This window comes from Pristis pectinata, chromosome 13, assembly GCF_009764475.1.
Source record: "Pristis pectinata isolate sPriPec2 chromosome 13, sPriPec2.1.pri, whole genome shotgun sequence".
In the NCBI taxonomy this organism is placed as follows: Eukaryota; Metazoa; Chordata; class Chondrichthyes; order Rhinopristiformes; family Pristidae; genus Pristis; species Pristis pectinata.
This window is the reverse complement of record NC_067417.1, coordinates 45,593,165-46,158,164: the sequence shown is the minus strand read 5'-3', so window position 1 is coordinate 46,158,164 and position 565,000 is coordinate 45,593,165. Positions and strand designations below refer to the sequence as shown.

Below are 565,000 nucleotides of genomic sequence, written 5' to 3'. Positions count from 1 at the left end.
CTGAACTAGAGCATTAAAACAACCGTGTTTCCCACTTGCACCTTCAATCACATCATAAAATCCACTTCTCCCTCTTCCGTTCCCTACTTTACCTTCTGCTATTGGTATTGGTTTATTATTGTCACTTGTACCGAGATACAGTGAAAAGCTTGTCTTGCATACCGATCGTACAGGTCAATTCATTACACAGTGCAGTTACATTGAGTTAGTACAGAGTGCATTGCGGTAGTACAGGTAAAAACAATAACAGTACAGAGTAAAGTGTCACAGCTACAGAGGAAGTGCAGTGCAGGTACCTTCTTTTTGCAATTGAAGTTGAAGTTGAAGTTGAGTTTACTGTCATATGCACAAGTCCATGTGTGCACAGGTGCAATGAAAAACTTACTTGCAGCAGCATCACAGGCACAAGGCATCAGATAAGCAGCATTCACAAGAAAAACATAAGTTAAACACAATTTTTATGAGAAAGAACACAACTAGAACCAAAAAAAACTAAGTCCATTTTTGTGCAAAGTGATCAAAGAGGTCATAGTGTTGCTATATTGAGGTAGTGATTAAGGTTGTGCTGGTTGGGACAAGAACTGTATGGTTGAAGGGAAGTAGCTGTTCCTGAACCTGGCGGTGTGGGACTTCAGGCTTCTGTTCCTCCTGCCCGATAGTAGCTGCGAGAAGATGGTATGGCCCGGATGGTGGGGATCTTTGACGATGGATATTGCCTTCTTGAGGCAGCGCTTCCTGTCGATACGACCGATGGTGGGGAGGGATTTTCCCCTGATGTATTGAGCTGAGTCCACTACTCTCTGCAGCTTCTTACATTCAGAAGAGAAGTCAGCAACCAGCAGCTACCTGTTTCAATTCAGACGTAAAATGAGGTGTGAGTGACGATAAAGCAGAGGGGTATTTGACAGTAAGTGACATTTAAGCAATAACTGCCCACTCCCATGTCAAGCCAACCGTAACAGGGCTCAGCTTCAGAACAGTAAAAACCAAGTAGAAATTTGATGTCAGGTCACATGGATATCGATGATCTTCATGGATGGATCAGCAAAGGAAAAAATCCAGAAACTACTGAAGCTTAGAAATGTTAGTCATTCACCTGATGGTCTTTATCTTGGAGTTACATTCGAAACATAGAGTCATACAGCAAGGAAACAGGCCCTTCAGCCCAACTCGTCCATGCCGACTGCATTGCCCAGAGAGCTAGTCCCATCTGCCCACATGTGGCCCATAGCCCTCTCAACCTCTCCTATCTGTGTACTTATCTGGATGGCTTTTAAATGTTGCTAATGTGTCCACCTCAACCACAATTTCTGGCAGCTCATTCCAAATACGCACCACCCTTTGCGTGAAGAAACTGCCCCTGATTTCCCTTTTAAATTTCTCACCTCTGATCTTAAACCCATGCCCTCTTGTTTTTAGCACCCCCCTCCCTGGGAAAAAGACCTGTCTATGCCTCTCACCTCTGTCAGGTCACCCCTCAATTTCCTACATTCCAGGGAATAAAGTCCTAGTCTACACAACCTCTCCTTGTAACTCAGGCCCCCAAGTCCGGGCAACATCCTGGTAAATCTTTTCCGCACTCTTTCTAGTTTAACAACATCTTTCCTATAACGGGGTGACCAAAACTGTGCACGATATTCCACCTGAGGCCTCGCCAACGTCTTATATAACTCCAACACAACTTCCCAATTCCTCTCCTCAGTGGCCCGACTGATGAAGGCCAGGACTTGCATGGTCCAAGGCAACACCACTCATTTTCCCCATTTCCTTAGCTCCCCTCATTTCCTCAGCTCCCCTCATTTCCTCCACAGTAAAAACTAGAGAAACTTAAGTGACCTTTATTCTGGAGGACGACCTGTGATTGGCTATGTGGCCAGGGCCTTCAGGACGATCGAGAGGTGGGCTTCCTGGTTTACCACCTGAGAATTAGTCCCTGCTCATGGCCGCTTTGAGGGAGTGACTGTAACAGCCTGGCCTTGCTCAAATTGGCAAGTGTAACTGGGGTGGGATCGGCAAGTGTAATCTGGGGTAGGCAGTCCGAATCGAAACCAACCTGGCCCATCGAGTGTGGGAAGAGAACATGCAAACTCCACACAGACAGCACCGGAGGTCAGGATCAAACCTGGGTCTCTGGCATTGTGAAGATACAAATAAGCTAGACTTATAGAGAGATGCAGCATGGAAACAGGCTCTGTGGTCCACTGAATCCGTGCGGATCATCAGCCACCCACTTACACTAATCCTACTCCAATTCCTTCTTATTCTCCCTACATTTTAATTAGTTCCCTCTCCCCCAGATTCTGCCACATACTCCACACTTGGGGCAATTTACTGCATCCAATTAACCCACATCTTTGGGATGTGGGAGAAAACACTCAAGGGAGATATCAGAGGAAGGTTTTTTACCCAGAGAGTGGTTGGGGCATGGAATGCGCTGTCTGGGGCGGTGGTGGAGGCAGGTACATTGATCAAATTCAAGAGCTTACTGGATAAGTATATGGAGGAATTTAAAATAGAGGGATATGCGGGAGGAAAGGGTTAAGTAGTCTTAGGCGAGGTTTAAAGGTCGGTACAATATTGTGGGCTGAAGGGCCTGTATTTTGCTGTACTGTTCCATGTTCTATGTTCTATGAAACCCACATGGTCACAGGGAGAGGGCGCAGAAAGGTTTGGAGAGTGTACTTCAAAGGGATTCCAGGGATGAGAGCAATAGACATTATGTGAGTGGACTTAGGAAGAGGGAGATGTTCTCGTTAGAATAGAGGAGTTGCGAAGGGGATCTGATGGAAGGATATAATGCCATGAAGACAGAGCAGACAGAGAGAAATTGTTCCCATTGGCGGAGGGGTCAAGAAGCAGAGTCAAAGAGCGAAAGTGATTGGCAAAGTAACCAGAGGTAACAATAGAAAGGACTTTTTTACACACACGTAAGTGGTGGCTGGAATGCACAGTGGATCCAGATTTAAAAGTAACACTGAAGCAGAAGCTACCATTTTCTTTTCAACGTTTTTTGGGAGGTGGACATCGCTGGCAAGGCCAGCATTTATTACACATCTCCCCTGTGATCTGCCTTCTTCAACCACAACAGTCCTTCTAGTGAAGAATGAGGGGTGACCTTATTCAAACACTTAAGATTCCAAGGGGACTGACAGAGTAGATGTTGAGACGTTTTCACAGTGGGAGAGTCACGAACAAAGGGACTTGGCTACAAAATAAGGGGCCGGTCACTTAAAACTTTGTGCGTAGAAATTTCTTCACTCAGAGGTGGGGTGAGTCTCTGGAATTCTCAGCCCTCGAGAGTGATGGAAGCTGGATCATCAGATATATTTAAGGTGGGGGTAGATAAATATTTGAAAGATTGAGGAACAGAGCGTTATGGAGAACTGGCACAGAAGAGGAGTTGAGGCCAGCATGGGTCAGCCATGATCATATTGAATGGTCAGGCAGGATTGAGGGGCCGACTGGCCTACTCCTTGGTATTGGTATTGGTTTGTTAATGTCACTTGTACCGAGGTACAATGAAAAACTTGTCTTGCATACCGTTCGTACAGATCAATTATTTACACAGTGCATTGAGGTAGTACAGAGTGCATTGAGGTAGTACAGGGTAAAAACAATAACAGTACAAAGTGTCACAGCTACAGGGAAGTGCATTGCAGGGAGAAAATAAGGTGCAAGGTCTAACAAGGTAGTTCACCTCATCAGAAAAGGGAACCGTTCAATAGTCTTATCACCGTGGGATAGAAGCTGTCCTTGAGCCTGGTGGTACGTGCCCTCAGGCTCTTGTATCTTCTGCCTGATGGAAGAGGAGAGAAGAGAGACTGACCCGGGTGGGTGGGGTCTTTGATTATGCTGGCTGCTTCACCAAGACAACGAGAGGTAAAGACAGAGTCCATGGAGGGGAGACATATTTCCCTGACGAGTTGGGCTGTGTCCACAACTCTCTACGGTTTCTTGCGGTCGCAGGCAGAGCAGTTGCCTGCTCTCAGCAGGTCCCAGGCAACGCCGTAATACATCCAGATAGGATGATTTCTATGGTATATTGATAAAACTTGGTGAGTGTCAAAGGGGACATGCCGAATTTCTTTCACCTCCTGAGAAAGTTGAGGTGCTGGTGAGCTTTCTTGACTGTGGCTGCCCCTGTTTTCTTGTGTTCTTGTTCTTATAGTGACGGTGCTCCCACAGTGCTGTTGGGGAGGGAGTTCCAGGATTTAGACCCAATGATGAAGAAGGAATGGAGATGTATTTCCAGCTTAAGCTGTCACACATCTTGGAGGGGAAGCTACAGGTTGCCATACACCTTATGCCCTTGTCCTTCTTGATAGCAGAGGCTGTGGGCTTGGGAGATGTTGACAGAGTAACCTAAAGTGAGCAACTGCGGTGCATTGCGCAGGGCACACTTCAGCCTCTGTGTACCACCACTAGAGATAATGAGTGTGTTTAAAGTGGTGAATTGGGTGCTAATTAAGTGGACTGCTTTGTTCTGGATGGTGTCAAACCTCTCTAGAGTTGTTGGCACCACCCACCACCATCTCATCCAGACAGTGGAGAGTATTCCATCAAGTTCCTGACCTGTGGGTGTCAGGAGGTGAGTCCCTCACCACAGGTTGCCTAGCCTCTCACCTACTCTTGTCGTCAAGATGTTTATGTGGCGGGTCTTGCTGAATTTCTGGTCGATGGTTACACTTGATGGTGAGGGACTCAGCAATAGTAATATCATTGATTGTCAAGGGCAAGTGGTTAGACCTTCTCTTGATGGTGATGGACATTGCCTGGCATTTTTGTGGCATGAATGTTTCTTGCCACTTATCAGGCCATTCCTGAATGTTGTCTTGTTCTTGTTGTATGTCGGCACGGGCTGCTTCATTTGCTGCGGAGTTGCAAATGGAATTGAACATGGTGCAGTCATCAGTGAACATCCCTTTCCTGAAGGAAGGAAGGTTATTGATGAGGCAGCTGGAGATGTTTGGACCTGGGACACAGCCTTGAAGAACTCCTGCAGTGATGTGCTGATCTGGAATGAGTGACTTCCAGAAACAACAACCATCTTTCTTTGCATGAGGTGTAGCTTCAACCACCTGAGTGCTCTCCCTTCAATACCTCAATGCCACGCTCGGTCAAATGATAGCTTGATGTGAAGGGCAGTCACTCTCACCTCTGGGATTTAGCTCTTTGATCCATGTTCGGACCAAGTCTCTGGAGGAATGGAGTGGTCCTGGCTAAACCCCAACGAGCCAACAATGGAAGGTTATTGGTGAGCGAGTGCTGTTTGAAAGCACAGGCAACAACAGCTTCTGTCACTTTGCTGGTGCTGGATTGGATTTGTCTTGCTTTTCGTGAACAGGACTTACCTGGGCAGTTTTCCACACTGTGGGGTAGATGCCAGTGTTGTAACTATACTGGGACAGCTTGGCTAGAGATGCAGTTAGCTTTGAAGTGCTTTGAACTGGAATATTTTCACCTTCATAGCCTTTTCTGTTTCCACTGGTCTCTGCCGTTTCTTGATGTCGTGTGAGTTGAATTGTCTGGAGACCAGCGTCTGTGATGGAGGGGATCTCAGGAGGAGACTGAGAAATGGAAGTTTGCATCAATGGGTGTTTGGCCTCTTGTGCATCCTGGTTGTTTTGGCCGTGCTAGTTTTGCTTTCCCAGATCTTCGAAGGAGAAGTCACATGGGACCCATCAACCTGCTCACCAGCTGGAGCATCTCCACCATGTTCAATGCAATCCCCAACATCCAGCGAGGTGAGGCCAACCCCTGGAGGTCACCAGCAACTGGGAGACCACCAAGCATCCCCAGGCATAAATGTCACCATGGCCTTGGAATGGAACCACAGACAATGCAACTCACTGAAAGCCCAACAGGTAGTGTTACTGACATAGAAGAGGCAAAGTATGCCCAGTAAGCACAACATGGGCAGAGGGGAGGCTTTAAAGTTTCATTCAAGACTTGGAACTGCTGCTCTTCGAGTCATACAGCACGGATACAGGCCCTTCGGCCCATTACATCCATGCTGCCCATTCTACCTATCCAGACTAATCCAATTTACCAGCATTAGGGCTGTATCTTTCAATGCCTTGGTGATTCAAGTCAAGTCAAGTCGAGTCTATTGTCATGTGCACAAGTACGGTGAGGTACAGATACAAAGAGAAACTTGCTTGCAGCAGCATCACAGGCACGTCGGTACAGACAACACACAGAATATAAACCGTATATAAAGTAGACATAAATAATACCAAAAAAAGACTACGCAAAAACAAGACAGTAGTGTAAAAAAAACACAATCAGAGACAAGACCACGGCAGTGCAAGAGGTGGTCTGTGGTGTTCCGTTGCTGAGGTAGGGTTAGGGGTGTGCAGGTCGGTTCAAGAACCTGATGGTTGTAGGAAAGTAGCTGTTCTTGAACCTGGTGGTGTGGGACTTCAGGCTTCCGTACCTCCCGCCCAATGGTAGCAGTAAGAAGAGGGCATGACCCAGATGGTAGGGGTCCTTGATGATAGCTGCCACCTTATTGATGCAGCGCCTCCTGTGGATGCTGTGAGTGGTGGGGAGGGGCTGTGCCCATGATGGACCGGGCTGTGTCCACTGCTCTGCAGCCTCTTGTGTTCCTGTGCGTTCGAATCGCTGTACCAGGCCATGATGCAACCAGTCAGGATACTTTCAACAGTGCATAGACTTCTAAGAAAGTAGAGGTCTGGCATACTTGTCCAGATACTTCCTATGTGTGGTGAGACACTGGTGGTTGCTTAGAGAAGATAATTCGCAATCTCTGCCACTTTTAAGTAAGTTAGACAATACTGTCACAGACTCAGCACAGAAGCACAGACCAATTCAATAATATTCTGACCCCGTACTGTCCTCCTGTCGCAGTACAAACACTTGGCAATGATTTATTACAGGGGGTTGGCCATGTCACTGAGCAGCATGGCGAAATGACAGCTCGTTTGAGTGGGCCAGGGGAGTCTTGTTTTAATAGTGATCAGTGCAAGGGCTCAGAACTCGATTCATTATAATATCATTCCGAACCCAACTTCAGCTCAGATAATCGTGAGATCAAAATGTCAGCCTTGCCCGAAAGAACAGTAATGAGTTTTTTATTAAATGGATGACATTAGATAACGCCTTCAATGGAATGCATTACAGAGCGAGGTATTAAAGGAGAGAAATGTCATCTTCCAAAGCAAATACTCTGGCTCACTTTCATCACCACTTCCCTACTGCGCTAACTGTAGATAAGGTCCCAGCAGCTCCAGTGATTAATCACACAACCCTTGTCGGTTTAGGTTTTTCGTTGCACTGATTAAAGTGAAGGAGGTTGGTGCAGGATATGAAGGTGCTTCTCTGATACTTCGACAAGAAGTCCCAGGACAAGTTTGGATGGGCAGTGGTCCTCCTTCTCCTTCAACCAGTCAATGCACATTTTTCTCACGCCTTGCTTTCCCGTGGCTGAGGGTGAATATCAGATGGGGGCCTCACAAGGTTGTCTGAGGTCCATGGTCACCCCTTACCCAGAGACATAGAGTCATACAGCATGGAAGCAGGCCATCTGGCCCTCCACATCCACACTGACCAATGGGAACTTATCCATGTTAATAAGAGCAGGATTAGGCCGTTCAACCCATCGAGTCTGATCCACCATTCAATCATGGTCGATTTTTGTTTTTTCCTCAACCCCATTCTCCCACCTTCTCCCTTTAGCCCTTATCCCCCTTACCAATCAAGAACCTATCAATCCCTGCCTTAACTACACCAAATGACTTGGCCTCCACATCCCTCTGTGGCAACAAATTCCACAGTTTCACCACCCTCTTGCTGAGGAAGTTCCTCCTCATCTCAGTTCAAAAGGGATGTCCCTTTATTCGGAGACTGTGCCTTCGGATCCTAGACTCTCCCACTGATGGAAACATCCTCTCCACATCCACTCTATCCAGGCCTTTCAGTATCTGGTAGGTTTCAATGAGATCCCCCCTCATCCTCCTGAACTCCATCGAGTACAGGCCCAGAGACGTCAAACGCTCCTCATACATGAAGCCTTTCATTCCTGGATTCATTCTTGTGAACATCTTCTGGACCCTCTCCAGGGCCGGCACATCCTTCCTCAGATACAAGGCCCAAAATTGCTCACAATATTCTAAATGTGGTCTTACAAATGACTCATAATGCCTCAGCAGTACATCCTTACTTTTATATTGTAGTCCTCTCGAAATGAATGCTAACATTGTATTTGCCTTCCTTACTACTGACTCAACCTGCAAGTTAACCTTTAGGGAATCCTGCACTAGGACTCCCAGGTCCCTTTGCACCTTGATTTCTGAATTCTCTCCCCATTTAGAAAACAGCCCACAGCTTTATTCTTCCTACCAACGTGCATAACCCCACACTCCCCTACGTCGCGTCCCATCTGCCACCTCTTTGCCCACCCTCCCAACCTGTCCAAGTCCTTCTGCAGACTCCCTGCCTCCGCAACACTACCTGTCCCTCCACCTATATTGATATCGTCTGCAAACTTGCCCACAGTGCCATCAGTTCCTTCATCCAGATCGCTAACGTATAAAGTGAGAAGTTGCAGTCCCGACACTGACCCCTGCAGAACTCCGCTAGTCATTGGCAGCCGTCCTGAAAAGGACCCCTTTATCCCCACTCTCTGCCCTCTGCCAGTCAGCCAGCCTTCCATCTTCCAACACTTGGCCTGTAGCCGTCTATCCCTGGGAGATTTAAGTGCTCGTCCAGCCATTTCTTAACTGTGGTCGGTGACTCTGCTTCCACCACTCTCTCCGGCAGTGTGTTCCATGTACTCACCACTCTCCGGGTAAAAAGCATCCCCCTCAGATCCCTGTCTCTTACCCTGCCCTCTCCTGGCACCACTGCCCCCCGCCTCGACATCCTGAGACACAGGAGGCTGGCCACTGACCTCTGACCCTGAGTCACCCACCTCCTGCACTGTGGGGAACTGGCCTCCTGCTCCTGGGTGGGTGAAGGGAGGGGGAAGATGGGGGGTGGTTCGGAAACGGAGGAGGGGGTGGCTGGGAGAGAGAAAGAGAGAGAGGGCTGGAGGGAGCTGTGAGAGGGGGGAAAATGTGCAGAGAGGGATGAATGGTTAGGGAGGAAGCAAAGAGAGAAGAGAGAGGGGAAAGAGAAGAGAGAGGGACGGAGTGGAGAAGGAAAAAGCTTAGAGGGATTTGGGCCCAATGCAGGCAAAGGGACCAGCTTGTTCAACATGGACATTGAGGCAGAGGGCCTGTTTCCACGCTGTATTACCCTGACTGACTCTAAGATGGAAGGAGAGAGAGAGAAAGGGTGAAAAACACGGTGACGCTGGAGGAACTCAGCAGGCCGGGCAGCATCCATGGAGAAAAGCAGGCGGTCGACGTTTCGGGTCAGGACCCTCCTTCAGGACACAAGAAGAACATTGGATTCTCCCACTTTAAGTAATCCCCTCAAACCGCCCCCCCACACACCAACCCCCACCCCCACCCCCCCCCACATACCCCCCACACCCACCCCCAACCACGCCTCTTCTTTTCTTCCTTACCACTCTCTTTTTTTCCCCTCATTATATTTGACCCACACCCCCCCCAGGTGGATCTGGTCTCCCTTCCTCTCCCGCACCTATCACCGTCTCTTACCCGCACCTACCAATCACCACCCTGTGCCCACCCCGCCTCCCCTCTTTTGTCCACCTGTCACTGCTCTGCTTTTCCCTCCTATATATTGGGCTTCCCCTTTTCCTACCGTCAGTCCTGACCTGAAACGTCGACCGCCGGCTTTTCTCCACGGATGCTGCCCGGCCTGCTGAGTTCCTCCGGCATCACCGTGTTCCTCACCCTGTTCTCTACACCCACCCTTCATTCTGCCCCCTCACCCACTCCCCTCACTCTCCCCTCACTCTTCCCCTCACTCTCCCCCTCACTCTCTCCCCCTCACTCTCCCCCTCACTCTCTCCCCCTCACTCTCCCCTCACTCTCCCCCTCACTCTCTCCCCCTCACTCTCCCCCTCACTCTCCCCTCACTCTCCCCCTCACTCTCCCCCTCACTCCCCCTCACTCTCTCCCCCTCACTCTCCCCCTCACTCTCCCCCTCACTCTCTCCCCCTCACTCTCCCCCTCACTCTCCCCTCACTCTCCCCCTCACTCTCCCCCTCACTCTCTCCTCCTCACTCTCCCCCCCTCACTCTCTCCCCCTCACTCTCCCCCTCACTCTCCCCCCTCACTCTCCCCCCTCACTCTCCCCTCACTCTCCCCTCACTCTCCCCCTCACTCTCTCCCCCTCACTCTCCCCCTCACTCTCTCCCCTCACTCTCTCCTCCTCACTCTCCCCCCTCACTCTCTCCCCCTCACTCTCCCCCTCACTCTCCCCCCTCACTCTCCCCTCACTCTCCCCTCACTCTCCCCCTCACTCTCTCCCCCTCACTCTCCCCCCTCACTCTCTCCCCTCACTCTCTCCCCCTCACTCTCCCCCTCACTCTCCCCCTCACTCTCTCCCCTCACTCTCCCCTCACTCTCTCCCCCTCACTCTCCCCCTCACTCTCCCCTCACTCTTCCCCTCACTCTCTCCCCCTCACTCTCCCCCTCACTCTTTCCCCCTCACTCTCTCCCCTCACTCTCTCCCCTCACTCTCCCCCTCACTCTCCCCCCTCACTCTCTCCCCTCACTCTCTCCCCCCTCACTCTCTCCCCTCACTCTCTCCCCTCACTCTCCCCCCTCACTCTCCCCTTCACTCTCCCCCTCACTCTTTCCCCCTCACTCTCTCCCCTCACTCTCTCCCCTCACTCTCTCCCCCTCACTCTCTCCCCTCACTCTCTCCCCTCACTCTCTCCCCCTCACTCTCTCCCCCTCACTCTCTCCCCTCACTCTCTCCCCCTCACTCTCTCCCCCTCACTCTCTCCCTCACTCTCTCCCCCTCACTCTCTCCCTCACTCTCTCCCCTCACTCTCTCCCCCTCACTCTCTCCCCTCACTCTCTCCCCTCACTCTCTCCCCTCACTCTCTCCCCTCACTCTCTCCCCCTCACTCTCTCCCCCTCACTCTCTCCCCCTCACATTCTCCCCTCTCTCTCCCCCTCATTTTCTCCCTCACATTCTCCCCTCACTCTCTCCCCCTCACTCTCCCCTCCCATATCTCCTTCCTCTGATATCTCCCTTGAACTTCCCACCCATTACTTTAAAGCCATGCCCTCTTGTATTGAGCATTGGTGCCCTGGGAAAGAGGCGCTGACTGTCCACTCAATCTATTCCTCTTGATATTTTGTACATCTCTGTCATGTCTCCCCTCATCCTCCTTCTCTCCAAAGAGTAAAGCTCTAGCTCCCTTAGTCTCTCCTCATAATCCATACTCTCTAAACCAGGCAGCATCCTGGTAAATCTCCTCTGCACCCTTTCCAACGCTTCCACATCCTTCCTATAATGAGGCGACCAGAACTGGACACAATACTCTTAGTGTGGTCTAACCAGAGTTTTGTAGAGCTGCATCATTACCTCGCGGCTCTTAAACTCGATCCCACGACTTATGAAAGCTAACATCCCATAAGCTTTCTTCGCTACCCTATCCACCTGTGAGGCAACTTTCAGGGATCTGTGGATATTGACCCCCGGATCCCTCTGCTCCTCCGCACTACCCAGAATCCTGCCATTAACTTACATAATGTTGCAATGTTAGTAATAACAAACAGCAACTGATAAAACATATATTCAACAGATTTTACTCAGTAAACTGGTCAAAGTTCTACATTTTTCCTGTCTTGCTTTTTATGCCATGATTTTACATGTCTCTTGTAATTTGAAATTTTCTTTTACAGAAATAGGAATTGGAATTGGTTTATTATTGTCAAATGTACCAAGATACACTTAGTTTTGCAAGCCATCCATCCAGATCATTTCAAAACATAAGCTCATTGAGGTAGTACAAGGGAAAAGCAGATTCATAGCTGAATTTGTTAAGAATTGGAAGCATTCCTAGGGTTTGGAAGGTCTTGCATTGTGTCCAAAGGTATGAAATTTCCATTTCTAGCACAAAAGGCATGTGAGGAAAGAGCCGTAGAATATGGTGTTGTGATATAGATGATCAGCGATCATCATGTTGAATGGGGGAGCAGGCTTGAAGGGTCGAATGGCCCACTCCCACCTGTTTCTCTCATCTTATATTTATAATGATAGTGAAGGAGACAATTCGATCCATGCTGATTCCCAAGGAAGCATCCCCATCAGTCCCATACCCGCTCTCCCCATTTCCCCGCAAATTTTTTCTCTCACTGCCTGGCAGCTCCCCTTTGACTCTTTTTGCCATTAACCTACTCTTAGAGTTAACTTACATTCCTCTTCACATCACCTGCCCTATCCCTGCCCCATCCCTTCCTCTGCCCCGACATCCATCCCCTGCTGTGATAAATTGGTTTCGTGACTAGCTTTGTGTTTTCCTCTCTCTACCTTTTAAACAACTTTCATCGCTATATCATGTAACTCAATATTAATGTCAATTAGTGTTCTCAATCTAACAGACTATGCATGCATTTTCTAACAATGTCGTTGGAATTTCTGTTATCCTGTTTAAATGTTCGCCCTGCCCCTATGCTATCAATGAAAAAAATTGACGGAAAGGTAGAATTTGTAAGCACACAGTTTAAACCCAATTCTATAACCCTGCATTTGCAAAGTCAAAGTCAGTGTCAAGTTTATTGTCATATCCGCAAGTCCATGTGTGCACAGGTGCAATGAAAAACTACTTGCAGCAGCATCACAGGCACATAGCATCAGATAAGCAGCATTCACAAGAAAAACATAAATTATACAAAATTATACATTCTGTGCTAAACTCAGTCCAATATAGAACCATTACTTTTACAAGGTGGATGGTTCACACCACATATCTCTATATCTGAAACAAAAATGGGTTTGCCAATAGTCACTTAGATCAGCAACAAAGATTTGGATTTAAAAGGGAAAGCACATTTCTTAATTAAAATGGATGTGAGCAGGATGTCATTAGCATAATTTACTAATAGGGTATTGCAAAAGACACAATTATGCCCTCAACATATTATAGAGATAAGATTTACAGGTTGAGTAGGGATGCAAAATTATTTCTTAATTAACCTAATGTGCATGTGCAGATTAGGTCAATTTACCATCATTAACAGAGGATCCACTGTTGTGTCTTTGCAATGCTCTCCATTATCCATCAGGATGTTAGCAGGAGGCCTCTCTGACTTTTTCCTCAGTCTTTCACCGCTGTGCTGAAGTGACAAGCCAACCTTGACACAGGGCTGATGGGCCAGTGACCTGTGCCCTGGACAGTGTCAGCAAGATTCAGAGAGTCACAGAGAGACGGAGCACAGAAACAGGCCCCTTCAATCACTGAGTCTGCACTGACCATCAGCCACCCATTTACACTAATCCTACGTTAATCCCCTGTTTTTATTCTTCCCCCCCCCCACCCCGTATTCTGCCACTCACCTACACACAAGTGACAATAAATGCACCAACCCGCACGGCTTTGGGATGTGGGCGAAACCCACCCAGTCACGGGGAGAACGTGCAAACTCCACACAGGCAGCACCGGAGGTCAGGATCGAACCCGGGTCTCTGGCGCTGTGAGGCGGCGGCTCTACCCGATGCGCCACTGTGCTGCTTGGAGTGTGTGAAACCCTGTCGGCTACACCCTTCTGTCAACTTTGGCATTCGGCTGCAGGTATCGAGTGAGTTCATCCATTTTGTTGTGGGTAACAGAAAGGCAAAGCATTTGTTAAATGGGGATCAATTGGTTAACATTAATGTTCAACATGTACTTGAACACAAATTAGTAGAGACCAATTTGCAGGTGTAGAAAGCCATTCGGAGGGCAAATGTTTTGTTAGCCTTTATTCTGAGCGGGTTTGAATACAGGGGTCAGGAAGTCTTATTGCAGTTGTATCGGGCCTTCAGAATCAGAATCAGATTTATTATCGCTGACATATGACGTGAAATTTGTTGTTTTGCAGCAGCAGTACAGCGCAAAGATATAAAATCTGTAAATTACAGAAATAAATAAATAGGACAAAGGAATAATCAAGTAGTGCTCATGGGTTCATGGACCGTTCAGAAATCTGATGGCGGAGGGGAAGAAGCCATTCCTGAACCATTGAGTTTAAGTCTTCAGGCTCCTGTACCTTGATGGTAAAAGGAGCATTATATCCGGTTTTGGTCTCCTTACTTAAGAAAGGATGGACTTGCGGCAAGGAGGCTGCAGCAGAGATTCACCAGCCTGGTTCCAGAGAAGTCGCATTTGTTTTATAAGGAGAGAATGCTTAGACTGGGACTGTATTCTTTAAAGTTTAGAGGAGATCTCAGGAAATGTTCAAAATCCTTAAAAGGATTGACAGGCTAGACGCAGGGAGGATATTTTCCCTGATTGATGAGTCCAGGACCAGGGGCCACGTTTTCAAAATAAAGAGAAGGCCATTTAGGACAGAGATGACAAGAGTTTTTTTCCACTCTGAGGGTGGTGAATCTTTGAAATTCTCTACCTTGGTGTCTGTGGAGCCTCAGTCATTGCATGCATCCACAGCAAGTATGGGTGGATTACATGATATTAAGAGAATCGAGCTAGTTCAGGAAAATAGGGCTGAGGTAGATTATAATCTGGAATAAACTGGAAAGAGTGCAGAAAAAATTTACAAGGGTGTTGCCAGGACTTGGGGGACTGAGTTATAGAGAGAGGTTGCGTAGGCTAGGACTTCATTCATTGAATTGTAGGAAAATGAAAGGTGATCTTATAGAGGTGTATAAAATCGTGAGGGGCTTAGATAAAGTGAATGCACACAGTCTTTTTCCCAGGGTTGGGGAATCATGAACTAGAGGGCATAGGTTTAAGGTGAGAGGGGAGAGATTTAATAGGAACGTGAGGGGTAACTTTTTTATCCAGAGAATGGTCCATATATGGAATGAGCAGGTACATTAACAACATATAAAATAAACTTGGCCAGGTACATGGATAGGAAAGGTTTAGAAGGTTATAGGCCAAATGCAGGCAAATGGGACTAGCTTAGGTGGGCATCTTGGTCAGCATGGACTAGTTGGGCCAAAGGGCCTGTTTCCATGCTGTATAACTCTATGAAGGGTTGTATTGCCTCATCCTGCTCCTACTTTCTATGTTTCTATGTTATCTAAGGCCTGTTCCCTCCTGTCTTTCTCCTGACACGGAGACCTGGAGCTTAAATACAGCAGGAGTTCACAGTCAATCAACTAATCAGACACAGCAATGTTCCGACCTGCAATATCCTGCAGGCAGCACTTTCCAAATAAAATGGATTACAGCTCCCAGCTTTACTTTCAGACCGGTTGGGCTACACACACGATACCTGGACTTGCAGATCATCACACCCCTCAATTCTTGCCATCTATCCATCGAAAGTTGATGAAGATAAAGTCCTTCAGGGGCTCCATGGTTGGCTCAGACCAATAAGTTTCCATTTCAGGAAATGTCAAAATATAAAAAGACGAAATATGAGCAAATTTTCTAAAACACCTTCTCGAATTACTATAAGAAATTACTATAATTTGGAAACTTCCAGTCGTTTTTCATTAAGAAAACACAGCACAGTCCATTGCTGCAGAAGCACCTTGAACCTTACCGCCCTGATTGTGTAATGTACATGGCTGGGCACACGCCATCCGCACACGTCGCCGTTCCCCGCGTCCTCCACCTGCACACCTCCCCAGCACGTTCTATTGACACTGCCATCCCCATTCCCACTATGGCCTCGCCTCCAGCTCCCAGCCACGCTCCTCTTCCTAACCCCACGACCACCCTATCCCGACCACGAGAGTTGTGAACGCAGCCCAGTCCATCAACAAAGCCAACCTCCCCTCCACTGACTGTGTCTACACTTCCCGCTGCCTCGGCAGGGCAGCTCACAAAATCAAGGACCCCTCCCACCCCGGTCATTCTCTCTTCTCCCCTCTCCCATCAGGCAGAAGATACAAAAGCCTGAGGACACATCCTATGAAGCTCAGGGACAGCTTCTATTCCACTGTTATCAGACTCTTGAACAGACCTCATACGATAAAGATGAACTCTTGATCTCTCAATCTACCTCGTCATGGCCCTTGCACCTTATTGTCTGCCTGCACTGCACTTTCTCTGTAACAGTAACACTATATTCTGCATTCTGTTATTGCTTTTCCCTTGTGCTACCTCGATGTACTGATACTTCATTTGTCCAGATGGCAGGCAAACAAAGCTTTTCGCACTATCTCGGTACATGAGACAATAATAAGCCAATTAACACAAACCTGGCCCACTCCCAGTCACTCTCCTACCCGTGTTTTTCTCGTGAATATTGTGTATCTGATGCTCTGTGCCTACAATGCGGCTGCAAGTAAGTTTTTCATTGCACCTGTGCACTCATCTACTTGTGCATGTGACAATAAACTCAGCTTTGACTTTGACTTGCCAGCCTCCATTCTTCCTGCACCTGTGTTCTATCCGACAACGTGGCTCCTGTTGGGGCCAGCAGACAGCCCCAACGTTGACTTCCACCCCCTTGCTGTTTCTTACCTCTGACCAAACTCATTGAAGGGTCTCGGCACGAAACGTTGACCGTTTATTTCCCTCTATGGGTGCTGCCTGACCTGCTGAGTTCCTCTGGCACTTTTTGTGCATTGCTCCAGATTGCAGCATCTGCAGAATTTGTGCCTTCACTTAACATCCTGATTTTCTGTGTCAAGATTATTTCCCACCACGATATGATCTCACTTTCATTAACAGAACTCCTTGCTGCCCGTGCCTCTGAAACATCAGGTATCCAGGAACGTTCAGTTCCCAGCCTCAGCCACCATGTGCTCACACCTTTGTAACAGCCATCAGGTCAAACCCATTGGTATTGGTATTAGTATTGGTATTGGTTTATTATTGTCACTTGTACCAAGGTACAGTGAAAAATTTGTCTTGCATACCGTTCATACGGATCAATTCGTTACACAGTGCAGATACATTGAGTTAGTACAGAGTGCATTGAGGTAGTACAGGTAAAAACAATAACAGAATACAGAGTAAAGTGTCACAGCTACAGAGAAGTACACTGCAAGTAGAAGTAGGTGCAAGGTCATAACAAGGTAGATTGTGAGGTCAAGAGTCCATTTCATCATATAAGGGAACCGTTCAATAGTCTTATCACAGTGGGATAGAAGCTGTTCTTGAGCCTGTTGGTATGTGCCCTCAGGATCCTGTATCTTCTGCCTGATGGGAGAGGGGAGAAGAGAGAATGACCCGGCGGAGTGGGGTCTTTGATTATGCTGGCTGCTTCACCAAGGCAGCGAGAGGTATAGACAGAGTCCGTGGAGGGGAGGCTGGTTTCTGTGATGTGCTAAGCTGTGTCCACAACTCTCTGCAGTTTCTTGTGGTCACAGGGCAGAGCAGTTGCCATATCAAGCTGTGATGCATGCAGACAGGATGCCTTCTATGGTACATCTATGGTGCATTGATTTCTGTATCTGACATCTATCCTGCTCTTTTTGCCTTTCATCTCTTTTCTCCTACTCCAACTTGTTCGGCAGGTGAACCTTGTGTTCGTACACCCTGTCCCTTCCTGTCATACCCTGGATACTGTTATCCATTTCACTTCCTCTGTCGTCTCTCTATAACTTTCTAAATTTCGCCTCATCCACCCCATTGCCCTCCCACCATTTACCTTAAAACTCTATCTTCAGCCCCAGTTAGAGTAGAACTTCGATTATCTGCCATTAGTTTATTATTGTCACTTGTTCCAAGATACGGTGAAAAGCTTTTGTTTGCGAGCCATCCAGACAGATCATTCCATACATAAGTACATTGCGGTAGTACAAAGGGAAGAACAAAATATAGAGCATAGTGTTGCAGCTACAGAAAAGTGCAGTGCAGGTAGACAGATAAAGTGCAAGGGCCAGGACGAGGTAGACTGAGTGATCAAGAGTTCATCTTTTATCATATAAGAAGTCCATTCAACAGTCTTAGAACAATGGGATAGAAGCTGTCCTTGAGCCTGGTGGTGCGAGTTTTCAAGCTTCTGTATCTTCTGCCCAATGGTTTAGGGGAGAAAGGAGAGAAAACCAGGTTGGGAGGGGTCCTTGATTATGTCGGCTGTTTTCCCGAGACAGCGGGAAGTGTCAACTGAGTCAGTGGAGGGGAGGCTGGTTTGTGTGATGGACTGGGCTGTGTCCACATCTCTCTTCCATGGTGCATCCAGCCAGGATGCTTTCTATGATGCCGTTAGGACTCTGATAGTGCCAGATTACCAGATTTTCCTGACGACTGGATGATACTATTATTAATTTCTAAATACACCTTCAGTTCATTTATTTGCCCATTACACAGTGAATTCTCCGGTGAAGCCGATGAGTTTACAGGAAGCAGGAGATATACAAGTGCTGTAGTCCACGGAGCAGACTACAAAGCTATCCACATTCCCGACTCCTGGTGTTGCAGACCTGGACCCAACTCCGGCCAAACTCCAGACCCCTGTGCTCTGGCCGCACATTCCCCTCACATTCTGAACCCATGGCCCGCACCCCAGACTAATGACTGATCAGGATGCAGAACTGTCATCATTCTTCAACAATTGGATGCCGGGTTATCAGAGTTTTACTGTCTATGATTTGCCAGGACACTGGCTCCAGGCCAGTTCAATTGAAGTTACTCTCTCACCTCCCCCAGCTCTCCTGGAAGCAATGTACCTGGAGACTAAGGCTTCATACGTCAGTAACAACAAAGGTCTATGGTGTTCTGTCTCCAGACTCTGTACTTGGACTGCTGTCATATACAAGTCATGGTCAGTATTACCCCAAGGTTTCTAACCTCTGGTTTGTTCTAAGCTGAACTACCCTGCACGATTTGTTCTGGCTGCAATTTCTGTGAATATAACCAATAGTTATTGGAATCCAGAGAGCCTGGTTGGGATATTTAGTTAGCCTGGGTGGATGAAGTCCAGAATTTTATATCAGGATCAAAAGGCTTTCCAACTGTTAGTTCTCAAACTTACTGCGCCTGATGTGCGTGAATAAGCTGAATGTTCAAATTGGAAGATTTGATATTCATGGGGTGAGGTGGCAGGGTCGCATCGTTTCCTGGGACCCCAGTTGTTTACGTCATGTTGCTAAGCAGGAAAGGCCTTCAGCAAGGAAATAAGAGGGCTAAAAGGGGCCATGAAATGTCCTTGGCAAGTAGGATTAAGGAGAACTGCACCTCGGTACAAGTGACAATAATAAACCAATACCAATACCAGATTGGAGGCCTGTGACTAATGATGTGCCGCAGAGACTACTGCTGGCTTCACTATTGTTTGTCATCTATTGGATGAGAACGTAGGCAGCCTGACTAGTAAAGGGCAGCACGGTAGCGTAGTGGTTAGCGCAACGCTATTACAGCACCAGCGACTGGGGTTCGATTCCCGTCACTGTCTGTAAGGATTTTGTACGTTCTCCCCGTGTCCGCGTGGGTTTCCTCCGGGTGCTCCGGTTTCCTCCCACATTCTAAAGGCGTACGGGTAAGTTAATTTGAGGGTTTAAAATGGGCGGTGCGGACTCGTTGGGCCGGAAGGGCCTGTTACCACGCTGTAAATAAAATAAAAAAAATTTTTAAATTTTTAAAAAATAAAGTTGCCGACGGCATAAAAATTGGTGGAGTTGTGGATAGTGAGGAAGGCTGTCAAAGGATGCAGCAGGATATGGACCAGTTGGGAATTTAGGCAGGGAAATGGCAGATGGAGTTGGATCCAGACCAGTGTGAGATGCTGCATTCTGGAAGGTCAAATGCAAGAGGAAAATATGCAATAAATAGTGGGACATATAGGAGCCTTGATGTACGGTGGGGGGGCAAATCTATAGCTCCCTGAAAGTGGCAACACAAGCAGATGGGAGAGAAAGAAGGTGTACAGCATACTTGCCTTCATCCATCAGAGCGCCGAGTATTAAAGTCAGGATGTCATGATGGCAGCTGCGTAAAATTTTAGCTCGGCCACTCTTGGAGTACTGTGTGCACTTCTGGTCACCTCTCTAACAAGAAGGAGGTGGAGGCTTTGGAGAGGGTGCAGAAGAGGTTCACCAGGATGCGGCCTGGATTGGAGCCTGTTCACTGTGAGGAGAGGTCGGACAGACTTGGATAGTTTTCTCTGGAGCGGCGGAGGCCGAGAGGTGACCCGATAGAAGTTTGTAAAATTAGGTGAGGCTTAGAGAGAGCAGCTGGGGTCTTGTTCCTGGGGTGGAAATGTCAAATGCTAGGTTTAAGGGGGAAAAGTTTAACGAGCATGTGTGAGGCAAGTTTCTTTTTACACGGAGAGCGGTGGGTGCCAGGGAAGATGATGGAAGCAGCTATGATAGGAACATTTAATAGGCATCCAGATGGGCACATGAACAGGCAGAGAATGGAGGGATACAGACCAGGCCCAAGCAGACGGGATTAGTTTAGATTGGGACCATGGTCGACACAGACACAGTGGGCATTTCTGTACTGTTCCGTGCTCTACGTTCTATGAAGTTTGCACCTGTTTTGACATCAGACATTGGAAGAACAGGAGCTGGTTGACATCGGCACAAAGGCCCCTTCTTGGGCCTGCTAACAGCCTAAGCCCACATGAGAGGCTCTAGGCTCCCGAGACACAAAGGAAACTCAGCAAGAGCCCAGACCAATGACTGAAGATCTGGCCTTTTAAAGGCTGTTTTATAGAATGCAATCTTTATGCAGAAAATCGTCCTCCAGAAGATATACCTCTGGAGTAGATCGATTGTACCAGGACTGTGAAAGGGGATGAAAGGTTTTGTTTCTTAGGCTGAAAGAATAGATTAACAGCAGGGGGGAGCCTCACAGCTGTGGGAGGCAAGGCACCACTGGTTTTAAAAACCAAAAATGCTAGAAATACTCAGCAGGTCAGGCGGCATCTGTGGAAAGAGAAGCAGTTGATGTCTCAGGTCAATGATCTGAAACATTTTATTTCAGATTTCCAACATCTGCAAGTTTTTTGATATTCATCATTGATTATTATCCACGTAGAGGATGGAATCACATTTAATATTGGGTTGTGATCCTCTCTTTCTGAGACTTTAGCAGTAAGTCACAGTAGGCTGGGGCAAGCCCAGATGTGTGTGAAGATAAGGACCAAGGACCGACTCCAGCAAGCACCTCATCCATCGTGTTCATGGAGGACGTTCGTGCCGGAAAGTTTTCCCTGGATCAGGAATTCTGCTGGTTCATTCATAATTCAGCTAACTTCACCAAAGGGTTCACAACATCAAAGTAGCTTTTACAATGGCAACTTCTGCTTCATTTATATTGACAACCCGGCCACAGTTGTAATATAAATAAAATGCAATCTCTTCAGATGATTTTTAGCGAGTGCAGTTGATCAATTTTTATTCTTTTTGGACTACTCTGACATTTGCTGTTTGTTTTGAACATTAAGTGAACCTCTGGGGGAAAGGATAAGGTGGCTGATGTTCAGTGCTGGGAGGGAGCTTGTGGTGGGACACTGAGCATCCAGCAGCCCCGTGTGGCAGCTGGTGGTACTGCAGCTCTGAACACACATCAGCATCTGAGAGGGCAGGTTAAGGTGCTCTCCCCAGATCTATTCTGCTGACAGCTGCCCACCAGAGGAAATAGATGGGGTGTTGGTTCAACATCACGGGAGGCGTGGGGGGGGCAGCAGTCAGCAGCAGTCACCCAGGTTCGGTCCTGACCTCCGGTGCTGTCCGTGTGGAGTTTGCAGGTTTGTGGGTTTCCCCTGGGTGCTCCGGTTTCCTCCCACATGTGCAGATAGATTAACTGACGCACTACAACCCGGCCACTGTTGTAATATAAATAAGGTACAACCTGGTACAATCCAATACAACACAACCCCTTGTGTGGGAGTGAGTAGTAGAATCTGGGGAGAATAGAAAAGGATTAACGTAAATGGGTGCTCTGCTGGTGAGCACAGAGTCGATGGGCTGAAGGGCCTGGCTCTATATCTCTTTTTTTGATAGCCAGCATCTCAGTCAGTGTAGCAAAATGGAGACACAAGAGACAGCTGGAATCTGGAGCAACACACAAAACGCTGGAGGAACTCAGCAGCTCAGGCAGCATCTACGGAAGGAAATGGACAGTCGACATTTCAAACAGTCCAGATGAAGGGTCTCGACCCCAAACATCGACTGTCCATTTCTCTCCATTGAGTTCCTCCAGCATTTTGTCTGTTGGTTGAGTGATGACTACAGGCCAGTGCCCGGACTACCCAGAATGAGTGGCCAAAGTACTTCCATGTGACAGCCCATGCTATGGGGACAAGGTTGAGTGAAATCTCCTTTGGTTGTACCATGTAGCGGCTTAGGGCAGTGACAGACCCCAGAAGGGTCCACAGACTCCCTTCGCTGTCCCCCAGGTCGGGGAATCTCAGGCTGCCGTGAATTCTGGCCTTCCTCACCTCACAACTCGAATTGCTGCAATTTTGTGAGCATTTCAAAGCAATTATGCTCAATGCGAAAAGATCATCATGCTTCTGTTAATTACGATTGATTTCAAGGTAAAATAGCAATTTATTATCCAGCAGGTGCACATTTGCAAATTATCTTTCCTTGTCAGTCTCACAAACTAATTAAAATAGAAGCCTTTGCCTCAATAAAATGAAGCATTCTGTATTGATCCCTTGTGGGGCTGCTCATAATAAATCTCAGGCTGTGAGCATTCAGAGAAGTCCAATGTACTTATCACCTCCTTCCCTTTCAAAGAGCCCACATGATGGGTCAGTCGCCCTCCTTCTATGCGGTTGGACCCTTGTAATTCTGCAATTTCAGCAGATTATTCCTTGATAACTGCAAGTAAATCTGTGCTCAATGAAATTCTTCACATCCTTGCATCTGTGGTGCCTGCAGGTGGCACTGTTGGGACATTCGACACTGAGGAGACAGCAAGCCCTCAGGCCACACTCACCCATTTGGCAAGCTACTGTTCCCTGCAATCCTATAATCCTCAGTTATCTTCTCCCAGCATCTCACTAAAACAAAATACGGCAAAGAAAATAATCATCTACTTTCTCTGCGTTAACTGGAATTGCTGCTCTAAATTGAGATCTAGAAACCAATGTAACAAGATCAAATTTTGTCACTGAATGCTTCTACGCTTTGCTCAGAGCTGTTGATTGGATGCAGTACTCTGAGCCCAAAGCTATGATTATGTTCATCAAATTCAGACCATACAGTCTGTGCATATATTTCCAGAATGCATCAGGAACATTGACTCATTGGGTCTTATGTCCGTTTGCAGGAGTTATCGTTATGAACCAGACAAAATTATCTGAAGAAAAGCGAGAAGAAGCTATTAAAAATAACCTGACCCAGGTAATCTTTATTGTGACTTTAAAAAATGCAGAGACTGTGAAAGAAGGTGAGGGCAAAAGAGTACAGATGACTAATTAAATAAACAAAGTGCGGGAGATAGCAGGTCAAGCAGCATCTGTGAAGAGAGAAGCAGAGTTAATATTTCGGGTTAATAACCTTTCAGAAGTTTTCCAGCTCCAGTGCAAGGTCATCAACTTCAACTCTGTTTCTCTCTTCCCAGATGCCGCCTGTCCTGCTGAGTGTCCCCGTCATTTCCCATGCTCATTTCAAAATTTCCAACATATCTGGCTGTTTTTCTGCTTTTTGGTAACTAATTAAATACCTCTTGAGATGCACTTCAAACTTGCATACACAGATAAAAGAAAGTATACTTTACAAGGTTCATCCTTGACTTTGACGCTATATTCACCATGAAGAATGTCGACCCGGTCAGTCACATACTCATGTCCAGTTCAATGCTCTGTCTCTAATTAAATAATACTCTCCCACACTGATTACTTAGAGCCATAGAGTCATACAGCATGAAAGATGCCATTTGGCCCATCACGTCCATGCTGACCAGTGGGCACCCATCCGTATTATCCTGTACTTGCTGCCTCTGGCTTTCATCTTGACAGAAACATATTGGCCCTGAACTTTCGCTATTTGTCCTTTGAATGATCCCCACTGTGCGGATGTAGATTTGCCTCCAGGCAGATGCCCCCAGTCTACCTTTTGCCACATCCTGTCTTAGTAAAATTGGCCTTCCTCCAATTTAAGGCCTTTATTTCTGGTCCATCCTTATTTTTTCCATAAGCACTTTGAAAATTCAAAAAATTCTCCTGGTCGGTCTACCTTTACACTGTGTCAAAAAATTCTCCTGGTTGGTCTACCTAAAAACTGTGTCAAAAAATTCTCCTGGTCGGTCTACCTTTACACTGTGTCAAAAAATTCTCCTGGTTGGTCTACCTATATACTGTGTCAAAAAATTCTCCTGGTTGGTCTACCTAAAAACTGTGTCAAAAAATTCTCCTGGTTGGTCTACCTAAAAACTGTGTCCAAAAATTCTCCTGGTTGGTCTACCTAAAAACTGTGTCCAAAAATTCTCCTGGTTGGTCTACCTAAAAACTGTGTCAAAAAATTCTCCTGGTTGGTCTACCTAAAAACTGTGTCAAAAAATTCTCCTGGTTGGTCTACCTATATACTGTGTCAAAAAATTCTCCTGCTCGGTCTACCTTTACACTGTGTCAAAGAATTCCTCTGGTTGGTCTTTTTAATTGCCCTGCCCATTCCCACTCCCACACCAGCCTGACTGTCCTCAGCCTCCTCCACTGCCAGGGTGAGACTTAACACAAAGAGGAACAGCACCTCACGTCCCGCCTGGGTGGTCTACGACCTGACGGCGTGCGCATCGAATTCTCCACCTGCTCTCTCCTCTCCCTTTACTCTCTCCTCCTGATCTGCCCAGTTCCTCCTACACCCCCCAACAACAACGCCCTAGCCCCCTGTTTCTTTCCCCGCCCGAACCCACTCCATCTGCCCATCACCCACAGGCCCCTCCCACTGGTTTCCCTCGCTCTGTACTCCCCTCTGCCCTCCCCACCTCCACCTTCCATGCTCCATCTGCAGTCCTTTGTCACCTCCACCTCTCACCTCGCGGCGTCTGTCGCTGGTCCCTCTCTTCCCCCATCTGCCTATCAACCGTTGCTAAGATTTTTCAGATTCCTTCATTAGTCACGTCTACATCGAAACACACAGTGAGGTGCATCTTTTTGCGTAGAGCCTTCTGGGGGCAGCCCGCAAGTGTCGCCGCGCTTCCGCCGCCAACGTAGCACGCCCGCAACGTCCTAACCCGTACGTCTCTGGAATGTGGGAGGAAACCGGAGCACCCGGAGGGAACCCACGCAGACACGGGGAGAACGTACAGACTCTTACAGACGGCGGCGGGAATTGAACCCGGGTCGCTGGCGCTGTAATAGTGTTACGCTAACCGCTACACTACCGCGCAGGTAGACAATAAGGTGCAAGGTACCAGCACTTGCTCCACAACACCCCCTCGCCTCTTTAGGCTGGCCACCTCCCCTCTGCTCTTTCAGCCCAGATGAAGAACTTTGACCCGAAACGTCGACTGTCCATCTCCCTCCACAGATGCTGTCTGACCCGCTGAGTTCCTCCAGCAGCTTGATTTTTGCTCCAGCTTCCAGCATCTGCAGTCTCTTGCGGCTTCACTTTATTTTCAGTGTTGTGCATCCTCCCAACCTCACGCCCACCTTACCCAGAGTTTCGTCTGCCTTCTGTCTCGGCAGCCGCAATGCCATAGTCCGCATAAGCATCGCAAATGGTATTCCATGCAACTACCAGTGTGGGAAATCTTTCTTCTGTTATGGGCCAGGTTGCTACTGAGACAGAGAGAGAGAGAGAGAGAGAGAGAGAGAGAGAGAGAGAGAGAGGGAGGGAGGGAGGGAGGGAGGGAGGGAGGGAGGGAGGGAGGGAGGGAGGGAGAGAGAGAGAGAGAGAGAGAGAGAGAGAGAGAGAGAGAGAGAGAGAGAGAGAGAGAGAGAGAGAGAGAGTTGGTAGCACTGACTGCCAGTCTCTGTATCTATGGGTGATGCACAATCATTGTCACTGTCACTTTGCAATCCATACATGGACTTTTGGAGTAATCTGTGGAGTCCACCTCGTCATTAACCTGTACTGGGAAACAGGTATATCTTTGGGCAGCCACATATCGAGTGCCCTCAGTGTGGCAGATATTACTGAACCAAGCAACTGAGATACTTCAGCGATTGTGGTGTTGTATTGGTTCCATCAAGGAACTTGTGGAATTCGTAAACTCCTTCTCTAACATTCAAACGTGGTTTTCAGAAGCCTTTGCTCATCGTTTTGCTTCATGACTTGCTGAACTGGACTGGTTTGCCATCAATAAAACTTTGAGAACTGTTCCTAGACTGGGTGGTTTGGGAACTAGCCACACACACACACTTCGGTTTATTTTGGTCAATGTCTGATATCTAACATTTTTCTTATTACAAGTAGTTATTAATAAATAGATTTTAACGTTTAAGCCTTGCTCGTTGTGTCTCTATTGTTGCTGGTACGTAACACTTCTCAATCCAGTAGCCCTCTCCATTCGATCACAATCCTTCTGCTCCATTGCCCGATGTTGTGGTACAGCCTGAGCCACATCCTGTTCTCATTTAGCTGATTGAAGCCTGTGGATCGACAGCAACTTTCTTTCCTCTGCTCTGGTGTTTCTCCTCCCTGGATTGGCCTACCCACAAGCCCTTCGCGCTGCTCACGCACACGCCTCTGCGCTGTCTTAAGAACACGGTGCCAAGTTCCACATGAACCCCCAGTTCCAGATCCTCTCCAAAACCCTCCGCGTCTGTCCCCTCACACCCCTTGTCAACTTGCAACCCGGAGTAAGCTGAAATCTCCGCTCATTGGAAGGGCCAAACCATCGACGCTGACAGCACCCTTTGATTGTGAGTGGCCCCTCCTATTCCCCTGGGTGGCCTTTGTCCTGAGCTGTGGCATTTGACCCTGGGTTCAGCCTTTGACCCACCTCAAGGAATTCAACAAGCCACAAAAATAAAACTTGAATCTGAAGCAGATTCTTTTTTAACTGTTTATTTTGCAGGTAAAATTCAGCAAATTGACAAATCGGTCTCGTGGCTCAAATCGACAGTCCCCAGGTTATTTTAGGTTCTTTTTCCCAGTCTATTCTTGCTTCCCAGTTCAGATTCACTCACATTTGTTCTATTAGCTGAAATAAGGATTCACTAAATTACTGATTACACAATTATACCCTGGTGACCGTGACTTACCAAATTGTGGCATAAACTTCTATTGGACACCCCACCCTTATAATTAGCATGTCAATTAGCAATTGAAACTGGAGGAGGCCATTCAGCCCATCGGGTCCATGCCAGTCCCCATCAGAGCAATCCTATCAGCCCCATTCCCTCTCTCCCCTTCAGCCTGACTATTATTTCTCCCACATACCTTTAATCTCCCCTTTGGTTCTTATGCCGCTTACCTACACCCAGGGGTGACTAACCAGCTTGTGTTTGGTAATTGGTTTATTATTGTCACATATACCAAGATACAGTGCAAAACTTAGTTTTACATGCCATCCATACAGATCATTCCAAAACACAAGTATATTGAGGGAGTACAAAGGGAAAAGCAATAGCAGAATGCAGAATAAAGTGTTACAGTTACAGAGAAAGTGCAGTGCAGGCAGACAATAAAATGCAAGGCCATAACGAGGTAGATTGAGAGATTAAGAGCTCTCCTTTATCATTCAAGTGTTTTATACTGGTAGGGTAGAAGCAGTCCTTGAGCCTGGTGGTATGTGTTCTCAAGCTTTTGTATCTTCTGCCTGATGGGAGGGGGAAGAAGACAGAATGACTGGGATTGGAGGGGTTCTTGACAATGTTAGAACATAGAACATTACAGCACAGTACAGGCCCTTCAGCCCATGATGTTGTGCCGACATTTTATCCGGCTCTAAGATCTATTTAACCCTTCCCTTCCACTTAACCCTCCATTTTTCTATCATTCATGTGGCTGTCTAAGATTCTCTTAAATGTCCCTAATGTATCTGCCCCCACAACCTCTGCCGGCAGGGCGTTTCATGCACCCACCACACTCTGTGTAAAAAACTTGCCTCTTACATCCCCCCTATACCTCCCTCCAATCACCTTAAAATTATGCCCCCTCATGTTAGCCATTTTCGCCCTGGGAATAAGTCCCTGACTGTCCACTCGATCTATGCCTCTTGTTATTTTGAACACCTCTATCAAGTCACACCTCGAGGCAGCAGGAAATTCAGATGCAGTCAGTGGAGGGGAGGCTGGTTTCCATGATGCGCTGAGCTGTGTCCACAACTCTCTGCAGTTTCTTGCGGTCTCGGGCAGAGCAGTTGCCGTACCAAGCTGTGCTGCATCCAGATAGACTGCTTTCTATGATGCATCTATAAAAATTGGTGAGGGTAAAATTTCCTTAGTTTTCTGAAGAAGTGGATTTGCTGGAGTGCTTTATGTGCATTGGGAGGAAACCAGAGCACCCGATGAAAACCAACAGGGAGAATGTCCAAACTCCACGCAGACAGCACCCCAGGACCTGCTGGGCGCGTCTTCCTGCTCCGCATTTCACAACTCCTACATTCTCTTGGCCATGTTTTCACTCCCTCACTCGTCCCATTCACTCACTGATCAGAGAACCTGGTTTACAGTTTATCTCCATGGTCACCCTGGTTTTACCCTGTCAAAGACATCCCTCTCTCCCACCCTCCCTGCAGCTTATTTTGTCTCCTTCCCAGTTCTGACGAAGGGTCTTTGACATGAAGCGTTGACTCTGTCTCTCTTCCCACAGATGCGGCCTGATCTGCTGAGTGTCTCCAGCATTTTCTGTTCTGGTTTCACGCTTTCGCTCGTCAGTCACCAGCGCGAGGTTGTAACTGAAGGTGACTTTGGAGGAGATTAAGACTCAGTTCTGATCTTCCTGTCGCGTCAACCTTTTTGCAAGTACTTGGAAAGGTGGCTATGCTCAGAAATCACAAAATCACCGTCTATACAAAATTGGATGGCTCTTCTGTTAAAGTCCCACTCTGGTGCGTTTGAGCTCTGCGCAGCATGGGACATTGATTGTGCTTCACCTTTGACACTTGTCCATCTCACTCTCTGGAAAATGACTGTCACAAAACAACAAGGAACACACAGTAAGATCCACCCTGGGCTGCTAACTAAAGGTTCTCCATTCCGATGCGACGTTCTGATTGTGGCAACCCGTAGTCTTGTATTCCTTTGGTCAGACTATTCAACCGCTCACTTCTCCTTGCTCGATCGGAGGTGTAGTGGGCAGCGAGGAAGGCTTTCAAAGCTTGCAGAGGTATCTGGACCAACTGGGAAAATGGGCCAGAAAATGGCAGATGGAATTTAATGCAGACAAGTGTGAGATGTTGCATTTTGGAAGGACAAATCAAGGTAGGACATACACAGTAAATGGTAGGGCACCGAGGAGTGCGGAGGAACAAAGGGATCTGGGAGTTCAGATACATAATTCCTTGAAAATGGCGTCACAGGTAGACAGGGTTGTAAAGAAGGCTTTTGGCATCCTGGCATTTATAAATCAAAGTATTGAGTATAGGAGTTGGGATGTTATGGTGAGGTTGTATGAGACATTGGTGTGGCCAAATTTGGAGTATTGTGTGCAGTTCTGGTCACCTAACTACAGGAAGGATATCAGTAAGATTGAAAGAGTGCAGAGAAGATTTACTAGGATGTTGCCGGGTCTTCAAGAGTTTAGTTACAGGGAAAGATTGAACAGGTTAGGACTTTATTCCTTGGAGCGTAGAAGAATGAGGGGAGATTTGATCGAGGTTTACAAAATTATGAGGGGTATAGACAGAGTAAATGCGAGCAGGCTCTTTCCACCTAGATTAGGAGAGATAAGTACGAGAGGACATGGCTTTAGGGTGAAAGGGGAAAGATTTAGGGGGAACGTAGGGGAAACTTCTTCACTCAGAGAGTGGTGGGAGTGTGCAACGAGCTGCCATCTGACGTGGTAAGTGCGGGCTCACTCTTAAGTTTTAAGAATAAATTGGATAGATATATGGAGGGGAGAGGTCTGGAGGGTTATGGACCGAGTGCGGGTCAATGGGACTAGCAGAATAAAGGTTTCGCACAGACTAGAAGGGCCAAATGGCCTGTTTCCTGTGCTGTAGTGTTCTATGGTTGTATGGATTATTGTTTGCAGCCTTTTTATTTTCCACACCACAGTGTGGAAATGGGTGCTCCCTGCCTCACTGATCCTGCCACACCTCAGCAGAGTGGGACCACTTGCAGCATGGACCTCCTTGGGTGGATTGAATTGGGGTTTGGTCACACAGACTGCATATCACATTGTCTGTCCATCCCCTCACCCATTCTGCTGGCCTGTGCCTGCCGTGGGAAAGGGTCACTGAGAGACACAGCACAGAAACTGGCCCTTTGGCCCATCGAGTCTTCACTGACCATCAACCACCCATTTACACCAATCCCATTTTATTCTCCCCACCTTCTACCACTGGCCTACACACTAGGGGCAATTGATAGATGACAATTAACTTCACAACCCTCGTGGACTTGGGACGTGGGAGAAATCCACACAGTTGTAAGGAGAACGTGCAAACTCCACACGGGCAGCGCCAGAGGTCAGGATCAAACCTGGGTCCCTGGCGCTGTGAGGCAGCAGCTCTACCTGCTGTGCCACTGTGCTGCCCTTGGTTCAGCAAGAAAACAAAAACTGTCATTATTCAGGCCACTGAGTTGAAAATCACACTGGACATGAACATTGAATATTGCACCGTTCCCCATATCATTTGGAAGCATTTTACACCTGAATAATTTTTCTAGTGCTAATGAAAATCCTGCCAGAAAAAATCATGCATCCATTTCCCCATTGGATGTAAAGAACTCTACAAGTTGCTGCAATTTTTCTCTTCGGCTGGTTATGCTGACAGGCCGTCCACAGATTACGAACACCCAATTTATGGGACCCCTACATACCAACGAGCTCCCATAGTATTATTAAATTCAAAAGTCCGACATTTGTTCCAGGAACGTCCGAACTAGTTTCCTCTCTACTTTTGGTAATTGTTCTTTCTTATCAGTCTGATGTGCTTTTGATGCCATTCATAATACCGTGGAGGTGGTGGTTACCATGTCAAGTGATTATTGTGTATTTTTAGACTTATGGACAAAATTGACTTAAGGACATCTGTTAACAATGGATCCCATTTGTTACCAGGACAGCCCATATCCTAAGCAGCACCGCACCGTGCTTTTCAGCATTGCAAAATGGAATCCCGAGGTAAGTGTGTTCAACCCATGTCAATAGCATGTTCAACAAGGAACCAAACCTGCAGAACATCAGCTGGACCTCAGGTTCAGATCAGTGTGTTCAATGTTGGTCACAGGGAGCTATTCACATACTGCAGATTCACAAAACTGATTCCTAGCTGCAAACACAGGAATAAAACCTGCTTTTCCAAAACCAGTGCAATTCCTGCATTTCTCAGACTGAAAGCAATTTCTATCAAATGCCAAATTCCAATCCCTCCACCTATCTCAGCACCCATATGTAAACGGTAAATTGGTAGATTGTCACTTGTACCAAGGTACAGTGAAAAACTTGTCTTGCATACCGATCGTACAGATCAATTCGTTACACAGTGCATTGAGGTGGTACAGGGTAAAAGCAACAACAGAGTCCAGAATAAATTGTTACAGTTACAGAGAAAGTGCAGTGCAGGCAGACAGTAAGGTGCAAGGTCACAACGAGGTAGATTGTGAGGTCAAGAGTCCATCATATCACACTAGGAAACCATTCAATATTCTTGTAAACAGCAGGATAGAAGCTGTCCTTGAGCCTGGTGGTACGTGCTTTCAGGCTTTTGTATCTTCTGCCTGATGGGAGGGGGGAGAAGAGAGAATGTCTGGCGTGGGTGGGATCTTTGATTATTCTGGCTGCTTTACCGAGGCAGCAAGAAGTATAGACAGAGTCCATGGAGGGGAGGCTGGTTTCCGTGATGTGCTGAGTGTGTCCACAACTCTCTGCAGTTTCTTGCGGTCCCAAGCAGAGCAGTTGCCATACCAAGCCTTGATGCATCTGGATAGGATGTTTTCTATGGTGCATCGATAAAAGTTGGTGAGTGTCAAAGAGGACATGCCAAATTTCTTTAGCCTCCTGAGGAAGTAGAGGCACTGGTGAGCTTTCTTGGCCAAGGCATCAATGTGATTGGACCAGGACAGGCTATTGGTGATGTTCACTCCTAGGAACTTGAAACTTTCAACCCTCTCGACCTCAGCACAGTTGACGTAGACAGAAGCATGTGCACTGCCCCCCTTCCTGATGTCAATGACCAGTTGTTGTCATGACACCATGTTACTAGGCTCCCTTTCTCCTTCCTGTACTCCAAACTACAGTGATATAGAGACTCGTCAACAGCAGGAGATGGAACTCCCATCGAAACACCAAAACATAAAAACCTTTCAAAATGAAATATATCGGTGTCCTGGGTTGCAAGAAAGAATTTTATTAAATTAGATCAGATGGGGGAAATGGGTTGCATTTAATGGTAGGGTAGATTGGGTTACTCAAGGTAATAGATTAGTTTCAATGTAGTAATGAACTCAATAAATTGTACACTGGGCTAGAATATGTGATGATATTGTGTACCCACTCTAGGATCCTAAACTTGTCAAGACCTTAAGCCCCTTATCAGCTATAAGTGTCTACTAGTACCGTCCACTTTGGGGAGATTATTTTGTATCAACTTATTTCGAAGTCTAATTTACTTATCTATTTTAGTCTTTTTTCTGAAGGAGTTTAGCTGTCAATAATCACTACTTCGAGCAGTGTGTCCCCCCTCCCAGCCAAGGAGAAGATACTTCCAGCTAACAAAGCAGATTAAGTGGTTACTTTATTTTAAATGGAGCACATTTATTTTGAGAAGTAAATTGTAACAGATTCTGCAAAGGATTTCCAAAACACAAGTACAAATCTTACAAACCAGCGCATGGGATTAGATGTATTTGAGGATCAAATCAGAAGGGGTAATAGGTTAGATCGAAGAGAGAGCTTCATGTTAAAATCCAGTGTTGAGACAGAGCTGGTGGACCTGCTGCTTCACAGCTCCAGCGACCCCGGGTTCGATCCTGACCTCGGGCGCTGTCTGTGTGGAGTTTGCACGTTCTCCCTGTGACTGCGTGGGGTTCCCCCCCGGTTTCCCACATCCCAAAGACGTGCTGGTAGATTACTTGGCCACTATAAATTGTGGAGTGTGTGGGTGAGTGATAGAATCTGGAGGAGTTGACGAGAATGTGGGGAGAATGAAAAAAATTGGATTAATGTCAGATTAGTGGTTGACGATCAGCGCACTCGATGAGCCGAATGGCCTGTTTCGGTGCTGTATGTCTCCATGACTCCAACTTGAACGCTGCCAGAAGAGAAGATGGTCACTCTGAGGCTGATCAGTGAATCTACGATAAATTGCGCAGCACAAACTGTTAATAGGTTTACTGTTTGATGTCTGCAAAGATACAATCAGTACTTCAATCAGGAACCGAGGGGCTTTGGTTGAATAAACCTCTCGTGATGGAGTTTGACTGTGAAGGGTCACCTTGCACAACTCACTAGCTGCTACTAATAGTCTTTTTGTTACCCTGACAAAGGCCTTTAACCACAGACACTGTCCCAGGAGGCACTATTCCTTCGCTTTTTCCGATTTTGTATTCATGACGTGTGGTTAGTTTTGTTGAACTGCACTGGATTTTTTCCTTAGCTCAGAGAGTTCTCTCGATTGTGGAGCACAGATATTACATTCATTAAACTGGTGTTACACGGGGAGTTTCTAACAAGCTTTTGTTACATTCAAACCCCAGCGCAAGATCATCTCTTCCTCTGTGAGGGAAGAAAAGGGCCTGTTTCTTCAGATTTTGAACAGGGACTTTGTGTAAAATAGGATACTGGCCATCTCCGTAGCTGAACTGGGAACTTCCTGCTTAGGTTTGAAGTGAAGCACACGGGCCTACTGGCTCTTCACTGAGATATCGGCCATCAGGATTGAAGTGGCTTAGTCCCCTGGTCAGAGAGAAGGAACTGAAAGGAAGAGGAGTTGCCCCCTCTGATCGCAATCCAGCATCCTGCTGGAAAACGGTGGGTCTGAATACGGCACAGCTGGTAGAATGGCTGCCTCACAGCGCCGGAGACCCAGGTTCGATCCTGACCTCCGATGCTGTCTGTGTGGAGTTTGCATGTTCTCTCTGCGACTGCATGGGTTCCCCCCCCCCCCCCGGGTACCTCCCACATCCCAAAGTCCAGCAGATTGCTAGGTTAATTGGCTGCTGTAAGATGCTGCTGGTGTGTGGGTGAGTGGTAGACTCTGAGGGCAGTTGATGAGAATGTGAGGGAGAGGAGGTGGGTGAATAAAAGTGGAATTAGTGTAGGACTGGTGTAAATTGGTGAGAAACAAATGACTTCAGATGCTGGAATCACGATGACGCTGGAGGAACTCAGCAGGCCGGGCAGCATCCGTGGAGAAAAGCAGGTGTTCAACGTTTCGGGTCAGGACCTTTCTTCAGGACTGAAGATAGGAAAAGGGGAAGGCCAGTATATAGGAGGGAAAAGCATAGGTGGACAAAAGAGGGGAGGGAGGGTGGGCACAGGGAGGTGATGGGTGTAAATTGGTGCTTGATGTGGACTCAGAAGGCCAAAGGGCCTGTTTCTATGCTGTACATCTGTACGAATGCTGAGCCGGAAGGGGATGAGCTCGTGCTTGTGAAATAGCTCCCTGCCCTTTTGTGGCATTCCCTTGCAGCTCATTAACATGCCTGAACTCTAATACTACAGTACACCTCCTGGGTAACGGAGAGGTCGCGCTTCCGGAAAACTGTCCGTTTCCCTTTTCCGTAGTGTTGAACCCTTGACAAAAATTGACCAAATTTGTTGTTTCTTTCGCATTTTCTGTTTACTTGGTTATTTTTCCCACATAAATTCCACAAGTGCAAGTTCCTATTCCGTAACTTACATTTTTGGGTCGTGATTTGTGAATTCCATTAGGGTCAATGTCCATGACACGGACAGCCGTAACGCAGGGAAACACTGTATTATTACTTAAGGCGGAAATTAGAAAATGTAAAGAGCAGAGACATCTGTCTGAAGTTGTTGGTGAATTTATTCTGCCATTGGTTTAGAAGGCAATTATACTGTTGTGGTAACAGCAACTTGCATTTATATTGAACCTTTAACGTAGAAAAACATACAGAAGTTCTTCACAGAGACGGAATAAGACAAATATAGATATGAATTCCAAAGGAGAGGTGAGAGGTGGCCATACCGAGTCGAGAAGCTGTTCCATACAGGATCTTAAGGCGGGAATGGGATGTGAAGGAGTGCAGGGGCCAGGGAAGAGAGTTACGGAGAACAGGGTCAAACTGACTGTGGGCACAGCTGTCAGAGATGGGGTGAATTGTTCAGGGGGAAGCTTGCAGCGAGGGTCAGAGTTGGGGGCAAGTTTGGAGGGATTTCCAGAGTGGGAAGAATTTATAGATGTAAGAAGGGGTCAGGTCAGGGAGAAATTTACACAGGAAGACCAGGAATCTTAATCAAACTAAAGCTCCTCCAAAACAGAAACACACTTGTCAGGGTTCAAAGAGCCTGCCAAAAATATATATCAGATAGTACTTGGTGCACTCGACGTCTGCGTATGACAGCATTTCCGAATACGTGAGTGGCAAGGAGTTAAAGTGACCTTGGGTTCTGTGTATTACATAGACCCCAGTTACAAAACCCATATTGAAGGTTACTCATTGTTTGTTCATTAGAATTCACTCTGACCCCAGCCATCTGTTTGAGTTGATACAGATTCATTTATCACTGGTGTGGATAACTGATTGGGTTCACTCCGGGTGAGTTGGCCATTTATATTCTGAGGCAGTTAGTTGTGAAGAACAATGGAAGGGTTGGCAGGTCCCATCAGAAGCTTGCAAGGAATGTAGAAATAGATCAGTACACTTACTGCTGGCATCCTGATGCATCAGAGGGCAAAGTGTGCAGTGATTGGGTGCATTGAGAACAGTGCAAACATGGGGAGGAGCCAAGCTGTGAATCCACTCAGCAATTTTGTCCCTATAATAAACAGCAGCAAGCCACTGCTTCATCAGGAACACAGGCACAGTGGTGTAGCGGTTAGCGTAACGCTATTACAGCGCCAGTGACCCGGGTTCAATTCCGGCTGCTGTCTGTAAGGAGTTTGTACGTTCTCCCCGTGTCTGCGTGGCTTCCCTCCGGGTGCTCCGGTTTCCTCCCCCATTCCAAATATGAACAGGTTAGGAGCTGTGGGTATACTACGTTGGCCCCGGAAGAGTGGCGACTCTTGCGGACCACCCCCAGCACATTCTCAGTAATGCAAAAAGACATTTTTCACTGTGTGTTTCGATGTACATGTGACTAATAAATAAATATCTTATAATAAATACCTATTGATAGTTATGCATTTGATACATCTCTCATGACATTGGTCATTGACAGCAGCTGACTATGCTGTTCCAAAATAAACAGTGATTTTGGAATTTGTTTATTATTGTCACTTGTACCGAGGTACAGTGAAAAACTTGTCTTGCATACCGATCGTACAGATCAATTCATTACACAGTGCACTGAGGTAGTACAGGGTAAAAACAATAACAGAATACAGAGTAAAGTGTCACAGCTGCAGGGAAGTGCAGTGCAGGCAGACAATAAGGTGCAAGGTCAGAACAAGGTAGATTGTGAGGTCAAGAGTCCAGTTTATCATACCAGGGAACTGTTCAATAGACATCACAGTGGAATAGAAGCTGTCCTTGAGCCTGGTGGTATGTGCTTTCAGGCTTTTGTATCTCCTGCCCGATGGGAGGGGGGAGAAGAGAGAATGTCCTGGGTGGGTGGGGTCTTTGATTATGCTGGCTGCTACACCAAAACAACAAGAGGTAAAGACAGAGTCCAAGGAGGGGAGGCTGGTTTCCGTGATGCGCTGGGCCGTGTCCACAACTCTCTGCAGTTTCTTGCGGTCCCGGGCAGGGCAGTTGCCGTACCAAGCCGTGATGCATCCAGATAGGATGCTTCTTATGGTGTGTGTCATATCTTTTCTGTCATGTCAGGGCTACTGTGTGGTTAGGGCCAGAAGGAGGCCATTCAGCACAATGCCTGAACGCTCCTATCTGTCCCATTCCCTCTTCCTTTACTCCCCTGTAACCCTGCAACATATCTCTCACATGTCCATCAACTCCCTTTTGGTTCTTTTGCCAGCCAGCTATGCCAAGGGGCAATAGCCAACTTCCACTAGCATGTCTTTGGGATGTGGGAGGGAACCTGAGCACCTGCAGGAAACCCATGCAGTCCCAGGGAGAACGTGCAAGCTCCACACAAACAGCACCGCCAGAGGTCAGGATTGAATCTGGGTCTCTGGAGATGCGAGGAAGCAGCACTACCTGCTGTGCTACCCAGCCATTTCATAACCTGTGAACTCTGAGCACCTCAGTCCAGGATTCTGCTTTATTCTGGGCTGTCAAGCAAAACGTGTTACCTAAATTTTGATAGAAAATTTATCTGATCTTTACAGGAAGAGGAAGTTATATAGAAAACATAGAACATAGAGCATTACAGCACAGTACAGGCCCTTCGGCCCACAATGTTGTGCCGACATTTTATCCTGCTCTAAGATCTATCTAACCCTTCCCTCCCACATAGCTCCCTATTTTTCTATCATTCATGTGTCAAAACCTCTAAAATATTACATCAATTTAAAACAACATTAAACACTGTATCACTTTTATACCCTGGGTATATATGCCCATGACAATAAACTGGAACTTGAACAAAATGTAGATTAACTCTTAACTAACTCAGAATTTTCTTTTACTGATACATTCTGCCTCTTCTTTTCTGTTCTTTCCCTTGCCAGCTCTGTTTCTTTTGCCTGAACTCTAATTTTGCTTCTCACAGTCCTCTTCACTTCCTGAGGAATCTTCATTTGACCTAACGATGTAGACAGTAGTAATGTATGAAGTTTCTTATTCTTTTTCCCAAAGTGTCACACTTCTTGAAATTGAACTGCATTTGCCACCAACTGGCCCAGTCTGTTAACCATTTGCCATCATCCAGCTCCTGGTCTTGGTACCGTGATAGGGGAAACAATCGCAAAACAATGACACACAATTGATGGGCAAGGTAGGACCTGTTAATCCAATAATTCTGCCTCACGTCAGGATAGTTCGAGGATTGGGATCAAAGAATCCCACAAATTCCTTGAGGGAACGGCCAACTACTTCTCAGCATCTCTCGAACATGTCGGCAGGCCCCGCTCCACAGCTCCAGTTCATTCTCTGCCCCCAGTCTCTCAGCCAGTCCCCCTGGAAATTGGGTGGTTAATCCAATGACTTTGTGATGGATTCCTACGGGACAATTTTGTTGGCCAGGTAAGGTTTTGCCATGTCTCTGCCTTGTAAGTGCTGCTCAGTTCATTTTTGTTAGCCTGAGCATTTTTCACAATGATATACACTTGCCCAGTTCTCTGATAGATGTACGAGATTGTCAGGGGGATTATGCGCTTAATACCACAGGAGGGGGATTGGACCCTCCAGATTTCTGCCTTGGTGCCCGGACTACTAGTTGTCGATATCCAGCTAACACGTTGGGTGCTAGCTCTACTGAGGGAAGTTACTAAGTAGGCTGGATCTCCAACCTCTCAGAGGCCCTACTCACTTGTATTTGAGCCTAGTTTGTGCACTGATCTCAGCTCAAGATTATTCAGAGAACTTTGAGTGAACACAAGCCAAAGATAACAAAACTTCCACCCCCTCCCTAATCCCCACTACATCCACTCCTCTTATGCTGACACCAGGCCACTCCTTGCCTTTGTATATTGCCCCTCTGTTGGGTATTGAAGATGAAAGGGACTCTGTTCCGTGCTACAGTAAGTGCAGTCACTAAACAAAGAAAGGTATTACTCAACCAAACCATTTAGCCATTAATCACAGTGGCTTGTTAAAGGGGTGCCAAATCTATAAATCCTTTGGAGAGGTAAACACAGACACAGATTCCAGTCAACTAAATCTTTTTTGTGTCCTTGACAAGGCCCTCTCAGTGAATTGGACACGTAGTTGTGTTTTATAAAGATTTATCATAGCCTCCATTCATTCCTTCCGTAGGTCTTTGCCGAGAAATTTATTGGTGCATCCAATGCTTATTTAGGTGACCGGCAAATTAATCAGGAAGTTGGTGAAAAGACGGTTTAAAAAATCATTCGGATGGCTTCCTCCCAGAGACACTGACCGTTTACCAGGGTACTCCCAGTGGCAGATGCCTTCAGAGCTCACAGTTGTCATAGTACTGCTGCACTGACTGCTGAGAAGTGGGTCAGCTCTTGACGAACACCCTTCATGGCAGCCGCAGTGCAGTGGGGTAAAGCAATGCTCTGAGAGACATTGATTTTCTGAGAGAAGAAATTCCTCCTCGCCTCCATCTGAAGTGGGTGACCCTCTTGTTCTGGAACTATGGCCTCTAGTTCCAGACACCCCTCTCAGTCCCTCCCTTTCAGAATCCTATGACAAGATCACCTCTCATGGTTCTGTACCCCAATGAGTTAGACCCAACCTGTCTTCTCATACATCAATCCCTTCATCCTAATGAACCATTCTTCCCTAAACAGAAAAACTATGCATTTATGGGAATCCCATTTTATTCTCCCCACATTTCCATGAACTCAGACCCCCTGATTCCACTCCTCACCTACACCCACTTTACCCTAAAAGACACATGCTCACTGGCTCTCCAGTCAGCTTTGGAGCACCTAGACAGCAGCAAAACATACTTCAGGCTGCTGGTTATCGATTACAACTCAGCGTTCAACACCATCATTCCCTAAGTATTAATCACAAAGCTTCTAAACCTGATCCTCTGTACCTCCCTCTGCAACTGGATCCTTGACTTCCTCATTGGAAGACCACGGTCAATACGGATCAGTGATAACATCTCCTCCTCGCTGACAATCAACACAGGCACACCTCAAGGATGCATGCTTAGCCCACTGCTCTACTCTCTCTACACTCATGACTGTGTGGCTCAGAACAGCTCAAACGCCATCTATAAATTCACAGATGACACCACTGTTGTTGGTAAAATCTCAGATGGCGTTGAGGAGGCGTGCAGGAGTGAGATAGATCGGCTGGTTGAGTGGTGTCACAATAACCTCGCACTCAATGTCAGCAAGACCAAGGAACTGACTGTGGACTTCAGGAAGGGAAAGTCAGGAGAACACACACCAGTCCTCATTGAGGGGTCAGCGGTGGAAAGGGTGAGCAGCTTTATGTTCCTGGGTGTCGACATTTCAGAGGATCTGTCCTGGGCCCAACACATTGATGCAATCATGAAGAAGGCACGCCAGTGGCTCTACTTCATTAGGAGTTTGAGGAGATTTGGTATGTAACCAAAGACTCTTGCAAATTTCTACAGATATACGGTGGAGAGCATTCTGACTGGTTGCATCACCACCTGGTATGGAGGCTCCAATATGCAGGATCACAGGAAGCTGCAGAGAGTTGTAGACTCAGCCAGCTCCATCACGGTCACAACCCTCCCCACCATCGAGGACATCTTCAACAGGTGGTGCCTCAAGAAGGCGGCATCCATCTTTAAGGACCCTCACCATCCGGGACATGCCCCCTTCTCGTTACTACCATCAGAGAAGGAGGTACAGGAGCCTGAAGACCCACACTCAACATTTCAGGAACAGCTTCTTCCCCTCCATCATCAGATTTCTGAATGGTTCATGAACCCTTGAACACTATCTCAATATTCCTTTATTTTTGCACTATTTATTTATTTTGTAATTTATAGCAAATTTATGTCTTTGCACTGTACTGCTGCCGCAAAACAACTAATTTCAGGACTGGTGAAGGGTCTCAACCTGAAGGTTGAGTTTATTTCCTTCCATAGATGCTGCCTGATCTGCTGAGTTCCTCCAGTACTTTGTGTTTGTTGCACCATGACCACTTTGCCCACTTTGCACTACAACGGACTTTGTTTTTTTTTGTTCTGATTGTGTTCTTTCTTGTAAAAATTATGCATAACTTATGTTTAATTAATACTTTTCTTGTGAATGCTGTGTATCAAATGCTATGTGCCTGTGATGCTGCTGCAAGTAAGTTTTTCATTGCACCTGGGCACACATGGACTTGTGCATGTGACAATAAACTTGACTTTCAACTTGACAGGATGATCGTCTCATCATGGAGATTTGCCTGATGAATCCCCTTCGGACTGCCTCCGATGTTACCATATCCTTTCTTATGCAAGGAGACTAAAACAACTACTTCCCCCCCCCCCCCCACCCTTGCTGCTCTGAAAATTTCCCCATTAGTTTCCCCACAGCTCCTCTGAAGTGGAAGATCCTTTCTGGGGGAATGATCTGTGGGCACAGGTTGCATTTCTCTCAAGGAATGATAACACCCTGATCCCACTTGTGTCCTCGGCCGACTTCCACTGGGGTTTCCAGCTGGGGTGGGTGGATTGAGATGAGGAGAAAGGACTCGGATTTTCCTTTCCTGAGCTTCCCAATTGAGAATCATCTACTCAGCAGGTGCTGATGGTCCACTGGGGAGATTCCTCTGTGTGTGTGTGTGTGTGTGTGTGTGTGTGTGTGTGTGTGTGTGTGTGTGTGTGTGTGTGTGTGTGTGTGTGTGTGTTTGGGTGTCACACCCAGGGAGTCCCGGAATTTTATTGCATTGTTTTGCCTCAGAGCTTTTAATAAATCCATTGAAATCTGAGAGCAGAACGTAACCAACCCCAGAGAGTGTCAAAGCATCACGCCGTGTTACTGAGTCACTGATTGGAGGAAGCTCCCATTTCCACCTCGAATTTTGGTTGCTTTGTTATTACTGTCACATGTACCGAGATACAGTGAAAAGCTTTGTTTGCGAGCCATCCAGGCAGATCATTCCATACATAAGTACATCGAGGTAGTGAAAAGAAAAACAGAGTGCAGAATAAAGTGTTGCAGTTACAGAGAAAGTGCAGTGCAGGTAGACAAATAAAGTGCAAGAGTCACAAGGTAGATCCGGAGTTCAAGAGTTCATCTTTTAGAATATAAGAAGTCTGTTTAAGAGTCTGATAACAGTGGGACAGAAATTGTCCTTGAGCCTGGTGGTACGTGCTCTCAGGCTTTTGTATCTCCTGCCTGATGGGAGGGGGAGGAAGAGAAAATGTCCGGGTTGAGAGGGGTGCTTGATTATGTCGGCTGCTTTCCTGAGGCAGCGGGAAGTGTAGACGGGAGTCAATAGAGGGAAGGCTGTTTTGTGCGATGGACTGGGCTGTGTCCACAACTCTCTGCAATTTCTTGCGGTCTTGGGCAGAGCAGTTGCCATACCAAGCCATGATGCATCCAGATGGGAGGCTTTCTATGATGCATCTGTAAAAATTGGTGAGGGTCATCAGATTGTGCCAAATTTCCTTACCTGTGTTCCCCATTGGTTGTGGGACAAACATTTGAATACAGCTATTGGCTCTGGGACAAGTGTATGAGCACAGCCATTGGCTCTGGGACAAGTGTATGAGCGCAGCCATTGGCTCTGGGACAAGTGTATGAGCGCAGCCATTGGCTCTGGGACAAGTGTATGAGCGCAGCCATTGGCTCTGGGACAAGTGTATGAGCGCAGCCATTGGTTCTGGGACAGGTTCATGAGAGCAACCATTGGCTGAGGAAGCATTTCCAAGGAGAGAAGGGAAGATCCAGTCCCAGTGCTGTTGGATGAATCGTACCATCGGGTTGACAAGGTAGAGGTGTGTGTGGTGTGGAAGGGGAGGGAGAAGAGATGAATCTCCACAAGATTGGGCTGTGCTTCATCTTCCCAGACAGTCAAATAACCTGCACTCAACACCAAGGCCCAGTGGTGAATAATAGTCAAAACTGTGATGGCTGGCATCTTCAGGACATGAAAATTTATACATTGACCTTCACACATTCAGAACATGCCAAGGTGCTTGGGAAAGCCATCGGCCAGTTTCTGCTGGTTGTGGAGGGGGGAGAGCGGCAGATGAGGGGTGGGTGCTGCAGACAGTCAAACCAAGGGTTAGAATTGTACTTCCCTTGGTGGTGTGTGGGGTCCGGCTTCATCTGGGCAGTTGGGTTGTCCTTCCCCAGTTCTCATGTTGAGCAAGATGTTTGCATGGGGTTGTTAGGCCTTTAATAGACTTTGGTTCCATAACAGCGCCATTGGTATTGGTTTACTATTGTCACTTCTACCAAGGTACAGTGAATAACTTGTCTTGCATACCGATCGTACAGGTCAATTCATTAGACAGTGCATTGAGGTAGTACAGGGTAAAAACAATAATAGAATACAGAGTAAAGTGTCACAGCTACAGGGAAGTGCATTGCAGGTAGGCAATAAGGTGCAAGGTCACACAAGGTAGATTGTGAGGTCAAGAGTCCATCTCACCATATAAGGGAACCATTCAATAGTCTTATCACCGTGGGATAGAAGCTGTCCTTGAGCCTGGTGGTACGTGCCCTCAGGCTCCTGTATCTTCTGCCTGATGAGAGAGGGGAGAAGAGAGAATGACCCGGGTGGGTGGGGTCTTTGATTATGTTGGCTGCTTCACCAAGGCAGTGAGAAGTATAGATACAGTCCATGAAGGGGAGGCTGGTTTCCGTGATGCACTGGGCTGTGTCCACAAATCTCTGCAGTTTCTTGCGTTCCTGGACAGAGCAGTTGCCGTACCAAGCCGTGATGCACCCAGATAGGATGCTTTCTATGGTGCATCATTAAAAGTTGGTGAGCATCAAAGGGGACATGCCAAATTTCTTTCGCCTCCTGAGGAAGTAGTGGCGCTGGCGAGCTTTCTTGGCTGCGGCGTCTACGTTGTTGGACCAGGACAGGCTATTGGTAATGTTCACTTGTAGGAGCTTGAAGCTCTCAACCCTCTTGACCTCGGCACTATTGATGTAGACAGGTGCATGTACACCGCCGCCTTTCTTGAAGTCAATGACAAACTCTTTTGTTTTGCTGACATTGAGGGAAAGGTTGTTGTCATGACACCATTCCACTAAGCTCTCTATCTCCTTCTTGTACTCCGACTCATCGCTGTTTGAGATACGGCCTACAACGGTGGTATCATCTGCAAACTTGAAGATGGAGTTAGAGCAGAATCTGGCCACACAGTCATGAGTGTATAGGGAGTAGAGTAGAGGGATCAAGACACAGCCTTGTGGGGCACCAGTATTGAGAATAATCATGCTGGAGGTATTGCTGCCTATCCTCACTGATTGTGGTCTGTTGGTCAGAAAGTCAAGGATCCAGTTACAGAGGGAGGTGTCGAGTCCCAGGTCTCCGAGTTTGGTGATGAGTTTGCTTGGAATTATAGTACTGAAGGTGGAGCTGTAGTCAATAAACAATAGTCTAATGTATAATCTAATAGTCTATACTGTCCAGATGCTCCAGAGCTGAGTGAAGGGCCAGGGAGATGGCATCCGCTGTAGACCTGTTTCGGTGGTAGGTGAATTGCAGTGGGTTGAGGTTGTCTGGGAGGCTGGAAAGGCATGCCATGACCAGTCTCTCAAAGCACTTCATGATGGTGGATGTCAGAGCCACTGGTCGGTAGTCATCAAGGCGTGTTACCTTGTTTTTCTTAGGTACTGGGATGATAGTGGTCTTCTTAAAACAGGTGGGAACCTCAGACTGAAGCAGGGAGAGGTTAACTATGTCTGAAAATACCCCTGCCAGCTGATCAACACAAAATCTGTGCACACGGACAAGGACACCATCTGGGTCAGATGCCTTCCTTGGGTTCACTCTCCGGAAGACTGATCTTGCGTCCTCGATGGTGACCATGGGTTCATTTGCATTGGAGGCTGTCATGGTGGGTGGTGACAATCCACTTCCCTTCTGTTCAAAACGTGCATAGAATGTGTTAAGCTCATCAGGAAGGGATGTGCTGTTGTTAACTATGCAGCCCGACTTCGTGTTGTAGCCCGTTATAGCATGTAAGCCCTGCCACAACTGACGGCTGGTGTGGGACTCTGTTTTGAACTGGTATTGTCTCTTGGCGGTAGATGTCAAATGTGAATTTGATCTCACCTGTCATGGAGTCACAGGGAGATACAGCATGGAAACAGGCCCTTCAGCCCAACTCATCCATGCCGACCAAGGTGCCCACCAAAGCTCGTCCTACTTGCCCACATTTGGCCCGTATCCCTCTAATCCCGTTCTATCCGTGTGCTTATCCAAATATCTAAATGTTATTGTACCTGCCTCAACCACTTCCTCTGGCAGCTCGTTTCATATTCCCACCACCCTCTGTGTGAAGAAATTGCCCTTCAGGTCCCTTTTAAATCTCTCCCCTCTCACCTTAAACCCATGCCCTCTAGTTTTGGTTGCCCTTCCTTGGGAAAAAGACTGCATGCATTCACCCTTTCTATGTCCCTTCTGAGTTTGTACCCATCTATAAGGTCATAACCATTCTATCACTCACCTACACACTAATGCCAATTTACAGTGGCCAATGAACCTCACAACCTGCATGTCTTTGTGCTGTGGGAGGAAACTGGAGCACCTGCGGTCACAAGGAGAACATGCAAGCTCCACACGGACAGCGCCCGAGGCCAGGATTGAACCCAGGTCTCCGGCGCTGTAAGGAAGCGGCTCTGCCTGCTGCGCCACATGTGCGGTGCCCCCATCAAGCTGGGAGCTCTTAAGGTGGCACACCTGCAAAGCCGATTCAGCATCAGGAAACCATGGACAAACATGGACTGGACAGTCATTCTCTCCAATTGATAGGACATCGACTGAGGAGGGCATCCAGAGGGAAGATTGGAATGATTGTCTCCCTCCCACCCCACAACTCTCCCCTTCACAAAGGAAGCAGAAGAACTACTGGTCCAACACTGCATCAATCTTGAATTCCATCGTGACTCCCCGGCTATGGTTCAGACAAACCCAGCTCCTTTAACCCACAATGGTGGGTTTTCTTCCTCGCTTGAAGACCTGCTATCCTACTTGGAACAAATACCTTTTCAACGTTGCGACGGTATTCTCCAGTGTGGCTGCACTGACGTTAAGTGACAAATGACGCCACAGGAACTGCCGTGATCCATTTTGCACCTTGGTTTACTTGGAGATGAGACAGATCAACCATGATCATATTGAATGGAGGGGCAGGCTTGAGGGACCGAGTGGCCTACTCCTGCTCCTATTTCATTATGTCCTTATGCAGGACATAAAAATCATCTGCTGGTGCGTATACTTCTCTATCGCCTGAACAGTGCTGGGGAGAAACTCCAAGGATCAGAAAAAAAATTAGTGGGAGCTTGCTCCATCCAAACAGGCTTTTTCTCTTCTGTAAGCCTCTTCTGCAGAAAGGGTGCAGAAGAGGTTTGCCAGGATGTCATGTCGAGTTTAATGCCATATCCACAAGTACGTGTGTGCACAGGTGCAATGAAAAGCTTACTTGCAGCAGCATCACAGGCACCGAACATCAGAGAAGCAGCATTCACAAGAAAAACATAAACTAAACATAAATTATACACAATTTTTACAATAAAGAACACAATTAGAACAAATAAAACAAAGAATGCTGCCTGGATTAGAAGGTATGAGCTATAAGGAGAGGTTGGACAAAGGTGGGTTTGTTGGAGGCTGAGGGGAGACCTGATAGAAATTTGTAAAATGATGAGAGGCATGGATAGAGCAGAGAGTCAGGATCTTTTTCCCAGGCTAGAGATGTCAGATACTAGAGGGCAAGGTGAGCGAGGGAAAGTTTAAAGACGTGCGGGAAGAAGTTTTTTGTACAGAGAGTGGTGGGTGCCTGGAACGAGCTGCCAGGGGTGGTGGTAGAAGCAGATACAACAATGGAATTTGAGAGGTTGTTAGACACATGAGTGTGCAGGGAGTGGAGGGATATGGATCACGTGCAGGCAGAAGGGATTTAGTTTAATTCAGCATCATGTTCGGCACAGACATTGTGGGCTGAAGGGCCTGTTCCTGTGCTGTACTGGTCTACGTCTATCTCCATTATATGAGCTCGTACTGGCACAGATGCTATTGGCCATTTACAATCCACTGCCTCAGAGAGGCCAAGACACTATATGATGGAATCCCAGCTATTTCTTAACTGCCGGAGTCCGTGGCTTCATTCTGGTCAATCATTCGTGCAGTGGTCGTATGGCCATGCCCCATTATAGCTGTGACATCTTCTGAAAGGAACCACAAGCTTTAAACCCAGATAATCTTTGACCCATGACACCATGAGGTCAAAGCATGCCTTCATCTTCTACCTAAGGAATGCATAGGATTAAGCCAGGGCTTTTAGTTCATTTCCTGCCTCACAGACTTTATATTGGTTGAACTCAAAAAAAAGGAAAATTATACTTTAAAGGTTGATTCGTCAGTTAATCACTGGTTCCTCATACTGGGGGATAGGAAAGATTGCAAAGTGGACTTCAATGGACACTATACAAAGGGCGATGAGATATAACCAGATACTGGTCTGTGTGAGCAGAGTTTGCCTTAGTTTTCTTGGTCATATGTTGAATGGGAACTGTGAAGGGCTGTTCAAGGGATGGTGTGTGAAGGTCCATGAATGTGTGGTGTAGGGGCTTGAGGCTCCAAAGCTCAGTAGCTCCAAGGTGGAGAATCCCTGATCTGGATTAGACTTGCAAAACAAGGGCCCTGGACAATCAGGGCCAGGGTGGTGGTGACTGGAGAAAGGTCCATCAGGAGAGGATTGGAGCCTAAAGAAGTGGCACAGTGGTGTAGCTAGTAGAGCGGCTGCCTTTCAGTTCCAGCGACCTGGGTTCAATCCTGACCTTGGGTGTTGTCTGTGTGGAGTTTGCGCATTCTCCCTGTGACTGCGTGGGTTTCCCCTGGTTGCTCTGGCTTTCACACCCCACTGTGGATTAATTGGATACTGTAAATGACCTCTAGTCAGCACTTAACAGGCCCTTCGGCCCAAATGGTCCATGCTGACCAAGGTGCCCAGCAAAGATAGTCCCACTTGCCAACATTTGGCCCATAACCTTCTAAACCTTTCCTATCCATGTACCTGTCCAACTGTCCTTCAGAAACAGAATCAGGATCAGATTATGGATTTGAATAAGGTCCTAAGGGAACACAACAGGGTAGATGTTGAGATGTTTTCACTAGTGGGAGAATCTCGAATGAGGGGCTACATTTTCAAGATAAGAAACCCGTCATTTAAAACAGAATTATGTAGAAATTTCTTAGATAGACACATGAATGGTAGAGCAATGGGGAGCTATGTGGGAGGGAAGGGTTAGATAGATCTTAGAGCAGGATAAAATGTCGGCACAACATGTGGGCCGAAGGGCCTGTACTGTGCTGTAGTGTTCTATGTTCTAAATTTCTTCTTGCAGAGGGTGTTGAACCTCTGGAGTTCTCTATCCCAGAGTTGTAGAGGCTGCAACATCAGAAGTATTTAATGCATAGGCAGATAAGTTTTTGGAAGATCGGGGGATTGAGAGCTATGGGGAACCAGCACAGAAGAGGAGTTGGGAGCTGGGACAGAGCAACCATGATCATATTGAATGGTGGGGCAGTCTTGAGGGGCCGAGTGGCCTATTCCTGCTCTATTGTCTTGTGTTCTTGTTTTGGGTTGGGATGGGGAGCTCAGAAGCTGGTTCCAATTGATTCACCTCCCTCAAGCATCGCCCAATTGTAGCCCTCCCCTGCCTTCGTGGTACATAACCTTGCACCATCTGGGACTCTCTCCGCAGAGAAGCGATCATCAAATGCCATTCTCACCACCCCTCTGAACCACTTTAAAGCACCCACCAACAGCCTGGCTTGGCCTGATACCACCACAGCCTGCTCTTCCCCGCAGTTCTCAGAAAGCCTGATTACACCCTGTGCTTGCACAGTAACGTACACTTGTGGCAGCTGTAGTGGAGTGTGGCTTTAGTCTGAAACCGTTCAGGTGGATGACATATAATCAGAACTGGAAAAATGAGGGGAGGATGGTCTATCCTCAAGAAGAAAATAGACTAACTCACGGGCACGGGAGTGGGAAGGAATAATGTTTCGCACACTTGAAACACAAAGGCAAGACAAAGACAGCAAAATCAAAGATTTAATCAAATTGTCATGGGTGTGATTTCTGCGGGACAAGAAGTCGGTTCAGGGAAAACCTTGGCTCATCGTAGGGGATCTACAGACAGGATTGATCCTCTGTCTACATGGGAAAACAAGTTCAGTCTACAAAACTGTCCAGCGAGTCAGTCAGTGTATGGGCAGCTTTGGACTGACCACACTGTGATTGGCTCCTGGCTCCTTTTTGATGTCACCTGGAGGCAGGTGAAAGCCCTCGGTTACCTGAGATCAATGGAGTCACTGTGGGGGGGAGCCGGAGCAATGGTGGATGCTGAGACTGACTTTAGTCCATATAGACAGGCAAAATGGGTGAAAAAGGAGCAATAAATGTGAGTCATCGACCAAACATAATTATGTACATTTTGTTAGCAATTTTAAACAACCCCTCTGTTTTCCAGTTACAGTATCTAGGACTAATATTACCCGATTTAATATATCAAGAATTGAGCAGCGTCCCGGGAAGGGAAAGGAAAACCTGAAGTTCGGATGAATCCGCTCACTTCAACAGCTGTAAATGTGGAGGAGACTTACTGAGCTTCCCTTTGGACCAGGATCCAGCTGAGGGAGAGTGTAATCAGTTACTGGATATTGCAGGTCAGTCTGTACATGGGGGAGAGAGATTGGCCCGTGGTGGGGGTTCTTGATTGTGGATTAACTTGGGTAAAAGTTAGTTCCCACCTTGTGTACGTGGAGGAATTTGTACTCCATCTGTTGTCATTATGTACCTGATCCAGAATGCCTCACAGGATGGAGACAGCAAGTTAGTGAGCTGTACTTAGCACAGGCTTACCTCGGTGGTCTGTGCAAGCAAACCCAACTTAGACCGAGCTTGACACTCATCTCCTGCTGTACCTTGTCTTTGCATGGTAGTGTAGTGGTTAGCATAACGCTATTACAGAGCCAGCGACCCAGGTTCAATTCCCACCGCTGTCCGTAAGGAGTTTGTACGTTCTCCCCGTGTGTCTGCGTGGGTTTCCTCCGGGTGCTCCTGTTTCCTCCGGGTGCTCCTGTTTCCTCCTACATTCCAAAGACGTACGGGTTAGGAAGTTGTGGGCGTGCTATGTTGGCGCTGGAAGAGTGGCAACACTTGCGGGCTGCCCCCAGAACACTCTACGCAAAAGATGCATTTCACTGTGTGTTTCGATGTACATGTGACTAATAAATAAATATCAAAATATCAATGACACAGCTGAGGGTGAGCTTTAATCTTCCTCTATTCCATTTTGTAAATTTGCTGGATATGCTTGATGGGTCAACGCAGGTGGAGCTTTATTCTGTGTGGTGTGGTGTAATGTGTACCTCTTTTGTGACTTTACTATAGAGTATAACAGAAGCTCACTCAGGCTTGGAGCAGGAGAGGATCATGTCTTTATTGTGGCAAGTGACTCCCTCAACTGAAATGAAGCTAAGTTAACCATAAAACACAGCTTGAGATAAAAACAACCCCATCGCCCTTAGAGTAACAGTTACACAAAACAACCACAATCCAATAAACATATATCACTTTACTTCCTCTTTGAGGGGAAAAAGAAAGATGTACAGATGGGTGAACATATTCACACTAAAAACTTACGCACACAAGTAAGTTAAGACACGTCTGTCATGAATTTGTAAGTCTCAATGCATTCAAGAACTTTTATACTACGGGAAGGTTGTGATTAAGCTCAAGAAGGTGCAGAAAAGATTCACAAGGATGTTGCCGGGACTGGAGGGTTTGAGTTATAAGGGGAGACTGGACAGGCTGGGACTGTTTTCTCTGGAGCGTCGGAGGCTGAGGGATAACCTTATAGAGGTTTATAAAGTCATGAGGGGCATAGATAAGATGGCTGGTCATAGTTTTTTTCCCAGGGGAGGGAAGTCTAAAGCTAGAGGCCTCAGGTTTAAGGTGAGAGGGGAAAGATTTAAAGGGCATCTGAGGGGCAAATCTTTCACACAGACTGTGGTGGGTTATGTGAAATGAGCTGCCAGAGGAGGTGGTGGAGGCAGATACATTTACAATGTTTGAGAGACACTTGGACAGGTACGTGGATAGGGGTTCACAGGGATATGGGGTCAATGCAGGCAAATGGGACTAGCTCAGGTAGGCAACTTGGTCGGCATGGATGAGTTGGACCAAGGGGCCTGGTTTCCTGTTGTATAAATCTATGACTTGATGACTCTGTGACATAAGCGTGCAATAATGCAGTATTACTATAGCAGCAGTGTTCCCTTACGGATATCTTGTTGTACTGGACAACCAGGAGCCTGTTGTGATTGAGGTCGTTGACTCTCTAAGCGGAACTGAAGCATGGTACACACAACATTGCTCAGCCAGCCATGTAACACAGCTCCTTAAGATAATAGCAACTCATCAACCTTAAAATAACAGTTAAAAATACCAGCTGGTATACACAAACCAATGCTCATTCACCACACTCTGTGATTAACTCATGCTGTAAGGAGTGTGAGAGCCTTTTAAGAAGCAGTTCAAATGGATCTTTACCCCTCTCCCATTGTTGGCTTTGATGTTTTTAATTGTTTTTTATGACAGTTGTACCACAGTGGCTTAATGATCCCTCAAGATTTTGGCTTTAGGACCCCTTTGTAATGTCACTGGGCCATCTCATAGACTACTTCCACAAAATGCATCCTCAGCACCAGATATAAAGAGAGCCATTGCATCTCACTGTCAGTGGGTAGGGGGTAGAATTTATGACCTGTGATTCTGGAAGTCTATTTCCCTCATCTAGTCTTTCAATACATGGCAGCATGGTGGAAGATGGGAATGATTGTTCAATCTAAGAGCTTATCTCGAGAGGCAGCGCCTGGATATGTTGCCATGTAACTCCCTATATGGAAGAGGCTTGGACTGCTTTGTGACGTAGTTTTTGACTGGGCCATGATCGGCTCATGGCTTCTTTGTGATGTCACCTGGAGATGGGTTTATTCCCCTCGTTACAAGAGTGCAAGGAAAGAGTTAAGTTTTCCAGACGTTATATTTGATTCCTCCTTGGTCTGTGCAAAAGTGTGTAACACAAAATGGTGGCTGTAAGACAAAATGGTGTCAGCTTGGAATGAGGGAATGTTTTGAGAAAGTAAAGGAGTACCAGTCCACAGCCTTGAGAGTAGATAATGATGAAAAACATGCTTGTCTGGGAAAGGAAAAATTATGTACAGGTGCAAGTGTAGCTTTTAGGCTGGAGTCGCAAACAGGCCAGGGTGGGGGTGGGGGTGGAGAGAGAGAGAGAGAGGGAGCCAGGGAGATATATATCAAGAGAGAGAGACAGACAGAGAGAGAGAGAAGGGGTTCCCTCCAGCACCGTGTAGATCACTTCAATGAGTGGTTGATAAGTATTCTTTGTTATTGGTATTGGTTTATTATTGTCACTTGTACCGAGGTACAGTGAAAAACTTGTCTTGCATACCGATTGTACAGCTTAATTCATTACACAGTGCAGTTACATTGAGTTAGTACAGAGTGCATTGATGTAGTACAGGTAAAAACAATAACAGTACAAAGTGTCACAGCTACAGAGAAAGTGCAGTGCAATAAGGTGCAAGGTCACAACAAGGTAGATCGTGAGGTCATAGTCCATCTCATTGTATAAGGGAACTGTTCAATAGTCGTATCACAGTGGGGTAGAAGCTGTCCTTAAGCCTGGTGGTACGTGCCCTTAGGCTCCTGTATCTTCTGCCTGATGGAAGAGGAGAGAAGAGAGAATGTCCTGGGTGGGTGGGGTCTTTGATTATGCTGGCTGCTTCACCAAGACAACGAGAGGTAAAGACAGAGTCCAAGGAGGGGAGGCTGGTGTCTGTGATGCGCTGGGCTGTGTCCACAACTCTCTGCAGTTTCTTGCGGTCCTGGGCAGAGCAGTTGCCGTACCAAGCCGTGATACATCCAGATAGGATGCTTTCTATGGTGCATCGTTAAAAGTTGGTGAGAGTCAAAGGGGACAAACCAAATTTCTTTAGCCTCCTGAGGAAGTAGAGGCGCTGATGAGCTTTCTTGGCCGTGGCATCTACGTGACTTGACCAGGACAGGCTGTTGGTGATGTTCACTCCCAGGAACTTGAAGCTCTCAACCCTCTTGACCTCAGCACCACTGATGTAGACAGGTGCATGTACACCGCCCCCTTTCCTGAAGTCAATGATCAGCTCTTTTGTTTCTATCTTTGTATTCTATCTTTCTGTAGTTTTCGAAATGGTTAATGAGTAGTTTTCATATCATCCTAATAGAGTAATGTCTTTATAACCTTTAACATGTGTGCAGTGTTTCCTTTGTCTGCGAATACCTCGTTGCTGAATCAGAAAAGAACAGGGAACGAATTTTAAAATATTTTTGTTGCAGTGAGATCGATGTAGGAGGAGCTGGAGTGGCAGCTGATGGTGTGAGTGGGTCCAATCTATATAGGTGGGGACCCTTCAATCTTCTTCACCTCCAACAAGCCTTCTACTGGAATGGAGTTTATCTTCAGGATGGAAGGGTCACTGTTCAACCTTCAATGTCCCCACTCCAGAACAGTCATCAGTTTGCAGTGTGCGGATGACATTCGTGCACTTGCAGAGATCGAGCTCCAAGCCATTGTCGTCTCATTCACTGAAGCATACAAGAGAATAAGGCAAGTGTACAGCATAGAGTTTTAAACCAAATGTCCTTCATTGATGCTTAGTGCCCAACTAACAGCAGTGATTGGTACAACAGTGTATTCAAAATCATATTATGCACAATTCATAAAGTTATGCACATACTCACTTATAGCACACTGCCACAACAATTACTATCTATATATATTATTTTCTATCAGTCTTGCAAGCTTAATTATTTACAAAACACATACAACCACAACTAACAACCACAAAATGTAGCGAAATATAAATCTACTTCTTTTGTATTCCCTTGAATTCAAAACTACAACAGAAACCAGACTTAACACTTCAACAGTATGTATCCCTGCTACCAATAATCCCAATGATACGATAGCTATCGTGTGTGACAACCAAAGAGTTAGTTTAATCATACAAGAGCACATATCACCAGCATTCATCAATATCACTTATATCTCCCAAAACTTAGCACAGAGCAGTATTGGATTACCTCCATCAGTAAATGCAATTATGGGTTATCTTCAGAATGTTTGCAAATATCACAAACCAATAACAGCAATTTTTATCTTAATTTTTACTTTAATGCTTCCCATCTTCTGTTTCAGGTTGCAACTCTCACCAAAGCAAAATGTATGCTCATTATATGTCACAAGATGTGGTCTTAGAGGACTTCAGTTAGTGAGATCTCACAGCTATTAGGAATAAGACTACTTGATCTCATCCTCACCAATCTATCTGTGACCGACACATCTTCCCATGGAAGGTAACTAGAAGTGACCGCACACAATCCTTGTGAAAGCAAAGTCCAGTATTCACACCAAGGATGCACTCCATCATAGTTGTAGCATTACAGAAACGTTAAATTGGATAGATTCAGGGATTTGGCAACTCATTCCCGCATGTAGCCCTTCCCCTTCACCCTGCCACAACCAGCAAGCCGGGGGATCAACTCTGGTTCAATAAGCAGTGCGGCAGACCATGCTGGGGGCAACACTTGGGGTATATACAAATGGTACCAACCTGGTGAGGCTGCAACACAGGTCTGTATGCATTCTGGAGACACAAGAGATTCTGCAGATGCTGGAATTTGGATCCCACAAAAAGTGCTGGAGGAACTCAGCAGGTCAGGCAGCATCTATTTGTATTGGTATTGGTTTATTATTGTCACTTGTATCGGGGTACAGTGAAAAACTTGTCTTGCACATTGTTTGTACAGATCAATTCATTACACAGTGCATTGAGGTAGTACAGGGTAAAAACAACAACAGAATACAAAGTAAAGTGTCACAGCTACAGGGAAGTGCATTGCAGGTAGACAATAAGGTGCAAGGTCAAACAAGGTAGATTGTGAGGTCGGAGTCCATCTCATCCGATAAGGGAACTATTCAATAGTCTTATCACCGTGGGATAGAAGCTGTCCTTGAGCCTGGTGGTACGTGTCCTCAGGTTCCTGTATCTTCTGCCTGATGGGAGAGGAGAAAAGAGAGAATGACCCGGGTGGGTGGGGTCTTTGATTATGCTGGCTGCTTCACCAAGGCAGTGAGAAATAAACAGTCGATGTTTCGGGTCGCGACCAATCCTGATGTGTATTTCCCTCCACAGATGCTGCCTGACCTGCTGAGTTCCTCCAGCGCTTTTTGTGTGTGTTCTACATGCATTCTATACTGCAACTTCAGCATGCAGTAAGTGATGCTCAGGCAGAAGTGTTGAATGGATGATCCGCCTCTGCTTCCTCCTGAGATCCCTACTGTCACAAAAGCCATCTTCTGCCAATATGGTTCACTCCATGTTAAATCAAAATGGCTCGGAGCATGGGATATAATAAAGAGTATGAGACACAAAAATGCTTCTGCTGTAGAACTGAAGATGTGTTGTAGAACTAGCATCATCTCTACCCATGCTGTTCCAGTACAGTTACAACGCTGTCAACTACACATCAATGTACACCGTTGAAAAGGTATGCCTTGACTACTGGGCTAATTAGTGCCTAATCATCAGGAAAGTGATGGCATGAGTCATCAAAGGTGGCATGAGTCATCAAAGGTGCCATCAAGCAATATTTACTCACCAATAACCTGCTCCCCAATGCCCAGTACAGGTTTGTACAGTTCCAGACCTTATCACAGCCTCAGTCCAAACATGGAGTAAGGAAGGAATTCCAGAAGGGAGGTGTGAGTGACTGTGCTTGACATCAGGCAAACCTTGAAATCAAGGAGCCCTGGAAAAACTGGTCAATGGGTTTTCAAGAGGAAAGCACTCAAGTGGTTGGAGTATTATCTGGCACAAGGTAAGATAATTGCCATTGTCAGAGATCAGTCACCCCATTGTCAGGACACTGCAGCAGGAGTTCCTCGGGGCAATGTCCTGGGCTGACCATCTTCAGCTGCTCCATCAATGACCTTCCTTCCATCATAAGGAGAAGTGGGGAAGTTCACTGATGATTGCACCATCTTCAATTCCATTCACAGCTCCTCAGCAAATGGAGCCTATGCCTGCATGCCACAAGACCCAAACCACCTTCAGGCAAGTAGAAAGTGACATTGGTGCCACAGAAATGCTAGGCAATCTCCATCTCCAACAAGGGGGCATCTAAACTACTACCCTTGATATTTAATGGCATGACCAGTGCCACATTCCCAGTCATCAATATCCTGGGGGTCACCGTGGTCCAGAAACTCAAAAGAAGCAACCACTTGGAGTACTGTGTGCAGTTTTGGGCTACTTAATTCTTTCTTTCTTTTTACAATATTTTTATTAATTCCACGAAAAAAAATACAGAGTGCATGCATCAAAAACAGAATAAAAATACTACTGAATACATTGTGTTAAATCATACTTGAGATCACAATACTCTAAGGTAATAATCATATGTGATAGTTAGTTAATAAAGAAAAAATTGGAATAATTTTATTATAAAAAAAATCTACACCCACTACCAAAAACTTGAAGCTGTTTGATTAAAAAAAAAGACTTAAAATGTAACAATATCAGCCAATATCAGTACTTTAGTTACCAAATCAAAAGTTTTGTAAATAATTCAATAAAGGTCCCCACAGGGTTTGGAAGTCTAAGTTAGATTCAAGAATTGAACAACGGATCTTCTCTAGATTCAGGTATGACATAACATCCTGTAACCATCGAGCATGAGTAGGCAGAGTGACTTCCTTCTATTTAAGCAACACAGCCCTCCTGGCTATAAGAGAAATAAAAGCCAGAATGTGTAGATCAGAAGCCTTCAAAGTTATATCTTTTTCTCCAACAATCCCAAACAATGCAGTCAAAGGATTAAGTTTAAAATTTATTTTAAAAAGCACAGAAAAAGTTCGAAACACCTCTGTCCAATATTTTTTTAAAACTCTGACACGTCCAGAACATGTGAATTAAAGAAACCTCTCCATTATTGCATTTGTCACAGTAAGGAGATATGTCAGAATAAAAACGGGATAGTTTATCTTTAGACAAGTGAGCTCTATGGACCACTTTAGATTGAAGGAGAGTGACGAGCACATAATGACGAAGTATTAACCAATTTAAAAATTTCATTCCAAGTTTCCTCAGAAATTGACATTCGCAAATCTTGTTCCCAAGCATTTTTAATTTTATCTAGTGGAACCTTACTCATTCCTAATAACCTGTCATAGATATTAGATATTGAGCCATCGTGAAAAGGCTTCAAATTAAAAATTGCATCTAATAAATTTTTATCAGGACTCATAGGAAAAGAATGTAGTTCAGATCGGAGAAAATCTCTAATTTGTAAATATCGGAAAAATGAGTTTTTGGTAAATTATATTTGGTTGACAATTGTTCAAACAAAGAAAGGTTTCCTCCAACAAACAGATCCTGAAAACAAGTAATACCCAATTTGTCCCACTCTTTAAAAACTCTGTCAGTCATAGAAGGTTTAAAAAAATAATTAGAAGGGCTCCTTATTTAAGAAAGGATGTGCTGATGTTGGAGAGGGTTCAGAGAAGATTCACTTTAATGATTCCAGGAATGAGAAGGTTTAGATATGATGAACGTTTGATGGCTCTTGGGCTGTACTCCTTGGGAGTTCAGAAGAATGAGGGGGGACCTTATAGAAACATTTTGAATGTTAAAAGGCCTGGACAGAGTAGATGTGACAAAGTTGTTTCCCATGGTAGGGGAGTCTAGTACAAGCGGGCAGGACTTCAGGACTGAAGGGCGCCCATTCAGAACAGAGATGCGGGGAAATTTCTTTAGCCAGAGAGTGGTGAACCTGTGGAATTTATTGCCACAGGCGGCTGTGGAGGCAAAGTCATTGGGTGTATTTAAGGCAGAGATCGATAGGTATCTGAGTAGCCAGGGCATCAAAGGTTATGGTGAGAAGGTGGGGGAGTGGGGCTAAAGAGGAGAATGGATCAGCTCATGATAGAATGGCAGAGCAGACTCGATGGGCTGAATGGCTGACCTGCTCCTTTGTCTTAGGGTCTTATGGTCTGATAAATACCGTGGCTACAACAGCAGATCAGAGCCGTGACGAGTGACTCAGTTCCTGACACCCCAGGGCCTTTGCACAGTCAACAAAGCTGCAGTGAGGAGCATGATGGAGCACTCTCTGTCCTTGGGTGAATGCAGCTCCAACACTCTCAGGTGGCTTAACACCACCCCAGACAAATCACACCGCTTGATCTGCGACCCATTCACCACCCTAAACGTTCACTCCCTCCAGCACCCACACACAGTGGCTGCAGTGTGCACCATGCATAAAATGCAGCACAGTTTCTCGCCCAGGCTACTCCAACTGCACCTCCCAAACCTGCAACCTCCTCCCCCAAAAAGGACAAGGGCTTCAGGTGCATGGGAACATCGTGTCCAACAGATTATCCTTGGGAATATATTGTCAGTCCATTAACGTTAATGAGTCCAAATCCTGCAATTCCCCCTCTTCAGCATTGTGGGAGCACCTTCACCAGAAGGATTACAGCGGTTCAGTGCATTACTTGGTTCAGAGTGGCAAGTATTCTCTTGCTGGACTTTCAGTCTGGGGTCAGCGTCAGAGACACAACTGATGGTACCACATACGATGGTGACTACCTGGATGACCTCTCTTTGCAGAGCTCTTCCATTCAGTGTATGAGGGCGACTCTGAGTTTCTAATCACCTCTCTCGTTAATCCTCCCTCCCACTCCCATTCCAATCTCTGTCCTCGGCCTCCCACACTGTTCCAGAGAGGGAGACCTCGGCAAGAGTGACTATATTCCACCAGAATAGGGGAATAAAATAGTAAATTATGTCATTAAATCAAATGTTATAAATTACAAACGTATTCAAATTGAAAGTAATCCCTATCCCCTAATCCCACAGTTAAAGCATCTCCAATTCAATTGATTTTAAGTTTAAAAATTCCTGAAGTGTAAGACATAAGATCTTGAATCATCAGCGCACTAAGTGTGACTGAAGAAACAGGAAAAGAACACAACCCAATGTCATTAATTACAATGTATTCAAATTAAATATATTCAAAGTCATAAACCAAGTCCACCCTATGACAGTTTCAGACCCTAGGATTAACATGAATCACATACGTTAGAAGTCTCCTGAAATAAACAGTGTCTCGTGAGGATGCAGAGACAGAACTTTTGCTGGGCATTCAGAGGTTTGGGACTATAGAACATAAGAACAGTACAGCACAGGAACAGGCCCTTGCCAGTCGTGTCTATGCCAACCACGATGCCAATCTAGACTAATCCCATCTGCCTGCACAAGGCTCATATCCCTCTGTTCCCGTGTCTGTCTGAATGTTTCTTAAATGTTACTATCATATCTGCTCCCACCACTTCCCCTGGCAGCAAGTTCCAGATACCTACTACCCTCTGTGTAAAGTAACCTGCCTCGTAAATCTCCTTCAAACTTTGCCCCTCTCCCCTTAAACCTATGCCCTCTGGTATTTGACATTGCCACCCTGGGACAAACACTCTGACTACCTATGATGAGTAGGCACAGTAGTGTAGCAGTTACCGTAACGTTATTACAGCGCCAACAACCCGGGTTCAATTCCGGCCACTGCCTGTAAGGAGTTTGTACATTTTCCCTGTCTACAGAATCCAGAGCAGCTTTTGAAAGCACAGTGGAGAAATATTTGTCAGAGAAGGTTGTGAAATGGTGAGGCGGATTTGGAATACATGGAGAGGTTGAGAGGAAACCTCTGTGCAAAAAGCTTGTGTTAGTTCACACCCTGGGATGAGAAAGCCATTCATGCAGCTCAGGGGAAAGGCACTGTGCAGTTGGAAGTAGTTAATGTGGGGAGTGGCATGTCTTTACATAACAGGCCGTCCCTGGTAACAAATGGGTTCTGTTTTTACAGATGTCCATAAATCGATTTAGTCAATAAATCGGAAAATGCGCAGGGATCACTGGATACGGTAACCATAACTCAGAATTGTAATGAATGGCATCAAAGGCACACAAAGCTGATAAGAAAGAACAATTACTAAAAGTGGAGAAGAAAGAGGCAGCTACTAAAAGAAAGAGGAATCTAGTTCTGCTGTTTGTAAGAACAAACATATGTATGTACATCTTACTTTTGAATTTAATAATCTTATGCAAGCTCCTTTGTATGTCCATAAGTCGAGGGTTCGTAACCTGGGGACAGCCTGTAAAGGGAAATATGTCTGCTCATTTTTTAGGGGATATTTGCTTCCCGAAGGACTTTTTAGTGGTGCAAGCTCCCGCAATGATGTCAACAATGCAACGCACAATATCTACACAATAACGCTACTACAGCACCAGGGACCCGGGTTCAATTCCTGCCGCTGTCTGTAAGGAGTTTGTACGTTCTCCCCGCGTGTCTACGTGGGTTTCCTCCGGGTGCTCCAGTTTCCTCCCACATTCCAAAGACGTACGGGTTAGGAAGTTGTGGGCGTGCTATGTTGGTGCCGGAAGCGTGGCAACGCGTGCGGGCTGCCCCCAGAACTCTCTACGCAAAAAGATGCATTTCACTGTGTGTTTCGATGTACATGTGGCTAATAAAGATATCTTACCCTATCTATGCCTCTCATAATATTATAAACATCTTTCAGGTCACCCCTCAGCCTCCGACACGGGAAGGAAAACAATCCTAGTTTGTCCAATGTCTCCTTATAGCTGATACACGCTCCAGTCCAAGCAACATCCCGGTGAACCTCTTCTGCACCCTCTCCAAAGCATCCACATCCTTCCTGTAATGTGGCAACCAGAACTGCACACAATACCCCAAATGTGGTCTAACCAAAGGTTTATACAGCTGCAGCATTACTTGCCAACTTTTATATCCAATTCACCTACCCATGAAGGCAAGTACGTCGTAGGCCTTCTTTATTAACCTTTCCACTTGTGTTGTCATTTTCAGGGAGGTGTGGACTTGCACAGGCCAAGATCCCACATTTCAAAAACTGTGATAAAACTCACACACCAAATAAGGATAAGCATGCTAGTTTATGCCAGAGAGGCAGTGATTTTTTTTTTAACTGAGTGAAGTTACAGTAATATGTTCCCACTGGGCAGGTCACACGAAACTTAATTGAGATCTATGAGACAGTTTTAGTTGACGGTCTGACAGTGCGTGAAAATCTACCTGGCTTTCAACTGATCAGAGTCTGTATGGACATGCCTCACAATCAGACTTATATTATTTTTTGAAGAGCTGACTGCTACAGGTATGTCAAGTGAGAAAGAGTGTTAGTTTGCCATAAAATCTGATGTATATGTCACAACTCTGTATCGTAAATTACACCATTTGAACACTTCCGTTTTAGGAAAACATTTGTCTTTGGTTTTGGATATATTTAGTTTCCCCTGATAAACTTTAGAAACAAAGAAACATAGAAAACCTACAGCACAATTCAGGCCCTTCGGCCCACAAAGCTGTGCCGAACATGTCCCTACCTTAGAAATTACTAGGCTTACCCATAGCCCTCTATTTTTCTAAGCTCCTATGCACCTATCCAAAAGTATCTTCGAAGATCCTATCATATCCGCCTCCACCACCATTGCCGGCAGCCTATTCCATGCATTCACCATTCTCTGAGTAAAATACCTACCCCTGATATCTCCTCTATACCTACTCCCCAGCACCTTGAACCTGTGTCCTCTTGTGGCCACCATTTCAGCCCTGGGGAAAAGCCTCTGACTATCCACACGATCAATGCCTCTCATCATCTTATACACCTCTATCAGGTCCCCCCTCATCCTCCGTCGCTCCAAGGAGAAAAGGCTGAGTTCACTCCAGGCAGCATCCTTGTAAATCTCCTCTGCACACTTTCTATGGCTTCCACATCCTTCCTGTTCTGAGGCGACTCTATTGTCTGAGACAGTATGCTCGGAGCCACAGATATAACAGGGAGCTTCTTTAACTCTCCATTCGCCACAGTTAAGTCATCTTCTCTGTCCTGTGTGCTGTTCTGCATTCTTTTAAACCAATGGGGGAGGGTTCTAGTGATGAGGAGTTTAATAAGTTATGAAGAAATCAGAGAGTAATGAGAGGGAAAATGAAAGTCAAGGCTTGACAGGCAAGGGGAGGAAATATAAACTGTGTCGCAGAAAGTAAAGCCAGACAAGGTAAAACATGCAAAAAGTCAAAATTTAAGGTTCTTCATTCTGAGCGGAGGGAGAGAGTGAACTCACTTGTCTCCCTCACAAGACCACCAGTGGAGCCAGGAGTCATGCTGCTGTATAGAAAGTGAGCAGTGGCAGCTGTTTGGTATCAACCAAGTGTTTTCTTTCTCTCCTCTCTTTAGGTCGATAATATTAAAAAATTTCAATTCAGATTATAAATCTTTATTGTGTTGGTAATGTGCCGTGTTTTGCTGCGCAATCTCATTGCTACAAGTTAAATGAAAATATGGCAAATACAGAAATCAACGAGCAGTGTTGTGAAATCAAACACTGAATTCTACTATGGCTAGTTTCATGTTGTATTGTGGTCCCTTCCAACACTTCTCAGAAGGAAATGTAGACTTCAGACACCAGAATTTATGGACAGCTTTGACTGAATGCTATAAAGATGGATTGTTATAAAGGAGATTCCAAGCTACAGCTAAATCTCACTATTGACCTGTTCTGGAAATTCACTGACTGCTCAGAGCTCTGATTGGATTGAAATGAATAACGCTGTATCAGGGTTGCAACTTTCCAGTAACTTAGGCGATGAATTGCAAAGCCACAATCCAAGGTTTATCAATGATGCACGTTGTCAGTAATGCAGATTACATGTAGGATATCAGCCTTTTCCAACCATCACAGTTTAATAGAACAGTATATTGATTCATAGAGAAACGGCAGTTCTATAAACATCAAAATACAATCACATAAAATAGACTTATGAGCTATAACAGGACCAAATGACCTATGAGCAATGGGATAGCTCCTCTTGGTCATCTTCCTGAGCTGATTAAGCTGATGCAAGCCATATTCACATAGCTCTCGAATCCCTTCTCCCTTCTGGACCTGGCTCTGTGCTGCCAGCTTTTAAGGACAGGGGACACCTTCCAATCAGTCACTGGTGTAGACACGCCCTCAACGTGTGAAGAGGCAGTGTCAAGCCGGACTTCTCTGAGCTTGGGTACTTATCCTGAAATACTTTCCTTCTTCCTTAGGTAGCTGAAAGATGGTTAGCTAAAAGGATCTAGCCTCGAGCCCAATTATCTATTCTGCCCTGATACACAAGGCCTGTTTTCTGGCTTGGTCTGTTGTCCACCAATAATTTCTGTGGAAAAGTTGGCATTAGACCTTCCAAACTACGATAACAGAGCTAAGAAAGGCGGTTAGTACAAAGGTTTGAATGCAATATGTGTGTGGGAGTGTGTAAAAGGGAATTGGTTCATTTCCCAAACCATGAATTTTTAACAGGCCTTTAATGTCTTTGCAAGTTCCATCCAGTAAACCTATTTGTTTTTATTTGTTTGAATGCCATTTCTTGGAGAGAGCAATAAATTGCAAAGAGATGTCAATAGGTTATGACTGAACAATACTGGGGTAAATGAGCTTCAGTGTAGCCAAATAAATTAGTAAATTTAAATTGGTTTATGATTATTACATGTACCGAGGTACAGTAAAAAACTTTGTTTTGCATGCCATCCATACAGATCATTTCATTACATCAGTGCATTGAGGTAGTACAAGGGCAAAGCAATAACAGAATGCAGAATAAAGTGTTACAGTTACAGAGAAAGTGCAGTGCAGAGAGACAATAAGGTGCAAGGGCCACGATGAGGTAGATTGTGAGGTCAAGAGTCCATCTTATTGTACAAGCGGTCTGTTCAATATTCGTATAACAGCGGGATAGAAGCTGTCCTTGAGCCTGGTGGTATATGCTTTCAGGCTTTTGCGTTGTCTGCCTGGTGGGAGGGGGGAGAAGAGAGAATTTTGCGTCCAAGTGGGATGGAATAAATGGTGAAGCCAGAAATAATGGTGGTTGAAAGAGATTTGGCGTCTGATCACAGAGACAATTAAAATTTCATGGGCAGGTGCAGAAAGTAATCAAAGAAGCAAAAGGATTCAATATTTATTGCCTGGGGTAAGTTGGTTGGACCGAGCCACCATTATCTTTATGCAAGCTATGATCTCCAACATTGAAGAATTGTCCCTCTGATCCTCAATTTTATATGGCATGTAGTGGTGTTGACTTGTGTTATTCCTGCATCTCTTTCACAAGGCTGCATCTCCTACAAGTCTCACCTACCATGGGCCTAACAAAAACCAGTGTGTCTTTAACAAGATGTATTGGTATTGGTATTGGTTTATTATTGTCACTTGTACCGAGATACAGTGAAAAACTTGTCTTACAAACTGATCGTACAGGTCAATTCATTACACAGTGCAGTTACATCAAGTTAGTACAGAGTGCATTGATGTAGTACAGGTAAAAAAAAAGTACAGAATAAAGTGCCACAGCTACATAGAAAGTGCAGTGCAATAAGGTGCAAGGTCACAACAAGGTAGATCGTGAGGTCATGAGGTCATAGGTCATAATTCATCTCATTGTATAAGGGAACTGTTCAATAGTCTTATCACAGCGGGGTAGAAGCTGTCCTTAAGTCTGGTGGTACGTGCCCTCAGGCTCCTGTATCTTCTACCCGATGGAAGAGGAGAGAAGAGAGAATGACCCGGGTGGGTGGGGTCTTTGATTATGCTGGCTGCTTCACCAAGACAATGAGAGGTAAAGACAGAGTCCATGGAGGGGAGGCTGGTGTCTGTGATGCGCTGGGCTGTGTCCACAACTCCCTGCAGCTTCTTGCGGTCTTGGGCAGAGCAGTTGCTGTACCAAGCCGTGATACATCCTGATAGGATGCTTTCTATGGTGCATCGGTAAAAGTTGGTGAGAGTCAAAGGGGACAAACCAAATTTCTTTAGCCTCCTGAGGTACTGGTGAGCTTTCTTGGCCGTGGCATCTACGTGATTTGACCAGGACAGGTTGTTGGTGATGTTCACTCCCAGGAACTTGAAGCTGTCAACCCTCTTGACCTCAGCACCATTGATGTAGACAGGTGCATGTACACTGCCCCCTTTCCTGAAGTCAATGACCAGCTCTTTAGTTTTGTTGACATTGAGGGAAAGGTTGTTGTCATGGCACCATTCCACTAAGCTCTCTATCTCCTTCCTGTACTCCGACTCATCACTGTTTGAGATACGGCCTACAACAGTGGTATCATCTGCAAACTTGTAGATGGAATTAGAGCAGAATCTGGCCACACAGTCATGAGTGTATAGGGAGTAGAGTAGAGGGCTAAGGACACAGCCTTGAGGTGCACTAGTGTTGAGAATAATAGTGCCGGAGGTATTGCTGCCGATCCTCACTGATTGCGGTCTGCTTGTTAGTAAGTCAAGGATCCAGTTACAGAGAGAGGTGTTGAGTCCTAGGTCTCGGAGTTTGGTGACAAGCTTGCTTCGTATTATTGTACTGAAGGCGGAGCTGTAGTCAATAAACAATAGTCTAATGTATGTGTCCTTACTGTCCAGATGCTCCAGAGCTGAGGGAAGGGCCAGAGAGATGGCATCCGCTGTAGACCTGTTTCAGCAATAGGAGAATTGCAATGGGTCCAGGTTGTCTGGGAGGCTGGAGTTGATGTGTGCCATGACCAACCTCTCAAAGCACTTCATGATGGTGGATGTCGGAGCCACTGGTCGGTAGTCATTGAGGCATGTTACCTTGTTTTTCTTTGGTACCGGGATGATAGTGGTCTTCTTAAAACAGGAGGGAACCTGAGACTGAAGATGGGAGAGGTTAAATATGTCCGCAAATACTTCTGCCAGCTGATCAGCACAAGATCTGAGCACGCGGCCCAGGACACCATCTGGGCCAGGTGCTTTCCTCGTGTTCACTCTTCGGAAGACTGATCTTACGTCCTCTACTGTGATCACAGGTTCAGCTGCGCTGGTGGCTGTCAGAGTGGATGGTGACAATCCACTTCCTTTTTGTTCAAAACGTGCATAAAATGCGTTAAGTTCATCAGGAAGGGAGGCACTGTTGTTAGCTATGCAGCCTGACTTCGTCTTGTAGCCTGTTATGGCATGTAAGCCCTGCCATAACTGGCGGCTGGTCAGGGACTCTATTTTGAGTCGGTATTGCCTCTTGGCATCCCTGATAGCTTTCCGAAGGTCATACCTCACTTTCTTGTACAGATCAGGATCGCCAGATTTGTGTGCAGCTGTCCTCTCCTTCAGTAGGGAGTGGATCTCCCGGTTCAACGATGTGATATAATCCAACTGTTTAAATGATGAGTATCCTTTAATCCAACAATGGACTTGGGGATGATCCATATAATAATTAACCCCGATACCCTTGCCTTTTTCCTGGAGTTCAGTTCTTGTGTCCATATTTGGAGCAAGGCTACAATGAGATTTGGCTCACTGCCCTAACTTTAGCGGAGGAGAATCATCATTTAAATGAAGAGGCAACTGCAAAACCAGTAACCTCCCAACTGAGATCAGACTGCAAGGCGCAGGAAGCACTGATTTCGGAAAGGGGACGCAGTGTTTTTCAGGAGATGCAGTGACGGGATACACAGCGCCAAACAACGGTACTGGAGTTCGCATTGTGTCTACACAGCAGCAGAGTCCCCACTCAACGAGAATGTTCAACCATGGACTCCCTCTGGGCACCTGGAAGACCAGTGGTCCAGTCTTTCCACAGCAAAGGCTATCTTATTTGTGCAGGTAAGTTTTCACCTTGTCTGCACAGCTTTCCATGATAAACATTGGGCAGGCATTATGAAAGAAAAACACCGCCCACAGGAAGCATTGCATTGCATACAGCATAATGGGAGGGTATCCTTTGAAAGAGAAACTGCTGTTTAATAGAAAATGTTGTCTTTATTTTAGTTATATTAATGTTGGGGTATGTTGCAGCCACGGTTTTTCTCTTTAACTTGGTTGGACCTGAGATGGAAGGTTTGTGTTCCAACCTGATGGCCTCAACATCGATTTCTCTAACTTCCGATAACCCCACCCCATATGTTTCTTTCCCCCCCACCACCCTCCCACTCCTTTGTCTTCCCTTATTCTTGTGGCTCCCTTCCCCCACCTTGATGACCTGCCCATCTCCTCTCCTCCCCTCCCCCATCCTTTATTCCATGGTCCACTGCCCTCTCCAACCGGATTCCTTCTTCTTCAGCCCTTGGCCTCTTCTACTCATCACCCCTCAGCTTATTACATCTTCTCCCCCTCCCCCACCCACCTACCTCCCCCCTCTCACCTGGACTCACCTATCACCTGCCTGTGTGTGGTCATCCCCCTCTCCCCACCTTCTTATTCCGGCTTCTGCCCTCTTCCTTTCCAGTTCTGATGAAGGGTCTCAGCCCGAAACGTCGACTGTGTATTTCCCTCCATGGATGCTGCCTGACCCGCTGAGTTCCTTCAGCACTTTTCGTGTATTGCTCCAGATTCCAGCATCTGCAGAATTGTTTGTGTCCTTGTATTCCATTGCTGAGTTTCTCAATAATTTCACTAAATGGAGAAGGTGTGGAAGGCGATGTTAGTTGGCTACTCCTTCCCAATTTTCAAAAGTCAGTGTCCCATATGAAGACAGGGGGAAAATGGTCACCTTGTGCACGGAACCTTCGTCAGTTCTCGCTGTGGCCACCAGATGACTTTGCTCCACAGGATAGACATGGCACAGTGAGGTCAGAGAGTCGCTTAAAGTTACAAGTCTTCGTCTGTTTGTGCTTTCTTCCTGCTTGCTCGGTTGGCTCCACCACACTTTTGAGATGGATTAGCAGGTTGTTGGTTGCAGACTTTGTAAAGTATGTGTACTCAAGGGATGTGTAACTTCCAACAAGGCCCATTGCAGAATGTACAGCTGAATGCAAATAAAGCGAAGTGTGCGTGTTTATTGAAGGATTCTTCACAGACTGTCTCTGGAACTCTCTATAAACCACCAGTAATCAGTGAGCCCAGGGCGTAGTTCTTCAAGGGATAACAACAGTAAAGTAACTGTTAGTCCACAACTAGTTTTACATATACAACAATACTGACACACTTCTTATTTTTCATATTTTCTCTAATGTAGAAAGAGGCAATTTGGGCCATTAAGTCTATACCAGCTCTCAGATGTATTAGGATTTTAGTACATGAGAGTATCAGAGTGTATTAGTATATCAGTATATCAGTATATTAGTGTATCAGGGTATATTGGTACGTTGGTACGTCAGAGTATATTGGTACGTTGGTACGTCAGAGTATATTGGTACATTGGTATGTCAGAGTATATTGGTACGTTGGTACGTCAGGGTATATTGGTACGTTGGTACGTCAGGGTATATTGGTACGTTGGTACGTCAGAGTATATTGGGACGTTGGTACGTCAGAGTATATTGGTACGTTGGTACGTCAGGGTATATTGGTACGTTGGTACGTCAGAGTATATTGGTACATTGGTACGTCAGAGTATATTGGGACGTTGGTACGTCAGAGTATATTGGTACATTGGTATGTCAGAGTATATTGGGACGTTGGTACGTCAGGGTATATTGGTACATTGGTACATCAGGGTATATTGGTACATTGGTACGTCAGAGTATATTGGGACGTTGGTACGTCAGGGTATATTGGTACATTGGTACATCAGGGTATACTGGTACATTGGTACGTCAGGGTATATTGGTACATTAGTGTATCAGAGTACAAAGTGTATCGAAGTATATTATGTTTTGACTGAGTGCACCTCAAGACACATCCAGCAACTTGACTTGGGATCTGACCCCGAGGCCTCCCTGACCTCCCTGACCTCAGTTACCCCTGTGGAACCCCCCCGTATCGAGTGCTGGTGACCAACCTCCTACCACGTGCCTCTTGCACCAGGTGGATCCCGCGGCCTGTGTTTGGGAGTGAGGGGGTGTCTGCAGTCAGAGATTTGACCTGTACGGCATGCAGCGGAACCAGCTGGGGATCTCAGGCGATGGCCGAGGTTGAGTTTACACTCCGCGTGAACAAACCTCCAGATGGGTGAGGGGGGTGGGTGTCATTGTTCTGATCTGCCATCGCCTTTCCCCTGACCAACAGGTCACAGGGCCTCCCCAACAGCTATTGCCGAGCAATTGATTCACTTATTAATATGCAGGCGGCAGAGATGAACATAAATGTTGCAGCAAGAAAACACCCCAGGTTTGGGACTGGCTGGATGAGCTGGAGGCTCCTTTTAGTCGTAGAGTCATGGCCCTTCGGCCCACCAAGTCTCTGCTGACTGTCGTTTACTCTAATCCTACCCTAACTCATTTTATTCACCCCACGTCTCCCACCAACTCCCTCCAGATCCTCCCACCCATCCACACTACAATGGCCAATCAACCTTCCAACCCGCATATTTTTCGGATGTGAGAGGGACCCAGAGGGGAGAGAACGAACATACAAACTTCATGCAGACAGCACCTGAGGTCAGGATCGAACCCAGGCGGCTGGAGCCGAGAGGCAGTGGTCGCAGGAGGTGGCTGAAGGTGGGAAGGGCCAGCAAAGTTCTGGGAGCTTGAGATCACTCAGAATGTGCACAAGCAGTCTTGTTTCCAACCAGTCACCGGGAGCTAACGACATAAGTGCGGAATGAATCGAGAGGTGACGACTGGAAATACTTCTATTTATACCGTGCTTCTTGTGACCTCAGTCACTCCCAATGCACCTTACAGCCAATCACAAGGGATGACAACACAGTGATTACACTACTGGACCAGCAGTCAGAGTCTGACGCAGTGACATGAGTTCGAATCCCACGGGAGCAGCTGTGAAAATCGAATTCAGATCAATATATAAATCTGGATTTAAATCCAGCCTCACAGATGGCAGGCATGGCATTATTGGACTGTTGTAAGAACACGGGAGAGGAATCTGCCGACCTTACCCAGTCCGGCCTATACGTGACTCCCAACCCAGCACTGTTCTTGACTCTAAAATGCCTCCTCAATCCGGAGACCACTAAGGACAGATAATCGTTTCCAGCACAGCCTGAGAACAAATGAACGTTAAACATTTTCTTTTTTTTCCCAAAGGGTGGCCATTTTGTAACGGGAACTGCAGTAGCCGGGTTTTTGTGCACAGCAAGATCCCACAAACAGCCATGACATCTGTGGGCAGTAAATCAGTTTGGGAATGATTCTGCAATAGGGGTAAGAGGGGTAAAACTCCCCTGTACTTCCCTCAGCAGTTCAATGGAATCTTTCGCAGATCCCAGGAGGGACAGGAAGGAATCCAGACCCCTCAACAGTGCGGGACTGGACCGAAACATAAGCCTGTACCTTGTGCTCCCAGCTTGAACCCACACCTGGCCTCAAGATCTAAAGTGCTCCCACTGAAACCTTGGGACTGGACACTAGCAATGAGAGAGTAACTGGGCAATACTTTCTGGCCCCTCCCCCAACCTTCTCATTCTGGCTTCTGCCCTCTTCCTTTCCAGTCCTGATGAAGGGTCTCGGCCCGAAACATAGACTGTTTATTTCCCTCCACGGATGCTGCCTGACCTGCTGAGTTCCTCCAGCACTTTTTGTGTATTGCTCCAGATTCCAGCATCTGCAGAATCTCTTGTGTCTCCATCTGGGCAATACACTATTTTCTCTCATGTTGGTGACTACTCCCAGCATCCCAGAATCGTGGTTGGTATTGTTTTATCATTGTTGGCACGGTTAGCTATTACAGCGCCAGTGATCAGGGTTCAATTACCGTCACTGCTGTAAGGAGTTTGTACATTCTCCCCGCGTCTCCGTGGGTTTCCTCCGGGTGCTCCGGTTTCCTCCCACATTCCAAAGACGTACGGGTTAGTAGGTTCACATGGGTGTAATTGGGTGACGCGGGCTTGTTGGGCCAGAAGGGCCTGTTACTGTGCTGTATAAGTAAAGATTTTAAAATGTACCAAGATACAGCAAAGATCTTTTGTTTGCGTGCCATCCAGACAGATCATTCCACACATAAGTACATTGAGGTAATAAAAAGAAAACAGAATGCAGAATACAGCGTTACAGTTGTAGAGAAAGTGCAGTGCAGGCAGACGAAGTGCATCGGCCATGACGAGGTAGATTGTGAGATCAAGAATTCATCCATTAGCGTATGAGAAGTCTGTTCAAGAGTCTGATAACAGCAGGGTAGAAGCTGTCCTTGAGCCTGGTGGTACGTGTTTTCAAGCTATTTGTATCTTCTGCCCGACAGGAGAGGGGGGAAGAGAGAATGACCGAGGTGGGAGGGGTCCTTGATTATATTAGCTGCTTTCCTGAGGCAGCGGGAAGTGTAGATTGATGTTCCTCCATTTTTCCTTGCTTTTTCCACTGTGGGTGTAAGTTCCTGGGATGATTTGGACCCTCTTACGCTCAAATGGAAAGGTGTTGTAAGAGCTTGGTACACACTATTCCTTGAAGTGAGCACCAGTTTAAATTATTTCTGTTGTGTTTCGAAATACAGTCTGGAAAATCTATTGTGAAAGGTCTTTCAAAATGCACCAGCCTATCTCGGCCCGATCTAATGAGTTTACTTGCTGTTATCTGACTGGCGCATTTGTATCTAAGGGGAAGCGATGTTTACAAGTTCATTTCTCATGTGACACCACCTGGCCCAAATATGAAGTCAAAGGTTATCCAAATATTTAGCCTCACTTTGATTACAAGGCCTTACCTTGCTGCCAGTCTTCTCACTGTTGCTATGGTACCAAAACAGTTGGGACTCGTTGAAGGAGCCCAGTTTGAGCAACAAAACTGTTTGCCAATGTGTGTCAACCCACAGTTTTTTATCACGTAAGGGTTTATTTATTGTACAGGTAATCCTGGCATTGATTCCTGATAAACAATCCCGTTCTACCTGGAGGGGTAGAGTTGGGATGGGGCTACCTTTTTGGGAGGTACGTTTGGCAGCCTTTAATCTACTGGAAAGTCTCCTGTGGCCTTAAACCATCTTCATAATCACCAACTCGCTCTCATTCATCTTAGAGTTAGGCATGAAAGGAGGACCTTTGGCCTCTGGCGCACCTCAAGGCTGCGTGCTTAGCCCACTGCTCTACTCTCTCTACACGCATGACTGTGTGGCTCAGCACAGCTCAAACGCCATCTATAAATTTACAGATAACACCACTGTTGTTGGTAAAATCTCAGATGGCGATGAGGAGGTGTAGAAGAGTGAGAAAGATCAGCTGGTTGAGTGGTGTCACAAAAACAACCTGGCGCTCATTGTCAGCAAGACCAAGGAACTGATTGTGGACTTCAGGAAGGGGAAGTCAGGAGAACACACACTAGTCCTCATTGAGGGGTCAGCGGTGGAAAGGGTGAGCAGCTTCAAGTTCCTGGGAGTCAACATCTCAGAGGATCTATCCTGGGCCCAACACATTGATGAAATCACAAAGAAGGCATGCCAGTGGTTCTACTTCATTAGGAGTTTGACGAGATTTGGTATGTCACTAAAGACTCTTGCAAATTTCTACAGATGTACGGCAGAGAGCATTCTGACTGGTTGCATCACCGCCTGGTACGGAGGCTCCAATGTGCAGGAACGCAAGAGGCTGCAGAGGGTTGTAGACTCAGCCAGCTCCATCACGGGCACAACCCTCCCCACCATCGAGGACATCTTCAAGAGGCGGTGCCTCAAGAAGGTGGCATCCATCACTAAGGACACTCACCACCCGGGACATGCCCTCCTTTCGTTACCACCATCAGGAGCCTGAGGACCCACATTCAATGATTCAGGAATAGCTTCTTCCCCTCCGCCGTCAGATTTCTGAATGGTCCATGAACCCATGAACACTACCTCATTATTCTTTTTTTGCACTATTTATTTATTTTTGTAATTTATAGTAATCTTATGTCTTTCCACTGTACTGCTGCCACAAAACAACTAATTTCACATTATATAAGTCATCGATAATAGATCTGATTCTGATTCTGAATATAAAAATAGAGAAACCTTACTGCATCTGTACAGGGTACAAGTGAGACTGCACCTGGAATTCTGCCACACGGTTTGGGTCTCCTTATCACAGGAAGGAGATACTTACATTGCAGGCAGTTCAGGGAAGGTTCACTGGGTTGACTCCTGGGATGAAGAGGTGTTCCTGTGAGGGAGAGTTGAGCAGATTGGACCGATGCAGAATGGAAGTTAGAAGAATGAGAAATAATCTTATTGAAGCATAGGTGCTTGACGTGGTAGATGCTGACAAAGTTTATGCCTGTGGCACATCTAGAAAAAGAGAGTATAAAATTATAGAATTATGGGCGCACCCATTTAAGTCGGAGGTGGAGAGGAATTTCTTCTCTCAGAGGTGATAATTCTTTGGAAGACCAGCTCCAACAACACTGAAGAAGCTCAACATCTCCCAGGACAAGATGACCCACCTATCTGACACCACATCAAGCACCGTGAACACTAGTCCCTCCACCACCCCTTCACAGCAGCTACAGTGTGAGCCGTCTGCAAAAGAGCACAGCAATCACTCCCAAAGCCACAACGTCCACCACCAAGAACGACTGCTGTCTCCCGGGGGCAGTTGGGGATCGGCGGTGAATGTCGACCTTGGCAGTCATGCCCTCATCCTACAAGTGAAAGGAAGCACAGGACTCACTCAGTTGTGCCGTGGCAGCAAACCGTGCCTTGTGCTCACAACTCTGGTGGCTCCCACTAAATGGGCAGGACAGTGGTGCAGCGGGTAGTGCTGCTGCCTTGCAACTCCAGGGACCCCACTTCAATCCCAGCCTCTGTGGGAGTTCACATGTCCTCCCTCGTGGGTTGCCCTGGCTGCTCTGGTTTCCTCCCACATGTTGGTAGATTAATTGGCCACTGCAAATTACCCCTTAGTGTCAGTCAGTGGCAAATGAATCAAAGGGGAATTGATGGGCGTGTGGAAGGGAATAAGTTGCAGGGGGACGCAGGAGAGAGAGAAAGGGATTTCTGGGATTGCTCTGTTGGGAGTTGGTATGGACCTGATGTGCTGAATGGCCTCCAGTGCTACAATAATTAAGGAAACTACTGAGAACATGTTACAGATACTTGGTTTCCAGTTTACAGAATTCTTTCCTTTGTGCACTCTCCTTCATTCTGCCATTAAACTGACATAGAACATAATTTAATCAAAGAAAAAGCCTTGCCCATGTTAGGTTATCAAGAGAAGAAGGTTTACAGTTGATGATTGGCATTTCTGCTGAAGATCAGCCCCAGGGTGTCAAAAACAAATGCTTTGTTTGTTAATGCCCAAAAAATTGATTTCCTTAACTTTTTACCATTAGTCACTGGATCTTACTGTTAGAGTCACTGAATTTCATCATCAGAGTCACCGGATTTTACTGTTAGAGTCACTGGATTTCATCAGTCACCGGATTTTACTGTTAGTGTCACTGGATTTCATCATCAGAGTCACTGGATTTTACTGTTAGTGTCACTGGATTTCATCATCAGGGTCACTGGATTTTACAACACTTGGGTGCCTTGGTATTGCTTCAGGTCATTTTGTTAGCGTTTAAACAGTTTCATCGGTCATCAGAGTTTGGACAAACTTGGGTTGTTTTCTCTGGAGCGTTGGAGGCCGAGGGGAGACCTGATAGAAGTTTATAAAATTATGAGAGGCATGGGTAGAGCAGACAGTCAGAATCTTTTCCCCAGGGTAGAAACGTCTAATTCTAGAGGGCAAACATTAGAGGGAGAAAGTTTAAAGGAGATGTGCAGAGTAAGTTTTTTACACAGAGAGTGGTGGGTGGCTGGAAGGGGTAATGGTGGAAACAGATCAGATCATGATGTTTAAGAGGCTTTTAGATAGACACATGAATGTGCAGGGAATGGAGGGATGTGGATTACGTGCAGGCAGAAGAGACTTAGTTTAGTTTGACATCGTGTTCGGCACAGGCATTGTGGGCTGAAGGGCCTGTTCCTGTGCTGTACTGTTCTATGTTCTTAATGCCTTTTGTGAAGGTTGCCTAAGGAATGAGAACTTCAGTTGCAAGGTTCATGAGCAGTTGGATCTCCCTGTGTAACACCATGCTGAAGCCATGTTTCACATGAGGTTGCCTACTGCAAGTTCTCGCAGTTATCGACGCTTTGTACAGCAGATGCAATCTTTGCAGCCGGTTCTTAAAAGGACATTCCACAATACGAGCATCACTGCATGGGCTGTTGCTTCTAAAGGAAAAGAGCATTGATGGGAGGGTGTGGGAGAGTTGGCCCAGGGGTTCAGAGGTACAGGGTGTGCCCCTTTAAAAGCCTCTGTTTCAGGGGTATCAGTGTAAGTAAAACTCACAGTTTCCTGCGTGTGAATCAGGAGATGTCATTTTCTAGGTGACTGAGGCTGCAAATCTCACAGCGGGGAGGTATCGATGAGATGAGATCTTTATTAGTCACCTGTACATTGAAACACACAGTGAAATGCATCTTTTTGCGTAGAGTGTTCTGGGGGCAGCCCGCAAGTGTCGCCACGCTTCCGGCGCCAACATAGCAAGCCCACAACTTCCTAACCCGTACATCTTTGGAATGTGGGAGGAAACCGGAGCACCCGGAGGAAACCCACGCAGACACGCGGGGAGAACGTACAAACTCCTTACAGACAGCGGCAGGAATTGAACCGTGTCTCTGGTGCTGTAGTAGCGTTATTGTGTAGATATCATGCGTTGCATTGTTGACATCATTGCGGGAGCTTGCACCACTAAAAAGTCCTTCGGGAAGCAAATATCCCCCAAAAAATGAGCAGACATATTTCCCTTTACAGGCTGTTCCCAGCTTACGAACCCCCGACTTATGGAAGTACAAATGAGCTTGCATAAGATTATTAAATTCAAAAGTAAGATGTACATACATATGTTTGTTCTTACAAACAGCAGAACTAGATTCCTCTTTCTTTTAGTAGCTGCCTCTTTCTTCTCCACTTTTAGTAATTGTTCTTTCTTATCAGCTTTGTGTGCCTTTGATGCCATTCATTACAATTCTGAGTTATGGTTACCGTATCCAGTGATCCCTGCGCATTTTCCGATTAATTGACTAAATCGATTTATGGATATCTGTAAAAACAGAACCCATTTGTTACCAGGGACGGCCTGTTATGTAAAGACATGCCACTCCCCACTACTTCCAACTGCACAGTGCCTTTCCCCTGAGCTGCATGAATGGCTTTCTCATCCCAGGGTGTGAATTAACACAAGCTTTTCGCACAGAGGTTTCCTCTCAACCTCTCCATGTATTCCAAATCCGCCTCACCATTTCACAACCTTCTCTGACAAATATTTCTCCACTGTGCTTTCAAAAGCTGCTCTGGATTTTGTAGCATGGAAACTAATTGCACAAGGTACAGAATACAAGAGCAGGGTGGTTGGACTCCGACTGCAGTTGGGCCACTGGTTTTAGCGTTGTGTGCATTTCTGGTCACCACATTTCAGGAAAGGTGTGATTGCTCGGGAGCGGGATGTTGCCAGGACTTGAACATTGTAGCAATTGTGAGTTGAAGGTGTTTTCTTTGGAACAGAGGAGGCTGAGGGGAGATTTGATCGGGGTATATAAAACTATGATTAGCTTAAATTAAATAAATAGGAAGGATCTAGTTCCCTTAGCACAGGAGCCAGAAATCCAGGGGGGCATAGATTTAAAGTAACTGGTGGAGGGATTAGAGAGCAGAGAAGGAAAATCTCTTCACGCAGAGGGTGGCACTTGTCAGGAGTTCATTGCCTGCAAGAGTGGGAGAAGCAGAAGCCCTCACGGCAATTAAACTGAATTTGGGTGTGTTCTTGCGGAACCATGAATGCTGGAAAGTGGGTTTAACCAGAGAAACCATAGAAACCATAGAACAATACAGCACAATACAGGCCCTTCAGCCCACCATACTGTGCCAAACTTTAAACCACGCCTAAGACTATCTACCCCTTCCTCCCACATATCCCTCTATTTTAAATTCCTCCATATGCTTATCTAACAATCTCTTGAATTTGACCAACGTATCAGCCTCCACCACCACCCCAGGCAGCGCATTCCATGCACCACTCTCTGGGTGAAAAACCTCCCTCTGATATCTCCCTTGAACTTCCCACCCATTACTTTAAAGCCATGCCCTCTTGTATTGAGCATTGGTGCCCTGGGAAAGAGGCGCTGGCTGTCCACTCTATCTATTCCTCTTAATATTTTGTACACCTCTATCATGTCTCCCCTCATCCTCCTCCTCTCCAAAGAGTAAAGCCCTAGCTCCCTTCGTCTCTCCTCATAATGCATACTCTCCAATCCAGGCAGCATCCTGGTAAATCTCCTCTGCACCCTTTCCAACGCTTCCACATCCTTCCTATAATGAGGTGACCAGAACTGGACACAGTACTTCAAGTGTGGTCTAACCAGAGTTTTGTAGAGCTGCATCATTACCTCACGGCTCTTAAACTCAATCCCACGATTTATGAAAGCTAACATCCCATAAGCTTTTTTAACTACCCTATCCACCTGTGAGGCAACTTTCAGTGATCTGTGGATATGAACCCCCAGACCCCTCTGCTCCTCCACACTACCCAGAATCCTGCCATTAACCTTGTACTCCGCCTTGGAGTTTGTCCTTCCAAGGTGTACCACCTCACACTTCTCCGGATCGAACTCCATCTGCCACTTCTCAACCCAGCTCTTCATCCTATCAATATCCCTCTGTAATCTTCGACAGCCCTCCACACTATCCACAACAACACCGACCTTTGTGTCGTCTGTAAACTTGCTAACCCACCCTTCTACCCCCTCATCCATATCATTAATAAATATCACAAAAAGTAGAGGTCCCAGAACCGACCCATGTGGGACACCACTAGTCACAGCCCTCCAATCTGAATGCACTCCCTCCACCACAACCCTCTGCTTTCTACAGGCAAGCCAATTCTGAATCCACACGGCCAAGACTCCCTGGATCCCTTGCCCTCTGACCTTCTGAAGAAGCCTACCATGTGGAACCTTGTCAAACACCTTACTAAAATCCATGTAGACCACATCTACTGCACTGCCCTCATCAATCTTCCTGGTCACCTCCTCAAACAACCCTATGAGGCTTGTGAGGCAAGATCTTCCCTTCACAAAACCATGCTGGCTGTCCCTAATCAGTCCATGATTCTCTAAATGCTCATAGATCCTATCTCTTAGAATCCTTTCTAACTGTTTGCCCACCACAGACGTAAGGATCACTGGTCTGTAATTCCCTGGACTATATCTACTACCTTTTTTGAATAAGGGGACAACATTTGCCACCCTCCAGTCCTCCAGTCCCATTCCTGTGGACAATGAGGACTCAAAGATCCTAGCCAATGGTTCAGCAATCTCCTCCCTCGCCTCGCGAAGCAGCCTGGGGAATATTCCGTCAGCCCCGGGGACTTATCCGTCCTAATATTTTCTAACAGCTCCAACACATCCTCTCTCTTGATATCTATATGCTCTAGAACATTAACCTTACCAACACTGTCCTCAGTGTCATCAAGACCCCTCTCCTTGGTGAATACTGAAGAGAAGTATTCATTGAGAACCTCACCCACTTCCACAGCTTCCAGGCACGTCTTCCCACCTTTGCCTCTAATCAGACCTACCTTTACTCTCGTCATCCTCATGCTCTTCACGTACGAGAAAAAAGCCTTGGGATTCTCCTTAACCCTACTTGCCAAGGCTTTTTCATGTCCCCTTCTTGCTCTCCTCAGCCCCTTCTTAAGTTCCTTCCTTGCTACTCTATATTCCTCACAAACCCTGTCTGATCCTTGCTGCTTACACCTTATGTATGCTGCCTTCTTCCTCCTAACTAGTTGTTCTACCTCTCTTGTCACCCATGGTTCCTTCACCCTGCCATTCTTTCTCTGCCTCACCGGGACAAATTTATCCCGAACATCCTGCAAGAGATCCCTGAACATTGACCACATCTCCATAGTACATTTCCCTTCAAAAATGTCATCCCAATTTGCACTCTCAAGTTCTGGCCTTATAGCCTCATAATTCGCCTTTCCCTAATTAAATATCTTCCTGTCCTCTTTGTTCCTATCCCTGTCCATGACAATGCTAAAAGTTATGGAGCAGTGGTCACTGTCCCCCAAATGCTCACCCACCAAGAGATCTGTCACCTGACCCGGTTCATTACCTAATACTAGATCTAATATGGCGTTCCCTCTAGTCGGTCTGTCAACTCAGTTGGACCTGCAGCATTATTTTAAATAAAATCTGGGGATTATTAAGCAAAAAAAACTACAGATACTGGAAATAGAACACGACAGCACAGTACAGGCCCTTCGGACCAAAGTGTTGTGCCAACATTTTATCCTGCTCTGAGATCTATCTAAACCTTCCCTCCCAAATGTTAACCCTTCCCTCCCATTTCTCTATCATTCATGTGTCTATCTAAGAGTCTCTTAAATGTCCCTAATGTATCTGCCCCCACAACCTCTGCTGGCAGTGCGTTCCACGCACCCACCACTGTCTGTGTAAAAAACATACCCCTGACATCCCCCTTATATCTTCCTCCAATCACCTTAAAATTATGCCCCCTTGTTTTAGCCATATTCGCCTTGGGAAAAAGTCTCTGTCTACTCAATCTATGCCTCCTATCATCTTGTACACCTCTATCAAGTCACGTCTCATCATCTTCCTCTCCAAAGAGAAAAGCCCCAGCTCACTCAACCTATCCTCATAAGACATGCTCTCCAGTCCAGGCAGCATCCTGGTAAATCTCCTCTGCACCCTCTCTAAATCTGAAATAAAAACAGAAAAAGCTGGAAATACCCTGCAGTTTGAGCAGCATCTGTGGGGAGAGAAGCCGTCAGAGGTGAAAGGAAGATGGAATGGAATCAGTATGGTAAGGAAATGGCTGAAACATTTAGTATGTAGGTAAAGTGGGCTGTGTTTACCAGCATGGACATCCAGTAAGAAATGTAAATTACTTCCATCCATGGAAACGTCTGAGGCCAATGACGTTCCACCTAAGCTAGGAAATGTTGGAAAACAAGCACGTTTTACGTTGCAGAGAAGGGGTTGTGGGGGGGGGGGGTTGTGGCAGGGAGATCATAGCGAATGGCACTGGTAGGATGGAGAGGGACTGAATGAAACAAGTGAAGGGTGGTGGTGGCTGAGAGATGCTGGTGAAGGCCTGTTGGTCACATCTGACTGGAGAAGGTGTTAATTGAAGGACAGAGGGGGAGGATCTCTGGAACAGATACAGAACGCAGCAGATTATGGAAATCAAAAATAAAAGAGAAAGCAGGACTTGCCCAACACACCAGGCACCAGCGCTGAAGAGAGAAAAACTGAGTGAACATTTCATGTTGATGACCTGTCATCAGAAATGGCCATGACTAACACAAGCTGGAAAGACTGATTATCTGAAATTGTTGGGCTCTCCCTGGTGTTCCGGTCAATATTTTCCCCTGAAAATAAATGGTTTGGTCTTTTACACATTGCTGTTTGTAGAACCTAGCTGTAAGCAAAACCAGTTGCTGCTTTTCCTGCAACACCACAGTGATACACTTCAAAAGTACTTCATTAACAATAAAGGCCTCTGGAATATCATGAGACTGTGCAGGGTGCTATAGAAAGGAAAGTTCCTTCTTTTCCTCTCTATCATTTGCCATAGTAGAACCTACCACACTTCTTTGAATAGTTTTGTGGCATCCTTTCCACCCAGCTGAGAGGGCTGTTTGTCGGGACCTTGGCTTAACATCTCATTCAAGAGACAATATGATTACCTCGGGCCTGCTAGAGGCCATAATTACTTCAATACGGTGTACCCTGTCGGCAATGCACACAGTTGTTGATCCATTGGGTCTAGGGGATATAATGGACCGTGAAATGATTTGCAAGGCCACCCTTTAAGCCATTGCAAAACCTTATGACCCACAGTTTGAATGTGCAACTGATAAAAAGATACCCAATTCCACAGCAGTGAATGACTTCCCTGCTTACCATTCCCTCCGAAACAAAACTGTGTGCTATGCCTTTGAAGTGCAGAGCAGGATGTTGGCTAATAAGCTGACCATTTTACTTCCTGTTTTCTATCGTGCTCTTGTAACCACAGAACATGAATGACAGATGGCTTCCCAGTGGAGACCTCTGTGTGGAGGTAGGGGTCATGGCTACTGGATTCCAAACACAGAGAGGTTTATTGCAGTGTTGTCTGAAGAGGAAGAGAGAGGAGGGCATCGGGTTTCACTCAAACAGTGCAGGGTCTGTGCTGTCAGTGCCCTGTCTTGTTACAGAAACTGTGTGCCTTTCAAAGGGGGCCTACTCTCCAAGAGCATTCAGACCTCGGGGCAAAGGCAGAGACCAAGTGTTGAGCGAGCAGGTCGGAGTTCAATTGGCAAAGGTTCCAGCACCTTCAGGCGTCCCTCCCCCCACATACATCCAACGCCCCCACCCAACCTGATCCTCAACCCCTCTAAGCTTCTGATCCACCCAGAAAAAACTGCAAGATGCTGGAAATCTAAAACGCAAACAGAAAATGTCAGAGATACCCAGAAAGTCAGGACACATGTGTGGGAAGAGAAACAAGGCTAAGATTTCACATCGAAGACCCTATGTCAGAACAGCGTGGGAAATAGCTAAGCTGCGGTCGAGGGCTTCATTAACAATGGCCATGGTTCAAGAAGAAGGAACACACTTCAGAGGCACCTGTACAGGCAGCATCTGTGGAGGGAAACGGACAGTCGACATTTTGGGTCGAGACCCTTCATCAGGACGGATCATCGTTGGAGCAAATACATTCTGTTTGTTTCAAAACATTAGAAATAACTATCAGATCTCTTTATTAGTCCTGGGGGCAGCCCGCAAGTGTCGCCACGCTTCTGGCGCCAACATAGCATGCCCACAACTTCCTAACCCGTACGTCTCTGGACCGTGGGAGGAAACCAGAGCACCCGGAGGAAACCCACGCAGACACAGGGAGAACGTACAAACTCCTTACAGAGAGCAGCCGGATTTGAACCCTGGTCACTGGCGCTGTAAAGCGTTACGCTAGAGAGGTGGAATGACAGGCATGTGGCTGTCATGGATTACACCCTCCCTCCTGCCTGGTACTGAAGTGGAGCCCCCTCCCAATACAAGAACCCACCACAGCTGGGTTCACCTGATGTAATGTGATGTTCGGAACTACAGAGCAGACTCAGGTATATTCCTCCTGGGTACCACCTCCACACCTCCATCCCCGCCTCATCAACCCCACTTCCACCCTTAACGCTTGCCCCTAGGAATGGATGCAGCATAATAGTAATGCTCCCTTAGACAGATGGAGACAACACCCCTCTCCCGAGCAATGATGAGATCTCGGTGGATGGATCTCAGTAACCAGCTCCCAGACCTACAGATGTTCCAGGTGTTATATATGGGACAAATGTGTATTAAATGGATTTATTTGCCTTTCCTTCTACCCTCTGTTTAAGAACAAGACACCTCTCTTTATGGTGTGTTTGGCACCACTGAGGTTGGGTGTAAGCCAGCTCTTATGTAGGGAAGTTGTTCACTGTGTGTCATGCATGTGGTAAAAGGTATTACTTGTCATGAATCAGCCAATATCAGCCAAGAAAGCTCACCAGTGCCTCTACTTCCTCAGGAGGCTAAAGAAATTTGGTTTGTCCCCTTTGACTCTCACCAACTTTTACTGATGCACCATAGAAAGCATCCTAACGGGATGTATCACGGCTTGGTACAGCAACTGCTCTGCCCAGGACCGCAAGAAACTGCAGAGAGTTGTGGACACAACCCAGTGCATCACGGACACCAGTCTCCCCTCCTTGGACTCTGTCTTTACCTCTCGTTGTCTTGGTGAAGCAGCCAGCATAATCAAAGACCCCACCCACCCGGGACATTCTTTCTTCTCTCCTCTCCCATCAGGCAGAAGATACAGGAGCCTGAGGGCACGTACCACCAGGCTCAAGGACAGCTTCTACCCCACTGTGATAAGACTATTAAACGGTTCCCTTATACAATGAGATGGACTATGACCTCATGATCTACCATGTTGTGACCTTGCACCTTATTGCACTGCACTTTCTCTGTAGCTGTGACACTTTACTCTGGACTGTTACTGTTTTTACCTCTACTACATCAATGCAGACAGTAAGGTGCAAGGTCACAACGAGGTAGATCATGCATTGTGTAATGAATTGATCTGTACGATCGATATGCAAGACAAGTCTTTCACTGTACCTCGGTACAAGTGACAATAATAAACCTATACCAATACCAATATTCAACTGTTGTCTGAACCCAGATCATGCCTTTGACCATTCGCCACCTTGGATGCCACTACATCTGTTTTTGAAGCACCTTGAGGTATTCTTCTGCATTACTGAAACAATATTTGGTTACCGTGTAATCCCTCCGTTTCTCTCCCCACAGATACCTGCGAGCATTTTCTGTTTTTATTTCAGATTTCCAGCATCTGCAGCTTTTTATTTGCTTTTGGTTACCATGCAACTGCATTATAATGGTGACTACACTTCAGAAAGTCCTTCATAGCCTGGTATTGGTATTGGTTTATTATTGTCACAGGTACCAAGATACAGTGAAAAGCTTTTGTTTTGTGTGCCATCCAGACAGACCATTCCACACATCAATGTAGTAAAAAGAAAACAGAATGCAGAATATGTTGTTGAGGTTTCAGAGAAGGTACAGTGCAGGTAGACAAATAAGGTGCAAGGGCCACGACGAGGTAGATTGGGAGATCAAGAGTTCATCTTTGAGCGTATGAGAGGTCCATTCAAGAGTCTGATAACAGCGGGATAGAAACTGTCCTTGAGTCTGTGCTCTCAAACTTTTGTATCTTCTGCCCGATGGAAGAGGGGAGAAGAGAGAATGACCGGGGGTCCTTGATTATATTAGCTCCTTTCTAGAGGTTACCAAGCAGTGTATAAATGATAGCTCATTTATTTCCCTCTAATACGCACACCTGGGCCATAGCAACATGTGCAGTGTGGCTGGTTATTGTATTCCTGACTCTGCGCTAGGCTTTTAATTGCTACTGGGGCCCAGTCAAAGACCCAGCCAGAACCAATTGGCAGCACTGTGACTTATCCCCAGCAGATTCAGATTCTCTGTAGCTGATGCTCGCATGTGAAGGTCTAGCGTGCTAGTCCCCTGCCTACCACCTGATGAGAGTGCAGACTGACTCACACCTCTGCTCTATGAACCTGCCTAAACAGAAGCACTCCTCACAGTCAAGTCTCAGCCCCGAGAGAAGGGAGAATTGCAGTGGGTAAATTCAACAGAGGCAACTGATGCTGGTCCTGAAAGAGTTAATCCCTTGGTTCCTCAAATAATGGCCTGTTCTGTCTGCCAAGGGTGTCAGTCCAACCCCCTTTGGCTTTCTCTCTGCACTCTCCATCAGGGTAGCTTTGTATCTGCCAGGCCGGGAGCGAGTCGTGCAGCCAGAACATGTAATGCCTGGAGAATTCTGCTTGATGGATGCAGCACATCAAAAGCCCTTATCCGTTGCCAGACTGTGTGGCACAGTGGGAGAGGGCCTCGCCTGCCTGAACTTGGCATTCCAGCGGGAACAGGCAAACCACAGGCAATGGGTTGTTGTTGTGACATGACTCTGAGATGGATCTCTGTTGTCAAGGAAGTGGAGCTGCTTTGTTAATGCCTTCCCATCTGAGTTTTGTTTTAAAGTGGCAGTGCCTCCTCCAGCACAGTGTTTGCCAAGACCTCTGTTTAATGAACAATCGAGGCTGCCTGACAACTATCCAGCACCTACTTTGGACCCTGTTGGGAGTCTGGCTGCCCCTGACTTAGATTTGATGGTGCTTAGAGTAGAACTCTAAACTCTGGATCAAATTGGAGCTCCCTTTCTACATTCTTTTCCTTTGTTTAAATTCTGTTTACGTCTTGTGAAGCTGGTACACATGCCAACGTCAGCATACGCTCTGTGAAGTCACTGTATGATTTAGGGTGGGTTCATTTCTACTTTGTGTAGCTTTATAAGAGTTCACCGAGAGGGTTCTACACACAGCAAAAGGTCAGCTGTTCTCTTGAGCCAGTCCCATCCCAGCAAAATTCCTCCTAGACAAGCTTCAAGGAGAGGCAAGGCGAATGATCAATTTATTGGAAAGCATCCTGTGAAATTCCCTCTAATCCCTGTGAACATTTCAAGCAAACTCTAGGAGAGTGCTGTGGCGGGTGGCAAATACAAAGACTTCCACCTCCTTTCCTTCTATTTGAACTCATTCATTGAATCACTGGATGCCCCAGCAATGTATCACATCTGCAACTCCCTGTGGAACACCCACCTCCAGCATCGAACCCACTCCTTGCTTTTGTGTCTTGTATCCGTGGCTGCTGTCCTCTGTACCTAACCATCTCAGGTAGACCAGCTATCGAGAATGAGACTAACCCTTCCAATATTTGAGAAAGTTCAGTTATATCTCCTTGATTTCCATTTTCCTCTCTGAATGTTAAGGTCTCTAAATCTAGATAGCAATCTGTTTCTCCTTCTCTGAACCAAGACTTCTGCATCTCCCAACTTCTGGTGGGACCAAAACTGGATACCAAGCTTCTGGATGTGGCCATCCTGAGCTCCTACTGAGACAAAGAAATGTGGTTTTGCTTAATATTAATTGTCCTGGTAATACACCCAGAGCCTTGTTTCTCTTGATTTTAAATTCTCTGTATGTTTGACCTCCCTGTAATCTCCTCCAGCCCTACCTCTCTCCTGTGTCCTTCTAATTATTGCTGTTCTCCACGTTAGTCACTCCATCACCGGCAGCTGTGCCTATGTCGCAAAGTCTGGAATCTTCTCCTTAAACCTCTCCATCTTTCTTTTCTCTTTTAAGACAACTGTTAAAAGCTATTGACTTGACAGACCTTTTGGTCACCTGTCCTAATACCTACTTACATGGCTCTGAATTGCATTGTTTGATTGAGGGCTTATGATAACACTCCTTTGATAAAGGTGCAGTGTGCAAATCGCAATTGTTTGTCCTATGACCTTGGAGTATTGGTCATGGATCTTCAGTGTCTCAGCTTCCCCTGACTACTCCTCCTCATGACATTATTTTACATTTAATATCTGCCACCGACACCCCTTCTCCACCACGTAAGGAACCAATGTTAGTCTACTTTTGACCATCTTGCCTTATACTCTGTCATATCTTTGTGGCATATCGGAATGGGTAGACAGTTCCCCAAATTACTTTATCCAGATTTTCGATAAAGAAGGCATAGAGACGTCTAACTGCAGAATCCTGATGCAAAAAGGAGGCCATTCAGCCCAATGTGCCTGTGCAGGCCTTTGACAGAACTTTTCCAATTAGATCCAATGCGCTGATCCTTGATGCACAATAATAGGACCAAACACACCCCTTAAGTCCGTGCCAACATCCGATGAGATAATGGCTGATCTTTGCCTTAATCTCATTTACCCAACTAGAGCCCATAGATCCTTAGCCTAACAAAAGTAGATACAAATATCTATTTAGCTGCCTAGTTTGTTGGTGGAGAGATTCTGACAGGATTGTACCACCATCTTTGCCTGACAGTAGGCGCTGAAGCAAGCGTCATGTGCATTGGCACACCCTTCCAGTGCCCACTTTACAGTGGGCATTCAAGCTATTATGGAGATACAAGAGACTGCAGGTGCTGGAGGGACTCAGTGAGTCAGGCAGCATCAGTGGAGGGAAATGGACAGTCAGGATTTCGGATCGAGACCCTTCATCTGGACTGAAAGAATAGAGGGGAGATAGCCAGCACAAAGAGGTGAGGGGAGGGGTGAGGCAAGAGCTGGTAAGCGATAGGTGGATCAGGTGAGGAGGGGTGATAGGCAGATGGAGGAGAGGAGATAGTGACGGAGGCTGGGAGGTGAGAGGTGGAGGTGGCTAAGGGCTGCAGGTTGTCAAATCTGACGAGAAAGGAAGAGGATCAAAATAAGGGAGGTGGGGTGGGCAGCTGGGAACAGTAGGGAGAGGGACCCAATGGGAGTCTGTGGGTGGTAGGCAGATAGAGTAGGTGGGGGAAAGGATAAGAAACCTTGAGATGGGGGTCTGGGGTCAGCCACGCACAAGAAATAGGCCTGTTATTTCAAAACTTCAAGGTGGGGCTCTTAACTTAATTCCCAAGCTTGTTACATTAACTAAGGGGTGCATGATTGCGGGAAGACTAAGCTGTCTCAACTGGATCAGGACCGGTCTCCTCCCAAAATGCTTTGGACACATAAAAGATGCACATCATTGTTGTGCCTGAATGATTTATCCCCCCAGCAACCCTGGCCTCACCCTGGCACAGGTAGTTGGTCTCTTTACTCTATCCACCTCTCTTGCCACCTTCACTACAACTTAAAGCTATCATTATTATCTCTCATTCCCAGTTCTGATGAAGGGTCCTCAACCTGAAACACTAACTCTGTTTCTCTCCCCACAGCCGCTGAGTGTTTCCAGCATTTTCTGACTGTTGTCAGTCATTAGAGTGAGATTGGAACAACAGGTGACCTTGCAAGGAGATTAAGACTCAGTTCTAATAAGATAAGATATCTTTATTAGTCACATGTACATCGAAACGTACAGTGAAATACACCTTTTGCGTAGAGTGTTCTGGGGGGCAGCCCGCAAGTGTCGCCACGCTTCCGGCGCCAACATAGCACGCCCACAACTTCCTAACCCGTACGTATTTGGAATGTGGGAGGAAACCTGGTGGGAGCACCCAGAGGAAACCCACGCAGACACTGGGAGAACATACAAACTCCTTACAGACAGCGGCCGGAATTGAACCCAGGTCGGTGGCGCTGTCATAGCGTTACGCTAACCGCTACACTACCGTGCCCCATCTTCCTTTTGCACAAACCTTCGTCAGAACATGAAACTTTACCTCAGTTTCCCCTTCCACAGATGCTACCTGACCTGCTGAGAGTTTCCAGCATTTTCTGGTCTTATTACTGATGTGCATGGGTGTTTTTGGCATTTAAAACCTGTCTTGTTAAAATAAGGCTTTAATTTGTGGTGTTTGAATGGCTGTTAATGCATCTGTTGAATTCACCATCCATTACCACCCAGTGGTTGTCGATGCAAGGATTGAACAAGCCGTGAGCTCCAAGCTGTCCACCTCTGTGGGTAGGTGACATGTATGTGCATGAAGGTTGCAGGACCTCTCCTGATGACCTCACTCGCACAATATTGCAGGGCTTGCAAGCAGTGTTGGTGGGGATTCTATTTAGAGGGTGGATTGGGCCAAGGCATTGAAGGTGTAGTCCGTGCATGTTCCACCTGTTAGAATTGCAGGGCACAGCCTCCAAGGATAAGGATGGTGCCAGGCCATTTCAAGTGTTACGGACTCAGTGAAAGTCCCTTTAAGATAGAGAGTGTGTGTGTATGTGTGTGTGGGGCGTGCTTACGTCAATAGAAGATAAAGGACGTAATGACGTTGTTGAAGAAGAAGGAGAGAGAGAGAGAAGGGAGAGAGACACCAGCCTGCTTGTTTTCTCTATCGATGGATGAGAAACAATAACTGTGTTTGCCACTGAAATCCATGTATGGAAGTTGGAAGTAATCCAGTGGAGTTCACTTTGTTGCTGACCTGTAGAAGGAAACAGGTATTTGTGTGTGGACGACCACGGTTCGGATGCTTTTCGGGGTGAGGAAGTCACTACCGAGTAAACACTGAAGTGTCGTTTGGGTTCCATCATGGAACATTTGGATTTCGTATGTACTCTCTCTATGTTTTTCTACATCTACATCTTATCTTCAGACAACGGTGGTTGTTGAAGAAGCCCTTGCTCATGTTTCACCTTATGGCTTGCGGAACTGAACTTTAAGAACCATTCCGGAACTGGGAGTTTTGGACTTTGCCACACACACATACACACGAAGAGTTTAGGTTTGGGGTTAACGTTCGAGGTTTAACATTCTTGAATTCTAACATACTAACATTTTTTTTACTTTTATTTTACGTATTATCATAAGTAGTGATTAATAAAATAGTTTTTAACACTGAATCATGCTCAGTGTGTTTCTTTTGTTGCTGGTTTGTGACAAAATTGGGGGCTCGTCCGGGATAGTTCCCAAGGTTAACGAGTGTCGTCTGGGATTGTACCCCAGATTGACGAAATTTGTTCGAGATTCAATCCAAAGATTTTTGAGGAAGGTCTGATAAATTCTTTTTTAATTGGCTTGTGTGTGTGGAAACCAGCAGCAATGGATATTAAGGCATTTTTGGAGTCACCAACCCAAAAGGGATTGGAGGTGGCGAAAAAGGATGATTTGATAAAGATTGCTACAAGGCTAAACCTTACAGAAGTAAAGCAGTCTATGAGAAAGGCAGATATTCAGAGACTGATAGCTGGCCATTATGTGGAAAAGAAGGTGTTTGAGAAGGAAGTGTTAAAACAGTTTCCTGGCAGTGAAATAGCAATTTCTGAGGCACAGGTGCAGCTGGCAAAGATAGAGGCTGAACGAGAGCAAACCCAGTTAAAGATAGAAGCTGAACGAGAACAAACCCAGTTAAAGATAGAAGCTGAACGAGAACAAAAGAAATTAGAGGCCGAACAAGAGGAAAAGAGATTAGAGGCTGAACGAGAGCAAAATAAATTAGAAGCTGAACGAGAACAAAAGAAATTAGATGCCGAACAAGAGGAAAAGAAATTAGAGGCTGAACAAAAGCTAACTCAGATGAAGATAGAGGCTGATCTAGCAATGAAGCAGATGGAATTGAAGAGGATGGAGCTGGATAGTGAGGAGAAGGAAAAACAGAGGCAGCATGAGTTACAAATGAAGCGTAGGAGTTCGGAATCTGATTCTGATGATTGGTTTTCAGCCAGCAGGGAGGTTCGATTAGTCCCTCCGTTTGAAGAAGATCAGGTTGATCAGTATTTCCAACATTTTGAAAAGGTTGCTGTGAGTTCAAACTGGCCAAGGAAAGGATGGGCTCTTATGGTACAGAGTGTGATTAAAGGTAAAGCTCAAAAAGCTTATTCTGCTTTGTCTGTTGAGGATGCAGCTGATTATACCAAGGTAAAACAAGCTATTTTGAAGGCCTATGAATTGGTCCCTGAGGCTTATAGACAAAAATTCAGAGACTTGAGGAAATCTGCAGATCAGACTTATATGGAATTTGCCAATGGAAAGAGAATATGTTTTGAACGATGGTGCCTGGCTAAAAATGTAGATGGGGATTACGATAAATTGACAGAATTGATACTGGTGGAAGACTTTAAAAGATGTGTTCCAGCTGAATTAACAACATATTTAAATGAAAAGGCAGTGGAAACTTTACAAGAAACTGCTAGGTTGGCAGATGATTATGCTTTAACCCATAAATCCAAATGGGGACAACCTAAAACCTTTCAAAAGAGTTACAAAGACAATCCAGGTAAACCAGAGATTAAATTGGGAGGTAATCAAAAAGGAAAAGATGAAAAGAAGCCAGGGCTGGAGAAACCTGTTGAGCGTACTTGTTATTACTGTAGGAAACCTGGCCACGTGATATCTAATTGTGCCCTTTTGAAGAAAAAGAAGGAAGCTGGGCCCAATGCTTGCTTTCAGGCAATTAAAAATCAAGAAGGTTTAGGAGATGCTGTTAAAGATCAGTCCTTGCAAGAGGGAAAAGTGGAAAAGTTGGAGGAGGTGAGAAAGGAATTCCGTTCGTATGTATCAGAGGGTTTTGTTTCACTGAATGATGAGTCACCCCAGGTGCCAGTGAAAATTCTTAGAGATACTGGGGCTAGTCAATCTCTCTTGCTGGACAGTGTTTTAAATTTTGGTGAAGAAAGTGACACTGGTGAGGTAAATCTAATACGAGGCGTTACAGATGACACCATATCGGTCCCTTTTCACAGGGTGATTTTAAAGTCAAAGTTCGTAGAAGGACCAGTCGAGATAGGGATAAGACCTAGTTTGCCAGTGGAAGGAGTTTCTTTGTTATTGGGAAATGACCTTGCAAATGGAGAAAGTGATCCTGTGGTACGGTTAACAACCAAACCAAGGATTGATGAGTCTGAGAATGATCCAGATGTTTACCCATCATGTGCGGTGACTCGAGCTAGAGCTAGAGAATTAGCCAAGACAGACAGTCCGGTGCAGTCTGATGTGGTTCCTTGTGACAGTCCTAAACAGGAAGAAAATTTTGATGCCTTATCTGAGACTTTTCTGTCTTCACTGGAGGATCAACATCCTTATAGTGAGCCTGAATTTAAAGATTTGTCTTTGTCGAGGAAGGATTTCATGGTGGAACAGACAAAGGACCCTGAATTGACAGAATTGAAAGAAAAAGCTCTCTCATGTGAGGAGATTGAAAAGGTGCCAACTGGATACTATGTCAAAAATGGAGTGTTAATGAGGAAATGGAGACCTCCTCATGTTCCTGTTACTGAGGAATGGGAAGTTATTCATCAGGTTGTTGTTCCAAAAGTTTATAGGGATGAGATTTTAAACCTGGCCCATAGTATGCCTTTGGGTGGTCATTTTGGTGTGAATAAAACTGTAGGGAAGATCTTGAAACAATTCTATTGGCCTGGTTTGAGAAAAGATGTGGTGATGTTTTGTCGAACCTGCCACACATGTCAGATGGTAGGTAAACCAAATCAAAAACCCCCTGTGGCTCCTTTGAAACCAATTCCTGCTTTTGGTGAACCCTTTTCGAAGGTGATTGTGGACTGTGTTGGCCCCTTACCAAAGTCTAAGACTGGAAATCAGTATTTGTTAACCATCATGTGTGCCACTTCTAGATTTCCAGAGGCAATACCCCTTAGAAATATTAAGGCCAAGACGGTGTCAAAGGCTCTTGTAAAATTTTTTACCTTGTTTGGTTTGCCAAAAGAAATCCAATCTGATCAAGGTAGTAATTTTATGTCAAAAATTTTTCAACAAATAGTCTATGAGCTGGGAGCAAAGCAGATTGTATCATCTGCATATCACCCAGAATCTCAAGGAGCTCTGGAGAGATTTCATTCTACTCTCAAAAATATGCTGAAGACTTATTGCTTTGAAAACACCAAGGATTGGGACGAAGGTATCCATTTACTTTTGTTTGCCGTTAGAGAATCGATCCAGGAGTCAATCGGATTTAGTCCGTTTGAGCTTGTGTTTGGACATAGGGTGAGAGGACCTTTGGAGTTGTTAAGAGAGCAATGGGTTAATGAGAAAGTTCACTTGAGTCTGTTGGACTATGTCCAAAAATTTAAAACTCGGTTGGAGAGAGTCTGCCAGCTAGCGAGAGAGAATCTGAAAACAAGCCAGATAAGAATGAAGACATATTTTGATAGACGTGCTCGGCCTAGGACATTCGCAGTGGGGCAAAAGGTGTTGGTATTTTTCCCTAGCCAAAATAATCCCTTGCAAGCTCGTTTTTCTGGACCCTATGTTATTGAATCTCGAGTGACTGATCTAACATATATAATCAAAACACCAGATAGACGCAAGAAAACACAACTCTGTCATGTAAACATGCTAAAACCTTATTATGAGAGGGATTCAGTTGTGGCCTTGGTGGATGGTGTAAAGGTTGTTTCTAGAATGCCTGATGTCGATGTTGAGGAAGGCCAATTTAGACCAAATATTGTTCCATCAAAACTAAAAAACCAAAATATCATGGAGAACCTTGAAACGAAGTTGGACCATTTACAAGTTTCACAAAAACAACAGATGAGAGAATTAATTTTAAAATTTAAAAATCTGTTCCCAGATGTTCCAAACAGAACATCGATAATTACCCATGATGTTGATGTTGGGGATGCAAAACCAATCAAACAACACCCATATCGAATGAATGTAGAAAAAAGTAAACTTGTTGATCAGGAAATAAAGTACATGTTGGAAAATGATATTATTAGACATTCTACTTCAAATTGGAGTTCGCCCTGTGTTATTGTACCTAAACCTGATGGAACTGTTAGATTTTGCACAGATTACAGGAAAGTGAATGCTGTAACAAAGTCAGATGCTTACCCTATTCCTAGAGTGGATGATTGCATAGACAGAGTGGGAAAGGCAAAATTTCTTACAAAGATTGACCTATTAAAAGGGTACTGGTGTGTTCCATTAACAGATAAAGGAAGGGAGATTTCAGCCTTTGTAACCCCTTCTGGATTGTATGAATACAATGTTTTGCCATTTGGAATGAAAAATGCTCCGGCAACATTTCAAAGAATGATTAATTCAGTGATTCATGGGTTAAAACATACAGATGCCTACATTGACGACTTAGTGACTGGGAATGATACTTGGGAAGATCACATCTCTGCGTTAGAAAGGTTGTTTGAAAGACTTTCCAAGGCTAACCTTACAGTTAACTTGGCTAAAAGTGAATTTGGCCATGCCACTGTGACGTATCTTGGTTATGTTGTAGGTCAAGGCAAGCAAGCTCCTGTTCAGGCAAAAGTTCAAGCAATATCTGAGTTCCCTATTCCCACAGGTACGAGGACTGTTAGAAGATTTTTGGGAATGGTTGGATATTATCGAAAATTTTGTAAAAATTTTGCTGATATTGCTCTTCCCCTAACTAATCTTCAGAAGAAGGGAGTAAAGTTTGTTTGGACAGATTCTTGTCAAGAAGCATTTGAGAAGCTGAAAGCCATTTTATGCTACCATCCTGTGCTCAGAACACCTGACTTTGAAAAGCCATTTTCATTAGCAGTAGATGCCAGTGATGAAGCTGCAGGAGCTGTGTTGTTGCAGAAGGGTGACCTTGATGATATTGACCATCCTGTAGCTTACTTTTCAAAGAAATTTAATGAGCATCAAAAGAATTATTCCACCATAGAGAAAGAATTACTGTCGCTTGTTTTAGCCTTGCAACATTTCAGTGTATATGTTTGCACTGCTCAGAAACCATTGACTGTGTATACAGATCATAACCCATTGGTGTTTCTGAGCCGAGTCAAAAACAAGAACAGAAGGCTGTTAAACTGGAGTTTAATTTTGCAAGAGTTTGATCTCATGATAACTCACATTAAAGGCAAAGATAATGTGATTGCTGATTGTCTTTCTCGATGTTAAATGGGAAACATGTATCTGTACTAATCTGATAGTCTGTAGTTGTGTAGCGTGATAATTATTAACATTACTAACTCTATGCGCGGTTAAAATTTTCTTGGGAAAATTTTTTTTTAGGTGGGAGGTGTTACGGACTCAGTGAAAGTCCCTTTAAGATAGAGAGTGTGTGTGTATGTGTGTGTGGGGCGTGCTTACGTCAATAGAAGATAAAGGACGTAATGACGTTGTTGAAGAAGAAGGAGAGAGAGAGAGAAGGGAGAGAGACACCAGCCTGCTTGTTTTCTCTATCGATGGATGAGAAACAATAACTGTGTTTGCCACTGAAATCCATGTATGGAAGTTGGAAGTAATCCAGTGGAGTTCACTTTGTTGCTGACCTGTAGAAGGAAACAGGTATTTGTGTGTGGACGACCACGGTTCGGATGCTTTTCGGGGTGAGGAAGTCACTACCGAGTAAACACTGAAGTGTCGTTTGGGTTCCATCGTGGAACATTTGGATTTCGTATGTACTCTCTCTATGTTTTTCTACATCTACATCTTATCTTCAGACAACGGTGGTTGTTGAAGAAGCCCTTGCTCATGTTTCACCTTATGGCTTGCGGAACTGAACTTTAAGAACCATTCCGGAACTGGGAGTTTTGGACTTTGTCACACACACACACGAAGAGTTTAGGTTTGGGGTTAACGTTCGAGGTTTAACATTCTTGAATTCTAACATACTAACATTTTTTTTACTTTTATTTTACGTATTATCATAAGTAGTGATTAATAAAATAGTTTTTAACACTGAATCATGCTCAGTGTGTTTCTTTTGTTGCTGGTTTGTGACACAAGGAGTAAACATCAGTGACTGTGGGAGGGGAACAGACAGCCTCCAACGAGTGGACGGTCATTCCGAGTGGTTGGAAGCATGACACACCTGGTCTCGGAACGCCACCAGAAGGACCATAAAACTGCAGTCAGATTTTGGACTAACGGAAGTCACGGAGGAGCAACGGGTAGACCCAGGTTCAATCCTGACCTCAGGTGGAATTTGCACGTTCTCCCTGTGACCGTGTGGGTTTCCCCTGGGTGCTCCGGTTTCCTCCCACATCCCAACCACGTGCGGGTTGGTAGGTTAATCGCCCACTGTAGATTGCTCGCGAGTGTGTTGTTGAGTAGTAGAATCTGGGGGAGGTTGATGTGAATGTGAGGAGAATAAAATGGGTTAGAGTAGGATTAGTGTATATACAGTAAATGCATATACTTGTAAATGGTGTGGACTCAATTGACCAAAGGGCCTGTCTGATTCTATAACTACATGTATCTAACAGTTTCATCCTGCCTCGTTTTAAATAAACCTACGCGCGGAAATAGCATTAAACAGATTCAGGTCTTCATCCCATCCTTCCTCAGGCAGGGAGACAGAGTGTTCTGTGGGAGAGGCACTCAGAAATAAGATAAGATATCTTTATTGGTCACATGTACATCGATACACACAGTGAAATGCATCTTTTGCATGGAGTGTTCTGGGGGCAGCCCACAAGTGTCGCCACGCTTCCAGCGCCAACATAGCATGCCCACAACTTCCTAACCCGTACGTCTTTGGAATGTGGGAGGAAACCAGAGCACCCGGGGGAAACCCACGCAGACGCAGGGAGAACGTACAAACTCCTTACAGACAGTGGCCGGAATTGAACCCGGGTCGCTGGCGCTATAAAGCATTACGCTAACCGCAGCACTACGTCAATGAATCACAGAGTATCAGCTTTCCCGTTGACGCCACGTTCGACAATTGGTTTTGCCCCAACCGACGTGCTCACAGATCTCAGGCCAACCTGCAGCCTTGGTGCAGCCAAGGTTAGGAGACAAAGTGGTGCAGAAGGGAAAGACGTGCGTGGTGTAGTTCAAACCAGAAGATAAAGACTTTCAGGTACCCAGGTCTGCTGGGCAGGCAGGGACACCCAAAAACCATCTAGGTAGTTGTGTATGGGTGGAGAACCACTTGGGAAAAATGGGCAGGACATTTGGATCATTTATGTACTTGTCCCAAAACACATATTGATCGGGAACAGAGTCATGAAGTGGGAGTTCCACCAGAGGATGACATTACAGAAGAACATGAGGAATCTACTACTGACGTGATCACCGACGGTTCAGTGAGATCACTCAAGTGGATCCCATAAAGGACAATCATCCACCAACACCAAGAGCGGATGTGAGAGCCACACAAGCATCATTGTGAAGGTCCACAGGTTGAGCACATCGGTGAAGCAGATGGACTTGAACATCTTGTAAATGTGTACGAGGTTGAACGTAACTCGCTCTTTCTGTTTGTTTCTCATCTCTGAAGAAAAGAGAAAAAGTCAAAGTCGAGTTTATTGTCACATGCGCAAGTACATGTGTGCACAGGTGCAATGAAAAACTTACAGCAGCATCACAGACACATAACATCAGATAAGCAGCATTCACAAGAAAAAACATAAGCTAAACATAAATTAGACACTATTTTTACAAGAAAGAACACAATTAGAAACAACGAGACGCAGTGTTCATGATGACATTGATACCACAATGTGACCTGGGCAGTTCTGGTGATGGCTGGCACTTGGGATGAGACATTTCATACCTGCCACACTCCAGATTCCTTGAGTGGTTCCTAGGACACAGTTTACTATTGTTTCGACAGGGACCAGGCACAACAAAGAGCAATCTATGTGGCAAGTAATGAGAAGGATGATACTTAAGGGAGGACCTAACTGCAAGATGACAGACACCTTGGATCTCAAGGTAATTGCTTGTCTCCCCACAGCTCCCTTACCTGTTAGACCTGGTCCCTCCCGCTTCCTCCTCGAAGGGCTGCTACCTGGAGAAGGTGGATGCCTGCAAAGTTGTTCCAGCCACGTGGGTAAATCTGTGCTCTTTACATCACGTCAGAACAGGACAGCCTTGGGTTCATTTCTCACCATCCAGGCATCTCTGGCAAAGTCAGCATTAATTGTCCTTCCCTAATCACCCTTGATAAGATTGTGGTGAACCACCTCCTTGACCCGCTTCTGAAGGTGCTCTTACAGTGGTGTTGGGGAACATGTTCCAGGATGTAGACCCAGCGACGATGATGGACCAGAGATATATTTCCAACTGAGGATGGTGTGCGGCAGGAAGGGGAACATGTAGGTGGTGGTGCTGCACAGCTTCCCATACATAGGCTAAAGCCCACCTCAGCTCGCCGTGAGCGGGAAGCTGTCATCGACTGCCCATAACTTAAAAACAACTATTCTCTTAATCTCTTATGCCTTTTAACACCACGAAAAGGATGAAGGAGTCTTGAAAGGTCATTTTCTGTAGTGTTTTACTCTGAGTTCCAATATTCTATATCATTATTGTACTGAGAAAACATAATGGACCCTCCCTGCTGTGGGTGGCGACGGCCAAAATCAGTGCTAAATTGCTCAGGTGAGGTTAGTGACCAGTCACAGGATTCCCGGTTGAAACTTGGGGTACTGACGTACTCCAAAGATAATAGCCAACTCCTTTCTTGATTTGCACGTATACAGGCTGTCCCCAGATAACAAGCAGGTTCTGTTTTTATAGATGTCCATAGGTCGATTATGTCCATGTCAGAAAATGCACAAAAATCACTTTATGGTAAACACACCTCCACAGTATTATAATGAATGGCTTCAAAAGCACATGAGACTGATAAGAAAGAACAATTACCAAAAGTGGAGAGAGAGAGAGAGAGGAAACTAGTTCTGCCATTCGTAGGAACAAACATTTGTGCATATGTTGGACTTTTGAATTAAATAGTATTATGGGAGCTAGATTGTGTGTAGGGGCTGTCCATAAGTCAATGTTCTTAACCTCGTGACAGCCTGTAACTCATTTCAGTCTTTATTAGTGAACATGAAGTTTACCCAGTCGATCAGTCATGACTAGTATCCATAATAAGGTGGTGATCACCCATACAGCATAGCTTAAGGCTTCACGTGCACTATTATGTTGACCTAAGAACGATTCCCGACCAAGGGTTCTTTGCACTGGCCATACATCCTCCGTTGTTCCTATTTTCAATGCTACACTTTATCCTTCTTGGGATCCAGTGTCGAGGTGTTAGTATGATCGGAAGGTCTTGTAAGAGATGGGTAAAATACCGGAGCTTACCCAGGGATGAGCCGAGCTCTATCATATTCCCCAGCGTTTGGGCTTCCAGTATCACTGTGACACGCCACAGAATGTTGTCCCTCACCTTTACACTTCCCTCTGCACAAATGTACACTTGCTCTGGTTCAATTTAACACCGTGCTCGTTTGTGTTTTTTCCTCTGTGACTGAGGCGATCAATATATTGTATTGATTACAAAGTCAAGGATGAAAACCTTGAAATATCTTGTCCCTAAAGGCTGCATAAATCTCGTTGGGGGCTTGTGGTTTCACCCATTCAGCAGTTCCTGAATACATACAGTGCTTCACTCTCAAGAAGCAGCAACATGCCGGGTCGGTACTGAGTTGAGCATACACCTGGAACAGGACAAAGTGAAGTTCAAACAGAGGCAGATGCTGAACTCTAAGATAAACAGTGGAAACACTCAGCAGGTCGGGCAGCATCTGTGGAGAGAGAAACAGAGTTAACATTTCAAGCCCTTTGTCAGATTACTGCAGACTCTGGCACCTACTAATCATAGGCATAGAGTCATGCAGAAGCATTCCTTTCTGCCCACACTCTCCATGCTGACCATCTAGACCAGTTCCATTTACCAACACACGGCACACAGCATCCTATCCCTTGGTGATTCAGGTGCTGGAGCAGATACTTTTGAAGTATTGAGGGTCTCTGCCTCCACCACCCTCTCAGACTGTGTGTTCCAATCTCCAACCACCCTCCAGGTGAAAAAATTGGTATTGGTATTGATATTGGTTTGTTATTGTCATTTGTACCGAGGTACAGTGAAAAACTTGTCTTGCATACCGATCGTACAGGTCAATTCATTATACAGTGCAGTTACATTGAGTTAGTACAGAGTGCATTGATGTAGTACAGGTAAAAACAGTAACAGTACAGAGTAAAGTGTCACAGCTACAGAGAAAGTGCAGTGCAATAAGGTGCGAGGTCACAACAAGGTAGATCGTGAGGTCATAGTCCATCTCATTGTATAAGGGAACCGTTCAATAGTCTTATCACTGTGGGGTAGAAGCTGTCCTTAAGCCTGGTGGTACGTGCCCTCAGGCTCCTGTATCTACTACCTGATGGAAGAGGAGAGAAGAGAGAATGTCCCAGGTGGGTGGGGTCTTTGATTATGTTGGCTGCTTCACCAAGACAACGAGAGATAAAGACAGAGTCCAAGGAGGGGAGGCTGGTGTCCTTGATGCGCTGGGCTGTGTCCACAACTCTCTGCAGTTTCTTGCGGTCCTGGGCAGAGCAGTTGCCATACCAAGCCATGATGCATTCAGATAGGATGCTTTCTATGGTGCATCGATAAAATTTGGTGAGTGTCAAAGGGAACAAACTGAATTTCTTTAGCCTCCTGAGGAAGTAGAGGCGCTGGTGAGCTTTCTTGGCCGTGGCTTCTCCATGATTTGACCAGGACAGGCAGTTGGTGATGTTCACTCCCAGGAACTTGAAGCTCTCAACCCTCTTGACCTCAGCACCATTGATGTAGACAGGTGCATGTACACTGCCCCCTTTCCTGAAGTCAATGACCAGCTCTTTTGTTTTGTTGACATTGAGGGAAAGGTTGTGTCATGACACCATTCCACTAAGCTGACTATCTCCCTCCTGTACTCCGACTCATCGCTGTTTGAGATACAGCCTACAACAGTGGTATCATTCCTTATATCCTCTTTTGTGACTAATGGTGTATCACAAGTTATGTTACTGGAAATAATGTTTTTTTAATATATATTAATAATTTAGATGCTGATGTAGGAAGTATGATAAGTAAGTCTACAGATGGCACACGGTACGGTAGTAGGCAGGCACGGTAGTGTAGCGGTTAGCGTAACGCTATTACAGCGCCAGCGACCCAGGTTCAATTCTGGCCGCTGTCTGTAAGGAGTTTGTACATTCTCCCCGTATCTGTGTGGGTTTCCTCCGGGTGCTCCGGTTTCCTCCCACATTCCAAAGGCGCACAGGTTAGGAAGTTGTGGGCGTGCTATGTTGGTGCCGGAAGCGTGGCGACACTTGCGGGCTGCCCCCAGAACACTACGCAAAAGATTCATTTCACTGTGTGTTTCAATGTACATGTGACTAATAAAAGTATCTTATCTTATATTGCTGGTGTGATGGACAGTGAGGAGGATAGTCTCAGAGTCAGAGAGTCATAGAACAATACAGCACGGATACAGGCCCTTCAGCCCAACTGGTCCCTGCCGACCATGGTGCCCACCAAGCTAGTCCCACTTGCCTGCATTTGGCCCCTATCCCTCTGAATCCCTCCAATCCATGTACCTGTCCATGTGTCTTTTAAATGTCATGATTGTACCTGCCTCAACCACTTCCTCTGGCAGCTCATTCCATATATCCACCACCCTCTGTGTGAAGAAATTGCCCCTCAGGTCTCTCACCTGAAACCAATGCCCTCTAGTTTTCAGTTCCCCTTCCCTGGAAAAAAGACCATGTGCGTTTACCGTCTCTGTACCCCTCATTATTTTATACACTTCAGTAAGATCACCCCTCAATTTCCTACGTTCCAAGGAATAAAGTCCTACCCTGCCCAACCTCTCCCTATAACTCAGGCTCTCGAGTCCTGGCAGCATCCTCATAAATCTTCTATTCACTCTTTCCAGTTTTATGACATCTTTCCTATAGCAGGGCGAACAAAACTGTACACAATCCTCCAAGCACGGTCTCACCAATGTCTTGTACAACTGCAATATAACGTCGCAACTCCTACACCCAGTGCCCTGACTGATGAAGGCCAGCGTGCCAAACGCCTTCTTCACCACCCTGTCTACCTGTGTCTCAGGCTACAGAAAGATATTGATCAGCTGTTAGGTGGAGGGGTGCAAGGACTTGTGCAAGGTTTCAACCCAAAACATCGGCAATTCTTATCCCCCCACAGATGCTACTCGACCCACTGAGTTCCTCCAGCAGATTGTTTCTTACACTATATTCTGCATGATGTTGGTTTTCCCTTTTGTACCACCTTGATGTACTGATATATGGAATGATCTGTCTGGATGCCATGTACCTTGGTACATGTGACAATAATAAACCAATTACCACTTAGCAGCACAGAAACAGGACCTTCGGCCCATTGAATACACTCTGACCAGCAACCACCCATCTACACTGAACCTGCACTAAAACCACTTTATTCTCCCCAGCACTCTCATCGAATCCCCCCAGATTCTACTACTCACCTACACACTAGGAGCAATTTACAGTGGCCAATTAACCTACCAACCTGTACGCATGTCTTTGGGATGTGGGAGGAAACCGGAGCACTAGGAGGGAACCCGCACAGTCACAGGGAGAACATGCAAACTCCACACAGACAGTGCCCGAGGACAGGATTGAACCCGGGTCTCTGGAGCTGTGAGGTAGCAGCTTTACTAGTTGCGCCACTGTGCAGTGATGCACTATATTCTGTAACCCAACTGTATAGATGCTTCAAGCTGAGTGCCAAATGTATAGCCCTCAAGGATTTCTGATGGTGCTGGTTACATCAACAGAGGGTATTTCAACAACCTCATTTAATAGGGTGTCCTGCTTAGTAAATACTTTCTTTTATCTCCGAAACAGCCAGTCCGAGATTGTTTAGTTGCTGGGTCTTGGGATCCCTGTGTCTGTGTGGGTTTCCTCCAGGTGCTCCGGTTTCCTCCCACATTCCAAAGACATACGGGTTAGGAAGTTGTGGGCATGCTATGTTGGTGCCAGAAGCGTGGCGACACTTGTGGGCTGCCCCCAGAACACCCTATGCAAAAGATGCATTTCACTGTGTGTCTCGATGTACATGTGACTAATAAAGAGAACTTATCTTGTTGAAAGCCTGGCTGATGGGGTTTTATTCAGCTATAAGCATTTCGCCATTCCCGATGCTTGCAAGCAGAGCTGATCGAAGCCCTCTCCGACAGACAGCAAGGACCCCCTTCCTCATTTGGATGGGTTCCCCATGATTGTCCCACACATCAATTGGCAGTCCACTGCAACCCAAGTGATCGAGCCCATCCTCCACTCTAACCCACATCAGGAGCATGTGGAGAGTCGACACATACCAGTCAGCATACAAAAAGCTCTCTCTGCCTGTCACAGGCTTGGGACACAGATTGGCGAGGTCATTTCTGTTTCAGTATTTGCATAATTGATTCGGGTTCCAGAACTGGGATTAATTCCCTGTGATCAGAACCCAAAACTGGCCTTGGTCAGTGCCTTGAAAAGTAATCCATCAAAGGCCTGACTTAAGATTCTGTTTCAGTGTCTCGTTGACACTCTCAGTTTGCATTCTTTCCTCGGCCAATTTTCTCCCCCAGTGCACTCACTCACCCTGAACGTTACTTCAATGGCGGCTCGTTGATATCCTGGTCCAGAGCCCATTATTCAGACAGCAGGCAGCGAAGGCTGGCTGGCTGCCTGACCGAGGAGGAGAGGGCAGGGCAGAGAAATAAGCATGGGGTGGAGAGCTGAAGCCGAAACTGCCCATGCCTAGAATCCCCACACGCCATCGGTGGAGGCTCTCAGTCTCTGTCCGAAGCCGGCAAATGGAAGGGGTTTCCTGATCCGCACTGAACCTGAAGAAACCAATAGATCTTTCCCAACCTTAGTACTCTCCGGGGCTTTGCAGCTAATGAAACTATGGTCGTGAGGTGAGCGAGAAGATAGCCAATTGTACACAAATAAACCCACCAATCAGAAGCACCAGCTGGCTGCTCATGCCTGCTTTACCATTCAATAAACTCACCTCCAATCTGATCCTAATCTCCATCCCACCTGCCCCCACTAACCCTTCACTCGCTTACTCATCAACAGTCTAGCTACCTCTGCCTTAAAAATATTCAAAGTTTCTGCTCCCACTGCCTTTCCAAAGATTCACGACACTCTGTGGGGAGAAAGATTTCATCGCATCTGTGTCTCAAATGGGCGAATCCTTCTCATTATTTGTCACATAGATCTCGTTCTAGATTCTCCCCACGAGAGGAAGCATTCCCTCCACACCCAGCCCATCAAGCCTGTTCAGGATCACACAGCAAGCTCAAGGCAACGGCACTGTGATACACAGCAAATCGAAAGACAGCAGCTTCAAGAGTGTCATACTCCCTCTGTCCTCTGCTGCCGAGGCAGCCTGAACTTGGAGTGAAGCCTAAGGTTACAACCTACTCACCAGATTAAAGGTCAACTGATCGCGACTGACACATGGCAGGGTCTGATAACTGAATCCATTTCCTTTATTCACACACTCCAAATCTGAGGAAAAGGAGCAGGTTGAGGCTCCAATTGGCTCAGTAGCCATGTTTCGCTTGTTGTATCCTGTATCGCTCAGACCTTCCTGCCTATTCCCACACCACCTTTCAGAGAGGTCTGATCATCCTTCATTACCTGTTGAACAAACGCATCAGCATCTATCACCGCTGAACTTGCCCTTGCATTGTGTTTTTGGCGGAAAGGATTTTCACAGGTGTTCACTTTGAAATTTCCCAGCTTCATTCATCTAAACCTTCGTTGCTTTGTTTCCATAGTAATCCTTTGAGGAATCACCATCTTGTCAACTGTGGGTGGAATTCAACAATCGGGCAGAAGATACAAAAACCTGAGAGCACGCTCAAGGACAGCTTCTACCCCACAGTTATAAGACTATTGAATGGTCCTAGTACGATCAGATGGACTCTTGACCTCACAATCTACCTCGTCATGGCCTTGCACCTTGTTGTCTGCCTGCGCTGCACTCTCTCTGTTACTGTAAGGCTTTATTCTGCATTCTGTTATTGTTTTCCTTTGCACTACCTCAATGCACTGTGTCGTCGCCAAGTGGTTAAGGAGCTGGACTAGAAATCCATTGGTGTTTCCCCACACAGGTTCGAATCCTAGGGCAGGCACGGTAGTGTAGCGGTTAGCGTAACACTATTACAGCAGCAGCGAACGGGTTCAATTCCGGCTGCTGCCTGTAAGGAGTTTGTACGTTCTCCTTGTGTCTGCGTGGGTTTCCTCCGGGTGCTCCAGTTTCCTCCCACATTCCAAAGACATACAGGTTAGGAAGTTGTGGGCATGCTGTGTAGGCGCCGGAAGTGTGGCGACACTTGTGGGCTGCCCCCAGAACACTCTATGCAAAAGATGCATTTCACTGTGTGTTTCAATGTACATGTGACTAATAAAGAGATCTCTATCTATCTAGATAATCTGTATGGATGGCATGCACAAAGTTTTTCACTGTACCTTCAGACATGTGACAATCATAAACCAATTTACCAATTTACCACTGCCAAGATTGTGTAGCCAAATGGCCAAGGTCAGCATTCAAAGTCATTCACTGGCAGATGAACCCAGTGAATACATCGAGGAATGAGCCAGGCTGCTCTGCAAATGAGCAGCTTCAAGCTCAAACCCATGTCCTGTCAACAAATTAAACCCAAGTCCAAACAGCAAGATCATGGCCACGTCCACACATTTCTGCTTCTTCAATTTACTTGTTTCAGGATGAGGACTTCCCTGTACTTATGGTCCATCCCTCATTGCCTCTGAACAGGAGGCAGTTAAGAGTCAACCACATCGGGGGCTCTGGAGTCATATAAAGGCCAGACCCAATATGGATAGTAGAGGTTCCTTCCCTGAAGGTTATTAGAGGACCAGGCAAGCTTGTATACAATCCCATAGTTTCATCATCACCATTACTGAGACCAATTTTTTGAACAAAAAAGTCACATTTGTTTAATTGCTTGGATTACAATTTCCAACCTGCCATGGTGGGATTCGATCACATCTGTGTGTTTCAATGGTCTAGAACCTTGGCTCCTGATCCAGTAAAAACCACAGTTCAATACTGCCTCCTGGGATCCCCAACTTCACAAAAATCGATCTTCAGCCAATCCTATTCACCTGATAAAATATCAAGAGACAGTTGACGGCCCTGGATACTACTGGGGCTGTGGTAACAGACAGCATTTCACTCAAAATACTGAAGATTTGTGCCCCAGAACTTGAAGGCAAGCTGATCCAGTACAAACACAACACTGACATCGAACCAACAATGTGTACAACTGCCGTGGGATGAACTATCCACAAAAAGCAGGACACCTTCCCTCTCAATCATCAACAAGGTGATGGAAGCTGCCATCAATAGTGCCATCAAGCTACTCACCAATAACCACCTCACCAGTGCACCGTATGGGTTTTGCCAGAGCCACATGGCTCCAGATCTCATCACAACCTTTTTCCAAACATAGACCGACGATCTGAACCCCAGAGGTGATGTGAGAGTGACTGCCCCTGGAACTCAAGGCAGCATTTCATGAAGTTTAACATTCAGGAGCTGAAGTCAATGAGCATCAAGGGGAAAACACCCCAGTGATTGGAGTCTCCTACCTTCCACAAAGGAAGATGGTTGTGGTTGTTGGAGGTCAACATCACTACAGGAGTTCCTCAGGGCAGGGTCCTGGACCCAACCACCTTCAGCTGCTTCATCAGTGACCTTCCTTCCATCGTAAGGTCTCGAGGGGGATGTTTGCTGATGATTGCACCATGTTCAATTCCATTCACAGCTCCTCAGTAAATGTAGAAGCCCGTGCCTGCATGTTGCAAAGCCCAGACAATATTCAGGCAGATGAGTGCCATTCACATCGCCAAAGTGCCAGGGAATCATCGTCTCCAACAGGATAAAGTCCACTCACCTACCGTTGTCACTTAATTGCCGAGTCCCCCACCATCAACATCCAAGGGTCAACATCGACCAGTTTACATAATTACCAACTTTGACCAATTACATAAATGCCATGGCCACAAGTGCAGGTCAGAGGCTGGGTATCCTGCATTGAGTGACTCACCTCCTGATGCCTTTCCATCAAGGCACATCAAGAGTGTGATGGAATACTCTCCATTTGCCTGGATGAGTGCAGATCCAACGACTCTTAAGAAGCTTAACACCTCCAGTACAAGGAAGTCCACCTGACTGGCCCCCATCCACCAACCTAAGAATTCATTCACTCTGCCACCGGCATACAGTGGATGCAGTGAGTACCATCCACACAATGCTTTCTCCCTGAAAGTGGCTGCACAGGTTGATAGGATGGTAAAGGAGGCGTACGACATGCTTGCCTTTAATAGTCGAGGCACTGAGTTCAAGAGTCGAGAAGTTATGCTGCAGCTTTATAAAACTCTGGTTAGGCCGCAGCTGGACTATTGCATTCAATTCTGGTTGCCCCATTACAGGAAGGATGTGGAGGCTTTGGAGAGGGTGCAGAAGAGGTTTACCAGGATGCTGCCTGGATTAGAGGACATGTTCTGTAAGGAGAGGCTGGACAAACTTGTGTTGTTTTCTCTGGAGCATGCGAGGCTGAGGGGAGACCTGATAGAAGTTTACAAAATAATGAGAGGCATAGATAGACAGCCGGTATCCTCTTCCCAGGGTCAAAATGTGTAATACTAGAGGGCATGCATTTAAGGTGAGAGGGGGTAAGTTCAAAGGAGACATGCAGAGCAAGTTTTTTACACAGAGAGTGGTGGGTGCCTGGAATGTGATTCCTGTGGTGATAGCAGATGCAGAAACGATAGAGGTGTTTAAGAGGCTCGTAGATAGGCACATGGATGTGCAGAGAATGGAGGCATATGGACATTGTGTAGGCAGAAGGGATTAGTTTAGTTAGGTGTTTAATTACGAGTTTCATTCAGCACAACATGGTGGGCCGAAGGGCCTGTTCATGTGCTGTACTGTTCTTTATTCTAATGCACTGCAGCTAATCACGCGGGCTGCTTCCACACCCATTACCTATAACAACAAGAAGGACAACAGGCAGATGGGAACACCACAATCTGCAGCTCCCCCCCGCCCCACCCCAAATCGCACACCATCCTGACTGAAAATATATTGCTGTCCGTCCATCGTCGCTGAGTCTAAATCCAGGAACTCCCTCCCCAACAACTCTGTGGGTGTATCTTCACCAGACAGACTGCAGTGGTTCAGAAGATGGCTTCCCACCAACTTCCCAAGGAGTAGATAGGTTTGGGCGATAAATATGGGCAAAAAATCTTGAGGCAGGTATAAATCCCAAAAAAAAAAGGACAAAAAAAAAATTCTCTTCAATTCGTACAAAATATTCCCGTCCCTCACCATCCCTCACCCCTGGTCACTGTTCAGGCAGAATCCAACAGTGCACAATCTCCTTGCCTCTGAGCAGTCCTCCAACATCACTGCTAACAGTACACTATTCCAAACCCCCCCCCCCACTCCTCCACAATGTACTATAGATCGAGTTCGAGTTTATTGTCATGGGCAAACATACCCAGGGTATAAATGCCATGAAAATCAGCTTTATGCAACAGCAGCACATTACGTTACAAACATGAGTTAACATGAACTTAAATTAACGTAAATTATACATAAAGTACATGATAAAATAAACATAACGATTTACTGCAAGCTGAGAGAGAGAAAAAGAGATATAGTCCAAGGCAGTGTTAGGGTTTTTCAGGTGGGTTCAAGAACCTGACGGCAGTGGGGAAGAAGCTGTTGTTGAACCTCAAGGTGTGGGGTCTTCAGGCTCCTGTACCTCCTGCCTGATGGCAGCATCGAGAGGAGAACATGGTTCGGGTGGTGGGGTTCCTGAATGACGGATGCCGCCTTCCTGAGACACCGCCTCTTGTAGATGTCCTCGATGGTGGGGAGAGCTGTACCTGTGATGAAACTGGCTGAATCCTCCATCCTCTGTAGCCTCTTGCTTCCCTGTGCTTTGGAGTTACCACACCAGGCCGTGATGCAGCCAGTCAGAAAGCTTTCTACAGTACATCTGTAGAAGTTTGTCGGGGTCTTCGAGGACATGCCAAATCTCCTTAAATATAGATGCTCCTTAAGTATAGATGCTGACTTGCCTTCTTCAAGGTTTCATCTATGTGCTGGGCTCAGGATAGATCCTCCCAGATGTTGGCACCCAGGAACTTGAAGCTGCTCACTCTTTCCACCGCACACCCTTCAGTGAGGACTGGTACCTGTTCGCCTGGCTTCTCCTTCCTAAAGTCCGCACTCAGTTCCTTGGTTTGGCTGACGTTGAACGTAAGGTTGTTGTTAACACTGTAGAGGTGGAGCTACCAGTCCAACACCTGGATACCTGGACTGTTGACCCAGAGATGAGAGTTCACACCACAGCATTTGGGGTTTCACATCATTATCACCATTTCTGAGATTAGCAGCAGTCTATTAATTATTTGGGTTTAAATTCTCCAGCTCCCGTTGTAGGATCTTAACTCACATGGTAGAGGTCAGTCTGCAGGTAGTCCATGCCTCTGGATTACTGATTCACTGGCATATCTCCCTGCTACTCTCGAGACCCATGGTCACTGAGGGTTTGATTTCTCTGCCAGCTTCTTCTTTCCGACATCCTGTCTGCAGTCTCCAACTCACCCACTGCCTCATTCTCCTCCCACTAAATCCTGTCCCTCTCTTCACCAAGGTGTTCACATCAAGATCCTTTACAAATCTCTCCACAACTCTTGTCCACTTTATTTGCTTTCCCCTGCCTCTATAAAGGATCATACAATAGTGTGGTGCAGAATGAGACCTTTCAGCCCATCGAATCTGCTTCGTCCCTTTCGGTTAGAAACACTCCCCTGAATTTTTTTCCTTAAGCGCATGCAATTATTTTCTCCTTCAAAGTATTTATCCAATTCTCTTTTTGAAGTTGCTATTGTATCTGCTTCTGCCAGTTTATCAGGCATTACATTCCTCTGCCGATCTTCAAGTGTAATTAGATGTCTCCCAATGCCACCTCTGGTTTAATCCCCCTCTAACTTAAATCTCTCTGCGCGAATTAATGGCCTGTCGTTTGCTGGAAGCAGTTCTCCAGGCTCCACCTTTAGTGTGAGAACACTCCACTGCCTCTCTCACACCATCCACAACTTCCTCACTTCTATTTAGATCCCCAACCCTAATTAGTCAATTAGTTGTTGATTTTTTCTTTGCTTCTGCGATACAGAGAAAAGTGGGTGTAATCAGATGTCCATTCAATAAACTGGAGATGACTTGACTTTGCTCTTTGTCCCAAGTCCTTAAAAGCTACGGCTGCTGCTTCCTGGACTATTTGGGTTCAACGGGCCTGTTGCTGATTGTGCTAATTGCCCGTGAGCACAAAGGCTTTGACCTTTGGCATTTAGGACCTTTTGATCACGAGTGGGATTATGGTCACTGACTGCACCGATTGCACTCCTGAGGGTCAAACTCCGTCAGAGGTAAATGGAGAAAGATTCCATTATCCTCCCTGTGTTTCAGTGAGGTTCAACAGCAAAAGCATCAATCACAAGGACACAGTTCTGACAGGGGCAAATGGGATGAGTGAAGCTGGGCGAAGAGGTTGCTATGGACATGGTGGGCTGAAGCCCGGCTCCTGTGCCGTTTGACCAAATGACTCTACGGTACAATAACCACATTTAAAAGACATTTGATTTGATAGGTTTACACGGAAAGGAAAGGTTTGGAGGGATGTGGGTCAAAGGCGGGCAAATGGGCCTAGCTCAGGAGGGCACCTTGGTCAGCATGGACGAGTTGGGCCGAAGGGCCTGTTTCCGCCCTGTGTTACACTTGGCACATTGTGACTCTATGACACATTCCGGGATGTGTTCTTGTACTCAGCCAATCTGCACACACAAGGTCCCAGGTGGAAAATGAAGAAAATATCATTTTTATTGGTGGCGTTGGTCAAGGGCAGGGTTAAAGGTGACCAGACTGGGGAGTTACTTTCGCCCGTGTTCCAGGAATTAATGTTGCCCAGGACAAATTCTTTGACTGCTGATGGAATCTATGAAGTCAGTCTGACCAGACGACAGGTGCCACTGTGTGTGTAATGAAGTCCGGAGAGAGCCCTTGCTTTCTTCAGAGTGAGACACAGATAGTACTGGATTCCAGTTTCCACAAGATCTCTGCCACGCACCATTGAAAAGCGACTGAGAGACTGGCAGACACTCCAGGATTAATGGGTGAATGATTGCAAGTGGACACGTAGACCATTTCAAATGGTTTCCACCAGTCCACAGGTGAAGTCACAGCAGGATATTGCAAGAATTATGCCACATAATTTCCTGTCTAACATTTTGGCACGGAGCTCATCCCAAGGCGTTCGGAGGAACCTGCAAACAAGTAACAGAATGTTCAGCGTGTCAAGAAAGGGGGAGGGAAGGAGAGGGAAAGGCAGGAGTGTGTAAAACAGAGGATGGGGGAGTGTGTACAGCAGAGGGTGGGGAGTGTACAGCAGAGGGTGGGGGAGTGTGTACAGGAGGGGGTGGGGGAGTGTACAGCAGGGGGTGGGGAGTGTACAGCAGGGGTTGGGGAGTGTGTACAGGAGGGGGTGGGGGAGTGTACAGCAGAGGGTGGGGGAGTGTGTACAGGAGGGGGTGGGGGAGTGTGTACAGCAGGGGGTGGGGAGTGTACAGCAGAGGGTGGGGGAGTGTGTACAGGAGGGGGTGGGGGAGTGTACAGCAGGGGTTGGGGAGTGTGTACAGGAGGGGGTGGGGAGTGTACATCAGGGGGTGAGGGATTGTGTACAGGAGAGGGTGGGGAGTGTACAGCAGAGTGTGGGGGAGTGTGTACAGCAGGGGGTGGGGATTGTCTACAATGCAGAGAGTGTGGGGAGTGTGTACAGCAGTGAGGGTTTGGAGTGTACAGCTGAAGGAGTTTGCTTGAGTGTGTACAGCAGTGGTTAGGTACTTACACGTGACAGGCTTTGGGTGAATGTGTGATGCAATGTCAACGAGTGTGTTCAGCGGAGGCTGCAGACCCTGTACTTGGCCGGTTGTCAACACTACATTGGAACTCAAAACTAAACGCAGCCTCTCAGTGCTGGTTGATGTGAATCAGACTGCGATTCTCACTGCAAAGTTTGCAACTCATTCCACTACACCCAGGGCAATGGCCTCAACAATGTGTTTGGTGGTGAACTGTCTGATAACGGCAGATGTGCAGAAGGTTTGTCGGCGTCGAGTGAGGCTGAGAACTGATGCACGTTTGCGGTGGAAAATAATGACAGCCTGGTGTTATCTCAGGTTTTCAGTTTTCATGTTTCCCCTTTTATCGGTGTAGCTATGCCCTGTCAGTTGCATAAAATAAAGTGTCACACACCCACATATGCACATATTAGTTAATTTGTTGCTTTCTTATTCATTGATTTTTTTGTGATCTGTGCATCACTGCAGAAGTATGAATTCATTGCCCATCACTTGCTGCCCCTGAGAAAATGGGGGTGAGCTGCTTCCTTGAACAGCTGCATTGCTTCTGGTGAGGGTGGTGAGTTCCTGGATGTAGGCTCAGGGACGATGAAGAACATAGAACATAGAACAGTAGAGCGCAGCATCAGGTCCTTTGGCCCACCTAGTCTGTGTCAAACATGATGCCAAGTTAAGTTAACCCCTTTTGCCTTACACGTGATCCATAACCCTCCATTCCCTGCATATTCATGTGTCTGTCTTAAAGCCTCTTAAAAACCTTTATCATATCTGCTTCCATCACCACCCCTGGCAGCGCATTCCAGGCACCCACCACTCTCTGTGTAAAAAAATTTGCCCCAAACATTTCCTTTAACCTTTCCCCATTTCACTCTAAAGCTATGCCCTCTAGTATCTGACATTTCCACCCTGGGAAGATGGTTCTGACTGTCTACCCTCTGTTTGCCTCTCATAGTTTTATAGACTTCTATCAGGTCTCCCCTCAGCCTCCGACATTCCAGAGAAAACAATCCAAGTTTAACCAACTTCCCAAAGCTAATACCCCCTAATCCAGGCAGCATCCTGGTAAACCTCTTCTGCACCCTCCCCAAAGTCTCCACATCTTTCCTGTAATAGGGCAACCAGAACTGCACGCAGTATTCCAAGTGCGGCCTAACCAAAGTTTTATACAGCTGCAACATGACTTCCTGACTCTTATACTCAGTGTGATATATTTTCAAAGGGGAATGGGGTGTGACTTGAAGGGGAATCCACAAGTGGTGGAGTGGCCATGTGTCTCCTTCTCGGTAGTGGAGATCACAAGTTTGCGAAGTGTTGACTGAGTAGCCCCAACAAGTAACTCAAGTGCATTGCATAGATGATACTCTCTGCAGCCACTGTGCACTGATGGTCTTGGGAAAGAATGTTTAGGGTCGAGGATCAGGGTGCTGTGTCCTAGATGATGTTGAGATTCTTGTGTGTTGTTATAGCTGCAAGCAGAGAGTATTCCATCATTCACACATTCGTCCGTTCTCTTACCTGGTTTTGTAGCCACAGTATTTATGCACGGTTGATTTTCCTGTCAATGGTGACCCCAGGATGTTAATGATGTGGGACTTGGCAACAGTAATGCCGCTGTTTGTCAGGGTAGTTGTTGGAACCTCCATTGTTGGTGAAGGCCATTGCCTGACACTTTTGTGGTCTAAATGTTACTTCTCTCTTATCAGCCCATGCCTGAGTGTTGTCTGTGTCTTGCTGCATGAGGTTACGGGCTGCTTCATTTCTGGAGGGGTTATGAATGGAATTGAGCATTATCCAATCAACAAATTACTTTATGATGGAAGATCACCGATGAAGTAGCCTGCTTTAAATGAACAGGACCTATCTGGGCAAATTTCCTTGAACATTGTTGGGCAGATACCAGTAATGTAACTGGTAATTGGTAATTGGTTTATTATTGTCACATGTACCGAGATACAGTGAAAAACTTTGTTTTACATACCATCCATACAGATCATCTCAAAGCATAAGTACATTGGGGTAGTACCAAGGGAAGAGCAGTAACAGAATGCAAAATATAGTGTTACAGTTACAGAGAAAGTGCAGTGCAGGCAGACAATAAGGTACAAGGCCATGATGAGGTAGATTGTAAGATTAAGAGTTCATCTTTATTGTACAAGAAGTCCCTTCAGGAGTCTTTAACAGTGGGATAGAAGCTGTTCTTGAGCCTGTTTGTTGTACATGTTCTCAAGCTTTTGTATCTTCCCCCCGATGGAAGAGGGGAGAAGAGAGAATGACTGGGGTGGGAGGGGTCTCTGATTACGTTGGCTGCTTTCCTGAGGCAGAGGGAAGTGTAGTCAGTGTCCATGGAGAGGAGGCTGGTTTTCACAATCGACTGGGCTGTCCCCAACTCTCTGTAATTTCTTGTGGACTTGGGCAGAGCAGTTGCCATACCAAGTCATGATGCAATGGGATAGAATGCTTTCAATGGTGCATCTATAAAATTCGGTGAGGGTCAACAGGGACATGTCAAATTTCCTTAACTTTCTGAGGAAGTAGAGGCATTGGTGAGCTTCCTTGGCCGTAGCGTCTACATGGTTGGACCAGGACAAACTATTAGTGATATTTACACCTAGGAACTCGAAGCTCTCAACCATCTCCACCTCAGCACCATCGATACTTATGGGGGCGTGTGCTCCCATTGGAATAGCTAGGCTGGAGGCTCAGCTAATTCTGGAACATGGGTCTTCAGTACCAGAACCAGAACGTTGTCTGGTCCTCCAGCCTTTGCTGCATCCACTACTTGTGTAAATGGCATGAAATGAGTTGGCTAGAGATTGGCTTGTGTGACAGTCGGGATCCAAAGGCAAACCGTGTAACAGAAAGTGTTGGATTATGCAAACATTGAGATTTGTGTGCAGTTCTGGTTGCTGCAATGCAGGAAGGATGTGGAGGCTTTGAAGAGGGTGCAGTAGAGATTAATTCACCAGGATGCTGCCTGGATTACAGAGCACAAGCCATAAGGAAAGGTTGGACAAACTTGGATAATTTTCTCTATTGCGTTGAAGACTGAGGGGAGACCAGACAGAAGTATATAAATTTATAAGAGGCATTGACAGGGTAGACAGTCAGGGTCCTTTCACCACGATGGAAATGTCACAAACTGGAGGGTATAGTTTTAAGGTGAGAGGGGGAAAGTTCAAAGGAGTTTTACGAGGCAAGTTTTTTACACAGAGAGTGGTAGGTGCCAGGGAAGGAGGTGGAAACAAATACGACAGCAACATTTAAGAGGCATCTGGACAGGCAGATGAACAGGCAGGGAATGGAGGGATACGGACCATGTGCAGACAGATGGGATTAGTCTTGATTAGCATCATGGTTGGCACAGATGTCATGCGGTCCTGTTCCTGTGCAGTACTGTCCTGTGTTCTATGTATGTCATGGGGTAGGGGTGGGGGTTATGGTGAGGATGGGCTTGGGGAGGATCATCAGAAGGATACAAGGCCTCAACAAATGAGATGACTCTGAGGCCGCCTGGAGCCTAAGGTACTGGTGTGGGGGCGGGAAGGGTAGCTGTTCCTGGAGATGTTCTGGATATTGTTAGATAGGGAAAAGTGGAACTTAGGAAGGACAGGCCTGCTGACAAATAATTGGAGAAGACGGCGTGGTCAACTGGATTAAAGAGTACATTGCTGATGGGGATGAACCGTGTTCTATGTTCACTCTCACTTAGAGAAGAACTGAATTGGGGCTGAAAATCAATTAAAGAAACTTGAGCGTTGAGCTGTTGGAAAGACGGCCATTGCTTTGGGGAGTGACAATATGTTGAAATGTGTTGGAAAGAAAATAGAGACACTGCGTGGGAATATGCAAGGATGGAGGAGCCGTTTCCGTAGAGGAGGTGCTGATAGTAGTGGTTTCGGAAGGGAGTTGCATGGAGAGGTGAGTTCTGTACTGTGTGCCTGAGAACAGCACCCGTCTCCCTAAACCATTACCGTGTCTCATTTTCATACAACAGCAACACGTACAGTATATTGTACTTTTACACTTGTAAAACATCTCAATGTGCTTCAGAGGTAAAATGAGACAGTAAATGACACTGGGTTAACCAAAGATTGGGTGACCAATGCTGGTCAAAGAAGGGTCCAAAGGTGAGCCTTAGGGTAAAGATATCCAGAAAGAGGAAGGGCACAGCTCAAGGACCAGACAGGAGAAGGCACAGGGGTAGGTTAAGCAAGAAGCCAGAAATGAAGGAAGGTTTACTCATACTGGAGGAGTTGGACAAAGCCATTTATATTCAAGGAGAGTTTTAAGTTGAAGGTTTTGAACGTACAAGCAGTTGGTGTACGTCAGAGGCTGGGTATCCTGCAGCAAGCAACTCCACAAAGCCTTTCCACTATCTGCAAGGCACAAGTTAGGAGTGAGGTGGATTACACTCATTTGCCGGTTGAACGCAGTTCCAATAACTCTCAAGAAGCTCAGCACCATCCAGGGCAAAGCAGCCAGCATGATTGGTGCGCTGTCCGTCACCCTACATCTGAATTCCCTCCAACACTGATACACGGTGGCTGCAGTGTGTACCACCTACAAAGTACTCTCTGGGTAAAGAAGTGTTTTGACTGAATTCTCTAATGAATTTGCTGGTGATTTTTGCATAATTATGGTTCTAATCTTGCCATTAACTGGTAAGATCTTCACTTCATCTACTATATCAACCCCTTTTATTATTTATGATTTATCAGGCTTGACCTTGGTTTTCATTTCTCTAGAGGAAAAGACTCCATTTTGTTTCTCAATATGTATGTCTACCAGTTCCAGTATAACTCCACTAAACCACCACGGCATCTTCAATGTTAAAGTATTGAGACCAGAGATTTTCTCAGCTCTCCAAGTGCTACCTAATCAAGGATCCATAGGAGTTTAACTTCTCTAACCTGACTAGAAGGATTGAATCACAAGATTGCGGGAAAAAGGGGTGTAGAGTTGAGAGGTAACCGCTCACAGGCAATGTGACAGGCACATGAACATGCAGATGGGATTAGTTCGATTGGCATCATGGTTGGCGCAGACCTGATGGGCTGAAGGGCCTCTTCCTGTGCTGTACTGCTCTATGTTCTATGTCCTAACCACACATTTGGCTTGGGCACAGAGGAAAGATGCAACATGGCTGAAATAACTGAACAGACGGTCTCAGTTTGAGTGTGAAAGAAGTCCGTAGGTTGTTCACATCTACAGTGCTGATTAAAATGGTTAGGATGGTACAGTGGTGCATCTGGTTGAGTTTCCGCTCCCATCTCCAGGGACCAGGGTTCGATTCTGACCTCGGGTGCCGTCTGTATGGTTTGCACGTCCTCCCTGTGACAGCGTGGGTTTCCCCTGGGTGCTCTGGTTTCCTCCCACATCCCAAAGACAGCGGGTTGGTGGGTTACTTGGCCACTGTGAATTGCCCCCAGTGTGTAGGTGAGCAATAGATCCCGGCAGCGGGGGAGTTGATGGGAAAGTGGAATTAGTGTAAATGGGTGGGGTAGGTCAGCAGAGTCTCAGTGAGGTAACAGGCCAGTTTCTGTGCTCTAAGACTCCATGGCTCTGGGCCAGGTGATTATGGAGGCAATTGGCAGGGGAGGCAAAAAAACCTGAAGCCACCCTCACAACCCTGGAGTCATGAGCGGTTCCAGTGAAAAAGAATAGGACCTAATGGCACCTGATGTGGTGAAGCCCGATCTGATGACGGATGGACTCATGGACTCGTGGACAGAGACAGTACTGAGGCGATGGGCGGGAGAGGAGGGAGTGTTAACGTTATCGAAGAACGGAGCACCAACAATGGAGATGAGGATGAATGGATCAAGAGCTTGCAGGAACATGGTGGCAATTGAAGAGCCAAGGACCAGGTGGTTGGGAATCAGATGGCCATGTAGTGGGAGAGCTTTCCCCCAGAGTGAATGTGAACGGGTCGGAGGACAGAAAGGGGACAAGAGTTTTGAAGGTTACAAGGAAATAATCAGAGATGACCTTGTCTATACTTGACACGTTAAGAGAGGTCACTTGAGATGATGATATCAAGAGGGCAATAGTAAATATGTGAATTTATATAGAAGCAGAGGTTACAAGAAGGGAGGAGAGCAAAGAGACGGGCCACACGTCACTCTGGTGTAACATCCCTGTTTGTGCTTTAATTCCTACTCACGTATCTGTCCTGTCTAAACTCTGTGAGCCTGGAGATTTGTAAAAGATTGTCATCTCATTGGAAATTGACTGCTGGCTCCTTTAATACCACCGGCTAGAGATCTATGCAAATGAACGGGGGCAGAGACTGGTACTTTGTGTGTGGTCCCCTGAGGCTCCGCGCTAGACATCCAGGTATCCCACCAAACTAAAAAGGTTTGGCCCACAACGACTGAGTGACCTGCTTGCACAGAGTCTTGCCTCCAGCATAAAGGATGGATAGAGGCCAACAGCGCAGCTCCCTGTCAATCACAAGAAGCAAAATCACAAGGCTTGTGCATTAATTCTTGAGCAGCATCATTGTGTGATCCAACCGGCAACAGTGTGGAACAATATCCTCCACCAGCCTTCTGGTTCCTGCTTTGTAGATTCTCCTACTGGTGAGAGGAACGCTGTTGTCCAATTCCTTCTCATTCACCAGCCCCTCCCCACACCATTCCAACATCAATTCTGGCCTTTACACATGAACTTACCTCATCGTTGGAAAATCGAGCCATAGAGTCATGCAGCAAATAAACAGGCCCTTCAGGTACAACACACAGTGAGAGACAATGGACATAATGAAGATTCAGAAGCTGGCCCAGGCCACTCTGCCCATCGAGTCCATACTCATCAATCACTCATTTCCACTAAATCTACACTCATTCCATTTTGTTCTCCCTGAATTCTCTTTGACTCCCTTCTCTCTAACACTCACCTGCACACACTAGGGTCAAATTAATTGGTATTTGGTTCATTATATCGTACTGGCAGGCATAGTAGTGTAGTGGTTAGCGTAACGCTATTACAACGCCAGTTGTATTCCAGCTACTGTCTGTAAGGAGTTTGTACGTTCTCCCCGTGTGTCTGCGTGGGTTTCCTCTTGATGCTCTGGTTTCCTCCCACATTCCAAAAGACGTACAGGTTAGGAAGTTGTGGGCGTGCTACGTTGGCGCCGGAAGTGTGGCGACACTTGCGGGCTGCCCCCAGAACACTCTGCACAAAAGACACATTTCACCATGTGTTTCAATGTACAGGAGACTAATAAAGATACCTTATCTCTTATCTATTGTCACATGTACCGAAATACAGTGATAAGCTTTGCTTGCATGCCATCCAGACAGATCATTCCATACATAAGCACGTCACAGTAGTACAAAAAGAATAAAACAACAGAATGCAGAATATAGTGCTACATTTACAGAGGAAGTGCAGTGCAGGCAGACAAATAAGGTGCAAGGGCCATGACGAGGGAGATTGAGAGTTTTTTATTGTATGAGATCCATTTAAGGGTCTTATAACAGTGGGATAGAAGCTGCCCTTGAGCCTGATGGTACGTTTTCTCAAGCCTGATGGAAGTGGGGAGGAGGGAGAATGACTGGGGTGCGAGGGGTGTTTTGATCATGTTGGCTACTTTCCTGAAGCAGCGGGAGTGGCTAATTGACCTACCAACCCACACATTTTTAGGTTGTGGGAGGAAACTCAAGCATAATAATATGAGACTTCCATGTGATTCAGGAAACCCAAGCACCCGGGGATATGTCCATGCCTTCAAATGTCTAGATCAGAAAATCAGCAATTCCCCCTCTAAATATCTCCACCTTCAAGTTTCCTCTAATCGCACACCAATCTGATCTTGGAGAATACCACCAATCCTTGGTCACAGTGGGTCAAAGCTACCGACTACATTGTAGAGCAGTATCTATAACTCAAGGATCAGAGCAGTTCCAGAAGATAGCTCCCCACCACCTTCTTGAGGGCAAGTAAGGACGGATATTGAACCATCAACATCTCCATCCTATAGGTGAATAAATATAAACCTTCTCTCAGACACTCCTTATAACCAATAACTCCCATGTGGTTAAAAGGAATGTCTGAGAGAAGGAGAGAGAAAGGTTTATATTTATTCAGTATAAATAAATATAAACCTTGAAGCAGTTTGAGTCATGATGTGAAAGCAGTTATATATTTTCAAGTTGTAGTGACCTGCTGCCCTGGAACTGTTACGTTTGCAGGAGGTCCCCGGTAGTCAATGAGAAGAATTGTATGAAAGCTGGCAGAGACTTCAAAGCAGCCAGGAGGAGTTGAGCAAGATAAGAATTTTTTTATGGCACAGAACTGTGGCACCATTGATCTCAACAAATCCTTCGTTCTCTTTTGATTCTGTTTGCTTATCACCTTTTGTTTCTCAACATCGGATTACATTGCCTGCTCGCTCCCACATCAATCACTGAATGGCCTTGAGTTTTCACTGAGCAGAAAATCGAGGAGGCCTTCCGTTCCTTTCCCAAGCCGATAATTTCTATCCCAAGTTCCTGCCAGCCCAACTTCCATGGACACAAGTGACTTTTGGTCACCTCATCCATGGGACCAGTCTTCAGTCCACGTCTGGACAGTTTAGAGCAGGTGGGGTATTCAGCTAACTGTGACCAACCTCCTGCCCCCCGTTCGCTTGACACAAGCAAACCTTCCAGCTGAGATCACTCTGAGTGGACAGGGTTTGAGAACCCAGGCTGATCTGCTCCACAGCTCCAGAAATAAACCAATGCGCCAGAGACTGAGAAGTTTAATCTGGAGCCTGGGCAGTCCGTGACACTCAACACCAAAGACGGCTCTCCCCACCAGTTTGGTGGGATTAGGGTTGAGGGACTAGGCACATGAAATGTTTGAGCTGAGAAGGTTTGATTCAAGCCTGCTTCCTATCACTTCTCGTGACTGAGAGAGAGGAAACAAACTGGAAGTTCAGGTCTGGAGCAGCAGAGGACCAAGGAGGCTTGGATCGGGAACCTGGGGAAGGAACGGGAAGTGGCAGGGGCAGTATTTTAAATTGTTGCAATCTTGGTGACGAAAGCACTTCTATTTGCAGAGAAGTGTAGCAACAATGTCTCAAGGCACTTCAGATGAGAATTATTGAGTGAAACATTGATAGCAAGCCACACAAGGAGATATTAGAGTGAATGATTAAGAACCTGGTCAGAGTTAAGTTTCAAGAAATATCTGTGAAGGAGAGATGTGCATGGTGTACGTCTGATTATCTATGTGTGTGAGCACACTGTATTCTGTCGGACAGGGGAGCCGTGTGGCATGCCTCAACACATGGATGAACTGAGTTGCTGGGCCTTGTAAATGATTTACCCTGGTGAGGTTTCACAGACTATCGTGCAGACAGGGTGCACAATGCCACGTGTGTACCGTCAACCACCATCGTAGCAAACTGTGAAGCAGGGGAACAGCACCTCATACTTCGCCTGGGCAGTCTTCAGCCTGGCCGCAGAAACATTGAATTCTCAAATTTCCAGTAACTGTCGCTGCTCTGTTTTTCTTTCCCTTTTCTCTCTCCTCCTGATTGCACTGGCCCCCTCATCACCCCACCTCTTTCCCCCTCCCCCTACCCTCTCCATCTGCCCATCACCTGCACACGCCTCCCACTGGGTCTCCTCCCCAATTCCCTCCATTTATTCCACGCCTCAGATTCCATCACCTTCGGTCGTCCGTCACTTCTACCTATCACCTCCCAGTGTCGGGTGTCATTCCCACTCTCCCCCCTCCTCCATCTGGCCATCACGCCCCCCCCCCCCCTCACCTGGATCCACCTATCACCTCCCAGTTACTCCAGCCCTTCCCTCCACCTCTTTATACTGGCTACCTCCCTCTATCTTTCAGTCCAGATGAAGGGTCTCCACCCGAACTGTCCACCGTCCGTTTCCCTCCGCAGATGCTACCTGACCCACTGAGTTCCTCCAGCGCTTTTGTGCGTTGCTCCGGATTCCAGCCTCTGCGGTTTCTTGTGTCTCGGACTTCAGCGTGAGATAACTCAAGCAAGTTTGGGAGAAAACTTTCAGCATTTATGTTTTAAAAGTCATCCCTTGACAAATTGTTTTAAAAGTTTACTCAAAAACAACTGCACCAGCATGCCATGGTATAGCCAATCCATATGCTCCAAACAACCCAAGCAGACTGACTGGGCCATGGAAATATTGTTTGTGCTCTGGGCAGACAAAACTGTGCGGTTGTGTAGATATTACAAAGTCACACTACATTGGGCTGTGAATGATGAACAATACATGCTACTCACTTTGCAAGACTTGTACAAAGAGTATGAACAAGATTGGACCACTCCCATGTCTAAGCACAACTGAACATTGACAAAGATAGCAGAACCTGACCATGCACAGAGGGCTCGACTTAGAAATGAAGTTACACCATAGATTCAATTCTTTGCCCAAGAGTTTCCAGGTCACTGTGGACAAAATCTTACAGGAAATTGGTTGTTGCTTTGCAACCACAGTTGATTGCCACAAGTACAGCAGAAGGAAATTTCCTGATTATTCAGGAAGAGATTACAAGAGCACAATGTGAGGTTGAAGGAAGGAAAATATGTTTTTTCAATGAGAATTAGTATGCCTCAGTTTGAAGGTTGATGCCAATCACCTGTGACCAGTGAAGGAAAAAGTAGAGGCTATCAGGCATGAGGGGCAGAGTGGCCTGGGCCAGCTTCTGAATCTTATGTTCTGATCTTCATTACGTCGATTGCCTCTCACTGTGTGTTGTACCTGATCACTGTGTCCAGTCTTGTACCGTGTGGTGTGTGTTGTTCCATACTGTCTGATCCCACAACCACGTGGTTTACCTGGCCATTATGGTCCAGTCCACACTATCAGCTGATATTGGTCATTTTGTTCACATCCCAAACCCTGCGGGCACCTGCTTGCTGCAGTCCAGTTCCACGCTGCATGCTAAATCTGCTCACCAAATCCACAATTGGTTGAGCTTTGTATAAGCACAATAAAACAATCCAAGGAGTGGGTTGTCGCTACCATCAATTGGTCTGACGTCGCTACACCATTGATATTACGCCACACCCTCTCCTTTTTACAGTCCCGCCGATTGTGTTTTAACAAAGCTGCCTCTGTAATTGGCTTTTCCAAATAAGTACAAACAATTCACTTTGAAACCTGAGCTTGATTTGAGGCAGCTCCAATCAGTGAAATGAGCTACCACATTGCTCTTCCTTTGTACACAATTGAATTTTCAGCTCTACAAAACTCTGGTTGGACCACACTTGGAGTACTGTGTTCGGTTCTGGTCGCCTCATTATAGGAAGGATGTGGAAGCGTTGGAGAGGGTGCAGAGGAGATTTACCAGGATGCTGCCTGGTTTAGAGAGTATGGATTATGAGGAGAGACTAAGTGAGCTAGGGCTTTACTCTTTGGAGAGAAGGAGGATGAGAGGAGACATGATAGAGGTGTACAAAATATTAAGAGGAATAGATAAAGTGGACAGCCAGCGCCTCTTTCCCAGGGCACCAATGCTCAATACAAGAGGGTGTGGCTTTAAAGTAATGGGTGGGAAGTTCAGGGGAGATATCAGAGGGAGGTTTTTTACCCAGAGAGTGGTTGGGGCATGGAATACGCTGCCTGGGGCGGTGGTGGAGGCAGGTACATTGGTCAAATTCAGGAGTTTGCTAGGTAAGCATATGGAGGAATTTAAAATAGAGGGATATGTGGGAGGAAGGGGTTAGACAGTCTTAGGCGAGGTTTAAAGGTCGGCACGATGTGGTGGGCTGAAGGGCCTGTAGTGTGCGGTACTGTTCTATGGTTCTATGGTATTTCTGAGCATGACATATGGTAGACTTATTCAAAGAACTGAGTCAAGTTCAAGTTTATTGTCATGGGCACACATACCCAGGGTATAAATGCCGTGAAAATGAGCTTTTTGCAGCAGCAACACAGTACATTACAAACATGGCAAACATAACTCACATAAACATAAATTAAAATAATTATACATAACTTACTCAACAAAATAAACACAAATAAACATAACGACATTAGTGCAGGTTGAGGGAAATATAGCCACAGGTGGAATTATTCCAGTTAGTTCAAGAACCTGATGGCGGTGGGGAAGAAGCGGTTGTTGAACCTTGAGGTGTGGGGTCTTCAGGCTCCTGTACCTCCTGCCTGATGGCAGCAACAAGGAGAGGGCGTGGCCCAGATGGTGGGGGTTCCCGAATGACGGATGTCGCCTTCCTGAGACATCACCTCTTGCAGACGCCCTCGATGGCTGTACCCATGACGGAACTGGCTGAGTCCACCTCTCTCTGTAGCTTCTCGTGCTCCTGTGTGTTGGAATTCCTACACCAGATCATGATGCAACCCATTAGAATGCTTTCCACTGTACATCTGTAGAAGTCCGTCGCTTCGTTGAGCACCTTTACTCCATCCGCCACAACAGCCAGGACCTCCCGGTGGCCACCCACTTCAATTCCACATCCCACTCCCATACTGACATGTCTATCCATGGCCTCCTCTACTGCCACGTTGAGGCCAGACGCAGATTGGAGGAACAACACTTCATATTCTGCCTTGGGAGTCTCCAACCTGATGGCCTCAACATCGATTTCTCTAACTTCCGGTAACCCCCCCCCCCCACCCCCCACCCCCCTACTCCTTCTCCTTCCCTTATTCCTGTGGCTCCCTTACCCCGCCTTGATGACCTGCCCATCTCCTCTCCAGTCTTTCCAGTCCTTCATGAAGGGTCTCGGCCCGAAATGTTGACTGTTTATTTCCCTCCATGGATGCTGCCTGACCTGCTGAGTTCCTCCAGCACTTTTTTTTTGTGTATTGCTTCAGATTCCAGCATCTGCAGAATTTCTTGTGTCTGGGTAGAAGTTTGTCAGGGTCTTCGATGACATGCCGAATCTGTTTAAACTTTGAAGAAAGTGGAGGTGCTAGCACACCTTCTTCATGGTTGCATCTATGTGCTGGGCCCAGGATAGATCCTCAGAGATGTTGGCACCCAGGAACTCGAAGCTGCTCATCCTTTCCACTGCACACCCTTCAATGAGGACTGGTGTGTGTTCGCCTGGCTTTCTCTTTGGCAAGTCCACAATCAGGTCCTTGGTTTTGCTGACATTGCACGCAAGGTTGTTATGAAACCACCCAACCAGCTGACCTATCTCAGTCCTGTATGCCTCCCCGTCACTGGGCTACTGGAGCTGTGCTGGCTCTGTGGTCTAACTCTCTACAGCCCTATTACTACACCTATTTGGCCCATCAGGGGCATGCTGGCTCCCAACAGCTCAATCTTGTTTGAGTTTCCCCTCTAACGATAGGATGGACTCTTGACCTCTCAATCTACCTTGTCATGGCCTTGCACCTTTCTCTGTAACTGTAACACTTTATTCTGCATCCTGTTATTGCTTTTCCTTTGTACTACCTCAAGGTACTGATGTGATGAAATGATCTGTAGGGATGGCACAAAACAAAGTTTTTCACTGTACCTTGGTATATGTGACAATAATAAACCAATTTACCAATGACTATTCCCCCTCCTCATTTCCCTGTATCTCTGCAACTCATTCTCTCTCACATGTGCATCCGCTCCCCTTTGAGTCTTTTGCCACTGACCTGCACTAAGGGATCATTTACAGTGACCGATTAACCTACCAACACACCTTCAGGGTTGACGGAGGAAACCCATGTGGTCACAGGGACAACGCGCAAACTCCAAAGGCCAGGATCGAAACCGGGTCCCCGGAGCTGTGAGGTAGCAGCACGAATTGTTCTGTCATCATGTTACGCCTAATCCCTACCCCAATTTATCCTGGTTATGGCATAAAATCTGTCCAACCTTTCCTCATATGGCAACCCACCCATTCCAGGTATCAGTCTTGTAAGCCTTTTCTGAATGGCCTTCCAACACCTTTATATACTTCTATAAGTAAGACCGATACTGTATACAATACTCACCAAGGAAATACATGCAAAACACAAGAGACTGCAGATGCTGTAATCTGAAGCAAAAAACAACTGGAGGAACAGCGGGTCAGGCAGCATCTGCGGAAGGTGAAAGATGGTCGATATTTCGGGTCGAGACCCTGCATCAGGTCTGGGTGGAGAGGGGAGATAGCCTGTGTAAAGAAGTGAGAGGGAGGGGTGAGACAGGAGATGACAGGTGATAAGTGGAACCAGGAGAGCAGATGAAGTCAGAGGAGGGGAGGGTGGGGGTAAAGGTAGAGGCCGGAAGGTGATGTGGAGACACAAGAGGCTGCAGATGCAGAATCTGATAAGGCAGGTGATAAATGGGACCAGATAAGGGAAGGGATAAGGACCATATGGAACCAATCAGGAGACCCAGTAGATTAAGTGCGTGGGTGATAGGCAGATGGAACGAGGAAATTCAATGCTCGTACCATTGGGTTGTAGACGACCCAGGCGGAACGCAAGGGATTGTCCTTCTAGCTTGTGTTTGGCCTCACTCTGGTGGTGGAGAAGGCCGAGGACAGACAAATCGGTGTGGCTGTAAGAGGGGGAGCTGAAATAGCAGACAGAGCGCAGGCGCTCAGCAAAGCGGTTGCCCAGTCTGCGCTTGGTCCCGGCCGATGTAGAGGAGGCCACATCCCGAGCAGCAGATGCAGGGGACAAGGCTGGAGCTGTATGAACTGCACTATCTCCTTGCCATTCTCATCAATCCAATCCTGGTTCTTCTCAAAAGAGAAGCCAAGAAGCCCTCTCCTCCCTCTCCTGCCTGGTGTACTTCAGGCAGCCCACTAGCTGTGAACACCCTGTGGCTCCTGTAGGCTAGGAGATGACCGTTTGTCTTTGAGGCACTGTCATTCAGAGCTTCTACATTGATCCTACAGCAAAACTTCTGTCAATGCTGATGTTTTGGGACCTGGTTGGAGATAATTAGTGGTCAGTCCAACAGTCATCGGTACCTGGCATGATGTGAATATCTTTGTGCTCCTGTGACTACTTTGATTACTTTGATGATTTTGCACTAAAATGGACTTTAGAACATAGAACACAGAACAGGCCCTTCAGCCCACAATGTTGTGCCAACGTAGCTAATCCCTCCTACCTACAGAATGCACATATCCCTCCACTTTCCTCTCATTCATGTGCCCATCCAAGCCCCTCTTAAAAGCACCCAATAAATTTGCCTCCACCACCTTATCAGGCAACGCATTCCAGGCATCCACCACTCCCTCAGTAAAAAAGACACTGTACCAGTGACCTCAACATGGCATATGTATGTGTAACAATTGTGAATCTCTCCCCTCTCACCTTAAATGCATGCCCTCTTGTATTGGATCGCTCAAAAATGGGAAAAAGATATTGCTTGTCCACCCTATCTATGCCCCTCATAATTTTATACACTTCCAACAGATCACCCCTCAGCCTCTGCCACTCCAGAGAAAAGAGCCCAAGTTTGTCGAGTCTCTCTTTGTTTTTTTTTGTTCTAATTGTGTTCTTGTAACTGTGTTCTTTCTAGTAAAATTTGTGTATCATTTATGATTAATTTATGTTTTTCTTGTGAATGCTGCTTACTGATGCTATGTGCCTGTGATGCTGCTGCAAGTAAGTTTTTCATTGCATCTGTGCACACATGTGCATGTGACAATAAACTCGACTTTGACTTTGACTTTGGTCCCTCTCTCAAACAATGATGTAACCTGACAAATGCCAGAATGAGAGGTGCTGCCATGACTTCTTGTGCCTGTTGCTTTGATGGAACCAGGTATTCATTATGATAAGGCCGTGCTCCAAGCATCGTTTTAAGAGAAGGATCCCGGTGGAGTTAGTCTTCCCAGTTCCGCGCAAAAATCTCCCAAGCAACTTCCAGCCCGGAGTGCCTGATGGTAGCCCTAAGTACCTTTAAACACAGCGCCTCTCTCCTACTGGTGATCTGCCCCACCACCCTCTCTAACTCCTGTCCAGTGCCCCCCCCCCACCATTCCGTGCAAGTTGCAGTAATGCTGCATGTGTGGTGCGTGTGCCTCTTCGAGGGCCGGCTCCCAAGGTCGCAGCTGCATGGCACAGCACTGGCATTGAAATGCATTGGTTCTTTAATGCACCCTGAAGTAGAACCTAGGGGTTCTCTATTGCATTAGAAAACCCAACAACTCTGCTTAACGAGGATCACATTCGAAGATTGCAATCCCAACAGCGCTTTTAATGAGCCTTTCAAAAAGGAAATAAAGCAACGTGACAATCATTGTAGATAACCGTGAGATCATCTCTAATATACCAGAAATCTTACATCTGGAGCCTATTTTCTTATCTTTTCCTGTCATAAATTCCCACTTGTAATGGGAGCTGCCGATATAAGCTGGTCATCTTGCTTGTAGACCCTTCTACCAATGGCAATGATAAACTATTTCACATGAAAATATCTTTTCTCAAAATTCCTTTTTCTACTTTATAGGTGTGCTGAAATGCAGTAATCATGCTACCCAACACTGTTTCTCTTACATTTCCCACCAAAAGATCCTTGTCAAATCATCAGGTCCAGAGATTCATGATTGTTACACGTACGTATACCACGTTGAGGTCACTGGTATAGTGTGCATGCATCTTGGAATCTGGTACTCTGTAGTAAGCAAGAACTGTGCCAGGGACTCTTGATTATCCTCAGTTCTGATCTGATAATCACCTTTGCATTAGTGCAAGTGTAAGTCCACCACATGGATGTGGCAATCATTAACTGAGGCATACTCAGGGACAAGATAATGGACACTGGCTATTCAGCTTGTTGAGTTTGTTTCATCATTCAGTCAGAGCATCACTGACTTTTAGTTCAACTGCATTTCTCTTGAGACTTGTTAGTTTTACACCTGTCCACTTGAGTATTTGTGCTCAAGTGCCTGCAAATCTACATTACTGTGTTCCCTTGGCACTTACAGAATCCATATCATGTTCAGTTTCTGTAAATGGGTCATACACAGAGTTGATGATTACAACCAGTGAGACTGCCCCACCTTCATTGGCTGGCACCATAGCAATAAAAACAAGTTCTCCTACCTTACTTTTAATTTGAGGGAAAAAAATCTTGAGATTAAGTGATAATCTGTCAGAAAGCCCCATTATAAAAACAGAAAATTCCACAGATGCTGTTTTTCCAGCATTTTCTGTTGTTATTTCAGATTTCCAGCATGTAATTTGAAAGCCCCATTACATTTGTGTTGCTGAATTATGTGTAAATAATTGAAGATGAATAAATAACTTGAATATATCCTACACAAACACCTTTGCTCAATTTTGGAGATTGAATGAGAAAGGCTTCCCAATGCCTTTCCCACGCTGTACAAAGTCGGTTCTTGTGCTCACCTTTATTTTTGCGAATAACAGGGAATGAATGTTATTCCATTGGCTTTCTCACCTGCATTTCGTGTGCGGAGGGAGAACGTCCCACAGGTAGATCACGTCCTCACTAGTTCTCTGAAATCAGAGACCTTCTTGCAGTGACCTGCAATTAGCACAAGCCACCAAGGTGGTCGATGAATCAACTTGCATTGCAATTGCAGACTGGATATACTTATGAACGTTTTGCCCCACACTTCCCACCTCCAATTATCTTTAAACATCCACAGGCACTTGCCATTTATTGACACAGTTCATGAATTCCCCTACCAACTGGAAATGGAACAGGTTTATCATGCCCAGTTAGTTTGCTTATTACCCAGTTAGTTACTGCTTGTGAACAAATACATCACTTTCTCTCTCTCTGACCGCTCAACCCCTTTCAAAACTTTTTAAATTAACCTGCTCCAAATAAATGACAAAAAATGCAGGTTTTTGTAGCCCCTGTGATATTTCTTCAATTATTTTGTTGTTTGCAGAAGTGTCCAAGAAATCGATCTTTGCTTCTTATATTTACCCAGGCTGGGAAATTACATTAAAAGGTATGGCAGTGAACAGGGAATGGTCAGCATTTAAAGAACTAACACATGACTTGCATCAAACATGTATTCCTTCAAGGTATAAGGACAAAACAGAAATAATTAATATTTTTCAAATGGTGACAAATGTTTGCTGTTGAAAGGGAGCTGGGTACACAAATCACTGATAACTAACATGCTGGTGTGTCAAGCGATTGGGAAGACAAATCATATGTTGGCCTTTATTGCTGGAGGATTTGCGTACAGGAGAAAAGTTGTCTTATTACAATTATATAGGGCCTTGGTGAGAACACACCTGGAATATTGTGTACAACTTTGCTCTCCTTACTTAAATGAGGATATAGAGGGAATGCAGAGAAGATTCATCAATCTGATACTGAGAACGGTAAACACGTCAGATGAGAAGAGATTGATTAAGCTAGGTCCTTATTTGTTGAGTTTAGAATAACGAGAGGTGATCTCATTGAAACACATAAAATTCTTGGAGGCTCAACAGAGTAGATTTTTCCCCTGGCTCTAGAACTAGGGGTCAGAGTCTCAGAATAAGGGATAGGTCATTTAGGATTGAAATTTAGGATTAGGATGAGGAGGAGTACAAGAGTAAGATAGGTTGGCTGGTCGAGTGGTGTCGCAACAATAACCTCGCACTCAACGTCAGCAAGACCAAGGAATTGATTGTGGATTTCAGGAAGGGGAAGTCGGGGGAACACACACCGGTCCTCATTGAGGGGTCAACAGTGGAAAGGGTGAGCAGCTTTGAGTTCCTGGATGTGTTTCTGTGCTGAAGTGCTCTATGACTCTATGACTCAACATATCGGAGGATCTATCATGGGCCCAACATATTGATGCAATCATGAAGAAGGCACGCCAGGGGCTGTACTTCATTAGGAGTTTGAGGAGATTTGGTACGTCACCAAAGACTCTTACAGATTTCTATAGATATACGGTGGAGAGCATTCTGACTGGTTGCATCACAGCCTGGTATTTTAAATTTAAATTTTTAAAAAATTTTTATTTACAGCATGGTAACAGGCCTTTCCGGCCCAATGAGTCTGCGCCGCCCATTTTAAGCCCAAATTAACCTACCCGTACGTCTTTGCAATGTGGGAGGAAACCGGAGCACCTGGAGGAAACCCACACAGACACAGGAGAATGTACAAGCTCCTTACAGACAGCGACGGGAATCGAACCCTGATCGCTGGCGCTGTAATAGCGTTGTGCTAACCACTATGCTACTGTGCCGGAACCTCCAATGTGCAGGATCGCAAGAGGCTGCAGAGGGTTGTAGTCTCAGCCAGCTCCATCCCGGGCACAACCCTCCCCACCATCGAGGACATCTTCAAGAGGCAGTGCCTCAAGAAGGCGGCATCCATCACTAAGGACACTCACCATCCAGGACATGCCCTCTTCTCGTTACTACCATCGGGGATGAGGTACAGGAACCTGAAGACCCACACTCAACGATTCAGATACAGCTTCTTCTCCTCCGCTATCTGATTTCTGAACAGTCCGTGAACCCATGAACACTACCTCATTATTCCTTTTTATTTTGCACTGTTTATTTATTTTTGTAATTTATAGTAATTTTATATCTTTGCACTGTACTGCTGCTGCAAAACAACAAATTCATGTCGCTTACGAAGGGAAATAAACAGTCGATGTTTCGGGTCGAGGCCCTTCATCAAGACTGGAAGGGAAGAGGGCAGAAGCCAGAATAAGAAGGTAGGGGGAGGGGGAGGAGCACAGGCTGGCAGGGGAGAGGGTGGGTGCAGGTGAGAGGGGGAAGGTGGGTGGGTGGGGTCGGGGGACGACAGGGAGTGACGTGAGAAGCTGGGAGGTGATAGGTGGAAGAGGCAAGATCACAAGATCACAAGACAAGGGAGCAGAAGCAGGCCATTTGGCCCATCAAGTCTGCTCCAAGGAAAGGGAAATAGAAATGAGAAATGGGGAATGGGGGAAGAAAAAAAAAACTATTCTAATCCCAATTACCAGCCTTATCCCCATATCCCTTGATATCCTGACTATTTAGATATCTATCTATCTCCCCCTTGAACGCCCCCACTGATCTGGCCTCCACTGCTGTACGTGGCAAGGAGTTCCACAAATTCACCACCCTCTGGCTAAAGAAATTTTTCCTCATCTCTGTTTTGAAACTGTACCCTCTAATTCTAAGATTGTGCCCTCTGGTCCTGGACTCACCCACCAAAGGGGACATAGATGCTGCCTAACCTGCTGAGTTCCTCCAGCATTTTGTGTGCATTGCTCCAGATTCCAGCATCTGTGTCTCCAAATTTCACATCATGTAAGTCAGTGATTATGAATCTGATGCTGATAAAGAAAAAAATTACTTCATCCTGAAGGTGCTGAATCTTTGGAGTTTCGCTACCCTGAAGGACTGTGACGTCTCAGTCATTGAGATCACTTAAAACAGAGATCAATAGATTTCTAGGTCTTGGAGGAATCCTGGGGATAGAACAGGAAAATGGTGTTTGAGGTGCATCTTGTCAAATGGTGGAGCAAGTCCACAGGCTATTTATGGTCTATTTAAGATTAAGTTATCTTTATTAGTCACATGTACATCGAAACACACAGTGAAATGCATCTTTCTTTTCTTTTTCAATTTTTTTATTAGTTTCCAAATTAATACAGATTAATATATAACATCGATGATTGTACTTGTAATACAAAGAGATCAAGAGAACAATCATGGCATAGATAATCATAAAGAATAATAAAATATAAAAAAAATCTTTAGATCTCATGATCTCTTGGTAGATGAATACAATATAAAAGAAAGGAAAGAAAAAGATTTATTGTGTATATAAAAGAAAAGAAAAAAATCCCCAAATCAATAAAAAATTGTAAATAATATAACAAACCAAACTAAAAAGAAAATTTCAAAAAAAGAGACAAAAAAAAAGAAAAAAAACTGGACTGAAATTTCTCAGTAGAAACAGAGCAATATTATGTCATCAACTCCGTTCCTCTAAATTGAAAAGTTATTGAAAAGGGATCTATATCATATGAAAGTATTGAATAAATGGACTCCAAATATCTTCAAATTTAAGCGAAGGATCAACAGTACCACTCCTAATTTTTTCCAAGTTTAAACATGATATAGATTGAGAGAACCATTGAAAAGTAGTAGTGGGTATTGGATCCTTCCATTTAAGCAAAATGGATCGTTTGGCCATTAATGTGACAAAGGCAATCATACAGTTAGTGGAAGCAGATAAATGGCCAGACTCTATCCTTGGTAATCCAAAAATTGCAGTGATAGGGTGAGGTTGTAAATCAATCTTCAATACAATTGAGATAATGTTAAAAATGTCTTTCCAATATTTTTCCAAAAGAGTTCAGGACCAAAACATATGTGTCAGAGAAGCCACATTCGATTTACATCTGTCACATATAGGATTTATATGTTGATAAAAACGAGCTAGCTTATCTTTTGACATATGGGTCCTGTGAACTACCTTAAACTGTATCAAAGAGTGTCTGGCACACATTGAAGATGTATTAACTAAATGAAGAATTTTCTTCCATGTCTCTGTAGGTAAAGATGTCTGGAGTTCACTCTCCCATTCATTCTTAATTTTGTCCAGTGATTCTGGAGTTATTTTCATAACTAAATCATAGATTATTGCTATCAAGCCCTTCTGATAAGGATTAAGACCTAAATTTTTTTCCATAATTTGTTTCATATGGTGTCGGAAAAGAGGGTATAGTAGTTTTAAAAAAATTTCTAATCTTCAAATATCGAAAAAAAGTGTGATCTATTCAAATTGTATTTGTTAGACAATTGTTCAAAAGACGAAAAACAGTTATCAATGAATAAATCACGAAAACATATTATTCCCTTCCTTTTCCAGATAGAAAAAGCTGAGTCAACTCTGGATGGTTGAAAGAAGAAATTAGATTGAATGGGACTTGACAAGTTAAATTTATTCAATCCAAAAAATTTACGAAATTGAAACCATATTCTTATTGTATGTTTAACTATTGGATTAATCATACGTTCACTTAATTTGGTAAGTGCAAAAGGGAGTGAAGCTCCTAAAATAGAAACTAATGAAAATCTGTGTACTGATTGGTGCTCACGGTGTACCCATTTGGGGCATTGAGTTACATCTAAATCTTGCATCCAAAAAATTAAATATCTGATATTAATTGCCCAATAATATAATCTAAAGTTAGGCAGGGCCATACCACCATCCTTTTTTAGTTTTTGTAAATATTTCTTACTTAACTTTGGGTTTTTATTCTGCCAAATATATGAAAAAATTTTAGAATCAATAGTGTCAAAAAAAGATTTCGGGACGAAAGTTGGAATTGCTTGAAATAAATATAAAAATTTTGGTAAAATATTCATCTTAACCGCATTAATTCGGCCTACCAATGATAAAGACAGTGGGAGCATTTAGTAAATAATTGTTTAACATGGTCAATTAAAGGCAGTAAATTAGCTTTAAATAAGTCCTTATGTTTCTTGGTAATTTTAACACCTTAGTACATAAAATAGTCAGTTACTAATCTAAAAGGTAATTGCCTGTAAATTGGGGTTTGCATATTTAATGGAAAAATTCACTCTTATTAGGATTTAATCTATCACCAGAAAAAAACACTAAACTGATCTAGTAGTGATAGTACTGTGGGGATAGATTCCTCCAGATTAGAAATATAAAGTAACAGGTCATCTGTGTAAAGAGATATCTTATGAATCTTCTGTCTGTGAGTAATACCACATATGTTTGAAGAATCCTGGAGTGCAATAACCAAGGGTTCCAAAGCAATATTAAATAGTAAAGAACTTAAAGGCAACCTTGTCTAGTACCTCGAAAAAACCTAAACAAAGGGGATCTTTGATTATTAGTAAGTATTGAAGCCATAGGTGTATAATAAATCAGTTTGATCGCAGATATAAATTTAGGGCTAAAATTAAATTTTTGAAGTGTGGTGAATAGATATTCCCATTCGACTCTGTCAAACGACTTTTCAGCATCCAGTGAGACAACACATTCTGGCATTTGGGATGAAGGGGTATATATAATATTCATTAATCTCCTAATACTAAAATGTAAATAACTATTCTGAATAAATCCTGTCTGGTCTTCAGAGATAATTTGTGGAAGAACCTTCTCCAATCTAAAGGTCAATATTTTGGAAAATATTTTTGGGTCTACATTTAATAAAGAAATAGGTCCATAAGATGCACATTCAGTGGGATCTTTATCCTTTTTAAGAATTAAAGAAATAGTTGCTTCGTAGAAGGACTGTGGTAGTTTACCCACTGATAGGGCATCTTTAAAAATTTTTGCTAACCAGGGAACAAGAATATCAGAAAAGGATTTAAAAAATTCGACTGTATATCCGTCAGGGCTGGGTGTTTTACCCAAGTTCATTGAAAATATTACTTTCTTTATTTCTTCCTCCGAAATGGGTGCGTCTAATATAGAATGTTCATTTAAAGATAATTGAGGAATCTTCAAATCTCTTAGAAATTCATGCATTGATGTAAAGTCCTCAGGAGATTCTGATTGGTATAAAGAAGAATAAAATTCTTGGAAGGATTTATTAATTTGACCATGATCTATCTTGTAGGTACCATCTGGTTTACGAATTTTATTAATCTGACGTTTAGTTAAAGTAGCTTTCGATTGGTTGGCCAATAATTTACCAGATTTGTCACCATGTATATAAAATTGACTTCTGGTTTTAGGTAGTAGATTTTCAATTGAAGATGTTAATAATAAACTATGTTGTAATTGGAGTTCTGTTCTCTTTTTATAAAGCTCCAGATTAGGAGTATCAGAATATTTTTTATCGATTTCTTTAATCTTATCAGCTAATATACGTATTTCATTATTAGTTCATTTTTTCAATCCAGCAGAATATGAAATAATTTGACCACGGATATATGCTTTGAAAGAAATGCATCTTTTGCATAGAGTGTTCTGGGGCAGCCTGCAAGTGTCGCCACACTTCCGGTGCCAACATAACATGCCCACAACTTCCTAACCCGTACGCCTTTGGAATGTGGGAGGAAACCGGAGCACCCGGAGGAAACCCATGCAGACATGGCGAGAACGTACAAACTCCTTACAGACAGTGGCTGGAATTGAACCCAGCTCGCTGGCGCTGTAAAGCGTTATGCTAACCGCTACACTACCGTGGAAGCCCATATTGTTTTTCCCAAGTTGCTGGTGGTCAAGTCAAATGTTAATGATGAAATTTAAGGGATTGATGTTGTGTAAATTGAGGAAATGGAGTTAATCTAAACACACATCTGGGTTGGGAATGCTTTACACTGCTGAGAGGTGGAAGGCTGTGACACAGACTGTGCGTCCACCCACTCTCTGCTGATAACATGATAAATCCACAGGAGTGAAAAGTGCAGCTGAAATCCTGTTATGTGTGCGAGGATTAAAATCTGCTTTGGGTTAGAAGCTTTCATTAATGTCCACCATTGTTTCATATATAGGTCCTGAAGTTTGGGATAATGCGGGGGTGGGAGGAGGAACATCGGTGGCAGATTTGGCTGGAATTTGGGGTGTGTTTGTCTCCTGGGCTGAGAAAAAACTGATGCAAATCCCATGATCCACTGTTTAGAGGGGGGTCAGGTGAACCACTGTCAATTTATGGTGTTTGTTCATAGGCAGTTATAGAAACCTACTCAATTCACACAATCAATATGTGGGCAAACTAGTTTTTCTGCATTTCACTTCAATGCTCCAACTCACCCCATAATGAATTCTCTCCTGGCAAATTATAAGGATTATTCATGGAAAGAGAAAATAAATTGCACAGGTTCCCATTGAATGTAGTCTCCACAATCTGCCCACAATTCACAGCCTGATTGGTGCTAAACTGATTATCTAACAACGGCGATTGTTGTGAGAAGTGGAGAAAAGTCACAAGGACTCAATAGCGAGCCCTCTCTTGAGGTTGGAGTCTTTCATGACAAAGTATAAGTTACTCACAGCTTTACAGTGCTATTAACTTAACAATACATCGGCAGGTGTTTTACAGTTGGTGGCTAGATCTAAAGAGGTGACAGGGAATTAAAACAGGAAATGGTGGGAAAACTCAGCAGGTCAGGCAGCATCTGAGGAGAGAGAAGGAGAGGTAATGTTTCAGGTCAATGACCTTTGATCAGAACTGGGAAAAGTTAGAGGTAAAGTGTGTGTTGAGGTGTAAGGAAACGTTGAGGGTGAGGAGAGAAAGGGAAGGCCTTTGATAGGAGCCAGGTTCAATCCCAATGCTGGGCACAGTCTGTGTGCAATTTGCATGTTCCCCTGTGACTGTGTGGGTTTTTCCCAGGTACTCTTGGCTTCATCCCACATCCCGAAGATGGTAGATTAACTGACCACTGTAAATTACCCCTCGTATGGGTGGGGGGGGGGCAAAAGAATCAAAAAAGAGTTGACTAACTGGTGGGAGAGAATGGGAGATATGTTGCAGGGATGCAGGGAGAGAAGGGGGGGCATGAGACTGATCTGATTGCTCTACTGGGAATCAGCATAGACTCATTGGGCTGAATGGCCTCCTTCTCTGTCTTAATATGTAAGTAGGTGGAAAATATGAGAGATTAATTAACAGGAAGGATGAAAGAGTTGGATGAAGGGGTGTAGTATAGTCATTTAGTGAATGACAAGCGAGAAGCCTATACATAGGAAAAGACAAATTAATGGGAAATTGCCAGCAGAAGAGAAAAGGGGGAACAACGGAGGGACTGAATTGTGGGAATCAAAGGGTGGGGTAGGTGTTTAAGATAAGATAAGATCTCTTTATTAGTCACATGTACATCGAAACACACAGTGAAATGATTCTTTTGCGTAGAGTGTTTGGGGGGGCAGCCCGCAAGTGTCACCGCTCTTCCGGCGCTGACATAGCATGCCCGCAACTTCCTAACCCGTGCTCCTTTGGAATGTGGGAGGAAACCGGAGCACGCGGAGGAAACACGGGGAGAACGTACAAACTCCATACAGACAGCAGCCAGAATTGAACCCGGGTCACTGGCGCTTTTACCTGAAATGAATTGAACTTAGTGATGTTTGTAAATATGTGATATGTCCAGTCAAAATAGTGCTGTTCCTCCAGCTTAAAACTGACTGAAAACGTTTGTGAGGAGTTACCTTTTAAGAAGACTAAGAAGATCGGGAAGAGATTCAGGGGAACAAAAGTGATTAAGGAGAGGGGGGTGTTTCAGATTCTCCTGTTTGGATTGGGAGAGGCAGGCTCACGGACCACAGAGCGTACCACGTAGTCAGAGATGGAGATTCCAGAGGTTGCAGTAACAAGACTGGGACGGGACTTGAAATCAGTGATCTGAGGGATAGGAAGCCAATAGAGGTGGGAGATGATACACGTGGGTTGGATCAAGAGGAAGCAGTTGGGAAAGACATGAATGAATGTTTGAGTAGTGTTAGGGACAAATAAGTTCTGGAAGTGGATGTAATATTAGATTAGATAAAGTTTTGAAGCCCAGTTGAAAATTAAACAGGACACCGGGTTTGCACGTCACAGCAATAAGCATGAAGGAAATTTTAATCAAGAGATGGAATCAAACAGCAGGGCCTGGTTGTAAAACAGGATCATTTTAATTTTACCAGTGCGAAACTACACAAATTTTGGTCTCAACTATGTCCTGTTCTGGATAACTATTTGAATAAAATAATAATAAAACAATAAAAATCTTGTACTTATATAGTGCCTTACCTGAGCGTTATCAAATAAAGTCTGACACCTGGACATGTAAGGAAATATTAGTGCAGATGACCGAAAGTGTGGTTAGACAGATAGGTTTTAAGGAACGTCTTAAAAGGGAAAGTTGAAAAGGTGGAAAGGTTTAGGGAAGTTAAGCAGTAGGTCCTTATCAGCTGAAGGTACAGACAAAAATGACGGAGTGGTTAATTCGGGGGTAATGAGCAAGCCAGAATTAGAAAAACATTGATATTTTAGTGGGTTATGTGACTGGGGAAGATTACAGAGACTGGCAGGGTTGAGGCCAAAGAGGTATTTCAAAGTAACGATGAGATTTTTGAAATCGAGCCACTCTTTAAATGTACACCAAACACGGCGACCAAAAGTCGGTGGCGCTTGGTACATGTAGGACTTCGGCAATAGGGATTTGGATGATGAAAGATCTACAAAGGAGTGAACAAGGGAAGCCAGCCAAGTCTAGAGGCAATTATTGCACACAGATGAGCTGACATAGGGCAGGGTTTGGTGTCATCACAGAGGTCAGAGGCAATCTTCCTGATGATCCACAGATGTGATCTGAAGCAGGGTAAAGAATGCCACCCGGTGTTGTAAATGTCCCAAAATAAAATACTGCAGATGCGGGAAATCAGAGATAAAACAGATGCTAAAGCACTCAAAATCGAAAAAGTCAAAGTCAAGTTTATTGTCATCTGCACAAGTACATGTGTGCACAGGTGCAATGAAAAACTTGTTTGCAGCAGCATCACAGGCACATAACATCAGATAAGCAGCATTCATAAGAACAACATAAATTAAACATAAATTATACACCATTTTTACAAGGAAGAGCACAATCAGAGCACAATTGTGTTTCAGCAGGTCAAGCAGAATCTGTGGAGAGAGAAACAGAGTTAACACTTCAGGTTGATGACCCTTCGACCGAACGAAGGTATGGATCAGGTGGATGAAAGGTCATCAAGCTGAAACGATAACTCAGTTTCTCTATCCACAAATGCTGCCTGACCTGCCAGGTACTCCCAGCGTTCTCTGCACCCTGTTCTTACTTGTACACTGTGTGCTTGGAGGGAAATAGAGTCGGTGGAAAGCAAAGTTAACAAGGAGAAATAGTGGCATTCAATGTGACCGAGCATGTTAAAATTAGTTTCTTTACAATTTGATCTGTATCATCATTAGCAGACACTGTGTGATACATGTGGAGAAAGCATCCACGCTGTGCTGACATACTTCACCCTGATGAATCATACAATACAGAAGCAGGCCCTTCGGCTCACTGAGTCCATGCCAACCATTAAGAACCCATTGACACTAATCCTATATTTATCCCATTTTATTCTCTTTATATTCTGATGAACTCCCCTCAGACTCTCCCACTCATCTACATGCCAGGGGTAATTTACAGTAGCAAATTGACCTACCAACCTGCACACCTTTGAGAGGAAACCTGAGCATCCGAGGGTAATCCACCTGGTCACAGGGAGAACGTGCAAGCTCCACACAGACAGCACCCGTGGTCAGGATTGAAGCCGAGCCTCTGGAGCTCTGAGGCAGCAGCTCTACCTACAGTGCCAATGTATCCAACCTTCAGATAAGTTTGAAGTTCTCCGTTGACTCCTTTAGGTTCCGTTTGAATTAAGTGGAAAGACAAAAAATGGGAGTTTTCTCTAGGAACGTAACTGAAAGAACAGAAGCATTGAAAATTAAAGGCATTCTGGATAAAATAAATAATAAGCAACTGTTTCCATTGGCAGAAGGTCAGTGAGCAGGAGAGAGAAATTCAGAATATTGGCAAAGAACCAGAAGGGAAATGAAGATATTTTTTAACTCAGTAAATTGCTATAATCTGGAATTCACTGAGGGGGTGCTGGAAGCAGATTCAATGCTAACTTTCAAGAGGGAATTGGATATATACTTGATGTGGGGAAGATTTCACAGCTGCAGGGAAAATGTAACCAATTGGACAGTTCTTTCAACAAGCCGACTCAGGCACAACAGGCTGAATGGCCTACTCTGTGTGGTACAGTTTGACAGAAAAAGTTATCCATTGTCGAGTGTGTCACAGAGGAACAGTTGTGGAGAGCTCATACATGAGGAATAAAGTTAACGACCATCTAAAAAAGGGTTGGAGGTGTTGCTGACCTTTCTCAAACTTTGCTGTATGTCCATGAGCCATGCTTGTCACAGAGGATCCTGCAGCTCAATACTGATGTCAGTGCAAAAAATAAACTGTGCTCTGGCAACGTGGCTAAAGCTGCCTCTCAAAAATCCACTTAAAGTACAACTTTCATCACATTCTCACGGCTCTGGTTGCCTGCAGCCTGAAGTGCACGAACAGAGACAACAGTCAGTGCTGAGCACTCACTGTGCCTGCACTAGTGCCAGGCCACTCTTACCTGCGAATTGGTATTGGTTTATTATTGTCACTTGTACTGAGGTACAGTGAAAAACGTGTCCTGCATACCGATCGTACAGATAATTCATCACACAGTGCACTGAGGTAGTGCAAGGTAAAACAATAACAGAATGCAGAATAAAGTGTAACAGAAAGTGCAGTGCAGATAGACTATAACATGCCAGGTCATAATGAGGTAGAATGTGAGTTCAAGAGTCCAGTTCTTTGATTACTCCACTCAGGATACAGACCTTATTCCCTGGTGGTAGCACTGATCTCTCCTCCTTTTGCATTTGTAATCTTTTAGTATTCCCTTGTCTTTAATTATCTTCATCTCTTTGTCTTATCATGCACTCATGAAGCACCTCAAACTTTTTAATATGTTATGGAAGCAATGCATAATTTAAATGGAAGTGTCTTTATGCATCACCTCCCCACAGAACAAATGCGATTTGTCAATTGTCTTTCAGCCCTTCAGTCTTTGCATCTGCTTACATTTCATATGGGCTCATCATGTCTCTTGTATATGCTGCGTGTTGTTATTTCTCAATGCTTTCAAAATTGATTTCTTGGAATGATAACTTTTACAGAGGTCACTTAGAGTTGTGCATTTCCTATAGTGTCGCCAATTGTTGATCGGAAAGGAAACATATCTGCAGATGCTGGTAATCTGAAGTGAAAAACAGAAAATGGTGGAAACACTCAGCAGGTCAGGTAGCATCTGTGAAGATTGACAATGCTTCAAGTTGTTTAATTCCATTTCTTGATATTCTCTAATGTATGATTCATGTGGAAGCTAAATGAACGTTGCTGAAAAGTCACATCAAGTCCATGAGATTAACATTTCTGGTGCAAAATGATTTTAGGTTTCTATTCCAAACTCTCAGCACATGCTTCTTGTATAAGTTCTTGTGCTTTTCATTGCAAATGCACAACAATTGACAAGCAAACAAAAAAGTTGCAGATAGATTCGCACTGCGCCACATCAAATCCTACACTAATCCTACTTTAGTTCTCACCACACTCCAGCAGAGAGCAAAATAACCCCCCCCCCCCCAGAAAATACTGTTTGTAGTTAGCAGGTGAGACAACTGCTGAGGATGTGAAAAATCAAAAAAATTAAACTGCAGATGCTGGAAATCGAAAATAATAACAGAAAATGCTGACCAGATGAGCATTTCCATCAAGTTTATTTTTAAATATTATCTCAGCTGCTGGGGATATTCTGTTATTGTTTTTACCTGTACTACATCAGTGGACTCTGTACTAACCCTGTGTAATGCATTGACCTGTACCACCAGTACGCAAGACAAGTTTTTCACTGCACCTCGGTACAAGTGACGATAATAAAACCAAACCCCAGTTGACGTTTTGCACGGGACATCCCCCGGGTTGGGAGAGCAGCGGGCGTGCGGGAGGGATTGGGAGACGCTCCCTCAGGCCGCCGGCGCGCTGCGCCTCGGCGCGGTGCTTTGCGGACGCTCCCTGGCCGGACGGGGCCGCCTGTTCAAACGGGTCCCGGCGTGCCGCGCGCGCGCTGCTAACGGCCGCCGCCGACAAGATGGCCGAGGCGCTGCCGCAGACCCCGAGCAGGCATGAGAAGAGCCTGGGGCTCCTCACCACCAAGTTCGTGTCCCTGCTGCAGGAGGCCAAGGACGGCGTGCTCGACCTCAAAGTGGTGAGGCGTCGGTGCGGTGGGGGGGGGGGGGTGGTGGTGGTGGTGGTGGGCAGGCGGGGGGAACGGAGGCCCCGGGGGGAGGGGGAGGAACAGCACGAGGCCGGCGGTGGAACGTGGAGCCGCCGGCGGGGGGGGGGGGGGGGGGGGGAGACCGAGCGCCGGGACCCCGGGGGGGGGGGGGAAGGTGACATGAGCGCCGCACGGCCGCGACCCCCCCCCCCCCCACCGCCACCCCCACCGCCCCCGGGACTGGGACTGCTTTACTTCCCCCCCCTCCCCGTCCCCACCTTCATCACCCCCAGCACTGCCCCCCTTCCCCCCCCCATCATCACCCCCCCTCCATCATCACCCCCCCTCCATCATCACCCCCCCGGCACTGCCCCCCTTCCCCCCTCCATCATCACCCCCTCCCCCTCTCCATCATCACCCCCTTCCCCCCCCCATCATCACCCCCCCTCCCCCCCCCCATCATCACCCCCCCTCCATCATCACCCCCCCGGCACTGCCCCCTTCCCCCCCCCATCATCACCCCCTCCCCCCCTCCATCATCACCCCCCCGGCACTGCCCCCTTCCCCCCCCCCATCATCACCCCCCCGGCACTGCCCCCTTCCCCCCCCCATCATCACCCCCTCGCTCCCTCCATCATCACCCCCCCCCCCCATCATCACCCCTGGCACTGCCCCCTTCCCTCCCCCCCATCATCACCCCCGGCACTGCCCCCCTTCCCCCCCCCCATCATCACCCCCGGCACTGCCCCCCTTCCCCCCCCCCTCATCATCACCCCCGGCACTGCCCCCCTTCCCCCCCCCCCCTTCATCATCACCCCCGGCACTGCCCCCCTTCCCCCCCCCTTCATCATCACCCCCGGCACTGCCCCCCTTCCCCCCCCTTCATCACCACCCCCGGCACTGCCCCCCTTCCCCCCCTTCATCACCACCCCCGGCACTGCCCCCCCTCCCCCCTTCCATCATCACCCCCGGCGCTGCCCCCCCTTCCCCCCCCTCCATCATCTCCGGCACTGCCCCCTTTCCCCCCTCCTTGTCACCTCCAGCACTGCCCCCCTTCCCCCCCCCTTCATCACCACCCCCGGCACTGCCCCCCTTCCCCCCCTTCATCACCACCCCCGGCACTGCCCCCCTCCCCCCCTCCATCATCACCCCCGGCGCTGCCCCCCTTCTCCCCCCCCTCCATCACCTCCGGCACTGCCCCCTTTCCCCCCTCCTTGTCACCTCCGGCACTGCCCCCTTCCCCCCCCTCCATCATCACCCCCGGCACTGCCCCCTTCCCCCCCCTCCTCATCACCCCCGGCACTGCCCCCTTCCCCCCCCCTCCTCATCACCCCCGGCACTGCCCCCTTCCCCCCCTCCTCATCACCCCCGGCACTGCCCCCTTCCCCCCCCTCCTCATCACCCCCGGCGCTGCCCCCTTCTCCTCCCTCCCCCCCCCATCACACCCGGCACTGCCCCCTTCCCTGCCCCCCTCATCACCCCCGGCACTGCCCCCTTCCTCCCCTCCCCCCCATCACCCTCGGCACTGCCCCCTTCCTCCCCTCCCCTCCATCACCCTCGGCACTGCCCCCTTCCTCCCCTCCCCCCCATCACCCTCGGCACTGCCCCCTTCCTCCCCTCCCCCCCATCACCCTCGGCACTGCCCCCTTCCTCCCCTCCCCCCCATCACCCTCGGCACTGTCCCCTTCCTCCCCTCCCCCCCATCACGGCACTGCCCCCTTCCTCCCCTCCCCCCCATCACCCTCGGCACTGCCCCCTTCCTCCCCTCCCCCCCAATCACCCTCGGCACTGCCCCCTTCCTCCCCTCCCCCCCATCACCCTCGGCACTGCCCCCTTCCTCCCCTCCCCCCCATCACCCTCGGCACTGCCCCCTTCCTCCCCTCCCCCCCATCACCCTCGGCACTGCCCCCTTCCTCCCCTCCCCCCCATCACCCTCGGCACTGCCCCCTTCCTCCCCTCCCCCCCATCACCCTCGGCACTGCCCCCTTCCTCCCCTCCCCCCCATCACCCTCGGCACTGCCCCCTTCCTCCCCTCCCCCCCATCACCCTCGGCACTGCCCCCTTCCTCCCCTCCCCCCCCATCACCCTCGGCACTGCCCCCTTCCTCCCCTCCCCCCCATCACCCTCGGCACTGCCCCCTTCCTCCCCTCCCCCCCCATCACCCTCGGCACTGCCCCCTTCCTCCCCTCCCCCCCATCACCCTCGGCACTGCCCCCTTCCTCCCCTCCCCCCCATCACCCTCGGCACTGCCCCCTTCCTCCCCTCCCCCCCATCACCCTCGGTACTGCCCCCTCCCCCCCCATCACCCTCCAGCAATGCTCACTCCCCCCCTCCTCTCCCCACCTCCCCCATCACTCCCCCCTCCCCACCCCAATCACACCGGCACTGCTCCCTTCCCCCTCACCTCATCACCCCCACCTGGCACTCTTCCCTACCCAACCCCTGGCACTGCTCCTACCCCCACTCCAAGCACTGCTGCCCCACCGCAGTGTAGTTAGTGCCTACACTGGACCCTTGCAGTTTTGTAGCTTATTTGGTGCCCCTTGTGTCACTGAAATAGGTATGTGGCAGCCCAGTGAAGTGGTTAGGCCAGGCTACAAATAGCAATCGACCAACAGGACCCCTCGCCAATGGCCCTGCACATGCTACCTCTTTAATGAAAAAGGACATTTTTAGGGTCGCGGTCACAAGGTTTAAGAGTTGCTAATTTCACCCACTCACTGTCCACCCTCGCCAGCCCTGCCAAATAGGAATTAAATATCCATACATCCTCTAATGGCACCTCACCACTTGTCATGCCAGTTGGTTGATTTTCCACAGTTAAATATTTACAATATCCGTTGGAGTTAAAGGCACTGTGGAGGTAGGGAGGATAATTCCTCAGACCAAATATCAAGGCGGTTCATCGTGAAGTGGTAGCAGGAATGGATGTACAATTTGCCGTGGAACAACTCTTCCAGCTGTTTTTAGGTGTGACGAGATATTTTGCTGCGTTTACTGCGAAGAGGAGCCTGAAATATTCTGTGCTGCTGGGCTCATTCAAACCCAAACCCTGCTAGGATCTGCTCCTTCGTGACTGTTCCTGAGTATAGCCCAGGTGGGCCATCCGCTTGCTGCAGGGTTGGGAAAGGCCTGAACAATGCTGGATACTGTTCAACAAGGAAAACGTGTGCGCGCGTATACACACACACACACACACACACACAACGCAGTTGCCCCGATGGTTCAGTGGGTCGATGCATTGTTCACGCCACACACATCTTACAAAAGGTCAGGGGTTCGATCCATGAGCTGCTGAGTTGCTCCCTCTTGGCTAAGGAGGTGGTGGGGGTCTCTGCTTGTCTCGCTGTTCAGGGTGTCCTGGGACAGAGGCAACATATGGAGGTCCAGCAGTGATGATAGAAGCTAATGTGCCTCTCATGTGGTTGAATAGTGTGCTGTGTTTCTGTGCCAATGGGTGAAGATTGTTGCTGCGAATTATGTACTGGAGGGTGGCTGCTTCTGTGGACTTGCAACCCATGTTGAGTTTGAGGTAGTAAGGAATTGCAGCCCCATGGGGTCAAATTATAAAATTGTGTTGAGAGGGGGGGTGGAATGATAGATTTGGTTGGTGGGGGGGAGAGAGATGGGGAGGGAGCAAAATTTAGCCCTTGATTGTCCGGCTTACTGCAAGGTCAGGTCAGTGGGTAAGGGAGAGCCGTTGTCTTGGGCTGAACCAGGCTGTGGAGGTTTAATCCCATGTAAACGGGAGAATGGGGTTTGGGGCATGTTTGCCCTGTTTTGGGTATTGGGCAGAGAGGGCAATTGTAGCCCAGGTTGTGGAGGCATGGAATGATCATCTGTCAGGCTGGGATGTGGAATTGTATCTGGGTATCCACTGTAGGTGGGTACAGAATTGTTGCAGACAAGAGTAGCTGGCATCCGTAATTTGGTACTGCTGTTAGCCCTCGATTGTATTGTGGGTTGGTTAAAGACTCTGTACCCCATCACTTTAAAGATTCAATTCCAGGTCTGAGCTGAGGCAGCACTCGAATTGATGCATTATCCACGGTACCCTAGGATTGGAAGCCGGGTGGGGCAAGGTGTAGTCACTCCTCTCTAAACATCAGAAATCGGTTGTGCTATGATTCTCCTTGTGGTTGAATAGCTGCATGACGTTCCATTCTATTGGTGAAGAGCTTGCTGTGCTTATAAGCTGGAACATAAAGGCAGTAATGGAAAGAGTATCTGCTGCATGTAAGTGAGAGGTAAAACTAGAGGTACTGGGTGTCAATAATCACATTGAAACAAATGAACCATGCAACAAACGTGCACTGGAATTGGAAATAATTTTGGTATATCCTCCTGCATGTTCCTGCTCTCAGTCTTGCAATTTGTTAGACTTGAAACCATCAGAATATCTTTTATTGAGAGTGGGATTCCATCCTGATATTTTGGGGTTTGTTGGCACAGTCTGTTCGTGCTTTGTACGGCGTACAACATAACTGTGGTGTGTCCTCAGTATTCGCAGTGCCTTGCTCTTTCCTGCCATCGGCACGGAAGCTTTGTTTCATTCATGATGCCCCAACAGGAAGTTAAAATGGCCCAGAGGGTGAAAGGTGAAGGGTTATTAAGGGGATGTCATGGGTTCCAGTGGAGTGGAATAGCTAGTTCCATTCATGACACCCTGAGCATTCCTTCACCTTTGACCCTTAGAAGCCATTGTAACTTCTGTTAAGGTTGCGAACACCCGTAATTAAAGGTGAATTATCTGCAGTTTAGAATTTCCGTAATTGCTTCAACACGACATTTTTCTCCTCAAGGAGGTGGAATTTATTTGAATGAGCTGTTCGCTGGTGGCTGAACATCTTGCAGCATTGACCTCCACTGCTTTTGTCCTCGGGCCTTTCCATGAAGAACGATGAGGGCAGGTCAGGCTGTCTTTCAGGCCTGCTACTCAGTGGCTTTTGTACTTCCTTTAAAATTCCCCCAGTCTATCTTTGGCTGTTGCCTGCTCCCCTTTCCACTCATCCTTCTCTGATGGATGCTTGGGTAATGCCCCAAGGATAGCAATAGCCTGCTAATATATCAGCAGTTAACTACTTGACTCTACAGGGACACTCAACAGAGCTGATTCTTTGACCTCGCACCCCATTTCCCTCTGAGCCCTGCTTGTTTATGCTGGTGTCAACTCCATTGCACATTCCAGGCTAAAACTGAAATTCCTGAGCCGTAGAGAGATGCCGCACAGAAAGGGGCCCTTTCGCCTGCCAAGTCCATGCTGGCCATCAATCACCCATTTACACTGATCCTGCATTAATCCCTTTTTTATTCTCCCCACATTCTCATCAACTCCCCCCAGATTCTACCACTTGCCTACACAGTAGAGGCAATTTACAGTAGGCAATTCACAGCGGCCAATTAACCTCCCAACCCACACGTCTTTGGGATGTGAGGGGAAACTGGAGCACCCAGAGGAAACCCAGGCTGTTACAGGGAGAACGTGCAAACTCCACACAGACAGCACCCGAGGTCAGGATTGAACCCGGGTTTTTGGCGCGGCAAGGTTGCAGCTCTACTAGCTCCTCCACTGTACTACCCAGAAGAGAGAAATACAGCTGGGCTAGCAGCAGTTGCTGAGCGTTGGTTCATTTTTGCTCCCTCCTCGCTCTTGCTCAGGGCTACAGAAACATCAACAGCTCTGTACACGTCACTTCGCTGCCATTATCAGCTGAGATCCATCATAGTGAACCTGAAATAGATTGTTGTAAAAAGCCAGCTGGGAGCTTCAGTGACAGCCTGTTCTTGCCTGTACATGACTCCAGAACCCTGCCACGTGGCAAATTTGTAATTCCCCTCTGAAGTTCCCTGGAAAGCCACTCAGCTGGTTAAAAAGAATAATCATGCTCCTCAACAGCACTGTGGAAGCAAATCCACCCTGACTCTGGTTCAGGATAACAGCTTGGCGCCACACAGAGTGATTGGTGATGAGTAGTAATTACTGGTCTTCTCCAGGACGTTTAGGTGGGATACTGACTTGGGCGTTCAGTCATAATCGCACGGATGGTAACTCTGCATACCCCAAAGCTTTAGATTAAAAGTGCCAGGGATTGGGCAGCTGTTGTTGCCTGGTCGTAGTATTTCTTTTTGTGTATTTACCAGCCTTTGTTGCCAGCTGGTTCATGAGCGATGCGGAGTTTGACTACTTGATGAGTGGAGGAAGGATACCGGTCACTTTCTCATCACTGCTTCACTGCCTTGGACTATGGTGATGCCCTGATAACTTTCTGTTGTCTTGTTCTATTTGGCCATCCTCCACCCAGGTGGCGGGCTATTCAACTGTGGGGAGACAGTGCCGTTAAATGGGGGTCTCTCTTCAGCACTGGTGGTTGCAATGCAGTCTGTCTCCCTGGCAAATTACTGGCTGGGAGCAGAATAGAGGGACAAGCACATCTTGTGCCAATCCACATTGAGCTGTGTGTTTATTCTTGAGACCTTTCATTCGAAATTATGTGTGGTCCTCTGACAAAAAAAATAAATTGTAGGTTATTGAGTGGATGGGTGTAAAACTTGGCATGGCTTGAACCCGTTTCCTTCATGGCCTCTACTTCGTGCTCCTGCCTGCTTTTAGCTGAGGGTTCATGTGCCAATAAGAGGGATAGATTTTATTTTCTGTAATACAGGAGGAGAAGATTTGGCCCAACAGGTCCATGCTAACTCCCAGGGGAACAATCCCATTTGTCCCAGTCTCCCTCACTTCCCTGCACCTCTGTAACTTGTTCTCTTTCACACACACCCATCAATTCCACCTTTTAATCTGTTCTGTCATTAATCTGCCAGAGCACCTGGGAGAAATCCTCAATGTCATGGGGAGAGGTGCTGCTAGTGTGAGGTTTGTGTACTGAGATTGGGATCGAACTTGGGTCCCTGGAGCTGTAAAACCCAGTGTATATGTGGTTGGGCAGTTGTCGGACAGGGTGGGGTCTGCCAACTAATTGTAGGGTCAACTGGCTCAGTTTGTGCAAGAAATACTCGTTGAAGGGCACGAGGGGAAATTCAGTTTCAGTCAATTCCCATGCCAAAGTGTTGATCTATAGGCTGATTCCCCATGCATGACCGTAGGAAATGCTGCACCTTTACCATGAGGCATTGAATCAAGGCCTTGTCGTCCATGCCAGAAGTCCAGGTGGCTGTGCTAGATCTCATCTCCTGATCCATACCATTACCTTTAGCCATTACTGCCTCCATTCCCAAAAAAGCAGCTCCACTGGCTTACCTGATTTTGAATGCAAAATGGTGGCCAAATCTGCCAATATATGTTGCCCTAATCACAAGCTATCCCTTGTGTGCAAGTCTAATGCTTTCAGGTGAGATGTTAGGGTGTATAAGATGCTGTTTGGTGCAAGGAGTCTTTTAAATGGCGGCCAGTCAAAGGATTATTCCTCTGCCAATCTGTAGTTCTTGGCACACTCACTGGCTAAAGTTTTGCCAGTTAGTGGGGCTGCTAGCCAGATGGAGGTCGACAGTGCCAGCTGCTTGTGGCCTGCTGGGTGAATTGGGGAAGGCATGAGTGCACAATTTAAAAATGTGCGAGAATCAGGTCTGGAGAGGTGCCAGTGGTGCCTGTAGAGGAATGTGGCCTGGTCAAATGCCATTGCAGTAGGTGTGGAGATCTTAAGATTCAGCAGATGGCTCAGGGACAAGGTAGAAGAACAAATAATCTTCACAGGAAAAACACTCAACAGTAGAATTGTTCCTGAAATGATCTCTGAGGCAATGTGCGCAGTGATTTATTGGTGGTGATGTGCTTTCTTTTTAAGTCTGAAAACAAATTGAAGATATGGGTGGTAAAAACTGACCCTTCACCTTTGGGACTAGCATTTAGATGCAGTTTCTACACCTAGGGTCAAATTTGAAAAGTGGTCAGGCAGCCCCTGTCCAGTTGCAGAGGGCAAAACTGCCAAACTGTTTAGATTGGCATCTCAACAGTAGTAATTCAAGCCCCGCTAAACCTGTCAGTGAGGAAGACCGGGAAGCAGACTTGGGTGCAAGATTCCCATTTCCCACCTTCCTCTTCAAGTGTCATACTATTCTGACTTGGGACTATATTGCTGTTCCTTTTTTCATTGTTTGGATAAGTATCCTGGAAAATGACCATCCAACACCATACAGTGATTGGAATGTGTGATTCACCAACCAAATTTCAGGATCAGTAAGAAATGAGCTGGGAATGAAGACAAAGCCAGAACTTTTGTCCAACTGGAGCCCAGTTTGGTTTAATGAGGTCTGACACAGCGTGGGTTGCAACATTTTGTCTCCTGACTTTGCTCGGATGGCCCCTTCCATTTGGTGCATGTTTTAGGGCAGGTTGCCCAATTCTAAAGCGTGCAGGGGTGGAAGCTTGTTTTTCTCCTGAGGTGGCAGGTGGAAACTACTGATGTGATTAAGAGGAGCAGGTAATGCCACTTTGCGGTTCTGGAGCAGTGGGTTTGGATGAAGTGTTTGAGTCTGAGTCAGCTGGCTGCATGTGGTTGATCTTGGCACATGAAGCCCACTGGGAAAGAGCGACAAGACGTATGCACTTGGCTTAAAAGGACTCTTGGATAATTGCATTTCAAATCTCAACACATCATTTGCTCAGACCACATTGGTGACATTGATGTGTTGATCCCTGGTTATCATACAAAATATTTGCCCCAACTGGAACTATTAAAGTCCATGGTCCAACCCATATTCAGTGTTGCGTTTGTTGGTCTTGGTCATGACACTCGTAAGCTGTGCACAAGAGTTTTACTATTGGACGTGGCACTGGACTGTACGGGAAGGGACTTTAGGGAAGGGGGCAGCTGTGGATGCCCCTGGGTGGGGGCAGTAGACTACATGTGGCTACCTTTTCATTGACCTTGCCTCGCACCTCCATTGTTGTTGTTTACAAGTCAGAATGTGTCAGGTTTACCCACACCAAGGTTGCCCGTGTGGTGTGGCTGCCTTGTGCATTGCTGGATCTGGCAGTGAGTTGCAGGGCCTGTTGGCTTGCAGCCGTCTCACTGATCCATGACTGGGCCATAGTTTGTTGTGTTGTTAGCTAGCTGCTGGCAGTGAGGTTTTGGACTGGGGAAGAAGAATAAGAATCCATTCCTGATCAATAATAGGATTCGAGACTGAAGTAGCCTGTGACCAATGTCTTGGTGGCTAAGTGTGCTGGTGGGTGAAATAATCAGCGTATAGCTGAGGGAGAACCAGAAGTGTGAGGTCCAGTCCAGAAGGTGCTGCTTGAGAAAAATGATGGCAGAGGGAGATGGTTAGATTCTGCAAGTCGAAAGGGAATTGGCCGTGAACCCAAGTAGAAGTTTGCAGCTGTCAGTGTGGAGTGGTGGAGTAGGACCAATTAATTGGCCCTTCCAGTGGTGGCAAGATGGGCTGAATGGCTACCTCCTTTGTTATCTGCGCAGGTTGGTCTGCATTTAGGGTGAGTGATCATGTGACATTTGACTCGCTGGGCTGAAGGGAGGCAGAGGGTGGGGGAAAGAAAGGATTACGTTAAATCATATCCATGGGAAAGGAATTCTTTGGTATTCCTGGACCAAGAATTTTCTTGACTGTGGTGAGTGAATTTAGGAAGCACTGCCAGCCTTCAGAAGCATGTTGCATACCTGAGAGACTGCTTGGGCAGTGACTGACCTGAAATTGAGAGGAGAAGGTAGCTTTTACATTGTACCTTTCACATCCTCAGGATATTGGAGCTCAAGTAGTTTTTGAAGTATGGTCACTATTCTAATCACAGAACAGCTCTCAATAAGCAAAGTGACAGAGGAAGTAGAGCTACGAACACAGACTGCTGGAGGAACTCGGCAGGTCAGGCAGCATCTATGGAGGGAAATGAACAGTCGATGTTTCAGGCTGAGGCCCTTCATCAGGACTGGAAAGGAAGAGGGCAGAAGCCAGAATAAAAGGGTAGAGGGAGGGGGAGGAGCGCAAGGTGATAGGTGGGTCCAGGTGAAGGGGGAAGGTAGGTGGGGGAGGGGGTGTTGAAAAGGAATGATGTGAGAAGCTGGGAGGTAATAGATGGAAGAGGCAAAAGGCTGAACAAGGAGGAATCATGATGGAGGCCATGGAATAAAGGGAAGGAGGTGGAGACCTGCTGCCTTGTAAATCCTGTGACCTGGGTTTGATCCTGACCTCTGGTACTGTTTACATATTCTCCTGTGATCGTGTGAGTGCCCCTTGGTGCTCTGGTTACCTCCCACATCCCAAAGACATGCAGTTTGACAGGTTAAGTGACCATGGAAACTGCTGCTGGTGTGGAGGTCAGTGGTAGAATCTTGGGGGGGGGGGGGGGGGGGGGGGGGGGGCGTTGATGGGAATGTGGGGAGAATAAAATAGGTTTAGCACAGGGCTAGTGTCTAAATGGGTGCTTGATGTTTGGCCCAGACTCGACAGGTCGAAGGGCCAGCTTCCAGACTGTACGCCTCTATACTGTACATTGCTACAGTGTGATAATGATCAGATGAAAGAATGATTGTAGGGTAAATATTGGCCAGAATAATGGAGCTGCCTTTTTTAAAATTTTGTTATCAAGTCTTACTGGTACCTGGGAAAGCAGAAGTGGCCTCAGTTTGCCGTCTGACCTGAAATACTGCTCTTTCAGCAGGACTAATGTTTCCAGTTCTGCACATTAGTGCTGGCCAAGAGTCTGGGCTTGAGCTTCTGAGGTGAGACTTGAGTTGGCTGAACCCTGATCCTGTAGCAGGTGTAGGAGAGGAGACAATAGGGTGGGTGGAGGGGAAGCCAGCAGAATTTGTTTCAGGTGACCACCTCCCTGGATGATGCCATTGGTGCATATTACTGCTGCGACAGCCTCTGTAGTCAAATGGCTCGCAGTCCTTTTAATCATCTGCTTGACGCGGGTGTCGCTGGCGTGGCTGTTGTAAAATGCCCCGCTCCAATTGCCTTTGTAAAACTGCTGTTAAGCTAACTTGAGTTCCAGGGTTTTGGCCTGGTGGTGAGGAAAGTGTGACATATTAGTGACCTGGAGAAGGGATGTTAATGGATGAAATTTGGATATGTTTCCTGCACCTTCTGTCTTTCTCCTTTGAGGTGGTAGAGGTTGTATGTTCTAGAGATGCTGTCAAAGGTGCCTTGGAAGTTGCTACAGTGCATCTTGTAGATTGCATGCTCTGCTGCCAGTGTGGTGGAGAAAATGAATGTTGAAAGTGCTGTTAAATTTGTAACTAGTAAGTTCCTCCCCAGAATATTGCTTGGCGTTGAACATCAGAGGGAGGTGTTTGGATTCTTTGCAGTTGTCATTGAATGCTACGTCTGGTGTGAATGTTACTTGCCAAGTACCAGTGCAGGCTCAAATGTTGCCAGGTTTTGTGACGTGTTCGCATGTGCAACAAAAGGGGCTGACTGCTTTGAATATCATCCTTGCCCGTGACCCTATGGAGGGAGGGTCATTGATGAAGCAACTAAGGTACTGCCTTGGGTGCTTCCGGGAGGGATTCTTGCTGTGAGGTTTGAGTCTGAGAATTTTGACCTCCAACATCTTCAGCCACCTTTTTTCGTGAGTGATATCATTCCTGTCATTGAAAGGTTTTACCTCTCCATTCTCATCGATGCACTAGATAACTCTGTCTTGGGTAATCATGCATGCTTCACCATTGAAGTTGAGCTCTTGGTTTTTATGCTGGTTTCTGGAGTCTATCCCATTTAGCACAGTCATGGTCCCAGATAACATGAAGGGTGTCCCAAGTGTGAAGGAAGGAATTTGCCTCCACGATGGTTGGTAGTGGTCATTCCTACCAGTATTGTTAAAGACGCAAGCAACTGCTACAGGTAAAAATGTGACGATGAGGTCAAGGTGATTTCCCCATCTCCGTTAATTTATTCACTGCTGCTACAACTCCATTCTGAGAGGTATGTTCTTGAGGATCAGGCTAGTTTAGCTAGTGGTGATGGACATGGAATCCACTGGGGGACTTGCCCTTTCTACTTTCACTGCTTCCAAGTGTTGTTCCACATGGAGCGTTCATTGATCAGCTGAGGGAAGATTGTAGAGGAAGCTTCCTTGCTTATGTTTGACCTAGTGCTTTGAGATTGCATGGGGTCTGGAGTTGATGTTGAGGACTCCCCAGGCTATTCTCTCCAGCCTGTACCACCCGGTCTTGTGGGATCAAGTACTCTGGTGGAGTCTGACACGTTATCTTTGAAATGTGATGCTGTGAGTGCGACAGATCAAGAAGCAGTCTGACTGTGGGGGAAGACTCTTTCACAGCAGTTCAGATCACTTTGCTGTGTTGACTGAGCTGAATGCACTGTTGACGTACCTGATGCCTTGAACTTTAAGTGATGCACAGCTCCAGTTCCTATGGTGATGCTGTTAGAAGAAGGATGATGGGGGGATTATTAGTGACTTGGTCCTAAATGCTGATGCAGTTTTCCCAGTCCTCTATCTCTGAATGCAATTGAACTTGATGCTTCCTCCATTCCTCCATCTGCCACCTGTACTAGTCTGTGGGTCACTGCTATTTTTGCCCCATGCCATGAATTGCTAATCTATCATTAGCAATCCACAGATTCGTCAGGTGGCACTCGTGGCCCGTTGAACAATAATAACGTGGAATCTCTATATTCCATCAATCCAAGTCAGAGATTTTCCTCACTTGGGTGAGAGGTGGTTTATCTATCTTATGGCACAGAAGGAGCCCATCAGGTTCAGGCCAACTTCTAACAGAGCAATCTCATCAGTGCCATTCCCTTTCCCCTTGTGTATCCCTGCAACTTGTGCTCTCTCACGTGTGCATCAACTCCCCTTTGGTTCTTTTGCCAAACCTAACTAGGAGTCTTTTACAGGAGCCATATCATCCACCCACAGTCTTTGGGGTGTGGGAAGTAATGTGATCACAGGATAAATGTGTAAACTTCACACAGCAGCTGAGGCATGATCTTTGGAGCTGTGAGGCAGCAGCACTAATCAAACTTCCTGCTTTACACTGGCTTTTGCCAGTTTCCAATGGTTGACTGAGGCCTTTTGGGTCTGTGCTTTTTGCATTTGATGCTTTCCATCCGCGCACACAGCCCATCGGAGTACATGCGTAAGGGTCCCTGAGCGTGCTCGGACGGCTATCTTCAATTTGGGTTCATAGGTTAGCTGCAGCGAAGCACATCTCTCTGATAGAGAGCTCAGATGTGTTGCAATGTTGCTATGAAGGAAAGACAAAGAAAATGATCCGATCTGTGGAACTCCTGAATGTTTTCTCTTTGGCAATCTTGACATTTTAACCTGACATCCAGAAAGAATAATTTTCTTTTTTGTTATTAAAACGGAGTTTTGAAGAACCTTGCAACCATTTTCAGGAATGTTGTGGTGGCGGAAACATAGCATCCAACTTGTGCACTGCAGTATCTCACAATTAGCATTAAGATAAGCAATTCATTTTTTTATACCTTCAATGGTTCAGGAATAAATATTGGTCAGAATTACAGGGAAATCTCCCCTGCTGTTTCAAAGTGCATAAGATCTTGTACATCCCCTTGAGATAGCAAACTGCCTCTTGGGTTTAACTTCCACTTGGAAAGAAGGTGCCATTGGTGCAGTACTCCTTGGACCCAGACTCTAGTGAGTGAGGGGCAGAAATTGGGATGTATAGGATATGGCACGCATACTTAACTGAGAAACTGGCTGATTCCCATATAATTTTTTCAGAACAATTGAGTTACAGGTCAGTCCTGAGTGAAATGACACCAGGACATTGTCTCAGAGTCACCAGATGATGTATCAGACCAGTTTTCTCGACAAAGAAAACCTAGCTTTCTCTCAATTGAACCTCCGCTAGGAGGGTGAATTCCTTCCTGGCGAAATAAGCTGGGCTCTGTCCAAATATTTCCCTTGCACTTGAAAACCAATGTTGGCAATCCTGGCCCTTCTGGACAATAAAAGGATTATTTTCTTCTTTTATGAAGCGTGGGCCAATATTTATTGCTTTTGAACTGTTGCATTCCACAGCATTTATTGCCTTTGATGCACTTCCATGGCACTGTTGTGCTGGAAGCTCTAGGATTAGTTTTTGATGGGATGGGTGTGAAGAAATCTTCTTGTGAGGGAAGATCAGAACTTGAGGTCATAATTGTAATATGATCACTGTCGAATTCAGTCTGGAACTTGGCAAAATGTTTGGTAAAAATGTAGAGCAATCTATCATGGAGAGGAGCTGGCTACAAGTTAATTCATTTAAGTAAGGTAAGGATATAAAGAGGCTTTGAGAGAATACAGCAAAGTAGATTATGGCAGGTGCAGTATAATGTAGAAAAATGTGAAGGTATCTACTTTGGTGCACAAGACAGGAAAAAATATTATTTTTGAAAGGTGAGAGATTGGGTTTTGTTGACGTGAGCAAGCCCACCTAGGTCCCCTGCTGAACAAGTTACTGCAAGTTAAAGTTCAGGTACAGGTAGGTATCTAATTGCACTTTGCCATTTATTATGAAAAGATGTGAGCATACAAGTGGAGATATCTTACTGAAATTGTATAAGGCCAAGCATATTGAGTACAGTTTTAGTCCTCTCCCATTGGGGGGGAAGAAAAGGATAAACTTGCCATGCAGTGAGTCCAGCAAACAGGACTCGACAGGGTGTATATGTCTCCTGGCTGAGAGTCTAGAACCAGGGATAACCGTCCCTGAATAGGGGATAGGCTGCTTAGGCCAAGGATTGGGAGGAATTTCTTCATCCAGTGGTGGTCAATCTTTGGTATATATTTGAAATCCTCTATCTTGGTAGGGCTGTGAAAGCTTCAGTTGTTGAGTTCATTCAAATTGGAGATTGAGAATTTTTTGTTTATTAGGGAAATGAAGGGATATGGGGATAAGGCAGCAAAATGGCGCTGATGGAGAAGATCAGCCTTTACTTTGAATGGCAGGGCAGACTTGAAGGCCAAATGGCCCACTCCTATTTATTGCACTTTGAAGGGGAGACTGGATATGCATGAGGGGGAAGGATGTACTTTGGATAAACAAGGGTAGAGGAAGGTCGTGCTGAGTATAAATACAGATGAGCAGTAAATGGGTCGAACAACCTGTTCCTGAACAATAAATTCCACCATTTTGTTTTCTTTCCAGGCAGCAGACACACTGGCCGTGCGACAGAAGCGTCGGATTTATGATATCACCAACGTTTTGGAGGGGATCGGATTGATTGAGAAGAAATCAAAGAACAGCATTCAGTGGAAGTGAGTGTGTGTGAGTGCTGGGGGGCACGGGCGTGTAGGATCTATCTCTGTGGTATTTCAGTATCACAGTTTCCCCTCTTTCTCTCCAGCCAGCTTGCCCATCTCTATCTTACTCTCTGTCTGCCTCTTTTCCCCTCTGTGTTTTCCCCCACCCTCCCCTTTCCCCTGCTCCAGTCGGCTTACAAATGTATTTCACTTGGCTTGGAATATCAGATCCCAGCACAAATGAGAAGTGGTGCTAATCACCTGCCCTTGCTGGAGTTCTGTTTGCAATGAATTGAAGAACCCTGCAAGTTGTATGAACCTGGCATAAGAACCACACCAGTGTGGGCTCATTGGACCCCTGTCCCACGGGATGGGGGCGGAGCACTGGCAGGGGAATTAGGATGATTGGCACCTATTCCACAGGAATGGGGTCTGCATGTCAGATCACCAGGGACAATCCTGTGATCTGTTCTGCTGGATCTGGTCTGCCTAGGGCGTTCCCTTCCGTTCTGTTCAGGATCACCATATTCTGTCCCTAAGCACTTGTGAATAGGACGAAGTCATATGACCTTGTCTGTTTGGCATGGTGCTACCATAGCTGCAAGCCACTTGTGGGGAGTGCTGATGAGTACTGGCCATTTGACTGGAGGGAAAATGGGCCAGTGTGTGAGGGGTGGAGGTTGATGTGGAAAATTGACTGATAACCCATTAGCACTGCATCCTTATTTGTTTACCAACAGGCAGCAATGAGCTTCTGTTTTTATTTCACACCTCTCAATGTGAGAGTTCTGCAAAGAGCCAACTTACCCACTGTTTAAAATCTCAGCATGGATTTAGAAGTACATCTTGATTTCTGGGAGAGTTGAAGCTGATTACCACAGTAGAGGGAGTGGGGTGTGATTTCCTGGGAGCATGGTGAGTGGGAGTGGGTTTCCTGAGATTCCGGATTGGGTTGGCTACTGGGATGGTTTGGAGAGCTTGATGAGTTTGACACATTATTGAACTGCAGCACCAGTCACTGGATAGAAACCAACAGAAGTTGAACTGACTGCAACACTGCCAGAGTCAAGTGGGCAGCAATGCTGGCATGGGATACAATTATTGCCATGCACTCTAGACCAAAACCTTATTGAGAGAAGGGGGGTGGCTTGCTGTGATGACTGGGTCAGGATATATTGAGGGTAGTTACTTTGAGGGGAAGCATTCCTCTCACTACTGGAGGACGAGGGGTATGGAGTTCTTGTGATTGTCGAGGCAACGAGTTCCTGCCCTTGCTGGGGGAGAGAGCTGAGAGGTGATTAACCAGAGAGGCTCTGACCAGACAGTTGGTGGTGACACCACTTATCCTGTGCTAGGTACTTCACTGCCAAGTGCTTTGATAAGTGGAGCCCATTTCACGGGGAATATGTCGCATTAACCATGGCTTTCTGACTGCACTGTGTGGATGCTAGGCACATTCCATCCTATCGATTGTGCTTATGTCAAGCTAGAGATTGATTCCCAATTAGTTTCCTGATTTGTGAAAGAGAATTATGGATGTAGAATGAACCAGGCCCTTCGGCCCACCAAGTCCGCACTGACCATCAACCACCAATTTACATTAATCCTACGTTAATCCATTTCTTTATTTTCCCTGCATTCCCATCAACTCCCCCCAAGACTTCCTAGTTGACAAAGCCTCAACTCCTTCCAGCATCTGGTTTGCAGGATAAAATGTCAGCTAAGGGAGATTTTGGGGCTTTCCCCAAGGCTTGCCTCCAGAATGCTCTCATCTTTTAAACGTTTCCCTTTCACCCCTGCATTCCTTGGACCACCACCTTATTGTGCAGTCTCCACATATAGTGAACCCACCCCACCACCGAGAGTTCAAGTACTGTTCAAGTAAATCCTTGCTTGATACATCCTCTCCAATGAATGGACATTTCATAATAGAGATAAGTCTCTCAGTTGGCCTTGTGCGGTGTGAACCCTACAATTGGATGGGAGCTGAGAGTCATAATTTTAAAGCTGCTTTTTTTTCCACTATTAGCTTCCTCTTCCATTTTAATCTCTCACAGTTCCAGACAGGAATTTTATTTTTAAGGCAGTCTATCCATTTTATTCCTCTTTCCCTGAAGGATGACAGGAGTCGGTAGCTATCTTGATTGTTGCAAGGGGCAAGGTTGCCTTACAGTGTGGATGCTAGTGGATAGATCCAGATGGCGTTCCCCTCTCCAGGTTCACCAGTGCTGGGCTAGCTGACCTCTGCCGCTCCAGAGGGGCTTTCCACTGGTTGCCAGGGGTGAGAGTTGACTAGCTAGTCAAAGAAGGCATCGTTGCCAGGCTAGACTCTGAAACATTCATATCTGGAGGGGATACATGTGATTAAATAAAACTTTGGGTACAGATACCTAACCTGTCCCCTGTAACTTCCATTCCCACTCCATTTACACCCCACTGATAACTAACCGAACCAGGGTATGATAAAACTCCAATATTGCGCCATCCAACTATTCAGAAATTCTGGTTCATTGTCCAACCTGCCATCTAAAATCCCAATGGTTCACCAATTGGCTCCAGTGGAAGAAAGGAATGAGGCAAATAGACAGGTGCAGTTGCCCACACTGATACTTTTTAAAAGGCACCATTGATTACCTATGATTCCCTAGATGTTTCCTGAGTTCCCTGTCCATTCACCAGGGCCCCAGTTCTTGTGTTCTCCTGAAACTTGGCTGACCTTGTTATCTGTACTCCCTTTGAAATTGGGGTTCACCAAAATTTATTACTCCACCATGTAAATTTTTTTTAAAAATGAAGCATGTGATGGGGCTTTGATATAATAACCTCTGATAGTGTGGAAAATCTGCTTGTCCGACAGTGTTGGATGAAAGGAGTTTTGCTGTAGTAACATTCCTACCAGGGGTCCACACCAGGGTGACTTTGCACAATGAATCAGGATTAGGTGGTAGGGAGTAGAGAGGAGGGGTGAGGGGGAAGCCTCATCTTCAACGTGTGCCACTCTTTGATACAATTTAAGGTGGTTCACAGGATCCATATGTCGAAGGACAAGTTAGCCAGTTTTTATCACCATATAAATCCTATATGTGATAGATGTAATTCAGAGGTGGCTTCCCTGACACATGTTTTGGTCCTGTCCTCTCTTGGAAAAATATTGGAAAGACATTTTTAACATTATTTCAACTGTATTGAATATTGATTTACAACCTCACCCAATCACTGCAATTTTTGGGCTACCAATGATGGAATCTGGCCACTTACCTGCTGCTGCTTGTTGTATGATTGCCTTTGTTACATTAATGGCCAAGCGATCTATTTTGTTTAAATGGAAGGATCCAATACCTCCCACTACTTTTCAATGGTTTTCTCAAACTATATCATGTTTAAACTTAGAAAAAATTAGGAGTGGCACTGTTGATTCTTCGCTTAAATTTGAAGAAGTTTGGAGTCCATTCATTCAATATTTTCATAAGATATAGATCCCTTTTCAATAGTCTTTGAACTTAGAGGAGCGGAGAGTTGACGACATAATGCTCTTTGTTCATTGAGAAATATCGGTCCAGTTTTTTCTTTTGAAATTTTTTTAGTTTGTTTCGTTTTATTATAATTTTTTTTTGATTTGGGTTTTTTTATATAATCTTTTTCTTTCTCTTTTTGATTTTTTTTGTGTAATATATTCGTTTACCAAGAAACCGTGGGGCCTAGAATATATTTTTTATTCTTTATGACTATATATGTCATGATTGTCCTCCTGATCTCTTTGTATTACGTGTATAATTACTGACGTTATATGTATTAATCTGTATTAATTTGAAAATTAATAAAAAGATTGAAAAAGAAAGAAGGGGGAAGCCCCTTTTGGTGCTGTATTGAGCACAGCCCTGTTCCCTGTCCTGCACCAGCAGTAATTTGCACCTTGTGTCTTTGTCCTCGCCCACAGAGGCGTGGGCCCAGGCTGTAACACACGGGAGATCGCAGACAAGCTCATCGACCTGAAGGCGGAGATAGAGGACCTAGATCGGCGGGAGCAGGAGTTGGACCAGCAGCGAGTCTGGGTACAGCAGAGCATTCAGAACGTGACAGACGACATCGAGAACAGCAGATATCCTTTGACAGAGCCCCTATCCACTCCTTCAACCTCCGCACCTTTCCTCACGGGCGATGCACAAACTCGCGTTGTGTGCAGCTGCACATTGGTTCGAGGTGCCTGACTGCCTGTGGAGCCTGTTTGTTCTGGGCAGATTCCGTGAGAGTAGAGCTGAGCTCTGGGAGGAAAACTGAACCTTGCCCTTCCTCTCTCCATTTGACCCCATCAACAAGCAGGATTGCTTGAGCTTCCCCACAGGCCTCTCTCTTCCCTCCATCTCCAGTTTACGAACAGAAGAATTGGGAATGGGAGCAGGCCTCTTGCTGCCTCGAACCTACGCCACCACTGAATTAAATGGTCTGGTTGCAACCTCAGCTTCATATTCCCATGTACCCCTGATAACCTTCACTTACCACCTAGGCCCCCACCCCACCCCCTCCCAGCTTATCAATAAAGTACCTCTGCCTTTTCTAAAAAAAATACTCGAGACTTTACTCCCACCGCCCTTTGACAAGGAGGGCTCCAATGACTCACCACCCTCTGAAGGAGAGAGTTTTGCATCATCTGTCTTAAATGGGCTGACCCCTAATTTCTAGATTTTCCTGCAAGAGGCAGTGCATCTACCTTGTCAAGACCTCTGGTAATCCAATCAACTACCTTCTCTCCCTTCTAAACCCCAAAAGATACAAGCCTAACCTGTCTGGCCTTTTGTCAGAAGACAACCCAGCTTCCCTCCTCTCACTGGGTGGTACCACCAGGAGCCTGCCTGCACATCTGCCCTTCAAGCCTGAGTCGTGATGTAGAATCTTGTAGGGTCTACCCTGTGGCTGTCCAGTAGGGGATGCTGGGTGGCCTTTTGTGACCGAGGCAGTTGTCTGCACCTGCCTGGGATTGATAACTAACTTCCTCCTCCTCCCATTAGCACACCCCACCAGTCCCCAGAAAGCTGCCCTGGAGATGTGAGGTTGACACTTGGCCGTTGGGAGCTACAGCAGCAGGTGGTTCACCCACCTGGAGGCGACATCACTATTGACCTTGTGTACCCTTAACTGCTTTGCTTCACGTTAGCGTATGTGACGCATGAAGATATGTGCCGATGTTTCAAAGGTGAGCAATTCTCAGGCGTGGGCCCCAGGATCTGGGGCCATTGTCCTGGGGGACGGTGACTGGGGAGAGGATTGATGCAGGGCCCCACTTTGTGCCACGTCCTCAAATGTAAACCTGTGTCCCTGAAACTTTGTGCCCCTCGGGGCTGAGCTTCTGCAGCTGGAGTGGGAAGAGTTGCTGATGGGGATCGTGCCCTTTGTTGACATTCCTTATTCACCAAGACTTGCGGTCTGTTGTCTCGCCCATGTCCTGCCCCCGGTGAATGTTCTCGTGTGGTGCTGAGTCACTGTGAATGTGGTTGGAGATTTGCAAGGTGTCCGTTAATGTATGTCTTTTTATGTGCAGGTGATACGCTATTAGCAATCCAGGCACCCTCGGGCACACAGCTGGAAGTCCCCATTCCGGAGGGGGTGAGTACTTCAGGACATCACGGCCTCTCTGCTCCATCTCCGTTCCCTCTATTTCCCCCACCCCTGTCGAGTTGTGGCCTTGTGCCTGCTGCTCTTCTCCGCCTGGTTGCTGAGCCCCTTGCTTATTTTGTAGGTCCCAAATGGAGTGAAGAAATACCAGATCCACCTGAAGAGCACGACTGGTCCCATCAACGTGTTGCTGGTGAACAAGGACACGTCCTCCTCCTGTCCGGTCGTGGTGCCGGTGCCCCCACCCGAAGACCTCATTCACTGCCCTCCCACGGTGCACACCACCCCACAAAGGCCTGTCCTCGCCAGCAGCCAGGAGGCCGAAGCCAGGTCCCCAGCCCGACCTGCCTCTCCGTCCACTGCCCCTCAGATACCTCCCCACCCGCCCACAGCAGCGACGCCCACAGGTAAGCCTTCTCCTGCAGCTGTGTGACCTTTCTGCCTTCAGAGGGCAGCGGTTGAGCAGCCGATGGGAACTGGGTGGGTGGACCCAGTCCACATTTGGTGCTTAGTTTTTCTCAAAGGTGCATTGCCACTGAATGATTCCCCATGGTGGTGGTTGCCGACAATCAGATGCTAATATGGTGGCCGGGACACCTACCTAGTGCGTTGAACTGCTAGAGTTATTATTTATTTCGAATTAAGTGAAATGAGCGTTTGATCGGGTAAGTCTAATGGCTGCAGGGGGAGCATGTCAAATCGCTCCACTTTTAAAAGGTGCTTCCACTCCCTTCCCCGCAGTCACCAGCAGCCTCCTGCTGCCTCTTATCTGCTGATGCCACCTGTGTCTCTGCCTCCCCCCCCCCTGCTCCTCCTCTGTTTTTCTCTTTCCCTTGACCTTTTGACTTCCCTCCTCTTCAATGGAAATGTAACGAGTGCACAAGGGAAAGGAAACCGGTCGCAGTCTCCGTGTAGTCAACGAGTGATTGACTCTGGCTGTGTAGAAGGTTTTCAATAACCTTCACATCTGTGTCCTGGTTTCTTGCTCCACTTGGATTTGATATTTTCCCCCTCCGTTCCTAGGAGATTGCACAGTGCCGCACATACAGTCTTGCCATTCACGTGCATCATCCACGGCTGCACGTACAGACTTGCTCTCCACGTACATCACCCAGGGCTGCGCATACATTGCCTTGCCAGCAGGTGCACCGCCCAGATTTGCCTGTTGTTCCTTTTCTTTCTTTTCCAATCTTATTAGTTTTCCAATTAATACAGATTAATATATAGCATCAATGTTTGTACATGTAATACAAAGAGATCAGGAGAACAATCATGGCATGGATGATCATAAAGAACAATAAAGTATAAAAAAAATCTGTAGATCCAACAATCTCTTAGTGAATGATTATAATATAAAAGAAAGGAAAGAAAAAGATTTATTATATAAATATAAAAGAAAGAAAAAAATCCCCAAAACAATAAGAAAAATTATAAACAATATATCAAACCAAACTAAACTAAACAAAAAAAAATTAAAAAAAAAACACAAAATAAAACTGGACTAAAATTTCTCAGTAGAAACAGAGCAATATTATGTCGTCAACTCCATTCCTCTAAGTTGAAAGGTTATTACAAGGGGATGTATATCATGTGAAAATATTGAATAAATGGACTCCAAACTTCCTCAAATTTAAGCGAAGGATCGACAGTACCACTCCTAATTTTTTCCAAGTTTAAACATGATGTAGTTAGAACTATTGAAAAGTAGTAGGGGGTATTGGATCCTTCCACTTAAGCAAAATGGATTGTTTGGCCATTAACGTAACAAAGGCAATCATATGGTTAGCGGAGGCAGATAAATGGCCAGACTCTATCCTTGGTAATCCAAAAATTGCAGTGATAGGGTGAGGTTGTAAACCAATCTTCAATACATTTGAAATAATGTTAAAAATATCTTTCCTTGTAATCCTAAGTACGACCTAATACAATGTATTCAGTAGTATTTTTACTTTTTTTTGATGCATGTAGTCTGTATTTTTTTCATGGATATAATAAAAATATTGTAAAGAAACTAATAAAAATCTTTCCAATATTTTCCCAAAAGAGGACAAGACCAAAACAAATGTGTCAAAGAAGCCACATTCGATTTACATCTGTCACATATAGGATTTATATGTTGATAAAAACAAGCTAGCTTATCTTTTGACATATGGGTCCCGTGAACTACCTTAAACTGTATCAAAGCGTGTCTGGCATACATTGAAGGTGTATTAACTAAATGAAGAATTTTCTTCCAAGTCTCTGTAGGTAAAGCTGTCTGGAGTTCACTTTCCCATTCATTCTTAATTTTGTCCAGTGATTCTGGACGAATTTTCATAATTAGATCATAGATTATTGCTATCAAGCCCTTCTAACAAGGATTAAAACTGAAAATTTTTTCCGTAATTTCAGTTTTGTAAGGTGTCGGAAAAGAGGGTATAGTAGCTTTTAAAAATTTCTAATCTGCAAAATATCGAAAAAGTTGTGATCTAGACAAATTGTATTTGTTAGAAACATTGTTCAAAAGACGAAAAACAGTTATCAATGAATAAAATCACAAAACAATACTAATGCCCTTTCCTTTTCCCAAATGGAGAAAGCTGAGTCAACTCTGGATGAATGAAAGAAAAACTTATATTGAATGGGACTTGATTAAATTTATTCAATCCAAAAAATTTACGAAATTGAAACCATAATCGTATTGTATGTTTAGCAATTGGGTTAATCATATGATTACTTAATTTGGTAAGTTCAAAAGGCAGTGGAGCTCCTAAAATAGAAACTAATGAAAATTCAAGTACTGATTGGGACTCAAGGTGTACCCATTTGGGGTGTTGAATTACATCTGACTCTTGTATCCAAAAAATTAACTATCTAAAATTGCCCAATAATATAATCTAAAGTTAGGCAAGGCCATACCACCATCTTTTTTTAGTTTTTGTAAATATTTCTTACTTAACCTTGGGTTTTTATTCTGCCAAATATATGAAAGAATTTTAGAATCAATAGTGTCAAAAAAAGATTTCAGAACAAAAGTTGGAATCGCTTGAAATAAATATAAAAATTTTGGTAAAGTATTCATCTTAACCGCATTAATTTGGCCTACCAATGATAAAGACAGTGGGGACCATTTAGTGAATAATTGTTTAACATGGTCAATTAAAGGTAGTAGATTAGCTTTAAATAAGTCCTTATGTCTCTTGGCAATCTTAATACCTAAATACATAAAATAGTCAGTTACCAATCTAAAAGGTAATTGGCTATAAATTGGGGTTTGCATATTTAATGGAAAAAGTTCGCTCTTATTTAATCTATAGCCAGAAAAAACGGATTTGCCTATTGATCCTAATGTTCTCTGGTGTGTGAGTGGTAGTAGCTCCTATTCCCCTTCCTCTGTTCTCTTACCCAGGGCCCTACTCAATACCTGAGCTCTGCATCACCCCCTGCATCATTGGTGTATATTTCTTCCCTCTCCCAAGTCTCACCTCCATGACATTCTGTGCTGTTTACAGTCATTCCTATTGCAGTGGGTGTTTTTGGGAATGATTAAAATATAATCTTGTTATCAGTGGTATATATGGAATGAAGGCAGGGTTGCCCTCTAACTTTGTAGTCTGATCTGCAATTGAATAATTGGCCGGTAGTGACTTGGGCACTGACTTGTTCACAGTGCACTTGGTTCCCTGGACAGGAGCTGCTGCCTGTTGCTCAGTGGGGCTTGGACACCTTTGTTACGCTGTGACCTCTGACATCATCTGTTTCCTCCCCCAACACCTTGCCTCCCTCTCAGTGCCCAGTGTGTCAGCTCAAGAGCCCCAAAACAGCGCCAGCGGTGTCTTAAGCCTCGAGCCCCTCAACCTGCTCCCAACGTCCGCCTGTCAAGCCACAACTATGGAGACACAGCCTCTGGAATCTTCCGCCTCGTTGGACAGCAGCACGTCTTTGTCCAATCCCACTACCTCCTTCGTTCCAATCAAATCTGAACCTTCAGTGGGTGAGTTGTGTTTTACTGCTGTCAGCTCACATCTGCTCTGAGGGCTGATGTTGAAGTTGCATAAACTTGGTTTAGTCCTGAGCTTGGAGTGGAGCACCTTGCCTTTGCAAAGTAAAGTTGAGGAAGGTTATGGACCAACCAAGCTCCCTCCCTGTGGTGCCACAGTAGCGCAACTGGTAGAACTACTGCCTCACAGCTCCAGTGATTCAAATTCGGTGCTGTCTGTATAGAGTTGGCACATTCTCCCTGTGAATGCGCAAGTTTCCCCCCATGTGCTCCGGTTTCTCCCCTCGTCCCAAAATAGTCTGAGTTGGTCGGTTGATTGCATGCTGTAAATTACCTCTAGTATGTAGGTGGGTGGCAGAGTCCGATGGGAGTTGATGGAAATGCAGGCAAAATAAAATTGGTTAGTGTTGGATGTATGTAAATGGGTGGTTGATGGTTGGCTTGGACTCAATGGGCTAAAGGTGTCCTGTCCGTCTATGACTCCATGTGCACGCATTTGGGTCACAGGAGAGCCTGGTCTATCTTTGTTGCTGGTGAACTTTGCCACAGCCCGGAGCCCAGGTTTGTGTTGCACATCTTTGCGTTATCACCATTGTGTGATCTCCCAACCCACAGCCAGCAGCAGCGGAAATAGGTCATGGAGTTAAAGCTCAGAGCTGTCATTGTTACTGCCTACATCGTGCCCAAGCCTGCCCCTTGGAAACGCTAGTGCTGAGGCGGTGTGGCTACAACAGTGGAATCCTCCATCTGTACTGGGGAACTGTTACACCCAGCACGCTGCAAGGACAGCCCCCACGAGGCTGATGTTTAATCACTTCCTGATTTGTAAGAAGACGCTGCAGCAAAGGCAGTAGATGCTCTCAGATGAAAAGAGGAGCCAGAATCTCCTCCCACCCATCGACAGCTGTAGCTCGTTGACCACAATCCCGAGACTCTGGTTCATTGACCATGATCCTGTTCGCAGAAGAGCAGGAAGTAATTCCTCCTTCACTTCAGGAGTTCCTAACCATCCCTACCTCCATCCTGCCTCTCCCAGTCTCTAGTTTAAGTACTCTGGTAGAAGCCAGTCCACTGAGCCCTGCCCTGTGCTTGTAGCACTGGTCAGAAGAGCTAGCACGCCCCACTCCACTGTTTGTTGGCTGCTGAGTTTACACTGCGCTTGTGGGGCTCTGCCTGTCTATTTCTTTCTGTTTGGTCCTTTGGTTTGACTCTGCCCTCCACCCCCCTCCCCAACTCTTCTCTTTTTGGGGTAACATGGTTGTGGTTTTCTTTCACAGAATTGGAGTTTCCTAAAGAACTAACGGAGATGTTTGACCCCACTAAAGGTAGGTGTGACGGTCAGTTGCTCTGCCAATGGAGTGTTGTGTCTTTCTCGGTGGGTTTTGCAGTTGCTTTACTAGCTCAGCACAGAGCAATCCAAGACACTCGCAGTAAGGTTCCCTTTCCTTGAACTTGTCTATCCTTGTCGAGAGGGCCCTTCTGCAAGCAGTGATCCTGAACTGCTGTAACTTGCAGATTTTCAGTGGATCTGGCATCAGAGCAGGAATTGGTGGAGTTGTCTCTGTGACCAGAGCAGTTCCCAGCTCTGACCTCGCTGCGGTTGCCGTCTCTCTCGGGATGGAACCCTGGCGAACTTCCACAATTCTGTGGACGGGAGCGGTGAGAATGTCTTGTCTTAGACTGGGCACCAAAGTTCTGGGGTCTTCTCTCACTGCTTCTCTCCCTTTCTGCTCAGTGTCTCTTTGGTGTATTGTCACCCTCTAGTGTTCAGTCCTACAACTGCAGGTTGGCCAACTTAACCCGATGAGTTTTCTCCTGGTGAACAAGGACTCTTGTCCATTCAGAGATACCAACTGTGAATATCGTCCCTGATGTCTGTGCCCCCTCCTCTCCGTGCAACCCCCTTCCATCTCCCTACAGCACTTCAGTGACATTCATGGCCAGATTTCCCACCCATTTGTGCCCAGTGTTGATCTTCAGCCTGAAGCAATGCCGTGCCTTTGGAGTATCCTCCACTTGCCTGGATGGGAGAAGCTCCAACAGTATGAAGCTCACTGTCATCCAGGACAAAGGGACCCATTTTATTGGCACCCTGTTCACTACCCAAAACTTCAATTCCCGCTACTACCAGTGCACAATGGGTGCAGTTTGTACTGTCATCAAAATGCACTGCATTTACTGACCTAGGTTGCACCACATCATCTCCCAAACCCATGACCTGGGCTGCAAATGACGATGGCAGCAAATATCTGGGGAACCGCCCCCTTCAGGCTTCCTTCCACGTTAGACGCCATCCTGACTTGGAAATATGTTGCTGTTCCGTGATGGCTGAGTCTAAATCCTGGAGCTCCCTCCCTAAACAGCACCAGGGATCACCTTCACGGTTCAAGTAGGTGCCTGACCACCACCTTTTTCAAAGGACAGTTAGGGATGCGCAGTAAATGCTGGCTTTGCCACCAATGCCCAGATCCTGGGGAAAAATAAATAGCTTTACAAGATAGAACTTCGTTTTCCAGCTCATACTCTCTGCTGCAATTCTGCCTGTGCTGGGTTTAGTTCTGCCCTACCATGTTCCCTTCACACCCCAAACACCACAGATTGCAGACAGAGCTGAGGTTCAGTAAGAAATGCTGTCTGCAGTCATTATGCTACAGTGAGTCTGAACTAAATCTGACGTGGTCTGATGGTTATCTGTTGCTCACTGCAGTAGATTTTCCTGCTGGAGAGTCCCCCGAGGCCCCAGCTGGAAGTGAAGCCCCAATGAACTGTGGTCTGCTGGGGCCATGCAGCCTTTGAGTTTCACAAATCTTAGACCACCTTATCACAGCATGGATGCAAGGAGTTTGTTTCCCCTGACTGAGGAGACTGCAGGGGTGGGGGGTTAGAGTCACCAAATTAGGGATCAGTCATTCGGGATAGAGGTGAAGAGAAATTTCTTCACCCAGAAGGTGGTGAATCTTTGGAACTGCCAAAGGTCGATAGCTTGGATATTAAGGGAATTGAGCTATTGATTTAATGGATGAAAATGGTGCTGAGGTAAAAGATCAGCTGTAATTTATTGGAGCTGGTACCAGTGGCCAGTCTGGTCTCTGTTTTGTTGGTTGTGAAGATTTGTATCTTCCTCCTACATTCTCAGTGAACTGTGCCACTGATCTTATGAATTAAGGCTCCATCTTTTTCCATTGGTCTTCACTGCATGATCTCATCAAGTGGGGCAGTCTGATGAAGGGAGAGTTATGAAGCTAATTCAAGTATAAGGTTGCCGTGAGGTTTAATAGTTTTTTTCCTCCAGATAATTATGGGAGTTTTTGTGGCACTAGGTGGTCATAGGCAGGTGTGCAGGACAAGACAGGTGACAGCTCCCACTCTCAGCCCAATTTAACAGTGGGGACTTTCCAGATAAGATATGCAAGTTAAGTGTCTTTGCCTGCGGTGTTTATTATCACACTAAGAAAACTGACAGAAACTGGAACCAGGAGAGTTGGAGAGTGCCAGGTGTTGATGGTGAAATGGAACTTGTGCTGCCACATGCATCAGCGAAAGATGTCGTCTCCCCCCACCCCCCCCAACACACACACACGCGCGCACACACACCCCATCTTGGAAGTGATAATAGGCGGGTATGGAATAGTGTGTCGCTTTGGATCGCTGGGGGCGATTATTAGATGGTGTGTACATCAGGATTGCTGGGCACTGGATCTCTTCAAATTGATGGCTGAACGGCAGTTCTTTATGCATTTCTATACAGGCTACAAGCAGAGTTGAAAGGTGACTGCACAGTGTAAATCAGAGAACTCTCTCTGCCTCTATCCAGTTGTTGCTTAAATCAGAGGTTCAGGCTCTCCAGCTGTCCTCTTTTGCTCGTAGGTTTGGCTTATTTTCTTGGTGTGGTACATTGCCTGCATTGGTTTACTAACTTTCAAGTGTAATCTGGAAAGTCCCTGTTGCTAAACAGGTTGAGAACGTGTTTTGTTTTTCGTTTCCTGGTCCCCACCTGCATGCCCGATCTTCCCTCAGACTGACCCCTCAAAACCTCTCCCAGTTTAACTCGGCTGGCCACTCAACAGCTGTATTTCAAGTAGGTCAGCAGTCCCCGTCCAGGGAGAGTCTGGCCTTTACTCTGCAAGTTGCAGATTCCAGCTTCACACCTTAGGCTTTGGTCTTCTAAAGTGAGTAAGAAATGCACAGGGTGAGGATACAGAGGTGTGACACGACTCTGCATGTGGACAATTTCATGGCACACCAGAGCACTTTGCAGCCAATTAAGTGTAAGCGACACGTAGTTATTGTGTAGACAACAGTGCACTGACCTAGTGCTAATTCACAAATCTGTGTAAATGTGGATTAGGGGATAAGTAGCCAGTGAATGGGAGAAATCCCTACTTGTTATTCCAAGGGTGTGGTGCTCCCTCTCTACTTAAGTGAGCCGGGTGGTGAGGATGAGTTATTGACTGGGGAATGTGCCCCGGCGAAGGCAGAATGGCTCTCAAAGTGCAGTGTGACGCAGTTACTAGAGCTGCTGCCTCATCGTTGGCAGTGACCTGTATTCGGTCCTGTCCCCTCCGATGCTGTCTGCGTGGAGTTTCGTGTTCTCCCTGTGACCGTGTGGGTTTTCCCCTGGTGCTCTGGTTTCCTCCCACATTCCAAAGATGTGCATGTTGATAGGTTAATTGACCACTGTCAGGTACCCTAGTGTGTAGGTGAGGGGTGGAACTTGGGGGGAGTTTGATGGGGAAAATGGGCGATTAAAATGGGATCCACGTAGGATTGGTGTGAATGGGTGCTTGATAGTCAGCACTGACTTGGGCCAAAAGGCCTGTTTTGTCTTGTGTGACTGACTGAGGTAGAAAGCTTTTAGTAGAGGGAGAGAGTTGGGGTGGAGATTAAAGTTATCATTCTATTTACTTGGCTTGGAAATGATTAGACCTTCTTGAGGCTTCACCTTGCACCCATCTGCAGATGTAGGAACGCCATGTTTCTTTCTCCACACACTCCACAGAGTAAAAGCTGAGCTGTTGTGCTGACTGCTAACCGGGGTTTTCCTCTGAAGCTGCCAGCGGTCAGCCGTTAGTGCCTTAGTATGTCAGTGGATGTGTGGTGAAAGTTGGAGGTAAGGAGCCAAGGCTGTTGGTTGGATGCCATGGTTGGGCTGGCCACTCCACTCGATGTGGAGCAGTGACATGCAAGGTGGGCAGTGTGACAGTCTGAAGGTTCATGCAGCCAATAAACCAAAACTATTCTTGTTACTGTTGTTATACACTTTTAATGTCTTTCATTAAATTTGCTCCTCTTTGTTGGAAATTACTGAAACAGTCCTTAAATGCCTCTGACTATCATAGACATTTGTAAACTGTTTTAAAGTCTTTGCAGGCTTATGAGCTGGATATTCTGGGGTCCACTCACTGCCTGGAGCCCACTCTGCCTCATTCCACAGAGGTAAGCTTGGGAGGGCAGGGAATGCAAGTGACAGGGTGGGCCCAGCCCAGTTAGATTCTGGACTTCCCCAAGAGGGCTTGGTTGCTGAGCACCTTCAGGATGCACATCTATAAATTTTGGGATCTTAAGAGAATCAAGGAATATGGGGCTAATGCAAGAAAGTAATGTTGGGGTAAAAGATCCACCTTCATTTTCACGGCAGCAGAGCAAGCACGAGGGCCTACTCCTACTTCTGTTTCTTAAGAGTCTGGTGAAAAGCACCACTAACTCTTTCTGTGCAATAGATTGGATGGAAAGTGGGGGAGATCACAAAAGTGAGGATGCAGTGAGGGACTGGTGTGATCTAGTCAAGTTGGATGAGTAGGCAGATACATTTTAAGGTGGATGAAAGTGAGGTTATCCACTTTGCTTCGAAAAATGGACATTATCTGAATGGTGACAGATTGAGAAAAGGAACAGTGTAACGAGATCATCTTGTCCACCAGTTGCTGAAAGCAAGTGGTCAGTTGGAGCAAGCGGTTTAGAAGGCAAATGGTACATTGGTCTTTGTTGCTGAAGATTTGAGTACAGAAGCAGAAATGTCTTCCTGCAGGTGTAAAGGGCCTTGGTGAGACTTCATCAGGAGTTTTATGTGCAGTTTGATCTCTATCTAAAGAGGAATGTTCTTGCCATTGAGAGAATACGATGAAAGTTTACTAGATGTATGAGAGCTTGGATCGGTTAGGCCTCCTGTTGGAGCATAGGACAGCGGATCTCATCGAAACCTTTAAAATTCTAACAGGACTAGACTAGAGGCAGGGACAATGTTCCCAATAGTTGGAGTCTAGAATGAGTTCACAATCTTGGGATACAGGATACGTCATTTAGAACCGAGCAGAGAAATTTCTTCACCTGGAGGGTGGTGAACCTGTGGGAAGCCGCTGGTGCTCAGGTCATTACATGTATTCAACTGGGAGGCAGGTGTACTTAATGCTGGGTGGAGCAAGGGAAATTGGGAGAAGGGGGAACAGGGTACCGAAGGTGGGTGATTGGCGATGATCACACTGAATGGTGGAGCAGCCCTGAAGGTTCAAATGACCTACTCCAGCTTCTATTTTCTAGTAATAAACAACTTATTCTTGCTATCTGATGATACCCATGCTTTTTGTTTTGCAGATGTATGGATTCTGACCTCATTGATGAGCTCATGTCTTCAGAAGGTGAGAATGCACTGTGTGAGACTCAGGTAGGGTGGGTGTGCGATGGATTCTCTTGGGGTGGAGATGAATGGTATTGTTTTGTGGTGGTGGGCTGCTTTAATTGACTCCTGTGGGAAGCACGCCTTTTGTTGCTGTTGTACCATGGGTCTAAACCTTGCTGCCATACCAGCGATCATTCATGTACCCACTGTGTCGCTCTGTTTCCTTTGCAGTTTTGCTCCTCTGTTGAGGCTGTCTCCACCTCCTGGAGACCATGACTATTACTTCAACCTCGATGACAGCGAAGGCGTCTGCGACCTCTTCGATGTGCCCATTCTCAACCTTTGACCTTCTCTGGCCTTGGTCACCTGGCAGCTGTGTATAAGACTTTTAAAGAAACAATCTTTTAACAAAACAAAAAAAAAAGAAAAAAATATTTTTTTCGAACAGAGGAAATGGCATCTTTTGCAATTCTACATTGATCTCCAGGAGTGAGTGAACGTTTGATGTGATTGCACCAGAATACGGTGAAGCGATTATTGTCGATGAGCGTTGCTGGAATGTTTGGCAGTTTTGTGTTTTTTTTATTAACTTGCTCGCCTTGAAGAGGTTGCTGGGATCGTTCTTCAGTCCAGGGGCCAAGCACAGTCTGATCCAGTATCGTATTTGCGGCTGGCAGCTCTGGTGCTGCTTCAGTTACCCAGGGAATGGGCGCGTGGGCTTGTGCAAGATACCAATGTGGCGCCAAGTGCGAGCTGCCATTCCATCTGGCTGGAGGTCGCCAACTTGGATGAATGTGTTCACCTTACTGTCAGGCTTGAGTCCTCCCTCTACTCCATGGATGTGCCACTGGCCTTGTCCGTCTCCTTCCATTGCTGTTCAACAAGTGACATCAAGTGGAACAGTCCATTTCAAGGCAGTGGAGGGGGGGCACTTACAAAGCCGTCAGTTTTAAAAGTTAAGAGGGTTGTTTTAAACCTCCAGATTTCAATATTAACTCTAAATCAGGGTCATTGCCTGAAAAATCGACGCCGTCCCAAATTTATCTCTGTTTCTCTTTGTGTGTGTGTCTGGGTGTGTCTCCCACCAACCCCCCACCCCCCCCACGTGATCTGTGGCTGCTTCACTTTGCCAAACACACCAGCATAAAAATGGAATTGTGCTCCTCTTATCTGAGTGTGGCGGGCAGAACTGGAATGGGCCGGTGAAGAGGGGTGAGGAGCAATTCTAAGAGCTGCGAGCGTCAAGTCTTCCTGTACCCTGCTCTGTGTTAATTGACCCTCCAGGGATTTGGGTGTTGTTGTCAATTAGCCCAGAGGAAATTGCACTGTGCTGTCAGATACAAAGGGCTTAATCCTTTAGTGTTGGGTTTCTTTCTTGGTGTTGGGCTGCTTTTTGGAGGGGGTTCTTGAGAGTCTACCACTTAGCATAAGAGAACAATTCTCCTCTCGAGAGACCTTTCCAAAATTGATGTATGCTAGTGGCATTTGTTTTTTAAATGCTCACTAGGCATTTTGACCTGGTGGATGTCTCCTCTGAATGAGGCACTGCCTTTTGGCTGCCCATCCTGCACAAAATGGCCTCTTATGGCCACACCCTGACTCGCAAACTGATTTTCCTTGCCATCGTCCAGTTTTCATTTTTTTGGGGGAAGGAACATGTCATTGCTGTGGTTTGTCGCCAGTGTATCCAGTGGTATTGCTCACTAGGTTAAAACAGCTCCTTTCAAGCAGAGAAACATCCTACATCACACCCAAAAGCCAAGTTTGCAGTTGCTAAAGTGCAAGTTTGAATCTTTTACATGAAACATTTTTTAAACGTTAATCCATCAGTGTATTGGGGTTGTCTTGCAGAGACTTTAGTTGGTGGTAATCCTTGAAGATTTGTATGCACAGATCAGAAGCATTGCTTTTATAAAAGTGGAGGTGATCTAGGGGTGGGGGGAGGGGGGTGTGGGAAGGGTGGGTGAGCAGCCCAACTTTGACTCTTATGGTGGCAACTTAACACAGAAAGCTATATTTGCAGATTGAGGGAGGAATGGGGGGAGAGGTTTGGAGGCAGGGTTTGTTTGCATTCCCTCCCCGCCGCCCCCCCCCCACCCCGACCTTGCATCAAGTAAGTCGCCCTGCCGAATTTTGAATGCAGATCCCAGTGGTGTGAGTGTGATTGTATTCATTCTTTATATACACACCACATTCATGTCTTTCCACGCCCCGATGTGGGGGCTTAACTGAAAAGCAGATTAAGCTATGGTGTAGCTGGCCTGGCCTCTAACACTGCACTTCCAGATGCATTCTATTTTGCCTTGAGGGAACCAAACTGCTGAGAGCAGGGTTAGTTTGGGCTGGTCTGTAGTGAAGGTTTGTGACTAGAAAATGGGACTGCCCTGGAATATCTTCCGTTCTGCACGTTATACTGGGAGGCCCAATGGCTCTCTTGTGCTTTACAATTTAGATTGGCTGTATATTTACTACCCCATGTGACTCAGTAGAAAGACAGCACGTTGGTGCAGCTGTTAGCGCTTTTACTTCACGGCACTGATACCCAGGTTCAATGCTGACCTCAGCTGTGGTCTTTGTGGAGTTTACACATTCTCCCTCTGTGTGGGTTTCCTCTGGGTGCTCCAGTTTCCTCCCACATCCCAAAATTGTGTTAGTAGGTTAATTGACGGCTGTAAATTGCCCCTAGTGTGTAGGTGAGTGGTAGAATCTCGGAAGTTGATGGGAATGTGGAGGAAATAATAAAAATTGGGATTGATGTAGGGTTTGTAACTGGGTGGTTAATGGACAGTCTGGACTCAGTGGTCCAAAGGACCTGTTGCCATGCTGCATCTATCTCTGTCATTGTCTGGCCACGTCTCCCATCCCTCTCGACCCTTCCCTGCCAGTGGTCTCCAATTTGCCAACACTACCCATGATCACTGCCTCAGAAGCTGCTTGTGTTTGCAGGCCTTCGGTGATTGTAAATCTGAAATATTCCCTTTTCTTGTGCTGAAGACATCCCTTCCCGCACGGTGTGCACTGTGACTGGGATTGCTCCGAGTTCGACAGCACCTTGCACTGTCAACCTGGTTGTCGTCATTCAAAGCAATCGCTTAGTTTATCCACAAGGGTATTAACGGATTAAGGGTGGCGAACATGGAAGATGTTCACAATTGCAGTTTGGGTGATGGAGGCTGCCCCTGATGGACTGTGGCCTTTCCTACTCTGTTCTCAGTTTCCAAATGTGAACCTTATTCCAAAGATTCACCACCCGCGCCTTTCTTGAATGACCAATCCCTTATTTTGTGACTTTCATCCCTGGTTCTAACCTTCTCAGATAATGGAAACATGCATCTATCCTGCCTACTCTATGTCTCAATAAGATCACTTCTCATTCATCTAAATTGTAAAGTAGTACAGACCCACTGTGCTTAATCTCTCCTTATACAATATGACCCTCTTCCCAGGAATCGGTCTGATGAGTCTTTGTTGCACTCCTCCTGCAAGCACATCTTCCATGGGAAGAGAGGCTGGATCTGTATACTATATTCCAGGAGTATTGGAGTAAGAATGTACAAGTGTCTTGCAATGATATATGGCTATTAGTATTTTTTTTCTAGTTGTTCCTATGTGGACTTTATTTCAATGTTCTATTTTAAAATAAAACTAATAGTTAAAGTCTAGCAAAATAACTATATTAAGGAAGCTCGACTGCCAGGGAGTCTGAATCAAATCAATACAATATGTGAGCCCTATTGCTTTCTGCACAGGCCCTTGATGTCTGCCTTTGCTGTGATGTTCATTCTTTGAACAAACTTTTTTAAAAGAACAAGTCTTATGTCCACACTGACATAATTGGTACTCTTGTTTAAGAATGATTAAGTATCCGGGCCCCTTTCACCATTCAAGCTATTTCCAAATCTTCCAGGGAAAGAAAATAGCAGGTTAACAATCTCTTTTAATATTTGTTTTTAATATAATCAGATAATCCCACTTCCTTTGCCAGGTGGTCTATCATTTTGAGAGTTTAACAATGAAGGAATCGAGAGATTATTCAATGAGCAGCTGGATTTCACTTGCCTGAAACTTCTCTGTAAGTGAAGATGGTTCACTTGCAGGGATGCGTTCTCAATTTGGTGCCTGCTTTGGGTTCATCATTGGAAATATTGTAACGTCATTGCCAAGTGTTTTCCATGCATTGTCACAGCCCCGTCCCCCCCCCCCCCCCCAAATTGGAAAAATACCCCAGTAAACAATGAGTGTGGATTTACCATGGATTGAATGCACAGCAACATGTGGCATTTTCCTGAAAATGAGGGAGGAAAATAGCTTTTGCTTATTGGCTTAACAGGGAATAAAAGGACTCTTTGCCTATTCCTCCCTCCCAACCCTTCCCCAGAAACATTCCCAATGTTGCTTGCTGCCCACATCACACACTTGAATCTACTGCCAGGACTGCAAAATTCACCTCTTCCCACCTCTCTGCTAAAGGCTGTCAGATTGTTTTAATGGTTGCTCCTGTTAGGGTTGAATGACAGTGTTGGACGCTATGACGGGGATGTAAGATGACACTTGTTTTTGGTTCTTGAATATAAAAATTATTTTTGTACTTTTTTTGTGTGGGGGGGGGGGGAGTATTTGAAATCATAACATGCCAGTTTTGGACAATTTACACAAAGCCTTTTGTAAACTGAAATTCATCTCAACATAGCACTTTAGAGAAATCAGATGTTTATATTGTATCATATGACAACAGATGGTCATTCCATTGTAGGCTGGCTTTGCAAAGGAAGAATTTCTATATTATTTTTCTTTTTGTGTTTAATAGTGTCTAAATTGAGGAAAGCGGCTTCACGTTTGCAATATTGCAACTATATTGTCACATTTGCAAACATTGTGTTCCTCGCTTATTGAATTGTAATTTGTTTTACAAGCTTTTTTAAAAGAGATTGGTTGATATTGTATTTTGATTGTTTTGTACCAGACAGCACATGCATGTGTGTCTTCACCATTGCGTCTCCCATTACAGCCCTTGTTCTGTCCTGGTGTTAACTGCAGTGAATTTGGGAATTGTACAGTACTTTAATAAAACTTTTTTTTCCAGATTCAACGTTTATCTATGTTGTGTAGATTTGTTTTGGAAAAAGAATATAACTTTTGGATGTCCAGTGATCCAATACTCCAACCTGCTGCAGAATTTTATAAGTGTTTAACTATTAAGAGATTAAGGGTTAGTGTAGGAAAGTGATCAGATGTCAAAGATCTGCATGATATTGAATGGGATAGCAGACAGTAAGGGGCCAAATAGCCTGTTTATTGTGTAAAATAAAGTTCTCATAGTGGATGGTTGAAGGACAAAGGGTTGAGCATTCTGTCTGTCACTTTAGTTCCACGAATTTAACTTTTTCCCTTTACCCTTCCACCACTTTTCTCCCTTCCCTTATTTCATTCCCTCCTGGTCCCTGCCCTCTCTGATCCTTGCATTCCTGTGTCCCAGACTCACAGCCTTAACTGAGACTGGGGAGGCGTGAAATGGGGAGAGAATCTGAAGTTAGTCTACTGCATCAGGTGTGTATACCTACAAATCACACTAGATATACTGTGGGTTCCTTGAAATTGAGATTGCTCCCACTTAGCAGAATAAAGGATCTCCCACCCCTCCAAGAAGAGTCACCATAACAGCCACTCGGGTGCCAGAAGGAGGTTGGTTACTGTAGAGCAAATTTATTTTAAGTGCAAATCCTTGGTTTTGATTTTCACCCCACCTTGTTTTATAGCCTGTGGCTGAGCATCCAGTGCAGCCTCCTTGGACTTGCTCATCACTCACTTGCTTTTTTTCTTTAAATCTTCCACAGTTGCTGCCATCCACAATTGAAGCCCATGACGATCGAGCTCTGCTTCCTGCACGTCGCAGAAGGTTCGCTTTCCATCTGTTGGCATTTCAAGGCACCCTTTATCAGTTCAATTTGTTTGCATGCATTGGAATGCAGAATTAATCTCTCGCTGTTGAATTTCATTCGTGTGACAAAGCCAGATTAATTAGCAGAACGTGACCAAAATGTGGGCCTGTGAGGTGACTGAAGGGCCATTTCACGCCTCCCCAGTCTCAGTTAAGGTTGTGAGTCTGGGACACAGGGATGCAAGGATCAGAGAGGGCAGGGACCAGGAGGGAATGAAATAAGGGAAGGGAGAAAATATGTATATGGTTTATGAGACACCTTTAACTTCCCAACTCTGACCATGAATCTGTGACGTACTCTGCTCCACTTTGAGATGCAATGTCTGTTCCTTTACTGTTCACACTTTGTGCGCATACTGACTGGTGCTTATGTACTGCACCTTCATTAGCTGCAAGGTGCTTTGGAGCATCTGAAGTCAAGGGAGATGCTCCATAAGTGGACGTCCTTAAAAGAATATGAATCAAAAGTAATTCCAATTCTGCGCAGAGGTGGCTCCAGATGGGTTGCTGTGTTGCCATGGTTACTCAGCAGGTCTGATTTCTGATTGGCTGGAGTAAACATGGTTGATGCGGGTTTGAGTGGAGGTCCTGAATTTGGCCCTAGGCTTTTGCCTGCACACAGGACCCTGGGAGTAAACACTGCCACCTAATGTAGTGGATGCAGGGTTGCCAGCTGTATTTTACAGGACCTCCCTTCTGTTTATAGGCTGTCCCATACAAGATCGAAACTAGCCAGAATCAGGTTTATTATCACTGACGTAGGTCGTGAAATTTATTGTTTTGTGGCAGCAGTACAGTGCAAGACATAAAGACACAAAAATTACTATAAGTTACAAAAACAAATAAATAGTGCAAAAGAGGAATAATGAGGTAGTGTTCATGGACTGTTCAGAAATCTGATGGCAGAGGGGAAGAAGCTGTTCATGAATTGTTGAGTGTGGGTCTTCAGGCTCCCTGATGGTAGTGACGAGAAGAGGGCATGTCCTGGATGGTGACGGTCCTTAATGATGGATGCTGCCTTGAGGCACTGCCTCTTGAAGACGTCCTCTCTGGTGAGGAGGGTTGTGCCCGTGATGGAGCTGGCTGAGTCTACAACACTTTGCAGCCTCTTGCGATCCTGCACATTGGAGCCTCTGTACCAGGCAGTGACGCAACCAGTCAGAATGCTCTCCGCCGTACATCTGTAGAAATCTGCAAGTCTTTGGTGACACACCAAACCTCCTCAAACTCCTAATGAAGTAGAACCACTGGTTTGCCGCCTTCATGATTGCATCAGTATGTTGGGCCCAGGATAGATCCTCTGAGATGTTGGCACCCAGGAACTTGAAGCTGCTCACCCTTTCCACCGCTGACCCCTCAATGAGGACTGGTGTGTGTTCTCCCGACTTCCCCTTCCTGAAGTCCACAATCAATTCCTTGGTCTTGCTGACATTGAGTGCGAGGTGCGAGCCAGCCAGTTTCCCTTGCTGGTTGTCCCAATCCAAAATGCCAAATGACAGGTTGTATCTGGGCTAGGGAAATGTCAGTGCCCTGGAGTTTGCAGTCACCAGAGTAAACCACACTGTGGATCTCCTGGCGACTCGTACATGTAAAATGAAACTTGTTGGCAATTCTCCCAGTGGAAGCCCGGGGGGACCCACATGAGATAGACTGAGTTTTGGCCGAGCTGCCTCCCAAAGACGAGGAACTGATTGTGGAGAGGGCTCACTTCAGGAGGGGGTGCACACAGAGAGGAGGTTTATGATGTGCTGGCTCACGTTTAATTGGCTGCCTGGCAGTGTGCCAGAACAGGGCATCCATTTTCCTGCCTACCTTTCAAGACCCAGCTGACGAGGAGCGTTTTAAGCGGAACGATCCTGGGCTACTCTATCTGTCCTGGGTACACCCATTATACACGAGGCTTGGATTTTTGCACTCGGTGTAACACATCAATTTACAGCTGACCCGTGAATTAATCTGGAACCATCCCAGCAGAATCTAGCGGCGGCACAGTGACGTGGTTAGTAGATCTGCTGCCTCACAGCTCCAAAGACCTGGGTTCAGTCCTGACCTCTGATGTCTGCATGGAGTTTGCATGTTCTTCCCTATGACCCAACCACCTCCCCCAACACCCCCCCCCCCCAAAAAACATAGGCTGGTCGGTTAGTTCTCCACTGTAAATTGACCCAAGTGTGTAGGTGAGTGCTAGAAATGATGGGAATCAGGGAAGGATACATGGATTAATTGGGGAATGGGATTAGTCTGTGATACTCTGGGCCGAATGGCCTCCTGTATCGTAAGGAAATGTGGAAGAAGCAGCAAGACACAGGCAGCTTGGCCCTGGGTGGAGGGACTGCAGGTGATTACCCCTACCTATCCCTCTTCCCAGCTCACTGCATTGGGATTGCGGCCACTACGAGGATGATATTGACTTAACCTTGCCACTGGTGTGCAAGGCAACCCGGAACTAATGGCAATGGTTTGATGGCTGGTCCGTTAAAGACCTGTGTCTCATCTATCCCCACAATAGGGGTTGCCACACTGCTCAGCACCAGTGAAAACTGTTCCTTTAACTTTGAAATTGCCTGACGGTCTGTGGTGGTGGTAGACCAGACTATGATCAGTGGGTAGGTCCTGTTCACTGCAGCCGAGAATGAGAGTCCCGAAGACCCACCACCCACACACTTCCCCCCCCCCCCCCAAACTGGGTCCCCCTTCCCCCACTGCTCCCATCCGCCCTCCACACCTCCCTTATTTGGTTCCATGCTCCACCTTCCCCTCCTATCAGATTCCATCACCAGCAGCCCTTTGTCGCCTCCACCTCTCACCTCCCAGCCTCTGTCACCATCTCCACTCTCCCCTCCTTCATCTGCCCATCAGCCCTCCCCCCCTCACCTGGATCCACCTATCACCCACCAGCTCTTGCTCCACCCCTTCCCTGCCCCCCCCCACACCTCTTTATACTGGCCGTCTCCCCTCTGTCAGTCCAGATGAAGGGTCTCAACCCGAAACATCGACCTCCTTTTCCCTCCACAGATGCCTGACCCACTGAGTTCCTCCAACAGTTTGTTATCCCTGACAATTATGTTGCCCATCAATTGACAAAGGTTATGGATACCTCTCAGGGGAGGAGCTTGGGAATTCATTTGTCATGTTGCCTGTGGGAACCAGTGACAGGGATGAGGGTTCTGCTGATGGAATATGAGCAGCCAAGAGTCCAAATTGAAAAGCAGAACCACAAGTGTAACAATCTTGGCATTACTACCCAGGCCAAGTTGGCATCGAGTCAGTAAGCTCAGAGGATGGGGGTGTGAGAAATGGTTGCATTCCCTTGGGCAGTGACACCAGTACTAGGAAAGGAGGGAGCTGTTTTGATGGGATGGGCTTCACTTGGATCTGGTTGGGGCCAGGGTCTTGGCAAATTCTGTAACTCAGGCTGTGGACAGGGCTTTAAGCTAAACAATTTACAGGAAGGGGAAGGTTCTGATGAGGGGTTCAGAAGAGAGAGGAGCCACTGAATGGGTTCAGTGACATGGTTGATGAGAACCAGAGTGTCAAGAAGTGACTGAACGCAAGGGAAAGGGTCATCTAGATGTGTCACAGAGTTACACAGCATGGAAACTGGCCCTTCAGCCCAACTTGTGCATGCCGACCAATTTGCCTCCCTGAACCAGTCCCATTTGCTTACGTTTGGCCCGTATCCCTCTAAACCTTTCCTATCCATGTACCTGTCCCAATATCTTAAATGTTGTAACTGTACCTGCCTGTACCACTTCCTCTGGAAGCTTGTTCCATATACCCACCACCCTGTGTGGGGGGAGGGGGGAATCTTGCCCCTAAGCTCCCCTTTAAACCTTTCCCCTCTCATCTTTAATCTGTGCCCTCTCATTTTAGCCTCCCCCACCCTGGGCAAAATGTCTGCCCATATTCAGAGGAGGTAATGGGCAGACATGGTAGTGTAGCGGTTAGCGTAACGCTATTACAGCGCCAGCGACCCAGGTTCAATTCCCGCCACTGTCTGTAAGGAGTCAGTACATTCTCCCCGTGTCTGTGTGGGTTTCCTCCGGGTGCTCCGGTTTCCTCCCACATTCCAAAGACGTACGAGTTAGGAAGTGGGCATGCTGTGTTGGCGCCGGAAGCGTGGTGACACTTGCGGGCTGCCCCCAGAACACTGTATGCAAAAAGATGCATTTCACTGTGTTTCGATGTACATGTGACTAATAAAGATACCTTATTTTCCAGGAGATTGCGGATGCTGAAATCTGGAGCAACACACAATCTGCTTGAGGAACTCAGCAGGTCGAGCAGCGTCTGTGCCCCTCATGACTTTACCCACCTCTGTAATGTCACCCCTTCAGCTTCCAACACTCCGGGGGGAGGAGCCCCAACCTATCCAATCTCTCCTTGTAATTCAAGCCCTCTGGTCCCGGTAACATCCTTGTGAATCTTTATTGCACGTTTTCCAACTTTATGACATCCTTCCTGTAGCTGGGCAACCAGAATGTCTCACAACACTCCAAGTACGGTCTCACCAATGTCTTCTACAGATATAATGTGTTCCAACTCCTGTACTCAATGCCCTGACTGAAGGCAAGTGTGCCAAACGCTGCCTTCACGGCCCAGTCTACCTCTGCTACTTTCAAGTAATGATGTACTTGTCTCTCTGTTTCTTCTACACTCTCCAGGGCCCCTCTATTCACTGCGTAAGTCCTGCCGTGGTTTAAATTTCCAAACTGCATAACCACATTGTAAGGCAGAGGAGGAGGAACTGATCTAGATGTCGAGAGTGATTCTTGTGTGAAAGGGAGAGAGTGAGATTCATCTGCATTTTGGAGGGAGGAGGAAGAGGGTGAGGTTAATCCAGGTGTTGGGGGGGGAGGGAGGAGGGTGAGATTGATCCCCATGTGGGAGAAGAGAGGGGGAGAGTATTCTTCAGGACAATGGCCTTCAGTAAAAGGAGTAAATCAGACTCAAACTTTGTGTTATTCATTGGGAATTGGTTCAATTGCAAGGATATAATTGATAGGGCTTGTTTAGTGCTGTGTTTTAATTTTAATTAGATTGGAGACACAAGATTGAAGGCACTGGAATCTGGAGCGGAAAGCAAACTGCTAGGGGAAACTCAGCAGGTCAGGCAACATCGGGTTGAGACTCTTCATCTGGACAATAAATTGGAACTGAGCCTTCAGAATTTGGAGCAGTGGAAGTCCCAGCCCCTGCAATTCATAATCTGGCCACAGGGTGGTGGTGCTGTTCAGCCTGCAGCTCCCTCGTTCAATCAGCCTTCTGCAGTGACTGGGGAGCTTGACAAAATTACTATAAATTACAAAATAAATAGTGCAAAAAAAAGAATAACAAGGTAGTGTTCATGGACCATTCAGAAATCTGGCGGAGGGGGAGAAGCTGTTTCCGAATCATTGAGTGTCTCTTCAGGCTCCAGTACCTCCTCCCCGATGGTAATAACAAGAAGAGGGCACGTCCCAGATGGTGAGGGGTCTATGGTGATGGATGTTGCCGCCTTGAGGCACCGCCTCTTGAAGATGTCCTCGATGGCGGGGAGGGTTGTGCCCATTATGGAGCCAGCGGAGTCTACAACCCTCTGCAGCCTCTTGCGATCCTGCACATTGGAGCCCCCATACCAAGCTATGGTACAACCAGTCAGAAGGTTCTCCGCCGTACATCTGTAGAAATTTGCAAGAGTCTTTGGTGACGGAGCAAATCTCCTCAAACTCCTAATGCGAGCTGGCGTGCCTCCTTTATGATTTCCTGCACTGTCGGGTGTTGGTCTCATTAATACCTCAATGCACTTTTAATCAGTTTTGTTTGGATGTTTCACAGTACCAGAACAAATCCTCAGTGAACCCAGTGAGCAGGAAGGGAGTGCAGGAGCTGGCGCATCAGTGAGTTTCAAGGGTGTGTATTAACCGGGCTCCTGGTGAGTTGGAAGGGAGTGTGGGAACATCACCTGGTGAGCCAGGTCTGGATTTCCAAATAGTCGGATTGCATATAATTGGAGTTTTATTCCAGTCACATGGCTGGTAATTAATCCAGTTATTGAGATTTTGAGAGCAACTTTCCTTTGCAGTCCATGAAGTACTTCTGATCAATAGACAATGTTGTAATAGTCAGAATCTCCCGCAAGTGAAATGTTATAACCATAGAGATGTTAACTGAGGGAGAAGCATTGATCACCTTCAGCTTTGACTAAGCATTGGATCTTATGGGCATCCGAGAGAGGGAGGGTGAGGAATCAGTTTCAGGCCTTATCTAGAAGGCAACATCTCTGTCCATGTGCACTCACTCAGAGCGATGCCAGACTTTGAGCTCAAACTTCTGGGTTGTGCCTTGGATCCACACAGTTTGGAGGGGTTAGTGCCATATTCTGTCATCCACTGCCGACACCTGGCCACTGCACATTCACTTTGAAGACTCCTTTGGCCACATTACACCCTACCCCGAGGCTCATTGCATTGGGTGCCGGCAGAGTCCGAAGCTGGCGAGGCTGTGAAATGCGCTGGGACAGACCAGGAGGGCCTCGCCTTCGAGGCCAGCTCTAGTTCCAGGGTCGATCTGGCCCAGGGTTGCAGGTGATCCTCCAAGGGTTAAGCAGGAGAAAGTGATCCAGTGAATTCACAAACCCAGATTGATATTCAGTGCCCTCCACTGGGGAGGGAAAGGGTGAGGTGTCAGTACATGTGTGTGGTTGTCCCATGAGGTCAGGCTCAAAGAGAAGGTGAAGCCTTCACAGCTGCCTGTCTGGGTAGTGTGCCTGCAAGGCACCGACGACCTGAGGGTCCCAACAGTGCAAAGCAGAGGATGCACAGAGGTACAACTGGCAGGGCAAGGGTTGCAAGCTGGAAAAGGTAAACACAGGGGAGCAGGGTGGGATGCCGAAATTCCAGAGGGATATGGGGCGATCAGCTATCAGAGAGGAACTCGGAGGGGTTAATGGGAGGGAAGGGTTAGGTGGGGAGAGGTTAGTGAGAGTGCTTTAGTTGCGGAGGGGTCTTAGCGTGGGGAAGAGGGGTTAGATCGATAAATAGTGAGAGAGCAGGGCAAGCGGGAGTTCAGGGATGAACGAGAGGGCTATGAGGATATGGGGGGTGGGGGAGAGCAAGGAGACTGGTTAATGAGATGGTGTTAGCTGGGGAGAAGCTAACCAGGTTGAAGAATCCATAGATGGGATGGTCGGTGGAGAAAAGGCTTATTACTGGAGGTTTGGGGTTAATGGGGATGTCATTAATGAGGGAGAGGAGCTAACGGGGAAGATTATTTACTGGGGCTGGGGGAGGGGGCTAATGGGAAGAGGGGAATCAGGTTTGTGGGTGAGGGCATCAGTGGGAGGGAGGGAGGGTGGAGAAGAGGTTTGAGTCTGGGACGGAGAGGGGAGAGGTCCTGCCCCATATTCCCGAATACCTTTGGTTAACAAAAAATGTGCTGATCTCAGATACAAGAAGGCAGTTGCTGCTGGTAGAAGGGAGATCCAAACTTTCTGCCTGTTGAAATTACCTCAAACTCACCCTGAGCAACACCACAGTGACGTGGTTTCTCAGAAGTGAGTTCTGGAAATAACTTCAGGCAGAAAGTGGTCAAAGTTTGTAACCCACTTGTGAAAAACCACATCACTGGCGTTGCTGAAGTGTGTCGTATCTGGTTCTGGTTAACGGAAGAGCTGGTGTTTCATTGTTGAGTCCATCATGGCGTGCTCCCACTACAGGAGGCAGTCACTTCATGCCCCTGTTACAGGGAACATCTGTGCTGTGCCCCTCTACTGAGACACCCCACCCCACCTCCTCTCTTTTGTCCACCTGTCACAGCTCTGCTCCTATATACTGGGCTTCCCCTTTTCCTATCTTCAGTCCTGAAGAAGGGTCCTGACCGGAAACGTTGACCGCCTGCTTTTCTCCACGGATGCTGCCTGGCCTGCTGAGTTCCTCCAGCATCATAGTGTTTTTCATCTAGATTCCAGCATCTGCAGACCTTTATTTCCCTAATTAAACTAATCCCTTGTGCCTCCACGTGGTCCATATCCCTCTGTTCTCTGCACATTCATGTGCTTAAGAGGCTCTGAAATCCCTCTATTGTATCTGCCTCCACCACCACCCCAGCAGCACATTCCAAGCACCCACTGCTCTCCGTGGGTGGAAAAACCTGCCCTGCACGTGTCCCTTGAACGTTCCCCCTCTCAGCTTAAATGCTTGCCCTCTCTTATTAGACATCTTGACCCTGGGAAAAAGATACTAGCTGTCTACTCTATATGTCTCCTCTCAGTCGCTCCAGAGAAAACAGCCCTAGTTTGTCCATCCCTCTCCTTATAGCACATGCCCTCTAATCCAAGCAGCATCCTGGCAAACCTCTTCTGCACCCTCTCCAAAGCCTCCAAATCCTTCATAGAGTCGTACAATACGGAAACAGGTCCTTCGGCCCAACCAGTCCGTGCTGACCAAGATGCCCATCCAAGCTAGTCCCATATCCCTCTAAACCTTTCCAATCCATGTACCGGTCCAACTGTCTTTTAAATGTTGTTATTGTACCTGCCTCAACCACTTCCTCTGGCAGCTCATCCACAGATGTACCACCCTGTGTTTAAAAACAAAATATGCCCCTCAAGTTCCTATTAAATCTTTCCCCTCTCACCTTAAACCTATGCCTTCTCTTTCTTGATTCCCCTGTTGTGACTAAGTCACCAGGGAGACACTGAAGCTGATGATGAGAGTCTTTATTCAACGTAGCAGATCTTCTGGAGAGAATCTCGTTCTCCTCTCCTGACACAAATGTTTTATACTTATTGAACACAAAGACAACAATAAATGATTAAATACAGTTTCAATGGCTATAATTACCTACTTAATGTTAACATTTGGAATGTAGATGGGTAACTTTGCAGAATTATATATTTACAATGGTAGCATATCCCAACTTGGAATATTCAAATACTGGTGGCAAGTCTGAAAGCTTCTGGGCACAAGCTCCAGACACCCAAGATATATCCCTTTTGTTACAGTGTTGTGGGACGGCTCCCTCAATGAACAACCAGCCAGAATATTAAGTGACAAAACAGACCCTGCCACTTACTGCCTTCCCTGAAGTTTTCAATGAGTACCAATTAGCATGAACATTCATCTATTGTCTTCCCTTGCATAGGGTTCAGTGGTACAGAATCAGAATGTCCCACATCCAACGATTGGTTTCAACAGCCTTAAGGTGTCAGTTGAACTTAAATTGTGAAGAGGTTTTATTTCTTGGAGACTAGTTCTCAATTTAATTAATATCTGCTATCCATAATTTCCTGACTCCAGAATAATCCCTAACGCCTCCAACCCTGGGAAAAAGACTGCATTCGCCCTATTGATGCTACTCATGATTTTATACACCTGTATAAAATCACCTCTCAGTCTTTTAAGCACCAAGGAAAAAAGTCCTAGCCTGTCCAACCTCTCCCTAGAACTCAGTCCCTTGAATCTCAGCAACACCCTTAAATCTTCTCTGCACCCTTTCCAGTTTAATAACATCTTCCCTGTAGCAGGGTGACCAAAACTGAACACACTACTCCAACTGCAGCCTCACCAGCTGCTTGTATAACTGGACCATATACTCCCAACTTCTATACTCAATTCCCTGACTGATGATGGCCAGCGTGCCAAAAACCTTCTTCACTACCTTGTCAACCTGTGACTCCACTTTCAAGGTACCATGTACCTGGACTCCAAGGTCCCTCTATTCGACGACATTCCCCAGGTCCGTGCTGTTCACTGTGAAAGTCCTACCTTGATTTGATAAGATCTCTTTATTAGTCACATGTACATCGAAATACACACTGAAATGCATCTTTTGCATAGAGTGTTTTGGGGGCAGCCCGCAAGTGTCGCCACGCTTCCGGTGCCAACATAGCACACCCACAACTTCCTAACCCATACGTCTTTGGAATGTGGGAGGAAACCGGAGCACCCGGAGGAAACCCATGCAGTCACGGGGAGAATGTACAAACTCCTTACAGACAGCAGCCAGAATTGAACCCAGGTCGCTGGCGCTGTAATAGCGTTACGCTAACCACTACGCTACCGTGCCTGCCCGTGACTTTCACAAATGCAACACTTCACATTTATCTCAATTAAACTGCATTTGCCATTCCTCAGCCCACTTACCCACCTGATCAAGATTCCACCCCCCTTCCTATAACGGGAAGATCAGAATTGAATGCAATACTCCAGATGCGGCCTAACCAGAGTCTTATAAGGCTGCAACGTAACTTCCTATCTCTTGAACTCAATGCTTCGACCAATAAAAGCAAGCAATGCATTACACCTTTTTCACCACCCTATCAACTAGTTATTGAATAACTCAGGCTGCAGATAAAGTAAATATTTGGGCGGGAGGGAGATGAGGGGAAATTGAGAGGGGAAAAAGATAAGGTGACCCTCTGCATGTTGAACTTGAGTGCCAACCTTTGGGTTCTGTGCTCCAGTGTCAGGGTTGTGACTTTAACCCAGGGCTTCCTGAGTCAGGGGATGGGAATCAAGTGTCCATGCCCACAACAAGCCACTGACTGGAAGTGCAGGAATCCCCTCTGGCCAATATTTATCCCTCAACCTCAAAAACACAATTCTTAGTTTCTCAGAAGTTAGTTGATAAGTGAACGCACTAAATCTGAGCTGTGTGACTCAATAAGAACCTTGACTAATGTGCATGCCAAGTTTTAACTTTAAGGTCAGAATTGAACATTTTCTCTTACCACCTGTCTGGGTACAATCGATAGTCAATCATAAAGCTCCAGTCTGATGGTCCTTTTGATATCATCGACGTTAATCCAGCTTCCAGGAGTGAAAGCAGACAGCCTGAGCGGAAGATTCAGTCACAACACTTGTCAGGTGAATGCCACCCGCACGCCCATCCCCACTGATCAGTCATCCAATATTGGTATTGGTTTATTATTGTGACTTGTACCGAGGTGCAGTGAAAAACTTGTCCTGCATACTGATCGTACAGGTCAATTCATTACACAGTGCAGTTACATTGGGTTGGTACAGAGTGCATTGAGGTAGTACAGGTAAAACAAAACAATGACAGAGTAAAGGGTCACAGCTACAGGGAAGTGCAGTGCAGGTAGACAATAGGGTGCAAGGTCACAACAAGGTAGATTGTGAGGTCAAGAGTCCATCTCATCGTATAAGGGAACTGTTCAATAGTCTTATCACTATGGGATAGAAGCTGTCCTTGAGCCTGGTGGTATGTGCCCTCAGGCTCCTGTATCTTCTGCCTGGTGGGAGAGGAGAGAAGAGAGAATGACCTGGGTGGGTGGGGTCTTTGATTATGCTGGCTACTTCACCAAGGCAGCGAGAGGTATAGACAGAGTCCATGGAGAGGAGGCTGGTTTCCACAATGCGCTGGGCTGTGTCCACAACTCTCTGCGGTTTCTTGCGGTCCTGGGCAGAGTAGTTGCCGTACCAAGCTGTGATTCACCCAGCCGTGATGCTTGCTATGATGCATTGATAAAAGTTAGTGTCAAATGGGACATGCCAAATTTCTTTAGCCTCCTGAGGAAGTAGAGGCGCTGGTGAGCTTTCTTGGCCGTGGCGTGAAGCTGGTAAGGGCAAACACACCCCATCAAAACCATACCTCTGTGCTTTCCACACTTAATCTTGGGTCAGACAAGAGGTTGTGATCTCAAAGATTAACCTTGTGGAGCAGTGGTGCAGCTAGTGAAGCCGCTGCCTCATAGCTCCAGTGACCTGGGTTCGATCCTGACCTCTGCTGCTATCTGTGTGGAGTTTGCATGTTCCTCCTGGTGCTCCGGTTTCCTCCCACATCCCAAAGGCGTACAGATTGGTAGGTTAATCGGCCCCTGGTGTGCAGGTGAGTGGGAGAATGTAGGGGGAGCTGAGGGGAGTATGAGTTGAATGGGTTACGGGGAAAATTAGGGAGTGGGACTGCTCTGTGAATTAGCATAGATTTGATGGAGTGAATACATTCCTATGTTGTAAGGAAATATGAAGTTGTCACAAATATTCACATGTAGCAATTAATGAAAAGCCATTAAATGTTGACTCCCTCCCTTATTCAGACGCTGCCTGACTTGCTGAGTATTTCCTGCATTTTCTCCTTTTGGCAAATGTATATAATGCCTCACCGTCCAAAAGCAAGCTACTTCTGAAGTGCAGTCTCTGCTGTAGTGTAGGTAACTAAGGAAAGTAGATACGTTTGTTCCCCTCAAAGTTGATAGAGACATAGGAATTGATTTCTTGAAAGAACTACATATCCAAGTGCCGGAAAGGGATTGATTCCATTGGATCGCCCCAATGTCCTCGAGGGTGAATCACAGACATATTGATACTGAGAGAACTTCCCTAAGAAATAACATTTGAATACTAACTTTCACTTGCTGTTGTATTTTGTGACACCTTACACATTTCTATTTAATTCCACAATGTGCACCGCAGGGAGGAAGGAAACATCACTGCACAGAAATCTGAGTAGATTAGAAAATGCAAGTACTGAATTTTGAAAGTTCAACCGCAAGCTTGCGTGACACCCAACAGAATTCTGATTCTGGTGGAGAAGATCTCACCTCCCAAAGAGGGATCGAATAAACAATATATTATTCCACCACAGCTGAACCAAAACATACAAATTAAAATGGACATCGGGGAATTATTTATAGGTTGTGGGGTGTTGGGGAGGGAAGGACCAAATGGGTTATTTATAAAGAAAATTGGATAAATGGGAAGTGAGTTACAAACTGGACTCAGACGTACACACGTGTTAGCACAGAACACACATTATGTGGGTTCCATTTCCTAAGCTCAATATTAACACCCCACAAGAGGAAGAAGCTCAGGAATTTAAAGGGGATGGGTTCTCGGACCCGCTGCCCACCCAGAGCATATTGTCCAGCGGTGAGTTTCCCAAAGTGAACTACTGTGGAGAGGTGGGTGACGACTTAACACACTGAGATGGGGCTTCTCTCTTGATTTGGGGGCAATTCAATGTTGGTTGTTGTTGTATGTATTTCCCAGGCGTTAGTGTACGTTCTCTCTCCCTTCTCCACCAGGAGCAGGGGGACACTTTCCAAACCACTCCACGGGCATGTAATTAAAATCTGACACTGTGCCGCATAAAGTGACATGAGGAAAGGTTACCAAAAACTTCATGGGCCATCTCGGGTAGTGGGGGAATCTTAGGTGGTGGGGAACATACAATATGGGTGTAGAGAACAGCTGACATAGGTGATGGGGACGCAACGTGGGTGATTTGAGAACATGCAACGTGGGTGATGGGGAAACATGGGTGACAGGGAACATGACATGAGTGATGGGGAACATATGACATGGGTGATGGGGAACTGATGACATTTGTGATGGGGAACATATGACAAGGTGATGGGGAAACAAAATGGGTGATGGTAGAACATGCAACATGGGTGATTGGGAACATGACATGGATGATGGTAGAACATACAACATGGATGATGAGGAACATATGGGTGAAAGTGGAGCAGGTCTTGGGGTCAGCGGCCACGCCAGCAGAGTTCTGGCTGATCCTGAGGATGGAGCAGACGGAGTGGTCAGATCTGTGAAGACTTTGGGAAGGGGGGGGGGGGGGGGGGGGGGGGGGCTGAGTATCCGTGGAGCCGGTCGAGGTGGAATCTGTGATCCGAGCCACTCCCGGCTCAGCTGGCGGCTGAGGAGGGTCGGTGGGACTGCCCAGCACAGCAGGGCAGCCGCTCCGGCTTCCTGCAGGAGGAGCTGGCGTGTGTCAGTTTCTAACCCGGAAGCCGAGTCCCGGTCCCAGAGGACACGGTCCCCGGCAACATCTGCGCTCCCAGCTTTCGGGCACTCGCCAACCCTCCGGGCTGCCTGCCTGCCTGCACCCGGTCCCCGAGGGCTCGGATCCGGTAAGAAGCGCATTCCCACCGGGGGAGGCTTGGGAGAGTTGGTAGGTGTCGAGATGAGGGGGGGGAGGGGGGACAGACACGGCCTGGAGCTGGCTGGAGAGAGGGAGAGGGAGCCCAGGGTCCGGGGCTGAGCTCCCATCCCAGACCATTGAAAGTCAGAGAGGGAGAGGAACTGTCCGGCTGTGTCCCGGGGTTAGGGCTCAGGCTCAGGCTCAGTTCCAAGGTGGGACACTTGTACACCGGACAATAATCTTCAAATCACTGCTCTGCACCGTCCCTTGCGGCCTCTGCAACTTTTCACAACTTTGCCAATACTTTCTATAACTTTACCCCACCACTCCCTCTCTGGGGAGAGATTCACTCTCCGGCCGTTTGTGGGTTCTTCTGGTCTACACAATGGGTTCGTTGGCCGTGTTTGATTCCGTTGTTGCTACTCTAACCTGTCTGAGTGGGTGGGCTGGGATCGGACTGTGCCTGCGGCGGGCCAGGGTGGGTTGTGAGCCGGTTGGCGTTTGTAGTTCCAGGGGTTCCGGGAGCTGCTGACCTCGCACTTCTGTTGGGAAGGTGCCTCCGGCCGGCTGCTGATCCGCACAGAGACTGCCTATCCCCTCCCCCCCCCCACTCCCTCCCCCCCCCCCACTCCCTCCCCCCACTCCCTCCCCCCACTCCCTCCCCCACTCCCTCCCTCCCCCCCCCTCCCTCCCTCCCTCCCCCCTCGCCCTCCCCCTCCCCCCTCCCCCGAACCCCTCCCCCCTCCTCCCTCTCCTCCCCCTCCCCCCCTCCCCTCCTCCCCCTCCCCCCTCCCCTCCTCCCCCTCCCCCCTCCCCCCCTCCCCTCCTCCCCCTCCTCCCCTCCTCCCCCTCCCCCCTCCCCTCCCTCCCCTCCCCCTCCCCCCTCCCCCTCCCCCCTCCCCCTCCCCCCTCCCCCCTCCCCCCCTCCCCTCCCCTCCTCCCCCTCCCCCCCTCCTCCCCTCCCTCCCCCCCTCTCCTCCCCTCCCTCCCCCCCTCCTCCACTCCCTCCCCCCCTCCTCCCCTCCCCCCCCCTCCTCCCCTCCCCTCCCTCCCCCCTCCTCCCCTCCCCTCCCTCCCCCCCTCCTCCCCTCCCTCCCCCTCCTCCCCTCCCCTCCCCCCCTCCTCCCCTCCCCTCCCTCCCCCCCTCCTCCCCTCCCCTCCCTCCCCCCCTCCTCCCCTCCCCCCCCTCCCCCCCTCCCCCCCTCCCCTCCCCCCCTCCCCCCTCCCCTCCCCCCCTCCCCTCCCCCCCCTCCCCCCTCCCTCCCCCCCCCTCCCTCCCCCCCTCCCTCCCCCCCCCCTCCCTCCCCCCCTCCCCTCCCCTCCCCCCCTCCTCCCCCCTCCCCCCCTCCTCCCCCCCTCCTCCCCCCCTCCTCCCCTCCCTCCCCCCCTCCTCCCCCCTCCCCTCCCTCCCCCCCCTCCCTCCCTCCCCCCCCTCCCCTCCCTCCCCCCTCCCCCCCTCCCCCCCTCCCCCCCTCCCCCCCTCTCCCCCCTCCCCCCTCCTCCCCTCCCCCCTCCCCCCTCCCCTCCCCCCCTCCCCCTCCTCCTCCCCTCCCCCTCCTCCTCCCCTCCCCCCCTCCCCCCTCCTCCCCCCCTCCCCCCTCCTCCCCCTCCCCCCCCTCCCCCTCCCCCCTCCTCCCCCTCCCCCTCCCCCCTCCTCCCCTCTCCCCCTCCCTCCTCCCCTCTCCCCCTCCCTCCTCCCCTCTCCCCCCTCCCTCCTCCCCTCTCCCCCCTCCCTCCTCCCCTCTCCCCCCTCCCTCCTCCCCTCTCCCCCCTCCCCTCTCCCCCCTCCCTCCTCCCCTCTCCCCCTCCCTCCTCCCCTCTCCCCCCTCCCTCCTCCCCTCCCCCTCCTCCCTCCTCCCCTCCCCCTTCTCCCCTTCTCCCCCCCCTTCTCCCCCTTCTCCCCCTTCTCCCCCTTCTCCCCCCCTTCTCCCCCTTCTCCCCCCCTTCTCCCCCCTCCCCCCTCTCCCCCCTCCCCCCTCCCCCCCCTTCTCCCCCTCCCCCCCCTTCTCCCCCCTCCCCCCCCTTCTCCCCCCTCCCCCCTCCCCCCCTTCTCCCTTCTCCCCCCTCCCCCCTCCCCCCTCCCCCCTTCTCCCCTTCTCCCCCCTCCCTCTTCCCCCTCCCCCTCCCCCTCCCTCCTCCCCTCCCCCTCCCCTCCCTCCCCCTCCCCCTCCCTCCCCCCCCTCCCCCCCCCTCCCCCTCCCTCCCCCCCCTCCCCCCCTCCCCCCCTCCCCCCCTCCCCCTTCTCCCCCTCCCCCTTCTCCCCCCTCCCCCTTCTCCCCCCTCCCCCTTCTCCCCCCTCCCCCTTCTCCCCCCCTCCCCCTCCCTCTTCTCCCCTCCTCCCCCTCCCTCTTCTCCCCTCCTCCCCCTCCCCCTCCCCCTTCTCCCCCTCCCCATTCTCCCCCCTCCCCCTTCCCCCCCCTCCCCCTTCCCCCCCCTCCCCCTTCTCCCCCCTCCCCCTTCTCCCCCTCCCCCTTCTCCCCCCTCCCCCTTCTCCCCCCTCCCCCTTCTCCCCCCTCCCCCTTCTCCCCCCTCCCCCTCCTCCCCCCTCCCCCTCCTCCCCCTCCCCCTCCTCCCCCTCCTCCCCCTCCCCCTCCTCCCCCTCCCCCTCCTCCCCCTCCCCCTCCTCCCCCTCCCCCTCCTCCCCCCCTCCCCCTCCTCCTCCCCTCCCCCTCCTCCTCCCCTCCCCCTCCCCCTCCCCCTCCCCCTCCCCCTCCCCCTCCTCCCCCCTCCCCCTCCTCCCCCCTCCCCCTCCTCCCCCTTCCCCCTCCTCCCCCTCCCCCCTCCTCCCCCTCCCCTCCCCCTTCCTCCCCCTCCCCCTCCCCCCTCCCCCTTCCTCCCCCCTCCCCCCCCCTCCCCCCCCTCCCCCCCCCCTCCCCCCCCTCCCCCCCCTCCCCCCTCCTCCCCCCTCCTCCCCCCCTCCCCCCTCCCCCCTCCCCCCTCCCCCCTCCCCCCCCCTCCCCCCCCCTCCCCCCCCTCCCCCCCTCCCCCCCTCCCCCCTCTCCCCCCTCTCCCCCTCCCCTCTCTCCCCCCTACTTCGCCCCCCTTTTTTTCCTCCCCCCTCCTCCTCTCCCCCCTCCTCCTCTCCCCCCTCCTCCTCTCCCCCCTCCTCCTCTCCCCCCTCCTCCTCTCCCCCCTCCTCCTCTCCCCCCTCCTCCTCTCCCCCTCCTCCCCCTCCTCCCCCTCCTCCCCCTCCTCCCCCTCCTCCCCCTCCTCCCCCTCCTCCCCCTCCTGCCCCTACTTCGCCTCCCTTTTTTTCCTCCTTCCCCCTTCCCCCCTCCTCCCTGCCCCCGATGCCCTCTAGTTTTTGACTCCCTTTCCCTAGGGAAAAGACTGTGTGCATTCACCCAGCTATGCCGGTCATGATTTTATACACCTCTATAAGGTCACCCCTCAGTCTCCTATGCTCCAAGGAATAAAGTCCTAGTCTGCCCAACCTCTCCCTTTCACTCAGGCCCTCGAGTACTAGCAGCATCCTCGTAAATCTTGTTTGCACTCTTTCTAGCTTAGTGACGTCTTTCCTGTAACAGGTACGTCCTCACCAACGACTTATGCAAATGCAACATAATGTCCCAACTTTTATACTCAGTGCACTGACTGATGAAGGCCACAGCATGCCAAATACGTTCTCGCTGTTGTACAACACTTCCCCACAATTTACCATTCACTGTGAAAGTCCTACCCTGGTTTGACTTCTAAGATGCAACACCTGGCACTGCAGTGGAGGATGGGGTCTTTGTGAAGGTGTCCAGTGCTCACCTGGCTACAGCTGCTGACTTCCCCACTCTCAACGTAGATGCTGCCAGTTTGGCTCCATTCTCCGCTCGTTGGGACAGGGGAACAGAGGTGGGCTTTTAGGGGAGTTTTGTATGGATGGAGAGGATTGGAGAGAGAATTCTAGACCTCAAGGGCAACTGAGGGTGTTCCAAGTATGAGTCCCACCTAACCATCAAGCACCAATTCACACCAATCACTTTTTATTCTCCCCGTGTTCCCTTCAGCTTTGCCCAGATTCTACCACTCGGCTGCATGCTTGGGGCAATTTACAGCGGCTAATTAACCCACAGACCCTCACATTCTAGGGATCAGGTTTATTATCTCTATCTTATACGAAGTGAAATTAGTTGTTTTGCAGCAGCAGTACAGTGCAAAGACATAAAATCACTATAAATTACAAAATAAATAAATAGTGCAAAGAAGGAATAACGATCTAGTGTTCGTGCGGTCACGGAACGTTCAAAAATCTGATGGTGGAGGGGAAGAAGCTGTTCCTGAATCGTTAAGTGTGGGTCTTCAGGCTCCTGTCCCTCCTCCCCGATGGTAGTAATGAGAAGAGGGCATGTCCCGGATCATGAGGATCCTTAATGATGGATGCTGCCTTCTTGAGGCACCGCCTCTTGAAGATGCCCTCAATGGCGGGGAGGAATGTGCCCGTGATGGAGCCGGCTGAGTCTACAACCCTCTGCAGCCTCTTTTGATCCTGCACATTGGAGCTTCCATACCAGGCGGCGATGCAACCAGTCAGAATGCTCTCCACCGTACATTTGTAGAAATCTGCAAGAGTCTTTGGTGATGTACCAAATCTCCTCAAACTCCTAATGAAGTAGAACTGCTGGTGTGCCACCTTCACAATTGCATCAATGTGTTGGGCCCAGGATAGATCCTCTGAGATGCTGACGCCCAGGAACTTGAAGCTGCTCACCCTTTCCACCGCTGACCCCTCAGTGAGGTCTGGTGTGTGTTCTCCCGACTTTCCCTTCTGAAGTCCACAGTCAGTTCCTTGGTCTTGCTGACGCTGAGTGCGAGGTTGTTGTTGCGGCACCATTCAACCAGCCGATCTATCTCACTCCTGTACACCTCCTCATTGCCATTTGAGATTCTGTCAACAACAGCCGTGTCACCAGCAAATTTACAGATGGCGTTTGAACTGTGCTTAGCCACAGTCATGAGAGTAGAGAGAGTAGAGCAGTGGGCTAAGCATGCATCCTTGAGGTGTCAGAAGAAACCCACAAAGTCACAGGAAGAACGTGCAAACTCCACACAGACAGCGCCCGAGGTCAGGATTGAACCCGGGTCGCTGGAGCTGTGAGGCAGCGGCTCTACCTGCTGCGCCACTGTTGGGATGACGGAAGGTGGGGGTGAAGAAGTGGCTGGAGACCCTGAAGAAGGGTCCTGACCCATAACATTGACCGCCTGCTTCTCTCCACGGATGCTGCCCGGCCTGCTGAGTTCCTCCAGCATCATCGTGTTTTTCTTCTAGGTTCCAGCATCTGCAGTCCTTAGTTTCTCAAGCCTAGACGAGACCAGGCAAGCTTCTTGGCACTTTTTTTTAAAACAACACAGAGCGCAGCTATTTTCCTTAAATCCTGCAGCTGGGATGGTTGCTGGGACTAAGCATTTAAGAATTTGCAAGGTGATAGGTGAGTCCAGGTGGGGGAGGGGGAAGAAGATGTGAAGCTGAGAGGCGATAGGTAGAAGGAAGAGGCCGAGGGTTGAAGAAGAAGGAATCCGGTAGGAGAGGGCAGTGAACCATGGAATAAAGGATGGGGGAGAGGCTTATTACATCTTCTCCCCCTCTCCCACCCACTACCTTCCCCCTCTCACCTGGACTCGCCTATCCCCTGCCTGTGTGTGCTCCTCCCCCTCCCCCCACCTTCCCGTGCTAGCTTCTGCTCTCTCCCCGTCCTCTTCCCAGTCCTGATGAAGGGTCTCAGCCCGAAACGTCGACTGTTTATTTCCCTCCGTGGATGCTGCCCGACCTGCTGAGTTCCTCCCAGCACTTTTTGTGTATTGCAGCAGATTCCGGCATCTGCAGAATCTCTTATATCTCCGAGGGGTGACTGTTGCCCGAGAGAAGCACGCCTGAGGCACTGACAGGTGATCCGTGGGTCGTCACAGCGGCACAGCAGGTAGTGCTGCTGCCTCACAGCTCCAGCAGCTGGGCTTCAATTCTGAGCTCGGCTGCTGTCTGTCTGTGTGGAGTTTGCACGTTCTCCCTGTGACCGCGTGGATTCCCCCCACCCACGGGATGCTCAGGTTTCCTCCCACACTGTAACTTGCCCCTAGTGTGTGAATATTGTCCTTCCATTGACTGCAAGGAAAGTTTAATTGGCCATTATTATGTTGCTCTGTGCAAACCAGCTGCTGTGTCCTGAGTTGATAGCTCTTCGACATTGGTGCATTGGCAGCATGTGAACAACGCTACGTAAATGCACGTTCCTTCCTTCTAATCAAATGACTCCCATGACCCAGGGAAAGTTGAGAAATGAGGGTCAAGGCTGATAGAGCTTTGATCAGTTGTTGCCCTGAAGGGTGGCTATTGTACTTCAAGTTCAGTAAGGTATGAACCCAGCACTTCAAAGCACTGTGTCCCCCTTGAGGCAGGGCTTCACTTCCCAGACCCTCCTGTAGCTCAGCTTACAGCCCTGGTGGTGCATAAGGCTCAGTCAGACGGTAAGGGTCTGAGTGCAAGATCCATCTGAGCCTGACAGAGTGTTGCTCGCACTGACGGATGTACTCCAGTTGTTCTTGAGGTGTTGCAGAACAGCTGCAGCCAGGAGGTCTGGCAGTTGGGGGGGTTGACCCATGTATAGGTGTAAGCATCTACCGGAAATTGGGGGAGAAACCTTTCAACGCAGCACGTTGTGAGAGAGCAGACTCCCCCCACCAGAACTGTGGACTCCCCTGTCCTCAGCTTCAGGGCAATAACTGATTAGAAAGAAGGAATTGCGTTCATACGGCGTCTTTCACAAGCTCACAAGTTCCCAAGGCATCTACGGCAAACAGCTGACGAGCACTCGAATCGCATTGGCACAGAAGGCTACGGGACAAGCACTGGAAGATGGGATTGATACAGATGGTCGGTGTGGACCATGTCCGGGTCAGACCACGGCAGCTAGCTTACAGACAGGAGCATGATAGTGGCCAAATAACCCTTCCCTTTGCAGACAGTGGAAGGATAATGATGGCCAGGAAGCTACAGAACACCACTTCTTCAAATGGAGCTGTGGGATCCATTGCATTGAAACAGGAGCAGCATCAAGAACTCAGAACAGGATAGTTCAGTGCCAACTGGTCAAGTGAGGACTGTTGCCCTTGGAGGATACATGTGAAGTGGTTGGGTTAATGAGTCCGCTTTACTATCGTGTAATTCTGGTTAGGTGACACTGTTACTGCTGACGTTTACTCGCCGTCCCTGAGTGGATGATGCTTCCTTTCACCACTTCAGTCCTGTGGGGCCCCCACTCTTGCCCTGGTGTCGATGATGGCACTGTTGACAAATGGACGGTGGTGCGATTTGAGAAGGAACTTGAAGGTAGCGGTGTTTCTACAGCATTGCTGTTCTGTCCCTTCTCAAGTTTAATACTAGGCATTGGATAAGTTTCCCAGATGTACTACTTGGAGTACTGTGTGCAATTCTGGTCACCCTATTACGGGAAGGATGTGGAGGCTTTGGAGAGGGTGCAGAAGAGATTCACCAGGATGCCTCCTGGATTAGAGGGTATGAGCTACAAGGAGAGGTTGGACAAACTTAGGTTGTTTTCTCTGGAGCGGCAGAGGCTGAGGGGAGACCTGATGGAGATTTATAAAATTATGAGGGGCATAGATAGAGTAGACTGTCAGAATCTTTTTCCCAGGATAGAAATGTCAGGTTCGTTAGGACATGCATTTAAGCTGAGAGGTGGAGGTTTATAGCAGATGTGCAGGGCAAGTATTTTACACAGAGAGTGGTGGGTGCCTGGAATGTGCTGCCAGGGGTGGTGGTGGAAGCAGACATGATAGAGGTGTTTAAGAGGCTGTTAGATAGACACATGAATATGCAGGGAATGAGGGATATGGAATTGGAATTCAGAATTTGTTTATTATTGTGTAGCGGTTAGCGTAACGCTTTACAGCACCAGCGACCCGGGTTCAATTCTGGCCGCTGTCTGTAAGGAGTTTGTACGTTCGCCCCGTGTCTGCGTGGGTTTCCTCCGGGTGCTCCGGTTTCCTCCCACCTTCCAAAGACGTACGGGTTAGGAAGTTGTGGGCGTGCTACGTTGGCGCCGGAAGCGTGGTGACACTTGCGGGCTGCCCCCAGAACACTCTACGCAAAAGATGCATTTCACTGTGTGTTTTGATGTTCATGTGACTGATAAAGATGTCTTATATCTTATCTTATGTACTGAGATACGGTGAAAAAGTTAGTTTTGCATGCCATCCATCCAGATAATTTCAAAACATAAGTACGTTGAGGTAGTTCAAAGGGAAAACCAATAACTGAATGCAGAATATAGTGTTAAAGTTACAGGGAAACTGCAGTGCAGGCAGACAATAAGGTGCAAGGCCATATCAAGGTAGATTGTGACGTCAAGAGTCTATCTTAAACGTACAAGAGGTCCATTCAAGAGTCTTATAACAGCGGGATAGAAACTGTCCTTGAGCCTGGTGGTCCGTGGTTTCAAGGTTTTGTATCTTCTGCCCGATGGGAGAGGGGAGAAGGGAGAATGTCTGGAGCGGATGGTGTCTTTGATTATGCTGGCTGCTTTACCGAGGCAGCGAGAGGTATAGACAGAGTCCACGGAGGGGAGGCTGGTTTCCATGACGTGCTGAGCCGTGTCCACAACTCTCTGCTGTTTCTTGTCATCTTTCTCAATCAGCTTTTAGCATGTCCTACTTTGATTTCATATTTCCAATACCTGCAATTTTTTTGATTTTTATCTCCAGAAACCATTGAGCAGTAGATCGAGTATGTATTTGCAGTGGGTGGGCGTGGAGCCCACAGGAAGGAAGTCAACGATTTGTTTACCATGGCCAAGGCTGAAGTTTGCTCTTTAGTTATTCACTGTTTTGTGGTTATTCACTGGTTTGTGAAAGCAGAAGAGATTCAGTTTAGTTCGGGATTGTGTATAGCACAGAAATTGTGGGCCGAAGGGTCTCTTCCTGAGCTGTACTGTTCCATGTTCTACGTGTGTGTCCTTCTGGAAAGTAGCTAAATATTGAGGATGACAAATGCATTCCATAGATCACTTTGGTTTGAACAAACCTGTCTCGAGTGTGGGATTCACTAGCAAGGCTGCCGTTTATTGGCAATCCCTTGTTGCCTCTGAGGAACTGATGGTGAGCTGTCTACATAGAAGATAGGATATAGAACATAGAACACTACAGCACAGTACAGCCCCTAGGCCCAAATGTTGTGCCGACCTTTCATCCTGCTCTAAGATCTATCTAACCCTTCCCTCCCACATAGCCCCCTATTTTTCTATCATTCATGTGTCTATCTAAGAGTCTCTTAAATTTCCCTAATGTATCTGCCCCCACAACCTCTGCAGGCAGTGCGTTGCACGCACCCACCACTCTCTGTGTAAAAACACTTACCCCTGACATCCCTCTTATACCTTCCTCCAGTCACCTTAATATGATGTCCCCTCGTGTTAGCCATTTTCGCCCTGGGAAAAAGTCTCTGACTGTCCACTCGATCTATGCCTTTTATCATCTTGTACACCTCTATCAAGTCACCTCTAATCCTCCTCCTCTCCAAAGTGAAAAACCCTAGCTCGCTCAACCTATCCTCATAAGACATGCTCTCCAATCCAGACAACATCCTGGTAAGTCTCCTCTGCACCCTCTCTAAAGCTTCCACATCCTTTCTATAATGAGGCAAGCAGTAGTTGGACCATGTAGAGACGGTGGCCTTGGCGCACAGCTGGGCAGGGTTCCAGCATCTAGGTCCGGCAGCAGTAAAGGGACGGTGATCACGTCCGTATAGGATGGAGCTTTGCTTGAAGGAGAATTGGGTGGTGACTGTATTCCTGTCCTTCTGTGGTGGAAGGGGCAGGCCTGGGGATTGCTGTCGAATTGAGCCAAGGTAAATGTGGACTGAGTATTCAATTCGACTCCTAAGGTTCCCCATAGCTGGGACCAAAGGTCCAGTCGGTTTGAAGTAAGGCGTGTTGTTTTGCCACTAAAATTACGCCGTACACCTCAATAAGTAACGTTTCAACCACTTGGCGGTCTTCCATTAGCCTCCCATTTGGTACCCTACCCGTCTGAGACTCAACTGCGAGAAAGCAGTATCCAATCATAGCCTACGGCAACCCCAGCTCTGCATGGGCATTGGGTCAATTCCCTTTGCATTTGCGTGGTATATGTTCAGCCTCATCCACTTACCCGAGGTGCTGCCATTTGGAGGGAGACAATAAACCAACTCCAATGAGTCGTGGAGGCATCCAGCACGGAAATGGGCCCTTCAGCCCAACATGCTGACCGAGATGCCCATCTAAGTTAGTCACGCTTGCCCCGTGTTTGGCCCATATCCTATCCGTGTGCCTGACCAAGGGTCTTTTAAATGTTGTTGCTGTACCCGATTCTACCACTTCCTCTGGCAGCTCGTTCCGTACACCCGCCACCCTCTGCCCGAAGAAGTTGCCCCCTCAGGTCCCTGTTAAATCTTTCCCCTCTCACATTAACCCTATGCCCTTGACCTTTTGATTCCCCACCCTGGGAAAAAGTCTGTGTGCATTCACCCTGTCTCTACCCCTCAATTTTACACACGTCTGTAAGGTCACCCCTCAGTCTCCTACACACCGAGGGATAAAATCTGACCTCTCCCTGTAACTCAGGCCCTTGAGTCCTGGCAACATTCTCCTAGATCTTCTTTGCACTCTTTCTAGCTTAATGACGTCTTTCCCATAATAGGGTAACCAAAACCGTACACAATACTCCAGGTGCAGCCTCACCAATGTCTTGTACAACTGTAATGTAACCTCCCGGCTCCTATAGTCATCTTACTGACTGATCAGATAAGATATCTTTATTAGTAACATGTACATCGAAACATAGAGTGAAATGCATCTTTTGCATAGAGTGTTCTGGGGGCAGCCCACAAGTGTCGTCACGCTTCCGGCGCCAACATAGCACGCCCACAACTTCCTAACCCGTACGTCTTTGGAATGTGGGAGGAAACCGGAGCACCCGGAGGAAACCCACGCAGACACGGGGAGAACGTACAAACTCCTTACAGACAGCGGCCGGAATCGAACCCGGGTCGCTGGCGCTGTAAAGCGTTACGCTAACCGCTACAAGGCCAGCGTGCCAAACGCCTTCTTCACCACCTGGTCTACCTGAGACGCCACTTTCGGGGAAGTGTTGTCCAGGGTCTTCAGAGTGTTGTTCAAAGATGCTGTTGTTTCATCAGTAGGATGATCGAGAGATCTTCCCCAGTTAATACAGCCCAAAACGAAACCGTCCAGCCATGTTATAGGATCTTCCTCTGTGGAGGATGATTGGCATATTTGCCTGCTTATCACATTCCTTCTCTCGATGATTAATTCAGAATGTGGTAAAGTGCAATCTAAGTATGAAGCAACACAGAGCTTCACAAGTAGAACACCAAAGGTATTTTGAAGCAATCGTAGATTGGTTTACTGCTTTTATCAGGCAGTTATTGGCTTTATCAGGGGAACGATTGCATCCTGAGTCCTTCCTGTGTTGAAATGACTCATCGTACTTTGTCCTGGTCTGACTCGTGATCTTCTCAGTTCTCACAAGTGGAGTCCTCTGTGCCTCCTAGTTTTCCTTCCTCCTTTGAAACCCACGGGTGTATTTCCCTATCGCTACCTCTTCTCAGTTGCCTCTTTTTTTAAAAAAAAGCATTTTATATTTGTATCTTTTTTCTTCTGAAGTGCAGAAAGCTGGAAAGGGCGCAGAAAAGATTCACGAGCATGTTACCGGGACTGGAGGGCTTGAGCCATATGGAGAGACTGGATGGGCCGGGACTGTTTTTCCTGGAGCGTCGGAGGCTGAGGGGTGACTTTATAGAGGTTTCTAAAATCACGAGGGTCATAGATAAGTGATACTCTGATAATAAATCTTTTTCTTAGGGTATGGAGTCTAAAACCAGAGGGCATAGGTTTAAGGTGAGAGGGGAGAGATTTAAAAGGGACCTGAGCAGGTTCAATTACAATGTTTAAAAGACATTTGGACGGGTGCCTGGATGGGAAAGGCTTAGAGGGATACGGGCCAAATGCGGGGAAATGGACTAGCTCAAGCAGGCAACTTGGTCAGCATGGACGAGCTGGGCTGAAGGGCCTGTTTCTGTGATTCTATGACTCTATGCAGTCACTTTTGAAATGTGCACACAGCAGCCTGCTACAGATATCAAGACGTAACGACCATATCTTATATTTGTTAGTCACATGTACATCGAAACACACAGTGAAGTGCATCTTTTGCGTAGAGTGTTCCGGGGGCAGCCCGCAAGTGTCACCGCGCTTCCGGCGCCAACATAGCACGCCCACAACTTCCTAACCCGACCTAAGACGTAAAACTCTGATAATCTGCTATCTGACTAATCAGAAAACCTACTGGTTTGGCACCAAACTTGCTGGGTGCTGGTTCCTGTGCTCCCTTCGACATACTGGGGCCCTGGTTCCCGTGGTCCCTTCAAACTCACCTGGTCTGTTTGCTGCCCTCCCTCGGAAATATACTGATTCTTTCTCCTTTAAAACTTATCAGGTTCACTAGAACACTTGTGATTCTACTGTCTAACATCTTTGAAAATAGTGTATGAGAACTGTGTTGGGGTATTAGTACGGGAACATCCAGTAGGCCCGAAAATCTGCTCCTCCCGCAGCACCAAAGTCCCGAGAATGCCGGAGTAATGGAGTTTTAGTGTACATTATTTAAGCGTTGTTGATTCTGGGGTTAGTGTTGGCTGGGAGTCTGGAGTCTGCGCTTTTTGGTGTATTGCTGTGTATCTTTTGTGTTCCTCTGAGAAGGCAGGTGGAACCTCGGTTGATGCCGTGGTTGAAAAGCAACAACTTTAAACATTTTGACGCTCCGGAGTGGGATTTGAACCTACATTCTTTGGACTTGGTTGGGAATGTTACCACCTGACTGACAAAATAAACCTTCCCTTGCAAAGGTGGAGAAGGGGTGCATCTCCCTGAAAGTGGCTACACAGGTTGATTGGGCGGTAAAGGAGGCGTACAGCATGCTGGCCTTCATTAGTTGAGGCACTGAGTTCAAGAGTCAGGAAGTTATGTTGCAGCTTTATAAAACTCTGGTTAGGCTGCATCTGAAGTATTGCATTCAGTTCTGGTCACCCCATTACAGGAAGGATGTGGACGCTTTGGAGAGGGTGCAGAAGAGGTTTACCAGGAGGCTGCCTGGATTAGAGGGCATGTGCTCTTAGGAGAGGTTGGACAAACTTGCGTTATTTTCTCTGGAGCGGCAGAGGCTGAGGGGAGGCCTGATAGAAGTTTATAAGGTTATGAGAGGCATAGATCGAGTAGAGAGCTGGTACCTTTTCCCCAGGGTCGAAATGTCTAATACTAGAGGGCATGCATTTATGGTGAGAAGGGGTAAGTTCAAAGGAGATGTGCAGGACAAGTTTCACAGAGAGCGGTGGGTGCCTAGAAGGGGCTGCCAGGGGTGAGGCAGGTGCAAAAGGGGTGTTTAAGATGCTCTTAGGCACATGAATGTGCAGAGAATGGAGGCATATGGACCATGTGCAGGCAGAAGTGATCAGTTTAATTAAGATGAGATATCTTTATTAGTCACATGTACATCGAAACACACAGTGAAATGCACCTTTTGCATAGAGTGTTCTGGGGGCAGCCCACAAGTGTCGCCACGCTTCTGGCGCCAACATAGCACACCCTCAACTTCCTAACCCGTACGTCTTTGGAAATGTGGGAGGAAACTGGAGCACCCGGAGGAAACCCACGCAGACACGGGGAGAACATACAAACTCCTTACAGACAGCAGCTGGAATTGAACTGGGTTCACTGGTGCTGTAATAGCGTTACGCTAACCGCTACACTACCATGCCTGCCTAGGTATCATTAGCTTAATTAGTTCAGCACAACATCATGGGCTGAAGGGCCTGTTCCTGTGTTGTACTGTTCTGTGTTCTATGAGTGCATTTAGCCCATCGATTCACGCCGATTACCAGGGAAGCAATCCAACCAGTCTGATTTCCACCCCCACCCCATTTCCCTGCACCCCCGCAGCTAAGTTTCTCTCAAACAACTCCCCTTTGATTCTTTTTGCCATTACCCTACAGTACGGGGGTAATTTACAGCCGCCAATTAACCCTCCAATCCCCATGTCTTTGAGACGTGGGAGGAAACGGGCAGCCGGGGGAAGTGCACGCAGTCGCAGGGAAAATGTGCAAACTCCACACAGGCAGCACCAGAGGTTGGGATTGAACTGGGCTGTCTGGAGCTGTGAGAAAGCAGAACCTTGGTTCGTTTCGTTCCTATCTTTTGAATGTCAAATAATCTGGCTAAAGAAGTGACATTTTGAGATTCTTTTTAATCATTTTTTTTCATAGTGTATTGTAGTTCTTGTTTTAATGTTGTGCTTGGTTTGTGAAGGGAGACCAGTAGGCAGTTCTGCTTTCTCTTAATTATTGACCAACGTACTTCCTCAGGATATGGGATGTCTCCCTTCCATGCCTACCCCACTGCGATGACCATGTTGTTCAAAACTTCTGAAATGTTCCAGTGTGTGAAGCGTTCAGATGAGATTTGCAGTCACGTCAGCATGAGATGTGACCTACTCCCCTTCCCAACCCCCCACCCCCAGCCCGGAAGGCAGCCCAAGCACAAGTGTCAGGATGCTTGGTCGCTTGTTGAGGGCGGCACAGTGGCACTGCAGGTAGTGGCACTGCAGGTAGAGCCGCTGCCTCTCAGCTCCAGCGACCCGGGTTCGATCCTGATCTCTGGCACTGTCCGCGTGGAGTTTGCACCTTCTCCCTGAGACCGTGTGGGTTCCGCCCCCCAGGGTGCTCCGGTTTCCTCCCACATCCCAAAGTGGTGCGGGGTCGGTAAGTGACTTGCTGTTGTAACCTATCCCGGTGCAGGGGTCAGGGATGGGCTTTTGTTAATGGGCATGTGTGATAGGTTACAAGGAAGTATGGTGGGATTGCTCTGGTACCTAGGATAGACTCCTGAATTATAGGGAGATATATGAGACAATCGCTGCATTGCGATCAGAGGTTGTTAACCAGCTAGCTCGGTTGGAGTGCAATGTGAAAGCAGCAAGTTCAGCCTCGTCAACTCGTTCTGTTGAACATTTCAGTCATTGCCATATTTATGAATAAAAGGTTACGTGCACTCTCGAGGGAGATCATAGCACTATTCAAAGAAATGCAGGGAATTCACCCTCAATTCACCCTGTCCCTCAATTAATACATAAATTCTCCCTTTTAAATGGAAACTCATTCTGCGGATCAGATCTCCCTTTTAATCTGAGCCTGCACGTTTCCCCTTAGTAGAATCCCATTAAAGAGGCAAATGTTTAACTGTATTCATGTGTGCACCTTATCATCGTGGGTCGTGTACTACTTGGCTCATTTCCCTCACTTGGGCCAAGGGATCAGTTGGAATATAGAATCACAGATTAATGCAGCAGGGAAACAGGCCCTTCGGCCCAACTCATCCATGCCGACCGTGGTGTCTGCCAACCTAGTCTCATTTGCCTGCATTTGGCCCATATCCCTCTAAACCCCTCCTATCCATGTACTTATCCAGATGTCTTTTAAATGTTGTTACTGTACCTGCCTCAACCACTTCCTCCGACAGCTCATTCCATATACGCACCACCCTCTGCATGAAGAAGTTGCCCCTCAGGTCCCTTTTAAATCTTTCCACCCCTCACAGCCTGTGCCCTCTAACTTTTAGTTCCCTTTCCCTGAGAAAAAGACTGAGTGTTCACCCTGCCTGTTCCCCTCATGATTTTATACACCTCCATAAGGTCACCCCTCAGTCTCCTACTCTCCAAGAGATAAAGTCCTAGCCTGCCCAACCTCTACCTGTAACTCAGGCCTTTGAGTCCTGGCAGCATCCTCGTAAATTTTCTCTGCACTCTTTCCTGTTTAATGATGTCTTTCCTGTAACAGGGCGACCAAAACTGTACGCAATACTCCAGCTGCAGCCTCACCAACATCTTGTACAACTGTAACGTAATGTCCCAACTCCTATACTCAATGCCCTGACTGATGAAGGCCCGCATCATCTTCACCAGCCTGTCTCCCTGTGATACCGCTTTCAGTGAACTACATACTTGTACTCCGAGGTCCCACAACACTTCCTGGAGCCCGACCCTTCACTGTATAGATCCTACCCTGGTTTAACTTCCCAAACTGCAACACCTCATACTTGTCTGAAATGGAAGCCATTTGCCAATCTTTGATCAAGCTGATCAAGATCCCCCTATAAATTTTTGATAACCTTCTTCACCATCTACAAGACCACCTATTTTAGTATCATCCACAACGTTTCACCTCTAAGTTATATTTCACCTGTAAATATATGGTGAAACTCCACACAGACAACACCCGAGGTCGGGATCGAACCTGGATCGCTGGCATTGTGATCCTCCAACAATAACCAGGCCTTGAAAGTCTGAGTCCAGCTGGTCCTTCTGGATCCAGATGCACCCCCATCCCTTGATTGTGTCATGCATCGAAGGCCTTGACCCTTCACCCAGATTTCCTTAACGAGAGAGAGAGAGACACACACACACAAAAAAATGACTGCATTCAGCAGTTCATTCTCCCCCCCCCCCCCCCCCCCCCCCCCACTCAATGCTCCTGATTAACATTCAGTCCCAGTGCGAGTGGTTTAAACAGTTGGGCCTTGCATCCGGTATCGAAGCAGACACTTGTTTAGATGACTCAGTCAGTTGTGGCTGAGTTAAGTCCAAGGGCAGGAGCTGTGGCGGGCAGTCTCTGAGGCCTCCATTCTACAGTGTACTTGCAAACACAGCTCCCCGTGTCCCTGAGGTAATAAAATGGCCTTCTCTGTGTCACCAGTGGGGCAGCTGGGGCTTTGATGATCAGGCCTATCTTCTCTCTCTCTCGGCAGTTTCTTGTTATATGTAGAAGTACAGTGAGTTGTATTGGTCAGTCATTCCAAGTTGCCGGTGGTGTGTTTTGGCCTCTGAAAGGGCTTTGCTTTGTCCCTCTGCTTCTGTGTACTCTACTGCTTTCCTCCTCGTGTACATATCTACAATCCCTGTAAGTATCTCCGCCACAGTTGGTGGTAGGGAGATAAGAGTCATAGAATCATAAAGCACGGAAACAGGCCCTTCGGCCCAACTTGTCTATGCTGACCAAGTTGTCAACCTGAGCTAATCCCATTTGCCTGCATTTGGCCCATATCCCTCTAAACCTTCCCTATCCATCTACCTGTCCAGATGTCTTTTAAACATTGTCATTGTACCCGCTTCCTCTGGCAGCTCATTCCATACACCCACCATCCTCTGTGTGGAAAAGGTTTCCCCTCAGGTCCCCTTTAAATCTTTCCCCTCTCACCTTAAACCTCTGCCCTCTACCCTGGGAAAAAGACGGTGACCCTCCACCTTACCTGTGCCCCCTTATGATTCTATAACCCTTTATATATTCAATCCTCAGCCTGCCAGTTTCCAGCCTCTCCCGAAAACTCAAGCCCTCCAGTCCCAGTAACACCCTTGTGAATTTTGTCTGCGCCCTTTCCAGATGAATGGTGCCCTTCACACAGCCGGGCGACCAGAACTGTGCACAATACTCCAAGTGTGGTCTCACCAACAATTTGTACTGTTGTGACGTGACGTCCCAGCTCCTGTGCTCAATGCCCTGACTGATGAAGGCAGGCATGCAGTGCTACGTTCTTACTCTTGATGTGTAATGAAGTTTGTTCCCAATTCATTATTAATTTATTAGTGACTTCCTTGCATTTATAACCCCTGGTTTGGTCTTGCCAGAAAGCCCTTGTTACCATTAACCCTTGACTCCTGTATCATGGTGGCTAATGTAAGTGTTCATTGGTGAGACAGCTTTGGTCTCTCTCTCTCCTCTGTTGGGCTCTGTTGATGATGTTCAGGCTCAGTGTGGAGTGACTGCTGGTCTCCCATCTCTGTGGCCATTTTAAGAGGGGATTTCCAGTGCAGGCAAGGTCAATGAGGTTATTGGAGCTCAGCGAACCACCACCTCCCTCCCCCACCATCATCGCCCCTGGGGTCAGGGGTACACACATGGAGATAATCAACTTGAGCATCACTAGATTTTTGTTGGGTGAGGTGGTTCAGGAGTGTGGAACCAGGTCATGTAAAGAGAATTGAGTTATATCCTGCTTGAATGATAGAACAGATCAGAGGGACCGAATGGCCTCTTTCTGCCACTATGATTTTGCTTCCTGTTTAAGTTCTGCCTTTATTGACTGACCACCATGTTCCTCCAATCCAACAGGAGGATGGAGCATCAGTGGGAAGTGAAAGGTGAGGACACAAACCTTTGAGTGGCCCAGTGTTTACGGAGGATCTTCTAAGATGTGTCATTGTTTTCCATTAGTTCCCAGGCACTCAGCAGCGTTCCAAAGGGATCGCAGCATTACTTATCAGAGTTTACAAGGGGTCCCTAGCAGTGTTGACTTATTAACGACAATCAGGATGTGATAGTGATCATGCAAGTACTTATCATACGTGTATAAGTAGCCCCCTGTGTTTACACTGAGGGTCCCGATGGGTATGTGTACTTGTCAGGGGTCCTGGCATGTCCCTGTGTTTTCCGGGGGTCCCGGCGTGTCCCTGTGTTTTCCGGGGGTCCCAGCGGGTCCCTGTGAATCTTCACTGCACTCCCTCTCTGGCAAGTACGTTATTCTTTCAGTAAGATCTCTTTATTAGTCACATGTACATCGAAACACACAGTGAAATGCATCTTCTGCGGAGAGTGTTCCGGGGGCAGCCCGCAGGTGTCACCACGCTTCTGGCACCAACATAGCATGCCCACAACTTCCTAACCCGTACGTCTTTGAATGTGGGAGGAAACCGGAGCACCCGGAAGAAACCCACGCAGACACAGGGAGAACGTGAAAACTCCTTACAGACAGTGGCTGGGATTGAACCCGGGTCGCTGGTGCTGTAATAGCGTTACACTGACTGCTACACTACCGTGCCTGCCCAAGGACGCCAAAACTGCAGGTGCCGTGACACTCACAAAAGCCCTACAGAAAACTAATAAGGCTTCCTTACTCCTGTATGACAATCATCTTGTATTTAATGCTAACATCCCATTTGCCCTCCTAATTGCTTGCTGCACCTGCATGTTGGCCCTCAGTGACCAGTGGGTTCCCTTGAACACCACTAACAAAAACTGTTCTGTGTACCGAAGTGTCTGACCACATCATATTGCATCTGCCATGTGTTTGCTACCTTCCAATCCACAAGAACAATTCCAAAATCCATAGAACTTGGGAAGGTGATAACCAAGGCATCCACTATTTCCAAAGCCAGCTCTCTCAAAAATCTGGGATGCAGATCATGGGATCCGTGGGATGAACTCAACAGGTCGGGCAGCATCTGTGGAGGCAAAGGGATGGTCATTGTTGGGCCAAAACCCTGCATCAGGATAAGGTCCATGGGATTTTTCAGCTTTCAAATTCATAACTCCTGTTGTACTATTTTTTGACTAATACTTTGTTCCTCTAGTTCATCATTTCTCACACAACCTTAATTCTTTAATATGTCCAGCAAGTTGTGAATGTCTTTTCCATGAAGACAGACACAAAGTAGTTGTTTTATTCTCCTGCTAGTTCCCTGTTTCCCATTATAAGTTCCCCTCTCTCTGTAAGGGACCCACACTTGTCTTCACTAGTGTTATCCTTTTGATGTACCTCCTCAAGTCAAGTTGAATTTATTGTCACGTGCACTAGTACGGTGAGGTACAGGTAGAATGAAGAACTTGTTGGCAGTATTCATATTCCATCATGCCTTTCTTTATCAATTTTTTGACCCTCTGTTCTAAATGCTTCCAATCCTTACCCTGACTGCTATTGCTCGCCATTCTATTCTGGCAACTCTAGGTGCCCACCTAAGCTAAATCTATGGATAAATCACCTTTCCTGTTTGATTTTATCCCCTATGTAGTTCTTTTCTATTGCAACGTATACATTATCTCTTCACATTGCTTCTTTTCATTCATACCTGTTCTCCCCATTAACCACAGCCATCTCTTCGCTCGTGCCTCCAGTGTCTCCTGTGCTTAGATTTAGGACCCTGGTTTCACATTTGATTGCATCATTTCAACCTCAATGTCAGATCCTACCATAATATGCTTACTCTTCCCCAAAGGCCCCTTGACAAAATTATTGATTAATCCTTTCTCATTGCAATAAACAAGAATCAAATTCACCCTTTTCCCTCATTGCTACCTCAGCCTATAATAAAAGTGTCTCAGATACATTCTATCTTTCACCTATTGCAGTCTATACGTGGTTAACCTCCCATGATAACTGTGTAACCCCTCTCTAACTTCCTAATTTATGCCACATGCAATATTACAGTCACTAATTAGTGCCCTTTAACTAACTCTAATCATTGTTATCTGCCCTTTGATCCTTCTCAGATTGAGCCAAATTGATTCTAATTCTACATCGTGACCTGTTAAGCCAAGATCATTTCTTAAAGCTGCACTGCTCTCCTCCCTTATTAATAGAACTACACCTTTTTTTTTCCCCTTTTGCCTGTTCTTCCTGCTTAGTGATTCCCCAAAGAATATTTAGTTCCCATCACTGGTTATCCTGCAGCACTTCTTCCTTTAACGTATCACAAATTCATCTTCTAATTCTGGCCCTCTGCCCTCTTCCTTTCCAGTCCTGATGGAAGACGTCGACTGTTTCTTTCCCTCCACGGATGCTGCCTGACCTGCTGAGTTGCCCCAGCACTTTTTGTGTGTTGCTCCAGATTCCAGCGTCTCTCATTTCTCACTAATTCATCTCCCTTGTTGTGAACGTTGTGAACTTTCGGATACAGTCCTTCAGTTCTACCTCTCTAACATTCTTCTGCACTATGAACCTCCATCAACTGCCTGGCACTGATTTACTGTCAACTTATTTCACTCACCACTTTTCTAACTTCATACTTTGTTTCTTTCCTTCCGGAATTCCATTTGAGTGGGCAGTGCAGTGCTACCTCACAGCATCAGTGGTCCGGGATCAATCCTGACTTTCAGTGCTATTCCACTGAGAGACCTTTAGAATGTGGCTGCAGTGTCCAACTTGTTATCGGTCAGTTTTGTTGGTCTTTAGAGGGGCTCTGTCCTATCAGTGGGTAGTATTTGTATCCTTCGTAGGATGATGCCATGTCTCCTGTGAGGATAGTGAATCTTCATCCCTTTCATCGAGGAGAACAAGTTCTTGACCAATTTTCTACCTGTGATAAGCTTGAGCTCACGGTGGGAGGTTGGTTTGGATGTTTTATGAGTTCCATAGAGTCGACCACCACAGAAACAGGCCCTTCGGCCCATTGTGTCCTTGCTGACCATTGTACTTACCTCTACTTGTCTCCTTTACCTATATTTGGTCTGCAGCATTCTATGCCTTGGCGATTCGAGTGCTTGTCTTGATGCTTCTTAAACGTTGTGAATTGTTGTTGAATGTCCACTTGGTGGACATGTAGCCATGAGTGGGTCAGAGATGAGAAACCTGATCATCGGGGGCACCCTGATGAAGGTGTCCAATGCCAGTTCGTTAAAGCATTGAGATGGAGGGTGAAAGAATGTGATAAAGAGCATAAGACATGAGCAGAAGTGAGTGTGTGCAAAGGCCAGCTGGTTCAAAAGCCCAAGCGCACCAATGCAGTCAGCGTGCAGTTCCACGGTTGATGCGTTGGAGCTGCTCCTTTGTGAGTAAGCAGCCAGTTGTATCATGAAACATCTGTTCGGTTCCACCATCTGGAAGAGCAGCTTTTGGTAAGGAGACCAACAGCAGGTTTCTGTTTTGTTCCCAAGAGCTCTGTTGGTTGTACAAGAGTCAGTGCACTACAGCACAGAAACAGGCCCTTCAGCCCATCTAGTCCATGCCAGCCCAGCCCCATCTACCTGCACCTGGACCATAGCCCTCCATACCTCTCCCATCCATGCACCTATCCAAACTTCCCTTAAATGTTACAATTGAATCCGCAACCACCACTTCCGCTGGCAGCTCGTTCCACACTCGCGCCGCCCTCCGAGTGAAGTAGCTCCCCCTCAGATTCCCCTCAAACATTTCACCTTTCACCCTAAACCTATGACCTCTAGTTCTAGTCTCACCCAAATGGAGGGGGAAAAAGCCTGCATGCATTCACCCTATCGATACCCCTCATAATTTTGTATACCTCTATAAGATCTCCCCTCATTCTCCTGCGCTCCACGGAAGGGCCTTGGGCTATCCCTTGGGCTTTTGAAGCTGGGCAGGCTGTCTGTGAGGGGAACTACTTGCTTTTCATTCCGGGGTAGGAGGGGGAGAAGGGGGAGGTGGGAAGGGAGAGGAGTGGGGTGAAGTTGCTGGATTTGTCTACCTCAGACCCAACAACTTCGGACTTGGAGTCACAGAGTGGTATACCACAGAAATGGGCCTTCAGCCCAACACGTCCATTTGTCCGCATTTAGACCATAAACAGATGTTAACAGGTACGGAGGGCTTGAGTTACAAGGAGAAGCTGGATGGACTGGGACTCTTTTCCCTGGGGCGTAGCAAGCTGAGGGGTGAGCATAGAGAAGTTTATAAAATTATGAGGAGCAGAGATAAGGTGAATGGCCTTTTCCCCAGGGTCAGGGAGTCTAAAACCAGAGGCCATTGGTTTAAGGTGAGAGGGGAAACATTTATAGGGGACCTGAGAGGCAATTTCTTCACACAGAAGGTAGTGGGTATGTGGAACGAGCTGCCAGAGGAAGTGTTGGAGACAATTACATTTAAAAGATTCAATCGAGGTATTGACAATAGGAATCATGATGCATCTCTATAGAACTCTAGTTGGTATTGCGTGCAATTCTGGTCACCTTCCTATAGGAAGGATGTGGAGGCTTTAGAGAGGGTGCAGAGGAGGTTTACTAGGATGCTGCCTGGATCAGAGGGCATGTGCTTTCAGGAGAGGCTGGACAAACTTGGGTTCTTTTCTCCGGCATGGTGGAGACTGAGGGGTGATCTGTTGGAAGTGTATAAAAGTATGAGGGGAATAGATAGGGTGGACAAGTAATGTCTTTTTCCCATTATTGAGCGATCTGGTACCAGAGGGCATGCGTTTAAGGTGAGAGGGGGTAGGTTCAGAACAGACGTGAGGGGTAAGTTTTTTTTTACTCAGAGAGTGGTGGATGCCTGGAATGTGTTTCCTGATAGGGTGGTGGAGGCAAATTCATTGGGAACTTTTAAGAGGGGCTTGGATGGGCACATGAATGAGAGGAAAATGGGGGGGATATGGGCATTCTGCAGGTAGGAGGGATGAGCTATGTCGGCACAACATTGTGGGCCGAACGGCCTGTTCTGTGCTGTACTGTTCTGTGTTCTATTTCTTATTTGGACAGGAACATAGATATCTTGGTCATCCTGGACGAGTTGAGCTGAAGGGCCTGTTTCTGTGCTGTATAATGCTATGACTCTTTTTCCTTCCGTACCTTGCCTATTTAAGTGAGTGTCTAAATGCCTCTTAAACATAGTAATTGTACCTGACTCCACCACCACCTCCGGCAGCAGGTTCCAGATATCAACCACTCTCTGTGTGGGGGAAAAAAAAAACTTACCCCTCAGATCCCCTTTAGGACTCCTTCTTCTCACCTTAAACCTCTGCCCTCTTGTTTTTGGTCCCCCTACCATGGGGAGAAAGATTTCGACCACCTATCCTATCTCTGCCTCTCGTAACCTCGTCAGGTTACCCCTCAGCCTGCACTGCACCAGGGAAAGCAGGTCCTCCGATCTGTCCCCATAACTAAAGGCCCCCAATCTGGTGAACCTCCGCATCTTGCCACAATTAGCTTTGATGGACTAAGACGGGGGAAAGATTCCTCTTGTCACCCTCCACTGTGCATTTGCCCACATTAGCCCCTCAAGCCCGCTCCACATTTAATAATATTGTGACTGATCCAATTCTCACATCACTTCCGCATTCCTGCTTACCCCCGGTAACCCTTCACCTCCTTCCTTATCAAGAATCTATTTAACTCTGCCCGTAAAAGTACTCAAAGATTCTGGTTCCACCACCCTTGGAGGAAGAGAACTGCAAAAGCTCACAATTGGAGGGCTTGAGTTATTGGGAGAGATTGGACAGGCTGGCTCTGATTTCCCTGGAGCGTAGGAGGTTGAGGTAAATAAAATTACGAGCGGCACAGAAAGAGTCGAGAGCCGGTGGGGGGGGGGGGGGGGGGGGGGGGGGTGTAGGGGTGCCTGAAACTAGAAGGCATAGGTTTAAGGAGAGTGGGAGGGGGTTTAGAGGGGATCTGAGGGGTAAATTTTTCACACACAGAGTAGTTGGTATCTGGAATGAGCTGCCAGAGGAGGTGGAGGAGGCAGGAACAGTCACAACATTTAAGGGACATCTGGACAGGTACTTGAATGAGCAGGGCACAGAGGGATTAATGCCAGCAAGGAGGATTAGGTAGAACATAGGGCACTACAGCACAGTACAGGCCCTTCAGCCCACAATGTTGTGCCGACATTTTATCCTGCTCTAATATCTATCTAACCCTTCCCTCCCACATAGCCCCCTATTTTTCTATCATTCATGTGTCTACCTAAGAGTCTCTTAAATGTCCCTAATGTATCTGCCCCCACAACCTCTGTCAGCAGTACGTTCCACGCACCCACTACTCTCTGTGTAAAAAAAAACTTACCCCTGACATCCCCCTTATACCTTCCTCCAATCACCTTAAAATTATGCCCCCTCGCGTTAGCCATTGTCGCCCTGGGAAAAAGTCTCTGACTGTCCACTCGATCTATGCCTCTTCTCATCTTGTATCACAGATAGTCCTGATGGTTGGCATAGGCCGAAGGGCCTGTTTCCATGCTGTACGTCGCCATGACTCCATGCTCTGTCATAAATATGTGACCCCTTATTCTGAAGCACTGGCTCAATTCTCCCATAACAAGATATACTGGAGGTCATGGATTTTTTGGAGAGGCTTGGTGTGCACAGGAGAACGTCAAACAGTGTGGAAAAGTTGATCGGGGGTGGCAGGAGGTTTGTGTGGACAATACAACAGAGGTGTAGCCTTGTTTCTGTAGTGTAGATTCAGATTAGTTCAGCGATTTTCTGGGTACCACACTGGCTCTTGTGCTCATCAGTGGAATTTCTCAGATCCCCCTTACCAGAGGAATAGCATAAGAATTAGTAACTGTCCACTGACATGGAGGAAAGATGGTGTAATGTGCCTGTGTGCTGCTGAAACACAGTTAGACAGGCTGGTGCACTGTGGAGAGGCCACAGAGGACGTGCACGAGGATAGGGAGAGTTTGGATGGACAGGAAAGTAGCAGGTGAGGTATAATGTGCGGTTATTCACTTTGCTTAGAGGAATGGGGGGGAAAGATATGTTGAGAAGAATGAAGGAGCTTGGGGTGTTGGTCTTGAGAAGCAGACAATAAACGTGCTGGGGGAACAGGGCAATTGGGAAGTGGAAGGTTACGCTGGCCTTACAGGAGGATTGGAGTACAAGGATAAGGAAGACCTACTGTGATTGAGAGCTAATTTGGAGTACGTTGTGCACTTGTGGTCACCAGCTAAAGATGGATACACTTGCATAGGGGTCAGGGTAGCAATGATTCACTCTGTTGAAACTCAGGCTGAGGGAACTGTCTTGTGAGAAGGCTGTTCCCTGTGGAGTGATGGAGGTCAAGGGCTGATGTCATTGGGAAGTACCAGGCTGGGTGTCAAGTGGAGAGCGGAGGTGCCAAAAGCCTGTTTCCTCAGGATGGAGAAATTAAAAGGTGTAGAATTTAGGAGCCAGTCCCTCGAGCCTGTCCACCATTCCACATGATAATGGCTGACCCTCCAACTCGACACCATATGCCTGCCCTCTCCCTGTATCCTTTGTGTCCAGATTTATCTCCTCCTTAACTATATTCAGCAAGTCGGTCTCCACTGCCTTCTGAGGTAGAAATTTCCACAGGTTCAGTGTCTGAGTGAGGAATGTCTCCACATCACAGTCCTCGATGTCTTATCCTGAATGTGACCCCTTGTTTTTGACCCACCCACCCTCAGCCAGAGCAAACATCCTCCCTGCCTCCAGCTCTGTCAGAATTTTGTACGTTTCAATTAGATTACCATTGCTGATGGCTACCCTTGACCAGAAACTGAACTGGAGTAGCCCCATACACAATGTGGCTACATGAGCGGGTCAGAGGCGAGGAATCCTGTGGTGAGTATCTCACTTCCTAGCTCCCCAGAGCCTGTCCACCACCTCCAAGGATCAAGTCAGGAGTGTGAGGGAACACTCTCCACTTGCCTGGATAAGCGCAGCTTCAACAACACTCAAGAAGCTCGACACCATACAGGACACAGCAGTTCGCTTGATAGGCTCCCCATCCACACCCACTCACTCACTCCACCACTGGCACAGCAGCAGCAGTCTGTACCATTTACAGGATGCACTGCAGCAACTCACTGAGACTCCTCAGGCAGCAGCTTCCAAACCCACCACCTCTCCCAGCGAGGAGGCCAAGGGCAGCAAAAGCTCGGTGAACACCACCCCCTGGGAGTCGCCCTCCGGGCCACACACCGTCGCAACTTGGAAATATATCGCCGTTACTGGGTCAAAATACCATAGAACAATACAGCACAATACAGGCCCTTTGGCTCATCATGTTGTGCCGACCTTTAAACCACGCCTAAGTCTATCTAACCCCTTCCTCCCACATATCCCTCGATTTTAAATTCCTCCATATGCTTATCTAACAATCTCTTGAACTTGACCAACGTATCAGCCTCCACCACCGCCCCAGGCAGCACATTCCATGCCCCAACCATCCTGGAACTCTCTCCCTAACAGCACCGTGGGTAGACCCACACCTCACGGACTGCAGTGGTTCAAGAAGGCAGCTCACCGCCACCTTCTCACGGGCAACTAGGGATGGGCAATAAATGTTGGCTCAGCCTGTGAATCCCGCGTCCCTTGAATGGACACAAGAAAAAAAGATGCTCCCTCATTTTTTAAAATTCTAGTGAGGTTGACCTGATCTCTCTCTCTCTATGGCAATACTGCCGTCCCAGTAATCTAATCTGGTGAATCTTCACTGCACTCCCTCTATGGAAGGTGCATCCTTCTGTGGGTAAGGAGATCAGCCCCGGGTACAATACACCAGGTGTGGCTTCACCAGGACACACTCATCTGAGGTCGAGAGGGTTGAGAACTTCAAGTTCCTCGGAGTGAACATCACCAAAAGCCTGTCCTGGTCCAACCATGTAGATGCCACGGCTAAGAAAGCTCACCAGTTCCTCTACTTCCTCAGGAGGCTAAAGAAATTTAGCATGTCCCCTTTGACACACGCCAACTTTTATCGATGCCACAGAGAGCATCCTATCTGGATGTATCACAGCTTGGTATACAACTGCTTTGCCCGGGACTGCAAGAAACTGCAGAGAGTTGTGGACACAGCCCAGCACATCACAGACACCAGCCTCCCCTCCATGGACTCTGTCTATACCTCTTGCTGCCTTGGTGAAGCAGCCAGCATAATCATGACCCCATCCACCCGGGTCATTCTCTCTTCTCTCCTCTCCCATCAGGCAGAAGATACAGGATCCTGAGGGCACATACCACCAGGTTCAAGGACAGCTTCTATCCCACAGTGATAAGACTATTGAACAGTTCCTTTATATGATGAGATGGACTCTTGACCTCACAATCTACCTTGTTATGACCTTGCACCTTATTGTCTACCTGCACTGCACTTCCCTGTAGCTGTGACAATTTACTCTGTATTCTGTTATTGTTTTTACCCTGTACTACCTCAATGCACTGTGTAATGAATTGACCTGTACGAACGGTATGCAAGACAAGTTTTTCCACTGTCCCTCGGTACAAGTGACAATATTATACCAATACCCTGGAAGTCTAGAACTAAGGGTACAGTCTTAGGACAGGGGATTAGCCATTTGGGACTGAGTTAGGCCACATCTATTTATGTAGAGCATTGTAAATCCTTGGAATTCTCTCCCTCAGTGGATTGTTGTGGATGTCAGTCATTGAGGATATTTAAGGCAGAGGGAGACCATTGGAGCAAATAGGAATGGGCAGCTTTGACGAGATAGAGTAGCCACTAGAGGTGCATGTCCATTTCTCATCTTGGTACAAAGGCACTCTGCTCGAGGGGATGGGCAGGACTCGGTGGAGTCCCTGTTGCCTGTGAGTCAGGCTTGCAGGTTCAAGGTCCACCCCAGTGGTTCAAGGACAAATATGGACTGATGGTGCAATATCACGTCAGAACTTCAGCCAAGGCCACCTCTGCTTCTGTGGCTGGGGTTAAAGGACCCAGTGGTTGATATCGATGGCTCTCCTCGCTGCTATTTCTCAATACCCATTCCTCAGCCATCATCACCTAATTCATTATAGTTTGTGGGAGCTTGCTGTGCATTGATCCAATGCCACGGGTGCTGGTTGGTTGCAAGAAACGTTGGATGTTACTGAGGTGGAGAAATATTGCAACATGAACGCAAATCATTTGATGCCTCCCGAGTTTATTCATCTCGCTCCATAACATTTTTGAGGAATGTAGACACACCGTAAATCTGGTTTGTTTTGTGGGATTAGCCGCCCGGGTGTCGGAGTGAGGGGGGGTTGCTGTTGGGGAGAATTCAGGGGCTACATGTTTGGACAGGCCTTCCAGTTGAAGCTGGCTGTATCGGCCGGCTGCCTCACAGCTGCTCATCTCCTTCACCAACTCAGCCTTATCCCAAAATGTTTACACGTTGTTCTTTCACCAATGTCTTGCTCTAAAGAAAACTATTTGTCAATGATATGTAACCCCTCCAATAATTTGAAATGTTCATTTCCCTGCCCCCCTTCCCCTGCCCCCTGTCAGCCCTACACCCCCACATTCCCCCTCCCACCACACCTCAGGTTCACGACCCCCCATGATCCCTTCCCCATATTCACTCTCCCCACACCTTCCTCATGCTGCTTCCTTGCTCCACCACTTACCCCCTCCCTCCCCCTCCTCCCCCCTCCCTCCCCCTCCCTTCCCCCCCTCCCTTCCCCCCTCCCTCCCCCCTCCCTTCCCCCCTCCCTCCCCCCTCCCTTTCCTCCCCTCCCTTTCCTCCCCTCCCTTCCCCCCTCCCTTCCCCCCTCCCTTCCCCCCTCCCTTCCCCCCATCCCTTCCCCCTCCCTTCCCCCCTCCTTCCCCCCTCCCTTCCCCCCTCCCTTCCCCCTCCCTTCCCCCTCCCTTCCCCCTCCTCCCCCCTCCTCCCCCCTCCTCCCCCTCCTCCCCCCTCCTCCCCCCTCTTCCCCCCTCTTCCCCCCCTCCCTCCCCCCCTCCCTCCCCCCCTCCCTCCCCCCCCCTCCTCCCCCCCCTCCCTCCCCCCTCCCTCCCCCCTCCCCTTCCCCCTCCCTTCCCCCCTCCCGTCCCCCTCTCCCTTCCCCCTCTCCCTTTCCCCCTCTCCATTCCCCCCTCCCTTCCCCCTCCCTCCCCCTCCCTCCCTCCCCCCACTCCCTCCCCCTCCCCCTCCCCCCCTCCCTTCCCCCCTCCCTTCCCCCCTCCCTTCCCCCCTCCCTTCCCCCCTCCCTTCCCCCCTCCCTTCCCCCCTCCCTTTCCTCCCCCTCCCTTCCCCCTCCCTTCCCCTTTGTGCGTGTCTCTGTCTCTCTCCCACTCTGTCTGTCTCTTTCTCTCTCTCTCTCTCCCCCACTGTGTGTGCCTCTCTCTCTCTCTTTGCCTCTCTCTCTCTCTTTGCCTCTCTCTCTCTCTCTGCCCCTCTATCTCTGCCTCTCTCTCTCTGCCTCTCTCTCTCTCTCTCTGCCTCTCTCTGCCTCTGCCTCTGCCTCTCTCTCTCTGCCTCTCTCTCTCTGCCTCTCTCTCTCTGCCTCTCTCTCTCTCTGCCTCTCTCTCTCTCTGCCTCTCTCTCTCTGCCTCTCTCTCTCTCTGCCTCTCTCTCTCTGCCTCTCTCTCTCTGCCTCTCTCTCTCTCTGCCCCTCTCTCTGCCTCTTTCTCCCTCTGCCCCTCTCTCTCTCTGCCTCTCTCTCTCTCTGCCTCTCTCTCTCTGCCTCTCTCTCTGCCTCTCTCTCTCTCTCTCTGCCTCTCTCTCTCTCTGGGCCTCTCTCTCTCTCCCCCTGTGCCTCTCTCTCTCTCTGCCTCTCTCTCTCTCTGCCTCTCTCTCTCTCTCTGCCTCTCTCTCTCTCTGCCCCTCTCTCTCTCTCTGCCTCTCTCTCTCTCTCGCTCTGCCTCTCTCTCTCTCTGCCTCTCTCTCTCTCTGCCTCTCTCTCTCTGCCTCTCTCTCTCTCTCTGCTCTCTCTCTCTCTCTGCCTCTCTCTCTCTCTCTGCCTCTCTCTCTCTCTCTGCCTCTCTCTCTCTCTCTGCCTCTCTCTCTCTCTGCCTCTCTCTCTCTCTCTGCCTCTCTCTCTCTCTCTGCCCCTCTCTCTCTCTGCCCCCTCTCTCTCTCTGCCCCTCTCTCTCTCTGCCTCTCTCTCTCTCTGCCTCTCTCTCTCTCTGCCTCTCTCTCTCTCTCTGCCTCTCTCTCTCTCTCTGCCTCTCTCTCTCTGCCTCTCTCTCTCTCTCTGCCTCTCTCTCTCTCTCTGCCTCTCTCTCTCTCTCTGCCTCTCTCTCTCTCTCTGCCTCTCTCTCTCTCTCTGCCTCTCTCTCTCTCTCTGCCTCCCTCTCTCTGCCTCTGCCTCTCTCTCTGCCTCTGCTCTCTCTCTGCTCTCTCTCTCTCTCTCTGCCTCTCTCTCTCTCTCTCTGCCTCTCTCTCTCTCTCTGCTTCTCTCTCTCTCTCTGCCTCTCTCTCTCTCTCTGCCTCTCTCTCTCTCTCTCTGCTTCTCTCTCTCTCTCTGCTCTCTCTCTCTCTCTCTGCCTCTCTCTCTCTCTCTGCCTCTCTCTCTCTCTCTCTGCCTCTCTCTCTCTCTCTCTGCCTCTCTCTCTCTGCCTCTCTCTCTCTCTGCCTCTCTCTCTCTGCTCTCTCTCTCTCTGCCTCTCTCTCTCTCTCTCTCTCTCTGCCTCTCTCTCTCTCTCTCTGCCTCTCTCTCTCTCTCTCTGCCTCTCTCTCTCTCTCTCTGCCTCTCTCTCTCTGCTCTCTGCCTCTCTCTCTCTTTGCCCCTCATCCTGTGTCATACCTTTTACTAACGATCCCTCCCTTCCACCCCTCTGCATGTCATCCATTTGTGGATCAGTCGCTAAACTAGACATCTCTTGAAGCGTGCTGACTTTCCTGTGGTATCTTAGGGGTTAACTGCCAGATTGTAATGCTCTGGGTGGAGGTAGGAACGATTTGTCAGAATGTGATTAGACTGGTCTGTTCACGGAGCTCCCATTACATTCCTGATTTATCTCAACCCACAACCTCTGGCAAGTTCCTATCCAGCTGTTCCTCGGTGCCTTATCCAACAAGGCCTTTGACCCCCAAGCTCTGGTTACCAAACTCTCCGCCAGAACAAGCAGGAAGGAGATGAGGAGGAGCAAGTGGACTCCCAACCCAAGGGGGAGGTGTGAGCTCCACTGCCTCCAGCCGGAGGATATCGGACGCTGGATCCTTGCGTGTTCTTATTCCGAAGCCCCACTGTCTGCTCCTTGGTATTCCATGTTAGGACGTGGAGAGAGAGACTTTTTGCTTACCGTTCCTGGGCGTTTGCTGCCCTCGCAGCTCAGTGCATTGGCTGGTACTGGTGGCAGGTCAACACAAGGACAAAGGACACAAGAAAATAGGAGCAGGAGGAGGCCACTCGGCCCCTCAAGCCTGCCCCACCCTTCAATATGGTCAGGGCTGATCTACGCTGGCCTCGTCTCCTCTTCTGTGCCAGTTCCTCACAACCCTCAATTCCTCGACCTTTCAGATATTTATCAACCTCCACCTTAAGTATATCTCAAAGAGTTGTACAGCATAGAAGCAGGCCCTTCGGCCCACCGCATCTTTGCCAACCATCGTGCCTATCTATACCAATCCCCCTCGCCTGCATTCATTCCACATCCCTCCGTGCTCTGCTCATTCAAGTCCCTGTCCAGATGCTCCTTCGATATTGTTACTGTCTCTGTTCCCACCACCTCCTCTGGCAGCTCATTCCACGTACCGACTACCTGTCGTGTGAAAAAACTTACCCCTCAGATCTCCTCTAAACCTCCTCCCTCTCACCTCAAACCTATGCCCTCTAGTTTTAGACACCCCTATGCTGGGAAACAGATGCTGACTGTCTACCCTGTCTTTGCCTCTCACAACGTTATAGACCTCTGTTGTGCCTCTCGGCTTCCTTCGCTCCAGGGAAGACAGACCTAGCCTTATCCAATCGCTCCTGGTGACTCAAGCCCTCTGATCCCATTTAAATCCTTTCTGCACCCTCTCCAGCTCAATCACACCCTCCCTATAGTTGCGGTGACCAGAATTGCGCACAGTACTCCAAGTGTGGCCTAACCAACATTTTGTAACTCAGTGCCTCTGCTAATATACCAGGGATAGGCACAGTGGTTGGGCAGACACAGTAGTGTAGCGGCAAGCATAACACTATTACAACGCCAGCGACCTGCGTTCAATTCCCGCCACTGTCTGTAAGGAGTTTGTACGTTCTGCCCGTGTCTGCGTGGGTTTCCTCCCACATTCCAAAGACATATGGGTTAGGAAGTTGTGGGCATGCTATGTTGGCGCCGGAAGTGTGGCGACACCTGCAAGCTGCCCTCGGAACACTCGACGCAAAAGATTCATTTCACTGTGTGTTTTGATGTACGTGTGACTAATAAGGATATCTTACTCCTTATTTATTGCCCTATCCACCTGCGTTCCAGTTTTCGGGGAACTATGTACTCGTACCCCAAGGTCTGCCTGTTTAATAACACTCCCCAGGGCACTGTGAATGTACTGCCCTGGTTTACCCTCCCAAAATGTATCACTTTACACTTGCCTGAGTGAAATCCCATGAGCTATTCCCTTGCCCTTGTTCCCAGTTGATCTATATCCCACTGTAACCTTAGGCAACCTTCTTCGCTGTCTCCTAAACCACTGATTTTGGTGTCATCTGCAAATGTTTTAATCAGACCACCCACATTCCATCCAAATCATTTACATACATGACAAATGACAGAGGGCCCAGCACCGATCCCTGCGGTACACCACCGCTCACATGGCTCCCATCTGGAAAATCCACCCTCTGCCACCTCCCTCTGCCTCCTATCATCAAGCAAATTTTGTGTCCAATTTGCCGACTCATCCTGGATCCAATGTGTTCTAACCTTAATCCGGCCTCCACCACACTCGAGGGCAGAGAATTCTGGAGATTCATCACCCTCTGAGAGAAGTTTCTATGTACCTCAGTTTTAAATGACTGGCCCCTTATTTTGTTAGCTGTGTCCCCTTGTTTGTGGCTCTCCCACTGGTGGAAACGCCTCGATGTCTACCCTGTCCTGACCCCCTAGAATACCCTCCACCTCACCCCCACCCCATCAAGTGGCCAGGCCCCTTCCTAGGTGACATTGCTTTTGCCTGGTTGTATGGAGAGTGGTGAGACTAGGTGACGAGAGATTTCACAGAACAGGGCTGGACATGCTTGGCAGATATCAAAAGACCATAAGATATAGGAACAGAATTGAACCATTCGGCCTATCGAGTCTGCTCCACGATTCAATCATGGCTGATTTTTTTTTCTTTTTTCAACCCCATTCTCTGGCCTTCTCCCCGTAACCTTTAACCCCCTTACCAGTCAAGAACCTATCAACCTCTGCCTTAAATACACCCAATGACTTGGCCTCCACAGCCCTCTGTGGCAACGAATTTCACAGACCGACCATCCTCTGAAGAAATTCCTCCTCATCTCAGTTTTAACGGGACGTCCCTTTATTCTGAGGCTGTGCCCTCGGATCCTGGACTCTCCCACTGATGGAAACATCCTCTCCACGTCCACTCTGTCCAGGCCTTTCAATATGCGGTAGTTTTCAATGAGATCCCCCCCCTCATCCTTCTGAACTCCATGGAGTACAGGCCCAGAGACATCAAGCGCTCCTCATACTTTAACCCTTTCACCGTTCTTGTGACCCTCCTCTGGATCCTCTCCTGGGCCAGCACATCCTTCCTGATGCAGGGTTTCGACCCGAAGCATCGACAATTCCTCCCCCCCCCCCCCCCCCACAGATGCTGCTCGACCCACTGAGTTCCTCCAGCAGATTGTGTGTTGTTGCAGTCTCTTGTAGCTCCAGTACATCTTTCCTTAGATACGGGGCGCAAAACTGCTCACAAAACTCCAAATGCGGTCTGACCAATACAACTTCAGCAGTACATCCGTGCTTTTATATCCCAGTCCTCTTGAAATGAATGCTAACATTGCATTTGCCTTCCTTACTACCGACTTGCCCTGCGAGTTAACCTTAAGGGAATCCTGAATCAGGACTCCCAAGTCCCTTTGCACATCTGATTTCTGAATTCTCTCTGAATTCATTTCTGAAATGGTCTACACCTTTATCCTTCCTACCAAAGTGCATAACCCACGCTTCCCTACACTGTATTCCATCTGTCACTTCTTTGCCCGCTCTCCCAACCTGCCCAAGTCCTTCTGCAGACTCCCTGCCTCCGCAACACTACCTATCCTTCCACCTATTTTTGTATTGTCTCCAAACTTGGCCACGATGCCATCGGTTCTTTCGTATTCAATACGCGAGTCGGAAATGATGTAGCAGCTTCCAGTACACGGCAGCGGAGTGGGGAAGATTCTGCAGAGGGGAGTGTTTGAGGTTTCCGACAATCTATCAATAGATGTGCGGTGTTGTACTTGGGCACTGTGTCAGAGATAGCTGGTTTCTGGGGGAGATGGGAAGATCCAGCATTCAACAACCTTTTACCACAATGTGGTCAGGGAGGATAGTTCTAGGCGAGGAGAAGTGGCGGCAAAGTTCTGCGAATGGGTCTCTGGAATTAACTCGGACAAGTGTGAATTGATGCATTTTGGGAAGTTAAACCAGGGCAGGACATACACAGGGCCTTGGGGAATAGCAAAGGGACCTCGGTGACTAACAGTTGAATCAGTCCACCATGAGCCAGCGGCACTCGTGCTGAAACTGGTCTAGATGTGGTCACACTACAGCTAGCATTCTGTTCACTGAGACGCAGAGGAAAGGTCCAACAACTTGCACGAGGTTTGGAAGGCTGCCAAAAAGCAGGTCAGTTTCCTTGGTGTTACTGATGCAGGCATCAGCACAGAAGAAAGGAAGTTGTACTAATTCTTTATAAAATACTGGAGTATTGTTGCCAGTTTTGGTGAGGGTGTCAAGACTTTGGAGTGGGTGCAGAGGGTAAAATGAGTGATGGGAGAAGCTCAGGTTGTCCTTGTATTGGAAGAAGTTAAGGGGAAAATTGCTTGAGTCGGGAAGATTCTGATTAACTAAGAAGAAATAGTTTTCTGAGGCGGGAGAGTCAGGGCACAGATCATTGCCAAGACAACCAAGGGTGAGACGAAGAAACCAGATTTTCACACAGCAAGAGATCCAGAAGAAGGGTGGAGGCAGGTTGCGAAGAGGGATTGAGAAAATTTTTGCAGGAGAGTTACTTGCAGGGCTGTGGGGAAAAGGCAGTGGAGTTGGACAAAAGAGAACAGAGGGACGATGGGGGTTCTTCTGCAGTGACTGATCGAAGGCTATTCAATGTTAACCAACTGCACTATTGACCAATCACGATCTCCCTTCTTGCTATCTCCATCCATCCTTTCTCTCTGGGGGTCACTTCTCACACATCTGTGTCCACAGTACCTCACTCCGTTGCCTGTGCTCTTTGACAGAGAGTCTTTGTCCCTCTCATTTCTTGCTGCTCATTCTTGTCAGTGAGTCTTTTCTCCCTGTTATTTTAGCCGTAGTGGATTGTTTTCCTGGGTAAGTTAAAGGGGACTTGGTTTACTCCTTTTCCGCAGGGAATAATCCCAGTTTTGCTTAGCTTCCAGCTCTAGTTCCCAGAAACCAGAGCTGGTCTCTGAAGGACATGATGTGGGTAGCCGGGAAGTGAGCAGAATTGGTTACGGCATCAACAGACGATGTCAGGTCTGACTTCATGTCCCCAGTCTTGACGCTTGAATATTTAGTCTAGACTGACACTCCAATATAGCACTGACAGATGGAATCACAGTCGTACAGTATGGAAACAGGCCCTTCAGCTCACTGAGGGCATGCTGTTCAACAACATCTATTTACACAAATTCCTCTTTTTTTTCATTCTCCCCACATTCCCAGATTCTACCCCTCACCAACACACTGGGAGCAACTTACAACGGCCAATTAACCTACCAACCCGCGCATCTTTGGGATGCCGGAGGAAACCAGAGCGAAGCTCGGCGCAGACGGCCCCAGAGCTCAGGATTGAAGCCGGGGCTCCGGGGCTGTGAGGCAGCCGATCCACCAGCTGCGCCACTCTGCCTGTCAGTGCAAATCAAAAAATTCTTTGATATCGTTTTGAAGAAAAGTTGAGGAGTTCCTTGTTGAGAAGTCGAGGTGGCAGATACATTAGGGACATTTAAGAAACTCTTAGATGGACGCATGAATGATAGAGAACTGGGGAGCTATGTGGGAGGGAAGGGTTAGATAGATCTTAGAGTAGGATAAAATGTCGGCACAACATTGTGGGCCGAAGGGCCTGTACTGTGCTGTACCGTTCTATGTTCAAAGTTCTGGCTCGTGATTTTAATCCAACCAATGTCACTTAAGTGTGTTAGATGGCCATTTTGATGTTCATGGTTGAGGGAGCTTGCTGCAGTTAACTCCTGATTATGCAAGGTACGGGAACATCTTCACTGATAACGCAAAGGCTTACAGTTTACCTCAGTGGCATGGGAGGTCTGTGATATCCATTCAGGGAATGACGTTTACCTGGGCTTGGGCTGAGATTTGGCTATCAGTGTACAAAGTTGCTCTGCTCTCAGTGGATGGTGCCGTTATGGATACGTAGATGAGTGGCAAGGATAAATGTAAATTGCCTTGGCTAATGACCAAGTGATAGAAGCTGGGACTATTATAGCTGGATGTCCGCTGGTCAGCATTGATGTGGTGAGCTGAATGGTCTTCTATGTTCCATGACACAGTTAACCCGCTAAAGGTAAACCAGCCAGTACCTACTTGAGAGTTTTCTCTATGCAAGCTGGCTGTCACATTGCTACAGGGAGCCCTCTGCTGAATTATTTCATTGGTTCTAGTTATCCTAAAGATGTGAAAGGCACTGTACAAGTGCAGACTCCTTCATTGGATTAATCCACAGTGGCGTGGCGGGTAGAGCCGCTGTCTAACAGCACTAGAGACCTGGGTTCGATCCTGACCTCGGCTGCTGCCTGTGTGGAGTTTGTACGTTCTCCCTGTGACTAGCTGGGTTCCTTCCGGGTGCTCCGGTTTCCTCCCACGTCCCAAAAATGTGTGGGAACAGTAGGTTAATTGGCTGCTGTAAATTGCCCCTAGTGTGTGGGTGAGGGGTAGAATCGGGGGGGGGGGGGGAAGCTGATGGGAATGTGGGGAGGATAAAACTGGGATTAGTGTAGGATTGGTGTAAATGGGTGGTTGATGGTCGACACAGACTCGGTGGGCCGAAGGGCCTGTTTCCGTGCTGTCTCTATGACTCTATAACACCCAGCAGACTAAGATAAGATTTCTTTATTAGTCATATGTACATCGAAACACACAGTGAAATGCATCTTTTTTGTGTAGTGTTGTGGGGGCAGCCCGCAAGTGTCGCCACGCTTCCGGCGCCAACGTAGCACGCCCACAACTTCCTAACCCGTACGTCTTAGGAATGTGGGAGGAAACCGGAGCACCCGGAGGAAACCCACGCAGACACGGGGAGAACGTACAAACTCCTTACAGACAGCGACGGGAATTGAACCCAGGTCGCTGGCGCTGTAATAGCGTTACGCTAACCGCTACACTACCATGCCTGCCCTACTATCTACTTGCAGTTTATAAAACAAAATTACTTCTTATGACACAGGAGAGGCCATTTGGCCCTTTGGCTCCGTGACCAGCTTCCAACAGACTAACCCCATCAGCCCCACTCCCCTTAGAGTCATACAGAACAGAAACATGCCCTTCGGCCCAACTGGTCCATGCTGACCAAGATTCCCAGCTAAGCTAGTCCCATTTGCCCACGTTTGGCCCTTATCCCTCTAAACCTTTCCTGCCCTTATCCCTCTAAACCTTTCCTATCCATATCCCTGTCCAAGTACCTTTTAAATGCTGTTAATGTACCTGCCTCAATCACTCCCTCTGGCAGCTCGTTCCATCTACTGACCACCCTCTGAGTGAAAAAGTTGCCCCTCAGGTTCCTATTAAATCTTTCCTCTCTCACCTTCAACCTATGCCCTCCAGTTCTTGATTCCCCAACCCTGCGCGCGTTCACCCTCTCTATGCCTCTCATGATTTTATACACCTCTATAAGATCACCCCTTCTTCTACACTCCAATGAAAACAGTCCCAACCTGCTCAACCTCTCTCCATAACTCAGTCCCTCGAGTCCCGGCAACATCCTTGTAAATCTCCTCTTTGCTCACCACTTATTCTCTGTTACATCCCCATCAAGTCCCCTTTGGTTCTTTTACCACTTATATGAAGTAAGGGGCAATTTGCAGGGGCCAATTTACCTATCAATACTCATTGGGATGTGGGGGGAAACCAGAGCACTCAATTGAAACCCACACAGTCACAGAGAGATCATACAACCTCTACGTAGACAACACCCGAGGTCAGGGTCAAACGTGTCACTGGAGCTGCAAGACAGCAGCACTAATTGATGCACCACGGTGCCCCTCATTGATCTAGGTGTGGCACTGAGATAATGAGGGAAAGAGAAAATCTATTTGGATTTTAATGGATCAAAGGAAAGTTTTTCCTCTTGCCACAGTTGTCCGAATGTGCACCTGCAGGCTTCCAAGTGTTGGAAGCAACAGAATTTGGGAAGATGAGGGAAAGGAGGAACGTCCTTTGTTGTGAATTATTCGTTGATATAATTCGTCTCCTTGTCCCCACTTTGTTCAGGTTCCCCTTCAGTGAGGTGAGTCTACACCACGGCCCCTACAGACCAAAGCCAAGATGCCACCTCCCAAAGATATAGTGAAGATTGCCGTTCAGATGCCTGGAGCTTATCCTCAGCTCATTGACCTTGACCAGGTAAGGGACTCGTCTGGAGAGTTTTACCCCCGCCGGGAAATTTCCACTCATTTCTCCTCGATTCCCAGCAGCAGACAGAGGAGAACAGCTCGAGGGCAGTTGGGTACCTGTAGTCAAGGTCAAAGTCGAGTTTATTGTCACATGCACAAGTACATGTGTGCACAGGTGCAATGAAAAACTTACTTGCAGCAGCATCACAGACACATAGCATCAGATACACAACATTCACAACAGAAACATAAATTAAACCTAAATTATACACAATTTTTACAAGAAGGAACACAATTAGAACCAAAAAATGTAAGGTCCGTTGTAGAGCAAAGTGGTCATAGTGTTGCTCTACTGAGGTAGTGATTAGGGTTGTACAGGTTGGTTCAAGAACCGACTGGTTGAAGGGAAGTAGCTGTTTTTGAACCTAGTGATGTGGGACTTCAGGCTGGTCTTTAGTGTTGGATCGGTTCACAAACAAGGTCATTATGGAAGGGCAGGGGACTGGGAGCAATGCAGAGCCCAATAAAAGCCACAGCATTGTCCATTTAGCTGTCTTGGGGGCAGTACAACTGAGTGAATAGAGTCCAGAGTGTCAGGATGAAGTCACTCGGTCTTTAATTGTGTTTCCCGGTGCATAGAGCTTCTTAAAAAGCGACACAAAGCCAGACATTGTGCTTCTCAAGACTGCACTCAATAAGACCCATGGATTACTGATTCGGCTACTGAACTGTATGCAGCCATCCCAGAACTCACTAACTCCAAGCCTGTTTCAATCAGGAAGCTTTAAATACTCCAAGTTATCCAGGCTCAAATTTAATTTCAAATGAAAAGTATTGGGTTTTCTAGATTTCTGATTGCTAGAGAGTTCTCCTGGGTTGATGGACTTGTGGTTAGAATCCTTCTCCTCCTCCTAGGGTGTTTGGAGTTCTGAGCAGGTCTGATGTTTCTAGGGGGCCTTCCCTGAAGACGCTCATGAGCTCAGACATACGTACCGTCTAAGGTCGCATTCCTTAACAGCAACCTGCTTAACTTAGTAAAACTTTGCAAAACGATTCCTGAGGCTATAACTAAAGAAAATTTGAAAGTAAGCATGCAAGTTCAAAGTCAAACTCGAATTTATTGTCACATGCACAAGTCCATGTGTGCACAGGTGCAATGAAAATCTTACTTGCAGCAGCATCACAGGCACAGAGCATCAGATAAGCAGCATTCACAAGGAAAACATAACTTAAACATAAATTATACACAAGTTTTACAAGAAAGAACACAATTAGAACAAAAAACCATCTTTTGTAGTCCAAAGCGGTCATAGTGTTGCTGTACTGAGATAGTGATTACAGTTGTGCAGGTTGGTTCAAGAACCAAATGATTGAAAGGAACTAGCTGTTCCTGAACCTGGTGGTGTGGGACTTCAGGCTTCGGTACCTCCTGCTCGATGGTAGCTGTGAGAAGATGGCACAGCCCTGATGGTGGGGATCTTTAATGATAGATGTTACCTTCTTGAGGCAGTGCCTCATGTAGATACTACCGATGGTGGGGAGGTGACATATTGGGCTGAGTCCACTACTCTCTGGAGCTTCTAATGTTCCTGCGCATTTGAATTGCTGTACCAGACCATGATGCAGCCAGTCAGGATACTTTCAACAGTACATCTGTAGAAATTTATTGGAGCGTTCGGTGATAAACCGAACCTCCTTAACCTTCTAAGAAAGTAAAGATGCCGGCACGCCTTCCTTGTGGACGTTAGGACAACTAACTGAAACAGTGGTCAAAAAGTTAGAGGTTCAGGAGCGTATTGAAGAGGAAAGAGAGAGGCGATGCTTAGGGAGGGTATTTGTGAGCCTAGTAGCATGCAGTTGAAGATGTGGCTGTCAGTGATGGAGCATCTACAAGGTGGGAATTCACGAGAGCTAGAACTGAGGGGATGCAAAGTATTGAGGTGGTTTTTCAACAGGAGTTTAGAGCAAAGGGATTTGTCACGTTAGGGAGTGATGACAATTGTGAAATGGGATGTTGGTGGGCCAGAGGGATTCTCATCTCTCAGCATTTTGGCCCGTTTCTCGTTGAGTTGATCACATCAGTGGGACAGAGGTCAGGACCGGATTCATTCACGGCAGGGCTCTCCGGTTGGCGGTTCCGGCCAGCTACTATTGGGACCACGAGCGGTTCCTGAGGGAGCCGCATCGGAAGAACTGGAGGATCTGGCCAAGCTTCGAAAGGAGACCATCAGATCAAAATGCACCAGCTGCAGTGAGCTGCAAGAGTAAAAAAATTCAGCTCCTTGTGCCTAGTCCACCATTTAATAAGATCACGGCTTTTACCTCAACATCACTTCCCCACACTAACCCCACATCCCTCGATTCCCTGACTGCTGTTTCAAACTAAGTGCACATAGAGTACATAGAACATTACAACAGAGCACCGGCCCTTCGGCCCACAATGTTGTGCCGACATTTTATCCTGCTCTAAGATCTATCTAACCCTTCCCTCCCACATAGCCCCCCATTTCTCTATCATTCATGTGTCTATCTAAGAGTCTCTTAAATGTCCCTAATGTATCTGCCTCCACCACCTCTGTCGGCAGTGCGTTCCAAGCACCCACCACTCTCTGTGTAAAAAAAAAACTTACCCCAACATCCTCCCTATACCTTCCTCCAATCACCTAAAAATTATGTTCCCTCGTGTTAGACGTTTTCCCCCGGCTGTCCACTCGATCTATGCCTCTTATCATCTTGTACACCTCTATCAAGTTACCTCTCATCCTCCTTGTCTCCAAAGAGAACAGCTGTAGCTCACTCAACCTATCCTCATAAGACATGCTCTCCAATCCACATCCTCAAAGAATTCAATCAGGCTCGTGAGGCATAACCTGCCCCTCACAAAGCCATGCTGACTGTCCCTAATCAGCCTGTGCTTCTCTAAATGCCCATAAATCCTGTCTCTAAGAATCTTCTCCAGTAACTTGCCCACCACTGAACTAAGACTCACTGGTCTGTAATTCCCTGGGTTATCCCTACTCCCTTTCTTGAACAAAGGAACAACATTTGCCACCCTCCAATCATCTGGAACTACTGCTGTGGCCAATGAGGATGCAAAGATCATCGCCAAAGGCACAGCAATCTCTTCCCTCGCTTCCCATAATAACCTTGGATATATCCTGTCTGGCCCCGGTGACTTATCTATCCTAATGTTTTTCAAAAGTTCTAGCACATCCCTTTTCCGCACGTCAACATGCTCTAGCATATCAGCCTGTCGTACGCCATCTTCTCAAACGTCAAGGTCTCTCTCACTGGTGAATACTGAAGCAAAGTATTCATTAAGGACCTCCCCTACCTCTTCTGACTCCAGGCAGGTTTCTTCTTTTATCCCTGATCGGTCCTACCCTCACTCTTGTCATCCTCCTGTTCTTCACATATGTGTAGAACGCCTTGGGTTTTCCTTAATCCTACTCACCAAGGCCTTCTCATGCCCTCTTCTAGCTCTCCTAAGTCCATTCTTAAGCTCCCTCCTGGCTACCTTGTAACTCTCCAGAGCCCTGTCTGATCCTTGCTTTCTAAACCTCAGGTAAGCTTCTTTCTTCCTCTTGACAAGATATTCTATGTCTCTTGTCAACCACGGTTCCTTCACTCTGCCATCCTTACCCTGCCTCAGTGGGACAAACCTATCCAGAACCCCATGCAGGTACTCCCTAAACAACCTCCACATTTCTGCTCTGCACTTCCCCAAGAACGTCGGTTCCCAATTTACGCTCCCAAGTTCCTGCCTAATAGCATCATAATTCCCCCTCCCCCAATTAAATACTTTCCCATATCGTCTGCTCCTGTCCCTCTCCAAGACTATGGTAAAGGTCAAGGAGTTATGGTCACTGTCTACAAAATGCTCTCCCATCCAGAGATCTGAAACCTGATCAGGCTCATTGCCTAGTACCAGGTCCAGTATGGCCTCTCCTCTAGTCAGCCTGTCCACATACTGTGTCAGGAATCCTTCCTGGACGCTCTGAACAAACTCTGCCCCATCTATCCCTTTTACACTAAGGAGGTGCCAATCAATATTAGGGAAGTTGAAATCACCCATGACAACAACCCTGTTATTTTTGCACCTTTCTAAAATCTGCCCCTCCTGATCTGCTCCTCAGCATTTCTGCTGCTATTTGGGGGGGGTCTGTAGAATATTCCCAATAGAGTGATCGCTCCCTTCCTGTTTCTGACTTCCACCCACACTGACTCAGTGGACGATCCCTCCAGGACATCCTCCCTTTCCACAGGTGACACTGTCCCTGATTAGCAAAGCCACTCCCCCACCTCTTTTACCTCCGTCCCTGTTCCTTCTGAAACATCTAAACCGTGGAATATCCAGCAGCCATTCCTGCCCTTGCAACAGCCAAGTCTCCGTAATGGCCACAACATCGTAGTTCCATGTACTTACACATGCTCTGAATTCATCACCCTTGTTCCTGATACTTCTCACATTAGACACACTTCAGCCTATCCAACTGACTGCAATTTTGCCCTTTCAGCTGCCTGTCCTTCCTCAGTCTTTCTACATTCTGCATCTACTTGTACCATAGATGCACCAACCTCTGACCTATCACTCTGGTTCCCATCCCTCTGCCAAACTTGTGTAAACCCTCTCCAACAGCTCTAGCAAACCTGCCCGCAAGAATATTGGTTCCCCTCCAGTTCAGGTGTAACCCGTCCCTTTTGTACAGGTTGTACCTTCCCCAGAAGAGATCCCAATGATCCACAAATCTGAAACCCTGCCCCCTGCACCAATTCCTTAGCCACGCATTCGTCTGCCAAATCAACCTATTCTTACCCTCACTGGCACATGGCACAGGCAGCAGTCCAGAGATTACTACCTTTGAGGTCCTGCTTTTCAGCTTCCTACCTAGTTCTCTGTATTCCCTCTTCAGGACCTCACCTCTTTTCCTACCTATGTCATTGGTACCAATATGTACCACGACTTCTGGCTGTTCGCCCTCCCCCTTCGGAATGCTGTGGACCCGATCCGAAACGCCCTGGACCCTGGCACCCGGGAGGCAACATATCATCCGGGAGTCTCTTTTATGTCCACAGAATCTCCTGTCTGCCCCACCTTACTATGGAATCCCCTATCACTACCGCTCTCCTCTTCTCCCCCCTTCCCTTCTGCGCTACACATCCAGGCTCAGTACCTGTAGGGAAAACTGTCCTGGATCTCTGGATCTTGAAGGCACTGAATTTACCTCTTTCTGATAACAAATGATTGGATCAGGAGCAGGAGTTGGGGGATGGGATTGACATTAGATTTGTTCTGCACAGTGTGGTTGGGCTTGCTGTTTGATCTTCCTTATCTCTGTCTGCTCTGAAGTTTGAAGTGATTTGTATCTCTTGTGCATGAAGCGTTGTCCTGGGCCCAGCACATAGATGCAATCACAAGGAAAGCGTGCCAGCGTCTTTAGTTTTTTGGGAGGTTCAACTTGTCACTGAGCACACTTACAAACTTCTACAGATGTACTGTCGAAAGTAACCTGACTGGTTGCTTCGTGGTCTGGTATGGCAACTCGAATACGCAGGAACACAAGAAGCTGCAGAGAGTAGTGGACTCAGCCCAATACATCACGGGCACATCTCTCCCCACCATCGATAGTATCCACAGGAGATGCTGCCTCAAGAAGGCAACATCCATCATCAAAGATCCCCACCATCCGGGCCATGCCATCTTCTCGCAGCTACCATCGGGCAGGAGGTTTTTCTTGTGACTGCTGCTTATCTGATGCTCTGTGCCTGTGATGCTGCTGCAAGTAAGTTTTTCATTGCACCTGTGCACACATGGACTTGTGCATGTGACAATAAACTCGACTTTGACTTTGTAACCCAGTTCAGTGAAACTGGTGATGCCACCGGTGTGACCTCTCAGTTCAGCCTCAAGCAACATCAAAAGTAGCGGCAAAGCAGAACTTGGCCAAGGGTAGTTTTTCCAGTTTTTGTTACCGGGTTTTCATGGAAGTTTTCCATTGTGTTTGGGGATTAAAGGTTTGTCGATCTTCTCCCCCTGCTATTTGTTGCTGCATGTGCAGTGGTGTTAATTAGATCACGTTATGCAGACAGGACGTCAGGAGTGTGAATCTTGACCTTCCCCCAAACAAGAAGAGGTTTGCGAGATACCTACCTGAAGAGATGGTGCCTCTTTGGATGCCTCTCCCCATTTTTCACGGAGAACCAGCCCAAACCCAGCTGGAACTGCCTGATTTGATGTCAGCTGGGTTGAGCTGTGATGGCTCATGAGGTTGAATAGCCTGCTGGCAATTGCAATCCCGACTTGCCCAAATAATTTGCCCTGGAGTCTGGTACTGGAAGCAAGTATTGGATCTGAGTCTGTACCTTCTCAAGTTCAAGTTCATTGGCATGGGCATACATACCCAGGATATAAATGCCATGAAAATTAGTGTTTTGCAATGGCAGCACAGTATGTTACAAACTTGTCAAACATAAATTAACATAAACTTAAATTAACGTAAATTATATGTAGCTTAAATTGGTTTATTATTGTCTCATGTACCAAGGTACAGTGAAAAACTTTATTTTGCATGCCATCCGTACAGATCATTTCATCACAAAAGTACATCGAGGTAGTAACAAGGGAAAACAAGAGCAGAATGCAGAATATAGTGTTATAGTTATAGAGAAAGTGCAATGCAGGCAGACAATAAGGTGCAAGGCCATAATGAGGTAGATTGTGAGGTCAAGAGTCCACCTTATTGTACTAGGGGACCGTTCAATAGTCTTATAACAGCAGGATATAAGCTTTCCTTGAGCCTGGTGGTACGTGCTTTCAGGCTTATGTATCTTCTGCCCGATGGGAGGGGGGAGAAGAGAGAATGTCTGGGGTGGGAGGGGTCCTTGCCCATGTTGGTTGCTTTACCAAGGCAGCAGGAAGTGTAGACAGAGTCCATGGAGGAGAGGCTGGCTTCCGTGATGCGCTGGGCTGTGTCCACAACTCTCTACAGTTTCTCATGGTCCTGGACAGAGCAGTTGCCGTACCAGGCCGTGATGCATCCAGATAGGATGCTTTCTGTGGTGCCTCAATTAAAAATTAGTGAGGGTCAAAGGGAACATGCCAAATATCTTACACAATGAAAATAAATTAAACGTAACAACATTAATATAAGTTGAGAGAAAAAAGAAATATAGTCTGAGGTAATGTTAGGGTTTTTCAGGTGGGTTCAAGAAACTGATGGCGGTGGGGAAGAAGCTTGAGGTGTGGGGTCTTCAGACTCCTGTATCTCCGCCTGATGGCAGCATCGGGAAGAGGGCATGTCCCGGATGGTAAGGGTCCTTGATGGTGGATGTTGCCTTCCTGAGACATCGTCTTTTGTAGATGTCCTCGATGGTGGGGAGAGCTGTACCCATGATGGAACTGGCTGAGTCCACCTCTCTCTCTAGCTTCTTGCGTTCCTGTGTGTTGGAGATTCCGTACCAGGCCGTGATGCAGCCAGTCGGAAAGCTTTCTACAGTACATTAGTAGAAGTTTGTCAGGGTCTTTGATGACATACCGAATCTCCTAAAACTTGTAAGCAAGTAGAGACACTGGCATGCCTTCTTCATGGTTGCATCTATGTGCTGGGCCCAGGATAGATCCTCCGAGATGTTGACACCCAGGAACTTGAAGCTGCTCATCCTTTCCACCGCACACCCTTCAGTGAGGACTGGTACCTGTTCGCCTGGCTTCCTCTTCCTGAAATCCACAGTCAGGTCCTTGGTTTTGCTGACGTTGAGCGCGAGGTCTTGGGGATGTGGGGGCAGTTAATGTGAGTGGGGGGGGGGCGGGATTGAAGAGGGGCTGGAGGGATGTGGACAAAGTCTGCGGAGGGTGCAGGACTGTGAGAAAATAAAAATACTGAAGTGAAGGCAAATTGAAGGGGTTCAAATTCTGAGAACCCTTTCCCTGAGACACAGTGCCTTTTGTATGACTTGCATGTTCCATCTGTACTGTGAGATACCGATTTTTATTTCTTTCTGATCCCAATAGAAAAAGCCTCTATCAACGGTCCTGAAGGAAGTCTGTGAGGTGTAAGTACCTGCTGTCTGATCCTCTGAGTTCTGGGGAATGTATGGCCTGTGACACAGGATGCTAAAATAGGCATCTTTCAGTCAAAGGTTAAAGGAAATGTACCTGAATCAGTGATGTCGATGGACTAGCCATATATCTCCAAGTCAGTGAAGGTGTATGACGTGGAGGCGATCCTGTGATGATGATTTTCCTTGTGACTTGAAGCCCTTTGGCTTTCAGATGATAGAGCTTGTGGGTGTGGGAGGTGCTGTCGGAATAGCCTGGGTGTGTAACTGCAGTGCATTTTGGAGATGGTGCACGGTGCAGCCACTGTGTACCGGTGGTGGAGGGAGTGAGTGTCTAGGGTGGTGAACTGGGTGCCAGTCACGCCGGCTGCTTTACCCTGGATGGTGTTGAGCTTCTTGAGGGTTATCCAGGCCGGTAGAGAGTATTCCATTACGCTCCTGACTTGTAACCAGGAGATCCAGCCTCTAATGTCCAGCTCAGGTTTCACCAGGACTACTCAGCTCCAGACCACATCACATCCCTTGGCCCAAACACGGGCCAAGGAGCTGAAATCCAGAGGTAAAGTGTGAGTGATTTCCCTCATCATCAACATAGAACATAGAATATGGAACACTACAGCACAGTACAGGCCCTTCAGCCCACAATGTTGTGCCAACATTTTATCCTGCTCTAAGATCTATCTTACCCTTCCCTCCCACATAGCCCTCCACTTGTCTATCATTCATGTGTCTAAGAGTCTCTTAAATGTCCCTAACGTATCTGCCCCCACAACCTCTGCAGGCAGTGCGTTCCACACACCCAGTGTCTACATGGGTTTCCTCCGGGTGCTCTGGTTTCCTCCCACTTTCCAAAGACATACGGGTTAGGAAGTTGTGGGCGTGCTATGTTGGTGCCAGAAGCGTGGTGACACTTGCGGGCTGCCCCCAGAACGCTCTACGCAAAAGATGCATTTCACTGTGTGCTTCGATGTACATGTAACTAATAAAGGTATCTTGTCTGTGTAAAAAAACTTACCCCTGACATCCCCCCTTATACCTTCCTCCAATCACCTGAAAATTATGCCCCCTCGTGTTAGCCATTGTTGCCCTGGGAAAAAGTCTCTGACTGTTCACTCGATCTATGCCTCTTATCATCTTGTACACCTCTATCAAGTCACCTCTCATCCTCCTCCTCTCCAAAGAGAAAAGCCCTGGCTCGCTCAACCTATCTTCATAAGACATGCTCTCCAATCCAGGCAGCATCCTGGTAAATCTCCTCTGCACCCTCTCTAAAGCTTCCACATCCTTCCGATAATGAGGCAACCAGAACTGAACACAATAAGGTTGTATTTAACTGAGCACAGCACCAAGCAGCTCTGGTGAAAGTGGAGGCAAGGGAGATCGAGGGGGTGGATCTTCCCACTGATTGAAGCCATGCCTCACATAGAAGAAGATGTTATGGTTGCTGGAGGCCAGTCATCCCCACCCTGGGACATCGCTGCAAGAGTTCCTCAGGGCCAGTGTCCTGCGCCCAACCATCTTCAGCTGCTTTGTCAATGACCCTCCTTCCATCAGGGGGTCAGAAGTAGGGGCATTCGCTGGTGATTGCACAACGTTCAATCCCATTCACAACTCCTCAGCAAACGAAGCGGTCCCTGCCTGCACGTAGCAAGACTGACAGCATTCGGGCAGGGGCTGATACGGTGCAAGCAACCTTTCACCACACAAATATCAGACAATGTCCCAGAGCCAGTGAAGGAACGGGTCAAGTATTTCCAAGTGCAAGTGTTGAGTGTCTTGGGAAGATGATCTTTCCCACGTGGCTGCTGACCTAGACCTTCGATTACCGAGCCACCTCTCTCCTTGACTTCAGTGACTTTACCGCTCAGTGGTGCTGGGGACAGGGTACAGCCTACGCCCAGCATTGACGTCTGGTTAACACTGATCAAGACGCCGTTGGATCAGCCACAGAAACACCGTGGCTACGAAGGCTGTGTGCTGGTCCGCAGCGGAGTGGTCCTGGGGAAACGCAGGCTGGACGTCACTGAGCAGGTTATTGGAGACTAGGCCCTGCTCAGTAATGCCGTTGAGACGCCTTCCATGAGTGATGGTGAACAGCAGACAGATAGAGTGATAACTGGCTGAATTGGATGTGTCCTGCTGTAGAACATACAAGGGAAATACCCTGTCCCCATCAACATTTTCGCTTCTTATGATAGAGAAGGAGACCATTCAACCCATCGAGTGTATGCCGACTCTCAGAGCATTCCATCAGTCCCATTCCCCCACTTATTTCCCTGTGACCCATTCTCTCTCTCATGCCCATCGGCTCCCCAATTCTCCTGCCAACTCCTGCCAACACCTACACACTAGGAGCAATTTACAGAGGCCAGTGAACCTACCAACCTGCACGGCTTTGGAATGTGGGAGGAAACCAGAGAACGTACGGACTCCACCCAGACAGCACCCGAGGTCAGGATCGAACCCGGGTCACTGGAGCTGTGAGACAGTGGCTCCACCAGCTGTGTCACCATGTAACAGCAAGAGGTGATGACGGTACTCTGTCCCAACACCAGTGCGTAGGCTGCACTCTGTCTCCAACACCAGTGCATAGGCTGTACACTGTCCCCAACACCAGTGCGTAGACTGTACTCTGTCCCCAACACCAGTGCGTAGGCTGCGCTCTGTCCCCAACACCAGTGCGTAGACTGTACTCTGTCCCAACACCAGTGCGTAGACTGTACTCTGTCCCAACACCAGTGCGTAGACTGTACTCTGTCCCAACACCAGTGCATAGACTGGACTCTGTCCCAACACCAGTGCGTAGACTGGACTCTGTTCCCTCCCCAACACTGCAGTGCCACTGAATCATTGTTCCAAGACAACGGCTCCAGACCTTCCTGAGCAGCGTCACGCTAACTGACAGACGTGGAAGGTTCCGCAACGACACCCTCACATTGACCAAAGTTTGCCAGCTCCAGACTCCCTTCCTGTTCTAGGGAGGGGTTGCCACGTTCTGCATGCCGTGCCTCAGTCTGAGTAAGTGAACACAGTGAGCACCCAGGCACTGTGTCGCATTGGAGACGTTGAAGTGAATGATGCAACACCCGGTCCTAGCTCCCAGCCACAGTCGCTTGTACCAGTGCCCCTCAGTCACCTGATGTCTTGTACCAGCCCCCACACCCCCTGCCGCCTGTCCCAGCAACCACGCTCCGTCCCGTCCCAGTGACCTTCCCCATCACCTTCCCAGCGACCTCCCCACCACCTGTCCCAGTGACCTCCCCGCCGCCTGTCCCTGTGACCTCCCCCATCGCCTGTCCCAGTGACCTCCCCCATCACCTGTCCCCTCATCCCCTTTCCCGACGACCTCCCCGCCGCCTGTCCCAGCGACCTCCCCGCCGCCTGTCCCAGCGACCTCCCCGCCGCCTGTCCCAGCGACCTCCCCGCCGCCTGTCCCAGCGACCTCCCCGCCGCCTGTCCCAGCGACCTCCCCGCCGCCTGTCCCAGCGACCTCCCCGCCGCCTGTCCCAGCGACCTCCCCGCCGCCTGTCCCAGCGACCTCCCCGCCGCCTGTCCCAGCGACCTCCCCGCCGCCTGTCCCAGCGACCTCCCCGCCGCCTGTCCCAGCGACCTCCCCGCCGCCGGTCCCAGCGACCTCCCCCGCCGCCTGTCCCAGCGACCTCCCCCGCCGCCTGTCCCAGCGACCTCCCCCGCCGCCTGTCCCAGCGACCTCCCCCGCCGCCTGTCCCAGCGACCTCCCCGCCGCCTGTCCCAGCGACCTCCCCCGCCGCCTGTCCCAGCGACCTCCCCCATCACCTTCCCAGCGACCTCCCCGCCGCCTGTCCCAGTGACCTCCCCCATCACCTGTCCCCTCATCCCCTTTCCCGGCGACCTCCCCACTGCCTGTCCCGGCGACCTCCCCGCCGCCTGTCGCCCATCACCTGCCCCCCCCCCCCATCCCCTGGTCCCAGCGGCCATTCTGCAGCCATCTCCACCTGTCGCCTGGACCAGTCCTCTGCCCTTTGCACTCACAGATGGAGCAGCCTCTGCACGGAGCAAGCCAACCTTTACTGCACCCGATCAGAGAGCTGAAGTGGGACCCTTCCCATTCCCGAACAACTTCCTAATGGTGTTGACTCTGGCTGACGGAAGGTGCGTCTGTACCACAAGCTGCGTTTGAATTATGGTCAATATTCGGCACAGCAGTTACTAATGAGCTCACTGCAGGCTCCTTGTGGGTGAGATTTGAAGGGGTGAAACATAATGCCGTTTTTGTTTCCTCCCTGACAAGGTGGAATAAGAATAATCCGGACCAGTACGCGCTCCAGTACACGGACGGGATACAGAGCTACATCACAGAGTCGGTGAGGGGCGCTGGAGTGGTCAGGGAGTGGGGGTCCGGGCCTTGCTGGGATATCCTCAGCCCTTGTGATCTGTGTCCTTGGAGGCCCTCTGGTGAGATCACAGCACGAGGGCAATCTGTTGCCGTCCAGGATCGGGAGAATGCCACAGTGGGGATGATACTCCTGTTCCTATTCAACACGGTGTCTCACCAAGTAGAAAGAGGCCATTTGGCCCATTGAGTCTCTGCGCTCAGTGCAATCCCACCAAACCCTGTTGTCTATTGTCTCTCTCCCCAGGTTCATTGACCCACCCCGACTCTCCTACCCATCTTACAGTGGCCAGTTAACTTTTAGTCTTTGGGGCGTGGAAGGACACTGGGCGGTCACAGGGGGAGCGTGCAGACTCCACACAGTCAGCGCCCGAGGTCAGGATCGAACCCGGGTCGCTGGAGCTGTGAGGCAGCAGCTCTACCCGCTGCGCCAGCCTTCGAAAGATGATGGATAACTCCCTGTAAGGGGCCGCTTTCAGAAGGATATGAGGGCAGAAGACAGGTGTTGCAGTGGGGAGAGTTAGTAATGGGTATATCACACAAAACAGTAGGAGGCCACTCGGCCCCTCAAACCTGTCCCACCCTTCAATATGATCTTTCATTGATTTCTTCAATATCCATTCCATTCAAATTGGCGTTCAAGTTTCAAGTGGGAGTGAGGGACACGGGAGAGATTTGAGGGGAATGTTCAGGCCGAAGTGGAAGGCAATAAGAAGTCATACAGCACGGAAACAGGCCTTCACCCCAATGTCCACGCCGATCTAAACTAGTTCCATTTGCCTGTGTTTGGCCCATGTCCCTCGAAACCTTTCCTATCCATGTACCTGTCCAAATGTTGATAGAACATAGAACACTACAGCACAGTACAGGCCCTTCGGCCCACAATGTTGTGCTGACATTTTATCCTGCTCTAAGATCTATCTAACCCTTCCCTCCCACATAGCCCTCCATTTCTCTATCATTCATGTGTCCATCTAAGAGTCTCTTAAATGTCCCTAATGTATCTGTCTCCACAACCTCTGCCGGCAGTGCGTTCCACGCACCCACCACTCTCTGTGTAAAAAAAAAACTTACCCCTGACATCCCCCTTATACCTTCCTCCAATCACTTTAAAATTATGCCCCCTCGTGTTAGCCATTGTCACACTGGGAAAAAGTCTCTGACTGTCCACTCGATTTATGCCTCTTATCATCTTGTACACCTCTATCAAGTCACCTCTCATCCTCCTCCTCTCCAAAGAGAAAAGCCCGAGCTCGCTCAACCTATCCTCATAAGACATGCTCGCCAATCCAGGTAGCATCCTGGTAAATCTCCTCTGCGCTCTCTCTAAAGCTACTGCATCCTTTCTATAATGAGGCAACCAGAACTGAACACAATACTTAAATCTTTCCCCTGTCACCTTAAACCTGTGTCCCCTAGTTTGTGATTCCCTTTCCCAGGGAAAAGGACTGTGCATTAACCTTAGCTATGTCCCTCATGATTCTATACACCTCTATAAGGTCACCTACACGCCAAGGAATGAAGTCCTAGCCTGCCCAACCACTCCCTATAACTTAATGCCAAAGTTTATGGGCACACACACAAGTCCATGTGTGCACAGGTGCAATGAAAAACTTACTTGCAGCAGCATCACAGGCACATAGCATCAGATAAGCAGCATTCACAAGAAAAACATGAATTAAACATAAACTATACGCAAATTTTAGAAGAAAGAACACAATTAGAAGGGTCAAACGCACCCTCGAGTCCTGGCAACATTCTCGTAAATCTTCTTTGCACTTTTTTTCAGCTTATTGACGTCTTTCCTATAGCAGGGTGACCAAAACCGTACACAGTACTCCAGCTGTGGCCCCACCAACACCTTGTACAACTGCCACACAATAACCAGGCTTAGTTCAGTAACTGGGCCTTGCTTGCAGCCTGGATCAGGAGTTAGCATACCAGTGGTGAGGGAGTTGTGCTGAGTGATTTGCTGACTCATTGGTTCGGCCTCAGGTGGAGTACTGTGTCCCAGTCTTGCCACCCCCACTTTAGGGAGCAATCCAAGGCCTTTGAGGAGATTGCAAATGGGAACAGCCGTTGGGAACTTTGCGGAGAGACCAGAGAAGATAGGATTGTTCCCCCTTGTAGCGGAGACTTTGAGGGGCTGTTCACCGGGTTATGTGGCTTTGATGGAACAAAGAGGGATTGTTTCCATGGGCAGCAGAGTCAATTAATTGGGATAAGAGTGAACAGGAAGGGTGTAAGGGCGAGTGTTTTTACACGGTGGGCCCTACCTGAGATGATGGTGTGGGCAGATCCAAGGGTGCCTTGCAGAAGGTTACTGGATAAAGACCGGGAAATGAAGAGAGTTTCAGGACAACGGAGCAGTATGTGTGTGTGGGGAGGGGTCACTCTAAACCTGTGTCAGTCTGGGGTGATGACTTTCTCTTGCTTCCCCCCTATCTCCCTCCGTGCGTTGGATGTTTGCTGGGCAGGACTCCTGCGCAATTGGATCTTTTGCCCTGCGTGGTGTGCAATGGCAGCACTGTGGTGCTGGGCCAGAAAGCCCCCACTGAGAGGCCCCCGTGTATAACAGGGGGGTGGGAGGTGACAACAGCACGGGGTGCAGCGGGTAGAGCCGCTGCCTCACAGCTCTGGAGAGGCAGGTTCAATCCCGACCTCCGGCGTTGTTGGTGTGGAGTTTGCATGCCGTCCCCGTGACCGTGTGGGATCCCTCCACGCCCCCCCCCCCCCCCCCCCCCCCCCCCCCCCCGGGTGCTCCTGTTTCCACCCACGTCCCAAAGACGCGCAGGTTGATGGGTTACTTGGCCGCTGAAAATTACCCTTGGTGTGTGGGTGAGGGGTAGAATTTGGGGAGGGGGGAGTTGACGGGAATGGGGTGAGAATAGCTTACAGGGAAAATTAGTTGTGGGGGTGGGATTGGCTCTGTGGGCCGGCATAGACTCACTGGGCCGAATGGCCTCCGATATTGTAAGGTGGTGTGGATAGTATGGAGTCCTTGTGTGGTTTACCTCGGCACATTCGTCCACTCATCCCTGTCTGATGGGCCGGGATCCCCAGGACAATTCGGGATCCATGTGGAGCTCCCATTGATGGGCCGTGTGGAGACGTCCCGGGGAACGCTGGGCTTGGTACTGGCCAAGGGACAGGATGGGGAAAACGGGCGGCTCTCTCGCTCCGACTGTGGCTCACCGAGCGCCTTCTCGTTACAGAACCGGCACGAGATTAAGAACGGGAGCATCCTGCGGCTGGCCACAGCCCCGGTAAGTCCCTCCACCGTCGGAGCAACCACGGGCGGATTTACCCCCTCTGCCAGGTACGAGGCCTGGAGAGAGGGCCCCCCCCCCCCCCAACCCCCCGAGTCCATCAGCTGGATCCTCCCGGTCAGGAAGTCTGGGTTCGAAACTCGACTCTGGCCCTGGTTCCCAGCCGATCCCGCGGATCTTTGGGAATAGTCGTCCATTCCCAGCAGTTCAAGTTGGAGGAGGACCTCCCCCGCTCCCTCACCTACCACGGGAGCCTCCGAGCCCCTGTAGTTCATGGCTGCCGTAATGCCAAGGCACTGACCCACAGGAGACTGCTGCCTCTGCTACACACATCTGTCCTTCCGCACTGGGTCCTGTTGAAGAACCACTTGGTCGTGACGGGCAGCACCTCCAAGTACATCTTGCCCACCCTTGACACCCACTCTCTCAAGTAATTGCTAATGAAGCAAATACCCTGGTTAACCCTGAAGCCCACTTGTCTCCCCAGCAGAGCCCTGTGATTGAACTCTGGCTGCCTCTGATCTGTTGCTCCTGCACTGGCTCCGGGACGGGCTGCATCACAGTGGGGAGATGCTAGTCCTTGTTTTCGCTTCCATGGCTTTGGCCCTTCCCTCCCTCTGTCTCTCGTCCCATCCCAGAGCTCGGCACTGATCCACTTCGGGCATCTTGACCTCCTTCCTTGTGATCAATCCACCATTGGGGTCCTTGTCCACAGCTCTGGGATTCCCTTCCCTCCAAGTTCCTCAAAGCCCACCTCACTCATTGAATGTTGTCGTTTGTCCCAACGTCTTCTGTAGCTCAGGGTCAAATTCTGTTGTGTGTGTGTGTGTGTGTGTGTAGGTTTGTGTGTGTGTGTATATGTGTACAGGTGTGTGTGTGTGTGTACAGGTTTATGTGTGTACAGGTGTTTGTGTGTGTATGTACAGGTTTGTGTGTGTGTATGTGCGTTCAGGTTTGTGTGTGCGTATACAGGTTTGTTTGTGTGTGTGTACAGGTATGTGTGTAGAGGTTTGTGTGTGTGTGTATAGAGATTGTGTGTGTACAGGTTTGTGTGTGTGTGTATATGTATATGTGTACAGGTTTGTGTGTGTACAGGGGTGTATTTGTGTGTGCATGTGAATGGGTGTGCATGTACAGGTGTGTATATATAGGTGCGCATGAGTGGGTGTGTACAGTATATGCAGATACATATCTGTGTGTAGGGTCTATAGATGTGTACGTGTATGGGATTGTGAGCATATTGTTTGTTTGTGCAGGCATATGTGTGTGTGTACCTGTACAGGCAGTTAGGTGTGTGTGTGGGGGGGGGGGGGGGGGAGGGGGGAGGGATCTGAGCAAGTGTGTGTGTGTGTGTATCTGAACAGGTAGGTATGCATCTACACGTTTGTGCAGATGTGTCTGTATGTGTGTCTGTGTGTGTGTGTGCGGTGTGTGTGTGTTTGCAGGCGTGTGTGTGTGAGACCTTGTAGGTGTATATAAAATCATGAGGGGCATAGATACGGTGGATGGTCACCGTCTTTTCCCCAGGATAGTGGAGTCTGAAACTAGAGGGCACGGGTTTAAGGTGAGAGAGGAAAGATTTAAAGGGGACTTGGGCAACTTTTTCACACAGAGGGAAGTGGGTTTATGGAACGAGCTGCCCAGAGGGAGTGGTAGACACGGGTTAAATTACAATGTCTAGAAGACACTTGGACAGGTACATGGATAGAAATGGTTGAGAGGGATATGGGCAGGTGTGTGTATGTGTGTCTGCGCAGGTGTGTGTGTGTGTGGGTCGATGCAGGCAAGTGGGACTAGCTCAGGTAGGTAACTTGGTCATCATGGATGAGTTGGGCCAAAAGGCCAGTTTCTGCACTCTATAACTCTCTGACTCCGTGACTGTGATTCTAGAATTCCTTTGCCAATCCTCACTACACCACTCTCCTCCTCGAAACTTCAACCACGTGTTTGGTCACGCATCCATTAGCGTGCTGTAGTCTGCCGAGGCTTTCTACCAGGTTAAGGGATCTGTACACATACGAGCTGCCGTAAGAATCTGTCAAACACCAACCCAGATCAAATGCTGTGTTCCAGCACAGCCTCAAGTGTGTCTCCTGGTGTACAACAGAGGTACTGCACTGCTGCCCAATCGGTAAAAAAAACCCTTACAATTGTCTTTTGATCATCATGGTTAAGACTTATTGCCCATCTCTAAAATGGCAGGTCAGAAAACTGAGCAGAGTATAAACGTCAGCAATACTGAAAGATTACTACAGAAGGAAATATTAGAAGGGACATCTAAGAGAATCTTAGATAGACACATGAATGATAGAAAAATAGGGGGCTATGTGGGAGGGAAGGGTTAGATAGATCTTAGAGCAGGATAAAATGTCGGCACAACATTGTGGGCTGAAGGGCCTGTACTGTGCTGTAATGTTCTATGTTCTAATATGACATAAAGCTTGGCAGAAATACGAAACTAAATATGAAGTGTTTCTGTCGAAAACTGCATTGTAATGCTTTGAAATGTTGTTTGTATTTTTCTGATGCACTCCACATTAGAAATGTAAAATTCTGACTGACAATGGGGGAAGGATACTTGATTTCCTGCACAGTGTGTTGCTAGGGTATTGAGTATCCTGACCTGCAGCTCCAGCTGTAGAATTGGGGGGGTAGCTTTTTATAGGGAAGCCAATTAATTACAAGAAGAATGAACTGAGAGGTTATGGAGTTGGTCCAGGGGAATGGCTTGCACATACGTGTGTTTGTGCATATGTGTCTCTATGTGTACATATGTGTGTGTGAGTGCATGTGCGCCTGCCAGTGTCTGTGTGTCTTCCAGTCAAGAGGCGTGTGCAGAGTTGGTCACTGAACACTTTATGCCTTGTCCACCATTCACTGAGATCGTGGCCGACCTGTTACCTCAGCACCACTTTCCTGCACTAACCCCATATCCCTCAATATCTTCCTCTGTCTTGAAGGTATCAAAGGCTATCCATGGCCCATTTGGGTAGAGAATTCCAAAGATTCACTGTACGTTGGGTGAAAAAACTTTCTCATCTCTGTCCTCATCTGACCCCCTATTTTGAGGTTGTGAATCTGGTTCCAGACACCCCAACCAGGGGAGATGATATCTCTGCATCTTGTCTGTCAAGCCCCATAAGAATGTTGTTTCAATGAGATCTCCTCTTATTCTTCTAACTTCTGGAGAAGACGGGCTCAGTATGCTTCAGGACAAACTCACCATCCAGGGAATCAAACCGGAATCTTGCATCAATTTTGACTGTGGAGAAATATCTGTATATTGGGAGTTGGGAGGGAGGGAAGAACACGGGATAAATTATTAAAAACACCCACTGGGGTAGTGGTACAAAGCAAGTTATTGAAGCTTTGGGTGGACAAGTCTCTGCTCCTAATGGACTTCATCCTGGGTTCCTAATAGAAACAACCAGTGAGTTGGTTTTAGTTTTCTGAAATCCCCGAGATTTTGGGGATGGTTCCGTGAAATTGTGAAATAGCAAATATTACTCCTTTATTCCCAAAGTGGAGGGAGACAGAAAGCAAGAATTCACAGGCCAGTTGGCTTAACATCTGTCAGTGGGAAAATATTAGATTGTTCTTGTTGAAGATGTTATGGCAGTAAACTTAGAAAAATCCGAGGTCAAAGTCAACATGGTTTTGTGAAAGAGAAATCATGTTTGAAGAATTTATTGGCGTTCCTTCAAAAAGTAACATGCTGTGGATAAAGGGGGTCCTGTGGATGCACTAAGATTTCCAGAAATCGTTTGATGAAGTGCCACATCAAAAGTTATTGTCGGAAGTGAAAGCACAAGGTGCGGGAGGTAACCGAATGGTGTGGTAGAAGACTCCTGGCTCGGTAACAGGAAACAGAGTATGCGTGTCCAGTGAGAGGGTGCGGAGCTGTGAGATGCTGAGGGTCCTGGTGTTTGAATCGCGAGTACAACACGTAATTGGAAAACCTAACATTGTTTATTGCTGGGCAAATTGAGAGAGACGTAGTGAGACTAATGCTTCGGTTATATCGGGTGTTGGTGGGACCATGTCTTCACTGTTGGCCTCTTATTTAAGGAAGAAAGTTAATGCATTGTTCAGAGAAGATTCACTGGACTAATACCTGGAATGAGCACGTTACCTTGTGAGGAAAGGTTGGACAGACTAGACTTGTATCTGCTGGAGCCTGGAAGGGCAAGAGGGCAGGACTGAAGTATAGAAGATCCTGAGGGGTTTCAACAGGATGTGATGTTTCCTTGTGGGAGAATTGAGAACCGGGAGTCACTGCTTAAAAACTAACTAAGACAAAGATAAGGCAATTTTTTTCTCTTGTGGTAGTGTTTGGAACTCTCTTCCTGAAAGGGTATTGGAAGCAGTATTTGAGCGAGATCGAGGCAGGGAGATCCTTTCTAAGCGAAGGGGTGAAAGGTTCCTGGGGATTGGTGGACATGCAGCATTGAGGTCGGACATAATCATATTAAAGATTATAGCCTACTCCTGCTCCTAATTTGTACGTTAATGTTGTCCCTGAACTGTGGCACAGCCAAATGTCCAGTAACAACCTGCATTTTTATAGTGGAGTAAGATCACAAGGCATTTCACAGCATTATCAAAAATGGCGATGAGACTCTGAGACGTGACCTGCAGGAGCGTTGTAAAGGAGAGAGAACAAAGGAGCTACTGGAGGGACTCGGCGGGTCGAGCAGCATCTGTGGGGGGTGGGGAGGAAGGAGTTGTCGGGGTTTTGAATCAAAACCCTGCACGAGTCCTGATGAGTTGGCTCCACCCGCTGAGCTCCTGCAGCAGGTTGTGTTTTGCTCCAGATTCCAGCATCTGCGATCTCTCAAGTCTTCATTGCAAAGGTATTGGTTTATTATTATCAATTGTATCGAGGTACAGTGAAAAACTTGTCTTACAAACCGATCGTACAGGTCAATTCATTATACAGTGCAGTTACATTGAGTTAGTGCAGAGTGCATTGAGGCAGTACAGGTAAAAAACAATAACAGTACAAAGTGTCACAGCTACAGAGAAAGTGCAGTGCAATAAGGTGCAAGGTCAGAACAAGGTAGATCGTGAGGTCAGAGTCCATCTCATTGTATAAGGGAGCCGTTCAATAGTCTTATCACAGTGGGTCCTTGAGCCTGGTGGTACGTGCCCTCAGGCTCCTGTATCTTGTGCCTGATGGGAGAGGGGAGAAGAGAGAATGACCTGGGTGGGTGGGGTCTTTGATTATGCTGGCTGCTTCACCAAGGCAGCGAGAGGTAAAGACAGAGTCCAAGGAGGGGAGGCTGGTGTCCGTGATGCTCTGGGCTGTGTCCACAACTCTCTGCAATTTCTTGCTGTCCTGGGCAGAGCAGTTGCTGTACCAAGCCGTGATGCATCCAAAAGGGGAGAGATGGTTATGGAGGTATCTGCAGAGAGGCCTTAACTGCTGGAGGGGCTCCTGCCAAAGGTGTGAGGCGTGGAGATCGGGGGTTGGCGGAGCGCAGGGGTCTCAGAGGGTTTGGGTGCTGGAGGGGGTTACAGAGAAAGTGAGGATGAAGTGGAGGCTTGGAAGACGAAGTTAAGATTATATTCCAGCAATCGACTAAAGTCATGCAACGTGGGAACGGTCCACCATTTACAGTAATCCTACCCTACTCCTATTTTACTCCCCACCACCCTACCCCCTCCCCCTCCCCCCGATTCACGTAGATACAAGGACAATTTACAGTAGCCAATTAACCTCTTGGGGATATGGGAGAAAACCCACCCGGTCACAGGGATAATGTGTAAACTCCACGCAGACAATGCCCGAGGTCAGCATCGAACCTGGGTCCCTGGGGTTGTGAGGCAGCGGCTGTACCCGCTGCGCCGCTCTGCCTTCAACCGAGGCACAACAGGACTGGAAGTCAATGTAGGCGGGCAAGCACAAGGTCAATGGGTGAATGGAGAGCAGTTATACATCTGATGAAACTCAGATGTCTTCCCCCCCCTCCCCCACTCAAAAGTTCCACCCCACCCTCATTGTTCACCGGTGTACCCACTCCACTGACTCCTGGCCTGTCTCCTTTCCCCTTCCAGAGCCGAGAGGCGGAGAATCTCTACACCGGGATCCAGAGCGGGAACTACGACGTCCGCTTTGAGTCACTGAAGGGGCTGGCTGTCCTCTCCAAGGACATCACCTTTGCCCAGGAGTTCATCAGTAAGGACGGGATCGCCGTGCTGGTCCGCATTGTGGAGAATGGCAATGAGTGAGTATGGAGCTGGGCAATGCACAAAGGGACACTTCATCCTCCCCCTGACCCTTGCAGTCTGATTTCGCCCCCATCCCCAGCAACAATACCCTCCTTCCTTAGGACACCAATAACCTGGACCCTGAGGTCCCAAGAGGAGAAATTGCCCGCTGCCCACAAAGAGATACCCCCCAGCCCTAAAACAAGGCCCTAATACTGCCCCTAACAAACTCACAGTCGGTGCATCAATCCCTACATAACGCTTTGGTATTGATTTATTCTTGTCACTTGTACTGAGGTACAGTGAAAAACATACTGATCGTACAGGTCAATTCATTACACAGTGCAGTTACATTGAGTTAGTACAGAGTGCATTGAGGTAGTACAGGTAAAAACAATAACAGTCCAGAGTAAAGTGTCACAGCTACAGAGAAAGTGCAGTGCAATAAGGTGCGAGGTCACAACAAGGTAGATCATGAGGTCAGAGTCCATCTCATTGTATAAGGGAACCGTTCAATAGTCTTATCACAGTGGGGTAGAAGCTGTCCTTAAGCCTGGTGGTACGTGCCCTCAGGCTCCTGTATGTTCTACCTAATGAAAGAGGAGAGAAGAGAGGACCCAAAACTCCTCAATCTGTCCCCCGACAACCGATGCCCTGAACACCAGATATGATTCAGACAGATGGAGGCAGATTTTAAAATAAATTACACTGTTGATTTGAGCATAACTGATCCCAGCCTCCCAAACCAGCCCACTTCTCCTCCGAATTATTAAACATGACTGCTCCTTCAACAGCGTCTTTTAAACAAACCGATACTTAGCATGAACTCTCCAATATAAATGGGGATATAAAGGTGAGTGGGATTGGACGAAGGAAATGAAGAATGTGGATCAGATCAAGGCGGTGTTGAGGCTGATCCTTGTACAACTGAGTTTTAACTAATACTGGCATGGAACAGAAGATGAAAAAAGGCACATTTTTTATGGAGGTGCAACTACCTGTCCCGTGTTAACTGTGATGAGTTCCAGTTACTAGGGGAGACAAGATATGCTGTTATCTGGACTGTAAAACAAACTGCTGGGGGAGCTCAGTGGGTCAGGCAGCATCTGTGGAGGCAGAGGGATGGTCGACGTTTTGGGTTGGCACCCTGCATCAGGACCAATCAGTTATTAAATGGTTTTATGAAAAGTGCAGCTACCAGAACCTTAGACATCTCAGTGATGAGTTTGTATTGAAGTCTGTTTCTCAGCCTGTACTTCCATGGCACTGTACTCAGACAGACTACAGCCAACAATGCTGAGTTTGCCAAGCCTGCTCCTATGTTTAAGATCAGTTTTAAGTGTTGGGGTTGGCTCAGTCACACCCACCTGGGGTAAGAAGGCTGTGGACTGAATCCCACTTGAGATGTATTTAGCCCTGTGCCTTTCAGATGAGCCATGGTGTTTGACTGCGTTAAGGGTTGGGGCGCTATAGTTAATTCACCCATTGTCCTCTCAGCTCTCATCACGATCGATCTGAAGGTCCTACATTTGAACTCGGTACATTGAAGCGATAATCTGTGTACCAAACATTCACCATTTCTGAGCTGACAAATACCACACTCAGGCACAAAAGGACAAATACCACACTCGGGCACAGAGGGTGCGCCTCCGAAGTCAGTTGGGACATGTTGCTGGAGATGTACCAACTGAGCTTTGGCCCAAACGCAGTCAAAGCTTGAATATGTGTAAAAAAGCTCGCGGCCATTACCTTGGCCAGTGGTCAGCTCTGTCTGGCCCAGGACATAATGATGGTGAGCATTTCCATGCAGTACTGAGGGAGCCTGAGGAGTGAGATGTTGAACTGAGGCCCCATCCTCAGAAGTGAAGGGAAGCAGGGAGTTCACCTCAATGTCCTGGCAATCCGTACTGCACCCACAGCACTGATCGAAAGGAACAGCTGATAAACGGGTCAGTAACCACGTTGTATGTTGGCTGAGGGCGTGGGTGAGAGCTGTTTCTGACCTCACAGGAGTGACCTCTTGTCTAGTTCGTGCACGGGCTGGGTCATGTCTGATCTCATGGAGATACAAGTATGATGTTTCTTAGTGAAACTTACTGAGTGTCATAGAGTCCTACAGCACAGAAACAGACTGTTCAGCCCAATTCGTCCATGCTGACCAAGTCGTCGACGTGAGCTAGTCCCATTTGCCTGCATTTGGCCCATATCCCTTTAAACCCTTCCTATCTCTGTATCTGTTTAAATGTCTTTCAAACGTTGTTATTGAATCTGCATCCATCACTTCCTCTGGCAGCTCGTTCCATACGCCCACCGCCCTCTGTGTGAAAACATTGCCCCTCAGGTGCCTTTTAAATCTTTCCCCTCTCACCTTAAACCTCTGCCCTCTAGTTTTGGTTTCCCCTACCCTGGGGAAAAGACTGTGACCATTCCACTTATCTATGCCCCTCATGACTTTATAAACCTCTATAAGGTCACCTCTCAGCCTCCTACACTCCAGGGAAGAAAGCCCCAGCCTATCCAGCCTCTCCTTATAACTCAAGCCCTCCGGTCCCGGTAACATCCATGTGAATCTTTCCTGCCCCGTCTCCAGCTCAGTGACATCCTTCCTATAGCTGGGCGACCAGAACTGCACGCAGTAACAGCTGGTGGAGCTGCTGCCTCACAGATCCAGCAGCCCAGGTTCAATCCTCGCCTCAGGTGCTGTCTGTGTGGAGTTTGCACGTTCTCCCTGTGACTGCGTGGATTTTTTCTGGGTGCTCCAGTTTCTTCCCACATCCCAACGACGTGCGGGTTGGGAGGTTAGTCGACCACTGTAAGTTGCCCCCAGTGTGTGGGTGAGTGGTAGAACCTGGGGGGAGTGCATGAGAATGTGGTATTAATGTAGGATGAGGGTAAATAGGTCTTTGATCGTTGTAGACTCAGTGGGGTGAAGGGCATGTCTCTTTTTTTCTTTTTCAATCTTTTCATTAAGTTTCAAATTAATACACATAGCAATAGTGGTTATACACATGGTGTGAAGGGATCGGGATTACAATAACAAGTTGACATATACACTCACACGGAGTAAAATATATAATCTGAACCTCCCAATCTCTTACTAAGTGAACATGATACAAAAGAATTTGAAAAGAAATTTGACTATATGGAAAGAGAACCCCCAAATTTAAAAAAAAAACAAAAGCAAACCAAAAACTTCAAAAAAAAGCTGGACTGTTATTTCTTCGGTTAAAAAAACATCATTATGTCGTTAACTCCGCTCCTCTATATTCAAATAAAAGGTTATTGAAAGGGATTCGAGAAAGGTCTGCTTACATCATATGGAAATACTGAGTAAATGGGCTCCAAACTTCCTCAAATTTAAGCGAAGGATCAACAGTACCTCTCCTAATTTTTTTCTAAGTTGAAACATGTTATAGTTTGAGAAAGCCATTGAAATGTGGTGGGAGGTATTGGATCCTTCCATTTAAATAGGATGGATCTCTTGGCCATTAATGTAACAAATGCAATCATACGACAAGCTGAAGCGGATAGATGGCCAGAATCCATCATTGGTAGCCCAAAAATTGCAGTAATAGGATGAGGTTGTAAATCGATATTCAATACAGTTGAGATAATATTAAAAATGTCTTTCCAGTATTTTTCCAAAAGAGGACAGGACCAAAACATATGTGTCAGGGAAGCCACCTCCGAATTACATCTGTCACATATAGGGTTTATATGGTGATAAAAACGGGCTAACTTATCCTTAGACATATGGGTCCTGTGAACCACCTTAAGCTGTATCAAAGAGTGTCTGGCACACATTGAAGATGTATTAACTAATTGGAGAATTTTCTTCCATGTCTCTGTAGGTAAAAGAATCTGAAGTTCTGTTTCCCATTCATTCTTAATTTTATCAAATGTCTCTGGACATATTTTCATGATCAGATCATAAATTATTGCTATCAAGCCCTTCTACTAAGGATTAAAACCTGAAATTTTTTCTGTAGTTTCAATTTTATGTGGTATTGGAAAAGTAGGTATAAGGGCATGTCTCCATGCTGCATCTCTCTGTGATACATTCCAATCTTCTAGGGACACTCCAGTCCCTCTGCCCTTTGACTGTTCGCTCTGTTACACACTCAGTCGTTGTCAAACAGGTTCTGTGACGACTTCTTGTGTCTTTCAGCACTGGCGAAAGTCTGGCCCACACTCTGAACGCATTCATTGAGCTAATGGAACACGGCGTTGTCTCCTGGGAAACGCTCACCCCTGTTTTCATTAAGAAGGTAAGCCTCCAGTTTAAAATTCGAAAAACTGCTGGAAGTCTGAAATAAAAATAGAAAAAATGCTGAAGCACTCAGCAAGCTACTCAAAGTCGAGGTTATCGTCACATGCAAAAGTAAGTGTACGCACAGGGGCAACGAAAAACCTACTTGCAGCAGCATCACAGGCAAATAGCATCAGATACACAACACAAGAAAAACATAAAGTAAACCTAAATTATACACAAGAAAAACTAAGTAAGCATAAATTATACACAATTTTTACAAGAAAGAACACAATTAGAACAAATAAAATCAAAGTCCATTTTAGTGCAAAGTGGTCATAGTGTTGCTAAACTGTAGTGATTAGGGTTGTGCTGGTTGGTTCAAGAACCGAATGGTTGAAGGGAAGTAGCTGTTTCTTGAACCTTGTGGGAGTCAGACAGCATTGGCGGAGAGAGGAACAGGGTTAACGCTTCAAGTCACCCAGTTTCCTGTGAGATGTGGGTGTCACTGGGTTAGCCTGCACATCGGGATCTACACTGTGTCGGTTTTTAGAGGAGAGAAATAGGCAGCCTCTTTCACCACGGTATAGATATGGAGGTCCACTTTGCACAGCGGGTAGCCCCCTGGTGATCGCACCACCTGCTCTGATGATAAGGTATTGTGATGCTGGTCTGTGCTGTGTAGGAAGTTCTCAGTCTGAGCTGTGGACTTCCTGGTCCTAGGTAGGTTAGCACATGTACAGTGTGAGGTGGTGGGAGATCGGGGCGGGATTTTATTCCCAAATAGAAAATGCAAGTTTAAGTTAGTCAGGGGAGCACCAAAGCCAAACGTTATCCTGTCACCAAATGGGGAGGGTGGGGTGGCACTGGGGTGGGTCAGGGTTTGGGGGTCACTGTCTCGAACATCAGTCAGGTCTGGCTGCCTGCCACAGTACTGCAGCGATGGTGTCCTGTCGGGTTCCCTCCAAGTTGTAGTCAGTGGGGAGAGGGGCACCATTCATTGGTTGGTCGGGTGGAACGGGATGACCAGGGGAAGGGTGAACGGACCCCACTGTCAATGAGAATGTAACCTTCCACAGCTGAGCAAGCCAGTCAGCCTTGGAGGGAAGTAACACGCTGTGGTCATGTGGCAATCTCACTGGATGGCTGGGAATTAGTAACAACCTACCCGTTTTCCGAGGCTGGGGAGTAACCACGGGACCGTCCTGAATCGGTTTCAGAAAGATCGACACCCACCCTCGGCCAGTAGCCGGGGCTCCCCATGCTTGCCGTCCAAGGTGTTAGGGATTATTCTGGAGTTATGAAATTATGGATAGCAGATATTAATTAAAATGCAAACCAGTCTTCAGGAAGTAAAACCGGTTCACAATTTAAATGATACTTTAAGGCTATTGAAACTGATCGTTGGGTCTGGGACATACTGATTCTGTACCACTGAAGCTATGCAGAGGAAAACAATAGGTGAATGAGAAACAAAGGACTGTGGATGCTGGAATCCAGATGAAAAACACTACGATGCTGGAGGAACTCAGCAGGCCAGGCAGCATCCATGGAGAAAAACAGGCGGTCAACGTTTTGGGTCAGGAGCCTTCTCCTGAAGAAGCGTCCTGACCTGGAATGTTGACCACCTGCTTTTCTCCACGGATGCTGCCTGGCCTGCTGAGTTCCTCCAGCATCGTAGTGTTTTTCATTCACAATAGATGAATGTTCATGCTAATTGGTGCTCATTGAAAACTTCAGGGAAGACACTAAGTGGTCATCTCCTGCATTAACACATTGTTGAAGGTGTATCCCTGCCAGTTAATGTAAGATATTTATTTATTAGTCACACGTACATTGAAACACACAGTGAAATGCATCTTTTTGTGTTACTGAGAATGTGCTAGGGGGCAGCCTGCAAGTGTCGCCACACTTCCGGCGCCAACATAGCACGCCCACAACTTCCTAACCTGTACATCTTTGGAATGTGGGATGAAACCGGAGCACCCGGAGGAAACCCACACAGACACGGGGAGAACGTACAAACTCCTTACAGGCAGCAGAACCCAGGTCACTGGCGCTGTAATAGCATTATGCTAACTGCTATGCTACCGTGCAGTTCAGGGCAGGGTCTGTTTTGTCACTTAATATTCTGGCAAGTTGTACATTCAGGGAGCCATCCCTCAACAATGTAACAAGAGAGGCAATGCAAGAGATTCTGCAGATGCTGGAATCTGGAGCAACACACACAAAATGCTGGCGGAACTCAGCAGGTCAGGCAGCATCTACGGAGGGAAGTAAACAGTCGACGTTTCAGATCGAGACCCTTCACCAGTCCTGATGAAGGATCTCAACCTGAAAGGTCAACTGTTTATTTCCCTCTGTAGATGCTGCCTGAGCTGCTGAGTTCCGCCAGCATTTTGTGTTTGTGTGTGTGTAGCAAAAGAGGTATATTTTGGATGTCTAACAGCCCATTAAACACCACTGTCTTATCCGCTTCTACCACTACCCCTGGCAGCTCATTCCAGGCACCTACCCCGCACATCTCCTTTAAACTTTCCCCCTCTCACCTTAAATGCGTGCCCTCTAGTATTTGACATTGCTACCCTGGGAAAAAGGATTCTGACTGTCTACCCAATCTATGCCTCTTGTAATTTTATAAACATCTATCAGGTCTCCCCTCAGCCTCTGACGTTCCAGAGAAAATGACCCAAGTTTGTCCAACCTCTCCTCCTAGCTCATACCCTCTAATCCAGGCAGCATCCTAGAAAACCTCTTCTGCACCCTTTCTGAAACCTCCACATCCTTCCTGTAATGGGGCAACCAGAACCGTACACAATACTCCAAGTGCATCCTAACCAAGGTTTCGTACAGCTGCAACATCCTTAGTCTTATACTCAGTGCCCCGACCACTGAAGGAAAGTATGCCTATGCCTTCTTTACCACCCTATCTACTTGCATGGCCACTTTCAGGGAGCTATGGACTTGTACCCCAAGATCCCTCTGTACATCAATGCTGTTAAAGGTCCTGACACTGACTGTATACCTTCCCCTTACATTCGATCTCCCAAAGTGCAACACCTCACACTTGCTTGGATTAAACTCCCAAGAGTTTCGAGTCTGTAGAGGGAACTGTCCTCTGTATTTTACCCTGTGTTGTCCCCGGCCTGGAGGTGTTTGGTGGGACAGTATGGAGAGAACCTTACGCTCAGTACCTAAACTGTGCTGTGTCTATCCTTGGAGGGTTTAGAACCATAGAACCATAAAGCACAAAACAGGCCCTTCGGCCCACCATGTTGTGCCGTCCGTCAAACCACCCTCACACTATCTAACCCTTCTAGCATTTGGCATTTCCACACTGGGAAAAAGACTGACTATCTACCTGCTCCAGAGAAAACAGTCCAAGTTTGTTCAACCTCTCCTTATGGCTAATATTTTCTAATCCAGGCAACATCCTGGTGAACCTCTTCTGCACACTCTCCAAAGTATCCACATCCTTCCTATACTGCACACAGAATTTCAAAAGTGGATTAACCATAGTTTCATACAATTGTAACTCGACTTCCTAACTTTTATATTCAATACCCCAAGCGATGAAGGCAAGCATGCTGTACACCTTCTTGGTGGTTAACTTTGAAGGAGCTGCAGCTCAGACATTCTTGTTTCACGGATTAATTAGGAATAAAATAAACTGAAGCAAGAAAAGAGCGAAAGACCACTGTGGGCTGCAGCACTGTAACCTTCCACCTTTAGCCTCTGACCTTCTTTGCACCTGTCTAGATTGCAGGCTTCGTGAACAAGTCTGCCATGGATGCATCGATCCAGCAGTTGTCCCTGGCCATCCTGGAGAGCATGGTGCTCAGCAGCAGCTACCTGTTTCAGCTGGTGAAGAACGAGGTGACCCTCGACAGGCTGATCTCTCACCTACAAGTGTAAGTGGCAGTCAGAGCAAATCAGCAGCCCGCCCCCTTTCCAGCAACCCCGCACTCGTTCCCAAACAGGAGATGACTGACTCGGGCACAAGTTCCAGTTTCCTCGCAATGGTGAGGACAGCTATGGGCTGGGGCTTTCCAGCTGTTGGCCACGGTAGGTGCAGGGTCTATATTCATGGCAGTGGTCCTGGGATAAGCTTTTGGAAATGGTTGTCCAAGTGCTTTATTGGCTGCAGTGGACAGAGCAATGCAGAACATGGAACAGTACAGCGCAGGAGCAGGCCCTTCGGCCCACGATGTTGTGCTGACCTAATTAAGATATCTTTATTAGTCACATGTACATTGAAACACACAGTGAAATGCATCTTCTGCGTAGAGTGTTCTGGGGGCAGCCCGCAAGTGTCACCACGCTTCTGGCGCCAACATAGCAGGCCCACAACTTCCTAACCCACATGTCTTTGGAATGTGGGAGGAAACCGGAGCACCCGGAGGAAACCCACGTAGACACATGGGAGAATGTACAAACTCCTTACAGACAGCGGCAGGAATTGAAGCCAGGTTGCAGGCACTGTAAAAGCATCACGCTAACTGCTACACTACTGTGCCTGCCCTAGTAATTAAACTAGTAATTAATGCCTACCTAAACTAGTTCCTTCTGCCTACACAACGTCCATATCCCTCCATCCCTGCATATCCATGTGTCTATCTAAGAGCCTCTTAAAACACCTCTATCATATCTGCCGCCACCACCACCCCTGACAGTGCATTTCAGGCACCCACCAATCTCTGTGTAAAAGGAAAACTTGCCCCGCACATCTCCTTTGACCTTGCCCCCTCTCACCTTAAATGCATGCCCTCTAGTACTAGATGTTTCAACCCTGAAAAAAAGATGCCAACTGTCTATTCAACCTCTCCTTACAACACATGCCCTCTAATCCAGGCAGCATCCTGGTGAACCTCTTCTGCACCCTCTCCAAAGCCTCCACATCCTTCCTGTAATGTGGTGATCAGAACTGAATACAATACTCCAGATAAGGCCTAACCAGAGTCTGAAAAAGCTGGAACTTAACTTCCTGATTCTTGAACTCGATGCCTCGACTAATAAAGGCAAGCATGCCGTACACCTTCTTTACCACCCTATCGACTTGTGCAGCCACTTTCAGGGAGTCTGCCTTCAACCCACAGATAGAAGGCCATGGAATATTGGATTGCACTGGTAGCTTCCAGAAGCCGTGCTTGATATGAGGATTGTCTGAACAAAGGTCTTTGGGTGGCCACTCTCCTTCCACTGTTTTCCAAAACACTCCAAACCTTATTAGAACATGGAACATCACAGCACAGTACAGGCCCTTCAGCCCACAATGTTGTGCTGACATTTCATCCTGCTCTAAGATCTATCTAACCCTTCCCTCCCACATAGCCCTCCATTTTTCTATCATTCATGTGCCTACCTAAGAGTCTCTTAAATGTCCCTAATGTATCTGCCCCCACAACCTCTGCTGGCAGTGCGTTCCATGCACCCACCATTCTGTGTAAAAAAAACTTACCTCTTGACATCTCCCTTGTACCTTCCTCCAATCACCTTAAAATTATGCCCCATTGTGTTAGCCATTGTCGCCCTGGGAAAAAGTCTCTGACTGTCCACTCGATCTATGCCTCTTCTCATCTTGTACACCTCTATCAAGTCACATCTCATCCTCCTCCTCTCCAAAGAGAAAAGCCCTAGCTCACTCAACCTATCCTCAGAAGACAGCTCTGTTGTGGAGCCGGCTCTTCCCCACACCTGAGGGGCTCCCACTGATGTTCCTGAGGGTGGAGGTCACTCCCTCCCCTCCATAACCTGGAGAACTTCTTCCTGCCTTCCTTGGGTGGTATCAAGTAGTGGTCCTGATTCTCACTACCAGCGCACTGTGTCCTCTTTAGTAGACCCCAATGTTGCCTGGATGTGCTGCTTTAATCATTCACCAACACACAGTACTAGATGTTGCGTATCCTCCCCTCTCCCTTCCCGCAGCAGTGAGGCAGCCGTGTGCATTGATCTGAGTCCCACACTATCCAGTTTCCACCTGGAATTGTTTCGAGCCAAGAGCTCTGGAAAGGAACTCCTGGGAAGCAGGAGAGAAATCCAAGGCAAAAGTCACCCTTGTAATTCTGGGACTCCCTTCTTGCAAAGGCTCTGGTTCCGAGGGGCTGATTAAAACCTTCAATGCTGAGATCAGTCGAGTGACTTTTAGATCAGGGTGGGGAGGGGAGTGGCTTCATCTGGGGCTCTGACTCACCATTAGTCATTTACATGATTCGGAAATAAGCCACTTGTCCCAACTGGTCTGTGTCAGAGTCTACGCTCCTGAGTCATATCCCACCCAAACGATCAACACATCCTCCTGTTCCTGTGCTTAACCAGCTTCCCCTGCAAGGCATTACTTGCCTCCAGTACCATAGGTGGCAGTGCAATCTACACGAGTCAGACAGCATGGAAACAGGCCCTTCAGCCCAAGGTATCTATGCCAACCATCATACCCCACTTGCCTGCATTAATTCCACATCCCTCCATGCTCTGCTCATTCAAGTACCTGTCCAGATGCCTCTTAAGTGTTGTGACTGTTCCTGCCTCCACCACCTCCTCTGGCAGCTCACTCCACATACCAACTACTCTGTGTTTGGAAAGATTTATCCCTTTAGATCCCCTTTAAACCTCCTCCCTCTTGCCTTAAACCTATGCCCTCTAGTTATAGACATACTCATCCCTGCTTCCAGTAGTTGGCAAGGTTCACTGGCCCCGTGGTGTTGAGTGTCTGCTCGTCTTGGCTCTCTACTCTTTGATGGTGAGCTCAACTCTCTGCTCTTTGGCTGAGTCCCGTCTTCTCTTTTCCCTTGCAGGGCAAACCAGATGATCCAGACTAAAGCAATGGCACTGATCATAGCCCTGTTGCTGAGCTCCAATGAGGAGGAGAGGAAGGTATTGTTTCAATCTTTCATACTGGAAGCAGCCCTGAACAACAGGGCACATTGTCACTCCTGAGCTCCGTGGTACAAGCCATAGCACGGACTAGCTCTACACAGTCAACGGCAGTGTGGGCAATGTTACTCCAGTGTGGTGGCGATTGGATGGGGAGGTTTTACACTGTAACAACGTGAAGGAGTTCACACTGTTAAACACAGAGGCAATTGATTTATTATTGCCACATATACCGATATACAGTGAAAAGCTTTTGTTTGCATGCCATCTAGACAGATCATTCCATACATAAGTACATCGAGGTAGTAAAAAGGAAATGAAAAACAGAATGCATATTTTACTGTTACACTTACAAAGTGCAGTCCAGGTAGACAAATGAAGTGCAAGGGCCACGATGAGGTAGATTGGGCTATCAAGAATTCATCTTTAGCGTATGCGAGGTCCGTTCAAGACACTGATAATAGTGGGATAGAAGCTGTCCTTCAGCTCGGTGGTATGTGCTCTCAAGCTTTTGTATCTTCTGCCCAATGGGAGAGGGGGAGAATAGAGAATGACCGGGGTGGGAGGGGTCCTTGATTATGTCGGCTGCTTTCCCGAGGCAGCGGGAAGTGTAGACTGAGTCAGTGGAGGGGAGGCTGGCTTTCGTGATGGACTGGGCTGCGTTCACAACCCTCCATAATTTCTTGCGGTTTTGGGCAGAGCAGTTGCCATACCAAGCCTTGATGCAACTGGATAGGATGCTTTCTATGGTGCATCTGTGAAAATTGGTGAGGGTCATCAGGGACATGCTGAATATCCTTGGCCTTCTGAGGAAGCAGAGGCGTTGGTGCACTTTTTTGACTGCAGCGTCCACATGGCTGGACCAAGACGAATCGTTGGTGATATTTACACCAAGGAGCTTGAAGCTCCCAACCATCTCCACCTCAGCACCATTGACACAGGCAGGGGCGTGTACTCCTAAAGTCAACGACCAGCTCTGTTGTTTTGCTGACATTAAGGGAGAGGTTGCTGTCTTGACATCATGCCACTAGGCTCTCGATCTCCTTCCTGTACTCAGCCTGCCTCAACATCTCCTCCGCACCATCACTGCTTCAGGCTTCAGGGCACGTTCCCCCAATGACTCCATCCAAAGGTGAAAGGTGTTAATAGATAGAACGTAGTGTTACAGATATAATTCACTTTGTTATCAAAGGGGTGGGTTATCAGATAGTCCCATCGGAGGTCGGTTATCGGACAGACACATCAGAGGGGCAGGTTATCGGACGGTGTCTCTTATTATTGATGGTTGCCTCAGTCAGGGCAGGGAAGGGAGAAGCTGGTCACAATGCCTGCCCGGCCATCCTGCTGAGCATTGTGTGCGTGTGTGTGTGTTGGGGGGGCGGGGCGGTGCTGTTGGATGTCAGTGCTATCCTGCCTCTGTGTTTGGGTCATTGAACTGCCACTGAGAACAGCTACCTGACCTATAGTAGGAGAAGCAATGCCTGTGATTGAGCAGAGAGCTAAAGGAGGAAAATGTGGCAGAGGAGAAGGAATAACTGCAGTTAACAACATGTGTTTGGAATTTATCCATTATTCACACTGCATCGATATTTTAATTCCTTAAACCTAAATAAAAAAATCTAATTACCATTCCACAATTTACCCCACGATATCATTGGAGGTAAAAGAGTTGGGGGAGTGGCTTTCCTGATCAGGGACAGTGTCACAGCTGTAGAAAGGGAGGATGTCCTGGAGGGATCGTCCACTGAGTCAGTGTGGGTGGAAGTCAGAAACAGGAAGGGAGCGATCACTCTATTGGTAGTATTCTACAGACCCCCCAATAGCAGCAGCGATGCTGAGGAGCAGATCGGGAGGCAAATTTTGGAAAGGTGCAAATATAACAGGGTTGTTGTCATGGGTGATTTCAACTTCCCTAATATTGATTGGCACCTCCTTAGTGTAAAGGGGATAGATGAGGCAGAGTTTGTTAGGTGTATACAGGAAGGATTCCTGACACAGTATGTGGACAGGCCGACTAGAGGAGAGGCCATACTGGACCTGGTACTACACAATGAGCCTGATCAGGTTTCAGATCTCTGGATGGGAGAGCATTTTGGAGACAGTGACCATAACTCCTTGACCTTTACCATAGCCTTGGAGAGGGACAGGAGCAGACGATATGGGAAAGTATTTAACTGAGGGAGGGGGAATTATGATGCTGTTAGGCAGGAACTTGGGAGCGTAAATTGGGAACAGATGTTCTTGGGAAAGTGCACAGCGGAAATGCAGAGGTCCTTTAAGGAGTACTTGCATGGGGTTCTGGATAAGTTTGTCCCACTGAGGGTAAGGATGGTAGAGCGAAGGGACTGTGGTTGACAAGAGACGTAGAATATCTTGTCAAGAGGAAGAAAGATGCTTACCTGAGGTTTAGAAAGCAAGGATCAGATAGGCCTCTGGAGAGTTACAAGGTAGCCAGGAGGGAGCTTAAGAATGGACTTAGAAGAGCTAGAAGGAGGCATGAGAAGTCCTTGGTGAGTGGGATTAAGGAAAACCCCAAGGCGTTCTACATGTATGTGAAGAATAGGAGGATGACTAAAGTGAGGGTAGGACCCATCAGGGATAAAAGAGGGAACATGTGCCTGGAGTCAGAAGAGGTAGGGGAGGTCCTTAATGAATACTTTGCTTCAGTATTCACCAGAGAGAGAGACCTTGGCGTTTGTGAGGATGGCGTATGACAGGCTGATATGCTCGGGCATGTCGATGTGAGGAAAGAGGATGTGCTGAAAAACATTAGGATAGATAAGTCACCGGGGCCGGATGGGATTTATCCAAGGTTATTACGGGAAGCGAGGGAAGAGATTGCTGTGCCTTTGGCGACGATCTTTGCATCCTCACTGGCCATAGGAGTGGTGCCAGATGATTGGAGGGTGGCAAATGTTGTTCCTTTGTTCAAGAAAGGGAGTAGGGATAACCCAGGGAATTACAGACCAGTGAGTCTTAGTTCAGTGGTGGGCAAATTACTGGAGAAGATTCTTAGAGACAGGATTTATGGACATTTAGAGAAGCACAGGCTGATTAGGGACAGTCAGCATGGCTTTGTGAGGGACAGGTCGTGCCCCACGAGCCTGACTGAATTCTTTGAGGATGTGACAAAGCACATTGATGAAGGGAGAGCAGTGGATGTGGTGTACATGGATATTAGTAAGGTGTTTGATAAGGTTCCTCATGGAAGGCCTATTCAGTAAGTCAGGAGGCATGGGATCCAGGGATCCTTGGCTGTGTGGATTCAGACTTGGCTCGCCCATAGAAGACAGAGGGTGGCGGTAGGTGGAGCGTATTCTACCTGGAGGTCGGTAACCAGTGGTGTTCTGCAGGGATCTGTTCTGGGACCCCTGCTCTTTGTGATTTTTATAAATGACTTGGATGAGGATGTGGAAGGATGGGTTAGTAAATTTGCTGATGATACAAAGGTTGGTGGTGTTGTGGATAGTGTAGAAGGTTGCTGTAGATTACAACAGGATATTGACAAAATGCAGACATGGGCTGAGAAGTGGCAGATGGAATTCAACCCAGAAAAGTGTGAAAATATACAATTTGGGAGATCGAATTTGAAGGGAGAATACAAGGTTAATGGCAGGACTCTTAGTGTTGAGGAACAGAGCGATGTTGGGTCCACGTCCATAAATCCCTCAAGGTGGCTGTGCAGGTCGATAGGGTTGTTAAGAAGGCGTATGGTGTGTTGGCCTTCATTAGACGGGGTACTGAGTTCAAGAGCCATGAGGTGATGTTGCAGCTCTATAGAACTCTGGATAGACCACACTTGGGAGTATTGTGTTCCGTTCTGGTCGCCTCATTGTAGGAAGGATGTGGAAGCTTTAGAGAGGGTACAGAGGAGATTTACCACGATGTTGCTTGGATTGGAGAGCATGTCTTATGAGGATAGGTTGAGTGAGCTAGGGCGTTTCTCTTTGGAGAGAAGGAGGATGAGAGGTGACTTGATAGAGGTGCACAGGATGATAAGAGGCATTGATCGAGTGGACAGTCAGAGACTTTTTCCTGGGGCGACAATGGCCAACACGAGGGGACATAATTTTAAGGTGATTGGAGGAAGATGTAAGGGGGATGTCAGGGGTAAGCTTTAAAAAAAAGTGGTGGGTGCGTGGAATGCACTACCAGCAAAGGTTGTGGGGGCTGATAAATTAGGGACATTTAAAAGACTCTTACGTGGGAGGGAAGGGTTAGATGGATCTTAGAGCAGGATGAAATGTCAACGCAACATTTTGGGCCGAAGGGCCTGTGCTGTGCTGTAATGTTCTATTGGTCAGATCCTTGGCATTGTGAATTAGTGTTTTTTTCTCTCTCTGTCAAGCTTGATTTTTGTTTTCCTTCTTTCTTTCAGGAAACAATGGAGTTTCTCAGCAGGAGAAACCTGAGGCAATATGTTTTCAAGGTAAGGCACTTGCATTCACCAAAGCTTGGGCAGCCACTTAGGAGACATGGGATTGGACATGTCCTTGAGAGGGAAGATGGGGGTTGGACAGGCGCCTGAGAGGGAACGTAGGGATTGGACAGGCATTTCGGAGGGAAGGTGGGGATTGGACAGGCATTTCGGAGGGAAGGTGGGGATTGGACAGGCATTTCGGAGGGAAGGTGGGGATTGGACAGGCATTTTGGGGGGAGGGTGGGGATTGGACAGGCATTTCACAGGGAAGGTGGGGATTGGACATGCTAACAGAGGAGTGATTTGCTGTGTTTTGTTCTAGAACATTATCCTTAGTTCGTCCACAATGAGAGACGAGATGGCCCACTACCTGTACGTCCTGCAGTCTGTTTCCCTCAACCTCCTGGAGCCCAGAATGAAGATTCCAATGGACCCCTACAACCAGGTAAGCCGGTACATCCTTGCAATTGGGAGCTCGGTAATTGAGATGAAGACATCTTGGCTGTGGTGTGAATGCCTGCAGAGGACAAGGATGGTATTTACATTAAGGACACAAGCCATTCGGCCCAACAGATTTATGCCAGATGCAGACAACTTATCCCTGCCCTTCTCCTCACCCTATCAGCGTATTCATAGTTTCATAGAGTTATACGGCATGGAAAAAGGCCCTTCGGCCCAACTCGTCCCTGCCAACCCAGGTGCCCATCTGCATTACTTCCACTTGCCTGAGTTTGGCCCATATCCCTCTCAACCTTTCCTATCCACGGACCCGCTGAATATTTCTTGAACGTAATTATACCCGCCTCTACCACTTCCTCTGGCACCACCCTCTGTGTGGGAAAACTTGTCCCTCGGGTCCCCTTTAATTCTTTGTCCTCTCACCTTAAGCCTATGCACTTTAGTTTTAGACACCCCTATCATGGGCAAAAAGGCTGTGACTATCGACACTATCTATGCTCCTCATAATTTTATAAACCTCTATAGGCTCACCTCTCAGCCTCCTTCGCTCCGGGGAAAACAGTCCCAGCCTATCCAATCTCTCCTCATAAGTCAAGCCCTCCAGTCCTGGAGACATCTGTGAGATTCGTTTCTGCACCCTCTCTAGCTTAATCATATCCTTCCAATAGCGTGTCGACCAGAACTGCACACACTACTCCAAGTGAGGTCTAACCTGTGATTTATACAAATTCTTCCACTCCTTTCTCTATCATCTACTGATTTGCTTCCCATTTTATGTAAGTGTGCTGTTTGGATCATGTACTCACCCTGGTCACATGTTCCATAGTCTCCTCCCATTTTGGGTAAAGGAGTTGGCTTCTCTATTCCTTATTGGATTTATGAATGATTCTGTTATACAGGGGGTCCTCGGGTTCCATTCCTGAGAACTGTCTGTCCACTGAACTTTCTGTAAGTTGGAGACAATTTCCCCCCAAAATAATAATGTGAAATCTTTAGTCTAAATAGCCCTTAGGAGCTGTTTGCAAAGAGTAGACCGAGGAACGCCAGCAGTGGTAGGAGTTGTTACCAGCAAGTGAACTGTGACAAATGTTTGTCTGAATGCAGCCCGGGTGGACTGACGGTGGGGGAGCTGATCTTCTCATCAGCGAGAAAACTATCGGCGGGTTAATAAGGGAAAGTTTGCGCTAACGTGAGGTGGTTCAGGGTTGGTGACCAGCCACCCACTGTGAGGCTTGGTTCAATCCGCAACAACAGAGCTGCATTTGCGAACTTGCTCCTTTGTGATCAACTCCCTTGGATGACCAATGGTGATCCATTTGGTTCCCAGCCTCATCCAAGTCCTTGTCATGGGTACACATACCCAGGGTATAAATGCCATGAAAATTAGCATTTTGCAACAGCAGCACAGTACGTTAGTGACATGACAGACATAAATTAACATAAATTGTACTTAACAAAATAAACATAAATAGTGCATCCATTATAAATATCACAGTTGGCATGGATTCAATGGGCTGAAGGGCCTGATTTCCTACGGTGTGACTGTGTGGACATCTACTTCCTGTCACTGACTTTTTCTGTCGTTGAGGTTTCCGTGTCAATTCATCAGCTTGTACCTGCGTTTACCCCGGTTACCCCAAATGGGTCGTGTGCAGCTCCCAGCGTCAGGTTCATGCCCACAGGGCTGCATTCGGGGGACGGGGAAGTCACACGAAGGTATCCGGACACTCACTGTTTCCCATTGATCAATGGAGACTCCATTACAAACCCAGAGAACTGGGGAAAACTGTGAGGGTTCTTTCCCCACCATTCTATGTGGGAGAGAAGGTTTCCTTGAATCTTTTCTGCCAGTACATTCTCACCTCACAGCCTCCTGTTCACCCAATCCAGACCTCTTATTTTACAGAACACAAGAAACTAGGAGCAGGAGTCGGCCACTCGGCCCCTCAAGCCTGCCCCAGTATGATCATGGCTGATTTTCCTTCATCCTGTTCTGAGCCAGTTCCCCAGAGTCTTCAATTCCATGATCTTTCACAAACGTTTCTACTTCCTCTGTAAGTACCCCCAATGATCTCACTTCCACAAGCCTCCAGGGTTGAGAATGCCAAAGATTCACCATTCTCTGTGATAAGAGGTTCAATGCAAACACGTTGAACCATTATACATTAACTCTCTTTTCAGGTTCCTCTCTTCCCAGCCTAGCACCTCTTCCTTCATAACTAAAACACGCCTGTCCTGACTGTGTCCTCATTAAGCCTCTCCACACCTCTCTGGTGTCGTCATATCCCGGCCTGCTTTCCTCTTGTGAATTGCATTGACTACATGATCCCCAGTCAGATTTGCCACAAAGTAGTCGGAAGCCGTGGCCACTTGGTGGCTCTGTCCGCAGCCAGTCTCCCACCATTAGCTTGTGTGCTGTCTACGGGGTCTACCAGCAAATTCATGGAATGGGACAGTGCAGAGGAAAGCCCTTTAGTCAATGTTTCTTTAAGGTCTCCAATTTGTCCCACATTCATTCTCTTTCCCTGTAGCTCCAGAAACCTATCTAAACCTATATCCAAGTTCCTTCTGTAAGTTATCATCGAATCTGCTTTCACTGCCCTTTCAGACAGTGCATTCCCATGGTCGGGGTGTCAAAAACAAGAGGGCACGTGTTTAAGGTGAGAGGGAGGAGATTTAAAGGGGATCTGAGGGGAAAGTTTTTTTTTACACACACAGAGCGTTTGATATCTGGAACGCGCTGCCGGAGTTGGTGGTGGAATCAGATACAATTACTGCGTTTAAAAGGCATTTAGACGGACACTTAAAAAGGCGAGGCAGAGAGGGATACGGTCATAATGCGGGCAAAAAGGTCGGCACAGACTTGGTGGGCTGAAGGGCCTGTTTGCGCTCTGTGACTGTGATTATGACTCTTGAACAAAGCAACTCTTTTCTCTTAGAAAGAATTCTCCTCGTCTCTTCTCTCTTGCTCCTTTGCCAATTATCTTAAAAATGTCATAGAGTGAAAGAGCACAGAATAAGGCCCTTTAGCCCACTGAGTCTGTGCCGACCATCAGCCATCCATTTACACTTATCCTACATTAATCCCATTTTATTCTCCCCACATTGGGCGGCACGGTAGCGTAGCGGTTAGCGCAACGCTATTACAGCGCCTACGATTGGGTATTGATTCCCGCCGCTGTCTGTAAGGAGTTTGTACGTTCTCCCGTGTCTGTGTGGGCTTCCTCCGGGTGCTCTGGTTTCCTCCCACATTCCAAAGACGTACAGGTAGGTTAATTTGGGTTTAAAATGGGTGGCGCGGACTCATTGGGCCGGAAGGGCCTGTTACCACGCTGTAAATAAAATTTAAAAACAATTTATTCCTACCAACTCCCCACCAGATTCTACCACTCACCTACACACTAATTTTCAAAGACCTCTTCTTAGAGAAATCAAAGAAAGTTGTAGAGAAGGGGGAAGGATGGAGTGAACTCCTCCTTGAACAAGTTCCTTTCAGGTACAAGTTTCCACACCAAAAGCAGACAATGAATTCTTAAAATGTCAGTTGACTCCAAGTGCAAGATGGCAAACATAAAACATGTCACTCCATTCACACTGAGCCCTCAGTCACATCAGTCTCCCCAGGAATGATCTGAAATTTGCAGAGGTCCGTCCTTAACTGCAACTTTTTCAGAGTATGTCTCTTATTTTTTTTCCCCCTGTAGGAGCAGAGGGATATGATACACAGTCTGCGCCAAGCTGCCTTCGAGTCCGACACGGACACATCCTCCGGGAACTTCAACACGGACCGGCGAAAATCTTTGTGCGCCCGGGAGTTCAGGAGGCTCGGCTTCCCTGTGAGTTGACCCAGCCTCTCGTGCCTTTTGGCAGAATGTGTGTTGTCCCAGAACTGTTGTCCAAACAGACACGCTGAGCCGGTTCCAGAAAGTGGCCTTTTGGGCGACTCGCTTTTGGGCCTAGTATGGATAAATCTCTCGTCCACTTCCTCATCTATGTGTTCAACAGTGGTCTCCAGTCACATCCTTCCCAGAACATACTGCACCAACGAGATACAATGGTATCTACTCACTGAGAGGGTCCAATCTTCCTGATGGCTGATTAGAAATTCTTGTTCATTTTGCTTTAAAATCTATTTCCATGTGATAAATCAAAGAGATAATTGGACAGTAAATTAGCATCAATAATTTTTCATCAATATTAGCATTTAAGATTCCATTGCGTGTAGTGCCATTTGTTTGCAACACTTCTACATTCCTGTGACCCAAACCTACAGTCAGAGAGTCATAAAGGCCCAGAAACAGGACCACCCCACCATCTACACTGAACCCATTTACTCGCACGTGGTCCATAGCCTTCTATGCCTTGGCAATTCAAGTGCTCTTCCAGATCTCTGCCTCCACCATCCTATCAGGCAAAGCAATCCAGATTCCAACCACCTTCTGGGTGAAAATATTCTTCCTTGTACCCCTTCTCAACGTCATACTCCTTACCTTAAACCTATGCCCTCTGGTTATGGATACTTCTGCTGAGGGGAAACGTTCACTACTGCCACACCTCTGCTCTGGGCATAAGTTTACACTGCCGATATTTGCTGGTGATCCTTGTTTGTCGATGAGTCCTTGTGCCATACGTACAAGACTTCACATAGATGCCGCCTTTTTTTAAGCATGTAGAACGGGAGTGAAGAATCCATCCTGGATTCGGTCTTCTTGCTGATGGAAAAGTTGGCCAAGGTTATCAGAGGCTAGGTGTGGCTATCGGCCTCTGGGACCTAGCCTGGTGAAATCTACCCAGTTGCTGGCTGCTTCCCATTAAAGTTATTTGTCAGTAAGATTCAAAGTACCACTCTCTGAGTTCTTAAATGCTAGTGTTCCCTGCACTGATTGTTTCCTTGTGACTTTCTCTGGCTTTTCTTTAGAAAACTGTTTCTCTTTCAGTCCTGAATTATTGGAATAATTCAAATGCCTGGTCAATATCATGGTTCTTTTTCTTATTAAGTAATCCAAGGGTAGATTCATCCCTCCCCTGCCACACATAACTGGATAAAGAACAGTGATGCACCAGAAAGATATTTCTCATTCTGTGCAAGGATCTTTAGGGTGGCTGTACTCTCTCACAGTCCAAGCCCCTGGAGTCAGAACACTCAGTTAGCATTGACATGACCTATTCTCTCTGGTTTTCTTGTGTTCTAGCCTTCTCCAAGGCTTGAGCCTGGGGCTTTAAGTGCCACAGTACTCTCTCCGTTGGCCCACACCTAATTCAAAGTGGGCATACCCTGGCAAAGTTGGCATTTGTTACCTATGTTTCGATGCAACACATCACTGGGGGGATTGAGAGTTAGCCACTGAAGCGTTAGTGGACTCTCAAACAGGGTAAAGACAGCCAGTTTATTTCTCTTCTGTGAATTCTCAACTTGTACGGGTATCAGTTATTTTATGTAAGCTCACCTCAAATGGGTTATTATTCCACGAATATAGTTACACCATCTATAGTTCAGTCAGAGGTGAAAGTATACCAGTAAGAAAATGCCTGATATGGTCTATACAAATGAGTAAATCTGTAATGTTGGTGTTACAACCATGCCCATACAACATTTAAGTTACTTTCGCCCAGGTTCAGTAATAGATCACCAAACAGAGAGGTAAACCTTTTGCTTATGAGTAGCAACATTGCATGCTTTAGATACAAGAAGCAGTCCTCTGTCAGAGGATGTTGCCCAGGTCCCTCACTGAGATCACTCCCTGATGTCGTCATCACCTCTACCTGATTGGTGTATTGATCCTGGAATCACAATGTGCTGGATTCCCGTCAGCCAGATTGGATCACAGCAACTTGACTAGACACTCTGGAACCAGAATGCTTAATCTTCGTACCTTGTAGTAATTTTCTTAGTCTAATCCCTAGTGCAAGATGTCCTCAAACTAAATGACCACTGTTGGCCTTCCTGGCTCTATTGTTCCGAGCAGTTGCTCACTCTGATTCACATATGACATGGAAAGGTTCTCATCCAGCAGTGCTATACTTGCTGAATTCTCTCCCACGTGTGCTACATGGGCTCATGTGGTCCCAAGTCCGAAGTTTGATCCTCGACTGGTGCCGACTTTAGATCAATTCCCGGCTCCAGACCAATTGGCAAGAGAAAGTTAGTATCTTACTGCGTCCTCTGCACCAAGCAACTTCCACGCTTGGTGATTTCCTCCTCTGTGCTATCTCTTTTCTCATTTTCTTTTCATCTCCCTCTCCATGCAAACAGCCCAACTTGCGTTTGCAACCACCCCCTTGACCTTGGCATCTTAGTGGGCGGACAGCTTCCAGTTTCAACATCACTAAAAGTTACAGTGCAGGACTACATCCATTCAGTGGAAGATAGACTTGTTATACCCCATGCAAAGGAAGATCTGATTGTTGGAGGCTTGTCATCTTAGCCCAGCGACATCACTCTGGATTATTGGCAACTGCCGCTTCCATGATCGCCAAGTCAGAAGTGGGGATGTCCGCTGATGATCTCCCAATGTTCAATTCCATTTGCGACTCCTGAACAACTGCAGCAGTCCATGCCTGAACATAGTAAGACCCAGGCAACATTCAGACAAGGGTTGATGAGTGGCAAGCAACATGCACACACCACGAGTGCTAGGCAGTGTCCATCTCCAGCTACGGAGAGTCCAACCAAATACACTTGACGTCCAGTGCTGTTACCATGGAAATCCTGGGGGTCAGCTTGACTGGACCAGCTATAAAGATAATGTGCCTGCAGAAGAGGCAGGACATCCTGCACTGACTTTCCCAGAGCCTTTCCACCTTCTTGGGCAGACCCCAGGATAACAGTTGACTTGCTTCCAGTTCTATGGGTTCTGAAGTGGCCAGGTCCTATGGGGAGCTGTTGGGTGTTGTGCACATCCCTCCACTGTTTGCACGTGGCCTCTGCGTACTCCTGCCGTGGAGACTGAAGGTAGTCTGTGCCTTCCTGCGTGCTTCTCCCCCATTTGGAGCAGTCGCAGGCCAAAGACTGCCCTGAGTTGGTGAGGACGTTACAAGTTTTCATGGAGACCTTTACAAGGTCCCTGAAGTGTTTTGCCTGTCCTCCTGGAAATCTCCTCTCCTGATGAAGCTCAGCGCACCCTGCGTGCAGTGGAAATCTTGTGTTAGGCACATGGACAATGCGGTCCTCTCACTGGCACTGGTCGAGCAGGATCAGGGTCTGGGAGGAGATGTGCTGATGTTGGTGTGTCTTATCTGTTAGTGGATTTGGAGTTTATGGAGATGACATTGGTGGTGCTTCAGAGCTCTCGGTTGCCCACTATTGACGTCTCCAAGGCATGGAGGAGGGTGAGAATCACTGCTATCCAACAGACCATGCACTGGCTGCTGGATTTGAGGTCTCTTCCCCCCACCAGATGGTGGCTGACGACGCTAGTGCATTGGAAGCAGTAGTGAATTTCATCATCCATCTCTGCCTTCTCCTGAGATAAGGAAAATGATGCCGTTTCTCCAAGGTCCTATCATGGATCTTCATCATCAGGGGTTGGCATTGAACAGAGGGCTGGGTTGGTTGAGGACCTTTGTCCTTGGGATATTCACTTTGAGGCCCATCTTCACACAAACTTCAGTGAGGCGGTCACTTGGAGCTCAGTACGAGCATGTACACGAGTGGCTTGTATGCCATAAATCAATGATTAGAGGTTGGGGTGATCTTGGTTCTGGAGCGGAGACGATGAATGTTGATTCTGCAGCTTATCTCCACTTTGGCCAGCAGTTTTTCAGGGCAGAGTTGCAATAATGTGGTGCAGGAGATTGAGAAGAGAGTTGGTGTAGTGACACAGCGTAGCAGGCCAGAGCAGGGCTTTCCACTGACTCCAACGCACAAGTCAGGAGTTTGATGGCATACCCCTGCATGACTGCAGTTCCAACAACACTCGACAAGCTCAACACCCATTCCATTGAATTCCCGTTACCTAAGTGTTAATCCCTCCCATAATGGCGCACCATGTCCCAGTTACATTGGAAGATTAGCCGAGGCTGCTTCAGCCTCCAAACAGCCCTCCTGCTATCTAAAGGCTGCAGGTAGACAGGAGCATCATCGACTATCTACACCCCTCTAGTCACAGGACATCCTGTCTTGGAAATGTTCTTTCTTTTTTTATTCATTCACTGATTGTGGACATTGCTGGCATTATTTTCCATCTGAGGAGGCAGTTTTGTGTCAGCCGTGTTAGTGGGTCTGGAGTTACAAGTAATTTGGCAGGATAAGGACCAGAGGTCTTCTCTCTGAAGGAGAAGTTTTTTAATGGCAAGTCCAGTAATTTATCAACACTAGCTTTTATTCCAAGTTTAATTCATTACTTGATTTAAGTTCAATGGATATCTTGGTGGGATTTGAATTCGTGTCTTTAGGTTAATTGCCAGACTTCTGGCTACCAGTTCAATAACTTTACCGCTCTGCTACTGCACCCCGAACTGCTGCTAGCGTCAGCTGTGGACCAAAACCATGGGGCATCGGCCCAACAGAACCTTCTCCCAACAAAGGTGGCTCACCAGCTCCCTCTCGAGGCCAACCTGGGATAAGCAATCACTCCAGGCTGCGCAATGATGCCTGGATTTCTGTGAATGAATAAAAAATGGCTTTCAATTACTTCCCTAATTTTTACCTCCCACATCTCTCCCCTCCTCTCTGCCCCCCCTCCTCGCTGCCCCTCGGCCACCCCCCTCCTCTCGGCCACCCCCGTCCTCTCTGCCCCCCTTCTCTGTAATGATGTTTAAAACCTATCTCTTAAATCGGCCTTTCTTGGCACACTACGAGATTAACTCTGCCTGCATTCCTGGGCATTTTGCAGTGTGAGGCACTGTACAAATTGACAGTGTTCGGTGGTGTGTACATCAGCCATGCTCTCCAACCTTACATCACCATCAGCTGCTCATCACGCATGCAAAGTGACACTGGATAAAGCCAGGACCCATCAGCCTGCTGCCCCTTGTCAAAACCCCCGGCCACTGCTTGCCCACACTTGCACATCAGCAGTGGACAACTGCAAAACTGAGGTTCTTTTGGAAGGACAAACCACGTTATTGGTATTAGTTTCCTCTCATGTACCTGTTGTCTTTTCCCATCCTAGAACAACGCCAATCCCTCACTGGACTTCAGTCGAACTCCTCCTGGGCTGCTGCCTCTGGATAACATGATCTACTTTGCTTCCCGCCACTCTGACGCCTACAATCGGGTAAGTTGGCAACATCCTACTGGTTTCTCCCCAGTCTTCCCACTGACTTCCATGCACGCCTGCAGAAATACTGGCTAGGGTCACAGTCGCTCCTACCCTCTCCCTCTTCTCCAGCAGGCTTTCCGAGCTGGGAGGTGCCCGACTCTTCCCCCACCACCAACCCACCCCCCCAAGCTTGTTAGTTGTTAGTGGGAGTTGGCTGACCTCTTCTCCAACCAGATCCAGTAGATGTTGCTTCTTGCTGCTAATGACTACCCGACCAGTCTCAGCGGAGGCTTCAGCTCGTGGTTTCAGGACCGGCGCAAGAATCAGTGAATAATCTCCCTCCCTCTCTCATCCTTCTCCCACCCTCTCCCCCTCTCTCTCCCCCTCTCTCTCCCCCCTCTCTCTCCCCCTCTCTCCCCCCCTCTCTCCCCCCCTCTCCCCCTCTCTCCCCCCCTCTCTCCCCCCTCTCTCCCCCCCTCTCTCCCCCCCTCTCTCCCCCCCTCTCTCCCCCCCTCTCTCCCCCCCTCTCTCCCCCCCCTCTCTCCCCCCCCTCTCTCCCCCCTCTCTCCCCCCCCTCTCTCCCCCCCCTCTCTCCCCCCCCTCTATCTCCCCCCCCCTCTCTCCCCCCCCTCTCTCCCCCCCCTCTCTCCCCCCCCTCTCCTCTCCCCCCCCTCTCTCCCCCCCCTCTCTCCCCCCCTCTCTCCCCCTCTCTCCCCCCTCTCTCTCCCCCCTCTCTCTCCCCCTCTCTCTCCTCCCTCCCTCCCCTCTCTCTCTCCCTCCCTCCCCTCTCTCTCTCTCTCCCTCCCCTCTCTCTCTCTCCCTCCCCTCTCTCTCTCTCTCCCTCCCCTCTCTCTCTCTCTCCCTCCCCTCTCTTCTCTCCCTCCCTCCCCTCTCTCTCTCTCCCTCGCTCCCCTCTCTCTCTCTCTCCCTCCCTCCCCTCTCTCTCTCTCTCCCTCGCTTCCCCTCTCTCTCTCTCCCTCCCTCCCCTCTCTCTCTCTCTCCCTCCCTCCCCTCCGTCTCTCCCCGCACCACCCCTCCCAATTAACAGTTTGTTCTGGAGAACAGCAGCCGGGAAGACAAGCATGAGTGTCCGTTTGGCCGTGGGAGTATTCAGCTCACCATCATCCTGTGTGAGATACTGAAGATCGGAGAGCCACGTGAGTTTATTAAACGTCCTTTGTTGCAGTCTGTTATCTGATTTTTAAAAAAAATTCATTGCTTGGGAGACTGGAGGGTTTATTGTGGACAACAACTTTTGTGAGGTTGGCTTCATCCTGGAACTGGACTGGCAAGGCTCAGAATTTTGACCAAGCTCCATCTTGATGAACTTCTGGTTGGCGTCTCCTGAGGTAACTGACGTCAACTGTGGAGTCTGTAGGTTTGATTTGCCCCTCCTTGTTGTGTGATACCTTGGGCATTCCTCGAACCAACTGACGAACTGACCAGTTACAATTCTGTGGAAAATTGCCCAGGTACGTCCCACAAGGGAAGGTGGTTGTGGTTATTGTGGGGGGGTGAATCATCCCAGCCCCAGGACATTGCCACAGGAGTTCCTCAGGGCAGTGTCCTGGGCCCAACCATCTTCAGCTGATTCATCAATGACCTTCCTTCCACCAATTCCTGAATCTGAGCACTCCCCAAACCCAACAGCCTCTCTCACTCTCCCTTTATGCCTTCCTGCTTTGGCTTGCTATGTTGGAGTGAGCTTCCCTGTCACATGACCTGCCTTCTGTCCATCAGGCTACCTGTGGCTTGATCCCCACTTCAGGAACACTGCTGTAACATCCTGCTGGTTTGCAAACCTTGCAACTACTCACTGACACCACCCAACCCTACCTCCCTTGTCCCTGCACCGAACCCAGGGAAGATCCGGCCCCTCTCAGTTCACAGGTATTAAAAGCAACACAATAGTACAAGTGAGCTCTGTGTGTCTGTGGTTTTGGTACCTTCCCATTAGCATCTTGACTTCTCCTTCACAGCCTCGGAAACAGGGCAAGACTTCTACCCCATGTTCTTTGCCCAGGACAGGGTTTTCGAAGAGTTCTTCTGTATTTGCATCCAGTTGTTGAACAAAACGTGGAAGGAGATGCGGGCCACACAAGAAGATTTTGACAAGGTAACCCATCCAAGGCAGGGCAGACCCGGATAGGGCCAGCACGGGTAAGATGGGCCCAATGGCCTTCATCTGCGCTGCCCTGATCTGTGATTGGTGTAAGTGACATTGGATGGTCGTGTGATGGCTCCCGGGCAATGTACACAGAGGACACTCCATAGGGGACTATCTGCTCTCACAGGAGTCCAAACCACAGACCATTAGGGGAAATTGACTACCGTCCCACCGGTTGTCCTGGCCTCCTGGAAACTGCGGTTGTGCAGAAGGTGCTGCTGAGATGGGCCAGGAACTCTCCAACTGGGACACAATCACAATGAACAGGGGAGCCTCAGCACGGATTGAGTGTGGTCATATTTCCCTCTGGCAGGCTGTGCTATGACATTGGGTATCTGTCATGGAAAAATCTTGAGAATCAATGGCTTGCTATACTTTCTGCTTCGAGCTACTTTTGCCAGTTCCCACTCTTTCCTTCTCCACCTCATCTCCCCCCACCCCTTCCCCTCCCCTCAACACCTCTCCTCTCCCTCATCTACTTCCAGTCCACCTCTGGGTTACAGGCGCAAGGCTGCCTACCCCCATGCCCATGGACGCCTGCCATTGAATTTATGGATCGGCCAGCTAGTCAGCAGTGAGGGAATCGCCACCGACCCATTCCTCTGGGTGCACAGGATAAGTGGACAACCAGCTGTGTGGGGCGGTGGGGGGGGGAAATGGGGCCAATTCTGTCCATGTTGCCAATGCAGGATGGAGACCTGAGGGACTGCAGATGCTGGAATGCAACAAACAATCTGCCTGAAGAACTCAGTAGAAGTCTACAACCCAATGGCATGAATATTGAGTTTGTCCAGTTTTAGGTAAACCCTTATTTTTTTTCCCTACCACCCCCCTTCCGATCGTCCTCTGGTCTTCTAGTATCTGTCCCCTTTCCCTTGCACCCTGCAGCCCCTCCTGGTTCCATCCACTCACTATCACACACACAGTTCCCCCACCCCACTCCCCCACATCTGGTTCTGGTTCCATCTGCCATACACCTCTCCCCTAATGGTTCCCATTCTCACCTCCTTTTATTCCTCAACACTGGTGGGCAGTGTTCCTGCTTATCTCCCTCCAGCGGCTGTCCTTCCCTAACTTTCTTCCCCCTACCTTGCTCCTCAGTTCCCCCCCCCCCCTTTTTTATATATCTTTATTCATCACATGTACATCGAAACACACAGTGAGATGCATCTTTTGCATAGAGTATTCTGGGGGCAGCCCGCAAGTGTCGCCATGCTTCCGGCGCCAACATAGCACGCCCACAACTTCCTAACCTGTACGTCTTTGGAATGTGGAGGAACGGAGCACCCGGAGGAACCCACGCAGTCACACGGGGAGAGAACGTACAAACTACTACAGACAGCGGCCAGAATTGAACCCGGGTCGCTGGCGCTGTAATAGCGTTACGCTAACCGCTACACTTACCGTGCCTGCCTTCCCCTCTTTCTCTGTCTGCCTCCATCTATCATTCACCTGCCACTGTCTCCCAACGCCACCCTGCTCCTCACCCCACCTTGGCACCACCTGCCTGCCATCTTACACCCTCCTCAGTCCAGCAATCACCTTGGACTCCTGTCTCACCACTCCCCATCTCTTTATACCGGCCATCTCCCCTCTCCACTCTTCAGTCCTGATGCAGGGTTTCCACCCGAAATGTCGACAATTACTCCCCCCCACCCCCCACAGATGCTGCTCGACCCACTGAGTTCTTCCAGCAGATCATTTGTTGCCAATGCAATATAGTTGATTCATAACCAAGCAGAATCTATGCTGCCTGTGCCCTGGCACTATCTGACCAAACTGTGTTATAATCCAGGCCCAACTGGTTTATGTTTTAATAAATCTTTGCTTCAGATGAACAAACAATTTTTAAAATGGCTTTGCTTCTGTTTTGGTAGGCAGTAGGCTCTATTGGCTCAAAGCCAAGCGAATAGCTGATGAAGGTTCCCGTGACAAGAGGCTTGACACAGGATGGGTAGGCCCAGGTTTGATTGGACAGCACCAGAACCTATTGTGCTGGGGATGTGCTTGTGTCAGCACAGCCTGTGTTTTGTGAGTCACTGCAGAGAAATTAATAAGCTGCCTCCCAGAATGGTTTCGTTTTAATTTCCGCTGACCTGCCGTGCCAGCCCAGTTACTGACGCACTACAGCGCTTTATCTGACTGGGCAGTTGTGGTGGTGGGCAAGTCCCCTCTGTGGCAGACTGTGGGCGGAACATGTCCTCTCCAGTCACTCACCCAGCAGCAAGCAACACCCGAGGTGCGACTCCCAGCGAGGGCGGCAAGGTAAGGGGCAGAGAATTGTGGACACAGCCCAGTCCATCACGCAAACCAGCCTCCCCTCCACTGAGTCCGTCTACACTTCCTGCTGCCTCAGGAAAGCAGCCGACATAATCAAGGACCCCTCCCGCCCCGGTCATTCTCTCTTCTCCCCTCTCCCATTGGGCAGAAGGTACAAAAGCTTGAGAGCACGTACCACCAGGCTCAAGGACAGCTTCTATCCCACTGTTATCAGACTCTTGAACAGACCTCATGTATGATAAAGACAAACTCTTGATCTCTCAATCTACCTCGTCGTGGCCCTTGCACTTTATTTGTCTACCTGCACTGCACTTTCTCTGTAGCTACAACACCTATCTTCTGCATTGTTTTCTTTTTCACTACCTCGATGTACTTTATGAATAGTATGATCTGTCTGGATGGTACGCAAACTAAAACTATTCACTGTACCTCGGTACATGTTACAACAGTAAACCAACAGCAACACCAAATGGTTGCTGCATTGGTGCAAGTATGTAGTGACTGGTGCTAAAAATGGACCTAGTTCAAAATTGATCCACAAATGGTCAGTCAAATCCCTTTGGATCCCAAGAGCCCACTCCAGAGTTTCCACCTTCATCCCTGAAAGGTAGTTTAGTGGATGGAATCGTACAACCATTTACCCAAGCCACCCCATCTCTCTACTCCAGGTTGTACTGTGGGTGGAACCCAGGCTCAGCTGTTCACCTCTCCTATGAACCTCCCTGTAAAGGTCAGTCCCTCTCCAACCCCAAATGGATTTAGCCACGCTGCACTTATGCTGCTCAGTGTGCTAACAGGAGGGTTGGTGGATACCTGTGGCATTGCTCACAGTTAGTGTGAGATCTGGGGTTATGCTCAATGTGTTTACTAGTTAGGATGCAACTGCTGAGTTCCACCTGGGCTATACTTTTAAGAATATTGCTCATGTGGGAAACTGGTATAAATGGATCCTAGGGTTAAGTGGAAGCTAATTACTGATGGCAAAAGTTTCCCCAGATTGACAGCTGTTCGCTATGTCCCATGCTATCTCTGCAAGTAGATAATGGATCCATAGTTGTATACTGGTTACAATGTGGAAGGAGGCCATTCAGCCTGTTGAGAACAATCCAGCAGTCCTGATATACTCCATATAGCCCTGCAAATTCTTTCCTTTCAGATAAATCTACAGATCCCCATCGAAAGGTACTACTCCTCCACTCCCCAGCTGTGTTTTCCGGACCTGAACTATTCACTGTGTAAAGTAAAAGTTTATCTTCTTTCAATTTTGGTCTTTGGCTAATTATCTTCATTCTAAATCCTCTAGTTCTTGGCCCTTCTGCCAATGGAAAGAATCTGTCTATACCCTTCATGATTTTGAATGCTTTATCTGATTCCCTCACAACCTTCTCTGTGAAGGAGAACAACCCCAAGACTCACCACTCTGTCCAATAACTGAAGCCCTTCATCCCTGGAGTTATTTGATCAATCCTTTCTGCACCCTCTGACTGCTCTCTCTTCTTTTAAACACTGGGTATTGTTCAATGTGTGATGCAGATTGTAATGTCGAGAGTAACGTAAAGAGATGGGAAAATTGGAAATGGATCTGCAATTTGTATCTCGTGTTATACAATCTCAGAATCCCCCAAGTGCTTTACAGCCAATGAACTAACTCGATTTGTAAGGTAGAAAGTTCGGCAGCCGGGTTGTACAGAAGTTCCACAAAAAACAGTGCTGTTGGTTGAGGAGTAGATATTAACCACAGGACCTCCCTAGCTCCTTTCTGGGATTGCACTGTGGGGCAATGGTTTGAACGTTCATCCTGCAGAGGTGGTGCTTCTAACCGTGCAGCACTCCCTCAGACTGCACTAGAGGGTCAGTCTAGACTCTGTGCTCTGGAGTGGGGCTCTGGATGGGAGATGGGAGTGCCTCGCACTGAAACCAGGCTGATCGCACTACTGCCCCTTTGCTGGATGAGCTGCTCGCACTCGGACTGAGGTGCTTTAAGGGGACTGGGGTTTAATGCCGTCCCCCTGTCTTGGCTCAGTTGTTGAGAATGATAGTTGGGTGCATTGGCTAGGGTGGGGGGGGGAGATACAGGGAGGGGAGTCATCAGGGATGTTTGCTGCTTGAGACCCACATCACTAGAATTTGCCTTTGACCCGCAGAGGTTGCCACTACCATAGAGTCTGGTACATAATGGGTTAAAGTTAATCCCACGTCAAATAATATCAATTAAGAGGCGGCAGCAGCTCAGAACAGAAGGGGGCGGATGAACATGTTAAAAAGGTTAAAAGCTCGTGGTCCAGCATTGAGGCTCCCTACACAAGGCGAGGCAGGTAGCTTCCGCCACCCGACCTCCTTACAGAGGCAGATCGAGTGAGCAGGTGCAGGTTGTGTAGTGGGGACCTCTGGAGGGCTAGCTTCTGTGTTTCCCTCTCCCCCCCCCTTGTGGAACAGTCCGATAGATCAGCGCTGGTTCTTCCACTGGGGATATTTTAGTGGACAGAACTGAGCTTGTTTGTGTGTGGGAGAGGTAGGAGGGAAAGAGGAAGAGCATGTCACTGTGGGAGCTTTTAGTGCTGTGATTCACTGAGTCAGTGCAAGAGACCCGAGTGAAGATAGATAGAGGGCGGGTGGGGGGGAGGGAAGCTGTACACAGGGGTGGCTGAGAGGGTCAGTGTGGGGGGAGAATGAACAAGGGTGAGAGCTGAGAGAGAGTCGATGCTGGAGCTGGGAAAAGTCCCGCTTACACTACGTCTTTCATGAGCCTAACCTGGACCGGACTCTTGAAGAGCTTCCTCCTGTGTGAAAAAGGGGAGTTGTTGGGGTGACTGAAAGTTTGGGTTGGGGATCTCTTAACCCTCCCAGATCTGCTGCCTGTGATGATGCTGGAGACTGGGTGAGAATCTCTTGAGGTAGGACATTGCTTGTTTTCACTTTCTCTCTGAAAGCGCTGCGGGACACCCAGATCTGAATAAGGTAGTAACGTGTGGAATACTGGAATCCAGAGGCTGATTTTTGCTATCAATATCTATTTGGAAAGGCTGGATGGAACTTCCTTGCCATGGAGACACAAGAGACTGCAGATGCTGGAATCTGGAGCATCAGACAATCTGCTGGAAGAGCTCAGCAGGTCGAGCAGCATCTGTTGGGGGAGAGGAACTGTCGACGTTGTTTCGACCCGAGACGTCGACAATTCCTTTCCTTCCACGGATGCTGTTCGATCCGCTGAGTTCCTCCAGCAGATTGTTTGTTAATTAAAAGGGAAACACTTTCATGAAACAAGATCCACTTTCTTTATCCCAAGTAATTCCTGAGATCTTCTCTATGGAATGTCTTGGGGCTCAGACCCAATGCATGTCCCCCGTGTATGGATTAATGGGTGATGTGATCCTTCTGAATGGCCCTCCTTCCCTGCCATCTCCATGTGTTACAGGACCTGAACTGAATGAGTTAAGATGCGGATCAGCGTGATCTCATTGAATCGGGGCACACCGCTGAGGGGATGTGTTGTCTACACCTGTTACTTGACCTGCAAGTCTTCAGGCAGGAGTTTGGGATGGTCTCCACCAATCTCACATCAAGTGAAGAGCTGACAGAGTCGCAGAATGGTACAGCACAGAGACAGACCCTTCAGCCCAACAAGTCCCTACCGATCTTTCCTCCCATCTATGTTACTCCCATTTGCTCACATTAGACCCATATCCCTCTATGCCTTGCCTAGTTAAGTGTCTAAATGCCTCCTAAATGTAGTGATTGTATCTGACTGACAGCACGTTCAAGATATCAAGAACTCTGTGTGAAATAAAGAAAATCTTGCTCCCAAGATCCCCTTTGAATCTCCTACCTCTCAACTTAAAACCCAAGTCTCTTGTTTTTGATACACATACCATGGGAAAAAGATTCCATCTAAGCCCTATCTATGCCTCTCATAAACTTACATACTTCTTTCAGGTCACCATTCAGTGTTTGCTTCAGGGAAATCAAGCCCAGCCTATCCAAATCTCTCCCCTTAAGTAGAGTCCTCCAATCCAGGCAACATCCTGATGAATCCTCTGTACACTCTCTCCAACTAGCCTGAGTGGGCTTCAAATGGACGTCCCACCAGATCAAGGGGATACGTGCCAATGGGGTCAATTGCCAATTTCTCGAATGGACTAATAAGTTCAAGGAGGTGGCATTGGTGGCACCTGCATCCATTGCTCACTCCTCTCCATGAGAAGTTGATGACTTCCTATGGGGAAGGTTGGACAGGCTAGGCTTGTATCCACAGGGGAGTGAGAAGACTTGATTAAAACGTATAAAATGCAGAGTAGATGTGAAGAGGATGTTTCCTCGGATGGGAAAATTCTAGCACAAGGGATCACTGTTTCAAAATAAAGCGTTTCCCATTTAAGACACAGATAAAATTATCTTTTCCTGCGGGTGGTGATTCTTTGGAACTCTCTTCAAAGGGCAGTGGAGGAGGGTACTTTGAATATTTTAAGGCAGAGAGAGATAGATTCTTGATAAGCAAGGAGAGGAGATGTTATCGAGGATGGGCAAGAATGTGATGTTGAGGTTAGTCAGGTCAGCTGTGATCTCACTAAGTGGCAGAGTAGGTTTGAGGGGCTAAGCTACGAATTTGTATGTTTGTGTGGTCCCCTTTTAGGGAAAGCCATATGGAAAATGTGTAACAGGAGGTTGATTAAATGTTACATGGGTGTTTGGCAATATTACTTCTGGTAAAGATCAGTTAATCACTGCTTACAAAATACAGCAGCATCGCTGCATGTGATGTTGGCTTTACAGTTAAACCACAGTTCCAGGACAGAGGGTCTTGGTGTGCTAGAGTACGTGGAGAGGGGGAGACGATGGCTGTGGTCAGCATTGACCAGCCAGGAATTTCTCATGCAGGACTTGAGACTGAGCCCCCCGCCACACCCCCCTCCTCCTCTCCCCCCCACCCCCTCCTCTCCCCCCCTCCTCCTCTCCCCTCTCCTCTCCCCTCCTCCTCTCCCCCTCTCCTCCCCCTCATCCTCTCCCCCCTCCTCCTCTCCCCCCTCCTCCTCTCCCCCCCTCCTCCTCTCCCCCCTCCTCCTCTCCCCCCTCCTCCTCTCCCCCCTCCTCCTCTCCCCCCCTCCTCTCCCCCTCCTCTCCCCCCCTCCCCCCCCCTCCTCCTCCCCCCCTCCTCTCCCCCCCCTCCTCTCCCCCCCTCTCTCCCCTCCTCTCCCCCCTCTCTCCCCCTCCCTTCCCCCCTCCTCCTCCCCCTCCTCCTCTCCCCCCTCCTCTCCCCCCCTCTCTCTCCCCCTCCTCCTCTCCCCTCCTCCTCCCCCCCTCTCCTCTCCCCATCCTGAGATTGTGTTGAAATCCACCTTGACCGACAGCATTTATAAGTGAATATCGAATCCATCTTGAAGCTCTCTATTCCACTTCACTCGCCCCGACAACCCAGCCCCTCACCCACCCACCCACCCACTTGCCCTCACAGCACCTCCCTGGCACCACAGAAGTTAATCAGTGGCTGTGGGCAATGAGGGCCGCCTGATTATTTTCAGCCCCCTCTCTGGTCTCTGTCATTTATTTTCCAATCTCTGCATCGATCCGGCTGTCCCAGGCAATCAGCATCAGCGTCTGCTCCTTAACCCTTTCTGTGGGAGGCACCTGTACAATGTTCACTCCAGCCTCCCTCCACCCCTCCCCTGCCTCCTCATCCCTCCCCTCCTTTCACCTCTCTCCATCTTCCTTCCTCCCTCCCCTCCCTCCTCTTCCCTCCCTTCACCTCCTCTCCTCTGTCCTCCTTTCACCTCCTCCACCTCCATCCACTGCCCCCCTCCACCCCACCTGTCCCTACCTCCCGCCACCCTTGTCCTTGCTTCTGTCGCCCTCCCCCACTGTGACCCACTTCACCGTGGCCCGTGACCTTGCCGACGCCCCATTCCCTCCTTGGTTTGGTCAACCACGAAGCTTTCGCAGCTAAGCCTGTTTCCGAAAGGTCTTCAGGTCCCTGAGGATAATTCGGATGCTCCCAGTCTCCTGTTGCTCTAGATTTGTATCTGAGGTCTGATTGGTTTGGAAAAGCCACCAGGAAGCCCTGCCCCACATCTCCAGGATGTCCAGCCAGCCCACAGCAAGTTTCCCATTGCCCAGTGGGTGGTTTGGGAAGGAAAGCCCATTGTCTATCGTGGTGGCATCGGTGGGTACGTTGCTAAACGTGGCATCGAGCAGCGCAGACCTAGATCTGCTCCCCCACCTGGAGCTGGCAGTTGGGTTACAACACCCGGATGAAAGTCTCTGGATATGTGGGGCAGTCAGAGGGAGACTGTGGTGCATGTGGGTCAGTAATGTTCCTCTTAAAAAGGGGCTGTCCTCAGGATTGCTCACGTCCAATGTATCATCTCACTCGAAGCACAGGGCTCCCTCCATTGAGCTGTGATAATCCATTTGGGTCTCTTGAACAAAAACAGAGCATTGGCACAACTCAGTGGGTCACACAGCATCTGTGGAGGCAAAAGATGTGTTGACGTCCTGCATCAGGACACTGCCTTTTGCCTCCCTAGGTGTTGCTTGACCCCCTGAGTTCTGCTTTTTTGCTCCAGATTCCAGCATCTGCGGTCTCTTTTATCTTTTAACCTTGCCTTAGAACATAGAACGATTACAGCACAATTCAGGCCCTTCGGCCCACAAAGCTGTGCCGAACATGTCCCTACCCTAGAAATTACTAGGCTTACCCATAGCCCTCTATTTTACTCAACTCCATATACCAATCTAACAGTCTCTTGAAGGACCCTATCGTATCAGCCTCCACCACCATTTCCGGCAGCCCATTCCACGCACTCACCACTCTCTGAGTAAAAAACTTACCCCTGACATCTCCTCTATATCTACTCCCCAGCACCTTAAACCTATGTCCTCTTGTGGCCACCAATTCAGCCCTGAGGAAAAGCCTCTGACTATCTACCCTATCAATACCTCTCATCATCTTATACACCTCTGTCAGGTCCCCCCTCATCCTCCGTCTCTCCAAGGAGAAAAGGCCGAGTTCCCTCAACCTGCTTTCATAAGGCATGCTCTGCAACCCAGGCAGCATCCTTGTAAATCTCCTCTGCACCCTCTCTATGGCTTCCACACCTTTCCTGTAGTGAGGCGACCAGAACTGAGCACAGTTAACTTGTCTTAGTTCGGTATGATCCTGTTTTATGCAGTGTTGGTGTTAACTGGTTAAAGTACCATTGATCCTAGTGTAAACCATCAATCAGCATACACTTTGAAATCTGAACAGTCTATGGATTCCTCAGTAACTTTCAAAGTGCTCCTTGCCCACGTATGATTCCCACTCTACACTCCCAGCTCCAGTTAATTCTCCCTATCCCTTCCACTTTCCTCTTGAGTTCTTCCTCACCAATCACAAAACCCAGCTAACTGTCTCCTGCAAAGACACTGAGGTGTCCTTTACCTCAAATATACCATGCATTTGAGTCGGTTTGCATCTGTTGTCCATTTGATTGCCAAGCGTTTACAAGTGGCGGCACCTGGAATGTAGGAATCTGGTTAAAACCTCCATGTGAATATAGGGAATTATATTATTTTGCTCTCCAATATTCTGGGTCAGGTTGTATGGATAGAGCTATAGAGTTCTACAGCGCAGAAACGAGCCCTTCTGTCCACCCCCACATCCATGCTGATCTACTTACCCACCTACACTCATGTTGAGTGCTGCCCAGTGGTTACACCACGACTAACCATTACTTTTTAATTTCAGTAAATCTTCAAAGTATTCTCTGCAAAGCTCTGTGTGGCATCTGTGTCATCACAAACAAAGAAGAAGGAAAATATTCTGGTGATCTTGGGTCTGGTTACCTTGTGTTCCTAGAGGGGGTGTCTCTGTGCTTCAATGGATTTGAGTACTTTTGTGGGAGATGTTCCTCTTGGTTTCATCAACTTCTGCACAGTGGGACCGGTACCCAAAATCCATGCTTACCCTGTTCTTAATGAGAATGATGCCCTGTTTGGATTGGTTGCTGTATCTATGAAGCCCTACTTGGATCAGTTGCAGTACCAAATTATGTCCTGATTGCATGGGTTGGCCTACCTATGATGCGCTGTTTGGACTGTTTGGTTACAGAGCCAGTGTGAAGGTTGGTTTGCAGTTCTTTTCTTGCTGAATCTTGATTGTGTTTTCAGAAGGGGAAGAGTATTTAACTGAATGGTCACCTGAACTTTATTTGTTGGGATCTTTTAGCCATGACAGTGTGTTTTATTGTTTCAAGCTCTTGGCTGTTGGCAGTTTGTGAGAAAATACGGAAAATATCTTTGGTGACTTTCTAAGAACTTCACAAACCGGTTGGGAACAGAGGGGGACAGTCGGTCCCTTTGAGCCTGTTCACCCTAGTTAGACAGTTGATCACCAAAAGTTAACATATCTTCAGCAAGCAACTCGAAAGCAAACAGTATGTTGGCCTTTATTGCAAGAGGATTTGAGTACATGACATCTTGCTCCAGTTATGTTCAGCCTTGGTGAGAGTGCATCTGGAATATTGTTACAGGTCTGGTCTAAGGAAGGAACATACTTGCGACAGAGGGAGTACAGCAACACTCACTGGATTGATTTCTGGCTATGTTGTATGAGGAGAGATAAGCCTGTGCTCCTGGGTTTAGAAAAATGAGAGGTGATCACATTGAGAGACAAAACTCTTGCAGGGTTTGACAGCCCTGTACAAGTCTAGATACAAGGATGATGTTTCCCTTGGCTTGGTGTGTCTAGAACCAAGGTCACAGTCTCAACATAGATGGTTGGCCGTTCAGGACAGAGATGAGAAGGGATTTATTCACTCAGAGGGTGTTGAATCTTTGCAAGTCTCTACCCAGGAGGACTGTGGAGACTCGGTCATGATACTTAAGACCAATTAATAGATTTTTAGATATTAAGAGAATAAGGAGATGCGGAGTCAGGAAAGTGGTGCTGACGCCATTACAGAATGGTAGAGCAGGTATGAGGGCCAAATGGCCTACTCTTGCTATTTCTCATGACTGTGTGTGTGTGTTGTGTGCACACTATGGGAGTCATTGAAGTGGATGATGTTTTTGAACACATGCATACCCTCTACCTCTGCCCCCTCATCTCTCTCTAATGGTGCTGAGGTAAAAGGTCCGCCGTGATTATATGGAGTGGTGGACCAGGCATGGGAGGTGCAATGGCCTACTCTTACTTCCACATCCCTGCATCCTCCTACGTTCTCAATTCTGTTTACCTGCTTTAGGTTTACAACTGTCGGCACCTTCCCCCAGTAAAATCCTATTCACCTTAGTCTAGGAAGCTCCAAGCTTCTAAGCCTCCACATCCAACTTCTTCCCGTATCGCTTTGCCTCCTGATTTCCTCCTCTCAGTGGCGACGAAAGACAAAGATGTGACTGGGAGGCATTTCCTTCCGATGCATTTTCTGCGATAAATCATCGAGTGCAATCAATGCAATTCCCCCATCTACTTCCAGTCAAACCCAACAGCAGCCCACAGCTGTAATCACCAGCGTTTACAAAGATGTGAAGCACCGACTGGGGTCTTGTTTCAGTGAGACTTTTCTGTCGTTGCTGGAGGTGGTGGGGGAGGGTACAGATCACAAACAAATAACTAGCCCAGTTGCTGCTAAATGTGAGGGTATGGTGATTTGAGATTTGGCTTTGGGGCTTTGCGAGGGAGCTAACGATTGTTTAACAGAATAATAATACTGATTTGGAAAGCAGCCTAGCCAGGGCACTAATGTTAATTGAATGTTTGGGTAAGCAATAGCACTTTGCCAGCAATTTCAGTTGAAGGGGGAGAAACGTTAGCAGCTGGTTCAACAGAAACGGCTAACAGCCAGCAGTAAATGGTCCGCCACGGAGTGCGAGGAGTGATTTACTGGGAAGCAACCTATTCAGAAGTCCGGACAACAGCACAAATGCCAGTTGCCACCGCAACCGTGAGGTCATTTCCTTTGAAAAGATTGATTGATAGACAATAGCCTTTCAATTCGTGACAAACATCGAAGTACCCTAATGAAAGAGTGAGATTGTAACCTCGAGAAAAATGAGTGGTTATCTAATGGGGGACCTAAAATTATAAAGCAGTTTGTTATCATAGATGGGTAAGGCAAATACTTCCACTTGAGCAGGTCAAAAGCAGGAGCATCAACGGCTGTTAAATGAGGGATGCAGGTTAAAAATATTTACCCATGGTGCTATGAATTTGGACCAATGGTAACAATTACTGCACTATAAGGTCCCACAAATAGCCATTGGGTGGATTTGTGCTTCTGGTCTCCTTTTGGTAGTGTGAATGTTGGCCAGGTCACCTAAACAAAAACCCATGCGGACAAGGAGGCTGATTAGAACACAAGGGGCTGCTGCAAATAACAAATGCAGTAAATGGTTAAGGTGGTATCCAGAGGGGTGTGTTAATGATCTGAATTTGGGCTTGAAAAATGCAGGATAAGGAATGGTTGTTCTGAAGCAGTCAGATTGTTGTAAAAGCTTAAATCCTTACCATCCTGTATTAGATGCGACTCCAGGCTTCAAGAGTGTGATTAACTGCCTCGTATGTCGCTCAGTGGCATCATTCTAGTGTAGAAGCTCAGGCCGCTGATGAGAAGGGTCCTCTTTGTCACGTCCCTCAAGGCGGCTGTGGTGCGGGCGAGATGGTAGTCTGCCTCCTCGGTGTGAGTTTGTCAAGAAGGTCTGGGAAGGGATCCAACGGTCTTTGTTGACTCTGTGATCTGCAGGCTGTTCCCAGGGACACATACTGAGATAAACTGGAAGATCATCAACTTGGTGAAAGAGGCACATTGATCTGCCCAAAACTTGTTGGTGTTCGGTGCAAGATGTCTGCAACCGAAATCTGCCGACTTGTAGGAATACATGCTGAGGGACAGACTGAAGCTTGGTGTAGTCATCACAAAGGCTCAGTGGGGAAAGGCCACAGTGTAGGAGTTCCATAAATTTATAGTGATACAACATAGAAACAGGCCCTTCAGCCAACCTGTCTGTGCTGACCATCACCCAGCTACACTGATTCCATGCTAACCCATTTTATTCCCATCCACTCCACCCAGATTCTACCACTCACCCACATACTAGGGGCAATTTACAGCGGCTAATTAATCTTCCAACCCGCACGTCTTTGGGACGTGGGGGAAGCCGGTGCACCGTGAGAAAACCCGTGCAGTCACAGAGGGAACGTGCAGACAGCACCGGAGGCCAGGACTGAACCCGAGTCGCTGGAGCTGTGAGGCAGCAGCTGTACCATCTGCACCACTGTGCTGCCACTTCCCACTGGACACTGAAGGAGCTGGAGCCTGGGTAATAAGCCCTCAGACTTGGCACGGATGGAGTGTTGGGGAATGTAAAACTGACGCCATGTTGACAAAATGTGAATGTTGTGAGTGACTGATGGGCCGTGTCAGGTAGAGTGAATGCAGATAATGCACCATTATTGTATAAGGTATATTTTGGGGGAAAAGTCATTTAGAAGGGCCAGTCATGTCCTGATTTATATTTTGATTAAGTCTGTTTAACTGGTGCTGGAAGAACCAGGAAGCACTCCCTTCCTCCTTCGAGTAGTGTCTTGGCGTGCTTGAAAAGCCAGAGGTTTGGAGGAATGATGAGGCACATTTGACTGAAAGGTGGCCCTCTTCCAGCACAGTTGCCCCTTGTCACTGTATGAGCAGGCAACCCCGCATGGATCAGGGGATTGCTAGACTCTAGTAACGGCTCTCTCTGCAATCTGTTCCAGGTTATGCAGGTGGTACGGGAGCAGATCACGCGGACACTGGCCACCAAGCCCACCTCCCTCGAGCTGTTTCGCAACAAGGTGAACGCCCTGAACTACAGTGAGATTCTGAAGCTGCGGCAGACAGAGAGGATGCACCAGGAGGAGACCCTGGCACCACCAGTCTTGTAAGAGTTTAACGAGGTCTTGTTAAATGTGACTGTGAAGTGGAAATGTGTGAGCAAGGATTTGAGATGTTTCAAGAACGTACCTATCTTTTATCCTCCAGATATTGGAGACCGTGTCAGCTAACCAAGGTTGAGGTGGACCAGGTTCCTCCTTATTTTGCTGGGTCCCTTAATTAAAGTTTGACTTCTTTTAAACATTGTACTGAGTGACTGATCCTTGGTTGTGGAGAAGAAACATCACTCTCGCTGCCACCTAGTGATTGCTTCTGGAATGCATGTAGGTGTACACATAGACTTCATTAATTTGACATAAGATAAAATTCTAATTCCCAATCCTAATTTTGCTCTTTTGACCTCTGTTGGTTTCCAATACTGCCTAACTTTTTACTCTCAACTTCCAATTTGTTCATCTCCTTGTCCTTTCCTATTTCCATAATCTCTTCCAGACCTACACGCATTCAAGATCTCTGCACTTCTTCAATTCGGACTATTGGTTCGTCCCTAATCGCTCCCCCATTGTGCCTTCAGCTGCCAAAGCCCTGAGCTCTGGAATTCCTTCCGTAAACTTCTCCACCTCTCTATCCCCTTCCTCGAAGACATTAGACCCTATTTTCAGTGATCAAGCTTGTGGTCACCTGCCCTAATATTTGCAACATTCCTGGTGCTATACAAAGCAAGTAGCTGTTTGTAGATGTTGGGTAGAAGTTGGAAAGAGTCCAGCTCATGCTTCCCCTCAACAAATTCTACACCAGCCTGGGCGCATCAGCCTCTCAGACAATAACAGTAAACAGGAGGGACCTGGTTCATTGGGATTGTATACAATTAAATGAATGGGACAACATTAGGTCCATTGGAATTCTTCATATTAGGAGTGAATTGCCAGGGATTTGGCCCTTTGGAATTTTGTACAATGGGAATGAACAGGAAGGGATGTGGTCCACTGGAATTTGCAGTGGAAGTGAATTGGAGGAAGGGGTTTGGACCATTGGAGCTCTTAGCAATGTGAATGAAGAGACTTTTCTGAATAGGTTTTGACATAAGAAGAATTGATAGTTAAAAAGATGTGTCTTTAAAACCCCAGTCAGCAGGCCAGGGTCTCAGGTTGCCACTGATGGGATGTATGTTTAGGGCAAGGTAGGAGAATTGGCGGCTTTGTTTACTTCACCGTCCAGACAGTTGCAGCCTTCCGGCAATGAAAAAGCATGGGTGCTGCAGCCCCGATTGTGAGCCCTCCACCATTCTCCGTGCACTTCTCACTCAATTCTCATCAACAAAAAAAAATCATTGCAGCAACATTCAAGAGTAGTGAGAAAGCTCATTTTGTTACTTGAGCTTTGGAGATGATGTCTGGTGGTATCAAAGTGTGTGTGTGTGTGTGTGAGTGCGCCTGTATCTGGCAGGAGCTTGTAGCACAGGTCCCTTAAGGTTGCCAGGCAAGTCGATAGGGTTGTTAAGAAGGCGTATGGAGTGTTGGCCTTCATTAGTCGGGTATTGAGTTCAAGAGCCATGAGGTGATGTTGCAGCTCTATAGAACTCTGGTCAGACCACCCTTGGAGTATTGTGTTTGGTTCTGGTCGCCTCATTATAGAAAGGATGTGGAAGCTTTAGAGAGGGTGCAGAGGAGATTTACCAGGATGCTGCCTGGATTGGAGAGCATGGGACTTGATAGAGGTGTACAAGATGATAAGAGGCATAGATCGAGTGGACAGTCAGAGGCTTTTTCCCATTGTGACAATGGCTAACATGAGGGGACATAATTTTCAGGTGATTGGAGGAAGGTATAAGGGGGATGTCAGGAGTAAGTTTTTTACAGAATGGTGGTGCATGGAACGCGCTGCCTGCAAAGGTTGTGGGGGCAGATACATTAGGGACACTTAAGAGACTCTTAGAGAGCCACATGAAAGATAGAAAAATAGGAGGCTATGTGGGAGGGAAGGGTTAGATAGATCTTAGGGCAGGATAAAATGTCAGCACAACATTGTGGGCCGAAGGGCCTGTACTGTGCTGTAGTGTCCTATGTTGTGTGTTCTGTTGCACAGGGAGCTGAGGGAGAGACTGAAACCGGAGCTGATGGAACTCATCAAACAGCAGCGCCTCAATCGCCTGTGTGACGGGACGCTCTTCCGCAAAATCAGTAGCCGCCGGCGCCAAGGTACACCCACTGGGACGTGTGACTGCTTCTTCCTCAGCTCTTAACCTCCCTTCACCTCATGAAGGAGCTGATTGCCTGATGCATCATCCAGTGTAGTCGAGCCTACTGTAAAATGTCCTGATCCAGAGTGGTTCATGTGTCAGAGCATCCAGAGGCCCAGAATCCCATCACATCAGCTGGGCAAACTGAATTCCAGTGAGTAAATTTGATGTAGTCTCGGTTACAGTAACCGTGAAGCTACAGGAAACTCCCATCTGGTTCACAACTGTCCTCGGAGAAGGAGTCTGCCACACTTGCATCAGACCCGCTGATGTGATTGACTGATTACAGTTCTCTGAAATGGCCCAAACATCAAACACTGAAGTTTAACTTCTTCCAGACTAGTCCAGCACATCCATTTCTAGCCTTGCCTGCCCTATGTGGTTGTTCACTTTGCAGCCTTCTCTTTCCTGGGTTTCTCCCTGACTGCAGTAACTCTTGTTGGGATATAACCACTAGGGCCCTGTGATCGGGAGGAGAGGTGGCCAAGGCTCACACCCTTGGTGGCTGCCAGCAAATTCTAGTAATGCCTTGTGTGCTATAAAAAGTCGATAGGAAGGTTACTGCCCACTTGCAATGGAAGTGCACCTCAAGGAGATGGCTATGCAACTGTACTCAGCAAAGATCACTGTTTTCAGGAGCTGAAGGGATGCAAGTGCAGGTGTGGTGGGGATAGGGAAAAGTTGGAACAACCTGGAATGGTGGACTAGGTTCAGATTCAGAGAGAGACACGAGAGACTGTGGATGCTGGAATCTGGAGCAACACATGAGATACTGGAGGAACTCAACAGGTCAGGCAGCATCTATGGAAGGAAACGGGACAGTCAACATCTTGGGTCGAGACTTTTCATCTGGACTTCAGTCGCCCCAGAATGTCAACTGTCCATTTCCTTTCCTGGATGCTGTCTGTCTCGCTGAATTCCTCCAACATCTTGTAGATTCGGATTCAAATTGGCTTACTGTCACGTACGCCACGGTGCAATGACATTCCTTGCTCGCGTGAAGCTCACAGAGTAAACAGTGTACATGGTACTGATAAATGCAGCAATAAATCAGAATCAGGTTTATTATTATATGACGTGAAATTAGTTGTTTTGCAGCAGCAGTACAGTGCAAGACATAAAATTACTATAAATTATAAATATAGTGCAAAAAAAAAAGGAATAATGAGGTTGTGTTGATGGGTTCATGGTCAGTTAAGAAATCCGATGGCGGAGGGGAAGAAGCTGTTCTGAATTATTGAGTGTGGGTCTTCAGGCTCCTGTACCTCCTCCTCGATGGTAGTAACAAGAAGGGGGCATTTCCCAGTGGTGAGGGTCCCTAGTGATGGATGCCGCCTTCTTGAGGCACCATCTCTTGAAGATGTCCTCGATAGCGGGGAGAAATGTGCCCATGATGGAGCTGGCTGAGTCTACAACCCTCTGCAGCCTCTTGTGATCCTCGCTTGCTGACGTTGAGCAAGTGCAAAACAACAGAAAGGTGCAAACTGAAGTAGTGCAAAAAGAAATGCTAAAGTGACAATAATGGAATAACTGAGAGAGGAAGAGTTAAGAGACTCAGAACGTGGCATCACCACTGGGAAGGGGTGTGAAGGAGGCAAGTGATTCTGACGAAGATTCTTTTATATCCTTAACTACTAGGGTAATTCTGTAATCCTGTGCTTCAAAGCCTGGTTCTTGCAGTTACTGTGCTGGAGAAACTCTTGTTGCTGGCAAGAGTTGGGAAGACTGGGAGACTTTTAATGGCTGTGAATGAGTGCCGAGTGTTTCACTTCAAGGATGCACCCCACTGTGTGATTTTACATTTTGCCTGTTAATGGTTGAGGTTAAAGGTCAGATGGATGGCCTTCTGCAGAAAGGCTTGAGGTAAAACTGATGCAGAGAGGAAGTATATTGTCCCCTCTGGGGGGAGGGGGAGGGGATTTATAGCCCTGTCCTGCTTCCGCTGATGGCAGTTTATTGCCGTGAATTTACCAAGTGTGAATTCCTAGAGTAGAGCTAACGCCACCCCCAAGTGATGAGGGCTGCTGTGAGATTGGGATCAATATTATTAAGTTGGAAGTCGGAGGCTGACTCTTGGAAAGCTACAGTTTCTCATTAGAAGCCAGTTTGATTTTCGTTCTGGCGCTAATACGATCGCATTTAATTGGAATTGGCAGCCTCGTTGTAAGTGGGCGGCAAGTTACGGCCTTTGATCCTAAGCTGCGGCAGCTGCCTCCACACCGCAGCCCCTTTCATTCTGGAAGAAGGGTGGACGAAGAACTTTGATCTATTAGGATTGGGGTGGTTGGGTGGTACAGTGGCACGACTAGAAGAGCTGCTGCCTCATAACTCCGGCAACACAGGTTCGATCCTGGCCTCGGGTCCTGTCTGTGTGAAGTTCGGATCAGCATCAGGTTTATTATCACTGACATATTAGGTGAAATTTGTTGTTCTGCATGTTCTCCATGTGACTGTGTGGGTTTCCCTGGGTGCTCCGGTTATAGAGTCATTTAGCATGGAAGAAGGTAATTCGGCCCACCAGGTCCATACCAGAATGGGCACCCATCCATCCACCCAACTTCCAGCACTTGGCCCACAAACCTATGCCCAAACGATGCAAGTGTTCATCTAGTCTCTTGAATGCCGTCAGTGACTCTGCTTCCACCGGTCCCTCACGCAGTGTGTTCCAGGTACTCGCCACTCTCTGGGTTGAAGAAGGTCCCCCTCAGATCCCCTCCAAACCTCTTACCCCTTTACCCTACATCTTTGTCCTCTAGTTTTATTCACCAGTTTCCTCCTACCTCCAAAAAATGTGTGGGTTGCTTGGTTTATTGGCTGCTGCAAATTGCCCCTGATGGTGGGGTGAGGGTGGAATTTTGGGGAGGGGGGAAGATCAGTTGCGAGGAGAATAAAATGGGATTAGTGTAAATAGATGCTTGAAGGTCGGCATAGACTTGGTGGGCCGAAAGGCCTGTTTCCATGCTATGTATCTCCTAAGACTCTCTTCAATGACTCCGTTAGCTTCAGGAGCTCAGGCTGGTATGGGGGGGGGTTGTGTGGGGGTGGGGGTGGTCACAGTTCAGAGCTACAAGTTGTCTTTGGATGAGATTACTCAGAGTCCCACATCTAAGGTTTTAACAGGCCCTCCCTTCCTGAGGGGCTGAACAGTTTGGGCCTCCTTTCCATGTATGGGGATCATCAGATTATAGGCCTTAAATGTAGGTTGTCCCCAGCAAGTCTAATAGAGAATTCAGGAGGCATCAATGTACACAAGGAGCAAATGGAACCAGGAGCTCCTCACCTCAAGGGAGCAGCTGAGGTGAAAAGCAGAGTGATTGTGAAAGAGGAATGTGGGTGGGAGACAGAACTAGAAGATGCACCAGTGGGATTAGATGAAGGAGCATTGCAGGTGACTTGTAGTGCATAAACATCAGGAACTGGATACACAGCTTTGGTAAATTCTATGTAGCGGCTAAATGGTAAGCAAAACTTTTCATCGTATCTCGGTACATGTGACAATAATAAACCAATTACTGTCAGTCCCTGCTAAGCTGGGTATCAAACAGCTTGCCACTGTTTCTCCAGTAGAGGGGCAGGGGCGAGGCACAGGGGGTTAACCTCTCCCTTCTGCTTAATCCGGCAGACAAGCTGTGGTACTGTCGCCTGTCACCCAATCACAAGGTCCTTCACTACGGAGACGTGGAGGAAGGAGTGGAGAACCCAGCCATCGAGTACCTGCAGGAGAAGAGTGCGTACTGCTCCCGGGACATTCCAGAAGCAAACACGGCCCTCCGCTCTGCCCTGACGTGTGAAAGTGCATCTTTAGTTGCGATGAACAGTCAGGATGGGCAATGTGGAGTGATTCATCCATGTAGCACAGATGTGGCTGAGGGGAAATTGCTAAGTACGGGGAAAAAGGAATAGAAGGGTATATTGCTAGAAGTGGATAAGGTAAGCTGGAGCCCTTACACCAGCATGAGGCAGAAGATTTAATGCTCTGTTTCCATGCTGTAAGCTCTTTAGCAATCTCTGAAGGTGACAGTCTCACGTGAAAGATGACAGTCACCTCCCTCCAAAGTATCTCACAGACTGTGACCTGCCCTCAGGACCTTCACCACATCTTGTGCCTGCCACATGTATTTAAGGATTAGAACAGATACCTCACAGGCAGATCCAGGCAAAGCACATGCATTTAACAGGGCATCTTAGTACTGCTGTCAGAAGCAGTTAAAGCACAAAACAGTATCACTTTGCAGTTTCATCCAGCGCTGGGCAGTGGATGACGACAGCATCCCATCCCAGTCTTGTCAATGTGGCCTCTACAAGGGCATAGACGTACCAAGAACCAGGACTGATTCTGTGCAGTGAGAATGGGTGGGCGCCTTCTCCTCCCTCCTGACCAGTTCATTGCCCGTGACACCCAGGGGACACACTGTGGGCAGGGGTCACCCCGGGCAACAGCGCTGCGGATAGATGTTAGATGTTCGCCGGGGTGACATGGGTGCACAAATGGCAAGGAAACCAAGAGCACAAGCCTTCCCAAAAATCATCCAGAAATTTTCACAACCAGGGTCAATGGACCCTTACCCTAATATTCACTCCGTAATGCTGTTTCCCTCTCCAAAAGATGACAAATCTAAGTACCTGTTTCGTGACGACAGTGTCCCTTTAAGTTCCTGTTTGGAAGTGAGAGGTGACTTGATGGCAACGTACAAGATCTTGAGGTTGGATATGGGGAGAATGTTCCCTAGTATGGGACAATGCAGAAGTAGGGGTCACTGCTTACAAATAACGAGCCACGAGATAACGAGATACAAATAACGAGAAATAAGGTGGAGATGAGGCAAAAATTTCCCTCTCGGGGGTCTCTGAGTCTTTACAACTCTCTTTCACAAAGGGCAGAGGAGGCAGCTTCTTTGAATATTTTTAAGTCAGAGTTAGATAGTGAGGTGGTGAAAGGTAGTTTGTGAGTTGAACTTACAATTGTGATTTTATTGATCAGGAGGCATGGTGGCCTACTCCTGCTCCTAATTTGTATATTCCAATGAGAAAGCAGCTTTTTGCATGGCAGACTGTGAACCGGAACATGTTGCCTGACAGTAGATTAAATAGTAACCTTCAAAAGAGAATTGGATAAATACTTGAAGGGAAAACATTTGCAAGGCTGTGGGGAAAGTTCGAGAGTGGAATTAATTGGATAGCTTCACCATAGCAGATGAGTAGTACGTCACCTTAGACCTGATCTGCCCTGGAAGTCTGTGATCTGAGCTTCATTCAGTCTTCAGGCCAGGTTAATCAGAGGTCTGTATCTCTCAGGCTGCCAGGATGTCTGATAGTGTTATTTTAGGGTAAATATTGACCTGCATCACCACTCGACTAAACCCTTTTGCCGTTCCTCCCTTGTCTAGTTCCTGTGGCTGACATTAAAGCACTGGTGACTGGGAAGGACTGCCCTCACATGAAGGAGAAGAGCACGCTGAAGCAGAACCGGGTGAGTCCAGGCTGAGCCAGCCAAGGCCCGAGGGAGTTCTAGGGGTCTCCAGTCTGTGAGGGAATTGGCAAATAAAACTGCTTTATTCAGAAGAGAAAGGAGACAGAAAGAAGAAAACCATAGGCCAGTTTGCCTAACATCTGTCATTGAAAAAAACGTTGAAAACTATTGTTAAAGATGTTCTGGCAGGACACGCAGTAAAATTTAAGTTACACTGCTACCTTGTTTAGAGCTTATGATGGGATCCCAAGAACAAGATCGTTAATGGCGTCATTGTAGAATTGTATAGAGAGAGGAATCAGGCACCCTCACAGCGATGAATCACCCAGCACTCAGTGTAGGGGGTGCGGACACTTGGATCCGAGGGTTACCCTGGCCAGTACGGTGAGTGCGGCCATTGCTGGGGACCGGAAGCGGATGCTCCTCATGTTGATGGAGCTTGTGTAGTACGGAGGAGTCTCCAGGCCGTGCAGCTAAACCACAGGAGGGGAGACGGTAGCTTCCACCATACACAACAGGAGGTGAGGAGGGAAGACTGTAGGATCTGGGCGGTCTGTCAACACACAGAACGGGTGCTGCCTGTCCCCAGCAATGGCCACACTCAGTGAGCCGGCCAGGGTGCAGCCCTGAGCCCCACATCTCAGTGCTGAATGGCCGCACTGCTCACCCCACCTGCCCAAAAATAACCCTCACAGGCTAGTGCATAGGTAGTGCAAGCAATTAACATAGTTAATAAAATGTGGGTAGCAAGTACAAACATAGGGAAGTACTAAGCATTGGTAAGACCACACCTGGGGTTCTGTTTGCTGTATTCATTACTTAATACAGGATGTAAATAGAACCAGTTCAGAGGAGGTTTACGAGACTGATATCTGGAATGGGCAGGTTGTCTTTTGAGGGAAGGTTGGACGGGCCGGGCAAGCATCTACTGGAGTTTAGCAGGGTGAGAAGCAGTTGATTGAACCATACGAGGTCCTGAGGGGTCCTGACAGGGTGAATGCAGAGAGGATGTTTCCTCTTGTGGAGAATCCAGAACTAGGGGAAAGGTAAACCTGGTTAAACCGTAGACGTGGAGCTCTCTGACTAATCCTGTCCAAAGATAACTTGCAGCACCCATTTAATACAGGAATGAGACCTGTTGTTGTTCTCTCAGAGCATCATAAGACTTTGGAAGAGGGTGATAGATGCAGAGTTTTTGAATATTTTTAAGGCAGGCATTGATGAGGGAGTGAAAGGTTACTGTGGGTACACAGGAATGCAGCATTGAGGTTACAGTTAGATCAGCCGTGACCTTACTGAATAGCAGGACAAAACAGCTGACTCTTGCTCCTAATTCATAGGGGTTTCGGCAGGGTGAATTAAAATCATGAGCAAAAAACTAACTGCTGGAGGAATTCAGCAGGTCGAGCAGCATCTGATGCAGGGTCTTGACCCGAAACGTCGACCATTCCTCAACCCCCCCCTCAGATGCTGCTCAACCCACTGAGTTCCTCCAGCAGATTGTTTACTACTCCAGATTCCAGCATCCACAGTGTCTTCTGTCTCTGAATTAGAATCTCCTTCGCCACCCCTGGCTTCACACCACAGCCCACACGTGGTTCGAACTGTCCTTCAGAGTACTGAGGTCAGGTGACTCCCACCCTGAAGCCTCAGCTTCAACAATGACAAACATTTTGTATTGTACCTTTGGCATGGTGAAACATCTCAGGCTTCAGAGCTGTCTCCTCAGAATCTGACACCATGCTGCACAGGCAGATAGTAGAATGTGTGACTAAAACCTTAGTCAAAGAGAGAGGCTTTAAGAAGCAACATGAAGAAGAACGGGTTTGGGGAGGGAATTCCAGAGCTTGGAGTCTTGGAGCTGAAGGAGAATTTAAAATGGGCTTGGACAAGCATTAGGTACAGTGTGTTCCAGTGGATGGATTGCCATTCATAGTAGCAAAGAATAACTTCCTAAACTAAAGACACCTACTCCAAAGGGTCAATGACAGCAGAAAATATAGAAATCGAATGGTCGTAAAATCAAAGAAGTACTGAACTAAAACAGGTCACAATAATTAAATTGAGATCTGAGGGAGTATAATGTCCACAGATGTTTCCATCTTCACAGGCAAGGAAGTCATTTGTGAAGTGGGGAAGTCCTGACCCAGGAAAGGCAAATCTAATGCTTATCTGGAGACACAAGAGACTGCAGATGCTGGAAATCTGGAACAACACACAAAGGAGCTGGAGGAACTCAGTGGGTCAGGCAGCGTCTGTGGAGGGAGCTGCACTGTCCACCTCCCTCCACAGATGTTGCCTGACCCGCTGAGTTCCTCCAGCTCCTTTGTGTGTTGTTCCATTGCTCGCTTTGCAGGCTTCTACCATTGCAGCTCCTGAGATGTTTGCCAGGGTGAGCAACAACCACACCAGATGGCTTCTTCCAGTTGAGGGAGCGGCTGTGTCAGGATAGCACTCAATGTCTTCACTGCAGGCTTTGCTTTAGTCCTGTGCTGTTTCCTCATTCACTGCTGTCACCTCTGAAACATGCTTCCTTTTTATTAATAAGATCTTGAGTGATGGCGCAGTTTCAGATGATCCTATGGCCTACACGTGCTCCTAATTGTTAAGTTCTTATGTGCTCTGTTCTTAGGAGGTGCTGGATCTAGCCTTCTCCATCCTGTACGATGCAGAGGACTACTCGCTGAACTTCATCGCGCCAAGCAAATATGATGTGAGTCTTGACTGTGGTGGAAGGTCACCCACACTGGGGAAGAGGGAATAGAGGCGCTAATTGCTCTGCCTTGGGCTGCAGTGTCTTGATGCTTGAGAGCACCATTGCTGCTACATCCAAGCGTCATTAAAAGTGAAGCACGTGCTCTGGGTAACCGAAATGTAACAACCAGTGAAGAACATAATAACGGGCAACAACACCACCTTGTGTTTATTCAGCACTTTCAGCTTTGTAAACCATTCCAAGATGCTTCAGGGGTGCATTCTCAGACAAGATTTGGCATAAATCCCAATATTCAGGTGAAAGAAATTTCTGCCCCTCCAATTCTGACAGACTGGTGAAATGGGTCAAAATGTGGCAGATGAAATAATATAAATGATTCGGCTGCAAGACAGCTGTGGATTGGGCTCATGTTTTTGTAGCTTAGACGATGTGATAATGCTGTTTAAAAAGAACCCCTGGCTAAATAGGTAATGGAATATAAAAGCAAGCAGCTGTTGGTTGGCCTTTCTACATTGGCTTGCTTCATTTTCATTTCTGGGCAAATAGGCAGCCAACAAAAGTGGTTTTTAAGGAGAATCTCCATGAAGAAAAGAGAGGTGAAGAAACTTGGGCAATTCCACTAGAACAATGTACCCTGTTCATTTCTGGGCACATAGGCAGTCAAAGGTGCCAACAAAAGTGGCTTTTAAGGAGAATTTCCATGAAGAAAAGAGAGGTGAAGAAACTTGGGCAATTCCACTATTTAGGGCCATGGCAGCTGCCTGTAAAGGTGCAATTAAGTTTGGGGATTGTCCAGGCTAGAATTCGGGAGGTGTAGATATTTGGTTGTTGTGTCGACCTGGAGGCAGTTACAGAGCCAAGGAAAGGATGATGGAATCTGAAGGCAATGATGGAAATTGTAAAATAATATTCCTTGGCCACTATCTGTCAGCAAATGTGTGCGAGGCAAGTGAAGTGGCCTTGATGCAGATTAGGAAATAGGAGCAGAGTTTTGGATGACCTCAGTTTATTAGAGGCCAGAATGAGGGATGCTGCCCAGTGGGGTATGGGAATGGCCATGTCTAAAGATCACAGTGTCATTGTTGAGGGTTCCATCAAAGAAGAGTGCAGACTGGGGCACAGTCAATGGTTTAGAGGCAAAGAAGCAGCCCTTGTGATGATGGAGCTATGTGATATGAAGCTCGTCTGGGGGAAAAGATGACACCAAGTTTGGAACAGTCAGCTTCAGCCGCAGATAAATGAGTTGTGATGTCTTGGATCGCATACAAATTACAAAGGAGGTATTGGCAGCCTTAAAGCACATTAAGGTGGATAAATCTCCAGGGCCTGATCGAGCACCCCCTCAGATCTCATAGGAAGCTAGTGAAAAAATTGCAGAGGCCCTTGCAGATTTATTTGCTTCATCTTTAGCCACAGATGATGTTCTGGAAGACTGGAGGTGGCTAATGTTGTACTGTTATTTAAGAAGGGCAGCAAAGACAAGCCAGGGGACTGCAGGCCAGTCAGTCTGACATCAGTGGTGGGCAAGTTACTGGAGGGAATTCTGAGGGACAGGATCTACCAGCATTTGGATAGACAACGTCAGATTAGAGATGATTAGCACAGCTTTGTGTGTGGGAAATCGTGTCTGACAAATGTGTTAGGAGTTTTTCGAAGAGGTAACCAAGAGGGTTGATGAGGGCAGGGCGGTGGACATTGTCTACAATGGACTTTAGCAAGGCTTCTGACAGGGTCCCAAATGGTAGGAGACCAATAGGGGAGAGCTAGCTAAATGGATTCATAATTGGCTCAATGTTAGGAGGTAGAGGGTGATGGTGGAAGGTTGTTTCTCAGACTGGAGGCCTGTGACTAGTGGTGCGATACAGGGATTGGTGCTGGGGCCTTTGTTGTTCATCATTTATATAAACAATTTGGTTGAGAATGCACAAGCCATGGTTAGTGAGTTAGCAGATGATACTAAAATAAGTGGTATCATAGTGAAAAAAGTTATCAAAAATTATGGGGGGATCTTGATCAGCTATTTAAGTACACCAAGGACTGGCAAATGGCATTCAATCCAGATAAGTACAAGGTGTTGCATTTTGAGAAGTCAAACCAGGGTATGACTTGTACAGTGAATGGTAGTGACTGGGGAGTGATGTGGAACAGTAGGACCCAGAAATACAGGTACGTAGTTTGCTGAAAGTGGCATCACAGGTGCTACAGGTGGTGAAGGCAGCGTTTGGCAGGCTGACCTTCATCAGTCAGGGCATTGAGTATCGAGTTGGAACATTAGGTTGCAGTTGTACAAGATGTTGGTGAGGCTGCACCTGAAGAATTATGTAGTTTCCATCAGCCTGTTGTAGGAAAGATATCATTAAGCTGGAAAGCATGCAGAAAAGATTTATGAAAATGTTGCCAGGACTCGAGGGCCTGAGTTATAGGGAGAGGTTGGGCAGGCTAGGACTTTCTTCCTTGGAATGTAGGAGACTGAGGGGTGACCTTATAAAAGTAAATAAAATCATGATGGGCAGAGATGCACACTGAATACACACAGAATTTTCCCCAGGGAAAGGGAACCAAAAACTAGAGGGCACAGGTTTAATGTGAGAGGGGAAAGATTTAAAAGGGACCTGAGGAGCAACTTCTTTACACAGAGGCACAAGCTGCCAGAGAAAGTAGTTGAGGCAGGTACAATAATGACATTTAATAGACATTCGGATAAGTACATGGATAGGAAAGGTTTAGAGGGATATGAGCCAAACGCGGGCAAATGGGACTAGCTTAGATAGGCACCTTGGTTGACATGGACAAGTTGGGCTGAAGGGCCTGTTTCCATGCTGTACTACGATATTACTCTATGATTCTAATACTGGCAGATAGGTGAAGTGGGCCAAGAAGTGGCAGGTGAAACTTCAAGTGATGCACTTTGGTAGGTGGTTATATAAACAATGCAGCTGCAGAAAAAGAGAGCAGTGGATTCAAGCTCTCAAACTTTTTGTAGGTGAGAGAAGCTGTTTAAAGGCCAGCAGGGTCTTGGCTTGATTGAAAGAGGAATAGAGTACAAAAGCAAGAAATTGATGGCAGATCTTCATGTAACATTGGCTGGGCTTCAGCCACCGTGTTCCACTTCTTCTGGGCACCACCGAGCAGGAAGGATGTCAAGGCCTTGCAGAGGGTTATAGAGGAGCACTACTGGAAAGGTATGAGGATCTTTGACCATGTGGAGAAACTGTGAATGGTCTCTTTAGAACAGAGAAGATTAAATGGCTATTTATTGGAGATACCAGAGCAATTTAAAAAAATAGGAACGGGAGGAGTTTATATAGCTTATCAAGCCTGAAATCATGTGGCTGAAATTCTACAGCAGCTGCAATTATCCCTTGATATCAAAACCTCTGGTCACAGTCCAGCCCTCCAAATGAAGAACATCTCAGTCTTAACTGGTTGGGCTCTCCACCTGTGACTGAGTATTCCAAATGATCTGCTATGTGTGATGGCTCTGGGCCTGTACTCGATGGAGTTCAGAAGGACAAGGGGGGTGGATCTCATTGGAACCTACTAAATACTGAAAGGCATGGATGCAGTGGATGTGGAGAGGATGTTTCCATTAGTGAGAGAGTCTAGGATCCAAAGGCACAGCCTCAGAATAAAGGCACATCTCTTTAGAACCAAGATGAGGAGGAATTTCTTCAGCCAGAGGGTGGCAAATCTGTGGAATTCATTGCCACAGAGGGCTGTGGAGGCCATCATCAGGTGTAGTTAAGGCAGGAATTGATAGGTTCTTGATTGGTAAGGGAGTTAAGCGTTACTGGGAAAATGTAGGAGAATGGGGTTGAGAAAAAAAAATCAGCTATGATCGAATGGCAGAGCAGAGTCAATGGCCGAATTCTGTTCCTATTATCTTGTGTCGAGCATCTGAGGAGAAAGCAATTCCACTAATGATCAGAGGCCAGAGAACCAGGAAGGGGGAAGAAGAACATTTAGTTTAAGCAGTGAATTACCGTCTTCTAGAATGCAGCTGCCTTGATGGGGGGTGGGGTGGAAGCAGACTCAACAAAAGGAACTGATGTATAATTGCAGGGGGTAAGCTATGGGAACAAGGCCAATGGTTAACTCTTTCAAACAGCCATCAAAAAGCCTCCTGAACATTTATTAATCTTAGAATTAGTTAACAGGTTAAGCTCCATTCTGTTCAGAAATGCCCCCTTATGTTTTCCCTACTGATTGCTTACTTTAAAACGATGCCTTACTTCTCTCCCTGTTTCTATCCAGTTCTGCCTCTGGACCGATGGCCTGAGTGTCCTGCTGGGCAAGGAGCTGAACAGCGAGCAGACCAAGAGTGAGCTGGAGATCCTGCTGTCCATGGAGATCAAATTGCGACTCTTGGACCTGGAGAACATCTCCATCCCAGATGTCGCTCCGCCCATCCCTAGCGTGCCCAGTAACTACAATTTCTGCTACGACTTCAGCCACACCGATCACTGATGGCTTCACATTAACACGTGTCAGCACTTCCTCACTGTTAGGGGTGGTGGGGGATGGGGGAGGGAAGGTGGTTGGAGAATTGACATGGGTTTTATATGGCACATGTACAGAGAATTTTATACCCAGGCGTTGACTCAAATTATTTTTGTGTGCAATATTGGAAAAGGTACCTGCAAATAAAAAAGCTACATGCCACGCCTTACGTGGCAATGGCTATTGCAATTAGCAGCCCACTGGGTTCAGGCCAGCAGAACCAGGTGATCCTTGGGGAAGGGAGGAAGACGAAAAGTAAAATGTTATGGATGCTTATGTGTAAAATTGTGAACAGCAGAAAATGCTTAGCTGGTCAGGTGGCAGCTGTGGCAGGCAACAAGGAGGGCAGTTCAGCCGGGTGACTTTCAAACTCAAAGATCAACTTGCAATGATAACTTTGCGTTTCTCACTCCACAGATGTTGCAAGAGTTGGAAGAGGGGTTGGACACTCAAAATGGTTCGCTATTGCCACTCAAATTGATTCTGGTCAGTGGTGAGGTGGGGTGGGGGAGCCAAACAGGCAAATGTTAGTTACCTGTGAATTTGATAATTAAATATGACCTCAGGTGGAAGGTAGTGTTGGAGGGCAGTAGTTGATCTTGTTGGATACTGCAATGCTGTTTAGTTAGTTTTGTGTTGTGCAAGATACTGTGACAGACTTTGAGCTAAATTTCAGTTCTGCCCTTTCTCACTAGGGTAAGGTAATGGAAAGTTGCTAAGAATAATAGCAAGCCATGCACGGCAACTAGGTTTTGTTAAATTAGTTAGTATTGATCAGGGTCTGCATTTGTGACCTTACATTTGATCTTAGCCTTGACCTTTGCCCATAGTTGGCTGAGGGGTGGGGAAAGGGAGGATGAGTCGGGCACAAGTCCAAGTTTCTGATCAGTGTTCCGGCACAACTACTTGGAGGTGTGTGTACAATGTACATCAGCAAGGAAACCAAGCCTAACAAACAGTGAGCACTTACAGTGATCACAGAAGAAACCCTCCCCACCACCCTCTGCCAGGCAGTTGGGGAGTGGCAATAAATGTTAGTCTGCCAGCAATATCCATATCCTAGATGGATCAGATTCACAGGCCATTCGTAACCCTGATTCAGTACAACAGACCAACAGCCTCAAAATCAATCTCAGTGCAAGTAGAGACTTCGGGAAATAGGGGAAGAAAAGATGAGTGAAATATAAACAGAATGCTAGAAATACTCAGCAGGCCAGGTGGCATCTGTGGAGAAAGAAACAGCTGATGTTTCCGGTTCTGACGATCTGAAACATTGACTCTGTTCCTCCCTCTATAGATGCTGCCTGACATGCTAAATAATTCCAGCAGTTCAAGTTTCAGTTTTGATTTCTGGCTTTTGCTAGAATTCACTTAAAGAACAAAGCCTGGGCAAAATCTACAATAAATATTTCTTTTCAGGTTAATTTTAAGCTAGTTCCAACACCTAAAATCCACCAGGAGTTGTGTGTTTAATGCTGTGCTGTGACATTATATAGAACTTTGGAATTAAATTCACCAGTGTATCACCAGAGTATAGAAAGAGCTTTCAAACCTGGCCATTCCCAATCTGTTTCTTGTCCCAGAATCAATAATCAATGGTGCTGAGGACATGGGTCTGCTAGTAGAACAAGTTTAGACTGCTCTGAGGCATAAATTGGGCCAAGATTTCTGCAAGGTTTTCTGAAATGCACTGAGCTGCTAACAGATTATTCAGCTGTCCAAGCCAGGAAACCTCTGGGCTTTATCCCAGGGTTTGTGCTGTTTGCTGGACAAACACTGCCTGTGTAAGAAGCCCCAGCCAGCTTCATTGTATATTGAACTAAAGAGAAGGAAGAGTTTTTGCTTCTGAATTGTGATCCTTAGTGATTTCTATTGGACACGATTGTATGTGTGTGCGAGCATGTGTATGGATATTGGGTGATAAGTCATCTCCCATGCCCTTTTGTGGTTGAATAGCCAAAGGACTATTTGGAAAAGATACCAGATAACTACCTGCTGAAATCTTGCCCTAGAAATAGGAAGAGATTTACCTAAAATTGGAGAAATGGGGTAGGAATTGGGATGTACAAACTGTTTATGTTCATGGCACTAAAATAGAGGGTTTAGGCAACTTCAAAAGGTGCAAATTTTGCAATTTTTTTTAAACAAAGTCATGCATATGATCCATTATGCTGTGGTTAATCAGTTCTGTCGTGAAATGGAGAGAAATGATTCAAATACTAAACCAAGCAATGATGTTCATCACCCATTGATGCAAGGGGATAGCACAATACCATTCAGTTCCCTGACCAGGTCCCATCTTTCATTTAAGGCACTGATCCATATCCAGATTGGTTGCACATCCCTTGATTTACTTATCAGTTTATTCTTTTAATTGTTATTCTTTGAATTGTTACACAGCCTTCTGTAAGAGTTTTAGATTGTGGCTAAAATTCTTTTTGTCGGGAGGGTGACAGAAATAATGCTCCCCCATTTTTCGCTCCGAAAAGGCTCAGCTCTAATTTCAAGGTTATGCAACCATATTCTTGATTCCTAGTTCTATTTTAGTTTCTCTCCATCTAGACCATCAAATCCTGAAGATGTTTGAATTGCCTCAGCCATTGCACCTTCTGTTCCAAGGAATACAAACTGTCTACATAACTGTAGATTTAGCCTCGTAAGCCCCACTTTCATTCCGGTGAAACGGTTGCTGCTCTCCCTTAGGGGATCATCCCTGACGTGGGAAGGATAAAATGTAGAACTACTGTTGGACGTGCTGAAGGGCTCTCACTGACTAGCAGGAGTGATGTGAAAAAGAAACGCTTGCATTTCAGTAGCTTCTTTCCTGACCTCAGCGTGTCTCGAAGGTACTTTGTATAACTGTGTGTCCACACTGCTGTAATGTAGGAAACATCAGCTGAGCCTACAGGCAGCAATGTGGTAAATAATCAAGACTTGTTTTAGTGATGTTGCTAGAGGGAATTCACTGGAGAATTCTGCTGCTCTTCTGTATAATGTAATGGGATCTTTAACTTCTACCTGCGGTACTCCCTCATTACACTGAGACTATGCACTCAAACCTCTGGCACCTGACTCAAACAAGGGTTCCTGGTTATAGATTGAATAAGTATGTATAAGTATTTAACAATACTATGCAGGTGTCTTACAACAGTTGGCTACAAACTGCTGATGTAATATCACAGACTTGTAGCGCATGTCAAACATGGTGTGAAATGAACTCTCAGGAGGGGAGAGGGGTGGAAACAATTCAGTGGCAACGCACTGGCATTGACCTAGAGTACGACTGACTACCTATTGGATCAATGGGTTACATCAATGCCTGGTGTCTCATTGATGAGAACCCAGGAGCAAGATGGAAACCTTGCAACTGATTTCCTCTCCTTGGCACTATTTCAGTAGTCAAACAGCCCGCAAACTTCTCTTTGTAACCTCAGTGGGTGAAGATACGAAAGACCACCTGTAGCCTATGGATCTGTACCACAGCATGGATCAGGGCCCTCCAGAGAGTGAAGAAAGTGACCGCAGGACCAAAATTGAGTTTGGAGTTGAAAGAGGCTCCACCCCACCACAGTGATATGCTGCAGTCTCAGTGAGAGGAGCCTGCTCATCAGCTGATTCCACCTGGTTGTCATGGTTTCCAGCTGCTATCAATCACAGGGGTTCTGACAATCTGTATGTAGCCACAGACATACACTGGATCAAACTTGAGTATTGCTATTGACTCATTAATTTATTTACAACACTATTGCTTTGGGGTTTTGTGCTATTTTTGTGACTGTATGTGTATATAAAGTCTCAACATGTTTTGTAAGAAAATTATTTTTTCTGCTACTGAAAATCAATAGATCTTCCACGGCATTAACCAACCAGCCTTGTTCTCAATTTCAGAATAAAATATCGTTGCTCTGCTATGATTCTGTTTTAGTACTTAAGTACAGTGAACTTCCTGGAGGTGATTACTTTCCTACAGATTATTCTCCCTGCTGTTTTTCAGTAGCTTACTTTCGTGTTTGCACAAAGATGCTGCCTGCACAATGTGGTAACTTGCATTATACAAAGGTGCACTCCTGCTCACTCTGTGGGCACTTACGTTGCCTGGGTCATCTGGTACCAACACCACAGCCCTCTACTGCATCACACTCTATGTACAACCTTGCAATTACCTACTGCCTTCACACCTCACTGCTTTACAGGCTACTACTGTAATATTGAAAATGAGGCAGCTATTTTGCACACTGAAATCTCCTGTAAAGCCAATAATGACCAGATAATCAAAATATTACAGAGAAGCATCCTCTTATACTGTTCAAATTCACAAGCAGGGCTCACCTCTGCCTGAGAGAGCATTAACAAGTCAATATCCATTTCACTTGCTGTAGCTGCTCAGAGCAGAGGAGGAGACCAGGACAATGACATTGTTAGTGGAGAGCTGCCAGATTCATCTTGCTTGCATTTGCCCTCTAAGGGATCTCAGTGGACTCTGGGGGGTGGGGGGGTACAATGAGCTTGGGAATTCCTTAAGTAAAAAGAACCCAAGCTGACTGGAATGGTAGAATTATTGGAAGCCACTGTGAGGATCCTGAGTACATTAGGGCTGTCAGTCAACGCACACATTAGTTCTTACCATGAGAAACATTTTGAGGATTCTGAAATTCCCCACATGTCACATTGCAATTTTCAGCATGAAGTGGGGACTGTTATTTCTTGGCCTGCAGGATTTAAAATCATTTCCAGGAATGTCTACCAGATCAGCATGGGCATCTAAGTTCAGAAATCAGCCTCCTAGACAAAACAACCCTGAAGAGTCTGGAGTAAGAAACGTGCATCAAGTAACTAGAAGTTTGCAGCTTCTGCATCGCATCCAGAGTACGAGGTGCCTGAAAGTGTAGTCTCAACAATGTCTAGTGCAGCTGTAACACAACATCCCAACTCCTATACTCAGTGCCCTGACTGATGAAGCCAGGGGTGGCAAAGACCTTCACCACCCTGTCTACCTGTGTCACCACTTTGAGGGAGCTACATACTTGTATCCCTTGGTCTCTCTGTTCCACTACACTCTCCAGGGCCCTGCCATTCACTGTGCAAGTCCTGCCCTGGTTTAACTTACCAAAAGGCAACACCTCGCATTCGTCTGAGTTAAATTCCATCTGCAAATTCTAGATCCTCTTGTAATCTGCAAACTTACTAACCATGCCAGCTATATTTTCATCCAAATCATTAATATAGATGACATACAATGGACCCAAGCATCGATCCCTGCGGCATACCCCTGGTTACAAGCCTCCAATCTGAAATACAGCCCTCCAGTGACTCCCATCACCAAAACAATTGCATATCCAATTGGCCAGCTCACCCTGGGTCCCATGTGATCTAACCTTCCAGACCAGTCTACCACGCAGTACCTTGTCAAACGTCTTGATAAAGTCTACGTAGGCAATGTCTACCACCGTGCCCCCATCGATCCTCTTAGTCACTTCTTCAGAAAAGAAACTCAGTCAAATTTGAGAGACAATTTCCCGTGCACAAAGCCATGTTGACTATCCCTAATCAGTCCTTGCCTTTGCAGGTACATCCTGTCTCTCAGCATCCCCTCCAGTAACTTTCCCACCACTGATGTTACACTCACTGGCCTGCAGCCCTTCTTAAATAAAGGCACAACATTAGCCACCTTCCAGTCTTCTGGTATCTCACCCTAACGATGATACAAATATTTCTGCAATTTTTCCCTGGCTTTCCCACAATGCCCTAGGATACAGTTGGTCAGGCCCTGGATTCAGGAATTTTGGGAAGTTGCGATTTGGGAAGTTAACAGTTCAGGAATCATAGTACAGTTTAATTTTAAAAACAGAATGTCAGAAATACTCTGGCAGCATCTGTGGAGAGTGAGACAGAGTTAAATTTAATTCTGTTTCTCTCTCCACAGATGCTGCCTGGCCTTTATTTCCATTTTTATTTCAGATTTCCAGTATCTGCACTTCTTTTACCTTTGAATTACAGTTTAGTTATACATTGCTCTTAACTGAACTACTGAGGATACTTCAGTCTGCTTGCCCAAATTAAAAAAAGAACATTTGTTTTTGGGTCTTGAGCATCTTTGGCAAGGGTGACATCACTTGCTGCCTTTGAGAAGTGGTGTTGTGCCTTAATGTGCTATGGTCCTTTTGGTCAAGCTAAGCCCAGTGTCATTGGCTAGACAGTTTCAAGATCTTGGTCCAGCAACAATGACAGAACAGCATTATAGGTCCAAATCAGTGTAGTTACTGACTTGGAGGCAACTTGGAAGTGGTCATTTTCCCATGCACCCAGTACCCAGTCCTTCTAGGTTATGGAAACCATTTGTTTGCTACCAAAGATAACACATAAACTACTGAGTCTGTGACAAATGCACGTTTCAGGGAAGCAGTAACAGCTAAGCTGCCATTTGGTGTTTGCAGATGTGTCTCAACCTCCATAAGACAAGCTAAGAGACTGTGACAAAACACATTACATTATGAGCTTTAGTTTAAACAGTACAGGCTTAATACTTCATGCAATTCTTGGCAAAACGGCAATTAAAAGTAGCCCCACCTTTGAGTTCACCTGCCGGCAGTTAAAATTTCTAAAAATCAACATCAATTTTCTGCCTAAAACATAAACTCACAATGGATTCGACGATAAGGTGCAACAGTTTTAAATAGCGGGTAATGCGACAATCTTACCGTGTGGTAACAATGTACCAGAGACCTGGAAATGCAAATACAATTTAAAAATGTGACACTGGATAGGATAAAAGTTTTACACACAATGAAGACCAATGGCTGTAATTAGAGAAGAATTGAGACTACACCCCTTTCCTGACGCCGACTCTTGTGGGATACCCTGTTGCCCTCTGGTACCTCCCTACGGGATTATTTTCTATTTAAGACTAGCCAGTCAGTTGACTATTTGACTAAGAGGAAATGGAATTTCCTTATCCAACACCAAGCGTTTAACTGGATAACAATCATGAACTTGAGCTAAATATTCCCACTTTCTATACACTGAGGGCAATTGCAACATTTAACCTCTGCAGAGGGTCTAAATTATTTAGTGTTTATGCTTCACATGAGCTTCCTTCTACCTTGCTTCAACTCACCCTAATAATATATTAAACCGAATAAGACCCTGATGCCATGAGAATAATCAGGAATAGAAAGCTGGCTCTTGCAGTTCATAAAGTCAAGTCAGGCTTGCTTACCAACCACAGTGCTTTCTCAGAGTTTGGAAGGCCGGTTTTGGCTGCTTGAGGTAACAGGGTGCCGTCACCGCTCCCGTTCTCCTTTAAGTTCTTGTCCAGTCTCTGTTCCCAAAGTCGGGGGCAGGTCAGCTTCGCCCAGGCACCTCGCGTGGACATCGGTGAGCGTGGGGTGGAGCAGCTGGAGTCCCTCAATGTCCGCAATAGTCAGCCCACCGCACATGGAGACGTCCAAACTCTCCAGCCACTTGCACTCCTTCAAGAGGACTTCCAGCATTCTAGGGGCAGAAACAGGAGGAGTAACATCCACAAGCACCAAATCTGATTCAACCTTACGACAAGGGAACAGGCTATTTGTTCAACAGGTCCGTAGTACCACAAGAACCTTTTCCTTCCCAATCTTAACTAATCAACATCCACAAGCACCAAATCTGATTCAACCTTACGACAAAGGAACAGGCTACTTGTTCAACAGGTCCGTAGTAATAATGTACCACAAGAACCTTTTTCTTCCCAGTCTTAACTAATCAACATCCTTTCTGCTCCCTTTCCAATACTAAACTGCATCTCATTGCCACCTCCATCGACTAATTCACATGAAAGCAAATTCCACATTCTCACTACCCTGTGTGAAAAGACGAGTTCCTTGAACGCTCTTATACATTTATGACTCACACAGATGAAAACAGGAAGGTGAAAAAGAACTTTGATTTCCACTTGCACCGATCCCCCCAGCAAAGTTTTAATGAAGGCAAAGTACCATCCACTTTGCAAACAAGCTCCCAGTGAACAGCAACAAACAGATCATTCCTGTGACGGTGCTGCTGATGAGGGAGAGTGTCGATCAGGGCACCAGGGCTTTTCTGATATCAAACATCTGTTTCTCAGAGAGAGTTTAGTGCCCCATTCAAATGACAGCATCTCCGACAGTGCAGTACTACCTCATTATTGAACTGGAATATCAGCCAAAATTCTGTCCTCAAGTCTTTTGAGTGGGACTTGAACACAAACTTTCTGCTCAGCAGCGAGTGTGCTACTACAAGCCATGCTAACCACTCCATTTAATGTTCTATACTTGGTCACCACTAAGGTAATTTTTCCAAGCAAAATAAAATATATTTATGAACAACCTCGCCACAGATATGGCAGATTCTAGTCTTGTGCCATGAGTTACTTACTGGATGGTGATCTTATCACAGCAAGAGATGTCGAGGTGGGTCAACCTCTTCAGGTGGCTTACAGCACCAATCAAGCCCTGGTCAGTCAGCTGGCCACAGTGGCTGAGGGAAAGCTGCTCCAGGCTACGGCAGTGTGTCGCGATGGAGACGATGCTCTCATCTGTTATCTCACGGACCATGCTCAGCGACAAGGTCCTTAGCTCATCAAAGCGGATTTCCTACAGCAGTAATTTAAACACACATCACATGCCAGCACACACCAATTTCTGTCCTTTGAGTAAAGGTTACAGATTCACTGCCCTTCTCCATGATATTTCTTCCTGTGTATTAATAAAAAATTAAATATGATGCAACTCTTGTAATGATTCAGATTATGAATTAATATTGCCCTTACCCTTCATACAGAACATTGACGAAGCCATATTCAAAATACATCCTCCAATAAACCATACATGATGCAAGATAAGACAATTACACAAGCAGAAAAATCAAGATAGCCAGAGACCTTGAAAAATCTGAGATTTCTGTCCATAACTCAGAACATGTCATCAGGTTTTATTTTTATAGTCATTTGCAACCCTTATCTTGTGCTCTGACTTAGTGAATGATGAAAGAACTAGATGCCTATAAAAAGCAGCTTTAATTCCTCTTTTTGGAAGACCAATAATCTTCGTAGTGGGGCAGACAGTCACAGATCCCCTCTGCTGCAAACTTTCAGTTTTAATTACCCAGCCCATCAATGATTTCTTTACTTCATCATTAAGAAGGACAGAACATTAGCAGTAGCCTTGTCATTGAATTCAATTCATCTAACAGAAGAATACGGTCTCTTGCTGGGATACAGCTCTGCAGCCAGACATCAGCAAGAGGTCAGTTCTCTGTGTGCCTGTCAAGGGCACCAAAACCAGGTCCGAGTGTGGTTCATTTTCCCTTTCTCTACCTCAGAGTACCAAAGTCAGTTGTAGCAAGCCTGCTTTCCCCCCCCCCCCCCCAGCCAGAAATGAAATGGCTAGCCGTTGATGCAATCTTTCTGATTTAGGTGGGCTATCAGCTGGAGGACTACGTCCAATTTCAAGCACCAAAGCACAAGATGTATGTCAAGCCTTATAGAGGATGCAAGGAAAATCTTTCTTCTTACTTATTCAGTCATTGGGATGTGATCATTGCAGGCAATGCCAACACTCACCATCCGTCACTAACAGGAGGTAGTTAAGAGTCAACTACGTTGGTGGATTTGGAGTCACATGGAGTCATCCATGTAGGACGGCAGATTATCTTTCCTTGAGGATGTTGGTGAACCAAATGTCTTTTTAAAACAATAATTCAGCAGCTTCACAGTCACCATTACAATTACTGACTTTATAAATCAAGATTTATTTAATAATTTGTATTAAATAAATTTAAGTGTGATTCAAACTTGTGTCTCTGGGTGATCCAGGGCTCTGGAATCCTAGTTCAGTATTGGTATATTATTGTCACTTGTACCAAGGTACAGTGAAAAGCTTGTCTTACAAACCAATCGTACAGGTCAATTCATTACACGGTGCAGTTACATTGAGTTAGTTCAGAGTGCATCAATATAGTACAGGTAAAAACAATTACAGTACAGAGTAAAGTGTTACAGCTACAGAGAAAGTGCAGTGCAATAAGGTGCAAGGTCACAACAAGGTAGATCGTGAGGTCATAGTCCATCTCATTGTATAAGGGAACTGTTCAATAGTCTTATCACAGTGGGATAGAAGCTGTCCTTAAGTCTAGTGGTACATGCCCTCAGGCACCTGTATCTTCTACCCGATGGAAGAGAGAAGAGAGAATGTCCCGGGTAGGTGGGGCCTTTGATTATGCTGGCTGCTAAACCAAGACTATGAGAGGTAAAGACAGAGTCCAAGGAGGGGAGGCTGGTAACTTAATCACTATACAAGTGCACCCATTATGAAGAAGATGTTGAGAAACTAGAAAAGATCTGATTGTTCTCCTTTGAGCAGAAACTAGGTGGAAACCTAATAGAAGTCTTCAAACCTGTGAAAAAGATTTTAAAAGATTAAATGGGAATAAATCATCTGCACTGGTGGGAGGGTTGATAGAGGATTCTGATTTTAGATAATTAGCAAAAGGACTGGTGGGGGTGGAAATGGAGGTTTTTACTTTATTAAAAATAAACACAGGTAGTTTTAATAATTGGGAATGTACTGCATGAAAGGGTGGGTGTAGACAGGCTCAGTTATTTTTAAAATAGAAATTAGATACATGGTAATCAGCAATGATTTGTAGGGTTGTAGGAAAAGGTTACAAAATCAGAACCAAATGAAAAGCTCTTTCAAAGAGGTGGCACATGTCAATGCCAGGGATGGCCTTCTGCACAATTATATCCTCCAAGTCTACCCCAGTAAGGACCTAACACAGCAAGACTCCAATAAGTCACGATCCAATTGTTCAGAAGTCCTGATGGTTCAGTATCTGGCTCACTCTCCTTTTAAACTCACCTGGACCCTCCCCTCCCCCCCTGCCCGTCACACACCTTTTAAACTCACTGGGGCCCTGTTTCCCACTCTCCCTTTAAACTCATCAGGTTCTGTTTCATATGCTCCTTTAAACCTATTGTGTTCACTAAAGAAAGTATTAATGCTATGGTGTAACATCTAAAGAAAAATGAATTAGAAGTGTATTGGTGTATTAATAGGAGTAATATCAATTGTCTGGAATATCTGCCAGTGTGGCACCAAAGTCCTGAGGATACCAGACTACTGGAGTTTTGCTGCAGTATATTTTTAATCAGCTGTTTCCATAGTGCACAGGATACAAGCCTCAACAATCCCTGTGCAAAGTACCTTCATTATGCTGGTATCTGTTAGCTTGGTACATGCAGTCAGACTGAGATCCTTGAGATGTGTTAATGCACTGAGTGAAGCTTGCTCTTTCTCCTTAGAGGTCTCAATGTCAGATTCAGTTATGACTTGGAGCTTTTCATCCCAAAGTTTGGGAGGAGCAAAAAATCCCATATTACCAAAGCTCCTGCTGAACTCTGGTTCATCATCACCCTGAATGGGGGGGGGGGGGGGGGGGGGGTAAAAAATAGAGTCATTCTTTAAAGTTTCATTCAATTGGCACATTCAAATTACATAGTTACGGCATAGAAACAACAGGTTAACATTGTGCCATGCTCAGCAACAGGTTCTATATCATTTCAATCTGTTGACATGTTTAATTCTTTGTTTCCTCATGCGCCTATTTTCCTATTAAATGGAAGAATGCTGTTCACCTCAACCACTTCTTGTGATTGTAAGCTCAACATTTTAACCACTATTAATACTAAAAATCTCATAAACCCATTGTTCAGGGCTGTAATCCTACAAATCAAGGGAAATTCTGCAATAGCAAATCTGTGACAGATTAGACCTAATATGGTGAGCTACTCAAGTACGTGTAATACATTGCTGGCCAATACACTACTACAGACTGAGACCATAAATTGTTATAGACTGTAGCTTTGTGAATTAGTGTCTTTGCGAGATTAGCATCATGCAGAGATGTTTATGGTCATTTTTTTTTATTGTACACAGTAAGTACTTAGAGATTCAACATTTCAAAGTGGATTTTCAAAGCACTGCAATGTTTGAGCTAAGAACATGTCTGTATTGCTTTCAATGTTTAAAAAAAGGCCTTTCCTCACTAGGACCGCACAGTGGCACAGCTAATAGAGCTGCTGCCCTGAAGCTCCAGAAATTTGGGTTCAATCCTGACCTTGGAAGCTGTCTGCGTGGAGTTTGCATATTCTCCCTGTGACCGCGTGGGTTTCCCCCGGGTGTTCAGGTTTCCTCCCTCATCCCATAAATGTGCAAATTGGTAGGTTAATTGGCCAATGTAAATTTTCCCTAGTGCATACGTACATTGTGGCATCTGGGAGGAATTGATAAGAATGTGGGGAGAATAAAAAAATGGAATTAATGTAGGATTGATGTAAATGGGTGGTTGATAGTTAGCGCAGACGCGGTGAGCTGAAGGGCCTGTTTCCGCGCTGTATCTCTCTCTGATTCATCCCATGCTTTCCCACTTTAGGCGAGCAAGGAATACATTCAGAGGGAGCTTGAAAGAGGGACTGAAACAAGGCAAAATGCTCAGAGAGTCTGAAGCAAAGACTCGAAGACACTTCTTGCACAAGTAATCAAGAGGCAACCACAAGTCTTCACTTCACCAGATATGATGTTAGCCTGAACAGACCTTTCAAAGTTCTTGCAAGAAGACAGAATCTCAAATCAAGTGACCAGAAGTAGGTGAATAAACAGCTATAAACCAGTCACCTTATTGTGTGGCTGGCTGTCATCGTTGGCTTTGATCAGTCCCAGCAGACCCCAGTCCGTGATCTTCTTACACCAGCCGAGGCGCAGCACGGTCAAGCCCCTGAGGTGGTTAGCAATGGCATGGACGCTGATGTCACTGATGTACAGACAGGATGTGAGGTCCAGCTCTCGCAGATTCCTGCCCAGGATTTTTGCCATTGAGAACAAGCAGCTGTCCTATAGAATTTAACCCAATGCAAAACTGAGAAAAATTATATGATTAATGGCAACTATAGGTCTCTGAGATTTACGATCACTGCTGCTGATTCGGAATTTGAGTAGAATTTTCATGTATTATCCAAATGTAAAACTCATTAAAGAAGAAACCAAAACAGAAAATGCTGAAAGTACTCAGCAGATCAGGAAGCATCTGTGGAAAGAGAAACAGTCAATGTTTCGGGTCAGTGAATCTTTGTCAGAATGGGGTCTGTTCTGACATCAGTTCTGATGAAGGCTGGCAGACCTGAATCATTGACTGCTTCTCTCTCCACAGATGCTGCCTGACCTGCTGAATTTTTCCAGCATTTTCTGCTTTGGTTTCAGATTACCAGCAACTGCAGTCTCTTTTAATTTTAACTTAAGAAGAAACTGTCTCTGAAGTATTGGTATTGGTTTTAGTGTCACTTGTACCAAGGTACAGTGAAAAACTTGTCTTGCATACCGATCGTACAGATCAATTCATGCCACAGTGCATTGAGGTAGTACGGAGAGCACTGAGGTAGTACAAGGTAAAAGCAATAACAGAATACAGAGTAATAGAGAAACAGAATCACTTGGCACCTCGTTTTAATCTCTGGTTGGTCAGTCCTTGTTATTTATTGTTTCAGTGACACAAGAATGGGAAGATGAAGAGAAAAAAAATAGACCAGACATATACAGTGGGGGCAAAAGTCCTGGGCTTCCCTACCAATGGGAGCACCAGCAAAATTATCACCCAGTTAAGAATTGCAGCTGCCTTCACAGGACAATGCAGCAAAGGCAACAAGCATTTCAATACCATTCCAAAGCAAGTAATTTATTCAAACCAAAGACAAGGTCTCAAGGGCAGCTAGTGGTGAGGAGCTGCTTGTGACTACAACATTGGGGGGGCGGCGGGGCGGATTCTTTTATATTGAAAAAACACAGCTAATTGTGATCATCTGGAATGTACTGCCTGACAGGGTGCTGTTGACAGGTTCAGTAATTTTTTTTTAAAGAAAGGAAATTGCTGATATGCTGCCAGGGAGACAATGGACTGATATTCAATGGTGGGGCTAATGCTCCAGTGGGAGGTACAAGGTGGTATCTGAGAGTTCACGTGTGGCCTCTGCAATTTTTCCATTTACTTACTCATTCTAACCTCCTCCATTCTGAGCTTGCAGCACTCCACTGACCAAGGACCAATCCTGATATCGTCATCCAACCACCATCAGCAGGTTTGACAATGATAACGGGGTTGGGTCTAGAAAACAGAGTGTTGCAAGTTCAGGAAAGGGCAGGCTAGAGTGAGTAAAGGGAGTGGAAAAATCGAGATGGTCAATATTGCATCAGCAAATGAATAAATCTAGACCGGATTCGAGGACGGAAAGAAAGAGGTGGGTCGGGAATCCTGGATGGGGCAAGGAGGTGGCAGCTTAAAAATAAAACCCTGCTCACACCCCTTTTGGTGGTGCTTAGCATTCAGCAGGAAAGGTTGAAAAGCTCTGGAGGAATGGGTCCCCAGTTAAGCACCTCGGAGTTTCACCTTTCCAAGTGGAAATAGCAAAGGTACATTGCTCATTTCAGCACGAGTGAAGTTCCCAGACACTTACGTTCACCATGGTGCAACAGCTGAAGTTGAGCCTCACTAGTTTCGACGCAGCCTTTGGCGAGGCTAACCCCTTGACCAAGTCACAGCCACTGACTTGGTAGCACTCAGAGATATCAAGGGCTTGCAGGGTGCGGATTGTGGGCAGGTCCTTCAGCACGCTGTCCGTGATGTGCCTGATCCTGCCCAGGGACAGGCACTCCAGGCACCGCAGGCTTGAAGCTATGGCCAGAACAGATTTGCCAGTTAGCTCAGCACAGCCAGTGAGATCCAGTGTAGCGAGTCCTGGCTGGCAGGCACAGATGGCAGAGACTGCTTCATCTGTGATGCCTTTACAGTGCTGAAGTTCCAGCCCTTCCAGGCAGAGTCCAGCAACTTGAACCACTGACAACACGGCTTCGCTCGTGATTGTGGTACGACTAAGATTGAGTATCTTCAGCGTGGCTGCCCGTCTATTTATAAAACGGAGGATGTTTCTCAGCGACAGCACAGCAGTTGAATTGGACGTGTTGGCTCCATGGTAGGGATCAAACCCAAAAGTGATGTGGCAGCTGGCAAGAGATAGCTTTCGGAGGTTGGGCGTGCAGTCAGTAAGTCGGTCGAAGGTCAGGTCAGAGAGGTAACGTAGATTGGAGAGGTTGAGTTCCTTCAGGTTCACCAGGGCTTCAGCCATCCTTACTTTGCTCTCATCTTTGGACAGTAAAGTGCCACTCATGAAAAGACAGTTGCATCCGCTGATGTCGAGCCCTCTTAGGTTATGGCATGCTGTGATCAGGGTCACAAAGGAGGCCTCGGTGATGTAACTGCCCCGCAGGGACAGGTTCTCCAAATGTGCAGCTAGGTGGAGCACAATGCTCTGAATGACCATCTTTGAAATGGGTGCCCCATCAAGATTGCTCAAAGCCATGTACAGACTCTGCCTCCAACCTAAATCTCTGAGGGATTCCAGAAAAGTGGACGATGCTTGAAGATTGTAGATGACATCTTTCTGTTCAGAAATAAACATTTGTGCAGTGAAATAACTGAATAGTACTCGTCAGTCACTGAAATGTAGTCACCACTTTATTGCAGAAAGTGGAACAGACAATATATTCACAGGAAGAACACACAAAGCTACGAGACAATGAAGGAATCTCCCTCAGTACTACATTGGTGTCAGTCTAGATTATCTAACATAGGTCTTCCAAGTTAGAACCAAGTGACTCAACCAGCTGGATCTCAGGTTCAATTTAGCTGCAATGCTTAGAAAAGTAACAGCATGCATCTGTGTGCAAGTGGTCGAGTCTAATTTGCCTGCCTAAATGTGGTCTGGCCTCACACATGGTCACAGTAGCAGAGGGTAGCTAGAACCTACATAACCGTACCACAATGGATAATCAGCACCTTCGGGGTGGGGGGATAAATACAAAAGCAAAAATCTCTCTACATCTACATTTGCTAAAAGAAAATTAGAACAGCGGGCTAATTTGCTCAACAAATATTGGCCGCTCCATACATAATTGATACCAGTTCACTAATGTTAATTATAACTACAAGTCCATTTCTCAATCAAGGGCTGTCCACTGGACTAGAGTTGAAGTGATTGATTTGGGAACACATCTTATTCCTACATAAGAAATGCAGGCAAATGGGAATCTTGGCCGACATGGACCAGTTGGGCCGAAGTGCCTGTTTCCATGCTAGATGACCCTCAGAGTCTACATGAATTCCTGTGCTGCTTGAAAGCCAGCAGAAGTTCATGGCTCCAGTTCCCCAGTCAGCTTCCAATAATATTTGCTGCCCACATAACAAGCAAAAGAATACTGCTTTGGGTTTGCCTGACAGTAATTGTTAACAGAAGATCACAAAGCCCATTGAAAGATCCAAGGTAATCCCCAAAAGGCAAGTGTTTGAATGCACTTTAAGCAGGAAGTGTTCATCAGAACATAAGAAGTAGGAGCAGGAGGAGGCCATCTGGCCCGTCGAGCCTGCTCCGCCATTCAATAAGATCATGGCTGATCTGGCCGTGGACTCAGATCCACTGACCTGCCTTTTCCCCATAGCCCTTAATTCCTCTACTGTGCAAAAATCTATCTAACTGTGTCTTAAATATATTTAATGAGGTAGCCTCCACTGCTTCCATGGGCAGGAATTCCACGGATTCACTACTCTCTGGGAAAAGCAGTTTCTCCTCATCTCTGTACTAAATCCACTCCCCCGAAACTTGCAGCTATGTCCCCTAGTTTTAGTCTTACCTACCAGTGGAAACAACCTTCCTGCTTCTGTCTTATCATTCCCTTTCATAATTTTATATGTTTCTATAAGATCCCCTCTCATTCTTCTGAATTCCAGCGAGTATAGTCCCAGGCGACTCAATCCCTCCTCATGTTAACCCCCTCATCTCTGGAATCAAGCTGGTGAACCTCCTCTGCACTGCCTCCAAATCCAGTATATCTTTCCTCAAGTAAGGAGACCAGAATTGCACGCAGTACTCCAGGTGCGGCATCACCAGTACCTTGTACAGCTGCAGCATAACCTCCCTGCTCTTCAATCCCAACATTCCGTTTGCCTTCTTGATAACCTGTTGCACCTGCAAACCAACCTTTTACGATTCATGCACCAGCACTCCCAAGTCCCTCTGCACAACAGCATGCTGCAATCTTTCACCATTTAAGTAGTAATCTGATTTCTATTATTCCTTCCAAAGTGGATAACCTCTCATTTACCAACATTGTACTCCATCTGCCAGACCCTTGCCCACTCACTTAACCTATCTATATCTCTCTGCAGACTCTCCGCATCCTCTGCGCAATTTGCTTTTCCACTCAAGTGTTGGAAGCTCCCTGTGGTCTCATTGCTGGAATATACTATTGCAGTGATAGTTCTAACCTACACAAATCAAAACCTCCATTTCAAACTTGAACAATGTTGAGTTCCAACTTGTTCAGGACATCACAGCGAAGCTAAGTTGCCAAGCACAGCTACACAAGCCTCATCGAGACTAATACAGAGCCACCCTAACCCACCCCATTCCACTGACATTCCAATCCCACCCTCAATCCCTCTCAAACCCGAGACATTCCAAATATTTAATTCTTCCCTAATTGGGACATCCTTGACTTCACGCTGTCTGCACTAGTCCAGGTGTTCCACTCCTTCCCACTGTTTCTTTCTCCTGAAAGTCCTTCTCTCTGACTGCAGAGTCACTCTGCATTCTAGTTACTTCCACCATCGCCATTCCCTGCTTTGCATCCGCTAGTGGCCCTCCCCAAGCTGTAAGCAGTGCTACTGCAGTGATGGCTGGTGTTGAATGACCTGACCACTAGTGAGGTAGCAGTGAGCGTTGTAATCACGCCTGGAATAGGGATGGCAAGCATTGGAAACAATTAATCAATCAGTCAGCACTTTCAATCCTAATTGCCGCCTAAAGACAATGTGTGAAGATGAACCCAAGCTCAGCCCATCATGATTCAGAGGCGCTCAAACCCTCAAAGAGATCAAGGCGATAGACGAGATATCTGTGGATGGCTGCCACCCAGAACCAGAAGGCAAAATTATACCCATGTGTAAAAGAAGTAAGTTACCTGGAGACTGCGATCCAGGGAGGCAGCATACCAGGCTCTGTTCACCAATGACGCCTCCTTCCTGTCCGATAGGGACAGGAAGCGCATGATGTAGCAGATCACCTGACAAAAGAGATTGTAGCCGTTATCAAAAGTGCCACATTCACCAGTCCCATGGGCAGGTCATCGAGGGGAGGGGAGGGGAGGGGGAGGGGAGGGGAGGGGAGGGGAGGGGAGGGGGAGGGAGGGGAGGGGGAGGGGAGGGGAGGGGATAAAGAGAAATCAATGTTGAGGCCATCAGGTTGGAGACAGGGGGAAAACTACACAGCACCTAGGAATAAAGACCTATCTTGCCCAACCTCTTCCTATAACTCAGGCCCTTGAGTCCTGGCAGCATCTTCTCTGCGCTTGTTCCAGTTTCTCCTATAACAAACAGGCCAAAACCGTACGCACTACACCAGGAGCATGTGGCGGTTGAAGGCGGTTGAAAGTCATCTGCAACAGGCGCAAGCAGGAGGGCCACCAGACCAAGGATAGCAAAGAAACCAAGTGCTGCAACCTGTGTTGGGGAAGCAACCCAGCTCTACAGAGCTTGCCCCAAACACTCCTGGTACTTACATGCAGATAATAAGAGGGGGGGAGCTAGCAGCAGCCCCCTAAAGAATGCAAACACCTCCCCATTCCCCTGCCGAGACTCCAGTGGAGAATGAAACCAGGAGAAGTAAGGAAAGCCTTACCAACTCAAGCTCCCAAGACTCAGCGGCCAACTGCCGGCCCCTTTTCCAGGGCACAGAGTCAATGGAAGGGAGGGCTGCAGAGGAACGAGAAGGGGAATGGCAGCTGATGAAGAGGAAAGAGACATCGAAGACACCACCTATGAGGCAACAGGCCTCCGGAAACCGTGGAAGTGGAGGGAGAAAGACTGACGCCCCAGGCAGAAGTCAGCGACCTCTCCTCGTCCGAGGATGAAGCCTCAATGGCTGATCGACGACACGGGCAGAGGAAGCGACAAAAAGGAAGGGACACAAAGGAGGAGGAAAACCCTCTGCCAGGAATCTGTGATGGAAGCCACCAGTCCATTCCATCCCAATTCCAAGAGACCAGGGGCAGCATAGCACCCCAAGCAGTACAAACCCAATTACGGGAAATCTGTGCCACCCACTTACAATGCTATGGTCAGTGCCATAAGCTCTTTTTAAAAACTTTATGCAATTATTTTATTAAACTAATAAAAATACAGGTCAAAAGTGAAGAAATGTCCATTTTTAAATCATTGTTAATGTTCAAAACCAACCAATACACTTCACAAGCTGCAGAGTTGTTTGGAAAAAGGATGACAATATGAATCACCAAGGAAAAGTGTAATAGGTTTACAGGGCTTGGTGTCAGTTAGGATACAATCAGCAGGGTTTGCATGAGCACATTTATGGATGGTGCAGGTGGGACGCTAGCTAAAAGAACAATTGGATCCACAGATAAGTTCTAAGAGACAACCAGTTAAAAGCACAATGAAATCCTCCTACCTCTACAGGTAAGTCTGGGGCTTCAGCCTCCATGGTTCCTTTTAGTCCAATGAGTTTACAGCATTTTGCCTCACGGTCTCCCACGCAACACACGGTCTACAAGCTCGACAGCATAACTGGTTTGCCCTGGCTGGCATGGGTTCTGAAACTTCTTCAGATTGTCAGCCAGCTTGCTTATGTATTGGTCCCAATATCCTATAACACAGGGGGAAGAAATAAATGTCAGACTTGAGCTAACATCATGCATCATTCACCATTTCAAATCAAGTCTATCCCTGATCTCTACTCACCTGCACTTAACCCTAGTGTTAATCCAGATCAAAACAACAGTAAATGGGAATACAATCAGCATTTACAAACGTGGGTAGACTTTCTACCCCATCGTTTAGGTGAACATAATACAGAAATTTCATACATCCATAACTAATTATTTACTCCCATCAGTGCTTTGTATGAATTCAGTTCCAGTAGATTCCTCTTTAGTAATAGCAGGACAGGACCCAGCAACATCCCTTTGATTCACCTGCTTCCTCAGACTCTATTTAGAGTCATATATTCTTCACTATAACTGCCAAGTGTTACTCCTTGCTGCCCTTCTACCTAATTTATGGTAGAAAGCCTCTCCACATTACATTTTCTGCTTCCCCTTCTCTCTCACTATACTTCCACTACATCCAGCTTCCTCTGACTGGACTTATGGCTACAATACCATATTTCTAAATCAGTTATTTTGACATCTACTCACTATATTGACCTATTAATGACTTCTGTCACTCTGCTATGATCTATTCCTTTGTCACTCTCCCGCTCACTCAGAACCAGCCTGTCCAAACCCAGCTTTACAAATGCAGTATTTCCCTTCTCGACAAACACGAGAAAGCCAAGATTTTCAAAAGGAGATATCGTCCTTCCTTCTTCCACGTTGGCTCAGCTGATCACTGACTCCAATACTGTCTCACCCTCTCTAATCACTTTGACTTTGATCATATTTCCCCCTCTAGCCTTATCTCTGTTTCATTAATCCACGATATCCATGTGTCCCAGTCCTGCTATATCAATATACGTTGGCTCTCCTTCCCTTGTACATCTATCTAGCTGCTGTGTTAATTTCTATGTATGTATCTATCTCCCCTGACACCAGGTCCCTCCCTCCCTCCCTCCCTGCACCCTACACCAGGTCTCTCCCTACTCCCTTCACCTCCCTTCTCCCTTCACCAGGTCCCTCCCTTCCTGCACCAGGTCTCTCCCTACTCCCTTCTCCCTACTCCTCCCTTCAACCTGCACCCTAACCCTGCACCAGGTCCCCTTCTCCCTGCTCCCTTCTCCCTACACCCTCCCCCTTCTCCCTGCTCCCTTCTCCCTACACCCTCCCCCCTCTCCCCCCCTCCCCTCCCCCCTCTCACCCCCCCTCCCCTCCCCCCTCTCACCCCCCCTCCCCTCCCCCCTCTCACCCCCCCTCTCCCCTCCCCTCCCCCTCTCACCCCCCTCTCCCCTCCCCTCCCCCCTCTCACCCCCCCTCTCCCCTCCCCTCCCCCCTCTCACCCCCCTCTCCCCCCTCCCCTCCCCCTCTCCCCTTCCCCCCTCCCTCCCCCCTCCCCTCCCTCTCCCCTCCCCCCCCCTCTCACCCCCCCTCTCCCCCCTCCCCTCCCCCTCTCCCCTCCCCCCCCTCCTCCCCCCCTCCCCTCCCCCCCCTCCCCCCCTCCCTCCCCCCTCCCCCCCCTCCCTCCCCCTCCCCCCCCTCCTCCCCTCCCCTCCCCCCCCTCCCCTCCCCCCCTCCCCCCCCGTCCCCTCCCCCCCTCCCCCCCCCTCCCCTCCCCCCCTCCCCCCCCCCCTCCCCCCCCTCCCCCCCCTCCCCTCCCCCCCTCCCCCCCCCTCCCCCCTCCCCCCCCTCCCTCCCTCCCCCCTCCCCTCCCCTCCCCCCCTCCCCCCTCCCTCCCCCCCTCCCCCCCCCCTCCCCCTCCCCTCCCCTCCCCCCTCCCCCCCTCCCTCCCCCCCTCCCCCCCCCTCCCCCTCCCCCCCTCCCCCCCCCTCCCCTCCCCTCCCCCCTCTCACCCCCCCTCTCCCCCCTCCCCTCCCCCCTCTCACCCCCCCTCTCCCCCCTCCCCTCCCCTCCCCCTCTCCCCCTTCCCCCCTCCTCCCCCCCCCCCTCCCCCCCCTCCCCCCCCCCCCCTCCCCCCCCCTCCCCTCCCCCCTCCCCCCCCCTCCCCTCCCCTCCCCTCCCCCCCTCCCCCCCCCTCCCCCTCCCCTCCCCCCCCTCCCCTCCCCTCCCCCCTCTCACCCCCCCTCTCCCCTCCCTCCCCCCTCTCACCCCCCCCTCTCCCCTCCCCTCCCCCCTCTCACCCCCCCTCTCCCCTCCCCTCCCCCCTCTCACCCCCCTCTCCTCCCCTCCCCTCCCCCTCTCACCCCCCTCTCCCCCTCCCTCCCCTCCCCCTCTCCCCCCTCCCCTCCCTCCCCTCCCCCCCTCCCCTCCCTCCCTCCCCTCCCCCCCTCCCCTCCCTCCTCCCCTCCCCTCCTCCCCCTCCCCCCCCCTCCCTCCCCCCCTCCCTCCCCTCCCTCCCCCCCTCCCTCCCTCCCCCCTCCCCCCCCCTCCCTCCCCCCCCTCCCCCCCCCCTCCCCCCCCCCCCCTCCCCCCCCTCCTCCCCCCTCCTCCCCTCCCTCCCTCCCCCCCCCCTCCCTCCCCCCCTCCCCCTCCCCCATCCCCCCCTCCCCCCCCTCTCCCTCCCCCCCTCCCCCCCTCCCCCCCTCCCCCCCCCTTTCCCCCCCTCTCCCCCCTTCCCCCCTCTCCCCCTTCCCCCCTCTCCCCCTTCCCCCCCTCCTCCTCTCCCCTCCCGTGCTCCCTGCTCCCTGCACCAAGTCTCCCCCCTCCCTGCTCTGACCGAGCCTCCCCCTCCCTGACCTACAGCCCCGCCCCCGGCCAGTTGACGTTACCAAGGTGATCGGTCACGAGGTGTCTCCGCCGGCCGGGGACGGGAGCCCCACTGCGCCTGCGCCCCGCTGTGGCCCGGGGTTCGGGGAGGGGGTGGGCGGGGCTCTCGACAGGAGGCGCATGCGCGTGTGTGGTTGGGGGGGCCGAGTCCGCATGCGCACTGAAGCCAGGCGCCTTGTGGGTAATGTAGTTTTTCGGGGGCATGTTTGCAGAGGCTTGGGGCTGCCTGTCCAGCCCGGGGGTGCAGCAGCGCTGAGTCTCCCTGCACCGGGGGGGGCGGGGGGGTGTTGTGGGCGGTGGAAATCTGAAGCCCCAAGTGGAAAACTCCACTTTATTTGTCAAACCCAACAATAAAAAGGAGAAAGGTTTAGGGGAGACCATTAGAGGGAACCTCTTCACTCAGAGAGTGGTGGGAGTGTGGGAGGGGCTGCCACCTGATGTGGTCAATGCGGGCTCGCTCTTTTAAGAGTAAATTGGATGGATACATGGACGAGAGAGGTCTGGTGGGGTATGGGCTGGGGGCAGGTAAATGGGACTAGCCGAATAATGTTTCGGCACAGACTAGAAGGGCCGAATGGCCTGTTTTCTGTGCTGTAGTTTTTCTATGGTTCTAATAAACCAATACCAAATGCACAAGTCCATGTGTGCACTGGTGCAGTGAAAAACTCACTTGCAGCAGCGTCACAGGCGCATTGCGTCAGAAAAGTGTCAACTAAGTGTTCAGCAAGCCAAGCAGAATCAGTGAATTATAGCTGGTATTTCAGACCTTTCATCAGAACTGGAAGAAGCTGGAGAGTTTTTGCACCAAAGTCTTGTTTTTGCACAGCTTTTTTCTCTCTCTTTACTGTCTCGTATAATTTATGTATAATTTATATCGAGTTTTTCTCTGTACCTACGTGCCTGTGATGCCACTGCGATTCTTTCATTACACCTGAACTTCACTGTACTTGTGCACATGACAATAAACTCGACTGAAACAATGTTAAAGGTGGAGAGAGAGAGAGAGAGAGAGAGCGAGAGCAGGGAGAGAAGGACAAGAGGGATGAATGACTATGGCAGTGACGGTGCAAGGTGAATGAAGATGGTAAGATGAAAAAAACAAATGGACCTGGAGATGGGAGCAGCAGAATCGTTATCAAAAGTTGTTAAACCGAGTGTTGAGTCTAGAAGGCTGAAATGGCCCTAGCTGAAGGATGAGTTGCTCCTCAAGCCTCTATCAGCTTCATTACAGGAGACTAAAGACAGAATGGGAGAGGGATGGAGAATTAGAGTGGTGTGGAGACCATATATGGTACATATGTTAGGTAACATCCTGTAAAACACTGTCTAGATCTTAAAACATGTTTAAGTTCAAGTTTCAAGTTCCTGGGCATCAACATCTTGGAGGATCTATCCTGGGCCCGTCACATTAATGCAATCGCGGAGAAAGCACACCAGCGGCTTTACTTCGTTAGGAGTTTGAGGAGATCTGGTGTGTCACCAAAGGTTCTTACAAATTTCTACAGATGTACGGTGGAGAGCATTCTGACTGGTTGCATCACCGCCTGGTATGGAGGCTCCAATGCGCAGGATCGCAAGAGGCTGCAGAGGGTTATAGGCTCAGCCAGCTCCATCACGGGCACAACCCTCTCTGCCGTCGAGGACATCTTCAAGAGGCGGTGCCTCAAGAAGGTGGCGCCTCAGGAAGGCGGCATCCATCATTAAGGACCCTCACCATCTGGAACATGCCCTCTTCTCGTTACTACCATCGGGGAGGAGGTACAGGGGCCTGAAGACCCACACTCAACGTTTCAGGAACAGCTGCTTCCTCTCTGCGATCAGATTTCTGAATAATCCATTATTCCTTTTTTGCACTGTTTATTTATTTTTGTAATTCATAGATTTCATGTCTTTGCACTGTACTGCTGCCGCAAAACAACAAATTTCACATCAAACGTCAGTGATAATAAATCTGATTATGAAGCAAATGGCTCCTTCATGCTGTCGAGTTCTATGATTATATGAATGGTTGAGATCGGGGATCAAATCAATGCCACAGCAGAGAAGAAAGGTGACTCCCACACTAAGTTACAGTCCCTGAGATAATGGGCATGTCCCTCACTCTTCGGCTGGCAGTGAGGTTGTTCTACAGACAGCCACTGCAGGACTTTTCCCAAAAGGTAATGAATGGTAGAAGTAATTATTGGGTCAGGCAGCACCCGTGAAGAGTAATGTAGAGGGATGAGAGGAAGGATCAGACGGGAAGCTTTGTGACAGGGTAAAAGGTAGAGATCTCCCCACCAAGAGCCTCTGAGAGATGAACAGTGGCTATGATCATTTCTGCACTGTCTATGAGAATCTGGAGAAACTGGGAACATTCTCCATAAAACAGAGAAGGGGTAAGACAAAGTCATAGAGCTGTTCAAAATTCAGAATCAGATTTATTATCACTGACATATGACGTGAAATTTGCTGTTTTGTGGCAGAGGTACAGTGCAAGACATAAAAATCTATAAATTACAAAAATGAATAATTAGTGCAAAAAAAAGGAATAATGAGGTAGGGTTCAGGGAACGTTCAGAAATCTGATGGCGGAGGGGAAGAAGCTGTTCCTGAATCGTTGAGTGTGGGTCTTCAGGCTCCTATATCTCCTCCCCAAAGGTAGTAACGAGAAGAGGGCATGTCCCGGATGGTGAGGGTCCTTAGTGATGGATGCTGCCTTCTTGAGGCACCGCCTCTTGAAGATATGACCTTGGTAGAGTAAATAAGGAAAAACTATTTCCAACGGCAGAAGAGTTGATAATGCTTAAAAGAGAAAATGATGTACAGTTCTATACTACCTTTCAAATCCCAAATTGCTTTGTAGCTAATGAAGTATAGTCATTCTCCTGTCTCTTCTTGAACTGGACCATGAGAGCTTTCCTGTCCACACCTGAGGAAGCATTTTTTGCATACCATCAAAATACAGTACAATACCCTCCATATTCCAACGGACTGAAGTGTCAGCCAGAAAGATGTGTTTGAATCTCTGGAATGGGCCTGAAGTTGTGATGTTCTGTGGTATGCTCAGGAAACCTCCCCAATGAGGCAAAGAGGGGACCCAAACACAAGTTGCCCATTCCCAGGGTGTGAGCACTGATGAACTCATGTGGCCAGAACTCACGGCTAACCTCTTTTGCCCTTTGGAAATTGGAGGTGGAAGGAAAGGACGAACGGGGAGGTCTGTGAGAGGGCAGGAGGCCGGGAGCTGGCTGGGGAGTTCCTCACTGGTGACCACACTCATTGCTGGAACCGTCAGCCCAGCCTGAGAGAGTGGTGGAGAGCGAATGCTTGAACTTTCACAGTCCATGTGGGTCATGCTCACTCCATCCAGGGTATGCACACTCACACATTTACTCTCACACTCAAACTCACAGCTACGTGTTTACTCAGGCACCAGTCTCACACATGTACTCACTCTCAAGCACACATACTCATCCTAACTAGCATTTGCACTCTCACACATGCTCTCTTATACTCACAAACCCACTCATTTACTCACACCCTCTCGTGCACTTACACACTTATTCTCACACACAGCAACATACTCTTACATACAATTACTCACCCAACCATTGCAAACTCACTCTTACACTAACGTACAAACACTTATAGAAACACCAACCTCATTCACGCATGCACATTCACCCACACAAACGTACTCTTCACCCACACTGACACACTCACCCACACGATAATACAATTACTTTCTCCGACGCACTCAGACAAAAATGCACTGCAACACTCAGACAGACACATTCTTACGTACACATCCTCGAGTGATAATCTTAGTTTCACCCACCATCTCACACATACATGCTTACTGGAACATATTCATTCGAACATAGTCAAAGCAAACTCCCTCACTCAAACACACACAAACACACACCAGCAATCAAGAAGGAAACTGTGTTTCTTTCCACGATGTTGCCTTCCTGTTAAATTGTTCCAACATTTAGTAAGAACATGTCATCTGATTGATAACTTTCCCATTCAGTTTTCACTGCCCCTTCATACATCTTCCAAAAGCACTGACTTCTCGCTGAGATATCTCCATGAGTACAGATCATCTGCCCTCTCTGCAGTGCAGGACCTCCTTGTCTCTTTTTCCCTTCCTGTGCTCCAGGAAACTAAGGCCAATTGTAGCCTCCCTCCAGAACCCACCCTTCAATGTAATCAACCAGCAGGGACTTAAGTTTGTCTCAGTATAGTTCAGTTGTTTGAACTCATTCCTACTTAAAGCGGTTCACAATTTATGTGATTGTTGCATAAACAAAATACAGGTTGTTGCAGTAGGTACAGTATGAATTGATTTCTTAAATGCCAACTGAGTTGCTACGTATTTGCATTTTAAAAGAAAATGGGAGCTGAGAAAGATTCATGCAGGATGCGTGTAATTTATTAAGCATCTGCAGCCATTCAAAGAACAGTAACAAAAGCTCAGTGTTATTTGCTAACATTGATGACAACAGGAGGAGAGCTGGTCGATCATAAGGAGGCGTATGTAAATATAGTAAACTTCTGTTGTTTTATAAAAAGCACTAGGTTAGAAAGCTGCAGCACAGGAAATCGCTGACCATCCTTGCTGCCTTCATCTGCACTCCCATGCCTGGCCAAATGATGGCACTGTTGCCCACTAGGCTCGACCCAAAGTGGAACTTTCCTAAAAACCTCAAAGAAAAGCAGAAAACGTTAGAAATATTCATCAGGTCAGGAAGTATCTGCAGTTTTTTTTGATTTTCTATCTAAAATTTTACTGCCTGTATGGCTAACACAGTAGTGTAGTAGTTAGCGTGAAGCTATTACAGCACCAGCGACCTGGGTTCAATTCCGGCCGCTGTCTGTAAGCAGTTTGTACGTTCTCCCCATGTCTGCGTGGGTTTCTTCTGGGTGCTCTGGTTTCCTCCCACATTCTAAATACGTATGGGTTAGGAGCTGTGGACATGCTATGTTTGTGCCGGAAGCATGTCGACACTTGTGGGCTGCCCCCAGAACACTTTACGTAAAAAGATGTATTTCATTGTGTGTTTCGATGTACATGTGACTAATAAAGAAATCTATCTATCCATCTAATTAAATCCAAAAATCATCTACTAAAGAAGCTACACACTATATATTTATATTGCTACTGTAACATTGTAAAATGTCCCAGGCAACTCACAAAAGTTTGACCAAGCAGTGTGACACAGAGTACCAGGGCAATGAATTCCACTTTAAGGAAGGTCTCAACTATTTGTGGAAAATCTCTGGATTTGGACTGAATCTCTGGTTATTTATAGAAATTACCGAGTTTCTCATTTGGCTTTAATTAGAATACAGGCAGTAGAATTTGGCTGTGAAATCTGGGTCATATGTATTAAGTCAAAGTCGAGTTTATTGTCACATGCACAAGTACATGTGTGCACAGGTGCAATGAAAAACTTACTTGCAGCAGCATCACAGGCACATAGCATCAGATAAGCAGCATTCACAAGAAAACGTAAATTAAACAATTTTTACAAGAATGAACACAATTAGAACAAAAAACAACAGAATCCAATTTAGTGCAAAGTGATCAAAGTGGTCATAGTGTGGCCAAACTCTAGTGATTACGGTTGTGCCGGTTGTTCAAAAACCGAATGGTTGAAGGGAAGTGTTCTTGAACCCGGTGGTGTGGGATTTCAGGCTTCTCTACCACCTGCCCGATGGTAGCTGCAAGAAGATGGCATGGCCCGGGTGGTGGGGATCTTTGATGATGGATGTGGCCTTCTTGAGGCAGCGCCTCCTGTAGATGCTACCGATGGTGGGGAGGGATGTGCTCATGATGTATAGGGCTGAGTCCACTACTCTCTGTGCATTCGATTGGAGACGAAAAGAAACTTCTTCACCCTGTGGGGCTTGGCTGGTGAGTATATTCAAGTTAGAGAATATATTTCAGCACATCAGGGTCAAGATATCTGATACTAGAGGGCATGCATTTAAGGTGAGAGGAGTAAGTTCAAAGGAGATGTGCGGGGCAAAATTTTTTACACAGAGAGTGGTGGGTGCCTGGAATGCGCTGCCAGGGGTGGTGGTGAAGGCAGATACGATAGAGGTGTTTAAGAGGCTCTTAGATAGGCACATGAATGTGCAGAGAATGGACAAATATGGACATTGTGTAGGCAGAAGGGATCAGTTTAGTTATAGAGTTTTATAACACAGAAACAGGCCCTTCAGCCCAACTCATCCATGCTGACCAGGTGACCTGCCTGAGCTGGTCCCATTTGTCTGCATTTGACCCATATCCCTCTAAACCTTTCCTAACCATGTACCTGTCCAAATGTCTTTTAGATGTATGACCCTTTGTTAGAGCTGCCCATGAGTTCAGTACCTGAGCAGCAACCCCACCCCCACCCCCTCCCCACTCAGCTTCTGACCAGGGGAAAAAAAATCACACTTAAACTACTTCAGTTATCTCACAAGCTTCCTTTCAAAGTCACGCCACCCCCAACAATTCCAGGCATTTAATCACTAGTTTAAATAGGTCGGCACAACATGGTGGGCTGAAGGGCCTGTTCCTTTGCTGCACTTCTGTGTTCTATGTTCTAGGCGAATCATGGGGTTAATGCAGGAAAGTGGTACTGAGGCAAATAGTCAGCCATGACTGCATGAAATGGTTGAACAGACACAAGGTATGCTTCTCCCTGTTCAGTTTCTTATGTTTTTATGTCCTTAATGTTCTGGAGTGTGACCGCCTCAGAAGCCTTTGATTCCGAGGTAAGAATGCTGCTGATTGTGCCATAGCTGATTGATCTGGGGGGAAGGAGAGAAGGTGCTGGTTAATGATTGAACTACCAAGGACAGTCACGCCACTGGGTCAGGACAACGGTGAATACAGTGAGGTCATTGAATGGTTGGTGGTCTTTGCTCATTACAAGGACACAAGAAAACAGGAGCAGGGGTAGGCCACTCAGCCCCTCAAACCTGCCCCACTGTTCAATATCATCATGGCTGATCTATGCTGGCCTCAACTCCTGTACCACAGGGAACACAGGAGACTGCAGATGCTGGGATCTGGAGCAGCACACAATCTGCTGGAGGAACTCAGTGGGTCGAGCAGCATCTGTTGGGAGGGGCGGAGGGGGGGAAGGAATTGTCGACGTTTCAGGTCGAGACCCTGCATCAGGACTGAGAGTGGGGAGGCCGGTATAAAGAGGAGAGGGAGAGTGCAAAGTGATTGGAGGGCTGCATGTTCCGAATAGGTGAGGTTGGACCAGGACCGGGGGTGGGGGGGGGGGTGGGGGGGAGGGGGGGAGTGGAGAAGTCACAGCGGCAATTGGAGGTGAAGAGGTGGGGGGGGGTGGTAATGGGCTCGGAGGGGTGAGGGAGTGAGAATTTCTTGCCAAGGAAATAGGCACAGGAGGCAGAGGAGACAGAAGACCTCCCCCTCTCCTCTTTATACTGACCATCTCCCCTCTCCACTCTCAGTCCCAATGCAGGCTGTTGACCAGAAATGTCGACGGTTCCTTCCCCCCCCACCCCCCCAACAGATGCTGCTCGACCCGCTGAGTTCCTCTAGCAGGTTGTTCTTTGCATCTCTCCTCTGCTAGTTCCCCCTTCCTCGACCTTTCAAATATTTATCCATCTCCACCTTGAATCGTCTAATGATCCGACTCCACCACCCTCGGGAGGCAGAGATTCCCCACCCTCTGAGAGGAGGTTTCTATGCACCTCATTTTTAAAATGACCAGCCCCTATGTAGCGCTTAGCATAACACTTATACAGCGCCAGCGACCCGGGTTCAATTCCTGCCGTTGTCTGTAAGGAGTTTGTACGCTCTCCCTGTGTCTGCGTGGGTTTCCTCCGGGTGCTCTGGTTTCCTCCCATGTTCCAAAGACGTACGGGTTAGGAAGTTGTGGGCATGCTATGTTGGTGCCAGAAGAATGGCGACACTTGCGGGCTGCCCCCAGAACACTCTCAGTAATGCAAAAAGATGCATTTCACTGTGTGTTTCAATGTACATGTGACCAACAAATAAGTATCTCTATATATCTTATTTTGTCGCCTTGTTCGGGACTCTCCCGCTCCATCTCAACTTCTACCCTGTCAAGCAACCTTAGGGTCTTTACTGATGCCCCATCTTCACTGTTAAACGCTCAGAAGGCCCTGTCCCCAAATTCAACACTCCTTCTATTGAGAATCATTGAGACATGTTTCACAGAGATAGGCCCTTCAGCCCACCAAGTCTGTGCCGACCGTCCATCACCCATCTTGACGGGATCTCTCAAGCCTGGTGTGGTTAGCACTTCCCCCTCCCCACCCCCTCAACCCCTCCATCCACTGTCAACCTGGAAACTTCACCCCACCTCCCACAAGGAACACCATGGCAAGTCAACAGCTCATTCACTAAATGGCTGAGGTGGTTGACAAGCTGCAGGATGAAATTTCCATGCAGCGACTCCCCAGCAGTTTAAAGCAGCCAAAACTGTGACTGAGGAGCTGGGTTTGACTATTTCCAACCCAGAGGCTAACCTCACCCGGACACTTTCTGCCCCAGTAGGGTTGCCATCCCCCTGGGGCATTCCCGCAGTCTCAAGAACTAAGTCCACCTGCAGACTGGTGCATGGGAGAAATATCAAAGGTTCATGAAAATAAATTCCATGTTTTATCTTATTTCATTAAATTTACAAGTTATAAAAAGTACTGGAAATGGCTGTCTGAGTGAAGGAGATGTCTAGAGGCAGGAAATCAGGAGTTAAAGCCTCTACAAATATATCCAAGCAGGGTTGGTAGCACTGAGCTGAACGTGTGGACAATGCAATGCGCCATGCACTCCTGGGACAGGATCCGGAACTGACTGGTGTGCATTGAGGGTCAGGGGCATTCAGGATGCAAGACCGCAAGAAATTGAAGAGAGTTGTGGACACAGCCCAGTCCATCACGCAAACCAGCCTCCCCTCCACTGACTCCGTCTACACTCCCCGCTGCCTCAGGAAAGCAGCCGACATAATCAAGGACCCCTCCCGCCCCGGTCATTCTCTCTTCTCCCCTCTCCCATTGGGCAGAAGATGCAAAAGCTTGAGAGCACATACCACCAGGCTCAAGGACAGCTTCTATCCCGCTGATATCAGACTCTTGAATGGACCTTGCATACGCTAAAAGATGAATTCTTGATCTCCCAATCTACCTCGTCGTGGCCCTTGCACTTTATTTGTCTACCTGCACTGCACCTTCTCTTTAACTGCAGCACTACATTCTGCTTTTCTTTTTACTACCTCGATGTACTTTATGTACGGCATGTTCTGTCTGGATGGCACGCAGAACAAAAGCTTTTCACTGTATCTCAGTACATGTGAGATAATAAACCAATATGTCCTCTGTTCCCCACACCACCACCCCACCTTTCGGTGGGTGTGGGCACTGAGTAATCAGGTTGGGTTGTCAGGGAAGACAGCGGACAAACTCCCCACCGTTCTGATCCAGCAGCAGACGGAGGGTTCAGAAGGTATGAGGGGTTAGGAGAAGAAACAGCCAGACCGCAAGTGTCCTGACACTTGCCCCGCACCACAGTAGATTGTGCTCCTTTCAGGCAAATAATCCTGCCATCTACAAATTATTTTACCAGCCCTGACTGGGTGGAAGATCTAACTTCTGCCCATCAGACCCTATCCTGGTGTAGATATGCAGTGCAAGGCAGACTTTGAGACTGAGCGGTCAGTTTGGTGCAAAGATAGAAGAGGGAAAAAAAATAAAAACCTGAAGCTAAAAAACAATCTGCTGGTGTCACAATGTCGAGCAAAAAGCAAGCTCACGGAGAACCCAAATGCAGCACACTGGTATGAGACTGGAGTCAGGATGCCTCCTCAGAACCAAACACAGGCAGCAACCAGAAGGAGTCTTGCCTCAGGGCTCTGAGGTAGGGTCCCAACACGAAAACTGGATATCCTAAGAGGAAGAGTGAAACCAGGACTGCTCTAGAATTGACAACTCTCAGGAGACAAAGTATACCCAAAGGTTGACCAATACTCTGGCAACTAGTGCCAGTGAAACCAGGGTTCTTATGCAAGTCTCCTGATGGGGCTCAGGTGTGTGTTGTTATGCGATTAGTAATGCATGGACTCCATGTGCTGAACAACAAGACCCCATCAATGGAGCCGAACCGAGGGCCAGCACCCAGAACCATGGCAGCTGGAGGAACTCAGTGGGTCGAGCAGCATCTGTGGAGTGGTGGAGGGGGGATGAATTTTTGACGTGTCAGGTCGAGACCCTGCCTCAATTCCTTCCCTCCCACAGATGCTGCTCAACCCGCTGAGTTCCTCCAGCAGTTTGTTTGTTGCTCCAGATTCCAGCATCTGCAGTCTCCTGTGTCTCTAAAACCTGATCAAGGATCTCTGACCTGGAGAAGTAACTGCTTCTCTTTCTGTCGTTGTTGCCTGACCTGCTGATGATTCCAACGTTCTTCGTTTTTATTTGAAGGAAAAGATAAATGGTATTGCACTGTGGGGTTTATTCACGGGTTCCTTCTGGTGCAGCTCTATGTTAGGACCAGAGCCTCAGTACAGAGTTCAGAGAAAGGACCATCACATTACAGGACCCATTCTGTGGCCTATGTTCCAGCTGGTGGAGCTCTGTGTGAGGACCAGAGCCTCAGTACAGAGATCAGAGAAAGGACCATCACATTACAGGACCCATTCTGATGCCTATGTTCCATCTGGTGGAGCTCTGTGTCAGAACCAGAGTCTCAACAGAGAGTTCAGAGAAAGGACCACAGAACTACAGAATGCATTTTGTGTCCTATGTTCCATCTGATGGGACTCAGCACCAGAGCCTCAGGAAAAAGATCATAGGAAGGACCATCACACTACAGGACCCATTCTGAGGCTTGTGTTGCAGCTCCACTTCAGGACCAGAGCCTGACTATCCAACCCAGTGAGTCAGGTTCAGTGCAGGTTGGGTGGGGTGTTTGCTCTGACAAAGCGCTTAGGTTCCAGGTCAGGCCGTAGAGTGGTGGTGCGGCTCAGTGTTTTATCCCGGTGGGGACGATTTGCTTAGTGTTACCGTGTGCATCCTCTTCTCTTGGTCTGTGAAACGTGACGAGTCTTCTGCTTTTCCGTACTTGCCTCTGAATTGGGTCAAGTCTGGTCGGGTGGTTGGGCTGTGGTTTGGGGTCAGATGGGCCTGGTCAGATAGAGTTTGGGTCAGATTTTTATTTTATACTTGAGCAAACTTCCTGACCTTTGATCCTAACAACAATACTTTCCTGTATTGCCCCTTATAGAAAGTATAATACTTACCCTCAATGCTTTCAGACAATTTATTGAAGGGGTGCGTGGCTCACAGCAACAAGTCAATTGTAAGAAACAAAGATACTCAATGAATGGTGTATTTAAAGAACTGGAGAATTGATATGACACAGACTGACGCCTTCTGGTCCATCAAGTCTACACTGGCTCCTCGCAGACCAATACCTTGCTAAGCCAGAGGTGCCGACTTTCACGAGAACATGGTACTGTTCAACAACGGGCTGAGAAATTGTCCCCAAGATTTACGCCTCATTCATCATCACCAACACAGATTGTGGGATCTTGCTGTACAGAAGGTTGCTGCCACCTGAGATTGCAGAGTCATGATGAGTCACTGTCTAAACCTGAACTGCACTGATTACTGGCTTCTAACCAAGTGAAGCTATGACTTTAATAATGATGTTCTGGGTCACTACATTTTCTGGTAGCACTTACTAATTGTAACAATCAATTAGGATAAATGACACAATTTCTTTTACCCGAAGGGATAATGCACTATCCCAACTGGTTTATAATTCATTCAAAATGCAACTTGCGGGAACTTTGTGAGTAAGCTGTTTCCTGTATTACAGCAGTTGTCATATTTCAAAAGTATCACTTGTCTCCACCCACCTCTCAGGTTTCCTGAGGTTGTTACGGGTGTTACGGGAATACAAGCGATCCCTTCGCCAGCTTCCCGCGATGATTCAGTGACTCTGAGCCACCTTCTGCCCAGCGGATCCCTTGGGATCATGGATGAGTTGCTTCCATTCTGGTTCTGAGGTGACGGATGAGGCCAATGTGAGACAGGTGGGACACTGCCACAGGCAGGATCACTGGGGAAGCAGTTTGTGAGATGGCGGATTCCTTCTGTCACGGCACAGTAGTGTAACAGTTAACATAACTCTATTACAGCACCAGCGACCCGGGTTCAATTCCGGCCACTGTCTGTAAGGAGTTTGTGCGTTCTCCCCGTGTCTGCGTGGGTTTCCTCTGGGTGCTCTGGTTTCCTCCCACTTTCCAAAGACGTACAGGTTAGGAAGTTGTGGGCGTGCTATGTTGGCGCCGGAAGCGTGGCGACACTTGCGGGCTGCCCCCAGAACACTCTATGCAAAAGATGCATTTCACTGTGTGTTTCGATGTAATAAAGATAAGATATCTTTATTAGTCACATGTATATCGAAACACAGTGAAATGCATTTTTTTTTGCTTAGAGTGTTCTGGGGGCAGCCCGCAAGTGTCGCCACGCTTCCGGTGTCAACATAGCACGCCCACAGCTTCCTAACCCGTACGTCTTTGGAATGTGGAAGGAAACCGGTGCACCCAGAGGAAACCCATGCAGATATGGGGAGAACGTACAAACTCCCTACAGGCAACGGCCAGAATTGAACCCGGGTCGCTGGCGCTGTAAAGCATTACGCTAACCGCTACACTACCGTGCCTGTAAGTAGTTAACAGTCAGGAGTGGGATTCGAACCCACACCTCCAGTGGAGACTGTGACCTGAACACAGCGTCTTAGACCACTCGGCCACCCTGATGACGATATCTTATATCTTATCTCACCTTATCTATTTATGGGGGCCTTCAGTGTGCTCCCGATGCATGGATTAATGGCTCTCAGTGCCATTCCGCATGCTCCTTCTTCGCTTCCGAGTTGCTGTGTGCCAGGGATTCCAAAGAGCCAAGTATATTAGGAAGGTGGCTAGATGGTGTCTTTTTAACCAAGTGCAAGTAGAAGAACCCCAAGGTGCCTCTCAGCTGACAGTGGCGCAGCTGACAGAGCCACTGCCTCACAACACCAGAGACCCGGGTTCGATCCTGACCTCAGGCGCTGTCTGTGTGGAGCTGGCACATTCTTCCTCACCTGGGTTTCCCCCGGGTGCTCCGGTTTCCTCCCACATCCCAAAGATGTGCAGGTTGGGAGGTTAATTGGCTGCTGTAAATTGCCCCTTGTGTGTCAGTGAGCGGTGGACTCTAAGGGGCGAGAAGTGATGGGAACATGGAAAGAATTAAAAATGGGATTGATGTTGGGCAGTCAGCATGGACTCAGTGGGCCAAAGGTCCTGTTTCCGTAACTCTCTAGGTCTAAAGGCAGGAGGAATTGCTCTGGGCTTTCTGTGGCTGTTTGCACCTTGCAGTTTAAATCACAGCCTCCGCCTCATCTATGTAACCACCTCCTCCAGGCCACTGGAAACACTGCATTCCACCAACACAGGCTTTGTTGCAGGACCAACTTCACACCACCATTCGTAGCCAAACCTTTGGCCACCTCATTACTAGACTCTTGAATTCCCACTCTACACATTCACCGACATATTCACAACTATCGACATTTCAAGTTGAAACCCTGCATCAGGACCTGTAACGTCAACAATTTTCTCTTTCTCTGTAACTGTGACACTTTACTCTGTACTGTTATTGTTTTTGCCTGTACTACCTCAATGCACTCTGTACTACCTCAATGTAACTGCACTGTGTAATGAATTGACCTGTACGATCGGTATGCAAGATAAGTTTTTCACTGTACCTCGGTACGTGTGACAATAATAAACCAATTCCAGTACAATTCCTTTTCTCCCACAGATGCTGCTCGACCCATTGAGTTCCTCCAGCAGATTGTTTGTTGCACCTGATTCCAGCGTCTGCAGTCCATTGTGTCTCTAAGATTTAAGATTCTCATTACTACCATCAGGGAGGAAGTACAGGAGCCTGAAGACCCACACTCAACGATTTAGGAACAGCTTCTTCCCCTCCGCCATCAGATTTCTGAATGGTCCATGAACCCATGAACACTACCTCGTTATATCTCTTTTTGCACTATTTTTTATTTTGTAATTTATAGTAATTTTATGTCTTGCTCTGTACTGCTGCTGCAAAACAACTAATTTCATGACATATAAGTCAGTGATAAAAAACCTGAAGGGCAACTTTTCACACAGGGTGGTGAGTAAATGGAACGAGCTGCCAGAGGAAGTGATAGAGGTGGGTACAATTATGTTTAAGAAGGCTTTATCAGAATCAGGTTTATTGTCACTGACTTATGTCGTGAAATTTGTTGTTTGCGGCAGCAGTACAGTGCAAGACATAAAAATTACTATAAGTTACAAAAATAAATAAACAGTGCAAAAGAGGAATAACGAAGGAGTGTTCATGGGTTCATGGACCGTTCAGAGATCTGATGGCGGAGGGGAAGAAGCTGTTTCTGAAATGTTGAGTGTGGGTCTTTGGGCTCCTGTACCTCCTCCCCGATGCTAGTAATGTGAAGAGGGCATGTCCCGGATCGTGAGGGCCCTTAATGATTAATTGTACATATAGACAAGTACATGGGTAGGAAAGATATAGAGGGATACTAGCCAAATGCAGGCAAATGGGGCCAGCTGAGGTAGGCAATGTGGTCGGCATGGATGAGTTGGGCTGAAGGGCCTGCTTTTGTGCTGTATAACTCTATGAGTCTATTTACACATTCATGGCATGGACACATGTACATACTCACACTCACACACATATTCAGGCAATAAATCCTCATATACACACATGCTAATGCACACATACAACCTCTGCATGCAGATATATTCATATGCTTCAGCATAAACACATTTCCATGTGAACATGGGATTTTTTCGAAGTGCATGGATGTATACGTTCCTTCACCTACATTTATACAGACACAGACATTCATTGAGGCACCTTTGGAAGACCAGGAGTGCCTGTGTAAAGTGATTGTGTAAAGCAGGACTGAACTTAAGGAGGGGCAGGAGGAGGACAAAGGAGATAAATAAACAAAAGGCGAGGGAATGTGAATAGCTCAGGCCTCGAGGCCAGGGAATGCAGAAAGGAAAACCTGGAAAACTGGCGGGCTCGCAGTGGAGGAGCTGGGAATGGAGGAGAGAAGGCCTAACACACAGCAGAGTGATCCTATGATATGCACCCATCAGGACGATGTGTTTAACCCATTGTCACATACGTCGACTGCAGGGTGTAGCCCCTTCTATTTCTTTGCCACACATTAAGATGCACTGTTAAATTTGCTTCGAACGCAGTGAGGCAGAAAGGCTTTCCACAGAGAAAGTTCTGCAGATGCGATTTGTGCTGCTTCTCTCCGCATAAAAGTGGTTTTCACAAGCTCAAGCCGTCAGTGGTAAGGTTTGAAGTGTAAACATTATTGGCTGGGTTTGTATGTTGTGGGTTCTGGCAATGTTAACGAAGATAAACCCATTTTGACAACCCTTCAAGATTTGCTCACATCCATGACTCACCATTCATACAGGCCACCCTTCCTCAGTCCCTTGGGATCGAGGACGAAGTCAAAGTCAAAATCAGGTTTATTGTCACATGCACAAGTCCATGTGTGCACAGGTGCAATGTAAAACTTACTTGCAGCAGCATCACAGGCACATAGCATCAGATAAGCAGCATTCCCAAGAAAATGTAAATTAAAGATTAGTTTTACAAGAAAGAACACAATTAGAACAAAAAACAAAGTACATTTTAGTGCAAAGTGATCAAAGTGGTCATAGTGTTGCTAAACTGTAGTGATTCAGGTTGTACCAGTTGGTTCAAGAACCGAATGGTTGAAGGGAAGCTGTTCCTGAACCTGGTGGTGTGGGACTTCAGGCTTCTGTACCTCCTGCCCGATGGTAGCTGCGAGAAGATGGCACGGCCCAGATGGTGGGGATCTTTGTTGATGGATCTTGAGGCAGCACCTCCTGTAGATACTACCGATGGTGGGGAGGGACGTGCCTGTGATGTATTGGTCTGAGTGCACTACTCAGCAGAGGGTGAGCTCAATTTCCACTGGACTGGCTTCAGTTGTCAGACAAGCTCCATAAATGGGTAGCTCCACTCCAGACTCACCGTGACACAGCATTCCATGCTGTCTCACCACAGAGCATGTGTTTAATAAACCATGTTGGCTGTCTAGGGGTAAACTCAGAATAGACTGAAGCTGAATTATAAACACACTGCAGTCAGAGAGCAGACTCTTAGAAAAAGGGTTTTCAGCAGAAAAATCTGAGGTCAGTGTGCAAGAACCACACTCAGACAGATTGTGCCTGCGATTTATCCAAAGAATCTTCCAAGGAGGAGATTGTACATGAGCCAGATGATCCCAGGGTTAATGAGAGGCAGAAAACAGAGCAGAGTATGAACAGCAACTCAGAAACATGACATAAACTGGCCAATATCTTGTAAGCAGGAGACACAAGAGACTGCAGATGCTGGAATCTGGAGCAACACACAAAAAGCTGGAGGAACTCAGCAGCATCCATGGGGGGGAAATGGTCAGTCAAGGTAAACCCTCTAAACCCAGACTACTCACTATGGGCCTGGTGTAAAGTTAATGATGGGTGCCACACCCACAGTTTCCACCAATGGGTGCAACAGCCCACTAGTCCCACCCTCTGAACTCTAGTGACTAGGGTTGTGCAGGTTGGTTCAAGAACCGAATGGTTGAAGGGAAGTAACTGTTCTTGAACCTGGTGGTGTGGGACTTCAGGCTTCAGTACCTCCTGCCTGATGGTAGCTGCGAGAAGAAGGCATGGCTCGGATGGTGGGGGTCTTTGATGTTGCTTCGTTGAGGCAGCACCTCCCGTAGATACTGCCAACGGTGGAGAGGGCTATGCCGGTGATGTATTGGGCTGAGTCCACTACTCACTGCAGCTTCTTATGTTTTCCTGCACATTTGAATTGCCTGAATGCAAATTTTTCTTTAGTTAGGCTGCCACACAGAGAGGTCAGATGTTCCGAGGAGATTGGGTGTCCACCCCTGCCAACTCACAGGAGTGATGTGTCTCTGACCCAGCAGAGGGAGGTGGCTATCGTACCATGGTGGAGGCATCTCTCAGAACGTCGCCATGTCAGCGAACTCTTCACATAGTTATCCACACCTTCCATTTTACTGGGATGGCGGGGGTAAGCTATGGAGGGGGTTACGGAGGTAGGGAGGTGTAGGTATGGGAGGGGGTTACTGGGATAGGTATGGAGGGGGTTACAGGGAGAGGGAGGGGTAGGTATGGAAGGGGTTACTGTGATAGGTATGGAGGGGTGATGTATGGAGGGGGTTACCGGGATAGGGAGGGGTGAGGTATGGAGGGGGTTACTGGGAGGAGGGGTAGGTATGGAAGGGGTTACTGTGATAGGCATGGAGGGGGTTCCTGAAATGGGGAGGCGAGATTATATGGGAAACCTTGAAGGAAACTTGATTTGTGACTCAGACTCTGCTAAGAAATATGAGCATGGATTTTGGAAGCAATAGACCACTCAAGGACGATGGAGGGAAAGGAGGTGAACACCAGGAAGTTTGGAGAGGTTGTGCTTTATTTGTGGAGCGGGGCATTGTTGGGAGATCTGAGGTAGAGGGAGGTACCTGTGTGTTGGGGAGAGAGAGGGAGAGCCCCATTACCAATGCCAGCCTGAATGGGCCCACTCTACACAATGTCCATTGTTTGCCACATAAACTATTTCTCATCCCAAGCCCGAGTTCAGTCTGGGAGAAGTCAGTCTTGTGTATATTAACAGCCTTTCCTGTGGAACATTATCAAACGCATTCCAGATATCTTGGCACATCAACATCATTGGTAGCCCATCAGCTGCCATGTTCAGAATCAGAATCAGATTTATTATCACTGACTTATATGATGTGAAATTCGTTGTTTTACAGCAGTACTGTGCAAAGATATAAAATTACTATAAATTACTCAAATAAATAACTAGTGCAAAGAAAGGAGTAATGAGGTGGTGTTCATGGGTTCATGGACCGTTCAGAAAAATGATGGCGGAGGGGAAGAAGCTGTTCCTAAAACATTGAGTGTGGGTCTTCAGGCTCCTGTACCTCCGCCCTGATGGTAGTAACGTGAAGAGGGCATGTCCCGGGTGGTGAGGGTCCTTAATGATGGATGCCGCCTTCTTGAAACACCACCTCTTGAAGATGGCGGGGAGGGTTGTGCCCGCGATGGAGCTGGCTGAGTCTACAACCCTCTGCAGCCTCTTGTGATCCTGCACATTGGAGCCTCTATACCAGGCGGTGATGCAACCAGTCAGAATGCTCTCCACCGTACATCTGTAGAAATCTGCAAGATTCTTTGGTGACATACAGAATCTCCTCAACTCCTAATGAAGTAGAGCCACTGGCGTGCCTTCTTTGTGATTGCGTCAATGTGTTGGGCCCAAGATAGATCTTCTGAGATGTTGAAGCCCAGGAACTCGAAGCTGCTCACCCTTTCCACCGCTGACCCCTCAATGAGGTCTGGTGTGTGTTCTCCCGACTCCCTCTTCCTGAAGTCCACAATCAATTCTTTGGTTTGCTGACACTGAGTGCGAGGTTGTTGTTGCGATGCCAGCTGATCTATCTCACTCCTGTACATCTCCTCGTTGCCATCTGAGATTCTGCCAACGACAGTGGTGTCATCTGTGAATTTATAGATGGCGTTTGAGCTGTGCCTAGCCACACAGTCATGAGAGTAGAGAGTAGAGCAGTGGGCTAAACATGCAGCCTTGAGGTGCGCCTGCGTTGCTTGTCAGCGAGGAGGAGGTGTTATTACCGATCTGCGCTGACTGTGGTCTTCAGATAAGGAATTCAAGGATGCAGTTGCGGAGGGAGGTACAGAGGCCCAGGTACTGAAGACATTGACGGGGTGGATTGACTCCCCTGAATGCTGCTTGCTGAGTAATCAATTCATTGCCAAATGGACAACCTTCAACCTTATGCATCCACTGTTTAATGCAGCACTCGCTGCCTCAGTAAAGCAGCCAGCATAATCAAAGAACCCACACACCCCAGACATTCTCTCTTCTCCCTCCTCCCATCGGGCCAGAGATACAAAAGCCTGAGGGCACGTATCACCAGGCTCAAGGACAGCTTCTATCCCACTATTATAAGGCCATTGAACGGTTCCCTAGTACAATAACGTGAATTCTTGACCTCACAATCTACCTCGTTATGACAATGCACCTGATTGTCTACCTGCACTTGCACTTTCTCTGTAGCTGTGACACTTTACTCTGTATTCTGTTATTGTTTTACCCTGTACTACCTCAATGCACTGTGTAATGAATTGATCTGTACAATCGGTATGCAAGACAAGTTTTTCACTGTACCTCGGTACAAGTGACAATAACAAACCAATACCAATTCCAATGGGTCTGTAGTGATCTGTGTACATTTGCTTCCCATTGATTGAGGTGAAATAACATATAACATGAGAGAGGGCAGGGTGAGTTCTTCTCTTTGATCTTCCCTCTTTGCACGGATTTTTTTATTTCTAATGCTCTGTTCTTCCACTGCCCATCCCTGCCATTTTGATGAAGAGATTTAGTCCTGAGAACATCATAACCGTTTCTCTTTTCACAGATGCTGCCTGCTCTGCTGAGTCTTACCAGCATTTCTGAGTTCCAGCATCTGCAGATTTTTTTTTGGTTTTCACTCCAGCTTTTCCAGCTTCCCATGAAAGCATTCCCAAAGATCAGGGGGAAAGTGGTGAGAGAGGACCGAGAAACACACATTAAACTTGGGCCTGAACCAACCCAGCCTGTGCTTACGGCACCAGATCGCCATTAAGGTCAACGTTTTACAATGTGTAATGTGGTTTGGAGTCATATGAAATCAACTATTCCAGACGCATAGTCAAGAGATGTACTTCCTCAGTGTCTGGTACTCCCGATCATGAGCTCGCAGAATGCCTGTGGTCTACTAGACATGGAGGAAACATGCAGACAGACTGGTTGCCAAGGTTACTTGTGGGGGCCGGTGGGCTACTGACATCATCCCAGGTATCGAAGGCTGCCGAGACTGTTTTGAGTGTAATTCCACTGACATCAATAGGGCAGAAGTGCTGGGAGAATAAAAAACTGAGCAGGAGGTTGGGGGTATTAGATGAACTGAGAACTGGGCAGCCTGAAGTGAGGCAACAGAGGGAGTTCCTGGGGTGGGGGGGGTGAGGTATGGAGGGGGTTACTGGGGTGGGGGGGTGAGGTATGGAGGGGGTTACTGGGGTGTGGAGGGTGAGGTATGGAGGGGGTTACTGGGATGGGGAGGGGTGAGGTATGGAGGGGGTTACTGGGGTGGGGGGGGTGAGGTATGGAGGGGGTTACTGGGGTGGGGGGGGTGAGGTATGGAGGGGGTTACTGGGGTGGGGGGGTGAGGTATGGAGGGGGTTACTGGGTGGGGGGGTGAGGTATGGAGGGGGTTACTGGGGTGGGGAGGGGTGAGGTATGGAGGGGGTTACTGGGGTGGGGGGGTGAGGTATGGAGGGGGTTACTGGGATGGGGAGGGGTGAGGTATGGAGGGGGTTACTGGGGTGGGGGGGTGAGGTATGGAGGGGGTTACTGGGGTGGGGGGGGTGAGGTATGGAGGGGGTTACTGGGGTGGGGGGGTGAGGTAGGGAGGGGGTTACTGGGGTGGGGGGGTGAGGTATTGAGGGGGTTACTGGGGTGGGGAGGGGTGAGGTATGGAGGGGGTTACTGGGGTGGGGGGGTGAGGTATGGAGGGGGTTACTGGGGTGGGGAGGGGTGAGATATGGAGGGGGTTACTGGGGTGGGGGGTGAGGTATGGAGGGGGTTACTGGGGTGGGGGGGTGATGTATGGAGGGGGTTACTGGGGTGGGGAGGGGTGAGGTATGGAGGGGGTTACTGGGGTGGGGGGTGAGGTATGGAGGGGGTTACTGGGGTGGGGAGGGGTGAGGTATGGAGGGGGTTACTGGGGTGGGGAGGGGTGAGGTATGGAGGGGGTTACTGGGGTGGGGGGGTGAGGTAGGGAGGGGGTTACTGGGGTGGGGAGGGGTGAGGTAGGGAGGGCGTTACTGGGGTGGGGGGGTGAGGTATGGAGGGGGTTACTGGGGTGGGGGGGTGAGGTATGGAGGGGGTTACTGGGGTTGGGGGGGTGAGGTATGGAGGGGGTTACTGGGGTGGGGAGGGGTGAGGTATGGAGGGGGTTACTGGGGTGGGGAGGGGTGAGGTATGGAGGGGGTTACTGAGGTGGGGAGGGGTGAGGTATGGAGGGGGTTACTGGGGTGGGGGGGTGAGGTATGGAGGGGGTTACTGGGGTGGGGGGGTGAGGTAGGGAGGGGGTTACTGGGATGGGGAGGGGTGAGGTATGGAGGGGGTTACTGGGGTGGGGGGGTGAGGTATGGAGGGGGTTACTGGGGTGGGGAGGGGTGAGGTATGGAGGGGGTTACTGGGGTGGGGGGGTGAGGTATGGAGGGGGTTACTGGGGTGGGGGGGGTGAGGTATGGAGGGGGTTACTGGGGTGGGGGGGGTGAGGTATGGAGGGGGTTACTGGGGTGGGGAGGGGTGAGGTATGGAGGGGGTTACTGGGGTGGGGAGGGGTGAGGTATGGAGGGGGTTACTGGGGTGGGGAGGGGTGAGGTATGGAGGGGGTTACTGGGGTGTGGGGGTGAGGTATGGAGGGGGTTACTGAGGTGGGGAGGGGTGAGGTATGGAGGGGGTTACTGGGGTGGGAGGTGAGGTATGGAGGGGGTTACTGGGGTGGGGGGGTGAGGTATGGAGGGGGTTACTGGGGTGGGGAGGGGTGAGGTATGGAGGGGGTTACTGGGGTGGGGAGGGGTGAGGTATGGAGGGGGTTACTGGGGTGGGGGGGTGAGGTAGGGAGGGGGTTACTGGGGTGGGGGGGGTGAGGTATGGAGGGGGTTACTGGGGTGGGGAGGGGTGAGGTAGGGAGGGCGTTACTGGGGTGGGGGGGTGAGGTATGGAGGGGGTTACTGGGGTGGGGGGGGTGAGGTATGGAGGGGGTTACTGGGGTGGGGGGGTGAGGTATGGAGGGGGTTACTGGGGTTGGGGGGGTGAGGTATGGAGGGGGTTACTGGGGTGGGGGGGTGAGGTAGGGAGGGCGTTACTGGGGTGGGGGGTGAGGTATGGAGGGGGTTACTGGGATGGGGAGGGGTGAAGTATGGAGGGGGTTACTGGGGTGGGGGGGTGAGGTATGGAGGGGGTTACTGGGGTGGGGGGGTGAGGTATGGAGGGGGTTACTGGGGTGGGGGGGGTGAGGTATGGAGGGGGTTACTGGGGTGGGGGGTGAGGTATGGAGGGGGTTACTGGGGTGGGGGGGGTGAGGTATGGAGGGGGTTACTGGGGTGGGGAGGGGTGAGGTATGGAGGGGGTTACTGGGGTGGGGGGGGTGAGGTATGGAGGGGGTTACTGGGGTGGGGAGGGGTGAGGTACGGATGAGAGGAGACTTGATTCGAGCTGTCCTGTCAGGTCTGTGGTCGGTGCTCCCGAGGCTGGGTTTGCGCTCCAGTGAGGACAGACCTCAGTCAAGGTCTGAGGGTCCCACCCAATGGTGCTGTAAAGCTGTACTGCCCGCATTCCCCTTTCCCGCTGAGAACCCCATGTTCACTGTCAGGAGTCATTGTGTGTTCGAACAGGTGAACACATTCGCACTTCACCAAGGGTGACCACCAGTGATTTACCTCAGAACCATCAAACCCAATGTATAAGCAATTATACTGCAGTCTCCTGTGAACTCAGCATGTCTGCAAGCTTTTCATAGCCAAATACGTGTGCTCTTCATCTGTGGCCACTGCTGTTTCCTTGGTTATTTATTTCGTTTATGGATGTGGGCATCGTTTGAACTGAAGGCCATTTCAGTCGCATTTAAGATCGGTTGGGTCTGGAGTCACACATGGGTCAGACTGGGTCAGCACAGCAGATTTCCTCCCACGACACGCTCTGGTGAACAAGACGGGTTGTAATGACAGAAGCAAGAACCTTCCAAGGTTGTTCCAGTGTTTTACAGGCTGGATGCAGGGAAGGTGTTTCCCCTGGCCAAGGAATCTGGGACTAGAAGTCCCAGAATAAAGGGGTAGGCCATTCAGGACTGTGATAAAGGGAACGTTCTTCACACAGAGGGCAGTGAATCTTTGGAATTATCTCCCCTTGAGAGCTGTGGAGACCCAGTCATTGGCCTCATTCAGAACGGTGCTCAGTAAATCTCTGAACGCTAAGGGAACCAAGAGGTTACAGGGATGGTGCTGAAAAATTACCTTGAGGTTTGGCATGACCCTCGTGAACAGTGGAGTGGTCTCAAAGGACCAAAAGGCCTATTCTTGCTCCTAATTCATGACCTTATGGGCAGCAAGGTCCCATGAGATAATGATCAGGTACTCTGGATGAGGAGTACACATTTGCCAGGCGACCAGACCGAACAATCCTGCTGTGGTGTTACTTCCTGAGCGGACAGGCAAGACCTGTCGATTTGTTTCTCTCACATTGTCATGCTGACGTCTGTTGCCCTGGAACTGAATGGCTCCCTTCGCCACACAGAGTCAACCACATTGCAACGGGACTGCAGTCAGGAGCAGACCAGACATTGGTGAACCTGAGGATTGTGGATTAATAGTCAGAGAGAAATACAGCATGAAATCAGGTCACCAAGTCCACACTGACCATCAACTACTCATTTACAGTAATCCCACATTAATCCCATTTTTTATTTTCATCAGCTCCTCCCTGATGTAGTGGACTCAGCCCAGTACATCACGGGCACATCCCTCCCCACCATCAGTAGTGTCTGCTGGAGGCGCTGCCTCAAGAAGGCAACATCCATCATCAAAGATCCCCACCATCTGGGCCGTGCCATCTTCTCACAGCTACCATCGGGCAAGAGGTACAGAAGCCTGAAGTCCCACACCACCAGGTTCAGGAACAGCTACTTCCCTTCAACCACTCAGTTCTTGAACCAACCTGCACAACCCTAATCGGTACCTCAATATAGCAACACTATATCTTTATTAGTCACATGTACATCGAAACACACAGTGAAATGCATTTTTTCTTGCGTAGAGTGTTCTGGGGCAGCCTGCAAGTGTCGCCACAATTCCGGCGCCAAACATAGCATGCCCACAACTTCCTAACCCGTACGTCTTTGTAATGTGGGAGGAAACTGGAGAACCCAGAGGAAATCCATGCAGACACAGGGAGAACGTACAAACTCCTTACAGACAGCGGCCAGAATTAAACCCGGTGGCTGGCGCTGTAAAGTGTTACGTTAACCGCTACACTACCGTGCCTGCCCACTATGATCACTTTGCACTAAAATAGACCATTTTTTTCTTGTTTTGATTGTGTTCTTTCTTGTAAAAATTATGTATAATTTATGTTTTTATTGTGAATATTACTTACCTGATGTTATGTGCCTGTGATGCTGCTGCAAGTAAGTTTTTCTTTGCACCTGCGCACACATGGACTTGTGCATCTGACAATAAACTCGACTTTGACTTCGATTCTAACCACACACCTACAAACTGGGGGCAATGTGCGGCAGGCATTAGATCTACCAACCCGCACATCTTTTGGATGTGGGAGGAAACCAGAGCACCTGGGAACACCCACACAGTCACAGGGAGAACATGCAAACTCCACACAAGAAAGCACCGGAGGTCAGGATCGAACCTGGATTGCTGACGCTGTGAGGCTGTGCCACTGTGTTGCCTACAAACAGCTTTGATGTTACCTAAGGGGTCATCCCACTTGTCATAAACCAAGGTGGGTTCAGACCACGATAGCAAGACACAGCCACACACTGACTGCTAACAGCCCAGCTGCTGAACACATCTGCAGCCTCCTGCAGTTTCACCTTGCTGCCTAAAAGAAATGTATATATACATGTGTATAGTTTTATGAGGCAGAAATGAGGCATGTAATGGAGTATAAATCCTTTCAGCTCCTTGATTACACTGGGGACTGCTGCTTTCTACACTGTTAGAATCGTGCTAAGAGCTGTTGCAAACACCATTGGTAACAGCAGGCAGTTGCTTCTCCCACACAATAAAGCAGCTTCAGGAGAATCAGTTTTAAAAGCATGTGTTGAAATAACTGTAGGTACACAAAATCCACCTGCAGGACTGGCCCAGTATCATTGAGCATTGTGTTAAAAGGACGTGGGTTTCCATCATTTTCTCAACCCCCTCGGCCTCTGAAAGTGCTCTACAGTCAATGAGTACACACTTTTGCCACTTACAAAAGGCAGTTTTCGCAAAGCAAGATCCCACTGGCTGCAATGTTGAGGGATTAATACTGGAGAACTTTCCTGTGCTTCTTCAAGATTGTGATGTGAAGATCTTAGCTCAGTCTGAGAGGCCAGACAGGGCTTTGGTTTAGGGTCTTGTCTGATAGACAGCACCTTTGCTTGGATGCCGTTCTTTAATGCAGGAGTTCAGACCTTTGAATTGAAGTCTCTAAAGGTACACTATTAAGAAGGCCAGCCTCCCCTCCATTGACTCTGTCTACACTTCCCACTGCCTCGGGAAAGCAGCCACCACAAATGTTGCTGTGCCATAAAGAGAGGTTGGACAAACTAGGGTTGTTTTCTCTGGAGCAACAGAGGCTAAGTGGGGACATGATAGAGGTTTATAAAATTATGAGATGCATAAATTAGAGTAGACAGCTGGTACCTAATACCAGAGGGCATGCATTTAAGGTGAGGGGGGAAGTTCAAAGGAGATGTGCGGGGCAAGTTTTTTACACAGAGAGTGGTGGGTGCCTGCAATGCGCTGCCAGGGGTGGTGGTGGAGGCAGATAAGACAGAGGCATTTAAGAGGCTGTTGAATAGGTACATGAATATGCAGAGAATGGAGGGATATAGACCATGTGCAGGCAGAGGGGATTAGGTTAATTAGTTACAGTAATTAAGTTAACTGGCTAAATTAGTCCAGCACAGCATTGTGGGCTGAAGGGCCTGTTCCTGTACTGTACTGTTCTATGTCCTACGTTCTATGTAAAATAACAAAGGACCCCTCCCACCACGGTCATCTCCCTCCTTCTATCGGGCAGAAGATACAAAAGCTTGAAAACATGTTACCACCAGGCTCAAGGACAGCTTCTACTCCACTGTTATAAACTCTTGAACAGACCTCTTGTACAATAAAGATGAACTCTTGATCTCTGAATCTACCTCATCATGGCCTTGCACCTTATTTGCCTACCTGCACTGCACTTTCTCTGTAACTGTAACACTATACTCTGCATTCTGTTATTGCTTTTCCCTTGTACTACCTCAATGTACTTATGTTTGGAATGATCTGTATGGATGGCATGCAAAGTTTTTCACTGTATCTCAGTACATGTGACAATAATATACCAATTACCAATGCCAGCGTTAAGTACCACCCCACCCCATGCACTACCCAGGTCTAAAATACAGAGTGTGACCTGCTTTAGAACGCAGTCCCTCACTAATCTGTCACCAGATTACACAGCACAACCCACAGTTAAACAGAAATAGGTTGAGATATACTGGAGAAGTTTCTTTACCTGAACTGTAAGGATGTAGAATTTTGTGGTAGAGACCCCCCCGAGGAAAAATATCTGCCATAGATATCTCCACCTTAGAGTTCATGAAATGAAGACACTCCAGAGGAGAAGAGGAATAAGGCAGACTTCGAAGCAATGAAACAGAGAATGCCCATTTGCTAACAGTAAATGGATGTTCAAAAGAGAGGCAAGGACATCTAAACAGCTATTTGGTAATATAAATCTCAAAGGATAGCAAACAAGAAGCCAAAAATTGGGACAGGTTCTGACAGCTGGGAGAGACAGAAGGAGCAAAAACCAATAAGAACCGCAACAGGAGAGAAAAAATTGTAAAGGTGATCAAAATCAGTCGGAAAAAATCTGCAATTATATGAGGAAAAAGATGGGGGGTCAGGATCAAAGCTGATTGAACAGACAACAGTGCCACAGTAAATGAAAATAAGGAAGGGGCGAACATATTGCATGATTACTTTCTGCCTGTATTTACATTAGAGGAAGAGGACAGTGTCTGGAACATCCTGAGGAAAACCATCTTGAATCAGGGTCAGGACTTCACCAAAATTAACATTTAGCAAAATAACAGCAGCAAATCCCCACAGTGGACTCTTTCCATATCAGGCCTTTTAGGACAAGGCTGAGAAGAGTTCGGATGTCCCCTCAATAATCTTCCACCGACTTCTCTACATTTGGAAAATGTTCTCCTGGATCGGAAAATTCCCCACGTCACTAATGAAGAAAGATGAGGGACCCAGGAAGTTGGAGATTGGTTAGTTTAACAGCTATTCTTTAGAAATTACTCGAGGCTATAATTAAGGATTAAACACTTGAACTCGGTCAATTGGTTAGTGAAGGCATGGATGTGTAAAGGTTATGTCATACCCAACAATCCCGACTGAGTTTATTGAAGAAATGACTAATGCAATGGTATTTGATAAAGTCCCTTATTTGTGGGCTGTTGGTTTAAATTGGAATACACGGTATTGAAGGCAAGTTAATTAATCTGATCAAGGGATTGGCTTGGTATCAGAAGCCAGGGGAGAAAAGAATACTGGGCAGCAGCTCAAATTGGCAGGGGGTGTGTGTTGGTGATGTTGGAGCTAAAACTGTTCAGTGTGTTCATAAAAAAATTAGGTAACGGTGTAGCGGTTAGCGTAACGCTGTTACAGTGCCAGCGACCCGGGTTCAATTCCTGCCACTGTCTGGAAGGAATTTGTACGTTTTCCCCGTGTCTGTGTGGGTTTCCTCCGGGTGCTCCAGTTTCCTCGCACATTTCAAAGACATACGGGTTAGGAAGTTGTGGGCATGTTATGTTAGCGCTGGAAGCGTGGCGCCGCTTGCGGGCTGCCCCAGAGCACTCTACACAAAAGATACACTTCACTGTGTGTTTTGATGTACATGGGACTAATAAGCATACCTTATTAAAAAAATTGTGTTTTCAAGTACGGCAGAGTTGTAAACAGGTGACATTAACTTACAGGAATTATCGATTCTCGTCGGGATTCTGCAAGTGGGCAGAACCATAGTGAATGGATTTCAGTGTTGGTGAATGGCAGAGCAGAGGTGGGTAGTTAGGAGCAGCAGAGCTCCAGGGGGACACAGGCCTGACTGTGTGGAGACCATGGATAGGGCAGCGGGCTGGTGTTGCTGCCTCACTGCTCCAGAGACCTAGGTGCGATCCTTGCTTCAGGCGCTGCCTGTGTGGAGTTTGCATGTTCTCCCTGTGAACACAGGGCTTTCCCCCGGGTGCTCCGGTTTCCTCCCACATCCTAAAGATGAGCCGGTAGTTTAACTGACCGGTGTAAATTACCCTTTGGTGGTGGGGACATTCTATAAACAATATTCAGAACTAGCAGTCAGGTGGATTGATCAGAGAAAGCCAGCATGGATTTGATAAAGGCAAACCATGTCCAACTAACTTTTTAGAGTTTTTTTGATGAAGTCACGGAAAGGGTTGAGTCGGAAACTGATGTGGAATATATGGACTTCCAAATGGAATTCCACAAGGCTCCACATAACAGGCTTGTCATCAATAGGCTTGAAGGCCACTGAGCAGAAGGATCCTTCACCAGCATGGATAGAAAAGTGGCTTAGAAAGAGGAGGCAGAGATTAGTGGTGAAAGGTCATCTCACAGAGAGGAGGGAAGTGTACAATGGAGCTTGGTAGCAGGACCACTGCTTCCCTCAATGTACCTTAGTGACTTAGACTTGAGTACACAGGGCACAGTCTCCAAGTCTGTATATGACACAGCATTTGTAGGTGTATGAATAGTGAGGTTAGTAACATACTATGAGAAGATATAAACAGGCTGGTGGGATAAAGCAGAAAATGCTGAAAACACTCAGCAGGGCAGGCAGCATCTGTGGAAGGAGAATCAGAGTTAACGTTTCAGGTCAATCGTCAGATAGGAGGCAGATTGAATTTAGTGCTGCGAATTCTGAGGTGTTACACTTTGGTAGGAAGAAGGAGATGAGGCAATATAAACTGCAGAGGACAGTTTCAAAAGGTGTGTGAAACAGAGATGTGGAGGTAGGTGTGCATTAGTGGATTGAAGATGGGAGGTCAAGTTTAGATAAAAATGAAATGGGTCTTATAGAGACAGGAATTCACAGTGTTACAGCTACAGCTGGAGTATTGTGTATTGGATCAGTTAAATGTCCAGCCCATGATTCCCTATCCCTGAATTCCAAATTGTTTTCCTTCAGTCTATTTTTTCTTCATTTTTCCTACTTTACGGGTGTGGAGTCCCATTGAGTCTGGTCTGGCTCTCTCACCGTGATCCGTCAGCATCCAATCATTCAGTCACGTTTCCCTTAAATCCTGGCCAGGAGTATCATCAGACTATCTAACCTGAGGTCATGTCAGGCATTGTTATTATTGGCGCGCATGCACACACACAGACACACACACACACACATGCACGCACGCACACACATGCACTCATGCACAGATTCACTCACGCCCATACACTTACAAACACACACACAAGTGCACACACCTACACACTCGGAAATGGACACTCACACATTCACACCCACTATCAGACAAGCACACTCAAGCACAGATTCAAGATCCATTCACATACATACACGTACACACCTGCATACTCACACACAATTGCGCACACACACACACACACACACTCTCACACATGCACTCACATTCATGCACAGATTTGCCTACATCCATACACTTACATATACATATGCATATTCACACACACCCCTGCACTCACACACTCACACACACTCATGCACAGGTTGACTTACACCCCTACACTTACACGCACCCACATACACACATGCACACTTACACACAAGCATTCACACACACAATATATTTCACACAAACAGAACACACCTACACATGTACGCACATATAGCCAAGCATGCTTTAAACATGTACAAACAAGCACAAGTGTGCATGCCCACCGCACACCAGCATTTACATGTTTATGAACATCACCACAGATTGGACACACTTACATGTGCCTGCACACACACAGATTCAGACGCACACTTGTAAATAGTCGCACAGAGAGAGAGATGTAAACTTTCCGTCAACGGCTTGTTACTATGGTGATGAGACGGAATGCTGGGTGATTTCCTTCCATCATTCAGCACCACTGAGCCCACAGGTGAAAGCTCTGGCCTTACCCTCCAGGTGCCCAATGCTGACCTGGCTGAGGTGGGACAATTCAGAGCAGTGGCCTGCTTGAGACAGCCTCTGATTGGCTGGAGGACTCATCAAGCACATCTTAATGGTCCTCCTAACAACCCTTACTCCTTCTCCTGAGAAACAAGTGATCGGTTCGTCAGACTACGGTAACCACTGGTTGTACTGTCCTTTGCCTTCTCATGATCTTGTGGATGAGGTGACAGAACCTGACCTGGTAGCACTGGTGGAGGTCACCATTAGACTGTTGACCTGTCTTCTCAGAGGTCACCACCAAAGCAAACAGCCCTCTGTGACAGTGACCGCATCTTATCTGAAGCCATCCTGACTCAGGTGGTGGGTTCAGAGTAAGAACTAACAGTGGTTGGGGGTTAGGGTCACGACTGAAGTTTCAACACAACTTCCAATCTAAAAGCCATGACCTTCACCCACTTGAAGCAGCTTTGCCACGCAGCTTTAGGGGAAAGCCACTGTACCTCCCTCCACTCCTGCTGACATTCAATGGCATCACCATCACTGAATCCCCCACTATCGATATCCTGGGGTCTACCATTGACCAGAACCTGAACTGGAGTACTCCCATACACAATGTGGCTACAAGAGCAGGTCAGAGGCGAGGAATCCTGTGGTGAGTAACTCCCAATCTACCATCTCCAAGGCTCCAGTCGGGAGTGTGAGGGAACACTCTCCGCTTGCCTGGATGAGTGCAGCTTCAACAACACTCAGGATCCTGAACCGACCTGCACATCTCCAACCCTACCTCAGCACTGGGACACTACCGACCTCTTGCACTACCATGGACTGATCTTCGATTGTGCCTTTGTTTTTTTAAAGCACTAAGATCTTGCTTTTGCACACTTTTTTTTCACTGTATGGTATAACTTTATGTATAATTGATATTAAGATAAGATAAGATCTCTATTAGTCACATGTACATCAAAACACACAGTGAGATGCATCTTTTGCTTAGAGTGTTCAGGGGGCAGCCCGCAAATGTTACCACGCTTCCAGCACCAACATAACACACCCACAACTTCCTAACCCGTACCTCTTTGGAATGTGGGAGGAAAACGGAGCACCTGGAGGAAACCCACGGAGACACGGGGAGAACGGACAAACTCCTTACAGACAGCGGCTGGAATTGAACCCGGGTCCCTGGCGTTGTAATAGCGTTACGCTAACCACTACCCTACCATGCTTGCCCATTTGTGTGTTGACTGTACCTAAGTGCCTGAGATGCGGCTGCAAGCAAGTTTTTCATTGCACCTGTTCCTCACCGTCCTTGTGTACGTGACAATAAACCCAACTTGATTTGAAGTTCAACACCATACAGGACATGGCAGAGACACAAAAAATTCTGCAGATGCTCGACGTATCTGGAGCAATACACAAAAAGTGCTGGAGGAACTCAGCAGGTCAGGCAGCATCCGTGGAGGGAAATAAACAGTTGACGTTTCGGGCCAAGACCCTTCATCAGGACTGGAAAGGAAGAGGGCAGAAGCCAGCTAAATAAAAAAAAGAGATAAAGTGAAGGCACCTCTGCACACAGAACAACTCCTCCTGTCATCGTCTTCCACAAGACCGTGAAAGCTCCTCCCTTCACGCAGCCTGCTTAATAGGCAATTCACTCACTCCAGCACCGAGGCACAGTAGCATCAGTCTGTCCCATCTACAGGATGCACTGCAGCAACTCACCGAGACTCCTCAGGCAGCACCTTCCAAACCCACCGCCTCTACCAGCGAGGAGGACAAGGGCAGCAAAAGCTCGGTGAACACCACCCCCTGGAAGTTGCCCTCCGAGCTACACTCCGTCCCGACTTGAAAATACATCGCCGTTCCTTCACCGTCGCTGGGTCAAAATCCTGGAAATCTCCCTAACAGCACTGTGGGTACACCCACACCTCACGGACTGCAGTGGTTCAAGAAGGCAGCTCACCGCCACCTTCTCACGGGCAACTAGGGATGGGCAATAAATGCTGGCTCAGCTCACCTGCGAAGCCCACATCCCTGAGATGAGTAAAAAACAAGCCGCAGGTGAACAGGGTACACGGGGAGCTGCCCCTCCCCTCTTGGCTACCATAGGGTCAGCTGGCTGGGGTAGACCAGTTTGAGCTCAACTACAGCTGGCCCAACGGCTTGGAGGCTGAACGTTTCCGTGTCCCTGCCTGTTGACTGGGGACAGTTGGCTCCTCATCTCACTTCATCACAATCCAAGGTCATGGTCGGGAGAGAATCATCGAGTCAGACAGTGTAGACCCAGATCCTTCAGCCCATGGTCAGAACTCACCATGGTTTACACAAAGTAGGATGACCCCTTAGATAACATCAAAGCTGTATGTAGATGACACAGTGGTGCATCTGGTCAAGCCGCTGCCTCACAGCGCCAGCGACCCGGGTTTGATCCTGATCTCCGGCGCTGTCTGTGTGGCGTTTGCGCGACCCTGTGGGTTTCTCCCGAGTGCTCTGGTTCCCTCTCACATCCCAAGGTCGTGCAGGTTGGTAGGTTAGTTGGATGCCGTAAGTAGCCCCTGGTGTGTGGGTGAGTGGTAGAACGTGGGGGAGTAAAATGGCGTCAGTGTAGGCTTAGTGTAAATGGGTGCCTGAGGGATGGCATGGACTCAAAGTGGGCTGAAGGGCCTGTAGGACTGAGGACAGAGAATTGTACAATCATAGCAGCATGGAAGGAGGCTATTGGGCCAGTCATCCATTCTAGCTACCTGTAGAACAGGGAGGCACAGTAGTGTAGCGGTTAGCATAACACTTTACAGAGCCAGCGACCCGGGCTCAATTCCGGCCGCTGTCTGTAAGGAGTTTGTACGTTCTCCCCATGTCTGCGTGGGTTTCCTCCGGGTGCTCCAGTTTCCTCCCACATTCCAAAGACATATGGGTTAGGAAGTTGTGGGCGTGCTGTGTTGGCACCGGAAGCACGGCGACACTTGCGGGCTGCCTCCAGAACACTCTATGCAAAAAAGATGCATCTCACTGTGTGTTTTGATGTACATGTGACTAATAAAGAGATCTTATCTCATACAACCATGTTGAACCCATTCCCGCACTCTTTCTCTGCAGCCCTCTCAGTGTAGCCTCAGTGCTGTGTGACTCTGTGAAGAAGGAGTGTCACATATTATAACCAGCTCGACACAGTGGCACAGCAGGTAGAGCCGCTGCCTCACACCACCAGCAACCTGGGTTCGATCTTGACCTCCGGTGCTGTCTGTGTGGAGTTTGCACGTTCTCCCACCTCCCTACCTTCTCCAGTAATGAGTCCGCTGCTTAGATTTGGGATAGACTTCCAAATGCAGAGGGCATTCTCTACCTCAGGGGGACAGCTGAAAGAGCAAGCTATGGTGGATGCTCAGTGCTCGAGTATATTCAATTCTGATCAATAGACTATTGATTCCTAGGGGAATATGGGGATAGTACAGCAGTCCTCTTAGCGAAGAGGTTCGAAGGCTGTATGGCCTATTCCTACTTGTACTTCCTTCATTCTGACATTTGTCCAGATGCTCTGACATTCTGACACAGACAACAGATTGCAGAGATTTCCCCCACAGCAGATAGACTGGGAGGGTTATCGCTTCCTGTATATAATGGCCGTACCGACAGGTTTCGAATCCAAGAGCAATCACTGAGTTGAGAAGTGTTTCCGACATCGCGATTGGCACATCAACAATTTCCTCACTCTGCCTTTAATATCAGGAGAGGAAGCGTGGACATTTATTATTTTTACCATCATTTTTTTTGCTTATACGGAACTTTGGTTAGTTCCATCCATTGATCTGTTTTTAGTTTGCTGCGGATCTCTGGTATTTTATCCTCATTCCCTTCTGTGAAGTCTGACACGATGCAGCTAATTACCAAGTCCGCCATTTCCTGATTTCAAGTTACGATATCACACGCATCTCCCCCTCCCGCACCTTAACCACCCCCTCTCCTTAATCGTTTTATAAAAATCTTCAGCTTTTGACCTTGCCCTCAAAGGTTCTTCTCATGTTCTTTTCTTTTTACCATTTCTACCACTTGCCTGGTAGCCCATTGCCTCCCAGACTGGTCCTTGGCACTTACTAAATTCTCCCTTCTCTGCATTGATGCAGCTCCTCTAACTTCCCCTGTAGAGCTCTTGTCCTTTTAAGTTTTTCCCAGTACTTTTATCTCCCATCAAATACTTGGGCAAACACATGGAGCAAAGCCTGACTAAACATCATGGAAGCAGCAGTTACATCAGGTGACTTCTACTGTACAGTGAATGGTGCTCCTTAATGTTGTAAGTTAGAGATACACACAGACACACACAGACACACACAGACACATAAACGCATGCACACACACACCCACCCACACACACACATATGCATGCACACATGCACACACACCCACACACAGACACACAAACACATGCACGTGCACACACACACCCACCCACACACATATGCACACACACACCCATGCACACACACACCCACCCAGACACACATATGCACACACACACACACACACATGCATGTGCACACACACCCACCCCCCCACACACACACACACACGCACACACACACACACGCACACACACACACGCACACACACGCACGCACACACACACACGCACACACACACACACACGCACGCACACACATCATTCAGTATTTGAAGGAAGAATCACACAAAAACATTCGGTTCTTGAACCAAATGGCACAACATTAATCACTACAGTTTAGCAACACTGTGACCACTTTGATCACTTTGTACCAAAATGGACTTTTTTTATTCTAATTCTGTTCTCTTGTAAAAATTGTGCATAATTTATGTTTAATTTATGTTTAATTTATGTTTTTCTTGTGAATGCTGCTTCTCTGATGCTCTGTGCCTGTGATGCTGCTGCAAGTAAGCTTTTCATTGCACCTGTGCACACACGTAAGTATACATATGACAATAGACTCAACTTTGACTTTGAAATTCACAGGTACACACAGACACACATATGCAGATACGTACACACACAGTTATACACAAATGAACACACATTCACAAACACATACATATACACACACACACACACACACACACACACACACACACACACACACACACACACACACACACACACACACACACACACACACACACACACAAAACCACCACCCCTTAGACATTTGCCCCATACCCCTGACTAAGATCAACCCCATGAGAATCAAAAAAGATTACTTGCTTTATATCCTCCACCTTTGTTGGCAGGTCTGTACCTAACCATCCTCTAACTAGGTATTGGTTTAATTACTATTCCCACCAACCTGCCTTTAATCAGTCAACTTACCAGTGATGGAAAAAAATATTTAAATATTCTCGGTATCCCTTGCCCTGTGATTTCATTACAAACCAACGGAAACCTGCTGCAAGCTTGTCTGTCAATAAAGCTGTAGGTGGAGTTCCTGATCTACTCTTCAAAAAGCCTGTCCAGTCATAATAGTAATGCAGGTAATCAGACAGAATCTCCAGCAAGCAGGAATGTAATTGCCCTGGCTCAGACAGCCCCCTACCTCCCACTGTTGCCTCTTACCACCAATCCCCCACCATTAGGTCTCCTTGCTCCCCAAACACCCCCTCCCCCTCTCCGCCATCCACCACCAGCCGTGCCTCTGTCTGCCCCTAGCAGTAAATTCAGAAAGTGGCTCCAAACTCAGTGGTCCCGGGACCCCCCAGTGTTCCGCACTGCTGGCTTTGACAGTCAAGTGGTGAACGGAACTGCGGGGAGCCTCTGGGCCACAAAGAGCCTGCGTTTGAATTACTGGGCCCAGGAAGCGGGATCAGAGCCGAGCGGAACACAGGCCAAATGGAGCAATGTGATCATCTGCCACCTCTGTCTCCCTTTGTCTTTCCTCGTCTCTCTCTCTTTCTCTCTCGCTCTTCTTTCTCTCTCATTTCCACTCTTTCCTTCTCTCTCTCCCATCTCTTTGTCTCTCCTGGACTCTCCCAGTCTGTCACTGACTCTCTGTTTTTCTCTCTCTCTCTCCCTGTCTCTCTCTGAACCACCCCTCCCTGAATCTGTTTCTCCCTGTCTCTCTCACTCCCCCTCTCTCTCCCTCATTATCTCCTCTCTCTCTCTGCCTCTTTCTGACCGGAGGTGGCATTTATAACATGTGACCAGGTCTAATTGAGACATGTGCCCTGTCTGGCAACCCCGGGGGGAAAGCTACCTTGCCAACTCAGCTTGGCCTTTACATGACTCCAGACCCATGCCTACATAGAACAAGAAAACTGCAGCTGCTGGAAGTCAAAAAATAAAAACAGGGAAGGCCGGAAAACTGAGCAGCTCAGACCCCATGCCTTGCCTTCATCAGACAGGGCGTTGCGTACAAGAGCTGGGACGTCACGTTACTGCTGTGTAGGACGTTGGTGAGACCGCACTTGGAGTAGCGTGCGCAGTTCTGGTCACCGCACTACAGGAAGGATGTGATTGAGCTGGAGAACGTGCAGAAAGATTCACGAGGACATTGCCGGGACTGGAGGGCTTGAGTGATGGGGAGAGACTGGATAGGCTGGGACTTCTCTCCCTGGAGCGTAGGAGGCTGAGGGGTGATGTTATGGAGGTTTATAACATCATGAGGGGCCCAGACATGGTGGACGGACACCGTCTTCTTCCCAGGGTAGGCAAGTCTAAAACTAGAGGGCACAGGTTAAAGGTGAGAGGGGAAAGATTTAAAGGGGAACTGAGGGGTAACTTTTTCACACAGAGGGCAGTGGGTTTATGGAACGAGCTGCCAGAGGAAGTGGTTAAGGCGGGTACAGTTACAATGTTTAAAAGACATTTAGACAGTACATGGATACAAGAGGGGTACAGGCCAAACACAGGCAAATGTAGCACGGTAGCGTAGTGGTTAGCGTAACGCTGTTACAGAGCCAGCGACCTGGGTTCAATTCCTGCTGCTGCCTGTAAGGAGCTTGTACGTTCTCCCTGTGTCTGCGTGGGTTTCCTCCGGGTGCTCCGGTTTCCTCCCACATTCCAAAAGACATACGGGTTAGGAAGTTGTGGGCATGCTATGTTGGCACCAGAAGCGTGGCGACACTTGCAGGCTGCCCCCAGCACATTCTTAGCAACGCAAGAAGACGATGTACATGTGACTAATAAATAAATATCTTATCTTATATCTTATCTTATCTTGTAGGACTAGCACAGGTAGACAACTTGGTTGGCATGGAAGAGCTGGGCCAAATGGCCTGTTTGTGTGCTGTATAACTCTATGACTTGGGGAGAGTAAAACAGAGCCTTCAATGGAGTTTGAACTGTGATGAAGGGTTCTTAACCTGGAACAACCGCTTCTGTTCCTCTCCCCAGCAATTCTGCCCGACCTGCTGAGTGCTTCCAGCATTTTACGGTTCACTTTTAACACATCAAACAGAGGCTCGACAAGCAGAGCTGCTGCCTCACGGCACCAGAGACCGGGGTTGGACCCTCACCACTGGTGCTGTCTGTGTGGAGTTTGAATGTTCTCCTGTGTGACCGCGTGGGTCTCCTCCCATATCCCAGTGACATTGTGGGTTGGGAGGTTAATCGCCCACTGTAAAAAAAAAGAAATTTACAGCAAGAAAACATACTGCTGGAGGACCTCAGCGGGTCGGGCAGCATCTGTGGAGGGAAATGGACAGTCGACATTTCGGGTCAAGACTCCGCATCAGGACTAAGGGTGTTGGGGGATGATAGCCAGTATAAAGAGGAGAGGGGTAGGGCTGAGGCAGGGATGGTAGGTGATAGGTGGACCTCGGAGGCTGAAGAGCAGAGGGACTCACAGAACTCCCATCAAAAGGAGGAGGAAACCTTCTTCATAACAAATTGCCCCTGGTGTGTAGGTGAGTGGTGGGGGGGAGTTGATGAGAATGTGGGGAGAATAAAATGGGATTAATGTAGAATTGGTATTGGTTTATTATTGTCACTTGTACCGAGGTACGGTGAAAAACTTGTCTTGCATACCGATCGTACAGGTCAATTCATTACACGGTGCATTGAGGTAGTACAGGGTAAAAACAATAACAGAATACAGAGTAAGGTGTCACAGCTACAGGGATGTGCAGTGCAGGTAGACAATAAGGTGCAAGGTCACAACAAGGTAGATTGTGAGTTCAAGAGTCCATCTCATTGTATAAGGGAACCGTTCAATGGTCTTATCACAGTGGGGTAGAAGCTGTCCTTGAGCCCGGTGGTACGTGCCCTCAGGCTCCTGTATCTTCTGCCTGATGGGAGAGGAGAGGAGAGAGAATGGCCAGGGTGGGTGGGGTCTTTGATTATGCTGGCTGTTTCACCAAGGCAGCGAGAGGTTTAGACCATGGAGGGGAGGCTGGCTTCCATGATGTGCTGGGCTGTGTCCACAACTCTCTGCTGTTTCTTGCGGTCCCGGGCAGAGCAGTTGCCATACCAAGCCGTGATGCATCCAGATAGGATGCTTTCTATGGTGCATTGATAAAAGTTGGTGAGTGTCAAAGGGAACATGCCAAATTGGTGTAAATGGATGGTTGATTGTCAGTACCCACTCAGTGGGCTGAAGGGCCTGTTCCTATGCTGTATCTCCCTATGACTCTGCGACAAAACTAACAAAGGTCCTTAGCTTAGCAACTAGCCTGAGCGTTTCCCTCCTCAGCTCCTGCAGGTCGCGTGACACCCATTGCTCGGAGCCTGGAGTGAGACCACCAGCCCGTAACCCGACCCCGGATCGCAGCACAGACCTCCAGCAGCTGCCGACCCTCAAAGGGTTAAAGACCCTCCCCCAACCCCTCGGACGTGTTGCCGGGGAGACTTACGAAGCATAGGTTTTTGAAAAACATGTGTCCCAACTGTTCAGGTTGAAACCAGTTACCAGCTCACAATGAGAAAAGCATAGAGAGAGAGAGAGAGAGAGAGGGAGAGGGAGAGGGAGAGGGAGAGGGAGAGGGAGAGAGAGAGAGAGGGAGAGGGAGAGGGAGAGGGAGAGGGAGAGAGAGAGAGAGAGAGAGAGGGAGAGGGAGAGGGAGAGGGAGAGAGAGAGAGAGAGAGAGAGAGAGAGAGAGAGAGAGAGAGAGAGAGAGAGAGAGAGAGAGAGAGAGAGAGAGAGAGAGAGAATTACAATCCCAAACCAGGAATTTGCAATTCCTCACGGACCACCTCCCCATCCTTCCCAAGCAAAGGACCAGTTTGGAGCTTCATGCATACATTACCATGTAAATAATCCTGCAGACACTCAGTTGACAAGTGTTAAAATTCAATCGCCCCCACATCCCCTAACAAAGAGCCCATCATTCCATTTGAAGACCATTTGTCCTTACCTTTGGAAATAGAGCTCCAGGATTACACGGCCTGTATATTTTTAATTAATTGAATCATCGCTCAGAGAAGTTTTGCAGCCAATTGTTGCACCTGCAAAGATCATGAGCTAAATTCGAAACCTGGAAAAATAGTAAGGGCTTTGCCTGACCTCATGAATAATTTATCGCCTGGGGCTGAGTCACCATCTTCTCCACTCATTATCAGATTTCCCAGCACTTCCAGACGCTGCTGAGTCACGCTGATACGTTGTTCCGTGAGGACCTGACTTGCATTTGTATAGCAACCTCTAGAAATCCCAAGCAACAAGCAAGATGCGGGAGGAGACACAAGAGACTGCAGACGCTGGAATCTGGAGCAACAAACAGTCTGCTGGAGGAACTCAGTGGGTCGAGCAGCATCTGTGGGGGGGAAAGGAATTGTCGACGTTTCGGGTCAAAACCCTGCATCACCCGAAACATCAACAATCAAGGACACCTCCCACCCCAGTCATTCTCTCTTCTCCCCCCTCCCACCAGGCAGAAGATACAAAAGCTTGAGAACACACACCACCAGGCTCAAGGACAGCTTCTATCCCATTGTTACAGGACTCTTGAACGGACATCTTGTATGATAAAGATGAACTCTCAGTCTCTCAATCTTCCTCGTCATGGCCCTTGCACTTTATTTGTCTGCATTCACTGCACCTTCTCTGTAACTGGAACATTATATTCTGCATTCTGTTAGTGTTTTTCCTTTTGTACTGTCTCAATGTACTTATATATGGAATAATCCATCTGGATGGCATGCAAAACAAAAGCTTTTCACTGTATATCAGTACATGTGACAATAATAAATCAGTTATCAATAACCAATAAATTTTTCAAAGGTCTGAGGATTCAGTACTATGAAGAACTGGCACAGAAGAGCCATTGAGGCTGTGATAGATCAACTACAAATGGCAAGGCAGGCTTGAGGGGCTGAGTGGTCTACTCCTGCTCCTGTTCCCAGTAACATGTTTCCTTTGCAGTATTAGGGAGTATCGGAGACCCAACTTTGAATAGGATGGCGTTCTGGAGTAGGATTGATTCCACAATCAGCCAACCCAGAGAGAAGGAAAATCCAATCAGGACCCATACTGGGATGAAGGTGTGCGCGGAAGTCGGGTGAGGGTCTGGGATGGGATTGGGAAGGGGGCTGAGCTGGTCTCCCCCCTTTCCCCGATCTCCAGGCCTGAACAGGGAGCCTGGGGGACTGACTGCCTCCACAGAGACATTGCCCACTTCCCCTCGGGATTCCAGGAAAACACCACCAGCAAAGCCAGGGGTTGGGGGGGGGGCGGCGGTGGGGTGTGGGTGGAAAAATGAAAGGCGGAGAGAAGGCATTCCGCAAACTGCTCCGGATCGGGACTCTGCTCCATTTTAACTGCGGTTTCCCTAGCAACTGAGCAGCTGAGCAGCAGGGCACCAGCCTCCCAGTCAGAAGGCCTCTTTGACACCAGGCCTCTGTGCTGGGACGACGAGAAGGGGGGAGGGGGCTGTGCAGTGAGGGAGCTGCTGGTGCAGGGGAGGGGGAGGGTACAGTGGTTGAGGTCATTGTTACTTGTGTGCATGGGAGGAATGCATACCCACTACACACAGGAAAATAAACATTCCGACCACTCCTGACCCAGGAGACCTTACAATATACACAGCGTCCTTTCAACAACACTCTGGGCAACGGGCCTTCACAGAGGCATCTCCAGACCTCCAGCTACCCGTTCCTGTCAGGAGACTTGAAGACCTTCCAAAAGTATAGCCATCGCCCCTTCCCCTGTGACCTTGCCCACCCCCAGCACTGCTCACAGCGGACAGATTGAGACATCTTGTGCTGCGGGATCCACAGAGGGTGGAGATCTCCGCGCAGGCTCCTTTAAGAAATGGCCCCTGTAAGGATAGGGAACTCGTGCTTAATCTCACCTTTGGTCAGTGTGTGTTTCTGATTGTCGCTGGGGGCTGGTCGTGGGGATCCCAACTCACGCTCTAAGTTTGGAGATATGTGCTGCTTCACAACCTGACAGTGATATAATACCCCTTCCCTCTTCCTACTGCACGATAGTGTAGCGGATAGCGTGACGCTATTACAGCGCCAGTGACCCAGGTTCAATTCCCACCGCTGTCTGTAAGGAGTTTGTACATTCTCCCCGTGACTGCGTGGGTTCCCTCCGGGTGCTCCGGTTTCCTCCCACATTCCAAAGACGTACGGGTTAGAAAGCTGTGGGCATGCTATGTTGGCACTGGAAGCGTGGCGACACTTGTGGGCTGCCCCCAGAACACTCTATGCAAAAGATGCATTTCACTGTGTGTTTCGGTGTACATGTGACTAATAAAGATATCTCATCTCATCTCACCTCATTTCAAAGCCACTTCTCCCCTTCTGTTCCTGAGGGGAGCCTTTGTAAGGACACTGTTCACTCAGACCATCATTTACAAATTCGTTGTGGTACATGGAGAACCCCAAAGCCATGTGCCGAGAGCACACAGAAGTAAGCAGCAGGAGGATTGGACCACCTCACTAGCTATCCACCTGCCCGTCTTGTTGACCACCTCCTGTCCCGTCTGTGGAGGAGTCTGTGGGTTAGAGTCATGGCGTCATAGAGTTCTATAGCACAGAAGCAGGCCCTTCGGCCCAACTCGTCCATGCTGACCAGGTGACCTGCCTGAGCTGGTCCCATTTGTCTGCATTTGACCCATATGCCTCTAAACCTTTCCTAACCATGTACCTGTCCAAATGTCTTTTAGATGTATGACCCTTTGTTAGAGCTGCCCGTGAGTTCAGTACCTGAGCAGCAACCCCACCCCCACCCTCTCCCCACTCAGCTTCTGACCAGGGGGGAAAAAAATCACACTTAAACTACTTCAGTTATCTCACAAGCTTCCTTTCAAAGTCACGCCACCCCCGACGATTCCAGCCACTTGCTCAGATTGCATCCGATCTGTGTCTTACATAGCCATGTCTGTTGCCTGTCCTTAACCCAACAGAAGTCTATCAGCAACACACAAAAAAATGCTGGAGGAACTCAGCGGGTCAGGCAGCATCCATGGAGGGAGATCAACAGTCGAGGTTTCTGGCCGAGACCCTTCATCAGGACTGGAAAGGAAGAGGGCAGAAGCCGGAATACGAAGGTGAGGGGAGGGGGAGGAGCGCACGCAGGCAGGGGACAGGTGAGTCCAGGTGATGGGCGAGTCCCGGTGAGAGATGGGGGAGGGGGGAGATGTAATAAGCTGATCCCCCTTCTTCACCCCTCTGCCCCCCCCCACCCTTCTTCTCTCCCTCCCCCACCAACTACCATCCCCCCTCTCTCCTGGACTCACCTATCCCCTACCAACGTTAAGGACATCGTTGGGGGTGGCGTAACTTTCTCGGGAGCACCAGGAGTGGCAGGAGAGGACCTGGGTTACCCATCACCCGGGGGCAATGACCAAGGAACCGTGAATGATGCCACATGCACTGCTCGAAGGTGACGAGGATCAGACAATAACCTACCTCCATTCCCCAGCTCTTTAAGAAGAATTTCCTTCCAGGAAGGCAGTTAGCAATGTGCTCTCAGCCGGAGTTATATTGTGACTTTGTTTCAGACAGTGGCTGAGATATCACTGCCTTATTGTTTCACTTCAATGGGACACCCTTGTCTGGGGATAGCTGAAGATTTATGCACAGATAGTTATTTAAATGAGCTAACTACATTATCAGCCATTGTAAGGCAGTGATCCTGTCAGGATGATTTCCTGTGGCATCAACTAAGTCTCTGCTGTGTGTGAGACCGTGAACAAGTCATCCACTCCGTTTTACCATTCTTAATATCTGGGAGTTTTTTCTCCCAGACATTCAGATCCCATGTGAAGTCTTGGCCACTGCACTTTCTCTGAAGCTGTTACATATTATTCTGCATTCTGTTATTGTTTTACCTTGTACTACCTCAATGTACTGTGTAATGAATTGATCTGGACGAACGGTATGCAAGACAAGTTTTTCACTGTACCTTGGTACAAGTGACAAGAATAAACCAATTTACCAATTTGTGGCCCAGCATGCCTGCTTGGTTCTGATCTATTCTTGACTGCAGAGATCCATTATTCACCTTTAAGCTGTTGGAAACAAAGTGCCTCAGTTGTAATATCTCAACCATCAGCATTTTCTTGTGAAAGGAAGTTAGATTTGCCTTACCCTGGCATTTCCTCTTTACTGTGCTCCCTACCTATTTGTTTGCTGGCCAAAACTTGGTAGGGCAACACATTGGCGCAGCGGGTATAGCCGCTGCCTCACAATGCCAGAGACTCGGGTTCAGTCCTGACCTCTGGTCAGTGCTGTTTGTGTGGAGTTTGCACATTCCCCATGTGACCAGCTGGGTTTCCCCCTGGGGTGTCTGATTTCCTCCCACATCCCAGAGGTGCAGGTTGGGAGGTTAATTGGCCGCTGTAAATTGCCCCCAGTATGTCGGTGAGTGGTAGAACCTGGGGGGAAGTTGATGGGAATGTGGGGAGAATAAAATGGGATTAGTATAAATGGGTGTTTGATGGTCATCATGGACTTGATGGGCCGAAGGGCCTGTTCCTGTGCTGTATGACTGACGTTATTTTGCTCAAAAGTTACAGGGAATCTGAGGAGTGCAAGGAAATTTTTCTTCTGTTCAAGGTGGAGTTTGGATCTGGAACTCACTATATGAATGGTAGAAACATCATCAAACAGAGATTGTAAAATGGAATCAGATAGGCACTGAAGAGAGAATAGTTTGCAGGGCTCTGGGGATCTTATCTTATCTTATTCAGAGACGGCATGGTCTCAATGGCCAAATGTCCTCCTTCTCTGCCATATGGTCTGGGACGGCAATTCAAATGCACAGGAACATAAGAAGTTGCAGACAGTAGTGGACTCAGCCCAGTATATCACGGGCACATCCCTCCCCACCATCGGTAGTATCTACAGGAGGCGCTGCCTCACCAAGGTAACATCCATTGTCAAAAGCCCCCACCATCCGGGCCATGCCATCTTCTCACAGCTGCCATTGGGCAGAAGGTACAGAAGCCTGAAGTCCCACACTAGCAGGTTGAAGAACAGCTGCTTCCCTTCAACCATTCGGTTCTTGAACCAACCTGCACAACCCTAATCGTTACCTCTGTCTAGCAACACCATGACCACTTTGAACACTTTGCACTAAAATAGACTGTTTTTGTTGTTCTAATTGTGTTATTTCTTGTAAAAATTATGTATAATTAATGACTTTTTCTTGTGAATGCTGCTTATTTGATGCTCCGTGCCTGTGATGCTGCTGCAAGTTTTTCATTGCACCTGTGCACACGTGGACTTGTGTCTGTGACAATAAACATCGACTTAGACATGACTTTGACTGATTCAATGGAAGAGGTTGCCAGCATTGGGGGCGGAAAGTCCGCGGGTGTATTTAAATCCAAGGATAATGATCTTAAAGGGTGAAACAGTACGTGGTACTGGTGAGTGAGTACAGAGGGTAACAGGAGTTTGTGTGAGTGAGTTACAAGCTAAGATTTGGATGAAGCTTTTTTTTAGGGAGAAAAGGAGATTGTAATGAAGTACTTTTTGAAGTCACTGTGGTGTTGGGAACAAGGCTACAGTTTATACACAGCAAGGTGTCGTGAGCAGCAACCTAATTAATGCACAAATAATTTGTTTTAGTGCAAACTAGTTGATGGTTCTTCACCTCCTCCCACATCCCAAAGGTGAAGGGTCTTGTCCCAAACGTTAACTGTCCATTTCCCTCCACAGACGCTGCCTGACCCGCTGAGTTCCTCCAGCGCTTTGTGTGTTGCTCCAGATTCCAGCTGCCTCTTGTGTCTTCAGATTATTCATTCAAGGGATGTGCGATTCACAGGCTGCACCAGAATTTAACTGCCCGACCCTAGTTGCCCTTGAGGTGGTGACGGTGAGCTGCCTTCTTGAACCGCTGCAGTCCTTGAGGTGCGGGTACACCACCGTGCTGTTAGGGAGGGAGTTCCAGGATTTTGACCCAGCGCTGGTGAAGGAGTGGCTATAGATTTCCAAGTCGGGATGGTGGGTGGCTTGGAGGGACAGGATCAACCGGGCAGAATTTGCCTTCATTGTTTCCAATGCCGGATTATCTGTCCGGTTCTAATTCCCCGTGGCTTTCTAGCCGTTTATTAAAACTGCATGGTTTGCTTGGCCATTTCAGAGGGCAGGTAAGAGCTGTGGGTCTAGAGTCACGTAGAGGAGTGACCAGATGAAGATCTACAGAACATCAGTGTTATCATCCTCAAAATGCGATTGAGTTTGGCAACTTTATTATCTTGATTCCTCTGCTCTTCCCTATAGAGGAGCTATTGGCTAAACACAAAGATGTGTAAGGAACTTGCTGAAGTCCACAGAACATTTGTAAGGTGAGCCCTAGGGAGGGTACCCAAGTATGGGCACTGGGACCAGCATCCCATTTCTAATTTGCATCATTCATTCACATTCAGGAGCCCAATCCTAATTAGTTAAATTTGCAAATGCAAGCAGATGAAACGAGGACCAATAGAAGGAAAGAGACAACCCCAAAAGTACAGGATGAATTGGATACAACAGGAAGACAACTTGAATAATAAGAGGCGAAAGTTAAAGCAGACAGACTTAGAGCATAGCAGACAGAAAACAAACAAATAAATCATGCACGTGAGTGATGTTGAAATAGCTGCAAGGAGAGCTCAGTAATTTCGCTGGCCCTAGCAATAAAGGGCCATAGTTAGCAGCTGCTGAAGTGAAGGGGCTGAATTGGGTGGTGAAGCCCCTCAAACAATGAAAGGGTGTATCAACCCTTGGGGGCTGCATAACTGGCAATGGAGCTGTAGTTTTTTAAAAAAATAAGTTAACACCACCGAATGTATTGACCATGAATGTAAACGTTTTGCACTGTTTCTGCTTTGGGATATATTTTTTATCATGAATAGAGTTTACTTCTTTCTTTTTCTTTATACAATATTTTTATTAATTCCGCATCGAAAATACAGAGTACATGAATCAGAAAAAAGACAAAATACTACAGAATACATTGTGTTAAATCATACTTAAAATCACAATACCCCGTATTGATAAACAAAAATGATAGTTACTTAATAACAATTAAATTGGAATAATTTTATTATATAAAAAAATCTAAACCCACTACCAAGACCGAATGGTTAATAAAAGACCAACACAACACCCTAAACAGATAATAGTAATTGGCCAATATCTGTACTTTAACCACCAAATCAAAGGTTTTGAAAATAGTTCAAAAAAGGTCCCCACAGTGTTTGAAAGTCTAACTTACATTCAGAAATTATTTCTGAATTAGAAAAAAGCAGTCGAAGTGAATCTACTTGGTGTCACAGTAGGGTACAAGTCAGGAAGGTGGTGCTCTGGCTGAAGAGCATCATGAAGATCTGTCTCTCTGCTTGTCAACCGGAAGGCGATAGGTTAGAATCCCAGTCCAGAGACATTGGCGCAAAATCCTAGGCGGACACCAGCACTTCTGCACTTTTGGAGACTCAGCCCTTTGATTAAGAAATTACACTAATCGCTGTGTTAGTGTTGGCGGCACAGTGGCGCAGCTAGTAGAACCGCTGCCTCACAGCTCCAGAGGCCAGGGTTCAATCCTGACCTCGGACCTTGTCTGTGGGGACTTTGCATGTTTTCCCGTGGCAGCGTGGGGTTTCCCCGGGTGCTCCGGATCACCCCCCCCCCCCCACATCCCAAAGAGGTGCAGGGTAATTGACTGCTGTAAATTGCCTGGTGTGTAGGTGAGGGGTAAAATGTAGAGGGGGAGGAATTGGTTGGGTGAGTAAATTACAAGGAAAATGAGTGGAAATGGGATTACTCTGCGAGCCAGTCTGGACTGCATGGGCTAAATGAAATATAAAATATGTAATGGCATTTTGAGGAAGAATTGGTCGGTTCTCCCTGGCTACTTGGGCAGTATATTTATCCCTTCGCTAGCACCACCATTAAACATAGTTACCATCAGAGGGTCATGTCTATGAGCTCTCTGTGTACAATTAGGCTGCAACATTACAACAGTGTGAACATTTCCAAAATATATCCAAGCTCTTTCCAACACCGGGGCTGTTCACAGCTCCCTTGTGCGACGACAACATCACGTCCAGCATCGTGGAACCCCAGAGCAACTTTGGACAGGAGGAAGAGAGTGGGGAAGCAATTCTCTGCTGATTTTCTCCTGGTCCTTGCAGTCAGATGTGGGGCTGGGATGGTTCCTGTTGTTAAAATAAACACAGCACTGAACACAAATAGTGCCTCTCCGAACCATAGCGTGGCCCAAAGTGCCTTAAAGCCATTGATGTACACTTGAAGCTTAGTGACTGCTGTAGTGCTGCAGGCACAGCTGCCAGCCTGTGCACAGCAAGATTCCACAAACAGCAGTGCGATAATGACGGGCGACCTGTTGCAGCTGTGTTTGCAGGATCGGCATTAGCCAAAACACAGGGGAAGTGCTCTGTTATCCCTTGAGTCGTGCATGGGTTTCTTTTAACTGAAGTACATGAAGTTATGGCCCAGAACCAGGCACATTGGTGCTGATGGTGCAGCTGCTGCCTTATGCTTCCAGCGACCCGGGTTCGATCCTGATCTCCGGCACTGTCCGTGTGGAATTTGCACATTCTCCCCGTGACTGCACGAGTTTCCCCCCAGGTGCTCCGGGTTCCTCCCACATCCCAAAGTCGTGAGGTTAATTGGCTGCTGTAAGTGTCTCCTAGTGTAGGTGAGTGGAAGAATGCAGGGAGAGCGATGGGAAGTAGATAAGATCTCTTCATTAGTCACATGCACATCGAAACACACAGCGAAATGCATCTTTTTGTGTAGAATATTCTGGGGGCAGCCCGCAAGTGTCGCCACGCTTCTGGCGCCAACATAGCACGCCCGCAGCTTCCTACAACTTCCCGGAAACCCACGCAGACACACGGGGAGGACGTACAAACTCCTTACAGACAGCAGCCGGAATTGAACCCGGGTCGCTGGTGCTGCAAGTAGAGGGAGAATAAAAACGGGATTAGTGTAGGATTAGTGTGAATGGGCAGTTGAGGGTTGGCACGGATGCTATGGGCCGAAGGTCCTGTTTCCGTGCTCTATGACCCTGTGCCTTTATGACAGTTCATGCTGATGTTGACTCCAGCCTACTCTCACCCTTCATCAGAAACCAGTAACCTATCTTTCTAATCCTTCCTTCCTTGTGTGTTTACCTGGATCTGTTTTTTAACGTGTCCATGGCATTCCTTGATGGAAGAAAGTTCTATATACAAATTACTCTAGGAAAGGAAAATTCCATTGGATTTATTAGTGACCTAGCTTTGGTTTTGCACGCGAGAGAACACTGGTACTTGTGGGACCTTCGTGTTTGCGAACTGTCTGCCCCACACCGACATTACGCGAATGACCTCAATCCGAAAGTATTTCAATAGCTGTAATGTGCACGCAGCCCAGTACATCACGGGCACAGCCCTCCCCACCATCGGTCGTATCTACAGGAGGCGCTGCCTCAACAAGGCAACATCCATCATCAAAGATCCCCACCATCCGGGCCATGCCATCTTCTTGCAGCTACCATCCGGCAGGAGGTACAGAAGCCTGAAGTCCCACACCACCAGGTTCAGAAACAGCTACTTCCCTTCAACCATTCGGTTCTTGAACCAACCGGCACAACCCTAATCGCTACCTCAGTACAACAACACCATGGCCACTTTGATTACTTTGCACTACGATGGACTTTTTTTTTACTTCTAATTGTGTAATTTCTTGGAAAAATAACATATAATTTATGCTTTTCTTGTGAATGCAGCTTCTCTGATGCTCTGTGCCTGTGATGCTGCTGCAAGTAAGTTTTTCATTGCACCTGTGCACACATCGACTTGTGCCTGTGACAATAAACTCAGCTTTGATTTCAATCCCTGTGGGCTGTATGGGGTGGGGCTTGTAGAGAGTGTGTTGTGTGTAGGCGGAGTCTTAGGGTGTGAGCTGAGGATGTGTGTGGTATAGGGACTGTGTACTGTAGGGCATGTGGTGCAGGGTGTGTGGGGTGTAGGGTGTGTGGGTGTAGGGTGTAAGGTGTAGGGTGTGGAGTGTAGGGTGTGGGGTATGGGTTGTAGGGTGTGTGGGGTGTAGAGAGCAAGGGGCAGAGTGTAGGGTATAGGGTGTGGGGTGTATGGAGTGTGGGGTGTAAGGTGTGTGGGGAGTAGGATGTGGGGTGTAGGGTGTAGAGTATGGGGCATATGGTGTGTGGGGTGTAGTGTGTAAAGTGTAGGGTGTGGGGTGTGTGGGGTGTAAGGGGTGTGTGGTGTTGGGATGTGTGGGGTGTAGAGAGCAAGGGGCGGAGTGTGTGGTATAGGGTGTGGGGTGTAGGGTGTGGGGTGTAGGGTGTGGGGTGTAGGGAGTGTGGGGTGTAGGGTGTGTGTGGTGTAGGGTGTGGGGTGCAGGGTGTGCGGAGTAGGATGTGTGTTGTAGGGTGTTGGAGTAGGGTATGGGTTGTAGGGTGTGTGGGGAGTAGGATGTGGGGTGTAGGGTGTAGGGTGTGGGGTGTATGGTGTGTGGTGTAGGGTGTGTGGGGTGTAGAGTGCGTGGTGTAGGGTGTGTTGGTGTAGGGTATGGGTTGTCGGATGTGTGGGGAGTAGGATGTGGGGTGTAGGGGTGGGGTGTAGGGAGTGTGGATGTAGGGTGTGAGGTATAGGGTGTGTAGGGTGTAGGGTGTGAAGTGTAGTGTGTGAGGTGTAGGGTGTGGGGAGTAGGGTGTGTGGGCTGTAGGGTGTGGGGTGTATGGTGTTGGGTGTGTGGGGTTTAGAGTGTGAAGTATAGGGTGTGGGGTATAGGGAGTGTGAGGTGTAGCGTGTGGGGTTTAGCGTGTGGGGTGGTAGGGTGTGGGGTGTAGGGAGTGTGGGATGTAGGGTGTGGGGTATAGGGTGTGGGGTGTAAGTTGTGAGATTAGGGTGTGGGGTGTAGGGTGTAGGGTGTGGGGTGTAAGTTACGTGGGGTGTAGGGGTGGTGTGTGTGGGGTTTGGAGTCCGTGTAGTGCATGTGGGGTGCGGGATATGTGTTGAGTTTGTGGGGTATCTGAGGGTGTGGGCTGTGGGGTGTACGGGGTGCAGTGTGTGTGGGCTGTGTGTTGTGTGGGGTGTGGGGATTGTGTGGGGTGTACAGGGTGCAGTGTGTGTGGGCTGTGGGTTCTGTGTAGTGTGGGGTGGGGGGAGTGAGTGTGTGCAGTGTACGGGGTGCAGTATGTGTGGGCTGTGTGTTGTGTGTGGTGTAGGGTGTGTGTGTGGGGTGTACGGGGTGCAGTGTGTGTGGGCTGTGTGTTGTGTGGGGTGTGGGGAGTGTGTGGGGGTGTACGGGGTACGGTGTGTGTGGAGGTGTACGGGGTGCGGTGTGTGGGGCTGTGTGTTGTGTGGGGTGTGGGGTGTACAGGGTGTAGTGTGTGTGGGCTGTATGTCGTGTGGGGTGTGGGGATTGTGGGGGGTATACAGGGTGCAGTGTGTGTGGGCTGTGTGTTGTGTGGGGTGTACAGGGTTCAGTGTGTGTGGGCTGTGTGTTGTGTGGGGTGTGGGGTGTACAGGGTTCAGTGTGTGTGGGCTGTGTGTTGTGTGGGGTGGGGTGTGGCGTGTTCAGGGTTCAGTGTGTGTGGGCTGTGGGCTGTGTGTTGTGTGGGGTGTGGGGTGTACAGGGTTCAGTGTGTGTGGGCTGTGTGTTGTGTGGGCTGTGTGTTGTGTGGGGTGTGGGGTGTACAGGGTTCAGTGTGTGTGGGCTGTGGGCTGTGTGTTGTGTGGGGTGTACAGGGTTCAGTGTGTGTGGGCTGTGGGCTGTGTGTTGTGTGGGGTGTGGGGTGTACAGGGTTCAGTGTGTGTGGGCTGTGTGTTGTGTGGGGTGTGGGGTGTACAGGGTTCAGTGTGTGTGGGCTGTGTGTTGTGTGGGGTGTGGCGTGTTCAGGGTTCAGTGTGTGTGGGCTGTGGGCTGTGTGTTGTGTGGGGTGTGGGGTGTACAGGGTTCAGTGTGTGTGGGCTGTGTGTTGTGTGGGCTGTGTGTTGTGTGGGGTGTGGGGTGTACAGGGTTCAGTGTGTGTGGGCTGTGTGTTGTGTGGGGTGTGGGGTGTACAGGGTTCAGTGTGTGTGGGCTGTGTGTTGTGTGGGGTGTGGGGTGTACAGGGTTCAGTGTGTGTGGGCTGTGTGTTGTGTGGGGTGTGGGGTGTACAGGGTTCAGTGTGTGTGGGCTGTGTGTTGTGTGGGGTGTGGCGTGTTCAGGGTACAGTGTGTGTGGGCTGTGGGCTGTGTGTTGTGTGGGGTGTGGGGTGTACAGGGTTCAGTGTGTGTGGGCTGTGTGTTGTGTGGGCTGTGTGTTGTGTGGGGTGTGGGGTGTACAGGGTTCAGTGTGTGTGGGCTGTGTGTTGTGTGGGGTGTGGGGTGTACAGGGTTCAGTGTGTGTGGGCTGTGTGTTGTGTGGGGTGTGGGGTGTACAGGGTTCAGTGTGTGTGGGCTGTGTGTTGTGTGGGGTGTGGGGTGTACAGGGTTCAGTGTGTGTGGGCTGTGTGTTGTGTGGGGTGTGGCGTGTTCAGGGTTCAGTGTGTGTGGGCTGTGGGCTGTGTGTTGTGTGGGGTGTGGGGTGTACAGGGTTCAGTGTGTGTGGGCTGTGTGTTGTGTGGGCTGTGTGTTGTGTGGGGTGTGGGGTGTACAGGGTTCAGTGTGTGTGGGCTGTGTGTTGTGTGGGGTGTGGGGTGTACAGGGTTCAGTGTGTGTGGGCTGTGTGTTGTGTGGGGTGTGGGGTGTACAGGGTTCAGTGTGTGTGGGCTGTGTGTTGTGTGGGGTGTGGCGTGTTCAGGGTTCAGTGTGTGTGGGCTGTGGGCTGTGTGTTGTGTGGGGTGTGGGGTGTACAGGGTTCAGTGTGTGTGGGCTGTGTGTTGTGTGGGCTGTGTGTTGTGTGGGGTGTGGGGTGTACAGGGTTCAGTGTGTGTGGGCTGTGTGTTGTGTGGGGTGTGGGGTGTACAGGGTTCAGTGTGTGTGGGCTGTGTGTTGTGTGGGGTGTGGGGTGTACAGGGTTCAGTGTGTGTGGGCTGTGTGTTGTGTGGGGTGTGGGGTGTACAGGGTTCAGTGTGTGTGGGCTGTGTGTTGTGTGGGGTGTGGGGTGTTCAGGGTTCAGTGTGTGTGGGCTGTGGGCTGTGTGTTGTGTGGGGTGTGGGGTGTACAGGGTTCAGTGTGTGTGGGCTGTGTGTTGTGTGGGCTGTGTGTTGTGTGGGGTGTGGGGTGTACAGGGTTCAGTGTGTGTGGGCTGTGTGTTGTGTGGGGTGTGGGGTGTACAGGGTTCAGTGTGTGTGGGCTGTGTGTTGTGTGGGGTGTGGCGTGTTCAGGGTTCAGTGTGTGTGGGCTGTGGGCTGTGTGTTGTGTGGGGTGTGGGGTGTACAGGGTTCAGTGTGTGTGGGCTGTGTGTTGTGTGGGGTGTGGCGTGTTCAGGGTTCAGTGTGTGTGGGCTGTGGGCTGTGTGTTGTGTGGGGTGTGGGGTGTACAGGGTTCAGTGTGTGTGGGCTGTGTGTTGTGTGGGGTGTGGCGTGTTCAGGGTTCAGTGTGTGTGGGCTGTGGGCTGTGTGTTGTGTGGGGTGTGGGGTGTACAGGGTTCAGTGTGTGTGGGCTGTGTGTTGTGTGGGGTGTGGGGTGTTCAGGGTTCAGTGTGTGGGGTGTGGGGTGTACAGGGTTCAGTGTGTGTGGGCTGTGTGTTGTGTGGGGTGTGGCGTGTTCAGGGTTCAGTGTGTGTGGGCTGTGGGCTGTGTGTTGTGTGGGGTGTGGGGTGTACAGGGTTCAGTGTGTGTGGGCTGTGTGTTGTGTGGGGTGTGGCGTGTTCAGGGTTCAGTGTGTGTGGGCTGTGGGCTGTGTGTTGTGTGGGGTGTGGGGTGTACAGGGTTCAGTGTGTGTGGGCTGTGTGTTGTGTGGGGTGTGGCGTGTTCAGGGTTCAGTGTGTGTGGGCTGTGGGCTGTGTGTTGTGTGTGGGGATTCTCAGTGTAGGGAGCCATTTGCTGGACTGCAGCAGTTCTCTGTGGTCAGACAGACTGTGGCCCAGTGTGTGGGCAGTGCAGGGGATGAAAATAGACAGACCCTCCTGCCAAGAGTCTCCAAATGTCTCTGTAATTCTGAATCCTCCATGTTCCTCTGCTAACCTTGTCTGCGTGAACCATCCCCCAATCGCCCCTCCCAAATAAATAAACAGTGGGGAGAGAGATGTACATCCCCCCTGTGAGGTGAAGCTCTCCCTGCAATGAGAATGCAAACCCCCAAGGTGTTCAAGCACTGGGCTGCCTCAGACATCCACCTCTTGCCACAGACACAACAGATAGCACTTCATTGGGAATGGACAGAAACTGTTAGCTCGAGAAACAATGCTGGAATCTAGATGAAAAACACGACGATGCTGGAGGAACTCAGCAGGCCGGGCAGCATCCGTGGAGAAAAGCAGGCGGTCAACGTTTCGGGTCAGGACCCTTCTTCAGGACTGAAGATAGGAAAAGGGGAAGCCCAGTATATAGGAGGGAAAAGCAGAGCAGTGATAGGTGGACAAAAGTGGGGAGGTGGGGTGGTCACAGGGTGGTGATAGGTAGATGCAGGTAAGAGATAGTGATGGGCAGGTGCGGGGGTGGGAAGGGAGAGCAGATCCACTGGGGGACGGGTCAAAGGAGAGAAAGGGGTAAAAAGAGGCTAGGAGAGGGAAGAAGAGAAGAAGCGTGGTGGGGGGGGGGGTGGTGGTGTGGAGGGGGGGTGGGGATTACCTAAAGTGGGAGAATTCAACGTTCATGTCGTTAGGCTGCAAGGTTCCAAGATGGAAAATGAGGTGCTGTTCCTCCAGTTTGCGCTTGGACTTCTCCTGGCAGTGGAGGAGGCCGAGGACTGACATATCAGTGATGGAGTGGGAGGGGGAGTTGAAGTGACTGGCAACAGGGAGATGCAGATGGCGGTTACGGATGGAGCGCGGGTGTTCTGCGAAACAGTCACCTAGTCTGCGTTTGGTCTCACTGTTAGCTCCTTCCTCCCTGCCTCCTATATATCCCTCCTACTTTGTTCCAAGCGCTGGCGGCTTCAGCATTCCAGGGGTTGAAATTCCCGGGTTTTAGAGATGAAAGGAATTGCTGGCACACGGCAATTGGGCGTGAGCGGTCACTGCTCGCCAGCAGTGTCCTGTTTGGAGCTTGTGGCGGGACTTGTTCCTGCAACAGAGGAACAAAGGCACTGGGTAAAGTCCAAGAAAAGGTTGGGTAGAAGTGAGAGGTGATGTGTAGGTATGGGGTGAGGCGGGGGGAGGTGGGGAGTCAGGCTGGCTGTGTGGTGCTTTCAACTCCATACAGGGGCGGACAGGGAGGGGAGTGGGTAGACGGGGTTTGACAATATCGAAACTGTAAGGTTGATTCTTGAGAGCATTATAATATGATGGTCATTAATAAACCCAATGGGATCTGCAGTAACCAGTACATAGAGATCAGTGGCACAAGGAACAGCGAAGAGGTATTGGTATTGGTTTATTATTGTCACTTGTACTGAGGTACAGTGAAAAACTTGTCTTGCATACCGATCGTACAGATCAATTCATTACATAGTGCATTGAGGTAGTACAGGGTAAAAACAGAATACAGAGTAAAGTGTCACAGCTACAGGGAAGTGCAGTGCAGGTAGACAATAAGGTGCAAGTCATAACAAGATAGATTGTGAGGTCAAGAATCCATCTCACCATATAAGGGAACTGTTTAATAGTCTTATCACAGTGGGGTAGAAGCTGTCCTTGAGCCTGGTGGTACGTGCCCTCAGGCTCCTGTATCTTCTACCTGATGGAAGAGGAGAGAAGAGAGAAAGTCCCGGGTGGGTGGGGTCTTTGACTACGCTGGCGGCTTCACCAAGACAACGAGAGGTAAAGACAGCGTCCGAGGAGGGGAGGCTGGTGTCCGTGATGTGCTGGGCTGTGTCCACAACTCTCTGCAGTTTCTTGCGGTCCTGGGCAGAGCAGTTGCCGTACCAAGCCGTGAAACGTCCAGATAGGATGCTTTCTGTGGTGCATTGATAAAAGTTGGTGAGAGTCAAAGGGGCCAAACCAAATTTCTTTAACCTCCTGAGGAAGTAGAGGTGCTGGTGAGCTTTCTTGGCCGTGGCATCTATGTGATTTGACCAGGAAAGGCTATTGGTGATGTTCACTCCCAGGAACTTGAAGCTCTCAACCCTCTCGACCTCAGCACCATTGATGTAGACAGGTGCGTGTACACCGCCCCCTTTCCAGAAGTCAATGACCAGCTCTTTTGTTTTGTTGACATTGAGGGAAAGGTTGTGTCATGACACCATTCCACTAAGCTCTCTATCTCCTTCCTGTACTCCGACTCATCGCTGTTTGAGATACGGCCTACAACAGTGGTATCATCTGCAAACTTGTAGGTGGAGTTAGAGCAGAATCTGGCCACACAGTCATGAGGGAGAATCTGGGGAGAATAAAATGGGATACGTGTGGGATTAACGTAAATGGCTGGTTGATGGTCAGCACGGACTTGATGGGCTGAAGGGCCTGTTTCTGTGCCGCTTCTCTCTAGGACTCTAGTCAACTGCATTTGGTGTCCATAATGTGGCCTTCTCTACAAACACAGACCGGATGATAACAAACAACCTGCTAGAGTAACTCAGTAGGTCGAGCAACACCTGTGGGAGGAAAGGAATTGTCGACACTTCGGGGCAGGGTTTTGACCCGAAACATCGACTGTCCACCTCCTCCCACAGATGCTGCCTGACCCGCTGAGTTCCTCCAGCAGATTCCAGCACCTGCAGCCTCCTGTGTCTCCACAGAGTAGGTGATCACACTCCGGCGGACCCGCACTCACCCCGCACGGGTGATCCCATCGTCCTGTTGCTGCCACTGTAATGCTCAATCCCACTACAGTTCCCACCCGTCTGTCTGCAGCCTCTTCCACCGCCCAACTAAACCAGAAGGACAACATTTTATCTTCTGTCAAAGCACCTTACAACCTTCTGGAATGAATGCTGCATTTTCCATCTACGGGCAAACTGCTCTTATTGTTTCCCATTTGTCATGCTGATGTCTTGTTCTCACTCCGTTTCAATAAAATGCCTCACCAACAATCAGTCCTCATGCTCCTTATCACCTCATCTGTCTTAACCTGTCTCTGAATCAGCTTTTGTCTTACTCCTCACTCCTTCCCCCAGCGCTGGTAATTAATTGGTAATTGGTTTATTATTGTCACATGTACCGAGGTTCAGTGAAAAACGTTGTTGTACATGCCATCCGCACAGATCATTTCATCACATCGGTGCATTGAGGTAGTACAAGGGAAAAGCAATAATGGAATGTAGAATATAGCGTTATGCTTACAGAGAAAGTGCAGGGCAGGCAGACAATTAAGGTGCAAGGTCGTAACGAGGTAGATGAAAAACACGATGATTCTGGTGAAACAACCCCTTTCCGCCTACGTCCGTGACACGTCACACGCTCTCCAGCTCTTCCATCGCTTTAAGTTCTCCGGCACGCACAATCTTCATGGTCCACCTATCACCGCTCTGCTTTTCCCTCCTATATACTGGGCTTCCCCTTTTCCTATCTTCAGTCCTGAAGAAGGGTCCTGACCCGAAACGTCGACCGCCTGCTTTTCTCCCCGGATGCTGCCTGGCCTGCTGAGTTCCTCCAGCATCATCGTGTTTCTCATCCAGATTCCAGCATCTTCAGTCCTTTGTTTCTCTTCCCTCATAATGAGGGAGATTGTGAGGCCAAGAGTCCATCTTATCGGACAAGATGTCTGTCCAATGGACTGTTGTACAGCGGGATAGAAGCTGTCCTTGAGCCTGGTGGTATGTTCTTTTTAAGGCTTTTTTATCTTCTGCCCGATGGGAGAGCGGAGAAGAGAGAATGACCTGGGTGGGGGTGGGTGGGGTCTTTGATTATGATAACTGCTTTATCGAGGCAGTGAGAAGTGTAGACAGGGTGCATGGAAGGGAGGCTGACTTTCATGATATGCTGAGCTGTGTCCACAACTCCCCACCCACCCAGGTCATTCTCTCCTCTCCCCTCTCCCATCAGGCTGAAGATACAGGAGCCTGAGGGCACGTACCACCAGGCTCAAGGACAGCTTCTATCCCACGGTGATAAGACTATTGAACAGTTCCCTTATACGATGAGACGGATTCTTGACCTCACAATCTACCTTGTTGTGACCTTGCACCTTATTGTCTACCTGCACTGCACTTCCTTGTAGCTGTGACACTTTATTCTGTTATTGTTTTTACCCTGTACTACCTCAATGCACTGTGTAATGAATTGATCTGTACAATTGGTATGCAGGACAAGTTTTTCACTGTACCTCGGTACAAGTGGCAATAATAAACCAATACCAATACCAACTGTAACCCTCCACTCTCCCCCCAGTTCTGAAGAAGGGTCCCTGACACAAAATGTTGACTGGTTTCTCTCTCCACAGATGCTGCTGGACTGGCTGTGTTCTTCCAGCATTTCGGTATGCGTTTCAGATTCCTGCATCTACAGTGCTCATTCGTTTCCTAATAGAAAGACGGGCTGATGATTTGACGTGAAGAAGGGTCAGAGTAGACTGAAGCTAGCGTGAACAACATCAACCCTCAGGACCATACAGCTGTAACTTCAAGTATTTCCACTAAAAGAAACACACGCACGGCTCAGGAAAGAACAGAGCAGTCCTGCCGAGGTTTCGCTGATCCATCAACCCCAAGGCTCGTTTGTCGTTATCAAACTCCAGATTGCGGGATCTTGCTGTGTGCATGTGACCATGATACAACTAACCTTCGAAGGCACGCTATTGGATTTAAGGCTCTTTGGGTCATGCTGAGGTCAAGGATGGGCGCTATATAAACGTAAGCAGATGGAATTCACCAGGATGAGGAGAGACCGCACAGGTTGGGTTTGTTTCGTGGTTGAGTAGTCTGATGGAGGCAAACAGGATTATAGATGGTAGGAGAAGCTTCCCCCATAGCAAAGGTGTTTAAGACTAGAGGCATAGTTTTGATGCAAGGCACAGGAGATTCAGAGGGAGATACAAGTGACCGCAGATGCTGGAATCTGGAGCAACAGACAAGCTGCTGGAGGAACTCAGCATCTGTGGAGGCAGGAGAAGGGTCGACGTTTTGGGTCAAGACCCTGCATCAGGACTGAGAGTGTAAAGGGGAAAGTTAGGGGGGATCTGAGCAAGAGTTTTTACCACCCAGAGGGCGGCTGAATTCAGGCACACACTGCCTGAGGGGCTGGTGGAGGCTCTCACAACATTTAAGAAGTACGTAGAAGACCACTTGAGTCATTAAGGCATAGAAGGGGATGGGGAAAATGCAGGTAAATGGGACTAGTATAGGTAAGTACAATGTTCGGCATGGAGATGGTGGGCCGAAGGGCCTGTTTCTGTGCTGTATGACTCTATGGAACTAACTACACCAATCTTATTTTCCAGCATGCTGGAAAATGGTGGGACCAGAATCATCTTTCACTTTCTGACGAATCACAGCCTCAGAGTTCACTGTGATGCTCCATGTGGTCAAATAGTTCTGGGCTTGCATAGGCAAAGGCAGTGGTTGCCTTTGAGGACACGAGAAAGCATACAGGAAAGAAAAAGTCCGTCAACACCCTTTAGCTCTCCTTAACAATTCTCTTTCATTTCTTTCCCCAGTCAGATTTGGAAATTGGTTTATTATTGTCACATGTGCCGAGGTACAGTGAAAAACTTTGTTTTGCATGTCATCCATACAGATCATTTCATCACATCAGTGCATTGAAGGGAAAAACAATAACAGAACGCAGAATAAAGGGCTACAGTTACAGAGAAAGTGCAGTGCAGGCAGACAATAAGGTGCAAGGGACATGACGAGGTAGATTGTGAGGTCAAGATTCCATCTCATGGTACAAGAGGTCAGTTCAGTAGTCTTATAACAGCGGGATAGAAGCTGTCCTTGAGCCTGGTGGTACGTGCTTTCAGGCTTTTGTATCATCTGCCCGATGGGAGGGGGTAGAAGAGAGAATATCCGGGGTGGGTGGGGTCTTTGATTATGTTGGCTGCTTTACTGAGGCAGCGAGAAGTGCAGACAGAGTCCATGGAGGGGCAGCTGGTTTCTGTGATGTGCTGAGCCGTCAGAATCAGAATCAGATTTATTATCACTGACATATGACGTGAAGTTTCTTGTTTTGTGGCAACTCTCCACAATTCTCTGCAGTTTCTTGCGGTCTCAGGCAAAGCAGTTGCTGTACCAAGCCGTGATGCATCTGAATAGGATGGTTTCTGTGATGCATCTATAAAAATTGTTGAGGGTCAACAGGGACAAGCCGAACTTCTTTAGCCTCCTGAGGAAGCAGAGGCGCTGGTGAGCTTTCTTGGCTGTGGCGCCTACGTGGTTGGACCAGGACAGGTCACTGGTGATGTTCACTCTGAGGAACAGGCCCTACAGCCAACCCTGTTCATGCCGACCTTTGCACTTATCTATACTAGTCCCATTTAGCGGCATTTGTCCCGTTGGCTTCTAAGCTTTGGTAATTAAGGTGCTCATCGAAATACTTGTTAAAAGTTTAGAGAGTCTCTGTTGCCAGCAGTGCCTCAGGTGGTGCATTCTTGATTTGAGCCACCCGCTGGGTGACGAAAGATGGGAAACCGGGAGAGCTTTCTGTCTTTAAAGAAAAGGTCCTTAAGAAGATTCACACTGAACCAAAAGAGGAGAGGGACTGAGAGTTCAGCTAATGACCAAGGTGATACACAAGCGTTGTCATTTCCAGGCCATTAACGCGCCAAATGGTGAAGGGGGTGAGTGGGTTTTATGACCCACAAACATCCAGGCTCCCACAGAGCAAGACTTGCAATAATACAGCAGGGCCGGTGATAAACAGACCTCCTTCACTGCACACACCCATCAAGCCCCCTTCTTAAACAAGGCAAAACCAGCCACAGCCAAGTGACATGTGTCACTCACCAAGGGCCTCCCTGAGTCTTTGAAGCAGTCTCTTTTATTTATGAGGACAACTTGAAGGGGCAGTGTCCGTGTTTTCTGCCTGATGTGTGATTTATGCACCAAAGAGGTTTCTTTTCCCCCTTTCACTCCACCCCCCACCCCCCACCCCCCGCTTCCCTCACCCATGCCTTTTCTATTAAAGGGGCATTGTAACCAGGAATTTGAGTGCTGGGATAGCCTCCCACAATGGTCCTTTAATAGTCGGGACAATGGAGGGTCTGCATGTTTTTTTCTCTCTCTGTCAACCTCCCTGTTACTGTACAGCCTCACAGGGATAAAGAGTGGGGCCTGCTCTTTGTCAAAGGGCACCATGAAATCCGCTGCACGGACAGAAATGTCAGGAATGCCCATTCAAAAGAGAACAAGAAGCTCCTTTTGGGGGCAGGGGTGGGGGGGGAGACAGAGTTAAAAGTGACAGCATCAAAGATCAAAGCGAAAAGCTGAACCAGAGCGCTTTTTGGTTAAGTTTGTGCGTGAGGTTATCAAAAGCAGCAAACAAGGGTAAACGTGGAGAGTCCCAGTTCTATTGGCCCTCAGTTAAAGGCAAGAATGAGGACCATGAGCTCTTTGCCTGTTTGTTTATTGGGAGACTGAAACACACAGCTTAAAATTGTAATCGAAAATTTCTTTCTCTTTCCACAGATGCTGCCTGACCTGCTGAGTTTTTCCAGCATCTCCTGTTTATGTTCCAGTTTAAAGCTGTTCTGGATCACTCCTTCTGTTTATGCTAACTCAAGTTTAAGATAAGACAAGATCTCTTTATTAGTCACATGTACATCGAATCACACAGTGAAATGCATCTTTTTTGTGTAGAGTGTTCTGGGGGCAGCCCGCAAGTGTCGCCACGCTTCCAGCGCCAACATAGCACGCCCACAGCTTCCTAACCCGTACGCCTTTGGAATGTGGGAGGAAACCGGAGCACCCGGAGGAAACCCGCACGGTCACGGGGAGAACGTACAAACTCCTTACAGACAGTGGCCGGAATTGAACCTGGGTCGCTGGCGCTGTAATAGCGTTATGCTAACCGCTAACCCAGGATATAGAACATAGAACAGTACAGCTCAGGAATGGGTCCTTCGGCCCACCATGTCTGTGCCGACCAATTATGCCAATTTAAACTGCACGTGGTCCACATCCCTCCATTCCCTGCCTGTTCATGTGTCTGTCTAAATCCTCTCAAACATTGTTGTTGTATCTGCTTCCAGCACCTCCCCTGGCAGCACGTTCCAGACACCCACCACTCACTCTCTGTGTAAAAGACTTACCTTGTAAATCTCCTTTAAACTTTCCCCTTCCCAGCTTAAAGCTATGCTCTCTAATACTTGACATTTCCATGACTCCAATTTATGGTCTCAGTATTTGTAACCTGCTTCTAATACCACAGCCCTCCGAGGACTTGGATTCAGATTCAGACTCAGACTAGTTTACTGTCACATACACCGAGGCGCAATGAAATTCCTTGCTTGCGCGAAGCTCACAGAGTAAGCAGTGCGCATGGTAACAATAAAAACAGCGATGAGTGCAAAACTGCAGAATGCTTCAGCGTATAGTGGTGCAAACTGAGGTAGTGCAAAAGAAATGCTGAAGTAAGGATAACAGAAGAGGTAGAATTAAGGATTCGAGAACATAGAACATAGAACAGTACAGCACAGGAACAGGCTCTTCAGCTCACGATGTGTGCGCCAAGCATGATGTCATATTAAACCAAATCTCTTCTGCCAGCACACGATCCGTATCTCTCCACTCCCTGCACATTGATGTGTCGCTCTAACAGCCTCTTAAACATCACTATTGTACCTGCTTCCACTACTACCCCGGCAGCCCGTTCCAGGCCTCTTCCACTCTGCGTAAAAAAAACCTTCCCCCTCACACTTTAAATGCACCTCCTCCAGATTCTGACATTTCTATCCTGGGAAAAAGATTTTGAGTGTCTACCCTATCTATGCCTCTCATAATTTCATAAACTTCTGTCAGGTCTCCCCTCAGCCTCCACTGCTCCAGAGAAAACAACCCAAGGTTGTCCAACCTCTCCTTATAGCTAACACTCTCTAATCCAGGCAACATCCTTGTGAACCTCTTCTGCACCCCCTCCAAAGCCTCCACATCCTTTCTGTAATGGGGCGACCAGAACTGCACATAATTCCCCAAATGTGGCCTAACCAAAGTTTTATACAGCTTGCAACATGACTTCCCAATGTTATACTCCATGTCCCAACCAATGAAGGCAGGCATACCGCTTGCCTTCCTTACCACCCTATCTACCTGTGTTGCCACTTTCAGGGAGCTATGGACTAGCACCCCAAGATCCCTCTGTACATCTTAGCCAAGTCATGTTGGAGGCTCCACTTAAGAAGGCACATGGGGGTGGGCAGGTGGTGAAATAAATCTGTTCCACCTTCAAGTACCAGGTCCCCAGCAGGACAGGAGATGAGTAGCTCCTTCAGAGAGGCTCAGAATATGGAGACGAAAGAGGCTGCGGATGCTGGAATCCGGAACAACAAAAAAAGAACATTGTAAGAACTCAAGTAGCATCTATGGATGCAAAAGGTATAAGTCGACGATTTGGGTCAGTCCTGATGGAAGGCCTCAGAATTTGGAACCAAGTCACAGGAGGTGACTGTAACTGCAGCACTGAAGCCTGCTGGTTACTGAGCATGTTTATGAGTATGCAGTTTTCTCTCAACACGCCTTTCTCCATGTTCTCCTTTAAATGCTTCCATGCACAATCTGACCACTTTCCAAAGAGGGCAGTTTCTCCTAATTTCATCATTAGTGATCTTAACGTTCTGAACTCCCGTGCATCGGACACAGAACAATACAGCACAGGACAGAACCTTCGGCTCACTGCCAAGTTAATTAAACTCCTTATTAATCTAATCCCTCTTCCTCGCACATTGACCATCTCCCTCCATTCTCTGCATTTACATGAGCCTATCTAAGAGTCTCTTAAACACTCCTGTGCTATTTGCCTCCACCACCATCCCTGGCAGTGCATCCCAGGCACCCACCAATCACTCTCTGTGTAAAAAAACTTGCCCCGCACTTCTCCATTGGACTTTTCCTCCTCTCACCTTAAATACATGCCCTCTGGTACGAAACTTTTCATCCTGGGAAAGAAGATACTGGCTGCTTATTTAGGCCTCACATAATTTTATAAACTTCTATCAGGTCTCCCCTCAGCCTTCACCGCTCCAGAGAAAACAGCTCCAGCTTGTCCAACCTCGCCTCATAGCACCAAAGCAGGCAGCATCCTGGTAAACCTCTTCTACACCCTCTCCAAAGCCTCCACATTCTTTCTATAATGAGGCGACCAGAACTGAACGCAATACTCTAGATGTGGCCTAACCAGAGTTTTATAAAGCTGTAACTTAACTCCCTGGCTCTTGAACTCAATGTCTCGACTAACGAAGGCAAGCGTGCCGTACGCCTTCACCACCCTATCAACCTCTGCAGACACTTTTAGGGAGGCATGTACCTGGACCCTAAGATTCCATGCAGAAATATTTCTATATTTGCCCTGAAGTAAGTCTTTGTTATTGGTATTGGTTTATTATTGTCACTTGTACCGAGGTACAGTGAAAAACTTGTCTTGCATACTGTTCATACAGATCAATTCATTACACAGTGCATTGAAGTAGTACAGGTAAAAACAATAACAGAAATACAGAGTAAAGTGTCACAGCTACAGGGAAGTGCATTACAGGTAGACAATGAGGCCTCCTTTCATAATCTTATTTTCGTCAATCTTTTTTGGACTTTCTCCAATGCCTTCACATCCTTTTTGGAAGTTTGGAATAATACACAGATCTCTGAGATTTCCCATTCCTCACTGTGAGGAGCAACTGTCTGGGTGGATGACAGTCAAAGCAGAGCTAACAGCAGAAGCCTGCATGTAGCATCAATGCTTCAAACAATGCTTCCACATTTTTGGCTAAGGGAGTTAAAAGGTTGAAATCTGACAGATTATCACTTTTGTGGTTACTTATGTAATAGTATTAGAAAAGGCCTGGCGTTTATTAAACACTCATAGTTAGGATTGAAATTATTTTTTAAATGTCTTGCTGTTAAATTCTGCAGTTCTCGTGGGATAGTGTAGAATAGCCAGAGACAAGGAGGAAACTGGAGACACAAGAGGCTGCAGATGTTGGAATCTGGAGCAACACACAAAAAGCTGGAGGCACTCAGAGGGTCGAGCAACGTCTATGCAGGGAAATAGACAGTCAACATTTCGGGTCGAGACCTTTCGTCTGGACTTGACCTGAAACATTGACTGTCCATTTCTCTCCATAGATGCTGCCTGACCTGCTGAGTTCCTCCAGCTTCTTGTGTGTTGCACAGGGACGAAATGGTAATGCTTCTTCACGGAATAGTCAGGGGATCACCGGAGAGTAACTGAGTGAAATCACATTTGGGCTGTGCTGGATGCTGTCAGTCAACACAGGCCAAAGACCAAACAAATAACCGTCCTGACCTGCATTGTGCAGTCCATCGCCAGACCATTTCCTGGGTAATTGGTTTATTATTTTCACGTGTACCAAGATACAGTGAAAAGTTTTGTTTTTCATGCCATCCAGACAGATCATTTCATACACAAGTACATCGAGCAGTAGGAAAGGAAAACACTAACAGAATGCAGAATATAGTGTTACAGTTACAGAGAAGGTGCAGTGCAGGCAGACGATAAGTTGCAAGGACCATGATGAGGTAGACTGAGAGATCATCTTTATCATACGAGGTTCATTCAAGAGTCTTACAACAGTTGGATAGAAGCTTTCCTCAAGTCTGATGGTACATGTTCTCAAGCTTTTGTATCTTCTGCCCGATGGAAGGGAGCAGAAGAGAGAATGAGGGGTGAGAGGGGTCTTTGATTATGTTGGCTGCTTTCCCGAGGCAAAGGGAAGTGCAGACAGAGTTAGAGGGTGTCAAGGGAGATTGCTGGGTTGTCCTATGAACAGAGTTTAAGCTAAATGGGCTTACCCTCTCTGAAGTTTAGAATAATGAGAAGTGATCTCCTCCAAACATATCGAATAGTTACAGGGCTCGTTAGTGGATGTAGGGAAGATGTTATTTCCCACGGTTCCAGTGCCTAGAGTGAGGGATCACGGTTTTAAAATGAAGGATCATATAGTTAGGACAGATGAGAATTTATTTCTTCACCCAGAGAATAACTAATCCTTATAATTTTCCAGCAACAAACAATTTGCTGGAGGAACTCAGCCACTCGAACCAAAACGTCGACAATTCCTTTGCCCCCCTCACAGACGCTGCTCGACCTGCTGAGTTCCTCCAGCAGACTGCTTGTTACTCGGACATCTGCAGTCTCTTGTGTCTCCTCAGAATTCTCCACCCAGGAAGGTGGAGGAGGTTCAGTCGTTGTGTATATTCAAGACGGGTTGATAGACTTTTGGATATAGAGGGAATCGAGGGATACGGGGTTGGTGCAGGAAAATGGCAATGAATAAAAGATCAGCCACGACCTTACTGAATGGTGCAAGAGGAATAAAGAACTTTCTCCTGCTTCTGTGTCTTAAGTTCACTTAATTGAGTAAAGATTTTGCTCTTGTAAAATGGTGTCCATTCACTGCCTTTTTTTTGAACCGTTAAAACTACAATCCTTCCAACTTCAGTGGGAGAAGTTAATCAAATTCCTAAAGTTCAGACAACTCTTTCGCAGTGACGTTTAGAACATTGAACAGTACAGCACAGGAACAGGCCTTTCGGCCCACGGTGTTGTGCCAAACTTATTAAACTGGTAATTAAATGCCCAACCGAACTAATCCTTTCTGCCTACACAATGTCCAAATCCCTCCATTCTCTGCACATTCACGTGCCTATCTTAGAAGCTCTGTCGTACCTGCCTCCACCACCACCCCTGGCAGCACATTCCAGGCACCCACCACTCTCTGTGTAAAAAAAATTGCCCCGCACATCTTTGACTTTTCTCCCCCCTGCTCACCTTAAAACGCATGCCTCCAGTATTAGGCATTTCGATCCTAAGATAAAGATACTGGCTGTCTACCCTATCTATGCCTCTCATAATCTTATAAACTTCTATCAGGTCTCCCCTCAGCCTCTGCCGCTCCAGAGAAAACTACCCAAGTTTGTCCAACCTCTCCTCATAGCACATGCCCTCTAATCGAGGCAGCATCCTGGTAAACCTCTTCTGCACCCTCTCCAAAGCCTCCACATCCTTCCTCTAATGGGGCAACCAGAACTGAATGCAGTGCTCCAAGATTCAAGGAGGTGGTGTACTAACAGTACACCTCCTTGATATAGGGGAACAATGCATCAAAGACAGTCTGATACAGGAGGATGATGCATGCATAGGGGGTTCTGTGCAGGGTGACAATGCTTTCATGAATGTGTGGAAACCCCAAACCCATAATCACAGGCACCTAAAGGAATTGATCCACCCATCCCGTGCCAATGGCCTGGTAACCTCTGGTCTTGATAGCCCAGCACTCAGTGAACGAGACTCAACCGGATCCCAGAATTTTCTTCCCTAAACTGAGTGCATTTAACCGGGCCAGGAAGACAAGATTGGAAGCTGAGGTGGTACCCAGTTCTGGCCGGAAGAATTGTGGAATTAAGTTAACAGGTAAAGTGCTGAACATTGGAAGGAGAAGAAATATCAGCACAACATTTGGAATAGAGAATGTTCAGTGTAAAGGGAGGCAAGGTGATGGCTTAAATTCACTTCCATCGAGGACTAATTTGCTTTTCTGACACCCTTGAGAAACCTTCTCTGATCAGGAAATTAATATATTGTCATTTCCTAAATGTAAACCATTTGGGGCAAGGACTGAAGCTATTCTTTCTGGTCCCTACCAAAATAAATCAGCTCCTGGGTTGACCAGGGAATTGTCCAAAGTGGAGGCAGGCTGTTTGCAGACTAGGTGTGGTTGGCACAGACCGTGGTTTCTGCCACGTGTTACTTCCATTGCTAATGTCCTGTATTTTCCCTCCAGCCCCTTCTCCTGCACATCTGTGGCTGAAACACACATTTATGCCTTTGTCGCTGGTAGCTTTGATTATCTCAACACTCTCCTGACTGGCAACCTCTCAAATTTGTTCTCATTATAATCTCAGGCTACCTATAACTCAATTTGCACCGCACCTCATTTACTCGTTACGTATGAAGGATCTTCAGCATGTGGACATCTTAAGCGTTCTCTCCCTTTTCAATAAAGCTGTATTAATGTAATGGGCAGGCACGGTAGTGTAGCGGTTAGCATAGCGCTTTACAGCGCTAGCGACCCGGGTTCAATTCCGCTGAGGAGTTTGAACGTTGAAACTACACTGTCTCCCAATTTAACAGTTTTACATAGAATTTAGAACTTTACAGCACAGTACAGGCCCTTCGGCCCACAATGTCATGCCAACATTTTATCCTGCTCTAAGATCTATCTAACCCTTCCCTCCCACATAGCCCTCCACTTCTCTATCATTCATGTGTCTATCTAAGAGTCTCTTAAACGTCCCTAATGTATCTGCCCCCACAACCTCCGCAGGCAGTGCGTTCCATGCACCCATCAGTCTCTGTGTAAAAAAACTTACCCCTGACATCCCCCTTATACCTTCCTCCAATCACCTTAAAATTATTCTTGTTTCTTGGTTATTCTTTTCATGTCAGATTTTTGTTTGATTAGATTCCCTTAGCAACACCTTGGACTTTGCATTACTTTGTAGCTGCTGTCAACAGGACAACTAGGATGACTGCACACTTCAGGAGAGACTGGTACAGAGAATGGAGGAGAGACAAGGGAATTAGATCACAGAAGTTTGCTGGGGAAAAGTACTCCTGCAAACCCGTTCCAGTAAATGGGGAGCTTAGGATAAAGTTGCACTTCCTGATCTGTGACATTTCACCTCCAGTTATAAGGTGGGGTGGGTGGTACTGCTGTAACATGCCTCCACGTCCCAGACACGGGAAGAACAATATTCGGGATATTACACTGCTGACCCCTATGCAGTGACCACCACAAGGAAGCATGGTGTGGACATTAGGCTCGACAGTGGGTTATGTTGTTAATCTGTTGAGCTTTACTTTGTTGCCCTCCTCATTCTGCCCATTAGAATTGACCTTATAACATGGACGTGTTACAGACACAGCCACCAAGATCTCTTTATTGGTCACATGTACGTCGAAACACACAGTGAAATTCATCTTTTTGTGTAGTTTTCTGGGGGCAGCCCGCAAGTGTCACCACACTTCCGGCGCCAACGTAGCACGCCCACAGCTTCCTAACCTGTGCGTCTTTGGAATGTGGGAGGAAACCCACGCAGACATGGGGAGAACGTACAAACTCCTCAGCGGAATTGAACCCGGGTCGCTAGCGCTGTAAAGCGCTATGCTAACCGCTACACTACCGTGCCTGCCCATTACGTTAATACAGCATTATTGAAAAGGGAGAGAATGCTTAAGATGTCCACATGCTGAAGATCCTTCATACATAGCAGACAGGTTAACAAACGGGTAGGTACGCTTTCTGTGGCATTGTAAAAGGAGACCCAATTAGATGCCATTAAGTAATCCAATTCCAAAAAAAATTCTGCACTACGGATTTACAAGGCAAATGATATTTTCCTTACCATGTGCATGGACTTGCCCTGATTTTGTTGGAAGCTGGCAGAACACAGCAGCAGAGGGAAACGAGCTTTCCAAATTTTGAAATGCTCACCAGAAAAACTGAGCATTCAATGGCTTTATGATAACAGCAGCACTGAACTCCAGTAGCTGCACTGAAGTATTAATGGTTTGCAAAAGTAGTTGTGTTTATGGCTTTGTTGACTGAAGCCAGCAGTGTATGACTGGGTATGACAGGCAGTCACGTGAAGCTGTACATGGTCAGAGCCCCTTGGGCTCCCAGCAGGATTTCACCCTTTCATCTCCTTCCTTGTGCGAGGATTAACTTTTTACAATGGGGTTTCAGGTCCCATTTTCTGCTTGCCTTTGACTGGAGATGTGATTATTGAGGACAGGAGGTATAGTAAGGCCACAATGAGGTTTTTGATGGAATTGATCTTTTTCCTGTTTTTTTTAAAAAAAGGAAGACTTAGCAGTTGGGTGACATCAGGTGAATCTCCTGGCCTTAAAGGTACAGCAGAGTCACCGACGTGCACTGATGTTTTTCTTCCATGGTCTCATTCTGCTTCTTTTGGAGTGCTGTCTCTTCCCCTGGCTCCAGTCCCTCAGGCAAGGTGGGGGGGGGGGGGGGGGGGGCGGTTTGCTCCTGGTGACGGTTTGACCACCAGGATTTGATCAATGTATCTGCATCAGTTTGGAGTGCCCCAACTGATGCAGGAAACAAAAGTGTTAGAAACCATAAAGAGGCAGCCCTTTTTTTTGTCCAAGATAGAGTCATTGCAGTAATACTGTCCATGTAGATGTCTGTGCCCCTAACTGCAGTATCACATTTGGAAGAATGAAGGGCTCCCAGAATATTCTGCATCAGCCATGGGGAAAATCCTTCGTTGCTAACTAGGACTTGAATATTGAGCGACTAGACCCCATTCAATTTACCAGCAGCTTTAGGTTCCAAAGGGATACCGGATTGCTATACTGGAGCATCATGACCTCGTTCTAGGGAAGTGGACAATGTCAGAAATCCATGGGATCAAAGTCTCACACTCCTCAATGAACTAATGATAACCCCTTCAAGGATACAGCACGAGCAATCTAATGCTGCCCTGTGACAGAAAGTGATGACATATCAGCTGAAGTTAATTGTTATAATTTTGCTCAATTTTTTGTAATTGGCTGTGCAGAACAGACACTTCCATCCCATCATCTGGGGATCGTCACTGACATCCATTATCTGCAGTCTCTTAGAGAGGATAAGGGCCATCAGTTCATGTATTATTAATAGCTAAAAGCGGACGAATTTAAAGAGGAAGTAGAGAAGATTTCCTGAGGCTAGAAGATTGAGAATGTAACCTTGGCCATCACAGGCAAAACTGCTTAGGCACATGCGCCTGGCTGGATGTGCGCCTGCTGTCTGCCACAACTTAGTGTTAACTCCCTTGTTAAATCTGAGCTTGCAGAGACACTGCTCCTTGGAGAGTCAAGAGCTTGTGGTAGGTCTTTAAACATATGCTGCTCTGGGTCCCTGACATTGCTTTAGGCAAGTGACCTCTGGCCCAAGGCTTCCACTCAAGAAGTGCTGTGCCATCCTAGTGGAAGCACCCAGGGGTGCAAGTACCAACCCTGATTGTCAGCACCTCAGAGCCAGTGAGAACAGCCTCCAGAGAACTCTGCAGCAACGTGTCAACATTTCCCACACCAGTGTAAATGGCCTTTCAACACCCATCCAAGCAAACATTATGCAGAACTGCATTTTTTCCCCCCCCGCAATCGCCTAAAAAGTCATTGTCTGGACTTGGCTTTGGTTTATATTGGGGATGTACAAGTATGCATTGCAGGACCGATGTAGTTAGGTGCATGACAAAAGTGGCCAGTCAAATTTCAAGGGTGGTGCAAATGTGGCTACAATTGTACTTTATTCTAGGTAAAACCCATTTTCTGCTGAATAGTACTTTAATAATAAAATTACCATCTAATTTCAAGGCCTATTTGAAGATCAAACTATTATAGCAAGTCCTGATCCATTGATTTAGAGCATTATACTGCCTGGATTTCATAACACATCAGGACTTGTACAGTAAAGCAAATTGTTTTCTCAGCATTTGCTCTTAATCCACATTTAAAAAAGACATCACATCCCAAAATAACATGCTCCACTCTACTCAATCATTAGGTCATGGCCAACTTGTGTACCTACTTCTCATATCCCTTAATATCTTTAAAAATAATCTAATTTCAGATTTAAAAATTAATTGACCCAACATCAATGTCATTTCTGGAAGAATTTCAAATTTATAGTATCCCTTACATATACATGATTCTTCCTTCCAAAAGACGTGACTCTTCAGTTTTAGATTTGCTGCTTGATTGTACACTTCCAATCCAGTGAACACTTTCCATCTACCCCAGTAGATCCCTCAAAATTATGGTAAATCTACACTGTATTCCCTCTAAAGGGAGTATTTTCTTCCTAAATCATTTTGCAAGAACTATCCACAGTATTCCAGTTGTGATCGTTGCAGTTTTTTTTGGTAAAACTACAGCAAAACCAGGTTTGGACCTGTATCCCAACTAATTAAATTTAAACTATTATCTACGGCCTTATTTAAAGTCAGGGGCAAGTGTGCATGTACGTGTGCAAATGTTAAAATCAAGGAAAATGGAAGCAGCCTCCAATTGCACAAAACATTTGCAACTAGATGAACAATTTAGTGGCACAAATGGAGATTAAGTAATGAGGAAAGACCTTGGCTCAAGATCATCAAGAACCAATAGGGATGGAAATAGATAGCAAGAAAAGGAACACTAGTATTTTACACGTCTTCTAATTGCAGCTATTGGAGGCAGTAAGATTTAATCTGTGTAAAGGCAGTGCATTCATAGTTTTCACATAGATTACGCAAATCAAATGACTAAATGTGGTCTGGAGAACAAGTTCACTAATTTGTAATTGTACATTTGGGAGAATACATTATAGTCATCCAGAAAACAGACCATTTTAGATCTTTAAGTCAAAGCAGTGGGAGGAACTTTAAAATGATTCATTGTAAAGAGCAGAGAAGAATTAATATCTAAAAGTTGGCAAATGCACACGAAATGATACTCTTCATCCTGTTTCTAAGAGGTGGTTGCAGGTGGTGGATGTTGGTGATGATCTCCAAATGATGGAATGGTAGAGTTTTACACCACAAAGTAGAGTACTGCCAATCAAGCATATAAGATTACAATAAAAGAATAAATGAAGCAAGGGGGCAAAATGATGAATTCATTTCAGTGTAGTCAACTGGACAGGTAATTTTGTACCCCAGGGGTAAACTTCAAGTGTTTTTACTTGGCTGCACAATGGACAACAACACTTGGATCCTCCCACTGTAAAACCCTTCAAATTAACTAATACCAAGTTTTGTAAACAGAAATTGGGTCACAGTCCATTGTGAAAAATTCCCACAAAGTCCTGAAGGTGCAAATTGTACAATGTATTAATTTAATGACTTCTGAAATAAACAATACAAGAATGTATTAACTGTAAACAAATTTTATTGAACTTTCATCCAGATAAAATTGCACAAACATCAATTTAGGCTTTCAAACACACAGGAATAAGAAGTGTTCCAGGTCAGTAAACCTCATTCTTTGGTGCAGAGGCTGGGTCTTACAATTCAGAGGTAAATTATACAACAGGGAGGAAAAAAAATTACCCGTCACCTTACTGTAAAGACAAGCCCAAGAGGAATTTTCCTTTAAAATGAACTTTTTTTGGTAGTCTAGGACCCCATTTTCCCCTCTCCTTTAAGCAGTGGTAACCACCAATGAACATTAAATGCTGGGTTGTTGCACAACAGTAACTTAAACAATACTGCTTGGACATCTTTAAATACAGAAACAGGCTCTGTTATTTTGAGGCACTTGTCTAAGTTTGAGAAAAGGGCCTTTGACCACTTGCACCAGACATTTTAATGCTATCCCCTTAATCTAGAACACAGACTACAGTTAAAATTAGAACAGAGGCAATAAGCAAAATCACTTCTTACACAAATCAATACAATTTTTGATTTTACTGCAGCTCTGCCTCTAAAATAATGAGCCCAGAACTTAGTTTCACCATTTTTAGAAAACAGCGAAAACTTTTAAGCTATATATTACGTCTTCTCAACCAGGATTTCTGGATCTTGGACCAGACACTTAAATTCTCAAGAATAAATTTTGAATAAAGTCTGCTTAACTAGTGGTTTGAAACCCAGTTTCAGAATATAAAAAAAAACTTAAGCACTTCATAAAATCAGTCCACAAAAAACAAAATCTGTTTAAACAAACAGCACATCAGGTGCTCCCATTAACAACTGGGGTCACATCTTGTCAATGAAAAAGTTAATAACTCTTGTCTACATTTTAATATCAAACTATTAGGTGTGTGATATGGATTATTAAATTTCAGGTCTCAAAACTGAGACAACTGCACTGGCCTGTAAAAAGGCCAAATCCTGCAAGACTAAATTGGACCTACTGGCAAGCTTAGAAAACCCATCGATTCCAAGTGCCCCAATCACCAAATTTCTATTATGCAGGCATATTTGTGGATTATGAACAACCTCTATGACCTGTAGTCCAACTGGTTCCCAAATCTACCTTATCTGAGACTCCTCCCTGCCAAGCATGGCACAGCCACCTCTCACCAGCAATTAATCTGAAGATTTCTCTCCAACTACTTCTACACTTTAGGTATAACGAACCATATTCAGTGTGTAGAGAAAGGAAAACTGGTGGCTACCATGTTATCAACTCAATAACCTCAAATGAGAAACACCACAATTTGATGAAAATATCACACCTATCCACTGAAAGAACCTGCAAGTCAAGAGGTGTTTTTATTTTTAAATGAACTGGCAACATTCAGCAGGGCTAGATAGAAAATTAGTTACCTAACATCAAATTTTCCTGGTGCTTCTTTTTGATGCCATTGAGTTGAAAGGAAAAAAGGTCTTTCATACAGTAAATGATTTTTAAAAAAAATCCAACTATTAATGGGAAAGAGGAATGCTGAAATTGTAAAAGCCCATTGTTTTTCCCCTGCAAAACATTAACTTGTTGAACTTCAGATACTGTCAACCAATAAAGCCACTCCAAGCAGAATGGGAATTTCTGAAACTGTGGCCAAAGGAGGTAAACCTAGCTTTACCAGTAAGGTTTTACACCAACCAGCATTCAAATACTACTTTGTTCTACACTTTTTCAGCAGCTGATTCATGGGTTCCATTAAAATCCCGGTATCAAAAACAATGCACATTAGCCCCCGGTGCAAGCCGTTTGCCCAATGGCAGGTGAGCCAACTGGGTTCCAACATGAGGTAGTTTGAAGCTGCTGCAGAAAGAAGCACCGAGGTAGACAAAAGCCATTACCTGACAAGGCACGAGAACCACATCTTGCAACCCTAAAACCTTCAGAGGGTAGGATCACTTCCCTGAGAATTATGTATCATTTAGACCCTAGTCTCTAAATTATTGGCTTCTTAGGGTTCTGCAAGTTGATCTTTTTGTTGAGGTTGAGGTAAGATACTGTGCCTGATTAAGTTTAAGAATTGTGAACATAATCCATTAAGCACTTTTAGTGAATTTTCTATGCATTTGTTTGTAAGGCTGTGTGAAATATTTTTGTGAATTCTCAAGCTAAAATAGACTATGGAGGTTTGTACAAAATTGGAAAGTGATGTGTTTTGAAAACTCCCAAGCCTTAAATTACAGTTCAAAAATCTATACACATCTGAATCAAGATCATATTAAGTTACCAATTGGATAGCAGACATTTAAGCCAAATAGGAAAGAATAAAGAATGAATTTTAGAAAAAAGGGAACTTCATCACCCCTGAATCCAACCTTTAGCTTGCAGTTTTACATCTGGAAAAGGTCCCCTATCTTTCATTATGTGGTCCCATTAAAACAATGTTCAAGAGACAAATTCAAAAACAAATTAGATTTGAACAGTCATTCCAAGAAATGCTTTCTGAAGACCTCATTGGGAGCAACATGATCAGATAGGTCATCACACTTTATATCAGCAAAGTTCCCCAGGAGTCACAGCAAAGCACAGTACTGGACAAAAGTCATAACTCCATTACTACAGAGATCACCAAATCCTACTTCACACCAATTAACTTACAGTATGAACAGAAATAATTTGAACACTGGGAATAGGATCGTCCTATTTTGCTTTCAGAAGACACCTTTGTTTTGAAGAATGTGGATCCCTGCTATCCCAGAGGAACTCAATGATATGGTACATTAACAGACTGACTTGGTTTATACAAGTTACTTATTTTGGTTTTTAAAGGCAGTGGAATTACCTTTTAAAGCACCCCAAGTAGGGGTGCCAAGTGTGTGCTTGTATTTTTAAATTTGTGCTAAAAAAAAGGAAAAAAATGCCTTCAAGAGATCCAAGGAAGTCCACCCAAAGTTGCAACTGCAAAAACCTCAAAGCTAAAGAGCACAGTATTCAAAATACAGTAACTAGACTCAGTAGGGTTTTAATTCTAAAGACAAAGCTCATTTCATATTTCAAAAAAAGTTGGAGAGCTTTAGATTTCAAATTGATGGGGCTCCTTAACAGTTTTGTGTGAATCATTAACCACTGCTCATGAACAATTTCCTATTGTGTAAAATAAAAGCCATTCTACACTACAACAGCTAACCACAATATATCAAACCAACTGTTACAGTCCATCTGAAGCAGCACATTAGCCAGTTTCATCTTGAAAGCTAAACCGATCCATTAGGGAGTTCACAATTATGCAGATTACAAACATTTATAAATTGTCTCTGGATTGTGCGAATTGAGGCAATTTGCAATCTTACTGAAGATCAGCCAGAAGTAATCACTGTTCTCCATACTTGGAACCTATAGAACTCAATTTGTATCGATACTACTCCATCATCATAGATTTCCTACTTCCCACTATTTTGCTGACTATTTCCACCCCCCCCCCCCCCCCCACCCACCCCCCCCCCCCAAACAATTCCTACTAAACAGCTAAATCAACTTGGAGTAGGGATAAGATTGCTCTACCTTTCAGACATTGCGCTTCAGAATTCAGGAACAACTGCATCCAGAGATTGGCCCAGTAGTTTTGTCGTCATCACTGGTCTGCTCAGTAGAGCAAATCCTTTTTGGGGCAACACCACGTTTTGATAAGCAGCCTTAGCAGCTGAACTTCAGCAAGGTACCAAAAGCAATCATGTTAAAACAGTGAGCATTTGGAAATCCCTAACATTCTCTGTTTTTAAACTACTGGACCCTTTCCTCCCCACTCACGATTGCAGACAACAGCAGAGCCACAAGTAACAGCAGGAAAATGGCTTTAAATATGAAAAAACCTGACTGTGCCTGTAACATTGATTACCAGACTAGTAAGGCAGAAGATCTAATGGAACATCCTAGCACGTCAGATGAAACTGGCTGCGTGTTAAAATAATACAATTTTGGCTGTTAACTTAAGCAAAAGTGTCATGTTTATGTGCTGTAGTTTTGTGAAATACATTTATATGCTGCAGTTCCCAGACTGTATAAATACTGACTTTTTAAAAAACTTAAATCTCTATTGAAGGCTGTGATGGAAATAATTTGCATAAACTTAAAGTAGTTTTAGAGACAGTCTCATTTCTAAACTAACTGGCTGCTTTTGGGCTACAAGGAAACAGACGAGTCAGAGATGGAATTAAATCTATGGAATCTACTATTAGCTACAACCAAAATTCTGCCAGAGTATTCACATACAGCACTGTTACAATCAGTAATCCTTGCCAGTCCTCGTGGGTCTTCATGTGTATTACCATTGCTTCAGCACATGACAAACAAACCATTATATTCATGCTGAAAAGAACAGAACTATTTGCTACCAAGGGACAGAATAATACAACCACATTCTCTTAATTCCAGCAGTAAAGAACTGATCAGCTCTTCTCAAAATGCAACAGAAATAATGAAAAAAGCACCATTATATCCAAATACAATTGCTCAATGAAGGATCAGATGATTGAATATTTTCCTATTGAGAAGGGCTGGCATTGAGAACAGATTGGATATTCAAATTAGGCGCATACTTAATTTCTGTCTAAGGCATTGGTCACAGCACACGTATTGAAGCAGTTATGCACCAAGCAGCACCATTTTTATTTGCTGATCCCAATTAGGACTATACAAGAGCCGAAAAGAAAATGCATTTGGTTTTTTTTAAACCAGCCAATTCTCACTTCCAATACTAAGTAATACTGCCTCCAAGACCAAATACAGCCTACTAACCGAGTAGGAAATAGATTTCATACAGGTACCTGAGATAGCAGTAGAGGTAAATATATTTTGATTATCCCAGGTGCCATAAGTATAGTTTGATCTTCAGGGTATTCAAATGACAACTCAATATTTTTTGTTTTACACAACACCCCAAATAAACACTCAGAAGAACCCTCAAGAGCTTCTATGTGCATTAGGCCAAAGAACATTACACCCTAAAAACAAAAAAAAACAAAAGAGGTATTTAGTTTACATTCAGGTGGAGTGTAGGGTTACATTCAGAAAGTGTAGGGCTAAACATACAAGATGTTCAATATCAAATAATCCCTGAAAACAAAATGTATGCAGGTAGGCAGCCAAAGCCTTTATCAGTCACCCACAATTGGCCATTTTTAGGCTATACAAGTGGCCAATAGTCTTCCTACCTGAGAGATTTTCATTAAATAAAGCTACAGGACAACTTTAATACTAAGAAACAAGTCTTTGGATTCAGATCATAAAGGCACCAATTGCCTGGACACATTTGCACAGTTCCATGGAAATATCCAAACATTAGTCAGCCCAACATCTGCAGGCAGTGAGGTAGGTCTGCTATAAATTTATGTAGTTTTGAAAGTAGTCTCACAGCTCAAGCTCACACTTTACCAACATGAGGTAGATGACTGCAGCACAGAAAAAAAAATACCTGTCTTCTATAGGGAAAACAATTAAGACATTGTCCCTGAGCAACAAATCCACAATATAGAAAAACAAGAACACAGCATTATTAAAACAAGAGGATACGATTGTTGCCAAAGTCAACAACTACTATCAGTCCATCTGGCATTAGGGCTATTCCGGACGGACGGTCCATCTGCCCAAAGCCACTGCCTTGGGTCCCAAACTTGCACAGGAAGTTGCCATTTGGTTCAAAGATCTGAATGCGATGATTCCTGGAGTCGGCTACAATGATGCGGCCTTCTTGGTCAATAGCCACACCCTGAGGTCGCAGGAACTGCCCATTACTTGTGCCTTCAGAACCAAGGAAGCGTGCTGACTGGAAGTCAGGGTGGATTACCAGCAGCCGGTGGTTGTTGAAATCTGTTACCACAAGATGCCCTTCATGGTTGAAGGCCACTCCACGAGGAGAATCAAAGTGCTTCCACAAAGCCCCCTCAAAGCCATATTTACTGACAAAGTTTCCATCTGGGCCAAACAGCTGAACTCTGTGATTGCGAGTATCAGACACCAGAATCTTCCCATCAGTATTGACTGCAACGTCCCAGGGATAGTTGAACTGGCCATTCTTGCTTCCTTTCTCCCCAAATTTAAGGATGAATTGCCCCTCAAAGGTGAAAACCTGAATGCGGTGGTTGTCCTTATCGGCCACTATGATCCGACAATTCTGATCACAGGCAACACCAGCAGGACGATCAAACTGCCCAGGTCGGGAGCCTGCCGTCCCAAACTTGTGGTGGTAGGTTCCACTGGGTGTGAACACCTGGACACGGTTATTGCTACGATCAGCAATAATGATATAACCTTCCTTGTTGACACAGACACCCCATGGCCGACAGAGCTGCCCATCTTCATCCCCTTCTCCACCAAAGGAGCAAATCGGAAGCCCAATTCCCGTGTAGTTGCGGCCTGCTTTGACAATTACACGGAAGGGGCTGTTCTCAATATGCTGCCCACGAATTGTAACCGAGACTACATGCTCGCCTTCCAGATGTGGGGAGTAATTAACTGTATAGGTGCCATCGTGGTGGTCAAGAACATCTGCTCGAAAGAGGCACCCATCGGGTCCCATAATAACAACTACTACCAAATCACCACCAGATGATCTCCCTTCGCCGGTATGATCCTTGGTGATCACTGTGAAGCTGCTCATTTTCCCACGCAAAGCTCGCTTCAACCCCTCACCAGCAGCTGTAGATATTGGGGCATATGCACTGCTGCTGATTATGCCGAGGGATTTGATGGCCTTGTATAGTACACCGTCAGGCGGAATGAATGAAAGTGTGTCGTCGTCTTGAGGTTGAAGGAGATTGCGAAGTTTCTTCAGATCTTGGATTTGAACAAACATTTGCTCTTTTGCCAAGAGTACATCCACATCTCGCCCATCTAATAGGGCTTTCTGCACACAATCTATTGTGCTCTCCAGCCTGGTTAAATTTTCACGCAGTGCTTCTACTTGGAGGTGAAGAGTCTTGGCCTTCATCTGCCGGATCTTTTCTACCTGTTCACATGAAGACAATTTTAATTAATGGACAATATTGAATGCTATTCCAAAAATTTACTTCTATGAACGAGTATTTGTTTTAGCCCAACTAATTTTCTTCTGTCACCACTAAAATACATTTATCACTTGACCTCTGACGTTTTGTTCAAACAGATATTTTCTGCATAAAAGTGAAGGCAGAGACCCGGGGAAGATCCTGTCCTCACCAGATATCCACACCTGATGCATTTTCAATTGGGGCTGCTAAAGTTAGGGATAAAAGGATCATAATAGTTACACCAATGGACTAGCATCTAGACACTCATAATAATCCAGGAATGAGTTCAAATCCTGACCTCCACTCTACCGGAGACCACTCCCTTCAATCTCTTCTTCCTTCCCTCCCTCCTTTCTCTGCATCATAATATTCAGTAATCTAAACTTACCATTTTCTCCCTCGATTTAAGTCATCCAGTCAAAGCCACAGCAGGAGTTCAAGGAGTGAAGAGTTAGATTTCCCAACTAGGTTTTTATTTTCTCCTTTCTTTGGTATGTATTTTGTCTGCTACCTTCCTGAACAATTCACTCTTCCCTGGGTACAATTCCAAGGGTAGTTAGGTTCTAATGCTCAACTCAATTGACCCTCTTCAATCCTGTCCTTGCTAGCCACCCATAATTTGGCAGTACTTATAGACACTGAGGGAGTCAGGTTTATTTGACGTTCTTTTCCTAAACAAAGACCAACTGCAGAGATTTTACTGCCATTCCAGTTTAAGTTAGATAATTCAGCAGTTACCATGAGAGACAGAACAGCGTTTCTGCAAGACCTGCTGTAACACTGATTTGAGGTTTATGCCCAAGCTTTTCTAAAACCAATCCCCAGGATCAGCCAGATATCAGAGCTTAGACTGTGTACTTCATTTACTCACAGGATAAGGTCATAATGATTACTGCTGCCCCACTGGTCAAAGTGATGTGGTTGTTTTAGAAAGAAACACATCAGATCATTTTCAATGGATGAGAACTCCTGATCTGCAACAATGACTACCTTTGTGTTCATCAACATCAGGGCAGCACAATGGCACAGCAAGTAGAGTTGGTGCCTCAACGCCAGAGACCTGGGGAGCAATCCTGGCCTCCAGTGCTTTCTGTATGGAGTTTGCACATTCTCTGACCACACGGGATTCTTCCCGATGCTCCTTTTACCTCCCACAAAGATGTGTAGGTTGGGAGGTTAGTTGGCTACTGTAAATTGGTAAATTTGGGGGGGGGGGGGGGGGCAGTGGAGAATAAAACAAATGGGATTAATGTAGGATTGGTGTAAATCAGTGATGGTCAGTGTGGACTCAGTAGGCTGAAGGACCCATATCCATACTGCATCTCTATGATGATGACTAACATTACTTCCTTTAACTGAAAACGAGAAGCTGAAAACATCACTAAATTCATACATGTCTAAATATTAAACTTGACAAGCAAAGAAATAGATTAGTTTTTGGGGGGCGGGGGAGTGTAAGTGGTAGTATTCAATGACGACTCATTTAACATTGAGTGGTATCAGCCAAGCCATACACTATAGAACATGGGTTCTGAATTCAAGTCTCATGTCAGAGCCTGCATTCAACCCAAATTGACAGTGTTTGGAAATGGAATCAAACACTGGAAAGACTGACCAGAGAATAAGAAAGTGAGCAAAGTCCTTACAAAGTTACTTTATACACAAATAAGCAAAAGCTGCAAAGGTTAACTCACTTTTCTCAATAGCTCACATTCACGTTCCTCTAAAGCCTTCTTATGCCGTGAAGTTACTGCTTTGACCTCTGATCGAATAACTTGAGCCTTCATCTCCACTTGTTCTACCATGGCTCGAACTTTCTCTATACTGAGCTGCAAGGTGGGGAGGAAGTAGGATCAGTGGTAACGGTAGGAAAGGGTGAACAGAGACGCAAGAGACAGCATAATTAATAAGAGCAACAAAAACCTTCACATACATTTACAAACATGGCCACTATAAAAAAAGAGCACTGGCATTCTGTTCTGACATCACCAGAATGTCAGAGCTTCTGTGCTCAACCAGCCAAAGTGCAAATTCCACAATTAGCTTACCCCAGATTGCAACTCTTGTTGTAAAATTGCCCCCAGGTCTGATAGTGACCTGCAACACTTCCCAAAACTTCTATTCAAGATGCAATTCCATCCAGCAAGACAGATGAAAAATTCATGAAGTTTTAAATGAAGTTTAAAGGAGCACAAAACCATTCACTGAACAGTTATCATCCACTTATTCTTTTTCGAGCAGTGCACCAACAAGATTAGACTAATTTCTATAACGTATCAAATGAAGAGCAAAATTGCCTACATGCACACTTATTTCAGGATTAGCAACATGGATAAGGTACTGAGGTGCAGTCAGCACCTATGAGCTTTGTTCTGTTGAACAATTATTCCTCAGTTTTTGTATGGAGATTCCCTAATAATGAGGGTTCACTCGCTATTTGAATTTGTACAGAGAAATTACACAACACTTAAACCTCTAACCAAAACCTCATTTTCCAAGCATATGCTATAGATTCTGAAAAGGACAACAGAACCAAAACAAATTTTGCCACCCCCAACCTGGGACACCATTTTTGAGCATTCTACTACAGTAGAGGGGGAAATCAAACAGTTTTTAAAAAATCTTTATGGGTCAGTTTTCCAGCATTAAACTAAAAGGATATTATGATAGATTCTTTTACAGATGCTACAGTATTATTGCTCTAAAATAATGAGAAATTTCTACTGTAACTGCCATCACCACTGGTGCAAAATTACTGTGATTCAATGTATGACCAGACTAATTTGTTTCCCAAACTCGTTGACCACCCAACCAATTTTTGAGAAGGTTTTTCCTCAGAATAAACACCAAAATCACCCTGGATTAACCAAACAAAAATTTAGATTTTTAGTGTCAATGGCTGTTAGAAACAAGCCAATTCTCTCACTCCATGGCAATCTACATGTTTATTGAATCCCAGGTAGAAATACTTACTATGGCTTGATGCAACTTTATTTGGAGAACCATGACAGGAATCTCTGCAGGAGGATATAATGGAGCTCAGCAATGCCTTTATCTACTTCCCTATTACTTTTCAGTTCCAGTAGTTACAACAGTGGCAATAATGTACAAAGCTGCTCAAGTATGCCTTGTTCACGTAAAGGACAAGTCCAATTTAGCTGATTATCACCTAGTCTATTCTCAATCAGCACAGTGTCATCAAATGGCACTTATTCACCTATAACCTGTGCACCAATCCATCCTGGGATTTAAGCCCCAGACCTCAGAACCTTGGTCAAAACATGGACCAAAGGCCTAGTCCAGAAGCAATGCAAGACCAAGTGCCCTTGACTTCAAAGCACTATTTAACCATATAGCATCAAGAGCCCTGGTAAAACTGAAATCAAAAGGACATCAAGGGCAAATAGGGATGGCAATAAGTACATGTTATCTTTTCCAATTCATAACAGTGATTATGAACATAGCACAGGAATAGACCCTTTGCCCACAAACTAGTAATCAAATGCCCAACTAATCCCTTCTGCCTACACAATGTCCATATCCTTCCACTTCCTGAACACTCACGTGCCTAAGAGCCTCTTGAACACTCCTATTGTATCTGCCTTCACCACCTCCAGCAGCACATTCCAAGCACCCACCACTCTCTGGGTAAAAAAAAACTTGCCCCACACATCTCCTTTGAACTTACCCCTCTCACCTTAAATGCAAGCCCTCTGGTATTAGACATTTCAACCCTGTGAAAAAGTCCACTCTATCTATGCTTCTCAATCTTATTACCTCTATCAGATCTCCCCTCAGCCTCCATGAACTTAGAAACATCACCAGTCAAAATATGTACAACTTGAAGCTGGGGGTGACTTCTTTCAAATCCGAATTGTTATCCCAATACCAAGCTGTATATAATCCCAACTGCACAACCAAAAGGAAGTTCTTTTGTTTGATTTTATGGACTGACCAAGCCTGTGCGATTAAGTTCATCTACAGATGAAAGAAATATCCATGCTGCACCCTCAGTGGTAACATTATTCCATGGGTCATAAACTGTCATTTTTCAGTGTCAGGCTATGGAAATGCCGCATGATTTCTGAAGAGATGGTAACCCGAGACACCTGCCAGCCGTCTCCAACACTCTGGATATCATTGATTCCTCAAGCAGCTGTGAATCTGCTAAACTTGACCTTGGATAATTCAGACAAGTTTCCCCCCCCACCCTCTTGGAATCAAATTATAATAAACATTTTCTGAATAGGCAAATTACAAGCTGCAAAGGTAAGTTTAAAAACCAGTTTCAAGCCAATTGCTAGTGGACAAACCTGATAAGCATATAGGGATTACTCCTTTGTTAACGTCTGCTTGCTTGATGATATCAAACACTACACCAATTGACATCTTTCCTTGATTCAAGCATCCCCATTCTATAGACTTCCACATGATGCATTCACTATGCTACTGAAATGCTTCCTAAAGGGGTTCTAAAAAATTACTCAACTGTGCATTCCTACTCTTACCATTCAACTGTAACTGTTGAGCTCCCAACATGAACTTTAAAAGCTCTTGCCTTTATGCAACCATGAGCTGTTATTCTTTTACTCACTGTAACCTTGAAGTTGCTCAATTTCTCTAGTGAGAATTGTTAAAGCACAAAAGTCCTCATTCTACATGTTCAAAGTTCTATTCAAAAAGTTATTTGCTTCAAGATTTTCTTCTAGAAGCCCACCTTTCATCAAAACTGCTTTTTCCAAGGACAATGTTTGAAGAACATGTTAGGTTTACTGTTGGAAAAATGAGAGGAAAGAATTCTAGAATTGGTAGCAAATAATGCAATGCCGAGATTGGTCAAAAAAAAAATTAAATCATTAAAACATAGATCTTCCTTGCCATGCATTTCCTAAGTCTTAAATATTTATTTATAGGCTAATTTCATTTGGGAAGGGGATTTCCAAAACTCATGGGATTAACTAGCTAAAAATGTAACTTTTCACAATGAAATCCACATTACTTTCAGTGAGCAATGAATTTATTATTTTGGAAATTCTACAAATGCACCGCTTCTTTAAAATAACCCAACTTCAATGTGCATGAAGAATTTTAAATAGAAGGAGCCTTCATGTCCAGCAGCACGTGACTTTCAGGATAAAACCTGGGATTCCTATGAATCATAAGAAGCCAACATAGGAGTCAGGATATCCATTACTGATTGTTATGGAGCACAGAGAACTGTGTGGATAACATGGCTTGGCTGCAAAATTTGATTAATACTCAAAAGCATTTGAGGGGAGAATGAAAGCAGGTCTGATACAACAAGGAGACAAGAGACTGTAGATGCTAAAATCTGGAGCAACACACAAAGTTGGAAGAACTCAGTGGATCAGGCAGCATCTATGGAGGAAAAGGACAGTCAATTCTGGCTTCTGCCCTCTTCCTTTCCAGTCCTGGTGAAGGGTCTCGGCCCGAAACGTCAACTGTTTATTTCCCCTCCATGGATGCTGCCTGACCTGCTGAGTTTCTCCAGCACTTTTTGTGTATTGCTCCAGATTCCAGCATCTGGAAATTTCAAGTCAACATTTTGGGTCAAGGCCCTTCATCTGGACCATAAATGCTGCCTGACCCACTGAGTTCCTCCAGCGCTTTGTGTTTTTTTAAAAAATTTTATTTACAGCGTGGTAACAGGCCCTTCCGGCCCAACGAGTCCGCGCCGCCCATTTTAAACCCAAATTAACCTACCTGTACGTCTTTGCAATGTGGGAGGAAACCGGAGCACCCGGAGGACACCCATGCAGACACGGGAGAACGTACAAACTCCCTGCAGACAGTGATGGAAACCGAACCCTGATCACTGACACTGTAATAGCGTCGTGCTAACCACTACGCTACTGGGCCACCCTAATAATTATGCCGAAACCCAGGATAATTGTTGTTGATAGAGTAAGGACTGGTTTTGTCCATTCACAGCAATTTGTTCTTTTTAATATGGATATTAGTCATAGGAAATGGGGTTTATTTCAGACAAGTGCAAGGTGTTACATTGAGAAGACAAATCAGGATAGGACTTTCACAATGAACAGTAGGGCCCTGGGGAGTGTTGTAGAACACAGATACCCAAGAGTACAAATGCATGGTTCCCTGAAAGTGGCACCACAGGTAGACAGGGTGATGAAGGTGGCTTTTGACATACTGGCCTTTCATCTAGGTATTGAGTATAGAAGTTGGGATGTTACACTGCAGTTGTACAAGATGTCGGTGAGGCTGTACCCGGAGTGTTGTGTTCAGTTTTGGTCACCCTGTTATAGGACAGATGTCATTAAGGTGGAAATAATGCAGAAAAGATTTGAGGATATTGCAGAACTTGAGGGACTGAGTTATGGAGAGAGGTTGAGCAGGCTAGGACTTTATTCACTGGAGTGTAGGAGAAGGAGGGTGATCTTATAGTAGTATAAAATCATGAGGGGCATGGATAGGGTGAATGCAGTCTTTTTCTCAGGGTCGGGGAATCAAGAACTGGAGAACACAGGTTTAAGGTTGAGAGGGAGAGATTAATAGGAACCTTAGGGGCAGCAGCAGAAGGTCTGCCTAATGGAATGAACTGCCGGGGAAGTGGTTGAGGCAGGTACAATAACATTTAAAAAGACATTTGGGCAGGTACACATAGGATAGGTTTAGAGGGATATGGACCAAAACAGGCAAACCAGCTTTGATGAGCATCTTTGTTAGCATGAACCAATTGAGCAGAATACCTGTTTCTGTTCTGTATGACTATAATATAAATATTAATGTACAATAAGTAGACCAGTCAAATTCTTGGATGCTTCCCTCAAAGACCAGGCATCTCTTGGATCAGCTGAAGCCCATACAAGGAGGCACATATGGCTAGTCTTAGCTGGTTGTGGGGTGGTAGACACATGGGGTGCTGGCAATTGAGGACATGGAACTGAAGTTACAAACTCTTGAACTCATTTGTTCTGCTACAAAATGGTTCTTAGTACCTCATCTCAGTTAGCTCTCCATCCCACACCCATCCTTTCCCAAACCACTACCACAGCTCCACTACAGGTTCTTGCCTCTCCTGCAAGTGGGGTGGGTATCATCCTCACAGCATCTACTCTGCAAAGCCTCCCCACAATCTGGTGTTTCAGCAAGGTCACCAGCGTCCAAGCAACAGAATTCTGTGGTCTCTCAATTTAAACAACACTGCTTTTCTATTCCTTTGAGTAAAATGGAGAACTTAATTTTAGCACATTTTATATCAATCTGGAAAAGTTATACTCACTTGCTCAAATTGTTCCATTCTTTCAGACCTTGTTCTCCTCACGACTTGCTTTTTCTCCCATCTTTACATTACTAGAAAATTTGCCTAGAACACAACCAGTCCTTCAAAGCCACTAATAGATTGTAAATAATCTGGGCCACACCACTGAACAGTGAGGCACGCTCTTATAGTTAAAGCCTGACAACTTGAAAATGACTCATTTATCCCAATTAGGTTTTCTCCAAGTTAGCTAATCGTCTATCCATTCCATGCATTTTTATCTTGTGCAGTAACCTTTAGTGACATTTTATCAAGTACCTTTTGCAAATGCATGACATCCAATGGTTCTCATTCATCCGCCCAGCTTGTTAAATCCTCAAAAGAACATCAAATATATTTCCCTTTTAGAACTACAAATTAGATGCTTGTGCAGAAGAATGTAATGCATTACATTTCTGGACTAGAAATTCAGTCACAGTTCCAATATACAAAAACTAATGTCGCACTGCTGAAAAATCAACCTGATGCAAAGTAGAACAATGTCTAGGTGCCTTAGAGCCCATTGAGAAATTCATTTTTCAGCAGGATTTCCATTCTTTTTCTCCACCCAGTTTAAAATTCTGCCAAATTACATAACAGTACCCCATCACAAAATTTGTCTGATATGAGAGTTTTCAACATCAACTGCTATCAAAAATGACACAACATAATTACCAATGAAATAACTAGTTTTTTTTTACTAACCTCAAATAAAAATCAAGCAGCAAATGCTGAAAATCCAAAATAGAAACAGAAAATACTGGAAATACTCAGGTCAGGGCAACATCTGTGGAAGGGGAAATTATGTTAACTTTTCAGATCTGAGACCTTTCTTTAGTACAACCTGACCTGCTGTTTCCAGCATTTTAGGTTTTTGTTTACTAACCTTAGTTCCCTCAAAAAGTCTATTTGAAGGAAGAATATTCAAACTACATTTTCTGACGTCCTGAAACTTGACCTCAAATACACCCTTGCACATACACATGGACCGCTATGTCCATGGAGGTAAAAGTCACCAGAATGAGCTTTCTAGCCTGTCATTTCATGTTGCTGCTGATCTCTGCCACATCTGTTGGCCATTGCTGCATTGTGGTCACCCAAACACTATACTCGAGGAGTATTTCTCCTTCAGCACACAAGAGCAGGAACTGACATATCTAAATTGCAAAGCACATTCAGTTCCCTACAAAGAGCTCCGTTGAAACAACCCATTGGAAATACTTGGCCAATCTCTGTTGCGTTCATTGTGCAGGTGGACATCAGTAGTTAATATTCTTTACAACTTGTCCAAGTCCCTTAGAATCATTCAGCACTCTCACATCATCTCCTTCCACCAATATTCCCCCCCCCCCCACCCAGACATATCATTCAAGAGCAACACACTCCAGTTTCTACAAAAATGTTACTTGCATTGTGGTATGCCTCTTTAAGAGATAGCTGCAAGAATAATAATGGGTTAAATACTGACAGCTGCAATAATTCACAACATCTCAAAGGAACCAGGACATTGCGTTGTGAAATGGACTTTTCTCCCCAAATGTACAATTCAGGAGGTATGGTAGCATATAGACTTTGGACAAGTATTCAGAGACCAAAATAATCGATCCATAGACATGTTCAAACCCCAGCATGACAGCTGGGGAATTTTTATTCAAGTATTTAAATAAATCTTGAATTTAAAAAAAAAATCAGTCATGGTGAAATGAAACCGTTACACAGTCGAAAGAATCTACCCAGCTCAGAATGATTTTCAGTGAAGGAAATCTGGTGTCCTTACCCTGCCTGGCCAACATGAAACATCAAACTCACCAGCATGGTTGACTCTCAATTGCCCTCTGAGATAACCTAGTAAATGAATCAGTTCAAGAGACAAGAAATGCTGGCCTTCCCAGCAACATCCACATCCTGTGAATGAATACAGGCTTTCACAGTGCAAGAAAGAGCTCACTGTAAAGATTCAATACAACTCCAACCTATGCTATCTGAAAAAATTACTGCTACAAAAAAATCTCTTACACTGCATGTGGGGAAAAAATTCAGCTGTCATTCCATAACAGCAATAAGGTTTACTGGCAAATTATTCCCTCCAGATTTGAAAAACTCTACAGTACCCTGATCAAAGTCTTAAGGAATGAAACACTAATTCAATCGAATTATTAAAATTCAAACAAGTTTAAGACATTGGTAGATTGTGCGCTCAATTGCTTTTTCTACCAGTCCAGATAATGAGCAAGTTTATAAAAAGGCAAGAGCTATTGAAGCCTCTTCAGATGCAGCAGTAGCAGATTGGGGGAAAATTAATGGAAGTTTTGCAGCAAGTCTGTCTACACTAAGAGCTTCAGCTTTAAGACCAGCAGCCAGAATGTTCAAATACTGGCTGGAAAAACTTGGTCAATTCTGAGACTTGTTACACATCACAACTAGCAAGTTTACGTTTTAAAGTCTGTTTAGACGGTGGAGGGGGGAGGACAAGAAGACCATGTGCTGTTTTATTTTATGCATCAAGAGCAGAGAAATGCATGATTCACTTTTATGCCATTTACTTATGTAAATAAAGCCATCATTGCTTCAGTCTCCATATGGCGAAGTGTATATTCATCCCACTTTTAAACTGGAAAATAAAATCATTTGGAAGTGCATGACACATTCCAGCAGCTAAGGTAACATGTAAAGGTCCCAAGCTATGATCACTGGGTCTTGCCAAACCTACCCAGATATTAGCCAGTGCCTGCATGTTTGAGGTCTGCCTATATCAGTCAAGGCTGAACTGAATGCCTTTAAATTTTTTGTAGCAGCCTTGCTAAAAATGCAGTTATTCACAAAGAGTAGGGATGACATTAAGCTTCAGAGAATTACTGAAGGGCAAATCCATTCAAGGAGCCAGAACCAAACTACAGCAGTAAAGGGGAAATTGAAATCAAACTAAACTGAATATTTCACTGAAGCTTGTAAGCACCTTTAATGTAAGGTTGAGCAAGCAGGTGCAGAGGCCCAGTTGGCTTCTGTGCTCATTTGCAGTGGTTCGACAAGTTCAGGTCAAGCATCATCTCTGTGAGGATCTTTGTGCAGAAACAAAAAACAAACGGGAACAAATCTATTCTTCATTAAAGTAATACCTCCAATTCATTGTTTTAGATAATATTTAAACAATTGTTTAATGCAGCCTTTTAAACACCAAGATAGCAATGGGCAGCAGGAAACGTGGGGACACCCGCATGCTGGTACCCCTCAAAGTGATGCAGCACCCTGACCTGGAAACATTGTCATTACTTCATTGCTGGATCTAAATCATGGAACTTTCTATTCAACAACATGGAAGCAACATCACCAGAGGGACTGCAGCTGTTGACCGCCACCTTCAGGGGCAATTAGGAATGGGCAATAAATGCTGGATAAAATAAAAATAATAAAGTTTGAAGATTTTATCATTAACAGTTTAAGGATATGAAAGTTATTAAACAGCTAAACTGAAGAGGCAAACATTGCTGGCACTTTAACATTGAAGAATTTTGACTGTTCAACCGAGACAAATTCATTACAGCCACTGAGTTACAATGTTTATATTTCATTGGGAGACTTTTAAGAGATCCATTAATCTGGCAAGCTCCATACTTTTCCATTTCTCTTCACAGCTAACTCTGCTTCCATTTTAACAGCTAGACAGTAATACCTCTAAATAAATAAATTCATTTATTATACTTGGCAGTTCCCCCCTGCAAGTAACCAATGTAAAAACATGGTAACACTTCAAGACTGGGGAGCCTATCTATTACATGCTTAACATGATATTTCATTTGATCATCAAATAGGAATTTAGAAAAGGGGCTTTGATGAATGCCAATATAACACTGCAGTGAAAGGAAGTCAATTCCACCTTCACAAATTCAGTATCATGTTCAAAGTATTTTATATCCAGTCTTCAGAAGTCAAATCTTTGAAATCAAAATAATCAACCGGCCTTCAAAATTGGAAACATTAAATGGTTTTTAGCATGTCTTTATTGTTAAAGTGTCTGACAATTGACAGTGGAAGCTAGATTATGCAAGAGCAACGGAATGCTTACTAATTAACTAATCAATCTAAAAAGAGCTGTTCTGCCTTCACAGCAACCTAACGATCTTAACCCAAATGAAGCCACAATGTGTCCACAGCATTTAAGTTCACCATAACTAGCGCCTGTGAAAAGTGTCCTGGCTTCACCACAATACCCACTGATGAGAATGACAAGATTCCGGAGTTAACAGCAAATATAAGGTATTTTTGGACTGGAAGCTCCAACGTGCTTTGAGGAAAAAGGAAAACCTTATAGACTCCTTAAAATTACTTGAGAAAATAGTTTGCAGTCTTTAGAGCAAGCAGAGGAACAGGCCTGGCAGTATTGCTCTAATAGAAGCTGGCATATTCAGACAAAAAAAAGACCCCTCTTGCATCTTCACAAGTCTAATGCCTCACTGTGCCAAGGAGTTGGGTGCAGTCTGTGTAGTTTGCAAATTCTCAGTGACAGTGTAGGGTTTCCACCCACATCCCAAATATATGCTGGTAAGTTAATTGTCTATTGTAAATTTTTGTCTGAAGTGGCAAAATAATCAAAGGGGAATTGATGGGCATGCAGGGGTACAGGGAAATAAAAGAGTGGAACAGGACTGATAGGATTACTGTGCTGGGAGCTGGTATGGATTAATGGGCTGAATGGCCGCCTCTATCATAGTAAGGCAGCCAGGATAGCATGTGGCTGCTGTCCTAACTTGCCCGAGTCAGAGGTTGTGGTTTTGGGATGTGTTGACAATGACACCAGGGTAACTCACTGCAGTACACATTTTGGATTGTACACTGCAGCCAAAGATCATGGGGACGACTATTTATGATGGATGGGGAAATCAAACAAGCAAAAGGTTTTGACCAAGGTGGTATCAGGACCAAGTGTTACTGGAACTGCATTCATCTTGATAAGTCTTGGGACTTAGACATGGCACAAAGGTTTCAGTGCACTAGTGGTAATATCCATCTCTGTCCTGCCCTTTTATCCATTGTGGTTATGCAACTGGTCAGTGTGCCATTACATCAATGCTCATTTAATCTCTCAGATGAAGGGCCTTCAACCCAAAGTGTTAACTGTTTTGTTCTCCACAGATGCTGCTTGACCACCGAGCCTCTCCAGCATTTTGTTTTTACATCAGATTTCCAGCATCTGCAGATTGAGTTTCAACTGCCAGAACATTTGTGGCCTGTTTCCAACACACTAAAGCTATTTTTTTTGATATCCTGTGGAATGACTGAAATTGGCTGATTGTTCTGGGACCTAGGGACAAGACCCGTATGAATCAACTCAGCACTTTAGTTCAAGATGGCTATAGTTCAGTCTGGTCTTTTGCACTCGTGCTACACTCCACCATCTTAGACATCAGTAGGTTCATGAAGCTGCCTCCTCCTCCAAATACCTGCCACTAGTCACAACCAAATGGGTTAAGACTGCAGAACACTTCTTCCATTTAGCACATGTGGTAATCTGTACTCTTCATACAGCATGAAGTTATCCAAAGGCTGTATTGTTAAAATTTATAATGTATCCAAATTTCAAATTTCAGTTAAGGAATGTTTTATCTGTCATTGTTAGAAAACAGAAAATTTCAATTAAGTTGGTGATGGTAATACATAACACTTGCATATTCTACAGTTGAGGCTAGTCTTTTTACTAATCCAGAGATAAACTCAAACAACTAAAGATCTCTCATAACGTAGTGAACTGTGAAACAAACAAATCCTGACTACAATCTCCTTTAGCACCACACCCAGGATGCAACTCTGAACAATCACAGGTCATGAGACAAACTAAAGTCCATAGAAAAAGGGAAGAATTAAAGAAATGCAAGAAAAGCAGTGGTATTACATTTCATTAAAAAATTCTGAACAATTTTGGTTTAACGGCAATTGGAGATTGCTCAGTTTACAGCATGACCTTCTAGAATCCTGCAACTCAGACAAGAATCAAGTTGCTAGGCCATATCCTAAAGTAACGGCTCAGTATTGTATTAACAGGACAGCCAGAAAGCTGAAACACAGCAAGAAATGAGGGGAAAATTTTATTGCTTTTGATAGGTCTTTTGAAGGTGCTTCCCAGTCTGATGAACACAGGCACAATGTGGGAACTTAATCCTGAATACAGAACCTATAACTAACACTGACAGTGGTTCTACAGATTATGCCAATGGCAGCCAACTTCTAACTTTTTTTTGTTGACTTGAATACTAAATCAAGGTCATCTTGAAGGGCTTTCAGATTTTTGCTGGAACCTAAACATTATTCCCACCCAACCACAGAAGACATTCCAATATCAGTGGTTCTGGTGGATGGTGCACTACAGGCAACACGTTTTAATTACACGTTTAGCACAGGTATTGTTAGTACCTTTGCACCCATCAGTTACTTAACCTGTGCAAGGTGTCAAAGGATTTAATAACACCCAAGCAACAAGGTACCAATCTAGGGAGTCATCTTCAGGGAAGAAAAATATTAGAATTAAAAACACTAAGCTCATGTTAGTTGCAGCTTTTTCTGAAAACTGCAACTATTAAAACCTCCGTACAAGACCTAAATTTTACAACCGAATGCATTCATGTCTTCCGTAAAAAGTGATTTTGTGCTCAAATTATTTTCCAAATGCCAAGCTGGGTAGGCAATGTTTAAATAGCAGTCCTAAATAAACATGGTTCACAACAGTATTCGCTTTCCAAACCACAATAGACAGGAGAGAAAAAAAAGTGCAATTTTTTTCTGTTTTAAGTATTATTGCCTCAAGTAACCCCGAACAGATCTAGAGAAAACTTGATAAGACATTTATATGGTGGATGCCAAAATCCAAAAGGGGACCCGTTATGTTGGCTCTTTACTTTTGAAGGCCCCATTATGACTCAGCAACTTTATACATAACTTTGTGCTAAAGCATGCAGTACAAAAAGCCCCAAGGTTCAATCACTAGTTTGCACAGGCTTCGTCCTGGATGTGTGACCCTGCAGATTCCAATGGGCAATTTATGGCTGCAGCAAGGAAAGCAAATGGTGAGGGGGGGGAATTTGCTTTATATTCTACTTTTTCCATGGCTGCAAGTGTCCCTGGTGTTTGGTATATTTACACAAATGTAGCTACTTACGACCTGAATGTTAGCTCTATTTCTGAACGCCCAACCACATTCAGAAACAAAAAAATTACAGTTCTTGCCATCGGCAAAGCTGTGGCAGGACTCTGGCAATCATTACAGCTTTCAATGACAGAACTTCAGACCAGCCATGTCTCTGGAACAGTTGAAACATTCAAATTCAGCAAAGAGGTGTTGCAGAGAGAGGTGGGCAGTGGGGTGGGGTGGGGGGAGGGAAAAGAGCAAGGGTGGAAATCAGAAGTGAAAGAGGTAAGAGTTTAGAGCAAATTAAGCCAACGGATTCAGGAAAATTACAAGTTCACATCTGCAAACCTGAATGGCCTGCCGGCCTTGCTGTGCATCTGCTAATAACTGCAAGGTTATTTCTTTGGAGTCCTGTACGGCATCCTGGAGGTAGACAAAGCTGTGTCCTACATGACGGCTCATTGTGCATTCTCGACAAATCGGTACGGCGCAGGTATCACAGTACAGACGCATCACCTGAAACAGAAGCAAGCTATCAGCATTGATCATTTCAAATTAAGGCGTTCCATTTAATCTAGAGAAAAGCCTCATTTTTCATTCTTGATTTAACAAAATGTTTGCAAAATTTCCTTGTAAAGGCAACTACCGTTCATCACACTTAAATCATGCACGAATTTCTTTAGAAGGAAAATATTACAGATTCCAAATGGTAACCATGGTCACACTTATCTTCCCAAAAAACCACAAAAATCATTTCAAAACAGAAGCAGCAGGTCATTTACTCCTCACAAGACCACTCCAGCATTCAATACAAACGTGGCTCATCTCACCATTGGCTTTGACTCCACATTCCTTCCTGATCCCCACAACCCTCGATTCCCCGAAATTCAAGGAAACCACCTCAGCCTTTAATATACTCAGTAACTTAGCACCCACAGTTTTGAGGTAAAGAATTCCAAAGATTCACAACCTTCAATGGAAGAAATGTCTCAGCCTTAAATGGTCATCATGCAGATCCCTCAGTGTTGAGCTTGTCAAGCCTCCCCAGGAATTTTAAATAAACAGAAAATGCTGGAAATTAGCAGATCTGACAACAAATGTTGTAGAAAAACAGAATCAGTGGTTCAGGTCCATGATGTTTTGTCAAATCACTTCTGATTCTTCTAAACTTCAGAAGTTATGGGCCCATTTTACTCGATCTTTCCTCATTGGATAACCACTCCATACCAGAAAGCAACTAAAGTACTTTTTCTGCAGAAAATACTTAAGGAAACCAAAACTACACTTTAGTCCAGCCATGGTCTCACCACACCCTAGTTACAAGACCCACTTTTCTACTTCACCATTCTTGTAAAGGCTAATGTTCCTAATTACTTGCTGTAGCTGCATGTTTCTTTTACCAAGACATCTAGATCTCTCAATACACCAGTATTCATGACAGTGACAGGATTCAAGTAACATTCTGCTTTTCTATTCTTACTAACATACTACATAACCTTACACTGAAAACTCCACTTAGCCATCTACTTGGCCACTTGCCTTTATCCTGTTGCAGATTTTTTTTTGCAAGCTCCTCACAACTTGCGTCCTTACCATTGTTTCGTCAGTGTACAGTGTTCTTTCAGAGTTATCAATACACACCATAAATAGCTGGAGCCCCCAATGTGGCACTCTTACTTCTTACAACTTGCTAACCATAAAATGATAGTTATTCCTATTTTAGTTAACCAATCCTCTACACAAGGTAATACATGATCCTCAGTATCATGAAGTCTTCCCTTGTGGATTATCTTTTTTACGTGGTATTTTAGAGTCATACAGCACAGAAACAGTCCCTTTGGCCCAACTGGTATCAAATGCCTTTCGGTAAACCAACTGCATCCATTCACTGCCTTCTAACCACCCTGCCAGTTGAACTTTCAAAAAAGTTCTAGTGTTGAACACAATTTCCTTTTCATAGGACCGTCTTGGCTCTCCCAACTGTAATTTCCCTACCCCACCCCCACCCCCCCAACAAAGACAAATATTAGGCTAACTAGTCTAATTCCCTGCTTTCTGTCTCCATTCTTTCTTAACCACCAATGGTATCTTTGGATTTCCAATATGCTGAGGCCCTTATTGAAGCAACAGTTTTGAAAAATCTAAACCAATACATTTACCATCTCTGCAGTCACCTTTAAAAAAAACCTGGTGTTCTTATGTTTTTCATTCTTTAAAATTTCTGCCATTTCCTGATACGACTCGTGATTCCCCTAATCCACCTTCCAAAGGACAAATATCTACTTTGCAAATAAAAACAGACAAGACCTCAAGATGCTGAGGCTAACATCTGATCATTTACAGTGGATTGGTTAACCAGAGTCTTCAATGCAAAATTCTATTTCTTCCCACATATGCTGCTTAACCTGCTGGGCATTTCCAGCATTTTTATTTCAGATTTCCAGTGTTTGCAGTTCCTTTTATTTTCTACATTTACTTTGATATTCTTTTCTCTTCTACATACTTATAGAAACTTATAATCTGCTTTAATATCTTTAACATAAAATGTAATTGTTTTGTTGTAAGTGAACAAGTATTCCTCTGCCCTTTTATCTGCTTTGATTCCCAAAAAAACAAGTACTTCCAGGATTCCATTAGAGTTCCTCTAAACCTGGTGCTGGCAATACAACTGCCCACCTAAAACACCCCTTGTAGCTCTGTCACTGTGGAGAGCAAATGCACCATCCAAGGTTTCTGGACAGAATATGGGGAAAATCAATGTGCTTCCCCATCCTCAGGTTGCAGACCACAATGAAGTCCAGATAGTCAGTTAAATATCTAGTCTCAAGAAAAAAAAGTATTTGTACCTTGCCATTCAATTCTGTTGTTTGTGAAGTTAACAACTATTAAGTAGGATCAACCCAACGGCTCATGAGTTACACAAAAACATATTTAAATGGTAAATGAACAGCAAATGAAGAAAAACATGGAAATTACACAGCAGCTTGGGCACCAATAATCGTCATTTAACAATTAACAGGTGCCAGATCTACCTGGTAACAAAGGCCAATTATGATTCATGATTTTAATTCTCATCAACCTGACGACTTCTGTGCAGATACCACACCACATCCATTCTAGATTGGTGGGAATGAAATTTTTCACCATGGTCTTTATCAAAATATTGCAATACATTTTCATACACACAATTAGTTCTATGAACATGTGGGTTGTTTTATTTTAGGCTTGTTCAAAAGATGCATCAGCAACATATATGCAGAACAGCTATTGCTTAAAACGGTAGATCCTGTCATGAAAGACATCCTGCTGATAACTTTGTAGGGAGACTGGAAACAATCTGGCAAGGATCTAAACGTAGGCGGTCTAAAAAAATTTAAGATATCAGGCTGTAAAGCATCCAGATTTTTGGACGGGCAAGGGCAAATTTAAAAGTAACTTTTTAACTGTAGGTTACCAACAAGAGATTTGTTCATGCACTTAATGGAAGTTGCTTGAGCAGAAGACAACTGTTTTCATATTGTGGAATTAGGGAGTATGTTTGCAAATTATGTTACATAACAAAACAAAGCCTCGCAAATGACCAAGAAGTTCACTCAAATCCATTTGGACTCCCTCCTCTTAGGAAGCCATTAATACAAGGAGAGAGATCAGGTGTTCACCATTTGGCCCCTGATGCCCGCATTGTTTTCATCTTTTATATCAACACCTCTCTGCTGCATTAATTCCACATCACTTGATTCCCTTAATATCCAAAGATTTATCAATCTGTCTCAAATACTTGAGTTCCAAGGATTCACTACCCTGCGAGTGAAGAAATTTCTTCTCACCCATGTTCTGAATGGCCCCTTGTTTTGAGACTGTGACTTGGGTTTTTTTGCAATATTTTTGAACCTGCCATCAAGGCCTGCAGGAATTTCTCACTTGTTATAAGTGTATAGGGCCCCCAGTGTGCTTAATTGTGAGTACAATTGTGATAAATTGTGAGCTCAGATGCGAGAAGCTAGGATGCAATTGTAGGAAGATTTGACTGGAAGTTTTTATCTACTCAAAGACAACAGATAACCCATTACCAGACCAGATCATTCTCTCTTCCCACCACCCCTCTCCCCACACCAGATGAGAAAGACCATCGACCTCCCAGGGCATCGACTCAATGATGAAAAGGACTAATTCATCTCTGCTTTGTATCCAAAAGAATTTTTCATGAAAAGTAGAGACTATATCAGCAGATTTGTGATCATAGGCATCATGTAGCTGGTGCCCAACTTCAAGTCACTACACATCTTTCAGTTGCCATACAAAGTCTTGAATTTTGCCACTCCACATGCCACCACTATTTTGCCTGAAACTAGGTAACCAACACAGACCAGTGTTAAAACCAGGACCACACAAACAAGTCCATTACAGAAAATGGAGTTTTAAATCCTGTTCGAAATGCTATCCGAATATTTCAAAGTTCTCCATTATCTACAGCCTAGGTGTACAGCCTTTGTTGGCTGGCTCACAAAACCATTCACATATTGACTTAAGATATCAACACTAAAGCAGTGAAAAGCACACACCTTTAGTGGCACTTTGGCTATTTAACCAAAGGCCAAAGTCATCTCTCTTTAAATACTCAATAAAGACACAAAGCAAAGCTACCAATTAACCAGGGGAACAAAGTCCCATTTCAATTTCCACACAACACACTTAAGCTATTTAATAAAATTGAACAGATTCATTTAAAAGTTGGGCATTTTTCTGCAACAGCAAAATAGGGGAGATGGGCAAGTCAGGCGTTAGGAATGGGAGATGGGTACAAAATGGATTTAGTAAGGCCATACACAAATATTCTTCAAAAATAGCTCAAAAGCTACAAGATTGATGGGAAAGAGATTGCCTCAAAGTGCATACTCTCTGCATTTTGTCACAGCTTGGTATACTGTAGATTCAAACTAGTACTACTTGTATTAAATTGTTCAGATGTGAAACAAGAACACACAGATGACCACATCATCTTAAGGCGATAATAAATTCCATTGTGGCACACAATATATTTGATCTAACTTGTTAATATCAGGCTTTTAATTAAGTACAAACTATAACCAGAAATTTGCATACTTCCCAACTAAGTCTACATTGCAAATTATCTAGTGGCATCTTTATGGAGGTAGTCAATTTATGAAATTGCTATTTTATACGCAAGTGAAATTAGTGATTTAATTTCTGTAGTTAATACTTGACCTTGTACACACCATTTCAAGAGATCTTTACAACAAAGATTGGTGTAAATGGGTGCTTGATGGTTGGCATGGACACAGTGGGCCAAAGGGTGTTTCTGTGTTTTATCTGACTATAACTTAAAGACCCACAAATTCTAAGCCAAAATAGATTGCCCAATAACTTCCACGTCAATTTCAATTGAATTTTACATGGAGAATGAATGATCAGATTTTGTCGTCAACTTAATGTTATTTCAACATTCTACTCAATATTTCAAACACTGAAAAATTAGATTTTATTTTACATTCAGTCCACAATAACGCTAGAGCGTTGATAATATTTGTTCGCAATCTCACTCAAGTCAGAAGGCTATGGATTTAAGTTCCACTCCAGAGACTAGAGGATAAAAATAAAGGCTGATAATTCAGTGCAGTCTATGGAAGCACTACATCTTTGAAAATGTCATCCTTTCAATGAAAGTCATTATGCTTTGAATTTTTTGATTTTTAATTTTGGGTTCGGGTTGCATCTGTTTTGATTTTTAATTAGTCTTTGGTAAAAATTGGTTTAATTTTGGTTACTAATACAAAACTTTATTCAAGATGTATTAGCTTTTGGTCTCTAGGCACATTGCACTTGTTGCCGGAGGGGGATTTGCATATGGACGATTCTCATGTCTTCCATTACAACATTCTCCCCATTCTTAATGATAGAACTTGATATCCTTAAAGCTGAATTGGCATACAATTTAGAGCTTTCAATGAGTACAAACTTTTTTTTTTGTCAATTATACCCCATGCCTAATATATTGCTAATTATTTTCAAAACCCAATTGGCAAAACCTTACTCTAGAGCTGGAAAAGGCTGACAATTTCTTGCTGGTGTGGTCTTTTTCCAACGTGCTCACCAACTGCACTACTGCCCAAACAATTTCAAAAGTGGTTTCTTCCTTGCACTCCATTTTAGTTGGTCTCTGCACAATTCTGCTGGTAACTACCATAGTAACAACTCTGCAGTAGAGTTCAGATTTGCTCATGCTTCGCCTTCATTTTCTATCATTTAATCACACACTTTTGTTTCTAATTTCATTTCCACACCATATTATTCCCACATTTTTCACTTTATCAGGCCACTAACCAGTGAATCAGCATGGCTGACCATTATTGTAGGCAGCATTTATCAGCAAAAACAATGCACCTCCTGCCTTTTAGGACCTTAAAAGTAAGGACCTTACTTTTAGCTTTAATCAGTTAAAACTGAAAAAAGTCTAACCCGAGATATTAAATTGAAGTTCCTGTCCAAGTTCTCCCATGGGTGTTCGAAATCCCATAGAACCCTTTTTGAAGGGCAAGGGATCTCCGTGGTGTTGGCATTATTTACTGCTACATTTATGCTACTGAAACAGATCTATTATTATTATTACTGTTGTTTGTGGGGTCTTGTACACAAATCTGTTCCCATGTTTTATACCCGAAAATAGTTACACATCAAGGGTACTTCATTGATTGTGATGTGCTTTGAAATCTCCCGAGGCTATGAAAGATTAAATGCAATACCTCCATTATAGGAGGCAAAAATAGTTAAGTGGATGAGGAAATAGAAGAGGAGAGTCAAAGTCCATTTCTGATAAACTCCAACATACACGGTTGAACTTCAATGTCCAGTTAGTGCTTTACCCATCACTTTGTACAATTCCTTACCCAGTGAAGAAATACACACACTGAATGTATTATGTAATCGATCCACAGCAGGCTGGACGGGCAGTTACAATTTACACAGACAAGGTTTTTGAAAATCCAGGACTGAACAAGAACCTGTTTATCAGAATTTAAAGCTCTGGCTCTCACAACATTAGCCACAATATACAACTAGTCACTTGGACGTCTGCCAGCCTGTACTGCTGCTGGCAACATCCCAGATGTGAAACGTTACTGTATTAAACCTTTCTAAACCACAACACTACTGTCAATAAGGATTACTACATAACAAGCCAATTCCCAAAGATAAGGTTTATAAGTAGTGCGCTTCATTGAGAGTTGGTTTTGCTCCAAATTAGATATGGTTATTTCTGCAACCGCATAAGGTGCTTCCCAAGTAATTTAGTCACTCAAATTCTTCAGAAACTGGTTCACAGCAAGTTGAACATTTCCATAAAGAAATATGCTAAAGGGGAATAAAATGCAAAAGTACCATACCCAAATCTTAATTCAGATTCTCTGAAAAGTTAATGGGCACCCAAATGTATTTCTTGGAAATAAATGACTAGGCTACAGGCATCACCACCATTTGCACCATAACACTGGCAGTCATTGTTTGAACCTTCTCTCAACCCTGATCCAGCTCAAGCAGCCCCAATGATATTTCAAAGCTAAATAAAAATGGAATTTCCTGCACCTGTCCAAGTACCTGATATTACAATAATTCAACTGAAATTTATTTGAAGTTCAGAACTTCTGACTTTCACCCATTCTAATGAAGACATTCCAACAGCTGAAGCAAATCCAGGAATGAAGCACCACTGTCATAATCTACATCACTTGACTCTCAACACAATTCCAGCAGCATGGAAGTAAATGTGCACATGCACATTTTAAATCCATAAGCTCAACTGTTCAGCACCATAAAACGTGACTTGGGGGGGGGGGGGGGGGGGGGGGGCTGTATGGTTCTATGACCAAACTGGGAGGAGGGGGGTAAGATACTGACAGAGTGTACATAAAGTTTTTGAAATTATGGACTGCCCAAAACTGACAAGCATGCACAAATAGCAGAAGAAACAAAAATAATCATCCATATTTTGGTCTAGATGTCAGTATAGAAATGATGCTCTTCTGGGCAACTTTCCTCAACTTTGCCTACAGTGTGGTACAAATGCATCATCATTACTTTACTCCCAATTGTTGACATGTCAATGTTTGGATACAAGCCAGGTTCAAATGTTCTGGCAACATGCCAGAACAGTATTCATTAAGTGCAAGTAATTCACTTAAATTTCACCTTCCGTCAACCAATTATTTCTTTAGAGGCCAAGAAGAACTGATGTGAGCAACTGTGTACTAATAGGCTTTCCAAAAAAAAATCAAATTCTTCCCAAAGGAGCATATGTAACAAGATGCCATTAAACATCTCAATTCAATCTTTCTGCAAGTTGTTCTGTTATTTTGTTAAATTACCTCTTTCCCATCACAAGAGGCTCTCGCTGGAAGGGCAAGGCAATACTACTCAAAAACCCAGCAATGGAAACTGCATTTGCATTTTACTTGAACATCAAAAGAAGTGGATTTGATGTCATCATTGCACCCGTGCCCTAACTGCTACCTCAACATGAACAGTCCAAGTATCCAGCAACACAGTTACCATGCCCCAAAACAGAGCCCTTTTTGGAATAAGATAGGAAATGTCTAAGCTAGTATTGCTGTGGTAACTGGAACAGACAAAATGTTAAAACTTGTTGCCAAACTAAGTTGGAATGAGGAGACAAAACTACTAACTCAAAATCAAATATTTCATTCCTACCAGTGCTAAGAAGTGTTGACATACTGCCACTGCCAGTACATTGCACTCTTTACTGTCAATTCTCAGTGTGGCCGACAACACTGAAAGCAAGACAAGAACCCACCTCTATTATCCAGATCCACGTTTATCTCAGTCCAACTTCTGCTGAAAATCCTAACCATGCCTTTGCCATTTGTACACAATAGTTCCGATACTTATGTTCTCCCATTTTCTATTTTTAGTAAAAAAAATCCCAACTAAACAAGCTCTGCCTCCAATCATTTTCAATAACCTACATTACCCTGTTGTACTTCAATCTCCATGCTTGGTTTTAAAATCTTTTCACGACAACAGGCCTCCACACTTGAAATCTGCCAGCCTTATTATTTCTTATCCTAAAGCTTTGATCCTCTGATTCTGCCTCCCTACACATCACTCCCTTCACTTTAGCCTCTTCCCACCCTTACATTTGAATTCACTCCATGAAATGAAGCGGCCGGTTTTCCAGTTTTAGGAAAGTCCTTAAAACCAACCGGTAAAGTTTTTGACAATGAAACAAATCAGAAGACAAATCCTGCCCTCGTTAAATTACTGAAGGGTCTAGAATCCCAGCTTACTTTTCTTTTACCTGGCTCAGGAATACATTGCCAGTTATGATACCTTAACTGAAAATCTCTATTTCTAAACAGCCACTTAAGCAATGAAAGAATGAAACCATACAAATTCCAGATGTATTTGTAAGAAAAAAGACTCCGTCCCACGAAATACTCAAATACGACCATCTGCAGAAAACCCATTTTCTCTTCTCTTCCCGCCTTGGATGCCTACAGTCTTACCCTATGCACAGAATTCAAAGCAAGGCATGTAAGGTCACATCCCCAGGAACACAAGGTCACCAGTGACAAAAAAAAGTGTCATGCATTAATAACAAGCCGTAGAAGGCATTAACACCAGCTGCTATTTTAACCGTTACTTAGTCACTATTCATATATATGCACAGAGAAATAGAAAACAATACAGGCAGTTTGGCTCATATACATCTAACTGCCCACATGTGCTTTATGCTAGTAACTTCATTACTGGCAGTGCTAACCTTTAATATCAAAATATATAACAGCCTGGAATTGAAGCAATGACAAAATGTAGGAAAAAATATATATTTAAAGTTTCATTGTGAGAAGACATATTTAAGGGACTGAAGGGATAAAACAAATACCATATTTCAGAAGATAAATGGAGGGACCAGTATAGAAGCTGCTGCCTTACTCACATTAAAGGAATGATCGTGGTGGCACCACATTGACAATAATTGGGTATCAGCTGCTCCAAAAACAAAAAGTACAGATCAAATTATTAGACTTCCTAATGCAATTAATTTGCTACACTTCTCATGAAGCCCTTTTATCAAGTAACAGTTCATAAAATGCATTAAATCAGTAGTGAAGAGTTCAGGCATCATACCAGTTAATTGTCCTTTACTCCCTTAAATTCTTCATCAAGCTAACAGTTCAACAGATTTGCTCTTTTGCAATGATACAGCCAACTACCATAGCAAACACCAAATGCATTGGCAAGACGAACTATGATTTCACAGGTAAATTCCCTGAAGTGAAAATTTACAAATAATATCAAATTCCTTGTAAAATCCCTCACCAAATCAATGTTTTCTTTAGTATAGATTCTTAAAACTAGAGATTGTCTGTCAAGTACCAATATACACACAAATTTACTCAAAACTGGCCAAATTAAATTTTATTCTGGCTACTTAGACAGAAAAAACCTTTACTCCAGCAGTCCAAATTCCAAACTACATTCAAAAAAAACATCAAAAGCCAGAGCCTGAAACATATTAACCAGTCTCATTATTTTAAATGGCCCATACAGAAACAATTTCTACTGCAAAATTGAAGATTTACAATATTATAGAGTACAGCTTATGGTCAGATCAATCTTCAATTTATACAGAACAATCCAGCCAAATTGGTAACAGTCTGATTCCAAAGTGAATTAAAGACCACAATTAACCTCCATGCAGGTGGCCAGCTACCAGGGAATCAAAAGATTGGTGTTTGAGTGACCTGTGAATTTTCAGATGACGTCCAGTTTGTGCTCGGGGTGAAGGATGATCACACACAAGGAACAAGAATACTTCCCATTGCAGCCACCTAGTGTCAACGTCATTTAAGAGAAAATAAAATTGCTTCTGCTCTCAACAAATGTTCAACAGAACCACTCCAAACTTCAAAATTTACCATGCTCTCCTCCTCTCGGGGAGATCCTTTGACTCGAGATGACTTGCTCTCAGTTCCAGTTCTATGACTGATAGAGGGTGCAGGGCCCACAATGGCCCTAACACATGCAGCAGGAGGCATGTAACAGGCAGGCAGATGACTAGTTTGGGAGGGAACCTCAACCCTTCCACTGGAATTCTATGCGCTCCTAATAAACAGATTCAAGCGCCTCAGTGCAATCCCAAATGCTCCTCCTACACTTTGAGGTCACAGGGCAGGGATTCCCTTGTGTCAGTGCAGATGTTGCACTTTTTCCAAGGTTTTCAGAATATCCTTTAATCTCTTCTCTGCCCATCTGGTCATTTTATTTTCACCATAAGAGAGGTCAGAATAGTGTGTCCGTTTCTGAAGTATGGTGTCAGGCATGCAAATGACATGACCTGCCCATTGGAACCCACTGAGTGGAACTAGGACAAACTGCTATAGATGATCTGGGAGAGCAGGCTGACATTGGTATGCTAATCCTGCAAATGGATTTAGGAGGATTTTGCATGGACAGAGCTCATGGTAGCTCTCCAGTGCTTCGAGGTGCCTGTTGCAGATATCTCATATCTCAGAAATAGAGGGCCCACTAGACCTGGAGCTTTAGGCTAGGTTCAAAGTCTAGATCTTCAACTACTGCACTCTAAGCAACTGTAGATGCAAAATAAGCTCTGGGTTGACATCCTAGTTTTTAAAATCACTAACTGTTAATAAATCAGTACTGGACAGGTTGTCATAAGCACCAGGAAGAAATTCATTGAGCATTAACTGGGTTTGATATTAAGACCGAAATGAAATCTGCCATGCAAAACCAGGCAACTTGATGCAGCTAATAAATGATAATGTAGTTAATTTAAAATTTGTATAATTTAAATGCACCAGAAAAAAACCAAATAACTCATGATTCATCCTGCTATTACAGTTAGGATTTGCTCATGAGAGGTATACAATTGAGAAATGACTAAAAATACTAAACTGTAAGCATAACAAAGCATTTAGGGATGTCAATTCAAGGCCAACATGCAGATGAAATGTCATTGACCCAAAACATTAACTGTTTTCCGCTCCATAGACGTTGCCTGAACTGAGTATTTCCTGCATTTTCTGTTCACTTTCGCCAAGAATTGGGGAAGGGGAGAAATAGTAGCTGGTAGAGAAAAAAAAAGTTGCTGCTATTCACTAAACATGGTCTTTAACTATTACAACAATTTCTGTGTGGACAATACAAGGAAAATTCATTTGGCAGCTCAGCTAGAAAATGCCTCAGCAGTTATACTACACCAGTTACACCAGCTGCCATACATCAACCAAGACCTCGTTATGGGCAAGTATCTACAAGCTATTTCTCCCTCACTCCCCCAGAGATAAGGATGACAAATCAGCCAGGAGCTGTCCACACACACGCCTTATGCAGCATTTGAAAAAGAAAGTCAGCTGATCCTTAACTGCACCACTTTTTCCACAAATACTATTTTCTGATGAAAGGCCATCAGCATTAAAGGTGAGCTCTTCCTCCACAAATGCTGTCTGACCTGCTGAATGTTTCCAGCATCTATTGGATTCATTTTAGTAGCGCATGAAATTTAACTACTCAAATTAACTTCTCCTCAGCTGGAAGCTTAATGCAAAAGTATGTCAGAAAGATTTTTTTTAAAAAGTTCATAAGACATGGGGGCTGACAAAGGGTGGGGGCTGGGGTGGCAACGGTGTTGATTCATAAAATTGTTTTTAAGTCTGGTAATTTTTTGTGGATTTTCAACTTGGGAGATGGCTGCATTCAGCCTTCCTGTACAAGTGAAGTCCATCCACAACCCCTATAGTAATGCTAACTGGAGAGTTCCAAAATCTTAAACCACCAATCAAGGAAATGCAATACATGCCCACGTCAGGATGGCGTGTGACAAGAGACCTTGCCTTTGTAATTGGTAACTGGGTATCTGAGTAAAGAAAAATGCCAAATAGTCAAAAGGTCTGCTCTTTCTCAAAAGTCGACCAGAATATATTCTAGCTAACCTTTAAAGGCCAAGTATGGAATCCAATAGTTTACTCCATAAGCTTCAGTATCATGATATCTATCCATTGAGAAACATTTTTGAAAATCAGTTTGATTGAACACGACACCAAGGGGTTTCAATGAAAATTGAAACTGGGCAGGGATAGGAAAGAATTTAGATAAACCAAAATAATTTCATATACACGTCCAGAAAATAGGCATTGCTTGCATTTGAACAACTTATTGCAACTACCAAGATCCCTAACAATTAACATACACACTCACTTCAAGTTATTACCAGTTAGCAAGATGCGTTCCACACATGGAAAGCAGCTGTGAGTAGGCCCAACTGTTGTGCTGTTCATCATTAAAACACTTGAGTATAGCAAATGTCTCCTTGTTACGCCCGGAAAAATTATGAAGCTGAAGACATCCTTAACCAATTCAAAGGAGTAAACCTATATATAGATTTCAAGAAAGTGCCTGCAGCACAACATTAAATTTAGTTCACCACCATGGGGTCCCCACTCTGCGCAATCAATAAAACTACACAGCTGTGCAGCATTCAGTGGAAAAAGGTCACATGGGGCAGATGCAGCAAGGAAGTAGTAGTTTAAAATACTTAACTAGCCAAAACTATCAAAATTAGCAACATATTCAGTTGTATTTATGAAGTCACTCAAAATTACAGGTAAGCTCCCAGCATCAGGATAAAGGTTAACACCCATTGACTTCCCAATTATACAACAGAGCACTCCAGTTAGTGAGAGAAGGGAGCAGAACCAGCCACATGCAATGGGTATAGCAAGAGAAAGACCACATGCAGATAAACTCCACCAATTTCCATCCCACCCCTAGCCAACTCCTGTAACACCATATGAATCCATACTAAATCACCGGTGCCACTCTAGCAGGTCTTCTGTATCTTATTTTCATTGAACTCAGTTGCTTCAAGATGTAACAACTTTTATTGACATGCATGATCAGCCAATTGATGCCATTAGAATAAAGTATTTTCTTCAGGTAGCAATTTTTTCCACTTGTATCTAAATGCCCAAATGCAGAAACTTTTGGCCACGGACATTTCCGAGCTCGCCAGCAATCTGCAAAAAAATCTCCACTGCCTTACTTTAATACTTCAATTGCACTGGTCATGAAACTATTCACAAAAATGAGAACAATGTTGCAAATTTACATCAGGATTGTTCATTCGCCAATGGAGAAGGCTTGACAATTTAGACCGCAAAATTAGGGAACTCAAGTTGTTGAAACCTTTAAAAACCTGGGAAATCCACAAGCTTTAACCAACTCTTGTACCAAAAATTAACTAGAAAGATATTCATCATGCATTTCCCATGTTTAACTCCAAGCTCTGATCAGATACACAAATCATGCAAATCAATTCAAAGGCATTTTTTTGCCACCAAAATCTTATAACATTTCTCAAACTTAATTTTTCTCATTAGCAACTCGTTCATGCTGAACTCGCCATACCAACACCCTGCAACCTTGCCTCCCTTTTGACCACAAGGTTCAGATGCCAGCTACCCTCCCACACAACTTTTACTGTTGTGGTGATTTTCCATGAAGGAGGCCTGCTGAGAGAGATGTTGGAATGACGAGGCACCATAGAAAGGCCGAATAAATCCTTTGAAAAGAAATTTGAAGAAAAGGCCAAGCTAATTGATTTCTCCCACCCCCATCCTGCACTGGATCCTCAAACAAGTGCCAACTTACACTCCTTGCATCTTGGTTCATCACAGACATTAAACCAAAACAAAATCGCTTTCCACTAGTATTTTTCAAATAGTATAAAAAAGGTTTTGGCGAATTAAGACTAAAAATTACTTGGGCAAATCAGGAATGCATACAGAACTTTCAGAAACAAAGGAAGCTAAATAACTTCTACATAAATTTATTAGAATATTTATTCTTGCTTTAAACATTTTCCTTTACTACTGGTTGCCAAAGCCAGGGAGAGGATCCAAAGCAAATTTACTAATAATCCCGACTATTGTGGATCATTAGAGTAAATCCATAAATTAATTCAAAGTTGAGTATTTTTTTTAAAAAAGAAAGGAAGTCAACTACCAGTTACAAGACTCCCTAATAAATGAAAATTGAGATAAAGGGCTTGTATTTACTTATAGGCTCTTATAGCCTCAGGACACCTGTAAAATTTCCATAGATAACAAAGTATCACAATTTTTAGTTACTGCTATACTATGGGGAAGGGCACCAGACAATTTACTTGAATCATATCTCAAAGCACAAATGACCACATAAGCTACTTTAATGACAATGAATGAGAATCATTCACCAAACTCTCCTGCTCTTGGAACCGGCATGGGATTTTTGATTGCCAGCTGTGGATATAGCTTAACGTGTCACCCGAAAAGTTGAACCTCCAACGCATCAGTCCCCAAGAGATACAGATGCCAGCGAGGGAGTGCTTTGTTTGTGTTGAAAAGCCCACCAAGCCACCACTAGTTTCTAACCAAGGAGTATAACCATGCTAAAAGTTTGAAGAGAACTTAAGTTATATAACCAATTTTTATAATAGTAGAAAAACAATTCATAATAGCTTTTGGAAAGCAAATATATACACAAAAAACATATTGAAACAAATGGGTGGCTTCCGTGCAATGACTTGATGGGAGAAATGAAGATTAAAAACCACATTTGAATGAAAGGGCCATCGTCTATAACATTATTAGCTGGTCAAAACGACTCATCTTAATTCTATGGACCTTAAATTAAAACAATCCAAATAACGATTCAATCATTAATAACAATTTCAGCCATTGAATTGCACTGCAATTAGTGCAGCAACTCTGGTTTGCTAATGAACCATGGTCAGAAATAAATTATGTAAAACCTGTGCGACACAAGAAATCTAATATACTATGCATGTATCAAAACATGGCATTTTCATACCTGTTAAATTAAGTTGTGAATACAATGAGTATTTGTTTCCAGCACAACTTAGGAAATAGCTGAAGTATGCCATGCAGCCTTTTACTGCCTGTTGCCATAACCCAAGACGGCCAAGATCCAAAATTCTATCCAACTTTGTGTTGAACATTTAATAATCCAGCATCCACTGCTCTCCAAAGTAGAGAACTGCATTGTTTCACAATCCTCAAAAGAACTTCCTCCTTGCCTTAGTCTTAACCAAGCAGCTTACTTTGAAACCATTCTGCCTTGTTCTGGATGATCCAGAAGTAGAAAACAGCCTCCCAATATCCAGCCTGTCAATCCCCTCAAAACCTCATTTCAATGGGATTACACCTCATTCTTCTAAACTTCAGTTGATATGGGCCCAATCTGCTTGACCTTTTCTCGAACACCTTCATCACAGGAAGCAAAATAATGAACCTTTCATCCCCCTCTAAATAAAAACAGCATGCAATACTCCAGCTGTGGTCCCAGAGAAGCCGCAGCAAGAGTTCGTTGCTCCATCCCTCTTGCACTGAAGACCAATATTCCACTTGCTTGTTGTATCGGAGTTTCATGTACAAGGACACTCATGCCCCTTCTGTACAGTGGCATTTCACTGTCTCTCTCCTATTAAACAAATATTCTGTCTTACTATTCTTCCTACCCAAAGTGGATAACCTCTTATTCTCCTGTATTATATTCCATCTGCTCAGAGTAACCCCCCCACCCCCCGCAGATGTGATCCCACAATTTGCTTTCCCATCTACGGTTGTATCATCAGCAAATTTGGCTAAAATACACTCCATCCAAGATGTTTAATGCAGACTGGAAATCACCTTGTGATACTGTACGAGTTACTGCTTCCCAACTTTGAAAATGGAGCAATTACCCAGATTGGCGAATTAATAGAAAAACAAATCTTTATCCGTGTCAATGCCGTGTGTCTAAGATCACAAGCTCCTGCCTTCTGCTGTAATCTTTTATGTGACACCTTATCAGCTGCTTTTTGGAAGTCCAATCACAAGATATTCACTGGTTCCCCCTTTATTGTCCCTGCTCGTTACACCCTGAAAGAGCTGTAATAAATTATCTAGAACCCATTTCCCTTTCAAAAATCATGACTCTAAAACCATATTTGATTCTATTATGATTTTCTCTACATCTTGCTCCTACTTTTGTATTGGATTCCATCATTTCCTCCCAAAGAAATGCAAGGTTACTCAGTTGTCTCCCTCTTAAGATAGTTTGCAGTTTTCCAATCTGTTATGACTTTCCCAAAATTGACACTTTTGGAAGGCCGCATCTAATTTCACTTCTTTAAAGACCTCATGACAAAGGCCATAGAATCTGTCAGATATTTATCTCATTAATTTGTCTAGTGGGTTTCATCTAGAGGGGGAAAAAATGTTTTAGTTCTCCCTCTTGCCCACAATTTCCCACCACATATACATACGCACACATCTCCAACTATGGAGAGAAATATTTGTTCAAAGTCTCTGACATTTCCTTATTTCCCATTAACTCCCCAGTCTTGTCCTCTAAAGAGACTGATGTTTACCTCAGTCACTCTTTAACCTATTTTGCAGAAGCCCCATTTTTAGATTTTCTTGCTAGATTCTCAGTCTATTTTCACCCTCAATTTCAAGTTATCCTTTTCTAGTTTCTACAATGTTCCCAATCTTGTCGCCTTCCACTAGTCTCTGCAACATTGTACAAACTTCCTTTTTAATTTGATACCACTTTTGGTGAGCCATGTGTGGATCATCCTTCTCAGAGTCTTCCAACAATTAACAAATCCCAATAACATCAGCAAATAATACTGAAGGACTCACCACTACTCAAATAATGACAGAATAAATTAATTATGGTTCGGGTTCGAAGATCAACAGCGGTCAGGTTCACACTGTTGTCAGCCCTGCTATAAATCTCACCATGAGGAAGAATGCTACCAATACACCCACCAAAATGTGGTAAAATCAGCTAAGATTAAAAAAAATCAAAACCCTTCCAACAACAATGAAATAGCCCAGTGGTTTCACCCAGAGGAGCAGCAGAACCTGTTACAAAGGTAAGCACAAAACATATTCAAGTATCCCTCCCATCCACAGAAGTACAAAGCATGTTAAAATGCTCATGATTTAAACACTAGTGATTGAACTGAAGATCTAGGGCGCTGTGCGCAGTTTCTCTGCAGACTTAAGTCTTAACAGTAACAATGGACATTGGTCCTTTGGATTTCTGTGAAAAGCACCCTTGAAATGAGTTTATGTTCCAAAAGGAGTTGTTTTCCATCTAACTGCTACATAAAAGATTACAATTTTTAACCACTTCTCTACGAAATTACCGAAATTCTCCTTCCCTAACAAAAATTTCAATGACTTTTTAAATCCATTATTTAGGTAGTTTACGCCAAATAGTCGTGTAATTCTTTATTTTTTTCCCTCTATTTTGGATGGAAATATTCGTTTAAAACAATTCGATAATAGCTAAATGACACAATGCTCTCGTTTAACGTGAGTTACCAGTGAACGGTGCTACCTTCACGCTGCTAAGAGTGATCCGCGTTGGGGGACAAAGCCCTTTCGCTTGCAGCATGCAAAACATGAATGGACCTAATCGCTTTAGAGTAAATCGCACGCTCTGACTCAGCCCGCCCAACAGCAGGCACCATTTTCTTCTCTCGAAAAAAAAGCTGAGCAACCCTGGATTGGAAGGAAGGAGGGCACGTCGTGCGCGCAACACGCCAAATCTACAAAAAAATCAGACATTTTAAATTCTCCAGGGTGCTGAATTAAATTATTTCTGCCCACTCAACATGCCAGGATTAATCGATACGTTATTGATATGTTGTACAATGCATATTCCCAGGGACATGAATGGACACGGTGCATCACTAACGCGTGATCAGAAACATGGCCTGCTACATTACACAACTGTGTTGCTCCGATACCACGTTTTCGAAAACACATTGTTTCAAGGTGGCAAACCCGGGGCGCATTACCGAACTGACACCATCGAAGGAAGGTAGTCGGCGTCTTTAATCGTCGCTAGGGAAATAAAATCACCAAATTAAAAAAAAAGCAAAAGCAATATTAATAATCAGTTATAAATTCGAAGGTTAAAGCCTTTTTTAAAAAAAGTGCTCTCATTTTATGAGCGAAAACACGCTGTTGGCAGACTTTTTCAGCCTATAATTTCAATGTATTAATCTTAAAAAAGGACAAATCATGCAAATGGTTTAACATGAAGATTAAATTGTATTGCTGGATTTTTTTTAAACCAAATCCCAACATGGAATTCAAAAATGTCGAAATTTGTAACCGAAAGAAAAACATCGTTGAAACGAATAATATCGAGCAATATATTATAGCCATTGCACGAAAGAATTGTTCCGAAGAACGATTACAAATCCCTTCAAAAACGTTGCCTGCAGATTGGATTGCTATGTAACTTACTGAGACAAAACTAAATGCAAACAAGCAGATGGATTCAAAGATTCAATTATTGCCATCTTTGAGGGCAGTTTCACAGCACTACTTAAAATGACCTGCAAAACGGGGAAAAAACAGGGACATCTCAACCTTTTAGAAAAAAAGTTAAACGAATATACCAGCGTTTCAGCGCTTAACACTGTACACGGAGCACTCCAAACACATTTTTAGAAATCTAATTCACTAATTTTTTTTAACAGCATAATTAAATTTTAACTAGCCCCAAAAAGTTTCAGCAACACTATGCTATTCCCCGATTCTAAAACCATACAATATCATAGATATCGAAGGTAATCACCAATGTTATTGATGAGAATACGCATAAAACTCAGAAATACAGCAAATAAACGTTGAATCCGAACGAATCGAGTAAAATTTCGTAAGGGTTAAGATCCACCAAGTCTATCCAAATTCGAATTTGCACATTTGCAAATGAATATAGGAATTTGTTTTGCAATCAGTTGCAACTTATCAATTGCAACTTTTAAACCACATTGCAGCGATTGCCCGAGTTTACAAACGCGCCCGCAGCTTGCACCCCCCCCCCCGACCCCGACCTACTTCGCTGTCGTGCTGCTGGCAGTAGCTGACCCGTTCGTGGGCAAGCGGCAGGCTGGCGAAGGGCTGCTGGCTGTAGTTCTGCTGCCTGAAGCGGTGGATGACATGCTCCTTGGTGAGGCGGACCCGCTGGTGCGCCCGCACGCAGTGATCGCACAGGTACTCGGCGCAGTCCATGCAGCGGGAGGTCACCGGCGCACCCTCATCGCAGGAGCTGCAGCCCGACGGCGAGCCCTTGGCGCGGCCCCGCCGCTGCACACCACCGCCGCCGCCGCCTCCGTCCAGCTCGTCCTCGGCCGCCGGACACCACGTCCAGCAGGTTGTTGAGCAGTAGCAGGTCGGCCGGCAGCCCGTCGCTCTCGGCGGCCGGCATGCGGCGCTCGCAGATGGGGCAGGCGAGCTCGGGCGGCCCGCAGGAGTTGGCCGAGGAGGAGGAAGAGGAGGCGGCGGCGGCAGCGGCGGGAGGCGAGGGCTCGGCCTCGGGCCGGACGCGGTGAGTGGCCGGCCCGCCGTTGTTGTTGCTGGCGGCGCCTCCGCCACGCCGCCGCCGCCCGCCGCCGCCGTGCGCCTCCAGGCACGCCTGGCACAGGGAGTGGCGGCAGGGCAGCAGCCGCAGCTCGTCGGCCGGGCTGGAGCGGGAGCGCGACCCGGGGCCCCGGGAGCAGCAGAGGCCGCACTGCTGCTGGGTCGGAGGCGGCGGCGGCGGCTGCTGCTGCTGTGGAGGCGGCGGCGGGTCCTGCCGCGGCGCTTCGGGCCGACCCGGGCCCTGCTGCTGCTCCTGGCAGGGCGGCGGCGGCGGCTGCTGCTCCTGGCCGCAGAACGGCGCGGCCATGGCGGCCTCCGAGCGCTGGTAGCAGCGCGGGTAGAAGCGGCCCTGGGCCAGCTCGGCCGGCCGGGAGGGCAGCCGCTCGGCTTCCTCAGCCACAACCGCTCCCCTGTGCAGCGACCGAGATATCCACATGGACGGGCCGGCGGGGGCTCATATTCCCCCCGGGGAGGCGCGCCGTGTGCGGGGTGGGCCCGCTGAGGGCCGGGCCGGGCGTCGGGGCTCACACACCGCCCCCCTCCCACCCACCCCCAATCGACCCCTGGGGTCTCTCAACCCACAACCCCCCCCGCCCCTGGTCCCCCCCACCTACCTCCCTCCTCCCGGGTGTCCGCCCGCCCCGCCCCACCCCACCCCGCCCGCCGGCCGGCGCTCCCGCTCCCGCCCCCGGCCGCCCGCCCGCTGCCCTCAGCGCCGCCCCCCGGCCGCCGCCGCCTCGCCCGCTGCCCTCAGCGCCGCCCCCGGCCGCCGCCGCCGCCTCGCCCGCTGCCCTCAGCGCCGCCCCCCGGCCGCCGCCTCGCCCGGCCGCCCGCTCCATCGTCCCGCTCTTTTCTCCCGCTCCGGCCGCCTCCCGCCCGCTTCTCCCCCTCTCCCTCTCGCCCTGCTCGCTCGCTTTCTGACGTCGCGGGGGGGGGGGCGGGGCGCCGTCGCCAACGTCACCGCGCAGCCCCGCCAACCACCAACCAACCGCAACCCCAGCCACCGCGAGTGGCCCCGCCCCCAGCGTCGCCGACGTCAGGTGCGAGCGGCAGAGCGCGTCGTTCATTCATGATTCCCTCCCCCGCCCCCCCCCCATTCATGATTCCCGTGACGTCATCCACCCACCCGGGGCTCGGCGGCGGCTGCCCGACGCCCGCTTGCGGCACCGCCACACCCGGCCGGGGCTGGGCTGCTCGTTCTCGTCGTCGAAGTGAAGCGGCTGCGACGTGGTGGGCGGTTCGGTCGCGGCACCGGTTTCAGTGGGGAAACATCGCACGGACGCCGGGGCAACTCGCAAAGCGCTGGGGGAGCTCGGCGGGTCGGGCGGCGTGTGTGGAGGGAAGCCGGAAAGTTGTCGTTGACTGTCCCATTTCCCTCCGCACACGCTGCTCGGCCCGCTTGAGTTCCCCCAGCGCTTTGTCGGTTGCACCGCACATCCTCTCGTGGTTTCCCGTCTACCTTGCAAATACCTTCATCCTTCACTACCCGATAAATGTAGACGTGGGGCCCCGCTCTTCGTCTTCCTGTTTTGCCAAACAAACGCACAAGAATGTCAAAACATGCATGCACCCTCCATGCAAATAGCACTGAGATCTCCTGCCCGTAGCTCGGTTGGTCCCATTCTAGTTGGAATTATTAAACTTAAAGGTTTAGATTTCACTCCGGAGGTTTGAGCATAAAAGAAGTCGGGAGGGAGGAATTGCCATGGAGACAAGTCACACTTCCTAATTCCCTGTTCTTGGGTTTATAGATTATAGGACACCACTTCAGCTGGTTTTGTATGTGTTGGAGTATTCTGCCTCAACCGTCCACACAGGGAGTTTCAGACTTGCAGCAGGCAATGGAGTTGTGTGTGTGTGTGGGGGGGATGGAACTCTTTCCCCAACACCCACATAATTGTGCTTAGTTATAATTTATGTCTCTCAGTTATAGATGAAAGTGAAATAAGTCCTTCTTATTCACCATAATTTTATAAAACATTTCAATTAAATCTCCCTCTCCTTCCTCAACCCCAGCTGAGCCAATATATCCTCCAGCGCCGGCAGCAGCTTTGTCGCTCTACTCTGCATCCAGCCTTGTGATAGGATACCCTTCCTGCAATGACGTGACAAGAGCTGTCTTAAATCACATGCTACACAGTTATAGCAAAGCCTCCCTATCCTTGAATTCTGTGCCTCAGCCACTTGAAGGAAAGCCGCTTCCTTAACCACCTTTGGAAGTCACATCGCAGTACCCTACCATTTGTTGTGTATGGTCCTGTTTATCTTCCTCAGCCCCACAAAATAATCTCCAATCACCTCACTGAACCAGTCCTGCAGTCTCAAGATTTCTTCTCCGCATTCAACCAAACGGACAATTTTGAGACATAGCCAAACTTCTTAACCGTACCTTTTGCATTAAAGAGTAGAGGTGATGTCTATGGTCCCCACACTATATCTGAACTTCAATGACCACGACCGAAAGTAAGTCTGGAGCTTATCACGTTTCTTTTTGTGGGAACTAAACTACCACATTCCCTGCATCACCACAATTGCAACACTTCCGAAATACTTCATTGCCTCTGATGGACCGTGTGATCTTCAGAGTCATATTTCACAAGTAGAATGAGCTATATCCAACACGGACATCATGCAGTATCTCATGCTGTCAGTCTTGGCAGAGTCAGTATACTTATCTCCTTAGTCAAAAAGTTGAGAGTCCCAGGTCCACATTAGAGACGTGAGAACTATACATGGAAACCAGCCTCCCTTCCATGGGCTCTGTCTATACCTCTTGCTGCCTTGGTGAAGCAGCCAGCATAATCAAAGACCCCACCCACCCGGGTCATTCTCTCTTCTCTCCCCTTCCATCAGGCAGAAGATACAGGAGCCTGAGGGCACGTACCACCAGGCTCAAGGACAGCTCCTACCCAACTGTGATAAGAATATTGAACAGTTCCCTTATACGGTGAGATGGACTTGTTTGACCTTGCGCCGTATTGTGTGCCTGCAATGCTCTTCCCTGTAGCTGTGACACTATACTCTGTATTCTGTTATTGTTTTTATCCTGTACTACCTCAATTGCACTGTGTAATGAATTGATCTGTAACGAGCGGTCTGCAAGATAAGTTTTTCACTGTACCTCGGTACAAGTGACAATAATAACCCAGTACCAATACCAATACTCCATTGGATGTAATGTGATTGAGGATACAATGAGGTCATGAAGCGTATCTACTGATCACTAGTGCACTGCCACGGAAATGCTACATTTGTAGTGGTGCAGCCTTTCTGGTGAGGCATTACACTCTGACACCTCCTCTGCCCTCTTCGATGGTAACATAAGATTCTGTGCCACAATTTTAAAATAAAGAGTGATGTTCTGATGAATGTTTATCTCTCAACCAGAGTGACAGAAAGCTATTATCTACTAATAATCTTATTGCTGGTTATGGGACCTTACAAAGAATAAATTTGCTGATGTGTTTCCCATATTGCACCAGTGACTGAACTGGTGTTCATTATATGGTAGTTGAGCCATAAGGTGTAATCTTTTTGATTCTGTGCCACGTTGTAAAATGACTTGAGAGCAGATTGCCACCTCTCTATCTTGCACGCGATCTTTATACTCCAGTATGAGTGTTTATGATTAGTTGCCAAGTGGAGAAATTTATTGATATTGAATCTTGTATACATTATGGTCAAAGTCACTTCACTTGTGTATGTGTGCTGCCTTTCTGCTGTGAATTTTATTGTACGGGTCACAAGCTCCTTCTTAAGATCTTTCTTAAGATCCACTTGGATTACTTTGCACTAAAATGGACTTTTTTTGTTCTAATTGTGTTCTTCCTTGTAAAAAATTGTTTATGTTTTTTTCTTATGAATGCTGCTTACCTGATGCTATGTGCCTATGATGCTGCTGCAAGTCCGTTTTTTGCTGCACCTGTGCTTGTGCATATGTCAGTAAACTCAACTTTAATCTTTGACGTTGAAGATGTCTGTAACAATGCTGCCACAAGCACCTTACGATGAGGAACTGGATGGCTGGCAGTTTCCCCTCTCGTAGTTAGAACTTGTCAATCTAATTGCTATCATTCAACCACCCCACTTGATTTCTGCCAAGCCTGACTCCAACTCAAAGCATAGTTTTACACAGCGTATTCTTTCTTCTCTCTGTGAATTCTCCTAGTTTGTTCATAACAGCAAAGGCATTTTTGACCTTAGAAAGAAACAGAATACCATTGGCCAAGCCTGGTCAGTGATTGTCCATAACCTTTCAATAAGAACCAACAACTGCAATAAAATCTTCAAGAACTAGCAATAATTAATGGGTCTAATTTTAGTACCTTGGTTTTCCTTCGAGCATCGCCTTGAGTTGATGAACAAGTTCAATGAAACTTTCCTATACGGCAAAATATAGGCATAAGGTTGTGGTCTGCAGAACTTCCAGTGCTGAGCTTGTCCTGAATCTCTCTGACTAGCATCTCAGGACTGCTGTACAGCATGCCTGACACCTAGTGCCAGATGAGTAGAAATTTGCTCCAATTAAGTATCTGAATGAGTCTTTGGTTCCTGCCACAAATTCCATTCCCTAGATACAGGTGACATCCCTCTCTCTGGCAACTGACTGAAACCAAACCTGCCTGACGATCTATTTCCCCCCAAGTGGATGACAGTCAGTAGATCTTCCTTTCAAGTTGTGAATTAAACTGTGTCAGAATAGCTTCATAAGTATAGGATAAAGCCAGTCATGATGAGAGAGACATAGCCCTGGTGCAAGATAGTGATGTTTAACATTCCATCTATTTTCCTTAATCAATGGAATCTCTCTCTCTCTCTCTCTCGCTCTCGCTCTCGCTCTCGCTCTCGCTCTCTCTCGCTCTCGCTCTCTCTGATGAAGCTGGAGGAGTCTGCAGATTAGCTGCACACCAGCAGAGAGCTTGTTAGAGGTGAGGTGAAGAAAGAGTTAACAAGAAGGTTGGTGTGATGACAATCTTGTTTGACTCCAGACTGCACAGGGGTGCACAGACCGTTAGCGTAACGCTATTACAGCACCAGCGACCTGCGTTCCCCGCCGCTGTCTGTAAGGAGTTTGTACTTTCCCCCTGTGATTACGTGGCTTTCCTCCCACATTCCAAAGACGTACGGGTTAGGAAGTTGTGGGCATGCTGTGTTGGCACCGGAAGCGTGGCGACACTTGCGGGCTGCCCCCCAGAACACTCTACGCAAAAGATGCATCTCACTTGTGTGTTTTGATGTACATGTGACTAATAAAGACATCTTATCTTTTGTAGCCCTTTGGCCCATCAAGTGTGTGTTGACCATTAATCACCCATTCACACTAATCCTACATTAATCCCACATTCTCATCAACGTGCCCCAGATTCTACCACTCACCTGCATATTAGGAGCAATTTACAGCAGCCAATTAACCCACCAACCTGCACGTCTTTGGGATGTGGGAAGGAACCGGAGCACCTGGAAGAAACCCACACGACCACAGGGAGAACGTGCAAACTTCACACAGACAGGGCAGGTCAGGATCAAACCCAGGTCTCTGGGGTGTGAGGCAGCAGTTCTACTAGCTGCTGTGCCACCCAATGATCACAGCTTGCACGTCATCATGGAAGAGATGGACAATGCTAGCAAATTTTGTAGACAGCCAGATTTGAGGAGGATTCTTTGTAATAGGTCTTGGTCAAAGAAGGCCAGGTCCAGTGGTCAGTGCTGTTCTCTGCACCCTTCCTGGACTTGTTGTACGGTGAAGAAGTGTGGAGGGACATGGACAGTCAACGCTCTGGGTGGAGACCCTTCGTCTGGACTAGTGATTATTCTTCATCATGGGTGAACTGCTGAGACCATCAAAGATTGGTAAATTGGTTTATTATTGTCACTTGTACCGAGGTACGGTGAAAAACTTGTCTTGCATACCGATCGTACAGGTCAATTCATTACACAGTGCATTGAGGTAGTACAGGGTAAAAACAATAACGGAGTACAGAATAAAGTGTTACAGTTACAGAGTGCAGTGCAGGTAGACATAAGGTAGAAGATCATAATGAGACAGATTGTGAGGTCAGGAATCCAATGCTACATGAATGTACAGGCATTGATTTAAGCCTGAAGGCTTGTCAACCCCACAAGCCACTTTTCAACCCTGCATCCTCTTTCTCAGTTTGCCTGCAGCTAGTCTGACAGCACACACTAGTTTAAAGTGTGTCTGCCCTGTCAGCTAATCTCCTGGTATGGCCACTGTGTGTTGCGTTGATCCTTATAGGCAGGCTTTGCTGTGACCGCTAAACCCCTCACTTTTTTTTAACAAAATAAACTTTATTCATAATAAAAGAAACTATATACAATAATAAAACAGTGCAAACCTTTACATTCGTGTACAGTTCAATTCTTAGTGTTATTTTTTATACAAACCACAGCACCGATGCCACTCGTGTGGCTCCCTGGGGTGATACCCCAATCCCATATTTACAATATTTGAGAGCCTTCCTCACCTGACCCCGCCCCTCCCTCTCCTGTGGCAGAAGAACCCTACACTGTCGTCCTTCCCCATCAAGCTCTTGCGTTGGCTGCACCGAGCTTCAGTGCGTCCCTCAGCATGTACTCCTGCAGCCTGGAATGTGCCGGTCGGCAGCATTCCCCTACGGACATCTCGCAGTGCTGGGAGACCAACAATTTTTGGGCAGACCAAAGGGCGTCTTTCACCGAGTTGATGACCTTCCAGCAGCGGTTGACGTCTGTCTCTGTGTGTGTCCCCGGGAACAGCCCGTAGATCAGAGAATCCTCTGTTATGCAGCTGCTGGGGATGGACCGTGACAAGGACCCTTGCATCTTTTGCCACACCCTCCTTGCAAACCCACAGCCCACAAAGAGGTGGGCGACCGTCTCGTCCCCAGCGCAGTCCTCCCTGGGGCAGCGCGCGCTGGGAGTGAGGTTCCAACCATACAGGAAGGATCTGACTGGGATGGCCCCTCTCACCGCCAGCCAAGTGAGGTCTTGGTGCTTGTTGGTGAGTGCTGGCGATGAGGCATTCATACTCACACCTTGGAAGAAAACCTTTGCAGAAGTGCAGACCAAATCACCACAGCCATCATTTCCACCCACACATTGTCGTGGATACTTTTCCCTCGTCCCTTGAGATGAAGCCATCTTGGAATTAGTTCAGTGCAGTACTACTGGTACACAAACTGCCTTACTAGATAATGGGAAATCGCTGATTCAGACTCCAAAAGCAGGAGGTGCAGCCTTAATTACAAATCACAGTTAGGAGCAATAAATGCCGGGGACACGGTCTGCTGGATATCCCAGGACAAAACAAACCTGACAGAGACGCACTCTGAGAGACTCAGGAAGTTTGTGGTCAGACAGATTTGCACGTCCATCCGCAGCGATTTGTTGCAGCTATTAATTATTTGGTTTTTGGAAATGGATGGGAAGAGGATTGACTGCTAAGGGCAATGATTCGGAAGGCCAGACAGGGCTGTGGGATAATAAAACATTTCAAGACTTTATATGCATATTTGGTAGGTGAGCTAGCTTGGGGTTTTTTTTTTGGCTTCTTCTCCTTAACTCTTTAAGCTATCGCCTTGCTGTCGTTTTGGCTTCAAAGTCTGGAGAGATTGAACATGGAACAGTACAGCACGGGAACATGCCCTTTGGCCCACACTGTTGTGCCAAACTAATTAAGCTAATTGCGCCTAATTAAACTAGTCCCATATTCCACCATTCTCTGCATATTCATGAGCCTCTTAAACCCCTCTATCGCATCTGCCTCCACCACCACCCCTGGCAGCACATTCCAGGCACCCACCACTCCCTGTGTAAAAAAGACTTGTCCTGCACATCTCCTTTGGACTTACCCCCTCTCATTTTAAATGCATGCCCTCTGGTATTAGACATTTTGACCCTGGGAAAAAGATTCTGTCTATCTTTGCCTCTCATAATTTTATAAACTTCTAAAAGGTCTCCCCTCAGCCTCCAACGCTCCAGAGAAAACAACCCAAGTCTGTCCAACCTCTCCTCATAGCGCATGCCCTCTAATCCAGGCAGCATCCTGGTAAACCTCTTCTGCACCCTCTCCAAAGCCTCCACATCCTTCCCGTAATGGGCCGACTAGAAGCCACTCTTTCCGTTCTCGTTGGCACCATGTCCTCAGTGGATCAGAGGTAAATACCCTAAGTAATTGGAATGCCATTTTTCAGATGAGATATTAAAGTGAGGCCCCACGTGTTCTCTCGGAAGGACATGGGGGAGTCCCGTGGAACTATATGAAGAAGAGGAGGACAGCCGTGCCTGGAGTATGGCCAATACCTAGCGCTCTACCAAAACTATCAAAGCAGATCGGTGGATCCAGGCAGGGAAGGATTGATGGGCAGACGGAGTCAGGTGGGGTGGGGGTAGCGACAGAGGTAGCTGGGAGGCGAGAGTGGGGACAACAAAGGGCTGCAGGTTATGGAATCTGGAAGGCGGTGAGTGAAACCAGATCAGAGAGAGTCCATAACCTACCAATCTCTGTCACCATCTCCGCCCTTCCTTCTTCCGTCTGCCCGCGAACCCCTCCTCACCCGGATCCACCTGTCGCTCGCCAGCTCCTGTCTCGCTGTGCACCCACCCCCCCCCCACTTTATACTCGTTATCTCCCCCTTACACTCTCAGTCCAAATGAAGGGTCTCAACCCAAACCATTGACTTTCCCTTTGCCTTCACAGATGCTGCCTGACCCACTGAGTTCCTCCACTAGTTAGTTCTTTGCTCCAGATCCCAGCATCTGCAGTCTCTTGTGTCTCTGTCCAAGCAGATTATCTGGCCGTTATTTCGTTGCTGTTTGTGGAAATTGGCGTGTGTGTGTGTGTTTCCTGCATTAAGAGCATAGACTTCACTTCATAAACCCCACCGTCGGAATGTAAACCCCGTCGTCTGAATGTAAACCCCACCGTCGGAATGTAAACCCCACTGTCAGAATGTAAACCCCGCTGTCAGAATGTAAACCCCACCATCGGAATGAGTGGATGGTGACTTGGGGGTAAGTGATTAAACAGACTTTGTAATGCACTGGAGGTGCTACAGGTAGCGTGGGCTGGAAGAGCACATGGGGGTATCACCGAGGGTCCAGCCCTTGTGTAAGGTGAAGTTAAACGGTGGGTTATGTGCTCAGTCAGGAGATGTGCTGGTTGGCAGAGTGGAAGGTGAGGGTCAGGTCAGGTAGAAAGTGTGGGTCAACCGAGAACTGTTTGCGAAAGCTTCATTAAGATCAAGATCTTAAGATCATTAAGAAACTGCAGAGTTGTGGAGACAGCTCAGCACATCACGGAAACCAGACTCCCCTCCATGGACTCTGTCTATACCTCTCGCTGCCTCGGTAAAGCAGCCGGCATAATCAAAGACCCCTCCCACCCTGGACATTCTCTCTTCTCCCCTCTCCCATCGGGCAGAACATACAAAAGCCTGAAAGCACGTAACACCAGGTTCAAGGACAGCTTCTATCCTGTTGTTATAAGACTATTGAATGGTTCGCTGGTACTATAAGATGGATTCTTGACCTCACCATCTTCCTCATTATGACTTTGCACCTTATTGTCTGCCTGTACTGCACTTTCTCTGTAATGGTAACACTTTATTCTGCATTCTGTTTTTGTCTTACCTGTACTACCTCAATGCACTGTGTAATCAATTGATCTGTATGAACTGTATTCAAGACAAGTTTTTCACTGTACCTCGGTACAAGTGACAATAATAAACTAATTCCAATCCTTAGCTGCGAGGTTCACAGAAGAGCAGTCTCGGGTGTCACAGGACTGATGCAGGGTCTCGACCCGAAACGTTGACCATCCCTCTGCCTCCACAGATGCTGCCTGACCTACTGAGTTCCTTCAGCAGTTTGTTTTTTGCTCCAGATTCCAGAATCTGCAGTCTCTTGTGTCAACGTAACGTGGGACCTTTCCTCTGAGGAAGAAAAAGCTGCCAGTGTGAAGAAAAAAGTGGGTGGATAGTAAGGAAGCAATCAAATAGCAGATGTTTGGAGCTTTCCTGTGTCGGGTCATAATCACATTGCTGTTTTGGGGACATTTCTCAGTGCACCTTGGCTGTTGCAGTTCGTACATTATAACAGTGATTCCTTTGGAGCTTGAGAGAGTGAAGGGGTTGCCCACTCTCAGAGGAGGAGCTAGAATAAGAGAACATCAATTTAGGAAGGGGGTTCAGCCATTTCAAGCTGTGATGAAGAGAAACTTATTTAATTGGAGGGTTGGGAATCTTTAGAATTCCCTCCTGAGGTGCTCAGATGTTAAGTACATTCAAGCTGAAATGGATAGAGGGTTTGGACTCCAACAGAACCAGGGAATATGGAATGCAGAAGTAGAGCTGACAGTCAAGGATCAACGTTGGTCCTGATGAATGGCACAGCAAGCTCGAAGGCCATTCGGCCTATTCCTACCCAGAATACAGTATTTCTAAGGCTTATTACCAGTCAGTTTAATGCAGGAAATGAGCAAACAGTCAGTGCTCTCTCAAACAGCACCATGATTAGGACGAGATGATCTTCCTGGAGATAACCAAGGTTGATTCCAAAAAGATATCCACTACTCTTCTTGTACAGTGATGCATGAGAAGAGGGCGGGGGGGGGGGGTGTTGTGGGGGGTGGAGAAGAAGGAGGCTGATTTCAATGTAGCACCCAAATGAAAGCACTCTAGGGACTTGCGAGCAAGAATCTTGGTGCTGGGTCCCTGGAGTGGGACTCAAACCCACCACCCTTCCAACTGAGGGGCAACAGAGCCACCGCTGAGCCAGTGTGGAAATCAAGGCAGATAGGTGCGAGGGAGCAACCGGTGTGGGATCGGTTGGGAAGGAGGGCACTGTCGGTGAGTGATGGGGACGGAGTCCTTGTAGGGGACAAGATGAGTGGAGATTTAACAAGGTTAAACCCGGGATTTACAGTGGGTATCTTGGGAAATCCCAGAGCCGATGATGGGAGAAAAATTCAGGAGGGGAAGAGTCAGACATTACACTATTCCCCACCTCGATTTGAACCACATACAATGCATTTCAACATCAATGTGTTGAAATGATTCATAAACCACAAGAATGAAGCTCAGCCAGCCTGTCTCATCACCACCTCGAGGCTAGGGTACCAGTAGAAGTGTAGTATTGTACACTTCTAGCAGGGCTGGGTCAATCCAGTCCCACGGCGCAAAGTACAACTCAGCTGGTGAGCTGTCACTTCGGTGAGTTTATTTCTTACAAAGGAATGGGTAGACCTAATGAGCTCATCCAGTGTCAACGGGTGGTCCAGACCCTGAGAAAGAGCACAAGAGGCCATGCCGCCTGTAGCCTTCAAATTGCACAGGCTGGCATAGAAGGTCCTTGAGTCCAGCTGTGAAGACTTTGCTGAGCCATCCTCTTCCTTAAGGACACAGGTCACACAGTTCCCTCTGGGAACCTTTAGGAAGTGGTGTTGGTGGTGTTGTGGATAGCGTGGAGCATTGTCGAAGCTTGCAGAGGGACATTGATAGGATGCAGAGCTGGGCTGAGAAGTGGCAGATGGAGTTCAATCCAGAGAAGTGTGAGGTGGTACACTTTGGAAGGACAAACTCCAAGGCAGAGTACAAGGTTAATGGCAGGATTCTGGGCAGTGTGGAGGAGCAGAGGGATCTGGGGGTTCATATCCCCAGATCACTGATAGTTGTCTCACAGGTGGATAGGGTAGTTAAGAAAGCGTACAGGATGTTAGCATTCAGAAGTCGTGGGATCGAGTTTAGGAGCCACGAGGTAATGATGCAGCTCTACAAAACTCTGGTTAGACCACACTTGGAGTACTGTGTCCAGTTCTGGTCACCTCATTATAGGAAGGATGTGGAGGCGTTGGAAAGGGTGCAGAGGAGATTTACCAGGATGCTGCCTGGTTTAGAGAGTATGGATTATGAGGAGAGACTAAGGGAGCTAGGGCTTTACTCATTGGAGAGAAGGAGGATGAGAGGAGGCATGATAGAGATGTACAAAATATTAAGAGGGATAGAGTAGACAGCCAGCACCTCTTTCCCAGGGCACCAATGCTCAATCCAAGAGGGCATGGCTTTAAGGTAATGGGTGGGAAGTTCAAGGGAGATATCAGAGGGAGGTTTTTCACCCAGAGAGTGGGGCATGGAATGTGCTGCCTGGGGTGGTGGTGGAGGCAGGTACGTTGGTCAAATTCAAGAGATTGTTAGATAAGCATATGGAGGAATTTATAATAGAGGGATATGTGGGAGGAATGGGTTACATAGTCTTAGGCGAGGTTTAAAGGTCGGCACAACATTGTGGACTGAAGGGCCTGTATTGTGCTGTACTGTTCTATGATTCTATGATTGAGAAGCGTGACCATGTCTAATCCCACTGGACCGTGGATCAGAAGTTGATCTTAGAGGATTCCAAGGAAACCTGTTGGCTCTTCACTTCTCAGAGTTCCTCATCCACCCCCATCAGTTGCAACAGGAGCAGATCCTGCACGCTTTTCTAGAGTTTAAATACTTCTCTCTCATTTTCAGAACACCCTTGATGAAGATCCTTTTGACATTCACCTTGACTGCTCCCCATCAGTGCATCGAGGAGCCAAAGATGGGCCTTAGAGTTCTCCAACCTGTGCAATCCTTTCTAAGTTCCTTGGTGGTTTCTGAGGTCAGGAGCTTGAGGTTTAAGGTTCCACATACCCCAGGTAGCACTCTGGTCTTCCTGTAGGTGACAGTCAGCTCGAAGGAAGCAGTGGTCAGGGATGAATACTGGTGGGTCGTCGGTGGATCTGACTGTGAATATCTTGGACAAATGGAGGAACTTCCTCTGGGATTGGACTGAGCTGTCGTCTCCTGAACAGGTGCATTGCTGCACTGCTGTACAGGCACGGTAGTGCAGTGGTTAGCATAACGCTTTACAGCGCCAGCGACCTGCGTTCAAATCCGGCCACTGTCTGTGGCCGCGTGGGTTTCCTCCGGGTGCTCCGGTTTCCTCCCGCATTCCAAAGACGTACAGGTTAGGAAGTTGCGGGCATGCTATGTTGGCGCCGGAAGCGTGGCGACACTTGCGGGCTGCCCCCCCAGAACACTGTACGCAAAAGATGCATTTCACATGTGACTAACAAAGAGATCTTATCCGTACCTGCAGGGCTGCCGACATCATACAGCTCGGTGCCTTTTACCACTTCCCCTAGAGCTCTGGAGGTGACGTGCAGTTTGCCGAGGGCACTGCCAGATCGTCCAGACCCATCACTGCTCTTGTAGTCAGTGGCCAGAACGTCACCAGCAGCGGTGGGAGCCACGGGAAGACAGCCAACCATTCACTTTTCAGAGCTGGGGCGTACACATCAATTAGCTTAAGAGGAGTGTTTCTGTATCTTGCATCTGCTTCAAGCCCCCAACTACTTCTTTGACTTCAGCGGTGGTGAAGTTGCCTCCCTTCAGTAGAATACTGAGGCAGGAGCAAAAGAAACCAAACAAACTGCTGGAAGGACTCAGCGGGTCAGGCAGCATCCGTGGAGGGAAATGGACAGTTGATGCTTTGGGTCGAGACCCTTCATCTGGAACGAAAGAAGGGAGATAGCCAGTATAAGGAGACGAGGGAGGGGCGGCGGCAAGAGCTGGCAAGAGATAGGTGGATCCAGGTGACGGTTGGCAGATGGGGTCAGGCGGGGGAGGGAAGGGTGGAGAGAGCGACAGAGGCTGGTAGGTGATCAACAGAAACAAAGGGCCGTAGATGACAGAATCTGATAAGCAAGGAAGGTAAAGAGTGGAACTAGATAAAGGAGGTGGGGTGGACAGGTGGGGACAGTGGGGGGAAGAGATGGGGGAAACCCAGTGGGAGGGGTGTGTGGGTGGTGGGTAGATAGAATAGGTGGGGGAGGGGGAAGAAATTGGATGGGGGTGGGGGGAGCTGGTGTGTATGGGAGGACCTGGGTAGATCAGGAGAGAAAAAGGGACAGTAGGGGAGCGGGTTACCCAGTCTGGAGCAGCCGCCTGACCACACCGATTGCCCATCACCACCACTACTGAAAGCTGCAAAGGGGCAGTAAGCTGCATTCCTACAAACATAGTGGATCAGCCTTGACCTTGGCGAGGTATCCTGAGGCTGCAATACCTCATACAACACTTACCACACTGCGTACGCTAATAGGTGCGATCTTTAAATCCGTTTTGGATCTAAAGTACAAGGAGAGCAAAACCACATTTCCAGTCAGTTGCTCTGTGCCAATGTGCCCAAGGCTTGTCGCACTTGTTCCGATGAAGGTGCCTGCCCTGATGTCTTCCAGGTGGGTGTGTCCCACTGTAGTAAACCTGACAGGGTTATAGAACATAGAACAGTACGGCACAGGAACAGGGCCTTTGGCCCACAATGTTGGGCCGAACTAATTAAATTAGTAATCAAATACCCAACTAAACTAATCCCTTCTACTTACACGATGTCCAAACCCTCCATTCTCTGCACATTCATGTGCCTATCTAAGAGCCTCTTGAACGCCTCTATTGTATCTGCCTCCACCACCTCTCCTGGCAGCGCATTCCAGGCACCCACCACTCTCTGTGTAAAGAAAACTTGCCCCGCACATCTCCTTTGAACCTACCCCCTCTCACCTTAAATGCATGCCTGTGGTATTAGATATTTTAACCCTGGGGAAAAGATACCAGCTCTCTACTCTCTCTATGCCTTTCATAATCTTATAAACTTCTCCTTACAGCACATGCCCTCTAATCCAGGCAGCATCCTGGTAAACCTGCACCCTCTCCAAAGCCTCCACATCCTTCCTGTAATGGGGTGACCAGAACTGAATGTAATACTCTAGATGCGGCCTAACTAGAGATTTATAAAGCTGCAATGTAACTTGGCGACTCTTGAACTCAATTCCTCGACTAATAAAGGCAAGCATGCCATATGCCTTCTTTACCACCCTATCAACCTGTGTAGCCACTTTCAGGGAGCTATGGACTTGGACCCCAAGATCACTCTGCACATCAACACTGTTAAGGGTCTTGCCATTAACAGTGCACTGTCCCTTTAAATTTGATCTCCCAAAGTGCAACACTTCACGTCTGGCCGGGTTAAGCTCCATCTGCCATTTCTCTGCCCGTATCTGCAGCTGATCTACATCCCGCTGTATCCTTTGGCAGTCTCCTACGCTATCCGCAACACCACCGATCTCTGTATTGTCTGCACACTTACTAAGGCGGTTCTGGAGAGGAGCCCAGCCTGGTTTTCAATCACCATCTTCTCCATCTGCTTCTGTTCTTCTGAAATGGCGTTCTCAGTCTCCTACCTCTGGAGTGCATCCTTCACTGTGTTGCTCCCAGACTCCTGGAGCTGGGGTGCGTCAGCTATCACGTACCTCCCAGGACGGAGTTCCATTTTGCTCTTTGCTTCCCCTGCAGGTTCTCGAGGCTTCTTTTCTATGTGTCCTGTTACGTACCAGCAACAATAGGAACACGCCGTGCGATGTATAAGCGTTAGAAACTATTTTATTAATAACTACTTGTAATAATAAGTAAAAATGTTAGATATTAAACATTAACCCCCAAAACTAATAAACTCAAAAGTGTGTGTGTGTGGCAAATTCCCAAACCCCAAATCCAGGAATAGTTCTCAAAGTTCAGTTCAGCAAGTCATAAGGTGAAACGTGAGCAAAGGCTTTTGCAAAACCACCGTTGACTGAAAAGAGAATGTAGAGAGAATTTACGAAATCCACATGTTCCACGATGGAACCCATATGACACCTCAATCTCCGATGATCTCCACTGCTCTGTTCCAAAGTATTTGCCACCCTGAAGGCATTCGAAACATGGCCGCCCACAGAAATACCTGCTTTCCAGTACAAGTTAACGACAAAGTGGACTTCACTTGATTGCTCCAAAAATCCATACATGGATTGTAGTGACAGACACAGCTATTGTTCTTCATCCATTGATACAGAGACCAGCAGTCAGTGTCTCTCTCTCTCTCTGACTCTCTGTGCAAAACAGCCAGCATGTTCCAATTATTCTTGCTGTCTTGGAAATAACACACACACACCACTACTCTACTGTCCAGGTGCCTTAAAGGGACATTCACCAAATAGCAACCTGGCTTGTAACAGTCCTTATCATCAGATGAGGAACAGGCATTAATCCAGGACACTTCCTATTCACCTTGGAGTTGTTGGAAGTCGATTTGCTTTCTGAAGGCACTTTTCTCCCTTTCACATCCAGCTATTTCATGACTCCTTCCCCAGCTGCCTCCTCTTCCATTGAATCTACCATCTGGAGCTGACCCTGGGGTGTTTGGCAGTTCGGGCGGCTGGAAGTTCCTTCATCTCACTGGTCACATTCTCAGCCAGTGGGAGGAGGGGAGTTGTTACCTTTCCCAGAAGACATGTTGCCATCTTCCTTATTGCCTGTGTGTAGCACAGGAAGGTTTGGAGCAGGCACTGTAAAAGTGGCCTGCCCCCAACTCCACGTCCATCACACACACAAACTTTCCTTGTAAGCACTGGCCTTCCCGCTTATAGCTTTTGCAGACAATTGCACTGCAGTGGACTGCCATGCAGACAAGTTTGCTGCATGCAGTCATGGCACACTCTAGGTTGTCCTGCATAGAGCAGGCAGCCACAGTTTCCTCTGATTGCAAAGCAGGCAGCCAGGTGAATGATGGCCCTCTTTGCATTTACTTTCAATGTTACCCGCGACCTGACGTTTGCTTGTCCAGGTCACAAAGAAGTTGTTAACGTCGATGCAGTTTGTTGCTTCCTTAAAGAATCTGGAAAGGTTAGGGCATCCACCATTGGGACATAGGGATCATACACATGCACTGTCAGTGTAGACTTGGGAGAGTACCCAGAAGCAACGATGGCTCTTCCCTCTCCTTTACACAAAAGGCTTGCAGCAGCTTTAAACACCCTGCGACGTTCCCAAGGGTTTTACTTCACTGTATGTTACTCAATAATCATGGTTAAGAGCTTGGGACAACTTTCGAGGTGAAATGTCCTCAGTGCAGAATTGTGCTAAGATTAGTCCACTTGCTTTGCATCTTGCCCAATGAATTCAAGTCTTGAGCGGTATAGAATGAGCACGAGAGTTGTGCCTTTCTGTCCAAGGCAATGTTGGGAAAAGTTTCCTTTTCCTTCCCTTTGCAAGTTTCTCTCCCTATGCACTGTCTTGCAGGAACACCATCCCACAGCAATAAACAGTTCCTCTCCCAACACAAATTAATGGATGTTCACATGCAATCTCACAACTGACAAGCTGGTTAATCAACCGCAGAGAGAATCAGTGTATCAGCCCCATTGTGACCTCCCACCAGCACATCACATAGGTAGTAAATGGCACAGGCTCCAACCTCATCCAATGAGGAGACTGTCCATCTGTAAGCTCTAACGAAGCTACCAGAGGAAAGCGAGAGAGAGCCCTTCCAAATTTCAGGGACAGCTGCCGACTTATGATTTACTGCAAGAAAGCTGGAGTTTCGTGGGACTAGAGGAATAGGGAAAGATGGTACAGAGTCACACGGCACGGAAACAGGCCCTTCAGTCCATGCAGACCAAGATTCCCATCTATGTTTGTCCTATTTGCCCGTGTTTGGCCCATATCCCTCTAATCCATGTACCTTTTGTCTTACTCCAGATTTTTAACATGACTTCAGATCTTTAACAAGGATCAGAATATGCCAAAACACTATATAGTCTGTGAAATTATTTTGATGTTTATTCCTGTTGCAACAGCCACTATCTATTTACTGATTATGCAGCAATCACCAGATAGTTTGATTTAGTAACATCATTGAGCTGTAAGTATATTCAAGGACATTGGGAGAATTCTGGTCATCTTCCCTTAGTACCAGTTCCACAGTATCTTGGTTTAACTTCTCATTCAAAAAGTGGCACTTGGACCAGTGCTGCTCTGCAGTCGAGCTTTAGTCAAGCGTTCAAATCCCTAGAATTTTAGAGATGATTATAATCATGTTAAGCATCACAGAAGGAATATGGTAAAACAATGTGACAATATCCCACCCGTTTTAGATCACAGCTACAGTCCTCCCCTTCCAATTAGTGGGACATTGGACAAATGTCAACCACACAATCTATCACCTGACGTGTGTGTCTGGAGGTGGAGGTTTGACTGGATATTTCACTGTAGAGCGCATCACACTCTAGATTCATCCTGGTCTCACCCACGGGGTGGGAGTCACTGTCCGAGTATTCCTTCACTGTCGCTGGGTCACAATCTGGGAACTCCTTCCCTGACAGCATCGTGGGTGTACCCATGCCACACGGACTGCAGCAGTTCAAGAATGCAGCTCACCCATCTTCTCGAGGGCAATTAATTGCAACAAGGGAAATGCTGGAGGGACTCAGCGGGTCAGGCAGCATCTGTGGAGGGAAATGGACAGTCAACGTTTTGGGTGGAGACCCTTCATCTGGACTGAAAGATTGAGGGGAGATAATGAGTACAAAGAGATGAGGGGACTGTCCACTTCCTTCCCACAGATGCTGCCTGACCCGCTGAGTTCCTTCAGTATCTTGTTCGTTGTTCCAGATTCCAACATCTGAAGTCTTGTGTCTCCATGGGCAGTTAAATGTTGGCTCAGCCTGCAAAACCCACACCCCTCAGACAATTGCTGATTCAGCAGGGAAGTTGGGTAGCGGTTAGCATAACTCTATTACAGCGCCAGCGACCCAGGTTCAATTCCGGCTGCTGTCTGTAAGGAGTTTGTACATTCTCCCCGTGTCTGTGTGGATTTCCTCCGAGTGCTCCGGTTTCCTCCCACGTTCCAAAGACGTACGGGTTAGGAAGTTGTGGGCGTGCTATGTTGGCACCAGAAGCGTGGTGACACTTGCAGGCTGCCCCCAGAACATTCTACTCTAAAAAGGTGCATTTCACTGTATGTTTCAATATACATGTGACTAATAAAGATATCTTAAGTTGGTTGTTAGACTGAAATGTGGCTTTTCCTTGTAATTCCCACAGACAGTGACAATACACTCAGGTAAAAACGAAATCCAATGTAGCTAATAGCACAATGTAGCACATTATATAGTATTTATTCAATATTTGATTTTGTAAATTGATTGCTTCATTTTAATAAAACCTTAAATTAATTGTCACAGATGTAATACAGTAAATAGAGATCGAAGTCTTTCAGTGGTGACTGTTGACCCACGCAGCCACTGCTTCCTCGCTTGTTTGCCACTTCAGGCGACGCATTAAGACGTTGATGTGTTAATGTGAAAACCTTTGGTTCTTGTGCAAATCCTGCCCTGCGGCTTTTCCAACACACGGTCCCTGCAGCTGTAGAACTCTGCAGAGCTCAGTGTCTGAATAAAGGACACATGATTATCCCGTGGTGATATTAAGACTTGCAGCAGAGGAATTCATTCACGTGAAGACAGCTGTGCATTTATATAGTGCCTTTCATGGTCTCAGGATGGCAGAGTCAATGAAGTACTCAGTGAAAGTATTGTTTCAATGTAAAAATATAGGCATGCAGCGAGCTCTCACATACAGCAATAAGGTAATGACCAGAATCTGCTTTGGTGACATCTTTGCGAGATAAATATCCAGGATAATTCTCCTACTCTTGCCATAATAATGCCTTGGGTTCTTTCACCAATATGCTGTCTCACTGGAGGCACGCCATCTCCTGACAGTGCATCAATCACTCGGACTGACGCTGCAGCGTCCGCTGAGATTTTAGGCTCGTGTTTCCGCAGTAAGACTTTGTGAGTCGTGAGAGTTCAACCAACTGAGTCGTGGACAACTAAGGGGAGGTGCGTTAAGAAAACAAGTCCTGCGGGGGGCGGGGGGAGGATAGATTGAGGGTGTCAGCCCTGCCTCATGTCAGCAGTAGGTTGCCAGAATTCCAGGAGTTACATTTTGAAGAGCTATTACAAATTATACCTGAATTTACTGTAATAAGAATTATATTACAGTTTTTTAGAACTTGAAATGATTTGATAGGATCTATTTGGAAACCTTTCCAATCACACAAAACACCGGGGATGGGGGGGGGGGGGGGGCGGGGGCAGGATCATAATCTAAAAAAAATCAAAATCAGGGTATTTAGAAGTGAGGCACTTTCTACTACAAAGTAGGCACTAACTCACTTTAAAAGTCAATACTGATAGGATTTTGCTAGCCAAGGAAACTGTGGGAAGTAGAGCTAAAGTAGTGTGTGGAGTTACAGTTCACCATGATTAGACTGAATGCTGGAAGGGGCTGCAGAAGCTGAAGGACATATTGCCGTTCCTATTCTTTACTCAGCTCCACATGTGGAGAACTGGGGCTCTGGACCACACACCCTGAGCAAACAGGTGCGCCAACTCGCAGTTGGTGACGTGTATGTGCACATTGCTGTGTGTAGGGAGGGTGGGACGAAGGCGGCTGGGGGTGCAATCAGGAGGCATACAGTTGCTGTAGTAATGACACATCACTAGGCGGTATTGGCAAAAGCTAAGGATCTTCAGCAAACGCAGGCAGCTCCAAACTCAGGTTCCTGGTCACGGAGCGATAGGCTCTGGGTTGGATCACTGACCGTGGGTTTCACTGGAGTTCAGCTGGGTCAGAGATGAGTCTCGATTGGCACCAACAATCCCACACTCAGGCTCTGCTGTGGAAAGTAGACGCGGAGTAGAGTCCAGTTCGTCCATGGTTCTTCTTCGGCCGAGGGTTTCACGTTAGCAATGTTTGGTCGCGTCTAGTCCCAAAAGATGACCGACATCTGAGGAAATATGTCCCAGTGAAGAAGTGAGTAGCTGAGGAGTTGGGGAGGAGGACTGCAGTGAACAACCACAGGGGCCAGCTGACAGAAACTGCAACGTGAGGTAGTGATTCACTGCCAAGGAGGTTTCGCTCACAAACGTTAACACTTCTGCCTTGGATGTACCCACTGGTTCAGTGACACAACAAGGCAGGATTTGAAGCTTGAGCAACACCCAACCATAGAGGATCGAGTGTGCCCAACATCGCCCAAGGCAGCTCTCCTTAGGCTGGGAATAAATGCAGCGTAGAAGTGTGGGGACTGTAGTGTAGAATCAGCAAGTGTTTCCCAGAGCAGACAGGGCTCCAACAGGAGGCAGTGGCTGGGAACCTTGACAACAGGAGGAGGGGGAGGAGGTGACTAGCTTCCTGTAATCGATCTGTAAACAAGGGTCTGGGAACAGCTCTGTCCCCTACTGCAGCTTCCTCATCTGTCGTCGCTCTTGCCTCCTCTGTTTCTTTTCAGATACTTCTGGGTTTGTGGGAGGTTCTGCAGTAAACCAGGGTCCAAGGATATTCACCCACAGTAGGTAGAGAGCTCTCCCTGGTGCCTGAAATAAAGAAGTGTCAGGGTCAGTCTGGAAGTACAGGTTCAAAAGAGTGGGGGCAAGAGTTCACTCAGGGTTATAAAAGTGTAAGTAATTTTTTTCTAGGGAGTATGTTTAAAAAAAAGGGAGCCAGATCGGGAATTTCAGTTTTGATCCCCTCCACTCCACATTTCCACACTTGAGGCTCATTGGTGGGACTGAATTGGTGGATCGTGGCTTCAGGTGCCACTTCAAAGACCGTCATAGCTCTGCCCAGTAGAGGGAAGGCAACACTGCTGACAGAGCTGTAATTCAGAGATGATACACAAGGGTGAATGTTAAGCAAAAAATCCATGGCACCATTTTCAAGAGATGCGAATATTTATCCTTCAATTACCATCAACACCAGACTTGACTCTTCATCTAATACTATACTCAGTGTGGGCGATTCTCATTAGACTTCCCAGGACTGCTCAGAGCGTTTTTTCATTGAGTCATACAGCACGGAAGCAGGTCCTTCGGCCCAACTGGTTCATGCCAACCAAGATGGCCCATCCAAGCTAGTCCCACTTGCTAGTATTTGGCCCATAATCTTCTAAACCTTTCCTATCCATTGTACCTGTTCCACTGTACCTGCCTCAAACACTTCCTCTGGCAGCTCATTTCACATAGGTACCACCCTGTGTGTCAAAAAGTTGCCCTTGAAGTTCTTACTAAATCTTTTCCCTCTCACCCTAAATCCATGTCCTCTAGTCCTGATTCCTCAACACTGGGAATGCATTCACCCTACCTATGCCCCTCATGATTTTATACACCAAGGAATAAAATCCTAGCCTGTCCAACCTCTATAATTCAGATGGGATTAGTTTGCTTTGGCATCATGGTCAGCACAGACACTGTGGGCTGAAGGGCCTGTTCCTGTGCTGTTCTGTTCTATGGGAGAGGTGATGGTGAGGGAGAGGAGCAGCGGTTGGAACATTCTCAGTTCTGCTTATTGGTGGCGTGGCTGTGGAGAGAGTCTCCAGTTTTAAATTCCCGGGGGCATACATCACCGAGGACTTTTCCTGGGCAATACGCACCTCAGCTGTCATTAGGAAGGCACAGCAACACATCTATTTTTTGAGGAAATTGAGGAGAGCCAGACTGTCTCAGAACATTCTGACGAACTTCTACCGGTGTGCGGTGGAGAGCATCCTGACATACAGCATTATTGCTTGGTATGCCAGCTGCACTAGGAAGGAGCAGAAAATCTCTGCAGAGGGTCATCAAGACGGCCCAAAACATCATTGGGACTCAGTTACCAGTGATGGAGGACATCTATCAGGCTGGATGTCAGAGCAGGGCTTTAAACATCATTCGAGAACCAGCTCACCCTGCTCACTACCTTTTTTAAACCACTCCCCTCTGGTAGGCGATACAGGACAATACATGCACACACTACAAGACTGAAACACAGCTTTTTTTCCCCAAAGCTGTTAAATTGTTGAACATGGACTGACACCTCCTATACGTACATACACATACTATGTCTTCCCCCTTTACCGGCTGGAGTCATCATGGTGTTATTTAATATATTGATATGCTGCTGATTATCATTATTCTCATGGTTCATTTGCACACTGCCTTTTTTTTATACTTTATATCTGTGTAAGTATGTTTGTTTTATTTTATAGTTATAATTGCTCTTATCAATTTACTGTTTTGGTTTTTATTAGGCAAGGGAGTGCCATCGTAATCTCGTTGTGTTGTTGTTGCAACAGTACAACAACAAATAAAGAAATAAAGAATTAAAAAGAATAAAGAATTGTACGTGGAGTTAATCTGACTTATTTCCGCAGGCTCAGTAGTGTAGCAGTTAGCGTAACACTATTACAGCACCAGTGACCTGGGTTCAATTCCGGCCGCTGTCTGTAAGGAGTTCGTACGTTCTCCCCGTGTCTGCGTGGGTTTCCTCCGGGTGCTCCGGTTTCCTCCCACATTCTAAAAGACGTACGGGTTAGGAAGTTGTGGGCATGCTATGTTGGCACTGGAAACGTGGCGACACTTGCGGGCTGCCCCCAGAACACTCTACGCAAAAGATGCATTTCACTGTGTTTTGATGTACGTGACTAATAAAGATATCTTATCTTCTGCCATAATCTGAGCAACATTATCATACTCACCACCATTCACACTCTCTCTGCACCTCTATTTCTTTTGACTTGATTCATTTCATTCTATTTTAAAAATCACTTCTGCCATTTAACTATCTCCTGTTCTCCATCCAATCACTTCACAGCTCGTTCTCCTCCTCCTCCTGCCTGATGCTTGTTGTTTCTCCCTTCCCTTCCCTGTGCTGCTTCCTCTACTAACTCTCTTCACAGTGAAGAAACAACAAGATGCTGGAGGAACGCAGCAGGTCGGGCTTGTAGAGTCTTACAGCGCAGAAATTGGCCCTTTGCCCTTTGGTCTATCATGTCCACACCAACCATCAAGCACCAATCTAAAGCCTTCTGTGCCTTGGCGATTCTAGTGCTTGTCTAGATACTACGGAAGGCAGAGCATTCCAGATTCCAACCAAAGAAGTTCGTCCCTAGATTCCCAGTAAACTTTTACCCTTTACCCTAAACCTATGTCCTCTTACATTTAGATACCCTTGCCACAGGGAAAAGTCCTTAAGGTCTATCCCATCTTTGTCCCTTGCTACTAGGTTCCTCTTCTGATCCATGGAAAACAAACCCAGCCTTTCCACATCACTGAAATGCTTAATCTGAGGCAACGTCCTGGTAAATCTCTTCTGGACCCTCTCTAGTCCTTCCTATCATGTGGCAACCAGAACTATAAACAGTACTCCAACTGCAGCCTAATCGATATCTTATAATGTTGGACTATAACCTTCCTGTTAGTTTAATGATAATGCCTGTGCACTATAAAGGTTGACTGCACTCGATGCCAAAGAACTATCTGGGGTAGGACATACATAATGAATGGTAAGGCCCTGGGGAGTATTGAGGAACCAGAAAGACCTTGGCGTACAAGGATTCCTGAAGATGGATCTTGTATTCTGTGCCCCAACCAATGAAGGCACGTATCCTATATACTCCCTCATCACCTTATGTACATGTGCTGCCATCTTCAGGAATCCTTGGACTTGTACACCAAGATCTTCCTGGTTCCTCAATACTCCCTGGGGCCTGAACATTCATTATGTATGTCCTACCCCAGATAGTTCTTTGGCAACAAGTGCAGTCAGCCTTTATAGTGCACAGGTATTACCATTAAACTAACTGGCAGTTAGTTCCTTCTTCACCTCCTGCACACGATGTTGCACCCTTAACCCTTGTTCCCTCCCTAAATGCACCCTGTCACCACTCAAAAATCAGCAAACACCTAAATCCCTTGAATTCGCCAACATGCTATAGATGGAGGTTGAACTTACTAAGACCCATAGGTACCAGAAGTACATTGACATGCAGCTGAGGACCTGTAGAATGGCAGTAAGCAAAATGACGTCCTTCAAATGCCTGCAAGGGAGAGAATGGATGGTTAGCACCAATCAAGGCAAACTCTACAGAACAAACTGGTCTAACTTTACACAGCCAAAAATTTTCATTTACAGAAACAGTATTTGGGCACACACATACTTAGTTGCTCAATGCTGCATCAGTGAGATTGTGGCTATCTTGCCATCCAACTCCACAGCCTTGCTTCATCTCCTTTTGGTTATTAAACTCAAGTTTTAAAATTAACAATTGACCCAGCATCAGTTGAGCTCTACATTTTTGCCAGCTTCTGTGTGCAGAATAACTTGCTTATATTAAATGTGAAGACAAGGGCCATCATACATATCGTCTGAAGTAAGAGATGGGCAAGAGAAAAGATTACAAAGTTCTCTGTTTCATGCTCCTCTCTGACAAAGAATTAATGGTAAAGTCAGAGAGGTAAGTCAAAGGGCAAGTCAGATTCCATTCAAATACTCTTTAACAGCTAGCATGTTCCTGGACACCCAAATCAAATGGAAATTGTCTCTCTGTTGACCTGATCATTTGGTTTCATTTCTTGAAAACCAGTCAAATCACTTCCCAACGTCCAATGAATGCAACCATATAATTTGAATTTCAGAGTCCAGGTGTCACCCTAACAAACCTACAAGGCACAAAGCCTACAAATTTTTCCCACGGTGTGGTGCCCAGAACTACTTTCATTTTTCCAGGTTATGGTCTAACCACAGCTTTGTACATCTGTGGCATAATTTCAACACTCTCGTAGTCTGGTCCTGTAGGCATAAACCAGCAGCAACAGACGTTCTCATTAGTTTTGAAGATAAGCCCTACTCCTGCAGGAATTTTGTTGGAAGTGAGGTGTAGCATTACAGTGAAAGATAATCAGTGATGAGTAGTCAGAACTTGGTAGGTGTTGAAATTCAGAGAACAAAGTTCTGGATGATGGCAAGTTTACTAGTTAGTTTTGGTCCCCATATTTAAGAAAAGATGTGCTTGCATTAGAAACAGCGTAGAAGAGGTTCACCGAGTTGATTCCTGGGATGGAGGAGCTGGCACATGAAAAAATGTTGAGTAGGTTGAGCATGTTCTTATTGGAGTCCAGAAGAACACGAGGCAATCTCATTCAAACATACAAGATTCTAAGGGGAATTTACAGGGTGGATGTTAGTGGTGGAGAACGCCAACAATAAGAGATGAGAAGATCCAGAGGGGCAGAAGGCCAGAACAGGGTGTGCAAGAGGAGGATGAGGGCTTACCGCAGGAGAAGGGGTCATGGGTGGGTGGGGGGGGGGGGAGGGGTTGGAAATCCCTGCCAAAGAGGGAGGCCCAGAGATGGAGGCAACGGAAGAAGAGCTTGGCGTCATGGTGGGTGCGGAACTCGTTGAGGTGCATGGGGACGAAGGTGTTTGTGGTGACTAGTGGGGCCGTCAAAAACTAGGGAGGCATAGTTTCCAAGTAAGAGGTCGCCCATTTTATACGGAGACGAGGAGGAATTTCTTCTGTCAGAGTCATGAAGCTTTGGAACCCCCCCTACTCCACAGGGACATGGAGGCAGAGTCACTGAATTTATTAAAGGTGGAGATTGGCAGACATGTAAAATGACAAGGGAGCTAAGGAACAGGGGAGAGGGGAGTGGAAGAGTGCTGTTGAGGTCAAGATGGTCCAGCGGTGATCTTATTGAAGGGTGGACCAGGTTCAAGGAGCAGATTGGCCTCCTCCTGCTCCTGTTTATCGTATCCTTTTAGAACAAGGGAGGTTGGCTGAAGAAAATCTGCTATAATCAAGTCTAGAGGTAATACAGGCATGGATAAGGTTGCCTGTAGCAAGCAGTTGAAGCAGTGGGAATCAGGACATACTTGCATTGGAAAGGGGCAGTTTTGAATGAGTGTGTGGATAGGAAGTCCAAGTTTACTCTTGGCCAAACATGACAACGAACTCACAGGATAGGAAGTGCTCCTGGAGCACAAAGGTTTACTGCAAACTATAAGGGGGCAATTTGAATGTCCTCTTCCTATATCGGTGCAAAGATTTGGTCATCACAAGAGAAAGTGAACAACGGTGCAGCAAGTATAACTGCACTGTCAGCTCCTGGATCTGGGTTCAATCCTGGCCAGAGCCTATTCCTCGCGGTGTGTGGAGTTTGAACGCTCTCCCTGTGGCCGTGTGGGTTTCCTCCAGGTGCTCCAGTTTCCTCCCACATCCCAGAGACGTGCAGGCTGGAAGGTTAATTGGCCGCTGTAAATTGTCCCTAGTGTGTGGGCAAGTGGTGGAATCTGGAGGGAGTTGATGGGAATGTGGGGAGAATAAAGGGGGATTTGTGTAGGTTTCGTGTGAAATGGGTGTGCAATGGTCGGCAGATTAAAGGCCCCAAGGGGATGTTTTTATGCCTTTAAAGATTATGAAACACACAGAAAAGGCTGCATTCAGCAGGTTGGACAGCAAGTGTGCGGGAGAAACAGGTAACAGTTCTAGTCACTGAGTGGTTTCAGGGACTAGGTATCATCAGATGAACAAGTTAAGTAAATACAGAGGCACAAGAGACTGCAGATGCCGGAATCGGCTGGATGCTAAAATAAGTACAGGACTGGGGAAAGATGAGGGAACAGCAAATGGAGGATGGGCGGATAAACAAAGGGAGAAATGATGGGGGAAGTCAGAAGAGGTTCGCAACAGGACAAATAAAATAAAGTCAGTATACAAGCAGAAAATGAAAGTTTCCTGATAACACAAATCAACGTTAATTGCACTGTATTTCACCTTTAGCTAAATCGCCAACATACAACATTCAAATACTTGAACAATGCACGGTTTACTGCAGCTCGTTTCTGTAGCACTGCGGACACTCACTCTGCCATACCCTGCTCCATGTTCAGATCAATGCCCCCATCCAGCAGGGTGTTGTCACTGGAGAACACAGGCTGGGCCATTCCTTGCATCCAACGGTAGCTGAAGCTGTAGACAATCAGGGCGAAGCCCAGAAATCCCTGCCGCAGAGAGAAAGGGCTTTACTGAAGGGAGAAGGACATGCAAGATCTGTTTGTATAGTGAGTATGCCCCTTGCTGCTCTGTCCTCAGCCTCGTGACGGACCTCAGCCGCCAAGGTTCAGAAAACAGTGAAGAGCATCAGTCTAGTGCAATTGATAGCCAAGCTTGCATGGACTTTGGGTTAAGAATGGGTTTGAACAGACCTGTATGTTGCATTCTCCCTCACAATAGCCCTACCCTCCTAACACAACAATATCAGACAAAGTGCTGGGACAACACCCAGAATCCCACAGAGAGAACAACCACTCAAGTCAGGGCACTCAGTCCCCTCAGGCACGGATGAAATAAGACAGGCAAGAGGAGAAACAAGCAACTCCAACAACTTCTGACAAGCCGATACCTCCCTACTCCGCTCCCCAAGCTGCTGACTCTTGTGTAGGTGGTAGGGGTGACGGACCATGACTGTTCTTGGGTGCTAAGCATCCAAGGGGCCAATTTTCATCTGCAATCTTGTCAGCTTGCTTCAAAAGGATACAAGGTCCTCATCGTCCAAGGTCCCCTCTGCTTACAGCACAGGATGACTTCTACCAAGGGGTTCACTAGATGACAAGAGGAATAGGCTCAGGGATGTCTTGCTCTGTAGGTCACCATTACGCAACTGAGCAAAGGGTGATGTGGGGTGGAATTAGTGCTGCATTCTTGAAGCATGTCCCTCCAGGAATGTGTGACTGGGAATCCTGGTGCTGTGCGATATAAGCCCTTCACTTCAAATAAAAGGTCCAGCTCCCAAGGTCTCTGCCAAATTCCTGTAACATCAAGCCACGTCATTCTTCTACTGTCTGCTAAGGTACCTTGAACCTCGACCTCCCTGATCGAAACAGCTGCTGCGCATTTGGTTTCTGCCGGGATTTGACTGCCACACGAGATTCCCTGATAAACGACAGTACTCATTACATAGAGCAGCACAGTGCAGGAACAAGACCTTCAACCCAGATAAAAGAAATACGAGCAGGAGGAGGCCATATGGCGAGTCGAGCCTGCTCCGCCACTCAACAAGATCATGGTCGATCTGGCCGTGGACTCAGATCCACCTACCTGCCTTTTCCCCATAACCCTTAATTCCCCTGTTATGCAAAAATCTGTGTCTTAAATGTATCTAATGAGGTAGCCTCTACTGCTTCCCTGGGCAGAGAATTCCACTGATTCACTACTCTCTGGGAAAAGCAGTTTCTCCTCATCTCCATCCTGAATCTTGAGGCTACGTCCCCTGGTTCTATTCTCCCTTACCAGTGGAAACAACTTACATGCCTCTATCCTATCATTCCCTTTCATAATTTTATGTTTCAATAAGATCCCCTCTCATTCTTCTGAAATCCAGCGAGTATAATCCCAGGCGACTCAATCTCTCCTCATAGGCTGACCCCCTCATCTCTGGAATCAAGCTGGTGAACCTCCTCTGCGCCGCCTCCAAAGCCAGTATATCTTTTCTCGAGTAAGGAGACCAGAACTGCACGCAGTACTCCAGGTGCAGCCTCACCAGTACCCTGTACAGTTGCAACATAACCTCCCTGCTCTTATATTCAATCCCTCCAGCAATGAAGGCCAACATTCCGTTTGCCTTCTTGATAACCTGTTACACCAGCAAACCAACCTTTTGCGATTCATGCACCAGCACTCCCAAGTCCCTCTGCACAACAGCATGCTGCAATCTTTCACCATTTAAGTAGTAATCTGATCTTCTATTTTTCCTTCCAAAATGGACAACCTTGCATTTACCAACATTATACTCCATCTGCCAGACCCTTGCCCACTCTCTTAACCTATCTATATCTCTCTGCAGACTCTCCACAACCTCTGCACAATTTGCTTTTCCACTCAATTTAGTGTCATCAGCAAACTTAGATACGTTACATTCGGTCCCCTCTTCCAAATCATTGATGTATATCGTGGACAGTTGTGGGCCCAGCACCGACCCCTGCGGCACCCCGCTCACCACTGATTGCCAACCAAAGAAACACCCATTTGTCCCAACTCTCTGCCTTCTATTGGTTAACCAATCCTCTATCCATGCTAATACATTACCCCCAACTTAATGCATCCTTATCTTAGGGATACGTCTTTTATGTGGCACCTTATCGAATGCCTCCTGGAAATCCAAGTATACAACATCCACCTGTTCCCCCCTATCCACTACGCTCATTATATCCACAAAGAACTCCAGTAAGTTTGTCAAACAGGACTTGCCCTTTCTGAATCCATGCTGTGTCTGCCTGATGGAGCCACCTCTATCCAGATGTTTTGCTATTTCTTCCTTAATGGTAGCTTCAACCATTTTCCCCAACTACAGACATTAAGCTAACTGGCCTATAGTTACCCACCTTTTGCCTGCATCCTTTTTTAAACAGTGGTGTGACATTCACTGTTTTCCAATCTGCTGGGACCTGCCCAGGGTCCAGAGTTTTTTGGTAAACTATCACAAACGCGTCTACTATAACTAGCGCCATTTCTTTCAGTACTCTGGGATGCATCCCATCAGGATCAGGGGACTTGTCTCGTCTACCTTTAGGCCAACTAGTTTACTCATCACTACCTCTTTAGTGACTGCAATTTAATCGAGGCATAATACACTGTTTTTAGATCAAACGATTGAACGCTTCATTTGTATGAGAAATTCAATCATACTGCGATCACTCTTTCCAAGAGGATCCCTAACAACAAGTTTGTTAATTTTACCTGTCTCATTGCACAGGACCAGATCCAAGATAGCATTTTCCCTTGTAGGTTCACTAACATGCTGTTCAAGGAAGCTATCACGGATGCACTCTATGGATGCACATGATCCGTACCCCTCCATTCCCTGTATGTTCATGTGTCAGTCTTAATGCCTCTGAAACTTCACCACGACTGCCTCAACCAACTTGATTCGCCCAATCTACGTGCAAGTTAGAGCACCCCCATGACAACTGCTGTTCCATTCTTACATGCATCAGATATTTCTTGGTTTATTGCCTGTGCCACTGAAATGTTATTATTCGGTGGCCCGTAGACAACTCCCACCAGTGTTTTTTTTCCCCTTTACTGTTCCTAATCTCTACCCAGATGGACACAACATTCTGCTCCTTAGATCTTATATTGTCTCTCACTATCACGCTGATCTCATTCTTAATTAAGAGCACTACCCCACCTCCCTTACCTTCCTGCCTATCCTTCCGTATTACCTGACACCCTTAGATATTTAATTCCCAATCATCTCCACCCTACAACCACGTTTCTGTAGTGGCCACTAAATCATACCCCTTTGTACCGATTTGTGCCACAAGTTCACTGACCTTGTTTTGAATACTACGGGCATTCAGATAAAGTGCGCTTACACTCATTGTCCTTTCAGAATCTAGCAACCTTTGTGTCCTTTACATTTGACTTTTCTGTGCTCCACTCTTACTTTTCTCTTTTCTAACTTCTGCTCTGGTCTCTGTCTTTCTGCATGGATTCCCACCCCCCTGCCATATTAGTTTAAATACCATGATGCCAAATTAAACTTTTCCCTTCTGCCTGCACATGATCCCTACCCCTCCATTCCCTGTATGTTTATGTGTCAGTCTTAATGCCTCTGAAACTTCACCATGTCTGCTTCCGAAAACCACCACCTTCAGTTCATTCCAGGTACTAACCACCATCAAAAAAAAATTACCTGCCCTGCACATCTCCTTTAAACATTCCCCCTCTCACCTTAAATGCATGCGCTCTAGTAGCTGACATTTCTACCCTGCAAAAAAGACTACCTACCCTGCCTCTCATAATTTTACAAACCTCTATCAGATCTCCCTTCAGCCTCCGATGCTCCAGAGAAAACAATCCAAGTTTGTCCCATTTATAGCTCACTTTCTAATCCAGGCAGCATCCTGGCAAACCTCTTCTGCATCCTCACCAAAGCCACCACATCCTTCCTGTCATGGGGCGACCAGAATCACACACAACACTCCAACTGTGCCTTAACCAAAGTTTTATACAACTGCAACGTGACTTCCTAACTCAGTACTCCAAACGATGAAGCAAGCATGCCGCACGCCGCCTTTACCACCCTATCGACTTGCATAACCACTTTCAGGGAGCCACGGACTTCGACGCCAAGATCCCTCTGTACATTAATGGTCTTAAGGGTTCTGCCATTTACTGTATACTCTCTGCTCACACTTGACCTCCCAAAGTGCAACACCTCCCACTTGCCCGGATTAAACTCCATCCACCATTTCTCCATCCATATCTGCAACTGGTCTATATCCTGCAGAACCCTTTGACAACCTTCTTCACTACCACAGCTGCACTTATTTTTCTGTGGTCTACAAATTTACTTATCAGCCCAATTTCACCCAATTACATATCCTATAGTATATCACCAACAGGAGCGGTACCAGCACTGATCCCTGCGGACTACCGCTGGTCACAGACCTCCAGAATAACACCCTTCCACCACTACCCTCTGTCTTCTATGGCCAAGCCAATTTTGAACACAATCTACCACATCACCATGATCTTCTAGAAAGATGAAAGGACAGTGGATAGGCACCGAGTTTCTACATCACGATACACGTTGGCTGTACAAGAATTCGAACCCTAGCAGTTGGCATACACAACCGGAACTAAGCAGGTTATACAGCAGCAGCTCATTGGTCAAGGTGTGTGCAAGCAAGCCATTCATATCCCAAGATCAGTTGGTAGCTTAGTCAATTAGATCAAGGCTGGGGCAGTATTTAGTCCAACCATGACCACTCCTGATCATATATTTCCTTATGACATAGAAGGCGGCCATTTCATCCCATCTATGCCAGTTCGCAGAGCAATCCCATTTCCCCACTAATTTTCCCTGTAACTTCCTCTCCCCACATTCCCATCAACTCTCCCAGATTCTACCACCTACCTACGCACTAGGGGTAATTTAGAGTGTCCAGTTGACCTACTGTCATGGGAGGAAACCAGAGCAACCAGGGGAAATCCTCACAGTCACAGAAAGAATGGGCAACCTCCACACAAATGTAGGTGGACAGCATTCTGACTGGTTGCATCACCGCCTGGTATGGAGACTCCAATGTACAGGATGACAAGAGGCTGAAGAGGATTGCAGACTCAGCCAGCTCCATCACGGGCACAACCCTCCCCACTATCAAGGACATCTTCAAGAGGCGTTGCCTCAAGAAGGCGGCATCCACCACTAAGGACCCTCACTACCCAGGACATGCCCTCTTCACATTACTACCATCAGGGAGGAGGTACAGGAGCCTGAAGACCCACACTCAACGTTTCAGGAACAGCTTCTTCCCCTCTGCCATCAGATTTCTGAATGGCTCATGAACACTACCTCGTTATTCCTTTTTTTTGCACTATATATTTTTGTAATTTATAGTAATTTTTATGTCTTGCGCTGTATAGCTGCCACAAAACAACAAATTTCACGCCATACAAGACCGTGATAATAAATTTGATTCTGGACCAGAGGTCAGGATTGGGCTGTTGGAGCTGAGGAAACAGCACTACTTGCTGCCCACTATACAGTATTCATTAGTAAGTAGACATGCCTAAATTTAAGTTGGTCCCTCTTGTGATGCATTTTGCCCATTATTTATTTTCATAACCACAGAGACATTTGGTTAAGGCAAGAAAAAAAAACAATCTTCTTGTGTCACCAGAGTCTTCATTCTTAGAGGCAAGGTGCTCGTGGAAAACATTTAAAAAGAGGTAGTGTTGAACATTAATACCATTGACTCGTATCACTTGGCTACAAAGCAGATAAATAAAACAGCCTGAGGTTTTGGTCAGATTGTGTGTGCTTGCATCTAAAATCAAGAGAGGAGCAGCATCAGGTTCAACCTTGATATTGGAACCATGAAGAAAGACAGAACAGAATTTTCAGACTTACCCAGGTCCAGAATGTGACTGAACTATAGAAAAGGAAGAGGTTCATTGCTCCATAAATAGCCTGTGGAAAAAAGACAATGAGGCTGTTAGGGAGAGGGCAACAAACCGCAAAGACATTGAACTCTGTTCTTATAGACTATGGTTAGTGGGAAAGCAAACCCACACATATCTCACAGGGCTGGAATGTGTTCCTATATACAGCACATTACACTGGTGCTATGCATGGTATCACTTACACCTGATTGAAATCAAGCTCTAATAGGCAAGAACAAAGAGTAGGATCAGAAGGGAGACTCGGCCAGATATTGTAGATCCAGTAAAAGCTGAGAGGGGCAGACTCTGCAAGGAAAGAGAAGGTTTGTACAACATCAAGTTAGACATTACCCCGGAGGATAAAGTAGGCATCATTTGCCAAAGAGGTGGCACGGGATGCTAGAAAGGGCAAGATAAACAAATGAACAAAAGGATGGAGAGGCAGGTGGAATAATGCAGGACATCAAGCAGACAAACTACCAAAATAGGAAAGGGAGAAGATTGTGCTAAAAATCCAACCCAGACCCGTCACAGTCCAGGTGCAATATTGACCAAACCGGCCGAACGCTGTTGCAGAAAGGTTAGATTCAGACAGCAATACAGCATAGACACAAGCCCTTCGGCCCACCGAGTCTGTGCCAATTAACCTAGCAACCCACACGTCTTTGGAATGTGGCAGGAAACCGGAGCACCCAGAGGAAACCCAAGTTAAGGGACATGTCTTCCCCTCCCACAAAAACCAGCAACTTACATTAGCTCCCAGAATAATCCTCAGATAGAATTTCAGCGTCTCCTTGTTCTCTTCAAAAATCTGCTTCTTGCCTTTTGTTCCGACTTTTCCTGTTTTCAGCTGCACAGGCGAGGAATGATTTCATCAGAATCAGTGAGGCAGAGTATAACATTGTACTTTAAAAAGCATCAGCACCCCACCCCCCAGCTCACCACCTCGAATTCTTAACAAGATACAAATAAAAAATTCCAAAACATTCATGGGGCAACATCAATGAAGATGGGGGAAAAAAAAACATTCAGTTTGATGATCTACACATTTCTAAAAATGTACATCCAGCTAGCTCCCCAAACCAAACAGGCAGTGCAGAGAACTACAAGTAACTCCAGTTCTCCATCAGCAAGCCCTGGATCTCCCAGCTGAACCCTGGTCTGAATACCGACTGGTAATATCTGAGAAAGCACCCGGCCCACAAATCACTCCACAATACTGGCTGCTCATTTGTGGGGAGGGACTCTGGATACTGGAGCACATGTGGACACCATCAGCATCACCAGGTCGCCAGCTTACAGTACTGGGCGATCCATCACCCCACGCCAACATTTCTGAGGCGGAAGGACTACAGCCTCCATGATGGGGAGAGCTGAACGATAGCTGATATCCCCTGTAGGTCCAGCCCTGAGATGACAGAACATACAGCAACAAACTGACCACAGCCACTGGGGTACAGCTCTCAGACCCCTGGGACCCCAAATCGTTCTCCTCCAGGTCCCGGATCCACAGGGCACCACACCTCCACCCCTCCCCTGCATCCCTCCCACCCTCACCCTGCTACCCTTCCCTTTTACACCTGCCCCATGAACCCCTGTAGCCCTCCACCCTGTACTCTTGCCCCATGAACCCCTGTACCACTCCCCTGTACCCCGGCCCCCTCTCCGGTACCCCTCCCCCTGTTCCCCTGCGCCCTCTCCCTGCACCCTTCCCACTGTACCCCTGCCCCTCCCCCTGTACCCTGCCCCCTCCCCCCCCGTACCCCCGCCCATGCACCCCTCTCCTGTACCCCTGCCCCCCGTATCCCTGCCCCCTCTCCCCACGTACCCCTCCCTCCTCTCCCCGTACCCCTGCCCACGTACCCCTCTCCGTACCCCTGCCCCCCATATCCCTGCCCCCTCTCCCCTGTGCCCCTCCCCCCTCCCTCCCACCACCCGTACCCCTGCCCCCTCTCCCCCGTACCCCTCCCTCTCTCCCCCCTCTCCCCGTGCCCCTCCCCCCTCTCCCCCGTGCCCCTGCCCCTCCCCCCTCCCCGTACCCATCCCCCCTCTCCCCCCCTCCCCTTCCCCCTCTCCCCCCCGTACCCATCCCCCTCTCCCCCCATCCCCCTCTCCCCCCCCGTACCCATCCCCCCTCTCCCCCCCTCCCCTTCCCCCTCTCCCCCCCGTACCCATCCCCCTCTCCCCCATCCCCCTCTCCCCCCCCGTACCCATCCCCCTCTCCCCCCCTCCCCCCCTTCCCCCTCCCCCCCTCCCCCCCCGTACCCATCCCCCTCTCCCCCCCTCCCCCCCTTCCCCCTCCCCCCTCCCCTCCCCCCCTCTCCCCCCCTCCCCTCTCCCCCTCTCCTTCCCCCCTCTCCCCCTTCCCCCTCCCCCCTCTCCTTCCCCTTCCCCCTCCCCCCCTCTTCCCCCCTCCCCTTCCCCCTCCCCCCCTCCCCTTCCCCCTCCCCCCCTCTTCCCCCCTCCCCCCCTCCCCTTCCCCCTCCCCCCCTCCCCCCCCACCCCCTCCCCCCTCTCCCCCCTCCCCTTCCCCCCCCTCTCCCCCCTCCCCTTCCCCCTCTCCCCCCCTCCCCCCTCCCCTTCCCCCTCTCCCCTCCCCTTCCCCCCCTCTCCCCTCCCCTTCCCCCCCTCTCCCCTCCCCTTCCCCCCCTCTCCCCTTCCCCTCTCCCCCCCTCCCCTTCCCCCCCTCTCCCCCTCCCCTTCCCCCCCTCTCCCCCTCCCCCTCTCCCCCCTCCCCCTCCCCCTCTCCCCCCCTTCCCCCTCTCCCCCCCCTCCCCCTCTCCCCCCCCTCCCCCTCTCCCCCCTCCCCCTCTCCCCCCCTCCCCTTCCCTCTCCCCCCCTCCCCTTCCCCCTCTCCCCCCTCCCCCTCCCCTTCCCTTCCCCCTCTCCCCCCGTACCCCCCCTTCCCCCTCTCCCCCCTCCCCTTCCCCCTCTCCCCCCGTACCCCCCCTTCCCCCTCTCCCCCCGTACCCCTCCCCCCTCTCCCCCCTCCCCCCCCTCCCCTTCCCCCTCTCCCCCCGTACCCCTCCCCCCTCTCCTTCCCCCTCTCCCCCCGTACCCCTCCCCCCTCCCCTTCCCCCTCTCCCCCCGTACTCCTCCCCCCTCTCCCCCCGTACCCCTCCCCCCTCTCCCCCTCCCCTTCCCCCTCTCCCCCCGTACCCCTCCCCCCTCTCCCCTTCCCCCTCTCCCCCCCGTGTCCCTCCCCCCTCTCCCCCCCGTACCCCTCCCCCCTCTCCCCCCCGTACCCCTGCCCCCTCTCCCTGAGCTCACGGAGCACCGCCCTTCCCTCTCCCCTCAGTCCCCGAACCGGCCGATTGAACCCCAGCCCCGGCCGCCGCGGCGCTCCACACTCACCGCCATGGCTCCCGCGTCCCGCCCCCGCCCCCGCCCCCGCCCCCGCCCCCGCCCCCGCCCGGCGACCGAACCCCCCGCCCGGCGACCGCTTCACGCCGCAGACCGAGGCCCCCGAGCACCCAGTCAGCGCTCCACCGTACTTCCGGTGCACGGTGCTGTCGTCAGCGGCGCGGCTTACGGCGCCGGCGTCGGCGGGGATGGGCGGGGCTCTGGCGGCCACGTCAGACAGGTGAGGCCCCGCCCCCGGACCGCCCTCCAGGTGTGAGCGCAGCTCACCTGAGCACCGCGCCGGGCTGGGCCACCACCGCCCACCTGCTCCCTCATGGTTCCACTGGACGATGCCTGTGCGTGAATCCTTTAACATGCACACCAGCTCCTGACAGGTAACATAAGGAGTGGGCCATTCGGCCCCTCCAGTCTGCTCCACCATCCAATGATATCATGGCCAATCCAACCTTTAGCCTCAGCACCTTCTTCCCTGCCTTGGCGTCCCTCGGGCCTGCTCCACCATTCAATGAGGCCGGTGCTGATCCAACCTCGGCCTCAACAACTTCCTCCCTGCTTCTCTTCTCTTACCCTTGACTCCCTTGTAGTTCAAACGTGTGTCAATCTCTGCTGTCGACGACATCGCCACCGAAACTCTCAGGGGTAAGAAATTGCAAAAAGTCTCTGCCCTCTGAGAGAAAAAAATTCCTCCTCGTCTCTGTCTGAAATGGTCGACGTCTTATTCTGAAACTGAGCCTCCTCGTTCCATTAGGAGAAACATTTTCTCAGTATCCATCCTCATTGATGCCTCTCAGAATCTTTTGTTTCAGTAAGATCACCCTTCATTCATCTGTGCTCCAATGAGTGTAGGCTCAACCTGCAAAATGTTTCTTCGTGTACCAACTCCTTCATCCCAGGACTCAACCTGGTGAACCTTCTCTCTGCACTGCCCCCCAATGCATGTATATTCTTCCTTAAATGTGGATACAAAAACTGGACAGTGTTGTCAAAATGCCCTACTTTTTTATTCATAGAGTTGTACAGCACAGAAACAGGCCCTTCAGCCCACCAAATCCATGTCGACCCATCTACACTAATCCCATTTGCTCACATTAGCTCCGTATCCTTATATGCCTTGCCTATTTAAGTGCCTGTCTAAATGTCTCTTAAACATGTTGAGTGTATCTGAATCCACCACCTCTTTGAGTTCCAGATATCAACCATTCTCTGGGTAAATAAAAAAACATTCCCCTCAAATACCCTTTAGAATTCCTTTCTCTCACTTTAAACTTTTGCCCTCTTGTTTTTTGATACCCCTAACATGGGAAAAAGATTCGACCGTCTACCCTATATGCGTGTCATGTAATTTTAAATCACGTCACCCCTCAGCCTCCTTTGCTCCAGGGAAGACAAACCAATTTCTCCCTATAACTAAAGTCCTCCAATCCAGGCAACATCCTGGTGAATCTCCTCTGCACTCTCTCGAGTGCATTCACATCCTTCCTATAGTGTGGCAAACAGACCTGCACACAATACTCCAAGTGTGGAATAATCGGTGTTCTGTTAGGTTGCAATATAACATCCCGCAGGGGTAGGTGTTGGGTCCGCTACTTTTCACGTTATATGTTAATGATCTGGATGACGGAATTGATGGCTTTGTGGCCAAGTTTGCGGATGATACAAAGATAGGTGGAGGGGCAGGTAGTGTTGAGGAAGCAGGGAGTCTGCAGAAGGACTTGGACAGGTTGGGAGAATGGGCAAAAAAGTGGCAGGTGGAAAACAGCGTAGGGAAGTGTACGGTCATGCACTTTGGTAGAAGGAATAAAGGCATAGATTATTTTCTAAACGGGGAGCGTATTCAGAAATCGGAGGTGTGAGTGGACTTGGGAGTCCAAGTGCAGGATTCCCTAAAGGTTAACTTGCAGGTTGAGTCGGTAGTAAGGAAGGCAAATGCAACGTTAGCATTCATTTTGAGAGGACTAGAATATAAAAGCAAGGATTAATGCTGAGGCTTTATAAGGCGTTGGTCAGACCACACTTGGAGTATTGTGAGCAGTTTTGGGCCCCATATCTAAAGAAGGATGTGCTGGCGTTGGAGAGGGTCCAGAGGAGCTTTACAAAAATGATCCCGGGAATGTGAGGGTTAACGCATGAGGAGTGTTTGGTGGCTCTGGGCCAGTACTCGCTGGAGGTTAGAAGGATGAGGGAGGGATCTCATTGAAACCTATGGAATATTGGAAGGCCTGGATAGAGTGGACGTGGAGAGGATGTTCCCAGAAGTGGGAAAGTCTAGGACCAGAGGGCACAGCCTCAGAATAAAGAGATATTCCTTTAGAACAGAGATGAGGAGAAGAAACAAAGGACTGCAGATGCTGGAATCTAGATGAAAAACACGATGATGCTGGAGGAACTCAGCAGGCCGGGCAGCATCCGTGGAGAAAAGCAGGCGGTCAACGTTTTGGCTCAGGACCCTTCCTCAGGACTAAAGGTAGGGAAAGGGGAAGCACGATATAGAGGAGGGAAAAGCAGAGCCGTGATAGGTGGACAAAAGAGGGGAGGTGGGGTGGGCACAAGGTGGTGATAGGTAGATGCAGGTAAGAGAGGAGGAGGGGAGAGCAGATCCACCGGGGGATGGGTCAAAGGTAATGAAAGGAAATCGGAGGTGTGAGTGGACTTGGGAGTCCAAGTGCAGGATTCCCTAAAGGTTAACTTGCAGGTTGAGTCGGCAGTAAGGAAGGCAAATGCAATGTTAGCATTCATTTTGAGAGGACTAGAATATAAAAGCAAGGATTAATGCTGAGGCTTTATAAGGCGTTGGTCAGACCACACTTGGAGTATTGTGAGCAGTTTTGGGCCCCATATCTAAAGAAGGGGTAGAAAACAGAGAGATAGGCTAGGAAAGGGAAGAAGAGAAGAGGCATGTTTGGGGGGGGGTGTGGGGCAGGGGGCAGGGGGAAGGGGGGGTGGGGATTACTTAAAGTGGGAGAATTCAATGTTCATGTCGTTAGGCTGCAAGGTTCCAAGACGGAAAATGAGGTGCTGTTCCTCCAGTTTTCACTTGGACTTCTCCTGGCAGTGGAGGAGGCCGAGGACTGACATATCAGTGATAGTGTGGGAGGGGTAGTTGAAGTGACTGGCAACGGGGAGATGCAGGTCGCGGTTATGGACAGGGCGCAGGTGTTCTGCGAAACAGTTACCTAGTCTGCGTTTGGTCTCACCAATGTAGAGGAGGCCACACTTGGAGCACCGAATGCAGCAGATGATATTAAGGGAGGTGCAGGTGAATCTCTGCCTCACCTGAAAGGGCTGTTTGGGTCTCTGGATGAAGGTGGTGTAGGGGCAGGTCTTGCACCTATGGCAGGGGCGGTGGAAAGTTCCCGCGGTGGGAGTGGGATGAGTGGGGGCGGGGGAGTGAACTAGGGAGTCATGGAGAGAGCAGTCCCTGCAAAAGGCAAAAAGGGGTGGGGAGGGGAAGATGTAGTGGGGTCCCATTGGAGAAGACAGAAGTGGTGCAGAATGATATGTTGGATTCACAGGATGGTAGGATGTAAGGACAAGGGGGACCCTATCCCTGTTGGGTCTGGGAGGGGTGGGGGTGAGAGCAGAGGTGCAGGAAATGGCAGAGATATGGGTGCGAGTTCTCTCGACCACAGTTGGGGGGGGGGGGAGGTGTGGGGAAGACATGGTTCGTAAAGAAGTTGGACATTTCAGATATCCTGGAGTGGAAAGCCTCACCGTGAGAGCAGATGCGGCGGAGGCGGAGAAATTGAGAAAAAGGGATCGTGTCCTTGCAAGAGACAGGGTGGGAGGAGCTGTAATCGAGGTAGCTGTGGGCAGCAGTGGGTTTGTGGAAGATGTCAGTAAGATGAGAAGGAATTTCTTCAGCCAGAGAGTCATGAATCTGTGGAATTCATTGCCACAGACGGCTGTGGAGGCCAAGTCACTGGGTATATTTAAAGTGCTGGTTGATAGGTTCTTGATTAGTAAGACATAAAAAGTTACAGGGAGAAGGCAGGAGAATGGGGTTGAGAGGGAAAAATAAATCAGCCATGATCGAATGGTGGAGCAGACTCGATAGGCTGAATGGCCTAATTCTGCTCCTATGTCTTATGGTCTTACAGTCCCAACTTTTATATTATATGACCCAACCTATGAAGGCAAGCAATCTATATGCCTTCTTCACCACCCCTTGTAATAAAGGCCAACATTCCATTAGTCTTTCTAATTACTTGCTGTACCCTGAAGCTACAATTCTCGTATCTCCAGTTCCCTTCCCTTACTTAAGAGATGTTGCTGTGGAATTTCCAGCACTCTGTTGGGAGCACTCTGTGTTCTCATGTTACTCAAAGTCCAAGTGGAGTTTATTGTCATACGCACGAGTATCTGTATGCACAGGTGAATGTGCCGCAAAACAACAAGTTTCACAACACAAGTCAGTGATAATAGTCTGATTCTGAGCTGCAATGAAAAGCTTGTAGCAGCATCACAGGCACATAGCATCAGATAAGTAGCATTCACAAGAAAAACAAAATATATACAATTTTTACGAGAATTCAATTTTGACTCAGGCTCACCACCCCTTCTGCTGTTACATCATTGACCGTGCTCGGACACATTCTGCTTTTTGACTTGGAGGAGTTCATTGGGCTTCTGATTTTCAGTCTTTATCCAGGATGACGACCTTCTTAGGATAATGAAGCAGGACACATCAGGGTTGTCAGCGACCACACTGTCTTATTTGTGTGGAAAGCAATGTGATGTCAACAACCATACGCAGAGTTCAGTACTGGCCGGTTTCTCTTTTTTTCAAGTGTTTAATGAATCAATATAGCTCAACTGAAAGAAAAAGTGAGTTTTTTCTGCTTGATCTTAATCTCTCATACAAACAAACTCAATCTCACTTTTTTTTATATTTCAAAAATAAACTTTATTCATAATAAAAAATATGCAACAGAAGAAACAGTGCAAAACTTTTAAGTTCATGGTGTTTCCTCCAGGTGCTCCAGTTTCCTCCCACATTCCAAAGACGTACGGGTTAGGAAGTTGTGGGCAGGCTATGTTGGCACCAGAAGTGTGATGACTCTTGCGGGAACATTCTACGTAAAGATGCATTTCACTATGTGTTTCGATGTCAAGTGACTAATAAAGAAATCTTATTTTTTTTTAAACCATAGTACCCCCTGAGGTGATGCACCATTTCATTGTTCAAGGGGCTTCCCCACCCAACTTATCTCCTCCATGTGCGGTAGCAGAAGGAGCGCAGACTGTGGTCCTTCCCCACGGAACCTTTGCAGTTTTTATATCTCAAAAGTAAACTTTATTCATAATAAAAAAATATGTACAAAGACTCTCACACATCGACTCACAGGGAATAACAGAATGCTTACAACACAGAAGGAGCTGATTTAACCTATCAAGTCCATGACTTTCCATTCAAGAACAGTCCAGCTGCTCCCCCTCCCCCATAGCCCTGCAAATTCTTTTCCCTCAGATACTTAACCAGCTCCCTTCTGAACGCTACACTTGGATCTGCTTCCTCTGCACACTCCTCCGTGCATTCCAAATCCACCCTGCTGAGACACCTCAAAATCTATCTGTTCTGTCTGCACCCTTCGTAATCACTTGCTGTATATAAAGAGTTTTGTGTCCTGTCACTTTTGGTAATCCTCTTCATTTGATGTCCCCAGGCTCTTAACCCTTGTGCCAACGGGAAGATTTCTCTGTATCCGAATGTACATGGGTTAGAAGCACAAGTAGGCCAACCAGATTGTTCTACCATTTAGTAGAAGTTTGGCTGTTCTGATTGTAATCTCATCTCTGCATTCCCATCTGCAATACTTGTGATAGGGTGAGCCAGGTCAATGGAGGCAGTTAGAGGGTGATTATGCTTCTTTGCGTTATATGCTGAGTTTGATTGTAAAATTAACTATGCAGTACAATAACATTTAATGAACCTGGATTAAGTGTGTCTAAACTCTGTTAGAGACTAACAATTCTATGCTACTTGTGTAGTTATGCGTATTAAAATGGTAAATTGGTTTATTATTGTCACATGTATGGAGGTACAATGAGAAACTTTGTTTTGGTATTGGTATTGGTTTATTATTGTTACTTGTACTGAGGTACAGTGAAAAACTTGTCTTGCATTCTGTCCGTACAGATCAATTCATTACATAGTGCATTGAGGTAGTACAGGGTAAAAACAATAACAGAATACAGAGTAAAGTTTCACAGCTACAGGGAAATGCAGTGCAGGTAGACAATAAGGTGCAAGGTCATAACAAGGTAGATGGTGAGGTCAAGAGTCCAGTTTATCGTACCAGGGAACCGTTCAATATTCTTATCACAGTGGGATAGAAGCTGTCCTCGAGCCTGGTGGTATGTGCCCTCAGGCTCCTGTATCTTCTGCCTGATGGGAGAGGGGAGAAGAGAGAATGACCCGGATGGGTGGGGTCTTTGATTATGCTGGCTGCTTCACCAAGGCAGCGAGAGGTATAGACAGCATGCCATCAATACAAATCATTTCATTACTGCAGTGCATTGAGGTAGTACAAGGGAAAACAAAGTGTTACAGTTACGGAGAAAGTGCAGTGCAGGCAGACAATAAAGTGCAAGGGACTTGTTGAGGTAGACGGTGGGGTCGAGTCCATCTTACCGTAGTAGGGGATCTTTCAATAGTCTTATAACAGCAGGATAGAAGTTGTCCTTAAGCCTGGTGGTACGTGCTTTCAGGCTTTTGTATCATCTGCTCGATGGGAGGGGGGAGAAGAGAGAACGTCTGGGGTGGGAGGTGTCTTTGATTATGTTGGTTGCTTTACTGAGGCAGCGAGAAATGTCGAGTCCATGGAGGGGAGGCTGGTTTCCCAGATGTGAATTAGAAATATGGTGGTTGAAAAGTCACTTGGAGCCTGGTGTCATCGATGCAACAAGACCTGTGTTCAGTACAAGCAAACACCAAGGGTAAGTGAGTGAAAGAATCTCCCAAACATTAAACACATTGAGTTTTATATTTTGAGGTACAATTATAGTACATGACAGGTGATTGACAGCCCATCAAATACTTTTGGTGAGACCCGTTGGCCAGGTAGCCATTTGGGACCTCCCTTGCTCCTATGCATACGTTTGAGACAAAGTGCATTTGTGTTTCAATGGTGCCAAATACCTTAAATCTAAATGTCGAGTGGTTCTCATGTCTGGGCCTTTATCTATGTTTCCCTGTGTCAATGGTTATTCTCAGCTACCACGTACATTTCACACCTCTCTACAATACATTGATCTCCCTTATCCTTATCTCATCAGTGAGGCTTGGAATTTTGATGTCTCTCTCAAGGAGTTGCTTGGAATCCAATTAACATAGCCCTTAGTACTGGCTGTCTTGAGGTGGCCTCATTATGTCTCGAGTATCTTTGATCAATGTCGCAGAATGCCTCACGGTTATGTCAATTTGTTCTGTCCTAATATTGAACAAATATACCTGTATGCATGTACACGTTGAGGAACCAGTCATTGTTTGTATAAAAGTGGTTACCATTTTCCACATCACATGGGTCGAGTGACTGCCTGTTGTGTGTGATATTTCAGATGCTGTTTCAATAGAGACCCGTCTTTGTGTTGGTCTTCCAGCACTGCGAGATGTCTGTAGGGGAATGCTGCCGACGGGCACACTCCAGGCTGCAGGAGTACATGCTGAGGGACGCACTGACGCTGGGTGCAGCCAACGCAAGGGCTCAGTGGGGAAGGACTACAGTTTTAGGGTTCTTCTGCCACTGGAGAAGGAGGGGCGGGGTCAGGCGAGAAAGCCCCCTAAATATTGTAAATATGGGACTGTAAATATGGCCCCAAGGGATCGTTGGCATCGGTGCTGTGTTTTTATATAAAAAGGTAACACTAATGATCACAAGATCACAAGACAAAGGAGCAGAAGTAGGCCATTCGGCCCATCGAGTCTGCTCCATGAGCTAAACTAATACTATTCCTATCTAGCCCCACTTTCTGGCCTTATCCCCATATCCCTTGATACCTTGACTAATTAGATACCTATCTATCTCCCCCTTAAACACCTCCAATGATCGGGCCTCCACAGCTGTACGTGGCGAAGAATTCCATAGTTTCACTACCCTCTGGCTAAAGAAATTTCTCCTCATCTCTGTTTTAAACCGGTACCCTCTAATTCTAAGACTGTGCCCTCTAGTCCTGGACTCACCCACCAAGGGAAACAACTTAGCCACATCTACTCTGTCCAGTCCTTTCAACATTCTAAATGTTTCTATGAGATCCCCTCTCATTCTTCTGTACTCCAGTGAGTACAGTCCAAGACCCGACAAACGCTCATCATACGTAAGCCCTTTAATTCTGGGAATCATCCTCGTAAATCTTTCCTGAACCCTTTCCAACATCAGCATATCCTTCCTAAGATATGCGGCCCAAAACTGCACACAGTATTCCAAATGGGGCCTCAGCAGTGCCCTATAGAGCCTCATCAACACTTCCCTACTTTTATACACTATACCTCTCGAAATGAATGCCAACATAGCATTCACTTTCCTTACCGCCGATCCGACCTGGTGGTTAACCTTCAGGGTATCCTGCACGAGTACCCACAAGTCCCTTTGTACTTCTGTGCTTTGAATTTTCTCCCCTTCTAGATAATAATCTGCCCGTTTATTTCTTTTTCCAAAGTGTACAACAGCACATTTCTCAACATTGAATCTCATCTGCCATTTTGTTGCCCATTCTCCTGAACTATCTAAGTCTCTCTGCAACCTTCCTGTTTCTTAATACTCCCTACTCCTCCACCTATCTTGGTGTCGTCTGCAAACTTAGCCACAAAACCATTTACTCCATCATCCAAATCATTAATATACAAAGTAAAAAGAAGCGGCCCCAACACCAACCCCTGCGGAACGCCACTAGTAACCGGTAGCCAACCAGAACAGGATCCTTTGATGATTGATCTGTACAAGAATGTAAAGGCTTGCACTGTTTTATTATCGTATATAGTTTGTCTTTTATTATGAATTAAGTTTATTTTATTTAAAAAAGGTCTTTGTCTACACAGCGATACTTTGTGATTTCAAACCTCATCACTGCTTGTGAGTGTCAATAGATGTGGAAGTGGTTTGAAAGCTGGTTCGTGTTTATATCAATGCTTATTATATTAACTGTGCACTCTCCATTATCTCTGCACTCTCTAACAAAAAACACTAACAATGTACGTGCACTTTTTCCTTTGAGACCTTGGTTCAAATATTCATCAAACTAACAGAATGAATTCTTCCTCCAACACCTGTGGATTTCACCATCTCATTAATCCATTGTACAAAATGCATTATAATTCAGGACTTTTGCACAATTACGCCAAAGGATTGCCTCATGTAGCAATCCTACATGAATAGGATGTAGGCCAAAGGCTTACACAAAGGCTGAGAGGGATGTGGGCCAAACACAGACAAAGGGACGAGTTGGGCCGAAGGGCCTGCTTCCATGCTGTATAACTCTCAGACTTCTATGATTCTACTGGGCTAAGCTTGAAGCTCTTTACATGAGTGGCTGGATAATGGCGCTTCAATAAATCTTCCAATGCATTTGAAAGTAGCTGATAGGATGGTAGTCAACCAGATTAGATGTCATTCCTGAGTAACTTTCTACATGATCAGGTGGATGCCAGTGTTGTTGAGGAAGTGAAGGGTTAAGAATTGCAACCATACCTATAACTGGTAAACAAAATATATATCTATGCATTTATATTTCTTTAGCAAGGGCTAGCAAGCTGCTGGCCCACTAGTTAGGTTGGAATGTTAAGTATGTTAACTGCCTTTGTTTCGGGTAACGGACCATTCCGATATGTCAGACAGTGGTGATACTGAGTGTAATTAACATCGAGGTGCAGGCTTTATCTAAATAATGAAGGGTGATACTGCCTTTGAATGCCTTGATTATAACTCAATTATACTAAGACAAGAGGTGTGATAGCTGTCTCGGGATCTCTATAGATTGACCGAAACTCGCGGCGCCGTTTGCATGGGATGTGCGTGACAATTCCTGTATAAATGTCTGTCTGCCCTTTGTGCGGGGAGAACTCGGGAAGTGACTCTCAGTGAGTGCTGAAGACAATCCTCCTAGCGGTGCACTGCTAATAAAGGTATTTGTTTGAATCAACCTCGTGGCACTGTGTTACTTACAGCGGACAGAAGGGGAAAATTAATTACGGGACGACATTGTGATTGTATTGGAACGGCTTGTTTAGAGGTGCAGCTAGTTATGAAGGGAAGGTCTTCAGTACGACACCTGGGATGTTATTGCAGAATCAGAATCAGATTTATTATCACTGACATATGTTGTGAAATTTGTTGTTTGGTGGCAACAGTACTGTGCAAGACAAAAATTACTATAAGTTACAAAAATAAATAGTGCAAAAGATAAATAAGATTTCTTTATTAGTCACGTGTACATCGAAACACACAGTGAAATGCATCTTTTTGCGTAGAGTGTTCTGGGGGGCAGCCCGCAAGTGTCGTCACGCTTCTGGCACCAACATAGCACGCCCACAACTTCCTAACCCGTACGTCTTTGGAATGTGGGAGGAAACCGGAGTACCCGGAGGAAATCCACTCAGTCACAGGGCGAACGTACAAACTCCTTACAGACAGCGGCGGGAATTGGACCCGGGTCGCTGGCAGTGTAATAGCGTTACGCTAACCGCTAATGAGGTAGTGTTCATGGGTTCGTGGATTGTTCGTAAGTCTGATGGCGGGGAGGAAGATGCTGTTCCTAAATTGCTGAGTGTGGGTCTTCAGGCCCCTGTACCTCCTCTCCGATGATAGTAATAAGAAGAGGGCATGTCCCACGTGGTGAGGGTCCTTAACGATGGATGCTGCCTTCTTGAGGCACCGCCTCTTGAAGATGCCCTCGATGGTGGGGAGGGTTGTGCCCGTGATGGAGGCGGCTGAGTCTACAACCCTCTGCAGCCTCTTGCGGTCCTGCACATTGGAGCCTTCGTACCATGTTCCACAGCTGTTGCTGTATCCAGTGCTGTCAGTCTTTTGATATCACATGATGTGAATTGAATTGACTGAAGACTGGCTTCTGTGACAGTGAGACTCTCAGGAGGAAGCAGTGATGAGTTATTCACTCTGCACTTCTGGCTGAACGTGGTCGCAGAAGTTTCAGCCTTGACTCTAGAACTCACATGTCAATGTATTGAATCAGAATCACTGACATATGTCGTGAAATTTGTTGTTCTGCGGCAGCAGTACAGCGCAAGACATAAAAATCACTGTAAGTTGGTGCAGTTGACATAGTCGACATGAACTTCAATGAAGTCTTTGACAAGGTCCGAAATGGGAGAGTGGTCCAAAAAACTAAAACTCCTGGGATCCAGGGCAAGTTGGTAAACTTTATCCATCATTGCCTTGAGACGGGTGGTGATGATGTGGGGTAGCTTTTATGACTGGAAGCCTGTGACCAGTGGTGTTCCTCAGGGGTTGCAGCTGGCAGCCTTACTGCTTGTTATACACATTAACAGTTTGGATATGAACATGGGAGGTTTGATTAGTAGTTTTGCGGATGACATTACTTTGTTGACAGTGAGGGGGATATTTGTAGGCTACAGGAGTTGATAAGATAGGAAGAGCAAAAGCAAATGTAATTAAATCCTGATAAGTCTGAATGAAGCATTTTGAGAGGACTAATAAGGCTAGGAAACACACAATGAATGGTGGGATCCGAGGGAATATTGAGGAACAGAGGGACCTTAATGTAAAAGTCCAAGGATCCCTGAAGATGACAGCATAGGCAGATAAGGTGGTTATGAATGCATGTGAGATCCTTGCCTTCATAAAGTAAGGCACAGAATGTAAGGATAGGGCCATTATGGTCCAACTGTCTAACATTTTAGTTCGGCCACATCTGGAGTGCAGTGTGCAGTTCTGGTCACCACACGACAGAAAAGTCTTGGTTGCAGTGGAGAGGGTGCAAAGGAGATTCCCTGGGATGTTGCCTGGGATGGAACCTTTCCTTAAGAGACTGGATAGGCTAGGTTTGTTCTTGTTCAAGCGGAGGAGGCTGAAGGGAGAACCTGACTGACGTATATACAAAATTAGGAGGGGTATAGATAGGGTAGACAGTAAGAAACTTTTCCCAGAGCAGAGGTGTCTAAACCAGGGAAGCATAGGTTTAAGGTAAGGGGCAGGAGGTTAAATGGGGACATAAGAAAGAATTTTTTTTCACCCATAGGGTGGCTGGAGTCTGGAACGCACTGCCTTGAAGGGGTGATGGAGGCAGAGACTCTTGCAATATTTAAGGGGTAACTAGATGAGTATTTGGATTGCCAAGGCATAGAAGGATGTGCACCAAATGTTTTAAAATGGGATTTGTGTAGATGGGTGCTTTATGGTCAACTTGCAATATTGTGAGCCAAAGGGTCTATTTCTGTGCCGACTCTACATAGGGTCCTACCAGCTGCGAGGATGGGGATGTTCTTGGAGCCTCCTTCACTTGTTAGCTGTTAAGTTGTTAACCACCATTCATGTGGCGGAACTGCAGAGATTTGACCTGATCCATTGGTTGTGGGATTACCTGCTGTTGTTTTACCTGTTTAGCATGTAGACCCGTGTTGCAGCTTCTCACTTACACACTCTGTCACGCATACATAATCTCTCTCTGTCACACACACACGCACACACACACACACACACACACACTCCCTGTCACATATACTGATCACACAAATGAACTCTGTCTGTTACACACACACACACACAGTCTCGCTATCACATGCACTCATCACACACACGCTCTAACACATACACTGCACTATCACACACACAGTTTCTATCACATACACACAGTCACCTACACTACATATTCTATTGCACATACAGTATATAGATGTGCACTGTACCACACACAGTCATTCTGTCATACACTCTCACTCTCTACCAGATATTCACATAAATTCTCTGTTGTACGCTCTCACTCTAGCACATACACACTTTATCACATACACAAATATCTATCAATCACACACACTCACATGCATTCTCAATGTCTACCGTGAACATGCAGGCAGTCTGTGCACTCCATCTCACACACACAAATACACATACTTCAGAGGAGAACAATGCAGTATCTTTTTGCGGATCACATCCCTAACATCAACAAAATCAGTTTAAACATATTTCATCCTGATTGGGTCTCTGGAGTGATTTGAGAAGTTTTACACAGTTTCAATCCCAAACTCTTGCAACCTTGAGATCATCCCACTGTGAGGCGTGTGGGGGGTTATTCTGCCGGTGTCAATCACATGCAGTGCCCTGGCAGAACCAATGGCTGCAAACTTGTCATTTGTAAAGAGCCAGACAGACTCTCGATGTTCAAGTCCATTGTGCTTTTATTTTTAGGCAGGAATAAATATGGCTAGGAAGTAAGCAAAAATGCCTCTGAACCAAAAATATCCATCAGTTTGCCCAGGATACACAATATTCCTGGAACCATGGAAAATTCAGATAACATGGGCAGTTCATTTGCTGCATTACTGGAGTACTTCGCCACCTCTTGGCGCCAGGGTGAATTTTTGCAGCTGCTTTCAGACATAGCATTAATTTACATTGAAATCCAAGACATTACAAAGGGAAATCTTCCACCAAGAAAGCGGGATGGTTCCATCTCCCTGGCAACAGTCTGCTTGAAGCCCCAGTGCAAAGCGGCTGTGGGGAGCATTGCTCCTGCAGGTTTTGGTGTGGTAGAATGGATAGGGGTGGAGCGTGTACCCTCTGGGATTAGAGTACCCCTCTATCACATTAGATCCTGTTTTAATCTGGGATTCCATGTGCACATTCAGATGGAGGAGCATCTGAAGTTCGGGATCACCTTTGGTGGAGGAGGGTTATTATGACCCAGTCTGGGGGAAGATGTCTGCTGTGACTCATTGGTAGCCTGTGAGTGAGGGAGTCCCAGCTTCATGAGCCACTTCAGCAAAGTGAGTGCAAAGTCCAGGCCAACACTCTGAGGCAGGAATTCCAGGCTGCCTGTTGGATGAGTAACGTCCCATCAGCAGCAGCATACTGAGGAAGACCCGCTGACAATGTCAATGTCCCTTCCCCAGTCAAACCAGCAGATGAGGGGGCTGTACGGCAGAGTGCCGCAGCTGGTAGAGCCACTGCCTCACAGGTCCAGGGACCCGGGTTCCATCCTGACCTCTGTTGCTGCTGTGTGGAGTCTGCACGCTCCCCCTGCGAGCATGGGCACTTCCCCTGGGTGCTGCAGTTTCCTCCTGCATCCCAGAGACGTGCAAGATGGTGGGTTAATTGGCCACTGTAAGTTGTCCCTCTTGTGGAGGTGAGTGGTAGAATCTTGGGGGGGGGGAGTTGATGGGAATGTGGGAATGTGGGGAGAATAAAAGGGGCTCTGTGTAAATGGGTGGTTGATGGTCAGTGAAGGTTTGATGGGCCGAAGGGCCTGTTTCTGTTCCATATGACTCTATTACATCATGACTGTTGGTGGGATCTCACACGTCAGCTGCTCCAATGCGGGGTCCCTCCAGTAATGTGGACCACGCTTCAGATCTACTGGCTGTGGAACCCCTTGGCATGTCCTGAGGTTGTGAAAGCCACAGCCTTTTACAGACTGATTGTCATCTCAAGGTATAAGCTAGATCCTGGTTCTGCTCGTGAATCGTAACTGTTGGTAACGGAAGTCCAATGTGTAGGGGTCCTGAGGTGAATGGTGTGAGTGGGCCAGCAGAAGGAGCCCACCTACTGGGATGGACAGGGCTTCCCATCTGAATCCCTCAACTTGCCGCAGAGGAGAGAGCTTTAAACAATCTGCTGGAGGAACTCAGCGGGTCGAGCAGCATCTGTGGGCACACAGCCTCCCACAGTACTTCATAGGCCCCACGCACTCAGAAGCCTTTCCTTCCCACAGTGCACCTTTATGGAGGGGAGCAGATGCAGGGGGACCAGGGTCCCAGTCACGGTTGTAGGGATGGGACCCCGATGATGTGGTCAGGAGGCCTCAGTCCAGGAGCCGACTGCTGTCTAGTGATCGGGCAGCAGGTTGGTGAGGGGAGGGAATTGGGCAGCAGACTCCTAAAGGGCTGGACAGGTGAGGGGTCAGTGGGGGAAGGATTGTCAGCCATGGCTTTTTTTTATATATATATTTCTCCAATCTGGGCATTGTTAGTGGCCAGCATTTATTCCCCATCCCTAAATGCCCTTGAAGAAGGTAATTGTGAGCTGCTTGAACTGCTGCACTCCGTCTGGTGAAGGTACTTCCATCATGCCTTTGAGGAGCAAGATCCAAGATTCAGACCCCGTGACTATGAAGGAACGGCGAAGTATTTCGATGGTGTGTGACTTGGAGGGGAACTTGCAGGTGGTGGTGTTTCCCTGCACCTGCTGCTATTGGTTGTTCAGACGGTACAGGTTGTGGGTTTGGGAGGTGCTGTCAAAGTAGCCTGGGCAAGTATCTGTCGCGTATGTTGCAGATGGAACACGCTACAGCCACTGTGCGCTGGAGGTGGAGGGAGTGCATGTTCAGGGCAGTCGATGGGGAGCCATTCGATTGGACTGGTTGGTCCTGGCTGGTGTGAGTCATTGGAGCTGCATCCATCTAGGCTAGTGGACAGTGTGCCATCACGCTCCTGACTTTTGCCATAAGACCATAAGACATAGGAGCAGAATTAGGCCATTCGGCCCATCAAGTCTGGTCCACCAGTTGATCATGGCTGATTTATTATTCCTTCTCAACCCCATTCTCCTGCCTTCTCCCTGTAACCTTTGATACCCTTACTAATCAAGAACCTATCAACCTCTGCTTTAAGTATACCCAATGGCCTGTCTGTGGCAACGAATTCCACAGATTCATCGCCCTGTGGTTAAAGAAATTCCTCCTCATCTCTGTTCTAAAGGGACATCTCTTTATTCTGAGACTGTGCCCTCGGGTCCGAGACTCTCCCACTACTGGAAACATCCCCTCCACATCCACTCAATCCAGGCTTTTCAATATTCGGTAGGTTTAGAGAGTGCCTTGGGGAGTGGTTCTGGCAAAATCCAAAACAGGCACTACAGAGCAAGTGGCATTTGACAGCACTGTTGATGATGGCTTCCGTCACTTTGCTGATGATTGAGGGTAGACAGGTTAGGTGGTGTTCAGCTGGATTGGATTTGCACTGCTTTTGGTGAACAGGACTTACCTGGGCAATTTTCCATATTGTTGGGTAGATGCCAGTGTTGTAACTGCACTGGAACAGCTTGGTTAGAGGCTCAGCTAATTCTGGAGCACAGGTCTTTAGTACTACAGCTGGCTGTTGTCTGGGCCCCTTGGTGTTTGTTGTGTTGTGTTCTTCGTTACTGAAATGAATGAATTTGGCTGAAGGCACGTTCCGTGATGGAGGGGATCTCGGGGAAGAGGTGATGGATCACTCACTCTGCACTTCTGGCTGAACGTGGCCAGGCAGTGTGGGTGGCAACTGGGAAGAGCAGGTGGGACATACCCGAGGCCGGGGTTCCCAGCTAGGGATCAAACGCCACCAATGGGGCCGGGAAATGCCTGCTTCTGCACTAGTGGCTAGGTGGGTGGGAAGGGTGAGCCTTTGGGACAAGGGTGAAGAGGACCGGCATCTGGAGGTCACAGAAGAGATCGTTTCTCCCATTCAGAAGATAAAGCTGGTGTGTTATTAAAGAAACGTCGCTTGCAACAGCAAACACAGGGGATGCAGCAGGAAACAGAATCCAGTGGGGTTGAGATACTTGAGCGGTGAATTCTCAGTGGGTAAGGAGCGGGTTACAGCAGATGTCCCCCCGACCTTGCTGTGACAGACATGGAATAGTTTCAGTGAGAGGAAAGGGGACGGTTCTCCAACTCGGGGACTGTGTGCTGGGGTCTCTGCAGTAATGGGGAGAGGGCAGGGTGGAACCAGGCAGAAAGCTGTACAGTGCCCGCGGAGTTTCGTCACTCATACACCCAGGTGAGCTCTGGATTTGACCTGGTGTCTTCTGGTATGGCTCCAGGAACTTCGGCGCAAAGTCCAGGCCACTGTGGCCCAAGTTGTGCAGGCACAACAGAGCCCTGGTCCCAGCTCACCGCCTGCAGTGCCCTCGGACAGACGTCTCCGCGTCAGCTTCCTGGAACTTCCCGGACGTGATCGGACGCAGCCTATTGCAGGAGGTCTTCAGTAGGTCAAATCATGGGATGTTCTCCTCACTTCAATCCAAGACAAGTCCAGCAAGAGATGTGCTTTGATGTTAAAAGCAGCATTCATTATTGATGCCCTTGCTGCAGTGACATTTAGCCTTGATGTCTTATGTCATGGATTCCAGTGTCCCCGTCAGTAAGCTGTTATGAAACTGATGCCTGATCCTGGAATTAACAGCCCTAGTCTTTCATTCACCATAAGGATCACTGCTAACTTCAGGGACTCAAATCCAGGGACTCTGGGTAGTCAATCAGAGCAAAGATGGTGGGGGATGTAAGAGAAAGGGGCACGAGATGGCTTGGTTCTGCCCTCAGTTTATGCCTTCTTGAAGTCTTGCTGGAGAGCCTGTTCCCTGAATGGGCTCCTGCAGCTGCTTGCTTCCTCTAGGCAGGAGAAGCCCCAGCCAGCCTGTGAGGTCCTCGGGGTGTGGGAGATTGGTGGGTGCAGAGATGGCAAGCAGTGGGGGGGAGGGGAGCAAACCAAGGCTGGCAACAATCAACACTTCCCCTCCCCTCCTCTCCCTTCTGCCAACCCCAAACCCTCCCTCCACCCAGAACCTGACCTAACCCAAGCTGGGGGTAGCCCCCAACCTTACATCCCAGGAGACTTTAATGGCAACCCTAACCCATGTTCTGATGCAGACTAGCCCATGACCACCCAAGGGACAGCGCCTTTGAACAGGCCTTTGGGAACTAAACGCCAGGTATGCCCCCTGGCTGGACAACCCCGGCGTTGTGGGCAAGTGGTTGACGGGATGATGCTGAGCTACCCCTTGCCTCGGAGACATTCCCCGACATCTGTGGGGGTGTCTGGAGTCATAGAACATGGAACACAACAGCACAGGAACAGACCCTTCGGCCCACAGTGTTTGTGCCGACCATGATGCCAATCCAAAGTAATCCCATCACAGAGACTAATGGAGCTCGCTCCAATCCCAGCCTCCTCGTGGGTGGCCTTGGCGGGCAATCCAACTGAAGGAGGCTTCAAAGTCCAGTCTAATCCGGTGCTGTTCGCTATGTTCACAGACACTCCCCATTGGAACGATGGATGATTCACCAGGAATCCCAGGCAGAGTTAAGTCCAGTTGTGTGGGATACATGCCCGTCAGCTTCAATCGACCGAGCCAAGGCAGGAGGTCAGCCCAGCAACTTCTGACATGCTTTGTAAATAGGAGAGACTTGTACATGCTGCAGAGATCTGATGCCCTTCCTTACAGCTTCACGCTGAGGGTTACCTGCCCAACCTGGCCACCTTTTCCACCAGGGCCACTGTATCTACCGCATGCTCAGGCTGTACAGTAGGAAAAAACCCTGACTCGCACTGCCAGCCAGTTGCCCACAAACGCCATGCCAGTTGTTTCTCTGCCACACCGGATGAGGGAGCCGCTTCCAAGGACGGAGTTACTAGCCACACTTGACGGTGGGGAGGCAGAAGGGAAGAACCGGAGCTGGCACCAGGATGTCAGAGAAGATGGGCTGGTAGCCTTCTGGAGGCATCTGGCTGCTCTGCTCCAACATTTCCAGCACCGTGCCACGGATCTCCTTGGACACATCCCCCCTGATGTCCAGCAGCACCGAAACATGCTCATCACTGGGAAAGAAAAGGGTGAAATCTTTTAGTAACGAGGGAAGACGAAGTCTACACAAAAGCCTCTGCTCACATCTCCTAGTTTGCTCGTCCTCACTCATGCACAGCCGGTCAACACAGAAGCATTGAGTGTCCAATCCACCTGCTCGAGGCTGATTTCCCCAAATGCAAATTTCTAAATCAGCGGGAGAGCTGGCTGTAACATTCAGTTACCACTTGTCACACAGTCAAATCGAGGCAAATATATTCTGACTATCAGTGTAAAAATCAAATGAGTTGTTGTTGGGCGTGAGAGCAAGTTGAAGTCTTTAAATAATGGTTGCTGGGTTCATCTTTCACCTCCTGCACCAGGTTCCATGCACTGCACACAAGTTACTCTGTTTGTGGCCCTCACTAGCAACCCTACAACTTGTCCTCTCTGTCCAACAGCACCAGAGCTCGTGTACCTCAAGGTCTGAAAGTAGACAGAGCTTTGTAACCCACCATCCTCTGTCCTCCCCGTCACCTTTGGGATTCCCAGGACCACATTAATAGTGCTGGGGTGACGTTTATTTGGGGAGGTGGTCAAAAAGGGGTGATCGCAAATCATCAACTTAATTCCCATTGGCTGGAATGGAAAAGAACTCAGGGTGGACGGTCTAACATTTGCTCTTGATCGGCTCTCTCGTGTTTTAATCCACACCCACTCTCCCCACCCCAGGGGTTCTGCTCACACTTCCTGCTGGTTACACTGGCGGCACTTCAGTCAGCAGGACCCCAGTTCCTGAATGGATAACCCTTGCTTCAATCCATGCTCATTCACCCCACCTCAGGGCATTGTGTTCACACTAACTTTACGCATCACGCTTCCTGCTGGTCACACTGGTTGTACTTCAGTCACTCCCCTGGTTGTGCTCCCTGTCCAATCACCTGGTTTAGTTTCCTACGCTCCCTTTAAACTTACTGCATTCAGTGGAAAATTTATTATTCTAACGTCTAACACCTCAAAAAGAAAGTGATTTAAAAGTGCATTGGAGTATTGATAGAATAACATTTATTAGTTTAGAAAATCTGATAGTCCAGCACCATCAATGTCCCCAATGTGGTGGATTAACGGAATTTTACTGTATAATACTAAAGTCTTTCAGTGAAGGAAATCTGCCACCTTGATATGGTCTGGCCGACATGTGACTCCAGCCTGACCAATGTGGTTGACCATTAAAATGCTCCCTTGAACAGCCGAGCAAGGCACTCTGTTCAGGGGCCATCAGGAATGAATGATAAATGCTGGCCAGTCAGGAACGGGCGATAAATGCTGGCCAGTCAGGGACGGGCGGTAAATGCTGGCCAGTCAGGAACGGGCAATAAATGCTGCCCAGTCAGGAACGGGCGATAAATGCTGCCCAGTCAGGGAGGGGCGGTAACTTGCATGCAGCAAGACCTGGACAATATCCCGACAGGACCCATTAAGTGCCAAGTAACATTCTGGCCACGTTTAAGTGCCTGGCAAGAGGCATCTCTAACAAGAGTGGAAGCACCTTCCCTTGGCATTTTATGGCATTACCATTGTTGTCCCCCCCCCCCCCCCTATCAATGCTTTGGAGATTAGCATTGACTGGAACCTCACCTTGACCAGCCACATAAACACCATGGCTACAGGAGCAGGTCAGTGACTCACCTCCTGACACCCCAAGGCCTCTCTACAATCTACAAGGCACAAATCAGAAGTGCGATGTGATACTGTCCTCTTACCTGGATGAATACAACTCCAACAACTCTCGAGAAGTTCACTACAACTGAAACAAAGTGACCTACTTGACTGACACAGCGTGCACCACCCCAGCCTACATTCCTTCCATTGCCATGTGCTATTCCCACAGGATATCCCCATCCTGCGACCCATCGAGGGACAAGGCGTGTGGAAATACCGCCATCTCATGTACCCTTCCAAGATTAGGAAACATATCGCCATTCCCTCATGACCACTAGGTCCAAACCTTGGAGCTCCCTGTCCAACAGCACTACAGAAGTGCCTTCACCAGAAGGACTGAAGTGGTTCAAGAAAGCAGCTCACCATATCCTTCTCAAGGGCAATTAGGATTGTTAATAAATGCTGGCCAAGCTGTCTATAAATGAAGAGAAAGGGCCGGAGTGCCCGTTGCTGTTAACCAGCCATCTTCAGCCATGTAGACTGCCACATGATGGACTTGGCCACACTTGTGTTCCATACTATGGTCCACCAATCTACGTTACCAAGGCCCAAATCAGATTGTGACCCGAATGCTCAGTGCCACTGTCCCTGGCACTTACTCTGTTGGAACCGGACCTGTGAGGGAAGGGCAGCTTCGGCTCGCCGAGGGAGAAGTTACCTGATGTCGGGATAATTGGCCACCAGGCCGGAAACCTCCAGGCTGAGCATGGAGCTGTCCTTCAGCTTGATGAGTTCCGAGACAGAGGATATCACATTGGTGAGCCGCCCGGCCTCTTCCACTCCCTGTAGCAGGCAGAAGCAGAGGTGAGGTGTCAACACTAGGAGCAAGGTTCAACCTGCTAAACCCTGCCCTTCCCTTCCAACTCTGCCCCTTCAAGGCCAAAACCCTGGCGGCAAACTGACGATTTGGTTCAGTATTGGTACTGAAATGTCACATTGGAAATGCCATCTCTTGGAGCAAGTGTTCAATGAAGACACAGTTCTCTCAGCTCAGTATGAGAGATCCTATGGCAGGACTCCAGTGAGGAAGGGGTCTGGTGTGAACTTATCCCCAGTTCATCCATGGCCCCCACCGTCCTGTCAATATTTATCACTGCTACAGAAACAAACTGGCCATTTACTTCCTTGCCGTTTGAGGGACGTTGCTGAGTTCCTTATACGACCACAGTCACCACAAAAATAAGACACTTATTGCCTGCAAAACGCTTTGGAGGTGTCCCGGGGTTAAGAAGGCCTAATAATAAATGCAAGCCTTTCTTTGGAAGCAGTAAAACTCTTCCTTGGATGTACGCACAGTGAGTATATTAGAGGATTATGGTGGTTACTGTCTCACAGGGCATTGTGTCCGACTCCTTCCCCAACAGTGTTATTGGAAAAGATGCCCAAGGAGGAATTTTTTGGGTGAATCCAAATGGGATTGTGTTTGGTATAAGAACCTGGGGAGCTCAGCAAAGCTGCGGAAAGTAAAGATTTTGAGGAAGTGTGTAAGCAACTGTGAGATCTTACCCAGACGCACAGATCACTGCAATACATGGCATGTTTTAAATTATTTGTTCGTGAAACATGCACGAAGGTCTGTTCCATGCGGGGTTAAGTTAAAGAAATAAAAAATAGGCAGGAAATGAAACTGATGTAATTCCTTTCTTGACCTCTGGGCTGTACCAAAGTGCTCTAAGACCAATGAAGAGTGTGACAAGCACGCACCATGTTCTCTGTAAAGGGATTTACAATTTCAAAACCAATAGAAGGCACAAGAAATTAATCAGATAGAAAGGTTGCTGACTAACAAGCAGTGGCAACATTTTAATGTTTCTGTCGACAGGAATAGTCTCAATACTGAGTGGAAGGGGAGAACGTGGAAGATTTGGGAGGTACAGTTGGAGTCATGGAGTCATGCAACACAGAAACAAATCCTTTGGATCACTGTGTCCATGTTAACCATTGCACCCATATTTACTAATCCCATTAACCTGCATTAGGTCCAATTGTCGATGATTCAAGTGTTTGTCTAGATGCTTCTAAATTGTCTCCCCATCTAGTCAGACTAGGTAGGGAGAACAGATCTCCTCTCATGAAGGTTATTAAGTGAACCAAATGGATTTTAAAACAATAATTCATGTTTTCGTAGCTGAGGAATTTACTGGGACTTTTGACGGTCCCTCAGTGGGTGTTGACGCTTTGGGCAGGAGGTTGAGCTGTTTGTAGTAGACCATCCACATCAAACAACATGCCATGAATCCATCTGTGAAAGGTAAAATCAAATTTAGGAAAAGGAACAGGATTGAAGACTCCGAGCAAATATCCAGGAGAGAAATGATTGTTGGGAAATAAAACTGAAGATAAAGACTAACAGACCACCTTCTGAGTTTTGTGGACGGATTCATTAAGTGGTGTCCTTTCTGCTGTCCTGTGTTGAAGTGTTTCACAGATCTGAAAGCAGTTAATCCTGTAGAGCCCATGATGATACTATTAGGAGTATGTAAGGATTTGCCTTTCCTGTATGCGCACGATATCCAACATTCATTCATTGTTTTTTCTGCTTATAAACATATTGGGTTTTCTTTTACAACATTGAGTTCCTCTGGGTATCAGCTTGAAAACTTAAATTTACAATTTGAGTAAATGATCAAATTATGAATTCTGATTTGTTGTATACTGCAGCTTTAGAAAAAAGCTCACATGAACAATTTCTAGCTCGGAACCTGGGTTTTTCAAATAACGTTTGAATTTTCTGATAAAAATCTACCATAATAGGGACTCAGTATCTCAACGTAGATGAGAACAGGCAGGGTTTGAACGGCCAGTGTTACCGAGGTATCTGGAGTTGTTCCATAAGAATGAATGTGGCTTTTAGGAGTATATTCACTTCAAGTTCTGATTTAAGACGTGGACCTGATCTTTAGCTGGCTGTACCTTGGTGGACCACTGGCTAGCTGCAGTGTACAGCTCAGTTCGTTACTGATGTTCGTGCACATCAAAACACATAAAAAGCATTAGAAATAGAAGCAGAAAAGGCCATTCAGCCCCTTGTGCCTGATTTGCTGTTCAATAAGATCATAAGAGAACTATTACCCCAGCTCCACTTTCCTGCCCTAACCCCATATCCCCTAATTCCCTTCATATCCAAAGACCTATCAGTCTTGAAATCTTCAAGGTCTCTGCCTTGAATATCCTCAGTGACTGAGCCTCCACAGCCGAGAATTCCAAGAATTCAATACACTCTGCATGACAGTTTCTTCTAATCTCTGTCTCAAATGGCCGACCTGTCATTGTGAGACCGTAACCCTCAGCTGGGGGAAATCATTGACTGAATGCAAGTTGTACCACACCCAAAGGCAGTTTCACTCGATGGGCAACACACTGGCGCAGCTACAGACCCAGGTTTGATCCTGATCTCCGGTGCTGTCTGTGTGCAGTTTGCACGTTCTCCCTGTGACCAAGTAGGTTTCCCCCAGGTGCTCTGGCTTCCTCCCACTTCCCAAAGGTGTACGGGTTGGTGGGTTAATCAGCCACTGTAAATCGCCCCTAGTCTGGGGGTGAGAGGTAAAACCTGGGGGAAGTTGATGGGAATGTTGGGTGGGGGGGAATAATACATTACAGGGAGAATAAGTGGGGGAGCGGAACTGCTCTGTGAGCTGGCAGAGAACTGATGGGCCGAACAGTCTTCCGCAACGTCAGAAGGAAATATGGAAATGTCCGGCTGGTGTAAGACCACACGCGGCACATTAATGTGGGTCAGTGTGCAATACCCCAAAGGCAGTCGTGATGGCTTCATTCTGCACCAGTCCAGCCGACCAACCCTGACAAACTGATGGTTGAGGACTGAGCAACAAGGGTTATTCCTTAAGCATGTGGCCAATGACTCAGGTGCACTCCCTGCACACGAGCTTACCACAAGCGGCACACCGTCACGCAAGAGGTGAAAGAGAGTCAGGTCCGTCAGTGCTTTGTGGGCGACAAATGATGCGGCTGATCAAACGTTACTACCGCTGCTCACTCACCAGGTTGTGGAAGAGTTCCTGCAGCCGTGTGGCATCACACGACATTCTGTGCGACACCTTCTCTCGCTCGGCGGGATTCTTGCAGACCAGCTTCTTCAGCATCAGCCGGCGGATGTATTCAACAACCACCAGACGAAGCCCCTCAACCAGCATGAACTGTGGAGTCGGCACAGCACGGAGACGTGATCATCACACCCAGGTACATAATGGCTACAAGCGGGCGGCTTAACCTCATTAGCCACTACTTTGCCCTTCTGTTATAGATCCGCGTAGTTAATTGCCCCTCTTTCTTGCCCCCAGTCCTCCTGCACTACCAATGAAATCATTGATACCCAATGAAGCAGAGTGGCCCATTGTGTGGATGCACTCCCCAGCATGGAGCCCATCCCAGGGGTCACTAAGCCCACTTACCTGTCCAAGTGCTCTCTCCAGTTGTCCCTCCGTGCCCTCCGCTCTACCCCCTCTGCTATCACTGCTCCACTTAGTTTGTTATTCACAACTCCTACATTCTTTTGTCTATGTTCTCACTCTCTGACAGCTCCCAGTCACTCATTGACCTAGTTTACAGCTTATCCCAGTTTTACCCTATTGGAGACATCTGCACTCCCCCAGCTTCTTCTGCCTCCCTCCCAGTCCTGATGAAACGACATCACCCTTACAGATTTAAATAAAATCACGAGGAGGATAGATAAAGTGATGGTCACAGTCTCTGTACCGGGGTAGGGGGAGTCTTAAAACTAGAGGACGTAGGTTTAAGGTGAGAGGGGAAAGATTTAAAAGGGACCTGAGGGGAAATGTTTTCCACACAGAGGGTGGAGGGTGTATGGAACGAGCTTCCAGAGGAAATGGTGGAAATAACAATGTTTAAAAGACACATGGACAGGTAAATGGATAGGAAAGATTTAGAAGGATATGGGCCAAATGCAGGCAAATGAGACTAGCTCAGATAGACATCTTGGCCAGCATAGACCAGTTGGGCTGAAGGGCCTGTTTCCGTGCTGTATGACTCAATGAAGTTAACTCTGTTTCTCTTCCCACAGATGCTTCCTGACCGTTGAAATATTCCTAGCATTTTCTATTTTTAGGCCCAGTTTGTTCTCAGCTAGCTGCACTACCAGGAAATCATTGGTACTTGATGAAACAGAACGGCCCATTGTGTAGATGCACTGGAGCCTCTCCTGGCCCCAGTGCATCCCTCACAAACTTACTGCAGTGGGATCTTAACTTGCCTTTCACATTCACTCCCTCTTCTCACACACCCGCATTGCTCTGGCCTTGCTAATCCCCCTAAACCTAAAAGACCGAAAGGAAATTAAAGGTGATGCACCAGCTGCGACTGTTGATCATGGGTTTTCCCTTTAAGCAGTATTACATTAGCAATGAGTAAAACCTAGAGAGGGATATAAAATGATAATCAAAAAACTGCAGAAGCTGAAATGTGAAATGTAAACAAAATGCTGGAAATACTCAGCTGGCTGCGTGCATCTGTGGAAAGAGAAACAGTTAAACATTTCATGTCAGAGGTAGAATGAACATTGGTGCACATTGGGCAATGGGTAATGAAGCTGCACTGGTTTCAACAGAAGTTGCTATTGGTTCACAGCTGGATTATCCGTGGGTCCCTCTTCCTCTCTCTCTTTACAGCAGCTCATCGTCATCTTGCTCGGCCAGATTAGAGATGGACGGAAGGCAGGCATTGAGTGAATGAAGGAGCTCGACTCTCACCTGAAAGGTGGGCTCCCTGATGTGGCTGAAGTAGCTGTAGTATGTGTCCACAACAGTGCAGGTGGAGTCAATGAACTCGGAACCAGAGAGCCAGGACCCAGACAGCAACTGGAGGAAATGGGGCTGGAGACAGGATTCCCAGTGAGTTGAATGTCCAATAAGCCAAAATACACAGCAAATAACAAGATTCAACACTGCACAAGGAAGATGGAAGATCTTTGAACAGGTAAATGGGATATTCCCCCATTTTCTACCATCCCTTGCCTCTATCTAATTTTCCCCAAGGCGGACACAGCATTGGTTGGTTATACAGTAAAGGTTTTTTTGCCCAATTAATTTCTGAAGCTAATAGGCCATCTCCAGAAGGGATCCAATAGTCAGTTGACTTGGTATGGGACAGGACTCACGGTCTGGGTAAGAACAAAGGTTTCCTTCCCCAAAGTGAACAGGCTTTTGTACCATGCCAATTACCGATGCCAGAATTGTAAACTCAATTCTAAATCCTAAATTGCCAGGGAGGGATTTGAACTCAGTTTGCTGGATTGATTAGCTGAGGTGATCTAGTTTTAACGCTACCATTCCCTGGTCATTAAACCGGCCTTTCTGCCCACTCCAATCCTTTCCCGTGCTTGCTGGGTTGAGTACCTGCAGTTCCAGAAGCATCTCATCTATCAGCAGCCTGCAGCCTTTCTTCATGGCTCGATCCACTGCTGTGTCAATGGAGTGAGAGGCTTTCATGCAGTAGTCACTGTGGGTTCCCCTGTCACTCTGCTGCTGCAGCCACTGGACTGACCTCCTGAAACACAAGGGGGCGACGTCACTCAACCAGCGTCCAAATGGAAGAACCTAGTTCCTACTCCTCCTGACCACTTTGCTCGTGGTGTCCTAAGTTCATCCAGCCAACAGGGGCATCAAAGCAGGTTCAATTCCCGCCCCGCCAACCCCACCCCCCTCTGCCAATACACTCATTCCTGTGGACCCTGCAAGAGCACCCTGGCTCAACTCCCAAGCTCAGGTCAATTGGCTGAACAAGTGCTGGGAGCTCTCAGATCAAGGCTGGGAGGAGGGGGAACCCTCCGGTACACGCATACAAACATGGATCCAAACACCACCTTCCATTGTCCTGCACACCGGGATTGTGAGAAATGCTCGTCTCGTTGCCTCATCCCAGGTATCTGTACAGCAGGTCAGAGAGCTTCTTGTACCTGAATGTGATACAGTTGTTGACAGCTGCCAGGAGGTACAGCAGGTAATGCTTAGGCTGAGAATCTTTGCTCCGTTCCTTCCCATAACTGATCACAGCCTCTCGGAACCTAAAAGATACACCAGGTCATTAAAGTAGAGGACAGGCAGAGTCTGATACAGCCCATGCTTATGGCATAATAGCAGCCAATTATATTGGGTAAATGCATTAACCATTTGCAGTAGTCAAACACAGAGGTATTGCGTGTGGAACACAAGAAATGCCCCAGCTATTGTGGGCATTGGTCTTGTTCTCATGTACTTTTCAGAGATCTGTAGGTGAGGGGAAAGAGAAGGAAATGTCAAATAATGTGTTGCACAACATCACAATTCACGCAAAACATCGACAACCCGGAAAGATAACAAGGAAGACACAAGAAATTCCACAGATGCAGAAGAAACAAAGAAGAATTTTTTTAATTAAAGGGAACTTCCAACCATTACAGATTTGATTTACGTGTCCCCCTTTCAAGTTACCAGCTGTTGTGTATTGTGGGCTTATCCTTGGAACTGCAAAACTTTGGTGTGTTGGGATATTGAAATAGTTCAGCTTGTGGCAAAAGAGTCTGTCCATCGGAATTCCAGTTGGAATAAAGGATTTTAAGTCACACAAATGGAGATTAGACAAGTGGTGGAAGAGCACTGAGATTGCGGAAGCTCACATCTCCAGAGCTGGTTGAAATTCATGACTCATTAATTTTATTTCCTCTTCCCTCCACCTACCTAACGTACTCTGAAGTACTCCTGTGTTCTCCATGTCCAAACCTGTTAATACTTTATAAGGGACCATGCAACCTCTACCACATCTCCACCAATGTCCTCCCCTGTATTCCTTCACCTCCGACCTTCGCTAGAAGTCTCTGGTGAGGGACATTTGCCCAATTATCTCAGAAAATCCTAATTTAGTCACTAAGTGGATCTGGAATGGGAGATCTTCTGACTTCCCATTGCAACAAAGGAGGAAGTTTAGTGGAAATCCAGGGAAAATATCAATATTAGTCATGTTTCTCCAGTGAAACCATTAGGAAAACTATTAGGATTGCCACCTCAATGCTTTAAGGACCAGGAAAGCACTGGTGAGAGCTGGTTATTCAGTGGGATGGGCTGCATAAACCTTCCAGCATCTCTTTCAAAACCCAGCATGGTCATAGTCATAGAATCATACCAGTCAATGAGCTTCTCAGACCTTCTCCATCGTCGGCAGGGCAGACCCAACAAAGGTGGTGCCCCTGTGGTATATGGAGTACTCAATATTGCCCCATGCCAGCAGATTCCCCTCGCTAGGATGAGGTATCACAGATTACTGGACAAGAGATTTTGGCTGAATTAAGGAGAAGTGTCTTCACTTAGTGGTTGGTGAACTTGAGGAATTCCCTACCACAGAAGGCTGTGGAGGCCAAGTTGCTGAATATATTTAGGAAGGAGACAAGTACATTTCTAGATTCATCATCAAGGGATATGGGAGAGAGCAGGAATATGGTACAGAGATAGGTGACCAGTCACATATGTACAGAATGGTAGAACAGGCTCAAAGGGCTGAATGGCCTACTCCTGCTTCTATTTTCTATTAAAAAGCAAAATAAAAATGTAAATAGGAAAGAGAAACAGAAACTGCTGGAAACACTCAGCAGGTCAGGCAGCATCTGTGGAGAGAGAAACTCTTGACATTTTGGGTAGAACTCTGATGAAGGATCTACAACCTGAAATATTAATGCTGGTTCTCTTCATGTATTTGCTGCCTGACCTTTCAGGTTTCCATGGTTCCGTGACCGGAGTTATACCTTGCGCCAATGAAGGTGCTTGTGGTTGTTGAAGGTCAGTCACCCCAGCTCCAGGACATCACTGCAGGAGTTCCTCAGGGCTGTGTTCTAGACCCAACCATCTTCAGCTACTTCATCAATGACCTTCCTTCCACCATAAGGTCAGGACGGGGATGTTTTCTGATGATTGCACCATGTTCAGTTCCACTTGCAACTCCTCAGCAAATGAAGCATCCTGTGCCTACACGTAGCAAGACCTGGACAGCCTTCAGGCAAGTAGCAAGCAACAGTCATGCCACAAAAATGCCAGGCAATGACCATCTCCAACAATGAGGGGTCTAAACTCCTTCCTTTGATATTCAATGGCATCACCAGTGCCAAATCCCCAGTTACCAACATCCTGGGGGTCACTGTGGTCTAGAAACTCAAAGGAACCAGCCACATAAAAACTATGGCTACAAGAGCGGGTCAGAGGCTGGGTATCCTGGGGCAAGTGACTCAACTCCTGACACCCCACAGCCCTCCCACTGTCTGCAAGACACAAGTCAGGAGTGTGATGGAGTAGCCTCCATTGGCCTGGGGAAGTGCAGCTCCAACTGCTCACCAGAAGTTCAACACTGTCCAGGGCAAAGTAGCCCACTTGACTAGGACCCATCCCATTACCCTAAACGTCCATTCCTTCTCTCACTGCACAGTGGCTGCAGTATGTACCATCTACAAAATGCACTGCAGCAGCCGAGTCACTCGCCCCAGGACACCCAGCCTCTGACCTGCTTGTTTTTATGTGGCTGGTTCAGTTGAATTTCTGGACCAAGGTGACCCCTCGGATGTCGATGGCTGGGGATTTGGCACTGGTGATACCATTGAATATCAAGGGAAGGGGTTTTGACGCCCCCTTGTTGGAGATGGTCATTGACTGCACTTCACAAACCTTCTGCAGCCTAGGAGGACAAGGGCAACAGGTGCATGGGACCACCAACACTGGGAAGGTTCCCCTCCATGTGGCAGACCATCCTGTTTCGGAGAAATATCACAAACTACTTCATTATCATTGGGTCCAAGGCCTGGAACTCCCTCCCCAACAGCACCATGCGAGGTGTGTCACTTCAGGGACAGGAACATTTCAGGGAGACAAATTGCCAGCACCTTTCAGAGGGTAATTAGAACATAGAACAGTACAGCACAGGAACAGGTCCTTTGGCCCATGATGTTGTGATGAACTAATTAAGCTAATGATGCCCAATTAAACTAATCCTTTCTGCCTGCACATGGTCCATCTCCCTCCATTCTCTGCATATTCATGTGCCTGTCTAAGAGCCTCTTAAACGCCTATCATATCTGCCTCCACCGCCACCCCAGGCACCCATCAATCTCTGTGTAAAAAACTTGCCCCGCACATCTCCTTTGAACTTTCCCCCTCTCACCTTAAATGCATGCCCTCTAGTATTTGACATTTCAATCCTGGGGAAAAGATACTGGCTGTCTACTCTCTATGCCTCTCATTATTTCATAAATTTCTGTCAGGATGGGCAGTAAATGTCGGTCCTACCAATGTGAAAAATCAACTTCATGCTCAAAAAAAAATTATTCGTTACCAGCAGATTCGATTGGGAAAGCACGACACACCTCACAGATTCTTGCAGTCAAAAGACACTGCTGTGTGAGTTGTCAGCAGCGGAGAAGACATGATTTACTCCTCCACTTACTTCATGAAAAAGTTACCTGCACAGGAAAGTCTCGAGTTCCTGCAAAGCCATCACCACCACTTGGTCCTTGAGATGGTCACCAATCATCATCGCCACCTGGACATTCTCTTCCAGCATCTGGACGGGAAAGGGCAAAGTTTGACAGTCAAGGCAAGTGCGCACAGAGCACATCACAACATATTATTTGACATCTTTCATGAGTCACGTCAGAGGTCACAGTAGAAAGGAATAATCAGTTTATCCTTGTTAGCTCTCCAGGATTTGTGATTATGTAGCAACTAATTGGGCTGTGTCATTTTATTCCCAGTCAGTACATACTTGAATCAGAATCAGAATTATTATCACTGTCTTATGATGTGAAATCAAATCAAGATGGCGCCGGAGCGTGGTGACTCGTTGCAAGCTGCTCTCTACAGATCTACTCATTACCCTTCCTATAATCGTTCTACACTTTTAAATTTAAACTCTATGTCACTAGCCATTACTAATAATGTTCTTTTAAATCTTCTTACAGGGCTGGCAACACTTTACTCTGTACTGTTATTGTTTTTACCTGTACTACATCAGTGCACTTAGTACTAACCCAATGTAACTGCACTGTGTAATGAATTGACCTGTACGATTGGTGTGCAAGACAAGCTTTTCACTGGACCTCGGTACAAGTGACAATAATAAACCAATACCAATTTGTTGTTTTTCAGCAACAGTACAGTGCAAAGACATAAAATTACTATAAATTACAAAATAAATAAATAGTGCAGAAAAAAAGGAACAATGAGGTAGTGTTCAAGGGTTCATGAACCATTCAGAAATCTGATGGTGGAGGGGAAGAAGCTGTTTCTGAATCATTGAGTGTGGGTCTTCAGGCTCCTGTACCTCCTCCCTGATGGTAGTAATGAGAAGAGGGCGCGTCCCAGATGGTGGGGTTTCCTAGTGATGGATGTTTCTTGAAACACCACCTCTTGAAGGTATCCTCAATTGTGGGGAGGGTTGTGTCCGTGATGGAGCTGGCTAAGTCTACAACCCTCTGCAGTTTCTTATGATCCTGTGCATCAGAGCCTCCGTACCAGGCGGTGATGCAACCAGTCAGAATGCTCTCCACCATACATTTGTAGAAATTTGCGAGAGCCTTTGATGACATACCAAACCTCCTCAAACTCCTAATGAAGTAGATCCGCTGGTGTGCTTTCTTTATGATTGCATCAATGTGTTGGACCCAGGATAGATCTTCTGAGATGTTGACACCCAGGAACTTGAAGCTGCTCACCCTTTCCACCACTGACCCCTCAATGAAGACTGGTGTATATTCTCCTGACTTCCCCTTCCTGAAGTCCACAATCAATTCCTTGGTCTTGCTGACTTTGAGTGCGAGGTTGTTGTTGTGACACCACTCAACCAGCCGATCTATCTCACTCCTGTACGCTTCCTCATAACCATCTGAGATTTTACCTACCACAGTGGTGTCATCGGCAAATTTATAGATGGCGTCTGAGCTGTGCTTAGCCACACAGTCATGAGTGTAGAGAGAGTAGAGCAAGCAATTTGGCCTACAACATCCAGCTAATAGCTCAGTAGATGTACGTGCAACACAGGTTGAGATAACAGCCCAGTCATTGTCCTCCTTAGTAATTCATTCCTGGTATATCAGTGTTGAAGGTCTGTCTGGCATTTTGCATGTTGCCCTTCTGAAGGTGGTGGTGCTCAGGCAGTACACTGGTGGGTAGAGAGATCCCGGAACTGGACCCAGCAGTGATGAAGGGTGGGTGATGCATGTGGGCGTCAGAACGGTGCGTGACTTGGGGGGCGAACTTGAATGGTGCTCCTTTGAGTAGGGCCACTCTGTGTGTGGCTGGTGCATTTTTCATTAGCAGGGAGAGGAGACACTGGAGCAGACTGGGTTTGAAATGGCCTACCGCTCACACTCGAGCACCTGCCTTCAGTCCGTGGGAGTGACCTGGCGCTTCTAGGTGCCTGCTACTTCCATTCACCATCCCACTCCCACTCTGACAGGTCTCTCTGTGGCCTCCTGAACTGTTACAGTGAGACCCAATACAAACTTCAGGAGCAGTTCCCCATCTTCCCTCTGGGCATGATGCAGCCTGGAGAATGATACCAAACTCTTCACCTTTAAGTAACTCTTTTTTTCTCTTGTACCTTATCTGTCTACCTGCACTGCACCTATGTTTTTCTTGTGAATGTGGCTTATATGATGCTGTGTGTCTGTGATGCTGCTGCAAGTAGGTTTTTCATTGCACTTGTGCACACATGTACTTGTGCATTTGACAATAAAATCGACTTTGACTTTGACTTTGTAACTGTAACACTATAGTCTGCATTCTGTTATTGCTTTTCCCTTGTACTACCTCAATGTACTTATGTTTTGGAATGATCTATATGGATGGCAGGCAAAACCAAGTTTACCCACTGTATCTTGGTACATGTGACAATAGCAAACCAATTACCAATCTCTCTTTGCATCAGAACTGGCTATATCTTCCTGTCATCCATCTGTGATTTTGGCTCAGTTGTTCTCTCTCCATTGGACATGTCCCACAGCCCTGCTTTTAGTAATATATCACAGAGATAAAGCAGCATAATCTGTGTCTAACTACCACATTAATCATTTAGTCTCTCCCTATCGGAGATGTTTCCTTGATCCTACCCATCAATCTCCCACCATCATTGCTACTGAAAATTAACTTGTTTTATCTCTTACCCAGCTGTGAGGAAAGGTCCCGGTTCCTTCTGTTGACTCTGTTTCTCTTTCCATAGATTCTGCCCGCACATCCAGCTTTTCCTGTTTTATACTCTTGCAGTCAACCACCTAACTCCACTGTCCACTCCCCCAACCCCTTTCCCCATTTCCCCTCCAGCATCCCTGTGCTACCAATCGGCCTCAAGGCCCAGCTGCTGCAGTCTGCAAGGCAGTGAGTGACAAAACCTCAGGCCTCACCCACAGATCACCTGGGCGGCACAGTGCCGCAGCCAGTAGAGCCGCTGCCTCATAGCTCCAGCAACCCAGGTTCCATCCTGACCTCAGGTGCTGTCAGTGTGGAGTTTGCACATTCTCCCGAAGGTTTCCCTGGGGTGCTCCGGTCCAATGAGCGGACGTGGAGCTTGGAGATGAGCCGGCCCACGAGGAGAACGGGAATGGAACGAGCAGCAGCTGACGCCCAAGGCTCTGCAGCTCCCACTGCACCACATCCCTCAGATTGGCCACAGCACTGAAGCACATGAACCGTTACAGTGCTGCCTGTCCACTGACCTGAGTCACGATGGCCGGCAGGCTGGAGTGGTAGTAGCCCTCGTGGTCAGACTCCGGCTCCCCTTCGCTGTACCAGTCATTCACCTCAGCTTCAAGCGCCTTCTGCATCCAGTCGGACACTGCCACCTGCAACGGGCAAACAGCAAAATCAATCATGTCAGGCCTTGCCGTCTTCTCTGTGCTTTTTCCCGGTTATTTAGGGCCCCCCCCCCCCCCCCACCCACCCCAACACCGAACAGAGCTCTGCTTCCAACACTGGGCACGCTTATTAAACTGATCTTACCCTTTATACAGGACCGGTGTCTGGGCTGGGGCACACACCTGAGTTAGACGTACAATGGCCTGTTTCACGTGGTGAACTGGAGGACGATGGCAACAGGTCACTTAGTCTCTGCGGAGCGTCATGGTATTGTACAGCATGGAAACAGGCCCTTTAGCCCACCATGCCTATGCTGACCGTCATGCCCATCTATACTAATCCCCCCCGCCTGCATTAATTCTACATCCCTCTGTGCCCTGCTCATTCATATCTGTCCAGATGCCCTTTAAGTGTTGTTACTGTTCTTGCCTCCACCTCATTCCAGATATCAACTACTCTTTGTGTAAAAAAATGTAACCCTCAGATTTCCTTTAAACCTCATCCCTCTCACCTTAAACCTCATCCCTCTCACTTTAAACCTATGCCCTCTCGCCTTAAACCAATGCCCTCTCACCTTAAACCTATGCCCTCTCACCTTAAACCTATGCCCTCTCGCCTTAAACCTATGCCCTCTAGTTTTAGACGCCCCTAATGGGAAGCAAGACTCTGGCTATCTACCCTATGCCTCTCATTATTTTATACACCTCTATCCTATCAATTCTCTGCCTCCTTTGACCCAGCCTATCCAATCTCCCTTCTAACTCAAGCCCTCCAATCCGGGCAACATCCTTATGAATCTATTCTGCGCCCTCTCCAGCTTCTCCCTGTGTCTGCGTGGGTTTCCTCCGGGTGCTCCGGTTTCCTCCCACATTCCAAAGACATACGGGTTAGGAAGTTGTGGGCATGCTATGTTGACGACGGAAGCGTGGTGACACTTGTGGGCTGCCCCCAGAACACTCTAGCAAAAGATGCATTTCACTGTGTGTTTCGATGTACGTGTGACTAATAATCTTATCTTAATCACATCTTTCCTGTGGTAGGTGCTTAGGTGCCGATATTCTCTCCTGAGCAACACACGTCAGCGGGTGCTACATCTGCTCACTCTGATGGGTGACGTTGTACTCAGACACCACTTTGTATGGATCACAAGTGGCCCAGTTCGATAGATCAGTCAATAATGCAGACAGCCACGAATTCAGCAGGTGAAATCGGTCTGCTAGCACCACTGTGCAGGAAGGGAAAATGATTGTGCCAGCTATAACTACCGTTTGCACAGGGGGCAATTGTGCAGCAGTGTTAGATAAGCAGAAATGCATCAACTTCCCTTTGCTCAGATCTCCACTTGCCAGCTCTCACCACTGTGAAACTTGGTGTGACTTCAGTCCATTACCTCCGTCTGTTATCGAGCAACACGTCGGAAGCACCTGCACTTTGTTATCCTCATCCGTGGTTCAGCCAGGCTGAATCTCTCCACTGCTTCTTGCACATTCTCAATGTTTCCTGTCCTCCCCTCTTCCTTCTGTCCCATCCCCAATCCCCCCTTTGCTCTTCCTTCTACATTCTCCTCGCTGTAAATCTTCCCCTTTCTCGTCTCCTCCCCAGCCCCTTTCCTTCTACAAAACTTCTAGAGCAGATTATCTGCTCATTGGCACTCCTCCTGTGCAGAAATTGATGACAACTGTGTTTCCTACAACTGTGGCTGCACTTCAAATGTAACGGTGGAAGCAGATACGACAGTGGCATTAAAGAGGCTTGTAGATGGACACATGAATATGCAGGGAGTGGAGGGATATGGATCACGTGCAGGCAGAAGAGATTTAGTTTAATTTGGCATTGTGTTCGGTACAGACGTCAAAGGCTGAAGAGCCTGTTCCTGTGCTGTACTGTTCTATATTCCATGATCGATGCTCCCAGCTGGTTATGAAGTGCTTTGGGATACTATGACAGGGATATGGAAGTCCTTCATAAATATACCTTTCCTTTCCTCCTCCTTGCATCTCTCAGCAGGTGTGGGTAAGGAAATGGTCTCCTTCTCCTTAAAGTGGGGCTGACAGCATTTTGAGATGGGTTGGTGGGTATCACATTCTGTCAATTAGCCTGATGTAGGTGGGGCTCTCTGTCTCCATGGACAGAGGGTCATAAGCAAGGGGTTCCTTACAATTTTTGAGACCAAAGGCTGTTAGAAACTGGGGTGAAGCATTCAAGGAGATGGTTGGTGGTTTGAGGAGGGGAGTTGGGGATTTCCTTATCAGGACGATGCTGGATATGCACACCACTTAGATAGAGCAGAGCTGGGCCTGGTATTGCCTGATGTGTCACACCTGGTATGGTGGTGGCACAGTGGTTAAGTTACTGGACTAACAATCCTGAGACCCGAGTTCATATTCCACCATAGCATTAAAAAAACTTGTCTCAGTATTGATGACCACTGCTGGTTGTTGTGAAAATCCATCAGGCTCATCCACATTCCACAGAGACTGGTCTGCATGTGACTCCAGACCCATTAATGCGTTTGACTGAAATGGCCACAAATAATTCCTGTTCAGGAGTCTTTAGGGATCAGCAATAAACATTTGACCTTGTTAGTGTTGGCCTCATCCTGGATAATTAATAAATGTTAAAAAAAGTCAGAACTGTAATGAACTGACTAAGCCAGCTGTGATCTATGAAATCCTTATCATACACTATCATCTTATGGTTCCCAAGGCACACACATGAATGCTATCAATATAAATACAACTGGCAGGCTAATCTGTCTCTTTAACTGTTATTTGTTAGAACAGAGAAGTAGGGATAGGCCATTCAGCCCATTGAGCCTGTTCCACTTTCCAATAGGATCAAGGCTGATCGTCTACCTCAACACTATTTTCCCCATATCGCTTGAGTCATTTAATATCCAGCTATCTGTCCACCTCAGTTTCAGAGATTAAGAAGAAGACACTCTAGACAGAGAGCAGAGAAGTAATTTTTTTTGCAAGTGGTTGTGAAATTGTGGAACCACATGGTTGAAGCAGAGACCACGTTGACGTTCAGGACTGAGTTAGGTAGATAGGAGGAGGAAATACTAGTGGAACAGTAGCAGCGGAGATGCCAGGGGCAAGGAGAACCGGTTATGTGTCGGTAAACACTCTCACTGACCAATCAGCTCTACGGTCTGTTTTCTTTCTGCTGTGAGTAGTCTGGCTCCTTGTTATTGGCTGATATTTTATCTCATTCCTCTGCAGGAGATGTTGCTGCCCAGTACATCTACTGTATTCTGCCAAGCTCCTGTGGTGCACAACTGAATTTGCAGGCTACTCCAACATAAGGACTACCACCGACCTGAGTGTTCCTCCGTTCTCCTAATGCTTACAGGCTTATACTTTCCAGCAAGCGGTCATCATGTGATGGAGAACCCTCTGCTCTACCACAAAGCTCTGAGTTACTCTGGCTTCTGTTAATTGTCTCAGGTGAACTTAGCTAAGCTAATATTGAGGGTATAAAACAAAAATATTCACTCAATGGTGACATTTATTGTCACTTCTTCCCTGGTACGAAGGAGGTATTTTGGTGGGACTGGAGTCATATATGGTGGAGACTGGATAATGACGGCAGGGATCCTGCCCTGAACAACTTGGATAAACAGATGGACTTTTTTTTAAACCACAGTCCAGTGGGTTTCACAGTCATCATTCCCAGCCTTTTATATATAAGAAATACTTGAATTTAAATCCTGCCAGTTAGTTCCCTGCCTCAGGATCAAGGTAGGCAGTTGCACACCAGCCTGGTAACATAGCCAATACACTACTATGGCCCTTCTGTGTGACTCAGTGTCACACCGCGAATCACTGCTTTGATTTGCCTTACGAGTATTTGCGGAGCTCCTGCTTAAAGTTGTGGTTTTCCAAGAGCATCTGATAAATCCGAGCTCTAGCAGGCTCCTCCCAAGGTTGAAGCCTCGTACACTCACCCGGACAGCATTGACGTATTTATTTTGCAGCTGCTCCAGTGCATCCTGGGAAATCAGAGGGCCCAGCGAGGCAACATCAACATCAGGAAAGAGATCAGGATGATCCATCATTTCAGGACTGCTGGGGGAAAAAAAATAACATAAAGGAAAACAGGAAGCAGGGAAGCAATAACATCGTTAGGAAAGATTAACCTTCTGAGGCAATTACTAAGCATATTATTAGCACCGGCTGCTTCTGAGGCAGGGCTCCTTCCCTTCAATCAAAGGATGTTTCCTGTCAGCAGGAATACTGAAAGCCAAGGAGGTAACATGAGGGAGGGGGACAATTTAGTTAAACAGTGAAAGGAAGAACAAACTGAAAGCATACAATCTTTGGAGTTTAGCAGAATGAGGGCCGATCTTGTTGAAACATGTAAGGCGGCTATGAATCTAATGTGTGCAAATGGGATTAGTATAGATAGGTGCAACTGTTGGCATGGAAGTGGTGGGCTGAAAGGCCCATTCCTGTGTTGTACGACTCTATGACTCAATGTTGTGCTGGCATTTTATCCTGCTCTAAGATCTTGCATACTGTACGAACAGTATGCAAGACAAGTTTTTCACTGTACCTCAGTACAAGTGACAGTAATAAACCAATACCAGTCTATCTCACCCTTCCCTCCCACATAGCCCTCCATTTTTCTATTATTCATGTGGCTATCTAAGAGTCTCTTAAATGTCCCCAATGTATCTGCCCCTACAACCTCTGCCGGCAGTGCGTTCCACACACCCACTACTCTCTGCGTAAAAGAACTTACCTCTGACATCCCCTATACTTTCCTCCAGTCACTTTAAAATTATCCCCCCTTGTGTGAGCCATTATTGCCCTGGGAAAAAGTGTCTGACTGTCATCTCGATCTATGCCTCTTCCCATCTTGAGAGTAACAATGAAGTGATTTCTGCTGCCCTTTCAGTAGTGCAGTAACCTGCCTTTTATTGTCAGTGTTCTGTCTCGCTGATGATTACACAATGTTCAATTCCATTTGCAACTCTTCAGCTTGTACGCAGCAAGATCGAGGTAACATTCAGGCAGGTTAGTAATATACACATGACAAGAGTGCCAGGGAATTACCATCGCCAAAGGGTTCACTTTGCTGACCTCCCCAGCATCAACAGCCTGGGGGGCCACCACTGACCGGAAACATGACTGGACCAGCCGAATAAATAGCAAGACTACATGAGCAGGGCAGAGGATCGGTATCCTGAGGTGACAACCCAAAGCCTTTGCACTACCTACAAGGCACAATTCAGGAGGACGAAGGAACACTCTCCACTCGCCTGGATGGGTGCACCTGCAATAACGCTCTACACGCTCGACACCATCCAGGGCAGAGCAGCCCACGTGATTGACGCCCCATTCATTACCCTGAACACCCATTCTCTCCACCATTGAGCAAAGTGCAGCCATGTTCCCAGACTCTTAATTCCACCTCCATTATTAATTCAGGTATTGTCGACAGCTTTAGCATTTTTTTTGCACTACTTCAGATTGCACTGCTGTCTTTGCACCATTCTGTTGTTCTGTGCTTGCTGCTGTATTTATTATTACCATGTACACTGTGAGCTTCACACGAGCAAGGAATTTCATTGCACCCTGGTGTGTATGACAATAAACCCATCTAATCTGAATCTGAAATGGCTTCAGTGTGTACCATCTACAGCATACATTGCTGTTCATTCATCTTCACTGCGACTAAATCTGGGAGCTCCCTCCCCAGCTGCATTGTGGTCATGCCTTCACCAGAAGGACTACAGTGCTTCGAGAAGGCAGCTCACCCCTGCTTTCTCAAGGGCAGTTAGGGTTGGGCAATAAATGCTGGCTTTACCGATGCTGCTCATAAAAGTGATCAAATATAAAAATAATGTTGGTTGACATCAATACTGGGGTTTAAAGTAGGTTTTGTGTTACAGTAGCTTGAAGCACGTACAAGCCTTATAAAGCTAGAAGGTCAGTTCAAGAATGGCCAAGACTGGTTTTGTTTCAATGCACGTGAAGACATTTTGATTCAATGTTCTGGATGGTCTTCAAACAGCAAAGCCCGGCAGAAAGATCGAGCATGAGTAGGGAGTGTTTGCAAGAATAATATTTGAGAAAAGATAACACAACTTGCGGCATCCTGGAGACTGAAACGGCTTTGACAAATAAATCAGTTCTGTTTTATTGTCGTTGTCCGAGCACTAACGAGCTGGAACAGCCTTCACTGGTGATTGCCAGTGAGCCTCGTTGGCCAAATAAAACAGCACAATGAATGCCACATTCCTCATCAATCATTGGACCTTTGACTCCTCGATACCCAATTAAACAAATCTCTCTTTCCTCAGAGTGCCATGGTGGGATTTGAACTTGCATTCTCTGGATTACTCATCCAATAAATATAACCACACTGCACTTTTGTACCCAGCATTAGTCCCTTACTGACCATCACTGAGATCAGTTGCCATAATACGTAACGGTTTTGTTAATCAACAGTTTCAAGCCCTGGGGCTAATGATTTGGAGAGATGAGATCAAACTTCACCATCTTAGAAATTAAACTAAATCAATCATTTGTGACAAAGAGACTTGGACCTGAAACATTGTTTTTCATTCCACACAGATGCTGCCTGATCTGCTGGGTGTTTCCAGTATTTTTGTTTTGATTTCAGATTTCAAGTATCTGCAGTTTTACTGATTTTTGTTGATGAAATAAAATCTCGTCTCCAAAAGTATCATCAGTCATGTCAACTCACACCTTCATGATGAACCATCCTGTGGTGCTACACTATGTCAAAGAATAACTGTGGATGGACCAACAAGCATCAACTTAGAGACTGGTTACAACAAAGACAGACTCAGCTAGTTGACCCTTGTGAGCTTCACGTGCTTTACCCAACATTGACAGAGTTCTCCCCAGTGACACTCAAGCAACAATTGTACTGTTCAGATGTCCCAGATTCCTTGGTCACAATCCCTTGGTACATTCTGCCACTTGGTAACACACCAGTGTTAAGTAGTTACTGAGAGGAGGAGACTCCATGAACAATCCCATCATCAACAAAGGCAAAACTCACCGTGTGGGTTCAGAAGGCAAGGCTGAGGCACATCGAAGTTTGCCAGCAATACCAAGTGGGCTGCCCACCTCATCCAGCCCGAGACCTCCAGACTTCTGTGAATTCAATTAACTTCACAAGGTATCAGGAAACAATTGATACAGCAAAGGACTTTGAGTCCTGCCTACAATTAGCAGTGCCTCTGGTCAAACATCTCAATATAACTCAAACACAGGCAAACTTTGTCCAAGTATATCCCATGCACAAAAGCAATATGACGTAGCAATGTCAAATAAGTCAGATGACCGGTCAACAACTCAAAACCATCTCATACTGTAGGCTTGACCATCGACTACAGATTGGAATACAACATTTCTCCATCCTTTATTCTAAGACTGTGACTCCATGGTTCGAGACTTCTCAGCCAGGGGAAACATCCTCTCTTGCATTCAGCCACTCTATCAAGCCCAATGACATCTCCTTTGATTCAATTAAACTTTTAGCAGGCGCACACCTAGTCAATTCAATCTCTCCTCACGTGGCAAACCCACTGTCCCTGGAACAAGTCTGGAAAATCTTTGCTGGATTCCCTCCAGGGCAAGAATATCCTTTTTAAGGTGAAGGAGTCCAAAATTATACACAACACTCCAGATGTGGTCTCACTCACCAAGACCCTGTATAACTGCAGTGAGATATCTTCACGCCTGTACTCAAACCCTCTTGTAAGCCATCACACCATCTGCCTTCCCAACTGTTTGTTGCTCCTGCACGTTGGCTTTGAGTGGACTTGCATACAAGCACACCCTCACCCCCTTGAACATCAATCTCTTACAGTTCTCTGCTTTTCTGTCACATGCACTAAACTGGCAGGCTTCAACTTTTCCCACATTTCATTGCATCTGCCGTGGCCCCGTCCACTCGTTCAGGTTGTCCGTGTCCCATTGAAGCCTCTTTACGTCATATTTTGTACTCCAACCTAATTTTGTATTGTCAGCAGACTGGAAAACATAACACTTGGCCTCCTCAATCAAAACATTGATAAAGTCTGTGAGTAACCAGCATTCACAATCTCCAAACCCTCCTCTCTCAGAAAGCCAGGACTCAAATCATAAGTCCCTGGGATTTATCGTCTTTTATTCTCACCAATATCTCCGTACTTCTGTTTTACTAATATTTATTTTGTTTGTGGTTTTGCACCAGACCCTTTCTTCTCTGGTAAACTCAAGTCTTTCTCAAGTTTTTTGTGTTTTCTTCCCTGAAGACAGTCATAAAATAATTGTCTAATTCCTCTCCCATTTCTTTATGCCTCATTATAAATTCTCCATCTCTGTCGGTAAGGGACCCAAGGATCAGGGTTTCTATCTTAACTCTCCTCAAATAAAATGTGAACAATCCTTGCTGGATTGTTAGCACTTTAAAAACTGGACCAGGATTCCTTTTTACAAACCTATCGAAGCTCTTACAATCTATTTTCATGTTTCTTGCCAGTTTACTCTCATGGTCAACATTGATCAACTCCTTGGATGTCTTGTACATGGGCACTTACGCTCAACAGTATTATTGTAGACACAAAACGTGTAAGGCTCTATACTTAAGGCACTTTGAACATGCAATCCTGAGCCAAAAGTATCAAAGGATGCTCCATTCAACACCTTTCCTGCATCTCAAAAAGACAATCTCCATTAATTTTACTAACATAGACATCTCAGAGACCTGGATTCAATCATGATCTCAGATGCTGCCTGTGTGAAGTTTGCACATTCTCCATGTGACCGGTAAGCAGGGTGAAGGGTTACGGGGAGAAGGCAGAAGAATGGGGTTGAAAAAAAACATCAGCCACGATTGAATGGCAGAGCAGACTCGATGGGCTGAATGGCCTTATTCTACTTCTACATCTTATGGTCTTATGGTGACCATGTGGGTTTCCTCTGGGAGCTCCAGTTTCATCCCACATTCCCAAAGATGTGCAAGGCGGTAGGGTAATTGGCTGCTGTAAACTGCCCCTAGGGTGTCAATGAGTGGGTAAAATCTGGGGGCAGTTACAGGGAATGCAGGAGAAAATCAATAGGATTAATATAGGAATAGTGTAAATGGGTGGTTGATGGCCAGCATGGAGTTGATGGGCTGAAGGTCTTGTTTCCACCACTGTATCTCTCACCGAAATCTCCTTTGCTTAGATCTCAAACCCTTAGTCTTCAGTGCTTGGCGAGAATACAAGCAAAGGAATACCTGTCAGACCATGCTATCCCATTTCTCTATTCCCAAGGTATTGCATTTCTAAAGGCAACCACTTGCCCTGCCACCTACCTGTGGTAGACATGACGTATCCAGTTCAGCACAGTGTAGATCTCACCCTTCTCCAGGTCCCAGGATATTATATCCTGTAGGTGTCCGGAGAGACAGGTGTGGTGAAGCACCGCGTAGGTCTGAAGGATGTTGTAGTGAGGAGGGCAACATTGCACCATTAAGTGTTTTACCACTTTCAAATCATTGAGGACATTGTTCTGCAAGGCCGCTAAATGATTCGCCAGCCCTGGTCCCTTTGTATCAGTGTGCCTTGCTCTGAACTGGGCCGCAGTCGATTGCTCGATAACCTTAAAAAACATCTGCCTCAGGTTCTTGGGCCTTCCAGGGGGGAGGAACTTGTGTTGGCTTTGACTGTCCATGGTCACTTGGTCAATCTTCTCTTCCCGCTCGATCACACGAATCGCTGAGACGAAGAGGGCGGGGTCCTGCTTGACCAGGGTCAGGCCGCAGTTCACCACATCCCAGAGCTCCTTGGCGAGGTCTTCATTGAGCTGTCCGACGCCGCTGAAGTACGACAGGACAATCTGCTCTCCTTCCGTGCTCTGCTTCCCGGCTCGGTGCAGCTGGTACAGAATGTCGTCACGCCAGCACTCCATCTCCATCAGCTTGGTGTGTGCCTCCAGCAGCCTCCGTTCCTCGATCAGCTGCCGGGTATCAGCCACAACCTCGGGGACTGCAACCAAACAGTTTCTTGTCACTTCAAATTCCAAACCAGTCACCTCTTATTTAATCCAAATTATGTCCCCTGCTGCAAACTCTCATTCACTCATTCAACTCTCGTTATCGACTCTTTTTACCCTCCTCCTCTTAGAGTCAGACAGCATGGAACACAGGCCCTTTGGCCCAGCCGGTCCACGCTGACCAAAACGCCCATCTTAACTCATTCCATTTGCCTGTGTTTGACCCATGAGTTTCTAAACCTTTCCTATCCATGTACCTGTCCAAATGTCTCTTCTCCCTGGGAAGACTTCTAAACTAACTTTAAGTTGCCTAGTGCGATTAACCAAAGGCCCAGCAAAACCTCCCCCCTTTAGAAGGGTAAAGAATAAAGTCATTAAAAAAAAATGCAGTTGGCCCTCAGTCCCTGTACTGCCCCTTTGAACTCCTGTCCGATTAGCCCCACCCTCCTACCCTTAGCCCAGAGACCTCTGAATGTGCATTTTTTTTTGTATAAAACGTTTATTAGCTAAAAACACTACAGAAGACTACAAATATCAAATGTATACATCTAATACAGAAAGGATCATCTAATCAACTACAGAACTTCAGGGATTACTGTAAACTAACACCCGTGAAAACACACATACGTCACTACGCCCGCTACCACAACACTCAATACTTCATATCAAAATCGTGTTGGTGTCGTCCACGACACACGCGATCTCCTGAGGGGCCCACCGAGCGTGGAACTCGGCCAGGGTGCCCGCGGAGACAGCGTGCTCCCTTTCCAAAGACACCCACGCACGTCTGAATGTGCATTGTCTAGGTTGCCACTCCAGTGCTATACAGACAGAGCATTACATTAGCAAATGGGCCCCATTTGGATCCTGTCTGGCTGGAGGACAGAAGGTACCGTAGTATCATGTGGAGAACAACAGTTCTTCTCATCATCCAGATTTCCCATTCCCAACCCTATCCGGATGCATCATGGCTTGTTGTGGCAACTGTTCTGCGCAAAGCAGCAAAAAATTGCAGAGAGTTGTGGACACAGCTGAACACATCACGAAAACCAGCCTCCCCTCCATGGACTCTGTCGACACTTCTCGCTGCCTTGGAAAAGCAACCAGCAAAATCAAAGACCCCACCCACCCGGACATTCTCTCTTCTCCCCCCTCTGATCGGGCAGAAGATACAAGAGCCTGAAAACACACACCACCAGGCTGAAGGACAGCTTCTTTCCCGCTGTTATAAGACTATTGAATCGACCTCTTCTACGTTAAAGGTGAACTCTTGACCTCACAATCAACCTCGTCATGGCCCTTGCACCTTATTGTCTGCCTGCACTGCACTTTCTCTGTAACTGTAACACTATACTCTGCATTCTCTTATTGCTTTTCCCTTGTACAACCTCAAAGTACTTATGTTTTGAAATGATTTGTATGGATGGCATGCAGAACTAAGTTTTTCACTGCATCTCGGTACACATGACAATAATAAACCAATACCAATGCCTGATGGCCAGGATTTCTAATTAATTATTAACAATTCGAGGCTTGGGTTTTCTAATTAACCATTAATAACTCATAGAGTCATATGGCATTGAAACAGGCCTTTCGGCCCAACGTGTCCATGCTACCTATTGTATTATCTTTACTAGCCCCATTTACCAGTACTCAGCCCTTAGCCTTCTATGCCTTGGCAATTCAAGAACTGGTCTAGATGTTTGTTACACGTTGTAAGAGCACCTGCCTCCAGCACCTCCTCAGGCAGTGTGTTCCAGATTGCAATCACCCTCTGGGTGAAAATATTGCCCTTCAGACCTCCTCTAAACCTCTTATCTCTCACCTTCTACCCCTACCCTATCTACCCTCCTCATCATTTTGAGATCCAGGATTTCTAATTAACTATTAACAACTCGAGGGCCAGGATTCCTAATTAACACTCAGAGCCCAAGGACCAGGGTTTCTAATTTAGCTCTCCTCAAATAAGACTGTGAACAATCCTTGCCGAACTGTTAGCCACTTAAAAACTGGGCCAGGGTTCCCAGTATCAAACTGGCTGGAAGAACAAAGGAAAGCATTTAGATATCAAGAAGCATGGACGTACATTGGGATCTTGTGATGCTTGTTACAGATCGCTGAAGATGGCAGAGGAGGTGGATAAGGTGCTGAAGAAGGCAAACAGGAGAGCTGTTCACTGGCCCAAGGCAAAGGATGCAAGAGCTGGAAAGTCTAAAACACTAATCAGATCACAGCCAGGGTACTGTGCTCGGTTCTAGTCACCACACTGTAGGATGTTAGAGAACTGGACTGGCTACAGAGATACACAAGGATGTCACCATGCCTGGAGAGATTTAGGCATGAGCAGAGGTTGATTGGTTTGGTAGCCAAGGAGAGCCGAGCGCAGGTCGTGTAGTGGTTAGCGTAAAGCTATTACAGCGCTAGTGACCCAGGTTCAATTCCGGCCGCTGTCTGTAAGGAATTTGTGCATTCTCCCTATGTGCCTGCGTGGGTTTCCTCCGGGTGCTCCGGTTTCCTCCCACATTCCAAAGATGTACGGGTTAGGAAGTTGTGGGCGTGCTATGTTGGCGCCGGAAGCGTGGCGACACTTGTGGGCTGCCCCCCAGAACACTCTATGCACAAAATGCATTTCACTGTGTGTTTCGATATACGTGACTAATAAAGATATCTTATCTAATTAAGCAGTATCAAATTAAGAGCTGTAGGTACTGGTGAAGCAGTAAATGCCTATTTCCCTTGGTAGAGTGGTCAACAGTTGGGGCTCGTGGATTTACAGTGACTGATAGATTAATATGGAGCTGAGCGCACTTTCCCCAATGGGCAATCATAGGTCCCATTCTTAACGATTGGTGGATGCTGATCCTTGTCCCGAGCATATCACACCCACCACCTTTGGACTCAGCCCAGGCTTACTGCGTGATTTGCATTGGCACAGTGAAAGGAAAGTGTTGCCCTTGTTTAAGAATGATTCACTATAACCCGATGATGTGGGCACCGAGTGTCCTCAGCGTTCTAAAGGTAGTGCCCACAGAGATATCAAATGCATCAGTGATGATCTTCCAAAGTTCCCCAGATTCTGGAACAGTCCCAGCACATTAGACGTCAGTAACTAGTTCATTGCTATTAGTGAAGGGAGAAAAGTTAGCTTGAAATCACATGTTAGGAAAATGTTAAAATCCATTATTAAGGGGTTTAATAAATGATAAAGCAGAGTCAATGTGAAAGGAAATTCTATTTTGACAAATCTGATGGGTTTTTGTTTTGAGGCTGTAACTAACAGTGTAAATAAGAGGGAACCTATTTATATGCTAAATCTGGATTTCCAAAAAGTATTTAGCAAGGGGACATTTAAAAGTCTGTTACATAGAAGCAGGTTAAGTCGGTAGTAAGGAAGGCAAATGCAACGTTACCATTCATTTCCAGAGGACTAGGATGTACAAGCGAGGATGTAATGCTGAGGCTTTATAAGGCACTGGTCAGACCACATTTGGAGTATTGTGAGCAGTTTTGGGCCCCATATCTAAGGAAGGATGTGCTGGCGTTGGAGAGGATCCAGAGGAGGTTTATGAGAATGATCCCAATAATGAAAGGGTTAATGTATAAGGAGTGTTTGATGGCTCTGGGCCTGTACTCACTGCAGTTTAGAAGGATGAGGTGGGGGGATCTCATTGAAACCTACCGAATATTGAAAGTCCTGGACAGAGTGGACTTGAAGAGGATGTTTCCAGTAGTGGGAGAGTCTGGGACCAGAGGGCACAGCCTCAGAATAGAAGGGCATCCCTTTAGAACAGAGATGAGGAGGGATTTTTTTAGCCAGAGGGTGGTGAACCTGTGTAATTCATTGCCACAAATGGCTGTGGAGACCAAGTCACTGGGTATATTTAAAGCAGAGCTGATAGGTTCTTGATTAGTAAGGGTGTCAAAGGTTACGGGGAGAAGGCAGAAGAAAGGGGTTGAGAGGGAAAAATAAATTAGCCATGATTGAATGGCGGAGCAGACTCGAAGGGCCAAATGGCCTAATTCTGCTCCCATGTCTTATGGTCTCATAAAATGGCTGATGGATCTGGGAACAATGCATCGATATGAATGAAAGGTTGTTTAAAGAACAGAGTTAGATAAAAAGGTGCATTGTTGTGTGTCCAGGTTTGCCGATGATGCATCAATTATTGGGAAAGCGAGTTATTGGCAGGACACAGAGTGTCCAGATGGAGATGTAGACAGAGTGAGTGAACGGACAGTAAGGCAGCAGATAGGAAAATGTGAGGGAGCAGGGATAATAGAAAATTAGGATTGGGAGAATCAATGTTGGCGTACAGAGGGCATATGGGGAGTTAGTCTGTGAAGTGCAGAGAGCTAACAGGTGGGCACAGGAAGCAGTTAGGAAGGCAAGTGAATGTTGGTCTTTATTGCAAGGGGCTTGGAGTATAGATGTAAGGAAGTCTTGGTCAGATTATATCAGTCCTTGGTAAGACCTCATTTGGCAGACTATATGAAGCACCTTGAAAAGGATATACTCAGCTTGGAGACATCACACCTTGGATCAACGAGACTGATTCTCATATATATTCCTTTATTGAGAAAGGCCATGCTGCCCATTGAGTCTATGTCAGCTCTTAGAGCAATCCCATCCGTGCCATATCCCTTTCTGATTTCCCAGTGACACTCACACCCCCATTAACTCCACCCTGATTCTCCTGCCTACACTGGGGGTAATTTACTGCCACCAATTAACCCACCGACCCATACGTCTTTGGGATGTGGGAGGAAACCAGATCACCTGGGGGAAACCCACGCAATCAGACAACATTATAAATCCTCAGTAAGATGGAAGTGATGTGAAGTAAAGATATACGTAAATGTGATTCTGGGTGTAGTCTCCACGGTTACTGAAAATAAGAGTCAATAATAGTTATAGGATCGTACAGCACAGAAACAGGCCCTTCGGCCCACCACATCCATGCCAACCTTTTTGTCTATCTACACTAATCCCATTTGTCGGCATTCAAACCATATCCTTCAGACCATAGCCTTGCCTATTTAAGTGTCTGTCTAAGTGCTTCTTAAATGTAATACTGACATCTTTGTCAAAGGACAAAAACAATTCATTCCATTTGGTAAGTGGCCCCAATGATCTGTCTATACCCAAGATAAGCCACTCCAGGAAAATACCTGTTTCCTGTTTCAAGCAGGAAGAGCAAAGGAAGCACCGTCGACATAGCAACGGGGAATCTTTAGGCCAAGAACCAGGCAGGAGAGAGGTGGAGGAAACAATAGCTGGGAATGACTGCTCCATTCCAGTGCGTAGGTCCAGTTGTGAAGGGGAGACTCAATGGTGCTTGTTCTCTCACTGTGAATTTACCTAGCATTAGCCTCATCCAATTCCCACCACCCCACCAATAAAATAATATTGGATTGGTTCCAATCATCTTGACTGCAATTATATCCAGTTAATCAAAGTTGTAAATAAATAATAAGTCAATTTACCCTTGGAACACTGCCAACCTTGATATTGCTTCCATTCTTGGCTGAAGCAAGCCCCAATCTTCCTTCCTATTGCCTGCAACTATCCCACCAGGAATAACAGCCATCGAGAGTGGTCAATAACAAGATATCTTCCTTCTTGCACTTGGATTCATAAAGTAATGCCAAATGGGCTGCTGTTCCCTTAGTCATGGCTTCTGTATTTGGGCTCTTAACCTGGACAACCATCTGATTTACAACTGGTAACCATCCTTCCAAGTCCCTCAGTGGCCTTCAATATCCTTGGTACACTTTCAGCGTAGTTGTGCTTTGCTTTCAAGGTGAAACTATTTACTATTCAAGCTATTCACCCTCCTCACCCTGATCCCATTTCTTACACCTGTCTTATGCTATCCGTCCTTCTATGCCAAGGTGGCTGGAGTAGGACTTTGAACTCAGCGTTGATTGCTGTACTGGGGCACTTGGAATGGTATTGTTGGTCTGGTCACTGATTGTGGGAGAGTTGTTGGGCCCAGTTTTCTGTCTCTTCACTGGAGTTGCAAAGAGACAGGCCACTGGAGTTTTGCTCATTAATTAATCCTTTCAAACTCCAGCAGCTAAAAGCACTGTCCATCCAAGAACAGGTACTGGTTTCTGATCTGTGTCATTTCTCATGGTTCAGCCTCGGACAGAATGCTTTGGGTTCAAAGCACCACTGCAGAGATTTAAGTAAGCAATCAAAATCGGTACTCCCCTGTATACAGAGGGAGCCCTGCAGTGTTTGCACAGTCTCCTGGATGAGGCATTAAACCTGTTGCGTGGCACGATTTCAATGAGTCATTGGGGAACTCTGCCCATGTGTTGGTCAACATGGATTCCACTAGAATCTTACAGCACAGAAACAGACCCTTTGGCCCACCACGTCCATGCGGACCTTTGAGCCCATCTACACTCATCTCATTTTCAAGCATTAGGACCCTATCCTTCTATGTCTTGTCTACTTAAGTGCCTGTCTAAATGCCTCCTAAACGTAATGATTGAATCTAATTCCACCACCTCCTTTGGCAGCTGATTCCAGATATCAACCACTCTCTGTGTAAAAAAAAAACTCTCCCACTTTGCAATTCCTTCCTCTCACTTTAAAACTCTGCCCTCTTGCTTTTTGATACCCCTAACATGGGAAAAAGATTCCAACCATCTACCTCATCTCATAATCTTATATACACCTATCAGGTCACCCTCTCAGCCTCCTTCGCTCCAGGGAAAACAAGCCCAGCCTCTCCAATCTCTCCCCACAATGGAAGTTCTAATTGGCTTCTTCCTTATATAAGTTTGTATAATTTATGGTTGATTTATGTTTTTCTTGTGGATGTTGTGTCTCTGATGCTATGTGCCTGTGATGCTGCTGCAAGTAAATTTTTCAGTGCACCTGTGCACACATGTACTTGTGCATGTGACAATAAACTTGACTTGGACTTTGACTTTGAAGTCCTCCAATCCACATGAACTGGGATGGTGAAGCCAATTGGTGAGAAACACGATGACGCTGGAGAAACTCAGCAGGCCAGGCAGCATCCGTGGAGGAAAGCAGGCAGTCAACGTTTCAGGTCCTGCTTTTCTGCACGGATGCTGCCTGGTTTGCTGAATTCCTCCAGCATCATTGTGTTTTTCATCTAGCTATTCCAGCATCTGCAATCCTTTGTTTCTCTAAGCCAATTGGTGTACCTGGTCCCCAACCCTGGACCAACCAGACGCTTAGAAAACAGAGCTTGTGAGAGAGCTGACCGCATCGCATAACCTTAAACAGGAGGGAATTAATTAGACAGTGGGGAACGTGAAGCGGGCAAACAGAATATCCTCCTGCCTTCCTTACCTGAGAACACTTGATGCAGATTGTGCACTGCGGTGGCCAACTGGACATGATCAGAAACCAGGCCACTCAGCTGGCCCAGGCTTTCGAAGCCGTTCACCTTGTTCTGGCACTCCTCTCGGACCTCCACCATCGTGCGGCACACGGCTCGGATGTCGTCCAGGGAGGTTCTCAGCTGCCCGAGACCTGTCCCGACCCCTTCCAGGTAGGACTGAACGGCGGACTGCAGAACAAAAGGGCGACGGGTCCCTCAGACAGGCAGTGAACGCGCGCTCTTGCGCTGCTTCGCGGCCGGGAGAGCGGCGCTCTCATCTTCCTAGCCGGGGTTCACAATCCTTCCCAATCCGTACCCAGCCGGCTGGGATACTCAGTATAAGCAAGGAAAAATAATATTTAAATGTGAAAACAGCAGAAGACAGTTGTGTGGCACTCTGAAACCTTCACTCAGCAGGCTCCTCCCTGCTATCAGAGCCTTACAGCTGCATGAGGAGCCTCTTCATCCCATGCTAACTCTTTGCAGTTAAAAGTAACTATAGAAATTTAGGCCATTCAACATGTTGTGTGCATGTTGGCCACAAATTTGGATTAATCTCACTTCCGAGTACTGATTGAATACAAGGAGGGGTTGTGCCTCCACCATCTTTTCAAGAGTTAGGTACACCAACTACATGTTGAGTGAACAATATTGCTCAACTCTATCTAGTCCTAAGTATCTTACATCTGTACCCTTCAGATGGTGCCCTTTCAATGCCTTCTGTTTGCCCGTATAAGTGTCTCAGCATTTTATGCAGCCGAAGCATATCTCCTCTCCATCTCTTATGTTCCAAACAGGATAAGACCTGCAGAGACAGCCTTGCCTAATGATTACAATCTTCCAACCCTGTTAACAAGATTGGAGGAATTATAGGGCAGCAGAGCGGAGCAGCTAGTAGGCAGCTCCAGCAACCTGGGTTTGATCCTGACCACGGGCGCTGTCTGTGTGGAGTTTGCACGCTCTCCATGGGACTGCGTGGGTTTCCACCGGGTGCTCTGGTTTCCTCCCACATCCCAAAGATGTGCGGGATGGTAGGTTAATTGGCCGCTGTAAATCGCCCCGGGTGCAGGGGGTGAGTAAACTGGGATTTGTGTAGGTTTAGTGTAGATGGTGTTTGATGGTCAGCGTGGACTCGGTTCACCAAAGGGCCAGTTTCCATGCTGTAGAAATCTACAATATCCTTGCAAATCCCCTCTGCACCTTCTCTGGTGTTATCACACTTTCTCTGGAGTGACACGACCAGCATTGTACACAGTGCCCCAGTTCCAGCCAACAAGGCCCATTCTTTCCCCATAGCCCTGCAGTTCTTATGATTGCGAGTGTTAATCTAACTCACTTTCCAGGGTTGTCATCCAACCTTCTGTAATATATGCTGTGTAAAAACAAACAATTCTCTTGCCCCTCCCCTGCCATGGTACACTTTCCAGTCGTCTCATCTATGTGTTAACGTAAGTGCTAACCTCCTGCCAGTGGAAATAGTTTCCCCCTCTCTATCTCATCAGAACTCTTAATTTGGAATATTATAATATTTGGAATATTTCTTCAAAGCTTGAGGAGGTTTGGCATGTCATCAAATACTCTGAATACTACAGATGCACTGTTGGAGGTATCCTGAATTCCAGCACATGGAAATGCAAGAGGCCGCAGAGAGTAGTGGACACAGCCCGGTCCACCACTGACAGCATCTACAGGAGGCGCTGCCTCAAGAAGACAGCATCTGTCATCAAAGATCCCCATCATCCGGGTCACGCCATCTTCTCACAGCTACCATCGGGCAGGAGGCACAGAAGCCTGAAGTCCCATACCCCCAGGTTCAGGAACAGGTACTTTCCTACAACCATCAGGTTCTTGAACTGACCCGCACAACCCTAACCCTACCTCAGCAATGAAACACCTCTTGAATTACCATGGACGTCTCTGATTTTGTTGTTTTTTGCACTAGTGTCTTGTTTTGCAGTTTTTTTTCCTTCACTACCTTGTATAAATTATATTCTGTGTGTTGTCTGAACCTACGTGCCTGTGATGCTGCTGCAAGCAAGTTTTTCATTGTACCTATACCTCAATGTACTTGTGCATGTGACAAGAAACTCAACTTGACAATATCTTCCTTTAATCCTCTTTGCTCAAAGAATAACTCTGGCTTCTCTGCTCTCTCTATGTACAGTGGCATGCAAATATTTGGGCATCCCTGGTCAAAATTTCTGTTACTGTGAATAGCTAAGCGAGTAAAAGATGACCCGATTTCCAAAAGGCATAAAGTTAAAGATGACACATTTCATTAATATTTTAAGCAAGATTACTTTTTTATTTCCATCTTTTACAGTTTCAAAATAACAAAAAATGAAAAGGGCCCGAAGCAAAAGTTTGGGCACCCTGCATGGTCAGTACTTAGTAACACACCCTTTGACAAGTATCACAGCTTGTAAATGCTTACTGCAGCCAGCTAAGAGTCTTTCAATTCTTGTTTGGGGGATTTTCGCCCATTCTTCCTTGCAGAAGGCTTCTAATTCCTTTTTCGCCAAACATACCTTTGTTCAATGCAGCCAAAAAGTTCTATTTTAACTTCATCAGTCCACAGGACTTGTTTCCAAAATGCATCAGGCTTGTTTAGATGTTCCTTTGCAAACTTCTGATGCTGAATTTTGTGATGAGGACGCAGGAAAGTTTGGAGATAAAAGGGTGCAGAATTTCATGAAAAGAACACCTCTCCAGCTAGTAAGCATGGAGGTGGATCAATCATGCTTTGGGCTTGTGTTGCAGCCAGTGGCACGGGGAACATTTCACTGGTAGAGGGAAGAATGAATTCGATTAAATACCAGCAAATTCTGGAAGCAAACATCACACATTCTGTAAGAAAGCTGAAGATGAAAAGAGGATGGCTTCTACAACAGGATAACGATCCTAAGCACACCTCAAAATCCACAATGGACTACCTCAAGAGGCACAAGCTGAAGGTTTTGCCATGGCCCTCACAGTCCCCCGACCTAAACATCATTGAAAATCTGCAGATAGACCTCAAAAGAGCAGTGCATGCAAGACAGCCCAAAAATCTCACAGAACTAGAAGCTTTTTGCAAGGAAGAATGGGCAAAAATCACCCAAATAAGAACTGAAAGACTCTTAGCTGGCTACAGAAAGCGTTTACAAGCTGTGATACTTGCCAAAGGGGGTGTTACTAAGTACTGACCATGCAGGGTGCCCAAACTTTTGCTTCGGGCCCTTTTCCTTTTTTGCTATTTTGAAACTGTAAAAGATGGAAATAAAAAAGTAATCTTGCTTAATATATTAAAGAAATGTGTCATCTTTAACTTTATGCCTTTTGGAAATCAGGTCATCTTTTACTCGCTTAGCTATTCACAGTAACAGAAATTTTGACCAGGGGATGCCCAAACGTTTGCACGCCACTGTATCATCTCCTGACACCCCAACTCTGCTACATTTCTACTGAATCTCCCTTGCGCTCTCCTAAGCTTTTCCGAAAGTTACGGGGTCCTGTGAGCTCTGTTTATGGAGATGTGAGTGATCACAATGGAAATAGTTCAATGCAGGAAGGCAGAGTGAGTTTGTTTCTGCTTTAGAACCACTGTTTCACAATGCTACTTTTTAACCAAGTGCTTGGGTTTTCCCCAAAGTATTGGTAGGAATAACTGAAACATTTTTTGCCGTGGTTTTTACTGGATGAGATTTGACCGCTCATGTTCCTCACCCCCTCAAGCTTCTAGCTGCATGATTGGTGGCAAGCCAGGCCAAAGGTCAGAGCGACACAAACTGAGCATTCCTCGAGCTGACCCCCGTATTGTGAACCTCCACGGGACAGTGGGATGGAAATTCAACAGCCCATTAAGATAGATCCTCTGGAGTTAACAGCGGTCAGGTTGGGAGGTCTGAGCCTCTTTGTTCCAGTGCACTCAGTGCCTGCTTTTCATATGTTGCTGCATTTAGGAAGCATAGATCACAATATCTGATCCATTAGCACACGGTGAGCATGAATAAATTCGGGAATCTGGTGCACCCGCTGAAAGTAACTGGTGCTAATTAAGTCACAAGACTAAAGATATCTTACTACAATTATATCGGGTGCTGTTAAGACTGCAGCTGGAATATCGTGTACAATTTTGCTTTCCTTGCCTATGAAAAAGATCTGCCTGCTATAATGGGATTGGAATGCAGATTCACCAGGTTGGTTCCTGGGATGGCAGGTCTGTCATACGACGAGACTAAGCCTCTGTTCTCTCAAGTATTGCTGGCGACTGGCACATTCCAGGCTGCAGGAGTATGTGCTAAGGGATGCACTCATGCTTGGTGCAGACAGTGCAAAGGCTTTGTGGGCAAGGACTGCAGACTAGGGTCCTTCTGCCACTAGGCATCGAGGGACTAGGCTCAGTGTCAAAGCTTCTCAAGACATTAGAATTTTTGTACTGCCCAAAGGCGGCCACTTAAGGGAGAATGGTATTCTGTACACAGAATGTTCTCACACTACAAATGTACAGGACCATAAGATATAGGAGCAGAATTAGGCCATTCGACCCATTGAGACTGCTCCGCCATTCCATCGTGGCCGATTTTTTTTCAACCCCACTTATCCCCGTAATCCTTACCAATCAAGAACCCATCAATCTCTGCCTTAAATACATCCAAATGACTTGGCATCCACAGCCCTCTGTGGCAACGAATTCCACAGATTCACCGGCCGCTGGCTGAAGAAATTCCTCCTCAACTCCTTTTTTTGAAGGGACGTCCCTTTATTCTGAGGCCGTGCCCTCGGATCCTGGACTCTCCCACTGATGGAGACATCCTCTCTGCGTCCACTCTATCCAGGCCTTTCAGTATCCAGTAGGTTTCAATGAGATTCCCCCCTCATCCTTCTGAACTCCATGGAGTACAGGCCCAGAGACATCAAACGCTCCTCATATGTTAATCCTTTCATCATTCTTGTGAACTTCCTCTGGACCCTCTCCAGGGCCAGCACTTCCTTCCTTAGAAAGGACAACATGATGAATGTAAAGAAAGCCATGCACTGCTTTTTCAAATAAAAGAAAGGGTTTCAAAGTGAGAGAGGTGACCTCACTGAAACACACAAAATTCTTAGAGGACCTGAAAGGGGATGTTGCCCCTGGCTCAGCAGTCCAAAACTAGTGGTCACAAAATAAGGGGTAGACCACTTGATTGAAATGAGAGATTTCTTCAGCCAGAGGGTGGAAAGTGTTTGGAATTCTGTAACCCATGGGCTGTGGAGACTCTGTCACTGATTTCTTCAAAACAGAGATGGATTGATGTCTTGATATTAGAGGAATCAATGGGATATGGAGGCAGGCCAGGAAAATGCCACCGTGGTATAAGCTCAGCCCTGAATGGTGGAGGGGGTTCAATGGACCGAACAGTCGGCTCCTGCCATTTCTTCTGCTGTTTCTTACGTCAGGTCTGCACCCCCTCCAGTGGGTGCGACGGCTGCGGATCGCGGTGCACCTCGGGCAGCGCCGACACGAGGCACCAACCTGGCCACATTGGAGGAAGGGGCTGGAAGAGCCAGTGGCTGGTGGTGCACATCAGGGGGCTTTGGAGAGGCAGCTGGAGTGGCCAGTCCCCTACAGGGAGGTCCCAGTGCAGACACGGTTAGTGGAGTCTAGTACAAATCCCAAACCCCCCCAACACCCTTCCGCCCCCCACCCCTTCCCCCCCCCCCCCCCCCCCCAGCCCTGCCACATAACACTGCTCTTACATTTTGCATACCTTCACAGCAACTTAGCATTGTAAGGTACACCATTAAAACAATCTGCCCTGTGTCTTGTCAGTACAGGTTGCTTACGACCAGATTTGGCAACAACAGAGGCAAGGATAGACCTGCTGAAGCCTAGGCTGGGACGACAGGGTGCTGGCAACCATGGGCAGGGGGAAGTGAGGAATCCTTAAAGAACATCGTGTTTTATGGGATGTTAGCTTTCATAAGTCGTGGGATCGAGTTTAAGAGCCACGAGGTAATGATGCAGTTCTACAAAACTCTGGTTAGACCACACTTAGAGTACTGTGTCCAGTTCTGGTCGCCTCATTATAGGAAGGATGTGGAAGCGTTGGAAAGGGTGCAGAGGAGATTTACCAGGATGCTGCCGGGTTTGGAGAGTATGGATTATGAGGAGAGACTAAGGGAGCTAGGGCTTTACTCTTTGGAGAGAAGGAGGATGAGAGGAGACATGATAGAGGTGTACAAAATATTAAGAGGAATAGATAGAGTAGACAGCCAGTGCCTCTTTCCCAGGGCACCATTGCTCATTACAAGAGGGCATGGCTTTAAGGTAATGGGTGGGAAGTTCAAGGCAGATATCAGAGGGAGGTTTTTTACCCAGAGAGTGGTTGGGGCATGGAATGCGCTGCCTGGGGTGGTGGTGGAGGCAGGTACATTGGTCAAGTTCAAGAGATTGCTAGATAAGCATATAGAGGAATTTAAAATAGAGGGATATGTGGGAGGAAGGGGTTAGATAGTCTTAGGTGTGGTTTAAAGGTCGGCACAACATGGTGGGCGAAGGGCCTGTGTTGTGCCGTATTGTTCTATGGTTCTATGATTCTAACGACAGCAAGCTCATAGTTAATGATCCTTGCATCCCCTCCCTCCAGCTCTCCCACCTTATGCCATCCAGATTATTTGGAAGAGCATCGGCCCACCAGTTCTGCCTCCCTGCTCCTCCCCACAGCATTGTGCCTTCCTTACTTCATGGCCCGCTTGGGAAGCCATTCCCGCTTTGGGGGCAGGAGACGGCAGGTCGGGCGGCCAGGGGTCGCCACTCAGATCCTGGCTTTAGCCCAGGACGGTCTGGAGGGAGGAGCAGAAGCTGGTGAGTAACCAGAGGCAAGACACCAGCAGCCGGGACAACGGGAAAGGGTAGCTCCAGTGCCAGAGACCTGGCAGTAGGGGAGGATGAAGGCCGATGACTACACATGTGGAGGTGGTTGGGGGATTGTCCAGAGCCTGTGCGTGGTAGCGTAGCGGTTAGTGTAATGCTATTACAGCACCAGCGACCTGGGTTCAATTCCAGCCGCTGTCTGTTAGGATTTTTTACGTTCTCCCCGTGTGTCTGCGTGGGTTTCCTCCGGGTGCTCCGGTTTCCTCCCACATTCCAAAGACGTACGGGTTAGGAAGTTGTGGGCGTGCTATGTTGGCGCCGGAAGCGTGGCGACACTTGCGGGCTGCCCCCAGAACACCCTACGCAAAAAGATGCATTTCACTGTGTGTTTCGATGTACATGTGACTAATAAAGATTTCTTATCTTATCTTAAGATGTCTGAGACCACTACCACATTCTTTGTTATAGATTCCAGCAGGGACTAGAAGTAGAGATGCTGCCTCACAGCTCCAGTGACCCGGGTTCAGTCCTGACTTTGGGTCCTGTCTATGTAGAGTTTGCACGCTCTCCCTTATGGATTTCCGCCAGGTGCTCCGGTTTCCTCCCACATCCCAAAGAGGTGTGCGGGTTGGTAGGTTAATTGGCTGCTGTAAATTGGCCTTAGTGTGTAGGTCAGTGGTAGAATCTGGGAGGTTTGATGAGAATGTGGGGCTAATAGGTTTGGCTGTTGCTGGACATGTTTATACATTTAGTGCAACACGCTGAGTTCTGTATTTTCTTCGTCCAACTCAGTTTTGCACTAACTCTGCACTAATTTTGTATTCTGTATATACCGTTTTTTGCACTATCTGTACTTGCACAATTTTTTTTGTTTGCGTTTATTGTATGTCTTCTGTTTTATGTATGTCCTCCGTTGTGTGAGACATTTCATTCCTCCGTGTGTTTTTATAGTATATTGGGTGAATGGCAATAAAACAACTTGAACTTGAGCAGGGAAAATTAGTGGGGGAATGGGACAGTGCTGAGAGTCAGCAGGACTAGATGGGCTCAATGGCCTCCTTCTATGTCATATGGAATATCCTACAACTGATCTCAGGCTAACTAGTCTGTAGTTCTCTCTCTCCCTCCATCCTTAAGTAGTGGGGTTGCACTTGCTACCTTCAGTTTTTGAGAACCATTCTTAAATCAATGGAAGTTTGCAAAGTGACAATCAGTCTCCATAAATTTCTCCACAAAATGCAGATCATCAGGTCCTGCGGATTTATTGATTTCCAGTTGCATTAATCACTCCAGTACTGTTTGTGTTATTAATGCTGAACTCCTACAGGTTTCTGCATCTTCTGCAGTGAAGACAGACACAAAATATTTAATTTCCCTGCCATTTCCTCCTTCCCCAATAGGCTGTCTCAGGCTGCAAGGGACCCACATGAACTATTGTCAATCATTTCATCTTTACGTATCTATGGAACATGAGGGTTTTGTTTTTGTGTCTCTTGCTGGATTACACTCACAGTCTACTTTCCCTTTCTGCGTCTATTTTTTGGTTCTCCTTTGCTGAAATGTTCCCAGCCCTTCGGCTTTCTGTCCTTGGCCTTTTCCTTTGATCTGTCACTACCCTTAACTTCTCTTGTGAGTGACAGGTGGATCACTTTTATATTTTTGTATTTGAGTGACACCTCTGCTGTAAACGGTGCATTAAGGCGTTACAGTCTCACTTTCACACAACCCTACTCGCACTTACCTTCAACCTGGACTGAACAGAGGACGTCCTTTGCGTTTCCCTCTTGCGATACTGGCCCAGTCTCTCCAATTGGTCAGGACGGTAGAAGATCCCCGAGGCCCATTTTAAGGCAGCTCCTCGGGCCAGCTTCTCAGCTTTCTCCAGCTCGGGCCATGCACTGTCTAACAGAAACAGAGCGGACAGAAGGTTCAAATAATTCCTTCCCTTCTAAGTATCGGAAGTTGTTCTATCTTTTAAATACCCGAAAGGCTATTTCGAATGGCCCTATTTCATTCACCACGTTGGCTTCTGACTAGTTGGTTTGGTGGTGGAGCCTGTTTGGGGGCTTCAAAATGGTTGGGTTGCCCTCTGTCCCTACTGCAAGCAGATTGGTTCCCCCTTACACTGAGGTCAAGGTCCAGAAGATGCACCAGCCACAGCTCTGTGTAGGTCGTGGAAGCGATGGCTGCTCGTGTTACACAGCACGGAAACAGGCCCTGCGGCCCAACTGGTCCATGCCGACCAAGTTGCCTAACTGAGCCAGTCCCAGTTCCTGCGTTTGGCCCACATCCCTCGAAACCCTTCCTATCCATGAACCTGTCCAAATGTATTTTAAATGTCGTAATTGTACCCGCCTCTCCCTCTTCTTCTGGCAGCTTGTTCCATCTACACATTATCCTCTGTGTGGAAAAAGTTGTCCCTCGATTCACTTTTAAATCTTTCTGCTTTCACTTTAAACCTATGCCCTCTAGTTTTGGACCCCCCTACCCTGGGGAACACACTGTGGCTGTTCACCTTATCTATGTCTCTTATAATTTTACAAACCTCCATAAGGTCACCCCTAACCTCCTATGCTCCAGAGAACAACGTCCTGGCCCATCCAGTCTCTCCTTATAACCCAAACCCTCCAACCCCAGTAACGTCCTTGTAAATATTTTTGCACCCTTTCCAGTCTAATGACATCTTTCTACAGCAGGGCGACCGGAACAGTACGCAGCACTCCAGATGTGGCCTTACCAATGTAACATGATGTCCCTGCTCCTGTACTCAGCGTCCTGACTGACGAAGGCAAGTGTGCCAAATGCCTTCTTCACCACCCTGTCTACCTGTGTCGCCACTTTCGAGGAACTATGTACCTGCACCCCTCGGTCTCTCTGTTCCACTCTTCCCAGGACCCTACCATTTACTGTGTAAGTCCTGCCCTGGTTTGTCTTACCAAAGTGGAACACCTCGCATTTATCCGAATTAAACTCCATCAGTCATTCCTCAGCCCACTGGCCCTGTTGATCAAGATCCCATTATAATCTAAGAGAACGTTTTTTGTCGTCCACTGTACTACACAGTTGTTGAGAGAAAACTCCAGTGTAATCTTATGCATCTCTCTGTAACCAATGGAGTTCCCATCCTCTTGCTGTTTGCACTACATTGTCTCAGACCTGTGACCAAGCAGCAGACCACATGACACCTACTGGGCAGCTCAGGCCAGCTGTCCAGCTTCACGTTGTGCCTGCCCCATGACTTTGATGGACGGACCCAGGAAGATGAAAACTATTCTGAACAGCAGGGACCTAAAGGTAAAGCAAGCCTTTCTTTCCCTCTAAGTACATGTTCAGTCTCCAAGGTCACCAGAAACCAAGCTGTACAGCAAAACTCACCCTGGATCACGTGGTACAAAGAATGCTAAAAATATAACAATGTAAAATAACTGCAGAACTATTGCATGACCCTTCTTATAAATGGAACAATTCAAATTCCATTAAGTGTTTTTTATTATTTTATTATTTTCCCTTTCCAGACGTTTCTAACAAAATCAAGTGTTATAAAGGTAGTGTAGCGGTTAGCGTAACACTATTACAGCACCGGCGACCCAGGTTGAATTCCAGCCGCTGTCTCTGTAAGGGGTTTGTATGTTCTCCCCGTCTCTGCGTGGGTTTCCTCCGGGTGCTCCAGTTTCCTCCCACATTCCAAAGACGTACGGGTTAGGAAGTTGTGGGCGTGCTATGCTGGCGCCAGAAGCGTGGAGACACTTGCGGGCTGCCCCCCAGAACACTCTACGCAAAAGATGCATTTCACTGTGTGTTTCGACGTACATGTGACTAATAAGGATATTTTGTCTGATACAAGAGATGAGAAGAGTCACCCTTGATCCTGACCGACAATGACACTAGAATGGCTTCTGCAACAGTAAAGGAGGAGGTACAGAAGCAACAGTCCATCAGCCCACCTTACATCCCGCGGAAACTAAGTTTCAGCCTCCTTCCTGCCTTTGGTGTTAACTGTAATAACCAGAAGCAATGAACGTGCATTGTTCAACCCGCAGTGGGCCAGGGGTTTGCTTTCTCCTTTGGACACACATTAGGTCGGCAGAGAGTCATGCTTCAAAAGTAAACTTAGTTTGTGCCTTTTCTTTTTTGTTCTGGGGACATGGGGAGCAGTGCCGAAGTATTTATTGCCCAGAAATTGTGTGCGATTTCTTGGCTCCTACTTCTGAAGAATCTTATTTTAAATGACAGAAATCCTGCCATCTGAATGATTTGAAACCTGATTTGTAAGCCCGAGGTTATGAGTTACAGTCGGAACCAGCCACAGTGGCACTGCAATATGATCATTAACTTAACAGCTAGAGGTTGTTGGTTGTTGCCTATTTGAAGTGGCCTTGAGGGTATCAGGAGGCAGTCCCACTGATGGCATGATAAGAGTTATAGGACCGTACAGCACAGAAACAGACCCTTCGGCCCACCACATCCGTGCTGACATTTTTCCCATTGACACTACTCCCATTTTCCCTCATTAGGTCGGTATCCTTCTACGCCTTGCCTACTTCAGTATCTGTCTACATGCTTCTTAAATGTAATAACTATATCTGTTTCCAGCACCTCCTCTGGCAATGCATTCCAAATATCATCCACTCTCTGCGTAAAAAAAACTTACACCCAAGGTCCCTTTAAAACTCCCACCTCTCACCTCAAACTTATGCCCTCTTGTTTTTGATACCCCTGCCATGGGGGGAAGGAGAGGGGGGGGAGGGAAGGAGAGGGGGGGAAGGAGAGGGGGGGAAGGAGAGGGGGGGAAGGAGAGGGGGGGAAGGAGAGGGGGGGAAGGAGAGGGGGGGAAGGAGAGGGGGGGAAGGAGAGGGGGGGAAGGAGAGGGGGGGAAGGAGAGGGGGGGAAGGAGAGGGGGGGAAGGAGAGGGGGGGAAGGAGAGGGGGGGGAAGGAGAGGGGGGGAAGGAGAGGGGGGGAAGGAGGGGGGGGAAGGAGAGGGGGGAAGGAGAGGGGGGGAAGGAGAGGGGGGAAAGGAGAGCGGGGGAAGGAGAGGGGGGGAAGGGGGGGGAAGAGGTGGGGGAGAGGGGAGGATGGAGAGAGAGGACGATGGAGAGAGAGAGGGAGAAGGGAGAGAGAGAGGGAAAATGAAGGAAAGGAAGAGAAAGATATATAGACAGATAGATTTGGATTAATATTGTTTCTTTCACAACCTCAGCACACCCCAGCATTGAATACAATCATCCTTCTAGTGTGGTCATACATTGTATTGTTATAAATTTTCTCACTAAACTCCTACAAACAACAAAGAGATAATAACTAGATAATTTATTTTAGCAATATTGTATGTGATAAATATTTGATTGGATGTTTTGCAGAACTCCCCTACTTCTATATTAAAAAAAAGTGTTGTGGGATCTTCCCTTTCACCCGAGAGGATAGATCAGGCCTTGGTTTAACATCCCATCAGAAAGATGGATGAGGGACATCACTGAAGTAGTCATGTTTTTACAACAGCACAGCAGCTTTTGTGGTCATTTCTTCTGTGGCATCAGCCCACAAATTACCAGATTTATTGGTTCAATTTCGAAACTAGCTGGAGTGCGATTGTAACTCATAACTTCGAGCTTGTAAGTCTGGTACCATCACCACCAGGCTGCTATACCCATGGACATAACTTTCACTTCTTATATATTGCTCTTCCTCAAATGGGGACATTTCAATGCACCTTGTACAATAGTCTGGGTCTGTCTGAATGATGGATACTTCCAACATCCCTCTGTAATTGTCAGCCCAGGCACAGTCAAGGGTAGGTGCTTAAGGGCTGCAGTAATTGTCTCAAGCATCCAGAGCTGAATGTGATTCCAGTCGGGACAAGCATGCACACACAAAGATGGAAAGAAACCCTGAAGAGTGAAACATACCTTGCTCTATTGACAGCATTAAAATGTGATTAATGTAAAGATTTTAACACATTTGTAAGGATTAAGATACTGAATTGAAATAAATGTGAAGGTTTATATTGGGTAACAAATAAAACACTTCATGCACAAGAACAATAGGCAAGAAGCCACAGCTACTGCGATAAAGAGGAAGCATTTGCATCTGCCCTTACAAAACCAGTTCAAAAATAACTCTAACTTCAACATCCTTTCATTTTTCTCCTTTGTGTGTGTGTGTGCCATCTGACAGGTTTCTGGTATTTCTCCCCTGTGGTTACTTCCCTTTAACTTCCTCCCCTCCTTTCCTGAAGTCGCTGACTCAATGCTTTGAGGACGGAACCCTTGGATCAGGATGTCGACAAGGTTGACATGTGCGGTGGAGAGTGTGAGGCCAGTCTGGAAAGTGGGTTGCAAGGGAAGTCGGTGACTGTTTCTCAAGTGTTAAGCCCAAACATTATTGAGAACTCATTAGCCAAGGAGGGCTCAAAAGCAGAGCCTTTTCAGTCGTGGGTCTCCTGGCAGAGAGGTTAGGAATGGGAGCAGCATTGCCAATACATAATCCAAGGTCAGCAAGCACACCTCTAACCACATGACCTCAAGCCCATGTGACCCCAACCCCAGTGAACACGTCACAGATTTAAGGATGGATATTCCCTGATTCCATGGACCAGGGAGGTCATGGCTGGAAATATCCGGTTCTCTCTCTCACAGATAACTTCCCGCAGCAGACAGATGGCTACGGGGACACAAGGCTGAATGGTTTGATTGTTTTTTTTCTCTGTTGCTCAGTAATCTGGCTGAAGTTGAAACAATGAGAGCCACATGATGCGTCAGCTGAGGGGGTAGTGTGCAATGATAGAGCCTTGGTCAGTCAACAATGAGAGAAGCTGATAGAGAGACACCAGGAAACATTGTTACATTCAACCATGGCAGTGGAGGTCAAAGATTTCAAGAAGATCGAGTCTTCTTCCCAAATCCAGATTAGTCAAGAGGCCACAAAACCAAGTAATATGCTTGGTTCATTCTTTTTATTCTCTCATAATTTTATGTTGCAGTTGGACAAGAAGTTGGTGAGACCGTACCAGGGGTATCGTGTACAGAACTGGCCGCCCTGTTATAGGAAAGCTATAATTAAACTGGGAAGAGCGCAGAGAAGATTTAACAAGGATGCTGCCAGGACTCGAGGGCCTGAGTTATAGGGAGAGGTTGGGCAGGCTGGGACTTTATTCCTTGGAGCGTAGGAGAATGAGGGGAGTCCTTAAAGAGGTGTATAAAATCAAGAGGAGCATGGACAGGGTGAACACACACAGTCTTTTTCCCAGAGAAAGGGAATCAAAAACTAGGGGGCATAGGTGAGAGGTGAAAGATTTAAAAGGGACCAGAGGGGCAACTTCTTCACACAGAGGGTGGTCCGTACGTGGAACGAGCTTCCAGAGGAAGTGGTTGAGGCAGGGATGATAACGACATTTAAAAGACATTTGGATAAATACATGGATGGGAGGGGTTAAGAGGGATAGGGGCCAAAGGCGGGCAAATGAGACTAGCTCGGTGGGCACCATGGTCGGCATGGATGAGTTGGGCTGAAGGGCCTGTTTCTGCGCTGTATTAGTGTATGACTCCCATGGGCTCTGAGGCCACTGGGCATTTAACCCATGCCTTTCTGACCTGAGGAAGTGATGGTGAGCTGCTTTCTTAAACCACTTCAGTGCTTGTGGTGAAAGAAATCCCTCTGAACTCCTCGGGAGGGAATTCCAGGACTTTGCCCGGCAACGGTGAAGGAATAGCGAAAGATTTCCAGGTGACTTCGATGCTTGCCTTTTGTTCCTCAGAGTTTCTGTCCCCCGTTGAGGGAGGGATAGTGGGGTTTCCTGGACTCCGGCCAGTCCACACCCATTGCCCGAGCAGGCCCATCAACTGGACGCTGGCTAACGAACTACAAGGGGCATCATAATCAGGCCTGACTTTCATCTTGCCACCCATTCTCCCCGCCCCCAAAACCCTGACTGAGGGCACTTGCACCAGACCTTCGGCTGGTGTCAACAGGAGGGCCTCCAGAGGCACGAGCCATGGCTGGAGTCCCAGCTACCACTGCCCAGACATAGCCTGCTAATCGCCATATATCAAGGCAAGTGGGTTACATGTGGATTATAAATGGTGCCCTACCATCTAGCCCACTAGTACTGAACGTTGTTGATACTGAAAAGGCGAGATTCCTTTGAATCACTGTCCCAAAGTAGCCAAGGTGCATGGGATGTCTTGCCAGTTGCCAGATGGCATCGATGACTTGTACAAATTGTTTGCCATGGCTCAGGGATTCTGCCTTGCCGCTTACAAGGTTTAATTGAACAGTTAAAGAGTTTGGAAAGGGGAATATTATATACAACACCATCACGTCCTTCCTATAGTGCGGTGCCCAGGACGGCGCGTAGATCTCCAGCTGAGGTCTGACCAAGGTTTAATGAAGTTGGAGCATAACCTCCCCACTCTTGTTTCTTGTTCTTGGAGATTAAAGAAGCATTAATCAAAAATAACGGATGTCCTACAGTGAGGAGGGTGCCACTCAGGAGGAAGAAAATAATGCCTCACTGGGGGATGGGGGTGGAGATTCTACCCTTCAGTCAGGAGTGCCTCGAGGTTTCAAGCCGCTGCCGCCTCCAGTCTCGGGGGAAGGTTTGCCAACTCTCCTTGATCGATTGGAGTCTCCCTGAATATAAAGGTTACCCCCTCTAGTACGGTGTAATTCCAGCTCAAGAAACAACAACAAAAAAATACTTTGAACTCTTGTTTGTCAGTTGCAAAAATATTGGAGCAAACAAAAATACAAACTTCTGGAGGAACTCAGCGGGTCAGGCAGCATCTGTGAAAGTAAAGGGACGGTCGATGTTTTGGATCGAGACCCTGCATCAGGATCTTCCATCGCCTTGCCTCCACAGATGTTGCTTGACCTGCTGAGTTCCACCAGCAGTTTGTTTCTTTTTTTAAACACTGCAGATTCCGGTATTTGCAGTTCTTTGTGTCTCTAAAAACAAAATTGGAGATGTATGAAAGGTCACTTAACAGAACTTGGCAACTTGGAGACTGGGGGCAGTGTGGAGAAGTCTCGAGGAAATGCCGACTCAGTGTTGGCAGCCGTTGTTGGTACACAACGCCCGTCAGACACAAAACAGGCCTTTAGACTCATCTGCAAGAATACAGGAAACCTGTACACCACAGCTTCAGGTAATCACACACAATTAAGTCTTACAAGTAGCCTCCATCTAAAATTTACTGTAAGTATTTACCTTGTTTCTTCCTTAACCTTAGCAGTGGGCTTTGGCTTAGCAATGAGCAGTGGCTGATCCATTTCAGACCGGTGTGGGCAGCTGAAAAGATCTCATCATGCCAGAGGCACTTGGCTGGTAATTTAACATGGTCAGTATCAGGCACTGAATCACGCAGTATAGGATGCTGCAGGTTATACCGAGCCAGGAAGCTCCCAGGGCTGTATTTATGTGAAGAGTGGGCTCTGGAATAAACATGCTCATATTCCCCTACAGAGGCACCTCATCAATCTTCTGATCACTCAGTGCTGCCACTTGCTCCATTATTCAGACATTACAAGATTAAAAGAACACATTCAGTCTGAGGTGCATAATTCCAAAGCCATTACTTAGCAGTTCAAGCACAACCTCCAGGGATAAATGGAAGAGAAAAATTTGCATTAAAAGCAATTCTGGGATCTGTCGTCACCCAACCAGTCTTATGTAAATTTGTGCAGCAGTTTGTGTCACCAATTTACTAATTGCATTTAATAGGTTGCAGGTCAGGCATGGCACCGATCATATCCCTTAAAGAGTATATTACTCAAAGAAGCCGCAAGTAGCATTGGTGCTTTGTATATAGAATGTATTAACTGGTTGACGCCACAAACATATAGACTTGACAACACTGTCAATGCAAAGGAAGCCATGTACTGTTTGCATTTCTTGTATATTTTGTAATGAATAAATTCTATATCCGAAATAAAAATAAATATGCCTTTATTCAAACTTCTGAACAGCACCTTCACCCCCTGTGAATACTTTTCCCCATATCTTGCACCATAGAATCACACAGCACAGAATCAGGCCCATTGTCCCACCTTCAAACACCCATTTACACCTGTCCCATTTTATTCTCCCCACATATCACTCAACTCTCTCCAGTGACCAATTAACCTACTAACCCGCACGAGTTTGGGATGTGGGGGGAAACCAGAACACCTGGGAAAAACCCATAGAGTCATGCAGCCCGGAAGCATGCCCTTCAGCCCAACTGGTCCATGCCGACACAGATTCCCATCTAAGCTGGTCCCATTTGCCCGTGTTTGGCCCATATCCCTCTTAAATCTTTCCTATCCATGTACCTGTCCAAGTGTCTTTTAAAGGTTGTTAATGTACCTGCCTCAACCACTTCCACTGGCAGCTCACTTCACATACGGATCACCCTTGGGTGATAAAGTTGGCCCTCAGGTTCCAATTAAATCTCTCCCCTCTGGCCTTAAGCCTGTGCTCTCCAGTTCTCAATTCCCCAACCCTGGGAAAAAGACTGTGTGCATTCACCCTTGCTATGCCCCTCATAATGTTAACCATCTCCATAAGATCACCCCTCATCTTCCTACTCTCCAATGAAAAAATTCCCAATCTGCTTAACTTTTCTCCATAACTCAGTCCCTCGAGTCCTGGTAACATCCTTGTAAATCTCTGCACTCTTTCCTATAGCAGAGTGGCCAAAACTGAACACAACGCTCCAAATGCGGCCTTACCGACATCTTGTACGACTGCAACGTAACATCCCAACTTCTATGCTCAATGCCCCGACTGATGAAGGCCAATGTGCCAGACACCTTCTTCACCTCCCTGTCTACCTGCAACGCCACTTTCGGGGAAGCATGTACTTGCACTCCTTGGTCCTTCTGTTCTACAACACTCCCCAGGGGAGAACGTGCAGACTCCACACAGGCAGCAGCCAAGGTCAGGAATGGAGTTAGGTTGCAGAAGCTGTGAGGCAGCTGTGCCACTGTGCCGTCCTCTTCAACTTCTGCTAATTAGGAGCAATTTACTAATGGGGGACCAGACTCACCAGCAAGTGGATCCTTCGACATCAGACAGGATCCATGCAGAGGAAAACAAAGAAAACTCCAGTGAAGGCAAAGCTCTCACCCTACTGTATACCAATTCTGGAAACCCATTCAATTATTTCAGGCAATTTTCAAAGTAGCTGGCATTCAAGTGGATATTGTCTTCATTTACCAAAATCTATTCACACATGGGGTCTCTGGAGCAATGACTCAATAGCCTATGAATCCAAACTAATCAAATTAACGTACGTTTCACAGTTCATGCCAGCAAATGTGAAAATATATCCCCTGAAGTATTAAAAGTAAGTTAATGCCTCAATCTGATGACTACTGAGAAGTTATTCAATCATCAAATCTACTTGCTTTAATAACAAAGAAATGGTAGTGTTTTAAATGAAGGATACAGCTAGGATTCTCATCCTCTGGTTCACACTGTAAGGTAAAGGCAGGCAGACAGGGATCTGTGAGGAGGAACTCAAAACAGCTCCAGTATTTGGGATATTCCTTTAATATTCAGAAACTTTATGAATTCGGTAAAACTGGTATTGAGCTTTCAGAATTTTTGTTGCATTTTTCTACTTTGGTTCACAGTTTAAACTGACTAAATCAAATTACCAGTTTTAACACGGTAGTATAGCGGTTAGCATAACATTTTACAGCACCAGCGACCCGGCTTCAAATCCGGCCACTGTCTGTAAGGAGTTTGTACGTTCTCCCCGTGTCTGGGTGGGTTTCCTCCGGGTGCTCCGGTTTCCTCCCACATTCCAAAGGCGTACGGGTTAGGAAGTTGTGGGCGTGCTATGTTGGCGCCGGAAGCGTGGCGACACTTGCGGGCTGCCCTCAGAACACCCTACACAAGGATGCATTTCACTGTGCGTTTCGATGTACATGTGACTAATAAAGCTACCTTATCTTATGTACTGACACGGTTGCACTTTCTTCTTTTTAACAAGGGATCTCCTCACAGTTATTGTTAACATTTATGAAAGGTTGGACTTCCAGAGCAAAATTCCATGGGCCTCGAGCTGAGTTTAGATAATCGGATGGATTAGCCATTGGCTCCCCCAGAAACTGGTTCTTGATCTTGTGCACGAAACACTGAACATAGGAACATGTGCACCTTGAACTCCATTTCCAAAATCGAATTCCACTCGAGTCATGGACGGCACTGTGCTGCAGCAGTTACAGCTCTGGTGAGCTGGGCTCGATCTTGACTTCAGATGTTGCCTGTGTGGAGTTTGCACGTTCTCCCTGTGACTGTGTGGGCTTCCCACAGGTGCTCCAGTTTCCTCCCACGTCCCAAAGATGTGCGGGGTTAGTAGGTTTATTGCCCACTGTAAGTTACCCCTGGTAACTTACAGTATATCATTAGGGGCACATATGAGGGAATAGGTTACAAGGAAAATAGGCAGATAATGGGAAAGTTCTGAAAGCCAACATAGACACAATGGGCTGAATGGCCTTCTTGCCGGTCTTAAGGAAATATGAAATAATGAGGGTGGAACCAAAAATCAGAAGCAGAGGTTAATAGTCACACCCTACCAATATTTCACCCTCTACACATGGTGACAAAGGACTAGAAAAACTAACAGAAGGGAAGTTTATTGCCTGTGTCACCTTTAGCATCCATGTACTCCCAGCATGTGAAACTTTGGTTAGAATTGCAAATATGTATAAAAATAAGACAACTTGTATTTACATTGCACTTACTGTATTGGGAGGTAGTAAGGCAGGTGACTGAAAGCTTCCGAGACACAAGAGACTGCAGATGTTGGAATCTGGAGCAAAAACTAAACCAAAGGAAGAAATCAGCGGGTCAGGCAGCATCTGTGGTGGCAGAGTGATGGCTGACGTTTCCGGCTCAGTCCCTGCATCAGGACTGATTGAAAGGTTCAGTGGAGAGATTTTAAAGGGAGGAGAGGGAGGCCGAGGGGTTTAGGGAGGGCATTTCAGAGGTTAGAGCCCAGAAAGCTTAGCTGCCAGTGGTGGATCAGAAGAGATCAGGGGTGTCGGAGAGGGGAGGGTGGCAAGAACTTATAGTTGTATCTCAGCCTGGTACGCCAACTGCTCTGGTCTGCGCTGACAGAACCTGCAGGGAGTGGGACACACTGCCCAGTCCGTCACAGGATCGTCACCTCCTTCCATCCAGTCCATCTTCACGGTGCGCTGCTTCAGGAAGGCTAACAGTATTGCCAAGGATGCCTGTCCCCCTGGCCGTTCCCTTTGCTCTCTTCTACCGCTGAGTAGAAGATACAGGAGCTCGAAAGCCCGGACGACCAGACTCAAGAACAGCTTCTTCCCCACTGCTGTCAGACTTCTGAACCACTCACCTTGTTCACATCCCCTTCCCGGCGGGGCTGCCACCTTCTGCTTTGTTGCAGCTATACAGAACGTTAGATAGGCTGCACAAGAGTATTGTGTGCACATCTGGTCGCCCCATTACATGTGGAGCCTTTGGAGAGGTTTAACAGGATGCTGCCTGGATTAGAGGGTATGAGCTATAAGGAGAGGTTGGACAACCTTGGGTTGTTTTCTCTGGAGCATCAGAGTTTGAGGGGAGACCAGACAGAAGTTTATAAAATTATGAGAGGCAGAGACAGGGTAGACAGCCAGAGTCTTTTTCCCAGGATAGAAATGTCAAGTACTAGAGGAGATGCATTTAAGGTGTGAGGGGGAAAGTTTTTTTTACGCAGAGTGGAAGAGGCCTGGAACGGGCTGCCAGGGGTAGTAGTGGAAGCAGGGCGGAGGGGGGTCAGTCGCCGGTGTGCGTGCGCACCCAGCTGGCGGACCTCCGCCTCCGGGCGCTGCAGAGGTACCTGTACGCGGAGAATCCCCCACGGTGGCACGCGCTGGCCACCTACTTCCTCCACCGGGGACGCTGCCTCCGGGAGGGGGCGCGTCTCCCGGCGGAGGGCATCGGCCAAGCCGCCCCGCGGGAACTGCCCGGGTTCTACCGGGATCTGATGCGGGTGTGAGGCACGGTGTCGCCCGGCGAGCACGCGGCCGCTCCCCCTCCGGTCGTGGCGGGCACCGGGGGGGTCCCAGCTGCGCCGGCGCCGGCCCCGCCGGAGTTGCTTGTCGGGCCCAGGGCCCGGCGTCTCTCGCGGGAGGCGGCGCGGCACAATCTGAGCCGCCTGGCGGACACGCCGACGGTGCCGTTCCACGAGGCACCGAGGCGGTTCTTGTACGGGCTGTTCCTGCACACCTTTCACTTCCTCGCCCTGGTCTGCCGGCCGGACATGCCGTGGCGGTCCGTCTTGCCGGTGGGCAGCGAGGGCGGTCCCCGGTGGGGGTCTCTGTACGCGGGAGTCCTCCCGCTGTACATTGGGGACCTGGGGTGGAGGGTGTTGCACCGGGCCGTGCCGTGCAACCGATTCTTGAGCCGGTTCACCGACACCCCAGCTGCCTGTCACTTCTGTGGCCGGGAGGAGACGGTGTACCACACGTACGCGGAGTGCGAGAGGTTGCAGCCCCTCTTCGAGTATCTGCGGGGGCTGCTGCTGAAGTTCTGGTTGCACTTCAGCCCGGCGCTGTTGGTCTATGGGCACCTGGTGTGGAGCGGGGAGGGGCGCGCGGCAGATCTCCTGCTGGGCCTGGCCAAGCTGGCCATCCATGGGACGCGTCGGCGGGCGGCCGAGGGTCCCGGCAGGTCGGCCTGCCTGCCCGTCTTCTGCACTTACGTGCGTGCTCGGGTGCGTCTAGAGAGGGAGCACACGGTTTCCGCGGGCACCCTAGCCGAGTTCCGTGCTCGGTGGGCCCCTCAGGGGATCGCGTGTGTCGTGGACGGTATGGACGCGATTCTTATTTGAAGTGTCGCGTTGACGGGTGTAGAGTCACGTGTGTGTTTCGGTAGTATTAGTTTGCATTCTCTACCGTAGTATGTCTTTGCGTAGTTTCTTCTTTTCTGTATTAGATATAGTGTATTGACACTGGTTGTCTTTTGTAGTGCTTTTCGTGAATAAACGTTTATTATATTAAAAAAAAGGGGCAGTGCGGGAGTTCCGCGCTCGGTGGGCCCCTCAGGGGATCGTGTGTGTGGTGGACGAGACAGACGCGATTCTGGTGTGAAGTGTCGTGCGTTTTGCGGTTGCGGGCGTAGCGTTGCGCAGGTATTGGTTTCGGCCGGGTTGTTTCTTTCTGTACTCGATGTAGCGTGTTTGCTGTTGGTTGTTTTGTAGTGTTTTTTAACGAATAAACATTTTGTACAAAAAAAAGTAGTGGAAGCAGATACAATAGTGATGTTTAAGAGGCTGTTAGAGAGACACATCAATGTGCAGGGATGGAGGGATATGGATTGTGTGCTGGCAGAAGAGATTTAGTTTAATTTGGTATCGTGCTTGGCACACACGTCATGGGCCAAAGGGCCTGTTCCTGTGCTGTACTGTTCTATGTTCTATGTTCTCGAATCCTTAATCCTACCTCTTCTGTTATTCTTACTTCAGCATTTCTTTTGCACTACCTCAGTTTGCACCACTATACGCTGAACCATTCTGCAGTTTTGCACTCATCGCTGTATTTATTGTTACCATGCGCACTGTTTATTCTGTGAGCTTCATGCAAGCAAGGAATTTCATTGTGCCTCGGTGTATGTGACAGTAAACTAGTCTGAGTCTGAATCTGAATGCAAGTCCTCGGAGGGCTGTGGTATTAGAAGCAGGTTACACATACTGAGACCATAACTTTGAGTCAATGCCAACCCATATCAAGGGGCACAAATGCCCTTCTTATAAAGGATACCTTTTCAACAAGAATGTAAATGTAGAACTGTGCCAGAGGCTCTCACTCAAGCTGGATGCGAATATAAATCCTTCAGACAAACATCAAGGGTCTACTCCCCACCCAAATCTCCTTCTCGATACGAGTTTGGATAATGCAAAAAGAGCAGTCAGCCACTCCACATCAGTCAGTTAATCTAAAACAAACTGCTTCACATGCAGCAGGCCGTCAGTGCTGAAGGAACCGCACGACAGCATGCTGTGGAGCTAATGCATCAGTCAGCGCAAATGAAATCATTCTTTGCTGAAATCACTCCACAGCCAAGATCGATATTGAGCAAGAGGACAGCAAAGGTCACTAATGACAGCCTAGCAACACATGAAAGGAAACGGATTATTTACCGTCGCTGAATGCATCTTATGCCTTGGAAAATTAACAGAAGTTTCCCTCTCCAGTCTCCTTAAAGTGACACTGTATCAGTGAGGAAGTGTGTGGAACTTGGTGTGCAGGGAATGCGAGAAGCTATGCATTACACCTGTCACACACATCAAGTGTATTGCAGTTATATAAGATGTGGGTGAGGCCGCACTTGGAGTATCGTGCACAGTTTTGGTCACCATGTTATAGCAAAGGTGTTGTTAAACTAGAAAGAGTGCAGAAAATATTTACCAGGATGTTGCCTGGACTTGGGGGCCTGAGTTACAAGGAGAGGTTGTGTAGACTAGGACATTATTCCCCGGAATGTAGGAAATTGAGGGGTGACCTGACAGAGGTGAGGGGCATAGGCAGGTACTTTTCCCAGGGAGGGGGTGCTAAAAACAAGAGGACATGGGTTTAAGATCAGAGGCGAGAGATTTAAAAGGGACATCAGGGGCAGTTTCTTCACGCAAAGGGTGGTGCGTATTTGGAATGAGCTGCCGGAATGTGTTTGAGGTCAGCACATTAGCAACGTTTAAAAGCCATCCAGATAAGTACATGGATAGGAGAGGCTTAGAGGGCTATGGGCCAAACGCAAGCAGATGGCACCAGCTCGCTGGGCAACACAGTCGGCATGGACGAGTTGGGCTGAAGAGCCCGTTTCCATGCTGTAAGACTCTATGACTGTATGATGTGGGTGTACTTACCATTCCTGCTTTTGCATGCTTGAGTGCGTACATCAGTGTTACTGGATGGAAAATTGGGCATGTGCCTGAATTGCTGCTTTGTGTGTAGATCTCTGCTGGAAATACCCAAAATGATAACTTTACTCCAAAGACTTGAGCACCAACACTCCAGTGAGGAACTGAGTGAGTGCTGCCTTGTCAGAGGTGCTGTTTTGAACTGACTTCAAGACAAAGCTTGATCTGCTCTCTCGAAACATTTCCAGCCTCCTGACCAATAGTTATCTCTCAGTTAACAGAAAGCAGATCATTTGACCATTTCCGCACTGCTGTTTGTGGGAGATTGTGTGTAAAAATTGGCTGCTGCTTTTCTCACCTTATAACAGGTGCTACTCATCATTAGCTGTGTAGTAGTCTGGGTTGGAGGTTGTGTAAGGCGCTTTATAAATTAATGGCCCTCTCACGCGTTGACCTCTGACAAGTCTGTTTAAAAATCGCCAAGAAAACCCTTGCCAAGTTTTCTGAGATACTGATGGACCCTTGACTTTGATCACACTGAAAGCAACATTCAGCCCACGAGAAACAAGAAAGGGGAAAGGAATGAGGCAGAAGACAAACAAGGAGGGAGGAGGGAGGGGACCAGGAGAAAGGTTGTGAGAAAGAAGGGGAAGGGGAGGGGAAGAGAGAAATAAAACGAGATTGATTAAAGGGGGGGTGCAGCTTGTGAAAGGGAGGAGGGAGGACATGAGAAAAAGAGTGAAAACGATGGGGTTACAGGGAATGAGAAAGGAAGACAAAAAGAAAGCAGCAGCTTGGAGTACAGCGGATACAGATGGCACCAGCCCTTGGCAAAGTCATCCAATATTCTCCTGTCAGCAGGCATTCGAGACATCCTGCTGTTCGACTGTACGGAGTCTAGCACTGTTGTGGCGTATGTGGTGCTATCACTAATTACTAGCCCCTCCTCAAATGCTGCAGTCTCTCCTCTCCTGGAGGCACCGGCTGACTCTTTATAGGCATCAGTCTCATGCCTGGCAACTTCTCAGCCAAGTGACTATTAATTATATGAGATTAAGGTTGTCAGGAGGAAATTCAATTGTGTGGGGAGTCACAGCCAAGCCTGATCCTATCATCACCTCACAGAGAAAGGTGCAGGGTGTTCAATAGTTTCTATTGTCAGATAGAGATATTTCTAATTTTAGAGATCTAAAACCCTCATTAATCATCCAGACCAAAAGCAGCTAACTCTGTGCAGACAATAGTTTACTCCTCAATATTAAACTCAAATGGTTCAATCAATTCATGCAAGCCAGATATACAACTCACCTTGATCATTCTGTAAGCAATACATAAAACAGTGAATATACATTCAACAAAATTCAGATGCCGAATGTTTTAAGAAAGCACAAGTTATCATTTTAGGTGAAGTTGGCTTTGGGAGTGGGGGGCAAGAGGGGGCCACAATGTAAATCGATAAAGCTGCAGTTCAGGGGAAGAGTTCACGAAAGTGTTGGATGAAAAAAGTTCTGGATAAACCCTTAAAGGGCAAGAGACACACAAGAGACCGCAGATGCTATAATCTGGTGCAACAAACAATCTGCTGGAGGAGCCTGCTTCCTTCCCCTACCTCACAGATGCTGCTTCACCTGCTGAGTTCCTCCAGCAGAATTTTTGCTGTTTAAAGCACAAGAGCTCTACTGAAAAAAAATTAGAGCCTACATCAATAAACCCAGGGAAGAAGCTATAAAGTGGCAAAAAAAAAGAGGCAAGTGTGGAAAAGGATAACTAAAGAAAATCTTTTAAGGACATCAAGGCAAAATGAAAGATCTTTACAAATATATTAAGAGAAAGAGGGTAAGATGGTGTTTCGTGTGAGCCCCTTAACGGAGGGGTGGATGAATAAATGTGAAACTATAATTAGAAGTTGGGAAGTGGGAGGCTTGCTGATGAGTTGCATTGTATCAGACTTCATAGAAGAGAATGAGAGTAATATACTCTCAACAATGGTAGGCCCCTTAATAACATTGGGGTACAGAGGGATCTTGGGGTCCAGGTCCATAGTTCACTGAAAGTGGCTACTCAAGTGGATAAGGTGGTAAAGAAGGCATACGATACACTTGCCTTCATTGGTAGGGGTGTTGGGTATAAGAGTAAGAAAGCTGTATAAAACTTTAGTCAGACCACACTTGGAGTATTGTGTGCACTTCCGGTCACCCCGTTACAGGAACGATGTGGAGTCTGTGGAAAGGGTGCAGAAGAGGTTTACCAGGATCTTGCCTGGATTAGAGGGTATGAGCTTTAAGGAAAGGTTGGACAAAATTGGGTTGTTCTCCCTAGACTGTAGGAGGCAGAAGGGAGACCTGATAGAGGTTTTTAAAATCATGAGAGCATAGAAAGAGTAGATGGTCAGAATCTGTTCTCCAGGGCAGAAATGTCAAACACCAGAGGGCGTGCTTTTAAGGTTAGAGGGATGAAGTTTAAAGGTGACGTGAGCGGCAAGGTTTTGTTTACGCAGAGAGTGGTAGGTGCCTGGAATGGGTTACCAAGGGTAGCAGTGGAAGCAGGCAGTTTGGTGGAGTTTAAGAGGTTTTTAGATAGACACGTGAATATGATGGGAATGGAGGGATATGGGTGACACGCAGGAGGAGGACACTTAGTATAAATTGGCATCAAGAACAGCACAACATCGTGGGCTGAATGGCCTGTCCAGTGCTGTACTGTTCTATGTAGTAAAGATCCAAATAAAACTACAAATAAATCAAGGGAGGAAGCAACTGGATCCAGCATCAGTAAGTACTGAAGAACGAGATATCCATCAGCAGGCAATAATAATTCAGACAAGTTATCAGCAAGAACTGTTATTGAACCTAAGCTCCATCCTCACAATACTGTTGCTATCGACACTCCATCAGCAAATGGTAGCCCATTACTTAGTAGCCTTGGTTCAGAGAACCCTTCAGCAAGTACTACAGATTCAAATACTCCATCAGCCATACTGCAAATCAGTCACTCAGTTAACCAACACTACAGGGTCAGGTACCCCATTAGCATAGACAGCAGCTTCAGATACTGCATCACCGAGGATTACATGTTCAGAGAGTCAACCCACAGCTCCTGTGGGTTCACATCCTCAAGCAGTAAGTGCTACTGTTTAAGATACTGCTCCTGAACGTAATAAGTCCTGGTTTTTTTTCATGGGCAGGTACTATTTGTTTAGGTACTGCATAAGCAAGTATTATGGACTGAGCATTTCATCAGTAATTAATGGCACTCCATCTATTAGTTCTCCAAGTCAGACAACTCTATGAAAAACCATTTTGCAGAGAAATAGATAATTAATATCTACCATCGGCTGGGGCCTCCAACAAAATGCCCTGCCAGCAAGTAATTAGTTATTCCACAAGTAACACAATGGATTCGGATGCTTCATTAAGTGACAAAAGGCAGCCATCAATTTCAACCGCTGCCTTAGGTTGGAATACTTCTCCCAAAATAAGGTGCATGGAGGCACGCCATTGACTGCTTCACCTGGGCTTATCAACAGGTACACTAAACAGGGATCTTCCCTGCAACAGAAGTATGTGCTCAGTACTCACTGCAGACTTTTTCTTGGATGTTTCAACTGCTTAATTCTTTGTAGTTCTATACCGCCTGGCATGTTGACGTTTCATGGACCCTGGACAGTTTGGAGACTACTGTTTACATATGGTTAATAATAGTCTGGAAAAGGCATCACATCTAATCCTGGCCATGAGATCCCTAATGGAAGTTCTCCGACAATACAATACATATTCATTTCCGTCCAGTTTCCTGTCTATATTTTTTTAAATAGAAATACATTATCTGTGTGTCAGGCTCACTGGTCGCGCCTGAGACCAACCCACTATAGTCCAAATCCCACAACAGGACCCGAGCATCTAACTGGACCAATGCACCAGCTGAGGTAGTGCCTCCCGAGTGGGAAAGGCAGATTTGGCTAATGAGGTGACACTATAAAACAATTTCAAGTTCAAATCAAAATTCCTTCAAGCAAACCTTCCAAACAAAAACTCGCCGTGCACCAACCAGCCCCTGTGGCACCCTGGTGCGTAGGGCACACCCCAAACAAAAACTTTCTGTGCCTTTCTACGATGAGGTTCCGCACCTACGCACGATGCAGGAGGAACTCAGCGGGTCAGGTAGCATCTGTGGAGGGAAATGGACAATCGACATTTCGGGTTGGGACCCTTCATCTGGACATAACTCTGTCCACTGCAGACTACTGAACCTGGACAAGAGAAGCACAAATATTCCGACCAGCCCCGTCTCGCTTCCTCCACCAAATTGGCATCCAGATGTCCTCCCTGTTAAATATTTGCAAGGGCAGGAGGTGGATTATTGCCAGGGTAAAGCTGATGGGAGAGTCAGGTCTTTGGAGAGTGTGGATGGGTCACAGAGGGGGAGGGAGGGAGAGAGGGGAGGGCAGGGGAGAGGGCAGGGGAGAGGGGAGGGGAGGGGAGGGGAGAGGGGAGGGGAGGGGAGGGGAGGGGAGGGGAGGGAGGGAGGGATGGAAGGAGGGGGGGAGGGAGGGAGGGAGGGAGAGGGGGGAGGGAGGGAGGGAGGGAGGGAGAGGGGGAGGGAGGGAGGGAGGGAGGGAGGGGGCCGGGAAGGAGAGGGGGGGGAGGGGGGGAGGGAGGGAGGGAAGGAGGGGGGGAGGGAGGGAGGGAGGGAAGGAGGGGGGGAGGGAGGGAGGGAAGGAGGGGGGGAGGGGGGGAGGGAGGGAGGGAAGGAGGGGGGGAGGGAGGGAGGGGGGGAGGGAGGGAGGGAAGGAGAGGGGGGAGGGAGGGAAGGAGAGGGGGGAGGGAGGGAAGGAGAGGGGGGAGGGAGGGAAGGAGAGGGGGGAGGGAGGGAGGGATGGAAGGAGAGGGGGGAGGGAGGGAGGGAGAGAAGGAGGGGGGAGGGAAGGAGAGGGGGGAGGGAAGGAGAGGGGGGAGGGAGGGAGGGAAGGAGAGGGGGGAGGGAGGGAAGGAGAGGGGGGAGGGAGGGAGGGAGAGAGGGAGGGAGGGAGGGAGGGAAGGAGAGGGGGGAGGGAGGGAAGGAGAGGGGGGAGGGAGGGAGGGAAGGAGAGGGGGGAGGGAAGGAGGGAAGGAGAGGGGGGAGGGAAGGAGGGAAGGAGAGGGGGAGGGAAGGAGGGAAGGAGAGGGGGGAGGGAGGGAGGGAAGGAGAGGGTGGAGGGAGGGAGGGAAGGAGAGGGGGGAGGGAGGGAGGGACGGAGAGCGGGGAGGGAGTTAGGGAAGGAGAGGGGGGAGGGAGGGAGGGAAGGAGAGGGGGAGAGAGGGAAGGAGAGGGGGAAAGAGAGAGGGGGAGGGAGGGAAGGTAAGAGGGGAGAGAGGGGAGGGAAGGAGGGAAGGGGAGAGGGAGGGGGGAGGGAGCGGGGAGGAGGGAGGAGGGAGGGAGGGAGAGAGGGAGGAGGGAGGGAGCGGGGAGGAGGGAGGAGGGAGGGAGGGAGAGAGGGAGGAGGGAGGGAGGGAGAGAGGGAGGAGGGAGAGAGGGAGGAGGGAGGGAGGGAGAGAGGGAGGGAGGGAGGGAGGGAGAGAGGGAGGGAGGGAGGGATGTAGGTAGAGAGGGAGGGAGGGAGGGAGAGAGGGAGGGAGGGAGATAGGTAGGGAGAGAGGGAGAGAGGGAGGGAGAGAGGGAGGGAGGGAGTGAGGGAGAGAGGGAGGAGGGAGGGAGGGAGAGAGGGAGGAGGAGGGAGGGAGA

General features: G+C 47.1%; 6 protein-coding genes, 1 non-coding gene and 1 pseudogene across 18 annotated transcripts in view; 3 read left to right on the top strand and 5 right to left on the bottom strand.

Moving 5' to 3' along the window:
• Nucleotides 1–141,181: 141,181 nt before the first annotated feature.
• e2f4 (E2F transcription factor 4) lies at nt 141,182–177,849 on the top strand. The gene is made up of 10 exons (XM_052028504.1): nt 141,182–141,370; nt 156,475–156,584; nt 160,507–160,668; nt 161,717–161,760; nt 162,106–162,170; nt 162,304–162,586; nt 165,949–166,152; nt 167,436–167,487; nt 172,750–172,806; nt 173,006–177,849. The coding sequence occupies exons 1-10, from the start codon at nt 141,254–141,256 to the stop codon at nt 173,118–173,120; spliced, it is 1,209 nt and encodes a 402-aa protein (XP_051884464.1). The 5' UTR covers nt 141,182–141,253; the 3' UTR covers nt 173,121–177,849.
• Nucleotides 177,850–192,104: 14,255 nt separating this feature from the next.
• On the top strand, nt 192,105–199,508 carry LOC127577510 (basic proline-rich protein-like; annotated as a pseudogene).
• elmo3 (engulfment and cell motility 3) lies at nt 192,450–313,811 on the top strand. 2 transcript variants are annotated; one of them, XM_052028039.1, is made up of 21 exons: nt 192,450–192,582; nt 231,475–231,606; nt 239,608–239,648; nt 243,925–243,997; nt 247,242–247,292; nt 253,353–253,522; nt 257,674–257,773; nt 261,514–261,665; nt 264,546–264,624; nt 269,003–269,053; nt 269,367–269,489; nt 273,208–273,339; nt 278,617–278,721; nt 279,755–279,863; nt 280,686–280,822; nt 294,879–295,042; nt 297,082–297,194; nt 300,858–300,962; nt 302,623–302,705; nt 305,338–305,418; nt 309,676–313,811. In XM_052028039.1, the coding sequence occupies exons 2-21, from the start codon at nt 231,529–231,531 to the stop codon at nt 309,886–309,888; spliced, it is 2,160 nt and encodes a 719-aa protein (XP_051883999.1). In that variant the 5' UTR covers nt 192,450–192,582; nt 231,475–231,528; the 3' UTR covers nt 309,889–313,811. The 2 variants fall into 2 exon arrangements, with proteins under 2 accessions (XP_051883999.1, XP_051884000.1); XM_052028040.1 differs by lacking the exons at nt 192,450–192,582; nt 231,475–231,606; nt 239,608–239,648; ... (10 more) ...; nt 279,755–279,863; nt 280,686–280,822 and adding an exon at nt 285,812–286,047.
• Nucleotides 279,777–401,574, bottom strand: fbxl9 (F-box and leucine rich repeat protein). 9 transcript variants are annotated; one of them, XR_007957330.1, is made up of 12 exons: nt 329,791–330,645; nt 329,501–329,695; nt 327,999–328,100; nt 324,440–325,423; nt 322,611–322,826; nt 321,141–321,350; nt 318,313–318,530; nt 317,138–317,484; nt 293,634–293,824; nt 292,415–292,551; nt 290,568–290,643; nt 279,781–279,844 (listed from the first exon to the last, which is right to left on the bottom strand). XR_007957330.1 is itself a non-coding variant. In XM_052028044.1 (8 exons), the coding sequence occupies exons 2-8, from the start codon at nt 329,531–329,533 to the stop codon at nt 317,202–317,204; spliced, it is 2,046 nt and encodes a 681-aa protein (XP_051884004.1). In that variant the 5' UTR covers nt 329,534–329,695; nt 401,494–401,574; the 3' UTR covers nt 316,438–317,201. The 9 variants fall into 9 exon arrangements, 6 of the variants coding, with proteins under 6 accessions (XP_051884004.1, XP_051884005.1, XP_051884002.1 ...); XR_007957331.1 differs by lacking the exon at nt 290,568–290,643 and having other exon boundaries at nt 279,777–279,844; nt 293,634–293,869; XR_007957329.1 differs by lacking the exon at nt 290,568–290,643 and having other exon boundaries at nt 279,777–279,844.
• On the bottom strand, nt 345,141–345,223 carry trnal-cag (transfer RNA leucine (anticodon CAG)). Its single transcript has one exon. It is a non-coding gene; the product is annotated as a tRNA-Leu (tRNA).
• Nucleotides 401,575–408,501: 6,927 nt separating the features above from the next.
• LOC127577265 (E3 ubiquitin-protein ligase TRIM71-like) lies at nt 408,502–447,435 on the bottom strand. The gene is given in 5 exon segments (XM_052028312.1): nt 408,502–411,983; nt 413,718–413,852; nt 426,774–426,941; nt 446,384–446,683; nt 446,685–447,435. Coding segments are annotated over 5 exon segments (2,712 nt in total). The 5' UTR covers nt 447,342–447,435; the 3' UTR covers nt 408,502–410,531.
• An 18,469-nt stretch (nt 447,436–465,904) lies between these two features.
• tmem208 (transmembrane protein 208) lies at nt 465,905–484,074 on the bottom strand. Its single transcript, XM_052028771.1, has 7 exons — nt 483,989–484,074; nt 483,929–483,958; nt 481,326–481,424; nt 480,543–480,602; nt 474,491–474,627; nt 471,580–471,664; nt 465,905–468,185 (listed from the first exon to the last, which is right to left on the bottom strand). Exons 2-7 carry the CDS (start codon nt 483,932–483,934, stop codon nt 468,048–468,050), a joined length of 525 nt encoding a protein of 174 aa, XP_051884731.1. The 5' UTR covers nt 483,935–483,958; nt 483,989–484,074; the 3' UTR covers nt 465,905–468,047.
• A 13,211-nt stretch (nt 484,075–497,285) lies between these two features.
• exoc3l1 (exocyst complex component 3-like 1) overlaps nt 497,286–565,000 on the bottom strand; it is a 70,009-nt gene continuing 2,294 nt past the window's right edge. Inside the window, exons 3-14 of one of the 3 annotated variants that reach the window (XM_052028313.1) lie at nt 544,167–544,327; nt 535,560–535,779; nt 527,547–528,219; nt 522,172–522,292; nt 518,084–518,209; nt 514,835–514,935; nt 511,316–511,423; nt 510,756–510,906; nt 510,111–510,233; nt 508,386–508,541; nt 505,043–505,167; nt 497,286–502,697 (exon numbers count right to left, since the gene is read on the bottom strand). In XM_052028313.1, coding sequence (XP_051884273.1) covers nt 502,511–502,697; nt 505,043–505,167; nt 508,386–508,541; nt 510,111–510,233; nt 510,756–510,906; nt 511,316–511,423; nt 514,835–514,935; nt 518,084–518,209; nt 522,172–522,292; nt 527,547–528,219; nt 535,560–535,779; nt 544,167–544,327 — 2,252 coding nt within the window. In that variant the 3' untranslated portion in view covers nt 497,286–502,510. The remainder of the gene's footprint in view (nt 502,698–505,042; nt 505,168–508,385; nt 508,542–510,110; nt 510,234–510,755; nt 510,907–511,315; nt 511,424–514,834; nt 514,936–518,083; nt 518,210–522,171; nt 522,293–527,546; nt 528,220–535,559; nt 535,780–544,166; nt 544,328–565,000) is intronic. The other 2 variants (XM_052028314.1, XM_052028315.1) reach the window with 2 other exon arrangements.

Bases quoted from the DNA above. Each gene is read 5' to 3' on its own strand.
- elmo3 (XM_052028039.1), top strand. From the start codon at position 231,529: ATGCCACCTCCCAAAGATATAGTGAAGATTGCCGTTCAGATGCCTGGA. The intron at 269,054-269,366 runs GTAAGGCACTTG...GTTTTGTTCTAG, and splicing joins TGAGGCAATATGTTTTCAAG to AACATTATCCTTAGTTCGTC. The intron at 273,340-278,616 runs GTGAGTTGACCC...TTCCCATCCTAG, and splicing joins TCAGGAGGCTCGGCTTCCCT to AACAACGCCAATCCCTCACT.
- e2f4 (XM_052028504.1), top strand. From the start codon at position 141,254: ATGGCCGAGGCGCTGCCGCAGACCCCGAGCAGGCATGAGAAGAGCCTG. The intron at 141,371-156,474 runs GTGAGGCGTCGG...TTTTCTTTCCAG, and splicing joins GCGTGCTCGACCTCAAAGTG to GCAGCAGACACACTGGCCGT. The intron at 166,153-167,435 runs GTGAGTTGTGTT...TTTCTTTCACAG, and splicing joins CAAATCTGAACCTTCAGTGG to AATTGGAGTTTCCTAAAGAA.
- fbxl9 (XM_052028044.1), bottom strand. From the start codon at position 329,533: ATGGAGGCTGAAGCCCCAGACTTACCTGTAGAG. The intron at 318,531-321,140 runs GTACTTTGCACA...TTACTGCTGTAG, and splicing joins CAGATACCAGCATAATGAAG to GAAATCCGCTTTGATGAGCT. The intron at 317,485-318,312 runs GTAAGTAACTCA...TTGAACAAATAG, and splicing joins TGTGATAAGATCACCATCCA to CCTGTTCCCTTGTCGTAAGG.
- tmem208 (XM_052028771.1), bottom strand. The intron at 471,665-474,490 runs GTGAGTGTCCGC...TCTCCCTTGCAG, and splicing joins ATGGAGCAGGGTATGGCAGA to GCATTTGAAGGACGTCATTT. The intron at 468,186-471,579 runs GTAAGTTCAACC...TCTTTATTTCAG, and splicing joins TCTGGTACCTATGGGTCTTA to GCACCAGGGAGAGCTCTCTA.